The sequence below is a fragment of the Panthera tigris genome, chromosome A3 (assembly GCF_018350195.1).
Source record: "Panthera tigris isolate Pti1 chromosome A3, P.tigris_Pti1_mat1.1, whole genome shotgun sequence".
Lineage (NCBI taxonomy): Eukaryota > Metazoa > Chordata > Mammalia > Carnivora > Felidae > Panthera > Panthera tigris.
Genome location: NC_056662.1, coordinates 98,281,682 through 98,828,155, shown reverse-complemented (window position 1 = coordinate 98,828,155; position 546,474 = coordinate 98,281,682). Strand labels below are relative to the sequence as shown.

Genomic DNA, 546,474 nt, shown 5'->3' with positions numbered 1-546,474 from the left:
TTTATAAAATTTAAAGTGTCTTCAATGTCTATCTTGTGAACAATATAAAGAATCTGTATATTGCTTCATATGTGTTATCTACGTATGTACAGGTATAAGAATAATATGAGCTATTTACTAATTGTGAAATATTTCTCAGCTGCCATACAATGCACTTGTTGGGAACACTGTGCTAATTTGTGAGTAATTCCTGTAGCTACCAGAATTTCGGCGCTAGCTTTTGGAGCCACAGACTGGAACAGGAAAAGGAGTGAGAAGATGGGCGCTTGGTACTCCTGGAAATCCTGGTTTTATAAGAATCTGTGAGAGAAAAGGTTTGAGTGACAGAAGCGCTGAGGTAAGTGCTTCTGTCTCCCCAGTCATCCCTAAACTCAGAAGCATCTCATCGTTGGTGCTGGCAGCAACACAGCCTAGAAACCTCTCTGGCGTTGAGGTATAGTCACCCTTTGCCTCCAGAATACAGAGGAAGCCCGTGCCCAGGTCTGCATGGTGTTCGTGTGTGCAGGGGGGGTCGTCTAGAGTGCCAGCCCCTCTTGCCTGGGTGTATGGAAGGGACACCTGTAAGCAATGCTGCCAATGAATTCAAACAAAATCTGTGCAAGTGTCTGTGTGGGATAAATTCTGACTGTTTCTTTGTCGTTTTTGACCAATTTTCATTCATTTCTGACTTCTTTTTAGTTTGCATAATTTCCAGAAAACTGGCCCCTTCTTGCATACTACATTTTTTATCTTCCTCCTTCAAGAATATGCAAAATTGCCATTTCCTTTCTGGTTAATTTGCTCATTTCAGAATTCATATTCTTTTTCTGTCTCCTTTATGCCATGTGTTGCTCTTTGGCTTGGAGCCAGATTACTAAGCTTCCCCCAATCAAGCCTTATAAAGAGACAATTACAAGCTCACTGGGGAAGGAGCAATAATTTATAACCGGCAAGTGGAAAGAAAGGTTTAACTTACTATCACTGCACCTCTGGAAAGGATGGTGGTGGATGTGTGCTTTCATGCAAACCCCCTCTTCTCTAATGAAAGTGAAGACATTTTTCTGAAGCACCTCACATGGCACATAGGGTCAGGAGACCTGGATCCAAGCACTGGCACAATTCCCTACCAGCCCTGGGCCTTTGGACAGTCACATGGCTTCTCTGAACTTCAATTTCCTCATCTAAGAAATGGAGATAGTAATTGAGCTGTCACGAGGATCTGTGAGATCAAGTAGCTGAAAGCATTTTGTAGGTGAGATGTATTGTGTGAAGGGGAGTGGTTCAACTACTTTGGTTTCTTTTTATAATTTCCCTGCACCATGCTAATTACCTCTCTGTAGTATTTTCTGAGCTGGTTCTATTGTTATCATGCCATGCTCCCCAATAAATGCTCCTGAGCTGAATATTAATGCTTCAAAAAGGGTTTCTGGAAATGTTGAAGGACAGGGTCATCTTGAAGGGACGGTGATAACGGATGGAGGAAAATGCCAGTTCTGAAATTAAGATCAGATGATGTCTGGAACTGATTGGAAAATGTTTGCCAGGAAGTTAGGGGAGGTTCCCACAGATGAAAGTCGGGACTGGGACTTCCCCACTCTATTGGCTGCCATAACAAAATGCCGCATACCACAGACTGGGTGGCTTAAACAACAGAAATTTATTTTCTCGCAGTTCCAGACCTGGGCAAATTCAAGACATGGGCAGGTTTGCTTTCTTCTCTCTCCTTGGCTTGCAGATGGCTGCCTTCTCGCTGTCTCCTTACATGGTGCATGCACATCCTGTCTCTCGGTGTGGTCATATTTCCTCTTCTTAAAGGGACACCAGTCAGACTGGAATAGGGCTCCACCCTAAGAGCCTGATTTTAGTGTAATCATCTCTTTAAAGGCCGTTTCTCCAAATACAACTATATTCTGAGGTATGGGGGTTGGTGACACATGACACTTGAGGAGACACAATTCAGCCCATAACACTCATCAACATTTAACTCACACGTCAGTACAGGTGCTGAGTTTAGCCCATTGCGTTCTTATCCCCAAAGCATGTACCAATACTTTTGACCAGTCGAGTGAACCAGGGAGCTTTCAGCTGGGAGTCCGAGTTGCACTTGACATGGCTCGTTCATTCATGTGCTCATGTGTTTATTCAACAAGCATCTCCTGGGTGCCTGTCAGGTGCTGAGTGCCAGGCCAGGTGCCAGGGATTCCAGGGCATCCTGACACCTGACCGTGAGCTGTTCATGGTCTGTAAGGGGAAATAGACACATGAATAAATAGATGTGATGCTGTATGATGGGTATAACAGGACAAGTTGACACCACATTCAGTGGTGGGATAGGGTGATCCACATGGCTGTGGACATTTGAGCTGAGTGTGTAATGCCATGAAGAATAATAGCTGACATTCATGGGATCTTTATCTTGACTGTGTGGTGGGCTAGGTGCTATATGCTTTACTTGGGCTATCTCAACAATAGTAATTTCAACCACAACTACAACCGGGTTGTTGAGCCATTATAACCCTGGGAGCAAGTATTATTGCCTTCATTTTACTGACGAGGAAATGAAGGCCTGGGGACCTTGTTATGGACTGAATGTTTGTGTCCCTGAAAAATACATATATGAGAGCCCTAACTCCCAGTGTGATGGTATTAGGAGGTGGGGCCTTTAGGAGGTAATTAGGTTTAGATGATGTCATGGGGGGGGGGAGACTGTCATGATGGGATTAGCGCTCTTATAAAATGGGGAAGAGAGAGGAGGGCTGTCTCACTTCCTCTCCACATATGCCATGAGGAAAGGCCATTTGAGTGTACAGTGAGAAGGTGCTCCAAGCCTGGTCTACAAACCAGGAAGAGGGCCCTCACCAAAAGCTGAAACTGCTGGCACCTTGATCTCGGATTTTCCAGCCTCTAGGATTGTGAGAAATAAATGTCTGTGGTTTAAACCACCTAGTCAGTGGTGCTTTATTGTAGCCGCCCAAGCTGATGAAGACAGAACTAAAGGAACTTGCTCAAGGTCTTATGGTCCTAAGTGGCAGAGACGGGGTTAGAGGCTACGTTGGTGTAAATCTCAGCAGAAGCAAGGCAGGGAGGAACAAGGAAGAAGCAAAGAGGGACAATAGGGGGTGTCCTGCCTTAGCCCCTCTGTGCCTCTGCATCCTCATCTGTAAAATGGGACGACAACAATAGTACACACGTCTTAGGAATGCAAAGTGTTTAGAACAGCACCCGGCACGTAGGGAAGGCCAGGCATGTGTTTGCTCTTATCACATTGTTGATGGATTTCACAGATGCAGGGAGGTTAGTTAGGAGATTGTTACTATGATCCAGGTAAGAGATAATGAGGGTCGGAGTCAGAGTGGCAGTGGGGAGAAGAAGCTGAAAAATTTGAGAGTTAATCACCATAGACAATAAGCAGTTGGTGGATATGATGATATGATGTAGTGGGTGACAGAGACAGGTCTCCAGCTGGCTTGGGTGACATTGTGACATTGGCAGAAATAACTAACACTATGTGCTAGGCTCTGTGCTAAATGTTCCTCCCTATGTATCCAGAACCTCACCCAGCTTGATTATTTTTTCATAACATTTATCAAACCACCGGGCATATGTGTGTGTATATATATATATAGCATAGTTTACAGTATGTACTATATATTTATGTAGTATAATAAATAGCTGGGCACTGTAGCCTAGCCAAGATGACACATCAAAAAAGTCATCACAGAGACCTACCAGCTTGGCTTTAGAGAGCACACAGTCCTTAAGACTTGCTCACAGAGTTTAAGGCGTCCAGGAATCTCCCTTGAATCCCAGGACAAATATAGAAGTTTTCTGAGAGGTTGGCTGATAAGTTTGCAGGGGTGAGGGTGTCACCACAGTACGGGTGAACTGGCCCTATGAAGAGGATCCCAGGGAAGGCTGCCCAACCCAGAGATGTAAGGAAAGTGGAAGTCAGATCTTAGTTAATCTGCAAAGTCAGGAAGATCAGCCAAAAAACAGACCCTGAGTTACACCAGCAGCCGGTGCTTCATGGGCAGGGCCAGGTTAGCTTCTGGGTCTGGGATCTCCTTGGGAGAGAAGGAAAGAGAACAAACCCCCAAAGACTAAGTGTTTCTCCCAGAGGGGTTGCATGGACGTTGAGCAGGAAGAGACCGAGTTCCCTTTAATGTGCTGGAGTGGGATCCCAAGTACTCCCAGAGAAATAGAGAAGGCTGTACCCCTGCCCCCACGGGCATATTCCCTGGACACATACAATGGAGAAGTCTGTCCCATTTTTTTGTCTTTCTTCTGTCCCAATGTCAGTACATTTTTTGTGAATGGGCCATGGTAACCATCACAGCCTCAATATGGTGACCCTTGGGTGATGGTGTTAACTGTGCTCTTTAGATTGCACGTCACTGGGACTTCCTTAAACGAAGGGGGGTGTTTTGGGTTGCATTTCCAGGGAAGCAGACTCTGAGCTGATTTCACGTGCAGGATATTTATTAAGGAATGCCCTAGGATGAACTCCTATGGAGGGGGGAGGAAGAAAGTGAGATGGGCAGAGCGAGAAGTCAAGCTTGGACAGCCTCAGTAACCCCAACACCCTAGGGGACCTCTGGAACTAGAGTTGTCCCAAGATGGACTGAGATGGCCTTCAGAAGGGCGAGGTGGCTCTCTGAGCCTGAGACAATACTGAAGGCCTGGCACCTGTCTGTCGACAGTGCCCTAGCCAGCTGGGGCAGTAAGGAGGATGTGGGCAGTGCCTCTCAGTGTCCATCACAGGGGATTTAGAGTAAGAATACCTTCGGGCTGGAAGTCGACTACTGCCAGCAGCCCTCAGGAAGTCTGAGTTTCTGCTCCACTCCCCACACCCCCCACCCCTGACTTTTATGACACACATGCTTCCCTCTTATCTACTGTCTGCTTCCTCTGTGGGTCTGGCCTGCTCTCTCCTGGGCACCACCTGTACCGGCCTTAGCATGTTCTGATGAAGTTCTGGAAGAGTTACTCACGTTGACCTAGGACTGTAATTCCCAAACTCTTCCCTGGAACGCTGGTTATGGAAATGTTAATGTGTCTTCAAAAGCTGGGTGATACCTATATGCAGGTTCATTGTCCTCCCTTCTTTTGTGTATGTTAAAAAGAAAAAGAAACCTCCTTAATAGAAAATGTAAACGAGCCTATCTCCTTAAAGAAAATGTTAGCTGGTAATGAGAGGAGGAGGTATAAGGAAGTGGGTGAAAGTCTGGATTCTGAAGTTAGAATGTGTGAGTTTGAATCCAGCCCCTAGTGCACGTATGACCCCAGCAAGTGACTTAGCCTCCCTGGGCTGAGCTCTGATTTCCCAGCAAGTGCCGTGAGCAGGCTGGCCCCTGATAGTTGGGGGCGTTGAGTGTCTGGCATATCCATGGCAGTTATTTTACGGGAAAATATCAAGTATGAAGCCCAACATGTATTTTTCTTTTTTAAGAAAAGCTTTTATTTAAATTCCAGTGAGTTAACATACAGTGTAATATTAGTTTTGGGTGTACAGCATAGCGATTCGACGCTTCCGCACATCTCACGGTGCTCATCACAAGTGAGCTCCTTAATTCCCATCACTCATTTCTCCCACCCCCAGCCCCTTTTGGTAACCATCCGTTTGTTCTTGAAGTCTGCTTCTTGATTTCCTCTCTCTCTTTTTTCCCTTTGCTCATTTGTTTTGTTTCTTAAACTCCACATATGAGTGAAATCATATGGTATTTGTCTTTTTCTGACTGATTTTGCGTAGCATTATACTCTCTAGCTCCATCCACATCATTGCAAATGGCAAGATTTTGTTCCTTTATACGGCCGAGTAATATTCCTTATTGTATATATATGGCAAATATTCTTTATCCACTCATCCGTTGATGGACACTTGGGTTGTTTCCATCATTTGGCTATTGCAGAGAATGCTGCTATAAACATCGGGGTGTGTGTATCCCTTTGAATCAGTGGTTTTTAAAAAACGTTCATTTATTTTTGAAAGAGAGTGAGTGGAGAGGGGCAGAGAGAGAGGGAGACAGAGAATCCCAAGCAGACTCTGCACTGACAGCCCCTATGTGGGGCTTGACCTCATGAACTATGAGATCATGACCTGAGCCCAAATCAGGAGTCAGATGCTGAACAGATTAACACCCCCACGTGCCCCTGAATTGGTGTTTTTTTTTTTTTTTTTTGTATTCTTTGGGTAAATACCTAGCAGTGTAATTGCTAGATCGTAGGGTAGTTTTATTTTTAACTTTTTGAGGAACCTCCATACTGTTTTCCCCAGTGGCTGCACCAATTTGCATTCCCATCAACAGTGTAAGAGGGTTCCCCTTTCTCCACATCCTTGACAACACCTGTTGTTTTGTGTTGTTGATTTTAGCCAAAATGTATTTTTAAAAAGTTGCGCATGTATGTATACAAGGACCAACTGGAAAAAATAATTTTAGTGATGCCTCATTTCTGGGAGAGTATAAAATACATTTTTCTCTGTAGGCCTAGATCTTCTTGGAGTAAGTGTGTGCATGCACACTTGGTGAAAAGCTGCTCTTGGGCTAGAATTTCTAGGCCCACAAGGAGGTGCCACAGGGACCTCAGGAAGAAAGAAAGAAGATCTCTGACCCTCTGGCCAGGATGGCTTATGGCTTGCTGGTGGGAGGGGATCTGGGCCGAGATTCTCCCTTACTGAGGCTACTGACGTTAGTCTGTGAGGCCAGGCCCCATATGAATTGCCATTCATGTGGCAAAAAGAACTTACTATCCCAAAAAACAACAGCTCTCTGGCAAGGAATGAAAGAAGCAGAAACGGAGATGCCTCCCCACTCGGTCATAAAAGTATCAGTTGCCAGATGCCAGGGCGGCATTCCAAAGGCCGGTGGGGTTTCAGGGGCCAGATGGGGGTCACAGCAGACAGTCAGCGGAGAGATGGTGGCTGGGGCTGCTGGCTGCGCATTGCATCTCTCAGAGACCGGCCAGGCCAGCAGCACTCCAGGCCACTGCTCCTAACAAACAGATTGGAAGAACAAGAATGATAATCCCGATGGTTTCGTCAGCACTGATTTTCTTCACTGCATTATTCTCTGAATGTTCATAAAAAATGGCATTTGGGGGGCACCTGCGTGACTCAGTCGGCTAAGCGTCTGACTCTTGATTTCGGCTCAGGTCATGGTCTCACGGTTCATGAGATCAAGCCCTGCATGGGGCTCTGCACTAACAGCATGGAGCCTGCTTGGGATTCTCGCTCTCCCCCTCTCTCTGCCCCTCCCTCTCTCTCTTTCTCAAAATAAGTAAATAAACATTTTTTAAAAAATGGCATTTGGCCATGCTGTGAAGAGCTGGGTAGCTGGTAGGAAGAAGGAATAGATTGTTGGGTTTGGAGTGCAAGGCACACTCTCAACTGGGCTAGTCAGAGAATACGTTCTCAGGAGGCATTCAGTTAAAAAAAAAAATCATGACATTAAAGACATTATAGAAGTTGTGATTTTTGTTAAAAAAAATTAGCAATAGGAGGTGCTTGGGTGGCTCAGTTGGTTAAGCATCGGACTTCAGCTCAGGTCATGATCTCACTGCTCTTGAGTTTAAGCCCCGCAGGGCTCCTTCTTGGGATCCCCTGCCCCCCTTTCTCCCTGCACCTCCCTGGCGTGCGTGCTCCCTCTCTCTCTCTCTCAAAAATAAATAAACATTAAAAACATCAGCAACACAGAAGCATAATGAGTAAAAACAAAAGACCCTCTTTCCTTCCCTCCCCCACCCACACCAATCCCACTCTCTCCCTAGAGAAGTTGTCAGTTTGGTGTGTGTTCTTCCATTCCAGAACATAAAAATGTGCCTTATTCCTTCAACTGGGCATGTATCTTTTCATTACAAGGATTGTTTGATATTTTTCACTGTGATAATGCTTCAGTGAACCTAGCTTGGTGATTCCCAAACTGTGGTGTGTGTGTGTGTGTGTGTGTGTGTGTATGTGTGTGTGTGTGTGTGTGTTTTCACATATGTGTCAATATTTCCTTGGGACAGATCCCTACAGTGGAATTTCTAGGTCAAAGGGCATGCACATTTTAAATGTTGCCAAACTGTGTTACAAAAAGGTTTTATTTCCATTCCTACTGGATATTGCCATGCTTTTATTGTTGTCAGTTTGAGAGGTAAAAATTGCACCTAGTTGTTTTAGTTTCCTTTATTAAAAGGATATTTATTCTATTTTTTAAATTGTGGTGAAATATACCTAACATTTACCCTTTTAATCATTTTAAGTGTACACTTTGGTGGCATTAAGTATATTCACACTGTTGTGCAACCAACATCAGCATCCTTCTCCAGAATTAATTTGCTTTTATTGGATTAGCTAGTGAGGATCTTTTTGTTTATGGACTAGTATATTGTTCCTTCTCTTTCCTTGTCCTGTTTTCTCCTTCCCTCCTTCCCTTTGTTTCTTTTGCCTTTTTATGATCTTTGCAGATTTTCTAACTAGGTTGATGTCCTTTTCTTTCTTTTTAAAACTTAAGAGCTTTCCTGTATTATGAGTATTATCTATCTTCAGCTTTATATTTCTGGCTTGGCTCCTCATATGTTATATTGGTTTTAATTTTTACGACATCTCTGCAAGATAAGTATTATTATTCCCATTTTGCAGATGAAGAAGCTGAAGTTTAGAGAGGTCATGTGACTTGCCTAAGGTGACATGACTAATAAGTGGCAGGAATGAGATGAGCTGGCTCTGTCTTGCTTTTCCACAGTCTCAGGCCAAAGGGAAACTACCTGAGGCATTAAGACTCTGATGGTGTCTGGGAAGGCTGGGGAATCTCAGGAGACTTCAGGGGGAGGCTGGGAGGATCTAGAAGCTGGCGTTGCTGAGCATGGAGGAAACCAGAGAGAGGATCCTCTCTTCCCCTGTTGTTCTTGCTGCATGAAGGGCCATCAGAACACTTCTGGCGTTTGGGTCCGTGGGTGTTCAGTCCCCCCTTATTACTGTGGCTACAGAGCAGAGGCCAGAGGGTGTGGTCTGGTCTTTTCTGGGCACTAATTCCCCACAGTTTCTTGTTCCTCCTCTCTCCCACATCCAATCAACCACCGAACTGGGTGGGTTTCACTTCCTCAGTGTCACTTCTCTTCTCTTTGTCCCCTGCCAGAACCAAGCCCAGGTCCCATCGTGTCTCCGAACGGGTCTTACCATTCGTACCCTGGCTCCCTCCGGCTCTCCTCCGTGCTGAAACGTACATTTGATTGTGTAACTCCTCTGCTTAACATGCTTGCACGGCTCACTGCTGACAGTGTGGAGTCTGCTTGGGATTCTCTCTCTCTCTCTCTCTCTCTCTCTCTCTCTCTCTCTCTCTCAAAATAAACTTTAAAACGCTTGGATGGCTCTGTAGTGCCTCTCAGTCAGGCACCGAACTCCTCAGCCCAGCTCACAAATTCTTCACCTTCTGGTCCCTGCTCATCTCTCCCTTTCCCACCCTTTTCTGCTTGGGTCTCTGTGTCAATCAGACTAAATTCTGTGAACTTAGCTAACTCTCTCTTGTGCCTCAGGGACTTTGCCTATACTGTTCCCTCTTCTGAACTGTGGAATTCTGTTCCCTAACTCAAGCTCAAATTTTATGTCTCTGTTTAGACAACAGTCCACTGGGAAACCCTCCCTGGAATGATGGGCTCGGTTATGGGCTGTGTTGTTGTACACATCTTACCACCTCGTGATTTTCTTTTTGTCAGTCGTCTGTTAATTCTGACTGCATACAAGAATTACCAGAGCTGGGGCGCCTGGGTGGCTCAGTCGGTTAAGCGTCCGACTTCAACTCAGGTCACGATCTCGCGGTCCGTGAGTTCGAGCCCCGCGTCGGGCTCTGGGCTGACAGCTCAGAGCCTGGAACCTGCTTCCGATTCTGTGTCTCCCTCTCTCTCAGCCCCTCCCCCGTTCATGCTCTGCCTCTCTCTGCCTCTCTCTGTCTCAAAAATAAATAAACGTTAAAAAAAAAAAAAAAAAAAAAAAAAAAAGAATTACCAGAGCTGCTTTTAAAATGCTGGTGCTGGGCCACATGCCCCTGAGATTCCAAGTTAACTAACCACCAATGGGGCCTGGGCTTCGGTTGTTTTAAAAGTTCCCCAGGTGATTCTAGTGTGCAACCAGGGGTAAGAACAGGGCCGCCTAGGAAGCTCCACAGGCCCAGGTGTCCTCTCTGTTGTAGTCATCATTTTAAACTCCTCACTGGGCCCTGGGTGGCTCAGGTACTTAGTAAGTGTGTTGAATAAATGAATGTAGCAGTATCTCTAGAAGGGATGCAGGAATCAGTAAGGACAAAAAATGACACATACCAAACGCCTATTGGATAGCAAGTTACTGCTTTTTAGTGTTTCCAGAGAACAATCAGCAAACTGTCCTAGAAAAACTCCTCAGTTGGGGCACCGAGGTATCTCAGTTGGTTGAGCCTCTGACTCTTGGTTTTGGCTCGGGTTGTGATCTTGTGGTTGGTGGGATCGAGGCCCAAGTCGGGCTCTAAGCTGACAGAATGGAGCCTGCTTGGGATTCTCTTTCTCCTTCTCTCTCTGCCCCTCCCCACCCCCCAAAAGTAAATAAACAAACCTTAAAAAAATAAAAATAAATAAAAACTCCCTGATCATTCAGGTCATTTTTAAAAACGTGCACACTTTTGTCTACTTTAGAATCATAGTAAAAATTACACATTTAGTCACATGTGTGATGGTTCCCCTTTGGAAGTCTCTCTTCCCCAGGCCTCCTTGAAGCCAAATGCTACACTATCAGAGGCCCCAAAACCCACCTCTGAAAGATTGATGTGTAATTTTAATTTCATGAAAAATTTCTTGAAATTTTCATTACTTATGAATAGTAAAATACAATAAAAATTCCCCAGTCAACATCTCTGCTGTGTTTCTCTTTTCTCTGCCCGGGAGTCTTCTGCAGTTTCCTTGTCTCCAGTTTCTTCTTCTTTCTTCCTTCTCTAAAAAAAACCAAATTCTCATGGACATCCAACAATTCAGCTTTTTCTCTCTGCTTGCATGATCTGGGTCAGGAGGAAGCCAGAAGCCAGCTGAACAGTGACCAGAGGCTAGCTCCATCACTCTCCTCAGTTCATCCTGACATGCTGTTACGTGCTTTCTGTCAGGAATCATTCACACAGACAGCGGTTTTGCACCAGGCTCCCAGGAGCAAGGTACCGTTCACCTCAGCGCAGCCTTACCCATGTGGCATGTGGGGAGGGGGGTGGGCAGGAGAGCAGGCACAGGGGAAGAGAGTAAAAACGTGTCAACATAAGGAGAACTTCTCTCCACGCAAGGTCTGATGTAAGACCATTGGAAGCACAAGGGATGGCTTAGGGGCTGGCCAAAGTCGCCCCAAGTAGACAGACAGGTATCAGTGCCAAAAGCCAAAGGCCACCAGGGACACACCTGAAGGTGAATTAGATGGACTTACTGCTCTTTGCAGAGAGGAAGAGCTCATACCTTGGGACATCTCAGTGAGAAGGTACTGGGAGGGCTTGTTTTACAGTTTGACTCGTTTCCTTAGGTGATTTGGGGGAAGGTTCAAGGAAGCAGGGCTTAGCTCTGGGTTGGGTGTTCTGAGGAATTGGGTCTCATTCCGATTGGGCATCTCTATTAACTTGCTCGGGTTACCATAACAAAATACCACAGACTCGGTGGCTTAGACAACAGAAATTTATTTTCTCTCAGGTCTGGAGGCCTGGAGGTTCAAATCAAGGTGTCAATGAATGTGTTTTCTCTTGAGCCTCTTTCCTTGGTTGGCAGAGGGCTGCCTTCTTGCTGTGTCCTCACATGTTTGTCCCTCCATGCCTCAGTGCTCTTGGTGTCCCTGTTGTGTGTCTAAATTTCCTCCTTTTACAGAGACAGCAGTCAGATCAGAGTTGGGCCTATAGTAATAGCCCCATTTTAACTTAATCACTTCTTTAAAGACCCTATCTCCACATACAGTCACATTATGGGACGCCTGGGTGGTTCAGATGGTTAAGCCTGTCATGATCTCATGGTGTGCGGGTTTGAGCCCCGCGTCGGGCTCCGTGCTGACAGCTCAGAACCTGGAGCCTGCTTCACATTCCGTGTCTCCCTCTCTCTCTGCCCCTCCCCTGCTCATGCTCTATCTCTGTTTCTCAAAAGTGAATAAACCTTAAGAAAAAAACAACAACAAACAGTCACATTCTGAGGTACCAGGGTATGGGCTTCAACATCTGATTTTTTTGGAGAGCCACAATTCAGCCTGTAACGATACATTCAAATATCTTCAAATATCTTGTCTATATGGTAGGGGAAATAATAAAGGCTAAAGTAGGGATTTGTGAAGAAGGAGCAGTCACTCATTAGCCAGGATATGAGGATGTCTGGTCCCTTTTGTGGTTTGGACCAGGTTCATGTTTTGTCTGTGTTGAGACATGATTATGGAGTCATCTGGATTTTGTCTTCATTACAGTCATAGAGTGGCCTTGTCCAATGTTGATCTACTACAAAATTGTTTACGTTCAATGGGGGAACACCACGGCCTGGCTGTGGATAGTGTCAGCTTGTAACAACACCAAGGCGACACCCATCGAGCTAGACCACTCCCTGCTGTCAGGGGAGGTTTCTTCTTGCCCGTTATCTAGGTACACACAGTGTACTTGCTAAACAAAGGCAGCTGTGGGGTAATTGCTACCCTTTCCCGCCAGAAATTCTGGTGCCAATACTGGGTGACCAAGAGAGAGTGGCAAAACTCTGGTCCCCTTTTGGGCAGGCATGGGGCCCGAAGATGTGGAAGTGCGGGAAGTAGGTCTGTTGCTCACTTTGAGCACACCCTCTGATGGTGTAGACTCTGTTGGAATACCTGGGTATTCCTTGGTGCTCTATTTCACTTGGTGTGTTATTTTTCTTTTCTTTTCTTTTCTCTTTTCTTTTATTTCCTTTTCCTTTCCTTTCCTTTCCTTTCCTTTCCTTTTTCTTTTCTTTTCTTACTTTCTTTTTTAATTTTTTGTTTATTTTTGAGAGAGCTCCAGCCAGGAGGGGGAGGGGGACAGAGGATCTGAAGCTGGCTCCACGCTGACAGCAGCAAGCCCAATGCAGGGCTCCAACTCACGAACTGTGAGATCATGCCCTGAGCCGAAGTTGGAAGCTCAACCGACTGAGCCACCCAGGCGCCCCTGGTGTGTTAGTGTTCTGTTGGCTGTGTGACAAATCACTAACTCAGTGGGTTAGAATAGCACATATTTATGATCTCACATTTTCTCTGGGTCAGGAGTTCAGGCTTAACTGGGTCCTTTGCTTAGGGTAACCCCAGACTGCAGTCAAAGTGCTGCCCAGGACTGGGCTCCCATCGGAGGTTCTGCTGTGGAAGGATCTACTTCTGAGGTCACTCAGGTGCTTGGCAGAATTCATTTCCTCCTGGCCGTAGGACTCGTGGCAGCTCATTTAGTCAGAGATGGCAAGATAGAGACTCTAGCGAGATTGGCAGCACACTCTTGTGTAATCGTGTACAACCCATCATCTTTGTCACCTTCCATTGGTTAGAAGCAAGTCACAGGTCCTGCTCGCACTTGGGGAGGGAATTAAACAAAAATGTGAATACCAGGAGGCAGGATCAAGGGATCTACCCTCCACCCCGGGGCTGCCCTGATCATTTTGGGAAATCTTCAGTGTGTTACGTGATTCAGGATTTAGATGGCTGCAGGTCAGTCAGGCCGGCCAGCCAGGCAAGGCAGGTGCGGTGGAAGCCACAGCAAATCCTCTGGGCATCCTGAAAACTTTGTTTTTGAGGGAAGATCTGATTTGGGGGAAAGGACAAAGAGGACTCCAGGGTATGATTTCCTCGGGTGACTGCTATGAAGGGGACAGGCTTCACAGATTTGTGTACATTCAGGAATCCATTGTAGGGGCACAAAAGGAAGAACTAAGAATAGGTGGATGTAGGAAGGTTGCCAGGGTATCAACTGTACATGAAAGAGAAACAGAAAGAAGCAGGGAAAGGTTTAGGGACATCCAGGTCTCTGGCAATGGGCTAAAAGAACAATACCCAAGTGAGGGAGTTGAACTGGATATTGAAACTGTGAGATACCGAACTAGATACCGAAAGGCAGAGAGGAGGCTAGGGGAACATTTAGCATCTCCTTCTTTTTACCTTTTTTTTTTTTTAATGTTTATTTATTTTAAAACTTTTCAATGTTTATTTTTGAGAGAGGGGGGGCACAGGAGGGGCAGAGAGAGGGAGACACAGAATCCAAAACAGGCTCCAGGCTCTGAGCTCTGAGCTGTCAGCACAGAGCCTGAGGAGGGACTTGAACTCAGGAACCGTGAGATCATGACCCGAGCCAAAGTTGGCCGTGAGCCACCTAGGCACTCCAGCATCTCTTTCTTAACCACAAAGTGGAAGCCAGGAAAGCCATCAGCCTAGAAGATAGGTAAGGACCAGGGCATGCTGGCCTGCCTGTCACCAGGGGTAGCACTGTGAAGTGATAGGGGCCTCAAGAATGTCTGTACAATGTATATAGAGTAGATGTGATTTTATTGAATGTTTGGACATTGGGTGTCTTACAGAATAAATTCTACTTAATGATGGGTCTAAGGCAGGCAGCTCCACCTAAAAAAATATTAGAGCTGAAGAAAATTGTTCATGCACTAGACATTTCAAGTCCAGTGTATGGCCATATCCTGGACCGTGAAACAAGTCCCAATTAATGTAAAATTATTGTGCAGTCATACAGACTATGTTCTCTGATTGCAGTGGAGCTAGATCAGAAATCAGTAACAAGATGTCTAGGAAAAATCCGTAATTTGCAAATGAAGCAATATATTTCTAAACTATCCATGGTCAAAGAAAAAAACAAAACCACCAGAGAAATCAGAAAGTATTCCAAACTGAATGACAATGAAAATACAGCTTTTCAAAAATCTGGGCAATGCAGCTAAAGCAATGCTTAGAGGAAAATTTATAGCTTTAACATGCTTATATTAGAAAAGAAAGGCTTAAAGTCAATGACCTAGTGTCTCACCTTAAGAAGCCAGAAAAAGAAGAGCAAAATAAATCCAAAGTACGTAGAAGGAAATAATACAGGTTAGAGCAAGCATCAATGGAATAGGAAAGAGAAACGATGAAAGAAAACAAACTCAGTCTCGTTTTATTTTTTTTTTTAATTAAAAAATGTTTATTTTTGAGAGAGAGAGGCAGAGCACGAGCAGGGACGGGCAGAGAGAGAGGGAGACACAGAATTCAAAGCAGGCTCCCGGCTCCCAGCTGTCAGCACAGAGCCCCACGTGGGCTTTTGAACTCCCCAACAGTGAGATCATGACCTGAGCTGAAGTCAGATGCTTAACCGACTGAACCACCTAGGCACCCTTCAGTCTGGTTTTATGACACATTTTCCCTCCCCTCTTCCTCTGGCCCCAGCTGACTGATTGAGACTCCATTTGGAGTGGGGAAAGAGTACAAAGTAGTAATAAGTTAATTACTTCCTTTAGAGTTCCGGGTGCTTTCATCTCACACCTGGAAAGAGCATTTTTGCCAGTAGGCGGCAGCATTGGCAACCTGAAAACCCGGACAGGTTGCGCTGCGGGTCGGCTTGTGGTCCAAGGCTCGCTGACAAGCTGAACGGGTGTCGTTTGGAGACAGGAGAACCAACTCCGGAAAGCAACCCCCCACTGAAACTTAGAACAGGAAAAATCTAGCGATGTCACAAAAACACCTGAAGCCTAAACGTCTGTGAAATCAAAGCTGGAAAAACGTGGCTTCTAAAATACTCTTTACTGGAGTATTGCAAATGGGCGTCTGAGGCTCAGAAAACTCCCCCCATTGCGTGTAAATCTGGGCCTCTGCGTCTCCTCATTACCTTATGGCTCACAGTTTCCATCCGAGTCTCAAAATGGACAGGGACTTAACAATTAAGAACCCCTGCTACACCACTCAGTGATCACTCTGCTGATTTACGTTCAGTCTGGGCTGAACGTAAAGGTTGGTAAAGTGCACTCAGGGCTTGGGTAGGAGGTGGCAGAGGCTGGGCACAGCTAGTGGCTTTGATAATTTTTTCTTCCTGAAGGCTCAATGCTGTGAATAAGGCTTTAGGGGCAGAAAGGGAGCAAGTCCATTTTGCAGGCCTCCCATGTGTACCAAACAAGATGCTTTCCATAAGCATCCTTTCCATAAGCATGTCCTCACTTAACCTTTGAAGGAGTCCTTCGAGTTTGGTGTTCACATCCTTAATATTATTCCCCAACCCCCTTAAGACGACACCTAATGGAGTACTGGCTTTTGTGGTCCCGGATTTTAAGTGTATGCACACACAGACTATTCCCCTCTTTTAACAGACAAAACTTGTAGGCGATTTCCTTTGTTTAAATGAGCTTTCCTTTGAAAAATAGCCTGTCATTTGTTTCTTTGGTCTGCCTCTTGCAATCAAGAGCCACTCTCAGAACTGGCAGCATAAATACAGAGGTAAGGGTAGGAGCCAATGGGATTTGGCGGGGAGGTTGGAAGATAGTGCTGGGACTTCACTTTACCGTTCTGGTCGGCTCACGAGGTAGCCTGCGGCCCCGCCAGGATTTGGGCGGGAGAAGCCTGGCCCCGGCTCCCGAGGCTGTCTCCGCGCGGGGCGGAGGGGCGGCGGGGTGGGGGGTGGGAGGTCAGGGCCCGGCCCCACGTGGCCGCCGCCGCCGCCCGCTCCCCGAGCCCCGCCCGGAGGCGGCGGAGCGAACTGCAGACGGAGCAGACGAGAGGCGCGGGGCTGCCGGCGAGCGCCCCGGTCCCCCGAGCCCCGAGCGCCATGGTGGGCGCGCGGCTAGTCCGCAGCTCCGCGGCCGCCGGCTAACGGGCGGGGCGGCTACCGCTGCCTCACTCTGTCCCTCCGCGTGCGGGGCCTCCGAGCCGCCGTGGGGAGGATGAGTCCCTGGGGCTGGTTCCTGCTGCAGACCCTCTGCCTCCTGCCCACCGGCGCAGCCCCGCGGCGTGGCGCGCCTGCCTCAGCCAACTGCGAGCTCAAGCCCCAGGTAGGGCGCGCGTCGGGTGCGGGCGAGGCGGCTTCCCCGCACCTCCCCTGGGTGGTTACCTTCCCAAGCCTGCGAAGCACCGAGCCCTCGGATCCCGAGCCACCTCCCCCGGCCGCGTCTTTTTGCTGGCGCGTCCCGCCGCACCCCGGGGTCCCCTTTCTGGAGGGAGCGCAGTCCCTCGGCCGCGTGAGACCCTGTCCCCAGCTCTCGCCATTGGTCAGTGCAGCCGAAGGGAGTCCCGGCGGGGTGTCCCGGGTCTCTCCAGCCTGCTTCGCGGGCATTCGGGGACCTTGGGTGGATGAGCTAAGACCGAGCGGTGCAGGAGGGACTTTGGCACATTTACTTTGCAAGTTTGTTCTGCCTTCTCATCCTTAGCGTTTAATTTCTCCTGCTCTTACCGAAATGGTAAGAGCGCCCTGCAGCTGCTTGCTTTAACCTTCGTAGAGTCAGTGCCTGAGTTAGAAGGGATTGCGGGGAGCTGAAGCCATCCCCCTTGTTTTACCGATCTGGGAAATTGAGGCTCAGAGAGGGACATTTGTGCCCCTGGTCACAGAGCGCATTCGCGAAGTAGCCACATCTGACAACCTCGCGTTCACGCACCGGCGCTTCCTTAGACATTCTCAGGGGGCGTTTTGCAAGTGAGCGGAACCCAGCCGAGGGAGTCCCAGTGACCTGCCCCGGTCCACCTCACCCTATGGGAGCAGAAGCCGAGCAGAAATCGGACAGGTCTAGCCTGGCTCTCTTTCGAGACCAAGGTTTTCTTCTCCTGATCAGTTTTCTTATGCTCGAAATTTTCTGTCGTTCTGAAGTTCTTTTTCTGAGCTCCGTGGCGGTTGAATTTTGTGTTTGTATTGGTGGGTCTGATTGCTGGGTCCCCGGAGCCGGGGAGGTGATCCTAGGCCCGTCCTTCGGGTGGTCTGTGCGCCCTCGGACACCAGGGTCGCCCCACCTTCGGTGACACCTGCGCAGCATCCGGGACTGTGTCACCTCTGGCTAGTGGTAATTTTATTCATCGTCCTAACCACAGGAAAGGAGAGGGTGACCTAATTGAGGCTTCCTGGTGCAGGGGGCTAACTGGGGAGCCACACTGATTTCCTTAAGGCATCCATCCTTCCCAGCTTTCCCTCCGGCAAGCAGGAGGCGTGGTGGCTGGAGAGGGACGTCGACACCAGGGAGAGTTTCGAACTCTTGCGTTGTGGCAGCGGCGCTCGTGTTATACAAAGCAGAAAGCCATCCTTTCCTATGAAAGCAAACGTTTTTCACTTTTGCAAAATCCACTCCAAATTGTAGTGTGACGAGTGAGTCGTGATAAAGTCTGTTTCTCTTGACTCTTGAACTTGTCCTCATGGCCTTTTTATTCTCTCAGTCCTCAAACTTTTTGGTCTCAGCACCCCTCCACGTTTTAAAAAAGTACTAAGGACTCCAAAGAGCCCTTTATGTATGTGGGTTGACGGACACATTAGTAAGACACAGGAATACATAAGCACACGTGCCATTAACAGTCACAGCAGTGACATTGGACACACCTGTAGCCTCTAGAAAGTTCTACGTGCACACCTGTGAGAGAATGACAGCGAGAGAGGAAAATACCTTATTATTATTATTTAAAAAGTTCTGACTCTACAGACTGCTTTGAAGGGCTTTGCGGACACCTACAGGTCCCGGGACCATATTTTGAAAATCTCTGAACTACTCTGGGAGCAAACGGTGTTATCCGGTGCCAAGGTCAGGTCAGTCAGTGGCAGGGCTGTATGCTTGACCTGCGCTCTGGAGAGGGCACTGTGGGTGGGTGCTCCAGGAGGTTGTGGTCTTGAGATTGTAGAGTAAAGCTCTGGAATCCAGCCTCTAACCCACTATGTAGCATTTTGTGTCCTGAGAGCTGGTTTCAACTTTCGTTAATCATTATAGAGAGAGATCTTCCACACTGGCCTGTAACATGCTTCTTCCCATACTTCCACCTGATCTTTGCTCAAATTCTTTCACAGAGACCCTTCCTGATTATCTATGAATGATTATGTCAAACCCCTGACCCACCTGCCCTCTTACCTGCCTTTCCTGCTTCATTTCTCATTGTAGCACTTAACTGATAAAAATGTGTTTGCTGCGGCTCCCCTAGCCCCTGTAATCTTCATTGGGGTTGGAATTTTTGTCTGTTTGTTTTGCTGCTGCATCCCCAGTGCTTAGAAGAGTGCCTGGCCACCGTAGATGCTCGATAAATATTTCTGGGATGAAAAGTGTCACCTGGAGCCCACTGACTCACTTTGGTATCCATTCCAGCTGGTCTGCTGAACTGTACTTTAGGAAAAGTGCCATTACCACAGGTCGCGGGAGGCTGGGACGGGAGGAGCTAGCTGAGGGGTGCGGCCCTAAGGGACTTAGCCCACGTGACATAAGTTGTCACTGTGCTCCTTTGTTTCACTGCATGGATTACAGACGTGTGTGTTAAAATCTCCAGTGATTCAACGGACAGAACTCGTAGCTTCTTGTGTCTGTCATCCATGGCCACCCATGCCTTTTTCTTTTAGGTTTAGAAGGGACATGTTGATAGTGTTTTTATTCTATTGAATCATAGTGTTAAATCACATGGCTTCATCCGTCTGGTAGCACGTGGTGGCCACAATTATGTTGAAATGAGGTAGTAGAACAATTTTGTTCTTTTTCTGTTGTGGAGACAAGACAGCCCTACCCCTGAGGGTGTCAGTATAAGGGGGACCGGGGCAGTGGCACCCATATGACCGGTGCAGCGGCCCGGGGGCTGGTGGGCAAAGGCAACGTGAGAGCTCCTTGGCCGTAAGCCCTGAAGACTTTTCTTTGAGCTTGTGCTCTACCCAAGGCCTGCCTGGTAGGGCACTGTCAGTGGTCGTCGGGGATGGTTGCTGGTGCAGAATGGGAGAGACAGTGCCTACTTGGTCAGAACAGAACTCTATTTGTTGAAGGAGCTCTACAAGACGAGGAGCATTTCCTTCAGAACACTTTAAAACCCCTGGCTTGAAAAAGCGGAAAAGCACCCCCCCCTCCCCCCCACCGCCCATGTTGTGTTACTTTGAAAAGACAGGATGGGGAAAGGTGGCAGTCTGAGGATTTAAAAATGTTGGTGTGGATCTATTTGGGCAGGTCCTGGGGCTAGGGAAGGGGAGCTGGACAGAGCCTCTGTAGATTCCGAGTCAGGGAGCACTCCTGTGCAGCTGTGCACCCATTAGGGTATTCATGGAGAAAGAAACTAGGAGACCAAGTAAAGTGTATTGCATGTTAAGGTCACATAATGTGATGTTTCAGACCCAGGGCTCAGGACCCAGTCTGCCTGGCTTCAAATCCACTTAGCCACTGCGGGACCTTGGGTATCATCATAAACCTCTCAAGGGCTCAGTTTCTGCACGTGGCAACGGCTAGCATCTTAATTAGTCGAGTATCTTCTTAGTGCCTTTCTTCCCATTTGCTCCTGAATGGGCAGGCTTTCGTCCCCACCGTGCCACTAAATTGTTCTTGCTTCGGCCCCAGTGTCTTCAGTGTTGTTCCATCCAGAGACCAGTTCTCAAAGCCTTGACTCATTTGGCTCATCAGCCACACTGAACCCCTTGCTTACATTGTCCTCCTTGAAGCACTGTCTTTGGTTGGCTTCCTACTCTTGATTTGCCAGCGACCTCGATGACCACATCTCTCATTCTCTTTTGCTGGCTGCTCTTCTTTCCCTTGACTTCGCAAGGTTAGATTATTTCTAGACCTTTTCCCTCCTAAATTACACTGGGCTCCTTGGAGATCTCATTCAGTCCCATGGCTTTAAATAACACATCTAAATGGTGACAGTACCTTGTTTTTAACCTCTGGCGCAGGCCTCTCCCAAAGTCCAGATTCATGCATCCGTCTACCAGCTCGACCTCCCCACTTGGTTGTCTGCTTCACATCTCGACTCAGCAGAGCCCAAGCCAGACTTCCAACCTTCCCCTCTGATCCCGTTTCATCTGCTCTCTCCTCTATCTTGGTTGATGGCAACTTTGTCCTTTGAATTAACCAACTCATCAGCAAGTCCCATTAGCTCTAGCTTCCAGACTATATCCAGAACATGATCACATTTCAGTTCTGTCACAACCACTGTGTTCTCATGCTTGGATTGTTTTGGTAACTTCCTGACTGACTTTCTTTCATTTGCCCTCATCCCTCTCTAGTCTGTTCGTCACGGTCGCCAGGGTGACCCTGTTCAGGATCAGCTCACACTGCCCCTCTCACAAACAGCTCTGGTGTGGCCTGGCCTTACTCACCACTCTGACTTCTCCTCCTGCTTTCCTTTTCCTTCATCCTGCTGCAGTTCTGCTGATGTCCTCGCTAACACCTTTCTGCTTCAGGGCCTTTGCACTGCTGTTCCCTCCTCTTGAAGGGAAGGCTCTTCTCTCAGATAGATATCCCCCTGATTTGCACTCTTACCTCTTTCACAGCAAGATAAATCTCCTACCAGATGTTCAGTGATTTTGTTTATTTATTGAGAGAGAAAGAGACAGAGAGAGAGAGAGAGAGAGAGAGAGAGAGAGAGAGAAAGTGTGCACATGACGAGAGAGGGGCAGAGAAAGAGGGAGAGAGAGAATCCCAAGCAGGCTCCATGCTGTTAGCACAGAGCCCGATGTGGGGCTCGAACTCACGAAACCATGAGACCATGACCTGAGCTGAAAGCAAGCATTGGAGGCGTAACTGACTGAGCCACTCAGGTGCCCCCATTCAGTGATTTTCTGATCACCGTATTTAAGACTGAGTATCTCCTCCGCCAGTACTCCCTGCTCATGTTCTCCACAACAGATATCATGGACATACCCGAGGCGGATACCTGTTTTTCACTCACCGTTGTATTTCTAGTGCCCTAGAATGCCCCAGTGCCTCATGCCTACAACAGTGGCTGGCATGTATAAGCACAGCCTAAAGAATTGTGGAACGTGTGCACGTTGAACGCATGTTGTAGGAGCATTCATATGCAATGCTTAGATCGTCTCTGGCGCACAGTGAATATGTGATAACAGCCGCTGTTCTTAGTGTCCTTACTGTTATTACATGGCTGGATGCCAGCACCTGAGTCTTGTTTGTTTGCTTTTAATTTTTTTAATGTTTATTTATTTATTAAAAAAATTTTTTTTGACATTTATTTATTATTGAGAGACAGAAAGAGACAGAGCATGAGCATGGGAGGGGCAGAGAGAGAGGGAAGCACAGAATCGAAAGCAGGCTCCAGGCTCTGAGCTGTTAGCACAGAGCCTGACGCGGGGCTCGAACTCACGGACCGCGAGATCATGACCTGAGCCGAAGTCGGCTGCTTAACCGACTGAGCCACCCAGACACCCCTGTTTGTTTTTTAAATATGAGCTGTTTTCGGCAAAAAGATCATACAGCAACTCTATTTCTAGACTAATACTAATCGAAAAGGCAGCAATAAATAAATAAATAAAAATGGATACATATAGTTGAATAGATTTTGTTTAAAGAGAAGTGTAGATATTTTGAGGTAGGATGAGACTTTAGGGAGACTAAAGGCAGTGGGTAAAACAAAGCAAAACCAAACCAAAATGAAATCACGCCTTCCACTCTGCCTACCCCCCAATCTCAGCCGTGATCTTGCAGTATGGACTGGATTTTCCTGGGAATATATGTATTTAATATCAAAAGCTCCTAGCAGATGAAAATGAGTTAGGTGTCCATGGTTTTAATAATAACATTTTAGCTCTTGACTGTGTCTCCTGGTTGGAAAGTGGGTATACGTCCTTTGGGAGGCGCTGTAACTTGTGTGAGCAGATCCATTGTATAGGTTTGTGGTGCCCAGACATATCACCATTTAGGGCCCTTCAGTTATCGTTTCTTCCCAATAAAGTGAACAAATAAACCAAACTCCAAACTAAACCTCTACCTGGAAGGCTGCCTCTACCAAACCAGTTACATTTACAGGTAATTATTTTGTTATCAATTTTTTTTTGTTTGAGAGAGAGAGAGAGAGAGAGAGAGAGAGAGCACAAGCCAGGGAGAGGGGCAGAGGGAGAGAGAGAGGGAGAAGCAGGTTTCACGTTCAGCTCATAGCCCAATGTGGGGCTCAATACAGGGCTCGACTTGGGGCTTGATCCTACAACCCTGGGATCGTGACCTGAGCTGAAATCAAGAGTTGGATGTTCAGCCAACTGAGCCACCCTGGTGCCCTTTGTTACCCGTTTTAAATGAACCAAAGCCATAACTGTCAGTCTCGGCTTTTGATTAGCATCTAGTTAACCAGTGTTTTTCTACTGGCTTGATGTAATTCTAACAGTGAGACACTGGACTGCTTAATTAGTTTTGGCAGCCATTGTTTTAGATGTAGAGTTTCCATTTGGCTTTTTGATATGCTTAAATAATTCTGGGACATTCGTTACTCCATAAGCAGATGCCTGAGGGTTGGCTGGAGACCCTGGACGCGATTCCTCTCCTAATATTAATTCAATCATTAATAGGTATTAGAAATACATTCTTTCTCTCATTTCTTCATTCACTTAACAATTACCTGCCTAGTTTGTTTATTCCCATAACCTATGACAAGTTCTGTTATCTAACTCCTAAAGATGAAGAAATTGAGGTACAGAGAAATGAAGTGGCTTTTAAAAATCTCGGTGGGGTAGCTGAAATAGAAGCAGAATTTAGGCTTCTTTCACCCATTTGTGTGTTTTTAAAAAGGTGGGTGTGGGAGTAGAACTGTAACTTAAATACTTAAAAAATTCTTTTTAATGTTTATTTATTTTTGAGAGATAGAGAGAGAGAGAGAGAGAGAGAGAGAGAGAGAGAGCGAGCACAGCAGGGGAGGGGCAGAGAGAGGAAGACAGAGGATCCAAAGTGGGCCCCTCACTGACAGCAGAGAGCTCAATGGGGGGCCTGAACTCACGAACCATGAGATCGTGACTAGAGCCAAAGTTGGATGCCTAACCGACTGAGCCACCCAGGCACCCCGCAATTTAAATACTTAACGAAAAACAAGGTCACAGGCTGGGGACTAGTGAGATATGTTCTGTTTGGGTTGCATGGTGTATAAGAAAATGGAGGTTCCATTTTCCAATTGGAATATTTTATTTAAACTCAGGATTTCTAGTTGCTTTTGAAAAGCCCATTCTGGAGCACCGGGCCTATTCCCATGTGGCTCAGGCTGCTTATAGCCAATCGCCTTTATCCAGAGCTGTGAGCTCATTTGCTACTGATCTTCCCTGCCCCCCGCCCATTATCTCACCCCCAGGCCTTGTGTTTACCTGTCCACCTCTGCCTTCTGGGTGGTCAGAAGGTGGCAGGGGAATGGGAGGAGAAGAGGTTGAAGACTGTGAGAATGGGGAATGGGGCCCCTGTATCAACCAGCTCTCATCTGTCTTAGATTTTGAGATTCTGTGTAACATATCATTTGAAGACAAGTTGCTGTAGCTTCAACAATGAACATACAAATGCAAACACACCTGATCCTCATTGTTTGCAGATTTCACATTTGTGAATTAGGCTACTTTCTAAAATTGATCAATAACCCCAGTGCCTGTGGCACTTTCATGGGCAGACATGTGCCTGATGCACACACTGCCAGCTGAGGTGGAATAAATTGATACAGTGCTCTGTTTCAGCTCTCAGACAAGTTAACGAGTGAGTAAGTGTCCTTTTGGTGATCTACTTTATGCTACATTTTTTTTTTTTTTGCATTTTTGTGGCGATCTCTCTGTTTAAAATAACCAGGCATAGATAGTATTGAGTGTTCCTAAGCACAAGGAGGCTGTGACGTGCCTCAGGGAGAAAATGTATGTGTTAGATGAGCTTCGTTCAGGCATGAGTTGTCATGCTGTTGGCTGTGAGTTCAATGTCAGTGAATCAGCAACACGTATTAAATAAGGTGTTTTTCAACAGAGCACATATAAAACAAGGTTATGCATTTATCTGTTGATGAACATTTTGTGACCAGAGGCTTGTAGGAACCTAACCCTTGGATTTCTCCTAGGAGCAGTGCTTCATTGTTTGGTACTTCAGTGTTTGTGATGACTTTGTAGAACATAACGGTGACAATAACGAAAACTGATTGTGAGCTGAAACTCCACAGTACAGGAGAACATCACACTTAAAAGACTGCTGAAATTAAAGCCTTTTGTAAAGGGAATGTATTCCATTTCTTTTCTGTAAACCCGGATTTTCACATTTCTGGGTTGCTTGGTTCATGGTTCACTTCATATCTGATTTTACGACTTGAAGTCCTCGAGGGCTACCCTGTGCCCTTCTTTGTCCAGGGTCTGTTACTAAACAGACACTTCGTAAATGCCTGCTGTTGAAACTGAGCTACTCAGGGGCAAAGGGCACGATGGCTTGGCCTCGGGTGGATGTGTACCACTGCTCAGCCTGGAAAACCACTGGGAGAGAATGGGCAGCCGTGGAGAGCCACTGCTTTTGGGAATGTTGGATTTGAGATCTGAAGAAGCAGACACAATAGGTCTGCCTGCCCGGGAGGCAACAGTGTCTCCTCAGGTGTCCCCTCATCGGTACCAGCTGTGTCCTCAGAATCCCTTGAGAGTCCCCGCCTTATCTCCTGCCCCGTTCATTGCTAGGGCAAAAGTAAAGACTGCTATCGCTTTTTCGACTTTAATCAACACTTTGGGGGGACAAAGGAAAAGGCTGCATGGAGGACTCCTGCTGCTGGCAGGTGAATCTACCTGGACTCCAAAGTCTAAATCATACTTTGATCATTTTCCTCTCGCAGTGTGACTCGTCTCTCCCGTTCGTTTTCTCCTCCCAGCTTTCTGACTCTACATATCATGGCTTAATGGCCTTTCTTTTCCCTTCAGCAGAGTGAATTGAATTCCTTCTTGTGGACCATAAAGCGAGATCCGCCATCTTACTTCTTTGGCACGATCCACGTTCCATACACCCGGGTTTGGGACTTTATCCCGGACAACTCCAAGGAGGCTTTTCAGCAGAGCAGCATTGTGTACTTTGAGCTGGACCTCACGGACCCCTACACTATCTCGGCCCTCACCAGCTGTCAGATGCTGCCGCAGGGCGAGAACCTCCAGGACGTGCTCCCCAGGGACATCTACTGCCGCCTCAAGCGCCACCTAGAGTACGTCAAGCTCATGATGCCCTCGTGGATGACCCCAGACCAGCGTGGCAAGGGGCTCTATGCGGACTACCTATTCAACGCCATCGCGGGGAACTGGGAGCGGAAGAGGCCCGTCTGGGTGATGCTCATGGTCAACTCCCTGACCGAAGTGGACATTAAGTCCCGGGGGGTGCCTGTCTTAGACCTGTACCTTGCCCAGGAGGCTGAGCGGCTGAGGAAACAGACTGGGGCCGTGGAAAAGGTGGAAGAGCAGTGCCATCCACTGAATGGGCTGAACTTTTCACAGGTAAGACTCTCTTTGCAAGAAGGACTTGGCATTTGATTGTGTGTGAGTTCACTGACTTATAATATAGGAGATGGTTCAGAAGGACAGTTGATCTGAAACTTGTCTTTGCTCAAGAATGTTATTCAGAGGATTAAAAAATAAGCCATAGAGCCAGTTATATCGTTTGTGTGTGTGTTACTGAGAGAGAAGAGGGTTTTTTTTTTTCTTGTCATCCCAAAAAGTATTGACATACCTTTGTCACTTGTTTTAATTCGGGTCATTCATTAAGAAACTGCTTTGATGGGCATTGAGGAGGGCACTTGTTGGGATGAGCCCTGGGTGTTGTATGTAAGCGACGAATCATGGGAATCTACGCCCAAAACCAAGAGCACACCGTATACACTGTATGCTAGCCAATTTGACAATAAATTATTAAAAAGAAAAAAGAAGCTGCTTTGAGGGACACCTGGGTGGCTCAGTCAGGTAAGCACCCGACTCTTAATTTCAGCTCAGGCCATGATCTTGTGATTTGTGAGTTCGAGTCCTGTATGGGGCTCTGCACTGACACTGTGGAGCCTACTTGGGATTGTCTCTCTCTGCCCCTCCCCCCTCTCAAAATAAATAAACTTAAAAAAAATCTATTTTTTTAAAGTTTATTTTTAGTGTGTGTGTGTGTGTGTGTGTGTGTGTGAGAGAGAGAGAGAGAGAGAGAGAGAGAGAATCCCAAGCAGGCTCTGTACTGTCAGTGCAGAGTCTGATGCAGGGCTCGAGCCACCCAGGTGCCCCTAAAATATCCATCCTTATTTATTTATTTTTTAAAAAGAAGCCGCATTGAGAGTATGTGGACAATGTGAATGTCAGACTGACTATCACAGGGTATGGCCTGGTTTGAAAATAATACTGGGCATGGCTGTTTTAGGTCACATTGGTCCCTTTGAGATCATTGCTGTCCCTGTTCAGGACCCTCCCCCCAGGGTATTCCTTTTGTAAGGCAGAGTTATATTCCTGTTTTCTGTCGTTTATAGCCCCTCCCTCAGGACATTGGAATTTAGGTTCATATTCAAGAAGTTCTTCATTTCTCATAAGACAAGTAGCACTTTATTAAAGTGCCATTGTTTAATCGTTTTGGTGAAATTTGTTGTTGATGTTTTATAGCAGATTAGATACTTCTGGGGACAAATGAGAATTTTGCAATATGAAATAAGTATTTTTTACTTTAAAAAAATTTTTAATTGAAGTATAGTTGACATATAGTATTACATTAGTTTCAGGTATACAACATAGTGATTCGACAATTATATATATTACTAAATGTTCACCCCAATAAGTATGGTTACCATGTGACCATACAAAGTTGTTACAATATTATTGACCATATTGAAATAAGTATTCTTGTTTTGCAGATATTCTCAGTGGTTGGCCTTGGGATGTTGGTCCTCAGAATAAAAGGACTTAGCATATCTAGGTCTTAGCAGATCTTGAAATGCTGAACTTGGGTTGTTACTTAAAGAACTTAAGGACATTCAACAGCCTAAAAATAGTGTTCCTGAATTGATAATAAAATTTGTAGGGAATTTAACTTACCTTGCTAAGAGTATATATTAAAAAATACTCAGGTACTAAAATATAGTATTTGTTTGGCACACTGAGATTTATAGACAAGATAAGGGACCAGTAATTCTCTGTATCTATCTCCTGGGGGAGTTTTCTCACATTATTTTGGAAACCTAAGAAGCTGATATTCTAACTTTTTCAATGTTTGCATTTATTATTATTTTAAAAGTTTATTTATTTATTTTGGGGGTGCCTGGGTGGCTCCGTTGGTTAAGCATCAGAATTCAGCTCAGGTCATGGTCTCCTGGTTGGTGAGTTCGAGCCCCACATTGGGCTCCATGCTGACAGTGTGAAGCCTGCTTGGGATTCTCACTGTCTCCTCTCTCTCTGCCACTCCCCTTCTCATGCTTTCTCTCCCCTCAAAATAAATAAATAAACAACTTTTAAAAAGTTCATTTATTTTAATTTTATTTTACATTTATTTATTTTTGATAGAGAGAGACAGAGCACAAGTGGGGAAGAGGCAGAGAGAGGAGACACAGAATCCAAAGCAGGCTCCAGGCTCCGAGCTGTCAGCACAGAGCCCGATGTGGGGCTGGAACTCCCAAACCGCGAGATCATGACCAGAGCCGAAGTCAGATGCTTAACTGACTGAGCCACCCAGGAGCCCTATTATTCATTTTGAGAGAGGGAGAGTGTGAGCAGAGGAGGGGCAAAGAACTGCGAGGGAGAGAGAGAGAGACAGAGAGAGAAAGAAAGAGAGAGAGAATCCCAAGCAGGTTTCATGATGTCAGTGGAGAGCCAGACAAGGGGTCAACCTCACCAACCGTGAGATCATGACCTGAGCTGATATCAAAAGTCGGATGCTTAACCAACCAAGCCATCCAGGCGCCCAATGTCTGAACTTAATACAATGTTTTGTAAAAGGATAGTGCTTTGATCTAAAGTCTTATTGATTTTGACCATACAAGTTTGGAATCTATGACCATTTTTGCTTGGGCTTAAGCCCTCTTTCAAACTTCAAACTGGGAGGGGAAAAGGCTTGGTGGTAAATATATATCTGCTTGGCAGATAATATATCTCAAGATACCCTCAAAGGTATCTTTGAGGGAAGGTGTGTAGCACCATCTCTTAAGATAATACATTTAAGAGATATTTTAGGGCATGTAGTTATATACTAGAGTCATTTTGATTTCATAACACCTTCTTAACGTTCAGGTAGGTATTTAGTATTTATAAACTATTTTTTTTATAAGAACTTAAGGTTAAACTAGTGAGGTTAAAGTTGTTTAAATTTAGGAGGAAAAATTATGACATTCCTAAAACTTTTTTTTTTGGTTGGGGGTGTGTAACTTCCTGTGTTTCATTTATAAACAGTAAAATACAACCTTAGTGAACAGATCAATGACACTTGACATATACCTATATCCACTACTCAGATCAATTTATTGAACATTTCCATCACCCCAGAAAGTTAGTATCAAGTTTTTCCTGCAGCATAACTATACAGAAAAGTGCACCTGCTGAATTTTCACAAACACAGTCATGTGCCCAGCACTCAGGGCCAGGGCGGGAAACAGCAGCACTGGCTCCCCCGAAGCCCCTTGACCCCGATGTCTACTCCTCCCCCACACACCCCCAACCAGTCCCAGAGCCATTGTTCTGAAAGTCCTTGAGCATAAATTAGTTTGACTGTTTCAGAATTTCACATAAATGGAATTACGCAGTATGCTTCCTTTAGAGGTCTTGGCTTCTTTCGCTTAGCAATACCCTTGTGATTCACCATGTTGGTTGCTGTGTGTAGTTAGTTGTCCATTGTTCATTCTCGCTTCTGTGAGGAATTGAAGAATTCCAGCAGAGGCTTTGGGGTGGAGCCTGCTGGAGTCTCCCTTCTCAGTAAGTCCAGAGAACAGTAAGATCATCTGCATTCAATTTGATAGAAGACGAGCCTAACTCATTCCTTTGTTCCATTTCTTCTGCTCCATTTGAGGAGTGGTTGGTTCCTTCCTCCTTGTTCTCTGTAGCTCTGAAGAAAGACGTTGGTGCCTGATTGCAAGGTGAGAGGGGGAGATGGCCAGGCCCACAGGCTCCTGAGCTACCTCTCCAACCAGCTGCCAGGAAGATGCAGAGGAGAGCGGGTCTTCCTTGAGGCCTGGGAGGAGCCCTGTGGACCTCAGCTTCAGAGCTCCCACCCTCCTCTTGGATTGTAGGTTAGAGGCAGCTGGAGACTGAGGCATGGCTGAGGCTGGAGCGCTGTTCTGTGGGAGAAGCAGTGAACCCAGAGCCAGATGTGCTGGGGTGAGAATTCCTGCACCATCACCAGCATGAGACTTTATGCTGTCCCCTTAACTTCTCTGAACTTTGTTTTCTCATCTTTAAATGGGGAAAATAATATTTGCCCTCCCATCCTGTTGTCAGAAGCAAATAAAACAGTAAATTGGAAAATCATAAATACTATACAGATACAGAGGGAAAGAACCAACATGCAATGCCTTCTGTGAGCCAGGCCTCATTGGTAATATTGCATTTAATCTTCAGAACTTTACAGGATGGGTAGTGTCATCCTTGTTTTATAGATGAGAAAACTGAAGCTTAGTGGGATTAAGAGACTTGCCCATGATTACATAGCTAACAGATGGAGGAATTTGTGTTTGATTCCAGAAATGTGGAAGGTCATGGTGACTTTGAGTCTCCAACAGGTGTGGTGGTCAGTGTGAGACTCTGGGGTTTGGAGTCGCAGTGGAGGATTCTGGACTTCCATTGTCTAACTCATTAACAACTGGCCACATGAGGCTCACTTTTGAGCACTTGAAATATGGCTGTGACTGAGGAAGTGAATTAAAGTTTAAAAACTGATAATTGATTCAATTATTATTCTAATAATTCTAATAATTGTGTTTGGAACAACTTGGGCATGTGGATCTCCTTTCTCGACTATAAATTTTATGAAAATGAACTACAGATCAAGTGTTTTTGATGAAAATTTAGTGTCCAAATTGAGATGTCAATTGAGTGGAAGATATGTAACAGATTCTGAAGACTAAGTATGGCTAAAGAATGAATAACTTTTTCTATTGATTACAGGCTGAGATGATACTACTTTGGATGTAAAGTATTTCTTTTTTAATGCGGCTGCTGGAAAATTTAAAATCAGATGTGTGGTTCACACTATCTTTCTGTTGGACAGTGTTGATCCAGACTGATTCTGGATGAGTGTGTCTGAGGCTGATCCACTTGGAGGCCATGCTGCCTATGATGGGTCCCATGGCTGTTCCTTTGCCTGCGTACCTAGTCAGGGCTCGACACTGGGGAGCTTCTAAATGCCTATGGCTGCCCCTTCTAGTGTAACTGGCCTGGGGTCAGCTTTTTTCTATTGACTTGTGATGCTCTGTGTTTTTAGCGTATCAGTGCAGACACATATGTACACACGGACCCACGCCCGTATGCACGTACCTTCTGTTTCTGCACTTTCTATTTTGTTCCATGGATCTGTTTGCTTGTTTCTGTATCAATATCACATTCTTAGTGACTGGATTTAAATCTTTGATAATGATGTCACTTTCTTTAATGATTTTTAAAATCATTTTGATTATGATTTTTTAACTTCCAGATCAATATGGGAAGAACTGACATTTTTCCTCATGTTAAGTCAACTAATCCGTGGACATGCTAGCCTTTCCATTTATCTGATTATATTTTAATCTTTTCTTATTTTGTAGAATTCTTGATTTAGATTTTGCTCAAGTCATAAGTTTATGCATTGTGTTTAATAAGAATTTTGCTGGTGTAAAGACTCTCTTTGCAATATATTTTCTATCTGGTTACTAAGTTTTATACCAGTTTAACTACTGAGTTGAAATCGTGTATTCTAACAATGGTAGTTGATCCTCTTGCTTTCGTAGTGACCAGAAATAGAACTGATAAATAATTATTTTGTCTCCACCTTTCTGCAGTTGGTCTCGTTTCTTTTTCTTGCCTTGATGTGTTGGTTAGGATACCTAGGACAGCATTAGGTAGTAGTAATAAAAAAGGACATTCTTTCTTTCTCTAACTTGAAGGAGAATGGCTTTACTATTTCACCATTAAATATGATGCTGGTAGTTGATTAGTCTTTCTGATATGAATGAAATGTCCTTGGATTTCTGTTTTACTAGAATTTTATCAGAAGCACTTGTTATTAGTGGAAGCAGTTTTTGAGTTTTATTAAGATCTTTTTTTGTCTGATTTTTTTAAAAAATTGAGATGTAATTGACATGTAACATTAGTTTCAGATGTATGACATAATGATTCAATGTTTGTAAGCACTGTGCAACGATCACAATAAGTCTAATTAACATCTGTCATCGTACATAGTTACAAACCTTTTTTTCTTGTGATAAGGACTTTTAAGATCTGTTCTCTTAGCAACCTTCAGTGATGTCTTGATCTTATGGCTTTCTTTGTTCCTCTATCTATAGACTTATCCCTGCCCAGCTGGCCCTAAACTTCAAACACCAGGGTGTGAGTTTACTAGGAGTTATTCTCTTAAGCCACCCGTTCCTATATTCATTTAGTCAACACATCTATTGATTTCCTGCTGAGCATGGTGCCATGTAAAAAGAGTTAGATGTAATCTGGTTGTTGCTTCCCAGAACTTGAGGTCTTTATGATAACAGGCGATCAGCTTCTCGAGGCAGGATTCATCACTGTTTTCCTAGGACTTAGCACCATAGCCTGCCCTTAGTAGATGCTTAGTGAGCTTCTGTGTGGAAAATGACCGAAGTCCTCTCTCTGTTCTAGATCCTTTGACTTTTCCTACTTCTCCCCCTTCACCTCTCCCTTACTACCTGAGAGCTAATTGTTCCCTTCAGCGATCTGGATTTGGCATAAGGGAAAGGATGCTTCCTTCCTGTCCGTGGATTTGCTTTTGCCATCTCAGGGCAGATGCCTGCTTCCCGTTTCAGTATGGAGTCAGGTTACGATGCCTGTTCTCGTTCACCCAGAGTTTGTGTCTGCTTGGTGTTAGCAGCTGCACTGCCATTCCTTATGTGCAGAAAGCAATTGAACTTGCAGCCGGAGGCTTAGTGATGCAGGGCTCACCTGTGAGTCCCCTCCCTTCCTTCCCAGCTGCAGAGGTGGGTTCACATTAGAGACTTAAAGAATTCCCTAGAGAAATGATCTTTCTAAATCCTATTTCCACAGCCACACACCACCAGGCATCTGTGCACAAGCTGTAGGCATAGGGTGCCGTCTGTCTGCTTCCTTTGAGGGATTGACCAGAACAAATCTGTCTGACCACAGGATTCTTCTGCCAACTTCCCAGTGATGGACTGGATGTCACTGTGGACTGGGGTGGGAATTCGGGACAGCCCCAGTCTTCTCAGCATTAGAGTCTGTCCCTTGGGACCTGGCCACATCTGTGTTTGGGGTCTGAGTCACAGAATCCAAGAGTTAATATGAGCCAAGCCCGTAGGTCCGGGTTTGCCCTCTGCTTCCACATGTAAAGCCTGCATCTTTGAGCTTTTCGTATCCCGACCTACTGAAGTCAGTTGGATGTAAAAGTCTGTTGTAAACCCCAGAGTGCTCTTCAGATGATGCATAAGCATGCTAATGATCTGAATTGCTGTTGTACAGAATCATTTCTGTTACTGTTTACTCTTGCCAATAGATGGCACTAACATATTTCATATTTGCCTTTTCACCTGTCACTTCCGCTGTCCCTTTCAGTAGTACGTGTCACTGCTGGTTTTTGCCCTGTACCCCTAGGACCCTAACAACTCGCTTTGCTAAAAAGCCTTTCTTCCCCCCCCTGCCCCCCCCCCCCAAAAAAAAAGTGAAACCTTAAACAATGGTTTGGGCCCAGTGGTTTTTCGAGTGTTATGAAAAAGTGCATTTCTTGAGTCACAGTTTTGGGGTGTTGGGAAGATGGGGATTTTTCTTCTTTGGAGCAAGTTCTCTTTAGGTGGATCAGTTACAGGGTGCCTGGATGGCTCAGTTGGTTAATCATCTGACTCTTGATTTCAGCCCAGGTCATGATCTCACAATTGTAAGATCGAGCCCCCAATTGGGCTCTGTGCTGGGTGTAGAGCCTGCTTAAGATTCTCTCTCTCTCTCTCTCTCTCTCTCTCTCTCTCTCTCTCTCTCTCTCCCTCTCTCTCTCTCAAAAAAAAAAAAAATAGATGGATCAGTTATCTAATAGAAGAAACCATGGCTCTAGGATGGGGCTCTGTCCCAGGCAGGGCAGAGTGATGGAGGCAGCCCCTGGCAGGGCAGATTTCTAGAAAGATGCCATCCATGTGTCTCCATCTCAGGCTATTAAGGGCCAGGTGGATGTAGGAGAGGTATGAGCTGGGGAGGCACTTGCTGGTCTGAGAAAGCCTCCTGAGGATGTAGGGTCAACATTCCTTAGGAGGGTGTGGACCTGCCAGGGCTAGGATAGCCCAATCCTAGGAAAGCCTGGGGATACCTTGTTTTGTACTTTGTAGGCCTCTCCACAGGTCCCTGTGCCCAGAGGCCACGGCAAGAGTGCCATGGTGCATCAGCAAGCAGAGGCCCCGCTGGGGTCACTTTCCTGTTGGAATAAACCTGGTGTAGGGCCAGGGGTCTTGTAGAGACTAGGCAGGGCTGGCCTGGGCTCCCCAGTTTCCTGTTTTCTCCCCCTAAGTACTAACCAAGCCCAACCCCGCTTAGCTTCTGAGATCAGATGAGATTGGGCGTCTTCAGGGTGGTATGGCTGTAGACTCTGGTTTTCTAACCCAGTTCCGCTGAGTGCTAACACCTGCCAGATTCACAGGTCTGATTTGCTGAGGGAGTTCCTGCTCCCTAGTCATGAACCGCAGTAAAAGCAGATGGTTTCATCTTTGAAACTGATCATGATAATGATGGGTGACTTTCCTGCATTTTCCATAATCGAAATGGAATGTGTTTGGACTGGCATGTTGGAGGGGCTCATGAGTGGTTATAGGATAATAGGTGGGCTACTGCTGAACATGTCAGTGAGGCCAATGCGAGACAGTGAACTTGCAGGTACCGTGGCCAAAATGGGATACAACATGAGTGTATGCTAATTACTTTAAAAATTAAATACAGCCTTTCTGTGTCAAGACCAGCATGTTAAATTCACATTATGTCCAGTCTTTTGTGCTTGTGAGATAAATCAGTCTTTTGCTTTTTTACATTCTTTTCCCAATTCTGTTCTGTAATATTTTCATGTTCTTATGCATAGCTGGGCGAAGTGCTGTAGTTGCTGTAAATGCCCTAGGAGCCTGTGACATCTAGTCCCTGAGTCACCCTTGTGCCTGCTTGCACACAGGGCATCAGCATAGCTATTGTGATGGGCATGGTCTTCAAACATTTGAAGTCCAGGCTGGGCCATTAGCTCTCCCGGGCGGGGATCTTCCATGGCATTTCTTCACCTTGGCCATTTACTGGCCATTTAGTAAAGTCTCCCTTTACTTCCTTATTTCTGGACCAGGAATAGGAAATTGAATCAACTGTGTACCTTATGGCTGGCTGTGATTTTCACGAACTTCTAGACGCAGTTTCCACCTGGGAGCAGGCCTGCTCAGGATTTGAGTCTTTTTTTTGTTTTTTTTTTATGGCTAGTCTTTATTTGGGACACATTTCTTTCAGCACTCAGCATACTCAGTGTGGGTTGGGCACTCTGTTTCTTATTTTAGGGACCCAGAGATAAAGCTGGTGGTGATCCTGCCATCCCCTGGCTCTGGGCTGCTTCTCTAAAGTCCAAAGTGAACTTTAGAAAAATTAGGTATTTTTGTACACCTGCATGGATACCGCATGTGCTCCTGGGGTTCTGGCTTCAGCCGGCTCTGACCCTGCTCTGCTGCCTTTGGAGTCCTAAGAGAAGCACTTCAAGGGATGCTGCAGCCTTATTTTGGCCCCATGTCCCTGCCTCCTGCCTGGGAGCAGGGAACCCCTTTGACACCCAAGAAGCAAGTTCTTCCGTGGTGGATCAGCTCCAGGACACCCCTAGACTCTAGGAATGATTCCCAGCATGCCACTCAGAGAGTGTGAGCCCTGTCCCTCCTCCAGAGTCCACCTCCCAACACGGCTGGGTCAGGCAGTCTACCCTGCTTGGAGAAGATGGGGGAAGGAGGGGGGAAGGAGCTGGGTGGAACTGGACGAACTCTTCCCCGGGACGATCCAAGGAGCCAGTCGAAGTCTCAGTATGATGAGGTACTCTGTGGCCCAGCGATGAAGCGAGGCTGCCCTGGACTCTGGAGGTGGATGTTGGTGGCATCGTGTAATGCCACACCTTGGACACTATGGCACTTCTCTGCTTTTCCTATATCCCTCCTGCCACGTTTTGTGCTGTCCTTCCTCCCCACACTCTTCCATGAGGCCCTTCCTTTCTATTCATGGTCAGTCAGGCCTTGAAAGGGACCGAGTGGGGCTTTGGTGGCAGCCTCAGCAAAGGCTGTGGAATCATAAAACGTGGATGACCACACGAGAGAGCTGAGGGGTCTCATTACCCCATCCCTGCGTCCTCTGCATGTACCCTGGTATGTTGGGGGCCCCACTGAAGTCCCAGACAGCACAGAGTGTCCCCGGAGCTGTCCCTTCCCTGAGAAGTCAGTCAGCAGCACCCCACGAGGGTATTCTCTTCAGTGATAAGCAACCTTGCCCACCCAACATACCTGCCAAGAGCAGAGGCTTACCTGGAAGGGAGTAGGGAGGCAGGGGCATGGGGCAGAAACGAGTCTGCAGTATCCCTTGAAGTATTAGAGTATCATTGACTATAGTCCTTATGCTGTGCCCTTCATCCCCAATGACTTATTCATTCCATAATCGGAAGCCTGTATCTCCCATTCCCCTTCACCCATTTTGTACCTCTTCCCCTCACACCTTTCCTCTGGCAACCATCAGTTTGTTTTCTGTTAGATGTCCTGGCTCTTGGTAGGTAACCACCTAAAAAATGAACACACTGTGTCGTACAAATAGGACTTAGCTGTGAGGCAGGCAGGTCACCAGGGCTACCTGTTCCTACTACTCATGTAGCATGTTCAGGCCAAACTAGTGGCTCTCAGAGTGGGGCCCTGGGCCAGTAGCATCGGCATCATTAGGAACTTGTCGGTAATGCAACATTTCGGGCCCCATCCCAGATTCCTGAACTGGAAACTCTGGGGCTGAGGCTCAGCAATCTGTGGTCTAACCAGCCCTTCAGGCGATTCCGATCCACACTCAAGTTTGAGAACCTCCGTTTCTGTTCTTGGTCACCATTCTGGTCCGTATTCTTGAATCACCTCTGGAAGTTACCTCAGGTTGCAGAAGCTCCTTTTCTCCTGAGGTAACTGGGCAATTGCTCATTTGCTACCTTGTGGCAGCTGTTGAATGATCAGATTTATGCTGATTTAATTTTTACAGTGGTATTTAGCTTTCCATGTGTTTATCTCATGTCCTGAACTCGCACAGAAACTCCTAGAGAGCAAGGATCTTGATTTACCTTTTTAAAAATATATATTAATTTATTGATTTGAGAGAGCACAAGTTGGGGAGGGGCAGAGAGAGGGAGAGAGAGAGAATCCCAAGGAGGCTCTGCACTGTTGGCATAGAACCCGGCGCGGGGCTTGATCTCACGAACCATGAGATCATGACTCGAACTGAAACCAAGAGTTGGACACTTAACTGGCTGAGCCACCCAGGTGCCCATGGTTTACCTTTTTTAAATGAGTCTAGCTCAGCGTCTTCCAGTGACAGTTGCTAATCACTGGCTGCTACTTGAAGGCTGCTGTTTTCTCATCACTCCAGCAGGCCAGACTGCCTGAAGCAAGTGAGCCTTGGCATTAACTCGGCTGCTTGTTTCCATCTTTACCCTGACTTTACCCACTTTGTTCATCCTCCCAGAGTAACTTCCTTCCTGCCACCTGGGCAGGGATGCGGGTCACATAGTAATGGCAGTGTGCCTCTCCCAGATCCCCCGTGAGTGAGTGAGAAGTGCAGGTTAAATACACCTCATGAGGGCCGCGTGGGCGTGTGTTTCTAGGCTGTGGGGTGTCCTAGAGGGCCTCCCCTTCCTTTCAAGAGGGGTTTCCAATTCTGTGGTGAGGTTTTATAGCTTCTCTCCAGACCAGTCTTGAACTTTAGGGAGAACCGTAGAGATTGAAGAGCTTAAAAATGAAGGTGCCCTCCCGGCCCTCAGTTGCTGGCCGCAGAAGTGGGCCCACTGCAGGTGGCGTGGTTTCTGGACGTGGCCTTGGCTAGAGGAGACTGGCCTTTCTCCTCCCCTCTCTGGGGCCATTGTGGTGAAATGGTCACCAAGGAATGTGATTGATGTGACTGATTATTTGCTAAATGTTATCCGGGCGACTTTGATATTGAGCTGGATTTTTCAAGGGGAGGCAAGGATTCAGACAGGCAGCGGAAAAAGGGAGATGTTTCTTTTTTTTTTTTTTAAGTTTATTTATTTTTGACAGAGAGAGAGGCAGAGAATGAACAAGGGAGAGGCAGAGAGAGATGGAGACACAGACTCGGAAGCAGGCTCCAGGCTCTGAGTTGTCAGCACAGAGCCTGACGCGGGGCTCGAACTCACAAACTGCGAGATCATGACCTGAGCTGAAGTCAGATGCTCAACCAACTGAGCCACCCAGGCACCCCAAAAGGGAGATGGTTCAAATGGGCCAAAGGTGCAGGCAAACCTGGGGAAAAGCAGGCTGTGTTGGCCCGGTGGTGGCAGGGTGGGCGGGCTCCGTGCGCATTTGTGTAGGGGTGGGACGGAAGGCGAGGCCGCAGAGGGTTTGCGTGTGAGGCTGGGAAACCTCCATGTACACTGAGGGGTTGTCAGGAGGAGGTGGGAGCACCAAGAGGAGTGTCACAGGTCAGCGCATCTGGCAGCTGAGTGTGGGCTGGAGAGGGCTGCGACCCCCCCGTCGCTACTGCGGGGTGTTAGAGTTAGCCTCTTGGCTCAGAGCTTCAGCCGTGTTGGTCCGGGGCCCTGGGCCATCAAGAGGAAGACACTGTGAGGCTGGGAACTGTGGTCTCTATGGACTAGAGTTTACTCTACAAGGGAAAACTGACATGGAGCTGGTAACGGATATTGGAAAAAATACAAAATAAGAGAACGTCCAGGAGCAGGCCAGACTCTAGAAATAATACGGCCTGTAGCCATTTAGATGAAGTGCTTACCACTTATGCCTAATTAGCCTCAGTAACAGTTCTGAGTGTGGTTAAGTGGGTGCAGTTAGCTTTATTATGCTTTTAGCTGGGTTCTTCATCTGATTCTTCTTGAAGCTTGTTTGTTTTGTCAGAACTTAAAAAAAAATTTTTAATGTTTATTCATTTTGGAGGGACAGAGCACCAGTAGTGGAGGGGCAGAAGAGAGGGAGACACAGAATCCGAAGCAGGCTCCAGGCTCTGAGCTGTCAGCACAGTCTGATGTGTGGCTCAAACTCTGACCGGCAAGATCATGACCTGAGCGGAAGTCGGATGCTTAACCGACTGAGCCATCCAGGTGCCCCTGTTTTGTCTGAACTTTAAAACACATAAAGGAAAATTAACTTCCAGGGCAATAGAAGTAAAAAAATGGAGATTTCTAGGGCGGGGCTGAGATAGTCTGGAAGTGCTTAGCAGAGGTGGTAACTTTCATTAGGCCTTGGAGACCAGAGGTTGGTATTTGTTCTTATTGTGACCTCAGCATCGTGTGGGATTTGGGGGAAGGAGGTATAGGAATTGGCTTGGGCTGCCATCCCAGAATACCGCACACAGGGAAATTTAAACAGAAGAAATTTATTTTCTCGCAGTTCTGGAGGGCCAACGTACCAAATCAAGGTGCCGCCCAGCTGGTTTCCGGTGAAGCCCCTGTCAGCTTGCAGATGGTCTCCTTCTTGCTGTGTTCTCACATGGCCTTTTCTGTGTGTGGGGAGGTGGGTGTGTGGGGTGTGGTTGGGGAATTGCTCTGGTGTCTCTTCCTGTTCTTATAAGGACTCCAGCCCTATCAGATCAGGGTCCTATCCTGATGGCCTCACTGAACCCTAATTACCTCCTTAGAGGCCCTGTCTCCAAATACAGGCACATTGGGGGTCAGGGCTTCATCATGTGAATTCGGGGGTTGGTGGGTGGGTCACACAGTTCAGTTGTAACAGGAGGCCCGTGTTGCTTAGCCATCTATCTGGCATCAGGGCAGGATGTGGACTGGGTGGAAAGGAGAGAGCGGTCAGGAGACCTGACCAAGGATAGGAGGAGAGGAGAGGCGTGGAGGACGTTGAGAGGGTGGCCGCCAGAGAAGAGAGGGAGGGCCTGGTCGGCCTGGTGCATTCTTTCAGGTCTCTCCATGTTCTCTCCTGGTATTCAGGAGCCAGCATCATTTACAAAAGGATGCTTCTTCAGGCTGGAGTGTCACTGAAGTTCAGTTTCTTTTGTCCTCATGCTTGAGTCCTTTTGCTGCAAAGAGCTCACATCCAAGTTCTTAGAATCACTTCCCCCCCCCCCCCCCCCCGGAAAGCAGACTTCAATGTTCAAAGAAGTGTGTGGAGGCTTTACCTCCTACGTCAGGCAGCATCTATTAACATTGACAGGAAAAGGAGCAGGATTTCTCACCATCTTCCTTTGAGGGACCAGTCTAGACTATTCCATGGGAATAGTCCCCTTTCAGGTAAAGAAGGAGGAGTTTTACGGAGTGGCTGGGAAGGGAGAAAATAAATGAGCTTGAGGAGGGCGTCCCCACTGCCTCCATACCCAGGTGAGGTGAGAGAGGCAAGGACCAGAAATCCTCAAGGGGGCTCGAAACAATATCGGGGCGGAATGTTCTGAGGACAAGGAAGACCTTCCCCTACTGCTCTCCAACTATACTTCAAGGAGCTGAATGGCTCTCAAAAGTGAGCTAAGAGAAAAGACACAACAACCCACCGCCCCAGAAGGTGAGGCCTGGGCCTGAACAGATGCGAGCCCCTTTGTTCGCAGAGCTGGGAGGCTGGTGGGGTGGTGCGGGGCTAATGTGAGCCGCATAATGGGCGGTGCCTTTCATATGCAGAGCAGCCCTTTGATCTGAGGGGGATGAAAGTGCTGAAAAGTGGAGAGGCTCGATGGGGGACCTTTGTCTTTGACAATAAAGGCATCTGCCGGACTCGAACCCCCTCGCTCGCTCCTTCAGCCCATGGGCTCCCGCAACAATGCCTCAACTGGGACCTGGGTCTCCTCACAGCTGAAGAAGTCTCAGGAAAGAGAAAGAAGCATGCTGCAAATGTTGGACAGGGAGCTTAATCGATTCTTTCCACAGCCCAGAAAGAAAGGAGAGAGAAGAACTGTAAGGACGCAAGGGGAGAGTGGAAGGGGAGACGTGGGGGTGGGGGGGGTAGATCTGGGGGGAAGAGGGGGCGGGTGGGAAGGAAGGGTGGTATTTGAACACTGGAGCAAACTCTCTGGTAATAAGCTTGTTACTTTTCCGAAGACAGTGCAGATGGGGTGAGTATGTGTCACTGGAGGGTTGGAGAGGAGTATTCAGCTAATAAGACATGTTTTGGGGGTCAACTGACACTTTAAAAAAAAAAGACAGTATAAGGCAAGCCCTAATATGAAAGCAGACATCCATTCAGATGTTTCCAGAGGGGAAAAGAAAGTCCTTTTAAGTCTGTACACTGTCAGAAACTATGTTAATTGGAGTTTTACTAGAATTGTAATAATTTCCAATAGTTCTTTCTTTCTTGCTGTCTCTTACTCTTCTTGAAATCTTAACCAAGACTCAAAACAAAGCACTTGGCATTTGGCCTAGAGACGTTCTGCTTGTGGATGGTTTTTGAGTCTATTCTGTGGGTAGATGTACTCCTTGGAAGTAAGCCTGATGGTTCAGCCAGTGCTATATCATGGAGTTGCATGTTCATCCAGGCGTCATGGGAATGGCTTGGGAGGGAGTGGATAGGCATGTCCTGTATAGGGCTGTCCCTTCACGGGCTGTGGCTTTCGGTAGGGGTTTGGGAGAGGAGGGAGCATGGTGGTTTTGGCATCTCTCGTATGCCTAGCTCTCTGCTATTTCAGAAGAGTCTGAAGGGTCTGAAATAGGAGTATGGTTTTGTGGATGTTTTCCTCCAGAGGTGGAAATTGACCCGATATAGTGATCTCTGAGTGAAGGGTATTGATTAACAGACACAGAGGGTGACTTTGAGGCTGTCTCTGAATCTTTTTACCTGAGTGGCACTGTTATAACCAGGATAGGGCATCCAGGAGAAGTGGGTACTTAGAGGAGGGTACTGTCCTTTCTTAGAGGTGCATGGGTCCTAATCAACTGGGACTTGCTTTGGAAGAAGTAGGCTTTAGACACCTTGGAGAGGTCAAGGCTGGTCTTGCTGCCCATCCTGCTGTTCTATCCAGCTTCTTACTGGAAAGAGCATGAACTTTGGAGGCTGTGAATCTGGGTTTGAATCCTGGCTCCCTCATTTCTTCTCTTTTTCATGTGGGGCAAGATACTGAACCTTTCTGAATCCATTTCCTCCTCTGTAAAGAACCTTTGTAAAGGACCCAGTGCATAATAGACATTTGATGGAAGCTGGTGGTGACCTTTGCTCATGCCACTCTAAGTGGTTGGGCTTATCACTACCTACTCAATATGCCCTAATGCCCCATCCCTGTTGACACATCTTTACACCCTCGGTTCCTCTTGCCTTGCTCCATTTCTTCATTCCTAGGCATTCTTTTCAAACTAGCAGGAAAAACCAGGACAACCTTGGGGTTGAATTTTATTTCTTTTTTTTTTCTTTTTTTTTTTAAAAATGTTTATTTATTTTTGAGACAGAGAGAGACAGAGCATGAACAGCGGAGGGGCAGAGAGAGAGGAAGACATAGAATCTGAAACAGGCTCCAGGCTCTGAGCTGTCAGCACAGAGCCCGATGCAGGACTCGAAATCATGGACCGTGAGATCATGACCTGAACCGAAGTCGGACGCTTAACCGACCAAGCCACCCAGGCGCCCCTGAATTTTATTTCTGAATCCAGTAGTTTGCCACCTTACTTGCCTTTACTCCAAGTGTCCATCTTGGAGTGATTGGTTCAGGAGGCAGTCTTGTCAGTGATTGTCTCAGGATCTGGTTTTAAGCCAGTCAGCATGCAGAATTCCTCTGGCTATTCTCATTGGTGTAGGTGTGAGCATGTGTCCTAAGTTGGTGCAAATCAATGGAAGAGACAGAGAGAGAGGTTAGAACAGAGGTTTTCATTTACCCTGGGTAGGTTTGAGTTTTCTAGTTATAAGGGTGTCCAAAAATAAAGCAGTTACATAGATCAGGAGAGCCCTGAACTTCCCATGCTCCTCTGCTTTGGCCTTTCTGCTGTGTGAGAGTCTGTTTCCCTTTGGTTTAAACTAACTTAGGCTCTGTTCATCCTGACTCCCACTGTCCCTGTGACTGCTCCATATAAACCCATTCCTTATCTGAAGTCACCATCTTTCTTTATCAAATATGTATTCTAGACAATGTAGTATTTTGTCTTGCTTTCGAATTATTCTATAATGAAACTGGATTATGTACATTCTTCTGTGTCTTGCTGGTTAAGCAAAATTGTGTGATATTCACTCACACTAATGTGTATGGCCGCGATTCATTTTCGTGGTTGTGTGGCATCTACCACAATTTTTCGGTTCTCTTCTTGATGGACATTTGGGCTGTTTCCAGGGTTTTGCTGTTTCAAATTATTTTGCTATAAACATCATCATAGTAGTCTCCTAGAACACATATGTGAGAGCTTCCTTCCCATATGCTATGGTTTTCCTCTTTATTTAATTGAACTGTAGTCAGGAACACTGGGATGACTCTCTAGGGACACTTTTCTGAGCCTCGGTCTTCCTGCTTTGACTCCTCTTTAACCCACTTCAAAGGCTACTGTCTCCTTGGTCTCAGGAATTAGGTACCTGTGATCTCCAGCCACTTTCCACCTTCTGCTGCCTCCACAATGATCCCCTCACTGCTCCCTAGCACGGTCTTAGACATGCTATTCCCTTCTACCAAGAGAGGAGACCACCATTTTTGGTAGTAGGACAGGCTTCTTCAAATTCTTTGAGAGCCAACCCAGCTGTGTCTCTCATGTGGAGAACCTGAACTAGCCATGGATTGGCTCCTCCTGTTTGTAAGATGCCCTAGATCCTTCCTAGTGGGGCTGTGGTGAGGGCAGGAGCTGGGGCTGTCGCCCTCTACTGGTTTGTAGGGCTACCCTAACAAAGTACCACATACTGGTGGCTTAAACCAACAGAAATGTATTCTTCAATAGTTATGGAGACTAGAGGCCTTAAGTCAAGGTGTCAGCAGGGCCGTGCTCCCTCTGAAAGGCCTGGAGGAGATCCTTCCTTGCCTCATCCAGGTTCTAGTAGTTACTGGCAATTTTGGCATTTCTTGGCTTATGGATGCATCACTCCAATCTCTGCCTGTGTCAGTCATCACATGGCTGTTTTCTCACTGTGTGCCTCCACGGTATCTTCTCTCTGTGCATGTTTTGTCAGTGTCCAGATTTCCCCTTTGTGTAAGGATACCATTCAGATTAGGGCCCACCCTAAAAACCTCATCTTAGCTTGATTACATCTGCAAAGACCCTATTTCCAAATCAGGTGAATCACATTCACAGGTAACAGGGATTAGGATGAGCTTGTCTTTTTGGGGGAACAAAATTCAACCCACAACATCCTCTTTTTACCTTTTCTGCTGCATCTATAGCTGGCTAAGGAGGTGACTTTTGGATTGACTTTTCTTGCCTGACCTGTGGGGACTTTCGCTTATCGTGTGGTGATGGGAACTCCTTCTGCCAGGAGCTCTATCCTCTGTTTTCCTTCTTTCTTTCTGCGCTTCAGCATGAACCTGGGAAACTCTGGCTTCCATCCCAGTCACTCATGGAGTCTTCACTGTGACCAAATGAGATGATCACTGGACATTAGCTGTTTGTACATTGGGCTTACTGGTTGTCTTTGCAGTGGCCACATTCCTGCTGCCCTCTGGGGAGAGACTGGCTTCTGGTGACATGCTGGAAGCACCCTCCTGGGACAAGGTTGCAGTACTCTCCTCCTCCATCTTGTTCATACTCCCTGAGGACATGTTGTGTCCCACAACCCCCTGGTCATGCCAGCTGTGCCTCTTCCTGGACCCTTGCTGGCTGTTCCTGTCATGCTCCATCTGTCTGTCCTGGGCTTATAGACTTGGTTGCTGCCACACTCACAGCTCTTGCCGCAATCCTGTGGCTGCCCAGGCTGCTGCCACTCCTGTCGTTGCCCCTTTGTCAGGTCCTGGAGGCTCCATTACTATAGGAGAGTATGTGCTTGGGATAGATACACCGGCCCTTCCGTGAACAGAGGTCTCTTGGAGGTACATTGGATTCCCTCACCCCAGCATAACCAGAAGAGGTGGCTCAGACACCACAGGGACCATATGGAGGCTTCTGATGAACACCTGACCTGATTCCCTTCTCCATGGAGCCCCATGGCCTGTACCAAGGGGAGGAGAAACAATTGAGGGAGAGAAGACCCGAATGTGAGACCAGAAGGGTCTGTTCCCCTTCTTTTCTGAAATGGAGAAAATCAAATGCTTCCAAGTGGAAGAACAGTATGTGCAATCTCCCATTTGATGCAGGAATGCCCTCCTATGGACATTCCAATTTTGCTTGAACAGTCCCAGTGCCAGGGAGAGCAATATTACAGTCTCCAAGCCACATCCTTGTACACTTACATATTACACACTCGTGCTAGTGTTTCTGTAGGAGAGATCTCTAGGAGTAGGACACACACATTTTCCATTTTGATGGCTGCTAACAAATTGTGTGTGTATGGAAACACACATTGTATTGATGTATACAAAAATGAGTACATGGCAATTATGGAGAGACATGGAACTCCAAAAGAAGGAAGGACTTTCTAATAGTTAAAAATGTTGCACAGCAGAGCACCTGACTTGAGATAGAAAGCATTCAAAAAGAAGAGCTTGGTACACTGAGAACCTCTCCAAGGTGGTAAATCCCTTTGCCAAAAAACCACTGGTGGTTTATTTGGCCCTGAGTCCTTCCAAATGTAACACATCTTCCAGGTGAGTCTCCAGGAACAGCAAACGTTTTGCAGGACGTGTCTCAAAGCACTCTGAGCCCGTCTCTTTGTGTGTTTGCACACTGGGGGTGCCACTGGGCTCTGCTTGTCCTCTGTCATAGACACGGGCAGGTCCTTTGTATCCCCAGCAGGGTTGGCCTGAGTTCTGCCAGGACCCTCCACTGATGGCTTCAAGAGATATACGAGTTTTTTCCCAACAGGAGAGAAGTCTTCCTATGGATCTAAAGGGACACCCTGAAGGTAGCAGGAATGGCCAGTTGCAAGCTTCAAGTGTAGCTGCTGTTTCACGTGGTCAAAGACAAAAATCTTTACAGGTTTCAAGGGAAGTAACCTGGTTGGCTCTGAGGTCTTGGGGGGCCTTTGGTTCCTTCCTCTGGTGGCCTCCGGTGACATGTGTGGCATGCTTTTCATAACGTGTGGCTCGTCAGGCCAGCAGCACGGCGTTGGGGTGTGGAGGATGGGCTGATGAGTGCCATGCCCGTGGTCCCCATTGTGATGTGTTGTGCACATCAATCACTTCTCTTTTGCTGATCAGGATGATGTTGCTCTAAACAACCTTATGCCCTTGAGTACATACTCTCCTTGTATTCTTGTTGCTGCAGGCCTCCCGGGAGGTGCTGAGCTTGCCCACTGTGTGGCTGCTGTGGGCCAGGTAATGCTATCGCCCAGGTTTGCTGCTCCTGGCACTGCTTTCAATGGCAGGGAAAACTGGAGCTCAGGGGCAAGGTAGTGCCTGTGATGGCCCATCCCTTTCTGGAGCTTCTGCTTCCACCTAAACTCCCATGGGGTGTTTGTTTCTACCGGACTGCCCTCTGTGACCTGTTGCCATCAAACACCCTTTTGTTCTGTCCCACTCCCAACAGCCACCCCCTTAGGACAGGGATAGAATCTTTTCCCCCAAATGCAGCTCCACCTCCCAGAGGGCAGCCTGACTCAGTGGAGTGGGGAGGGGAGGGGCTCCTGTTATTATTACAATTATAATGCAAATACATCATGCTAATGACTTTGCTGACCCCCTCCGGGTGCTCAGAGTTCTAATATTCTACCATCCCCACCTTTTGTCCTCTTTCCCCTAATGTGTCTTGCTTTGCCCTCAGGTGAAAAGAGTGACGGTGAGTGACAGGGATCTATGTAAGGCATCTGCCACTCAGGAATTTTCTAAGAGACTTGGTTGCCCTACATCAGCACAAGTAGCTTGGCAAGATAGTAACCATACAGGAGGCATAATCCGTGGAACTTTCCCGTGCATTTCCAAAAGCTAGACTTGAGAATGTAGTATGTGGACTTCTTCTGAAATGATGTTTTGGGTGGTGGTTTCTAGGTTCGGCCACACATAGTTTTGTCTGCATGGAGGAACTGTAGAAGCAATTTTGTTTCAGAAGCATGCTGGTCCCAGAGCCCACATCCTTCCTGGTGAGGATATGAGTCAGACTTCAAAAACTATGGTGTAGAGAGACGTCATTCATCCGGGGTCAGAGAACCGAGCCAGGGATTGACTGCAGGGCAGCGCATACCAGCAGCTCTGTCTCTGGAGACAGTTCATATTTGAAAGAGTTGGCTGTGTTAGCTCTTCATTTCTTCAGGTTCTTGAAGCTCTAACCCTGACTTAATTCCCTCGGTGACTCCCAGCCCCGCATTTGGCGTCACCTGTGGGTGAATGTGGGGCGGTTCATGTATTTATGGGAGGTGCCCATAAGGGGGCTGCGGCACAGGCTCGGCATGGTTTACGTGCGGCTGTTACAAAGCACGGAGCAGCTCTGGCTGCAGTGTGGACTGATACCCAAGATTAAAGGAAATAAGCAAGCTACAGAGCAGTGGGTAGACCATGCTGAGATTTATGTCAGCCGTGAATTGGTGGATACTGGGCTGCAATCCGTGGTTTGGAAGACACTGGCTTAGCAGGTTCGTGGGAAAACCAAGCCATTTGGGTGTCTGGTAGGAGAAGGCTTATCTGAGATCTTGGAGAAATGAACCTGAGTCTTTGTAGGATTGTCTGAAATCATCTGTAGAATTCTGCCTGGATTTCTCCTTGGGGCCTGCCTGAGTCAGCCTGAGCCCAGAGCAGAGGTCCTGGTGACGAGGGATAGAAGCAGAAAAACGTTCACCTGTAGCCCAGAAGGTTGACCTATGCCTGCATAGTTTCGTAAGGATCAGCTATGTGCCGGTTGCTACATTCATAAAGGGTCTCATGACTGCCGTAAATCTCACCGATAGTTAATATCAAACTGAATGACAAACATTTTAGAAACCTGTGCAAGTAGTTTTATGAGTAGAATTCGAAGAAGACATTTATGACTTAAAACTCCCTGCACGTCCCCTTCCCCCTTGAGCACTAAGCATATAACCACCAGCTTCATACAGCGAAAATGCAGCTCTCTGTGCCCACAGGGTCCTGTCCCGTGCAAGCTAACTACTCTAAGTTGTACTGTACAACGTCTCAAGGATTCTTTCTTGGCCATTGTGCTCAAGGATCTCGCAACACTAGTGATGTGGGGGGAAAAAGCAGAAGAAAAAAGATTCAATTTCCTTACAACTTACAGCCTATTGACAAGTCCCTGAGACAGGCAGAGTGACTGACATTCCTCTGGGAGCTCAGCTGTCTCGGTGATGACACTTTGCTAAGGGCAAAAAGCAGTCTTAGCTTAACATTATCCCAACCTTTAGGATCCTGTAAGTCTACTTTAACATATAAAAATTCCTTTGAAAACTTCCCTTATCTTCCCCCACCCCCCACCCCAGGATATAGGTTGGCAAACATATTCCAAGCTTATGGTCCACTCATGTACATCTGAAGGGTCTCATGACTGAGGTTTTATTAGACAGTAAATGACCTTTTCCTAAAAGTAGCTAGCCCCCTCAGGATCCTGGAAACCTTGTTTCCAAAATACCTTAGAGACTTACACTATCCCTGACCCCCTGCAACCTGAAGGTATATAATCAGTCACCTGTCACAACCCCAGTGCAGCTCTTTCTGCCCATGGGTCCTGTCTCCCTGCTTTGATAAAACCACCGTTTTGCACCAAAGACGTCTCAAGAATTCTTTCTTGGCCATTGAATCTGAACCCCAATGCTTCAGACCACATCACTAGGACAGCTTTGGATTGGGGGTGGTGGGGACACCTCTGGGGTGCCTCTGGGCTCCTGCATCCAGCTTGCTTTCTCACTGGCAAGGCTGTAGGAAACCTTCATTTGTCCCTTCTTGTAGTCACAAATTTCCCTTTTTCTTTTCTATGACTTGCTGTAGTCATTAATGTTATCTTATGGATAAGGAGGAGGATTCAGGCTGCCTGTGCTTCAAAAACAGTGTTTGCCAAACCCTGGCTTTTAATTCCACAATCCTCTTGTCTTACGGTATAATGTATAACTTTAGTATTAATTCATGGAAAGGCATTTATTTGAATCCTTAAGGGTCAAAAGAACACAAAGAAAAAAGCGGAGGAGATATCTCTACATCTGTCTATCGTGTCGTCTGTCAGCTTTTACACACAGAGACTGTCCATGGACGGATACATAAGTCACTGGAAGTGATTGTTTTTAGGGAGGATGATTCAGGTACAGGAACAGGAAGGAGTTCTTTTTCTTAGTACTGCTTGGAATTTTTACCATATTCATATGAACTATTAAAAAAAGGGTAAGCTGAGCCTGACACGTTTTAACTTGTGTCTCCAAACGCTTCCCTTAAAGTCCTAACCCTCAGGACCTGAGAATGTGATCTTATTTGGAAATGGGGTCTTTGCAGATGATTTAGGATGAGGTCATTGGGGTGGGCACTAATCCAATATGACTGTGACTGTGTCCTTATACAAAGGGAAAATTTGGGCATACCTGTTCAGTTGGTGGAGCATTGGACTCTTGATTTGGGCTCGGGTCATGATCTCACGGTCATGAGATCAAGCCCCGCATCAGGCTCTATGTTGGGTGTGGAGCCTGCTTAAGATTCTCCGTATCCCTCTCTCTCTGGCCCTCCCCTGCTTCTGCATGCACTCTCTCTCTCTCAAAATAAATAAATACCACTACTGCTACTCTTTAAAAAGTAAAAAATAACAAATAATGAAAACAAAAAATAGAAAGGGGAAATTTGGGCACAGATATACGTGGGGAGTAAGCCATATGGAAACTGGAGTTATGTGGCCACCAGCTAAGGAATGATCAGAAGCTAGGAGAGAGATCTGGAACAGATACTTCCCTAATTCCTTCAGAGGGAACATGGCCTTGCCAGCACCTTGATTTTGGACTTCTGGCTTCCGGAACTGTGAGACAATACTTTCTGTGGTTTAAGCCGCCCAGGTTGTGGTACTTTGTTATGGTGGCCCAAGGAATCTAATACAACTCGTGACTAAATGTTAGCAGAGGCTCCAAAGAAAGGGATTGGATGGAGAGGAGAAGGCGGTGGGTGGCACAGAGTTGGTTAGGGAGGAGGTGAGGGGGGCCGCGTGCATAGCCTGGGCCACTCAGCCAGACCCCTGTGCTTTCTCCTTTGCCTTGCCTTCCCTTCCTGGTTGTCTGCCTCGGCTCTCGTCGGGGCAGGCTGCCCGCTGTACCTGGGCTTGTTGGCTGTCCAGGAACAGTGCCAGGTGTGATTCCATAACCCTAGGAGGCTAGGTCAGTGACAACGCCCCATCAGGATAAACCTCTTGGAAGGTGTCTCTGTGGTCACTGTAACCAAATACAGTTATTTCTGAGGAATTTACTAATCTGTGAGTCACATCCTGAAACTCCAAATTTGTCAGACTGACTCAGGCTTTGCCAAGCACAGCAAGGAGAGTAAATTGCATAAGAATGACCGACAATCATTAATCTTGTCAGACTGTGGGGCTTCTGAGATGCCAGAGTAGGTCTCTAAGGAAGCTGAGTCTGGACCACCATGGTTTTAGTTGGGTGAGTTTGGGGCTTTGTATTGTTTTTGTGGAGCCCTCATGTGTTCCCTGACTCCTGCTCTGGGGCCCTCGAGACTTCCTGCAGAGCACCGGGGGGTGGTTGCCTCCTCCAGCTGCCAAGGCAGACACAGAGGGCCACCCCTGGTTTGCCCCAAAGAAGGCACCTCCAGCAGTGCCTCTATGGCCCTGCCCCTGGTTGGATGGAGCTTGATCATCAAAAGTAAATATAAGAAGCAAAGACAAACATCCTAGCAAGGCTTTGGAAGCCTGTCATGAACAGATGAAATGTCTTCAGGATAAATGACATTTGACTACACTGAGAAGGGACTGGATAAGGCCCACTATGTGGGCCACACGGTCTTCTCCACTTTGCAGACCCACCTGTCCATTAGAATGCGTGGCTTGATCTTCTCCAAATACCAAGAACACCTTAAAAAAAGCATTTTGAAACTAATGGAAACTCTTGGAGGAAGGTCTGCTAGTTACAGATTCCTGGGCTTGTCCTGGATGCCCTTAGGGGAAGGGCAAAATCCATCAGCATGTATTTGTTGAGAACTTGGTGTCGATTGAGACAGAAAGTGTGAGACCTTGGCCTGGAGCCTGGCATACTGCCCCTCCCCCTCCTCTCCAAAGATCTGTTCCTCCAGCTAATCTGAAGTCATTTAGCAATTCCCAGTGGCGGTGGACAGGTCTTAATTGTGTGGCTTTAGAATCCAGGGGCTTATCCCCATGGAAGACTGAATTTCCTCATTTAGACCATAATTTATGGACATACACCTGGGTGTATCTGCCTCTTGGTCAGCTCATGTCACCAGTAGAGGGCTGGAGACAGGGCATGGTCCAGAAGGTCCAGGCCCAACAGACAGGAGGGGGATGTTTTGAGAGAAGAGGGGAGGAGGGGACTTTTCAAAGAGGGGCAGGGCCTCAGGACAGGTACAGCCAATACTGGAGTAACCAAGGGAGACAGGGCCATGGGAGGAGGGCATACAGCAGGCTTGCGCCGCAGTGGCCTGTGGGAAGCAACTCAACAAGAGCCTCTGCCACTCAGAATGAGGAGAACGTGTGACGGGAGAAAGGAAGGGGTCGTTTGCTGACTTGAGACATGTAATAGGTTGTCTCCGGAGAATCAAAAAGTTCTGGCTGAAGACCTCACGGAGTGCTCAGGCAGACCCTGTCTGTCTGCCTTCCAGCAAACGGCGAGGGAATTTGCTGCTGCCTTCCAGCAGACGGCAAGGCAGTATCTGTATACGGATTCCTGGGGTAGCACGTGGAAGGGCAGCCGTGGAAGGTGATGATATGTCTGCATCCATACCTGGAGAGAACGTGAGAGAAAATGCCACAGCATCTTCAGTGTTGTCAGGAGCCTTGTGCAGGATGGCCAGCTCCAGTCCCACCCGGTGCCAGAGTCCCACCTTCCCCTCTGACCCAGTTCTCTGGGCCCACGGAGAATCTACTGTTTTGTAAAATTCCTTGAGTCTGGATTTTCCCAAAGGGTGTTCTAGTGAAGCCTTCTCTTGTGGTGCGTGCCTCAGATAAATTTGGGAAGCCTGGCACACTCTCCCTTCAGGAAGAACCACAGCACACATTAGCGTGTCAGAGACTCTGAGAAACTTGCACAGACCAACTGGCTGATTTTGTCTAGCCCTCGTTTCTCCCCTTTTTCCACCATAACTTTATTAACACCCTGCCGACCCAGTGAATCCACTAGTCAGCAGACGCCACACTGATGGTTAGAAGATGTCGTGCGTATATTCCTGTCCAGTCCTTCATGTGAGTGAAGCCTTCGGTAAGTGTCTGTCTGTGTGTCTCTGGCTGCTTCCCGACCTTCCTCCCCAGCTTCTTCACACCTTCATCTGCAGCCATTCTCTGGTCTCTTTACCTCTTGGTGACTCTCATGGGATAGCTCCAGGTTGTCTGTGTCCCTCTTAAGGTACTTCCTCCCAGTGTGACCCACAGGGGACCAACTTGGGCAGGACTGTCCTCCTTTTCTTTGGACACCATCTGGGGATTTGTGTTTCCTTTTTTAGCGGCAGCGTCCATGTCCTTATGCGACAAACCCAGAGGTGAGGTCATTATCAACCACGGACAAAAGATATAAGATGGAGGCTAACGATTGCTGTGTCAGTGAACTTAAAAGGGCCTTGTGTTTTCTCCTCTTAGGTCATCTTTGCTTTGAACCAGACCCTCCTGCAGCAGGAGAGCCTTCGAGCAGGCAGCCTTCAGATCCCCTACACGACAGAGGATCTCATCAAACACTATAACTGTGGGGACCTCAGCTCCGTCATCTTCAGCCATGACAGCTCCCAGGTGAGGGCCCTTGTCCTCTGCCCAGCTCAGTGTGGATTTAAACATGAGAACAAAGGCATTACCTGCTGACACCTGAATCTTCCGTGAACAAAGGATTGAGGTCATAAAGGGCTCTAAAAATAAAATTGGGCAGGTTTAGATGTGGAATGAAATGCTGCAGCTAACAGAGCCATTCTTTATGATACGTGAGAACGGAGGGGGTGTTGATGAGAGTTAATTCCAGGATCCCAGGCAAAGGATGGAGCTAGGGATCCAGGGGCAGACCTCACGGCCTGGGCAACAGGCAGCACAAAGCCGCCTCCCGAGCAGGGAAGGGATCTGAGTCTGAAAGCCCCTGACTGACTTAGGAAGCACTTCTGGGAAATGGTGGGACAGAACTCCGGCTGCAGCTTGCAGTGGCTTCTGGGACCACGGGAGCATGATGGGTTTGGATGTGTTCATGGCCGCACTGGTGCAGCGAGTGACACACGGGACAGGTTTTACCTGTGGGCCATCAAGGGGAAGGAAGCTCAGAGGAATGCAGCCTCCCTATGGCAGGGATATTGGTTATGCTTTTATCAATGAGAGTCCCAGAGGACAAGCCATGACTTCCTCCCCTCCCCTCACCGAGACCACATGGCAGCGGCAATGCCAGCTGAGCTTCTGAGATGGGGCATGTGTTGTCTCCTCCACCAGGACCACTGTCCTCATGCGGTAGGGGGCTGTGAGTGATGCTGGGGTTGGGGGGGGAGTCTGTTAGATCTGGGGACCCTAAGGAACCGTGAGTGAATGGGAGAGGTGAAAAAGGAATGGCAGCCTGGGGAGAGGAACAATAGGGATCCAGCGTCAGCCCCACAAGTGTCAGAAGATACAAGGAGCTTTCCAGAGAGTCTGGAGCTGGAGGAAGTTAAACGAAGGCAAAGCAAGCAAGAGGAAGGGAAAACAAGAAATACCCAAAGAAAAGCAGTACAGTTGATGGTGATGACAATTCTTGGTGGGTGTGGGGGAAGTGGGGAGATAAGTCAAGATAGATGGGGAAATTAAAATTTGAAATGGCAGAAAAAAGCTAATATGGGTGGGAGGATTTGGGAGTTTTATGGGAAAATGGGAAGGCTGGTAGCAGTCAGGGACAGATGTCTTATGTAACCCTTTCCTGTGGCCCCTTCATACCTGTTCTGCTCACAGGGCCCGCCCATGGTGTGGGGTATTGGGAATGTGCCTGTCATGGTGCCAGGAAGGCCAGGCTGGTCAGACCCAGGGGTGCGGGTTGTAGGTCATGTTTGGCATTTAGCTGTGGGAGGTCACCCTGCACGGGCTGCCTGCCCGTGGGGAGGGGCTGGTACAAAGGAAGCACTCTGCTGAAGAGAAGGGACTTGAGGAAACGGATAGAAGGATCTCACATAAAGGACATGATTTTTAAAAAGATGACAAAGGAGGGGCGCCTGGGTGGCTCAGTCGGTTAAACGTCCGACTTCGGCTCAGGTCATGATCTCGCGGTCCGTGAGTTCGAGCCCCGCGTTGGGCTCTGTGCTGACAGCTCAGAGCCTGGAGCCTGTTTCGGATTCTGTGTCTCCCTCTCTCTCTGACCCTCCCCCATTCATGCTCTGTCTCTCTTGGTCTCAAAAATAAATAAACGTTAAAAAAAAAAAAGATGACAAAGGAGAAGATGAGGGCTTTGGATTTGAAAATGAAAAAAGTATCATTTTGAGGAAATGGCTAAAGGGGATCTGTTGTCCTTAAAGTGGCAATTGATGGCTCCGTTACAGGGTAAGGACTTCTGGAAGGTCTTTGAGAGGCTACTGCACGTGGGAGAAGCAGCCAGGGTAGATATTCTGTCTTATATTTGAGTGAAGTAATGGTTAACCTCGTTAAATCCCTAGGTAGAGGAGAGAGCACGCGCCCAGGAGGAGGGAATCCAGAGGGGTGGGGAGGGAACTCGGTGTATCACCTCACCGACAGCCCCTGTTCTTAGCCAAAATACTGAATTTGGCTCACGTGTGCACCAGAACCAGGTGAAATATTTGCCAGGAGGGCAAAGAACATTGGAGAAAGCAAGAGGGAGACTTGGGAAGTGGAGAAATAATTACAATTAAAATTGTATGGCATTTAAAAGACAGGTGAATGGTTATAGACATGCCATGTATTCAGCAGTAGAGTCATCATTATTGATTCTAAAATATGTAATTATGTAAAATTATTTTTGTAGAGAAGGCATGTGTGAATCAGACAAGTGAAAACGATGGACGTGTTAGGCAAAGACACGGTCTCCGTATATAAACACGTGGCAACAGCACTCTCGTTTGAATAGAACAGAAGTCCTGTTTAAAATAGCCCAAGAGTTCTTCCAGTCCACTTCATCGACTATGTTTTCACTTGGGTTACAGAGAATGATAGCACAGCTTGAAAAAGTAGTAGGTGGGAGACCCCAAGCGTGGTGGTGCGTGCTCTTTCCCTGACAGCTTGACCCTCTTGGCTGGGTGATTTGGGGCTCAAATGAAGCAACTTGGTCAGTGACACCGTTGCCCCTGATTTGCTTTTTTCTTTTTCTTTTGGCGGAGGTTCCCAATTTTATTAACGCCACGCTGCCACCGCAGGAGCGCGTCACCGCCCAGGAGATCGACAGCTACTTCCGCCAGGAGCTCATCTACAAGCGGAATGAGAGAATGGGGAAGCGGGTGAAGGCCCTTTTGGAAGAGTTCCCGGACAAAGGCTTTTTCTTTGCCTTTGGAGCTGGTGAGACATAGGTTATCTCTGCTGGGAGGCTGGGCTCCGTTGCTCCTCCCACGAAGGGACCCCCGGAGGTGGGCTGCTGGTAGGAGGTGAGATGAGTGGCACCTTCTTTGACTTATTTCACTTGCAAAGTGGCTCCAGCTGATGCCTGAGTATCCAGCACTGTTGAACCTTTGCTGGGCGGGCTAGTACCTGTGACATCACCATAGCTCTCTCTCCACCTGGTGTTCAAAACACACTCCCCTGGAAGCTGGGAAGGCCTTTCTCTCTCTTCCCAATTTGGCACTTAATCCCAATGGCTTTCTGGTACCCTTCACTTTTTTAACTTCCCCTAAAATTTGTCTTGTCTTCTCTCTCCTCTCTGACCATGAGCCTCCCAGGCATAAGACTTGGTGCTGATATGTCAGCCATTACCAACTGTTAACAGTGTACATGGAAACAGACTGGGAAAATTATTTCCTTTTGTGGACTTTTTGAAATAAATTATCTCCTCTTCTTGAGTCATTCTAGCACAGCTTTGCACACTCCAGAATTAAAGACAGAAATGACAACAGGCTTGGGGCACCTGGGTGGTTCAGTGGGTTAAGCATCTGACTCTGAGTTTTGGCTCAGGTCATGACCTCACATTCATGAGATGGAGACCCTTGTCGGGCTCTGTGCTAACAGCACAGAGCCTGCTTGGGATTCTCTCTCTCTGCCCCCTGCAACTTGTGTGCATGTGCGCTCTCTCTCTCCCAATAAATAAACATTAAAAAGAAGAGAAAAGGAAAGAAACGAAAAGGAAAGGAAAGGAAAGGAAAGAAAAGAAAAGAAAAGAAAAGAAAAGAAAAGAAAAGAAAAGAAAAGAAAAGAAAAATGCCAGAGACTGAGTAGTGTGCAGAAGGAGCATTTGCTGCCCTTGGCTTTTCCTTTCAATTCTCCATTAGCTTCATAAGTGTGGACAAGTTCCCTCAGTTTTTTTACTGGTAAAATGGGGGGGTGGGGGTTGGAGAAGAGCACTTGCAGAGTGGCAGAGTGAGAGGTCAAGTAGAATCACCCGATCTCAAGATCCTTAGCTTAATTACATCTGCAAAATCTTTTGTTTTCTTTTTATCCCCAGATAACATTCACAGGTTTCAGGGATTAGGATGCAGATGTATTTGGGGGACCATTACCACAACATCTGAAAATCAATTAATATAATCCCCCATATTAGTAGAACTCAAGGACAAGCACCACACGATGCTCTCAACAGACATAGAAAAAGCAAACAATAAAGTGCAACATTCTTTCATGGTGAACATACTCATCAAACGAAGGCTACAAGGGAACTTACTTCATCAGCCTGTTGAAGGGTCACTTTAACATATTAAATGACAAAAGATGAAATGCTTTCCCCCTAAGATGAGGAACAGGACAAAGATGGCTGCTCTCACCACTTCTCTTCAACAGTGTGTGAAGGTTCTAGCCAGGAAAGTTAGGAAAAGGAATAAAAGACATTCATATTGGAAAGGAGGAAGTAAAACTATCTCTTTTCTCAGATGACATGGTCTTGTGCATAGAAAATCCTAGGTAACCGACCAAAAAACTCTTAGAACTAAAAACCCAGGGTACAAGGAGGCAAGATAGAAGATCAGTACACAAAAGTCCGTTGTGTTTCCATACTCTAGCAATGAATAATTTGAAAATGAAACTAAGAAACTAGTTCTGTTTAAAAGCGTAAAAAAAATACTTAGTACGAGATGTATCAAAACGTACAACGGAAAACCGAAATCATCAGAGGGAATTAAGACCTAAGTAAATGGAAAGACATATGGTCATGAATTGGAAGGCTTGAACAGTGTTAAAATGACAATATTCTCCCCTGTTGATCTAGACATTCAATGTAACCGTCATCAAAATCTCAGCTGATGAAAATGCTTTAAAATTAGATAGCGGTGATGGTGGCACAACTTTGGGAATATTCCCCAAATCACTGAATTGTGCACTTGAAAAGGATGAATTTTAGGGGTGCCTGGCTGGCTCAGTCTGCAGAACATGTGACTCTTGATCTCAGGGTTGTGAGTTTGAGCCCCATGTTGGGTGGAGAGATCATTAAAAAAAATCATAAGCTTTAAAAAAAGGATATTTTTATGTTGTGGAAAAAATGAGAGGTTGGGCTCCTACATCTTGTTCACAAATGAACAGTTTCTGCCTTTGGTGCTCGGTCCTCTGTGAGTTGTGTGAGTGGTTTTCCTCTTCTCCAAGTCTCACATTCCATATTTGGGTTGTGCACAGTGCTGTGTGGCCCAGTGCCCATGTCTGGCCTGTCTCAGCAAAGCTGTTAGCTCTGGTTCTGCAGCACCCCGAAAGGGGTTAGGTACCAGAAGCCCCCCGTGGCACCTGGTAGGGGTGACGGTGGCCCTCTGTTAGAACACAGAGCTGGTGCTCGCTTCGGCAGCATATATACTAAAATAAGACACTGAGCTGGTGGCTCGGTCCCGGCGGCTGTGTCGGGTCCTCCAGGATGGAAGGTACCAGCCCCTGAGCGTGGGCTTTTGCCTTCCACTCCTGCGAGACTCAGCTGATCTCTCAAAAGCTTCCCTGACGTCCGGTGGCGGGATGGCGGGGCACTGGGTGCAGGGGAAGGGTGGGCGCTTTGAGATGACAGTGGCCTACTGTGTGGCGCGAGGCTGGGCAGCGGGTTGGCTGGCGGCCAGATGGCAGGTTGATCTGAGCAGCTGGGAGGGCAGGCCCTCCAGATGGCGACTGCTGGACCGATGGCCCAGGTGAGATGTAGCACCTGGGCTCGCCTGATTCTCCAGGCACAGCTCATCATATTGCCGCAGCGCTGGGCAGAGGCCTCACAGCTGGGTGCTTTGGGGGCCAGGGGTGCCCTGGACAGTCGCCAGTGCCAAGTTCTCTTCCTGGCGCTGCTTTCTCCACCGCAGGAATCCGTTTCTTTCTGAAGGCTGTGTTGACCAGAGGGAACCACAGAAATTGCTCCCGACACTTAGCCTTACCGGTTAAAAAATTTTTAAGTCTGTGGTTAGCAAACTTTTAATTGCAAAGCGAAGGTAACCAAAAACTAAAAGCTGCAGAGTTTCTTTAAAATTTTTTTTTAACGTTTATTTATCTTTGAGACAGAGAGAGACAGAGCATGAACGGGGAGGGGCAGAGAGAGAGAGGGAGACACAGAATCCAAAGCAGGCTCCGGGCTCTGAGCCGTCAGCCCAGAGCCCAACGTGGGGCTCGAACTCACGCACCGTGAGATCGTGACCTGAGTTAAAGTCGGACGCTTAACCGACTGAGCCACCCAGGCGCCCCAAAGCTGCAGACTTTCAAATCAAACAACAAGTTTCATTGTGGGGGTCTGGAGAGAAAATTTAGAGATGAGAAATGGAGCTCGCCTTTGTGGCAGGAAAAGTCAGTCAAACAGAATAGCTTGGTTCCGTGCTGAGAAAGCACTGGTAATAGGGGCAGTTTGTTCACTTGACAGATACGGTTTTTATTCTGAATTGCTTGAGAGGGTGGACCCTGGAGCCAGACCACTTGGGTTTGAGATGCAATCTGCTTCATCTCTCTGTGCCTCTTGCTCACCTGTAAAATGGAGACAATAATACGCCCACCTTATAGGGCTGTTGGCAGGGGCGGGGGCTGTCAAATGATGTGTAAAGCATTGTGCCTGGTAATGCTCAATGACTGTTGGCTACTTTATTTTTGTGATCACGCCCTGCTGTGTGGGCTTGGTAATGGCTGGGGGAGTGAGGGTTGCTGCAGCACTCTGTAGGCTCAGTAGCGCCCCCCCGCCGCCCTCACCCCCAGTCCAGGCAACATCTGTGCATGAGTTAATTGCACTTGTGCACCAGGGCTAATCTGGGCCTTGCCAACGTCCCTTTCATCTGAGCCAGTTGCCCCTCAGCAATCTTGGGGTCACAGACTCTACAGTTGAACCCAAGAATGTGGTAGAGCCCGGTACCTTCCGCCAGTCACCGCCCTCGGGCTCCCCAGGCTCTCAGAGGCTGACCCAGGTTCACCCTGCTTTCTAGAGCTGTGGGAACAGGACACGAGGGAGACCCACAGACTGCCCGTTGCCTGGCCAGCAGCTTGGATGTACCTTAATTTGCTGTCCCGGTCTCTGGTTATTGACTATTGACGTGTCAAGATTGTACAGACCCTGGAGCCAAATGGCCTGGCTTTTAGATTCTGCTATGTGGCTGCTTAGCGTGTGAAGCCCTGGACCTATTTTACCTCCGTTTTCCAATTTAAAGTGCAGGTAAGAACGATACCTCTAAGGTTCTGCTCAAAACACAGGATGGAGTGCTGCAATTGAATCGTCCATTTAGGACATTAAAGTGCCATATACTGTCACAGAGAGGGACGTTGTGAGCCTGGATGATCATGTCAGTTCTGAGCATCAAAACCTGAACGGAAAGGAGGTTGATCCCAGGATCTGCTCTTGGCCTCGAACATGTCTAGGATGTCATTGTAAGCTTACCTGGCTGATCTTTGTTGATCCCAGGATCTGCTCTTGGCCTCGAACATGTCTAGGATGTCATTGTAAGCTTACCTGGCTGATCTTTGTTTTTCATGAAAAGGGAGGAAGTGAAATAACATTCAGATTGAGGTTTCCAGCTATGGTGGCTTCTGCTAGATGCAGGCAGGTGTTTCACTGTGCATGTATAATTATGTGTGGGACAGAAGGGGGCTCGGGTCTCAGAGGTGGTTGGATTGTGTAAATGATGAGAATGGTCGGGACTGTTGACACTGCATTGAGACCTGGAAGGTTGGGATTTGGTGTCTAGGCTCTCCCTTCGCTGTGCGACTCTGGGCAGCTCACCCCACCCTTCTGATCCTCTGTGTCCTCATCTCTGAAACACTGCTTGTCCCTCCCTGCCTGCCTGGAGGGCAGTTGGGAGACCTGACTACAGAAGCTCTTAGGAACTCTACTGGGCTGGACAGAAAGGGATGGAGGGCTGGCAGGGTTATTTCTTTGTTCTGGGCTGTGTGTCTGGGGGTGTGTTTAGTGGTCACGGGAGCTGCCGTATTTCTGATCATTTTTCTTACTGCAGGTCATTTCATGGGCAACAATACAGTGCTTGATGTCTTGCGGCGCGAAGGCTATGAGGTAGAACACGCCCCCGCTGGACGACCCATCAACAAGTAACCTTCCTGTGCTTCTATCCTGGTTGGGGAGCAGCTAGCAGAGCCGAGACCCCCACGGGGCTGCCCCGGCACCAGGGCGGGCTCTACCCTGAGGGGCTCCAGAGGCCCCCAGCACGGCTATTACCACCTTCCCTGCCTGGCCGCTAAATGGACACTTGGCACCCGGCTCCGCTGGCATCCTGTTGTGGCTGGGGCTGTGTCAGACGGGGGTTGGCTGGCCGGGCACTTCGGGCAACAGAGGCCATTCTGGCTTTTTTCCTCAGTGGCCTTGGGGCAGAGAAGGAGAAGGGAAGATTACCCCATGGTCCCAGGGGCCCCAGGAGAGGTCATTGGGCTTGATGCTTAGTGCCTTTCCAGTGGGCATTTGGGAAGTTTCAGGGAGGCAGGTGGTGGAATCAGTCATAACACAGGGTCAGAGGGGCTAGAAGCGCAGGGCGTGGCTGTGAGACCCTTCTGGGGACAGGAGCAAAGCCCTTTCTCTTTCCCTGGGCTGTTCCTCCCCCCAGGTCTGTTTCTCATTTTGATGGCTCTGTGGACCCCTCCCTCCCCTCCAAACTAGTCAGCTTGGGCCACCGTAACAAAATGCCACAGACTGGGCACTCGAACAGCAGAAATTTATTTTCTTACAGTTCCGGAGGCCAGAAGTCCAAAATCAAGGTGTTGGTAGGTTTGATTTCCCCCTGAGGTCTCCCTTCGGCTTGCACGTAGTCTCCCTCTCCCTGTCCCCACATGGCCTTCCTCTGTGCGCACACAATCCTAGTGTCTCTGTGTGTTTAAATTTCCTCTCATAAGGATACTAGTCAGATTGGACCAGGGCCCACCCTAACGACCTCATTTTATCTTAATAACCTCTTTAAAGGCGCTGCCTATGAATGCAGTCACATTCTGAGGAACTGGCTATGGAGGCTCCAACATAGGAATTCAGCCCCTAACACACGCCTTTCCTCCCCCACTCCCTCCCGACCGCGCTCACCAGCGCCCCCTCCTGGCAGGGATCCCAGCGGTAGTGAGGAGAAGGCCCATCCCTTCTACAGAGGGGTAGAGAGGGGGGTCAGCTGTGGTGTCAGCTTGATGGCTGCCCTTCCCCAGGTGCCCTCTTTCTCGTCAGAAGGCCCACCTTCAGCTCGTGTTGTTTCAAGCTAGGGCCTCTCCCCAGCCCCTCACCCCAGAGGGTTCTCCCTAGCGGTCCAGTTTCCACCCGGGAGCCAGGATTCTCCCAGTCTGCCTCCTAGCGGACAATCGTGGGTACGTCCTGGGCTGTCTTACCCCCACCTCTCACGCCCTACATCCAGCGCGTCAATGATAATGGTTCTTCAAATAGCACTTCTACTCTCTAAAAGCCCTTACCTGAGACTTCTCATTTCTCACCTCCATCACACCTCTAGCTTCCTCTCCTCTTGGGTTTGCTCCTCTCCTTTTTCATGGCTCTCATCCTCTGGTCCATTCTTCGCTCTCTGTGGGACTAAATCTTGCGAGTGCCCCTTCCTCAGAAACCTTCGGTGCTTTCTGACTCTTCTCTTCCAAAGTCCAGTTTCTTCCTGCTGGTGTCTTGGCGGCCAGACCCCAGCACAGGTGTGCTTCCTGCATCAGAAAACCTTCTGTCTGGGTCGCTGCCGTCCATCTTCCCCCGACAGCAAAAATCCTGCCCCTCCTTCAGCTCTGCTCACTGCCCAGGTCTTGATCCTTCTCTCTCTCCTGTTCTCCTTCAGCCCTGGAGGGAGAATCCAGCCCTTAGTGGTTCTCTGCCTGTTTCGGGGGGACCGTGTTCTTCTGGAAAGCGGGTGCTTTGTCCCTTCTCAGCTCCCGCCTCAGGCTGACTGGGCTGGTATTTGGCACACAGTCCTTGCGGGTGCTGGAGAGGACCCTTCCTGGAGTGTGCGTGTGCATGCGTGTACGCGTGTGGATGCGCATGTATGTGCACAGGCATGTATATGTGTGTACACGCACGCACGCATGTGTGCACATACATGCATGTGTGCGTGCACGTGTGTTGATGGTTATGCTCAGGCTTCCTACTTCTGTCTCTAACCCTAATACCTGCCTGTGGGAGGAAGTGAGGTCAGGAATCAGTATTTTAAAAATCTCTCTGTGATTCTGGTGCACGGTGAGGGCTGAGAACCAGTGCTGACATTCAGCTGGGCTGCTCACATTCCCAGGGGAGGAAAGAACATTTATTGACCGACTGTCAGGTGGCAGCCAGGTTCACACGGACTGTCAGTTAATCCTCAAAGCCAGCCTGTGGGGTGGGTGTCTCTTCTCCTTTACTGATGGAGAAACTGAAAGATCACACAGCTAATCAGAGCCAGGGTACAGTTCAGGCTCCTCCGCCCACACATGCCTTCTCTTTCTGCCCTTTCTTCTTCCACGTTTTACTTCCTGGATCCTTTGTCTTTGTTCGTGCAGCTTCCTCGGCCAGACATTCATCCCCCATCCCCGCCCCTAATTCTATCAGAATCTGTGAGATCCAGCACAAACGCCCCATGTTCTTCTCTGCTCCGGCCCGGGGCCACCCCCTTGCATGATCCCCAGATATTTGGTGTGTGCTCTGCAGTAGCTATCCTGGCGTCTGGCACACAGTATGTGCTCCATTAGGATAGTGTCTATGAGTTTTTAGCGGCGAGCCGTGCTCCAGGGGAGGCCACGAGGGAGCATGAAGTCTGGAATGGAGCTCCAGTTAGGGAGAAGAAGGGGTGAGGGGATAAGGGCCCAGAGTGGGGGAAACGACCGCACTGAAGGTGTTAGCAAGGGCCAGTGCAGTGGCTGTGGAGACACCTGCTTCCTTCTTCCCCTCCTTGGCAGCTGTGTGATAATCCCTGAGGGATGATACTGGGACTTGGATCTTGGGCGGGCTGTGTGGGTGGGGGCAGGAGGCCTTCTAAGTGGTGACCTAGCTCACTCTAGGCCTGCCAGCCCCTCGGGTCTTGGGGTGGCCCAGTTAGGTGGACAGTGAGGGGAGGGCTACCGGCAGCTACCGGCAGCCACTACCCTCCCGTATTCAACAGGCTGGAATACACAGGCAAGGCCCTGGCTGTGAAACTGCGCTTCCCTGGGCAGCGAAGAGGAAGGGACAGGGGTCCTGCTGGGCTGATCCCAAGTGCGTTTACCCAGTTCCCCAATCCCACACCTCTTCCCAGGATAACCGATGCTGTATTAGGGTTTTGTGGATTTTTTTTTTTTTTCCTGCCACAACAAATTATAAACTCTGCCCTCAAGCACTTATTTTACGGTTCTGTAGATCAGAAGTCTGACACAGGTCTCAATGGGCTGAAATCAAGGTGTTAATGGGGCCACATTCTCCTCTAGGGCTTCTAGGGGAGAACCTGTTTACTTGCCTTTTCCAGATTACAGAGGTTGCTCACCTTTCTTGGTTTGTGACCCCTCCTTCCATCTTCCAAGTGACTGCATTTCCCCGAAGTTCTTCTGTAGTCACATCTCCCACTGGCCACAGAAAGTTTTCGGGCTTTAAGCACCCATGTGATTAGATTGGGTCCACCCAGGTAGCCTGGGGTAATCTCCCATCTCAAGGTCCTATATCACACCCACAAAATCCCTTTTATCAGGAAAGGTAACAAACAATAGTATTCACAGGTTCCAGGGATTAGGACATTGACATTTCTGAGGGTCAGTATTCTGCCCACCACAGCAGAATAATACCAATGAGGATCTGGTGAATGTCCATTTGGCTTCACAGTGGGGTGCTCCAGGTTCCCCGTCAGCCTTGCTGGGCTACATACACTGTCACTCATCCCCAGACAGTGGGACTGGAAGAGAGGGGCATCCACATGGAATGCATCCTGGGTGCTCAGCCCTGTGTGAAGTATGGTGCACGGGTAGTTTTAATCCTCGCAGCAACCAGGTGAGACAGATCAACTTTATAGAAGCAGAAGAGGCTCAGAAAGTATAATTATCTTGTTCTAGTTTCCAGTCCTGGGCTCCTTCCTGGATACCACATGTCCTCCTGTGGGTGTGTGCCCAGGAGACAGGCCATGTCAACCAGGGTGTTTCTTTCTCGCAGACTTCCACGAAGTGAGTAGATTGTGTGAAATGCTGGCAGGGGACTAGCAATCTCTCAGGCACAACAAGAGCCCCATATTGTGGCCAAAATGACCATGGACTTAGGTTTCATAAGTAACTAGAGGTTTCACTAAACTTTGGGAATTCAGATGGACCGAAACAGGACAACCTAGAACCTCAACCTGGGATGGGATGCTTAGGCTAGCCCAGAAGCTCTGGGGTGAATTAGGCTGTGTTCAACAGCTGGGATTTTCTGTTCCTGGCAGAGAAGCAGCCACCTCTACTGCCCTAGGTCCCTTAAGCCCATGAGCATTTGTCTGTAGGATCTTTCCCTGGAGGTAATAGTGACACTACTCTATATTCTCCATATTTCCTATGGTGAAAATAAGTTAGCTTTATAAACTGAAAAAAAAAATCTTGGTGTATATTATTTGAAAATGGCACTGAATCCTTGTTGGGACCTAGGGCAAGGAAATTTATTTCCCTGGTCCTCAGTTTCCTTAATTATAAAGTGGGTGTTATGAATCTACAGGACATCTCAGCTGTGAAATATGAGAAAGATAAAAATCAGGAGAGGTAAAATTAATTTCTTCTGGATTAATGACCCCCCCCCCAAGAGTAATTAACTAATTAACTTAGTTCTCAAGCTCTGGCCTCGCCCACCTGCAGTAACTGAGCTGAGATCTTGTGTCTCTTGTGAGTTGAACAGAACCAAAGCTGTGATTTGCCCCCACTGTAAGGATCCACTGCTTGAAGCCATAAGAGCTGAGCCCTAGTGAATTTGAGTCCATGCTCTTTGCAGCAGACTTTTTTGAATGCCTACGGTGTACCAGGGCCTGTTGGGTTATATGGAGGTCAAAGATGACATAGATATAATCTCTGCTGGGGCAGAGGGCCTGGGCATGGGGGCTGCCTGACCATCTGATCCTGAATCCTCTAGGAGGCCACTGGAATCTTAGCCTTAGGTGGAGCACTTTCCCCTCTCTAGGCTCCAGTTTCTTTGCTGGTATAATAAAGAGATTCATCTAAGTGGTGTCACACTTGTGTGTCAGGCATCGTGCTGGTCTCTGGACACAGTGATGAATATGGCAGGTCCTGTCCTCCAGGGGTCTTTTCACTGTGACTGTATGTTGCAGAGGTTCCCAGCCTCAGGTTCAGAACAGGGGCCTTTCTTTGCCACTTGAGGAATTCCCTTCTTTTACCTTTTTTGCCCAACCTGAGTCTTTCCCATGTTCATGTTCTATCTCTTATACCTCCCGCCTTCCTCACACAGGGCCATGAATATTAATTGACATCTCAGGTTGTGTCACATTGTGGGTCAGAATTGAGCCCTGCTTCTGACAGGTGGGCTGTTCATTAAGGCTGAATCAGGGCAGAACGACGGAGTTCTTATATATGCTGGTCTGCTGTGCCCACATGTCAAAGATGCACATAACACAGGCACTGCTTCCTTCCCTCAGGTGGATGGGAGCCTCAGGGCCCTGCCTGCCTAAGTCAGGAAACAATAGGATTAACCTCTAGTGGCAGGATTCTTCTCTTACTGCCCCCTCCTCAACCCCAACTAAACTCTTGACAAAAGTCTTGTTGTAGCAAGAAACTGGGTCCTTCTCATGGCTTATTTCCTCACTGGAAGATATTTTTGGGGAGCAGGGTGGAGGGGCGGGAGAAGGGGGAAGGCTAGAGTCACCTTTAGTGGAAAACTAGAAGCAAGTTTCAGTTTCTCATCAGTTGTGAAAAACATGTTGCCTTTGGGAAAGATGGTTTATGGTAGGACCTGGGTTAAGGTGGTTAGAAGCCAGCCCTGTGAACACTAGCAGTCATTCATGTGGGGGGTTGGGGCTGCCACAGCCTTTTTCTGAGAAGAACCCTTACCAGGGTAAAGGAGGGGTTAACATGGTTAAGGGTTACTTCAATTGTTCTAAGTAAATGGCATTTAAACTTTTTTTTTTTTTTTTAATGTCACTTTCAATGCTGTAATCTTCAGTGACTTTCTACATAGCTGTGACCCCTTGTTAGGGAAGGGCAGTAATTATATGCAATTAAAAAGAAATCTTCTATTTCCTCCCCAGGGCTGGGGGATTTGGAATGACTACTGCAACAGTATGTGAGGGAAAAATTAAGGCATCAAAGTGATCAATTCTGGAGGTGGCTTGGAGGACGCTCCCTAGCCAGCTTGAACTTTCACATTATCCCCCCCCACCCCCACCCCGTTCTACGTCCCTGAGCCCTGAGAGCTGTGTGACTGTCCTTCAAATCCATCTTCCCTCCACCCCTGTTCACAGGGAGACGAGAAGTCCCTTGTCGGGGCCCGCCTCCTCTGCCATCTTTGTTCCGGAAGTGCCTGCCTCAGAAGCGCGGGTACCGGAAGCTGGGTCTGCGGTGCGCTCGCTGTGGCCTCCCCACGTGTCCCTGCCTGGAAGTGCCCACCTGGGAGGCGGAGCGGAGCGGAAGTTTCGGAAGAAACGGAGGCGGCAGCGGCCACAGCGAAAGCAGCGGCTTCGGCAGTTCAGCGATCTGTGGGTCCGACTGGAGGAGAGGTGAGGCGGTGATTTGGGCCGGGTCGGCCGGCCAGGAGCCCACCCCCGGCATCCATCCGCCCCACCCGGAGTTCCGGTGGGGAGCAGCCCAGGAATATTCCTCACCCTGCTTGAGAGGGGGAGGTTCAGGGCCCTGGTGGGGATGAGCAACCCCCTTGTGGACCAGCCTTTCCTGTTGCTTAGAGCCTTGGGCACTGAGATGAACCCAGTAATTAAAGGCAGTTGCTTCAAGCCAGAGTAAGGGCTTTGTTATCTTTGTTTATCTTTGTTAAAGGAGGAATGGGGGTGGTGGTGGTGGGCATGCATGGGTGTGCGTTGATTTGCCAGCCCTTTCTCCACTGCAGCTTCGGGAAGATTTCATAGTTCTGCAGAGCTGGAAGCAACAGGGAACAGGCCTGTTCAGCCCCCACATTTTACAGAGAGCGTGGTGACCACAGAATGCACTCCCGGAAGATGCTTAGGAGGTGGATCAGAGGTGGATGGAGGAGTCAAAGGTGGTGACTCAGCCTGGTCTGCAGGGCATAAGGCTTCTGGAAGAACTACACCAGAGAGGCCTGGGATCCAGGATCCAGTTCAGTTCAGCCCAAATGTATTGAGTTCCTCCTGGGTGCCTGCTGTTGTGTCGGGTGCTGTGGCTTTGAAGTACACCAGACGGGCATTAGCTCTCTGCCTTCATCGAGTTTGCATTCTAGGGAGGAAGCCCAATTTTGATATCTGCAAAGGGTGCTGTGGGAATGTGCTTGTGTATGTGTTGGAAGTTACTATTTAGGGTTGGGGGAGTAGTCAGGAAAGGCCTCCCTGAGTGAAGGTACCTTTTGGCTGATGCTGAGTAGAAGGCTGACAAAGTGAAGCCCAATGACCAGAACTTTTGAGTCTGGATCAGGAGATTCAGGGATCCAGTACCTGCATAGGTGCTTGATAATAAATGTTGAATGGATAAATAGCTGAGCAAGGAGGGGAAGGAATTCCAAGCAAAGGGAACAGTTTGAAGGCCTGGAGAGAGTGAGCATGTTGAAGAAACCAAGATGAAATAATTATGGTTGGAGCTGGGTGGGGGGAGGGGGGAAGGGGAGGAAGAGTCAAGTGGGGTGGTGTGGGTCCAGACAGGAAATGGAGTGGAGTGACAGAGAGTCTCATGCCTGTGGAAGTGAGGAGCCACTGAAAGGTTCGAAGCAGGCGTCCGGTGTGCTCTGGGATTGGCATTTTTTAACAGATGGAAGCTAGCAGCCAAATGGGACCCGGAGAACAGGGATCCTGTTGGTGTCCATGTTCCACATGACCAAGGGTAGCTCTCCAACCATCCTTCATTGGTGGAGGAATAAACTGACCGGTTCAGTACTTTTTCAGTTTGGGCCATTTCCTTTTAAGGTGGCCTGGAGTTGGCCACTTTACACCAGAGCTGAGCTGAAAGGTCCGGGTGAGCCTGAGATCTTGGGCCCCTCAGCTCATACTGTCTTGACCTGGGATGTCTGCATGGTGTTCACACCGGATGTGAGCTGGGGTAGGGGAGAGAGCCAGAGACCCAGGGAGGACACCTCATGGCCTGGATGTGCCTCTATGTGTGGTCAGTGAGGAGGGGCCCTGCCTGAGATTGCCCAAAGGCCAATGATAAGCAAATCTGAGTTGGGCCTTCTTACACCTAGAGTTTTAATAATCTTTGAACCAAGAACCATGTAGCCAAGGGAGAGTTGTCTGTTATGCTGGTCTTAGCACCTGTATTACTTGGTTTTGTTGTAGTGGTAGTATCGAGGGACAGAGACACAGGAAGCCTATTAACATACTAAGATCCATTCTCGTCTTTAAAGAAGGGAGATGAAAAGAAGCTGTGTGGGCGTTTGGGGGCCCTGGAGTATCCAGTGGCTCCTGCTGTGCTCTGAGCTTCTGTTTTTTTCTTTCCCTCCTAGTGCTGAGGTCCCACAGCTCCAGGTCCCTGTTCTGGATAGGCACATCTCTGCCGAGCTGCAGCTCCCTCGCCATGGGCATTCCCGCCACAGCCAGATGGTAGCCAGCAGTGCCTGTCTGTCTCTCTGGACTCCTGTGTTCTGGGTGCTGGTGCTGGCTTTCTAAACAGAGACACCCCTCCTGCAATGACGGGAGGAGCCAGGCCAGGCCCCTGACCCCTTGGACTTGAAGGATGGCCATTCCTGTACTCCACACCCTGTTCTGGCCTTGATAGGCCCAACCCAGGAAAAGAGAGAATAAAAGTTGATTCTTCTCTTTCCAAGGAATGACTCTGGGTTATCCAGCAGTGCTGGGGGTAGGTGTACAGTTTTGTAACATAATGACTGGTATGAAAATAATTGTAAATGAATTACACGGAAATAATTAAATGTCTTTTCTTTGTAGATTTTTCCCCACAATGTGTATACGTTATGCAAACAACTCTTGCTCACACCCTCTGAATATTGTCACTGCTTTACCCCTGGGCCCTACTCATACTGGTCCTACCTGCCACTTTGGATCCTGACCCTTTTCTCCTTCCTGCTGCTCCTCTTCCTACTCCTGGTTATGGATTCGGGGGAGAGTAGGCCATAGGAGCTTTGTTCTGTTTCCTGCGCTCTGACAAGTGCTTTAATTATGTATGTGAGTGTCTCACCAACATGCTGAAGACTGGATGAATGGTAGGCTTTGTCAGAGGTGCTGTGTAAGAAAGTGGGTTTCAAACGCTCCCCCTTCCTGTCTTGTTATTTATTTATATGCTGATGCCTTTTATAAATAAAATCTTATGAGGGAGTCTATAAAATGAGTAAGAGTAGAATTGTCTCAGTTGAGTCTCAAATGGGAACTTTTGGCCCTACCTCCCACCCCACCTCCTGTTCGGTCACCACACCCACCCCGTGACAAGGTTTCCTTATGGGCCTTCGAGCAGCTCACAGAAACCCAGAGGGTCTGCCCAGGACTTGGAAGTAGATGTGTTTGTTTCTAATCTGGTTTATGGTAAGCTTGACTGCCTGGGCTTGCAGTTCTGTGGTCTTCCCTTCCTAGACTTTCTTGGGGGTGCATTCTCAGTCCAGGGCCCAGAAGGTCTTCCGGGTCTACTTAAAGAGTGGTGCGATGGTACTCAGGATGCATGTCCTCCACCTTTGCTCCATTCTGTACTCTCTGTATTGCAGGGGGAGAAGGGCTAAACTCTCCCAGATTCCCTTGCTGCTATGACTGAGATTCTCCTAATGGCATAGACTTATGCGAGACTTGGAGGGTTCAAGGGGAACAGAAGACCTTTTTCTTCAGTAGTGGTGGCAGTTTACGGGTAGGCTCCAGCAGACAGAAGTTTGTGCAGTGGCCAGGCCGTGCGTTTCCCTGTCCAGTCACCTGCTTCACGAGCGTGTTACAGTTGTGAGGTTGGCTCAGTTTCCTACAGCTTTCTGACCTGGAATTACAGCTGCTGTGGTGCCGGATGTCAGCCTCTGACTTCTGCGGCTGCAGCCATTCCCGTGGCTTAGTAAGCACCTGTTCCTGCTTGGAACGCCAAGAGTCGTCTCGGTTCCTGCTCTGAGCTCTAAGTAAAAGAATTGTTCGCTGCTACTCTGCGACTTGAGTCTGTTCTTAACTTTGATAGCTATGGGGATGAAGGCAGAGGTAAAAGGGGAAGGTGGGATTGCTGGGCCTGATTCAGTTCTTCCAAATTTCTGGAAGGGGGTGGTGTGTCTTTATCCAGAGGACCACATGCTAGCTGGGTGGTTCCCGGTTTTGTGACTCATATTATGGCTGAGGACATAAACAGACCCTTGTTGGCACGGCTGACACAAGGTGGTTTGCCACAGGTGACTGCTCCATCTCGGTACTGGCCCAACCACCTCTGCTTTTGAGGTGGCAGGGGCTCTGGTGCGCCTGGGTGGGACTTGGATGCTTTCTACAGGTTCATCCTAAAGTGGAAGTGGAAATTCTGTCCTTGGGCAGGGCCAATCTCCACTTCTGTGAAGCACAGCAAGCTCTTCTAAGGATGGTGGGATAGGCCCGTAGAGTGGGGGAGCTGGCACCATGGGGTCATGAGCTTGTTGTCCAGCTCACTTGCTCATCTGCCTCCCATATGTTGGGATCTGAGCCTTAATCTCGTCTAGAAATGGAAGCACCTGGGGCCGTGTGACTGAAATGTACACTGGGCCTTTTATGTCAGCGTGAAGAGGAAGGAAGCCCATCTGGGTAAGGAATTGGTGAATTCTGACTCTGCCCAGGCACCCCCTCCCTCCCCCCAAGTTACTGATGGGAAGCTGCCTGACTCTCGTATGGAGGAGGGGGAGCAGGTTTAAGAGGTGAGTGCTGAACCCACTGCTTTCGCATCAGAGCTTGAATTACCAACTGAATGAAGCACTCAGACACTTTATTTTAGGTTAGAAGAGAAAAGCCACACTAACCATCCTTAAGTCAGACCAGAAGTATAGCTGTTTTGCTTGCATATGTTACACGGACCTTTGTCCCCATCAGGAAAGACTTTTGGCCTGGTTCTTTTTTAGCAGGAGGTGGCAACTTCTCACTCATTTAGTTGGCAGAGCAAAGCTGACCCCTTGGCAATCCAGTAATCTTTGGACCGCTTGGAGGGTAAGAGCACAGTTACCACAAAGTTGGTGGAATGACCTAGTAAAGGATACAAGGACAAAGGCTTGTTACTTAAAGAATAACCCCTTGATGCAAAGAGCAGTGTACTGAGAGTCAAGACACCTGGGTTTCAGACCTGACTCAGCCTCTGTAGATAACGGGTAAATAGTCCTCTACGTATTTCAGTTTTACGCTCTATAGAATGAAGATGTTAGAACAAATGATCCTTTAGGACCTAACTTTGACTTTGTATAACCTTGTAAAGTATGTTTCAAATTCTCCGCAGTCTGACTGATGGAACATTGGAATAGATTCAGCCCTGAGCTTTTAGTGGGACTCAGGATGCAGTTGGTAGGTTGGGCATCCATTCATTTGTCCATCTGTCTGTCCATCCGTCCATCCGTCCATCCATCCATCCATCCATCCATCCTCTGTTCTACCCTGCAGTTAGGCACCAGTGCTCCTGAAATGACCGAGTGCAATAGCAGATATTTTGTCCTCAGCTCTGGGACATCTGAAATAAGAGGTCACTTTTGCACTTTTTTTTACTGTGGGCCTGTATGAGGGGCCAGGATGAGTGTGAGAAGAAGAGGGTTCTGCCCTCAAGATGACACTGCATTCACAGCAAACCCAGTCTGTGTAGAAGTTGGGGAAAGGTGGTGGTGTCCCCAGCAGAGAAAGCCTATATCTCCCCTTTCCTTACCTTTGTATGCCATGCCCTGCCACAGTGCCTTGGCAGGGACTTGAGTGACATTTTCTAGTATAAATGGTATATAAATGGTATACACACACACACACACACACACACACACACAGAGTGTGTATACACACACACACACACACACACACACACACACACTGTATGTGTATTGCATTAGTTTGATTCAGGATTCAAGTAAGATCCGTGCCTTGCAATAGTGATGTGTCTCTTAAATCTCCTTCAGTTGGTAGGTTACCCCTCTGTTCCTTTTGCCACCCCCTTGTAATTGTTGAAATAACAAGACTGTTTGTCCTATAAAGTTTCCCAGAGTCTGGACTTTGCTGACAGCATCCCTGTGGTGATTTTAAATATGTTTCTCTGGGGCGCCTGGGTGGCTCAGTCGGTTAAGCGTCCGACTTCAGCTCAGGTCATGATCTCGCATTCCGTGAGTTGGAGCCCCGCGTCAGGCTCTGGGGTGATGGCTCAGAGCCTGGAGCCTGCTTCCGATTCTATGTCTCCCTCTCTCTCTGCTCTTCCCCCGTTCATGCTCTGTCTCTCTCTGTCTCAAAAATAAAATAAACGTTAACAAAAATATTTAAAAAATAAATATGTTCCTCTATTCATGTAAAGGGGGTGGTTAGATCTAGAGACATGATCATATTCAGGTTTGAGTTTTTTGGGCAAGAATACTTGAAGAGGTGGTGTGTACTTACATCAGGAAGTACCTTATGTCTGATTGTCTTTCTTGGCATGTTAGCAGATGTTGATAATTATTACGTAGAGCTATTATTTCATTAGGGTTAGTAATAATTTTAAAGTTTGGTGATGACGGGTGCCTGGGTGGCTTAGTTGGTCGAACATCTGACTGTTGGTTTCAGCTCAGGTCATGATCCCAGTGTTGTGGGATTGAGTCCCATGTTGGGCTCTGTGCTGAGCATGGAGCCTGCTTAAGATTCTCTTTCTCCCCCTCTGTCCCCGTGCCCCTCTCCCCAAGTCTCGTATGTGCACATGTTCTCTGTCTCTCTCAAATATAAAGGAAGAAAGAAAAAGAAAAAAGAAAAAGAAAGTTTAGTGATGATTAAGTGTAAAGAATCCACCTGTGATTTACTTTTCTCTGTAGTATGAGATAGGGTCTAAGTTTGGTTGTCAGCACCATTTGTGGAATAATTTGTCTCTTTCTCACCAATTTTAAATGATGCTGCTACTCTCAACAATAGATAAATTATGGAAAGAGCCTAAATGTCCATCACCTGATGAATGGATAAAGAAATTGTGGTTTATATACACAATGGAGTACTACGTGGCAATGAGAAAGAATGAAATATGGCCTTTTGTAGCAACGTGGATAGAACTGGAGAGTGTGAGGCTAAGTGAAATAAGTCATACAGAGAAAGACAGATACCATATGTTTTCACTCTTATGTGGATCCTGAGAAACTTACCAGAAGACCATGGGGGAGGGGAAGGAAAAAAAAAAAAAGAGGTTAGAGAGGGAGGGAGCCAAAACATAAGAGACTCCTAAAAACTGAGAACAAACTGAGGGTTTATGGAGGGTGGGAGGGTGGGTGGGTGGGTGATGGGTATTGAGGAGGGCACCTTTTGGGATGAGCACTGGGTGTTGTATGGAAACCAATTTGACAATAAATTTCATAATAAAAAAAATGATGCTGCTATTATATGCTGAGTTCCCACATATACACAGTGTGTTTCTGGGCTCTCTCTCCAGTGCATTTGATCTATCTGTTGAGTCTTGTGTCAGTACAACATCATTTTAATTACTACCTTTTCTTGGTTCCTCTTGCCAAAAGGATAATTTCTGTTGGAATTTTAGCTAGCAATAAGACAAATGACTTTTAAAAAATGGGAAAAAGACTTGAACAGACAGTTCATCAAAGAAGATATAAATAAGTACCAGAAAAGATGGCTAATGTCATTAGTCATTAGAGAACTGCAAAGTAAAAACACAAGAAGATACCACATATTCTATCATCTAGATAGCTAGCCGGCTGTCATCTAAAATCAAAAAGGACTGATCATCCTAAGTGGTAGGAAGTGGAGGAACTGGAGCCCTTATGCACTGCAGGTAGGAATGTTAAATGGTATGGCCTCTTTTAAAGCAGTTTGGCTGTTTCTTAAAAAGTTAAACATGTACATACCACATGTTTAGTCTTTCCACTCCTAGGTATTTATCCGAGATAAATAAAAACTTATGTCCACATAAAAACTTGTTCATGCCATTAATTTTAAAAATACCTTCTAAAATGTTTTTAGATTTGTCATGGGAGTGGGAGATCGAGACATGATAAGTGTCTATTGTAGTTCCATTCTGTATGTTACTCTTTGAGAATATACTTTAATTGAAGATTTTATTAGAAAAATATTTATCAGTATCTGTATTCTCCATTCAAATGAGAAAGTTTAATTCTTTCTACCCTGTTCCCTCTCCTATATTTCTCTCATCTGGAAATTTAGTTTCAAGTTATTATTGAAATCATTTTTATGGTCAAAGTATTACAGATTTAAGTGTGTGTGTGTGTGTGTGTGTGTGTGTGTGTGTGTGTGTTTTAGAGGGCCAGTGGTGATTAATTTAGAGCCATTGTATGTCCAAAGAGATCTTTATTACACCTTTCCTTTTAATAATTTGATTGCTTTTGCAGTTCTGGTGCAAAGTTATTTTCCCACAGCCTTTGCAGGTGTTTGTCTATTATCTTTTTATGTGCACTGTGTAGATAAAGAGAGAGATGTCTGATGTCAATCTGAGTCTCATTCTTGGGAATTTTAGTCCCAGTGTATTAATATATTTTAAATCTTTACTTTGAGGATTTTATCACTGATAGTGTTAAGAATCACTTTGATATATCTTTTCAAATTTAATTATTTGTTGTATGCTTTAAAAAAAATCATACCTGCCACTTTGTGAGACCTTATGATCTGAGGACTTAAGTGTTTGTTCAGTTCTGGGAAATTATCAGCCATTATTTTTTCAAATATTATCCCTCTTCCATTCTCTTTCTCCTTCCAGATTGCCTACTAGATAAATATTGGAAAATTTGGCTCCTTTCACAATGTCACTTTATTTTTTTATTTTTTATTTTTAATTTTTTTCACAATGTCACTTTTTTAAAAAACTGACTCCTCAGCTCATTCTCTGCTCACTCTTCAGCTGTGTGCATTCAGCTTACCTGTTGATATGGCTTTCTTTCTACCTGGTTCCTTTTGTCAGGGCTGCATCTTAGTTTCAGACCCACTCAGATTTCCCTTTTTGCAACACGGCATTCTGTTTTGGGTTTATTTTTATTTCATGCTATTTTATTTAATGCCATTTTAAAAAATGTTTATTTATTTTTGAGAGAGAGAGAGAAAGAGAGAGAGAATGAGTGGGGAAGGGGCAGAGAGAGAGGGAGACAGAATCCTAAGCAGGCCCCAGGCTCTGAGCTGTCAGCATAGAGCCTAATGTAGGACTTGGACTCATGAACTACGAGATCATGACCTGAGCCAGAGTCGGATGTTTAACCAGGCACCCTGGGTTTATTTTTAAATCTGTTTTCTATGATGAGTCTCAGTGACTTTGGTGAGAGACTCCTGTCTACTTAGTCCATCATTTTGAAATTAGAAGTCACTGTTCAATAAGCTCTATTTTCTACTTATTAGGTTAATAGAAAGAAAGCATTTGTTTTATAATGTCAGCCCATACTTAGTGGTAAAAGAAGGAAAACATAAAATCTATAAATTAGTATATTATAAGTGGCCTCATTTTAAGTCTTGCTAATTGGCTTAAGATCTCCCCTCGCACATTATGGCTTTGTGTTTGGACTTGGTAAGTTTGCATTTTGTCATCACTTTTTTTTTTTTTTTTTTTACCAATCTTAGCACATCCTTACCTGTGGTTGAGAGTGTTCCTGCCCGGGCCCCTGTTTTATAAAGTGGGGAATGGTAAAGTGTTGGGCTTGGCACGTAATTTTGTTGAGGTTCAAAATGCACCACAGGCAGCATTGGATTCATCTGTCCTGGCAGTGCATCTTCTATCACCATCTCTGTATTGTCCCATCGAGAAGCATCCATAAACATTCCATGAACAAGAACACCATCTTCAGGAGAGGGCAACTGGAAGATAACCAGAAGTTTAAAGGTGAGAAGAGGAGAAGGGGATTAGCTGTTGTGGGCCATTTCCCGAGTCCCACATCCTCACCAGTTAATGCTAAGAACCACTCTAGAGATTGCTGTTATTACATTTTATTTTTATTTTTTATTTAAAAAAATTTCTGTAATGTTTGTTCATTTTTGAGAGACAGAGCATGAGTGGGGGAGGGGCAGAGAGAGAGGGAGACAAGGAACCCGAAGCAGGCTCCAGGCTCCGAGCTGTCAGCATAGAGCCCAACGTCGGGCGCGAACTCACGAACCATGAGATCATGACCTGAGCTGAAGTCGGATGCTTAACCAACTGAGCCATCCAGGTGCCCTGCTGTTATTACATTTTAGAGAGGAGAAAACCAAGACTCAGAAAGGTAAAATAACTTGCTTCTGTTTGACACCAAATCTCAAACTTTCCACACTCTACCAGGATCTTTAATAGGGGATACCATTTATGGGCTTCAGACTGTCTGATACGGTGTTATGACTTGCTCCTTTGCATGGGAAGCAGATAGGATAGGAGGGCTGTGATTATCATGTTCTTTTTAGCAAGGTCTTTCAAGGACCTGGGTGCCTCCTAAAGATAGATTGTATATCTGTCTTGATACCTGCAGAGTATGGACTGTTGCAGACTATGGAAAGTTCCCTTTTTGTTTTTAGAAATTATGCTAGATTCTTGTTTCTATTAAAGGGGGAGAGAGAGAGACAGAGAAAAACCTTGCCCTTGGTGTCCTGTGATTGGAGGCCACCACTGGTATACAAGTTCTGCCAATTGTGGGCTTCTGTGTCGTCCTTCCTCAAACAGTGAATTTGGCCACTTGTGGAGCTGATTATCTTTTGGAGAATTGGAGCCGCTCACCTGCAGGCAGATGGCCAAGCGGTATGGACACAGGCAGTATATTTTTATAGTGAATAAAAGGACAGTAAGCTCTTTTTGGCTGCTCTTTACTTTCTGGTGTCCTGAACTTTGTCTCTCGGCTACGAAGGGTGGGGCAGGCCTTCCTGTTTTGGGGGCTGCTATGCACACTTGTGCAGGTCTGCCTTAGTGGAGGCTGGAAACGATCCTGCTACCCCCTTGCCAAGCCATGTGTGGGAGCCATCTGGGCATCTACCCAGAGGGAGTGTCTTTTCCTAAGCTGTGCAAAGGTGGCAAATGGGCTAACAGTGGCCCTGCTTGTGTGTAAAGTTATGTTTCTAAGGTGTGGACGGGTGCTGTGAGGCAGGGCTGCACTCCCCCATTGCATCTCAGCACATCGGAGTTGGGTGGCTCGGATGGGCGGCAGGGGTTCTCATCTCTGGTGGTGCACTGGAGTCACCCGGGGGAGCTTTGGAAAATAATGATGCCTAATGATATTGGGGTGATTCTGATGTAAGTGGGATGTAGTCTGGGCATTGGGATTTTTTTTTTTTAATTTTATTTTAGAGAGGAGGGGGGAGGGAGAGAGGGAGAGAGAGTGAGAGTATCCCAAGCAGTCTCCATGCCCAGCTTGGGAACTCAGTGCGGAGCTCAATGCAGAGCTCAATTCCATGACCCTGGGATCATGATCTGAGCCCAAATCAAGAGTCAGATGCTCAACTGACTGAGCCACCCAGGCGCCCCATTGGGTATTGGGATTTTTAAAAAGCTCCACAGGTGATTCTAACCTGCAGTTAAAGTTGAGAATCACTGATATTCTAGAGCAGTGGTTCTCAAAATTTAGTGAGCTAACAGCCCCATGTAGGACTTGTTACAGTACAGATTTCTGGGTCTCAGCCCAGAGTTTCTGATTCAGTAGATCTGGAATGGGTCCTTGGAATTTGCATTTCTAGTAAGTTCCCAGGTGATGCCAATGCTCCTGGTATTGGAACCACATTTTGAGAACTTCTGCTCTAGAAGGAGGAAACTATGTAAGGAAAGAGTTTAAACTGCTTCCTTAGTGCATTCCTATTAGTTATGCCATGTATTTATGGTTATATAATGTATGAAGTTAGTATATCAATTCCACTAGGAGGCAATTGAGTGAACAGCAAATACATTCAGCCTATAATAATAGTTATTTATTGTGGGAGCACTATGTGCTAGTTCATTTACACTGCATTACAGCTCTGAGGTTGGTGGCATTGGCCACATTTTACAGATGAGAACACTGAGGTGCAGACATGTTAGTCACCATTCTAGCACACACAGCTGCAAAGGGGAAAGTCAGAATTTAAACTCAGCCCTGCCTGATTCTGAAACCTTGTTTTTAACATCTTGCTAAAGCCCTTATTTAACATCATTCTCCATAAGAAAGAGAGAGTTGCTGTAGGTATCTAAAGAAATAAACAGTGTTGCTTTAAAAAATATCTCTACAAATTGGACTAATTTAGGCACTTCCTATCGAGTCACTGCAGACCTGGGGAGCTTGTCTGAGGGGTATGAGTCTCGTCCTGCCTCTCATGCTGCTGCATGTGGGAGGCAGTAGGGGAGTGGGGCAGGGGAGGTTGGCTGAGATATCAAATGTGAGTGGGACAGAGCTGCTCTGCTGTAACTAGTCAGGGAACGGTACCTCCAAGTCCATGGGCAGTTCTTGTCCAAACTGCACTGTCTTGGCAGCTTCTATAACTGCCGCTTGATCCCGATAGATAGGAATCATGTTGTACTTGAAGCTCAGCTCGTCTATAGGCAAATTGTGTTTCCGAGCATGATTTTGAAGAGTTCCTATAAAAATGAAAACCAGAAAGCTGGGTCCTCCAAACGACATTGCCGCTTCTCAAACATGGCCTCAACCAGGCTGCTCTAGCATTTGAGAGCTTCCTCCCCCTCGAGAAGTCCCAACCATTAACACCTTATTCTGAATTAGCTCATTAGACAGGAAGCCTGTGGTGATGCTGGGAGGGGTGGAGCCATGGCACAGCTGGGAAGAGAGGGAAGAAGGTCATGGCTCTAGTGCACTGCTCTGCCAGTGAGTGAGAGACAAGCCAGTGCCGGAGATTTGAGGGATTCAGAAGGCAGATTAGGCCTGGGTCCTCTAGCTGGAGTCGAGGGCCGATGGAAGGTTGACAGGAATGTTCTTTTTTTTTTTTTAATATGAAATTTATTGTCAAATTGGTTTCCATACAACACCCAGTGCTCATCCCAACAGGTGACCTCCTCAATGCCCATCACCCACCCCTCATCAACCCTCAGTTTATTCTCAGTTTTTAAGAGTCTCTTATGGTTTGGCTCCCTCCCTCTCTTTTTTTTTTCCTTCCCCTCCCCGATGGTCTTCTGTTAAGTTTCTCAGGATCCACATATGAGTGAAGGAATGTTCTTTAGAAAGAAGGAAGCTGCTCTGAGGTGGGGCTGGGGCAGGTGGAGAGCAGCATGGAGACCCGTCCAGCATGGGTCACGTGGGGAACTGGGGCGTGCCGTGGGCATTCATGTCGTATCGAGTGCTCGAACTTGCACAGCCCAAGAGGGGCAGGGGTTAGGCTGTTGGGGAGCATCTGCTATTCCTGCCATCCTTTTCCCCAGCAAGTGCGAAGGAGCAGGGCCTTATTGAACTGCCCTATAATCAGTAATCCATAGTTAGGTCATTAGCAGCCCTGCCTTTCCCCCAGTTCCTAGAAACCCAGCATGATCTTTCGTGGGATTTTTCTTGGGAAAGCACTGGTTGTTACCTGTTAGAAATCCTTGAGGAAAGAAGAAACCGGAGATCCAGAAGGACTTAGGCTGCCCTCTTTTGAGCCACAACTAAAGGAGAAACATTACACCATTATGTATTGTTTTTCTGAAGTGGAGCTTGTCATTTAAGTCAAAATCATATTTTGGAGGGCCTCTCAGGAGACAGAATCTTAACCAGCCTGAGTTAGTCACCAGTCCCATTCTCCCTACCTGTCTGTCTCCCTCCTCACCCAATAGCCTGACCGTAAATCCAGAACCTGGTTATTATAGGGGGTGTGGAAGAGAGGAGACTGCAGCAAGGTCACACCTAGAAGTTTGGACCCATGTCAGATTGGTTCTGTGCCTCACAGTGGGATCCCATGAATGAGATCTGAAACTCCAAGGTTGGCCTGGAATTAAAGTGGGATACAGGGATAAAGGCCAAGGGCAAAGTACCTTATAATGAACATGACTTTCAAATTGATGCCATTCTGGAAGTTTCTATTTCTTTGGGCTCAGATGATCCCTCAACAGTTGTTAATATTTCAGTTAGCTAGGGCTTCCTAAGGACCTTAAGGCCTACTGTGTTCATCAAACCCAAAGAAGTGAATATTCTTACATCCACAAATGCAGTCCTCAGGATCAGGTCTTTGACCCACGATCCTAGTGGCTTCAGGGATGGGTAGGCTGTGGTGGACCACAGAGAGGGAACTTGGTTGTTGAGGAAACTGTTGTACACCTTCTCCATTTCCTCAGACATCACCACAAGGCCAGCAATAGCTTTGTTGAGTGTCTCCAGAGAAGTCTGAAAGAACAAGAATGAGTAGGTGCCTTTCACAGATGTAATTATCAAGTGAGAGTGCCACTCATTTGTGTCAGCAGTACTGCCTTGGGCCGAAGGGCCCCCTTGCTCCATCCTCTCTGCACACTGTCTGTTGGGCCAGACTCTTCAATCTTTCGCCCATTTTTACAACACGTGACCATAGGGGTGTAAGGCCTGGGGGTGGGGGATGGTTCAGACTGTTAATGGCAGAATCCAATGAAGTAGAAAGAGGGAAGGAAGAGAAATATCCCTTGAAGCCTAGAGAAGTGGCTTCAAGAAATACCAACGAGCAGCTCTCCTCCAGGCTGAAGGAAAAATGGGCCTGATAGTTATTTGGGAACCATGGGGTTGGTAGTGGGAACTGCTTCTTACCACTGGTGATTTCTGCCCAGGGGCTTCCCATGGCCTCTGAAGTTACAGCAGAGAGGGGAGATTCTTAGGGGAGACCAATCTTTCAGCTGGTACCAGAGTCCCCTTGTTCTAGAAACACTTCCTTAAGACATGACCCTTGCCCTCCCCTCCCCACAACAAAAGACAGAGGCAGGCAGTAGTCCCGGGAGATGCTGGGCTGGCAGCAGCCCTGGGAAGTACAGGGTAATATTTGTTACTTGGCTAAAGATGAAGGTGGGGCATATAGATTGGTATGGTCTGCACGGTTCTGGTTTTGTGTAAACCACTGCAGTATACTGGGAAAATACTATAGAAGGATGTTAGAGGCCAAATTTATGTTGATTCAAAACCAAAATAAGGTCCAGGACCATATGCACATAGTTCTAGAGATAGGCGGTATGTGGATAAACAAGGTTAGTCAGCCTTCCATTCCTTCCATTCCCGTCTCTGTTCATGAGAGGCAATGAGTGGTAGGAAGAGTTGTTATTCAATCGCCCTTAGTTAGGGTCTGAGGAACCATTTGCAGCCTTGTAGAGCAAGGAGACCCTCAGCCAGGGCGGAAATAGCACTCCACCTTAGAAACCGAAAATGGAAAACGGTGGCAGAAGACTCACAGAGAAGACTTACAGAAGGTTCCAGAGAGGGAGGGATTAGGCTGCTAGGGTCTTCTAGGACTGGGCAGAGGTCAGGATTGGGGGGGGGGGGGCAGGCCACCATCCCTCCCTCAGATAGAAGTGCTCGGCTGGGATTCCTGATTGCTTTGCAGGCTGCTTCTTCCAGGATTCCTCCTTTTTCTCCTTCCTGTAGGTGGATTCCTTCATTATTGGTACACAGTAATGTTTGACCAGAAGTCATGACCACAAGGAGACCTCAGAGCCACACTCTTTCACTCGCACATTCAAAGATTCATGAAGATTTAGTATGTGTCAGGGACTAGGGGATCAAAGATGACTAATTTAACTAGTTTTCTTCTCTTTAAGAAGTTCATTGTCCTACGGGGGAGCCATCCCCATGGAGGGGTAATTACAAGGTAATTTGGTGAGGACAGCGATAGACACAGACATCCGAAATGATGGAGCCCTGAGGAGGGTTCCTTAAGTTATCTGATGGGGGAGGGACGGGCTGGTGTGTCAGGAAGACTTTTTGGAGGAAGTGACAAGAGGATTTGTCTGTCTTCAAGTGGGTGCAAAGTCATGACGTGGAAGAGGCAAGACATGAGCAAGGTTCGTGTCTGTCGTCTGAACAGTACTTCTTTAGTTTTAGCTGGGCACATAAGGGATTTAGCAATTTCATATAGAGACTGTATTTCCCAGCCACCCTTGCACCTGGGGTATGGCCATGTGACCACATTTTGGCTAAAGGGGTGCAAGAAAAAATGATGTCACAGTTCTGGGTCACAGTTTTATGAGGAACCTGCTTTCTGTCAGCCCTCTCTTTCTCCTGTCCCCTGTCCCACTGGCTGGAAAAAGGGGACAATAGGAGCAGCCACCTTGGGCCCAGAGGTACAAGCTCCCTGTCGAGGCTGAAAGAGCCAGCCCTCCAGCTGGGATCCCTGGATGAGCTCACAAAGCAAGATTAAATATCTGCCCCATAGGGCTTCTTCAGGGCTGTTAGCAGAGAGGGAAGTGAATTTTTATCTTGTTTTGGCCATTGCATTTGGATGTCTTCATCCTAGCAGCTTCATCTCTGTCCTGGCTCATTCTGTATAGGAGGTGCTGACCCCTTACCTGGCTACCTGGCCTGCTGACACTGGTATAGAGCGGACTAGATAGCATAGTCCCCAGGTGGGGACTCTGCATATTCAGCTGACCCTGTGCCCCCTAGCCCACAACCTAACTATTGCTAGCCAATGAGCAACACTGGGAGACTGCTTTTCTAATAAGGAGACAGTCTTTGGCTTTAATAAAAGATTTGCCCCAGTTGTCCTCCCCAATCTTCTCACTGAGCCTTGACTTTGTGCTAGGTATTTGGTCCTTGCTTGGCAGCAAAACTTTTCTGGTTAATGCTCAATATTTGGTCTCTAATGGGTTGTGTGTTTTCCATATCAAAGTAATGCACAGCGAAACCAGGGAGGCCTTCAGCTGGCATTATAAAGGCAAGGTTATCCAGAGTATTCCTGAGCAGAAGGCAAAGGCCCAAATAGTTGTTCTCAAATTTTAGTTGCAGTGAGTCATCTGGGGGAGTTTACTTAAAATTCATAACCCCAGGAACTTCTCAAGGAATTCAAACTCAGGAGGTCTGGAGTGGGATTGGGGGATCTACATTTTGAACATGCAGCACAGCCGATTCTATCTCAGGCATTTTGTGGCCCACACTTGCAGAAACTCTGTTTTCAGTGTCTTCATAAAGACTGTTACTACCTGCAAACTAGACATTAGGAACAAGCACTGAATCTCTCTGAGATCCAGTGAGATCTCTTCAGAGATCCAGAGAGATTCAGTGCTTAGGTCCTTGATCAAAGGTCTAGAGTCAGTGCTAATCCTAAGGGCATGAGTTAGGATCATGAGACTGGGGATCTATAGTGTCACATACCGATGAAGGCATTATTAGAGAAAGGGAACAGACTCGTTAGAGGAGGGTACGTACGTTCAATTTTAGACAAGTTGCGTTTGAAAACTTATTAGCATATTCAAACAGAAATGTTGAACAGGAATGGAAAACTCTTATTATGATAATTTCTCTACAAAGCTTTGGTACCCAACAGCAATGCTGGCAGGAGCACTCATACATGTATTAACTTCAATAGCTGGTTAAAGCGGTCCACTTCTTGTCCGAGAACGGTAGTCAAAGAGTTAAGGCGTCCTTGGGAATCCTTGGTGAAAAGGCTCTCAGATGCACTCTCCATTTCTAGTGTTTCTGAAACACACACATGCTGATTCCTCAGATCCATTATCATTGATTTCTGTCCTCGTAACATTGCTATTGTAACACACTTATCTTAACTTTTAAAAAGCCAACTTCTGGGGTGCCTGGGTGGACAAGCGGCTGCCTGGTGGGCGAGGGCCATCTCTGAGACCAGAGGTGCAGGGACCCTGAGTTTTCTTTGCCATGCAGGTATGTAAGCCCCCCTCTTCTCTGCACACCGCATTGCATCTCAGAGAGACGGGGGTTGGAGGGGGAGAACGAAGGATGAGGCAGACTAGCATTTATCTTGTTACTGAGCATTACTCAAAGGGACTGACTCAGTTATTAGGCCCATGGTTCAAGCTGGATTAAAAATTTTGCTCTTCCTTTTCCCTATAATCTAGCAAATGGAGGCTCATATAAGCTATAAAAAATGAAGGACCAGCATTTCCCCTGCATATCTGAGTAGTGTTAGTGAGTGGCTCTGAAGTATATGTACCAAATTCCTTCTGAATTTGCACTTCCACTGCTATAGAAAAATCACACAGCACTGTGGGTTGGTCCAGTCTGGGGTCATCCATGTCCCAGTCTCCTATTCCAAACCCTCAGTTCTCTTATTGAACCAGTCATATCCCTGTCCTCTCAGCCTCAGCAGATGCATTGCTTATTTCAGTGAAAGTGTAAGTTTTATTAATCTTGGAGAGAAAAATTTCCTAGGTGTCAGTGGCACTCTATGAACCAAGTACACCGTCTTCCAGCCATCCGTCTCTGCATCCGTTTTCCAGCCAGTTCTCTATCTTACATTTGTTAAAAATTGCTTCCTAAAATAACTGACTCAGTTTTCCTCAACATTAACAGAACTCTCTACTCAGGAGGTATTCTTTTGAGGGCCTGTTTTGGGAGGAGATAACTGGTTTCTGAGGTTGCACCGGCTTTTTTCTTCTGGCGGGGGGGAGGTCTTCAGAGAATTTGCAAGAATCAGTCTCTGGAACTGTGATGTTATAAAAATATATATTTTTGTCTTTGCCCCAGGTTCTTCCTGGCTGGAGTCTCCAAACCCTTGTAATTTCCTAAGTAATAAGAGTAATAGGAACATCATTTTTTATAATATTTATTTGGCCTTGACCCCAGCTCCTGGAAGAGCTCCTGAGTGTTAAGAATGAAAGGAGCATCTTTCATTATTCATAACATAAACCTGACTCTATGTTAATGAGGTGACTTTGGAAAGCCCTGAAGGGTGGGGGGCTCCTTGTCAGGGGAACCAACCATGTGATTAGAAGGTTGGAACTTTCAGCTTTTCCCTCTGACTTCTTGGGAGGGGAGAGGGGCTGGAGGTTGAGTTCATCACTAACAGCTAATGATGTAATCAATCATGCCTAGTAATGAAGCCTCCATAAAAACCCTAACTGAAGGGGTTTAGAGAGCTTTTATGTGCCAGGAGGGTGGCATACCCTGAATCCATGGGGACAGAAGCTCCTGCACTTGGGACTCTTCTAGACCTAGCCCTAATGTACCTCTTCATGTGGTTGTTTATCTGTACCCTTTATTATATCCTTTATAACAAGCTGGTAAATGTGTTTCCCTGAGCCTTTCTAGCAAATTATACACCTAAGAAGGGGTTTGTGTGAACACCTGATTTACAGTCAGTTGATCAGAAGTATAGGTCACAACTTGGGACTTGAGATTGGCATCTGAAGTGGAGGGTGGTCTTGTGGGATTGAGCCCTTAACCTGTGGGGTCTGTGCTAACTCTGGTTAGTTAGTGTCATAACTGGATTGTCAGATACCCTGTTGGTGTCCAGAGAGTTGGAGTGTTGCTTATGTAAGGGAAGAGCCCACATACTTGGTGTCAAAAGTGTTGTGAGTAGGAAGAAACACAGTTTACTTTTATAGTAGACTTAAGAAGTGTAAATCTACCGTCACTGTAAGAAAAGTGTGAGAGCACATCTTTGTGATCTTTCGGGAAGATAACTTTACTCACCAGAAAACAAGATGATATTAATTTAGCCATTTCTCTTGAATGGAGAAAAAAATGAGAGATTCTAGAGCAAGGCTGTCGAATGGAACATTTTACAATTTGGAAATATTTTTTATCTGCGTTGTCCAATATAGTAGCACTCAAAATGTGGCTAGTGCAACAGAGGAAATTAATTTTAAATTTTACTTATTTAAGTAGCCACACGTGGCTAGTGGCTACTGTCTTGGGAAGCACAGGTCTAGAGACATGAGGAAGTTCAGGAAGGAGTCTAGGTAAAGTTACATGGGGCTAGAAACCAACTTGCTCCTCATGCTTCTGGAAGTTGGGTTGTTGAGGTGCTCAAAGTTTCCACTCTATAAATGGAGAGCTCCATGTCAGAAGCGCTCTCTACGTAAAGAAAAGTCTATGTAATAAAGCAGATTTGGACACCTGCTCATCACTCAGCTTTCTGAGTTTATTCCTAAAAGTCCTATGATATACAGAAGCCAGGGAGTATTTGTTACCTGGAACTCTGGTCTGGACTGAAGCAACAAGTTCTTGGACAATTTCATCATTGCTTTTTCCCTCTCCACCAGAAGATGACCTTGGCTGAACCTCAAGTATGGTGTTGATTAAAGTGTTGGTCTCTTTGTACTGTAATGGTGGAAAGAGACAGAGCAGTGAAGACTGGAATTCTCAAAAAATAATGTGCAGCACAGTTTACTTAACATAAATATAATGGCAACTGTCAAAAAAAGGAAAATTTTCTGTTGAAGATAGAATTGGTAAAATGTACTCATTCGAAATGCATAGTACAAATGACCCTTGAACGATGTGCAGGTCAGGGGCATTGCCCCTCCTGGCCACTTAGTTGAAAATCCACATATAACTTGATTCTTCAAAAACATAACTAATAATAGCCTACTGATGACTGGAAGCCTTACCAATAACATAAACAGTTAACATATTTTGTATATTATATGTATTATGTACTGTATTCTTAAAGTAAACTAAAGAGAGGAAAATGTTATTAAGAAAATCACAAGAGAAAATGTTTATAGTACTGTAGTGTATTGAAAAAAATCTGTGTATAAATGGACCATGCAGTTTATGTTTAAGGGTCAATTGTACATGGTGGTCAGTGTGCATTTAAACATTTTTGGTTGAAAAAGAATCTGAATGTTTTTCATGCCACCTACCTGTATACTTAAAATGGTTAAAATGGTGAATTTTATGTTATATACATTTAACTCCAATAAAAAATGAATAAAATTTTTTAGCTAAAAATGAAGAAGAAATAATGAGGATGCGGTTTTGGAACATACTTTTATTTAAATAACATTTTTTTCAATTAGGAAAAGTATGGGGTGCCTGGGTGATCAGTCAAGTGACCTACTCCTGATTTCAGCTCAGGTCATGATCTCATGGTTCGTGAGATGGGGCCCTGTGTTAGGCTCTGCACTCTTTCTCCTCTCTCTCTGCCCCTCACCCCACATGTGCGCTCTCTCCTCTCAAAATAAATAAACATTAAAAAAGGTATTATGGTTTATTACTGAAGATTTAGAAAATACAGGAAAGTATAAAGAAAAAATATTCATGATCCTGCTTTCCGGAGATATTTATAATTTTAGTTTCCCCCACTTGGATATTTTCTCTGTATATGTGCTTGTAGTTTAAAAAATTGAGCCCATACATGGATATTACTAGAGTGTATTATGCTAAGCAAAATAAGTCAGTCAGAGAAAGAGAAATATCATATGATTTCACTCATATGTGAAACTTAAGATACAAACAGATGAACATAGGGGAAGGGAAGGAAAAATAAGATAAAAACAGAGAGGGAAATAAACCATGGGAGACTCTTAAATACAGCGAATAAACTGAAGGTTGCTGGAGGGTATTGGGTGGGGAGATGGGCTAATGGATGATTGGTGGGGGCGTGCCTGGGTGGCTCAGTAGGTTGAGTGTCCAACTTCGGCTCAGGTCATGGCTCAGGTCATGATCTCCCAGCCCCCTGCGTCGGGCTCTGTGCTGACAGCTCAGAGCCTGAAGCCTGTTTGGGATTCTCCCTCTCTCTGTGACCCTCCCCCACTTGCACTCTGTTTCTTCTTATCTGTCAAAATGAATAAACATTAAAAAAAAATTTTAAAAAAGGAGGACACTTGTTTGGATGAGCACTGGGTGTTAAATTTATTTAAGTGATGAATCACTAAATTCTACTCCTGAAACCAATACTACACTATGTGTTAACTAACTTGAATCTAAATAAAAAAAGAAGAAAAAAATTGAGCCCATACAATTTATGTAGATTCATTCTTTTTCAATTTCATGAACATTATATCACTGAAAAATCTTCATGAATCATGCTTTAAGTGACTGTGTGACTGGTATGAAATGTGCCATAATAATTAATATAGTTGTTTATCTACTTTTTTTGGACATTTCTAGTTTTTAGATTTTATAAAACGCTGAGTAGAATATCTGTATACGAATTTCACCCACTATATTTGAAATTCTTTTTTTTTTTAAATTTTTTTTTTAACATTTTATTTATTTTTGAGACAGGGAGAGACAGAGCATGAACAGGGGAGGGGCAGAGAGAGAGGAGACACAGAATCTGAAACAGGCTCCAGGCTCTGAGCTGTCAGCACAGAGCCCGACTCGGGGCTCGAACTCATGGACCGCGAGATCATGACCTGAGCTGAAGTCGGCCGCTTAACCGACTGAGCCACCCAAGCACCCTGAAATTCTTTAAATGATATATTTCCAAAAGAATATATTTTTAAAAATTATTTATTTATTTTTGAGAGAGAGAGAGAGAGAGAGGCAGAGAGAGAATCGCAAGCAGGCTCCACACTGCCAGAGTGGAGCCCAATGCAGGGCTTGAACTCAAGAACCGGGAGATCATGACCTGAGCTAAAACCAAGAGTTGGAGGCTTAACCAACTGAGCCATCCAGGTGCTCCTTCCAAAAGCATATTTTTAAACTGAGTATTACTACATTGATTTCTAAACATTGTACCAATTTATACTGCCAACAATAGTGTATCAGAGGACCTATCTATCTTTGCAAGAACTAATATTGTTGCTTAAAAAGTCTTCAAATTTAATAGGCAAAAAGTTTCTCATTGTTTTGCTCTTCTTGGAGGGTTATCAGAGTTGAGCATTTTAAAAATATATTCATTGGTCATCTGTATTACATCTTTATAAATTATTTTTGCATTTTGCACACTTTTGATTTTTAGTGTTTTTATGACTGATTTATCAGATGTAATTCTATGATAAGATTAATATTTCCCCCCAATTCCTTTGTGTTAAAATACAGGTAATATAAAAATATCATCTTAGCTATCTTTAAGTATACAGTTCAGTGGTAAATACATTAATAATGTTGTGCAACCATCACTACCATACATCTACATAATTCTTTTCATCTTATAAAATTGAAACCCCTTATCCATTAGACAATAACTCCTCATTCCTCCCTTTCCCTAGCCCCTGGCAACCACCTTTCTACTTTCTGTCTCTGTGATTTTGACTATTCTAAATACTTCGCATAAATAGAATTATACAGTATTTATATATCACTGGCTTATTTCACTTAGTATCATGTCCTCAAAGTCTATCCATGTTGTGGCATACTGCAGAGTCTCCTTCCTTTTTAAGGCTAAATAATGCTCCATTGTATGTATATACCATTTTTTGCGTATCATCTGTCGATGGATACTTGGGCTGCATCCAAGTTTTAGCTACTGTGAATAATGCTTCTACAAACATGATGTACAAATATTCAGTCCTTTTGGGTATATACCTAGAAGTGGAATTGCTGGATCATATATTAATTCTATTTTTAATTTTTTGAGGAATCACTACACTACTGTTTTCCACAATGGCTCTACCATTTTACATTCCCACCAACAGTACACAAGGGTCTCAATTTTTCCACATCGTTTCCAATACTTGTTTTCTGTTATTTTGATGGCAGCCATACTAATGGGTATGATGTTTTATTTCATTGTAGTTTTGATTCGTGTTTAACTATGATTGGTGATCTCGAGCATCTTTTCATGCGCTTATTGGCTATTTGTGTATCTTCTTTGGAGAAATGTCTACTAAGTTCTTTGCCTATTTTTGAATCAGGTTGTTTGTTTTTTGTTGTTGCTGTTGAGTTTTAAGGAATTCTTTAAATATTCTAGATATTAACCCCTTATCAGGTATATGATTTGCAAATATTTTCTCCTATTCTGTGGGTTGCCTTTTTGCTTTTTTTTTTTTTTTTGTGATAGTGTCTTTTGACTCATAAAATTTTAAATTTTCATGAAATCCAATTTGTCTGTTCTTTCTTTTGTTACTTGTGCCTTTGGTGTCATATTTAAGACATCATTGCCAAATTCAAGGTCTTGAAGCTTCTGTCCTTTGTTTTCTTCTAAAGTTTTATTGTTTTAGGTCTTACACTTAGGTCTTTTATCCCTTGAGTTAATTTTTATATATGGTATTAGATAAGGGTTCAACTTCATTCTTTTGCATGTGGATATCCTATTTCCCCAGCACCATTTGTTGAAAAGACTGTGCTTTCCCCATTGAATAGTCTTGGCACCCTTGTCAAAAATTATTTGATCACAAATGTGAAGGTTTATTTCTGGACTCTTTATTCTATTCTATTGGTCTCTATGTCTGTCTTTATGCCAGTACTACACTGTTTTGGTTGCTAGAAGTTATACTGACTTCTGCCTTTATCCCATTGTGGTTGGAGAACACACTTTGTATGATATATAAGATTAATATTTCCCCCCAATTCTAAAACCTGTTGATACTCACCTTGTGTTCTAACATATGGTCTTTCCGTGTGGACAGTTAACTTTTCAGGTTTCTTTTTTGTTGTTTTAAAAATGCTTGCTTTGTCATTACTCTTAATTTTCTTATATTTTTGAGATAGTCATATCTATTGGCTTTTTCTAATGTTTGTTTGTAATGTTGCTATGCTTTTTAGTGTATAGAAATTCCTATTCCAAGGTTAGTTAAATATACAATTTTCCTAGATTTTTCTTCTATTCAGAAACATGGTATCTTTCTCATGTATATTTGTTGGAACCTTTCTATGGCTCTCACACAGGTCTTGTGAGGGCAGTTCTTTTAGTTCTTCATGTTTAGATGCCTGTGTACAAGCACATATCCAGAATGTATGGAGGGGTGTTCCATGGGATTGCCTAAAGTCTTCCCAATCTATCCCTCCCCAATCTCTAGTCCTTGGCTTTGAAACCTCCGTCATAACACTCATCATCCACTTACCTGAAAGAGGGGCCTCAGGACCTGGGATTTTAGATCATGAGTGTTAAAATTATATGCTGCATGATAGACATTCTTTCAAATATGACTTTTGACATAGACATATTCATTAGGTCCTAAGCACATATGAAGTTATTTACTTAATGCTATAGTTAAATAGTTTGGTTTCCTTGCTCAGTGCTAATAATTAATATGGCTTTTCTATTTTATTTCTTGACTTCTTGGTTGGCTAGAAGAGTCCTTAAGTATTTAGTATAGCCAGTCTGGCATCCTTCATATATACATGTTGGCCTGTTCTTGGATTCTGGCTTTTTCTTTCATACAGCTTAGGTCTTCTACCATATCTCAGATGCCAAAACACATTGTTTATTTACATACTTTTTTGTTTTTACAGCAGATGATTTGCAGAGGGCAAGTCTGTATCTTTTGGATGGTGTTTTCTATCCTCTATCCTTCAGTATGTTTTCTTCCTCCACATATTTACTCAACCTTTGTTGGTTTTTAACGTTCATTTGTTTTTGAGAGACAGAGAGAGACAGAGTGAGAGAGAGAGAAGCAGAGAGAGGGAGACACAGAATCTGAAGCAGGCTTCAGGCTCTGAGCTGTTAGTACAGAACCCGACGCGGGGTCCAACCCACGAACCATGAGATCATGACCTGAGCTGAAGTCGGAAGCTCAACCCACTGAGCCACCCAGGTGGCTCTGTCCCTCTGTTGGTTTTTCCTTTCCATTTATTCAGCTTCTAATGAGAAGAGAGATAACAGAGATATGTTTGTGCCTAGACAGAGACAGTCTATACAGATGGCGCCTGACTTATGCTTATTATTTTCTTGGGAGGCACTTTCTGCCTTGTATCTCCAATTGATATGCACAGGCCAAGGTCCAATTTTCTTTACTAGTTTCTAATAAGCATCTATGTAAGTATAGTTTGCTGGACTGAGGAAGGAATCATTTCTGTCTTTTGTGTAAAGACTCTGTTGATGACAGGCAGAATTATCTAGCCTAAATCAGCTAATCAAAGAAAAGAAATCTGTGGGCTCATACACTGGGAAGGGAACACAAGTCACATGGGCCTCAGGCATGAATGGACCTAATGTTTTCTCTCTTATACATGCTTTGTAGTTTCTCTCATTCTTTCTTATGGCACATGAGTTGCTTCCATGTGGTAGGGGGAATGGGTTGGGTGTCAACGGTAAGGCCACAGACAGCTACACATATATAGTATTCTAGCCAGTGATTCCAAAGGAAAGAGAAAGCCTTCCCCCATCCTAGCATCTATACATACTATGTCTTAGGGAAGAACTCCCTCTCACCCAACATTGTCCATGTACCTGCTCCATGGACCAATTTGAGTGACGAGGTGATGGAGTGCTGCCTTTGGCCAGACCTGAGTCACGTGTCCACTTCTGAAGGTAAGGGGTCTTACCAGAATTTCATGGAATGAGGAAGGGGCTGTTGTCCCAAAGTAAAGAGATGGGAATAAGGCACATAATATCAGAAAAATGGGGAAAGGGAGGCTAGACAGAAAAGCATACCACGGTGTTCACTACCTGCTTGCTGTCTCATTCTCAGTCATTCTGAACCAATGGAAAACACAAAACTATACTCCTAGGTGCGCATTGCCAAGAGTGTTACCTCTACCAACAGTGTTATATTTTTCACAGGATGCCGCAAGTCTTACTATATCCACACTCCCCTTTCCCTTCTTTCACCCCTTGCCCCAGGCCCAACCCACTCCAGAGCAAACAGTCAGATATAAGTAAATATTAACACTTGGTTTGGTCACTTCTTTTTCTTCTTGAAAGTATACTAATGAAAAACAAGACATTATTGTAACTCTTTGCTGAGTAGCAAAGCAATTTTAATGGTAGAAAATCATGACATAAGGTGTCAGAGCATTGACCTCCTGGAGTTTTTTTCTGAAGTTTCATTGTTGTTTTGTGTGGATTCATTGATATCCAGGTAGATCTCGCCCTCTAACACTTGTATGGGCAAAATTTAAGTTGAAAAGGAAGATGATTCCCTTTAGCCTTGTGAGCCAAACCTAGTCCCCTACCTATATAGTATTCCAGAGCTGTACGGGACATACCTTAGTTCATGGCTTTGGTTCATCCACAGATGCCTGACCATGGAAGGTGAATAAACTGGAAAGGTATGTAGTACATAGGTCATGGGGAAGCCTTGAGTGCCATGCTGAGGAACTTGGACTACCCCTGGGGTAATGGTGGGGCATCATAAGGTCTTAGAGAAATTATCCAGTTTGCTCTTTGGGCCTACTGTTGGGATCTGGTACTGTGACCTTGATGAACCACACTTTTAAACAACACTGTTTTATTGGCTTTTGATGTTTGTTACTATACTTTTGTAACTTAATCATCTGTGGATCCATAAACTTTTGTGTAATATCATCCAGATTTGTTCAGCATGGGGGGAGAAGGACGAAAGAGAAAGGACTGTCTGGATCATTACCCAAAGTCCCATGTTAAAGTGGACTAGCAGGTAGATATGGAGTAGGCAGAAGGCCAGGAAATGAGGGAGGCGGCCAGTAACAGGGAAGAAAAGATGATGATCTTAGGATTTTGTGAAGGATCCAGAGGGAACAGGCTAAATTGGAATCGAATGCTGAAATTGAGGTGAAACATTTACTTTGTTTATTTAAGGATATTATCATTTACAGAACTAGTGAGGTGATTATTGATGTTTCAAGTTTATATACACAATATTGAAACGTATTTTAAGTTAAAAGCCACATACCTGGAAAACTAGGTTGGCATTTTCATGCATTCCAAATATTTCTGGATCATCTATTAAAGGCAGATTTTCAATGTAGTCTTTAAACTCTTGTAGGGTATCAGCCAATGGTGCAAAATAGATGCCTGTTTATTGAAAACACAGAAGGCAAATCTATTTCAAATAGACAAGCTTTGTACCACCAAGTTTGGTCCTTTTCTGCCTGTTCAGATGGTGGCTATAATCAACTTCCTTCCACAGAAAAGGGGATTGTTTTTCCCACCCTCCTTCCTTTCATTACTGTGCCTGGTCCTCTCCCTTTTCTTGGGGCCTTGAGCATGTGATTAGCGTCCTAACATTTCTGGGTGACCTCCAGAACCTTTCAAGAATCTGGGAATCCAGGGGTGTGCTGCTGAAAGCCATGCCTTATGAAGGGCTCCAAATTTATATAACTTTGAAAATACGTTTAGACCAAATACAACCCACTTTAGAACAAACAATTCAAAGTGACATTTTTGTGCTTTCACTGCCAAACCAGTTTTGGAGGTGGTCAAGCAGGGGGATGGGGTGGGTGGGCGTGAGGACTGGGTTGTGCTGACTGGACACCGAGAGCTCCTAGATGGAAAACTGAAAGATGCTGTTGATGACTTCTTAGAAATGTCCTTTCCATAATATTGAAAAGCCATTCACCTGATTCAGAATATTTATAATCCTCTTCTAATGTTTCAGGAGAAAAAAACCTTTTTAAGACAGTCCGAAGGCATCTTTGATCCCAGGTGTCTGTAACTCTACCACCATATGTAATTTCACCTGAAAAGGAGGTTGCATTTTAAAACATATTATTTTTGATTGATATGCATATACCCAAATTCTAACAGGTGTGTGTGTGTGTGTGTATATATATATATATATATATATATATATATATTTGGAACCGAAAGTGAAAAAAGCATGTCAGAGTTTCCTTCCACTACTCCCCCAAAAGAGCATAAAATTCGATTTTTAAAAAGCAGAAAAAAACCTAGTATATGTACCCTAGCTTAATTATTTTGCTTTCCCTAAATAACCAAAACCAAAGTCACTGAGCTTTATTTACATATTTCTTCCTTCTTCCTTTTTTTTCCCCCTAAAATACTGATTTTGGGTCTTACCCAATCATGGATCATAGTATTCTAAAACATGTACACTTTCCATGAAATAGTGCTTCTTTTCAAGGCCAGTCAATAAATGGAACCAAAACATTTACAACAAGGCATTCAAACTGTATACATACTTTATCAGCTAGGAAGGAAAGATAGATCCAAGGTGAAAGGACAGTGTGCCTCACAGAAATGATGTTATGGGGAATTAAAACTTATTGGTATACCATCTTTCTTTTCACAGAGAAGCTACTTTCAGCATGCTCCACTGTCATCCCAAAATTATAAGTAGGAATGCATCGGAATGATATCTGTTGCTGATATAATTCCTTCGAAAAATTCCAGATCCACTGCTGCATTATTCACTGTGGTGTGTGGTGTTCCTGGAAGGAGTTTGCTGACTTTGTCAGCTTCTGAATCCTCTAAGTGTTCATCTCTTCTCATCTCCATATCTTCCATTATGTCAGGAAGAAATCTTTTTCATTATCTTTCAAGCTGAGATGGTTGGTTGAAAGGAAGTTATTTCAGTCTTTGGAATCTCAATGATTTATTTCTTCTAAGACAGCAATGTCTTATAGGGGCACTTATCTTCCCTCTCCCATTGAAGCAACTTCGGTCTGTCTTGGTGGATCAGCCACTCAGGGAGAGGGGGGAGGAAGTAGGTATTACAGCTGATGGTCAAGTAGCTAAATCTCTGTATTAGCAATTCTAAGAGGGAGGAAAGTGATGCTGCTGTATTGTCCTGGGTATATTCTTCAGTCACTTTCTAGGAAATCTTGGGACACGAAGTTTGGTTACATCTTTGTAGTGTGTCTGTCCAGGCTTGGCCTAAGTTGAAGCTCCTCTTGGACCCTTGGGGCTAGATGGGAATGTAAGCTCAAGTTTCTCCAATTGCATGGTGGGGTCTGGAAAAGGAGGATGGCCAGGAAAACTAAGACTTCTATAGTAGTGGTGAGAGGAAAGAGTTCCCCTAAAGTATTTTTTTTTAAGTCACAAACTACAAATCTGCATCTTGAGAAGCAGCACAGAAATATTTTCCATACATACCATGAGACTTTGTGCTTCTCCATCCAGATTGAGTTTTATCCTTTTCTTGGATCAAACTGTGTAAAAAAAAAGGAGCTCCACTATTTTGATTCACAGTAGATGACCCACTTTTTAGGCTCACTTTTAGGGAGGAGTCTTCTGGGTTTGGTCTTCCCAGAAAAGGGACCTGGGGGAATGTGTCCACCATAGATGCCTACTACCTGTCCTGGCCCTGACATCACAGTTCCCGAGGGTCTCATTGCAGATCCCAGTGTGGGATCTTTTCTTCCTCTCCTATCCCCATGGGCTGGCTGGGGGATGGCCTGATACAAACTGGATAGGCCTTAGGTTTGGCTTTACCCTTGCCCATTGTGAGCTCAGATCTGTCTCTTGGACTTAGACATTGCTATACCTTATACTCTAAAATTTTAAGTCCTCTCCATACATCCAAATACCTTCTCATATTTAAAGTGTCCTCAGCATTTCTGTTTATTCTCTCCTGTTTTAGTCTCCGCACTGGTGTTGCTGTATCTTCTTGTTCAGTCCTTCATTTTACTTTTATTATAGCTGTATAAATTATTGCGTCCCTTTACAGCCAAAGGGCTAAGATTGACCACCATTGATTACAAAGTAGAACCAAAGCTTATTAATGACACACATAGGCCTTTTGGGATGTGCCCCCACCTTATGTTCTGTAGCTTTGTTGAGGATAGAGCGGGTCCCCTCCATGCACATCCCCTCTTCATACTATGCACCAGCCCAACTGAATTGCTCACAGTTTCTATAGTCAGGCCACACCTCAACTTGTTGGGCTTTTATGTCACTTTCCTCTTGCCCAGTGTCAGTTTAACTGTTAAGCACTTATCTCAACCATCGCCCCCTGGTGGAACTTTTCCAGATTCCCCCAGGTAGTACTTAACTAGTTGCTCCTTCTGAGTTCCCACAGCACTACACATACATTCTGCTGATTTCGTAGTTATCCTAACATATGGTTTATCGTTATTTCCACCCTCCACGCCATGAGTTAGATTTTTGACAGGCAGGGTCTATGTCATCTTTGTATTTTTAGCATCTATTCATAGTCATACTAGGTAGCATTTCCTGGATGAATGCATAAATGACTGCCTAAAATACCAGCCTATGAATAAAGCATTGCCTTTTTGCCTCTGTTTTTTTTAAAAAAAAAAACAGCTATAATTAATAAAGAGCTATAATTTAAAAATCATAAAATCCACATAAAAATTTACATGTATAATTCAGCAATTTTTAGTAAACCTGCAATGTTGTGTGCAACTGTCACCTCAATCTAATTTTGGAACATCTGTTTCATCCCCGAAAAGAAATCTTGTGCCTCTTTTCAGTCACTCCCCACTTTTACCCCTGTTCTATGCAACTACTTTCTGTCTGTATAGATTTGTTTTTTCTGGAAATTTCGTGTAAATGGAATCATACAATGCAGTATTTTTGTGTCTGACCTCTTTTACTTATCAGAGTGTCTGAGGGTTATCTGTGTTGCAGTATGTATCAGTACTTTATTCCTTTTTATGGCTGGTTGTTACATTGTATGGACATGCCACATTGTTTATCCATTCACCAGTTGACAGACATTCAAGTTGTTTCCACTTTTTGGCTATTATGAAACAATACTGCTATAAACATTTGTGTACAAGTTTTTGTGTGGGCCATTTTTCATTCATATACCTAGGAGTAGAATTTCTGGGTCATATGGTAATTCTATTTAAAAAATTTTCCAAAGCAGGGGCACCATTTTACATTGCCACCAGCAACATATGAGGGTTCCAATTTCTCCACATCGTCACCAATGCTTGTTAGTTTTGTTTGTTTCATTTTTAAATTATAGCCATCCTAGTAGGTGTTAAGTGGTATCTCGTTATGGCTTTAATTTTCTTTTCCTTAATGTCTGTCATTTCACATGCTTATTGGGCATTTGGAAATCTTCTTTGGTGAAATGTGTATTCAAGTCTTTTTCCCATTTTTATATTGGATGATTTTTCTTTTCACTGTTGAGTTGTAAGTGTTCTTTTATATACTTTGTATACAAGTGCCTTAACAGACATGATTTGCAAATAGTTTCCCTCAGTATGTGACTTGCCTTTTCATTTTTTTTAAACTTTGTTTTTAACGTCTCTTCATTTTTGAGAGAGAGAGAGAGAGAGAGAGACAGACAGACAGAGAGAGAGAGAATGTGAAGCAGGCTCTAGGCTCTGAGCTGTCAGCACAGAGCCCAACACAGGGCTTGAACTCACGAGCCATGAGATCATGACCTGAGCTGAAGTTGAATGCTTAACTGACTGAGCCACCCAGATGCCCCTTGCCTTTTCACTTTCTTGACGGTGTTTGTTGAAAGTGTAAAGGTATTAAATATTGATGAAGAGGATTTTTTTAAATTCTTATTATTTTCTTTATTGCTTGTATTTTTTTGTGTCATATCTAATAAGTAATTGCCTAACCTAAAGTCACAAAGATTTGCTTTGCTCTTTGGTTTCAGCTCTTACGTCAATCATTTTGAGTTAATTATTGTGTATCATATGAGATAAGGATCCAAATTCATCCTTTTGCAGATGGATACCTAACAGTCCCAGCATCATTTATTGAACAAATTATCTTTCCTGCATTGAGCTGCCCCAATGCCTTTGTTGAAAGTAAGCTGGCCATCAACAAAAGGTCAACTAACCAGCACCATTTTGTAAGCAGTGTTGGCCCCACTGGAGTGCTGGCATGCTGCAGGCAGGAGTATACAGTAGCCTCCTAATTCCAAGACCACTCCTTTGGGTCCACTCTGAGGATGGGTCCGCATTCATTTTCACTATTGTTTCACTGCCCTCTATTTCCAAGGTTTATTTGCCTTTCCCAGCTCTAGATCACCTGATACCTCTCTGTCCTTCCCCATTTCCCTTACTCACCAGTGAAGACCACCCATTCCCATTTTGCCCCTTTTCAGAGTACTCTTCTTCCCCCACTCCCCAGGGCAAATCATTTCTTCATTGCTCAGGCTTGGCACTAAGGTTCCATGTGGCCACAATTAATATCTGCTAAAAATTGTAATTCCTGAAATATATTTTCCTTTTTCACAAGTGTACCTGAATCAACAGGTCAAGCAGTATTCAGATTTTTTTGAAATTAAGAGCACAGACCCTGGAGGCTAGACTGCCTGGATTTCAATCTTGGCTCCACCATTTATAAACTGTGTGCCTCAATTTCCTCATGTATAAAATAGGGATATAACAGTCCTCACCTCATAGGGTTGTTGTGAGGATTAAATCTACTAATTCTTGGGAAGTGCTTAACACAGTACTTGGCATGCATCAAGAGAGTATGTTTTTGCTATTATTATTTGGGAAAACATCTGCCCATTTTTCATGTGTAAATATCTTCCTGATATTCTTTTCATGGTCTTATCTTCACAAAGGGACTATCACAAGTCATCATTACCACCATCGACTCCCACTGGGGAAGGACACCATCTTCATATGGGCCCTGCCCTGCCCATGTGGGCATACTGACCAGTAATGTAAATCAATGCATCCCAGGGAATATTTCCTTCTTGACAATAAAGGTTGAGGTTCAGCAAAGCACATTCCCTGTCACTGTCATTAAATTCATAGCAGATATTCCAACCAAGAGGGCCAAACTTTTTTCTCTCCTAGAACGGAAGATGAAAATGGTCTTACCTAAAATTCAATAAAGTTAATTTTGTGTAAAATATTGAGAAATAAAAGGTTTCTATTGCAGTCGGGCATTTTCATTCTGTAAAAATAGTTAAGATCATGCAGTTCAACTTCATCTAGGCTTTCAGTTTGGCTTTCACCAAACATGGAGGGCATCTATCCCTCTAGTCCTGGCTCCTCTCCAAAATTTCCAAAAGAAAATTTGACATCACTGGAAATGTAATACACCTGTCAAAAGGACATTTGTCCTTCATGGTAAAATAAAATGTTTCCCCATCAAAATAGGGGAAAAAAAAACACACTAATCATCCATCAGGTAGACAGAGTGACTCCCTGATGTTTTAAGGAATCTCTCACCTAGGCTTTTAGTCATGTCACGATGTGCTGATTACATACTGACTTCTCTGCAGGGACATCTTTTTTTTTTTTTTTTAACCGGTATACAGAATCATAATCCTTGTTTCATGATTTCACATGGTCGTTATCTCCCTATCCCACCTTAGTTTCCTAACTCTGCTGATTATACCAGAGGTCTCATATTTCCTCCTCTTGACCTCAAAATTTCCCTAAGTCTTAAGCTACCTCTCCATCTCAGCTGTCTTTGTTTGTACAACAAGGACCTCACACCTGGAGCCCCTAGTCCCAGCCTCTCGGATCTCCTCTAGGACCTTGTTTACTTATTTATCTCATACCTTGCATCTTTAATCTTTGTTTTTTCTTTACAGAATCTTTCTCTGTAGACCATACACAGTTGAAACGCAGGCAGCCAATCTAACCAAGACACCATTTAGAGATATGTAGTTGAAAAGTCAGAATTTAAGTGCAGGGTCATGGGATGGACACCAGACCACAGCAGTGAAGTAGGAGCAGACGGAAGCAGAAAGCAGTACTGAGTTAAAGGTCATCTTTCAGGGGACTTGGGGCTCTGATCACAGGGAAGATGTAAGGGTGGTCAGCCCACTCAAACAGGAATAGGTGAGAGTGAAACCACTGTAAGAAAAACAATGACTGACATGATATGTGTGTGCAGAGAAGGAATAATAAAAATCCTGAAGTTTTGATTGTAGGCGACTGAGAGATGGGACCACTGATTTCAGGAGGAGAGTGTGGAGGGGAAGCAGATTTGGGAGTGAGACATAGCTAAGGAGATCAATTTTGTGCTTTTGGGTTTGACCTTGTGCATCTACTCAGGTGATGGCATCCCTTAGATCAGAGTAGAGCTGGGAGGTGCAGCTGTGAGAGGCTGAGGGGAGGGGAGCACAGAGATCCGCCACTGAGTGAAAACAACTTGGGTTCAGACACGGAACGGGGCCTCAGCACTTCATAATGTCACCTGTTAGCTTTCATGTAATTCCTACTTTTTACTTATTTATTTATTAACATAATGCACTTTCTTGTTTCTATTGAAAAGCAAAATTGAGTGTACCTGAATAATTGCATGGAAGAAACAAATGCCAAATATTATTTGTCTCCATTTTCTTCCGAGTATATTTTCTTCAAAAAACGAAGGTGTCATTTCAGTAAATGCTCGTCTGATATTTGCACGTAAACCTTTTGGAGGCTCATTGGTTACCTGAATTTGGACACATATGTGGCACAGAGGGTGATTTTATAGATTAATACTTATAGACTGAAGCCATGGAAGGTTGGAGATAACTGATGCCCAAGGCGCATTCCTGGCATTCCTGCTCTGTGTCTTGCTCAGCCTCAGTCTCTGGAAAGTAGGGCCTGGTGGGGTCTTCAGACCTACAGTGGGTAAATCATCTCCACCAGAACCTCATACTATTTTCATTTGGAGTCCATTTTTCTAAATATGGGCCAGAAAGTATGCTCAGGCCTTCTGCATTGGATTTTCCACTCATCTCAACATACTGCAGTCCTTGATGACATGGGACAGGGAAGGAAGAGGCATCTCTTGTTCCTGAGCGATCATTCATATGCAGAGGCTTCCCATATGTTGGAAACTTCCAGCACTGAAATCCAGCAGCCATACTACCCATAGGCCTTCCTTCTCTCAAATGCTGAAACATTCTCTTAACTCTGGGAGGGGACCCATTCTCACCATTCTGAATCTTTGACATTTTCTTATAGAGCTGAATGGTCAACAGACTAGGGCACACAAGGGTGGCAGTGTCTTGGGAAATCGTTTCCCTGCATGCTATCAGGTACAGCGATACTGACTTGCTCCTCCCCACCTTGGCCACATGGACTGTGACGTGGTCCTACACATGGGGACTGGGTTCCCTGGACGCACTTGGGAACACTCTGAGGCCATTTTGTGCCGTTCCAACCATGTGCATACATTACCTTGACAGAATTTTGAAGAACTGTAACAGGAAATGTACTACTAGGCATGGAACTTAAAAAAAGTCGAAAAGTGTCCTTGATGATAATGTCTGTTTAAAACAAAGATAAAACAACAAAAAAGGAAAATGCTTAAATTATAATAATACTTTTATATAACTTTTATATAACTTATCATGGCAAAAAGACTAGTTTAAGTATTTTATGTTGTAAAATGTTCTAAAATGTAGGTGGGAGGAATCTTTATAGAACCCTTTATAAAAAAATTATTTATTATTATTTTTTAAAATTTACATTCAAGTTAGTTAGCATATAGTGCAACAGTGATTTCAGGAGTAGATTCCTTAATGCCCCTGACCCGTTTAGCCCATCCCCCCCGCCCCCCCCCCACAACTCCTCCAGCAACCCTGTTTGTTCTCTATATTTAAGAGTCTCTTCTGGTTTGTCCCCCTCCCTGTTTTTATATTATTTTTGCTTCCCTTCCCTTATGTTCACCTGTTTTGTATCTTAAAGTCCTCATATGAGTGAAGTCATACATTTGTCCTTCTCTGACTAATTTCACTTAGCATGATACCCTCTTGTTCCATCCATGTAGTTGCAAATGGCAAGATTTCATTCTTCTTGATGGTCGAGTAATACTCCATTGTATATATATACCACATTTTCTTTATCCATTCATCCATTGATGGACATTTGGGCTCTTTCCATACTTTGACTATTGTTGCTATTGCTGCTATAAACATTGGGGTACATGTGCCCCTTCGAAACAGCACACCTGTATCCCTTGGATAAATACCTAGTAGTGCAATTGCTGGGTCGTAGGGTAGTTCTATTTTTAATTTTTGGGGGAACCTCCATACTGTTTTCCAGAGTAGCTGCACCAGTTTGCATTCCTACCAGCAATGCAAAGGAGATCCTCTTTCTCCGCAACCTCGCCAACATCTGTTGTTTCCTGAATTGTTAATGTTAGCCATTCTGACAGGTGTGAGGTGGTATCTCATTGCGGTTTTGATTGGTATTTCCCTGATGATGAGTGATGTTGAGCATTTTTTCATGTGTCGGTTGGCCATCTGGATGTCTTCTCTGGAGAAGTGTCTATTCATGTCTTTTGCCCATTTCTTCACTGGATTATTTGTTTTTTGGGTGTTGAGTTTGACAAGTTCTTTATAGATTTTGGATACTAACCCTTTATCTGATATGTCATTTGCAAATATCTTCTCCCATTCCGTTGGTTGCCTTTTAGTTTTGCTGATTGTTTCCTTCACTGCGCACAAGCTTTTTATTTTGATGAGGTCCCAATAGTTCATTTTTGCTTTTGTTTCTCTTGCCTCCAGAGATGTGTTGAGTAAGAAGTTGCTGTGGCCAAGGTCAAAGAGGCTTTTGCCTGCTTTCTCCTTGAGGATTTTGATGGCTTCCTGTCTTATGTTTAAGTCTTTCACTCTTTTTGAGTTTATTTTTGATGATAGTGTAAGAAAGTGGTCCAGGTTCATTTTTGCTTTTAATTTCCTTGCCTTTGGAGATGTGTTGAGCAAGAAATTGCTGCAGCTGAGGTCAAAGAGGTTGTTGCCTGCTTTCTCCTCGAGAATTTTGATGGCTTCTTGTCTTATATTTAGGTCTTTGATCCATTTTGAGTTTATTTTTGTGTGTGGTGTAAGAAAATGGTCCAGGTTCATTTTTATGTATGTCGCTGTCCAGTTTTCTCAGCACCACTTGCCGAAGAGACTGTCTTTATTCCATTGGATATTCTTTCCTGCTTTGTCAAAGATTATTTGGCCATACATTTGTGGGTCCGTTTCTGGGTTCTCTATTCTGTTCCATTGACTTGAGTGTCTGTTTTTGTGCCATATAGAAAGCTCTTAATACATAAGAGTTTGGCAATCTAGACATGGGCACATTTGAGTAAAGAAATTAAGGATACATTAATTTTCAATACTTGTTGGAGATTTTAAGGGCTTTCCCTCTGAAATGCAGAAAATTTTCTTTTTTTTATAATTATAATTTTATTTAATGTCTCCAACATTCAATTTGAATTTCTTTTTTTAAAATTTTTTTAAAATTTGCATCCAAATTAGTTAGCATATAGTGCAACAATGATTTCAGAAATAGATTCCTTAGTACCTATTACCCATTTAGCCCACGTCCCCTCCCACAACCCCTCCAGTAACCCTCAGTTTGCTCTCCATATTTATGAGTCTCTTCTGTTTTGTCTCCCTCCCTGTTTTTATATGATTTTTGTTTCCCTTCCCTTATTTCATCTGTTTTTTTCTCTTAAAGTCCTCATATGAGTGAAGTCATATGATTTTTGCTTTTCTCTGACTAATTTCACTTAGCATAATACCCTCCAGTTCCATCCACATAGTTGCAAATGGCAAGATTTCATTCTTTTTGATTGCCAAGTAATATTCCATTGTGTATATATACCACATCTTTATCCATTCATCCATCTATGGACATTTGGGCTCTTTTCATACTTTGACTATTGTTGCTATTGCTGTTATAAACATGGGGGTGCATGTGTCCCTTCGAAACAGCATACCTGAATCCCTTGGATAAATGCCTAGCAGTGCAATTGCTGGGTCATAGGGTAGTTCTATTTTTAGTTTTTTGAGGAACCTCCACACCGTTTTCCAGAGTGGCTGCCCCAGCTTGCATTCCCATCAACAACCTAGCATTTTCTTCTTAATTATAATCCTAATCACCAGCAACCCCTGAACAGTGGTGAATTCCTTCTGGTCATTTTTCTTTAATTACTTAAATGGAAATTACTTAAGTGGAAAGACCACTTTTATTTGTATTGCAAAAAGGTGAAAAGAGTGAATATTCTGGGTGGTGGATGTGAAGGATTGTATATCCTTGCTGGAGGCAGGCTACAGAGGTAAGGAGCAGGAACTGGAAGTGAGGGGTCCTTAGGGGAAGGCTGCTAATGCTAAGTCTTGGCTTTGTGGTAGTATCCTGTGTAGGCTGGCCACTCTGTAAAGGAAGAGCTTTTCACCTTAATAGGCAGCAGTAAGTAAAGTCACTCATAAGACTGGCCGTATAGCTCTCACCTTCCCAGACAGCTTCCCAGAAAGCTTCTGTGGTTGGGCACAAAGGAAGACCAGAGAGAAAGTGCTCTGGATATCCTAGGTTGATAGGGTGGCCTCCTGACAGAGTGGTAAAGTAGGGCTCATCCTGCTTATTACCAATCATACAGTTCCTGAGGTTTCAGTTATTTTTATTATTTTTTAAAAAGTGTATTTATTTATTTTGAGAGAGATGGATAGAGACAGAGAAACCCAAGCAGGCTCTGCACTGTCAGCATGGAGCCCGACCTAGGGCTCGATCCCGTGACTGTGAGATCATGACCTGAACAATAAAGTTCCTCTTTATCCCAAACTCTATCTTCTGCGTTATATTTTGGCTCCAAAAGTGGAGTTTGGTTTTTGACAACATGGCTAGGAGGCACACATGAAAGTTAGTAGGCATAGGAGTTACAGAGAATAATAAGTGGTAAAACACGACTCTAAGTGGGTTGTGGCAATTTGAATCTGTTCCTTAACTTCTCTCATTCTTTAGTGAAAGATTTAATTTACTTTCTTTGTCCTAAGTCCATTTTTCTATTTCTTTTATCATGCCTCTGTGTAATCTATTCTGAACTCAAACGGCCTCCATAGAAGGTAACATGAAACAGAAGTGGTCCAGTGGATCATGCCCCCAACTTGGAGTCTGAAGATCTTTTTTCAAATCTGGACTGTGTAATTTAAGTAACCTCTCTAGATTTCAAATTTATCCTCTTTAATATGGGGAAACACAATGCCTACAATAAAAAAATTCTTGTAAGATTGGATTCAACAAAGATGACTACATAAAAACAGTATTATTATGCAAATGATATGTGTTCGACATACTTGGATCTGTGAAGGTTTTAATTAGTTCTTCCATTGCCAACATCCAAGAAACAGCAAGATGGCAGTTCTGCAAAAACACCCAGTTTCCTGATTTCATTGCATCTTTGATCATTCTTTCAGCAATGGGTCCTTGTCCTTGCCCCAGTGAAATTGCTTGCACCCTGAATTCAACAACAAAAAATGCTGTTTTATGTTATTTTTAGGTAATGAGATTATGAAGAAATGTAAATTTAGTAGATTCTTGCCTAAAATATGCATACATTTCAAATCCTCATTCTAGTAGATGTGCAAATATTTTTCTATTATTTTCTTGTTTTTAAAAACTTTTCTACTGTAACACATATGGAAAAGTCCAAAAAACAATAAATAGCTCTATGAATGATCACAGATGAACACCTGTGGTTGAGAACACAAGTTTGCCAACATCCCAGGGACATCTGTCTCATGCCCCTTTCCATTCCAATCATTTTCCCTTCCTCCTTCCCAAAGGTACATGTTATCCTGATTTCCAACACTATAGATCAGTTTTTTAAATTAAAAAAAATTTTTTTTTTTAATTTGAAGTCTCACATCCATACAGAAAAAGAACGTAATCATTAGTGTATGGCCTAATGAATTCTCCCAAAGTGAATGTACAGTTGTACCACCACCAGGACAAAAAAAAAGAGCATTACCACCACCCTCCTAATCAATATCCTTCCTCATTCTCAAAGGTGAAAACTACTTTGAATTCTAACACCATAGAGTAATTTTACATAAATGGAATCATATAGTATATATATAGTTTTTATTTGGTCTGTTTCAATTAACATTATTTTTTAGATTAATTCATATTATTGTGTGTCATTATAGTTCATTCATTTTCACTGCTATATAATATTCTATGGTGTGATTATACCAGAATTTATCCATCCATTCTGCTCCTGATGGATGTTTGGGTTATTTCTGGTTCTTGGCTATTACATACAATGTTGCAATAAACATTCTTGTGCGTGTCTTTTGGTATACTTACACACCCTATTTTGTTATGTATATTCCTAGGAATAGAACTGCTGTTTGACACAGTATGTGTATGTTAACTTTATTATAATTTCAAACTGTTTTCCAAAGTGATGCCACCATTCCACTCTTCTACCAGGAGTATTTATTTTTCCATGTACATGCTAACAACTGGTGGATATATATATATAGTGGTGTCTCACTGAGTTTTAAATTGTTTCTCCTTTTCATAGGTTTATTTACTGACCCTCTGGCTGTTCCCATTTTCCGATTTATATCTCCTCTCTCCCCTCCCACCCTTCCCCCACCCCACCCCCCATGGATTACCTACCTTTTATTGATTTCTAAGAGTTCTTTATATTGGATGTAAACCCTTTGTTAAATTTTTACTGTCTCCATAGTTTTGCCTTTTCCAGAATGACATATAGTTGGAATTATAGATTCCAGATTGGCTTCTTTCACTTAATAGTGTGCATTTAAGGTTCCTCCATTGTCTTTTCATGGCTTGACAGCTCATTTCTTTTTAATGCTGAATAACATTCCATTTTATGGATGTACCACCGTATATTTACCCATTCACATATTGAAAGATATCTTGGTTGCTTCCAAGTTTGGGAATTATGAATAAAGCTGCTATAAATATCTGTGGGTAGATTTTTGTGTGGACATGACAAAGTTTTCAACTCCTTTGACTAAATACCACGGAGTTGATTCCTAGATTTGTATGGTAAGAGTATGTTAATTTTGTAAGAAAACACCAAGTTGTCTTCCAAAGCACCTGTACCATTTGCATTCCCACCAGCAATAAATGAGAGTGCCTGTTCTTAGTATACATTAATACAATCTGTTTTTCATATAGAGTAAACTTTTACAGATACATTAAAATAATGTCTTAAATAACAAATACGTTTTAATCACTATTCCACTAGATTATTATACATTTTGGACAATCTTCCATTCATTCAAATGAAGTTTACATCTGCTTTTATTATTTTTGACCCCATTTTAACAACATACGTAGCTAAATATTAATGTATCTTATTATTTAGTAAGGGATACCTAAGTGTAGGAATTCACACTCCACAGAGGAAAGAAAAAGGGGCAAATTTTAACAAGGAGATGTTCACATGAATTATAAAAACGACACAACGTGGACCTTACCGTTCTGAATACCCGCTGTCCCGGGCAAACCTCTGGAATGCCCCCATAGGATCCGAGCCTGTGCTTAAGATGAATACCAGGGGAGTGTTATACGACATGTCTTGATACAGAGTGGGCAGGTCCACAGGGGGTGTCTCTATAAAGCGTTTTCCAAGACTTTCTATTACAAAGTCTGTAAGAGCAAAAACTATCTGAAAGTTGAAAAGAAAAATATTAAAAAAAATAATATGTTGAAGATCCTTCATAATTCCATCCCGTTTCTCCCCTTCAACTTCTCAGAGGGTGGTGCCCTGTTCTACACTCATTCTCTCTTGATTAGGTATATTTCTTCCTACTGGGTTTGTGCACAACGGGTTTCTGCACCACGTAACTGCCAACAGCCATGGTTCTCATGACTTCCCTGAGTAAGATGACTACCGGATGAGAGGAAAAGTCCCTTGTCATTCCCTCCATCTATAAGCCTGCTCCCCCATCCTTGCCTCTTTCTGTCCCATCCTTGTGCATTCCTTCCACATTCTCATGGACTTTACTTTTAGTCTATCCACCATTTTTTTTTAAATTTCTTAATGTTTATTTTTGAAAGAGAGAGAGAGGCAGATAAAGAGGGAGACACAGAATCCAAAGCTCCAGGCTCTGACAGCACAGAGCCCTACGTGGGGCTTGAACCACAGACTGCGAGATAGTGACCTGAGCTGAAGTCGACGCTTAACCCACTGAGCCACCCAGGCACCCCTGTCCTTCCACTGTTTCTTTCTGCACTATTGATCTCTCCTCTCTCCTAGATTTTATTATTGCACAGTTAGGATCTACTGTGCACAGTTCTTAAAACCAAAAGTTTTCCCTTGATTGCTGCCCCTTCCTAGCTATTTTTTAAAGTTTATTTATTTATTTTGAGACAGAGGGAGGCAGAGAGAGAATCCCAAGTAGACTCCGCACTCTCAGTGCGGAGCCTGATGTGGGGCTCGAACTCTTGACCTATGAGATCATGACCTGAGCAGAAGTCAGATGCTTGACTGACTGGGCCACCCAGGCACCACATCCCTCTCAGTGATTTCATCTCTTTGATTCCCTTCATAAGCCAGCTTCTCAGAATTGACTGCATATCTTGTCTCCCCATCTTCCGTTCTCATTTTAGTCTTCAGCCTCTTCTGACCTTTCTTGGGAATTAGCCTCAGCTTGGATGATCATATCCTTGCCCCACCACTTCCTACACCAATGTGTTGCCTTCACTGATCCTATCCTAGCCTGCTTACCCTACTCCTGCTCTTGCAGACCTTCTCCGTCTCTAGCCTGTATGGAGCCTGTGTGTGAGATCCTAAGGTATTTGTGCCAGAAGGCTGTCATGATAAATATACAAACCTAACCTATAATATCTACAAGGCAAATGGCTCCCTTAAGGCTTATGCAGTGCGCATCTGGCACAACTATAAGCAGCAGCCCTTCTTTAAAATTAACCCTCCATTAGGTATTCACATCACCCTGTCCAAACAATCCTTGCATGTTTTTTTGTTATTGTTATCAGGAGAGGGGATATCTCAGTCTGGGTCAGGGCCATGACCCTGATTGTACCCTTCTGTGGCCAATCTGGGAAAAGATGTTTACATGCTTGCCCACTTACATGAGGCTATATTGGGGCATTTCTTATCAGTTCCTCAGCTCCAGCTTCAGAGCCCTCTGTATCTATAATATCCTTACTTTCAGAGTCCTTATCATCCAAGAAAGTCTTTTCATGGTCTTAACTCTGGGTATTTGGGGGTCTTTCTCTATGTACTTCCTGCACCATCCTCCAGTAGGTTCTGAGATGATAGGACCCACTGACCTGCTTGCTCCTCAGGTTCCTTCCATAACACAGGCTGGAATGCATCTACTTCTGTGACCCTTCTGGACTTATGCTGTTTTATTCTCATCAAGATCTTTATGGCAATCCTGGTAAGAATTTGATGTGAAAATGCTTCAGATTTCTCATACCTATGATCTAGAGAGTTAGGCATTTCTTAAAGACCATCCTCTGAAAATCCCATGTTTGGTTGCAGGATCAGTCTCTTCCCTCTTTATCACCAAGTTCTTTTCTAGGAGCTCCTCTCACTTGCTTTTTAAGTTGAGTTTCCCAATTCTGACATATGTGACTCCATTATGTCTTGCTTAGAACTGTTTTCCTGGCCTGTGGCTTTATAGTCTCTGGCTGAGACCTTCTGTGTATTTTTAAGTTCATCTTGTCTATCAGAATCCACAGAGAATTGCTGAATTTAGATGAATAGTGCACAAATTCATTCTTGAGAGACTCTGTGTTTGAGAATTCCCTGCCCATTGCTTTCACTGTGATGAGAAAGGAAGCTTAAACATTTGGGGATCATGACCCCTGTTCATCCCTCTTGAGTGACCAAACTTAATTTCAGCTGTAGTATATTAGATGAAGGATAAAGATCCTGGGTGGCTGTCAAACTGGGCATTATATTAGAACAGAAGTACTCACACTTTTCTCCAACATGCTGAAGTTCTTCTTTTAAAAAGTTGTGGTAAAATGCATATAACATAAAATTTACCATCTTAACCATTTAAAGTATGTAGTTAAGTGGTAAAATTGCATTCATATAACTGGTGTTTCTCAAATTGGAAGAGCTGTGCAATTGTTGCTCTAAGATTTCATCCTGGGTGACTTTGTCTACAGTATGGCTTTTTTTTTTTAATGTTTATTTATTTTTGAGACAGAGAGAGACAGAGCATGAATGGGGGAGGGTCAGAGAGAGAGGGAGACACAGAGTCCGAAACAGGCTCCAGGCTCCGAGCGGTCAGCACAGAGCCTGACGCGGGGCTCAAACCCACAGACCGCAAGACCATGACCTGAGCCGAAGTCAGACGCCCAACCGACTGAGCCACCCAGGCGCCCCAACAGTGTGGCTTTCAATAGAGAGAAAGCCTGGCTCTCAAAGAGCCTGCCACCTTCCTGAGGTAGAGGAAGGATGGATTGAAATACCAGGACTGTCAAAGTTGGGGTTCTCAGTAGATTTAGCCTTGGAAATTAACAATGCTGCATGTCACGACATATGTCTTGATGTCCTCATTCGTCTGCTTTGAGAATAATGGTTTCTTCTTATATATGTTTAATCATATTAAATCAGGGGTTCACAAAGTATGGCTTCAGGATCAGCATCAGCATCATCTGAGAAGTTGGTAGAAATGCAGAGTTTTAGCCCGTTGGTCAGACATGCTGAATCAGAAACTCTGGGAAGTACCCTCAGGTCTCTGTGCTTTCCCAAACTCTCCAGATGATTCTTTTTTTCTTCAGATGATTCTGATACATGCCAAAATTTGAGAACACTGGTATACAGGACTTTTCTTAGCTTGGTGTGGTCACAAATTATTCTCTGTCTGGCAGTCTTTATTCCTCTCTGATAATTTCTTTTTACTCTTTCTAGTTCAAATTGCTAACAACCTTGTCCTGAGAACTATTGATAATATTGATGACAGAGAAAGAATTGTTGGAACGATAGGCATTCTACTTCCTGTTGCAGTTCTAATGACTCAATCACCTGGTTTACTTAGAGTTTTTTGAAATGAAGTTCCATCTAGGTCCAAATATGCTATTTCTGAAGGACGCTGAATTTTGTGCAAGATTGTAGTACCTCACACAAGCCACTGTATTGGAACATCCTCTTTCTCCCAAAGGAGCAATTGACTCTACCATGTAGAAACACTGGACACCCAATGGGCTCTGCCTGTGAACAGACCTGGGAATAGCAGTCTCTCATTGTACAAATCTGGTCTCTGGTCTTGTCCCTGTTATAAGGCTTCCTCAGATTGTCTTTTTCTCTGGCAAGGTAATCCAGATCTTTGGAACATGAATTCTTTACTCTGGAACCCAAATTTCCTTAGTAAGTCATTCTCTGGAATCAGTACCAGAGTAAAGGTTGCTCCCAAATGCCTTGGTCACTATATCTGATTGAGAGGAGGTGTAGCTGGTATAATATTGCCATACTTGGATATTCTCTTCAGGGTAATTTTGTTGGTGGTCTTGACTGATTCAGGTCCCTGTCCTCTCTGGAGTGCATATCTAGCTCTTCATTTCTGAAACCTAATCCAAATTCCAGACTCCTCTGTGTTGATTTGTAAAGCAAGTTTTATTTGATGGTATGACATAAGGAAGGTCTTTGGTTCAATGTATTAATAAGAATTTTCAATTGATCCTCTGTGAATTTGGTATGGCTGTTACCATTTGTGGCTTTGATCACATTTGGAGAACTTTTCTGGGACATGTTGCAAGAGTCCTGGAACTGTCTGCGATGCTTCATTTATTCTATTGATAACTTTTGCTGTATTGAAACTCTATACATCCTTAATTTCCATGTCACTTTTTTCTCCTGGTGTTCTTCTTGCCCCTATGACTATTCCTTCTCATCCTTTCTTTCTTCCCTTTAAAGTTGGTGCCCCTCAGGGTTTCATCCTTTGCCCACCTGCCCTTTTATTGTATTATGCATTATTCCTATCTGATTCCAACAACTCCCATTTGATATACTTCCCAGCTTGATGCTGATAATATGCAACTCTCTATTTCTAGCCTATGCTTCTCTCTATAGAGTTTCCTACCTACATATTAATTGGTCTCCAGGCTGCTACGTACTCTGATAGCTGGCAGATACTGCAGACTCAGTGACAGCTTTCTGTGACATACTTCTCCTTTCACATTTGCTCAGTTGTTGTTACATTATCCCCTCTGGCACCCAAGCAGAAACTGGAAGCCATACCAGTTGCCTCATCTCTACATCCCCCTCTATCTCTTCCATCTCCCACCTCTATCCTTTTTTAAAAAAACTTTATTTATTTATTTTGAGAGAGTGCATGTTTGCGAGAGCAAGGGGAGGGGGAGGACCAGAGAGAGAGGGAGAGAGGGAATCCCAAGCAGGCTCCACACTGTAAGTGCAGAGCCAAACATAGGGCTCAAACTCATGAACCGTGAGATCATGCCCTGAGCCAAAATCAAGAGTCAGACGCTTAACTGATTGAGCCACCCAGGCACTGCATCTACAATCTCTATCCAATTCTGGCTGCTACAGCTTCTTACAGAGACCAGTCCAACAATCTTCAAACTGGTCTTGGTGACTGTGGTTTTGTTCTCTTCAAAAGACTTCTTCCCATTGTCGCCAAGATCTGAAAGGTCTATCAATTCTCCACTACTGCCCTGTGGTGACCGCTGTCCTCTCTGGAGAGCACAAGTCCCTAATGGTGCATGCTAGGAAAGGATGACTAGGTTCCTGGATGGCTCTCTAGCCTTTTCTTTCATTTTCTGCATAAAACATTATGGTCTATTAATGACACAAAGTCTCTATTTCTTGCAGTCTCCTCCCAAACTTGGCCATTGTTAATCTCTAAATAAATAAATCTAGTCAGTTATGAATCATAACTGGCCGATGAGCATTAGTAGAAATAACTGTAACACAGACCTCTAATTAAAAAAAAAAAGCAACACCCTACCTTCTCTTCTTTGCAACATTTAATGAGAAGTAGCTTTTGGAAAGAACTCAATACTGGATGCCAGGAATTATGGTTTTTGGTCTCTTTTTCTTCTGTCATGAATTCTTCCTCCTTACTTTTAGAATAGCCTTCCCATTCATATGGATTGATATAAGTCTCAAACGATCCTAGAAACACAATTTAAAAAGATGCTTTAATTAGAGTTGGTTTGACTTTGAAATTAAATAAATGTATTTGGTAACTTAAAAATGTCTACATTTACTATCAGTTTTTACAACAAATGAAAATATATTAATCTCCCCTTACCCAACCAACCTAATTAAAAATAATTTAAAATTGGATCAGAAAACAAATCCAATAGCAAATCACTTACAAAAAGCAAAGCTAAAACAAAATAAACAAAGGGTTAAAAATAAAAGGATGCGTAGAGAAACATTAATCAAATGTGAGCAAAAAAGAAAATTGAAGTGATAAGAGTAACATTGAATAAATTAGAATTCAAGGCAAATATAATTAAATGGAACAAATAGGTCAAGTTATATTAATTAAAATATATAATAAAAACAATAAAATGAACCTATGTGTCAGATAATAGTGAAAGAGTACATCAAGTAATCACTGCTGGAGGTAAAGGAAAAAGCAGAAAAAAGATAATTGTGGTAGGAAATAACACATAATTATCAAGTCTGTGATAGATGAAGCAGACTGGAAGTTCTGACATATATAATTTGAACAATCTAAATAACATATGGATAAATTGACATATATAGAACTTTATGCCCTAATAAACAGAATATATTGCTCCCCTTTCCCCATGGAATATTTATAGGAAATGGGCTTGCATGTCACATGAGGGTTAGGATCCTGATTAGCCGTTACAATTGTTTTAAATATTTAGTGTTTATTTTTGAGAGAGAGAGAGAGTGTGTGTGTGTGTGTGTGTGAGAGCAGGGGAGGGGCAGAGAGAGAGGGGAACGACAGAGGATCCAAAGCAGGCTCCACACTGACAGCAGTGAGCCTGATGTGGAGCTTGATGTGGAGCTCAAATTCAAGAACCATGAGATCAAGACCTGAACCGAAGTCAGACGCTCAACTGACTGAGCCACCCAGACACCCCACCCTTTATAATGGTTTTAACATGTGGCAAGAGTTAGCACTGAAATTCCTGTAGGCAGGGTATACAGTGCGCTGTAAGCCTCTCAGCAAGCCAACACAGCCAGTTTGTCCTCTAGTAATGAAACAGGTTCCTTTGGTTGGACCTTGGGCAAAATCGTTGGCTTGAATGTCAGGCTAGACAACCTCTTTCTCCAGCTGGTCTGCTGGGGCTCTGTTCTGAGGGTCTAATAATAGCAAAAATGTGGTGACAGCAATTCAGTGACACTTGAGACTATTCTGGAGGAGTGTGCACCTCTGCAAGACTTCTAATTTCTAGATGGCATAAAGACAATGACATGGTATGAGACCACAGGGCACAGCACACAACTTTGGTTGAAGGTGGTTGTGTTACTCTGTGGACCAGATAGTAGAACCATTTATTCCAAAAGGACTTCCTTTTTCTCGAGGTTCTCATTACTTATTGTATATTCACTAGGATTCTGGCTAACGAGAGAGGATAAGAGCATATTTTAAATAACTCTCAATTATTAGGACATGAAGCACTTAGAAACTATCAAAGACAAAAGATTAAGCAATTAGGAAGCTTTAGAAGGTAAGAATGCCATTGGAATTGATTATTAAACTTCACCTGCAAAGATCTAAATTTCACATTTAGAACATAAGCCCTCCTATCACACATGTACAAACCTTCACAATTGTATAGGATTTCCAGAATAAACCTGAAATTTAACAAATGAAAGCAGGAAAGTAGTTTTAAATAGCTGAAATTTTAGTCCCAATCAACAGGGATAACACATGGTGCTTTTTGTCCAAACATGATGAGTTGTTTCCAGAATTACTTTGCCTTCTAGCCTCTACTCCTTCCCTCTTTCTTTGCCTGTGTGTTTATTAGGCTCCATCTAGTTCTTTCTGCTTTGGGTCTGTCCCTAACTGGCCATCTCTAGCCTTCCCCTATGAGTGTTTTCCTTTTTGTGTTCTACTTCTATCTCTAGGTGTCTTGTTTAACTGGTCCTCAATATAGAAACATAATTTCTATTTGATGCATTTATTGAAGAGCATTTCATTTTTTTCTAGTCTTTATTTAGAAATCAAACAAGTACATTAGGATTCCAGAAGTTCTGGTCCATGTACATTTTAAATCATTACACTTACTGGTTAAATAAATATTCATATTACAAGTAGAAGAGTGATTATCAAAGGGTAGAAATAGAACACAGAACTTCAAATAAGTATGGGGTAAATAAAAGAATGGATAAGCCACCTGAAGGCAAGAAAGAAGAAAACAAATGAAACAAAGAAAAAGGCTGCCAAGAAAAAAAAAATCCCCACAAAATAAGGTGATAGAGGGGCGCCTGGGTGGCTCAGTCAGTTGAGCGTCCAACTTCGGCTCAGGTCACGATCTCATGGGTCCCGTGAGTTCGAGCCCCGCGTGGGGCTCTGGGCTGATGGCTCAGAGCCTGGAGCCTGCTTCCGATTCTGTGTCTCCCTCTCTCTCTCTGCCCCTCCCCCGTTCATGCTCTGTCTCTCTCTGTCCCAAAAATAAATAAATGTTAAAAAAAAAAAAATTAAAAAAAAAATAAGGTGATAGAAGTAAGTCTGAACAGATCAGGATTTCTCAGTCTCACCACTATGGACATTTTGGGGCAAGTGGTTACTTCTTCTGGAGGATTGTTCTGAGCATTGCAGAATGTTTAGCCACATTCTTGGTTTCTACCTACTAGATGCCAGTAGCACCATACAAGTTGTGACAACCAAAATGCCTCCAGACACTGACAAATGTCCTCTGGGAGACAAAATATTCCCCAGTTGAGAGCCCTTGAAATGGAGCAATTATTGTAATAAATATCATTGAATTAAAACTTTCCTGTTAAAAAAGAGAGACTCTCATACTGCTCAAAACAACAAAATTCCACTTAAGATACACCAAAAACATGATGATGACACAAAAGAGTTAAAATTAAGAGTATAGAAATATATAGAGGCAGAGCCCTAACCAAGATAATTGCACTTTAATTACATTAACATTAGAAAATATATTTTAAGGCAAAAAAGAACTATTTAGAGTAAAGGGCATATTATTCAAAAAAGGAATAATTTACTAGGAAGATAATAATCCTAAGCCTAGTCATAATGAACAGCATAGTTTCACAAGATATGATGGGAAAAATTCTGGAATTTCAAAGAGAAACTGGGAATCATAGTGAAATCAAGAGTCAGATAGATGCTCAAATGACTGAGCCACCCAGACGCCCCAATTTCTATAACATAATTATGTTATAAACAATACAAAGATAGCTCCTCCAGATCCTAAATGCTTTCAAACTAAAAAAAATGTACTTTTCTTTTTTTCAGGGCTTTTCTAATCATCCTTTTTATTTATTCTTTTTTTTATTATTTAAATTTTAGTTAACATAAAATGTGTACTTTTAAAATTGAAAGGGCTGCATATTAAAACTTGTGAGAAAAACTAACATAGAATATTATAATTCAGAGCAAGCATTACTTCTGGGGAAGAGGGAAAGGATCCTGTGAGGGAGTATGAAAGGATAATGGGAGTCTGGTATTATTTTAGTTCTTGATTTGGGCTCATAAGTACAGTTAATTTTTGATAATATCTAGTTGTACAATTTTGATTTGTACAAAAAAAAAAACCCTATGGGGTGCAGCTAAGGCAATTCTTAGAGGTAAGTATATCCCTTTTAAATGGGTATAATAGTAAATATAAAATATTGAAAATTCATGCGCCAAGCATTGAACTCAAACATTCAACTGGGAGAGCAAATACTTCACAATTTCTTAATAATGAAGAAATTTCCTAGTGAAAAATATTGATATAGCAGAAGAGATTAAAGGAAACATCAAAGTTAAGATTCACGAGCCTAGGGTGCCTGGGTGGCTCAGCAGCTTAAGTGTCGCACTCTTGGTTTCCACTCAGGTCGTGATCTCACAGTTCGTGGGTTCCAGCTCGCACTGGGCTCTGGGCTGACAGCATGTCTTCTGCTTGGGATTCACTCCCTCTGCCCATCCCCTGTGCGCGCAGGCTCTCTCACACTCTCTCAAAATAAATAAATAAATAAATAAATAAATAAATAAATAAATAAATAGATAGATAGATAGATAAATAAATAAATAAAATAAAAGAATGCCTCAAAAAAAAAAAAAGATTCACAAGCTTGTTTACAATCCCTTTATAGCAGATCCTTTTTGACATATTACCTATTCGTATGGAAATAGGATGTAACAGTATGTATTGTGTAAGTCCTTTAAAAACTGGAAATGATTCTTCTAAGTCACAGCATGCGAACCACATGGCATTATGCAGCCAGGGAACTTCAGGCTTAGGTGGGCGTTCCTATTAGAAGACAGAATGAAAATGAGCAATAAGTCACAAAGACAACCACAAAATATACTTTCACCTTGTCCAAGTGAAAAAGCAAGCTTCAGTTGCATGTTAAAAATAACCATTTGCTGAGGCCAAGTAGTAATAGGTGCTGAATCAATTCTACCTGTACACCTTTGCCCAGAAGTGCAGCTGGGGAAAGCTTTCCAGGTTGACATTTACAAGAAGCAGTTGATCTGGTGAAGGGTTAAAATTAAATCTGTGAAGTCGACTTCTAGCCTGTTCCCCAACATGTTGCACCAGTCTCTCCCCACTCCCCAAATATTATGATTTTATTCCCCTCAAGACTAGTTTTCAGATCTGATTCCCAGATGTTCTCACCTCTAGGAGACGGGGAAAGCTGAGTAGTATAGCAATATCAGTAGCAAGACAGGTGATGATCTCATTTCAGCAGGGCTGAGTGTATGTTATGTCCAATTATTATTTCCTATATCCCTAGAAACTTCTGGGAAAGGTATTATGCCATCTGGAAGTATTCCCTGAAGGTGGGTAAGCAGTTTTATTTTATTTTATTTTATTTTATTTTATTTTATTTTATTTTATTTTATTTTGTTTTGTTTTGTTTTATTTTATTTCACTTTGTTTTATTTTACTTTACTTTACTTTACTTTAATTTAATTTTATCCTGAAGGTGGGTAAGCAGTTTTAAAAGAGAGAAACAGCTGTGATTATAGACTGAAACTAATTCTTTGAAAATTCATGAACATTCGCCTGAGGTTCTATACTACATTTTAAAATAAGTTTATTTATTTATTTTTGAGAGAGAGAGCGAGAGAGCAGGGGAGGGGCAGAGAGAGAGAGGGAGAGAGAGAGAATCCCAAGCAGGCTCTGCACTGTCAGTGCAGAGCCCAATATGGGGCTTGAACTCATGAACCGTGAGATCATGACCTGAGACGAAATCAACAGTTGGGACGTTTAACCAACTAAGCCACCCAGGTGCCCCTATACTACATTTTTAAGTAGCTTTATTGAGATACAATTCACTCATTTAGAGCATACAATCCCATGTATTTTAGTAAATTCACAGGTTGGTGCAACCATCACCACAGTGAATTTTACAACATTTCATCTCTTCAAAAAAACCCCCAGGTATTCTTTAGCTATTACCCTTCTATCTGCCCCTGGCCCCAGCCTAAACAACCACTAAACTGCTTTCTGTCTCCATAGATTTGCCTGTTCTGGACACTTCATATAAATCAAATTTTATAACATGTGGTATTTTGTGACTGACTTCTTTTGCTTATTAGTTTAGTGTCTTGAAGATTTTACTCATGTCATGGTTTGTGTCAGTACTTCATTCCTCTTTATGACCAAGTAATATTCTGTTGTTATGAATAGACCACATTTTGTTTATTCACTCACCAGGTGATGGACATTTGGGTTATTTCCACCTTCTTGGCTACTATGAATAATGCTGCTATGAATATTCACGTCTAAGTTTTTTGTGTGGACATGTTTTCATTTCTCATACATACCCAGGAGTTGAACTGCTGGATTATACACTAATTCTATGTTTTGTCTGAGGAGCTCCCAGACTGTTTTCCAAAGCAGCTGCACCAGTTTTGACTCCAGGCAGCAGTGTATGAGGGTTTTTCCACATCCTCACCGACACTTGCTATTATCTGTCTTTTTGATTCCAGCCATTCTAGTGTGGATGAATGGTATGTCCTTAAGGTTTTGATTTGCATTTCCCTGATGAATAATGATGTTGAACATCTTTTCACATGCTTATGTATATCTTCCTTGGAGAAATATTTATTCAGGTCCTTTGCCTATTTTTAAATTGGGTCATTTGTCTTTTTATTGTGGAGATGTAAGAGTTCTTTATGTATTCTAGATACAAATCCTTTATCGGCTATGATTTGCAAGTATTTTCTCCCACTCTGTGGGGTTGTCTTTTCATTTTTTTTTTCATTTTTTTAATGTTTATTTATTTTTGAGAGAAAGGCAGAGCATAAGTGGGGGAGGGGCAGAGAGAGAGGGAGACAGAATCTGAAGCAGGCTCCAGACTCTGAGCTGTCAGCGCAGAGCCCGATGCGGGGCTCGAACTCACGGACCGCGAGATCATGACTTGAGCTGAAGTCTGGCACTTAACCAACTAAGCCACCCAGGTGCCCCAGTGTTTTCATTTTTCTAATAGTGTCCTTTGAAACAAAAGCATGTTTATTTTTGATAAAGTCCAATTTACCTATTTTTTTCTTTTTGTGCTCATGTTTTTGATATCAGATCTAAGGATCCATTGTGAAATATGCAGTTATGAAAATTTACTCCTACGTCCTCTTACAAGAGTTTTGGTTATTACATTTAGGGTTTTGGTATGTTTCAAGTTATATATGGTGTGATTTAAGGGTCCAGTTTCACTATTTTGCATGTGGCTGTCCAGTTGGCCCACACCATTTGTTGAAAAGACTTCTTTTCCCAATGAATTGGCTTGGCACCCTTGCCAAAAATCAGCGACTACAGACACATGGTTTTATTTCTGGACTCTCAAATTTGATTTCATTTATCCATTTGTCCATCTTTGTGCTGGTGTCATACAGTCTTGGTTATTGCCGCTTTGCAGTAAGCTTTGGGATCTGGATTCTTTGTAATTCCATATGAGCTTTACAATAAGCTTGTCAATTTTTGCACAGAAGTCAGTTGGGATTCTGATGCGGATTGCACTGCATCTGTAGATCATTTTGGGGAATGTTGCCATCCTAACCGTATTATGTCTCCAATCCACGAATGTAGGAATTTTCCCACTTATTTAGGTCCTCTAAGGTCTTTCAACATGTTTTGTAGTTCAGAGCATAAGTTTGAACTTCTTTTGTTAAATTTATTTCTAAGTATTTTATTCTTTCGGTTGCTATTATAAATTGACTTTTTTCCTAATTTCATTTTTCATATTGTTCATTGCAAGCATATACAAGAAATACAAATTTATTTTGTATGTTGATCTTGTATCCTGCAACCTTCCTGAACTCATTTATTAATTCTAATACTTAAGTCTTTTTTTAAGCAGGTTCCTTAGTATTTTCTATATACAAAATCATGTCATCTGTAAATAGATATATTTTTACCTCTTCCTTTCTAATCTGGATGCCTTTTATTTCATTTACTCGCCTAATTGGCAAGAATCACCAGTACAATGTTGAGAAGAAGTGGTTAGAGCAGATATCCTTGTGTTGTTTCTGATCCTAGGGAGAATGCATCCAGGCTTCCACCATTAAGTATGTTGTTAGTGTTGGTTTTGGTCCATGCCCTTTACCTAGTTGAGGGAGTTCTCTTCCATTAATAGTTTGTTGAGTGTTTTTATGATAAAAAGATATTGGGTTTTGTCAAATGCTTTATTCTGTGTCTACTAAGATGATCATGTAGTTTGCTTTTGTATTCTATTGATTTTATTGATATATAGCATTTATGATAAAAATGGGAAATACTAGTATTAAAATATGAGTAACTAAATAAAGTGACTAGATAAAAGATGTCCTCCAAACACATTTCTAAAAAAAAATCAGTCAAGAATCATTCTAATTTCCTCGTGGTAGAGGAAAAGAAAGTTTAATAAAAAACTTTTGAGAAGTTTCTTAAGATGATTTCTAATTTTAAGTTTTGTGTTTTTGTCTTTCTTTTACTTTAGAGAGAGAGAGCATGAGTGGGGGAGAGGGGCAGAGGGAGAGGGAGAGAGAGAGAGAGAGAGAGAGAGAGAGAGAGAGAGAGAGAGAATCTTTTTTTAAGATTTTTATTTATTTAATTTGAGAGAGAGAGTGCATAAGCAAAGGAGGGGCAGAGAGAGAGGGAGAGAGAATCCCAGGCAGGCCCTGCACTGAGCCTGGGGCTTGAACCTATGAACCATGAGATCATGACCTGAGCTGAAACTGAGAGTCGGACGCTCAACTGACTGAGCCACCCAGGCACCCCGAGAGAGAGAGAATCTTAAGCAGGCTCCATGCTGAGCATGGAGCCTGATGTGGGGCTTGATCCCATGATCCTGGGATCATGACCTGAGCCAAAATCAAGAGTCAGATGCTCAACTGACTGAGCCATCCAGGCACCCCCAATTGTAAGTTTTGTGTTTGATGCTATTTAAACATATTTTATATTTCTTTTCAAAATATGTTGTTCATGAGAAGTAGCAGGTGGTACTGGAATGGATATGGGCTTTAGAAACTTAGACATAGGTTTGAATGAGACTCTGTCATGCATTAGTTATCTGATTCTGGAAAGTTCTTTAACTTTTTCAAGCCTCTGCTAGAGAAAACTGTAAACAAGGCTGTTAACAGAGTGCCATGAGGAAAGAAAGACAATAATGCACTGGGAAGGCCTGGCTGAGTGACTAATAGTCAGCAGTAGAGTGAAGTGGGCAAGAGTGCAAGCTCTACAGACTGACTGTGAGAGTTCCAGTGCTGGTTCCAAATCCTATTAAGTATGTGAACATGACAAATTAATCTCTCTGTGCTTAATTGTCTATCTGAAGGCTGGAGACAAAATTAGGAACTCACATTAAGAGGAATACTAAGAGGAATAAATTAGCTGATATACATAAAACACAAAGCAAGCCCTCTGTGTGTATTAACAGTGATTATGAAGTTAAGATAGCATTAAGAAAGCATTAATAGAATATGAATGCATGCAAGATGGGTGGGGAGTGGGGAGGAAGGACCTCTGGTGGAGAGGTCTTGTCTGGGTTTGTCCTGGGAGCGTAGGGCACTGAAAGTCAAATAAAAAAAGCATGAAGTTCAACCTCCCATCAATACACTGAGGCTCAAACACTGGCAAACAGGTGCAGATGTCATGTCTGCAGGGACCAAGGGTGGGGCTCAAGATTGGGAGGATAGAGCTAAGAATTTAAAGTGGGGTTAAGATGGAACTTCAGTCAAGAGTTGTGGGGGCATGGCTCACTTCTGTGGCTGACCAGGTGTGTAGTATGGAGGTGACATAGTCCAGCTGAAGGGGCTGGAGAAAGTTCCATAGAAAGATGAATGCAAAGAAGGCAAGTGCAGCAGAACTCGTATTACGGTATTGCAGGTGACAGTCCAGTTATATTACGTCCTGTGCTTTATAATGAAAGCTGTGTCCAGGGAAGAGAGAGTCATGATTGCCCAAACAGTATTTCCAAATCTATGAGTTACAACATTATTGAATTTTAACTCTTCATATTTGTAAGATGGTCAACTTTTCAAAACATGATCACATCTACTAGTTCATTGGTTACTCCCCGCATCCCAGGACACCGCTGCATAGAAATTGCATAGACATTGCTGAGTGACAGCCTGGCCCATTAGACCCTCAGTGCCCACATCGCTGGGCCACACAACCAAATGTATAACCTTCAGCCACTACAGAGCATTGGTAGGTGCTTGTGGGCTCCAGTTAGAATAACATTTACAACCCAAACGTGAAACACATACCTTTTCTAATCCTGCAGAACCTCGGAGAAAGAAATTCCACTCGGCATCAGTTAGGCTTTCTTGCTGACGCATGATCTCTACACACAGCATAAAGCTGTAGATGAGTTTATGTTGCTCAAAGAGTCCTCTGGAAACATTGACGTAAGCGGTTAGAAGTGTTTGTTCCAGGAGTATTTCCATGCGCTGCTCTAGATCGTCTGACTTTACAGATGTTTCAATTGTTGTATTGAACAACTGTGTGAAAGAGAGCTCTATCAATGTCTTGGATTTAATTCAATTCCTGTAAAGAAAAAAAAAATCCCTGCTCCTCACTCCCGCCCTTCTTGGCCCTGTATTTTGTGAGTCAGTAGCAGCACAGGAGACGAATAATGTACTATGAAAAAGCCAGAATTCATCCCAAATTGATAAGTGATATTTATTTTCTGCATTCTCCTTTGTTCCCCCCACCCCATCTTTCAGCAATGAACCACTGCCAAACACCTAACAATATTCAAAAAGGCATCATCTTGATGTGGGGCAGAAAACTGGAAAATGGAGGTGAGCTGGCAGAACCAGTTTTTTCATGTCCTTAACTCAAATTTGATAATCATTTTGGGGTGAGAGATGTAAGGGCAAGGGAAGGTCATGTGCACTTCTTGGCACTTCTCCAACATAATTGTTAGGATGTGGGAAGAATGTGCTAGAATCTTCTCTGAAATTTAAGGGAAAGCCCTTGTTAACTCTCCCCAAAGTTTGGTCGACAAAGGGGAATGGAGTTGTTACTGTAAAACACTTAGAAGAAAAGAGGATGGAGCTTTCTTTAACAACCTAATGAGAAACAGAGAAGTTAAAATCCAGTGGAGATGTGATGTTTAGTGCCAAAATAAAACACAGTGAATCTTGATACACCCTAAATAATTTCAACGTGACATGCAGTTATGAATGGCTTTGGGAGATGATGCCCAGGCCAGTTTGGTCACGTACAAATATGTTTAGGGTCTCTAGTTTCCCTTCTAAACAGAAAAACCCCAGTGCATTGATGATTCATCCCATAGCCCTTTTTCTGTCAGCCTGAGATATTCTCAGAGCATCTTCATTTTTATTTCCTGAAGGAGATTTTAAAACCTTGAAAAGCATGAATTCCAAAACCTCCAAAACCATTATGAAAGTCATTTAGGTGGAATTCAAGGATTTTCTCATCCTGTGACCTTGCTTAGTTTAATACCTGCCAACGAAAGGAAGGAAGCAGAGACATGAGAACAGCAAAGCCCTGTCTTTAGAAGCTGAGATCTGACCCCAGAACAAATGGTTTTTAAGGCTGCTAAAGCAAATGCACATCTTGTGGGAAGAGAGCCCAGGCACGTCTAAACAACATGCCTCTCATTTCTTCCAATTATTCATTTCCATTCTCTCCTGCAGCTCCTCTTGCTGCTGGACCCTTAACTATAACCTGAATTAGACACTTAGAGGCAAAACCAAGTTCGGTCTAATGTCATAAAAATTCAACTGCTCTTTTGTGGAGGGATGGAAACAGACTCTTTATTCATGAAACACTAATTACGTAGCAGCACGGTGGGGAGGCAGGGATGGCTGAGGCTTCATTTCTGCCTTCTGGGAGGTCAGAGACCAGTAGGTTAGAGAAACCCACCACCCAAGGCAATGTGGAGGAACTGCCAAATAAGACATAGCGAATGTTTTCGGTAAAAGACTGGTGCAAATTTTTTGCTACCCTTCCCACTGACAAGCAGAGTCTAAATGGGTTAGTCGAGGAGGTCAAGAGTAAATCTTTCCTTTCTTCCTCTACAGTTTTCTGTGCATGCTGAGCACTTGAGTGTTGAGAAGACATGGCAGGTGGGTTGCTCTTGAACCAAAAGACTGAACCCAAACTCCTAGAGGGTTTTACCTGATAAATAGACTCATGATTTGTCTGAGTCAAAAACGTAACTCAATGGGGTTTAAAGGGAAACCAAAGACATAGATTTCACAGACAAAACAATGTACTTACCTGTTTAAAATATTTTAATGAATACTGATACATAGGATCTATTTCTGAGAGGCTTGCAATAACAAAGTACATAACAGAGCCTTGAGTGGCTACTGGACGATACTTCTCACGAGCAACATTTATCATCAGTTCAGTGGACTCAGCTTCCTTTAGCCTGATTTTAATGGCACCTGAAGTGATCTGAATAAAGATACAAAAACAAGTTCTTAGGTTCCATTTTTTAAAAAAATGGTGGGATTTTTGGCATATACCCAATTAGGTCTAGGACAGAAATAAGGATATGGTGACTTAGTGATTACAATAATAGAATAACTGAATCTCAGGACCAAGCTAACCACTGTCCTTCCAGAGAGGGGGGTAGGCAAATGGGAACAGCTGACAAAACCAGAGCAGCACTTCTCTGAGATTCAAATCTGACGTGTTTCTGAAAGGGACACCTGACAGAGTACTCCCAGATGCTTCTTGATTTCCCCCTGAGCAGTCCTGAAATGATGCAGGGTTCACATAACAGAAGAAGGTATGAGGGGAGAAGGGGCATCCATGAAACTGCCCCAAAGAGGGGGGTGGAGAGAGGCTGGAAGGAAGTGGTGTCATATCCCATTCTGGAATAACAAGGAAGACTAGCATTCTTTCTTTCCCTAGCGTTCATAGGTGTGAGGAACATAAGGAAACCTGGGGATAGTAGCTGTTGTTTGGGAAGGATTATAACCTAAGTAAGTTGGAGATATTTTCAAGGTCTTTGCTGTTCTTTGCTGTTCTGTTTCAGGTTAGTGGTTCTGGAGAGCCTTTTGGCCAATGGGTTTTCTAAGATTCCCTTCTCTGTCTCCCTCAGTCTCTCTATATTGCTATCTGTCTTTGTCGTCTTCTCTCAACCCCCATTTTTTTCAGCTGTGGATATCCCTGGGTTGGGAGGTTTGTGTCTAGAAAGTCAAAGAGTCTAGGGCAGGGACTAGAAAAATCACTATGTGAACTGCTGTTTAGTATTTGCTCTATTGACAGGAGAGCTAAAAGGGGGTCTAACAGGCTTTCTGTCTAGACCCCACTGCCCAACGGAAACCTAATGTGAGCCACATATATAATTCTGTCTTTTCTCAGTTTATTAAAAGTAAAAATAAACAAGTGAAATGTATTTTAACAATAATTTTATTTAGCCCAATATAACCCAAAGTATGTTGATTATAGCAGCATAAAATCCATGTAAAATTACCGAGATATTTTTACTTTTTTTTTTTTTTTTTAGATTAAGTCTTCGAAATCTGGTATGTAACAACACATCTTAATTCAGGTTAGCAACATTTCAGGGGCTCAATATCCACATGTGGCTAGTGGTTAAATTAATTCTAGACTGTCCACCCCTGTCCTCCAGGAAAGGGAAGGGAGGGACTCAGCTTTTTCCAGAAACCAAAGGCTCAAACTCTCTCTCTGTGTTGACCCCTTAGGAACCTGAGCGGACAAGAAAGAGCAGGGCTGCATGGGAAGCCTCAAGCTCAGTACTGGATTCAACTAGAACATTTACATATGAGTAGAAAGAAGGAAGTTGATATGGAAGCAGTTGGATCAAGGAGACCTACCTGCAAACAATTCTTTATTTTTGGGGGAGCTCGAGGCCCTGATAATGAAGACTCCACCAGGGCTAAAGAGAAAACAAAGTGGACTATTTTCTTCTTTTTGCCAGAGAGTATTAGAATTGTTTGTATATATTTCAGTTGAGTTTAGTAACTACCTATAGGTATTATGCCCAAGAGACTTGAGGTCTCAGCAGTAATCAGGGAATATGATACATATTTTAAAATGAAGGGTCTGGGAGGTGCCTGGCTGGCTCAGTTGGGGGAGCATGTGACTTTTGATCTTGGCTTCATGGGTTTGAGCCCCATGTTGGGTGTAGAGATTACTAAAAATACACGAATAATAAACAAACTTTAAAAAATGAAATAAATTGAGGGCTTTGGGAGGTTAGGGGAGTATAAAGTACAGGCAAGAAATGGCAGGAAACGTGGCCCAGGAATAATCGGTCCTACCTCTGCCCTGTAGAAAGGATATCTGTAAGGCAACTCCCTGCAGACACAGAAAGAAACCAGCTTACAGAGAAAGAAGGCAGTCAGAACACATGTATCTACCTTACTCCCTATTGAAACCACAACAAAATTATAGTAAAGGGATTTTTAAAAACAGTGCAAACTCACAAAGATAGGAAGAATGGAAGAGGAAATGTCAATACAATTTGAGAACCAGAAAGCAGAGAGTAGAATGGTAAATGACTTAGCAGACCCAGGAAAACAGTTTCCTAGGCTGCAAAGGGGAAAGCCAAGAAGTCACTCAATTTGTAAAATACAAATCCCCTTCAAAGGCTTAAGAGGCGTCCAAACACTGGAAGGGGGAAGGGCCTAAAATAAGCATTGGTTGATAGACTCCCAAGTCATCTCCCCACCACCAGTCAGGGGATTGCCCTTAACCCCACTCTGACTGGAAAATAGAGGTTTCATCCCTGGGGAAATTAAAAGAGAGGCTTAACAAAATTTTTTTTTGATGTTTATTTATTTTGGGGGGGGGGGCAGAGAGAGAGAGAGAGAGACACAGAATCCGAAGCAGACTGTCTGTGCTGACAGCTCAAAGTCCGACATGGGGCTTGAACTCATAGAGGGTGAGGTCATGACTTGAGCTGAAGTCGGACACTTAACTGACTGAGCCACCCAGGCACCCCTAAAAGAGAGGATTTTTTGATGGAAGGAAGCCAGGCACAATTGAGGCCCTGGTTCCGCAATGAAAACAGAGATTTGGTAAGTGTATACATGCTGAAGGGTGACGCCCTAGCCCTTCTCTCCTTAGCCCCTGCAATACTCGCAGCCAGAACTTCGTATTTCTAGGCAATGTAAACATTGGATGTTTAACTATAATCAGGATAGAACTACGGTGGGAGGCTGGGGGATGGGAGGAAAGGGTTGTGGGGGGGTATGGGTGTGGTAGAGGTATAGACAACCGTGAATGTATAAAAGAAAAACTCAAGAAGTAGCAATATGAGTCTATTATTTGAGGAAAAGATGTAAAACTCCAAATAACCAAAACAAAAAAGAGATGAATGTAGCTGTCTTTATGGAGGAAGTCGTGGGGGGGGGGTGGGGGTGGGGGTGGGGCACACCAAGAAGGCAGGGAATCCTATCACAAACCTTGTACAAATAGCACATTCTTTAAGCAATTTGTGTGTAAAGTTTTGATGGCAAAAAATAAATGGGTTAACCACCAACTTCCAGAAGCTAAAAACCCGAGGAAGAATGAACGGCAAGAGGATAAAGAGACTGACAAAGAGAGGAAAGAAATGGGAGTGCCAGAATTACTTGTTTGTTGTTTGAATACGGAGATCGTAAAGAGACTGTAGGATGTAAAGCAGTAAACCATTTCTGATGTCAGTGAAAGACAAAGAACGTACCTTCTGTACTCCCTGTCAAAGGGTTTTTAAAGTAAATTATTTTCTGTTTCTCACGAATGGATGAAAATCATTTTACAGGCTATATTCTCAGTATACTTTTAAAATTGTGGTTTGAATCTGCCAAACAATTCAGTGCAAGATTATGCGTTTAATGTAGAACTTCATCTTACTAGCAAGACATTTTTACTGAACACCAGTTATACGCGAAGCACCATGGTGAGCCCTTGGAGAAGGAGTATCAAGCTGAACTATTTGCCGATTCGACACCAAATTGAACAGCCTAACACGAGAGATGAGACATGTAATTAGATCATGGTGACATAAGGTAAACAGTGTCAAGTGCTATAAAAGAGAGTCGGATGAGTCGCTACTGGTGTTCTAAGGAGGAAGAGATTAATTCCAGTTGGGGATACCAGGGAGGCTTCCTGAAGGGGTGACATTAATGTGAATATAATTGTTTTTCCTTTCAATTTACACCTTGTCCCGGTTCTTTACATGCTTTGTTTTAAAAATGCAGACAAGATGAGAGAAGCTATTGTGTACAGTTTCCCTCCTCTTCCACTGGGGGGTGAGGGACCCTGCCAGTGGGACACACTCTGGTGCTACCCCAGCAGCCCAGGTGCGGCTGCCATTCTTGCTGAAAAGACTTTGCAGAATCCTCAAAAGCTGCAGGTGTAACTTTTGCAGCAACACATTTTTTTAAATGTTTTTATTTATTTTTGAGAGACAGAGAGAGACAGAGTGTGAGCCGGGGAGGAGCAGAGGGAGAGGGAGACAGAATCCAAAGCAGCTGTGCTGACAGCTCAGAGCCCGACGCAGGGCTCCAACTCGTGGACCGCGAGATCATGACCTGAGCTGAAGTCGGATGCTTAACCGACAGAGCCATCCAGGCACCCAAAAAACCAAGACACTTTCTATAAATACTCAAAATATTTTACTTGCCTTTGAATCCTGGAGTGTGTCAATAAGTTCTTCATTGTCCAGAATATTTCCTTCAGATGTAAAGAGCATTTTCAGGATTTTCTCTTCGATAGTTTTCAGCTGGTTTTTATCAGTGTTTATTCTCACAATGAGCTTGATTCTTTGTTCTTCCAACTCGGGTTTCTCAAGTCGTACCACATCACTGGAACCAAGGTTTGAATGCTTAAGTTATGACTTTATTATTGCCCTAAAGTTGCTTCTCTTTTTCTTTGCTACTTAGCTGAGTACTAATGCTACTAGCCATGTCCTAATGCACAAGGCCCCTCTTTTGCTGGGTTTATACAGTGGCTATTCACTGAATAACATGTTAGTTGTGATTCTTTAGCTTGTATTTCAAAACTGACACCCTACCACAGTCCCCATGGCTTCTGCTCATCTTCTCTCACCTGCTCAGTGCATGATCTTTCTAATCATTCAATTTCTGTTTCTAATGCTTGCTTGTACCAGGCTGAATATGGTGCCTGGAATATTCTTTTTATGGGAGATGCTGAAATTTCACCACCTCCATGAAACGAGTCTTAATGGTGTCTAATAAAGGGGCCTTACCTCCAGCTCTGCCCCTGCCCAGACATGGGAACTTATGTCTCCCTTTATTTGTCCATGCATAATTTGCTCCCAGCCCCCTGTTTGTAGGAGCTCATCTTCATTAAGCATCACTATGTGCCAGGCCCCCTGCTCAGAGTTTTATGTGGATTCTCTCTTTTAATCTTTCGAATGCTCCTTTGAGGTAGGCACTGTGGTTACCACCCCAGCTTGCAGATGAGGGAACAGACCCTAGTGGGTCACTTTCTGAGGTCATGTGAGTATGAGAGGCAGGGCTGGGCTTGTAGCTGGCTTCGCTGACTCCAGGGCACATGCTATCACCCACTAGGATGAACTGCCTCATAGAATAACCCACTGTTCATTTGATACGTACATACTGAATTCAGAAACTTTAAAAATTACAATATGGACACCATAAGAAATAATCATCTCAAATTCATTTGTTCAAATAACTTTTTCAGAAGAGAGGGGTATACAATATAACCTGGAGATTTTGTACTCCATGACCAAGTCTCAACATTTTCCCTTCTCTGAGCACTTCGCTTGTCTCAGACAGAGTAATGTGTTGACAGCTGGTCACGCAACTAAGCTTAACTTTTCACGGGAATACACTGGTATGAGAGTGTTCAGCCATGTCCTTATAACATGTCCTTAAAATATGGTGAAATGCCCTTTGTCTGCCTAGCAGAAGTTAAGCAAGTTAGCAGTTGGCAGGATAAATTCTTAAAATAAACAAGGAAAACAACACTTAAACTCAGTGATAATAGTAATCAATCAGGATGATCTTGACTCCGTTTTTTAAAAAAATTTTTTTAATGTATGTTTATTTTTGAGAGAGAGAGAGAGATAGACAGACAGAGTGCAAGCAGGGGAGGAGCAGACAGAGAAGGAGACACAGAATCTGAAGCAGGCTCCAGGCTCTGAGCTCTGAGCTGTCAGCACAGAGCTTGATGTGGGGCTTGAACCCACAAATCTTGAGATCATGACCTGAGCTAAAGTCGGATGCTTAACCGACTGAGCCAGCCAGCTTGACTCCATTTTGACTTGACTTGATGAATTTGACTTGATTTTTTTTTGAACATGGGTCAAATTATATTTTCCTGTAATGTATGTACACACACACACACACACACACACACACACACACACTCACATACATATATACACATATATCCTCATATACACATATAAAATTCATTGTTAAGTAATATCAATATTATTATTTCAATAAATATTAAATGTTTTTTGTCTCCTAAGCCTCTTGGCTAATTCTGACAATTAATCAATAATTCATAATCTCATTTTTGGGAAATGGAGACGAATTACAGAGTATACACTGAAGGAGGGTATTTCATTTTTTTGAGGTGGACAAATGCAGGTAAAACTGTACAGTAAGAAAACACCTAGAGACAAGTAAAAATAGGAAAGATCTATTTGGGAGTAGCGTTCTTCCCCACAGGTGCGGAGCAATGCATCTCTAGGAGCCACAGGACGACTGACTTCATTCACTTGTCCAGGACTGGAAAGCCCAGCAGAGGAGAAGAGGCCGGGCTGGGCTGCAGGCCTGGCCCAAACTGTGGCTGAGAATTAGGGGCACTTTCCTGACCTCCTTGAGAAGACTGTGGACAAGCGTGGCAGCTGCAAAAGTGACAGGAGATACAGAACCTGGCCATTTCCTACCCTCTTTATGACTGAGGACTCATGACTGCTGCTTCCACACATTAAAATGTTTTCTTTGTCAAAATTTCTACAAAATATTAGCAAACCTTTGCTCCCCCCACCCCCGCTTTTTTCTTTACCTTAACAGCTGATCCTCCAGACCTGATTTGGTTACAGTGAAATTGATGATGGTGACTTTAATGCATACCTGGAAGAGAAGTATAGGTTTACATAAAAATGCTTAAATTCATACAAATAAAATAAGAAGTGCTTTCTTTAGTGGAAATGGCCCATTTTTACCCAACTGGATGTATCTCAGGTCTAACTGTGAACATACCCACCCACCCACAAACCCACCAAGCATATCGTGTCTTACAAAAATCCTAATACGGTTTTCCCTGCAGTGTAAGTGACAGTCTTGTTCGTTACAGGCCACAGATCTTAGAATCCTACATGGTGCTTTAAGGAAAGGTGAGCCAGCAAAGGGTTAGAAAGGTTGGGTTCTGATTCTGGGTGCCGCTTTCGTGTGTGTTGGGCAAGCCGCTCATCCATGCTGAGCTTCGGTTCCTAATACTTAAAAAGTGGGATGCTAATAGTTACAAGTCATAGGGTAACTGCGAAGACCAAATGAGATAATAAAATCACTTAGGCGTAGTGACTTGTGCATAGTTTGTGCTTGTTAAAACGAAGCTATTATTGATATTAAATAGAGCTTTACACATTATATGTCATCATAACATTTCAATAAAAAATTATTGCTATAATATTACTTGAGTAAGTTAACAGCTAAAGAAAAAAAGTGTTTGAATGTCCTGTATGTTACATGCTATCCTTATCTAATCTAAGCAAATCCTGAAGTAAGCTTTCTCTCCACTTGGGGCTCCAGAACACGGGATCACTGGCCCACAGCCGCAGAGCTAGTGTTGGGTAAGGTGTGCGATGCTCCCTCCCAAAAGTTAAATGCGTGCGGAGGCTGTATGTTGGCACAGTGGTCGCTTCTCTGCACTTTACAGTGGCACTTGGGACACGGGCTCTGGCAGCGGCTGTGTGAATGAAACCCCTCAAGGCTGACAAGGAAAGGCCTACCTGGGCTTTTGGCGGCATTTCCCTCCTCTTACTCAACAAGTGTGCCAGTTTCATGTCACCTGAGTGTGTTCAGTAACAGGCCGCTGTGACAAATTCAGTAACTGAGGTGAACATGGCACTGTCTGGAGGGTTTATGCAAGGATTTTATTGTTAGGGGACCGGGGTGAAGGAGTAAGTTCCCATTTGTGAAGCTGCTTCCCTAACTGCTCTGTCGGAGAAGGGGAGAGGCACCAGGCTGGGGGGGACCCTGCAGCGTGTGTGGCTGTGCCTGGAGCTGTGGCAGTGTGGAGGGATGGCAGGGGTGGAGCGAGCCCTTGGAGCCCTTTGTGGGAAGGGAGAGGAGGCCCAGCTGTCTTCATTTCTGCTGCAGCTGCCTTGGGCTCTGCAGCACCAGAGTAAGGGTACTTCTGGATCCTGTCGTGGCTCAGGGACGTTTGTATGGAAGTGAAGTGCACACAGACCCCCTCAAGGTCTAAGGGCATGAGGGAGGACAACATGCTCCCCGCTCCAGAACTCTAAGTACAGACACCCTGGATGTTTGAGTCCTGACTCTCCAAAGTGCCAGTCACCAGATGTTTCCAGCAGGCAACTTCTTTATTTGGGGCTGTATGCCAAGGGTATTTGCACATGTAAACACAGGCATGTCCCCCCTCCCCACAGACTCTCAGTGAAGCCCTGGTTCATTTATGAGCCACCACAAGAGGGGCACAAATGGCCTTGAGCTGAAGGAGGGAGAAGAATGGTTAGAAGGCAATGCTTCCCTGTGTTGTGCAAGCAGCTGTGGGCAGGGAGGGAGAAGGTGACAGTGCTGCAGAGGTGCAGAGGGCAGCACACCGGGCAGTGGGCAGGGTGGCAGACAGGGGAGCAGCGCCTAGGGACCAGGTGGGGAGAGCTTGAGTCCAGCTGAATGGCGAGCAGAAGGGCAACGGGAATCAGAATCAGGACTCAGAAGGGAAGCAAGAGTGGAGGACAGTGGAAGGAAGGGGAGTGGCAGAGCAGAGGGGGAGGACAGAGCTGGGAGGACCCAGCAAATGTCAGACACCCTCACACATAATAGTCCGCTCAGGCTGGGAATTCCAGACCTGCAGCTCATACCTCGGGCAGGTAGTGGGGATTTGGCAGTTTGGTTGTCATGTAGAACCTGAAGTTTTTGTCGTAGTCAATGTCTGAGTCTCCGAGGCGAATGAGCAGCCGCCCACCGCTCATGAAAGTCTGCTTCAAAAGAATGGGTTCTAGAGCTGGATCCAAGGTTTCTCTAAGCTTAAAAGTTAAAACACGAAAAACAAGCCATTAAAATGGATGGCATCAACCTTTCCAAGTTCCTTAGGCCTCAAAATCTACTTTGAATGAGTCACTTTTCAGGGGCCGGATAGATATTTCTTACTGTATGCTCGCCTAAGAAAGTAAGAGCATGTGAAGGCAATACAGCTGTTTAGACTAACTGTGCCATTCATCCCCATAAGGAAGAATCCAAGAAAGGAGGGTCTCTGCAGGTGGTCTTCCACGGGACCCAGACAAATGATGTGTTCACTTTTGTGGCTGTTCTAAGGCAAGAGATAGCAGTCTACCACCCGCAGGCCAAATCTCACCCTCTGTGGCTTGTTTTTCTTTTTTTTTTTTTTGTTTTTGTTTTGTTTTTTTTTAATGGCGCTTAAGCTAAAAATTTTCACCCTGTTAGAGGGTTATAAAAACAAAACTCTAAAACCAAACCAAAATGAAGAAGACTATTTGAATGATGTTTGCAGAGACTGTATGTGGCCATCTCCCCAAAACTAAAATGTCTGGCTCTGTACAGAAAAAGTTTGTGGACCTCTATTCTGTATGATAGTTACTTTCTTTCCCTCAAAGCAGATTTGATGGTTGGTAAGAACCTGGGCATGCAGACACTGCTCTCGGACCCCACGACAAACATCTTTACGTCAGGATGTATGTGGTAGGGGCCCATGGCCTAGGAGCTGTCAAAATTTGATTGTAATCCACAGTTAACAAATCCATTTCATACTGTGACATGATGCCCAAGGATGTACGTTTTCTTAAAACAAAAGTTTATGAGATAAAATTTCCCTTACTACCCATGATACAATTTTGTGCTCTTAAAAATCTATCCTATTTCATTAAAAAATGCTGGTTGAGATCGGCTAACCTGATTGCACACCCACGGAGGGGTGAAGACAAAGTTGGAATATTCCACCTTACAAATGTAGAAAGCAGCTAGGTGCATAAGGCTAATGATTCCAAGTCACAGAAAGCAGGAAGGGCCTGGTCAGAGTATCCTGTTCTAGCTGGCGTGCTGACCAAGGGACCACCCCCTGCTCCCCAAAGCACTCAGCTACAGTTACAAGGCTCTGCTGTTCAGTGGCAGAACATTATTGAAAGTCTTTTGTCCCTTGCCATGAGAGAAGAAATTCCCCAAGGGCTTCCTGTGTTACCAGGTAAACTGGGGTTTAAGAATCCAGTTTGGGGCTAACATAACTGCATCAACGATTTTGGGAGACTTTGCCCTCCCCTGTAACTTCAGGGTTTGAGTGAGGGCCTAGGACCCATTACAGAACCCTCCTGTGTTGGCCAAGGCCAGAAGGGTAGAAAATGATATTTACACCCATTGGAGTGTTTTGTTGGCTTCACATCTTCAGCGTGTGTGGGTGGACAGTCCCTGATGGCCTGATGGCATTACTGTGTTGCACTTCCATGGCAGTCAACCATCAAGGGCTGCAGTGAGGTTTAAGAATCAGCAGTGTCAGAAAACAGAGCCCATCCCACTTAACACCAAAACATTGTCTGGAATCAGAAAAATCATTCAGTCAACAGATTGCTCCCCATGTGATAGTATATGGTTTCGTAGGCAAAGCAATTGGTTTGACCAATTTGCCAATGGAACTGACTGGCATTTCCAGGGCAATGCAAGTGTGACCTGTGTAGGATTTCAGATATGGTCTATAAGTTGGGGACTAACCCAAGAAAAGTGAAAAGCAAACCTCTTCCAGTAAGACAGGTAAACCAAGTCGGATTGAATTTTCAAGGGTACGCAAGAAATTAGTATCCGTAAGCTTAATGATCTTTAAACCACTTTTGCTTTCCTTGTTCCTTATCCAACGGTTTGCCTGTATGAGAAAGCACAGAGCAGGATATTTGACTTAGAGTTTTATAAATGACTAGAAAGCGGAAGTTTTTAGACTAAAGTTTAGAAATTTTGCTCAACCTGGAAACAGGTTTGAAAGATAAAAAAAAGAAAAGAAAAGAAAAGAAAAATACTATCCTGCCCCCTACAAATAAAAATGCCCTTTAAACTGCAGTGTTTTGGACTCTTCCTTTCATTCAAATTTGGAACAAATGAAGAACAGACACATCTAGGGGAAAAGTCCATCCCTGAGGTATTCAAGCTTGTCTTCCTTGTTCTGACAACAGTTCCCTTTCCTAAACTCCACTTAGAACAGTATGATCCATGGACTTAGGAGTCAGATAATGGGATTCTGTAAATTCCAGGCAGGCTTGCAGTAAAATCTATCCTACCCTGCCTTCATCCTGATTCTTCAGACCTCTTAGGAACAAGGACTCTATAGGAATGAATTTCTGCTCCCATAGAAACCAGAAAACGAATGGTCAACCCCCTAAACAAAGCCAATCAAAATCAAGTATGTAGAGCAGCTGGACTCTTCCCCTTCCCCTTCTGCCAACCCAAGATGAGGAACTTGGACTTGAAGTCTTCCAAATTCCCTTCTAGATCTAAACCCCCAAAATCTTGCAAGAGTGTTCAAGTCCACTTTTAGAATTTGGAACAGACAGCACAACATTAAGCGGAGGTGGGAGGCTGCTCTTCATCTGAAGCATTTGTTACACACCTGATCCTGGGGGTCAATCATCAAAGGCCATCGTCTCCCTTCAGTAACCAAAATGCCATTTTCTGTTGATATCATGTCACGGGGCAGCCCATCAGTGTTCCACTGCCGTATTTTGTAGGGATCACCAAGAATGTTAATGAGACTGAAGGAAGGATTGATTGGGATCTCCAGAGACAGACAGTCCTGGATCCAGTATTCTATAAGCTGTGGGAGGAAGAAAGGTTACTTGTACAGAGTCAGGAACACTCAGTAAATGAGGATACACACAACATGTCACGGTTAAAAGTAAGTTCTACCGGTTTCCACATGCATCCTGGCATCAAAGCACAGGACACAAGAAGAAGACCGACAATCAGGAGACCTGGGGCCTAGAACTATACCATAAACTAGCTGTGGCTTTGAGCACGTCACTCCCCTTGTCTGAACCTCAGTTTTCTCAGGTATAAACGACAAATGTTGTCACAGTAGTCTTCAACCAGGGGTGTACTGTCCCCTTGGGAGAGTCTGAAAGCATGTGAAAAAGTTGGAGTTATCACAATGGCTAGTATCATAATGCTACTAGCAATTAGAAGATGGGGCAGAGGGTTGTTAGCATGCTACCTCCTTCCATGAGTGGGACAGTCGAAAAGCATCATTGGCACCACCCACATGGTACCAGATGACCCCTGAGCTCCTGTGGAATCTACGGTCCTACACTGATTAGGTTTTAGAACCCACGGACAAGGGTGAAACCTTTATAGGAAGGCATTTCATAAACATGGCCTGAAAATCTCTCCAAATAATTTAGTTTCCTGCTCCTTCCCATTGCCTAGCCCATTGTAGCAGTCGTGCCTGTTCAGAATACTTCATCCTGGCTGACTTTCCATGCTGCTTCTGACCATGAAGGGAGGTATCTCCCTGCCCCTCTCTTTTCCCCCCAGGTTCTTGAGCTATTAAGGAAGTGATGACTAACTTTCTAAGGAGAAAAGGAAAGGAAGGAATGTGTTCAGGAAATCCTAGGGGTAAACCATTGCTGGCTGACGGGGGAGGTGGAGGGCTGTGGAGTGTGTAAGTTTCCAACATGGAGAACCTTCACAGTGGAGGGCCCCCTATAAAATCAGAAAAATGATCCCCCCAACTCTGCCTCTGCCAGTTTCAGCTGCTTCTCACCTCCCAGAAAGGGAGTTTACTCACCGATTGCCTATACTGGGCTGTGAAGGCCCCATAATAGGCTACACAAGCTGCTGCTATAAACACATTCCCAATGATATTTGATATCTCCTCATTGAATTTCTGGATGCTTTCTTCCCATCGAACTTGCTCATCTTCTAGCGCAGCCGTCAGCTTTCCTGCACGTATCAGACGTGCTTTTGTCAGGGCCATAGTTTTTGCTAGAAAATTTTAAGAAAATCAACTTATGTTATTCAGTATTTTCCTAAAATATAAGATGTTTATTCACCTGCTTTTGTTTATAGTGGCATTGTCAATACATGTCTATGAAACCTCACACCAATTCAGCATTATTTTCCATTTCAGGGCCAAGTCCAAGTTTGCCTCTTCTAAGCAAAGAGATCCTTTTCATTACTCCATTACTCTGGCTGAAGATGGCTCTCTCTGTGTCAGCGTAGTATTTCTCTTCAGGATCAAATTCATATGTTGCTTGTGTTATAATGTAACATGTCCCAACAAGCCTTCCATACAGGAGCTGAACGGATACAATATATGCAGTTCTTCTAATTTTGCACTAGAAGGGCCAGTGCAGTACATCGAGGGCAAATACGTCCTCTATGTTGGGTGGAAGCTGAGATCTAACTACCCAAAAACTCCTTCTATTTTTAAAAATCAGGCATTTCCTGGGACGCCTGGGTGGCTCAGTCAGTTAAGTGTCTTGACTTCGGCTCAGGTCGTGATCTCGCGGCTCATGGGTTTGAGCCCTGCGTCAGGCTCTGTGCTGACAGCTCAGAGCCTGGAGCCCGCTTTGGATTCTGTGTCTTTGTCTCTCTCTGCCTCTCCCCCGCTTGCCCTCTGTCTCTCTCAAAAATATATAAACATTAAAAAAGATTCTTTAAAAAATAAAAAAAGCAGGCATCTCCTGACGAACATAAATTTTATGTTACTTACCCAGACTTTCTTTCTCGTTCACCCCTTTGTCATATTTGTCTTGTAAGGCCTGTATTTGATCTTCCACTTTTTTTAGCAAGGCTTGCTTTTCTCTCAGAGTAGCCATTGTGATATCAAGTTCAGCCTAATAAAATTAAGTAAATATTTAAAATGAAAATCCAAGGTCTCCAAAGAAGGTAAAATTTGTCCATTTATAATAGATTCTTAAAAAAATAGGATTTGTGTTCTCTTTTTTGTGTCTCAAAAGATTTGATATGTATACAAAGTTAAAACAAATATAAAACGAAATATATGAGTGGAAGTAAACAGAACCAAACCAAAACCCAATAAAATAAATCATCGAAGGAATAGAGAAACAGATGAACTGCTGTACTTTAACCTCCAAGCATTTGAGATTAACTAGTTAATACAATGGATTAACTTTAAATGATGAAATGAATGAAATATTCACACAACAGGGAAAACTAATCTTTCCTGAATAGTTCTCTAGAGCTGGGTCTGCAAACCAGATTCAGCCTGCTGCCCGTTTTTATACAGTTAGCAAGCTCAGATTGGTTTTACATTTTTAAATGGTTGGGGGAAAATTAAAAGAAGAACATTTCATGACAGATGATAACTGTATAAACTCAATTCCTGGGTGTATAAATAAAGCGACATAGGAACACAGCCATGCTTACTCATGTATGTGTTATTGATGGCTGTTTCTGTGCTGCAACTGCAGAGTTCAGTAATTGCAACAGAGACCACATAGCAGCAAAACTTACAACATCTCCTATCTGTATCTTCATAGAAAAATTGGCTGCCCCAGCTCTGTAGCCATGGTCCTTTCAGTAACCTGCTCCATCAATGAGCATTCTTCGTTCTGCTTGGGACCTCACATCCAACTGTAGCTTAAGCAGGTTTTAGAACCTCAGATGACACCATAGAGTTGGGGGGGGGGTAGTATTAGCAAATGCAACACAAAGCATCAGATGCTAGAGCTGAATGGCACCTCAAAAATACCATCAGACTGATGATATGAATATACTAAGGACTCATTTTTCTTCTATGCTGCGGAAGGGCTGATTTTAGAGGTCATTCCTGAAAAAATAATCTTCACCAGCTATTTTTTACAACAAAAACTAATTTTCAAGAGCACTGTTGTCTATATTGTGTAAAGTCACAGGAGCTAGAATGATTAATGATTATGGCCTTTAATTCTATTAAATATTACAACACAAATAATATACCTGTGCAGCACGGAGTTTTTGTCTCTTTGGTTCGACTTCTTTGACTACCCTAGAGTATAGATCCATCGCTCTTACCCACATGCACATGGATTTACATGCTTTGGACACTTTCTCTACTTTTTCAGGCACAAAATCAGGATTGTTAATATACTTCTGAAGTTTTGCCAATATCTGAGGCTTTATATTTTCCTTATCATATTCTAGAAGTCTTCTTAGAAAGTTAGAGTCACCAAGAAGTTGCTTTGCTGTTGGCCAATCAGGTCTGAAAGACAGACATGATGTTAATAGCACTGTAATAAAGTGATTTAAGAACAAAAGAAATGTGTTCTTCTGAGAACACTAAGATATTATCCTAATTAGTGGGTAGTTTTAATCTCCATACTCTAATTCCAGTAATTGGTAGTTAAGTATACCACAATTCCTGGTGAGACAGTAATTGGTTGACTCATGTTTCAAACAACCCAGTTTTCGTAGAGAAAAGAATGATCAAATCATAGTTTTAGAAATGTAAGACATTATGGAAATAATAGTTTTATTCTTACAATGCCCTGGCACTCACATTCTTTTTACCTCATTTGCCTTAGTTTAGACCCTTAAAATCTCTTGCCAGGACACTACAATCACCTTCTAAATGGTTTTATGTCTCTCAGCCAAACTTGCCCCTTGTGAGCTTTTGCCAAGTTGGTCTTTCTCACAAGAAAATCCAATCATGTCGAAAATATTCAATGGTTCTCAGTCCCCTCTGGTTGGAGCTGTTCATCCATGCTTTGAAGAACTCCCAGGCCCTACTGAGGTGCTGGCCAGAGAGTGAGCAGGGAAGCTGGGCGGGGGTCCTCTGGGTCCTCTACCCTTGCTTGGTCGGTTTTACATAGAAATATTTCTTACAATTTTTATTGGAAAAAATGTGTATTAGTAAAGAAGGTTTGAAAACTACCTATCTTCAGGTTGAAATACAAGACCTTGCATGATGCAATCACTGTCTCAGTCCATTCCATGAGCATCAAATGTCCCTGAGCTCTCTCCATGGTCTCACTCTCCTCCTGAGCATCTTCTCCCAAAAACCTGCTCACACCTCTCCATGAGCACTCTTTTTTTTTTGAACTCCTACTACTATGCAAATCTCACATGTCTTGAAATTATTATTTTTCATGTTTGTCTCCCCACTATACTATATGTGCCTCAGAGAGAAGAGCTTCAGATCTTCCATCATCTAGCACAAAACAGATGTTCCAAAAAATGCTTGTTGAATCCATTTGTTGAATGACTGACCACATCCATGAGAAGGTGGAAAAGAGAATGAGAACATATTAATGACAATGTAGAAAAACACCAAGGAAATTCCACCATACATTCTGGGAACATGTGACTCTGAATTACTCACTTGGCATTCAAGAGAATAGAAATTGCTTCCATAACAGTCATGACCATATCTGGGGGCTTTGTAAAAACTCTGATCTCAGATATATCTGCTTTATCTAAGGAATCCAGTGCTTTATTAGCAGCATCAAGTGCAGGTAGAGCTTCTTCAAGGTCTCTTTGAGCATCATCAGCTATTGCTTGGGTCTCTTCAGCTTTCACTTTTGCCGTCGCTTCATCTTCTTGCACAATGCTACGGACCTAGCCATTGAAACACATCTACTTAGGTGGGTTCAATATTTGTTTTTTTCTTAATTTTTAAAAAAATGTTATTATTTATTCTTGAGAGAGAGAGAGAGAGAGAGAGAGAGAGAGAGAGAGAGAGAGAGGCAGAGAGAAAGGGAGACACAGAATCCGAAGCAGGCTCCAGGCTCTGAGCTGTCAGCACAGAGCCCAACGCGGGCTCAAACTCACAAACTGCAAGATCATTCCTTGAGCTGAAGTTGGATGCCTAACTGACTGAGCCACCCAGGCATCCTTCAATATTTGAATTTCAACGTTTAAAAACAAAGCCAATGATAATGAGTCATATTTGCCCCTTTGGATTATACCAATAATGAAAGAGAATTTGCTATGTTGCATTTTATGCCCTCCTTTGTCCATCTTATACGTTGATAGGATAACTGAGCTGAAATTATTGGAACAAACAGTTCCTTCTTTGGAGATGAGTCTGTTCCTTTTTATTTGTGGGGGGTACTTTTCTCACCATCCTCTGTCCACTCATTGGGTTCTCTCATTCTCAGGGAGAATGTATTTATGGAGGGTAGATTTTTTACAACTTAAAAGCATTGCTAGATCTATCACTTAATTATTTTCATTACATATAAAATTAAAAAAATCCAATCTCATGCATGATATATAAGTGATAAGTTGGTGGTCAAAGCCTTCTCGCCCACAATGTTGGTTAACGTAGCATACCTGATCGGCATTTTCTTGATCCACTGCCAATTTTTCCATCAGGGCTTCAACATCTTGTGATTTTTGAAAAAGGATAGGCTCTAAAGCTGAAAGCTCTAATTTCATTTTATCTACTAGTACATTGGTTTCTAATAGCTTCGTGAGACCATTCTTCACCCGGTCACGTGCCTAGATGACAATAAAAATATCTGTTATTAACTATAACTACAAACTGTAAGTTTCCTGGCATCCCTTACTCATGTACTAGAATTTTACATCTACAGAATTGGTAAATCAGTTTGTAATGCTTAAAACTGTGAACATACAGAAATCTTCAGGTAACAGAACTCTAGGAAATGAGCGTGACATTCCCCATGGTGAGTCTGGACCCACGCCCCCTAGTCACAGCAGTTGGCATGTCACTGGACTGTGGGCTGGCTGAGGGCCCCTACTGTATTATTTTTATCCCCTCAGCTGGGCAGCTTGGCAGCATGCTGAATGAACGAGGGACAAATTCAGACAGGAATTCCTGGAGGCCACATATCTAGGAACCTGTTTCCTCAAGATGGGTGGACAGAGCTGAGAACTTGTCAGTGTTCTAGGAGACAGTGTTCTGGGGACTTAGCTCTGGTTGCTGGATCTGAACCCTACTTCCCAGTGGTAAGGAAATTTTGACTAGGATCAATGGGTGGTACCTGGTAGAGGAAACACTGGGAATAACTAGTTTTTGAAGGTGAGTCAGAAAGTCTGGTTCAAACTGACAGGTTTCAAAGTATTTATCAAGTTGTTATACAAAGCATGCATTTATTTACCAGGTAAAAACCCTCTGAAAAATATTAAAAATATCTTAATGGTATATACTTCTATTTTTATTTTGTTTGAAGTGTTGAAAATTTCAGGTTAATAGCCTGAAAGTGGTGATGATGATGGCAGCCACTATTTCCTGAGCACCTCATGTGTGTCAGATCATATTCCAAGTACTTAGCAAACAGTATTTTATTTAAATTCCACAACAATCCAAGGGGTGGATATAGATATTTCTTATTTTATTTTATTTTATTTTATTTTACTTCATTTAAATCCAAGTTAGTTAACATATAGTGTAATAATGACTTCAGGAGTAAAATTTAGTGATTCATCACTTACATATGACACCGAGTGCTCATCTCAACAATTGCCCTCCTTAATGCCCATCACCCATTTAGCTCCTCTCCCCACCCAACACCCCTCTAGCAACCCTCAGTTTGTTCTCTGTATTTAAGAGTCTCTTATGGTTTGCTTCCCTCTCTGTTTTTATCTTATTTCCTTCCCTTCCCCTATGTTCATCTGTTTTCTTTCTTAAATTCCACATATGAGTGAAATGAGATGATATTTATCTTTCTCTGACTGACTTATTTCGCTTAGCATAATACACTCTAGTTCCATCCATGTTGTTGCAAATGGCAAGATTTCATTCTTCTTGATCACCGAGTAATATTCCATTGTATACATATACCACATCTTTATCTATTCGTCAGTTGATGGATATTTGGGCTCTTTCCATACTTTGGCTATTGCTGATAGTGCTGCTATAAACATTGGGTTGCATGTGCCCCTTTACATCAGCATTTTTGTATCCTTTGGGTAAATCTAGTAGTATAATTGCTGGGTCATAGGGTAGTTCTACCCTTATTTTCTTTTTTTCTTTTTTTAAATGTTTTTTAATGTTTATTTATTCTTGAGAGAGAGAGAGAGAGAGAGAGAGAGAGAGAGAGAGAGAGCGCATGAACAAGGGCGGGGCAGAGAGAGAGAGGGAGACACAGAATCCGAAGCAGGCTCCAGGCTCTGAGCTGTCAGCATAGAGTCCAATGTGGGGCTTGAACTCATGAACTGTGAGATCATGACCTGAGCCAAAGTTGGATGCTCAACTGACTGAGCCACTCAGGCGCCCCTCTATCCTTATTTTCTACTAAGACCTAGTGAAGTTACTAGGTCAATGTGCTCAAGGTTGTGTAGCAAGAAAGAGGCAGAACATAAGTTGTATATAGCCTGGCTGACACTGAAGTCCTTACTCTTTAAAAAAAAAAAATAGATATCTATCTATATCTATCTATCTATCTATCTATCTATCTATCTATCTATCTATCTATCTATCTAGAGAAGACAGCAAGCATGACCAGGGGAGGGGCAGAGAGAGAGGGAGAGAGAAATAATCCCAAGCAGGCTCCACACTGTCAGCATGGAACCTGATGTGGGGCTTGAACCCATGAACCGTGAGATCATGACTTGAACTGAAACCAAGAGTCAGTTACTTAACTGACTGAGCCACCCAGGTGCCCCTGAAGTCCTTGCTCTTAATGGGAAATACTGACACACGATAGATCAGCAAACTCCATCTCTACTGCTTAACAAAAGGTTCTTATTAAATACTACAGAGATGTCTAATTCACTGCTTACCTTTGATGCTCACTACTACTGAGGCACACTCATGTAAATGACAGTACAAAAAATATAAATATCAAGGAAGGGGAAGGTCTTTGGGCTGACAGCATGAGACACTTTTTTTGTCTGCTGTGGGTTGGTAAGGGCACATGTCAGGATAGAGAAGGCTCCAGCGGGTAAGATGGTATGTAGATCTTCCACTCATTCTGGCAAGTTTTGACTTCAAGCAAAAAAAAAAAATTTTTTTTTGATAATATTAAACTTACTGAAACCAACTGCTTCTTTTTTTCACTCAGCATAGTCAGGAAAAGATTGATGAGTTCCAGGTAGGAGGTGGGCGTTGTGTAGTACCGTCTCCGGAGCTCCATGTAGTAGCGTTCTGCCATATTGGAGACGCTCAAGTGAATGTTCACACACATGAGGGAAAGCTTTTCTTTCATTTCTTCTTTTCCAGCATCAACGCTGGAGAAAAATGTCTTTGATACAGAAAGAAGTGCTTCTCTAGGCCACTGTAAATAAAGATATAATTTGGAAAATCGGTTGCTCATTTCTACAGTGTACATTTTAACAAGTAAGAAAATGTATTTCTTTGGAACTCTTCCTTGCTTTGTCCCCCATTTTACCTAACTAACTCCTCCTCATGTCTATAATATTTAATGAACTGAATGGCTGGGTTCACTAGAGGGGGGTCTGGGTCTGCATTTTCTATCTGCACACTGCCTGGCACTTGAAAGTTGTTCAACCAGTATTTGTTAATTGAATGAATATATGATTGGGTGTATTCGTAATAATTCCATGAATACAATCACATACAATACGAGGACCTCATGTCCTTACTCTGTTTATTACGCAGGTCCATTACATCATGCAGGACTTCGGGTCCATCATTATAATCACCCTCCTCTTCGCCTCAACTTCTTTGCTTCTTTCTTGTTTCTTTGTGCTCACCTGAAACTTGGTCAAATACAACTCTCTGTTACCCCATGTCTGTGACTGTGTAGTGGAGCATGGCTAGAGAGAAACACACAACCATGCCGATTGGCCTCACTTTAAATTTGTGACAGCTGGCTTGAGTGGGTTCTTGGTGCAGCCCATAAGTGCTTCTACAGACTGCTAACACTTCCTCTTTCCACTTCATTCCCAGCTGATGACCTTGCTTCCCACATCACCAAAGGAAACAGAAGCAAAGAAAACAGAACTTAAGCATGCTCTCACCCCCACATCTATCCATCTCCCTCTCTCTGTGCTCATATACTCTGCCCTCCTTCCTGTTTCTCTGGGCTACACTGTGCATGCTCCCTGCGGAGACCAGCCCCTGCACTGATGACTCAATCCCATCTCTTCTTGCCTACGCATTGGCATTGGCTCCATCAACAGATTTCTTTTCTGGATCGTTTCTAGCAGCACACATATGTGTTATTTGTGTTTCCCACTTAAAAACACTTTTCACTTCATGTACCCCTGTAGCTACTAGCCATCTCTTGGTGTTCTTTCGGGGAAAAACTCCTTGAAAGAGTTGCCTACGTTCACTGCCTGATTCCTCTCCTCTCTTCTCTCTTGAACCTTCTCCTCATCACTCCACTGAAACCGCTCTTGTCAAGATGACCAATAATTTCTACATTGCTAAATTCAATAGTCTCCTCTTCCTTTAGAAATTCTGTTTCGCCTTTGTTCAATGACTATCATAGTTATCCCTTGTATATGAGTAAATTCCTAGTGGGCTTTAAAGCCAATGCAGGTACACCTGAGTTATTCTTGGACAATGTGTTACCCCTTTAAAACCAAGTGAATCCATCTTCCCAAAGAGGTATCCTGGGATGTCACCAACCTGGACAAACCAATCAATAGTGCAGCAGTTCACAAGGGATGGGAACATTCGGCACCGGGACCGGAAGGCCTCCCCCACAGGGCTCATACAGAGAACGATGTGCAGCTTCTGACGGACTCTGCTGATAAAGTGCTGAAACACCTAACAAAAGATATTTTTCAATTTAAAATAAGGGTGAAGTAACAATGACAACAAGTGTTAGCTACTGCCTCTGGGTCTACCAATATCAGATAAAACTGGCGTTAGTGTAGTAGATATGTGAACTGTTTTTTTCAATGTCCGTTCCGACCCCTCTGGAAAGATTAAAAATGACATTTTGCGGACTCCATTGCAACTAGGGTTCTGGATGTGATGTAGGTCCTTCTCATCAGTGTATTTAAGGAGGCTCCTAGAATAAAGTGGAGAGAGGTATTCATACAGGTTTTTGCTTTGGGGTAGAAGGCACGGGAAGAAAGAGAGACGGGGCAAGGTAGCCACTATGTGTGCAGGTGCAGAGTCTAGCAGAAGGGGCGTGGACCCGGAAAACTATCTCTGATGTGGCTCCTTATTTCCACTGCTTTCTGACCTGGCTGGGGTCACGTGGCTTTGGAGCTGGCAGCTGAAGCAGCAACATGCTGATCGGTTCAGTGGCTTCCTGCTTCAGCAGCTTCCCTGACCGCTGACATCTACCAATTGCATCTCATGTTCGTTCTGAGGAATTTAGCCTAGAGTCCCTCTCTTGGGCTCTCAGTGATTCTGTGTTCCTCAGATAAAGCCCTTTCTGCTTACGTCAGCTGAAGTAGACCCTGCTGTCTGTACTTAGAAGCCCTGACCTAGCAGAAGAGATCTCACGAAAGGATACAGAAGAAAACACATAAGAATGGTCAAAAAAATTAAAGGTGTAGAAGCAAGGGGAAACACTAGGGTAGACCGATGGCAGTGCACAGAATCTAGCACCGTGGTGGAGAAACGGGAGAGGACAGGAGCTGGGTTGTTTCTGAGATGGGGCTGGCTGGGGAGAGGTGGGGGAATCCATTTCTGTTTTAGGTGCTATAACCTTGCGAATAGGCAAGGGGATCCAAAATACTGGATTCCTCAGGCAGGGCACTGAGGACGTGTGAAATACATCTGTGTTTAAAGAAGGATAAGGCAAACTGTCCTGTTTGGACAAGGCTCTGACATCCATGGGGCAGTAGGGATTCTATTTTCTGCTTCTCACTGATCTCTCTGGAAGTCTGGTGTAGCAATGCTTCGAATGTAGGAAGTAAAATACATAGAATTACAAAGGAAGACAATTATATTCGGGGCAAAAATCCATCCATGGACTCCTCAAAGGGAGATGTAGATCATTAAAAGAAAAAGAAAAAAAGGCTAACACAACTTTGTGTTTTAGTAAAGCCTATCACCATTGTGTCCTACCTCATCTCTATTCCCCTCGGAAATTCCTACTTCTTTCGCTCGTGGTCTGGTGGCTGCTAAAACCTGTTCCAGCTCATCCTTTTCAAATAAATTGGGCACTTCACCGGAGTTCAGGATGTTATTTATATCTTCTAGGAATTCTTCTACTACAATCTGTGGAAGAAAGCAGAGTGATCGTTGTAATTCACTCAACCAGTTTAGATTTTTTATTTATTACTTGTAAATTGTAAAGCAAATATTCAATCAAAATCCACATTGAGTTAATTTTATCTTTAAGAGAAAATAATATTAAAAATTAGAATCTTAATATTTTAATATAGAAGTAATTGATTTTTCCTTTTTCCTTTCTGTTTTGTTTCTTAAAAGGCATTGGTCTTTTACATGGTTCAAGTAATACGTGTAAACATTTTATATTCTGCCCTCTTTCAGCTAACTTTTCTCATAAATATGTATCCATGGCTCTGTACAGTACTTATCGTATAGCATAACATACTATAGAGCTGATGTGCCACATTTTCCCATAGACTTAAATGGTCCACAGTTTTGTTTACATTTAAGAACATATGTAGGACTATAATTTTCCCCAGTTGTGTTATTTCCTGGGGATAAACTCCCAGGAGGGAGACTAGCCATTAAAATGCATGAATAGTTTCTGGATTTTGAAAGATTTTAAATTTCTCATTCAACTCAAATGATTCATGATTCATGAACCTTTAACATTTATTTTTACAAGGTTAGGGAGTATAAATGTTTGCTTTGGGAGAATTTAATTTCCATTTCTTTGATTATTAGCAAGGGCAAATGTGATTCCACATTTACCATTTTCCATTAAAATATATGTTCAGGGGTGTCTGGGTGGCTCAGTTGGTTGTGTCTGGCTCTTAGTTTTGGCTCAGGTCATAATCTCACAATTTGTGAGATCAAGCCCCATGTTGGGCTCTGTACTGACAGCTCACAGTCTCGCTCATAAAATAGATAAATAAACTTTACAAGATCGGTTCAAACTGTAATCATTTATATATTGGAGTTTACTTTTAAATTTGAATGAGTAATTTTCATATTACAAAATAAACCTTTGCCTCTAATAATTGATGCAAATATTAAAAATCTATCATTTATCCTTTTGTTTTAGTTAACTTTTTAGTTTTAAAAAAGTTTGGGTCCTATTATTTAACTATGACAAAGTATCTGTTACTTTATTTTCTTCATTTGTAACTTTTTGTTTTTTTCTTAAAGTTGGAATAATTGTGTCTTGTTAATTTTCCCCAAGAGCAAACACTAGTTCTTTGTCATAATTTACTTATTTCTACCTTTATCTTATTATTTGCTTTTTTTATTTTTGCTCTTCCTTGTGACCTTTATTTTCCTAAAATTTTAAGTCAACTAATTTAAGTAGCTTCTTTTTCTATTTAATGTTTATTAATTTATTTTGAGAGAGAGAGAGAGAAAGAGTGCATATGCACATGAGCCACACGAGTGGGGGAAGGGTAGAAAGAGAGGGAGAGAGAGAGAATCCCAAGCAGGCCCCATGCTGCAGGACAGAGCCTGGACATGGGGAGGGCTCAATCTCATGAACTGTGAGATCATGACCTGAGCCGAAATCAAGAGTCAGAAGCTTAACTGACTGAGCCGCCCGGGTGCCCCTAATTTATGTAGTTTCTAATTTTTTATTCAATTCTATAAATTTAATCCTAAGAACTGTTTGGTTGCATCACACAGATTTCTATGTATATTAAGTTCATTTCCTTGTTCTCTAAAATAGAGATTTAAATTCTGATGTTCTTGACTCAGGAATTCTTTATATAAATGTTTTAAAGTGCTGAGCCACATCATTAATTTCCCTTTGATTAGAGCATGGACAAAGGATGTTATCAGCACAGTTTATGCTTTTTTGAATTTATTGAAAATCTGTTTAAACCTAACATATGGCCAATTTTTGTAAACCTTCAGTAGTACTAGAAAATATTTACTTTCTTTGTAAAATATAATTATAGTATATAGCCATCAATTCCAGCTTAGAAATTATATTCTTCATATTATTTAAACATACTTATTTCTACTTTGTATTTGCTAGAAATAGCAAATTAAACTCTATTTTTAACATCTTGCTTGTCTCAACTTCTCATATTTATAATAGTTATATATATATATATATATATATATATATATATACATGCATATATACACACATTAATTTTAGTTATTATGGTTATGTTTACTCTCCATTAGCATAGAACATTTGAGATTGATTGGGGCTTTTAACAGAGTGTAATAGCCTTTTGTTTGCTTAAAGTGGAGCAAGACAGTCTGATCTTATTTTTGGAGTTTTAAAAGCAACATTAAGCTTATATAAAAATATTTTAATATCAGAGTAATAAGAAACTACTGATGAGCACAACTAAGAAAATAAAAAACAATAACTCACAATCCCATGACCCAGACAGTTTCAAATTGTATATATGGCATATTTGTTTAGATATATATTAAAACAAAGAACCTATATGGTAGATGATTTGTATATGTGTTATGATGTAACAACACATCATAAACGTTTTTCACATTAATTAATGTGTATATTTCTATAAAGTAATTTTAATTTTTTTTACAGTGTCCTATTGTATAATTATACCACAAATAACTTGTGAATAATAAGGCTATTTCAGATTAACTGTTATTTTATTTTATTTTAATTTTTAAAGTTTATTTATTTTGAGAGAGAGAGAAAGCATGCACGCACACATGTACAAGCAGGGGAGGAACAGAGAGAGAGGGAGAGAAAACCTTAAGTTGGCTCCATGCTGTCAGTGTGGAGTCCAATGACTCACTCAGTTTCGCCTATCATGAGATCATGTCCTGAGCAGAAATCAAGAGTTGGATGCTTAAAGACCAACTAGGCCACCCAGATACCCCATTATTTTAAAATACTGCAATAGATATTCTTGCACATACAACTTTGTATGCAGCTGTAATTATAAGTAAGAGTAATTTAAGGAATTTATCTACATATTGCTACTACCTTCTAGAAGATTTTGCTAATTCACTGGTGAGTTCTATGCAAGGCCTGTTTTCCGACATCTTTGTCAACAATGAATATTATGATTTTTAACCTTTGTCAATGTGCAAGGCCAACCCCTGGCATTTATCTTTACTTAAATTTCTTTGGTTACTGGGAAGGCTGAACATTTTTCAGGTCTTTAAAGCCCTTGAATTCTTTTTTTAAAGGAACTTTCTATTTGCATTTTATTACATTTTTATATTTCTTCTATTGATGGGCTTGTCTTTTCCTTTTCATTTGAAAAAGACTGTATTTGTATTTATTTTCCAGCTTTATCGAGATTTAATGGACATATAACATAGTATAAACTTAAGGCATACAATGTATTGATTTGTTATATTTACATATTGCAACATGATTACCACTATAGAAGCGTTAGTTAACATTTCCATCACATCATATAATTACCATTTCTTTGTTTTGTGGTGCAAACATTTAAGATTTACTCTCTTAGCAACATTAAAGTACATAATACATTATTTTTTTAAATTTTTTATTTTATTTATTTTTTTTCAATATATGAAGTTTATTGTCAAATTGGTTTCCATACGACACCCAGTGCTCATCCCATATAATACATTATTGTTAACTATAGTCACCATGCTGTACATTAGATCCTTAGAACTTAATGCATCTTATAACTGGAAGTTTGTACCCTTTGACCAACCTCTCACCATTTTCTGCATCCCCCAGCCCCTGGTAACCACTATGCTTTCTGTTTCCATGAGTTTGGCTTTTTTTACATCCTCATGTAAGTGATATCATAGAGTATTTGTCTTTCTCTGTCCACTATTTCATTTAGCATAATGCCCTCAAGGTTTATCCATGTTGTTGTAAGCAGCAGGATTTCCTTCTGTCTCATGACTAATACTCCATTATGTGTATGTGTATGTATATGCCATATCTTCTTTATCCATTCATCTATTGATGGACACTTAAGTTGTTTCCATATCTTGACTATTGTGAATAATGTTGCAATAAACATAGGAGTTCAGATATCTCTATGAGATCCTGTTTTCATTTCCTTTGTATATATACCCAGGAGTGGGATGGCTGGATGATATGGTAGTTCTGGAACCTCCATATTTTAAGTGTTTGAGGAACCTCCATATTATTTTCCATAGTGACTGCACCAATTTACATTCCCACCAATAGTGCATAGGGTTCCCGTTTCTCCACATCCTTGCCAATGCTTGTTCTCTCTTGTCTTTTTGATGATAGCCATGGTAGCTATCTTTGTATGTTTCTAGGATTTTATCCATTTCTTCGGGGTTATCTAATTTATTGGCATAAATTGTGTGAGGTGACATCTCATTGTGGTTTTGATTTACATTTCCCTGATGATTACTGATGTGGAGTATCTCTACTTTTCTTTTAATTTTTAAAAATGTTTATTCATTTTTTGAGACACAGAGAGATAGAACACAAGCAGGGGAGGGGCAGAGAGAGAGGGAGACACAGAATCCATAGCAGGCTCCAGGCTCTGAGCTGCCAGCACAGAGCCTGATGCGGGGCTTGAACCCACAAACTGTGAGATCATGACCTGAGCTGAAATTGATGCTTAACCGACTGAGCCACCCAGGCACCCTGGAGCATCTTTTCATGTACCTGTTGGCCATGTGTATGTCTTCTTTGGAAAAATGTCTATTCAGATCCTCTGCCCATTTTCTTAAATTGAATTTTTTTTGCTATTGATTTGTATGAGTTCTTTATATATATTTACTTATAATGGGTCTCAGAGTGGCCCTGTTTGGCTTTAACCTATTGAATCTGGATGTCCATTTCTCTCCCCAGGTTTGGAAAGTTTTCAGCCATTATTGCTGTAAATATACTTTCTGTTCCTTTTTCTTTCTTTTCTTCTGGAATTCCCATGATTGGGAAATTATTTCTTTTCATTATGTCCTAAAGGTCTTGTAAACTTTTTCATTCTTTTTTCTTTTTGCCTCTCTGACTGGATAATTTCAAACATCCTGTCTTTTAAGTGATTGATTCTTCTGCATGATCAAATCTGCTTCTGAAGCTCTCCATTAAATTTTTTTGCTCAGGATTTGTTTGGGTTTTTTGATGGTTTCTTTTTCTTTGTTCACCTCCTTGTTCTGTTCATGCATTGCTTTTCCCATTTTTGTTTAGTCATCTGTGTGTTCTTATAGTTCACTAAATTTCTTTAAGAGGATTATTCTGAATTCTTTGTTTGACAGTTCATAGATCTCCATTTATTTAGTATTTAGAGTCAGTTAGTGGGGCTCTATTCATTTTCTTTGGTGTCATGATCCTTGATTCCTTACTTTGGTATCTGCACATTTGAGTAAGTGGTCTCCTCTTCGAGACTTTATAGGTTTGCTGTGACAGAGGCAGTTCTTCACCACTCTGCTTAGTTTGGGTTTCTGGACATGTCAGCTAGTAATCCTTGAGCAGGTGGGACTTGCTGTCAGGGTCTACTTGGGGGCAAGGCCACTGCCCAAGCTCTGAGGTTGGGGGTGGGGTGTTGCTGGGTGAGAATAGTTGGATAGGACGCTGACTTGGTTCTCTGCCCAAGCAAGGCTGTAGGATGGGCTGTGTGTTTGCCTAGATTCTGTGGTCTGGCTTCCTAGATGGTTGGGACTGTATACTATACTCAGCAGCAGGTAAGGCTATGAATTAGCTTCCTCTCCTGGTAGGGCCGCAGAGTGGGTCCCAAGGCTTGCATGGCTCATTGTTTGGGAACCTAACTCAAGCAAGGCTGTGTACTGACCAGATGAAACCACTGGTTTTGCTTTGTAGACAGGGAGCAGGGCTGTTGGATGGGCCAGGCAGGTTCCCTGGTCAGGTGGGCTAAAAGCTGTGTTCAGCAATGGGTGGAGGCACAAATCAGTTTCTCCACCAGGGTGGAGCAAGAGAACTGGCTCCAGTGCCAGAAAGGCACTTTCTTTGTGGTCTTGACTCAGGCCAACCTGTGCCCCCAAGTCCCCTTTCTGTATGGGGCCACTGGCTTTGCTCTGCGGATGATCAGCTCTGCTTGCTCTACTTTTCACTTGATCGTTGCTGGTCTATACAACTTCCCAGGCATTCAGGCCAAGCTTTCCAGTTGGGCAGGGGTGGGAGTTACACCCCAGTGGTGTGTAGGGCTATGACTCAGCTCCTCTGCCTGGGTGCGGTGGGGGAGCTCCAGGGCCAGCAAGGCTCTTTGTTTGAGGACCTTGAATCAGGAAGCCCTGGATTCTGCTGAGTTCCCTGGTCATACTGCACAAAACTGCTGGCTGGGACTACTGTTTGGGCATTGCAGGTAGGAACTCAGACTGCCAAGAGCCAGGTGTTGGGGGTTGCAAGCCCACGCTGCCTTCTCCACCACAATCTGATTTTCTGCGGTCAAGTCCTTCAGGTTTCCCTGAGATCCCTGTGATGTGAGACTGGAGTGGAATACACAAGAAGTGACCCACAATGCAAGGGGAGCTGGATGTTCCCCCCAGACTCTCTCTTTCCACTGGAGGAACTGTAGGCTCAGGGGAGACCTCTTGGGGTGGTGGTGTGCTGGCTTGGGGGAGGGGAATGTGATCAGTCTGTGGCTGCTCCACTTACCCTTCTAATGTGGTCTGTCTTGGTCCCTGTGGTGCAGGGAGTGGTTCAGCCTCTGCCCTGTGTCCTAGGGTTCCCTCAGTGGTGTCTTGTCCATGAATAACTATTGTAGGTTGTTCATGTGAGGGAGAGTGATGTCAGGAATGACCTATATTGTGATCTTGGTGATGTCATTCTCCATCATTTTGTTCATGTATTATTTTCCTGCTATAGTTAAATTGTTTACATGTGTTCTCTTGTAGCTCTCTGAACATCTTTAGAGTAATTGTTTAGAGTTCTTTGTGCGACAATGCCTGGGTCTCCATATCTTTGGGGCCGGTTACTGGAGGCTTACAGTATTTCTTTGGTGGGGTCGTGTTTCCTTGGTTCTTCATGATATCTGTAGCCTTATGTAGGTGTATGCATGTTTGAGGGAGTTCCCTCTTCCAGACTTTATGGACTGAATTCAGTAAGGGCAGACTTTCACGTGTAGGTGGGGGCACAATGGAGCATGCTGTAGCCCCAGGTCTAGAGGAGCAGGGCACCAAGTGTGGGGATGGGTAGTGGTGCTGGGCCTACGAGTGTGTTATGTTTCTTCGGCTGAGGCGGCTGCTGGGATCCACAGTATGTGTGCCTTGGTGAGCGCTGCAGGGGGGGTCACAGTGGCTGCAAGGGCTATTGGCGTCCCCAGCGGTGCCTCCAGGTTGAGCAGCTAGGGACCAGGGCAGGCACTGCTGGTGGCCAAAGCTGGTGGAGTATATACATTTGACTCTGGGTCCTTTCTCATTTGTAAAAAATGTTAACATATTCAGGTATAAATTCACTGCATGTCACTGATGTTAAAAATACTTTCCCATTTTATGATTGTACTTAATTTAAAATAATTTAAAATATTTACGCATCAGATCCATTACTTTTTTATTGCTTGGCTGATTTCTATAGAGGTTTATTTTCCCTCATGTTAAAATGCCTAAGTGTAGTCAATGTAGAAAATTTTCTTTAGAACAAATTCAAGAACAGTTACATTTGTTCTTATAGACATAGATAAAATCCCATTTTAATTTTAAAGTTAATTTAACACTAAAACAGCCATCGTTATTGTTATTTTCCTTTTCTTGGGTAAAGCATATTTCCCTAATTGATTTCAGTTAGGGTATAATTTCCTTATACTTATTGCTATAGAAACAATTTATTACTTTTTGTTATCTATGTCCTTCTCAAAGAAAAGTTCAAACTTCTCTTACCCCCTTAAACTTTGCTCATATTTACTTAGAATTTAAAGGGTGACACAACAGTTGGTAAAATAAATGAAAATGTATTATAAAAGTCTTTTACAAGGTCCAAGACATCTGTTATCTGAGGGAGCAATTCCTTGCACTGTATCATACAAACTATTCAAAGCACACTTGTGATCATAACACTTGTACTTTAGCTATTTAAACATGTACCTGGGTGTCGGTGAAGAGGAAGACCATATTCTTGTTATCCACACCAGCCAGTTTGTACAACTTCCTCAGGTCTTCATGAAAGCTGTCATAATTATATCCTCGGCTCAGTTCAATTTGCAAACATCTGTAACCACATATGTGAGCTGCAAGTCTTGTAAGAGACTGTTTTCCAGTGCCTCCTACTCCAACGAGCAGCGCATTGCCTCTTTCCTGACGAATCATGCGGGCAATCCTGCAGGTAACAAAGCAGAGAAAGACGTATTTCAAGTGTACAGATGTGGATCAGAGGGCCTGACCCAGTATGGACCGCTAGTGGCCAGTGGGGAATACTCCCTGAACAAAAGGACATCGGAAAGAGCAGGTGTGGCTAAAGTTCATGTCTGGGGGTGGGGGTGGGGGGGCACCTGGGTGGCTCAGTCAGTTAAGTGTCCGACTTCGGCTCAGGTCATGATCTCACAGTCCGTGAGTTCGAGCCCCGTGTCGGGCTCTGTGCTGACAGCTCAGAGTCTGGAGCCTGCTTCGGATTCTATGTCTCCCTCTCTCTCTGCCCCTACCCTGCTCACACTCTGTCTCTCTCTCAAAAATAAATAAACATCAAAATAAATAAATAAATAAATAAATAAATAAATAAATAAATAAAGTTCATGGCTGGGAGGAAAGACCTGCTGAGCTTTCATTGTGTCCATCTCTCCCATTTCCCACAGGCTGCTGGCCTTGGTCATGCAAATGTAGAGTAAAAGAAAATCTCTTCTCCTTTCTCTAAAGTGTGAAGGATTTTGTCAGAACCTTGGCTGATCTAAGCCACTGCTTATATTATAACCATTGTATTAACAAGCCCAGGGCTTCATTTATAAGGAGGAGCAAGCAGAAATACAGAAATACTGCTGGGTCTAGGAAAAGACAGTGCGGTTCAGAAGGGGAGCTCAGTGGGAATGCCCTGAAATGAATTTAATCTAAGATATCGACAACATTTTAGAAAATTTCTGATTCACGTTGACAACAAGAATATGAAAAGCACTGCTATGGTGATACTAGAGTGAACACTCGGGGGAAAAGCTGAGTTTAGCAAAAATTGGAGATGGAAAATCTGATGAACAAATTGAAAACCTCAGTGGAGGGGCACCTGGGTGGCTCAGTCAGTTAAGCGTCTGACTTTGGCTCAGGTCATGATCTCGAGATTCCTGAGTTTGAGCCCTGTGTCGGGCTCTCAGCTGTCAGTGTGGAGCCTGTTTCGGATTCTCTGTCTCCCTCTCTCTCTGCCCCTCCCCTGCTCACATGCTCTCTCTCTCTCAAAAATAAATAAATATTAAAACAAATAAACAACAAAAAACCTCAGCGGAACACGGGCCTTGCAAATAGGAAAATGGGAATTTGAAATAGGTGGAAAATTCAATAGGTGAAGTAGAAGACAAACTCAAGGAGTTTATCCAGAATGCAGAGAAGAAAGATAATGACATTACAATGACAAGAGAATAGAGATAAGGAGGACAAATGTAGGAGAAACAAGTGCGATCCCAGAGGCCACACAAATGGAAGTGCAGAAGGAGAGACAGGAGGGGACAGAACTGATGTGACAGCTGATGAAACAGTAGGAAGAAACCCCTGAGCGGAACCCATAGATTTGAAGTCCCTGAGGGTCAGGAAAGAAAACCAGAGAGGAGAGGCAAAACATTAAAGATTTTCTAGGAGATACATAAATATAAAATAAAATACGGGTGCATGCATACATATAAAATAGAAATATAGAAATCTATATTTTAGACATAATTGAAGAGACTGTGAGCATCTAAAAGGCAGACAAATTACTCCCAAAGGGACAAATAATTTCAGGCTGGCCTTAGGTGACTATTTTATAAGATGACATTCCATAAGACAATGGTTAGAGGGAAAGCTGTCATGTTATTGCTCAGAGCATAAGCCATCTAAACCTTCCTAAAAGATTTCTTGAAGATATATAAAGAAGTATAACTAAAGAAAAAATTGTTTAATGTTCATTTATTTTTGAGAGAGAGGGAGAGAACATGAACAGGGGAGGGGCAGACAGCAAGGGAGACACAGAATCCGAAGCAGGCTCCAGGCTCTGAGCTGTCAAGGACAGAGCCTGATGCGGGACTCAAACCCATGAATGGTGAGATTGTGACCTGAGCCAAAGTTAGACGCTTAACCAACTGAATCACTGAGGTGCCCCAAGAAGTATAGATAAAACTAAAAAAACCCAAGAAAGGGAGAGAGATGTCAGTATAAAGTGAGAAGTGTGTATGAGTCGAGTCCACATACTATTGTTAAGATGATAAAAAAGATGATAGTATCGATAAATTCCTCTTAAAAAGAAGATACAAACTGTAAAAATAATTTTTTTTTAATTACATCACGATTTATCTAAAATTTCAGACTGGGTTATCAGAAACTAGGAAAGCATGGGAGAATTATAACGGTAGATTTAATTTCTCTCTCCCTTTTAACAGGAAGTTTGCCTGTGTGTCTGAGTATCTATCTTAATTTTATTCAAAATTCTAATAATTAGAAAAGACTAGGTTCAAATATTTGAAAGTGATAATGGCCTTATTATTTTTTAAATTATGAAAGTAAAACACAGTCATTGTAACTGAGGGGAGAAAACAAGTGCTAAGCCTTCCCCATTTGTAAGCTCTATCACAAGGGCCTGGGTGTTCTTTAAAAAAAATTTTTTTTTAATGTTTATTTATTTTGGACAGAGAGAGAGACAGAGCATGAGCGGGGGAGGGGCAGAGAGAGTGGGAGACACAGAATCCGAAGCAGGCTCTAGGCTCTGAGCTGTCAGCACAGAGCCCGACGTGGGGCTCGAACTCACAGACCATGAGATCATGACCTGAGCCGAAGTCGGATGCTCAACCGACTGAGCCACCCAGGTGCCCCAAGGGCCTGGGTGTTCTGATCTCTGAGAACGGTGCCTAGCATAGTAGGGGCTTCATCAGCATTTGTTCAGTGAATTTATGTATGTTGACTTGTATGTGTGTATTACAAAAATGGGATTAAACTCTAATTACATTTTGTTTTATGATTGTTTTGCTAGATAATGTATTATGGACATTTTCATGCTAGTAAATACAGCAACAAATATACCATACTTATTTAGCCAGTTCCCTAGTGATGGATATTTAGTTCTTTCATGTTTTTCCTATCATACTAACAATATTAGAAAACAAAACTTAAAGCTAGCTGCAAATAGAATCCTTTCAGATCGTTAGAGTGAGAGAGAGGGAGACCATGAAACAGAAAGAAGTTGCATTAAAAAGGAACAGAAAATACGTTAGGATGTCATAAATGTGGCCATTAAAGCCATGTTTTAAAATAGTATTTAATTATATAGGATTTTGGAGGCAAATGTAATATAAGTGTTAAAGGCATGATGTTCAATAATATGTGCCATAATACAACTTTGTAAAAATCTCTATATACTTCCAAATATATTTGAAAGAAGCATACAATTTTAATAGTGGTTGTCGCTGGGTGAGGAGGTGAAATTATGAATGTTTTTCTAAATTCTATAATGAGTATGTTTACCATATGATCAGAAAAATAATCACAAAGTACAGTAGTTTCCCCCCTCAGTGATGGGGGATACATTCTAAGATCCCAGTGGATGCCTGAAACTATGGGTAGGATCAAACCTTAGTTTTCCTATACATACATACTTGATAAATTTTAATTTATAATTTAGTCACAGTAAGAGATTAACAACAATAATAATAACAGAACAATTATAACAATATGCTATAATAAAAGTTATGTGAATGTGGTCTCTCTCAAAGTATCTCATTGTACTGTACTTCCTGTAATGATTTGAGATAAGATGCCTATGTGATGAGATGAAGCGAGGTGAATGAGGTAGGCATTGTGACTTGGACTTAGGCTACTACTGACCTTCTGACGAATCATCAGAAGGAGGGTCGTCTGCTTCCTCACTGAGGTTGACTGTGGGTAAGTAAAACTGCAGAAAGTGAAACTGTGGATAAGGGGAGGACAACTGTAGATGTAGTTCTGCCTCGTAGGAAATACAAAGATGCCTTTTTTTCTGCAATAGTTCTATCCTCAAAAAGATCTTGGTGATATGAATTTTTATAAATAAAATTACACTTCTAAGAAAAAGGGAGACAAATGTCATTTCTTAATCTCCCTCTGAAATTCAGTACACTTTTACCAAATCATCTATATTGAAGTAACCAACTTCTACTTCCAGATCTTAAACACTATGACTTAGAAAACATTGATCAAACAGCTCCTATGCACCATTATCTTTGGTGGCAGGGGATAGGAGCTATGTAGCATGAGCATAGAACAGGAAGTCTACATTGAAAAGTGCTCCTCCAGGGTGAAGTAGACTTCTAAGTCATTATTTGGGATCTTCTAAAATAAGAATTAAACCTTCAAATTTGTCTCTTTCAGTTTCATACCTTCTTCTGTCCCTCAGGCCAGTCTGCTCTTTCCCTGCCCTGACTGCCTCGATAACACAGCTTTTTCCAGGACAGGGGTCAGCAAATAATGGTGTGTGGGCCAAATCCTGCCCCTTCACTGTGTTTTTAAAGTTTATTTATTTATTTGGGGAGAAGGAGAGGGAGAGGGAGAGGGAGAGGGAGAGGGAGAGGGAGAGGGAGAGGGAGAGGGAGAGAGAGGGAGAGAGAGAGAGAGAGAGAGAGAGAGAGAGAGAGAGAGAGAGAGAGAGAAAGAAAGAGAGCACACATGCACAGGGAAGGGGCAGAGAGGGAGAGAGAGAATCCCAAGCAGGCTCTGCACTGTCAGTGTGGAGCCTGAGGCGGGGCTCAAACTCACAAACTGTGAGATCGTGACCTGAGCCGAAATCAAGAGTCCCATGTTTAACAGACTAAGCCACCAAGGAGCCCCTTAAAATTTTTTTTATGGCCTATTAGCTAAGAATGTTTTTGTAGTTTTTAAGTGGCTAACAAAAACATCAAAAGAAGAGTAATATTTTCATATGTGAAAATCATATGATATTCTAATATTAGTGTCCATAAATAAAGTTTTATTGGAATGCAGCCATGCTCACTCATTCATTTACTGAAGGTGGCTGCTTTTGTGTTTCAGTGGTAGAAATGAGTCGTTGTGACAAGGTCCATATGACCCACAGAGTCCAAAATATTTCCTATTGGCCCTTCTCTAGGATCCTTTGCCAACTCCTCCCCTTGAGTAAGCAAATAGATGATGTAGGCACTATTTCCATGGTTGTCTCTGTCACAGTGCACACTAAACAGAAGACACATCACATCATCTGTTTATTTCTCTTCAGTCACCTAGGTTGGTATAATATTGAGAGGTAAAGGGATATGTAACAATGTTTTGCTGTTTTTTTCCATAATGTGCATGTGTTCCACAGTGGATGAAATATTGACTGTTAAAAAATCTTGCACTTTATATGTTACTCTTTCCTTGTTTCAGGTACAGTACAGTATTTTGATTATTTTCATCTGATATTATTGGAAACAAAAAATCTTACAGCACTTAATAACAAAAAGCTTATAACTTAATAACACTGCTTCCCAGTGTTATTTTTTCTGCCAACCTACATATCAATAGATAGAAAAGTCCCTCCACTAGGAATCCCCCAGCATTCCATTTTCTCTACTGCAGTAGGCAAGAGATGGCTGTCCTAATTAGTAGCTTACATTTTCATTGAGATCTGTTTTACCATCTTTGTACTGTGGTGACAACTCTGGGCATATGTAATGGGTGGAAATACCCAGGTGCAAATTGCCCTTTGAAAACACAGGCTCTAAAGAAAAAAAAATGTTTGTGGTTTGGGAAGGCTTTTATCTACTTATCCTATGCAAAAAATTAAAAAATAAAAAAATAAATGTAAAATGTCACCAACAAATGGAAATGTAGTATCTGCTAAATTACTGAATTCTCCCATAACTCATGTTCATAATGAAGCCCTTTCTGTTGCTCTTCAGCAGTAGGTATTTGAGAGCTCTTACAAGTAGAAATTTGTTTACTCTAATTCCTACCTTCTGATCCTCCCTAGAAAAAGAAGACGTCTATGCTGTAATTCACATGGCAGCCCTTTGTGTATCTGAACACCAAGTCTCCTCCATTCTACAAATGGCTTTTCATTTCCTCCTGTAATATTTTAAGCAATCCTTGAGTGGCCTGCTGATTCTCTTTCATAAAAATAACAAAGATTATAAATGCAATTAAGCAGACTTTGCCTATAGTCTGGTCTCTTCTCCAGGAAGTTTCTCAGACCAGAGTATTATTAGACCATTATTTTTTTTTTCCAGGCTTAGGGCCAGTGTGAGCTATAGGATAAAAGTTGTTAGGAGCTAGCATGCGGGTATGTAGGCAGGGGGAAGGATAAGAAGCAAGTGGTATCTCAACAACCCAGTGACAAACTATTGTTATAACACTGGAGTTGTGACAAAAAATAGATTCTCAAATTAGAGTTGATTAAACAGCAGAAGTATAGGAAAGGTAAAACAATTGATTGCTTATGGTTTATAGAAAAAAAATCCTGAGGATTTAACTGTCCAACTTAACACGATCCAACACTAAAATGTAGTTGACGAGGGAAAAAAAAACAAAGCCGTGAAAATCTTGCTATGGTAGCAGACTGCAGGAAATCCTGTCCTCACACACACTTTACACTGCGGATTGCACAGAATACTATATCAAATCTGGGCATCACGTTTTAAGTGGAACATGGAGAAATTATCAAGTGCTCAGTATGTGGAGGCTGAAAATAATCTCTAACAGGCAACAGTGGAGGATCTGGGTTATATCTGCTCAGAGAACGGAAAGCTAAGTGGAGCCTAGTCACAATTTTCAAATATTTGAGGGCTATAATGAAAAAAGTGGATCCATTTTGGGTGGAGGCACCCGCAGCACAGTTAGAGCCAAAGGACTGGATGCGATTCTCAGTCTGTGACTCACCAGCTAGGGGACTTGGGACAATCCACCTAATCTTTCTGTGGTACACGGGACTGTCCAAAAATGGCTGCAGTAACGTTTCTGGCCCTACTTGCTCTTTGATCCTGTTAAGGGACAGAGTCTCTGACCCTTTGTTGTCAACTGGGTAGGCCTGTGCGACTCCTTTGACTAACAGTATGGTATAAGTGATGTTATGTGACTTCCGAGGCTGTTGTGAGAGGGCATTTGGCTTCTGTTGTCACTCTCAGGGCACCGGACTTCGGAGCCCTGAGCCATGGGAGAAGCCCAGACACTCTGATGCTGCTGTGCTAGAGAGACACAATCCGTGCACACACAGGCAGAGGTGCGCCATGTGCTCCAGATGCTGTGTGACTTTGACTGCATTGAGACACCCAAGACAGAACCCCTGGGAACCTGAGATCAGGAAATAATGAAGCTACCAAGGGTCACGGTGGCTTATCATACAGCAACAGACCACCGGAACATTCTCGGAGCCTTATCTGTAGAGAGAGTATGATACTGGGCCGCAGAGAGCTGTTATCACGGTGAAACGCAATACTCCATATCATTGTTTCATACTCACACCGAGCGCCATTATTATTACTGCTCCACAGGATGGAACTGACAGCAGATGTCACAGGCAGCAAATTGTGTATCATCCTTCAAGTGTCATTTTAATACTTAGAATTGTCAACAGTATACAAAAACACCTAAAAAAGTGGTGTATCATAGGATTTCCCTCATATGTGGAATTTAAGAAACAAAACAAATGAACAAAGAAAAACAAGAGACAAACCAAAAAACAGACTCTTAAATATAGAGGACAAACTGATGGTTAGCAGAGGGGGGTCCAGGGAGTGGGAGAAATAGGTGAAGGGGATTAAGAGTACACTTAACGTGATAAGCACTAAGTAATGCACAGAATTGTTGAGTCACTATATTGTACACCTGAAACTAATACAACACTGTATGTTAATTATACTGGAATTAAAATTTTAAAAAGGGGGTGTATTCCCCAAGGACTGTAGATATTCAGGCTGGATACCTATTTGTCATGGGCATCCCTTAAAGGATACTTGCAATGGGTAAAAGTCAGGCTTATAAGCAGATGGAGTCTACAATACTTGGATTCCACTCATTTTATTATAATCTTGAACCCCTTATTTCTTTAGGCATACACATAATCAGCCTTTTTATACTGTACATGTATCTCTGTAAACTACCTTACATCCTTTTTTTTTTTTTCTTATAATGAGACAGGGCATTTAAAACAAATAAAAACAATCTATTAATATTTAATCAAAATAATCCCTGGGTTCCAATTCATGCAGTTTATATTTAAAATATATAAAAAATAACTTTTACATTATAGCAAGATTTTCCAATAGGCCTTTGTCCATCTGAAAATCTATTTAAAGTCTTTTGTAAAACTTAATTCTTACCTTTCAAAAAAAATTTTTTTTTAACATTTATTCATTTTTGAGAGACAGAGACAGAACGTTAGCGGGGGAGAGGCAGAGGGAGACACAGAATCCAAAGTAGGCTCCAGGCTCCAAGCTGTCAGCACAGAGCCCGACACAGGGTTTGAACTCATGAACCCTGAGATCATGACCTGAACTGAAGTTGTACACCCAACCGATTGAGCCACCCAGGCACCCCATTTCTTAACTTTTTCTTAAAGATTTTTTAAAGTTTATTTATTTTGAGAGAGAGAGAGAGAGAGGGAGAGTGCACATGCACAAGTGGGGGAGGGGCAGAGAGAGAAAGGGAGAGAGAGAATCCCCAGCAGGCTCCACACTGTCTGTGTAGAGCCCCATGTGGGGTTTGAACTCATGAACTGGGAGATCATGACCTGAGCTGAAATCAAGAGTTGGACATTCAACCCACTGAGCCACCAAGACACCCTAATTCTTACCTTTTAATACAATGTATTATTGGACACCCTATAGTACTATACCTTGAAACATGTTCTATAGCATCCTGGAAGAAAACCAACTTTACTTCTTTGGGATTTATAAGGTTATAATCGTCAAGATAGTCCTGTAGAACATTTGCGATTTTCTCCATATCAGGCATGTCATTGTAAATCCGATCAGTCTTATCTGCTCCAAACTATAAGATGATTTATGGGAGAGGGACAAAGTTAGATCAATTATGATACAGAAATACACACATTCATAATCTTAGGAGGTAATATTCTTTCACCCATGTTGCTATTTAATCATCTGCATGCATATATATGAATATGTGTTATATATTGTATTATATAATGTACATATTAGCAAGGCTTCAAAACCAAGGAAATGGGACTAAGAAACTCAGATTTTCATGGATAACTGAAAATCCATTTCATTTGACTTCAAATGGCACATTGGAATTTCAGCAATCTTTGCTATAAAATCCACACAGGAGCTCAGAAATAGGTTTTCATACTTTCTCACTGTATCTTATTGTGGTTTCATATTTTTGCTCTCAGCCTGTTGATATAAGAAAAGCTAAATGGGCTGAAAATTATGCATGCCAGACTGTTAGGGTTATAAAAAATCATGCCAGAACTACATGTAGTTTTTACCAGTGGTCATCTCATTAATTAAACCATTGGGAATGAAATTTGGTGTAAACTATAAGGAATTGAGTTCCTGTGTGAGGTCCTGTTTGGACCTGTTGATGACGTCTTTTCTTTGCTGTAGCAACTGCCCTGGGGGCATTTTTATTTGGAGCCATTGATTAAAATACTCATAGGTAATGCAAGAAGGGTCCAACTGCTCTTTTCCTATTGCTTTACTCCCCTATTTGATAATTAGATCAGTAGGAACACATAGGAAATATAATCACCACCTGGAAACAAACTTTGGACTTTGTTTTTAAATACATTTAAATAGATCTGTTTCACACAAATTATCTTTTTTATTTCCAGGGGTTACAGGGTGATGAGGTAATTGCATACTTGTAATAGAAAGACAAGTTGTTCATTTGTTTGAAAGCCTGCTGTATACCTAGCTCTATGCAGGAAGCTAGAGATTTAGAGTGAACAAAACAGACATGGCCCCTGCCCTCTTGAAGACACTAGGAATGTTGCACCCAACAAGAGTCAACTTGGAAAAACAAGATGGTTATCAATGAACACAGGTAGGATGGTTAGATGGAAGGCTTATTGGAGGTGGTTCTAGAGGGTTGGTGTGTACATGTTATTGGGGGTACAAACTGAGGAGGAAGAAAAATTTTGCAATTAATGAGAGTTACCCTGAAATGAAGAGGGCAGCACTGGTAACCTAATTAGCTTCCACTGCTGGAAGCATTTAGACACAGGCTGAACAGCTACACAGAATACAGTAAGGGGGATTCCAGTCCTGAGTTAAGAAACTAATTCTCTCTTCTTCCTTCCAAATCGAAAACCTGATGGGGCTCTGATTCAAACTATTGCCAAAACGAATGTGACTAGATCAGGAGTCAACAATCTGTTTCTCTAAAGGGCCAGATAATAAATATTTTAGGTTTTGAAGGTCATTATAGCCTTTGTTGCTACTACTGCACTCTGTCTTGTGATGCAAAAGCCACCACATAAAAATACAGTGCACAAATGGACGTGGCTATGTTCCTACAGAATTTTATTTACAAAAATGGGCAGTGGGATACAGATTTGACCTATGGGCCATAGTTTGCTGACCCTTGGTCCTGATCTTTAATCTTCACAGATGTAGCAAAGTTCTTGCTGAATATGAAACTGGACTGTAAAATAGTAAATACTTTATAATCTTCAAATGTAGTCAACATACTTGCCTTAATAAAGTCTCCAAAGATGATGGGTTTTGTCAAAAAATATTCCAGGCCAATTGCAATTCCAAAATGTTTGTCTATTCAAAAAACAAATCAATTTTTAATATATGATAAGCTTGAATGCAATACTTCAATAAGATATACAGAATAATATCAGCTGTTACTTTACGTAGAAGGCTTAACTAGTATGAATGAAACTGAGAGAAAGCCATGTTAACACCATAACATTTTAGTTTGGTTGATAATCTCCTGAATTTAAGATTAAGAATATTTAATGTTAATAGACATTTTATTAAATAATAGATATTAAATATGTATTTAATAGGGCGCCTTGGTGACTCAGTCAGTTAAGCGTCCAACTTCAGCTCAGGTAATGATCTCACGGTCTGTGAGTTCGAGCCCTGCGTTGGGCTCTGTGCTGTCAGTTCAGAGCCTGGAGCCTTCTTCGGATTCTGTCTCCCTCTCTCTCTCTGTCCCTCCCCCACTCACACTCTGTATCTCAAAATATGAATAAACATTAAAAATTTTTTTAAATATGTATTTAATAAATAAGAGGTACTTTAGAAATATCCTAGCTTCTTACCAGACAAAATGCTGGTTCTCCTAACTTTCCCTTTTCTACTTAGAATTCCCTTTCTGAATTTAAAATATTAACTTTTCCTGAGTTTCAACAAAAGGATTTTTATAATATTTCATATACTTCTACATATTTGAATCATTGAAGAGAAAAACGTTTTTACACATGAATGACTGAAACCCATTTTGCTTTACCTTATCTAAGCTCATTTTAATTTTTCTTTATGGAAATCAAATGGCTTTTCCAGCCCCCCACCCCACCCCACCAAAAGAAAGAAAAAGAACAGCTACATAACGAGTGATATTTACTGGCCATTTCTGTCAAAATAGCATGGAAATAGTGCTTATCTTCATTATTAATCAAACGGTCATGGAAGACTCTTTGGCATTCATGGCAAAAGAGTCTAAATATCTGTATTTCTTCTCTTACTGTTCCTGGATCACATTGGAGGATACCTGTTTGTTTAAGAGAAGGGAAAAGGGAAAATTCTACATTTGTGGAATATCTAGTAACAGGTTAATTAACTAGAAAAATCCTTAAGTCCAACTTTATCCCCACACCACCAGAAATGGGTGCTTCCCCAATGGGTATACACACATAGAGTAATGGTGATTTCACTTTTTGAAAGCAAAATTGGACACATTATCTGGCAAACCCCTTTTTCTTGTTTTGTGATGTTTCTTTAACTGAACACATGAAGTGGTCAGACTTCACAGTATAGGCAACGTTCATCTCATTATTACGTTGGGTTGCAACATGTTAAGTGAGAACTGTCACAGCTCTTTAATATACATATATATTCATCCAGGCCGCCCCTGCCCCGCTGCCCTGACCCCTGACCTTTACACTGTTTTTCAGAACACCAATTCCCTCTCTCATTCTCTCCCAATGTTCAGTCCTCACCAAATGCCCTTGGTCCTTCTGGCTTCTACTCAAATTACTCTGAGTACTCCGAGTATTAATATAAATTGTAATTGTAAACATAGTTGTAATAATACCAAGTTACAACAAAAGCAGTGATGTATAGCAATCCTCCAAGTGTTCACTCTATGGGGGACCCTTCACTTCCCACAACACAGTGCCGAGAGGGTCAGGGAGCACATTTACTACACGCACAGGTGTAGAGAGCAGACAGGATGAGTCATACAACAAAAGAACAGAATCCCTGAGTAGGCTGGAGAGGATGGGATCCAGTGTCAGAGAGAGTACTGGCACGTGGTCCGAGTAGGGACACGTCAGCCATTGCAGTAGGAGGGAAGGCAGATGCAGGTTGTCTAGGAGAGTTGGAAGATGGGGCAGTCTGGTTTGATTTCTTCTATTGTTTTCAGTGAAATAAGAAGACAGGTCATCAGCTGGGAGCAAGAAATGGAAAGGGATGCTGGTGGCCTGAGGGAAGCCATGAAGTAGTCAGTCTGGGGTGGGGTTTGGTGGGGACCTGAATAGGGAACATGTAATGAGATTTCTGGGTGTGGCACAGACACTCATGTACATACAATTCTACTGAGAGACTGGGGTGAATGGAAATGAAGGGAGGGTGCAGGTCAGAGAATGAGGGTTCCATACATTACCTTGTACACATTTGGATAAATCCCTCAAGTTAAAGATGTAATGGGACTTGGCTGGTGTTGGCAGAAGATCAACACTCATTCTGTTATAAATCTCAACTGCAGCCTCTACAATGTTTGATGCGGTTTGCTTTACAGCTGGTGGGAAGTCACTGAGGAAGCCATTTAAGATGGCCTAGAACAAGAAACATAATGTGAGAGGGTTAGAATTTTTTTTTTATGATGATGCTTTTCCTAATAATAACTAGAAAGTTGGATTCCAATGCAAGGACATATGGGTGATAAAACTTTTCCATTCACTTCAGAGTATGTCCCCTAGAGTGGGCGCACTCCTGTCTTCTGAGATTGGTGATCCCTGAGCCACATTTGTATCTGACCAGAGAACGGACCAAACTTACTCTCCATGTAATTTAGACTTCTGCTTACTGTGTGTCCAGAGGGTCATTGTGGAATGCCCAAACTCATCTGGAAAAAGTCCTCTCTCTGATTTTTATGGGTGAATTACTAAGAGTTCCATAGACTTCGTCCTCATGTATGTTTAAAGTACAACTTACTCATAACAGCACCTCTTCCCCCCTTTAGCGTCCCCAGCATATGGCCCCACCCTGTGATTAAGATCAGGAACACAGAAGTCTCCTTTGACACTTCCCATTCTCTGTCCTCCCCCAGTCAAGCTTGAATACATTTCTTGAATGTCTGCTTCCCTGACATGAGCTCATTCCAGCCCTGACTCTTTCATGGGGGCTTCTTTCACCCTTTTCTTCTCTCACTGGCCTCTCCATTTCCGCTCCTGTCTCCCTTCAGGCACTGCCTCCCCTGTCAGTCCAGGCTTACTGTACCCTCTTCCCCATTGCTCAGCGTGACCCAGCCACATTGGCCTAACCACCCAGGCTCTCTTCTCTCTCAGGGTCTCCACGCATCTGTCCCCCTTCCACCATCTGCTGCCTCATGGCTCTCTGCTGGCAGGGACTTTTTGATTCTTGTGTTTTCGGTTACTTGTCATCTCTTTAGAGAGGCCTTCCCTGACTCCTCCTGTCAGTGTCTCTTATGGCTCTCTGATCTTCTCATATGTTGCCACAATCTCAAAGTTCTTATTTACTAGCTAGCCTGCTGCCCCCAGGTGCTTGGGACAATCATAGATTTTTAAATAGATAAGTTCCCATCACTATTAACCTTGGAGTTACTCATGGGAGAAGCCACCAGAATACACACCAATGCTTGTAAGTCAGTCCTTGTGACTTTAGACTTTTGGCTCATATAAGACATATTTTAAAATAAACCCAAGTATTTGTTTCAATGAGCTTCCTTGTTAAACATTAGTTTTAGCAGCTTATGAGGGCTATCTTTTGAGGTACCATCCTTCTGGGACCCCAACATGAGTTTAACATGCTCCATATGGCCCACATTTTGAGTAGGACCATCCCAACATATATAAAATAAAAATTTTACTATACATATTGTATATAAATTATATATTAAAAAATTAAAATTGTAGTCTGTTTATTCTCCATCACACAAATTATATAGTTATAGATAGTATTACTATAATATATATTAGTTCATTCGTCTGTTTATTATCTGGCTCCATCGTGGAAGCTCCGTGAGCACAAGGATGGCATCTGATTTGTTTAAAATGTAACACCAACGTCTGGCACATGGGAGCTGCTCAACAAATATTTGTTCAATGAATGAAATTAAGAACTACTAAACTGATATTCATAAATTACAATTAGCACGTCGTTATAGAGTTTACTGAGGACCAGGGCGTGGTATTCTATTTAATGGTCTGCCTTACATGGCATGTCTAGCAACTTTGAAAAGCTTCTACTAAGAATACGCACACAAGACTGAGCCAGAATTCCCACAGTTTGGGGGAAGGACGTTTTGGCCTGAGGACATTGTTAGTACTTCACGGAGTTGATCTTTTTCTCTTTAAGTTTATTTATTTATTTTGAGAGAGGGAGAGAGAGCGAGCATGAGCATGAGTGGGGGAGGGGAGAGAAAGGGAGGGAGAGAGAATGCCAAGCAGGCCCCACACTCAGTATGGAGCCCAGCCCATGCAGGGCTCTATCTCACCACAGTGAGATCACAACCTGAGATGAAATCAAGAGTCGAATGCTCAACTGACTGAGCCACTTAGGCACCCCGTTCATCATTTTTGATTACTGCTGTTACATCTTTCTAATTAGAAATGACATCTACATCATCAATCTAATTTGTTGTGTGCTGTTTAGTTGACCTTTAGGATATATAGTGATGCACATTTTTTGTGTATAAATTTCCAGTAAGTAAACATGAAGATGTGTATGAATGTGGCTCAAGGATGAGTCAGTCACTCGTAAACACACATAATCCAAATCACAGCAAAGCCATCCTTAGTGGTTTGCTCCCTGCATATGTGTGCTGTTTGGCTAACTTGCAACAGACTATCCAAGAAAGTACAGCGAAACTACTAATTGTTTTCCAAATAATAGATGGTTGAAAACATTATGTGCATCCTATAAATATACTATACATGTACTATGTAGACTCATCAGCTTCTTTCATACAGTGGAAATAAATCAGTTATTCATGTTGCTAACGACAGATTTACTTTAATTTATTGATTTGCTTTTCTTCAGTTCTTGGTGGTCCCTCAAGTTCTTTTTCCTCGTACAGTGACCAAGGACAGGGAAAGTGGGGTATGAGGTCTTGGGCACTGCTTAGATGGGTTGTGATGAACGTAGAGCTTGGGATCCATGGATCTAGAACAAATTCTTTTCTTCTACAGGTAAAACATCCTGTCTATTCTGACAGTGAGGAGTATAGGCTTCCCCACCTGAATCTAGTCCAACCCAGCAGCCCTGGGATCTCTCAGGGCTGGAGAAAGAGGGCTGGAAATTTCATTTCCATTTTCGCCCCCAGTTAGTGCAAGTTTTAAATATTCGCCTGTACGTTACAATGAAAGGAAACAGTTCCTGCCTGTTTTCAGCTGGGATGTACTTGCCAGATGATGTCCCTGTGAGTGACACATTTCCCATGGACGTGACAATCCTACAGGGAGAGGGAGGAGGCTGAGGGTTGGGAATCGTTTCATTTCCAGGAGGCCAGATTCCACATTTTCCTTCCCATCCAAGAAAACATTGTAGGATAATTAAGAATGACATTTTTTGTTGGGATAGCCTTGAATTTGCTCTCATTTATTGAAATATGAAAGAATTAGCAAATTCAGTACTTTATCATCAGGCATAGGCTACCTGGGACATACTTCTCTGCTAATCATATCACAAAGTGTGTCAGGATAGTATGTTTGGGAGTCACTCATTTCAAACTTCAAAATATATACACAGGGTTTCAACAAAAGAGGGGGGGATTCAAAAAATTCTTCTAATGCCTGTGTTGGTCCCTGTTACCCACTTCATGTTTTGTTCTACACTTTGTCATAGGAGATAAGCTCCAGCCTTTCATATTTGAAAGTATTCTACCAAACAAAAGTTTAAAAAAACAAAGTTTTTTGAAATGTGGGGGTTCTTATGTGTCATTTTGGCATTAGCTCCTAAACAACTTACTGAAACTACCTCAAATTTTTTAAAAACAATTTCCCATGGATGTAAGCTGTTTCAATATGAAAACCACTTTCCATCTACTAATCATTGTGTACATGTTGGCTCTGTCCTTTTTCTCCTCGAAGAGGGTCCCATGGGAAGGAGAGGCCAATGCTGGAGAATGCAGTGGCTCACTTACAGCCAGTGTCACTGCCCCTCTTTGGCTTCCAGGTGATTTACCACCAAAGTCAGCTTCTCCAAACCAGTCACCAGTCTTATCCCACCTGTATGCCCACATTACCATTTCTTGCCCCTGTGACTGCATTTACCCGTGAGCCTTCTGTTCCCAAGATCTGTTCCTCCCTGTCAATTCTGGTCCCCCAAGACTCAGCTCACCATCTTCTCTATGAGCTTTTGCTGGTTGGTGATGGCATGCTGTCTCATGTTCTCTCATCATCCTACTCAAAATAATGTTACTGAGCACTTACAGGGCAGGCACGGTTCTATTCCCCCATTTAAAGGATGAGGAGTGGCCCCATGGGAAGTTTGTACAGGTGGAAGAAATATGGGTGGTTGTTTTTGTTGGAGGTGGTCGTGGCAGTGAGGTGATGAATTCTAGATTAGGTGTGTTATGCTTGAGGTCCTTGGGGTATCAGGGACTCTGATGGGCAAGTGGGCACAGGGACCTGGTGGCCAGCTATGAGAGGAGCACAGAGGCGGGGGGTGGGTGGGTAGTGGGCAAGATCTGGTGACTGCTGGGAGGCAAGGGCCAAAGATACAGCCTTCCTTAAAGGAAGGAGCTGTGCTTTGACAATCTTTCTGCATTCCTAAAACTGTCTCTGAGATCACAGACACAGAAGGCAGTGATGCAAATGCCTGCCAGCTACTGCCCAGTTGCCTCTGGGTTTACCTGGTTTCTGCTCAGGAAAAGGGACCGGTGGGCTCCCCAGAAACACAACAGCCTATTTTGACTGTGGGAGTTTTAGAACAAATATATTTTCTTTTTCTCTCTTGCCTAGGTTTAAATTCATATTTACCTGAAAAATCTGTTTCAGACTGTGCTCTGAGGGCGTCGGAAGGCACAGCATGCTGAAGTGTCGGATAAAACGGGGAGTCACAGGGTTGCGGCCACCACCTGGAGGTGCACATGCTGAGACGATCGTTACATCCTGTGTGGGAAGAAATCCACGTGGGTCACCCAGCAAAGAAAGAGATGAGAGCTGCCCATGCCAATGGGAGGCCTCAGAACCAACACTTTTTTGAGGACCTACCATATGATAGGATTACGTTATGTTTCCCCACACATCATCTGGCTTCATCCTCACAACAACCTCGGGAGATCACTACTGTCACCCTAATTTTGCAGATGAGAAAGATCAAGACCCTGGGTGGTTAAGTTGTTCAAGGTCACTCAGCTATCACATCTATCTGTATAAACACACCTATGTAAAAATTTAATCTTAAAAAATTGTTAACGAATTGTATCTTGGGTTAAAATATATTCACTTGACAAATATTAAGTATAGTTTATTCTTATTATTTGTGGTAGCTTTGTTTGATAAAATCAGTGGAACACTGAATTAAGATACTGATCCATGGCTCCTTTGGGAAAAACAGGGTTATGAGCCTTTGGTCATAACATTTTCAATGGGCCAATACATGATATCGTAATTGCCTCTGGTCTTGACCCCTTAGACCACCCCTCCTCTGCAGCCAAGGAAATCTTTCCATAATATTTCCTCTAGAGACAGAGCACCTCTTAGAGGATAAATCCACATTCCTTGTCATGGCAGCATGGCCCCCTGGGCTGATCTCTGCATCTCCTGCCACTTTGGTGCCCACATTCCACACCACCATGGTATTCTACACTCCCTGCTTTGAGATGCAAAATGCTCCCTTTCCTTGCTTTGTCACGCACGGACTGCAAAACCCTTTTCCAACATCACCTCTTCTGGGAAGGCTTCTCTCATCCTCAGCCCAGTGCCCAGCCCTGCCTACCTCCAGTCTCTCTCCACTCATCATCCTGCATTATAAATACAAGTCCAACTACCCCCTGAAGCTGAGCCCTCGGGGAGGTGGGCCTATCTCACTTGTCCATGAATCTCCTGAATAAAGGGGCAAGAATATAATATAGATTAAATAACTTGAGTCACATATTAAAAACACCAAGTCTATATGTTAGAGGCTGAATTGTGTCCTCCTATTCCCCCTGGCCAATCATATGTTGAAGGCCTAGCCTCTGGTATCTCAGAATGTGACTATATTTGGAGATAGGGTCTTTAACGAGGTAATTAAGTTAAAATGAGGTCATTAGGGTGGGCTCTACTCCAGTAGGACTGGTGTCTTTATAAGAAGAGGACATTTGGACACAGACCGACACAGAGGGAAGATCATGAGAAGACACAGGAGAAGATAGCCATCTGCAAGCCAAGGGGAGAAGCCTCAGAAGAAACCAACCCTGTCGACATCTTGGTCTCAGACTTCTGGCCTTTAGAACTGTGAGAAAATAAATTTCTGTTGTTTGAGTCACCCAGTCTGCGGTATTTTGTATGGCAGCCCTGGCAAACAAGTTTTAAACACAGAAAGTAATTTAAAACCTAAAGCAACCTGTATGTCTTTCCAAAAGAGTTTGTTTCTGTCATAAAATCCACCAAAATCTTGATACTGCCGAAGTAATTCAATTGGAGGCTGAGAGCCATAGCGGTCCAGTCTGGGCATGTTTAAATCATCAACAAAAATCACAACTTGTTTGTTTCCTGGTGCTCCTGCGGAATAAAATGAATTTAATTTAAGAATTAAGATTTGCCATTGGAAAATGTAAGACAAAGCTTAGGTAAGGCTTTGGACTCAATGAACACCCTGTAGGTCATAATGAGCTCAGTTTGTCTACGTGAGGAGCGCCCCAGCAGGGAGAGGTGGACAGGGCCGGGACACCCACACTGTCAGGTGGGTCCTTGCCCTCACTCCCAGAGGTGCAGGATGATGTCAGCTTTCCAGTCAGGACTGGATCTTTCTCAATACAAGGCACTGCCACTTCCCTCACCAACTGTGTGGCCAGGCATGGGGTGAGGAGGGTCATTTTCTTTTCAGGGCAGGAGACAGAAGCGCTCCAAAGTTCCCTTACCTAATTGCACCACCCTCTACAGGGAAAACGGGGCTGGAAAGCATCATGGTCTCACCAAAGGGAAATCCAGTACAGTGGAGTTTCAGAATGCCATATTTAACTTAAAGAAAATCGATATACATACCGGTAGGAAAAAAAAAAAAAGGAGTAATGACTGAGAAAAGAGAACAACTTAAGCAGAGGAGGTGACTCCACCCACTCTGGCATCCAGCACTTGCCAATAATGAAGGAGTCGTGGCAAACTCAGTGCCCCACTCCATCCTCCAGATCCCTGAAGCCAAGAAGCAGGACAGGAGTGGGAAGGGGCTCCAAGAGAATCATTCACAAAAATATGGTCTCCCACTACAGAGATTAGTATTCGTTGCCCTGTGCCTACCAGAGTACGAAAAAGGAAATAGAGAGGGGGCAGTAAAGCAGCTGGTATCCCCACAGCTTGGCACAGCAGGGCCCATTAGATAACAGACAACGTGGAAGGCAGCTGGGGTTGGCTAGTACTCCACCCAGGAGGGCTGTGGGCCAGCCAAGTGGACCCAGTACCAAGGACTGCAGATATACGGCTGGAGGGTGGGACTGAGTGGGGGCTAAGACCTTGATTGCCAACATCAGGGGACTTTCCAATTGGGAGGCCAATCCCTGACCTATACACATCTTGTTGGGGAGTCCCTCGCAGAGCCTGCTCCTAGAAGCCTGCCACACAGACAGCTTTGACAGTCATTCAGCACCAGCAAGAGAGGTAGGGACGATCCACACAGAGGCTCATCTAAATGCCAGTTAGGGAGAACACTTGTCCTTTCCTCTCCTCCTCCCATCCCAACACACCAGAGCCTCTTACAGAGAGGGCCAGAAAGGGCAAAAGGGCATCCCATGCCCCTCTCTACCTCCAGCACCATGAGCCACAAACCAGGTCTACAACAGAGGAGAGGAACAGCTTAAAATTAGGTTTGGGATCAGAGCTTTACATGAGACCTGATTCAAAATAGCTGCAACTGACCAGAGAGGTATACTATTTATCTAAGCAGTTAATATGGGATCGTGAGGGAGATCCCACAAAGCCTGGCTGAAAGCACTGGCTAAAGAAGAAACGTAGACAGTTTCATGCCAATTCCTTGCTCAGTTCAGGTAACTCAATGCACCAGATACAAAGTAGTTGTTTGCTGGTTTGTTTTAAATAAAGGGAAATCCATGCAGGTTTGACAGTAGAGCATGCATGGAGAGGGAGAGCCACAGACTAAAGGTGTTCTGAGTTGAAGGTGATGATAGAAATAAACTCCTTACTCACTAAACAGTAAGATACATGGATATATGGCACAGGAAAGAATGTCGTTAATAGAATCACCTTTATAAATACATTAAACAAAGAAAATATGCATTTGTAATTTTATTACCCATTTTGTTTTTGTGATTAGTTTAATAAATAATTTGTGTAAGACAAATAAAACTGGCTAACACTTACCTAGTATGTTTTTTCTTTTCCTTTCCAGTTTTGACTCAATGATCTCTTGTGTTCTTGCAGATGAAGTTTGAGCAGAAAAGTTTAGATAAACAGGAACATAGGCAGCTGATTCTTGAATTCGATTCAACAATCCTTTTGCAATGACAGACTTTAAATTTAAAAATACGTTAACTGATTTAACATTCAATATACCTTTCAATTGTCTACATCAGTAACAATCCAGTACAATGAGTAAGAAACAGGATAAAAGGAGATAGGTCAAAGCCAGATCAAAATGTCTGCTTTCTTCTTCTTGGAGATTCCATTTAATTATATTTATCAGAGCCAAAGAAATATTTTAATCAGCAATCTTAGCAAAAGTTTTAATTTTAGTTTTATACCAGAATCCACCTTGGCTCCTATCCAAGTCTCAATTTGATAGCACAAGTCACAGAAGAACCCAAATTTCTTCTAGAAATAATTTAGAAGGTCGCCAGTGAATTTCTGTTTATGTGGACCCACCCCTGAAACCCAAAAGACCAAACCATCAACATTTCCCACTAGAGTCCACTTTTTCCAAATCCAAGGGATACAACATAGAATCCCCCAAACCCACAATATTGGTCCTTAGGGTCTTCTGGTTTATGTGTTATCTACACCAAGGATTTATTCAGAAACTGGCAGACCTTGGAGTAATTCCCAATATAGATACAGATTCAGCATAGTTACATTCTTCCTGAAAAATGATCAAAATTCAAAAGAATTTCCTCTGAAAAATAATATGTTATTTCTGGGGCTTACAATTCTAAGTCCACCACACCCTCATTTTTGGACAGACCTTGTTTCAGGTAGGTTTCCTACCTTGCCAACTCCAGTTATTCCAGTAAACAGCACTGAATGCCTGACTGCCAGTAGTTTTTCCATTAGATATCCAAAGCGCACCGTGTCAGTTGTGGGGACTAGCATTTCAAAAAAAGGAACATCTCGGCTGTACTTAAAGGTGGGTATGATTCGTTCCCAGGGATCCAGTCGTTTGGTGTCGAAGTCCATATGAATGCTCCACAGATCACCAGAACTGGGAAGCTAGAGCATAAAATTAAGTACCACTTTCAATAGGATTGATACACAGCAATAGAAAAATTCACACATAAACAAAGGCAGTCATGGAATATGAATCTATTTGTTTTTTTTTTTCCCCCTTTGTAGAGAAGTAGTTGTTTAGGTATCAGAGTCCAATACTTTAAACACAACCATGCGACACAATGCATAAAAAAAATCTGATAGATTGATTATACTAAAACCTTAGATTAGAATTGTATGGAACTAGAGAGTGTTATGCTAAGTGAAATAAGTCATACAGAGAAGGATAGACACCATATATTTTCACTCTTATGTGGATCCTGAGAAACTTAACAGAAGACCATGGGGGAGGGGAAGGAAAAAAAAAGTTAGAGAGGGAAGGAGCCAAACCATAAAAGACTCTTAAAAACTGAGAACAAACTGAGGGTTGATGGGGGGTGGGAGGGAGAGGGGGGTGGGTGATGGGTATTGAGGAGGGCACCTGTTGGGATGAGCACTGGGTGTTGTATGGAAACCAATTTGACAATAAATTTCATATTTAAATAAATATATAAATAAATAGAATTGTAAAGCATTTTCAATTCAAGTCAACATTCAGGGGCTTACTCCTTGCTGACTAATGTGCTTGGGGAGATGGAGGCGAGTGCTGAATGAGAGCCTCTGCCCTCAATGACCTTGAAATTCACATGGGGGACAAAAGCATATCAGTTAATATCACAGAGAAGTGGGGTTCTAATGGAGTTAGTACACTTACAAAGGCAGGACAACTCATGTCTACTTGCAGGGAGTTATGGTGGTGGCTAGAGATTCAGGAAAGCTTCCAAGCGGTGGTGATGTTATAGTTCAGACTTGAAGGAAAAGCAGGAGCCCACAGGCAAGGAAGGAATGAGATGGGGAAGGGGGGTGAAGACAAGGCTAAAGGCATGGAAAGTGCCATGCATGCTGGGAAATACAAGAGCAGTATGTACAGTGAGAGATGAATGTGAAAACACAGGCAGGGGCCAGGTTATGAAAAGCCTCGCTTTTCAAAGCAAAGTGCATGGAGCAAGAATTTAGGCAAGGATTCTAAGCAGGTGGGTGACATGATTAGATTGCATTTCAGAACGCTCATTCTGGCAGCTGTACAAAGAAGCTGTGTTTCAAGCTCATTTGACAGCAACTCTTAATAAGAAATCCATTTTACATGGTGACCTAGTACATTCATAAATATGTGTCTACAAATATGTATAAATTTTACCCCTACTATCTGCAATTCACTTTGGGGACAGCATGTGTGTGCATGTGAGCAGGGGACGGGTGGAGAGAGAGAGAGAGAAAGAGAGAGAGAGAGAGAGAGGACATTCCAAGCAGGCTCCACACTGTCAGTGAGGAGCTGGCTGTGGTGCTCAAACTCAGCAACCTCGAGATCATGACCTGAGCTGAAACCAGGAGCTGGATGCTTAACTGACTGAGCCATCCAGGCACCCCTACTCTATTTTCTATTTTATTCTATTTTTAAAAAACATTTAAGGTGTATTATTTTGTCTGATTTTACAAGGCCAGTTTAAGGTGTTCTTGATATGTAAATATCAATGTAACTACCCTTGAATCATGATGTAGAACATATCCAGAAAATATCAGAAAGCTTCTTTCTTCCCCTTCCCCATCAATACCAGCCACACCTCCATCCTCCTCTGAGATAAGTCACTGGTTCATCCTCCTCTGAGATAAGTCACTGGTCTACCTGTCTGGTGTTATTTGTCTACCCTTGTGCTAAAACCATAGTCTCTTTGATCACTTGTGTTAGCCCCAGAAACAGAATGGGGCCTACCATGTAACAGATTTTCAATAAACATTTGTTGAAATGAGTACTGAATGCTTGTTTTGCACCTTCTCCTACTGCCCTCCGATGATCCCAGATCATTTCCCTTGACCCGGAGGGGTCTGTCTGTACCAAATTCCCAGCTGTCCTTAATAATCTTATCCAATTATGATACAATAATCTTGAGGATCCAGGAGGGTTTCATATCTACTAAAAGGTCCTAATCCATAGGGCTCATATTCTTATGGATTTTTTTCTTTTGATAACTTTTAACTTTTATATAATTTAAAACTTACAGAATAGTTAAAAGAATAGTGCAAAGGACTCCATATATTCTTTATCTATATTAATTGTTTACATTTAGCCTCATTTGCTTTATTATTGTATTTTTCTACTCTTTGAGAGTTAATTGTATACACTATTCCACCTTATCCTAAATAACTGAGTGTGTATTTCCTAAAGAACAAGAATATTGTCTTATATAATCACAGTAAAATGATCGAAATCAGGAAATTGAATAGCGATATGTTATTATCCAATTTACATTCCATACTCAAATATTGCCAGTGTTTTTTTTTTTTTTTTTTTTTTTTTTAGAGAGAGAGAGAGCATGCCAACGGAGAGAGGGGTAGAAGAAAACAGAGAGAATCCTAAGCAGGTTCCATGCTCGGTGCAGACCCCAATGCAGGGCTTGATCCCATGACTCTGGGATGATGACCTAAGCCAAAATCAAGAATTGGACACTCAACCTACTGAGCCACCCAGGTGCCCCTGCCAGTGTTTTTAATAATGTCACTTGCAGCTAGATTTTCCCCAGTCTAGGATCCAATACAGGATAATGCATTGTATTTAGTTATATCTCTTTAGTCTCTTCATCTGGAAAATTTCCTCAGCTTTCTTTGTCTCCCATGATGGACATTTTTGGAGAATATAGGCCAGTTTATTTTACAGAATGGTCCTCCATTTAGGCATTCCAGATGTATTCCCATCATTACATTTAGGTCATGCATGTTTGAAAGGAATACTTCAGAACTGAGGTTGTGTCCTTCTCAGTGCACTATGCCAGAAGGCACAGTTTTGTCCTTACTGATGTTAAATTGATTTCTTAGTTAAGGTCATGTTTGCAATAATTTGAAACTATGTAAGTATTGTTTCTCATCAAACCGTCACCCACTAGTTTTGGCATCCATTGATGATTCCTGCCTAAATCAATTATTACTATGACAGTTGCAAAGTTATGATGTTCTAACTCCATCACTTCTCCTATGCAGATTACTTGGTATTCTTTTGTGAGATGGAGCTCTTCCTTCTCCCCCCTTATTTATTTATTCATGTATATTTTTGAGTATGGACTCACAGGTTTTTATTTCGTGCAAAGACTTGTAATCCCATACCATTATTTATTTTGATGCTCAAATCTGCCCAGATTTGGCCAGTGGTAGCCCTTCATGAACTGGCTCCTGCGTTGACATCATTCTCTGAGAACTTCTTTCCTATCTGACATAAGAAGATGTTCTAGGCTCATTCTGTACATCCTTTGTCTCAGTGGCTGGAATCAGCTATTTCATTAAGGAGCCTTGGTTTCCTTTCATGGAGAGCAGTATTTAGAAATTAACATACCTATGCTAATTGCTCTTGAGGTGTCCTTGCTTCTAGTTCCTCTTAGCACACAGGACTAGGCAATTTATGTATGTATGAATATATGTATTAATTTTCATATATATATATATATAAAATCCATGAAAACCATTACTTCCAATTACAGTTGGAATTCTTGGAATTGCAAGAACACAGGTGCCTTCTAATCTTTCCCCTTCCATATTTGTAAATCCCTTTTCTAACAGTGAGAAACCTGGTTGGCATTATCCTCAATATATTTATTTGCTCAATCTTAGAATGTACAGAAAGCAATTTCTGAATTGTCAAACCATAACACTGTGAAGAATAAGTGTACTAACTAGAATTCAATATATTGTTTATAGTAGGGAGTTTTTATATAATTTTTTTGAGAGAGAGAGAGAGAGCACAAGTGGGAGAGGGGCAGAGAGAGAGGGAGAGAGAGAATCCCAAGCAGGTTCTGTCACACAGAACCTGATGCAGGGCTCAAATCCATGAACTGTGAGATCATGACCTGAGCTGACACCAAGAGTCAGGTGCTTAAACAACTGAGCCACCCAGGTGCCCCTACTTTTATACCTTACTTTCTTCATATGGGAGAGAATTATTAAAAGTTTTAATACAATAAATGCTATCTATGGTTTTAAAAAGGTAATAATTTTAGGGGCGCCTGGGTGGCGCAGTCGGTTAAGTGTCCGACTTCAGCCAGGTCACGATCTCACAGTCCGTGAGTTCAAGCCCCGCGTCGGGCTCTGGGCTGATGGCTCGGAGCCTGGAGCCTGTTTCCAATTCTGTGTCTCCCTCTCTCTCTGCCCCTCCCCCGTTCATGCTCTGTCTCTCTCTGTCCCAAAAATAAATAAAAAACGTTGAAAAAAAAATTAAAAAAAAAATAAAAAGGTAATAATTTTAGAAACCCTTATAGTGAAGGATTTTTATATTTGCAGTAGAACTAAGTCTTTTAAAATTCTAGTCTTGAAATTTAATTGTAATGGTTCAGTTATTATTTTAAAATTAAATGCATTTAGCTCTTACCCTGGCATCGGGATTATCATCAAATTGTGTTCTAATAAATGTATCAAAGGAATCCCAGTAGTTTTCAGTTAGATTTCCACCCAAAGACCATAAATAACAGAATATAAAAGTCTGACATAGTACTGTATTCAGTTTTATTTGTTCCTGAAAGAATAAAGAGAAAGAATTTTAGTATTTTACTTGTTCACATAAAAAGGATTCCTTAAATTGCAAAGTCTAAAGATTGTTTTCTTTTGGTTAGACTCATGCATTTAAAAAAAGGGCATAGTATATGTTTCTTATAGTTGACTCAACAGTTCAAAGAGCAACGCTTTATAGTAGTGCATATTTAAATACTCTGATGAAAACACAAATGACAAGGAATATGTAGAAAAAAGCTCAAATATGTCTTTCAACTGACTATTATAACTTTGTTTATACCTGCATGAAGGTATTTAAACAGCTGCTAGACAGACACATATACCAGGAATGCATTGTAGGTATGTTGTAGACTGTAAGGAATTTAAACATTGAGTAGAAGAATAAACTATAGGTTTTTTGATATTCCTTGCAACTTAGAGATTCTATGAATCTATTCACAATCATTACTTGCCTGGAAAATTAACTTGAAAATCAAATGATCATTTTATAGAAAATTTAGTGTTGTTTATTTGCAAAGCATCTATATAACAATTTCATTTTTATAGCTATATAGCATTGAGGAAAACTTTCGTACCATTGTCAAAGTAACTCCATCTTTCCCAAATATCAAAGACTCCAATAAGCAACAGAGTGTAGTAACTTTGCTGATGTCCACTTGTGGGATTGCTTGGCTGCATTTTTTATTGACAAAATATAAACCATCATCAACATAACGTTGGAAAAGGTTCAATATGTATTCTTGGGTTTCCTCATTTAGCTGAAAATCATAAAAACAAATGTTTCAGTAAGACTAGATGAAATATATAATTAAGTTTAGAAATGGGTTAGTTTAAATCTGTGTATTGTAATATATTCTGTGTCTTTTAATATTTATTATTTATTTATTTTTAAAAGTTTATTTGTTTTGAGAGAGAGAGAGAGCATGAGCCTGTGATTGAGTGTGTGAGTGGGGGAGGGGCAGAGATAGAGGGAGAGAGAGAATCCTAAGCAGGCTCGATGCTGTCACTGGGTAGCCTGACTTGGGGCTTGATGCAGGGCTCAGTCTCACAAACCAGGAGATCATGATGAGAGCCATCTGAAATCAAGATTCGGACACTTAACTGACTGAGCTACCCAGGCACCCCTATTCTGTGACTTTAGGTTAAAGGGTATAAACATAACAAGATATGAAACAAATTGAAATTTTAAGAAAACCTTCTATAATTTGGAAGAGACATGGGGGAGATTCTGGGTAGCGGACAATATCCTACATCTTGATCTGGTAATGAGTACACAGGTGTTTATTTTATAGTCATTTGTTAATTGTCAACATAGATTTCAAGCAGCCTTATAATTGGGAACAATAAAAAACAAGAAGCAAAAAACAGCAATTTAAATATCTACGAAAAGAGAGGGAATAATTCCCAAAGATTTGAAAAGAATGCAATCCCTCTCACCATTCCTATTCAACATTGTACTATAAGTCTTAGCTAATGCAGGAGGACAATACAAAGAATAAAGAGTACACAGATTGAGAAGGAAGAAAAAAAAGTCTTTGTTCACAGATGACTGGTCTATGTAGACAATACCAAAGAATTGACAAAAAACTCCTGGAACTAACAAGCTGTTATAGCAAGGTTGCAGGATACAGGGTTAATATACGAAAGTCAATTGCTTTCCTATATACCAGCAATAAATGAGTAGAATTTGAAATAGAAAATATAACACCATTTATATTAGCACAAAAAATGAAATACTCAGGTATAATTCTAACAAACTATGAACAAGAGCTAAATAAGGAAAACTACAAGACTCTGATGAAAGAAACCAAAGATGATCTAAGTAAATGGAAAGATATTCAATGTGTATGGATAGGAAGATCCAGTATTATTTAGATGTCAGCACTCCCTAACTTGATCTATAGGTTCAATGTAGTTTGAATCAAAATACCAGCAAGTTAATTTGTGTATATGCACAAATTGATTATAAAGTTTATATGGAGAGGCAAAATACCCAAAATAGCACAATGTTAAAGAATAAAGTTGGAAGAATGACACTATCTAACTTCAAGACTTACTATAAAGCTACAGTAATTAAGACAGCATGGTATTGGCAGAAGTATAGACACATAGATCAATGAAACGAACAGAGAATCTAGAGATAGACCCATACAAATACAGTCAACTGATCTATGACAAAGAAACAAAGGCAATCCATTGGAGAAGGTGCACCTCTGTTTCATTTTCATTCATTTTTAACAAATGGTACTGGAAAAACTGGACATCCATATGCAAAAAAAAAAAAAAAAGATGAACGTAGACACTGATATTATACCTTTCACAAAAATTAACTCAGAATGGATCACAGACCTAAATGTAAAAAGCAAAACTAAAAAAACTTCTGGAAGATAACAGATGAGAAAATCTAGGTGACCTTAGGTTTGGAAATGGTTTTCAGATTCAATGCCAAAAGCACAATCAATGAAAGAAAATTTGCTAAGTTAATTTTAAAATTAAAAACTTGTGTTCTGTGAAAGGTTATTAAGAGAATGAAAAGACAAGCCAAGCTGGGAGACAATTTTTACAAAACACATAACTGACAAAGAACTTGTATCCAAAATATTACAAAGAACTCGTGACACTCAAAAATAGGAAACAACCCAATAAAAAATGAGCAGGATTTGAACAGGCACCTTACCAAAGCAGATATACAGATGGCAAATAAGCATATGAAAAGGCATTCATGATCGCATGAAATGCACATTAATGCATGTTAAAACGAGGAGACATACTTATTAGAATAGCAAAAATCGAAAACATCAATAACACTAACTGCTGGTGAGGATGTGCAGCAAGAATTCTCATTCATCGCTGGTGGGGATGCAAAATGGTACAGCAATTTGGAAGACAAACTGGCAGTTTCTTACAAAGCTAAATAAAATTTTACCATATGATCCAGCAATCACACTCCTAGGTATTTTACCCAAATGAGTTGAAAACTTAAGTCTATATAAAAACTTGCACATGGGTGTGTCCAGGAGCTTTCTTCATAATTGCCAAAACCTGGAAGCAATCAAAATGTCTTCAGTAGTTGAATGGATAAACTTGGTAAATCCACATAATGGAAAATATTCCATTCAGAACCATTCCATTCAGAGCCAAAAAGAAATGAGCTATCAAGTCACGGAAAGACATGGAAAAAACTTAAATGCAAATTATTAAGTGAAAGAAGCCAATTTGAAAAAACCACATACTGTATGATCCCAATGACATCACATTGGAAAAGGCAAAATATGGAGCAGTAGGGAGGGGGTATGGATGGATAAATATGTGGAGCACAGGTTTTAAGTCAGTGGAACTATTATGTATAATACTATAAGGGTGGATACATGACATTACGCATTCATCAAAACCCACACAATTGTACAACACATTTGTAGAACACATTCATACATGAATCCTAATGTGAACTATGCACTTTAGTTAATAATAATGTATCAATATTGTTTCATCAGTTTTGACAAATCACTTTCAACAAATGTACCACACAAATGCAAGATGTTAACAGGAAAAACTATGTTTGGAGGAGAGGGAATATATCAGGACTCTCTGTACTTTCTGTTAAACTTTTATATAAACCTAAAAGTACCCTAAATAATACATTCTATTAATTTAAAAAGAAAAGTAAATTTGGGAAGTTTTAAAATCTTACAGTAGTACATGATACATTCTCAATTCTGAAAATTATTTTCTTTAATAATGTACTCTGAAACTAGAACACATCATTGTTAAAATGTTGATGCCTAAGAATGAAAAAACCAATATTTTTTTAATTCATCTTTGGAGGGGAGAAGCAGAAAGAAGATGGCTTTCTTGGCGGGGGGCGTGGGATGGGGCACAACACTGCAAAAGACCCCTTGTTAAGCTGAGGCAAAGAAAACTCCTATTTTAGAAGGGCGAAGGTGCAGAAGATGATATAGAACTGAATTGTTCCATATAATAACGTAAAAGCTTTCCCTCACTTTGGGTGGAACGTTTCCTCTGAGGTTAAAACACATCTTGGGTCACAGACCTAAGACTGGGTGGGAGGTAAACTGGTTTTCTTTTCTCTCAGCGGTGTTAGGGTCTTCTACAATCTAAATACAATGACAGAGCCTGGACCGAAATGTTCTTTTTCTTCATTGTGATTCCCTCTCACTATCCCCAGCCTTCTGCAAAATCTTTTTTAATGCGGCAGCCTGTTCTGTGTTTGGGGGACTCAGGGAAGCAGTTTGTGCTTGTACTGGAGAGGAACCAACCTGGGGAGGATCCAGGCAGAGTGGGCAGGAATCGGAGCGGCTAGGTAGCCTGGTGGGCTGAGCTTACAAATAATGGGGACAGATTTGGGGAGGATATAAACATTTCTGGAAGATCCCAAGAATTCTTAGGGAGAGGCACTAGGTACAATGCTGGAATTCTCTCCACAAAGTACATGAGGTCTTTGTTAACTTACTGAAATTTGGGCAAGCAAGAGCCTCCATCCATCCTGACAGATGGATGTGTTGTGGAGTATCTGGTTGCACTTACTTTTTTAGAAATATTCTTCATCCATGTTTTAACATAAGGCATCCATTTCAGTTCTTCAGGATCCACAAACACCATTCCACATCGACTGACTGTTGCAGGAGAGGCAACTCTTAGGTCTTGCACCTAAAATTGAAGGGAATTGAACAAAAAAATAGCTAACATAATACTTCCTTATTTTTCCATTTTCAGTGTTAATGAGTCACATGTTTAAAGTTAACACTGAAAGGCTTTATATAGAAGAGAGTGTAATCAGAAACGGAGAAGGTAAGTTAAGTGAGGCATTAGGTGAAAAAAAAAAACCCACACAAAAATAAGAGGATAATGTCAAATCCTTATGGGAAGGTATAGGTATTTCTTTTTCCTCCTTTGCTTTCCTCTTTTCTCCATTTTCATTCTTGTATCTCACACCTAGCTGAACATAGGACATAGTAGGCATTCAACCCATGTTTGATGAATGAATACAGCAGGAGTGGTATTTTCAGAATATTTTATAGCCATACTTGGTCCACATTCCTTTTCCAATCCCTTCACTAAACATTCACACTGCAGAGGGGTAATTTTTCATAGTAAATGTAACTTTTTTTTTTTTGCTTAACTTAGAAAGCATTTCAAATCATGTAATGTCATCAATATATACGTTAACTACCACCAAAGGAAAGGAAACAAGTGCTGAGGAAGATAGAATTTATTGCATTTCCATTTATAGACAAACAGGAATATTTGAGAGCCTTTGGTTCTCGGGATGCACACTCTACTATAAAAGGACAATTTGATAAGTATGTAAGCAATTTAGTATGTGAACAAAACACCATGGGACGCCTTATAGATAGTAAATGCGATATGGGCAAGAAAAAAATTGATGATGGCATACCAGTCTAATGAATGCTTTTGCACCACACTAAGGCATATATATTTACCTCAAAAAGCATGTGGATTTGAGGTGTGAGTTTGATCCTCTCACTGTTAGCCAGGCAAAGCATCTTGTTATCATCCAGCACTGTATTCATATTTTCAATCCAAAGAGCATCCACGGGCCCATCACTGATGATCCATTTATGGTCTTCTGAAGTGTCATTCACAGCTGCTCGGACACTTAGTGCCATCAAACCATCTTTCCACTCCAAGGTTATGTTATTAACTTCACCATATAATTCACCCATTGTAATTGATTTAGGATTAAGAACGTATGTTTTAACTGGTTGGTAAAAGGGGTTGTCTAAACCAAGTTTTTGCAAATTCCCTAAAGTTTCTGCTAGTATTTGGTAAACTGTGGTCTTGCCACCTCCTGTCGGCCCGACTAACATAACACCGTGTCTTACCAGCATAGTTTCATAGAACTGTATCACTTTTTTAACCATACATGTCTCAGGCTGAAGATTTTTTTTATTCATGACATCTATAATTGTTGACTGCAATATACCATAATCATGTTCTGGAATTTGGACTCCAGGAAAAAGGTCAGATATAATTCCACTGAAAAAACAAAAATAAAATCATTGGTAATTGATATTTCCCAATATTTATTACAATAACTTATTATAATCATTGATTACAATGAGTCTTATTTTTCTCCTTGATCTTTTCTTCTGAACATGCATAGTACTAGTTTGTCCTATATGTTATAACAGAATCTAACATTTCCCTGATACTGTGTATGCTTTTTTTTCTTGTACCGTAGATCAATGTTCTTAAGTATATTGGGAGCCTTTTGAGGTAAGGAATATCTCTTATGTGTTTGTATTGTTCGTAGTACATTGCATAATACCAAACATATACAAAGTGATTGATTTTTCAGTTTATTCAAAAAAATATATTTAGGGGTGCCTGGGTGGCTTAGTTGGTTAAGCGTCTTACTTCGGTTCAGGTCATGATCTCACGGTTCATAGGTTCGAGCCCCGTGTCTGGCTCTGTGCTGACAGCTGGGAGCCTGGAGTCTGCTTCGGATTCTGTGTCTCCCTCTCTCTCTGCCCCTACCCCCACTCATGCTCTGTCTCTTTCTCAAGAATAAATAAACATTTAAAAAATTAAAAATTATATTAATATCTCAACTTTTTCCAAAAGCATTTATGCATGCTTATAACTATATGGATATTCAGAAAAATAAGATAGAAATAGAAACTAATAGTAGGTAAAAAAAAAAAGGGGGGGGTGGGGAGTAAAGGAAAAATTAACTGTTTCTGTGGGAAGTACTTAATATGGGATATTTCTATGGGTAAAAAAGAAGCTAAATCCCTACCTCATACTATATACACAAATACATTTGTGACACAGTAAAGACTTTAATATAAAATGACAACAAAAATACTAGATGAAAATACAACAGATATGTTTTGTAATACTGTGGTTAAGAAGGTCTTTCTAAGGAAGACAAGAAATCTACAACTATTATTTTAAAGGTAAGGTGAAAAAATAAAAATAAACAAGCAAAAACCCACAAACTTGTGTGAGATAAAAGGCTTTATATATATAAACTTAAAGAATGATAGACTTAGTGCTGCCTGGGTGGCTCAGTCAGTTAAGTGTCCAACTCTTGATTTTGGCTCAGGCCATGATCTCATGGTTGTGGGATCGAGCCCCAAGTTGGGCTCTGTGCTGGCATGAAGCCTGCTTAGGATTGTCTTGCTCTTTCCCTCACTCTCTGCCTTTCTCTCTCTCTCTCTCAAAAAAAATGAATGATAGACAAGTATTTCCAACTTTTATACCAGATAAAGTTTGTGATTTCCTACAAATCAATAAGAAAAAGGACACAACAGAAATATGCTCTAAAAATAATAAATATAAATGATTAATGAACACAAGAAATAATGCTCAATGGCACTAATAATTAAAGAAATGCATATTAAAGAGGATATAACTTTTGGTCTCTCTCTAAAACATTTAAGAGGCAAAAGGTATAGTAATAAAATCATTTATATAAAGGGGCGTCTGGGTGACTCAGTCAGTTGTGTCCAACTATTATTTATTTCAGCTCAGGTCATGATCTCATGGTTTGTGAGTTCAAGCCCCACATCAGGCTCTGCGCTGACAGCATGAAGACTGCTTGGGATTCTCTCTCTTTCTCTTTCTGACGCTCTCTCGCTTGTGCTCGCCCTCAAAACAAATAAATAAAACTTAAAAAAATAAAAGAGAAATCTTTAAAAAATAAAATCATTTATATAAATATAAATGTCTTTGGACATCTTAATAGAATCTATCTAAATTAAAAATGCCCATGCTCTATAAAACCTAGGAAACTTACTAAAACTCATTTATAGAAGTATCACATGTGTGCAAAGATAAATGCATAGGAATTTTCATCACTGTGTTCTGTCAAAAGGGAGTAGACATGTGTTCTGGAAATCAGAAGATCTGACAGAGGACAAAAGCCAAGGGAACTCCAGCATAGTCATAAATGGACATCCCAGGATGACCAGTGCTCACCAGGGCAATGGGCAGGTAGTCCAGATTAGAGCAGGAGGACAGGGGCTCCAAGGAGACACATTTGATAGAATGTTTTATATAATTGAAGAGGTTTTTTTTTTTAAATTTTTTTGTTAAAAATTTTTTTAATGTTTATTTTTGAGAGGGGGGGCACATGGGGGAAGGCGCAGAGAGAGAGGAAGACACAGAATCTGTAGCAGGATCCTGGCTCTGAGCTGTCAGCACAGAGCCCGATGCAGGGTTCAAACCCATGAACCGTGAGATCATGACCTGAGCTGATGTCGGATGCTTAACCGACTGAGCCACGCAGGAGCCACAGAAGAGTTTTTGTTTTGTTTTGTTTTGTTTTTAAGGAGATTTACACATACCCTGGGAGAATTTGAAAATAAATTATTGATAGATTTATACAAAAGCAGGTAAAAGATTAAAAAAATAAAAACTAAGGCAATTAACAAATGCAGGGATAAGAAAAAAAAAAACAAGAGAAACATAGCTCAGCTGTGGATACTATTTATATAGCTATAATAAATTATCGAAACCCTGAGGGCGGCTGGGTGGCTCAGTCGGTTGAGTGTCTGATTCCTGTTTTTGGCTCAGGTCATGATCCCAGGGTCATGGATCAAGCCCTGTGTTGGGCTCCACGCTGAGCAGGGAGCCTGCGTAACATTCTCTCTCTCTCCCTCTGCCCCTCTCCAACTTCTATTTTCTGTCTAAAAAAATTTTTTTTAATTATGGTAACCCTGGACATTTAGCTCAAGTTAGACTGCAATATAACTATGGATAGGATGGGTAGAGGGAAAGAGGTGTATGCGCATATCCTCATCTCCCATTTACCAACTTTACAGATCATACCTAAAACTGAAAAACCAAGAAATAGCATAAACACGGTACTAAAAAATATGGGGAAATAACATAACAAGCAAACAAACAAAATAATTGAAAAATGATTGCCTTTGGGAAGTGGGAGTTGGTGAAGGGCACAGAACTATTGTTTCTCATGAGACTAATTTATGATGCTTAAAAATTTTTTTATGTTTATTTTTTTGAGAGAGGACAGAGGAGAGAGAGAGAGAGAGAGCACAAGCAGGGGAGGGGCAGAGAGGAGAGACAGAATCCCAAGCAGGGTTCACACCATCAGAGCAGAGCCCGATGTGGGGCTCAAACCCACAAACCATGGATCATGACCTGAGCTGAGATCAAGAATCAGGTGCTCAACTGACTGCACCCCCCAGGCACCGCTGTGATGCTTTTTAAAACTACATACACATATGGCTTGGATAAACATAAAATTTAATAGTAAAAGTAGAAATAGATAAAAGTTCAATCACATTTTATGTTAAGCCCCGAGTCTTATGTTTTGGGTTCAAGAGTTTTTCTTAGGTCAGGAATTTGTAACCGAATGCTAATTTGTATAACATATAGCCTAGTGACCAGTATTTTGAAAAATAAAAATAAAAAAGATTGGATTGATGCTTAAACTTTACTATCTTTATTTTAAATTAGTGTTTTTTAAACTGCAATAAGTATCTCTAGAAAAGATGAGAAAGTTATTACCTTGTTAGAGACAGACATAACTGAAGAGAAGACTATCCTTTATCTCTACACAGCAGCTATGTTTTATCCTGTAACATCTAGAAACTTACCTGAACAGAATAGCATCATCTGTTAGGAATTTTGGCAAGTTGGAGTCTCGTAAAGCTCTTATCAATACCACATCTTCACTTAAGTGTGGATTCTCCCTTTTTAAGGACCTAAATTAAAGGAATAATTCAGATGATGTTTGTGGGAACCTGATACTGAGCATGATTTTCCAAACCTGTGGGTCAGGGATTTCCCTTGCAAAAAGCTGTGGAGGGCACCCCCCTGTGGATTCCTGCTGGAAAGAGAGGATCATTTTTCCTTGCATGGCCAGCATCCACATCCACCAGAGAGCAAGGACAGGTCAGGAACTGGCTACACAGCCTGGAGAATGAGAAGGTATTTTTTCAACTTCCCCCCATCAATCCAGACTTTATCCAACCTGAATTTATAGTTCCCTGAATGCATCATAATGATTCACAGCCCTATGACTTTCTTTTTTCTCAGCCCAGAAGGTTCTTCTTTGCTCTTTTGACACCCCTTATTTCTCCTTCAAACTCCAGCCCAGTTACTCTCATCCTCCAGATACTTCCTCCATGACCCTCCACAGTGAACCTCGGGCATGGCCCTATGGTTGCCCCATTCATGTATCCTAGATGACTGCTCCTGTGTCTGTCTCACCCACTGGTCTGTAGTTGTATTCTTGGGAGTGCACGAGTATCTGAACTCCTTAGTGTCCTTGGTCTTTACATGGCACTCCTGTAAAGGGGAGAAATACTGTATCTGGGAGGTTGAAAGAAAGAACAGAGAAGGGCAAGGAGACGTGGGTAGAGCCCAGGGATACAGGGGCTAGGCAGAAAAGGCCCTGGATGTGTGGAGCCTGAGCCAGTGAGTCTAAAAAGAAGAGACAGATTCCCTCAGAGACTCTGGATAAAGTAGGGGTTTCAGAGGTAGGAGCCTCAAGAAGTTACAAAGGGAGAAGCCGGGGCCTGAAAAGAAGAAACCAGAAAGTTGCTTTACTAGAAACTACAAAGAAGCTCAGTCATGGACCATGCTGTAAAAGCAGAGGCAGAGGCTAAGATATAAGCCTCGAACAAGGGCAGAAAAATGAAACCAAACTTCCTCTCAGAGCTTTGGGCTTTGTCAGGTGACACATATAACTTAAATTACTGTATATGCATAACAAATGGTACCTTTTAAGTCTAGTCATCCTACCTCATAGTGGTAAAGGCTTCTGTACTCTAAACACAAATGTATGTGATGAGTTCAGGGGAAATGAAAGCTAGTGGAAGCCTCATTGAGACTCAGGTTCAGTGTGGGGCCAACCAGAACTGTCAGGAGATGAGGAGATGCCTCCTTTGACTGTGGCATGGGAGTCAAGGTAAAATGATGACAGCGGCTGCTAACATTTACCACTCTCTACGTTGCTTTAAGAGCCGTCTGTGAATTAGTCATTTAATGCTTTGATTACATGGTTTGGAATTTCACTCTTGACCACTTTGGTTTCTTACCCAGCCATGACCAGTACAGACTTCACAGCTCTCATGCCAAAGTCATAGTGATCCTGCTGAGAGAGCTGTTCACTGCAAAGCTTATACATCTGAGTCATTTTTCTGGCTAATATTTTACTGGATTCAAATCCTTCAGAATATAGAATTACCTAGAATAGAAAAGAACAATGCAATACTTCTTATATTGTATGGAGAGCAATAGATTAGCATAATACCAATGTGTTCAAAATCTACTTTAGGCATTATACCTCTCCAAGTTGTTATATCGTTTAACAAAGAAATGTGACGATTGAAGGGAAATGGGTTTTCTGTGTTACAGGAAGGCAAAAGGTGGGATATCCTACAGGGATGTCGGGGCACTGATTTTGCTTTCCTTCTATGGATGAAGATGTGGTTGGTGACATTTGGTTCAAGAGGCAGCAGAACCCACTGCTTGAAAATGCTCACATCATGGAGGTTGGATGGTGTTGTAAGGTCTGAGTACAAAGGCAAGACTTGAGTTTCTCTGGTCTGACAGGAACTCCACCCTGTAGACAGAATCAGTGATAGCTGTGTTCTCCCTTTAGACTCCCTGAATATCAAGGGAAGCTATGCAGATTTGCAGCCTCTCCTCTGCGATAGGAGGCTACCCTGCTTCTGACAAGTTTCTGCATTCTTGGTTAAAGAAATTGGATGACGACAGTCTAGGGGAGTGTGGACACTTTCTTCAATCCATAACCTACTCAAATCACTGTGGTTGGCTTCAGAATCAGGATTTGAAAAGATGTAGACATTTCTTTCTTTATTTTTTAATTTTTTTTAACATTTATTTATTTTTGAGAGAAAGAGAGAGACAGCATATGAGCAGGGGAGGGGCAGAGAGAGAGGAAGACACAGAATCCAAAACAGGCTCCAGGCTCTGAGCTGACAGCAGAGCCCGACGCGAGGCTGGGACTCATGAACTATGAGATCATGACCCGAGCTGAAGTCGGACGCTTAACCGACTGAGCCACCCAGGCGCCCCATGAAATGATGTAGACATTTCTTACTGGTGTCGGTTTTGCTTATTGCTCTATCACTGTAAATGAGCATAGTACTCTGCACATTGCAGGTAATTAAAAATATTAAAAATATTTATTGTGGACATACCCTGATTCATTAAAATCTGTAGCAACAGGAGTAATAGCACTCAGAAGACTGGATTTTTAAATTTCTCCAGTTGATTATTGAGTAATAGAACAACAGGACAAAGAATGAGATGTGAACAAAATTTTGGACTGAGTTCTAAACCTGGTTTTCTTCCTGCCAGCTCTGGACAATGAACAAGTCATTTATTGTCCCTGTCTATACATGGTCTAAAGGGAAGACAGCACCTGCATTAACTACCCACCACCCCACCATACCCACAGGGGGTGCTGGAAAACCCATGAGATTCTGTAAGCATTATACTGGGAAAAGTTATAGGATCTGGTATGCTCTATTCTATTCTTAGGTAGTTACTTTTACTTCATATAGAAGAATACTTTAAACTAGCTGTTAGTAAAGGAATTTATTAGCCACACGAGTAATCTGTGCTTTGTGAGAAATTCCATTCTTTTTTTTTTTAATTAAAAAAATTTTTAATGTTTATTTATTTTTGAGGGAGAGAGACAGAGTGCGAGCAAGGGAGGGTCAGAGAGAAAGGGAGACACAGAATCCAAAGCAGGCTCCAGCCTCTGAGCTGTCAGCACAGAGCCTGATGCAAGGCCTGAACTCACAAACTGTGAGATTATGACCTGAGCTGAAGTGGGATGCTTAACAGACTGAGCCACCCAGGCACCCCAAGAAATTCCATTCTAAAGCCAGAGACTGCATCAGATTCCACAGGTTAAGGGCTCAGTCCTACAAGAATGCCTCCCATCCTCCACTTCAGATGCTAGTCTCAAGTCCAAGGTGTTATCTGTACTTCTGACTGACTGTTTACAGTTTGGAGGTTCCAACGACCTCCTGCTTAGGTACTTTTAATTTGCTAGAGCAGCTCACAGAGCTCAGGAAAACATTTACTAGTTTATTCAAGATAAAGGACATGAATCAATAGACAGATGGGAGAGATGCATAGGGTAGGGTATGGAGTCAGGGCTCAGAGCTTCCATGCCCTGTCCAGGTGCACCCCTCTTCCCAATCTCCACGTGTTCACCAACCCACAAGCTCTGTGAACCCAGTCCTTTTGGGTCTTTATAGAGGCTTCATTACATAGTTATGATTGACTTAAGTCAATGGCCTTTGGCTGATCCAACCTCCAGCTCCTCTCCCCTCCCCAGAGGGCAGGGCATGGGACCTGAAGTTCCAACCCTGTAATCATAGGGTTGGTTGCCTGGTAACCAGCCCCCCATCCTTAGGTTGCCTAATGGCTTTCAAAAGTCACTTCATTAACATAAAAAAATATACTCGAAAACCCCTTATCACAGGAAATTCCAAGGCTTATAGGAGCTGTGGATGAAGCCAGGAGCTGGTAGGAGCCAGAAAACATGGATATTAGCCATTTGAATGACTAAAGATACATTTCTTATAAATCACAATATCACAATAGTATTTTTAGAATGAATCCAGACATTTTAGTTCTTAGACATTAACTGATAAGCTCCAATGAACTGGTTAATTAAATTCATTGATTCATTCCAGTTTTAGGGGTCTACTGTATTCCAGATACCATTGTGGAATATAGCAGTTACACACACACACACACACACACACACACACACACACACTAGGTGATAACAATCATACCTACATTTCAGAGCAAACAATAATGTGTAACTTTTGCCAGGGTGCAACCATAAAGGAAACTTTCTACCTCAATAGAATCAAAGGGCAAATAAAACATGATTGATTTTTTTCTGCTTTATAATGTGAAGCTCACCTCTGCAATCAAAGCATAATTTGGAACCATCATTGCAAAGGGTCTAAACAGGGCCTTCAAATTATCTGGCAATTCAGTTCTGCCTGCGTATCCAGGATTCATTGTGATAAAAGCTGCACAAGTCATAACCAACTTTATTTCCCGGCCCTCAAACATGAATCTAGATAGCTTTTAAAGAGAAGAGAAAATATAAGTGAATATTGCTCCAGACATTTGGAAATTCTTTCACATACCACTTGAGTACAAAACTTGTGTATGGGACATTCAAGCAAAGACAACTAGCCCAGGGAATCCTGCTGTTGGACAAGAGGGAATGTTTCTCTCCTGATCCTATCCTACCCCCTCCCAATTTCTTTTGGGCTCGGTATTTCCTGCTTTCTGCCTCCCTGTCCTTGCTTTGCCCAAATGGTCTCTTCCTTTCTGGCCCAGTCCTGCAATATTTGAGGCCTCAACCTCTTTTGCTGAGACTTCCCAATTCAGGTTAGATTTCATGGCTCTTAAACCTTCTCCACCCCTACTGTCTGGTATTCCCCCAGAAACTCTAATGGGATCTTAGTCCTTGGGTGTTTGAGGCCCCACTGATACTACTGGCACCACCCCTTCACATTTACTCAAGGCCAAACACCTGTTGAGCATCTGCTGCAGGTGAGGCGAGGGGTTAGGTATGGAGGTGGCGAGCCGAAGACTCACTCCTGAGCCCTAGAGAAGCTCCCAGGCCTGTGGTGTGGAGTCAGATGTGGAAACTGTGACCATGCAGTGTTACAGATGCTACGCTGGAGGTGTGTGTAAAGTCAACAGGAGAAGCAGGGTAGCCTGCTTGGGACATGAAGGAGGGCATTTCATGTGCACAAGCAGGGGCAGCCATCTGGTCAAAGGAAGCAGAAACAAGAAGCAGCATAGTGTGTTCAGGAGAGGACCAGTGATTCACTTTGGTAAAGGGTAAAGTTCCACGAGGAAAGCATAGCTAGACTGAGGCCTGAGAATCAAGAGTGTTATATGCCAAAGGCAAGAACAAGAAATGGGAAGGGGAAAAGAGGAGGTGGAAGGGACAGGGTGTGGGTGCACGCTTGCCTCTGTGTGTGTGTGTGTGTGTGTGTGTGTGTGTGTGTGTGGTGGGTGGGAAGAACAGAGCTCTTCAAGGGTAGGGACTGAGTCTCAACATGTCTGTATCTGTAGGTCCCCACATAGTGTCTGACATACTGTGTTTCCTGGATGAAGAATTAATTCACTCAAACTAAGTCTTATTGCCTTTGGACTCACCAGTTACACTGGAAACATGGGTAGACATGTTAAATCAGCACTGTCCTTACTAAAATGCAACATGCTGTCAGTTAGTTACAGACTTAAGAAATGCTACCTCCATGGACAATTGCCCCAGGGCTTACCTTTGCAGCTTTGGCATTCCTAATAGTAATGAGCTGCTGTGCGATGACCGACAAAACTTCTATGTCGATTCGATTAAATTCATCAAAGCAGCACCAGGCCCCTGATTGGGCCAGACCGCTGAAGAAGCGCCCCATCATCTGAAATGAAGATAATGCCATTCAACTTTGTGTTGCACAGCTGAACACCTTCAAAAGTTAAATTCTGAGCAGAATATTAACATGAGGTGGTATCTGCAAATAAACAATATTTTTATATGAATCCTGGGCTATGTTAGAAGTTAGTGCCTTTACGTAAGAGGTCCAGAGTTTCTGAGTCAGCTGGTCTGCTTGTAGGGCATTTCTAACAAGTTGCCAGGTGATGATAATGCTGGTGGTCCAGAGTTAACACTTTGAGAACCACTGCTCTAGAACTTGGCTTCTCAAAGTGAACCGGTATCAGTTGACATCACCTGGGAAGATTTTAGAAATGCAAAAATCTCAGGCCTTCCCCTTGATCTCCAGAGTCAGAATATGCACTGTAATGAGATCTTCAGGTGATTCACCAGCACATTAAAGCTGTTCTAGAAAAACAGTGAAAAACACAGTTCTAGAAGAAAGTTGAAAAGGAACTGAAAAACAACCCATTAATCCTGATGCTTGGAATGTGTTCCTTTGTCTTTTTTTTTTTTTTTTTTTTTTTAGTTTTTATTTAAATTCCAGTTAGTTGACATACAGTGTAAGAATATTTTTGGGTGTACAATATAGTGATTCAACACATACAACACCAGTGCTCATCACAATGCGCACACTCCTTAATCCCCATCACATGTTCCACCCATTTCCACCCACCCCCCACATCCCCTCTGGTGACACATGAGTTTGTTCTCTACAGTTAAGAGTCCGTTTCTTGGTTTGCCTCGCTCTCTCTCTTTTTTTCCCTGTTGCTTATTTATTTTGTTTCTTAAATCGCACATATGAGTGAAATCATATGGTATTTGTCTTGGAATGTGTTCCATTGAATGGCAAAGGCTTCATGACCCATGTATTGATCCTTCTCTATGAGCCTGATTATGCCATTAAATTCCATTATGGAAAAAAATTAGAAAAAAATAAATTCCATTATGAATCATCCTTGATACTGTAAGTGGTATATAATGGGTTTATGTTTTTATATTCACCACCCCCCCCCCCGCCGCCGACAAAGCAAAGAAGGCATAATTGTAGGTATAGAATAGCACAACTTCATAAACCTTGACATGGTAAGACAAAATTATACAAACCAATGAAAATCAGAAAGTGAAGTTGGAACAGAAAGTTGGAAGGTCATATCTAATAAACTCTTGACTTCATAAGTTGGCAGATAATGTCCAAAGTTGATATATACAAATATAGTAATAAACACATGTTCTTACAGATAATAGCAATCACCAGAAGTAAAAACAAATACAATCAGAAAACTGGTCTCTGGAGGGTGGAAGTGGGTGATGTGACTAGGGACAAAATCTGTTATTTTTAACTTTGGATCCTTCTGTTCAGTTTCAATTTTTCCACATGTAGATATTTAATTTTAAAAAGTTAGTTTAATAAATCCTTATGGAACAAGGTGGAGTATAAAAAAGAATAAATAAATACTTAAGGGGCGCCTGGCAGGCTCAGTCAGAGGAGCATGTGATTCTTGATCTTGGGGTCATGAGTTCAAGCCCCACGTGGGGTATAGAGATTACTTAATCAATAAAACTTAAAAAAAAAAAAAGAATAAATACTTAAACTTTTTATCATTGGATGTAATTGGTACTTCAGGGATCATCAAACTACGGACCACAGCCGTATCTAGCCCGACACCTGGTTTGTGAATGGAGTTTTACAGGAACACAGCCACATTCATTCATGATATATTATATTTGCATTTGGTCTGTGGCTGCTTTCATGCCACAACGGCAGAAAAAACGACGAGTTGCAAGTCCATAGTATTTACCACTTGGTCTTTTCCAGAAAGTTTGCTGACTCCTGCTCTAGGGTCTAAGATAAATGAATCATGTATTTATATCCTGTGGCTTTAAGTGTCTCATAGCACACACTCATGCCTTTGGGAGTGCACATCTCCCAGGAATGACTGAGCCTAACTGATGACTGAAAAATCACTGAAAAATGGATTTGGATGTATAAATCCAAATTTTGAATTGAGAAGATCTAAAACAATCAGAATTATTATGTCCCAAATTAAAAAAAAATCATCACTATCATAAAATCTGATGCATCTCTGCTGAGATAATGAGGTCACTTAACATAGTGGGAACAGATCCCCATAACTTGGAGATGTTGGGGAGCATAAATTCTTCCACAGATTACTGATGGCAGTTTCCCATATTCTTTCCTGGTGTACCCAGAGGCCCCCTCTGTCATCCTGCTCTGAAGGTAGAGGGGTCACCTTTCCTGATTACCTCTCCCAAGGTTTAGTCCCTTGTTGCTCTCTTGTTCTGCTACTGTGAAACAACTTTCTGCCTGTATTGGACTTCCATTGTTTTTTGTTGTTGTTGTTGTTGTTGTTTATTAATAAAAAGACATTTCCAGCAACATCTTTTTTCTCCTAAATTTTAAAAAAGGAGCAGGGTTTTTAAAGAACATATCCTATGAAACACTATTTTCTGAAGATGCTTCTGAAAAATAAGTATGATTTACTCTGTAAAAATGAATGAATTATGGGGCACCTGGGTGGCTCAGTCATTTGAGCATCCGACTTCACCTCAGGTCATGATCTTGTGGTTTGTGAGTTCAAACCCCATGTTGGGCTGTGCACTGACAGGTCAGAGCCTGGAGCCTGCTTCAGATTCTGTGTCTCCCTCTCTCTGCCCCTCCCCGACTCACACTCTGTTTCTCTCTCTCTGAAAAAAAAAAATTAAATAAATAAATAAATAAATAAATAAATAAATAAAGTAAACATTAAAAAATTTTTTTAAATTTTTTTTTAACATTTATTTATTTTTGAAACAGAGCATGAACGGGGGAGGGTCAGAGAGAGAGGGAGACACAGAATCTGAAACAGGCTCCAGGCTCTGAGCAGTCAGCCCAGAGCCCGACACGGGGCTCGAACTCACAGACCGCGAGATCGTGACCTGAGCCGAAGTAGGACGCTTAACCACTGAGCCACCCAGGCGCCCCTAAAAATTTTTTTTTAAATGAATGAATTACAATTTATTTGGACAATTCAAATGATTATATTCTAAATTTGGACAACATACAGGTATTTGTGTAACTTTCAGAAAAAGGAAACTAATAGCTCTGTGTATTAGTGACTAAAAGGCACTTTGGTCAAATATATTTAGGATTTGCTGAATTAAATAAAGCTAAACAGATTTCCTGACTGTGGGACTTCATAAAGTGTTAAAATACTACTTTGTGTTGTGAAAACCTGGAAGGAGAATAAGGCATAGGGGTCCTGTGACCCAAAACTTTGAGAAATACTATACTGAAAAATCTTACCATGAATTTTCACCTCCTACATATTTCATTTTTAGGACTTATTTTGTGTATTAGAGTAGGTTCTATGCCCGACGTGGGGCTTGAACTCGGGGCCAGGAGATCCAGAGTCACATGCTTTACCGACTGAGCCATTCAGGTGCTCCCACATATTTTATTTTTAGTACATAACTCTCTGCATTGCTCTTCTCTTCCTGTAAGCATATTCCTTGTTCCTAGATTTCCCTGCTATTGTATCTTATACCTCATCTCTCTTCTTTCCACTTAGTAACATGACAGATTTTTTTTAAAGTTTATTTTGTTATTTATTTTGAGAGAGAGGGAAAGCACGACTCGGGGAGAGGTAGAGACAGAGAGAATCCCAAGCAGGCCCTGTACTGTCAGCATAGAGCCTGATGCAGGACTTGAACTCACGGACCATGAGATCATGACCTGAGCTGAAGTCGATGCTTAAACAACTGAGTCACCCAGATGCCCCCATAAGCAGATTTTTTATTTTACCACCATTTGATAGATCCTCTTGTGGCCTTGGTTCCTACCTGGACCACTCAGCCCACCTTGTGTTGACTCTTCTCCTTTGCTCTATTTATCCCACTTTGACCATCCTTTGCCCTATCAGCTTCCCCTTGCTTGCCATCACCCCCCTTCTCCTTTTTTTGTCATGCCATGTTGCAAGTGAGAAAACCCATAAAGCACTTAATGTCAGTGTTAAGGTGCTGGGACTGTACCTTGTAGTCCAAACCATCGGAGCAGTTGAAGACCACACACTGGATGGCAAGAGCTTTAGCTAGGTCTTTGGTTGTCTCTGTTTTCCCAGTGCCAGCAGGACCAGCTGGTGCACCTCCCAGGTCAAGCTGCAAAGCCCCCATGAGGCAAAGGTAACAGCGATCCTGAAGAAATGCATACATTGTCATTATTGAAGGGAACTGACTCAAGCCACACATTTATAAGCCCCTTCCCTTCTACAGGAGGAGGGTCATTATTTTCCATGAAAGGTTTTACAGCAATTGAGATATACTCAAAGATCCAGGTACATGATTAATGATGCAGATCTCTGCTTCACAGAGATGTATTCACGGCAAATCCTTTCAAGAGTTAAGGTTGGATGAAACTTTTCAAGACTATTTTAAGAAAGCATTTGTGTCATGGTTAACCTAAGTCATCAGTAACTTACTGTGAGAGGAGTAATGACTAGTCTTGGGCATGCACCCAAATACTCGTAGCCATAGGTGTACTGAGAGAGCGCCATCCGAGCCACGCAATTATCCTGATCTATGTCCCAGTAGTAGCGCAGTTGTCTCTGCCAGTCAAAGGAATCCACTTCCTCTACCTACGTAAGTGGTAACAATGATACATATATTAGATGCACTAATTTCAGGAAGAAATATATGCTGTCACTTAAATAAAAGTTACCTTGGCTTGAACAAGTTCGGTGACTATGTCTCTTGCATGTACATCAATAGTAATTAAGGCAGTTATGATATTTCTGTGTAATTTTGGAAGACTGCCTCGAACTGTTGCTGCCAGGGCATTTAATCTCTACAAATCAAAAGAAAAATGGTCATAATGGATTTTCAAAAATCAGCTTACATATCTATTTTTTTAAACTATTTTTCTATCTTTTTACTATTGAATTTGGAGTAGACATTTGCCAAAACTAATTTTAAGAATCTATAATTCCATGACCAAACAGGACAACAGTTTAACTTGCTTAATTCCTAGATTCCTAGATGACTTCTATGAAGTACATACTATCTTTACCCTCATTTTATATTAGAGGAAACTAAGTGTCAAAGAGGGTAAGTAACTTGATGGCAGCCACACAGTTATGAGGTGGCAAAAATGAGACTTGAGTAGACATCTGCCTCGCAGAAAGCCTATGCTCTTAACCACCATGTGATAATGTCTCTAGAGAAGACTGTTTTCCCTAAAAATTAAACATGATTAAGGCAGTACTCCTCATTTTCAGGGGTAATTTTTCCTTTGTAAGCAGAAAACCTGAGCATTTAAAATGTTTTTTACTGTTTATTTATTTTTGAGAGAGAAAAAGAGAGAGAGTGTGAGCCAGGGAAGGGCAGAACAAGAGGAAGACACAGAATTGGAAGCAGGCTCTAGGCTCTGAGGTGTCAGCACAGAGCCCGTTGCAGGGCTCAAACTCACAAACCATGAGATCATGACCTGAGCCAAAGTTGGACGCTTAACCAACTGAGCCACACAGGTGCCCCAAGAAAATCTGAGTATTTTAAATAAGCCAATGATTGATTAAATGAGAGCATCTTTGTACAGACTGTGCTCCTAATTCTCACATAAATGGTTCAATCTTTTCTAAGGAGAGTAGTGCCTCTGAAGGCCTTGTACTGCTCTGATGAATTTTCTCACATGCTGACCTTGATCAGGGACCATCTCTACACAGAGGTCAAGGGAACTTTCCATACAGAGTCTTTTCTCTTCTCTGGGGCTGTGTGGCATGACATTCTATGAGGTCCTCAAGAGATAGTGTTCTCTCATCTCAAGAAAGTTGTTTCTTCCCTTTTCTGTTTCAAAGGTAATTAAAAAAAAAGCCACCTTGTTTGGAAGTAGAACTAAATTTGGAATTAAAGATTAGGCATAGCTGTAAAATGGCATTTCCAAACTATAGCTTAAAAATTCTTGTAGAATGGTATTTGGATTCAGTTATTTATTGTTTTATTGATGGCTGCCTAAGGATTCTCTAGAATAGTAGAAAAGCACATCTTGAGCCTAAGAATAGAAATATCACAAATCCTGGAGTTTTCCTGGATTGAATAAAAGCTTCTGTGAGAGTTATCCAAGGCCTAGTAAACACAAAGTCTCCTTAAATCTTGCAAACCATCATAATTCTGAGATTTTCCTCTTAAATTCTTTCATCCAATTTTATAAGTATTCGTATAAATACTACACAAATATTAAGATAGTATCCTTAAGAAAACCTGAACATAAATGGTTTTAGTAAGAACCCCCAAAGCTCTGTAAGTCATGTCAGAGCATTAAAATTTCTGAAATATGTGAATTTGCAGTAACCATGTAAAAACAAAAAAACAAAAACAAAACGACTGAGACCATCCTGCACAGCAATATGTTCAATGTCACCCTGTTAAAAAAATCCTACCTCAAAGTTTACTTCTTCAAAAGCTTCCAGGGCCTCTATATGATTACCACCTTCTCTTTCCAAGCACTCAGTCAAATCACGGCACCACATGATTTGAGAAATGGTCAGAATCACCTACATGGAAACATCTTTCTTAAATGTGTGTTGCATGTCATCAAAAATGGATTCAGAGATGGAAAATTTAAGGGGTGTAAGTTACTTGAGAAGGGTGGCCAGCAATCACCCAGTCTGTCCTTGGTTTCCCCTGGTAGTCAGCGATGGCGGCTTTGCAAAGGCGACGCAGAGATGTGAACATGGCTTCTTCCACTTTACCAAGCCAATCCTCCACGTTGCCTCGGGCTTTGAGGCCTTTTCCCAAGCTAACCTAGAAGACAATCAGAGCAATGATAACATGTTCAGTATGGGACTTGTCAGCTATACAGCCTCTGTACTTCTATATCAGACCCCAGAAACACCGAAGCCTGACTGCAAATACTAGAACCTTATATTGATATCCCACTCTACATCTCTCTTTACCCACCTCCTTTTTTTTTTTTTTTTTTTACCTGCTTCCCTTTGGAACCAAATCCTTGGGAAAAAGGAGTATACGTGACTATATGGATTCCTCCACTTTCTTTTCCTACTTACTGCCATTTGATTTTTGGCCCCAACTATTCCTCTAAACCTGTTAAGGTGATTAAAGTTACAAATGTTCTTTCAACTTTCAAGTCCAATTGATACTTTTCAGTCCTTCTCATATTTATTTCTTGGACTTCCAACGACCTGATTGCCCTGCTTATCTGGGTCTCTTGGTTCTTCTTCTACCTTCCCTTTAAATTTCATGTTTTCCCTAGATCTTAGCCTTGGTCCTCCCCTTTCTCCTCTTCTGCACTAGTGATGAGCAAATTCTGTTGTAAGAGGGTCAAATCAGGACAAGTAAAATGTTTATAGGCTCTTGCCACTCCCACAGATACATCTCTTGCTCTAACTGGACTGATAACCTTGGCATTTCACTGCACATTTCCCCTGTACAGAATGCCCTCCCTCCCATGTCTCCTCTCCATCTTCCTTGGCTGCCTCTGTGTGTGTGTGTGTGTGTGTGTGTGTGTGTGTGTCAGAGAGAGAGAGAGAGAGAGAGAGAGAGAGAGAGAGAGAGAAAGAGAGAGGGAAGGAAGGAGAGGGAGAGGTAGAGAGGGAGAGAAAGAGATTTATTCTTCTCTGTGAAGTCATGTGTTTCTCCACAGTTTGTTAATGCATTCACTTGCTCAGTGTTTACTGTATGCCAGGCACTGTGTGGTGTCCTAGAGAAATGACAACTAACACTTTCATAGCACCCACTGGGTACAGTTCTAAGTAATTTACATATAATACTACTAAAAATCCTCAGCATCTCATTAATCAGGCACTATTGCTATTCCTCGGTTTATAGGTGAGGTTAAAGCATAGGACTTGAGTCCAGGTGGCCTGGCAGTAGAACAGGTACTCTTAACCAGTACACTCTCCTGCCTCTTCTGGAGAGGTGAGTAAGACAGGGCTCCAGTCATCTCCACTCTGTTCCCAAAAACAAAGCACATGCCTCTGTTACTGCACTTACTGTGGTGCTTTTCAATCATTTGTTTGACGCTGTCTCCGCTAGAGCTCTTTGCGGGCAAGAATTTCATGTTGGTTATCTTTGAAACTGCTAAGCCTGCACAGTACAAGTACACAGTGGCACTTGATGAATGCTTAGAGGGACTGAAGAGTAAACTTTTACCCCCAATCCCAGAAGGGTAACAAAGTTTCCCTATAAAGAATTATAAACAAAAGCACCTCACCCGTTCTCCTTCTGGTGATAGCATTGCTAAAATATCATTAGTGTAAATCTTTTCTGGCTCTCCTTCCATACCAGGAATTTTTCCTTCAGTAGGAGGCATGAGAGCAAATTCGAGCTTTGAAATGGCGTCAAAGCATTTCCTTAAGTGTGGCTGCACAGCTTGGGGATTTCGTGTCTGGGCCAGAATCTCCAGAAGTTCATCGTTCGACAAGAAGTAAAATCTGGATTAAAGAAAATACTTAAAATATAACTTGGAAGTCAAAGGAAAGCCTTACATACACATGAAAGATAAATCCCCTAGCCATATCTCTTCTCCAGTTACTGATTTCCTGAACCTCAAACCTACTGGTCCTGGGTTTCTGGGAGACCACATGTCTCTAAATACAATTGTTATGAAGACTAGTGTGGATGCATCTCAGACATCTAGAATCAGTGCCTGATACATACAAGATAGATATTTTTCATGAAATTGTAAAAAAATGTTAGTTCTTGCTATGACACTGATTTGTTCTACAGTGAAAATATATTATTCATTTTCCCTAGAATATAGCCTAGTGCCTTACACCTACCTGCTTTCAATACCTAATGTGTTGGATGAATGGATGGATGGATGGATGGATGGATGGATGGGCAAATGGATGTGTGGTTATAGAAGTTTTATTTAGTTCTGTGAACATCCACATGTGGGCCATGCCAGTGTGATTCTGCATGAGATTTTCTTAAATCTTGCCCACCAGGACCATTTAGAGGCACGAATAGACTGTAGGAGGAGAAGGGGCATACTTGGACACCCAGGGATGAGGGAGAGGAATGAGGGCCTGGCCAGAGAAGACATTTTACTTCTGGAGTGGAGGAGGCTGCCTATAAGAGATCCCTTGGGATTGGAGGGAATGGAAAAGAGCCCATGGAAGGCCCCATGTGGGAAAGAGGGGACCAGATATTCACCAGCCCACTCAGAATTCTCTGCTGCTTTGACTCTCTTCTCCTCTGTGTCCCAAACCTGGAGACTTCAGAAATCTAAGAGGGAGTGGGAGGGTTGATCACCACATATTCTCACCATCACTAAAGCCTTCAGAACTGCCACAGTTTTGGGTAGGGAATGGGGAAGCTTTCACTTTAAAAGAAGTACAGTTTTATTATTAAAGATCATTTATTTGTAACAAGAGGTTTTGTTTGCTTGGTTGCATTATTATCTGAGAATGACTAGAAAATTCATGAGGTCTGCTTAAGACTTTGTCCAGGGGCAGGAAGAAACTAGCCACCAGCAGGGAATGCAAAGGCAGTTATTAGTTTGAAATAAAGATGCTTTTGATTGGGCTTTTATCAGTTCTCCTTCTTTACCATATAGTAATAATTAATTTGTGCCCATGCCTTTTTTTTCAACTAATGATAACTATAAACATTGGGCCATGAGCCATGTGAGATCAGGAACAGTATTGTATTCATCTTGTGTCCCTAGGACCTAACTTAGGATGCAGCTCATAGTAAGTCTTTATTAAGGCCCACAGGGTAAAATCAACACCACATAGAGCCTTCTGACATAATATACATGTTGCAGACCTAGTTCATGCAGTTCTAAGCAAAAGAACAAATAAAACCTGATGCTTTTTGGTGTTCAATATTATCACAGGTAAATTTGTTTCTGTGGTTTTTGTTTGTTTTTTTTAGATATCAAATGTAGTGTATGGACTTCCTCTGGCTTTGGGAGATTCAAGTTGGGAACCACTGATCTTCTGGATCTTGGATTTCTCACATACACACATACTCTGTCCTGGTACCCAACAACAAACCCTCTCAACCAAGTAACCCAGAGAAGCACCTAGCCTTGGCTGCCATAGTACTTGTCCTAGGACAGACCTTAAATGGCCATTTCCTTAACAACTAACAGGAAAATATCATGAAAGATAAACCATTTTGTCAATGTCCTCTGTGTTACAGTACAGTGTGCCCTAATAACTGAAGTTGGCTACCATCAAGTAGTTTATTCTGGTGTTATATAGGTATATTATAATAGTTTATTTATATGACTATTCACCTGTTGACCATGAGCCCCATTGGGGCAGGGATCCAGCATTTTCTTCTTTGTATCTTTAGCACTTTAACATTTGGTATGCTTTTGTAATAAAGAGATGAGTAAACAATTTAATTTGGAGTTTGTGAAATGACCTCTTGGAAAGCTTTTCCACTGACACTCTTAGGGCACTGATTAATCCAAAGAAACCTGCTCAGGCAACACAGGGTTCTCTGACTTTTTGCGTGCACATCTGTGGACATGCACACACAGGCAGGCACATACATGCACACCCAACAATGGAACAATGCTGAGACCAAGAATCCCTCCAGCACCTTTACCTCCTTTACCAAAAACTGTATCCTCAAGATTTATGCTCCCCAATCAACATGCCAGCTGGATCACCATTATCACACATCTTTCTTGTTTCTTGCTCTGGTTCTCTGATGTTATGGGAACATCACCTGGTTTTGATGTTATGATTTGTTTTTAAGTATGTCCTTTTAAATTTATGAATAGTCTTCACTACTAAAACTATCATAAGTTGCTTTATAAACTTACCTTGGAAAGATAACTCTTTTTGATTCTAAATATGCCTCTAGACACTTTTGAATTTGGTCAAGTAATGCATTATTATTTTGAAAAGTCTCCAGAAGTCCTGTTTATTAGGGGGAGAGGGGAAGGAAAAAGGTACTGGTAAAACTGTGTTAAAAAAATAGAAAATATAGTTTTAATTGGAAGTAAAATATGATATTAACATTCTTTAAAGCTTTGGTTTTATTTGATAAAAATGGTAAAAAAAATTAAATTTGGGGGGTTGGCTAAGAATGTTAACTATTACTTTTAATAACATTATTTCATACTAGTCTTAATATTTACCACAGACGAACAAGTATTCAACCTGAAACATTCTTTTAGCTGGCGCACCCCCCCCACTTGGGGGTGGGGCTAGGAGTGCACGAACCATTGTGCCTGCTGAGTGCGTGCTCACCTTAGGGACTTGGCCTTTGTTCTTCTCTCTGCCTTTAATAACTCTCCCGTAGTCACAAAGGTGTCTCATTCCCTCATGCCTCCTGCTTTCTGCCTAAAAGCCACTTTATCAAAAAAAGTCTTCCATGTCTCTCTCTCTCTCTCTCTCTCACACACACACACACACACACACACACACACACACACACACACACGGCAGCCCCCAGCTATTCTCTAGCCCCCCTCTTTATGCTGCTGAATTTTTCTTCACAGCTTTATCATAATGTGAAATGACAAATATAGGTCCACACTTTTTCATCTGAAATCCCTAGGACCAGAGGTATTTTGGAATCATGTATTTTTTCAATTTAATTTAAAAATTTTTTTTAATTTAAAAATTTTTAAATTTAATTTTAATTTTTAATTTTTTTAATTTAATTTTTTTGATTTTAATTTAACTTGTTATAGAACAAGTCCAGTAGAGACTGGGGCAACACTCTATTTTCAAACACTTGACTATTTTGCAGCAAAAGGTTTGAATATGCATGTGGTAGGAAGAATAAAGTTACGGCCATGTCCTAATCCCCACAACCTGAGAATACATTAGTCCATATGGAAAAAGGAAGTTGGTAGATGTGAGCAGTGATCACGGGAAGGGAGATTATCTTGGATCATCTAGTGGGCCCAATGTAATGACAGGGGTCCTTATAGGAGGGAGGCAGAAGGGTCAGAGACAGAGGAGAGGTGAAGACAGAAGCAGAGGTTGGAGAGAGTTGCTGACTAGAAGGTGACTAAAAGCCAAGGAGTGTGGGTGATCTTTAGAGACCCAAAGTTTAAAAGTTTTCAATTCTATCACACCATATAGTTTTTCCTTTCTGTTTCTGTTTTATGTAAGAGTCTTTGGGCAAAGAGCATAGCCCAGCAGACTGCCTCTGCTTGACAGGGAAGCTGTCTGGAGGTATTCACCAGGAAAGGTCATATGCTGCCATTTGCAGAACAACAAGCAAGCTTGCTGAAGCTTTGATAAAGTTCAATAACCATGTGTGTGCACGTACTAATGCTTTGATTCCATATCCCTAAAAATAGACCTTATTAAATAACATTTCAATCTTGAGATTTAGAATTATAATTCATGGTAATATTTTTAAATATATATTTTTAAATACTTTAGAGGCAGAGAGCACAAGTGGGGCAGAGGGGAGAGGAAGAGAGGGAATCTGAAGCAGACTCCATTCTCAGCATGGAGCCTGATGCGGACTTGGTCCCACGACCCTGGGATCAGAAATGAGCCGAAATCAAGAGCTGGACACTCAACTGACTGAGCTATCCAGGTGCCCCAATTTTTAAATATTTTAATGAATTAATGAAAAATAAGATGTGGAAAGTTTTCCAGTCATACGTCTATGAGAGCTTTAGCAGAATGGGTCAACGGAATGTGAATATATGTCTTGTAGTCAAATTGTGACATGTAAGCATCATTGATACTCTGTGGCAGCATCCCCAAATTATAAAAGCAGCAAAAAAAAAAATCAGATTCTTGGGTGCCAAAACTATGAACTAAGCTGAGAGGTAATAATAACAATGATAACAACGACAACAAAAACAACAACAGTGTTCAATTCACATCGTTCAATAAGAGTATCAAATATTCCTGGTCACTAATACTGACAAGAATCAAGGATTGAGTGTACCACATATTGTTAGAACGTTATAGGCGTTAAACAGTTTAGATGCCTGTAAAGTCTTTTTGTGTGTTTTTGAAATTGTGTTTTATACCTGGTTGAGTAGCGGCTCGAAGAGCATTAGGCAACCGGTTCACCTTCCTCATGATTTCCTTCCATGACTTATCCACTTGAAGGAACATCTTAGCCTCGGCAGGCAATTGCCTCTGAATATCTGGAGCATTAAAAATACTTTCTAGGTAGAGCCAGTTTCGCTGACAGTTCAGCCACTCTTCCTAGGAGAAAAATATGAGCATTATCAATTTTTAATCCTGAATTAAAAACACAGTTACGTTAAAAATAATTACATGGGGACTCACTATATCTTTCACTGGGGGAGCTTCACACAGTTTCTTTGAGATGGAACCTCCTTAAAAGGTCCAAGACTCACTGCAGCCTAATTTCTACCCCTCTTCTACTGAGTAGAGTTATAAGGAATCTACTGTACGGTAATCAGAAGGGACCCAGAGAAAGAGGATTAAAATGCTCAGAGCAGACAGTCTCAGGGGAAGCAAGATGCTAAAAGAAATATGAAGGGTTGGGAAGTGTTATTAAGTGACTATTTCCAAATATAGACAAGGCTCTCCAAAAAAAGGTGTTTTTTATTTTTGCCTCAATTTTCTCTATATTCTTCCCTCTCTTCCTTTTTAAAAAAGAAACAGGATTTATTTTCTTCAATCACAAGAGTAAAATCTGCTTGTGACAGAGCATGTGGCAAACCCAGAGGACTGGAGGAAGAAGAAAATCACCCATTGCTTCTCCCCTTGGAGAAGCATGGTTAATAAAAGAAACCAGAACTGCAGTGTTGGGGCTGTAGATCTCATGGTCTCCTATGCCTCCTGCCATTGCATGCATAGGCTCAACATCTGTGAAAGAGTTTCTCACTTCTCACTGCAGATTTGGGGGTTATGCCTAAAGCCTAGTGTCACAACCACTCCCTGATTTATCGCAGGTCTCATACTTTCTACACAGTTAATTCTGGCTTGGCTCAGCCATCAGTAGAGGCCAAACAGGGGTCAGATTGTAAAGTGTTCATCCAAGAGGGTGGATTCCTGAAAAAGATCTCTATGAATCAAAATTGGAACAAATTATCGTTTCCTACTTAGTGTATTATTTCACAGATAACTTTTCATATTAGAATATATAGAAGCTTAAATATAATTAAATCAAGCTAAAAATCTTTAGTCTAAGAGAGAGATTGGATGGGAACAAAGATCAGTATAAGTGGGTTCTTTGTTTCACTGTGGGATAATCTGAAGTAGAATCAAATAAAAGGGAAGGGTGTACCACAAGGAAGGGTACCAAGGAGACTTCAAGCAACAGTGCATGTTTTTCCAGTAAATGTGAAGTTGCTGCAGCACTGTGAGAAGCTGTTTAAAAGCTGTGAATGCCTGCAGCTTATAAACCAAGGTGCTCCCTGCCTGAGCTTAATTCTGCTGCCAGAAAAGGTCTAAGCCAGTAAATAAGTGACCAAAGCCCCCTGCCATTTTGGGATGGAAACTGGTTGAGGAGGGAAAAATCTTTTATTGGAGTATATGCATAGGCAGATTGCTCTGTCTTAGAGGTACGAAGTCTTCAAATTGACACGAAGACCCTTTCTTTCCAATCATTTAGGTTATAAGTATCAGCTTGTCCATCCAAGCCACTAGCTGAAGTACTTAGGGAGGGGAAGAGGGTGGTACATGGGGAATGACAGTAGGGAAACACAAGGGCTCATGTTCTTAGAGTGAACAACTCCTGGAGCCTCTCTGTTTTTTTGAACTTTGAATTCTGAAACCATTGGTGGCAGGATTCAGTCATGCTGTGTTCTCACATGTGACAACACATGCTTATTGAGTCATTTTAAGAGCTGAATGATTTCAAAAGCCCGGGTCTTTTGACTGGGGCAGTGGTCACTTTAAAACACACACACACACCCACACGCACATACACACACAATTTTTTTAATCTTAAGATTTAACTAATACCCAAAATGCTATCTTGAATCATGATACCCATCAGTACTTGACCCCATCTAGACCGGCATCTAGAACTCCATTGTAAGGTCTTTTCAGGCATGTGGTAGGTTGCTGTGAAAACTTTAAATGTAAACTTCACACCACACTGTCAGTTTTTGTTTCACTGAAACTATAGACTTACAAATAAACAAAAAACGTGGGGAACATGTAGGAGCTCAGGATGAATCCAGCTAACAGCCAGCAAGAAACTGAAGCCCTTAGTCCCAGAGTTGCAAAGAAATGATTTCTGCTAACAACCTGAGTGAGCTTGGAAGGGAACCCTCCCTGAGCTGAACTTCTGATGTGAATTGAGTCCTGGCCCACATCTTGATTGAACCTTTGAGACCCTAAGTAGGAGACCCGGTTTAAGCCACATCTGAACTCCTGACCCACAGAAACTGTGGGCTAATAAATGTACACTGTTTCATACCATCAAGTTTGTGGTATTCTGTTTCATGGCAAAAATAACTAATACAAGGAGATGGCATAATCATCTAAAGAAGAGCTTAATATATTGGCATTTTCCTTACATTCTGAACATAAAAAATATTGACAATTAAATCTTGTATCTAAACTACATAATATTTAAATGATTGAAATGACTTCTAAGGTTCTGTGGCTCTCCAATTTTCTGAGTGCATGAATTGAAATTGTCCTCACTTACCAGTGTTTGATTAAATAAAGCAAGTTGTTTCTGCCAGTCATCCACTCGAGTTTTCAGTGGACCAACGTAACGTGATGAGGCAATGGTTGCGATGTTGATGGTGCTGTCATCAAGAAGGACCTTTAAAGAAAGACGAAAACATGCAACATCATGTGTTTGTGCTCTCAATGATAATACAGATATTTAATCCCAAGAGTCTACTTAGAAGCTTTTTGAATAAATAGCTTAGTACCACCTACTGTTTCCTACCCATCCACTTCCCTTCCTTATCCACTTTACCATGATATTCTCTCAAAAGTCACCGAGAAGAAAACTTTTGATTGCCAAATCTTAGCCGTTTCTGTAATTATTAATGGCACATGTTTCTGTTTGGCTCAATACTCTTTTCCTCACTTCCCCTACTTTTAGGTATCTGGTATCTTCTTTATACCATTTGGTCATGCAGGCTTTTATTTCTCAAAGTACTCAAAACTTGCAAAATAAGCTGTCTCCTCTACCAATGAAACATCACTTTCTCTCAATTATCTTGAGGAAGAGGGAAACTAGCTCAGAATGACTACGAACAGTGTTCCCTCTACCTTCTTCCCCTACTTCCCCCACCTTACACTACAGCAACCCTCACAAGACATGTGCATTCAAAAAATGTGTCTGTGAATCTAAAGGCTTTTAATTGCTCTATTTAAGTTGTGAATTTCTTGAGAACAGAAGTGCCACCACCTAGCACCACTTGGCCTCATCCTGCCTGATTTTCATCTTGGGTCTGCTCTGCCATCCACTGCCCAGAGTGACATCTGGCCTTACTCTTCCAACCTACACCCAGCAAAGCCATTGCATCCCTAGTTCTGACCTGGGTACACCCTAATGGGCCAGGGCTTTGCTTTCTATATTTAGGCCATAAGACACAGATCCTTTGGTTAAACAAAGGTGCCCTTGGATTTTAAGTCATTAAGAATATTCCAAAAACATGGATTAGATTTATTTTCTTTTGGTATTCATAGAGTATGGTCATCTATTTCCCATCTCAAAAAAATTCAAGTGAACCTAGTTTCCTAGTGTGCTATGAATTTGAAATGCTTGTTCATGTTTTGTTTTGTTTTGTTTTGTTCTGTTTTTTTTTTTTTTTTTTTTGCCTCATTTAAATGGTTTGAAATGCCCTTCATTCTCATCTATGTCTGTCAAATCCCATTTACTCTTTCAAGTCCAGCATGTCTTGGCTGGTCTAGGAAGGGTTGTCTGATCACTTCAGCCATAAATTATCTCTGGCTTTTCTAAATTCCTCAACAGTTAAATGCAGGATCATAATTCACACACACACACACACACACACACACACACACACACACATGATATATATATATATGCCATATTTATTGCTTTGCTAGATACTTCATGTACAAGCATTCATGTCATTTATTCATATTCATATTTTGCCTTTCCAAATAGATTTTTTCTTATTTAGTAACTCTCATATTTCATTTCTCCATCATAACCTCCTACAGAAGATTCAGGGGTAGGTCTGACTTAAAAAATCTTTACCACAGGTTTTCAATAACTCAGTTACCCACCTGTATGTCATCTGTGCCACCCAGGATAAACACATCTTTGGAGTCACGGTGAGGGAGAACGACAAATTCAGTTGTTTTCCAAGAATCTTCCACCTTAGAAATAATTCAAATCTTAGAATACCTAAATTCATTTGTGTTTAAGCGCTCAATAAATGTATGTAGAATGAAATAAATGAAGATGGGCATTGAGGAGGGCACCTGTTGGGATGAGCACTGGGTGTTGTATGGAAACCAATATAACAATAAATTATATTTAATAAAAAAAATAAATAAGTGAAAAATCCATAATTATCCCATTCTCCTCCTGACTGCCTTTAAAACTCAATATTTTCTTCTTGGTTAAAGCATACTGATAAGCTAAATTTTATTGACAAACATTAATACCTAAGAATAACTTGTGATACCTTAATGTGTATCCTTACCACTTTATGCTTTAATATAAGGGAAATATCAAAAAACTATAAGGAAAATATTTTTTTACACAGGTGATTTGTAGGTATGTGTGTATTTTTAGGATAAGGAGGTAAGTAGCCTAAGTAGGGAAGTTTCTTCAATGTCTTTTGTAGCATTTCACAGTTTTGGTTTTTTTTTTTTTTTTTAGTAGTTTGAAAGATAATGTATTTTGCTATAAAAGATCTTCCTTGGTATGTGGTTTTTTAAATAAGCATGCCAATTTCAAACTTCGTTGTTAACAAGTTCCTATTGGGCTTGAAGCTAAGTAGAAAGAGGATATTGATAAAAGTGCTGATGATAATGATAATGATAATAAATGTAGGGAAAGAACAGAAAGATGGCTGATAATGAGAGGGTGAAAGCTGCAGAGTTGAAAAATCCATCTAGATGAATCAAAAGTTGGTGATCTTCATGCTAAATATGAAAACCTTTATATTCCCTGATCTTGAGAATATATATTTTTCAGGTTTACCTTTTTAAGAATTATTTCTAAGGCAGCTTCTCCAGAAGCCTGTCCAGAAATGTCCTGGATTTCTTGGCCAAAATCGAAAACATGCAACTCAGAGAGCTTCTCCAAGGTTAATGGAATGTCAAGGTCCACTAGGGTGGCGTCAACTGTTTGTTCAATAGCTGCCCAATGTCTTGGCTTCAAAGTTGGATTCCTCAAGTCAATGATAACTGGAAGCTGGAAAGCAAACACTCTCAAAGGCACCTTGCTTTTTATCTTAAAAACATAGCTCAAGGCTTCTGGTTTTAATTCAGGAATGTAGAGAATTGGAATGAACACTACTTACACTCTTACAAAAAGAAATATCTGGACAAATGAAAAATTAATGACTTCTATCGAGCCCACCAAAAAATTAAGGTTGCAGGGCAACCAACAAACTCAAAATTTGGGGAGAGACTGGTTTCTCTACAGCAAAAAAACAGGACCTGAGAATTTGCTTACCAAAGACAGATGCCTTGGGTTGTCATTTAAGCTAGTAAGAAGATTCAGCTAAATTTTACAAATAAATTGCTAAAGAGTGAGAGTAGGGTAGCATGAGAGTGTGAAGTCCCTGGGGGCTACAAATATAGAGGTGTTCACAGGGAAGAGTGGGGAGAATCCTAAGAATGCCTACCTGATGGTACTGGCTGGGGAAGGAAAATAACAGCTACTATTATAACTCTAACCAACCCATTTCTCCTAGTTTCTTTATGGAACAAAAGACTTAATGTCAGGGAAGTGAGCAACAAACACTGTCATTTTAAACACTGGTAATAACCCATTGTAGATTTCTGTATATAACTGGAGAACCAGAACTGGAAAAATAAAAGCTCTACTCATGGGGAATAGAAAGAAATACATTCTAGGCTCATTACTACAGCTAGAGGAGGGGCAGAAACACCTGTGAAGGTCAGAAGTCTAAGCACAAGGGACTTAGTGCCTTGCTAAGATAGAGGCTTAATCAGCACATGAGGGAATGCCCCTCCTCATCTCTCCCATCAGGCTAACAAATATTGAATAAAAATAACAGTACAATACAGACTGGTTAGCTGTAAAATACAGATTTTCTGTGGGGACAATAAAAAGGGAGGACCCAAGGTCACAGAGAAACAAAAGTTGAAAAAATAATCTTTGGCAAACCATAAACACAAGTTATCAAAAGAATAATTTGAAGGCTGTAATAGACTAAGGGTAACCATAGCAACATCAAACCTCAAATCCAGCCCAACTCCTTACTATATTTAAGATAGCATGCCATACAAAAAAGCCAAGTAGAAGGAAAGACATAAAAATTATTTACTCTAGTATCTACTGTACCATATAAGATGTTTGCCTTTCAGTAAAAAATGTAAGAACTGTATAAAAAGTGAAGATAAACATACATTTAAGAGACAAAGGAAATAGAAAGATAGAATACACACAATGTTGAAATTAATAGAGAATTCAAAATAACTGTAATTAATATGTTAATGGCTCTAATGGAAAAAGTAGGCAACATACAAGATCAGATGGGAAATGTCAATAGGAAGGGTGAAGCTATAATTACAAATTAAATAAATGTTAGAATTGAAAAAGGCAGCAAGAGAGACAAAGAATGCCTTTGTTGAGCTTGACACAGCCAAGGAATCAGTGAACTGGAAGATAAGTGAGTAGAAATTCCCCAAACTGGCACATGAGAAAAAATAGTGAAAACAAAAGAAACCCAAGCAACCAAAAACAAAAACAAAAACCACAGAACAGAACAGAACATCCAAGAGCTATAGGACAGCAATCAAGTGGTCTAAAATATGCAATAGAAATCCCAAAGAAAAAATAATGGCCGCATTTTTTTTTTTCCAAAATTAAAGACAGACACCAAACCACAGATCCAAGAAACTCAGAGAATGCTAAGCAGGATAAATGCAAACGGTAAACAACGACAACAACACATACCTGGGCATATCACATTATACACTGACAAAAACTAAGAAAACGAGATCATCTTGAAGGCAGTCCAACCAAAAAATACATATTATCTACAGAAGAACGGGAACAAGAACTAGAGCAGATTTCTTGTCAGAAACCATGCAAGCAAGAAAGCAATGAAAGGATACTTTTAAATTGCTGAAAGAAAAAACAAAACCTGTTGACTTAGAATTATATATCCAGTTAAATTATCATTCAAAATAAAGGATAAAGACTTTTTCAAAATGGAAATTTAGGGAATTCATTGTTAGCATACCTACTCAATAAGAAATATTAAAGGAAGTTCTTCAGGCAGAATGAATATGCTATGAATCAGAATCTTAGATCCATACAAAGAAATGAAGAACACTGGAAATGGAATAGAGGCAAAATAAATTTCATTTTGTTTCCTATTTTTATTGTCCTGAAAGATGATGATATAAAATAAATTAGCAGCAATATATCATGCTTACAGTACATGTAAAGGTAAAAGTACAAAAAAAAATGAAAATGATGGGGTACATCAAAGGGACACAGAAGTCAACTGAGAGAATCTTGATGGCCAAAGTGGTAATGATTTAAGCAAACAATAAAAATGTAGTATTGCATTATATATTTATTATATTATTATATTTATTATAATCTAATAAAATATATATCCACAAGTTCATATTGACACAAATAAACAACTGAATGAATGGACGGATTAGTTGGCAGACAGATAGATAAGCAGACAGAGAACAGACAAATCTATATAGAAGATACAAATGACCAACATCAACAATGAAAAAGACATCACTTCTGATCCCACATACTTTTAAAGGATAATAAAGAAATACCATGATCAACTCTATGTCTATATATACAAAAATACACTATAAAACCCCTCAAGAAAAAAAAGATAACCCAAATAATTCAATATGTATCAAGGAATTCAATTTCTAGTTCAAATCCTCCCAATAAAGAATATTTAATGCTGCAATGGCTTCCCTGGTGAATTGTGCTAAAAATTTAAAGAAGAAATAATGTTAATTCTACACCATCTCCTCCAGAACACAGAAGAGGAAGACACACTTCCCAATTCATTTTAATGTACAAAAATCTCCTAAAATTAAAAAGTGAATTTAGTAAGTTCACAGGATATAAGATCAGTATACAAAGGTCAATAGTATTCCTATATAGCAGCAATGAACAACTGAAATTTGAAATTAAAAACAATATTATTCAGGATAACATTAATACTTAGTTATAAATCTAATAAAATACATGCAGAATCTATGTATTGAAACTACAAAACTTCAATGAAAAAAATAAAAGAAGACAACTAAATGAAGAGATATGCTGGTAATAGATTGGAAAATTCACTCTGGTTAAGAAGTCAGTTCTCTTCAAATTGATCTATAGATTCAACACAATCCTTCAAAACTTGCCAACAATTTTTTATACATATCAACAACCTAATTCTAAGATTTATATGGAAAGGTAAAGGAATTAGAATAGACAAAACAGTTACGAAAAAAAGAACAAATTTGGAGGACTTATGCCTACCTGATTTCAAGACTTACTAAGTATAGTCATCAAGACAGTGTAGTACCAGAGAAAGAATAGACTCAGAACAACAAAACAGAATGGAACCCAGAAACAGACTAAAAAATATTGCCAGCTGACTTTTCGCAAAGGTGCAAGGATGGTTCAATGGAAAAGGATGGTCTTTTCAAATAATGGTCCTGGATCAAATGGATATCGATATATAAAGAATGTAAACCTTGACATGTATGTCATATTTTATGCAATATAACTCAAAATAAATCATAAACATTAATGTAAAAAAAAGTGTAAAACTACAAAACTTCTAGAGGAAAATACAGGAGAAAATCTGTGTGACCCTTAAGTTTGGCAAAACATTTTTAGGTACTGTACTAAAAAGATAATCCGTAAAAGCAAAACATATAAATTGAATTTTATTCGGGTTAACACAGTCTGTGCTCTGAAAGTCACTGGCATCACTTCTTGGCCTTTTGGCTAAGATCAAGTGAAAGTCACTGGCAAGGGACTAAAGAGACAAGCTGCTGAGTGGGAAAAAATATTTTCAAGTTACATATTTGAAGAAGGACTTTGATCCAGATTAGGTAAAGAGCTCTTAAAACACAGTAATAACAAAACAAGCAACTAAATTAAAAATTGGGCAAAGAGCCAAACACATATTTCAGCAAGGAAGATAAAAGGATAGAGGAGAAGCATTAAAAAAAAGATGCTCCACATCATTAGTCACTAGCAAAATGCAGGGTGACCACTGTGAGCTATTCTATACATTTACCGGAGTGACTAAAATGAAAACCAAGCCACACCACACAAAGCCCTCCCCAATGAGAACAAGTGCTGGGAGGCTGAGGAACAGCTAGAATTCTCACACGCTGCTTGTGGGAAGGCAAATCGTTACCTTTGAAATACAACTGGGGGAATTTCTTATAAACATATACATACACATACTTACCATGCCACCTAGTAATCTCACTCCTAGTTATCTACCCCACTGAAGCAAAACCTCATGTCCACTCAAAAAGCTATACATCACTGTGTATAGTAGCTTATTAATAATCGCTTTAAAACTGGTCATAACCCACATGTCTTTCAATGGGTGAATAGATAAACCGATGGCAATAATACTACCCAGCAATAAAAATAAACTGTTGATTCACGTAACAACATGAAAGAATCCTTTTTTTAGATATTCTAATTCACAGAGATTGTACAGCTATCACCACTATCTAATTTTAGAACTACCACTATTAACTACCTATCACTATCTTATCACCCCAAAAGGAAACCCCATACCCATTAACTCTCACCACCCACTTCTGCTTCTCCACAGTGCCCGGTAACCACGAATCTACTTTCTCTTATCTATGGATTTCTCTATTCTGAACATTTCCTATCTATGACACCACATGTTATGTAGTCTTTTTGTGACTGGCTTTTTTCACTTAGTATAATGTTTTCAGGGTCATCTATACTGTAGCAGGTATCAGTACTTCATTCCTTTTTATTACTGAATAACATTCTATTGTATGGATATATTACATTTTGTTGATTGAGTCATTAGTTGAAGACATTTGCGTTATTCTCACTTTTAGCTATGATGAATAATGCCTCTAAGAACATTCATGTGCACATGTTTGTGTAAATATATGTTTTCAATTCTCTTAGATACATGCTTAGAAATGGAATTACTTTTGAGAAACTGCCAAACTGTTTTCCAAAGAAGCAGTACCAGTTTCTAATTCCACCAGCAACATGTAAGGGTTCGAATTGCTCCAGATCCTCACCAACACTTATTATATAATCTATCCTTTCGATGATAGCTATTCTAGTGGGTATGGACTGGTATCTCATTGTACCTTTGGTTTGCATTTCCCTGATGGCTAATGATATTCAGCATCTTTTCATATATCTTCTTCAGGGACCCGTCTATTCAAATCCTTTGCCCATTTTAAAGGGTTATTTCTCCTTTTATTTTTGAATTATAAGAGTGTGTTATATATTCTGAAGATAAGTACCTAGATGCATTTTAAATGCATTTTTCTAAGTGAACACTGACAGACCCAAAAGGCTGTATATTGTATTATTCCTTTTAAAATTCCATTTATAAAATGAAGAACTTTAGGGACAGAAAACAGGTCAGTGGTTGCCTAAGACTGGGATGGATGGAGGGGCTGATGACAAAGAACATCAGATGGGAAATTGGGGGGTAATGGAATGATTCTGTAGAGTCCTGTTGTGTTGGATACATGATTTTACCCACTTGTAAAAACCCACAGAACTATATACCACAAAAAGTGACTTTTATTATATACAAGTTAAAAAAAATCCACTAGACCTTTGAAGGAATGCAAAATGGAACAAAGACTGTGACAAATAGATTTGTTTACAATTGTACGATATAACCACACTAAGGGCAATGGAGAACAAAGAGGCTGACGTAAGTAACTTTGGAAAAGCGTTTTTACTACATACTGTAAAGTGAAAGAGGGAAAAACTGCAAAAACGCTCTTCTTGGGGAAAAACTGCTTCTTGTTGTGCCTGAAGTTTTGCTTACTTTTCCTACCCATGTCTTCTTTCAGCCCTTTCTCTCATCTTTTTTAAAAAAATCTAAAACTGCTTAAAAGGATAAAATCATACTCCCGTTCTTTCCCATTTCAAGTACTCGTTTAGCAGCATTAGGTTTCAAAGAGCCAGCTTCACAAACCCACTGCTGGGCTTCTCAACCCTCACATCGTGGCATGTCTAGAAAATGGCATGTGTGTTTGGCGCGGTGGTACAAATGGACAAGACTGCACTAGCTTCATCTGGCTGTCTAAGGGCTGAGTGGGTCAGCATCTTGCCATCCCCTCCAGCCGATTCCTGCACTAAGATCCCTAACACAGGGGATGGGGGGGGGAGGCGGGGGCGGGGGAAGCTCTTACTCTGAATGCCCCTGAACCAAGGTATTCAATTCATGATTTGGCCAATTGAAGATAAGGATGCGGTCTGTCTCTGAAAAGATTGAATTGGTCTGTTCTTTCTTTTCTCTCTGCTAAGCTAATTTAAACAGGGGAGAATTCCGGACTTTGGTCTCATTAGCATCAGGTAGTAATGGATGGACTGACCTGGAGTTTTTGAAATAATTTCTACCAAACTTACCTTTTCTTTCATTTTTTCCACCTTACATTTTAGCTGAGGAACTACACTGTTGGGTGGCAAGCCTTTTTCCAATTGAGTCACAAATTTGGCATATTTAGAAACTTGACTATTTAGGACTTCTGGATCCAGGCCATCAAATTTGGACTATAAAAAGTAGAAGAAAAAAAAAAGTTAAGACATATGATAAGGGCAACCTTGAAACAGTAAAATTTTTTACTTTACTCAGATTTTCCAGTAGGTAAATTGTTAATCCAAGTTAACTCTATACTTTTGGAAATGGTTTTACTTATTAAGATTGCCAATAGTGTATCAGGCCTCGCTTATTTATTCCTTTCATGTTCTTGTCTCCCACATCATCAAATGCAGTATTACAATCCCTGTAATTTATTCCCGAGAGCTAACTCTTGTAAAAAGACAACTAGCTACTAACTAGAAATTTCTCACCCAGTAGTCTTCTATTATTTGATTATGTACACTTTTAATATATATGATTTAAAGATGTACCCCAATATATACACGTATCTATAAATATATTTCTCAGTTATATAAACAGAGAGACAAATACTGTATGATCTAACATACATGTGCAATCTAAAACAAAACAAAATGAAATGAAAAGAAACATATATAGAGAACAGATTGGTGGTTGCCAGAGGTAGAGGTGGGTGTAGGTGAAATGGGTGAAGGAGTAAGAAGATATAAACTTCTAGTTGTAAAATAGATAAGTCATGGAGATTTAATGTGCAGCATGGTGACTATAGTTAACAATACTATATTACATATTTGAAAGTTGCTAAGAGATCTTAAAAGTTCTCATCATATGGAAAAAATTGCCAAAATTATATATGGCAATAGATGGTAACTACACTTACTGTAGTGATCATTTCACAATATACACCGATTATACATTTGAAATTAGTATGTTATATGTATTTATAAACCTTCCTTTTCTTTTTTTCTTTCTAGGTTCAATATTTCCTTTCTGTCCCCTAATGGGTTTTTTTTGTGTGTTTCCTCTGATGAAATCATCCCATTTTTGAAGTTTCTGTTCCAAAGTATGGTGGTAATGAGAAAACTCTCAAGCTTTTTCTTTACTCCTCAGGAACATTTTCTACCTCTGAGATAAGTGATAAAGGAGTTATACAGGAGCACTTAAAATCTTTGATATTGTAGCATATATCTGTTTGTTTTCTGTTTTCCTCACCAAAAGATAAGTTCTGTGAAGGTTTGGACTCTGTCCTTTTTATTCTCTACTGGTATACCCAGCACTTAGAACACTGTCTGGCAAACATTTTCTGTGTCACTGGTGTTTAACCCAGACATGTGACTTCTAATTATAGGTATTAGCACAAGTAGGCTGAATGAGCAAGTGTAAAAACAATATTTGTAAAGTTGATGGTATTTCTAACATGTCTATATCACATGTAAAAGAATAGATGGTCATCTATTCTCCCTTCTAGAGGGCTGACCCTTATCAAGATTTGAATTTTTGGTAGACCCTAGAAACCAAATTCTATGGTGGCTGTTGGTCCTTGGCCCCCTAATTAATTTACTGTTGAGCTCGGAACTCATTACTCTGATTCTATTCCATCACAGTGAACAAAATGGTTTCCTTTGTTGTCAAAAGAAGAACAGAAACCTAAACTAACAGAAATCTAAAGTGTGTAGATCACAAATAAAATTCTACAATCCTCAAGAACACTTTGGTGGAGTGTATCATGACAACACTGTATTCAGAAGCCACAAAGCAGTTAAGCTTCATGCAGTGAGGTCTTTTGATGCTTCCTTCATTTAGCCTTCTTAAATGGAGGACTCAGGAAGCCTACCTTACAAGAATGCATTCTGCTCTGTGGTATACAGTGACAGAAAGACCTTTGCACATTTCACTGGAAAGCTGATAATGATTCTCATAAAATTATAACATTGCATATTTTACTTAATTAAGACTACTCTGGATTGTTAAAAATCATAATTCATATTATTAGGATTTTAAATTTAATTAATAAAAAATGATTTCAGGATTGAGAGGGTTTTTTTGGTGTGTGTGTGTGTGTGTGTGTGTGTGTGTAGTGTGTGTGTGTGTTTTACCTTTAACCATTCTTGTTGGAGTTGATCCCATTCAGATAAAGAATCCCAGAGCAATTGTTTGAGCTTCAACTCAGCACTAACTTCTTCCAAAGCTTCAAACTTGGATACTTCTATCTTTAAAAATATAATAAGCAAAATGCACTATTTAGTTTTCAGATATAAAGATCTTATGTTACCCTCCTATTAGTAATTCTTGATATAGTGACACTTAGCAGAATGTGGGTGGGTCCTAAATGGGGAAAGAAAAAGAGAGATAGAAACAAATGAAAAAAAAAACAAAACAAATCACACACCCCATGTATGTTCAAATTTCCAGTTGAGTGACAAAATATAATGCTTTATATTTCCTTAAAACTTAAATATTCTGCAAAAACATAAATATTATGAGTACCATGGGCATTCTTTTTCAAGTTGGATCATATATGCCTGGCCTTTTTAGGAAAACAAATGAGTCTTCAGAGGTACTGATTTTCTTTGGGGCATGTATACCTAGATGACAGAAGACAGAGATATCTGTGAAGTAGCTGGTGGAGGGGCTGGGGAGCTTTAAGATGGAAAGAACAGCCTAGTTTCTTACTTCCTTCTGACCCTGTGGGCTGTATATGAACCCCATAAAGAGAAAGACTGCAAGAAAATCTGAAGAAGCTGTTTTCATGAGAAGTGTATTAAAACTGACTTGGCTTAGAAGTGGGCAAACCCCCAGGGGGGTTGTTTGCACAGAAACTGAGCCTTGTGATAAGCTAAGGCTTTGAATATTCCATCCAACAGCAACAGAATACACATTCTTTTCAAGTGTACATGGAACATTCCCCAGGACAGAGCATATGATAGGCCACAAAACAAGTCTTAGCAAATTTAAGATTAGAATCATACCAAGTATCTTTCTCAAACACAATAGTTTGAAACTAGAAATCAACAAGAGGAACGCTGGCAAATTTACAAGCATTTGGAAAATAAACAACATACTCCTGACCAACCAGTAGGTCAAAGGGGAAATCAAAGAGAAATTAAAAAAAAAATCTTGAAACAAATGAAAATGGAAACACAGGATGTCTAAACCTCTGGGATACTGGAAAAGCAGTTTTGAGAGGTAAGTTTATAGTGATACATGTATATATTTAAAAAAATGGAAAGATCTTAAACAACTCTACACAACAAGGAACTTGAAAAAGAAGAACAAACTAAGCCCAAAATTAGTAGAAGGAAGGAAATAAAGATCAGAGTAGAAATAAATGAAATAGAGACTAGAAAAATAGAAAAGATCAAAGAAATTAAGAATTGGTTTTTCAAAAAAGATAAACAAAATTGACAAGCATCCAACTAAACTAAGAAAAAAAGAGATTATACTCAAATAAAATCATAAGAAATACCATACCTGATACCATAGAAATACAAAGGATGATAAGAGACTACTATGAACAATTTTATGGCAGCAAACTAATTCAGTTAAAAGAAATGGACAAATTCCTAGAAACATATAATCTACCAAGACTGAATCAGAAAAAAATAGAAAATCTAAATAGACCAAAAACAAATAAGGAGATTGAACCAATAATCAAACACCTCCCAACACAGAAAAGTCCAAAAGCAGATGGCTCCAGGAGCAGATGGCTTTACTGGTGAATCCTACCAAACATTTAAAGAATTAATGCCAGTCTTTCTCAGACTTTTCTTTTTTATTTTTCAATATATGAAATTTATTGTCAAATTGGTTTCCATCCAACACCCAGTGCTCATCCCAAAAGGTGCCCTCCTCAATACCCATCACCCACCCACCTCTCCCTCCCACCCCCCATCAACCCTCAGTCTGTTCTCAGTTTTTAAGAGTCTCTTATGCTTTGGCTCTCTCCCACTCTAACCTCTTTTTTTTTTTTTCCTTCTCCTCCCCCATGGGTTTCTGTTAAGTTTCTCAGGATCCACATAAGAGTGAAAACATATGGTATCTGTCTTTCTCTGTATGGCTTATTTCACTTAGCATCACACTCTCCAGTTCCATCCACGTTGCTACAAAGGGCCAAATTTCATTCTTTCTCATTGCCACATAGTACTCCGTTGTGTATATAAACCACAATTTCTTTATCCATTCATCAGTTGATGGACATTTAGGCTCTTTCCATAATTTGGCTATTGTTGAGAGTGCTGCTATAAACATTAGGGTACAAGTGCCCCTATGCATCAGTACTCCTGTATCCCTTGGGTAAATTCCTAGCAGTGCTACTGCTGGGTCATAGGGTAGGTCTATTTTTAATTTTTTGAGGAACCTCCACACTGTTTTCCAGAGTGGCTGCACCAATTTGCATTCCCACCAACAGTGCAAGAGGGTTCCCATTTCTCCACATCCTCTCCAGCATCTATAGTCTCCTGATTTCTTCATTTTGGCCACTCTGACTGGCGTGAGGTGATATCTGAGTGTGGTTTTAATTTGTATTTCCCTGATGAGGAGCGACGTTGAGCATCTTTTCATGTGCCTGTTGGCCATCTGGATGTCTACTTTAGTTTCTCAGACTTTTCGAAGAAAACTGAAGAGGTGGGAATACTTCCAAACTCATTTTATGGATCCAACATCACCCTGACATTAGGGATCTAGCCTTGTCTTAAATAAGAATTAGAAATAATTTCTTAGGCCAGTTAGGTCTTCACTCCTATCTCCCAAATGATTGAGAGCTGCAGAAAGAAGGTGAGACCTGAATTGATCATGAAAGAAGAATTAATCAAGTATAGATACAGAGTGTAGAAAGTGGGGGACACACTTTTATTTCAGGCTCTGTCTCAAGCAATGCTATCCCTTCTGAGCCAAGAAGTGCCCACCTGTTAGTTATAACTTTTTATCAAGCAGTGTTTCCTTGGTACCTCAGTTCCTACTGTATACTATCCTATCTTGTAGATTAGTTAACTTAACCTGGGAACAATTTTGAATCCTAGTTTTCCAATGTACAAATCTCAAGTACTGCACCAGTCACATTGTCTAGTGCCACAGTCATTATTCTGCAGATTGCCTCCACCAAGCCCTGGGCTCTGGAGTGGAGAGCTCCTCAGAAACTTGCTGGCCATCAATTTGGGGCTCTGGAAAATAGGTACATTCCCATGTGAGGTCCAGTCATTCCTCCAAGACTATTGGGGAGACTAACAACACCTCTCTCACTGCTGGTGGTTCCCTGGTTTTGACCCTAGGAATCTTTTCTTTTCCATTCCCTTCTTTTTGGTCTCTTTGGCACTTATAGCTTTTAGTCATTTCTCTTCATTTTTTGAGGCATATCATTTAGCCTTTGAAACCTACCCTTTTTTTTAGGATCCTATCCCCTGGCTTAGCCAAAGTCTCTTGTTTCACTAAACTGGCACATCAAACCAGGGCAATTCAGGCAATATTCATGGAATCCACACCCAGGAATGTAAAAGAAGCTCGATTATTACTTAAGAAAGACTAGAAGGGTTTTAACTGACCACAATTAAAAATCTACATACATATATTTAAAAAAAATTTTGTTTAACGTTTATTCATGTTTTGATAGAGACAGAGCGTGAGTGGGGGAGAGGCAGAGAGAGAGGGACACACAGAATCCAAAGCAAGCTCCAGCTCTGAACTGTCTGACAGCACAGAGCCCAACATGGGGCTCTAACTCACAGACCGTGAGATCATGACCTGAGCCGAAGTCAGATGCTCAACTGACTGAGCTACCCAGGTGCCCCTACATATATTATTTTTTTATTGTTATTTTAAAAAAAATTTTTAATGTTTATTTATCTTGAGAGATAGAGACAGAACATGAACAGGGGAGGGGCAGAGAGAGACACACACACACACACACACACACACACACACACACAGAATCCGAAGCAGGCTCCAGGCTCTGAGCTGTCAGCACAGAGCCTGATGTGGGGCTCGAACCCATGAACCATGTGATCATGACCTGAGCTGAATTCTGATACCTAACTGACTGAGCCACCTGGCGCCCAGAACATACATATTTTAACCTAGAAACTGTAGTCCCTGGTCTGAGAGTTTATCTATAATTCATCATTATTTTATATTAAGAAAGATATTTTATCTCTCATGTGTACTAATCTTTAAACACTTCAAATTCAGAGAACACTTCATATTTGCACTTCAGACCATTCCAGCACAGTGCCTAGCACATAGGCATCCCAACATTGAATGTTTAGAACTACATTGCTGAGGGTGTTTGTGCATGAATGCCATTTCTATGCATATGTTTTAAAAACAGATGTGTAGAGCTGTTCTTACCTTAAAATTCTTCTGATAGGATTTATATTGAAATGCACGTTTTTGAAGATCATCTAGAACCAACTGCAGATCGTGCAACATGAGCTTTATTTTGTCTTGGTCAGCAGTAACATCTAAGATCTGTGGATCCTGTAAAATTAAGATAATTTTTGATTAGTCATTCCTACTTTTTCATATGGACCATTAAGTGAATTCATAAACACTTCCAAAAATATTTTTTCTAATTCTTTTCACTCTGATTTTTAGAAAATGTTAAAGTGGCTGTTTTTCTTGCATTTAAAAACAATATATGTACATCGTGAAAAGTATAAAAATGTATAAAGAAGTGTTATGGGGACACCATTGGTTTTCAATAGGACCTAATATATTTTCCCTCTTCTACTTCATTTCCTACACTTCAACAAGACTTCAGGTAAGGAGAGATGCACGCAATAGGGGAAAGAAGGAAGAGGACATTATCTAAGGGAAATTTTCTTTTTACAATAACAGAAATAGAAAGCCCTTTGATTTCTGAGAGGTAGGAAGAGAGAAGATAAAGAATAAGTGGTCAGACGTAAGTTTTCTGCCTGACCTGTTGGGGTTGAAAGTCTGTCCAGTGAATGGGAATGAAAAGGTTCAGATGCAAAGAAGAAGCACCTAACTAGGTTTGGGAGAATCTGAGAAATTGGAAGAATCAGAACCATTATAGCCACAGCTTGGGAGGCTAATTTCTGATTCAGTATGATACTGCACTCAAAAGGGCAACATGTTCTAGAAACAGCTAAGGGAAGTGTCTAGGCAGACGGGCCTTGTGTTGACACTCTGGTGCCTCCTAGCTTGGTATGGCACGTAGTGGATCATGAAGTTCTCAAGTGCTTGAATCTAGTGATGGGAACTGCTACAAGGACTGGTGGACCAGAAGCAGTCTGAGGTCAGGATAAGAAGGTGATAGATCACTTGAGACTGTAGACTATGGTAGAAATGATGGACTACAGCAGCAGTGGTCAACATGGTACCTAAAGAACCAAGAAAGAGCCTCAGCTAACAGCTGCCTGGGACAACCAGGCCCAGCCCAGCCAAACTGCACTGGAAGTCCTGTGGTCCAAAAGGCAGCAAGAGGACTGGATGCCCCTTCCCTCCATCCACCAGGAGGAAATTCAGACTCCCACTTCTGGAGCAAGAGGTGGGAGACGCTGAGAGCAGGGGTGAAGAAATGTCTGAGAGGCATTGTGAATTGAATTAAAATCTATCAAAAAGAGACCAAGCTAGAATGAAATGGACATTTCAAACTGAAATAAACTGAGTTATCATCAACTGTCACACTTAGGTTTTTTTCTCCAACTCCCTCCATCAGCAGGAGTAGAGGTCTTGACAGCAAGATGGTGTCATTCATGAAAATACTAAAGTTGTAGTTCTTTGCTCAAGAGTGATAATGAATTCATTCCAAACCCTCTATGAAAGAAGCACTTGCTGAGAGAACCTCTGCTGTCACTTGTGTGTGTGTGCATCATGCATGATCACACAGGAAGCACTTGCTGGCACTTGCTCTCTCTAGCAATCCACATGCATTTATATAGTTAACAGCAGACTATCAACCATTGGAAGTAGAATGTCTAAGCTTGAATCCTGGTTCCTCCCTCTGTTATTTGTGTGACCCTGGGTAAGTTACTTAACCTGTCCCTGTTTTCTTCTCTATAAAAGGTAAATGATAAAACCTTATAAGTGCTCTGAGCATTAAATGAGTAAAACATGGAAACATATATAAGAGTGTTCCAAGAGGCATTATTCATTATTGTCAAAAACTGTGAACAACCCCAATTTCCATCAACCATGGAATAATTGAATTGTGGCATAGAACGAAATACTATTTATTTTTTTTTAATTTTTTTAATGTTTATTTATTTTTGAGAGAGACACAGAGCATGAGTGGGGGAGGAGCAGAGAGAGAGGGAGACACAGAATCTGAAGCAGGCTCCGGAGCCTGACGCAGGGCTTGAACCCACAAACCGTGAGATCATGACCTGAGCCGAAGTTGGATGCTTAACCAACTGAGCCACCCAGGCGCCCCTAAAATACTATTTAGCAACAAAGGTAGATAAACTACATCCAGTCACAGCATCACAGATGAATCTTAGGACTGTAACAAAATCAAATAAAGGGCATACTGTATGATTCTATTTAATTGAAGTTCATAAACAGGCAAACTTGATTTATAGCATTAGAGTTGAGGGTAGTGGCTGCCTTTGGAAAGAAAGAAAGGGCTAGTGGTTAGAGGGCATCCTAAAGGTAGCAGTAACATTATGGTTCTTGACATGAGTAATGGATACTTGGGTGTGTTCCATTTTCTGATAATTCATGAAGTTGTAAAGTCATTACAGTTTTTTTTTTCTGGTGAAAAATACAAGACTGTTTCCATATAAAAATAAAAATTATAGCAAGTCCTTAGAATAATACCTGACACATAGTAAGCGCACAATAAATGTTAGCTACTTTTATGTTTCCATGTCAATATGTATAAGTGTATATCGTAATCTTTAATGTCTGCATTGTATTTCTTTGAGCAAATGTACCCTAACACATTTTCTTCCTCCTCTGTTGATGGACATTGAGATTTTCCCAGTTTTTCTTATTTGATTATAACTTTATATGGTTTATACTTCTGTGATAAGATTTAGTCAATGTTAATAAGCAAAATAGTAGATCGTTACAAAATTATATTTTCATGCGTGCTTCTGGTAAGAATCACCCAGAAATCTCTTAAAAATTCCCCTTGTATCTTTTGGGTAGTAAAATTGTTGCAAGTTAACCAAATATTCTTCATTATGCTTCTTCCTAAATGGGAATTTTCTAATATGTAGCAAAGCAAACTTTAAAATTGCGACAATAGCTACAAAATATGTTAAAAAGTTATAAAAGCACTCATTTCAAAATAATGAATACAAGTCAGGAAAAAGAAAATATATACACTTTACTTGCAATGTTCTGGAGTTAATTCAGTACTTAGAGGTTCAGAAACACATTCAATTTTAAATAGCTCAAAGACATTGTTACTTGGTTAGAATGAAACCACAAAAAAATAAAAGTTAAATTGGATTAAAATGAAATATAATCCTTAAATAGTTTAATTAAAATATAATAGTCAAATTTTACACAGATTATTTTTTTATTTTTACTTATTTAAAAAAAAATTTAATGCTTATTTATTTTTTGAGAGAAAGATAGTGTATGTGAGTGGAGTAAGGACAGAGAGGAAGACAGAATCCGAAGCAGGCTCCAGGTTCTGAGCTGTCAGCACAGAGCCCGATGTGGGGCTCAAATTCACGGACTGCAAGATCATGACCTGAGCTGAAGTCAGACGCTTAACCGACTGAGCCACCCAGGCACCTCTCACAGATTTTTTTTTTTTTTTAATCCTGCTTTAGTTTACCTGTGCGTGTAGCTTTACTTCATTCACTTCATTGGTTAGGTCTTCAAGATCTCTGCCCAAATGCAGAGAAAACTGCTTAATGCTTGTTTCTCTGTCACCCACAGATTTATCAATGGCATTCCGAACTGCAACAATGGATGGCTTCATAGTAGCGAAAACAGCAAAGTCTTCAGGAGGTGTGGGAACCTGATACTGTTCAATGAGCTTGTACATTTGAATCACTACATTCCCTTCATCTTCAAGGCTTTCGATCTAAATAAACAGAAACACTAGTTGCTTATTAAATATATCAGAGTCCTATATTCCCTTTCAGCTTTATCTAATAGGAGATAGCCACTGTGCACTATGAACATCACACATTCATAGCCAGCACCTGAGGCATATGCTTAACATTACGATCAAACTGGCTGAACCCTGCTGAGTGATAAATACAGTGATTGCTACAATACAAGTAATCAGGCCCAGGAGGTAGGTTGTTCAGAGCTGACCACAGTTAGTATTACTCTTATAATACTTAGTATTACTGTTTATTTTCTCTCTCTCTCTCTCTCTCTCTCTCTCTCTCTCTCTCTCTCTTTTCTTGCCAAGCATTAAACAGTAAAAAGTGCCAATATTTAGTTTTCAGAGACAGCATGTACCATCAGGGTGCTTAGTTGTAACATTTGAGCTTCCAGACATGTGTGCTGAGCAGGGATTGTCCAGAGCAGCTCCTGAGGCGTGCACAGGTCATGGTTCTGACTGCGTGTTCCCCACTATCCTTTTAATAAATACTTCAAATACCTTCAACTGACTATTAAACATCTTCGCTTTGATGTCCCACCTTCAGTGGACAGTGCCTTTCCTAATTTTGTGGGAAGGGACTCTCCGGTTTTGGGGGAAGCCTTCTCTTTTCCACTCCGCCACATGGTTATATGGGGAGCAGCCATGTTTGGACAACTTGACCCAACCTCCTGGCCACAAGCTGAACCAAGCAGCACGAAACTGGGACTTCATGAACTGGGCTGAGTCTGCCCTCTCTCTGAACATGGGAAGAATTAGACAGTAGGTGTTGGCAGAGGCCATTTGTTTCCATGTAGAAACAAAGCATGTCGTTGACATGAGAAGAGAACTGCAGAGAGGCTTTTAGAGAAATGGTTCCCAACCGTTAGCTTGAGATTCACAATCACCTTGCTCAACAGATTGTTGACCCCTTCCCCTGAGCTTCTGATTCAGAAGATCTAGGGTGGAGCCTGAGAATATACATTTCTGAGTTTCCTGCTGATACTAATGCTGCTGATCTGGGCCCACCCCTCCAGAACCAGCATTCTAGAGAGGAGCAGAGATGAGAGATGGAAAGAGAAAGGCCTTTCTGGTGTATTTATGCTTCTCTAGTTCTAAGTTCCTATCCTCTTTTAAGGCTAGGCTCTATGCATGCCTTTGGATTCCAGAAGATAACCCTGCAAACGTAGAATAAATGTTCTCATCTTTCCAAGCTAACTATGTGAGTTTTTGTTACTTACAACCCAAAGTTGAACATCTTAATAACATCTTAAACAAGTAATAAATAGAACTAGGTTTCTGTACACCAAGATCTGTTCATCTCCCTATGTTTCCTATACTTGGCATAAACATATGTCCATGTTTCTCTGAGAGCGTCTTGGTTTACACTTAATATCCTGGCAGAATGATTAATAGTGCCTCATTCACTCTCAAAATTGGCCTGGTCAGACAGTGATTATGTGGCCTACACTACTCATACTGGTTAGTGATACCTGTTCCCTGCAGAAAGATATCCAAGAGTAGTCATAGACTTCTCTTGCTGTCCCCACGTTCAGTTGCCCACTTAGTCCTTTCAATTCTACTAAGTAAATTTACTAGAATCCATTCCTTCTCTCCTATCCTTGAAAAATATAGCTTTAGCTACAATTTATCTGCTTTCTCTACCAAGCACCCTTTCTCCATCGTGTACCAATTGCCACATCCTGCTCTTGTCATGCTGCCTCAGGTCTTTGCACACAATTTCCCTTTCCTTGGAATCCTACCTGAGTAGATGTATTCTAGGACATAGCTTGAATATCCCATCTTCCACAAAGCCTTCTGTGATTCATAGCCAAGAATGACCACAACTCCTCCCAGTCCTACAACAGTATCCTGTACCTATACATATTATATAATAATTATCTGCTTTCATTATAGACTCTGAGCTCCTTGAAGGCAGGTTTACTCATTGTTGTAACCCCTGTCCTCTGTAAGTGGGTGTTCACTACACTTTCTGAGTTCCAAAAAAAACTGTTCATGTATGGAGAACGTCTCCCTAAGGGAAACTGCCTCCCCAACACAACACCCAGAAATGCACACACAACTTGGTGGGGATGGACACAGTCTGGGTTTTCTGCATGGCGCATCAAGTCTCCTGTTCAGGAACAACAGAGTGAGAGCAATTTACCCTCTGCAATGTGATCCTAACTTCCTGTCATAGTTTATATAACAGGATGGAGGTGGGAAGCTGAATGCATTTAATAGACATTGAAAATTAATATTGGGGGGGAGAGAGAGAGAGAGATTCTCTCTCTCTCTTGGTGGCTGGCTAGACTTGCAGTATGTAACTTGGGAGCTGCTGTCAGCCATGTTTGCTGCTGTGGGATGAAGAAGCAGAAGCAGCAAGTCTGTAGAGAAAGAGAAGCAGATCAGATCTGTAGAGAGATGCAGAAAGAAAGGCTGGAGAGAAAGAACTACCTGGATTTCCTACAGTCTTCTCATTACTGGTTCTGGTAAATTCCTAAGCCTACTTACCTTTTTGATGAAGGGGTAGGGTTCCATACTACTGAATCCTTAAATAGGGCCCCCTTGGCCTAAGCTAGCTCATTGAGGTTTAGTTATTTGTCCAAAGCACCTTAATGACTACAAATTGACTACAAATTGGCATCTCTAGACTCCTGAGATAATATATATGTACATCTGAGGGAAAGCCACAATACCTGCCCTTTTGTGAAGATGAGCTTCTTTAAATGAGAAACAAAATTGTTACATTTAAATTAGTGAATCACTGGGTTATACACCTGAAACTAATATAACGTTGTGCGTCAACTATACTTCAATATAAAAATAAATTCGAAAATGTCAAAAATGGTTACTTTTATGGGACCATGAAACAGCCTTTGCTGTTAAAAATATGTAACAGACTATCTAGTGGTTAATGACTTATCTTACTCAGTGCACATTTTTTATTTGTAACATATCTTCAATTTCCAGATATTTAAGAAAATAATTTACCTCTATTTCAAATGTCAATTGATATGAATGAAAGCTTATGAAAAATGACAACTGAAATTAAATGCTAGGTTGCCTGTCACAGGGAAGATCCTGTGAGGAGGAAACCAAATTTCTAGAGAGAAAGAAATAAGGGAGACAAAGGTCTAAGTGTGTGTGTGAGAGAAAGAGAGAGAAAGAGCCAGTGGGCTGATCAACAAAAGAGTAAGTGTGTGTGTGTGTGTGTGTGTGTGTGTGTGTGTGTGTGTGTGAGAGAGAGAGAGAGAGAGAGAGAGAGAGAGAGAGAGAGAGGGAGGGAGGGAGGGAGGGAGAGAGAGAGAGAGAGAGAGAGAGAGAGATGACCCTACCACCGGCACCACTTAAGTCCCATATCTACTCTTCTCTCCCAACCTCCACCTCAAATTCAAACTATGTAAGCTAGTTTGAATTGGGTTTTATTCCTAATGGTGAGGTTCTTGACTATCATGCAGATATGGGTTAAGGGTCAAGACTTCCATTATGACCAATGTATAGATTACAATTCCATGATCATTGATCACAAAGAAGAATTGCAATAAACCATGATTGAGAGCACTGACTTTGCAGTCAGAGACCCAGAGCTGGGTAGACCCAGCTCTACCATGTAACAAGCTTTGCGATCTTGGACAATATAACCATTTTTAGTGTCTGTTTCCTCATCTATGGAATGAGAATAAAAATTATCTACACTTCTTAAGTTTTTGTGAGGATTAAAAATGTAATATATATTTAAAAAATTAGTGCAATTCTTGACTAGTGGTGAGAGTTTGATCAGTGTTAGCTGCCATTATTGCTGTGATGTAGGGTATTCAATTATATTGTCTGAAAGTGTTCTAATATTTTGATAGCTGTTGTTGACCTTCAGTCCCTCAATTTTTATTTGTTTTCCTTACCTACCACAAGGTCTGGAATGTTGAGTCATATAAAAATCAACCTACCCTTTCCTGAATTTCATCAAGAAATACTAAGCTGTTAACATATTCTATGGTGGTAGTTGGAACAAATTCAAGTTTATACTCTGCATCTTGTGCCTCAGAGATAATGGCATCCACTTTTTTCTTGCTTTGACGAGGAAGCATATAATTTAGCACCTAGGAAAGAAAAAGGAAATGTAAATCATAACTATTTAAATATTGCCACTTTAATAAATATTTTAAATAAATCCTAATTAAATTAGCAGATATTGGCTCTGTCTTCTGTCATTTACACTAGGGGTCAGCAGAGGCTTTCTGTAAGGATCAGATAGTAAATATTTTAGATTTGTAGGACATACCATCTCTGTTACAATTACTCAACTCTGCCCTTGTAGTGAGAAAGCAACCATAGGTAATACAAAAGCAAACTGTCATGGTTGTATGTACAAAACAGATGGTGGACTGGATTTACCCTGTGGGGTATAGTTTGCCAATCCCTGTTCTATACCATTGTCTCACTGGAGGTATTTGAGAATATTATAGGCATACCCTGGCTCCAAAGGAAGACATCAAAATTATTTCAGGATCAGTACAAATTTCCTCACCTCTACAAGTCACCAAAATATAATCAGATCTTTAGGGACAGTTTCAGAGCAGGAAATGATGTCCTAAACTTGACCTCAACCAGCATTCCCATGGGGACACTGAGCTGTTATAGTAATATCTCTTCTGCAGGAAGTGTTGAAATGCTCCAACAAAGAAAAACAGAATGGGGAATAAGAGGCTACTCTGAGGCCTGTAAGTGCCCTTCCTTCCCTCATTTGAAAGCCTACTATGCTTGGGACAGAGAGAATATGAGACCTTTCCTAGATATTAAGGATGCTCAGTAGGTTATGTTAATTTTAAACATTTGCAATACTACAAAATAAAGATAGGCTATTTGTGGTGGAAAAATTATAAAATAATTATACAGACTACAATTAAAATGTTTCCTAGTTCATAATTACCTCCAAGCATCGCAAAGGTGATGGAATTAGTTTTTCTTTTAGCAGCTTTGTATCAATGAGCAGCAATCCTACATTTCTGGTGGGTCTTAGAGCTATTGCGTCCTTGTGCTGTCTGTGGTATTTTTCCAGTTGTTCTCCAAAAAACTTAACATCTACATGAAATTATAATATAAGGCATAAAATATATCATATCAAATTTTAAAGGGTTATTATGAATATGGTAAAAATCATTGCATTAATAAATTTACATACATATTTATAATGCTATTTTCCTAATGCAGAATTCCACGTATAACTTCAAAATGTTAATTCATAATGCTTTATATCTTATCTTATACTAAAAAACTAATAGTCAATAATGTAAATATGTTTTATGGCTCCTATTAAGAGATGGAAGATAAAAATAATTTGTAACTGCATTAGAGGGTCTAGTCTGGAATGGACTGGATTTTTGAGTCAGGTTGGTTTGAAGTTGGGCTTACTGGAAGGGTTCTTCCACATGGCACCTCCATGTAAACCATTTTGAGGACATTTACAACAAAAGTTTAAAATACAAGAGATTGAGCATAGCTGAAGTTATCTCCATTCCTCTTCCCAACACTTGTCTGCCAACCCTGTTCGTACATCATGGTTGAGGCGTTTGTTGATGTGAATCTGCCATACGCCACAGCTGCAGTTTGATAATCTTCCCATTTTCATTTTCTCCCTTCTCCAATCTATCTAGAACCACTGGAGGACTGATTACCTTTGAATACAATTGTATCATACTGTTGGTCAAAAACAGCTCCTTCTAATACATATGCAATACTAAACTACTTTGCTTGTCTTTAAAAATCCTGTATGCTCTGAGCCTGTAAAAAGTTAGCTAACTTTATATCCAAGTGCTTCTTCCACCTGAGTCAGAATGATTTCCTTACTATTCCCTGTTCTCTCTATATAACCCTTTTCCAAAAAGAAAAGGGTGTTGATTCTTGTCTTTATTCATGTCAATTACTCTCCTCAATATAAGGGGAAGTTTGACATAGCATAAAGAACATGTAGTATTAGAAAACCTAAACTCAAGTCTTTAACCCATATTTGGCTTTGTGTAAGTCACTTAATCTTTCTGAGCTTTAGCTTCCTTATAACACAAAAAGGGTCAACAATTATCTATCCTACTCATTTCAGAAGGTTTAGATGTGTGTATTTTTGAGAACTGACAAAATGAGATATCAAGTAATCTGAGAAGTCCTCTGGTAAGGAAACCTGTATGATGTTGCTTGGTCTAGTATTTTCCAAACTTATTTGAACACAGAGTCTTTTTTCATGGTATCATGTAATTATCGTTCAGAATAGTGATCCAAGCATTAGAAACAGAGTAGACTAGAACTGATTCAGGTGGAAAAGGAGAGATAACTCCTAAAATCCTAAGACGTTTAAAAAATGAAGAAACCCTATGAGTATTGTTAGACTCTATTTGGAGAGTCAACAACAGAATAATGGGTACACCAGAAGAAAAGAGGAGGTAGAGAGGTTATTTAAAGAAATAATGGCTGTGAACTTCCCAAACCTGGAGTAAGAACTAGACATACAAATCCATGAAGCTAATAGATCACCTTACTATCTCAATACAAAAAGACCATCTCCAAGACATATTATTACAAAACTTTCAAAAGTCAACGATAAAGAATCTTAAAGGCAGCCAGGCAAAAAAAGAAAGTAACCTACAAAGGAACTACTAGATTCATTAGACTATGAGCAGATTTCTCAGCAGAAACTCTACAGGCTGGGAGAGAATAGAATTATGTATTCAAGTATTTGAGAGACAAAAATTGCCAGCCAAGAATACTCTATCTAGCAAAGTTACCCTTCAGATATAAAGAAGAAATAAAGATCTAAGACAAATAAAAGTGAATGGAATTCATCACTACCAGACCTCCCTTACAAGAAATGTTGAAAGGAGCTTTTGTCTACCTGAAATGAAAAAATACACGAAACTTTGAGTAAGGTGATAAATAGAATCAGAAAACTGTAACTCTATTTTAGAATAGGGTGTTAAACAATTATAGTATAAAGGTTAGAGGAAAAAAGCATTAAAAATAACTATAGCTACTATAATTTGGCAACAAACTCACAGAACATGAAGAGATAATTGTTGCAACATAAATATAGAAGGGGAGGAGGAAAATAAAAGAACCTGTATAGGCAAATGAAGATAAATTACTACTAACAGAAAAAGGACTATTTTATCTATGAGACATTTTATACAATACCTCACAGTAGCCACAAAACAAAAATTTAAAGCAAAGACAGACACACACACACACACACACACACACACACACACACACACATGGGAGAAACAGGCCAATTCATCATGAAAACCACCAAACAAAAAAGGTAAACAGAAAATACAAAGAAAAAAAGAGAGAGAAAGAGATACAAAACAACGAAAAAACAAAAATAAAATGGCAGTAGTAAGTCCTCATATATCAATGATCACCTTAAATGTAAATGGATTGAACTCACCAATAAAAAGGCACAGAGTGGGTGGCTGGATTGAAAAATAAGACCCTACTATATGCTGCTTTCAGAAGACTCATCTCAGCTGCGAAAAACATAGACTCAAAGTGAAGAGGTGGAAGATAATACTCTAAGCAAGCAGTAACCAAAAGAAAGTGGATGTAGCCATACTGATATCAGACAAAATAGACTTGAAGCCAAAAATCGTAAGAGACAAAGACCATTATGTAACGATAAAGGGGCCAATAGATCAAGAAGATATAACAATCATAAACATATATGCTCCCAACATCCAAGCACTGAAATGTATTAAGCAAACACTATCAGCTCTTAAGAGAGAAATCAACAAGAATACAATAATAGTAGAGGACTTTAATACCCTACTATCATCAATGAATACGTCATGCAGACAGAAAACCAACAAAGAAATGGAATTGAATCACATTTTAGAACAAATGGACTTAACGGACATACATAGAACATTCCATCCAACAGCAGAATATACATTCTTCTCAAGTGCACATGCCACATTCTCCAGGATAAATTAAATCTATCTTAGTAAATTTAAGATAATCTTAGTAAATTTATCAAATCATACCAACTATGAGGATGTGGTAAAAAGTAATTCTACAGAAAATAAGCCAGAAATGAATAAACTTGTCTTTTATCAGGCCAACTTTTTTTGGTCATCATTTCTGTCTCTATACACCAATAAACAGAAACTAGACTACTATAAACCTCGATATCCCTCTCAAAAATAATTAGTAAGGACAAATGGAAAACTTACCAGGTTCTTGAAGTTTAAGAGCTTGTAAATCAAGACTTTCATTTTCCTTGAAGAATATATGGAACTTTTCAAACGTAGATGCATATAATCGGGCAGATTCAAATGCTGCTTGTATGGTTTCCTAAATGTTATAAATAAACAGACAAATAAAATTATTTTTTTTCCTGAGCAGAATTCAACTCAATGTAACTAAAATAAACACAAATGCCTTCTCTGTGTCCAACAATATGCTTTGACCTAGGGATACATAAGTGAGGTAAGATACCATCCTTGATGTCAAAGAGCAGTTAATGGATTCTCTTATGAAGTAAAAGAAAAAACACATCTTAAAATCTGACTTCTGAAAACTGTTCTTTATGATTAAAATGAAGCATACTTATAATTTTTTAAATCTGAAACAACTCCTCAACCCTTGTCTTTTTTTTAAATTTTTTTTAACGTTTATTTATTTTTGAGACAGAGAGAGACAGAGCATGAACGGGGGAGGGTCAGAGAGAGGGAGACACAGAATCCGAAACAGGCTCCAGGTTCTGAGCTGTCAGCACAGAGCCTGACGCGGGGCTTGAACTCACGGACCGTGAGATCATGACCTGAGCCGAAGTCGGCTGCTTAACCGACTGAGCCACCCAGGCGCCCCAATGTTTATTTATTTTTGAGAGAGCATGAGCGAGGGAGGGGCAGAGAGAGGGAGACACAGAATCCGAAACAGGCTCCAGGCTCTGAGCTGTCAGCACAGAGCCCAACGTGGGGCTTGAACTCATGGACCGCGAGATCATGACCTGAGCCGACGTCGGCCAATTAACTGACTGAGCCACCCAGGCACCCCTCAACCCTTGTCTTTTAAGGGTTTTACATTTTATAAATGACCTTTACATTTTGAAGAGTATCTCGTGTGTGTGTGTGTGTGTGTGTGTGTGTGTGTGTGTGTGTGTGTTATATCTTATAATGCATAATTTCAGTTATACATTCTTGGTAATAATACCACAGAAATGATATATGTTCTCAGTGCATCACAGAAGAAGGCACCTAACATCAATTTGTCCCCGAGATGTTAACATGTTAGTTAAGGTAGCGTCTGTCAGGCTTCATCACTGCAAACTTACTATTTTCTCCCTGAAATCAATAAATACCTTATATACAGACAAAACACTGTTTTGAGACAAAATACTGTTTCTCACTGAACTTTTACATACTCATTTTAGTATGAATTGGAGATTCCTTACTGTTTCTATGATAGCCATCATGATTTTTCTTTATGTTTTCTTTCTACATTTATTAGTTGACATTCTGCTCTAAGGAAAAGCTTTCCCCTCTCATTCAATTCATTTCTTCATTCACAATATGGACTAATGTGTTTCCATTTTATTCAAGGATTTATGATACTTTTATTTTTTTAAAAGTATACTTATTTATTTTGGGAGAGAGAGAGAGCAAAGACAGAGGGAGAGAGAATCCATAGCAAGCTCTGCACTGTCTGCGCAGATCCCAACACAGGGCTCAGACCTACGAACTGTGGGATCATGACCTGAGCCAAAATTGTGAGTCAGACACTTAACTTACTGAGACACCCAGGTGCCCCAGAAGGGTTTATGATACTTTTGTAATCAGTATTTATTTTAATGGCCAAATTGTCCCAGGGAGACCCTTCTATGGCCTTGATACTTGAAAAACTATCTTGAATAGATAAAAATTATTGATTCACACTTTCTTCCCTTGAGTTTCATTAAGAAATGCTGTTTTATTATTGTCTTGCTTTATACACTGTTTCTGAGAAGTCTGATGCTGGTCTAATTCTCTTACTTTGTAAGTTCTTTGACCTTTGTGTGTTGAGCTTTAAAAGCTAATAGTTTTAAGAGGAAATATCACAGAACTGATTGTTCTGGGTCAATTTTCCAAGGTACTCTACAGGCCCTCTCAGTACAGATTCAGGTTTTCTTTTCTTGGACTACAGTTATAAATGTTTGCTCTACCCTATGTTTTCTTGTCCTCTTTGGAGACTCCAATTAAATGTATATTATTTCTTCTTTGCCTGTTCTATTCCAATTATTTTCTCTCTGACCCTTTTACTATCTCTAGCTTATTTTCATTCCCTTGTTTTTCTGTCTTTCCTCCATTCTCATTTTTCTTATCATTCTTCTAATTATTAAATTTTCATTTGAGTTTATCCTCCCTTGGTAACCACATAATTTAGGCTTCATTTCTGAGATGATTTTGTCTTTTTATTTCCCATTTCTGATTTTGAATTTTTTATTCAATGTGATTGTACACATAATTCAAATGCTTGTTTGAGGATATCTACTTTAGTTGGTAGCATAGCTTTTGTTTCATGTTTTTTTCGGAAGGAAAGGAAGGAGCATTCATGAGATCTTTTAATCTTCTCTTTCTGTTTTCTTCCTGTAGTAGTTTTACATGAATTTAATATATCTTCATTTCTTCAGGTTGTGGATCTGAAGTGATTTATAGGATTTATAAGTCAAGGGTATTCTATTCTGTCAGTGTAGCAATGTACAGATTTTTAAATTTTTTGGTGGTGGGGAAAAATTGGGTATACTTTGATTTTTTTGGTTCTCTTTTGTCTTGTAGGACCTTAAATTTTCACCAGTTGCTTCATTTCCCCTATGCCACCCAATGTTTAAATAACGCCTCTTCTTCCTTCTTAACCTTATTTTCTCCCCTGGGAGTGAAGCCACCTCAGATAATTTGTACTTCTAAATCCTTTCCTATAGTCAGTGCTCTGATATACCAGGGCTTTAAAAAGAAATACTTTACTATGTAGAAATTAAGTAGCATTCAGTTTAAAGATAAGAAAGGAACTATATTACTCAATTCCTTAAAAATTGAGACTATAATAAATTAGTTTCAGTAAAAGTAAATGTACCTTTATTTGAAGGATAATTGTATGAAAATTCTTATCATCATCAAATACTGCTGATAGGCTTGGACCAAATCCACAAGTTTTTTCTTCAAGTTTGTTGTTAATGTAAGGTCTGGTAAAAGCGTCAAAATATGTATCAGGTACAAGATTAGGAACTGATAGCACAGTGTTTTGAAATTGATTAATTGCATCTGAAATACCATCCTGTTAGACAGAAAAACATAAACATAAATGTAAGCATATATGGTTATATTTATGAATAATTTTGAATTTTCTGAAATGCTAAAATAAATAACTCATTCAACCATGCCAAATACTGTGTTGATTCTGAGTACATACAAATCATGTGAAGGACATGAGTCTTCTGGCCAAGAAGGGACCTAAGAACCCAGTGTCTCCACAGGAGCTTCTGAGTGAGGTCACAGCCATAGGGACCTCAGCAGTCTGCTTGTCCATGTAAATATCCTAAAATAACCTATCTGATAAATCACAGAATCATGGACTGCTGGAATTGGAAGCAACCTTAAAACTCATCTGCCTTCTCATCTTACAGATACATAAAATGAACCCTAGAGAGTTAAGTGGATTCCCTAAGGTCAAATAGCCATTAACTGTTAAGTCAAGACTGGAATCTAGAGATCCTGGTTACTAGTGCCATTGTGGTACAGTATACCAGGAAACATAGGTCCTGATAGGTCTACTAATCTATACGTATAGACAAATGTGGAAGGCAGAATTCCGTGATGGCACCCAAGATTCCCTCCCTCTGGTGCACATGCACTGCATGATCCCTTCCTCTTGAGTATGGAGGGATGGAGGGCCTGTGGATACAATGGGATGCCACTCTCCACAACTGGGCTACATTATATAGACACTTAAAGGAAGAGCACCTGGGTGGCTCAGTCAGTTAAGTGTCAAACTTCAGCTCAGGTCACGATCTCAGGGTTAATGGGTTCAGGCCCCACATTGAGGTCTGTGCTGGTGGTGTGGAGCCTGCTTGGGATTCTCTCTCTCTCCTCCCCCCCCCTCCCCCCACTCTGCCCCTTCCCTGCACATGCTTGCTTGCTTTCTCTCTCAAAATAAATAAATACACTTAAAAAAGAGAAAGTTAAAAGAATTTTGCAGATATAATTAAGGTCCCAAATCCATTGACTCTGAGTCAATCGAAAAGGTATATCCTGGGTATACCTGACTGAACCAGGTGAAAATCCTTAAAAGAGGGATTGGGCCCTTCCCAAAGGAGATTTTCCAACTGGTGTTGAAGAAGCAAACATCCATATTGTAAACTGCTTATAGAGTTGGCCACATGGTAAGGAATTGCAGGTGATTTCTAGGATCTAAGAGTAGTCCCCTGCTGACATCCCTCAAGAACACAGGAACTTCAGTCCTCTACCTGCATAGAGGTGAGCTGTTCCAACAACTTGAGGGAATTTAGAAGTAGATCCTTTTCTAGCCAAGCCTCTAAGAAGACCTCATCATAGCCAATACCTGCGTGGCAGCCTGGAGAGACTTTGAAGCAGAGGATGAGCCCAGACTTCTGACCCATAGAAAGTTGAGAAAACACAAGGCTGTTGTTTTAAGCTGCCATGTTTGTGGTAATTTGTTAAACAGCAATAGATAACTAAAATAAACTTCACAGATGTGGCACACCTAAAAATATTTCAAAAGTTGTCCTTACCATAGTCAATGCTAAATTTTGTATAGAATATGTTCTTTTGATGGTACACCCTACCAAGCCCCCAATCTGTCTCAACTTAAAGAAAACATGCTAAACTTTTAGATCTTTTTTATGTAGATGTAATGCTGTGCATAGAACAATACTTTCTCATTTTCTTCTAATCACTTTGGAAAAGTGACAACAGCAATCCTGCCAATCATTTGACAGTGAAACAGTTGCTTCATTTTCCAAAAAGTTATGTATGCATGGATGCTATCTGAAGAAACACACACCAGGAAGTCTTCCAAAGAAGGCTCGAAGAGTAATGATTGGACTGTCAAAATCAGTTCTGTGAGAAACATAGGGATGAGAGACTCATCTTCTTCCTGCTTTTCCACCACAGAGGCCCCCTGAAATGAGCACATTTGCAGTGTTAAAAAGATGTAAGAACCAAGGTGGAAGATTAAAACAAAAACAAAAACAAAAACAAAAACAAAAACCTCTGTATTACAAGAGGCATGTAAACTGAAGCTTATACAATTAATTGATTTCATAATGTTGGCATGTCTTTCAGTGAATATTACCATAGAAATTAAAAAATTAAGGAAAACATTGAAAGACGATTCAACAGTGTAAAACTCTCCTTATAAAAACATTATCAACAAAATGGAAAGACAAACAACAAGCTGGAAAAATATGTCAGTAGTGAACACAGAATATAGAAAGTTGATAATATTTAAATAGAAATATACTTGATATACTCAATAGAAATGTATACTAACAATATAACCATTGATACATAAATATATATTAAAATAGAAATGTACTTAGAAAAATGGGCAAAGGGCATGATCTGACATTTTTTAAAAGGAATATACAAGTGATCAATCACTCTCCTCCTTGTTCTCGTACTCCTGATAGTTAACTCAGTAACAATATTTATTGAGCATTCACTGTGTGCCAGACAGTGCTAAGTATTCATGTACCCACACCAACCATATGAAGCAGATATCATTATTACCCCCATGAGAAAAATAGGATCTGAAGAAGGTAAGACATTTCATCCAGGACATACTGGTTATTAAGTGCCAGACCTATGCTCTTATCCCTGCACTGGGGTAACAATTAAAGAAATATAACAATTAAAAGCAGTGATATACTACTTTACATCCATCATATTGGCCAAAATGAAAATGAATGATAATATCTAGTGTGCCTGTGGCTCATTGTCAAACATTGCTGGGAAGGTTATAAATTAACACAAAACCTTCTGGCAAGTTAATCCATCAGTATCAAAAGCCTTAACAAGTAAGCATATTTGTGACCCAACAATTCCACATCTAGGAGTTTCTTCTAAGGGGAAAAATCAGATGTGTGAAAAATGTATGGACAAGGATGTTCTTTGCAGTATTATTTGGAATAATGAGAAAGTGATCAACAATAGAAAATTATTTAGAAGATGTACAGTAGGTACATTTTTGTGTGAGAATATTATATGGAAAAGTACATATTGACTCAGGAGATTTTTCACAATATATTGCTAGGTAGAAAAAGCATGTGATAAGGCAGGAAGTAAAGTATGATACCCTTCTTCCCACTGGAAATAGGTATCTTTGGAAAGCAGAGGATGCTTTCCTTTGTATATTTCTGTGTTCTTCCCATTTTTTTCACTTAGCATATATTACTTTTATAATTAGAAAAATAAATGTTACTTTCAAAATATAAAGATATTTAGAAAAAGGAGGAATTGAGATTAGGGGAGGAGAGAAAGTAATAAAAAAAGAATATGCTACTAAAATTCAATGTTTGGAGAAAAGGGAAACTATGGCAAAGAACATCCAGCCTTGAAATTTCATAACTGGGCTTCCTGGGGGGGGGGGGGTTGGGGGGAGTTGACAAGTGCAGGTAGGAAGACTGATGAAACTAGGTACGCATGTTTTGTTATGTTTTAGATATCTAGCATGGAGCTACTATCTGGGATGGACCTGGGGGAAAGCTTATTGAGAAACGTGGATATTAGATGATATGATTTCTCTCTCAGCCACCAGAAAAGTTGTAGCACTTCATCTCAAACATCTCAAATTAATCTGTGTCTCTAAGATCAACATCCTCCCAAGAGGCTATCTACTCAAAGCGCAAAGACTTGCTTCCATGATTTGCTTCTTCTCACCTCTAAACCATTGCTTACCTCTTTCATTTATACCACCTTCCCTGCTTCTGTCTGCCAGCTCATGCCCACAATGACCCCCAACCTGTAAGCTTTATTAAAGGGGGCAAGCATCCTCTCTCTGATTTTCATCACTATATACCCAACACCCAGCACAGGGATTAGTACGTAGTAGGTACTTAAGAAATATTTGTCCAATGTACACCTGAATAGCCTATAGCAAATTTCTATGAGACAGACATCTGGCACAATGGATGCTTTCTCTTACTTGTTCATACGGTGATTTTCATTTTGCCATTTCAAGTGCATATGGTAAGCTCTTATTATCCTGTGAAATCTCCTAAGCATTCCTGCTACTTCCAGTACACAGAAAATAGCATAATATGCATAGTAAGCACTCCTCAATAAATGCTGACCTGTGAATTTTCTTAATTTTGTCTAAATATACCTTTTTATCAGTGACGTCAGGCTTCTCTTCAGTAATCCATTTCTGAATGACATCTGCTGAAGGTGTTCGTTTTAGCTTGTCAGTGAGATAATTCAAAAGAGAGTTAACAGAATTTACTGTTAGGATGTGCATTGTGTTCTCAATTAGATAGTCATTTAGATGGATAAAGCTTGAAAAGAAAAAAAATACAGCTTCAGTTTTCTATATTCACTACTATTTTTGAAAGTGACAGTAAACCAAATATTCACACTTAAAAAATCATAATTTCTTTTTGAATTTCCATTTATGTTATAATAACAGAGACTTATTGTCCAGAAGAGTTCTTCTTGGACATTCTTCATTTTAAAACACAAATATATTCAAATATATAGCATTAATTTAGCTGAGTGTTCTAACTATTCAAAAGGATATTTAATGAGCAATACAGTTGGTATGGAAAACACACCTACCTCAGCTAGCCAAAAGGGCCATAAGATTTTTGAAAGATGCTTTAAACAAGAAATCAGAAAATATACAACATCTGTGACATTCTAATGGTAAAATTGTGAAACTTTTGCTATTGAATAAATGTTGTTTGACAGCAACTGCTAACCCAGAGATGCAGATTTTTATTTTCTTACTTAGGCATTTAAAATAAATGTTCATTCTACTGAAGTGAAGCCCCAAGTGGCCTCTGTTACCTGTATTATGATGGTGGCCTCAGGGACTGCTTCATTTACTTCTGTTGTGACACAGACAGTGCTATCATGTTATTTCATATATAAACTAGTACACAGTTAAGGTTTATTAAACAGACAGCTGTCAAACTTGGACTAAGTTAGTGGGCACTGAATAACAATAACTGTTTTATAATGCCACACAAAATTTTTCAGATAATGTTTGGGGATTTTGTTTGCAAGTTATTTGTAAATGTTTTTAAATTTTTATTTATTTATTTTTGAGAAAGAGAGAGAGAGAGAGAGAGAGAGAGAGAGAGAGAGAGAGAGAGAGAGTGTGTGAGCCTAAGCAGGGGAGGGGCAGAGAGAGGGAGACACAGAATGTGAAGTAGGTTCCAGGCTCTGGGCTGTAAGCACAGAGCTCGACACGGGACTCAAACTCACAGACAGTGAGATCATGACCTGAGCCAAAGTCGGACATTTAACTGACTGAGCCACTTGCCTTGTTTGCAAGTTATTTGTAATGATGAGGTTTTAGAATGATGTGAAATCCAAACTCTGGAACAATGTCATGATCTGGCCGAGGCCCTAGAAGGAAGACTTTCCACCCTGGTCTCCCAGATGCAAAACCTACCACAGGGAGAGGGTGGAATTTTGTGTGGCAATGCAAAGAACTCCCTGTAGTCTCTAGTGACCAAACAGATGTAGTGGGCTCTCCGGGTCCCCTGGAGGACGCCCACAAATCTCTATGTACCTGACTTCTCCTTACCACAGCCTACTTCATGCTCCGAGCTGGGCTTGAAGGAAACAAAGCTTTAGAGATCAAAGAGAAGCACTTGGCCTTGGGCATGTCTTCCACCCTCCACCAGCTTGCCATTCCTGTGGTTGCTTTGCTGAGTGAAAGTCAGATGGGTGAGCTTCTGGGCATGCATTCAGGTTATCATATCCCCCTAATCCCTCATCACTATTAGTGAATCCTGTGATGAAGGGTTTAATTTTTAATGAAATTTGAGAAGGGTGGATGCTCTAATATTTCTTGAAAGAAAAAAAAGAATAATAATTTACCATGTTAGCCTCATGCAGTGATGCCTTTTGCTGGCCTGCTCTGTGTATGTCATTTTCTCAGAGTCTGAATAAGCAGGCAACTCAGTGAGACCTCCACCATCTGGCATTTTACAATAATCTAAGAACAACAGAAGACACAACAACAGGAATTCTTGTGTAAAAATTCCATTTCTTTCAATATGGATTAAAAAATAAGTAAAATTTTTTATATAGCTGAATAACATTCCATTGTGTGTGTGTGTATATATATATATATCAAAAGTACATACATACATACGTATATACACACCACATCTTCATTATCCATTCATCTATCGACGGACACTTGGGCTGCTTTCATAATTTGGCTATTATAAATAATGTGGCAATAAACATAGGGGTGCATATATTCATTTGAATTAGTGTTTTCACATTCTTTGGGTAAATACCCAGTAGTGCAATTACTGGATTGTAGGGTAATTCTATTTTAATTTTTTGAGGAAACTCCATACTGTTTGCCACTGTGGCAAAATGCATCAATTTGCATTCCCACCAAACAGTGCACAAGGGTTCCTCTTTCTCCACATCTTCACCAATACTTCTTGTTTCTTGAGTTTTTGATTTCAGCCATTCTGACAGGTGTGAGGTGATAATCTCATTTTGTTTTTGATCTGCATTTCCCTGATGATGATGCTGAGTGAAATAAATCAGTCAGAGAAAGACAAATATGAAATGATTTCACTCATTTGTAGAATTTAAGAAATAAAACAAATGAAAGGGAAAAAAAGAGACCAAAAAACAGATTCTTAAATATAGAGAACAGGTGGTTACCAGAAGGGGTTGAATGGAGGGATGGGGGAAATAGGTGAAGGAGATTAAGAGTACATTTATCATGATGAACACTGAGTAATGTACAGAATCGCTGAATCACTATATTGTACACCTGAAACTGATATACCACTGTATGTTAACTATATTGGAATTAAAATTTTTAAGAAGATAGGTAAAATTCAAAAATAACAAAATGCTTGGTTAATGAGATGTTTCAAACTCTAGAAAATAGCCCAGTTATCCAAAAGAATTCCACATCAAAGGATTTTGACTCAGTGAAAGACTGCAGACAGTTCATTAACATTCCCCTAATAGGGTTTGATCTGTGTACCATGCTACCTCTTTCCCAGGAACAGCTTTATCCTCCTTTTCCATCTGAATTTTAGTTATCCTTTACTGTTCATGTCAACTGGAGCCAACCTGAGATCCATCCAGTTGCTTAATTTTGACAAACTTACTGTCTGTTCTGGTAGACTTGACATAACTTTAAGCAAAGAGTCCCTGATTCCACCATAAAGTGCTTATGAAATAAAGGTTCTATGACTAGTATCCTGACGAATAGGATCATTATTTGAACTTAAGAAAAGTAGAATAAAAAAGAGTTAATTTTTTAGAAAGCCATGACTTCTGATCTATCAAAGTTTTTTTTCCCCTTCATACCCTCAACAGGTTTATGTTGACAGTCATCAGGAATAAATCCTGCGGCATGCAGAGCAATTCGACAAGCCTTCCTGACCACGACTTTTGCCTCATTTCGAAATTCTTCTAGGCGCATTGTCACCTAGACATTGATGAATATGTATAATTAGCAATAGCAAAGTAGCAACAATAGAAAAAAAAATCTCAAAACCATAGACAAAAATTCCTTACCTCTTCTAACCATATGATTTGTGTGGCCTTAAATTCTTGCAGGGTATAAGTATGACATTTTTCAATATAACAAAGTCTGATAAAACTCAAGTTATAGCATAATTCATTTATTTTAAGAAGAGCCGGTCGCAAATGCTGAATGAAAATAAAAATTATCATTGTTTAGTTAAAAAAAAAACCCTGTCTTTTAAAAGAATAAAAATATTTGGAAAGCAAGAATTGTTATTAAGGAAAATAATAGGTCTATATGTTAACTCTAGCTACAACTCCAAAGTGCATACATTAAACAGGAACACATCTGAAATTTTTTCTAAAAGCATTCTTTGAATTATCAGACTTAATTTGTTTGAATGTCTATCTTTTTATCTTGAATATGTGTCTTTTAGCTAAGAAATTGAGGGTAAGTAATAGAGGACTGGGAAATATCTTAAATTTCACTATGTATGATGAATGGCTACTAAAAGATTCATTGTGTTATCTTAAGGACTTTACAATGCCCAGTCACCATGGTAATGGAGAGGCCCATTTGCTGATCTAAGAGGCTTTGACATAAAATCCCAAGACAACTTTGAATTAAAAATTTTTTTAAGTTAAAATTTTTAACTTTAAATTTAACAAGTTGCTGAAAAAGAAAACTCAGTCACTATTAAGAACCTATTTATTTGTGGACTGGAACAATGAATGGAAGTAGATGGATGGATAAATAAAAAATATATATCCATACAACAGTGTATTATTTGCCAATAAAAAGAAATGCTATGCTATAACATAGATGAATGCTGGAAACATTAAGCTAAGTGAAAAAAGCCAGCCATAAGGAACCACATATTACATGGTTCCATTTACATGAAATGTACAGAATAGGCAATCCAACAGAGACAAAAAGTGGTTTAGTGGTTGCCTAGAGCCGGGGAGGGTGTTGGGGGGAGATGGGGAGAAATATAGAATGACCACTAATGGGTAATAGGGTTTTTAAAAAAAAATTTATTCATTTATTTTGAGAGAGTGAGAGAGAGAGAGACAGCAGACAAGGGGCAGAGAGAGAGGGAAAGAGAGAGACAGAGAGAGAGAGAGGGAATCCCAAGCAGGCTCTGCACCATCGGTGTGGAGCCTGATGCAGGGCTTGAACTCACAAACTGTGAGATCGTGACCTGAGCTGAAACCAAGAGCTGGATGCTTAACCGACTGAGACACCCAGGTACCCAAACAAGGTTTCTTTTTGGAGTGATGAAAATGTTCTAAAATTGACTGTGGTGATGGTTAATCAATTCTGTGAATGTAATAAAACCACCAAATGGTATACCTTAAATGGGTGAATTGTACACTACGTTAATTATATTTCAATAAAGTTGTTAAGAGGAAACGTAGGCACAGGTGCCAATAAGGTTTGTTACTAAAAAATATCATGAAAAGAAATATTTCAGATATTTTCAATATATTCTCCACATTGATCCTTTCAACCTAGTCTAGGCAAATCAGTCCTCCTAATTAACTAATTGTAAATGTAAGAGTAGTGATAAGCATTGCATAATTATAGTATGTAATAGACATTTAAACCAACACAATGGGTCTGTTATTTAGGTCAATCTAAGCTTAAATGGATGAGAACTTTCTAGTCTGCCAGGGCTACATTTAAGAGAAGATATTATCAAGGTCAAAGCACTATTGGTATGAATGGTAGGCAGATAGGACAACTGTCAGCACATAAGAGAACAAGCCTTAAGGATCAATCGAGGTGATCTTAGAGACGAATACAGGAAGAACTATTTTATATACTTAGTAACAAACTTATGAAATGTATAGTGCCCAGGACATGGCAAAAGATAAAAGGTGGTAAAAAGATAATAAAATAGGTTCAAACGATTGATGGATCCTTAATGAAATTAGAGGTCTAGGAGTTGAGCTTACTATCAAGAAGGACTAGAATATTTTCTACAACCCAGAATGCTTGATGAGATGGATGACCTGAAATAACACATTTCATACATGTGTTTTGCACTAATACCTATGTTAGCCCTAGTCTTTTAATGTTCCTTTGTGTAACTGACATCTTGATAATGATCTTTCAGATCAACATATGAAAGTGAAGGAAATGAGCAGTAAAAAAGCAAACTTGAGGCTTCTGATTTGAGAGGATGATGACTCAGTGTCATAGAAATAGACAGCTGAGGACCCTGACAGTAACAGTGATTCCAGTTTATTCCCAAGGGCCAAATAGAAAACTTTTTTAATTTTTTTAATGTTATTTATTTTTGAGAGAGAGACAGAGACAGAGCGTGAGTGGGGGACGGGCAGAGAGGGAGACAGAGGACAGGCTACGCACTGTCAGCATAGAGCCTGACACGGGGTTCAAATCCACGAACTCTGCGATCATGACCTGGACGGGCACTCCACAAGTAGAAAACTTCTAATGCAAGTTGAAATTCAGTGAATGGGTAGAGATTTTAAATATGGCCACATACTCTTTAACAGTTCTTTTCCCATGATTACCCCATTCTGCAAAGTAAAGATTAAAAATTTCCCTAGGGTCTGAATCCATGGTGGAGGAAAGTATATGTATGATACCTTGGGAAGCACTGGCCCATGAAAACAGGTCCCCCAATTATTTTGGACCATAAAGTCCAGAGTGACTCAAAGATAAGAGGAGGTAATAAGGGTTGCCAGCCCACTGTGCTCAAGAGGATATACCATTTTCCTGATCAGCAACAAAGGGGGCCATGAATCCAAACCTCTGAGGCTGCTTCTAACTGAAGGGGACCTGTGCAACTCTTTTCTTATACTTTTGCATTCTGCAACCCCAGTTAAAATGTAAAAACACTGCTAGACTGCCAGACTCTTAAATGACAAGACAGTATGAAAATTCTCTTAAAAAGATGAAATATTCTATTTCAAGGACAGTCTATACCAATACCTGTAATAGATTCACATTTTGTTTTTCTGTAATTCTTTTAAAATATAATTAAAAATACGTACAGGATTAACAATGAACAAATTTTTTTGTAGAGATTGTCGACAACCACTGATTTTCTTGGAACGGACATTCTTCTTCCACACATTAAAAGCCTTCCATTTCCGGAAAAGTGCAAATATGGGAATCTTAGTGAGTTCTCTGTGATATAGATACTCCTGTTCCCATCGATCAATTTCGATATACTCAATGTCCTCATTATAAATGTGTGTTACGGCTTTTTTGCTAATAGTATAGTAGTCATTTTTATTGATGTTCTCATAACTTACAACTCTATGAACAAATAAAATTGAGGCAAGTAAATAAAGTATTCAATACAAAGTCAAGCAATTGCATTGATTTTTTTTCTAAAGAGATAAAACATTTCTGAAAAAACATATTATTTAAAATTGTTAAAAATTCTAACAAACTATTTTTAGATTGAATAAATTACTTAAGAAAAGAAAGAGGAGCTCCTGTTTAAAAAATAGTTGTACTTATTTTAGGTCTTAAAGATTTCACAACCTTGGTAATATGCTTGATAATTTCAGTTACATGATCTTTACAAAAACAACTCAATAACAGATATTTAAAACATAATAGCTCTGTATGAAAGTTACCTGAAAATAAGTTTTTATTATTAGCTGTTTAGAAACTATTCAATAATAATGTAAGAGTTTTACACTACTCAGTATTGAAAGAATTGTGAGAAAGATCAAAGAAAAGATGAATTAAATAAGATTCAAATCAAGACCCAGATTAAGCTGAAAAAAATATGCCCAGTTCATCACAGAACAAAATAGTTATTACTGAGAACCTATTTATTTCAAGATATTCCCCTTTCAACTGTCATCAAGGGCATTCTTCACCCTTATGCTTAACAGGAAACAGATCAAATAAGGAAGAAAAGCAAGTGAGATAAAGACAGGAGTAAGGACAGAAGGAAGCAAAGTAATGAGAATAGAAAAGGCTGATTCTCTAAAGTTTCTTAAAACAAGAACTTGCCTGTAGGCACAAAGTTTTTTGTTTTTGTTTTTTTGTTTTTTTGATAATTTTAGCCATAATATTGAAATACTGGATGCAACTTAAATATCCAGTAATACAACAATTGTGAAACATATTGCGATATAGCAAGTTATTAGAATATGTTTTAAAATTTAGGAAGATAAAATTTATAAATATTCTACAGTACTCTAGAATATTAAGATAAGGAATAGCTGCAAAATAAAACTGCAAATTTTTTTTGTGTTAAAACTATGCAAAAATTATATGTACTGACAAAGACTAGATAGGAACACTCCAGTGAAAATCAACTGTTTCTCTTGTCTACGTTCTCCCCTGATCCTTAGCTCTGCATTCTGAACCTGGAGTTCATGGGTCTTTAGCATAGCCTTCAGTTCGTCTGTGAAATCCCTGAAATTGTTGTCTGTATACAAATTGATGTACATATTTATAACTCCTAAAGAAATTGGAATAAAATTCTCTTATGTTGTGGGTCTGTTAATCAAAAAACTAAAAGCCATTGGAATAATTTCTATTTATGTTTAATTAAACTGAGCTAGAAAAATCTTTTTAAAATTAGGGCATACAGGACCAGAATGGGGGAAAAAACAAACAAAAAACAAAACCACCAAAACCCCAAGCCAAGACCTGATCACGGGAGCACACAAGGGAGGTCTGGGAGCTGATGGTGAGGAGCTGATGGAGAGGAGTCTGAAGGTCACTCTCCTACTTCAGTGCCACAACAGAAAATGTCAACCTGTTCAGCTTTTACCTAATTCCACTATCTGTTTGCCTGTGTTCTAATTAAAACTTCACACCAGAACTGTCTGGGAAAATGCCAGGTATTACATGTTGCTATTGAGGTGTATGAAAAACATATTTTTTTCCCTTTTTTATTTGTCGAAAGCTGAAGATATAATTAGGACATTCTTGGGGTTATTCTCTCCAAAATGTGAAATTTTAACTTGTCTCGGAAACTGTAATTAACTTCAGATGTTTCAATAATATCAGCCATCAAACCAACCTAAAGACAAGATCAAGCAGCTCACTATGGCCTTTGTGTATGTCTGGAAAACTTGCTCTCATTGGTCTGTTTCTAAAGACCCTTCTAGAAGGTGGCAGGTGTGGTCCATGATGTTGAATTCTAACTTATTGGTGCTCGGTGCCACTTAGAAATCTTTTTTATTTGCAGTTTACTATTTAAGATCTTCATTCTCAATCCCCTAAACCTTTTCATCCTCTACACATTTCTACTCTGCATAGAACAAATGAACACACTAGTCTTTTTCAAAGACTGGATCACCAGCATCAAAATCATCTGGGCTGCTTATTAAGGATCCACATTTCTGAGTCCAACACAAAATCAGAATCCTTATGTATGAGACTCAAGATTCTAGTTTACCAAGCTCCCTGGATGATTCTGATACACAGTAATGTTTGTGAACCACTGAACTTTATTTGAAAGCAACCAACAAAAATGAGGTGGTCATAAAGTGAGCACTGTCTCACACCTTCACTTGAAAATCATCATACCTGTGTGCCTACGCTCCAGCTCCTGAGTGGATCTCAAATTTTCCTCCAGAGATGAAGAGGTTTCACCTCACTTTTTTCTAACCCTCCTGGCTTTTAGCGACTTTTCCTCTGCATCTAAAAACGTGCAAAACTTCTCTTTAACTTGCAGATAGTTTCCCTTTAGCTTGTAGAAAGCTTTTTCTCCACCTGCTGCCCATTTAACTTGAAATCCCGCATTGCCTTCTTTCTCTCAAACTTCCTTTATAATGGTGTGTATTGGTGGGCCATATCTCTCCCATCCATTCCTTTTGAAAGTTTCCAAAACCCGGTCTTGTTTCTCATAACTTTAACAAAATTATTCAATTAAAGATGAGCAGGGACTTCCTTCAAGCCCAATTCTCTTGGTAGATGGATGGGGCAGCAAGGTCAAGGAAAGCTCTGCAAAACTAAGAGGGACTATCCACCGTTCTCTGTAATCCTATTCTCCGTAGACTTTCCAGTTCATAACTTGGTGTTACCTGTATGTGAAAACACACGGGTATCAGATGAAGGCAGGTGGAATTAGGCTCTTGTGGTATGATGGCCTGTTGTCTTTTTAATGAATATGTGTAAGCCAATATACAATTTCTCTTATTACAATTAGATTTCTTGGAGCTGTTCATGTTATTATGGAGAAGGAAAATACATTGGCCTATTTTTGATTTTTCTCTTAAAGCAGAAAGGCTTTTTTTGTTCGTTTGGTTTAGTTGTAAAGAAGAGGGAATTTATGATAAATTGGTTTGATTTCTCTTGTACACTGCTTCGGAACATCTCATTGTTTTAGTTGTCTAAGTAAAATGCCTCTGAACAAACAAAAAGACTTTCCAGCTCATTACTGAGGGGGGGTACCACCCAAATCTACTCCTTGAGCCTTTGTACTTCACTCCACACACTCTGCCTCAGACCACTCATCTATCTCAGGAGCTGACCCACCACACAACACCTATGCTCATAATTGCCTACTCAGCCTTTCTTGGCATCCAGGATTCACCCTTAACTTCCGCTGCCTCTTGGATAGTTGCTTTGGATATTTCTTTCATCAAAGAAATTTCCTTTCGTTGAGGAAATAATACAAAAATTTACTTCAGGGTTTAAAACGAGAACTTCATTTGTTCAAGTGCTGTGCTATAAAATTCCTACGTTGCTGATAAACAAAACGGCTTTATGATTCAATCAACTAAACAGGTGCTTGGATAGTTAACTAATTAGGATGAGATGAATACCTTGCGTAAAATTACATTTTACTCTGTTTTAATGGGGAAAAAATATCTGGAGTGTTTTCTTGCTGTTCAATGTAGAATCAGGGAGTCCTCTGTCAAACTATTTTACTGTAGAACCTATATCTATCCATCTGAAATTAAACTTAGGCTCCAAGGCTTCTATTAACTCCAAAAGGTTATGTCGTATTTGAGAGAATCATATGGCATATGAGAATTACACAGCCCTGTGGTAGGTCATAAATTGTCTTATTATTGTTTATTTAAGTTATAACTCATATTGTGCCTACTGGGGTTCTAAAAATGTTAATTTCTTTTCCTAGAATTCCTTGATTTTCCAAAACAATGATATCTCAGTGTGATTTGTTATTTAAAACAGCAGCTCTATCTGTTGTTACACAGATTGAAAATGCTTCTGATCATCTTGAAACCAGTCTAGTAAGACTAATAGTGCAGAAACGTGGTTTGTCTCCTGCTCAAGAACTTTAAATAGTCTCCTACTGTTTATATCATCAAATCCAAATTACTTTGCCAGGTGTTTGGCACTCTCCTCTTGTTTCATGTTAGTTCCTACTCTGTCCCACAAATTGCCCTTTTTAGTCAGGCTGACTTATCATATCTACCTTAGGCCATGTTTGAATGCATACAAATGTCTTTGTTCACCCTGTTCTCTCTTCCTATCTCCTTCAAGTTTCTGATTTCAACAAGCAAACAAGTAATTACCTGCTTTAAGGTAGTGGAGTATATTAGATAAGCTCATATGGCCCTATGCAAATCTAAGTTCTCTTATTATTTTCATAATTATACAGTTTTAATTGTTATAATCTGAGCATATTAATTGGGTGAAGGTAAGTAAGCAACTGCCTGGAAAGAAATTAGCTACTTCCTGTGTTCTGTAATTATAAACCTCAATTTGTTTGATGATGGTCAAGATCATGAATCTGTATGGGTTTAGACCTAACCTAAAGAGAAGAGAAATGACTTACTTTGCTTCTGGTTTGACTAAACAGAAAGGGTATAATATCTGATAAGGAACTCTTTTTCACCTAGAAAATTAAACAAAAGCATAACTAAGAAGAAACATCCAAATTTCTGTAATAAGAGAGTATTCTGGGGCCAGTAGTTCTCAGAGCAAGGTCCCTGGAACAGCAGCAACAAGCATCCCATGGGAATTGTAATTTCCCAGGCTACGTTCCCAACCCACTGAATCAGAAACTCCAGAGGTTTAAGCATCTGTTTTAACAAGTCCTCTAGGGCTTGCTTGAGAACCGCTGCTCAAAGTCCATGGGAGTGCAGCATTGAGTTAAATACTGGAATGATCTGGTGAGTTTTAAAGAAATACTATTGTTCAGGCTCACCACAAATCAATTAAATAATGTCTTGGAGTAGGGCCTGGGTGATTCTCATTAGTAGCCAAGTCTGAGAACCACTCTTCTAGGTTCTTCAAAAAAATTTTAATGTTTATTTATTTTTGAGAGAGAGAGAGCACAAGCAGGGGAGGGGCAGAGAGAGAGGGTGACAGAGGATCAAAGCAGGCTACGCACTGACAGCAGATTAGCCTGATGCAGGTTTTGAACTATGAACCACAAGATCATGACCTGAGTCGAAGTCAGACGCTTAACCAATTGAGCCACCCAGGCACCCCTAGTTTCCTCAAATTTTTGTGTGAAATAAAATCATCACCTATTAAATTGTCACAGCCCCAGAATACTACCAGGGCATGTTTGTGCGTGTGTGTGTGTGTGTGTGTGTGTGTGTGTGTGTGTGTGTTTGAAGAGAGGGTAGGGAGAAAATATGAAGCTGAGCATTTTTTATTATTCCAAGTGCAAATATGAGGTGCCTTTAATGTTTCCATGTGCTGGCTGAAATTTGACTCATCAGATTTAAATTTCTTTATGGACTAGCCCAAGAAAATGGTCATTGTGTTAGGCAACTTGGCAAGGTTTCTGATAATGTGGCTTCAAAATGATCTGTTATTACAGAGGACATATAACCTCACTATAAAGTTTTTTGTAATTATGACTTCACACAGAAACCACAATGCTGAAATTTGAGAAAGTATCAAACATCTATCTGTGTTTTCTGTTCTAGGTCACTAAACAGGTAATCTCACTAAAAGGACAGAATAGCTTTAGTTTGAAATTTAAAAAGCTTCCTTTAAAAATACTTTTAACAGGGCACTTGGGTGGCTCAGGGGGTTAAGTCTCCAACTCTTGATTTTGGCTCAAGTCACAATCTCAGGGATCCTGAGATTGAGCCCCATGTTGGGTTTTTGCTGACAGCGGGGAGCCTGCTTGGTATCTCTCTCCCCTTTCCCTGCCCCTCCCCTGTTTGGGTGCACACACTTGCTCTCTCTCTCAAAATAAATAAACAAACTTAAAAAATACTTTTAAAAAATGTTTATTTTTGAGAGAGCGCAAACAGGACAGAGGATCCAAAGCAGGCTCTGCACTGAAAGCAGCAAGCCTGATGTGGGGATTGAACTCATGAACCATGAGATCACGACCTGAGCCAAAGTCAGATGCCCAACTGACTGAGACACCCAGGTGCCCCTAAAAAAATACTTTTAACATAATAGGCTTAGGAACCATCTGAGAACTGGATCATTGGGAAAGTAATATGGCCTGAGCCTGGTGTAGATGATTATATGGTCCTAACAGCCCAAGCCACATAACTCTGTTTCACAGAGTCCCAATCCCAGCATGTGTCCCTCAAGAAAGAGTTGATTGGCCGTACAGGACAGAAATGTGTAATTAGCATCACTTAACCTGAGGTTTCTCAATCTAAGCACTACTGACATGTTGGGCCAGGTAACTCTCTGTTGTGTGAGCCTGTCCTGTGCACTGCCAGCTGTTTAGCAGCTACCCTTACTCTTCCCACTTGACACCAGCAGCACCATCCTCTCTAGTTATGGCAACCAAAGATTCCTGCAGACATCCCCCAATATCTCCTGGGGGGCAAAATCTCCCAGGTTGAGAATCAGTGATTTAATTTAATGTATCTTAATTGCATATGATCACAGAATAATTGTTTTTTACCATCTACCTATTAATACCACTTATATATAATGGTCCTAGAAATACACATTAGGCAACATTTAGGTAGAAGAAATTTTGTGTCTTCTTTCTTGGCTTTATAGACCCTAAAAATGCTTGGTATTTGGGAAGGGCTCTGCCATACATTCTGATTTATCCACTCACTAAATTTATCCACTCACTAAATGGTTTGAAAATCGACATTGCACAGACGATGAAATCATAGAATTGAAAGATGGGAACATCAGATATAATTCTGAATTTCTACTTGCAAATCACGAAACAATATCAAATAGCAAAGTCCTTCATATATCTGTGCCTCAATTTCCTCACCTTTCAACTATAGAGAATGCCCTTCTAAGGAGGTTCTTTTGAGGACAAAATAATATTAATGTACAGAAAGCACACAGTTCAGCCTAGCACAGCATGTGTGACGCAAGTGACAGGAAAAGCTGTCATTATTAGAATGAGTTTATTAGGCACAGTGTATGAGAGGCTGGGTGCTAAAGCCCAACTACTTGGGTTTGAATTCCAGCCCCACAGTTCACTACACTAGCTGGTCAAACTTGGCCAACTCTGCCTCAGTTTCATCATTTGTAAAATGAATCTATTCATACTGGCTACCTTACAGAGTTGCTATGAAGATTAAATTAATTAATACATATGAAGAACTTGGAACAGTGTTTGGCACATGCTAAGAGTTGGTGTTTGTAGTATTGTGTAACAGTATTCACCTTTGTAAAAGTCTGGTTACCGCTATGAGTTTATAGAAGTATCCTTATCAATGTGATCAAGTGTATATATGTTTCAATGACCAAAACAAAAAAAAAGCAAAATATGGACACATAGAAGTGGGATGAGAGGTTCTATAGAAATGGGAGAAAAGTCCACATTTGTCAAACACCAACAATGGCTCCTTATATTTAAGCATGAAAAAGAAAGACTTACATATTGCTCCACCAGGCAATCTTCTAAGCTTCAACTAAATGTTCAGGTTAATAAAACTTTCATAAACTATATTTGGAACCCTTCTACTTAGGAAGAGCATAGGGCAGGAACTACTTCTCGCCATCAGGGCAGCATCAGACTTCACTCTTCCATGGGACTGCTTGTAGGAATCTATCAGCCACCCAGGAGCTACCCTCTCCCTAGATGACAACTCAGAGGCAAGGAGATGAGATCCACACTGGGTGGGTATGGAAACCACCCTGGCTTAAAAGCCTTATTACCACATGAGCCAGTTTGTCTTGCAATAACTCTGTAAGCATAGATTTCAGGCTTCCTGATAGAGGCATGCCCAGAAAAAGAGTTGCTGCACCATGGTAAGTCCAAAGCTATGGCTCCCCATCAGTTATTTAGAATTCATTTTCAGTCTCCCCCAGTGCAGATATCATTCACAAATCAGGGGTCATTTTTATCATAAGCAATGTTGCCTAAAAGTAACTGACTTCTACTCTTATCAGGATACAGGGAAACAGAGTTTCAGAGTTAACCAAGCAAGATCAGATTCTCATGCAGAGAAAATTGTCCTACAGTCCTCTAGAACAATGCTTCCTAAACTTCCGTGTTCTAACAAATCCACACAATGGTGACATTTTGAAAGGCACCCTGGTGAAGGCATTAATTCTGATTTCTTTCTATTGTAACAAGAAAAACAACACACAAGGTATCCAGGGAAATATTCAGTACTGAATTTGATAAAACTTCCAAATAAAGCCTAGCTCATAAGCCACAGCAGTGACCATAACTGTTTGGAAGTAGCCACCTGCATTTCTAATCAAGACATGATGAATGGTCTGTTCAAATTCTTGACAACCACCACTACCGAGAAACTTTGTTTATAGAAATAGTAGACAACAAATAGCAGATGATTTATTGCTTTGTCTCTTATGGATGGAAACTCCCTTTTCCATTAACCAGAATTTGGATAATTTGTTCTCTTGAAATTGTGAACCAAAGGTACCACCATTCTTCACTTTTAATAGTTTTCCCTTTTTCCCCTTTGATAAATGCAGTGTTGAAATTTCTTGTGAAATGCAAACTGATTTAAAATCCAAACATTTCAAGTATTTCAGAAACAATGGTAAGCTTTCTCTGAAACACAGACAGATGTTACTCTGGCTGAATTTTTCTTTAGGTTTAAATCCATTACAATCACTAAAAATCACTAGAGACCCATTTCCAATATCATTTTCCCAAAGCTGAATTCAAAGAGTGGTATTCTAAACTGAGAGATTTCCCCCTAAGATCAGGAACACAACAGGGATGTCCACTCTCGCCACTGTTATTCAACATAGTATTGGAAGTCTTAGCCTCAGCAATCAGACAACACAAAGGAATGAAAGGCATCCAAATTGGCCAGGAGGAAGTCAAACTTTCACTCTTCACAGATGATATGATACTGTATATGGAAAACCCAAAAGATTCCACCAAAAAACTGCTAGAACTGATCCATGAATTCAGCAAAGTTGCAGGATACAAAATCAATGCACAGAAATCAATTGCATTCCTATACACCAATAATGAAGCAACAGAAAGAAAAATCAAAGATTGATCCCATTTACAGTTGCACCAAAAATCATAAAATACCTAGGAATAAACCTAATCAAAGAGGTGAAAAATCTATACACTGAAACTATAGAAAGCTTATGAAAGAAATTGAAGAAGACACAAAAAAGTGGAAAAACATTCCATGATCCTGGATTAGAACAAACATCGTTAAAATGTTGATACAACCCAAAGCAATCTATATATTCAATGCAATCCCTATCAAAATAACACCACATTCTTCACAGAGCTAGAACAAACAATCCTAACATTTGTATGGGACCAGAAAAGACCCTGAATGGACAAAGGAATCTTGAAAAAGAAAACCAAAGCTGGAGGCATCACAATCCCAGACTTCAAGACATATTACAAAGCTGTTATCCAGACAGTATGGTACTGGCACAAAAACAGACACTCAGATCAATGGAACAGAATAGAGAACCCAGAAATGGACCCACAAACATATGGCCAGCTAATCTTTGACAAAGCAGGAAAGAATATCTTCAAGTGGTGCTGGGGAAACTGGACTGCAACATGCGGAAAAATGAACCTGGAACACTTTCTTACATCATACACACACAAAAAAAAAAAACCTCAAAAAGAGTGAAAGACTTAAACAAGACAGGAAGCCATCAAAATCCTCAAGGAGAAAGGAGGCAAAACCTCTCTGACCTCAGCCACAGCAACTTCTTAGTCAACACGTCTCTGGAGGCAAGGGAAACAAAAGCAAAAATGAACTACTGGGACCTCAACAAAATACAAATCTTCTGCAAAGCAAAGGAAACAATTAGCAAAACTAAAAGGCAAGCAACAGAATGGGAGAAGATATTTGCAAATAACCTATAAGATAAAGGGTTAGTATCCAAAATCTATAAAGAACTTATCAAACTGAACACCCAAAAAACAAATAATCCAGTGAAGAAATGAGCAAAAGACGAATAGATGTTTCTCCAAAGAAGACATCCAGATGGCCACCGACACATGAAAAAATGCTCAGCTTCACTCATCATCAGGGAAAGACAAATCAAAACTGCTATGAGATACCACCTCACACTTATCATAATGGCTAATATTAACAACTCAGGCAACAACAAGTGTTGGCAAGGATGCGGAGAAAGACGATCTCTTTTGCACTGCTGGTAGGAATGCAAAACTAGTACAGCCACTCCGGAAAACAGTATGGAGCTTCCTCAAAAAATTAAAAATAGAACTACCCTACGACCCAGCAATTGCACTACTAGGTATTTATCCAAGGGATATAGGTATGCTATTTTGAAGGAGCACATGTACCCCAATGTTTATAGCAGTACTATCAACAGTAGCCAAAGTATGGAAGGAGCCCAAATGTCCATCGATGGATGAATGGATAAAGAAGATGTGGTATATATATACAATGGAGTATCACTCAGCAATCAAAAAGAATGAAATCTTGCTTTTGCAACTACGTGGATGGAACTAGAGGGTATCATGCTAAGTGAAATTAGTCAGAGAAAGACAAATATCATATGACTTCACTCCTATGAGGACTTTAAGACACAGAACAGATGAACACAAGGGAAGGGAAGCAAAACAATATAAAAACAGGGAGGGGGAAAAACATAAGAGACTCTTAAATATAGAGAACAAACAGAACAAACAGTAACCACTGGAGGGGTTGTGTGTGTGGGGGGGATGGGCTAATGGGTAAGGGGCATTAAGGAATCTACTCCTGAAATCATTGTTGCACTATATGATAACTAACTTGGATATCAATTTAAAAAAAAGGACACTTCTCCAAAGAAGACATCCAGATAGCTAACAGACACATGAAAAAATGCTCAACTCACTCATCATCAGGGAAATACAAATCAAAACCACAATGAGATACCACCTCACACCTGTCAATGTAGAATGGCTAACATTAACAACTCAGGCAACAACAGATGTTGGCGAGTATGTGGAGAAAGAGGATCCCTTTTGCACTGCTGGGGGAAATGCAAGCTGGTGCAGCCACTCTGGAAAACAGTATAAAGGTTCCCCCCAAAATTAAAAATAGAACTACCCTACGACCCAGCAATTGCACTACTAGGTATTTATCCAAGGGATACAGGTATGCTGTTTTGAAGGGGCACATGTACCCCAATGTTTATAGCAGCACTATCAACAGTAGCCAAAGTATGGAAAGAGCCCAAATGTCCATCGATGGATGAATGGGTAAAGAAGATGTGGTATATACATACAACGGAGTATTACTCAGCAATCAAAAAGAATGAAATCTTGCCATTTGCAACTACGTAGATGGAACTAGAGGGTATTATGCTAAGCAAAATTAGAGAAGGACGAATATATGACTTTACTCATATGAGGACTTTAAGATACAAAAGAGGTGAACATAAGGGAAGGGAAGCAAAAATAATATAAAAACAAGGAGGTGGAGAAAACATAAGAGACTCTTGAAAATGGAGAACAAACAGGGTTGCTGGAGGGGTTGTGGGAGGGGGGATGGGCTAAATGGGTAAGGAGCATTAAGGAATCTATTCCTGAAATCATTGCTGCACTATATCCTAACTAGCTTGGATATAAATTTAAAAATAAGTTAATTAATTTTTTTAATGTTTATTTTTGAGAGAGAGACAGACTGCAAGTGGGGGAGGGGCAGAGAGAGAGAGGGGGGAGACACAGAATCTGAAGCAGGCTGCGGACTCTGAGCTGTTAATACAGAGCCTGACACGGGGCTCAAACCCACAAACCATGAGATCGTGACCTGAGCTGAGGTCCGGTGCTTAACTGACTGAGCCACCCAGGTACCCCAATAAATTAATTTTTTAAAAAGCAAAGAGTGGTATTCTGCTCACATATTTTTTGTTATGTCTTGGACTTTATTATAGTCACAGTTTTGATAATATTTGGTTTGGAATTCATAACAGCAGGGAAACATTTACATATGGGAGTTCCTTTGCAAATAAAACAATGTATTACTTGAATGCAGGATTCTCAGAATAAGCTCTAAATATGTTTTTAAGAAGTATTTCCATAATGTTTTATTTGCCTTAAATATTTCATCGCCAGTAGGATTCCACCCCCCCATGACAAAGTTCTTCCAATATTTCACTTCAGTGATTCTAAATAGTGCATTATTATCTAGAAGTTACTAATATCTATAGATGCATCAATATTCAATAAAACTCCTTTTCTGCAATAAAATTTTAATCATGTCCTGGAGTGTGTTAATCTCTCTTATCTAATCTGTTGATCTACTAGTGGCATTATTGATAGATTTCCTTTGCTTTTCTGGTAACAAATAGAATGAAAAAATTTCTACACAGGTTGGTAAAATTGCAATTCTGCCACAGTGAGTTATTCTGACATTAGATATTGTGTGTTCTTGCATGCCTAGCTTCTTAAGCTTATTGATGAGATATTAATCTAAAAACAGAATTTGGTTTCATATTTTGTACTTCAATATGCCTTAAAAAGTTCAAATCCTTTTCTGGGTATGGTGGACATCTTTTGGTAAGGTGTTGATATAGCTTGCTTGTAACTACTGATTCATTTGATAACATTTCCATACAAATGAGATATTTAGGCAAAGGACTGGAACGTTACTGTGATTCACAAATCCAAGTGTGAGATGTTTTTAATTATGTTGCCTAATTTCTAATCTTTTTCCTTGTTTTAAATTTAAATTTGTTTTAAATTCAAGTTAGTTAATATACAGTGTAGTCTAATCTTTTTCCTTTTGACCACTGTGTTTATCTTATAGCTCTAGTAAAATTCTAGTTTTAAGAATACGCTATCAAAGAGGACACAAATAAATAGAAAGAGGGTCCATGCTCATAGATTGGGAAATTTAATATTATTAAAATGTCCACACCACTCAAATATTGTACAGATTCAGTACAATCCCTATTAAAATTCCAAATGCATTTTTCACAGAAATAGGACAAACCTCAAGAGAACCCAAATAGTCCAAGCACTCTGAGACAGAACAAAGCTGGAGACATCATGTTCCCTGATTTCAAACAATATTAGGAAGCTAAACTAATCAAACCAATATGGTATTGGCATAAAAACACACATATATATTAATGGAACAGAATAAGAAACCTAGAGATAAAAGCCTGAATATATGGTCAATTATTTTATGACAGAAGAGCCAAGAATATACAATGGGGAAAGGACAGCATGTTCAGTAAATGGTGCTGGGAAGACTGGACAGCCACATTCAAAAGAATGAAATTGGACTGCCATCTAACGTCATACACAAAAGCTAAATCAAAATAGATTAAAGACTTGAACATGAGACCTGAAACCACAAAACTCCTAGAAGAAAACATTGGTGGTAAACTCCTTGAGATTGGTCTTGGTGATGATTTTTTTGGATTTGACACCAAAAGCACAGGAAACAAAAGCTAAAATAAACAAGTGGGACTACATCAAATTAAAAAGCTTCAATACAGTGAAGGAAATCTTCAAAATAAAAAGGGAACCTACTGAATAGGAGACCATATTTGCACATCATGTATCTGGTAAGAGATTAATATTCAAAAAATATAAGGAATTCATACAACTCAATAATAAAAAACCCAAACAATCCAAATAAAAAATGGGCAGAGAATCTGCATAGATATTTTTCCAAAGAAGACATACAGATGGACAACAGGTACATAAAAATATACCCAACATCACTAATCATCAGGGGAATGCAAACCAAACCACAATGAGGTATCAATCACCTTACATCTGTCAGAATCATTATTATCAAAAAGACAAGAAATAACAAATGTCGGTGAGGATGTGGAGAAAAGGGAATCCTTGTAGACCGTTGATGGGGATGTAAATTGGTACAACGACCATGGAAAACAATATGGAGTTTCCTCAAAAAATTAAAAATAGATTTTACCATATGATCCAGCAATTCCACTACTTGGTATCTATACAAAGAAAACAAAAACACTAGTTCAAAAAGATGTATGTGTCCCTATGTTCACTGCAGCATTATTTGTAATAGCCAAGATATGAAACCAACCTCAAGTGTCCATTAAATATAAAGAAGACGGTGTGTGTGTGCATGTGTGTGTGTATACCCAGCAAATGTGTACACACACACACACACACACACACACACACACACGGTAGAATACTACTCAGACATAAAAAAGAACAAAATCCTGCCATTTGCAACAACATGGATGGACCATGAGAGTATTATGCTATCTTACTGTAAGACCTAGGGCAGTTAACCATTTTGTGACTCATTGTAAAATAGAGATAATAATTGTATCTATTGTATAGTATTTTGTGAGGATTAAATGATACGACATACAAAAATAATTTGCCTAGAACAAAGTAAACACTAATGATCTTTTATGACATAAAATGTGATGATTCACTTTCATGTGCTCTCACACAAAGTGGATATATATTCCAACTCTCTAGCCAACAATCCTCCCCCATATCTCATAGCTACCCTTCAGTTACAATCATTCTTGTTCAAGGTCTTCAGTCCCAACAAAACAGGATTATTTTGTCTTGATCAGTTCTATTCTCTGTTCTCTATGCTCTTCATGATCTCCCTATTTCCTGATTCTTTACCTAGTTTCCTCTTTACTTGCCCCAAAGCTGACCAGAGTCACTACTATGCCCCCTTGCTGGGCAAAATAATCTGCAGCATATAGTTGTGTACTTATTCAGATTGATATTCCAACATATTTAGACATCTCCTTGAAGCTTATTCCTGACAAAATCATTATACCTAACATATAGCACTAAGTTGATATTTTAGAATAAACTTGATAAACAGAACTATTTTCTCACCAAGAGGGATCATGGTAGAGAGATAATCATTGTAGAACTTCACATCTGACGTATTTTACGACACTTGAAAACTATGCAAAGACATATTTTATCACATTACTATTAAAAGGAGTTTAGTATATAACATGTCCTCATGTCACTGACCCAGTATTTATAACTAGTTTTAACTTTCAATTTAGCTGCTACCAAGTTTGTGCTACCCAAATGACTATCTTTTCATTAGGTTTATAATATCTGGAGTTCAGACTAGGGAGGAAAAATTAATATCAACCCCAAAATGTAATAAAATAAACCAGGATTCCAACTCTATCTTCTTCTTTTTTTTAAATGCTTATTTATTTTTTGAGAGAGAGAGGGAGACAGAGGATGAGCAGGGGAGGGGCAGAGAGAGAGGGAGACGCAGGATCTGAAGCAGGCTCCAGACTGAGCTCTCAGCACAGAGCCCCACATGGGCCTCGGACCCACAAACCATGAGATCATGACCTGAGCCAAAGTTGGACACTTAACCAACTGAGCCTCCCAGGCACTACCGCCCCCCCAAACTCTATCTTCTTAAATGAGCACTTGCATATTATCATCAAGCATCACTACTATCAGTTCAAAAAAGTATAAAATATCAACTCAATTCCCCAAGTAGAAGTGCTCCTTAGTCTAGATATACAATTTATCTCCTGATTTGGACAAAAGCAGTTTCCATATTCATCTTTAATAGAAAATCATTTTACATTTGGCAAACTTTGACTCTTCTCATAGTGGGGAATGAATATCACAAATGGCACTTCTTGATATCTGGGTAATTACATGATTTTTTTAAAAAAAATTTATTTGTTCATTCTGAGAGAGAGTGAGCATGAGTGGGGGAGGGGCAAAGAGAGAGGAAGACAGAAAATCCCAAGCAGGCTCTGCACAGGGCTCGAAGTCACCAACTGTGAGATCATGACCTGAGCTGAAATCAAGATTTGGAGGCGTGGGGCGCCTGGGTGGCTCAGTCAGTTAAGTGTCCAACTTTGGCTCAGGTCATGATCTCACAGTTCGTGGGTTCGAGGCCCGCGTTGGCTCTGTGCTGAGAGCTCAGAGCCTGGAGCCTGCTTCAGATTCTGTGTCTCCCTCTCTTTCTGTCCCTCTGCCACTTGTGCTCTGTCTCTCGTTTTCAAAAATAAATACACATTTAAAAAAAATTTTAAAAAGTAGTAAGGCAGTGGTGGGAATGACAATACTATTAAAGGGATTATTTTCTTTTACATCAAAGGTCTTTAAATTCTATTCTATATTAATTCTCCCATCTTAAAAAAGAAAAAAAAAACCTCACTAGACCCCAATTCTCCTTTCATCTATCACCTCACTTCTTTCATATCTTTGGCATCCCCAAATTAGTAGGTCCAAACCCAAACTCTTTTTTTTTTTCTCCAATAAATCTGTTCCATTCAGTTTTCTGTGTCTCAGATACAAGGAACTCTAATCTTCCTCTTGAGCCCAGTCAACTGGATCATTAAAGTCATCCAGGACTCCTCTCTGGTTTTCCACCTTGCATACAGTCCATAAAAACATCCTGTTGGCTTGACCTTCAACTTATTTCCAGAATTCGACCCACTTCTCATCACCTCCCCCTGGTTCATCTCTTACCTGAATTATTACAGCCTTCTAATTGGTCTTCCTTTTCAACTCTTGCTTTTGAGAAGCAAGAAGAAGTATTCTCTACACAGCAACCAGAGCCGTCCCTTTCAAAATGTAACTCAGATCATGACACTTCTCTGCTTGAAGTCTATCCATGGGTCTCCACTTTTCTCAAAGTAAAACTTAATGTTCATAGGATGACTGTCAAGGCCCTTCATGGTCTGTTTTCTAGCTCTCATTCACTCTCCTACAGTCTTTGCTTCTTGAACATGCCAGGTATGCTCCTGCCTTGGGGCATTTGTATTCACTTTTCTGCAGTCTGGAATGCTTCTTTCTTCTCTCTGTCAGTACATCATTGACTCCTTCTCCTTCCAGTCCTTATTCAAATAGCCGCTTGTCAATGAGGCCTACCCTGACCATCCCAGCTAATTCACAACTTCTTCCCCAGAACTCCTAATCTCCTTCGCTCTGCTCTAGTTTTTTTGTAAAACTTATCACCGTCCAGCATTCTCTGTAATTTACTCAGATGTTGTGTTTGTTACTGTCTCCCTCTACTAAGATGCAAGCTCCACGAGGACAGCAATTTTGATCTGGGTGGCTCACTAACATCTCTCTAGCACCTAGAACAGTTCATGCTATAGAGTTGGGTGCTCAATACATTTTGTTGAATGATTGGATTTTTATAGGCATATTTGTTCTTTCTATAAATTATATCTCATTCTAATTAAGCTCTTTCAGGATTTATAATAAATCTATCATTTAAAAATGTTATTCTTCTCTCCCTCTCAATCCTAGAAGGAGTGCTGTCTTCAGTGTTACCCGACTCAGTCAAAACTACAGGGCTGAGTAAGGGAGAAGAAGATAATTCCTAGGAGTTCCTTTTATCTTCCTACACAGCAGAGAATGGGAAGGTAGCTCCAAGAACTTGGTGGTAAAGCTAAACTACTATCAGCTACCAGGAAAGACCGTCTCAACAACAATTGTCAACTCAACCAAACAACAATGGAGGAAAGCCAGTATCAACTTTAAGTTCTGCTACCTGTTGTGCTGAACTTTAAAGCAATTCACAGACCCGCATTTGTACAACTCGTCTAATTATTTTAACAACAAATGTGTGCTTAGAAATAATAGACAGTCTATGTGAATGTATTTGTTATTAATCTATATAAATACCTTAAGTTATCAAGCTCCTTTTATTTAAAAAAAAAATCCTTATTCCCACTCTACTAAGGAAAGTTGAAAGAACATGTAACACAAATCATGCACCTACTTTTTACGCATTGCCTTCTTTTCTCAGCAATCACAAGATATCAAAATTATCTTTGTAATACTGATTAAAAATATATGGCATTACATAATACACACATAGAAGAGGCACAAAAGTGTTCTACTCTATAAAATGTTGTCTATTAGTAAAAGAAAGCTAAAGGGAAATAATAAAATTATTGTGATTACGATTCATTTGTCATTGGATGATAACCAAAATTATATTTTATACTTACCATTTATACCCAATCAATTATGGATAACATTTGCGATCTTATTTGAAGCTTTTACTGTTTAATACATTGCTTCATAAAAGAGAACTCACTTGAGATTATATGTATCATATTCAGTGGAAGACCTTGGCACTGCAGGGATCATATAAAGAAATCCGAGGTGTTCATTTTCACGTATTATTTTAATGATTTGCAAAGGATTACGAACGTTGGCTTTAACGACTTCTTCCCGATCATGGAAAAAGTACTTAGGGTACGCTGAGGAACTGGTCCCATAGAGACCTCTTCTTCCAATACTGGTACGTGACAGTTTAGGAGGAGAGGGAGAGAACATCTCAGCTGAGGGCTGCTGGATCAAAACAAAGCCAATTTTTAAAATGATGAGTTTTTGCAAAACAAAACCAAAAGACATGACTAAAAAAACATGATAAAATATTAACCTCAAGCACTAATTACTGAAGTTCCTGAGATGTCTAGTGCTCAAAGGCAAGTATTAAAAAAAATTTTTTTTTTTTAACTTGAGAGACAGAACATGCACTTAGGGGAGGGACAGAGGGAGGGAGGAAGAGAGAGAGAGAATCCTAGGCAGGCTTCATGTTCAGCTTTCAGCCTATGTGGCACTCCGGCTAAGCCACCCACGCGCCCCAATCATTTTTGAACTGAAAAACTTCAAACTATTGTAAGGAGTGACATATTCCTTCCAAGTACTCCTTATCCAGGTGTCCATCCCCTTTCCCAAACCCCCAACATCAGCTCTCACTGATGCCTTCTTTCCTTTAAGTCAAGTGTTTATTACATCAAAATGCCACTACTTCTCTGGTGTTCTTGGGAGTCCACTTTTCCTGCTCATTTGTTTAGTGTCTATCTTGACCGTGGCCTCTCCCCTTAACCTCCTCACCTAGTTCTGACAACCTTAATGCTTTTCAGTGTGTGAATTCTTAGACAGCTGTCATCATAGCTCATAATAAAATACTTTTGAGTAAATGTAAGGGGTGGTTACACTGAGCATTGGGGGATCACTATGTAATAATACCCTTGGAGACGTATACATGTTACAAATTCATAATTGCCAGTTCTGTAGACCAGTGTTTCTCACATTTAAATGTGAGTGTGAATTATCTAGGTGTCCTGTTAAAGTGCAGCTTCTGTCAAGTCTGGGGTGGAGCCTGTGATCCTGCATTTCTAACCTGTGGATACTGCAGACCACCACTGGAGCATCAAGGCTAAGTCCCCACCATGTTCACACACTTGAGCTTTGTTCTAACCCCCCAGCTCCCCTGTCTGTACTCTCAGTGCCGCTCACACTCCTTTGTTCCTCCACAACAAACCTTGGGGCAGCATCACACACACCCTCTCCTCCTGTGGGGGAGGGTGGTAACTGTCATCACCTTGTCTCTCTGACAGTGGAGGGGCAACTGGCACTAAGACACAAGAATCCCCATCGCAGACCTGCTTTGTTGAATAGCCGATGCAAATATATAAATGATATCTTTATTGCCTGTTAGCATAACTAACAGAGGCTGCCATTTCTCCGAGAGATTGATTACCACAAGCTCTACGGAACAACGTCTTCAGAACGTTTGCATTCACAGATGTCATCATTTTCCATCTCTTGATTAAATATACCCTGTTGAATAGGAGTTTGAGATGAAAATCCTGGAAAGTTTAGAGCTGAAGGAAATACATCTTTGAATTCAAAAGATAAAATGTGCTTCTTTCACTTATTGGCCAGAGACAGCAGCAACCACACTGTTTTCTTATGTAAAAGAATAGGCCAGGGGCACCTGCCTGGCTCAGTCCTTGAGCTTTAACCCTTGATTTCAGCTCTGGTCATGATCCCAGGGTTGAGGGATTGAGCCCCATGGTGGGCTCTGCTCTGAGCATCAGCCTGGGATTCTCTCTCCCTCTCGCTCTCTCCCTCCCACATGCATGTGCTCTCTCACTCTCACTCTCTCTAACAACAACAACAAAAGGCCCAAGGAGAAAATACACATTGCCTTGTCCCAATGTTTCAACAAGGGCTATAGTCAACTTTAATATTTTTATGAGAGTGGAGTATCAATATTTTACAGAAAATGCATGTATTTTCTTTATTATATCCTTCAAGAAGTTTTACTGCCTTCTAAGTACAAGATTTCTTCAACAATAGGCCTATATGTTTTCAGCTGCATACTTATTTCCAATTATGTAGCTCAATGTGAAAATGTGATTCAATTTAAGTAGCCACATAAGTTCAGATTTTGTGGGGGAAAGGGAACAAAAGAAGCATTTATTCATAAAGTGTAGAACACTTGTAGTGCTCTCCATGATGGATGTTTAGTCCAATTTGATAAGGCAATCTTCCTTAATTACTAGAAGCAACGCCTCCAACTGCCTTCTTTTATCTCTCAGGGAATCCTCACTGGTGCATTTCCATTCTAAGCTCCTTCTGAGAAATCAATACCCATCCCCCCCTCCCACCACCAAAATGACCCTCTTATCAGAATAATACCTTCTCATTTTATATGGAATATTTCCTTTCTTCCATATTTTCCCTTCAACCCCTGGCTCTTATTTGAATTCTTCACTTAGTTACAGCTACAACCACGCATAACACACAATTTAACATCCCCTTTCATCCTCCTCCCTTCATCCTAGATGTGCACAATTTCATTCTTCTTCTTTAAATTCAAGGTCATGATGCCCACTTTATACCAAATAAACTAACTTATGGGCAATCAGTTCTTTCTTGGCTCTACTTAAGATAGCCTGTTCTCCTTTCCTACTTCACAGAAACCAAATTAGTTGAGGGTTTATAATTTTATATAACTAATCATGTGATGTTCTTTCAGGGTGATCTCACCGACACCCACAGTGAGCCTCTTCCAGCCGGCTTCTCAAGCCCACCACTCTCCCACCTCCTCTGCCTTACTAACTTTCCATTCACTCTTCCAAGCTTATTAGTGCCATTCCCTATGGTAGCTTTTCCTCCACTGACCATCCCTCTCACCACCAGGTGCAAGCTTTCCCTCCTGTTCAGTTCTCCAGGATTTTGTAGCTTAAATGACCAACCAGAGTTTTTATCACAACCCCCTGAGCTGGAGCATTCACTTGTCCACATACCCACCCAAAGATTCTGAAATCCTTGAGGATGAAGGCTGTCTTCATCTCTTCCTTTCTACCACTCTAGCCCAAAGCCTGAAACATAACTGACACTGAAATGTTCAACAAGTCTAGAAGGATCCTCTCAATAAAAAGCTCAGAGAATTCTCGGGTCTGTTGGCATTTTTACTGTGAGTGTGTCCACATTTTTTCCCACTTCTATTCCTTTGTTTAATTATCTGCAGGTATTTATAGAAAGCCATGCTCTGTTGGTTTCTCCCAGAGCTACTATTCAAGGACTCCTTGCAAGGTACCTTCCTACTCTACAACTCACCAGTTACAAAAATTGTCTTTCTAGCTGGTTCAGTTTCTGTTTTATTGCCTTTCACCAAGGTATTCAAAAGATTGTCATTTTGGGTAATAATGATGAAAATTTCATAAAAGGTAAAATAAAATTCAAAACACTATTATGTCTTCTTTTAATATGTAAGACAAGATTAGGGAACACCATATAGATGCTGGAAGTTTTCCTTTATGATTTTCCTCTACTGTCCAAATTTTCCTTGAGTAAGAACTGAGAAGTACTGTATTTCCCAAATCCATTGTGCAACCTGATAGAGAAAAATTTTGCAACTGTTCTTATGAGTTAAAAGCATGTTAGCAATGTTATAGGAAACTAAAACTAAATTGAAAGGATTAATTACTTTAATAGCATACCTGTTTTTTCTTCCTCACAGTATACTGAGGCTCAAGAAACTGAACAGATAATTTGGTAGAACTTCTTTCTTCAGTGCTTCCTGGAGGTTTTATGATTCCAGAAGAGATTAACTGAAATCGGTTCTGTTCATATATGTATTCTGGCCTCTTATGATCTTGGTAGACTTTCAGCACTGGCTTTGGGGAATAAAGAGACATGTTAATTTTTTCAGTGTTAACGAGAACTTGTCTTATTCTTACAACATGAACTTTGGACTCTACTCCTGTTGGAAATTGATCTTCCTGGAGTAACTTTCTAACCAAGTCACAATCATTGTGGTGGCTTTCACCATGGTCTGACCATGGTCTATTACAAGACTAAGACTTTTCTATTTGGTTTCTATTAATTCTGTCCTTTAATTACCAATGAATACTTTTATGGGTAAGGTTGTGACAGAAAGGCTCAGAGGCATGAGATCGCATACTCAGTAATTGTGCATTACAAATCCCACCATCCACTAAAACAGTCATTGTGGGAAGGACTGTACAATTCTCGCACTGTACCCCAAAGTCATTAATCAATTCCCATAGCCATAATTGGTTGGAGATCTAAAAGAAATTGTGGCAAAAAATAAAAGAAATTGTGGCATTATATTAGGCTAATCTAATTTCAGATTAAGGCAATAAAATCTAGCATTCAACATAATACACTAAAGCAAGGAATTCACCACAATGGCTTTAGGCTTCTAAGCATTATTTATTTATTTATTTATTTATTTTTAAAGTTTATTTATTTATTATGAGAGAGAGAGTGTGAGCGGGGGATAGGCAGAAAGAGAGAGAGGAAGAAAGAGAATACCCCAATCAGGCTCCTTGCTGCCAGCACAGAACTGATATGGGGCTCGAGCCCACAAAACTGTGAGATTATGGCCTGAGCTGAAACCAAGAGTTGGATGCGCAACCCACTGAGCAACCCAGGTGCCGCTCTAAGCAAAATGACTTTAGCATGATAGCTAATCTCTTACAACTGGAGCGAGAAAGAAAAGCTTGAGAGTAAGCATAGGAAACAGCTGTTAAATTTTCAGGTATGTGTAAATAACATTTGGTTTTGGTTAAAAATCCCTCTTGAGCCACTCACTGTAGAAAGGAAAAGACTATAGAGATGGGGGCAGGAGGATCTCTTCTATATCAATGTGGAAAATCAACACAGACCAGAATCACAAGGTAAGAAGGGGAGAAAAGCTTCTGCACAGCAAATGAAACCATAAACAAAATGAAAAGGCAATCTACCAAGTGGGAGAAAATATGTGCAAATTATACGGTGATAGGGGGTTAAGTACCAAAATCTATAAAGAACTCATACCACTCAATAGCAAAATCAAAACAATCCAATTAAAAGGTGGAAAGAGGATCTGTATAGACATTTTTTCCCCAAAGACATGGAGATGGCCAGAAAGTTTATGAAAAGATGCTCAACATCACTAATCATTAGAGAAGTGCAAATCAAAACCACAATGAAATATCACCTCACACTTGTCAGAATGGCTATGATCAAAAAGATAATAAACAAATGTTGGCGAGAATGTGGAGAAAAGGGAACCCCCATCAACATTTAATATCACAGTTTGTATCTTTTTATCTTGTGCATTCATAACAAAGTATTGCAGTTATAGTAATTTTTACTACTCTTGTCTTTTAGCCTTCAACTAGCTTTATAAATAAGAGATTAATCCACCACCTTTACATTAGATTATTCTGAATTTTACTATGTATTCACCTTTACCAGTGAGTTTTATACTGTCATATTTTCCTGTTACTAACTAGTACCCTTTGATTTCAGCTTAAAGAAGTCCCTTACAATTTACTTTTAAATAACAAAGTAACAAGCATACACAGAGAGAAAGAAAGCAAATATGGCAAAACACTAATAACTTTGAATCTAGGTGGATGGTGTATAAATATTCGTTTTACCATTCTTTCAACTTTTCTGTGCATTTGGAACTTTTTATAGTAAAATGTTGGGAGAAATTGATTTTTTCAAATAAAGTGGCAAAAATACAAAAAGTTAGATAGATTCACACAAACCCTAATAGTGATAATCTATTACTATAAAAGAGGCATTGAAAGAGTGAAGAGGGCATTGAGACTAAAATGGGATACAAAAGGTATTTGAAATGTATTTATAACATTCCTTTAAAAATAGATATTGAATCAGGGCCACCTAGGTGGCTCAATCAAGCCAACTCTTGGTTTCAGCTCAGGTCTTGATGTCACAGTTTCACTGGTACTGTGAAACCTGTTGGGATTCTCTCTCTCTCTCTCTCTCTGCCCCTCTCCCACTTGCTCTATCTCTGTCTCTCTCAAAATAAATAAATAAAGGAAAAGACAAAATAAAGAAAAATATTGAATCAAACTAAGCAAACAACATTATTAATTTGGGATACACACACTTGTTTATTATATCCCTCTTTGTGGCATTTTATATATTTGAAATTTTCATAATAATAAAATAGAAACAGAGGAAAACTTAACTATTTAGCAAAATCAGAAGCAAACCTCAATCATACATAATAATGAAATAACTGTAAAGCTAGTAGGGACAAAGTTGGATCCTCTCATTAATTACACTGGGAAAAACTGTGAATAGATCAAAGATTTAAATGTAAAATAAAATAATCTTAAAGTAATTTTTAAAGAGAAGTATCTAAGACATCACTAAATAATTTTATTTTTACAATCTTGCTAAGTGTAGGGCCTAAGTATCACATAAAACTCAGAAGACAGAAACTCAATTACATAACAATTAGGAATTAAAACAAAACTTGAAAATTTTTATAATGCTTATCACAGATAAGGGGCTTATTTCCTAATATAAGAAGAACTCAGGCAAATCAATGAGAAAAACACCAACTGCCCAATTAGAAAATAAGACATGAAGATCCATATATTCACAGAGAGAAAAATAATTCCTAAACATATGAAAAGACATTCAACCTTTTTCAAGAAGAAACTTAAATTAAAGCTACTCTGAGACAGCATTTTTCTTGTATTACTGAAGCAACATTTACTAACCAAAATTACAAACGTACATATGTTTTGAGTTGGCGACTCCATTTCTAGGACATCTGCCTACAGATGGAATCTCAAGTGTAGGAGATGGCATATGCACAAGATTATTCACTGTAACACTGTTGTCATAAAAATACTATTTTAAAAACCTAATCTATAAATTTGGGGCTTACTAAATACACTATGGTACATTCATATGGTACATTATGAGCTATAAAGCAAATTGATATAAAAGAACTTTGGGACAGATATGAAATGATCTCCAAGTTATGTATTAAATGAAGCAAGTAAGGGGCAGCAAAGTTTGTTTATTATGCTAGCTTTAGGCTTAGACAGCATAACACATCTCTGAAAGCATACACAACACACTCTTACCATTGATTGCCTCTAGAGTAGGAAGCTGAATGGATGAGGGACAGTGGTAGAAAACAGACTTTAACTGTGTAACTTCTGTACACTTTTTAAAAAAATTTTTTAAATGTTTTTATTTTTGAGACAGAGAGAGACAGAGCATGAGCAGGGGAGGGGCAGAGAGAGAGGGAGACAAAGAAACCAAAGCAGGCTCCAGGCACTGAGCTGTCAGCAGAAAGCTTGAGGCGGGGCTCGAACCCACGGACCTTGAGATCTAACCTGAGCTGAAGTCGGAAGCCTAACCGACTGAGCCACCCAGGCACCCCACTTCTGTACACTTTTAAATGAATTACTTATCTAAGAAGGATGAATTTTAAAGTTTATATGGAAGGATAACCATAGAAAACAGAGAATATATAAAAAATAAGAATGGCGAGGAACCAGTTGCCTTCCACTTACCAAAACATGCTCATTGTAATCAAAACAATGTGGTTAGATCAGTAGAGAAAAGAATCAAGATCTGTAAACAGATCTCGCTATTTTATACGTGATATAGTGAGAAGTTTATACACTATAAAGGTGGTGTTTTAATTTGGTGGGAAAAACGTGGTGCTAGCAAAACGTTTCGAAGAAAATGTTAGTCCCTTTCCTCACACCAGATTTATTTATTTATTTTTTAATGTTTACTTATTTTTGAGACAGAGAGAGACAGAGCATGAACGGGGGAGGGTCAGAGAGAGGGAAACACAGAATCCGAAACAGGCTCCAGGCTCTGAGCTGTTAGCAGAAAGCTTGAGGTGGGGCTCAAACCCATGGACTGTGAGATCATGACCCAAGCTGAAGTCAGAGGGTTAACCGACTGAGCCACCCAGGTGCCCCTCCTTACACCAGATTTAAAAGTTTATGTGAGGGGCGCCTGGGTGGCTCAGTCGGTTAAGCGTCCGACTTCAGCCCAGGTCACGATCTCAGGGTCCGTGAGTTCGAGCCCCGCGTCGGGCTTTGGGCTGATGGCTCAGAGCCTGGAGCCTGCTTCCGATTCTGTGTCTCCCTCTCTCTCTGCCCCTCCCCTGTTCATGCTCTGTCTCTCTCTGTCTCAAAAATAAATAAACGTTAAAAAAAAATTTAAAAATAAATAAATAAAAGTTTATGTGAATGAAAGTTTTAAATGTGAAATTACAAAAATAAAGAAGAAAATGTGGGGAAATGCTGCCTGTCAACATATGAGTATAAAGTAGTGGTCAGTGGAGAGAAAATGAAGTCCAATACAAAGTGAATGCTGCAATTCAGATAAGAAGAACAGGACCCTCAACACTAATCCCACAGAGAGGATTAGCAGCAGCCGGTGTGAGGGTGCAGCTTCAGCCACCCCATTCAGACAGCAAAAGGCTGGAAGATATTACAGGAAAACCTCGGAAAGGTGAAAGTGAAATTTAATTTAGGCAGCACATGAGTGCTGGTTTGAGAAACTGGACCTCAAGTAAAATGTGTGTGAATCAAAAGTATGTACATTTTTTCCATTCAACCCAACAGTACTAATCATGGAGCTTTATTCCACAAGAATATAGGCACCGGTACAGATGGATAATAAAATGATTTTGCTGTACCAGTATAAATATTTGTAAAATAAATTTCCCAAAGAGGATGATTTAATCAATTATGGAATATTCATGCAATTGGACACTTTAATAGGATAGGCAACCATTAAAAAGAATGTGTTCTAGAAATATCATCTGACTTGGAGGAAGTCCTACAATGTCTATTTAGGTACAAAAAGCAACATGTAGCAACATTTATGTTTATGTTGTAAAACAAATATCCAAAAGCCTAAATATGTATTTTGTGTGTGTTCATCCATTTGTATAAAACTGAGCATGGAGAAAGGCAAGAGGGATACACACTAGACTGTTGAAAACCTTAGATATAGACAAGGGGGTTGGAGACTGGAGAATTACAAGTAAGGAAAAGATATGAAAGAAGACTAAAACAGGGAAGGGTGGGCAGGAGAGAGGAAGGCAGAGAGAGGAAGAAGGGGGCGAGGGGGAGAGGGAGGAGAAGAGGAAAACAAGGGGGAAGGGAGAAAGGCAGGGGAGGAAAGGGGGGGAGGAGAGAAGGGGTAGCAATCATAAAGAGAACACACCATAGTATGAACTCTATATAAACAAACTAAACTACAGATACCCATACACATGAAATCAGTCACTTGAAGGCAAATCTACTTTCTCTCTGCTTGATGGAAATTCAGGTATTTTTCACATTATTCCTTATTACTTTTAGTACTGTATGAATTACCATATTCATGTATTAGTTATATTGTTCTAGTCATCTGTTAGTACATTACAAACAGCTTCAAACTTAGTGACTTAAGAAACACCTCCATTTATTTTGCTCAAAAATCTACAATTTAGGCAGAACTCGCTGGAGACAGCTTGCCTTTGCTCCATCAGACCATCAGCTGAGGCAGCTCAAAGGCTGGGGACTGGAGTCATCTAATGGCTTGTTCATTCACATGTCTGGTAGGTGATCCAGGCTATAGACTTGTTCAGATGACATCTCCTTAAGGAGACCTTTGTAGTCACACAATCTAAAGTAGCCTGCCCTTTGTTTCCACCTGTATTATTTTCCTCATAACAGCTATCATTACATGAAACTGCTCGTCTATTTATTGAAGGTTACTAGAATGTCAACAGGCATCTTATCTGCTTTGTTCATTGCTATATTCCCAGCGTATAGCCCAATGCCTGGTGCATAGTAGGTACATAATAAACATTTAATGTACAAGAATTAATTGCCCTGAAGACAAATAGAATAACTTTAATCACCAAGGGTTAATGATACACTTTTGCCAAGTGAAAGTAAATATATTATAGAGAAATAAAGGTAAAAAGTTTCATACTAAATCCACCAGTTACTGAATACTATATTATGGCACATCTGTGCAACAAAATACAGTGCTGCTTTTAGAAAAGATAACTCATTATGCATGGAATAGAAAATTTTCCGTATGTTTAAGTGAAATAAGCACTCTGAAGATCAGTATGTATGGTATAATCTTATATTAAAGATATATGTTTATACACACACAAACACACACATTTAAATAAACATATAAACAGCCTGAAGGGCAGCCATTAACAACAGTAAGTAGTTAATGTCAGAGGGTGGGAGTGATAACTTTCACTTTTTATTCTGTGTACTTTCATTGCTCCTTTACATGGATTTAGAATTATTCAAGGGCATAAATGGATTCTTAAAATTAAGTATTTTCAGACATGCACAAAAATTTTCAGGATACGAGGCATTTATTTTACAAGTAATAAAATGATATATGTATATAACTATGTATATTACTCTTCCTGAAGGTACCAGTATTAAATGGTACCCTAATGTCTAACAGAGCCTTGCAACTTATGTAGTTAAGTATCTGTATTGCACATTATCCTAGAGAGGATTTATCTGCTACAAAACTTTGTTCACCACTGTATCCCCTCACCTTGAACAGTTACCTGGAACTTAATTTTTTTTTAATAGATGTTTACAGGGTTTACGACTTCATAAACAAGTCTTAACTTTTAGGCTTTAATTCCTTTCTTGTTAATTAAGAGTCTAGAAATGACTTCCATCCCCCCCATAGCAATTTTGCAACTTCCTCTGGAGCCAAAGTGGCTAAAATGCTGGTTTTCGAACTTACCAGAGGCTCTAGTTTTATGGGCTGCTGTCGTTTTCTTGTTCTCTCTTGAGCTTTTGTACTGTGCCTAAACGTCAGGAATTGTGTGTCAGATTCATTTTCTGTGGGTACTATAAAACTCAGTCTTCCCTTTTTTTGTATATTGTTCAGTCTTTCAAGGGTAGGGTTTTCCACCTGCTTTTCAGTATTTTTCAGTTTGGCATCTTTCGCTGAGGTGTGGAATGCCATCCTCACTCCTGGAAAGAGTAGGGTCAGGAAAAGAAAAATGAAAAGTAGAGCAAAATAACTGGGGAAGTGGGTCCAGTAGAAGTGACTTAAGAACCAGGGGGAGCGATTTGCTCACTCCCCAAAGAAAACCCACAAAGTTACCCATTCCTCCCAACTGAGGACTTGAATCAGAGAAATGAAAACGCCTGGCCTTCGAGAAGCCCTGTAGCTGGGGTGGGATCCAGGAATTTGCATTTCTAACAAGTTCCTGGGCGATGCTGCTGCTGCAGATGTCTCTGATTTGGGGACTGTACTGGTCTAGATTTTGAAGGATGAAAAGAAATGCAATTAGTACGGAGATCGATGTTTTTCATGCTTGAATATGCAAAATATCTCCTGGGGAGCTTGTTCAAAATGCAGGTAGCTCTAATCCAGGCAATCCGAGAAATAGAGCCTAGGTACTCAAAAAGCAAAATAAAAAAAACCAAAGGCGGGGGGTGGGGGGGAGGGGGTGGGGTGGGGTGGGGGTGGGGGGAAGAGCTGTGGACTAAATCCTAAAACAGTGCTCCTGGGGCTTTTATATGCATGAGAATCTCCTGAGGAAATGGTTAAACTGCACATTCTGATCCATACACTTTGAGTAGCAAGGTCCTAGAACACTAGAACTAGGAGCCCTTGGTAATGGTCTTGCATCCTCACAACCACTCATGGCCACCCCACCAGATGGGTGCAGATACTTTCCTTCAAAATAATACCATAGTGATGAGGGAGCATAAGACAAGCTGAGAGCAAAGTACACGCTAACAGCACCCTGCTCCCCCAGGTGGGATACATGTGATTCCCTGGACACTCCTCGATGCCTGAGAACAAAGGGAAGGAAAGAAAACAAATGGTTGACTGATAGAGATCACAGTCATGCAGGACGTGAGTCTCCTTCAGTTTACAGATAACTTAGTAAACTGCAAGAAAAAGGCAATCTTATCCATAGCCCCGTCTCCAGAAACCTTAGTTAGATTCCATTTCCTGGAGCCCTAATATCACCTCCATCAAGATGTAAGGGGGTTTAAGTGCTTGCCACGGTGATGTGGGAAACTAAGGCAAATGATAAATTAAATTCCCTTACTGCCCATTGACGAGTCCTTAAAACAGGCAGAGTGACCTTTCTCTAGGAGCTCAGCTGCCTCAAAGATGACACTTTGGTAGGGGCAAAAGGGAATCTTGGCTTAACATTATCCTGACCCACTAGGAACCTGTGAATTTCCTTAAACACATAAAAATTCCTTTGCAAACCTCCTTTATCTTTAACCCCCAAGTATATGTTGGCGATTATACTCCAAGCATATGGCCCCTGATATAAATCTGAAGGGTCTCATGACTGAGGTTTTATTAAACAGTAATAAATGACTTTTTCCTAACAACAGCTAGCCCCTCAAGGTCCTGGAAACCTTGCTTCCAAAATTCCTTAGAGACTTACACTGTCCCTAACCCCCTTTCAGCCTGAAGATATACAATCAGTCACTCTTCACAACCCCAGTGCAGCTCCTTTTGCCCATGGGTCCTGTCCCCATGCTTTAATAAAATCACCTTTTTGGACCAGAGACATCTTCAAGAATTCTTTCTTGGCCATCGGCTCCATACCCCACCATCACCCCCCAAACACCATCAATAGTATATAAGGTCTTGAAACAGGTGTCAGCAGGTTTATGTTTCAATCTAGATCTGTGCTGGCCAATCAAATCCTCCTACACAATTTAAAATTTTCAAGTAGCCATATTAAAAAAAAAAAACTACCCAAAAAAGGAATGAGTGAAATTAATTTTAATAATGTGCTTTATTTAACATATCCAAAATATTCTCATTTCAACATGTAATCGATATAAAACTTATCAATGTCTTATTTCATCGATTGTTACCACGTCTTCGAAATCCAGTGTGTACTTCACATTTAGAGCAGACCTCAGCTCCGACTCGCCACATGTGGCTAGTGGCTACCACATTGAGTAGCGCAGGTTTGGATTTGACCACTCCGTGTGAGATCTCGGACAAGTCTCCTGATATCTCTATTCCTCACGTTCTACTCCTCTAAAATGATAGGTAGGTAGCAAATGACCACTAAATGCCTTTCCACGGACTTTCTCTGCCTCTCTCAGCCTTTCCTTGTGTGCTCAGAAAGCCAAGCTGTCTCTGGCTTAGAAGTCGGAGCCCAGCCCCACAGCGGGATTCCTCTGGACTCACCAAGTCAGTCTAGAGCAGCCACAGCCGCCGCCGCCGAGGGTCTCCAGAGACAGCAAATCCAGGTCTGGTAGCAGAAAGTTGACAGTACCCCGGAATGTTTGCTGTTGCTTAGCAGCCATACCGGTGTGCAATGCGCCTGTGCGCGACTGTCGCCACGGCAACGCCTCAGCCAACTGCAGCTCTAAGTCCCTGAGCGCGCCAAGCAGTTGAGCCAATCAATGTCTTCGGAACATTTCTACGCCGCTGATTGGTGGAGAGTGCGCACACGACGGTGGAGAGAGCGCCGTCCCGCCTCCGCACCCGGAACTGACCGCTGTCTAGGCGGGTAGGCAGGGCAGCCAAAGCAGGTGGTTAGCTGTGTTTGCTCCCTCCCTCTTGCCGGAATCTCTTGTCTGTTTCCCTTCGTGAGGCACTCGAGACTGACTTGACGGTCCTTTAATCTAATTTTCTCTAGTTAAAAGAATCAAGAATCTCCAAAGAGGGAGGTGTGTTGTATAGAGAGTTCAAGTCCCGCTCTCAAAGGGAGATTGGTAGCGACCATCCAGCACCTCTGTCCGACCCACCAACCTCCTCCCAGGAGTGTTCTAAGAGGCAAGGAATGTGAGCACTTCTTTCCCTCAAACTCCACGATCTCAACTGTTCTTTTCCACCTGGAACGTAACCTAGTGTCAGGCCTAGCACGAGTCCGTATTACTTGGTCCGGTGCTCTATCTACCAAAGCAGACTCTGGATCTTGTTCTGGCATTTGGACCCAACCTAATTAAGTCCCCAAACGATTGCTGCTAATGCTTTGTGGAGGCGACCCCACCGAAACCCAATCCAGGTTGCTTACCGAAGATGCCTTATCCCAGTTAGTGATCAGGAGAAGCAGCCCTTTCATCTGCCTTGAGCAAATGTTAATCCAGTTGGCAGAGTCCTGCTTTTCAACCTCCCCTCCAAAATGACGTAATCGCTGCTGGAATCTGTTGTCTTTTTTGTGCTTTTTGGTCCCTCTTTTTTAACTTGATATTTGTTTCTTGCCTTGAATACCAAGCCTATATATGAAGTGCTTGACATATCGTGCGACCTGCATTTTCTCAATCTTAACATATTCAGGTAGGTATTTTAAGTAGGACATCACCTACAAGACAGAGAATCACATATCCATAGAGCTGGAATGGAGATTACAGATCACTTAATCCAGCTCCCCCATTGATTAATAAGAGAACTGAGACCCAGAGAGAGAGCAAGTGATTTACTCCAAGTTAGGCAGCTAGTCATGGCAGAGACAAAACTAGAATATCGGTCTCCTAATCCCTAATTAGGTGCTGGAAACAACAAGGGAGTAACTTCAGTTTAGAAACAATTCAAAAAAACCTCAAATGTGGACATAAATACGAATTTCCCCAGAGATAAAAGATACACACAAAGCTAATCAGAGCCAATAAAATATAATAACTTATATAAATTAGTAATAAAAGAAATTTAAAGCCAACCCTAAACATTGAAACAAAATTAGAATAATATCCAGTGTTAGACACATCTATAAATTTCACCTCAGATGTGCAGTGAATATTTTAATCTGTTCCTTTCAAAATTTACATAGCGGGGATAAAGGCCATTGCTTTCAGTCCCAGAATGGTTTTTGTTGTTGTTGTTGTTGTTTTTTTTTAAGCAGATGAAGGTGATTGTATTCTAATGTTGCCTTATGCAACTGAGCATTCCAAGAGCCAAGGGGAGTGAGGGGTAGAAGGCATTGACAGAGTTTAATAAAGGTATTGCTATATTAGAAGCTACTTATCAAATCTCTCCAAGCTTTTTTTTTTTTTTTTTTTTAATTTTTTTTTTCAACGTTTTTTATTTATTTTTGGGACAGAGAGAGACAGAGCATGAACGGGGGAGGGGCAGAGAGAGAGGGAGACACAGAATCGGAAACAGGCTCCAGGCTCCAAGCCATCAGCCCAGAGCCTGACGCGGGGCTCGAACTCACGGACCGCGAGATCGTGACCTGGCTGAAGTCGGACGCTTAACCGACTGCGCCACCCAGGCGCCCCATCCAAGCTTATTTTTTAATGTGGTAAGATATCATCTTCATTATCAACTAAATATTTACTAAAGTAGTGCAGACAAGAGTGTTATGTTTATCCCGTTGATTTTTTCATAGTTACTATAAATAATAATAATTGTTACTCTTTTTTGGGTGCTCTCTATGTGCCAGGTACTATATTGGGTGCTTTGCATTCGTTCTCTCAAATAATTCCAACAAACGTGAAATTTTCATTTCATAGCTAAAGAACTAGGCTATGAAAGGTTTACGACCTAGGATACAAAAGGTCACATCTTTAACAGTAAAAATAAAAATGCTTAAAATTTATTGAACATTCAGTTAAGATTTATGTGCTGGGCCCTTTGTGAAGTACTTATCACCATTACACTAATCATTGGAATAGCTTTATATTATTTTAAAGGTATTATTGTACCTACTCCACCAAGAGGGAAATTGAGGTTTAAAAAGATTACATGTTTTACCCAAATCACTCTAGAGGTAATAATTGGCAGAGCTGAGAGACAAATCCAGATTTATCAACCCAAATAGTTAAATTTCTTTAAGATTCTAGAGCAAGAATGTTGAATCAGGGAATTCTGCTGCTGGATGTGCACGGAGGACTACATTCTGAAAAATTCCCGAAACACCTATGTATTTGGATAAAACTCCAAGGCACATTATTTTAACTGCACGGCTGAGATTACAGAAATGAGGGAACCCTCCAGTGTTGAAACAACGATGAGATGAAACCAGAAGTAGAAGGCAATCTGCATCACTGAGGACCGTGGTAATTTAAAGAAATAAAAGTAGAACACGGGTAGCAGGCAGGTGCTGAGATGGGTCCCTGGATCTGGACAGAGTGCTCTTGATCTCCCCTGCTTTCGAACCGCTGCTCACCAAGTCTACGAAGGAACAAGATGCCTTTGGCCTTAAAGTCAGGATGTTTTCCACAACCTCATAAAATCTCCCAGTATAAAACTAATTTCTCTATAGATTTGAACTCGAAACAGACTTCTTATATAAACCAAACAATCTATCTTTTAGATTTAGAATTTTTAGGTCAAACACATGTAAAAAAATTCAGACAAATGGTGGTGCTTTATACACAGTAACAAGTCTGTTTTGAAGATTTTCCAAATAAGCAGTAAGTTAGGGGCCAGGTAGCTCTGAAAGGTCCAGGCTGAAAGTCTAAAGACCAGATGACAACAAGTGATGGTACCAAAGAAGCAAGGAGAGTCCTGTTAGTGAGCTGGGCATGAGACTGGTTGGTAAGTCAGCCTAGAGATTCAAGAGAGATAGGAATATATCCCAGATATAGTATCTGGTTTCTGAGAGACCTTTGGGGAGTGCGGAACGCAGCATAGAGGTTCTGGATAAAGGGGTGCCTGGGTGGCTCAGTAGGTTGGGCATCCGACTTCAGCTCAGGTCGTGATCTTGCGGTCCTTGAGTTCAGGCCCACACCGGGCTCTGTGCCGACAGCTTGGAGCCTGGAGCCTGCTTCGGATTCTGTGTCTCCTTCTCTCTGCTCCTCCCCTGCTTGTGCTCTGTCTCTCTCTCTCTCTCTCTCTCTCTCTCTCTCTCTCTCTGTCTCTCTGTCTCTCTCTCTCAAAAATAAATATTTAAAAAAATTAAAAAAAAAAAAAAAAGAAGTTCTGGATAAGTTGTTTTATTCACTTGAAGACCTGGTTGGTGGTCCTGTGCAAGTTTAGACACAAACATGTCTGTATGGAAGAACATTGCTGTACACAGCAAACACAGCCTTGAGTTCACAGTGAGAAACTGCTGGTGTGGAAAGAGACAGGCCTTCTTATGAGGTGGACAGCATGACAAGGGGTGGGGAGAGTTTGAGAGCCAGAGGCCATGTGTCTTTCCAAGGATCATCATTGGGTCTGTGGTCACAATTCTAATTTCACATTCAGCTAGTTTGCTCATGTTATCATCTTTAACATGTCCCTCCCTGCTTAGTTTTATCCTAATATCAAACCTCTAGCTATTCAGTAATGCTTTTGCTGCTAAACTACAGTTATGTCTACTCATAAAAACATATTATCATCCTAATTTTCTGAGCTTATAAAAAGCCAGCTTGCCAACTTGTTTTTATTGTTCCAAATATTCCCTAATAGCCTATAGTAGAGAATCCTGGGCTTAAAATTCTGGGTTGATAATCCCATTTTACAACTAAGGTTCAGAGAAATAAAGTTGCTCTCCCAAGGGCATACAGCCAGTACATTGCCAAGTAACCGGGAATACAGTCACCACATGCCCCGGGCATTCAATTCCTAGGTACTTACCAAAAGAAATGAAAGGCTTATACATGAGCGTTCCTAGCAGCTTTATTTATAACAGCCAAAGCCTGGAAAAAACAACTCAAATGTCCACCAACAGCTGAGTAGATAGGCAAATTTTGGCACATCCATACTTTGGAGTACCACTCACCAATAGAAAGGAACAAACTGTTGGTGCACACAACACCGGTTGAATCTGGAAAACATATGGAGCAAAATAAGCCAGACACAAAAGAACACCTATCGTCTAATTATAATCACATTAAATCTCTAGGAAAGACAAATCTAATCAATAGTGACAGGAAGTAGACCCATTGTTGCTTGGAGCTAGGACTGGGGTCTGGAAGATTGGTAAGGGGAACAAGGAAAATTTTTGGTGTGATGGAAATGTTTTATATCTTGGTTATTTTGGTGGTTGCAGAGGTGTATAAGCTTGTCAAAACTCATTGAACTGTAAATCTTAGAATGTGTGCATTTTATTGTATGTAAATTATAACTCAATAAAATTGAATTAAAAATTATATTCCTAGTGTTACACTTCAAAAGCATAAGCAAGGCTTTCTAAATATACAGATTTAAAGGCTTCACACCAGGCCTGGTAAATAAGAATCTTTGTAATTGGCATCCAAATATATGCTTAAAGCTCTTTCAACAATAGTCAAATTATGGAAAGAACCTAAATGTCCATCAACAGATGAATGGATAAAGAAGATGTGGTTTATATATATAATGGAATACTACTTGGCAATGAGAAAGAATGAAATCATGCCATTTGCAGCAACGTGGATGGAACTGGAAGGTATTATGCTGAGTGAAATAAGTCAGACAGAGAAGGACAGATATCATATGTTTTCACTCATATGTGGATCTTGAGAAACTTAACAGAAGACCATAGGGAAAGGGAAGGGGAAAAAAATAGTTACAAACAGAGAGGGAGGGAGGCAAACCACAAGGGACTCTTAAATACAGAGAATAAACTGAGGCAGGGGGAGAGGGGAAAATGGGTGATGGGCATTAAGGAGGGCACTTGTTGGGATCAGCATTGGGTGTTGTATGAAAACCAGTTTGACAATAAATTATATTTAAAAAAATAATAAAAATATAAAGAGACATTTGTTAAGTGATCAAAAAAACCCCACACAAACATATGCTTAAAAATTCCTACAGATGAATCAAATTAGCATGTTTGGTTAAGAACTATATCTGCCAGTGAAAATGTATGAAGATGGAAAGATGTTAAATTACATTAAATAGTCAGCTCATAAAACAGTTTGTATAACATGATCACATTTTTATAAGCACAGGATGTATAAAAACTCAGCAACTATATGGAGTAAAAACATACAGGTTTATGAGATTTATGGGTATTTTCTGTTATGCCCTGTGCTTTTCTGTATATTTAAAAATAAAAAACTACATACTGCTTTTGTATTGAGAAACAGGAGTTATTTTTGAATTAGCACAAGAAAATATGAGCATAGGGTGAAGGATCCATGAACATGGCAGAGGCCAGGGCGAGGAATCCTCGTGGGGGATTTAGCCTTTGGTAAAAAGAAAAGGCATCCCATTCCAAGCAGACGGAAGGAAAGTGGGAATGGGTTCGGTGAATTGATGGATTTGGGTCTGATTTCTTCTATTTTCTCTCTGAAGCAGGAAGTCAGTTGCTGACATGGATGGAGGTGGGAGTGGTAGAAACTCCATGTAAATTTATTCAGAGAGGTGAAGTGAAGCAGAGGGGAGGGGTGAGGTGTAACTCATCTTTAACCTCAGCTGAAGTTTAATTTCAGGGTCTGTGAACTGCTTAAAACTGTATTCATTCATGTCTGTGGGTGAACATTTGTCGATAGCTGTTCGATTCTCAAAGGAGTCTGTGACCTAAGGCCCCTCAGAGTTGGAAACGGCATGCTGGCAAGCATAGGCCACAGTCAGCCCAGCTTTCTGAGAGGTTGGTTATGATATATTTTGTTACTTTATCACCACCTTGTGGCCAAATGAATGTACTGCCACAGGAGGTTTTGAATCACAGAGTTTGAATCTGGGCAATAGTTTCTTACCTTAGATTCAGAAGGGACTTGAGGCATTCTGTGGTCTAATGTCCCACAAGTTATTGGAAATTAATAATTACTACACAGTTTTCCTCCCAAATGTTGATCCTGGGTTAACTACGCATGAGTGACCCCAGATAATTTCAATTAAAGATCTTTGCAGAAGTAATCTCTGAGCCAGTGTTGAGTGATTTTGAAAGGCCAAGAGCAGTGGTCCTTAAACTTAGCTGTGTATCAAGACCATTTGGTGAGCTTTGAAAAATTCTGATGTCCAGGCCACATTCCATGCTAATTAAACTCTCTGAGCGAGAGACTCCGGCATCACTACTCTTTTTCCAGGTGCCCCTTCCCCAGGTGGTTCCAATGTACAGCTAAGTCTGAGAGCCTCCAACAAGGCCTTGCAATTCAAGGTGTGATCCACAGACCAGCAGCATCAGCATTGCTGCATTGGAGCTGGTTAGATATGCAGAATCTCAGGTCCTTCCCCAGACCTCCTGAGTCAGTCTGCAGTTTAATAATTCCCAGGTGGTTCATTGCATATTAAACCTGAGCAGTGCTATTATAGAGAACAGAATGGGTATCCAATAGATGCACTGGATACTCAAGGCAGGAATGGTGTCCAAAAAGTAGGGTTCTCATTTTTCATAAGTTCCATGGACGGGAAATGTATGACTTCTATGCCACGGTAGGAAAGCTCTAATTGTCAGAAAATTCGTTTTTAGTAGATGACAAAATCTACTTTCTTGATGGTTTTGCAAACTGCCCCCATAATCTCTTAAACATTTGATCTCTTAAAATGTTTGAGAAAAGTTCTCCCTTTAATCTTCCTTCTTTGAATCCCTCCCTCCCAACCTTCTAGTTCCCTTAATCTATATGTGATATTTTTGCAGAACTCCTAGTAATTCTACACTAAAAATGGCTCTCAGAACTGTCAGTGAGATCCTAGATGTGGCAGCACATAATGAACATAGAAGGAAAATGACCTTCCTTTACCTAGAAATTCTATTCATGACTCTCTTTTCTTCCTGAAAATCAGGTTATTAATCAGGATCTTTGTTAAATGGTGAATAATAGAGACTCTGTATCCAGCAGACAAATCAATGCTGATGGTCCCAGGGCCTCAGGTCATTCACATGTGACCACTGATGATGTCCTGAGCTCAGAGACCATCATGGGAGTCCTAGGCTGAGGGGGTTGGGGCCTGTGCTTTCACTGGAGTCAGATTCCTGCCCCTCTCACCCCCTTCCCCTAGACCACATCATTTATCAAGCCAATCAGGAACGGACAACGCAGCACCTAGAGTTGTCCAGCCAATGAGGGCAGAACCTGAGAAGGAACAAGGGGGAACGGAAGGGGGCGCCAACCAGAACCTTATAAAACAAGGACCCTTGCCTACAGTCTGTGGGCATTCACTTCCAAATGCCCTCTCTCTCTAAAGAGAGCTTCCATACTGTTCTTACTTTCTAATCTTATACTCTGAAAAACTGTTGCCTGCTGTTCATTTTATTTTGTGTCCACCTCTTCATTCTTCAGAGTGGGGAGACAACAAGCTCTGGGTATTAAGGTAAAAAATCCCACACCACCAGGGAACCCACCAAACCTTTCCTGCTGCCTCTGATCTCAGCCTGTTCACTGTCCTCCTGACTTTGTCTCCAAGCTCAGCTTAATGACACCCATTCCCTGTCCTTCTCAGTGTGGCCTTAGTTCCCCATGCCTAACCTCAGGACAGATGCCCATATGCCCTGGCAGGGAGTGCTTGACTATTGTCCTTAAAATAAAAAAAAACCCGAATAAGCAGCCAGTCCTGGCTCAGTCCCAAATCAGTTCTCCTTTGAATATTTATTCATTTACTTATCTATTTATTTATTTCTGAATATTTAATCTTGGCATCTCACCCCTGTTATAGACTGAATGTTTGTGTCCCCATAAAATTCATATGTTGAAGCTCTAACCCCCAATGTGATGGTATTTGGAAGTGGGGCCTTCAGGAGGTGGTTAGGTTAAGATGAGATCATAAAAGTGTGGTTTTCAGGAATCACCAGAGAGCTTGGTTTCTCTCTCTCTCTCTCCATCTCCCCCCATGCCCCACCCCCACCCCCCCAAACCCCACTATAAAGACAGAATGTTGACCTCTGCAAGGCAGAAAGTGAGTTCTCACTAGAAACACAATGGGCCAGCACTTTGATCTTGGACTTTCCTGCCCCCCCAGAACTATGAAAAATAACTGTCTATTGTTTAAGACTAAGTTGTTTTGCTACAGCAGCCTGAGCTGACTAAGCTACCCCTTTATCTATCTTCAGGCCTGAAGCCGTTGTGTCTACCAAAGCCATCCATCCCAGCTTCCTCTTAGGCCATTTGTCTCACTTGCATAGTAATTGGATATTCTGGCATCTATAAGGATAACCCTTTAACCTTTTTTTTTTTTTTTTTTTTTTTTTTTTAAGATTTTAAGTAATCTCTATACCCAACGTGGGGCTTGAATCACAACCCAAAAATCAAGAGTCCCACTCTCCACCAACTGAGCCAGCCAGGCGCCTCACTCTTTAACTCTGTAACTCTTAACTCCAGGAATTTAAATTACCCAGGCCTGGCCAAGATTCTTGACCAAGGAGTTCAAATTGGCACAACGTTTTGGAGAAAAATTTACAGAAGTTGTTGATTTAAAAAAAAATTTTTTTTCAATGTTTATTTTTGAGACAGAGAGAGACAGAGCATGAATGGGGGAGTGTCAGAGAGAGAAGGAGACACAGAATCTGAAACAGGTTCCAGGCTCTGAGCTGTCAGCACAGAGCCTGACATGGGGCTCGAACTCATGGGCCGCGAGATCACGACCTGAGCCGAAGTCAGATGCTTAACCGACTGAGCCACCCAGGTGTCCCTAGAAGTTGTTGACTTTTTAAAGTCATACATACCCTTTGGGGACAATTTCCCTTTTAGAAATCTACTATAAAAAATATTTGATCAAGGGCACACAGATTTTTATAAAAGCTACATTTAAATAAAATATAATATCCAAACTACAGTATACGTTTAATCGGTATAATCAACTGAAGCAATAAAGGAGAGCTGTAAGTATTGACATGACATGGGCAAATGTACTCAATACTTAAGTAAAAATGTTTCAGAATATAATGCACAGTGTTATCCAATTTTGCTAAAAATTACATATGGTGTGTAGTCCATATGGATAGTTTCAATCTGTGTACATATATTGTCTCTATACAGTTGTGATATTATGATTTATAATCAGAAATAATATAGTTGGTCTTCATCCACTGTTTCTGGAACAGAGCTCCTAAAACCTTTAGAACTTCCTAAGTGATAAGGGCCATAAAGGTTTCCTTTGCTAGGTTAATGAGGTGACATTTCAAACTTTTAAAAAATGTTTATTTATTTTGAGAGAAAGAGAGCAAGCAGGGGAGGTACACAGAGGGAGAGAGAATCCCAAGCTGACTTCACACTGTCAGTGCAGAGCCCAATGCAGGGCTCAAACTCACAAACCATGAGATCATGACCTGAGCTGAAATCAGAAGGCAGATGCTTAACTGACTGAGCCACCCAGGCCCCCCCTCCCATCATGTTTTTAGACCCTTCCTTTCAAAAATAAGGGCTCAGGATTGCTAGACAATTCATGGAAGATCTCTCACACAAAAGACAGAAACCAAAACATTCAAATAGGAAAAACAAATTGAAGGTAAGCATATGAGTTGAGATGATCAGAGTCTTTCTCTTGGATTTCAAAGAGTGGACCTGAGTGAGAGAATCTTCTCTTCTTCTCTAGCCGTGGTGCTATTAGAATATGAGCCTGGAGTTCCTGGAGGCCATATTCCCCTCTGGAAAGGGAAGGCCACAGTTGGCCACATAGAAATGGAAAACAGACTCCAAGTCTAGAGACCCAGTGACTTTTCATGCCAAGATCCATTATTTCTAAGGCTATTTTTGCTTTTCCAAACTTTGGTTGTATGAATCAATAAAAAGTCCGACACCACTTTTAAAAAGCCTAAGTTTGAATAGATTTTCTGTCACTTGCAACCAACTTGTCCTGGTGGGCCTCGTGAGTGGCACTGCCTTTTTTCACATCTCTGTTTTTTTAATCCATACTTTACATACAGAAAGTTTCCAAGTCATCTTGGTTTCCCTGTTTAAAATAAGGATCACAGGGGCACCTGGGTGGCTCAGTTGGTTAAGCGTCCAACTTTGGCTCAGGTCAGATCTTGTGGTTCATGAGTTCGAGCCCTGCATCGGGCTCTGTGCTGACAGCCTGGAGCTTGCTTAGGATTCTATGTCTCCCTCTCTCTCTGGCCCTTCCCCTCTCGACCTCTGTCTCTGTCTCTGTCTCTGTCTCTCTCTCAAAAATAAGTAAACATTAAAAAAATAATAAAATAAAATAAGGATTGCACAACTCATGAAGGTAGATACATGAAATTTCATTGAACATGGGATGGTTTTGGCAGACCCAGAATACACTAAACTTTTCATTATCTCTCACAATGGGGTCCTCCCTTTCCAAATTGGAGATTTGGTCCTCCCCAAAATAAATTCTAAAGGAATATATCTGAAAGACAAATATTGGGCCACAAAACAAAGATGAAGGGAAAGAAAGGAAAATTCTGTGTATTAACTAACAGCATTTGTCTTCCACACATTAGTGAGAAGCGGCTGTATCAGTTAGGGTTGTGTTTAATAGCAGGTAAAAGAACACCACCTCAAGAGTTGCTTAATTAAACAGGATCATTGGGGGTCACTGATATTGTGTGTTTCTATGATTCTCTTGGCCTTTTCATTATGATGGCAATAGAGTTACAGTCTCAGCCATCATGTTCACATTCAAGACAGAAATAAGGAAGTAATAAGAGTCAAGGGACAGATTTGTCTCCTTATAGTAGAAAAGCAAAAGCTCTCCCAGAAGGTTCTGTGTTAGATAAAATCTTTAAGTCTCATTGGCCAGAACAGGGTCCAGAGGTTACATATAGCTGAAAGAGAGGCTGAGAAGGTAGGGAAAGGATTGTCATAAATGGCTTGGAACTATCATAATCCGTTACCTAAAGCTAGACATATTGTCCACCCTCCCCCCCCCCCCCAAATTAGAGTTCTACTGTCAGGGAAGAAATGGCCAAACCACGCCATGTGGGAAAGTATGCCCACCACAGGAAGCAATGGAGCAGAGTATGATGCTGAAAACATGGCTGGAACTACAACTCTCACACCTTGCTGGTGGGAAACCCAAAAGGCACAGTCACTTTGAAAAACAGTTTGGTGGTTCATGATATGCCTAAATGTGCTTTGCAGATGTGATTAAGGATCTTGAGATGGGGGAACGTATCCTAGATCACCCCCAATGTAATCACAGGGGTCCTTACAAGAGGGAGGCAGGAGAGTCAGAGTTAGAGAGAGAAGTGCTAAGGAAGTAAGGAAACAGAGGTGGGTGTGGTACACTTTGAAGATGAGAGAAACGGTCATGAGCCAAGGAATGGGGGTGGCCTGGGGATGCTAGAAAATTAAAGGGTCCTCTCTCCCAGCCTCCACGAGGGACGCAGCACTGCCAACACCTTGATTTCAGACTGCTGACCTCCAGAACAGTAAGAGAATAAATCTGGGTTGTTTTTAAGCCACTAAGTTTGTGGTCATTTGTTACTGCCTAGTATTCCTCTCTTTGGGCATCCAGACCAGTTCTTATTTTTCTGTGCACATCTTTGTATGTCTGCACTGTCTTCTTTTAAAGTAACATCTTTATTGACCCGTCATTCATATACAATCAATTTAAAGTGTACAATTCAGTGGTTTTTAGTATAGTTACAGGATTGTGCAACAATCACTGGTGAATTCTAGAATACTTTCTTTTTCTAAATGTTTATTTACTTATTTTTGAGAGAGAGAGAGAGAGAGAGTGAGAGAGAGAGAGAGAAAGGAAGAGCATGGGCAGGAGAGGGCAGAGAGAGAGGGAGACGGAGAATCCCAAGCAGGCTCCGTGCTGTCAGCACAGAGCCTGATATAGGGCTCAAACTCACAAACCTTGAGCTCATGACCTGAGTCGCAATCAAGAATCAGATGCTTAACTGACTGAACCCCGATTCTAGAACATTTTCAAACACCTCAAAAAAGAAACCCTATGCCCTTTAGCTGTCATCTTCTATTCTTCCCATTCCCTCCAGCCCTAGGTAACTACCAATCTAGTTCCATCTCTGTAGATAGGCATATTCTGGACATCTCATATAAAAGGGATCATACAACATAGGGTCTTTAGTGACTGGTTTATTTCCCTTTGCACAATGTTTTCAAGACTCATTCATGATGTAGCATGTATCAGTACTTCATTTGTTTTTATTGCTGAATAATATTCCACTGTATAGATTTATGCCACATTTTATTTATCTATTCATCAGTTGATGGGCATTTGAGTTGTCTCCACTTCTTGGCTATTATAAATAATGTTGCTTATAAACATTCAAGTTTTTGTCTGGAAGAATAGCACATTCAGTTAGTTATTAACAAGCATTTATTAACTGCCTATTATGTACACAACACAGGGGTAGGAATGGGGGTTCTGGGGGGGGGGAGATGTAGGAGGGCAGATACCCAAAAGAACTATAAAATGTAGCTCCTGTCCTCTGACTAGTTGGGGAACGCAGACAGGGTTTCAAGAAATATTTAAATAACGAATGATAGTCATGTGAATTATTTTCTTGGGATAATTTTCTTTTCATGTCTAAGAACAAAATACCCAATTTATATTCCCCAACTGAGTATAAAAGTGGGCTGGAGTCTTTAGAGTGTAACAGTTAACAAAGAAGACAAGAGACAGGACCGCTTTAAAAAAGACAGCTTTGACGCGTATACATATCACACAGGGTCATGATGTCCTAGAGTAGGGTGTTTGTCCCCAGAGATGTTTTCCTCTAGTTTTCGTCATAGACAGGGACTTGGTACCAGGTCTAAAGACCTCAGTGTCAGGCTGTCAGGGCTGACCTCAGTTCTCCTTGCTGACCTGGGAAAGGGGGCCGTCCTTGCTCTCTGGCTGCTTCTTTCAATGGACCTAAATTGCATTTGTGAAAGTCTAGCAGGATTTCATCAAGGGCAGGCTTCAGGCCCCTAATTCATAGGCAGCATCATTAGCATCATTTGCTGAGCGTCTGCTAATGCCTGAGATTTAGCAACAAATCTTTCCTGTGTTGTCTATGGCTTTAATGCAGGAAATAAATTTGAGTTCTGTCTGCATCATCCAAGGATCAGAGGCAATGGCTCATTGACTCTGCAAGAATTGCTTTTTGTCATCCAGGGATACAATACAAACCAGACTCCATGTGGCTGTGAGGCATGAATAACACTGCAGTTTCTCAAGCTGGCAGGGATAAGTTGGGTTTTGTCGTTCATTCATTATATAGCTGAGGCAGTGCCACTTATAACTGGTGTGCCTGAATTTGAGGTGTTTAGATAATGTGATAATATCCATTTATTCAGCATCTTCTTTTTTAAAAAAATAAACATATACTTATTATTTTTTATTTTTTGAGAGAGAGTGTGTGTATGTGTGCAAGTGGGGGAGGGGGAGAAGGAGGGAGGGAGGGAGGGAGGGGGAGAGAGAGAGAGAGAGAGAGAGAGAGAAAGAGAGAGAGAGAGAATCTTAAGCAAGCTCCACACCCAGCTCAGAGACTCATGTGGGCTCTATCTTACCACTGTGAGATCATGACCTGAGCTGAAATCAAGAATTGGATGCTTAACTGACTGAACCACCCAGGTACCCCAACACCTTCTACTATGGTCCACATTTGATCCTCATAATAGTGCTGAACAGTATAGGAGGGGCAGAAATGCATGTTACCATTTGCCAGATGGTGAGACTTAATGCATAAAGAAAATTCTGGGGCACCTGGGTGGCTCAGTCAGTTAAGTATCCAACTTGAGCTCAGGTCCTGATCTCCTGGTTAGTGAGTTCAATCCCTGAGTCCGGCTCTGTGCTGACAGCTGAGAGCCTGGAGTCTGCTTCATATTCTGTGTCTGTCTCTCTCTCTGCCCCTCCCCTCTTGCACTGTCTCTCTCTGAAAAATAAACATTAAAAAAATTTCTTTAAAGAAAATTGTACCGTTAAGAGTCTTAATCAGTACCAGGACCAAAATCTCAGGTCTCCTGAGCCCCAGACCCTATCTGCCACTTCTGTCCATGGTGAATAAAGAGAAATAAATACCTGTCTGAAGCTAAGGAAAATGTCCAACCTGAGCCTGGCTGTTATTGGCTCCTTTGGCACCTCCAGCTGGAGTCTACACCTTTCCAGGTTTCAGAAAGCCTCCTTGCTCACCATTGAACTCACTGCTGAGCATCGGTCCAGACACATAGGTGATCCTGAATAAATATTTGTTGAATGAATGAGTGATCGATTGGTTCTAATCATTAAATTCCTTCTCGACCACTGAGTCCAGATAGTTTTGTAGAACCGGTTTCCTTTGGCATCTTTGTTCTTTGCTCAATGTTTTGTTCTTAAATTGCATTTGCCGTGAAAGAAAACTCCTTTCTTGCATGGGAAAGGCAAACAGCCATGCAAACCTGGAAGATAGCCAAGTCTGCATGGGCAATAAAGGAGGCAAGCCAGTTAGCTATTAACCAGCAGACAAGATAATTTAGCTACTTTTCAAGCTCTAGGTACCTCTCTTTGGAAGCCCTTTCCATACTTTTTCCAGCTCAGAGTAGTAAGGCAGATTAAGGCCTTGGGCAATCACAGTGTGCACTTCCCCTCCCTCCTCTCCCCCAACTGTACCTAGGTGACAGCAGATTAAACAGCAGGAAGCTTGAGGTGTAGTAAGTAACAGACAGGCAGTCTGCAGGCTGAGGGGTAAGTATAGCTGGAAAAGGGCAGCCTCAGGAATCGAAGTTCCTGGGGTCCCGGGGCGGGGGGGGGGGGGGGGGGGGAGACTTCAATGGCTTCTTACATTTTCCTTAAATTTCAAATTTACCTTGGTTCCATTTAAGGCTTATTTCCCACTGATGACCTCTCAAGGCATTGGGCTACAATTCACAGAATTGTGAAAATATTAGGAAATGTTTGAGAGGTGCAGTAGTGTAAAGATGTGTGTAGGATAAGCTAATGTCTGTAAAGGGAAATGAGGCAGAAAAGCGAGTTTGGGGGTGAAGTCAGAGACCTCAGGGATAAGTGCTAGCAGTTAAGATAAAATATTTTCTACTTTATCTCACCAAGTTGATACTGTGCAAAATCAGTGTTCACTTCTTTTTTTTTTTTAGCACATAGTATCTCACAAACATTTATCCTATGGTGATTGAAGATTTTTGAACATAGGGACAGATCTGTCTATGACCAGGAAGTAAGCCCTCATCAGACAGTGAATCTGCCCACCCCTTGATCTTGGACTTCCCAGCCTCCAGAACTGTGAGAAATAAATTTCTCTTGTTTATAAGCTACCCAGTCTATGGTATACTTCTATAGTATTCTGAACAGATGAAGACAGCACTCTACCCTAGCCAAACACCATGGAAAAAAACATGGCCCATCCCCACCCGTCAACGAAGGCCAAGTGGGTGACCTAAACTTCCATACTATCTCAAGGTGCACCCCCCCCTTCCCCTGCAAGAAGATCTGGTGGAGGGCTGGTACTTTCATCCCGACTCAGTAATAATAAAGCTCCTCCTCCCCCAAAAGGGTATCAGTGAAAGCCATGTGGGATGCTAGACTTCCGTCCCCACCCAGCAGTAATGAGGCACCCCTTCCCCCTCTTTTCCTGGATGGGGTCAGAATTGGCTAAGTGGGAAGCCGGAACTTTCACCACCATTCAGTGGTAGCAATGTATCCTCCACCTCCTGAACTATCATTGCATTTCCTGTAAACCTATAATTCTTTCAAAATAAAAGTTAAAAAAAAAAGACTAAAAAATTTGCTGTCCTCCTTGTCATTCTCTTGTGATCATGCTAGATGACTGTATATGGTTGGGGGGAGGGACAGCGGGGGCAGGGGCATAGGCAGCAAAGAGAGAGAGATTGACCAACCCAACATGACTGAGCCAATTTCTAATTGTTTCCCAATTGGTAAATACTTTGAAACACAGTCTCTCTTTGCAACATTCTGTTGTCCTCAGCACCTGCTGGCACTGTTGACTTGTAGTATGCAACAGGCATAGGAGTGTAATCAAGGCTTCAGGTACGGACTCCTAAGCACTACTGGTAGAAAGCAGAGAGTTGCCAAATGCCAGGGACTACATGAGGATCATCGGGGGAGGTCTTTAAAAATACAAATTCCTGAGATGCCTCATTTAGGAGATTCTGATAGCTTAGATCCTGAAGAAGCATCCCTGGGCGAATGCCCCAGTGGTTCCTATTGGCTCCAGCTTTGCTTTGACTCGGCGAGGGTGGAGTCAAGGTTAAGAGATGCGTGTGCTGATCCTTGATCACTAAATATATGACGCAGGGCACGTCCTTTCTCTTTACTCTTGTTCCTATATTGCTTTTGTGACAGAGAGGTTTTGTTTCCCCAGGTCTAACTTTCAGAATAAAATGGAATTAAATAAAACCTGTTGACCTCACTGCTTTGTTCGCCACCTCCCCCTTGTCTGACACCCGCGTTTTTAACCGCTTCCTCCTGGGGACCTGAGTCCCGTTTGCAGGGATAGTTAGAAAGGGAGGCATGGAAGGTCTCCCAAGCCCTACACCGAAGCCACACTCTTGGAACACTGGGATCCCCTCCGACAACGAGAACAAACTGACTGCAGAGCTTAGAGTGCCATTCAGAGCCACATCTGCTAGACCCTGATGAGAGACATTCAAGTCTGCCCCAAGGGGCTGCCTCAAGACAGTCGTTGTTGGAAAAAAACAGAGTTGTGAATCTGGGGTTGCTGCCCATCATGAGTGAGGACAACTGAGCTGGGCAAATCCCCCAGGTGGATTTAAGGCTTTAGGAAGACAACCTGCTTTCAGCTTCCTCGGGGGCAACAGATTGTACTCTCTCTTTTTATTATTTTTTAAAGATTTTATTTTTAAGTAATCTCTACAACCAACATGGGGCTTGAACTCACAACCCTGAAATCAACAGTCACATGCTCCGTCGACTGAGCCAGCCGGTGCCCCTCTTTGTCTATCTTTTTTTAAAAATGAGTTCATTGTATTCAATAGCTTGATACATTAAGTGCCTGCCTATCTGGTTTCATTTCACTTTCAGGAAGATCCAAAACTTTGGTCATCTATTTCACTCAGAGGTATTACTTACATGTCAGCTTTTTCTTTTTGTTTTTGTTTGTTTGTTTGTTTGTTTTGGCTGTCAATACACCATAAAGGTAACTAATTGGATCAGAGGGAAGGTGAACTAACACTCACCAAGGAGCTTTTATGTGTCAGGAAGTGTGCAATGTACTTTTGGTATGTATTGTTTCTTCTATTCTTTATAATAACCCTGGGAAGTAGGTGTTATGATCTGTATTTTATATATAAATATAAAAAAATGTATGGTTTGTGGAAGCCATACAAGAGGGATACTCTCCAGAAATTAAATTTGTGAATGTATATGTGGGTGTACGTTGTGTGTGTGTGGGGGGGGGGGTTCTCCTCTTCTTTAGCAAGAGAAATTGCCATCCGTGTCACGGCAGAGGCAGGAAATCACCTGGGAACCTTTGAAAACAGCTTCCCTTAGATGGGTAGGGTGGACCAACCTGGGATCACAGGATGTGACCACTTTTACAGGCAGGTGTAAAGGAGGGACAATTGTTTGGGAAGTGTGGGTCACCAGAAACAGAGGATGATGGATCTGCAAGGTGGTAGATACATGGACTAGTATTGAACCAGTACTCCAGGGTCACTGTGGCACTGCTCAGTAGGAGAGGGGGGCTTAGCAATCAGTGCTGCCTGAGAACATGGACTTCCACAGCCTGGACTGCTGTCACCTATTTCTGTCAGAGTAACAGAGCCATCTGGATCATTCTGTGCTCCCTTAAGACTGTCATAAACATTCAGAGGAGGGGTGCCTGGGTAACTCAGTTAGCTAACTGTCTGACTTCAGCTGGGGTCATGATCTCACAGTTTGTGGGTTCGAGCCCTGCATCAGGCTCTGTGCTGACAGCTCAGAGCCTGGAGCCTGCTTCAGATTCTGTGTCTCCCTCTCTCTCTCTGCCCCTTCCCCACTCACACTTTGTCTCTCCATCTCTTAGAAAATAAACATCAAAAAAAAAAAAAAAAAACATTCAGAGGAACAGAATGAGAGGTAGACCTGAATGTCTGATCTTGCTGTTTCCTGCATATGGGGAAGAAAGCAGAGCATATGAGTTGCTCCTTGAGCTTCATGACATATAAATGAGGAATCGGTGATACTGCTGTGGGTGCCAGGGCAGAGATTTGGGCTCTGGACTGTCTGATGGTGAAGCCCATGTATATTGTGTTCTATATGTTTGTGAGCTGGGTCCCCTTCACCAGAACTGGGTGAACATGTAGAGGGTATTTTCACTTGTTTTCATTTTAAATCTTGTTTCCTTCCTATTTACCATTTCATCTTGCCTGTCTTTGGACTAAGTTCATAGAGAATCTTTTTTTTTTTTTTTTTTAACGTTTATTTATTATTGAGAGAGACAGAGACAGAGCATGAGCAGAGGAGGGGAAGAGAGAGGCAGAGACACAGAATCCGAAGCAGGCTCCAGGCTCCGAGCTGTCAGCAGAGAGCCTGACTCAGGACTTGAACTCACAAACTGCAAGATCATGACCTGAGCTGAAGTTGGTTGCTCAACCAACGGAGCCACCCAGATGTCCCCCTTTAAAAAAAAAAAATTTAATGCATAGAGAATCATTTTTAAGGAAAGATACCATGTTAACTGCTATTAAGCACTTGACAGTCTTAGCCTAAAATCATGAAGTAGAAGGGCGCCTGGGTGGCTCAGTCCGTTGGGCGTCCAACTTTGGCTCAGGTCCTGATCTCACGGTCTGTGAGTTTGAGCCCTACATCAGGCTCTGTGCTGACAGCTCAGAGCCTAGACCCTGCTTTGGATTCTGTGTCTCCCTCTCTCTCTGCCCCTCCCCTGCTCGCACTTTCTTTCTTTCTCAAAAATAAACAAATGTTAAAAAAAAATGATGAAATAGAAATAAGCAGGGCTACTGGGGCTGTGTAGGATTTTAGGGTCTTAATCCATGATAGCAGGACCCAGATTCCAGGGAATGGAGTCTCTTGTGTCTTTGCCTCTGCCTGGAGCACCTGCTGCCTGCTGCTGCCCGCCCCACTGGCACCTGCATTGACAAGTGTACACGAGTCTTTCCAAACAGTCAGTCCCAATGTTCTTGGTAGAGGAGCCAAGACAGAAGCATTCTCTTAGTGAAGGATTTGGGTGGAGTTGTGAGGATGCAAGATCTCGTGACTTACTTGAGCCATACCTGAAGGATATGCCCTAGATTTTTCAGTTAAATGAGTCTGTAATAATAACAGGCAGCACTTATTGTTTACTATTATAGACTCTTCTCCAAGTGTTTTATATGGAGTGTCTCATTTAATGCACACAACAAACCTATGAGATAAGTACTATTATCCCTACCTACAAGGGAGAAATGTGAGGCACAGAGATTTCCAAGAGACATATAGAACTGGGAAATATCCAACGGGGCAATGATACCATACAGTTTAGGGTTGAGTTTTCTGCTGAATAGAAACTATTTACATCTCTACCAGACAAAAGTCTGTAAGTTAAGAGTCTGGGTCCTAATCACATCATTTCATTCATAAAAAACCCAAAACTGCTAATTATTTCTTTTTCTGGTTATAAAAATAATGTGTTAACCTTGGAGAACTTGGATGATATCAAAAAGAATCGATCACAAAGTAGAAATTATCTGCAAAATTTATAATAAATAAGTATACTATTTTTGTATTAACTGTGAAAGAAAGTTAAATAAAGGTTCATCTTTCTAGAGAATGAAATAACAGTTTGGAAGGCATGTTAGACAATGGATTGAAAGGTGTGCATCCTTTTGAGTCCATGCAGATCTTTTCAAATTCTGTCAGGTCATATTGGACTTCAAAGCCCAACACTAGCCACTTACTCCACAAATAGGTGAAACCCCAATGAAAAAGGGGCTTTCATAGCTCCAGGCAATGAAAATGCTGAACACAGATGAGTGATGGGAGCCTGAGTTAGAGATGCCATCACTTGGTAGCTGTTGGAGTTGTTTTTTGTGGAGTGCTTTGTCTTCTAGGAACATGGGTCCCTCTCTTCCACCTTGGAGTCCTTTCTCAGGCCACAACCAGCATCCTAAGATCCCTCTCCTTTCTTTTCCAGGGGCCCCAGGGCTTTTTTCTCTTTTTAGTACTAATTCCTGGGACTCTTCTTTGCCCCTCTACTAGACCGTAGGGTGGGAAACAATGTCACAATGTTTTCAGCTACATTCCAGAATCTCATGGAATCTGGTTCTGTCCTGGTATCCTGGATTTTCATCTGCTACAAAAAATTAAAAAGTACACACACACACACACACACACACACACAGAACTAGAAGATGTATTTGATGAAGAAGGAAAGTTATCTGAGAAGGAGCAGAGGTGGGTGGAAAAACAGCTTTCCTGACTATAATTCCAGAAATTCTCCACATGAATCACTAATTTGTGTGAAGATATAGGTGATCTCTGTTAAAATGCACAAGAAACCTGTAATTTGAGAGACAGAAGCAAAGTCCTAGTGTATTTAATCCCTGAGAAACAGGACAATGTCTGCAGAAATTCTTAGAGGTGGTGAGAAAATGGCGGGATCCAGCACAGGGCAGCATGAAAGCACTGGCTTTCTAGGGAAAAGGAAAGGAGTCAGTCTTCACAAGAAGGGGAATCTTAAGAGGGACACTCAAACCAAGCTGTCTTCTTTATGGTTTTGCTGAGGACTGACTCTTGCTTTCTTATCAGACTTTCTCCCAGAAAGGGGCATCCGGTGGGTATTGTGATGCACTACCCAGATGCAGGACGTGTCTCCTTCAATGAAGGACATGTCGCCCTCCTACCTGGGAGTGCTATTGGTTGAGAGTCTTCTTCAGCTGTCTCTCAGCTCTCCCAACCCTTTCAGGAATTTTCTGAATGCAAACAGCTGCCTCAGCCACGATCCTACTCACACCTTGGTGACAATCCATGTGGGGTTATAGAAGCCTGACCATCTTGCCCGATTCAGGGCGATTCTGAAGGGCATTGGCCAAGACTCTGTTATTGGACCCGCACCACAGCTGGATCTCTCCTTCATTCCAACTTTGCTCTCTTCCCTTCCCTTCTGTAGGAGGTGGTCCCCAGCATACTCTTGCACAGGGTTTTCAGGGCACCAAATCTGCAACAGGGATCAAGTATGGGGAAAAGAAATTAGGTTTGGAAACCACTTCCTCTAAAGGAGAGATCGAAGCTCTTGACATTCTTGTGAGGATCTAACACAGATGAGACCTCCCCTTTGCAGGTGCTGAGTGGATAGATCATTCAAAGAACTGTAATAAGCTTTCAGGAGGACCCTGCAAGTGCATTTCAGAAAGTTCTTTGTCCTCAAGACAGCTAAGCTGGCTCTCCCCTATAAGGGGAGAGGGAAAGAGTCTGCCTCCGCTCAAATCGGCCAGTGGTGTTAGTTGGCTCTTAGAATTGTGCTGTGTGATTCTGCCTCTCTTTGAAGCTGCACTTGAGATGAAAATAATCCCCAGTCTTTGTGACTCATGTCTTGTAGTTTTTCAAAAGCTGGAGCTGTGTCTGAGGTCAAGTGTTTCTGATTTGTGTTGTGCCATCTTCCATAAAGTAGGGCGAAGGATGCAAGCTCCTATACTCTACATTTGTTTTATGAAGGAATTAGTCACACCTATAGTGGAGCCTGAGGGATTAGGCTGGCTCATCAGCCCCAGAGGCCCCAGCCTTTCTTGGCTCCAATATGTTTCTCTTCGAGTGTGCTTGTGCCAGTGAAGATGAAGAAGATTTTCTCCCTTTGGAAGGCTGGCAGTTTTGTTTTGTTTTGTGCCCATAAAGAAGTTGGCAGAACTAGTCCAAGATGCAATGGACTGAATGTTTGTGCTCCCCCCCCCACCCCCATTTCTATGTTGAGAGCTACTTCCCAATGTGATGGTATGAGGGGGTGGGGCCTTTGGGAGATGATCGGGTCATGAGGGTGGAACTCCATGAATGGGATCAGTGTGCTTATAAAAGGGAACTCAGAGCACTGTCTTGTCCTCTTTCTGCCATGTGAGGCTACAGAAGGGCCAGCCCAGAAGAGGACCCTCACCAGAACCTGACCATGCTGGCACGCTGATCTTGGATGTCCAGCCTCCAGGGCTGCGAGAAATCAATTTCTGTTGTTTATAAGCTACCCTGTCTGTGGTACTTTGTTACAGCACCTTGAGCTAAGGCACTAGACAAGGTTCTTTTTGTTCCATTTCCACATGGCAGTCAGACTGCCTAGGTGAATACACACAAAGCTTTGGGGCACCCAGATTGCAGCAGGGAGGTAATCTGTAACATTAACTGATGCTTTTCCTTCCAGTAGCTCCTTCTTTGACCCTCTTCTAAATATTTCTACTCCTTCCCCTTACCAATTTATTTCTGGCACTCTCAATTGCCCCCAGGAAAGGAATGTGTATCTCAAAGTCCCTGAGAATGGCAGAAACAACTTAGATTTGGACCAAAAATGTGAGTTAATGTTTCCAAGACCAGAAAAGGATCCCAGGCTAGGAAATGAGCAGGGAGCCAGGAGAGCTTAGGCATTGATCCCGCCCCCCCAAGTCCCCCTACTTGAAGGTGGAGGGAGGTGAGTAGTCAAAAGAATCACCAAAATGAGTTAAGGGATACACGAAGCAGGGTGTATTTGTGTGTTCAGGTTGCCATAAAGAAATACTACAGACTGGGTGGCTTAAACAACAGAAATTTCTCACAGTTCTGGGGACTGAAAGTCCAAAATCAAGGCATTGGCCAATTTGGTTCCTGGTGAAAGTTCTCTTGCTACTTTGCCGATGGCTGCCTTCTGGCTGTGTCCTCACATGGTGGAAAGAGGGAGCTCTCTTGTATTTCTTTTTTTTTTTTTTTTTAATTATTTTTTAAAAATGTTTATTTATTTTTGAGAGGCAGATAGAGCATTAGTGGGACAAGAGCAGAGAAAGGGAAACACCGAAGCAGGCTCCAGGCTCTGAGCTGTCAGCACAGAGCCTGATGTGAGACTCGAACCCATGAACTGTGAGATCATAACCTGAGCCAAAGCTGGACGCTCAATTGACTGAGCCACCCAGGCACCCTTCTTGTATTTTTTTTATAAGAACACTAATAATATTGGTGTTTAACCCTAATTTACCTAATTTAACCCTAATTACTTCTTTACTCCAAATATAGCCATCAGGGGGGCTAGGACTTCGACATATGAATTTGGAGGGTGGGGAGACAATTTGGCCCATAGCCCAGGAACTTGTTGCTCTCAAGAAAGAGACACAGAAACAGAGAGAGACAGAGACAGATGAGAGAGAAAGCAAGCAGAATGGTTACAAGATTCTGTTAAACGGTGCATCTAGGCAAGCAGGGATGTTAGCTATGGTCCAGCACAGCACCAGAGGGGTTGAATGGTTCTCACGCACCTAAGAAGAGCCCAGAAATAGCTGGTAGAGCCAGACCAAGAGGAGCATTGCAAATAGGAGGAAGGGATGATACAGCACTAGCTGAGAATGAGATGGAAGGATGCACATGAGGGGACTGCCTGTACGGACAAAGGACCAAATGCTTCTTCTGCCTCATCCAACTCACCCCAACATTCCACCAGAAATTTAGACAAAACTCTGGTGAAAGAAGATGGATTTGAAATCCTGGAAGAATTGGGGCTCATATTAAAATCAAGGTAAAATACAGAACGAGAACTCCTCTTCTATATATTAAAAAAAACAAACAAATCCGTATTTCCTTTATCAGTTAAAGAATCCACCAGAGTCTTGGTCAGATTCTCTTTTCTGGTCTGATTGGGGTATACAGATCAGTGACAACAGCTGATTTATTTCCTTAAAAATAATGCAAAGGAGAGACTTTGTTCCAATAGTTTGAACCTCATTACTTAGCTCAGACCTGTCAAGATTCTTGGTTGCAAGATTCTTGGTTCTTCAGAATAAATTAAGCAGAAAAAGACACGGCCGTGGGACTGCCAGCATGGATAGTAGTCACCTTGACTGCTGGTCTCCTGACTCCCCCACCAGTCCTGTTTTGGCCCTTTTTATTCCCACATTAGTGGCAACACAGAAGGGTGATGTGGTGGGTAGGAGAATGGATACATATGTATGCTTGTATGTGTGCAAAGTAGATCTGGAAGTCTACACAAGAAATTGGATAATATTGATTTAACCTGGGAGAACTGGGTAGTGGGGAAACAGAAGAAAGATTTCTCACTATATAATTTTTTTTGTAACTTTTGGATTTTTATTCGTGGGGAAAATAGCCTTAATTAAAAAAATTAATAATTCTAAGTCCCATTAAATCCAATTCAAAAATGTAAATCTTATACCTAATTCAAAGCTCCTTACCCCCTCCAATGTCTGGTGCGATCTATGGCTCCACAAACTGCAGCTGGGAAGGAGTCAAGGTCTGTTTACTCCTCCTTCTTTTACTCCTTCTCCTCTTCCCTTGCTTTTGGCTCCTGCAGGGGTGGGGTGAGGTTTGGATAAAATCTCTTAAATGGGGTGATCTGAGGTTCTCTCTGGTCTTTATGCTCTGGAATGCTGTGGGTTTCTCAGTAGCTCCTCTCCTCCCACCCTGCCTAGGGAACCCCATCTGCACAGTATCTTGATGAGTTATATGCTCTTTGGCTGACCTCCTGGAAACCTCTCCCCTACACTGTCCCCCTCCTGCCCCTGGAGAGGGGGGAATCTTCCATGGTGTTTTATGCTATGGTTCCTTGTCCCAGCAGGAGATCCTTAAGGGGAAGCTCAGCTTTCTTTCCTGGCATCAATTTCACCCATGGGATTATTACACATTTTGCCATACCAAACAATGCCCTGCCTCCAAGTGAGGGTTGTTCTAGACAGCCTCCTGCCTGGAGTTCTCCAGACAGGAAGCAGATATTAGGCTTTATGTTTAGGTCTGATATCCAAACTCAAGTTTTCCTGAATGTTCTTTGACTAGATCTACTTTAGGACACTGGGGTAGGTTCATGAACTTCTGCAGTTCTGCAAGGATTTAGCCTTGATTTAATGCCAGTCCTTTTAGTAAGGAGCCCTTTGCCACGAACTTGTCTGGTGGGGTGAGAGGAAAGGGGAACCTCAGGGGACAACTCATGACTCAGAATTCTCTCATTCAATGAATTCCAGTCTTTTGCTTATTTGAGTTGCTAGGGTGTGAGTGGGAGAATCCGAAAACAATTCTGTCCTACTCTTATTACAATCTTGAGGGAGGTATCTCCTAGGCTTCCCTCCTTAGAATGTGGAGTTACTTATGGCCTTTTGCCCTCATCTTTGGGGCTTTAGCCAAAGTTTGGACACACATGCAAATGTCCTATTCCACATCTGGTGGAACTTCAAGACATCATCCTGCCATGTGAAGATGAAAGTTCTTATCTTTAATGATAATAACTACCATTTACTGAATGTTTATAAGGTACAAAGAGCATTAACTGCTCACAACACTATTATGAGACAGGGATTTTCATACCCATCTCAGTGAGAAAAACCAGAGGTCACACAGCCCACAACAGTATGGGAATTTGAATCCAGATCTGTCTGACTCCAAAACCAATCTGCATATAAAAATAGGTAGTATAGTTAGTGTCACTGCAACTGTCTCCTATCAATGAGCTATAGAATTGGGGCAGAGGTGTAGTTATTCTGAATGATTGAAACACCATCAAACTTTGTGTGTGGATTCAATAAATAAATGTATATGCTATTTCTTATCTGTCAATTCAAGAAATAATGCTCAACAAATAATGAGTTCTCTTTTTGTGCCAGCCATTGTTCTAGATGCTGAGGATACATCAGTGTACAAAACAAGCTAAAATCCGTGTCTTGTGGGAATAAAAATTCATTACAATCATACCAGAATTCTATTTTTTGTCATCACGCATTTTACCAATTAAAGAAAACTAAAAACATAACTATCATCATGTAAATGTTTAGGAAGAACTTTGCTCTTGAAAATGAGTCTTCATACTAGACCTATTTGGAAACCACTGTTTATTTTATTTCATTTGATGGGCAGGTGGATAGGGGTAGAGGGAGGGAAAGAATCTTAAGCAGACTCCATGCTCAGTGCCGAGCCAGAGTGGGGCTTGACCTCATGATCCTGGGATCATGACCTAAGTCAAAATCAAGAGTCCTTGGATCAATCTGGGTGGGGTGAGCCATCCAGGCACCCCACCACTGATACTATTTAAATACATGATCGCAAGAACATAACACATTAGATAAGGGAGGGATTTGTGAGTAGACAAGTCCAACCCAGGACTGACAATATCTGGATCCTAGAAGAAATATTGGGAAATCTCTGTTGGGTAATCCTACTCATACATCGCATAGCTCAGTATAAATTGTAATTACTACGTCAGTAAATTATCATAATTCTATTGATGAGAATGACAAGGAACCTCAGAACATGTTTGGAAGCAGGGAGAGAGATTACTTTATCTGTTTACTCTTTGACTCTTGGACTCTGAGTTTCCTTCTAAACCACTTACAGGAATGACCGGTTTGTTTAAAAAGGAGCAGTCACATTTGATCTATAACTTCAATGTTCCAGGATCCCCAGGGAAGAGTCACTCATTCACTTAGTGCTAGTCAAAGGCTGTATGATAGCTTGTTTGACCAAAAGATCCATATTCCAAGAAATTAAGTGTCAGTAAGGTAGTTTTTGGTCTTTCTCGTCATTTCCTTACCTTCACTGGACAATAGCATGAACTCACATTGTTACCATCGGTAATTCTTCCAGGTCCTCACAAGGGTATGTGGTGAGGAATAATATTGGCCTCTCCGTATGCCAGCCGAGATAAATGAAGGTCCAGATTGGTTTAAGGATACGGAAAGTTCTGCACTGCTCTTCGCACTTCATTCCTCTTGCCACCCCATCTCCTGGGTCTGAGTATCCCCTTTCCCGCTCGCTTCCCCTCCCGCACTCCTCCACCTAAACCACAAACAAGTCGAGGCCACCAAACTACATTTCCCACAATGCTACGCGCCGACCGGCCTCGCGTGAGGTTTTTCCTAAGCTGCCGTTGTAATTAATGTTGAATTAAAGCCACATTTCCGGGGAGCAGCCGAGTTAATGTCCTCTTCTCCGTTAAGAGACCTCTTTTCCCCTCTACCTACTGTGTCCAATGTTTGGCGAAGTCTCTGCGGCGGAATATTCATTTAGGCGACTGCCATGGCCACCCATTTCCTCTTCGAGCCTCGGCCCCTAGCAGGTCCCCGGGGGCCTGGGAGTGTCATTGGTGGATGACCGCAGCTCTTGCCGCTGCCGCTGTCACTGCGACCATGGCCTCTGGCAGCAGCTGCCTGGCAGCCGCCCGCCTCCTGTCGCGCTCCTTCCTCCGTGAGTCCAGCCGAGACTCTCTCCTCCAGGTCTCCGAGAGTTCCTGGCCTCGCCGGGCCCAACGTCCCGGCCCAGGCCGTGGCTGGGCCCTCCGGGGCCGGACCTCAGCGGGGGCCTGGGAGCCGCGAGAGTGCGGCCCCACGTCGGGGACCTCCTGGGGCGGAAGGAGCTTTGCTGGAGCTTTGTGGGGTGGGGGGCGTGACTTGGGCTGCTGGCCTAAGTAGGGTGGCCGAGCCAAGATTCGGGTCTGGGAGCCCTGCAGACCTGGGGGCATGCTCTAGCGCCCGCGATGATGAATGGCCGGATGGGGGCGGCATCTAGACTGCCCCTATTTGGGAGTGAGAGGTGAGGTGGTCCAGGATGAACTCAGCTGGGAGAGTTGAGCGTCTAGATTGAGAGATGGGGGAAGAATGTCTCAGCAAATTGGGGAGAGGGAGTAAGGCTGCCGCTTGTTTTTGGTTTTGTTTTTGTTTTTTCCCTGTAGATTGTAGACTTAGCAGAAAGCTGGGTTCTGCACCCCAGAGTCAGCATAGCCCAGAAGACTCCTAGAAGTTTAGGTTTGGCTGGTACCTTAACCAACTATTTGCAGTATCTCCACCAGGCGGTGTGGACTCCTCGGTTCCTGAAAATTTAATACCCAAGGTTGCTAGTCTTTGAGTAATGCTGACTATTGAAAATTCTTGCCGTGTTCAAAGTCTCTGTGTTAGGTTGACTGTATAGGAAGAGACTTTGAAATTAACCATATCACATTTGAAGTCTGGTTAGTCCCTTACAGTCTGTGTAGTAACCCTAGGCACTTTTCTGAATCTGCTTCTCAATTTCTGTTTCCAATCCCATGAAAATAATATTTTAATGAATGTGAGACATCATCACTTGTATGGGGCACCATTATTTTGTCTACTACTAACAGTAGAAAATGATTGCTAATTAAAATTGTGCCATGCCATTATGAGTTGTCAGATGCATCCAGATTTAGAACATCTTGAAAAGTGAAAAAATGTGCATCCTGGAAATGATGAAGTACAGGATAATCTGGGCTCACTGTGCAGAATTATTGAAACAATTTATATAAGGTACCCGGGATGTAATACACACTCAGCGATAGTTTTATTCTTCCTTTCTTACACTTCACTCCTAATTCGGTTTGTACTGAGTATTGGACAAGACTTAATTCATTTCTTGAGAAGATTACATTCCAAAAGTGTGGGAGGATGAGTATGCACTTAATAGCTACACTTCCTTAACCAGACCACATCTGGTAGGACAAACATCTGGCTAGATAACTTTGGCAAGTAGGAAAAAGTTGGGTTTATTTGGGAAAGTTTTCTGGAGATTCTTGTGTATAATTTAAAGGACAGTTGAATGTATTGTAAGCAGAAGAGAAAAAGGGATTAATTATAGCCATGTCATTCTCACCTGGGGTCCTGCTCCTCTGAGTTTCTGAAAAATCCTAGCCTCAGGTAGGTCTGCTGTCTTAGTAGGAGGAGAGTCTTAAGAGAAGTGTCTAAAGAATCAGGATCTTTAATCCACGCTTACCAATATTTAGTAACCCTTTGCCCACAGAACTGGGAGCTCTTTTTTCCTACACAGGGCCTTAAAAAACCATCAGGTGTAGTTTTCTGTTGCTCAAATGGTCTTCATTTATCCTAGTCATGTGATCAATCTGTTATTAAGAATCTGAGAGTCTGAGATCTAAACTAATTTATCTCCTATATTAGAGGGGTTACAGACTATAGTGTTTAGTGCAGATAATCCCTCTAAATCCTCCAAATCTACTCAGGCCACATTTTTAAACCCATTTCCACTTTCACTAGTAAAACAGCAGCCACAACAGTTCCACCTAGCAAACTTTTTTTTTTAGCGTGGTCAGAACTTATTTATGCTCTGAGGTTAGTAATAGAACTAGAGATGCTAGAGAATTTTGTTTCCTCTGTCCTCTTAAGTTTCAGTAGCAACTGAAGGGTACATTTGTGCTGAAGGTCGCAAGTGTTGCAATATTGATTTGCTTTAGGAAAAAAACAAAACAAAAAAAACCAACTCAAACACTTTGTAGGTGTCTTCCAGAGCCCTGTTGGAATGTTTAGAAATTTTTGAGCCCAAACAACCCAAAGAACAAAGCAAGAATAAACCAGTTTTATAGTTTATGAAAAAAGGGAAAGAATCCAGTTGAAGTGAGGAAAGAAAATAAAATGAAAAATAAGGAAGGTTTCTTCCATGAGCCAGTTTAACGATTTTATAAGCACATTTGAAGTTGAGTTAGTAAAGTGTTTCAAGAAACACAAAGCTATGCAAGGTCATTTTATTTTTATTTTTATTTTTATTAATGTTTATTTATTTTTGAGACAGAGAGAGACAGAGCATAAATGGGGGAGGGTCAGAGAGAGAGGGAGATACAGAATCCAAAACAGGCTCCAGGCTCTGAGCGGTCAGCACAGAGCCCGACACGGGGCTCAAACTCACGGACCGCGAGATAATGACCCGAGCCGAGGTCGGACGCTTAACCAACTGAGCCACCCAGGGGCTCCTACAAGGTCATTTTAAACACAAGCCAGGGATTCCTGTAGGTTGGGTCTTGTAGAATAAATAGGGAACAGGAGGCAGTATTTTTAGTCCCTGAATTATGGTATTTTAATGCCAGAAAGTGAACTTTACAATCCAACTGGTGTCATGTCTTTATTTGGCAAATGAGGAAATAAACTCAGAAAGTTTCCTGCCCAATATCAGAATGGATATTAGAACTCAGGTTTTCTGACTCTGTAGTATTCTTTTTACTAGTACATGCTTTGTGACACTATAGTTCCCTTCTGAAGCTGTGGTCTGTGGTGTTCTTTTTTTCTTTTCTTCTTTTCTTTCTTTCTTTCCTTCCTTCCTTCCTTCCTTCCTTCCTTCCTTCCTTCCTTCCTTCCTTCCTTTCTTTCTTTCGAGAGAGCCCAAGCCGGGGAGAGGGGCAGAGAGAAAGAATCTTAAGCAGTCTCCATGCCCAATGCCAGTGCCTGATGCAGGGCTCGATCCCATAACCCTGGGATCATGACCTGAGCTGAAACCACGAGTCGGATGTTCAACCAACTGAGCCACTCAGGCGCCCCTCTTTTTCTTTTTAATTTTCATTCTTTTTTCATTTTTGGCAGCCTTGTTGTTTTGTTGAGGTGACTACCCTGCTCAAAGATGCCACCTGCCTTTTTCATGTGTTTGCCAAGTTGTGTAAGCTGATTTTGGAATCAGGCAAATATTCGGAAGTGTAGTTGGGGAAAGGGGACCCTCAGCAGTGATGTTTCTGATATTAGTATCTGTTGCCATTGCATCTGAGAAGCAAATCTCTATTTGAGAAATATGAAATGGTCTTCATCTAAGTGTACCAGCGTAGCCATGAGGAAGTAATGTGATTTTCTGACCTCAAATTCATTTTTCCACAGAAGCATAATTGGGAATGTTCAAAATAATTTCCGTAAGTGTAGGAAAACAGTCTCGTTTTACCAAAGGACAGGAGTGTTGTTGCTATAGCCCCCCCTTTTATTACATTATAATATTTCTAAAATTGAGATGTGTCTTATAATTGAGCATATCTACAATAAATTGGCAGCATTTTTTCTCTCTTATTAGTTCTTAATAGTACTTCAGTAGTATTTTAGATTTGATGAAATATGGCACTTTTGGCCAGCTAAGCTTCATTTGTAAGTAAATATTAAATGAATATGTAATTTCACATTTGAGTAGTGGATTGTTTGGGGTTTGGGAGTTAGCAGCTGCCGAGTTACTCTGCTATAAAGTTCTATAGGCAGGGACCACGATAGTGTATATATTTTGTACATATATATAATATGCCATTGGTAAATATCCATTTATTAAATTCATAAGTGCATGCATGAATAAATGAGTAACAAGGAACCCAGTTTGTGAGGTAATTTGGAAGAGGAGTATTTTAATGAACAGAGTCTCTGATTATTGGTTGGGAGCATGGGAGTGGTCAAAAAGGCTATGGTTTGAGTCCCATCTGGACAGGCACTCTCTGGCCATAGGTTCATCATGCATCCCACAGCCATTTCATAAGTGATGTGGTTGCTCTCTTTGGGGAAGAGGACTCAGCATGTAGCTAACTGGATGATACAAATTTATCACCCTTGTTGAAGGCACATCCCTCTCATTACTCAACCCCTTTCCTCCATAGCCTTTGTTACAGTGCAACTCATGTAGTTTTGTGTTTCTTTGTTTAATGTTTAGCTGTCTTACAGGGTAGGACTCTTCTTGTGGGTAGGACCCGAGCCCATCTTGTTGGCTTCTGAATCCCTAGTACCTGGCAGATAGCTTGGCACAAAGAACACCTCAGAGCAGTGTGGTCTTCTCATTCTGCATTGATAATCATAATGATATAGATAGCGAAGAGTGAAATAACACTTGCTATACCGTAGGCATCATTCTACGTGCTCTTTATATTATGAACTCATTTAATTCTCATATTGCCTATGAGGCACATAATATTACTATCCCCATTTTTCTCACAGTGAGGCTGCACCTTTAAAAATGTTTCATAGGGTAAAAAGTTACAAGTATATGTGTATATACTACATAATATTTGTAGACATGGATTAGTATATTTACAGATAAACATATATAGGATATGCATGAGGACATATATGAAACATTTCTCATTGGACTTATCTTAAAATATGAATTATATGACTTACCTTTGTGTTCATGTAGGATGTTAACCCAGTTTGGGGAGCATACCGGCCACTTTGCTACCCATTTTACAAGCATCATCTCATAACAACATCACAGAATCCTTGTGGGCAGCTGTTATTCCATTTACAGTTGGGAAGACTGAGGTTAAGGGAGATCAAAAGATCTGTCCCAGGTCGATGGCTGGTGATCAGCAGAGCATGAACTCAAGCCTAGGCCTTTCTGTTTCCTTAGAGCCCTTTTCAGACACTCCTGGGATGCAGTCCCAAGGTTAGGCCGCCCGATTTCTAAGGACCTGGAGAGAAGGCATCACCACCACGTTCCCTGGAGATGGCCCAAGGTGTGGCAGCTGCAGCCTTCACCATTGGGAAATTCTTCCTGGTGGTGAACCTCAGGCCTTCCTGCTGCCCTAATATGTAATTTAAATCACTCATTTATTTTCTTTCTTTCTTTCTTTCTTTCTTTCTTTCTTTCTTTCTTTCTTTCTTTCTTTCTTTCTTTCATGTTTATTTATTTATTTTGAGAGAGAGAGACTGAGAGAGAGACTGTGTGTAGGTGTGCACATGTAAGCATGGGAGGGACAGAGGGAATCCCAAGAAGACTCTGTGGTGTCAGTGCAGAGCCCGGCCTGGGGCTTGATCTCATGAACCGTGAGATCATGACCTGAGCTGAAATCAAGATCCAGACCCTCAACTGACTGAGCAACCCAGGTGCCCCTAAAATGCTCATTTTCTTAACATTAGTTAAGTTAGGTAGCTCATCATCTGTTGATATACCATTTGTCTGTCTTTAGTTGTGTTTCTTGTTCATGGCCATTATCCATTTTTCTGTTAGGCTTTGGTCTCTACCTTGTTGGTGCTTCATGTTGCTGAAGTTAATTCCTTGTCTGTTAATGTGTTATGAAAACACTCCTGGTCTGTCACTGCCTTATCTCTACTTATGGTATGTTTTGCTTTAAGCTCTTTCTTTTTTCCTGTTGTGAAATAGTCTATTTACATCACATTACTGCATCTGGATTCTATTTGCTTTAATAAAAAAAAAAAAGGTTAGTATGGAATTTGTACTAGATTAAGATAAAAGCTTTGAGGACTGCTAGCAGCATTTAGGGCTGGACTTCTGTGCAATATTTAGAAGAATTTTAGGGAAACCTGTGATCTTTGCATGTACAAAAATGGATGTAGGTTTTTCTCCCCTTCTTTCCTGTTAAGTAGGAAAAATGAGATGGAACTTGTGACATTTAGCTCGATAGAGGTGTGTTTTTTATAGACCCTGTCTCTTGTCCTGAAATTCAGTGAACATATGTTGTACCGCGACTCTGTAAGGTACTTTACCATATGGGAGACACTATGGTATACAAGACACGGGCCTTATAGTCATGGCATTTACAGTTAGAAGTTCTAAAGTATTTAGATGGTGCTTGAAATAATCTTGAACTAAATTTAACCTTAAATAATTTTTCTGAGAAATAAGGAAGTAAACAAAGTAGCAGATTGTGTGCACCCATCCGTACATAGTGTGTGGCATAAGTATTGTATACCACATGAAAGTGTTTGCAGGTTTCATTCTTCTTAATCTCAGATCCCCTAAACACACCCCATTATATTCACAAGTCATGAATGTCATGTGAAGACTTAAGGATTCCTCACTGTCCAATGTTTTATTTAAATGTGAACTTACATGAATTAATGCAAGTGAAATTCTCAGGGAGTTGAGTACCATTGCCTCTCTTAATTGAAAGGTGAGGGGCGCCTGGGTGGCGCAGTCGGTTAAGCGTCCGACTTCAGCCAGGTCACGATCTCGCGGTCCGTGAGTTCGAGCCCCGCGTCAGGCTCTGGGCTGATGGCTCGGAGCCTGGAGCCTGTTTCCGATTCTGTGTCTCCCTCTCTCTCTGCCCCTCCCCTGTTCATGCTCTGTCTCTCTCTGTCCCAAAAATAAATAAAAAACGTTGAAAAAAAAAAAAATTTAAAAAAGAAAGGTGAAAGGTATTTGCAAGATGGTGGGACCACTCGTGTATGCCTTGTGTTCTTGATTTAACCTTACGAAATCGCTTTCTCTAGTTATTCGGTAGTTTTATAGAGGTCAGGTTCGCATTTAAAACCAAAATGTGACTGAGCACCTTTTAGTGGTGGACGGACAATTGAAGATCTGTGCTGTAAACCACTTTGCTTTCTTCAGCAGAAGTAGAATAGACTATTTTTCATTACTTTGGGCGTTTGATTGATGGTTTGAGTGGAGAGGTAATCAAGTAGGGAAAGAACATGCATAGAGCTGGTCTGACAGATTTAATGTTTACAGCAGCTAGTCGCTTGCTCTCTGCCAGGCCAAATGAAAGAGATCGGTGGGATTGTGGGAAGGAAGGGAAAGAGGTTCAGGAGTGGGGATGAGGAGAGGCTGCTTTCTTAGGGAGCCTCCAGCCTGCGATTCTGGGCCATGATATTATAAAGTAGGAAAGGATGAGGAAAAGAATGATAGAAGTAAGACTTCGGTGAGTTTTGCTTGGAATATAAGCATATTTGGCATTATTTCCATCCTGAAGCTGTAGAGGAGGCACAGATGAAGGTGAGGAGAACTATGAAGTACAGTCAGCCTCTGTACTTAGGTCCTCCTCACAGCCATGGTATCTGGGAGAATGTGCTTGGTGTAAAAGGCCAGAGATAGGGCAGGCTCCTCTGGGGTGGGGTGAGTTTCTGGGATTAAAAGAGCATTTTTGGTGATTATGGAGTACCACTATCATGGCTTGCTGGGGCGCCTCAGGTTTTCCTTTGAGTTTCAGAGACTGTTTGATTGCTAGCATTTCTCATTCAGTTGACCTACATGTCCTGGAGCAGTATTTTGGAAAAAGAGGCATATAGTAGTCAGTGGTTCCTTATCTGGGATCTCCTGTGACATGTTGATCTTGACTATGCAGGTGCACGTGTCTGGTTAGATGATCTGAGGCCAAGGGGTTGCATGGGCTAGAATTAGGGCAGATGTGAAGAGAGTTTTTAGTTGCGGAGAGATTACAGCCATTGCCGGGAACCATACAACCCTCTACTTCTTTAGGAGGTTGGAAGTCAATAAAGTAGCAGAGATTTTAGGTGTGAACTGCTGGTAGTCTGGGGCTCATTTTGGAGGTAGCCCCAGTGAGGAATCCATCCCTTAACCCTATCCTCTCTGACCTCCCAGCCCCAAACCCTCCCCTGCCCCCCAATATACACAGACTGAGTTGGGACAGGAGAGTTTATCTACCCCAGATGTCCAAGGCCTGTTCCTACCACAGTACTTTTCAGCTGTACTTCTGGCCCGCTTTATGTCAGTTCAGGTGAATTGTGGGTCTCTTGAGGGCTGAGACTCTTATTCAACACTTTATCCTTGATACTTGGCATTGTGGCTTGGCATAGGTGATCCACAGTGTTGACTGAATAAATGAATGATGACAACTCCAGGAACTAGGGTATGTGCTTGATTATTCTAGCATCCTCATTTCAGTACCGGTGACACCTTGTCTGGCATCATGTAGGTTTCTTGTTAGGGCAAAATATCGGGAATTTCTTGTGTTCAAACATATATTTTAGATTTGGCTCAAAGGTCATGATAGTCTATGATAGCTTAGCTGCAGTTACATCTATATGAGCGTGGGCTCATACAGTAGATGAGAGATCCCATGCACACGTGCACACACATGCCCACACATATGCATGGCAGATCTCCCAAGATCGACTTCACCAGAGGTTTAGAATGTCAAGGTCAACTGCACAGGCTGAGCAATACCAAAGGGCTAGGAAACTGTAAGGTCAGCTGCTCTTCATCACACTTTCTGATGCAGTTTTTGTGGGCACCAGAGATCTTGGGTTGTGAAGTCTTAAGCTCCATAGATCTAGGAGGTCTGGAGTAGAAGAAGAAGAAGAAGATAGTGATCTTAGTTGTTCTGCTGTTGAGCCCATGCTTTATGGATGTAGGCAGACCTGTCTTTTCTCGGGGTGATAGGGCCACTCCTGCTCCTGTGGATGGAGAGGTGAACTGTCTGATTTCTCCTTTCTTGAGTATAAGAATTCTTGTGAAGGGCCAGCTTTACCTTCAAAAAGCAAGTATTGCCTTTTAGCAAGTATGCACTCCAGATACCCTGATCTTATAATTTGATCTTGTAATCGAATCTGTTATCCTGTCTGAAAATTCCTGATGGTGGACCATGTATTGAAGATTCCAGGAATAGAAAGGACTGGTGAAGCAGATTCTGTCAGGAATAGCAGTGGGAATACTTCCGCAAGTATAGTGGTTGTGGGTCTCCAGTTGTGAGAATGGAGCCATTGGCAAGAATGGGTCTTAAGTGACAGCACTGGCTAGGGTGAGCCCTGAGGCTGCAAATTCCCTTTGTAGGGTCTGCTGTCCTAGGTTCAGGTGCTTGGCTGTGCCCACTGTGGCAGGACTTGACCCTCAGTGCCCCCTAATGGTCCCTCGTTCAGCATACTCCAGTTCAAAAATGCAGCTCTCTGTTACCCAGCAGATCTGTGTGCACATAGAACACTCCTCTCCCAGTTGAGAAGGGTGAATCTTGGCCTGTCTCTTCCCTAGAGGTACAAGGGATTCCAAAATTCAAAGATTTTAGAAACTGAGGTATGCACAGGAGTTGAAGACTGCTCAAGAGATACCCAAAGGGCCAGATACAGATCAGTTATGGAACCTAAGGTCTGAGGATTTAGGAGGGCAAGAGGCAGCGATTCAAAACAGAAAGCATGGAGTAGACTCTGGACAAATATGTCATAAGATGTTCTTTTCTAGAGTTAGCTTCTATGGGTTAATTCAATGGTAAGAGGATGGCCTGACACTTCAGAAGGGCCAGGGATGGGCCACAGAGACAGCAAGTTGGGGCTATAATGAAGGTTTTAAAGTAGTCAGAGAGTAGCCCACACTTTTATTTCATCAGTGCTTTACTTTCTACTGACTTGTGAAATACGGGAGCTGGTATTAGTAAGTAAAGAGATTTATCAGTTTTCATTGAGGTAGTTTGCTGAAAATAACTTAGATATTTTTTACATGTTCTTCTCTCATCTGCTTATTTATTTCATTTTCTCTGTTTCTTCTATATGTAAGGTCTGGTGTCTTACATCAGAAGATACCAAATTGAGTAACCTTTGGTTGTGTATTAGACAAGTTTTATCTCTGACTTAAGATTGAATGTTAACATTTAATGTTAATATTTAATGTTATTTTGGGGAATGACTTGCAGAGTAGTTCTTACAAGCTCTCCTAACAAAGTGTGCCTCTTCACTCACCTGTTATTTATAGATGTTGGGCTTTAACAGATTGGGTAAGGAAGGGGCGTCTGCCTGGCTTAGTCGGAAGAGCATGTGACTCTTGATCTCGGGGTTGTGAGTTCGAGCCTCACACTGGGTGTAGAGATTACTAAAAAAATAAGGAAACTTAAAAAAAAAAAAGGTTGAGTAAAATGGGCAAAGCATGTGGCTGTTTAGCAAACATTATTAGTACAAATGATACCTGGTCCCTGGATTTAATTTGAGCCATTTGTCTTTGGGGAATGAAAATTCTAAACTTAAGCTTTTCTTTATACATTTAGAAAAGGATACAAGATTGTGGTTCTTGGTAGAGGGGATACTGGAGAAGAGAACAGTGTCCTTTTTTGTTTGTTTCTCTGTTTCTGTTGTCTTTGTGTGTCACTTAAAGTTTCCATGATCACAAGATAGCTCCTGTATTAGAGGGTTTGGGGTGGTTGTGTTTTTTTGTTTGTTTTTGTGTGTGTGTGTGTCACTAAGTTCAATTCATGGTCCAATAGTTTGGAGAAATTATAATGTGTCATATTTTCTTTACTTTTCAGGGCAACAGAATGGAATTCGGCATTGTTCCTATATAGCTTCCCGGAAACATCTCTACGTTGATAAAAATACGAAGGTTATTTGCCAGGGTTTCACCGGTAAGCAGGTACGTGTCAAGATGTTTTATAAAGATGCATACTACATATACAAAAACATTTTAAACTCTCTTCTATGTTTTAATATCACAAAAGTTATAATATATGATTGTTGCAGAAAAGCATACAGTACAGCGATGGAATTATATCTTGGTGTTGGTGGTGGGGGGCGGTGGGGCTGGGTACTATAGTCAGCCTATAAGATGAAAACTCTGTTTAAACTTACCTTGACAGTCCCTCCCCAGGAGCACATGATGTTAGAAACCCGCATACTCTCTTTCAGCCAGTTTAACACCACTGGTTTTCCCCCAGCACTGGAATAGATTACTGTTTCTTTAATTGACTACTAGGTAAAGTAGATGGCGTGTGTTTAGGCCTTTTGCAAAAAACATGCACAGTTAAACACAGATCAGTGTGGGGAAATGCTTATGCCCAGAGAGGCTCCTGGGAACTGAGATACGCGGAAGAATCAGCACACCTACTTTTCTCATTTTGGACTCTCTCTGGGCAAATGGTCTTCAAGGGAGCTAGCAGGCAAAATTGCCTGAAGTGTTTTAATTTATTCTCATTCACTTATTCATTGTCTCTCCCTACCCCTGCTTACATCCTAGAATTTGCAAAAGTTTTAAACATATGTGCAATGTGATTCCACAATAAGATGCAACATAAGAATCTCCTTTCCTGCCTTCCTATCATTCTACGCTGTAATGCATATTCTACATTTATATGTCTATAAAGTAGATTCATAAAAGAAAAATTGAGTGTTAAGATTCTGTGTATTTAAAATTTTAATAGCTATTGATAAATTACCCTTTAAAACATTTATACAAATTTATAGTTCCATCATAATAGATGCAGATGTTTTTAAAATAAAGGAATACTACCAAATCAATTAGAAGATAGCCATGAGTCTTAACCCATAGTATCCCTTTCATTCTTAAAAGAAGATATGGCAAGATAAAAGCAGTTAATGACTTTTTGTGTGTGATTTAAAAGTTAATGATTTTTCTGTAATTAAAAGAATTGTCATGTCTATTCTGTGGCATTTTGGTAATCTAGGGTAGGAGTTGTCAAGTTTATTCTGGAAAGGACCAGATTATAAACATTAGACTTAGTGGGCCACACAGTCTCTCTCACAACTACTCAATGACATTGTAATAACAGCAAAAGCAGCTATAGATAATATGTCAATGAATGGGCATGGTTGTATACCAGTAAAACAGTTTTAAAACTAGTGGCAGACCATACCTTCAAGCCATAGTGTTCCAACCCTTGATCTATAGGATTATACCTAAATATTCAAATACACACTGAAAACTATAGAAAGCTTATGAAAGAAATTGAAGTAGACACAAAAAAATGGAAAAAGATTCCATGCTCCTGGATAGGAAGAACAAATATTGTTAAAATGTCAACACTATCCAAAGCAATCTACATATTCAATGCAATCCCTAACAAAATAACACCAGCATTCTTCACAGAGCTAGAACAAACAATCCTAAAATTCGCATGGAACCAGAAAAGACCCCAAATAGCCAAAGCAATCATGAAAAAGAAAACCAAAGCAGGAGGCATCACAATCCCAGACTTCAAGCTATACTACAGAGCTGTAATCATCAAGACAGTATGGTATTAGCACAAGAACAGACACTCAGATCAATGGAACAGAATAGAGAACCCAGAAATGGACCCACAAACGTATGGCCAACTAATCTTTAACAAAGCAGGGAAGAATATCCAGCAGAATAAAGACAGTCTCTTCAGTAAAAGGTGCTGGGACAACTGGACAGCGACATGCGGAAAAATGAACCTGGACCACTTTCTTACACCGTACACAAAAATACTCAAAAAGAGTGAAAGACCTAAACGTAAGACAGGAAGCCATCAAAATCTTCAAGGAGAAAACAGGTAAAAACCTCTTTGACCTCAGCTGTAGCAACTTATTACTCAACACAGTTCTGGAGGCAAGGGAAACAAAAGCAAAAATGAACTATTGGGACCTAATCAAAATAAAAAGCTTCTGCAGAGCGAAGGAAACAATTAGCAAAACTAAAAGGAATGGGAAAAGATACTGGCAAATGACATATCAGATAAAGGGTTAGTATCCAAAATCTATAAAGAATTTACCAAACTCAACACCCAAAAAACAAATAATCCAGTGAAGAAATGGGCAAAAGACTTGAATAGACACTTCTCCAAAGAAGACATCCAAATGGCCAACCAACACATGAAAAAATGCTCATCATCAGGGAAATACAAATCAAAACCACAATGAGATACCACCTCACACCTGTCAGAATGGCTAACATAACAACTCAGGCAACAACAGATGTTGGCAAGGATGTGGAGAAAGAGGATCTCTTTTGCACTGGTGGTGGGGATGTGAACTGGTGCAGCCACTCTGGAAAACAGTATGGAGGTTCCTCAAAAAATTAAAAATAGAACTACCCTATGACCCAGCAATTGCACTAGTAGGTATTTACCCAAGGGATACAGGTGTGCTGTTTCAGAAGGGCACGTGCACCCCAAAGTTTATAGGTATTGACAATAGCCAAAGTATGGAAAGAGCCCAAATGTCCATCGATGGATGAATGGATAAAGAAGATGTGGTATATATATACAATGGAATATTACTTGGCATCAAAAAGAATGAAATCTTGCCATTTGCAACTTCGTGGATGGAACTAGAGGGTATCATGCTAAGTGAAATTAGTCAGTCAGAGAAAGACAAATATATGACTTCACCCATTTAAAGAATTAAGGATACAAAACAGGGAACATAAGGGAAGGGAAGCAAAAATAATACAAAAACAGGGAGGGGGACAAAATATAAGAGACCCTTAAATATAGAGAACAAACAGAGGGTTGTTGGAGGGATTGTGGGAGGGGGGATGGGCTAAATGGGTAAGGGGTATTAAGGAATCTACTCCTGAAATCGTTGCACTGTATGCTGACAAACTTGGATGTAAATTTAAAAAATAAACAAATTATAAAAAAAATAAAAGTAAATAAAGTACTTACAAATTGCTTTAAAATTCCATAGGTTTGGGTTTTTTTAAAAAATGAACTTGGTTAGAAGGTTTTTGATACAAAATGTCCTTTTGCTTTTTTACTTTTTTTCTGAAGTTATTGGCACAAAAATGAGTTATTTTCTTGAAATAACTGGACCTTTCTTCTATTCCTCTACTATCTTAAAAAAAAAAAATCCACATCAAAAAAAAAAAAAAAGGAACACCCGAAACCTTTAAATTTTGTTCCTAGGTAAAATTGATTTATTTATTCTGATAACCATAAATTTTATGAGTATTAACTTCCATGTATATGTATTCTAAAGAAAGCTCATGCTCGGGGCGCCTGGGTGGCTCAGTTGGTTAAGCGTCCAGCTTCGGATCAGGTCATGATCTCGCGGTTCGTGAGTTCGAGCCCCGCGTCGGGCTCTGTGCTGGCAGCTCAGAGCCTGGAGCCTGCTTCAGCTTCTGTGTCTCCCCTTCTCTCTGCCCCTCCCCTCCTCATGCTCTGTCTCTCTGTCTAAAAAATAAATAAAAACATTAAAAAAAAAGAAAGCTGATGCTCACCTAAGATTTGAAGTACACTTTATCACTCCTCAGCCAATTAAAATCATTTTCAGTCCTCTTTTGGGTATATATTAATTGTGTTAGCATATAATCAAATGTTTGATTAATCCAAATTCTCTGCATTAGTTTATTATATATGATGTTTTTGTTTACTAAACTCTTTATGATCCTATGACATCTTATCCTATGACCTTTTTTTAAAAGAACAGTTGTCCATGGTATAAGCAATATTTGAAACTATCTGTGCTTCCTGAATTAAGTGATGGTTTGACTAAATATTGAAAGCCAAGGTGGTTTCATTGTCTTTCAGTTACTTGCAATTGCATTGTTTCTCATTTACTTTTTTTTTTTTTAAGTAATTGGGAACCTTACTTGTCTCATATTAGTTAAGATTCTGTTATTATAGAGATAACAATGAAGTCTGAAATTTTGAGTTTATCTTCATAGGAAATCTATGTTTTGTCTCGTTAGTTCTTTTTTTGGCGTATACATTGTTCCACATATGAATGAGGAATATTTATATTTCAGAGTGGATTTCAACAATGCACATTTCCAGTAGGTGGAATTTCTGGTACTGGATTTGAACTCCTAAAACTATTTCTATTCTTACGTGGATGGTGATAATGGGGAAACTAAGGAAAATAAGCTTATTAACAGCTTTTAGCCCTACTTAGGACTAAAAAATAAGTCCATTTGAATTTGTTTAACAGAGTAGTAATCTAGGGCAGTGCTTCTTAAGCGGTCTAGAGTGAAAGACCAATTTGGGTGTTTGTTTGCTTTTAGTTTTCAATCTAATGCAGACCAATATTTTTAGCAAAAGAAAAGTTGCAACAGTATCATATTGCTATAAAAGTTGGCAAACACTGTCATTTTTATTTTTGTTTTTTAACTTATTTTTTTCTTCTTGTTTTTTCATTTTTCTTTGTTTCCAGTTTCCTTTGTTTTTTGTAATTTTTTTTTGTAATTTCATTTGTTTCAGTTTCCTTTGTTTTTTGTAATTTTTTTATTCTTTTTCTTTTTGTGTTTATCTCACTGAAGACCAGCTAGAGTCTACAAACTACACTTTGAATAGCACTGCTTAAAGAGAGAGCATTGGCTTGTGGTTCTTTTCAAAACTCCATCATTGACTTTAGACAAGTTAGTTAACATGCTTGGGTCTAAGTTATCTATTTTGAAAAGTGAAGAAGTTGAATCAGGAAATTTCTGAAGTCCCTTGTGAAGTCCCAATTATTATGCCTGTAATAGAATTTGAGTAGTTGGGTCAGCATTTTTAGGTCTCTATGGAATGACCATATAGATCCATTCAATTTCAGCAATTGCTTATTGAGTGCTTACTGTATGTCTTGTGTTGGTTTAGGTGCCATTTCTCAGTGAACAAAGTAGTAAGAAATCACTGCCTTCTTAGATTTATATTTAGTGGTGGGAGGGAGAAAAACATGGCAACAAAACCAATGAGTAAATTATGTGGTTCGTTAGAGAGTATAAATGCTTTCTGGAAAAAATAAGCCAGAGGTAGAAGTGTGTGTATGTGTGTGGGGTTGTGGTGGTGTTCAGGTTGGGGAAGGGGGGATTTTACGTCAGGTGGTCAGGGGAAGCCTGACCTGAGTCAAGATCTAAGGGAGATGTGAGAGCAAAGCAAGTGGATGGGGATCAAGGGAAGTGCATTCAAGGCAAAGGGGACAGCAAGGCCGTGAGGCAGGAGTGTACCTGTTGTGTGTGGTAGCCACAAGACCAAAGTGACTGGAGTGAAATGAGCAGTGGGAGAATAGTAAATGAGGCCAGGCAGTGAAGGAGTTCCGATGTGAGGATGCAGGTCGAGTATTGACTTACGGGCCCGTATAAGGAGTTTGGTTTTGACTGTGAATGAAGTGGAAAACCACCGGAGAGTTTTGATCAGAGGAGTGTTAGGATCTTGCTTATGTTTTAACAGGATTATTCTGGCTGCCGTGTTGACCACAGATGAAAGGGAGCCAAGAGCAATATTCTTTCAAGAGTTGATGGTGACTTAGACCATGGTGGTAGCAGTAGAAGGGATGAGACACTGTCAGGTATATTTTGAAGTTAGGGCAATAATGTGTCTGATGTGAGATAGAAGAAGAAGAGAATCAAGGATGACTTCAGTACTTTTGATCTGGCATCTGTTAGGAGTGGAATTGTCATTCACCCAGATGGGGGGGAGTGGGAGGGGAGTGTGGGGGGTGGGCAGGAATTTGGTTTTGAGCACATTCAGATGCCTGCCAGTTAGTTCTCCAAGTGGAAATGTCAGGTGGGCAGTTGACAGTGAGTTTGGAGCTCAAAGAAAAGGTTTGGGTTGGGTATGGAGGTGTGTGTGTGTGTGTGTGTGTGTGTGTGTGTGTGTGTGTGTGTATGGGAGGAGTCGCCAAATGGATTATTGCCATTATAAGGGATGAGATCCTCAGGGGCCAAATTTAGATGCAAAAGAGAGGTCTAAGGAGAGAGAGAAAGAAGAGGACAACCAGGGGAGGTAGAGCCCTAGAAGCCTTGTGAAAAATAGTCTTTCAATTTATGGAGACATTTTTGGTTGTCACAACAGCTGAGTGGGGTGGAGAGGAGGGTGTGGTACTGGAATCTACTGAGTAGAGGCCAGGGATGCTGCCAAACATTGTGCAAAGCACAGAGCAACTTTCCATAACAATGAATCCACGGGACCCAAATGTCTGTAGTGCTGAGGTTGAAGAGGGAGAGTGAATGGATAGGGAACTACGGGATGTTGGCTGGGCAGCATTAAAAGCTTGCCTTAAGGTTAGTGATCAGTATTTTGAAGTGAGATCAGTTAGCATGGTTCTGTTTTTTTCTCCAGCTACTGGTTGACTGCACATGTATGATTTTAGAGTAGGTAGGGAACTGGATTTAACCAAGATTGTGATTTTGTTAGATGTGTAAGTTGAAGTGAGAGAGAGCCAAGGTTGTTGTGTGTTTATAATGATTGACCATGGATTTTAAACTGCATAAATGAGGGATCTGAGGACGTCAGGAGCTGGGGAACAGTGAAAAAGTGGTGTTAGTTTAAGTAAACACACAGGTGTTTCTGACCATCAGCCGAATTTGAAAATTGAATAAAGGGAGATCCCCTTTAAAAAAAAAACAACGGGCACCTGGGTGGCTCAATCAGTTAAGCTCACGTTATGATCTCACAGTTTGTGAGTTCGAGCCCCACATCGGGCTCTGTGCTGACAGGTCAGAGCCTGGAGCCTGCTTCGGATTCTGTGTCTCCCTCTTTCTGCTCCACCCCCACTTGCGCTCTGTCTCTCAAAAATGCATAAACATTAAAAAAAAATTTTTTTTAAAGACTCCAAACAACACCTATTTTAGGCTTTGCAGAGGCCTGGATTGTTTCAGGGTTCAGAGCTGGGTTTAGCAAGTTGTTGAGAATGCTGGATATATGTTACTATCACATTCTGGGAAATAGTTAACCTATTTGTTTTTCTTTTTCAAGTTGCTGAAGATTGCCTTTAGGCTTCCCAGCCTGTCTTTTCTCATGAGTCTTGTGCTTTTTTTCCCCTCAGGGCACCTTTCATAGCCAGCAGGCACTGGAATATGGCACCCAACTAGTTGGAGGAACCACGCCAGGGAAAGGAGGCAAGACACATCTGGGCTTACCAGTCTTTAATACTGTGAAGGAGGTAATTAATGGTACTGAGTTTGCTAATAAAGAAAAGCAGGAGAAGAGCAAGCACACTTTGGATAGAGATCTTAATTGTGTCCCTTTCAGGAGAGTCACTTGCTATTTTAAAATCCAGTAACGTAGAAACCAGTAGGTTCGATTTAGTCACCCAGACTCAGGATGTCTTCCCCACAGCCAGTGTCATTTTCTTTATAGGCATTCATATGAGCTGGTAAGGGGAGGAGTGCTGAGGTTGGCTTCTGTTTGGCTTATAATCCTTTCCTTACTCTTCCTCCAGGATGTCAGCTTCCACCCCCTAACACTTACCGAGAAAGGGCTCTTTGCCAGGCACCGTGCTACGTGCTTTATATACATTGCTTCATTCAGGCCTCGCCACCACCGGTGAGGTGCAGGTGCTGTCACCATCCCCATTCTGAAGACAAGGATACATGCAGAGAGGTTAAGGGTCCTGCCCATAGTTCGTGGCTGAGAAGTGGTAGACTTAGCATGGCTCAGGGTGAGCAGTTTGCTGTGCCTGTGAACAAACTGAGCTTTAAAGTCAGACTGACAAATCACAGAGCCCTAGTCTGTTCCCCAAATTGCTGCTTTCTTAGTCATTTTTAAAGTATGTTGAACTAAACTTTAATTCCGTGTTACAAAATTAATATTTGTTTATTGTAAAACTTCAGATGATATAAAAGCATGTAAAGTTAAATTTTATAGTGTTTTCCACATCCCAGATTTTACCTTTTTCGAGAGCTCATTTCAGGTCAGTGTGTATTCTTTCATTTTCTTTCTGCACTTGCATGAATATATAGGAAAGTAATAGTATTCTAAAAGAAACGATGGTATAAATTCTCACCTATTTAATAAAAAAATCTAGGAAATAAACTTAGTACTTGGGACCAATGTACTGGTGATAAAAGATGCATCCCTCCCCATATTCTTAAAAGAGTTTTAAGACATGTTTTCAAGTATCACATTTTTTAAAAGTACAGATTTATACTTAATCTCTTTTTAGAATACCAACTTCGAATTGAAGTGAATTTATATTCTTAATCCTAAAATGTAGGAAAAAAACATAATTCAAATTCAGAATTTTCGTTTTACTTTAAACTTGAAAATAGGTTGTACTATATGTGTATATGTATGTTTTAAGTGTGTTGTACTTTAAAGAGTAAAAAAAAAATAGTTAAAATCATATGTTCTATAGAAGAATTTTAAAGTCTTTTTGCTTTAAATTCTCTTATGGCTGACTTCACGACCTCAAAATAGAGAGAAGAACTGTTTTCATAATTCCTGTAGGTAGATTTGACTTTTTCATGGGCCTTTTTTTGCTTTCTTTTAAAGGAAGTTTTTGTTGCTAAGCAACCCATTTATTATTCATTGTGATACAAATAGATATGACATTTGTAACATTTTGTAAGTTCTTTGACAGATACTGTATTTCTTACCTGTTTGGCACTGAGAAAAAGCTTTCTGAATGAACAGGATGGATACCTTTCATCCAGTATCGCTTGTTAGCACAGACCCTGTTGTCACAGTCCAGCTTCTGATGGTATTTGTGGCCTTTAAGAGGTAGAAAACTGCAGGGTATATTTTCCAAAAAATACGTACATCCCTATGATCTGACTTCCTTTTGTTCCAACCTAGTTTTTTGTTTTGTTTTGTTTTGTTTTTTGTACCGCCTTCTCTGATCACCTTGAACCGAGTTTTAAAAAAAAAAAAAATTATTTTTAACCCCTGGCATCATTTGTTGATCATCTGTCAGCATCCTTTGACTTTGTTCTTCTGTCATTGTCAAGATACTTTTTATTAGGGATGCCATAGAGAAAGCTCCTCAGTGTCTGGGGATATAGGGAATCCTTCAGGGATGATTCTGAAAGATACTGTCTTTTACTTCTGCCCCTTCTAAGAGCTATACCTGTGTGTTCTATAGCCTAGTATTCTTCTCCATTTGTAAAATCCCATGACACAGGCTTCCCAAAGGTTTTGCTTTATATCTTGATTAAGTTATATTTTAACATTTCTAGGAAGGCAGCCTGCTATAACTGAAAAGAACAGACACTTTGGAATCAGAGATACTTAGATCTGAATCTTGGCTCTGCCACTCACTTCCTAGTTATGCCACCTTGTTGTGTAAGTTATTTACTGTCTCTTTGCCACAACATCTTAATTTGTAGATGGAAATACTAAGCATACAGGCTTGTGGTGAGGCCTTAACAAGACCTGTCTTGAGCCCTCTTGCAGGGCTTCTCACAGAACAGGTTCTCTTGGAGAATCAGAGATCACCAACAATCTCTGTCTTCAAGGAGCTTCCATTACAGTGGAAGAGATGTGGCCACACCTAGAGTTGGGTAGAAGGAGACATCTGTATTCGTATATGTGAAGACTACAGAGAGAACCATGGTCAAACTGATGGTCTTTAAGTGCTCTGCATTGTGAGGGGTGATGTAGAATAGACCCTAATGCTTATTTGACCCACATTCTCATTCTATGGCCATTTATGCATTTGTATTTTAGTTTATTTTAATTAATGTGCATTTAAAGTAAAAATTGTGAGTGTAGAAAAACACATCATTTTCAACGTCTTTTGATAACATTTATCAAGTATGATATGTTTTGAACAGGCATTTGAGATGTGAGTTCTGAGTCTCAGCGGCTTACTAGTTCTTTTGCTCCTGGGGAGGTATAGGGTGTTTGGTACTGAGTAGGTGATACGGTGTCTTGTAGAGCAACAAAAGTAAACATGGCCACAGGAATGAGGGTACACAAACGCAAGTCAGGCATACCTTCCAGTTTACTGACATGCCGTCACCTGAGAGAATGGGTCATCCCAGAACCTTCCAATTCAGAGCAGCATTCTAATGGGGCAGAGGGGAGGCCCTGCTTGGTTCTGCTCTTTTCTGACAGCATAGTGATCTTGTTAGTGGGAAGAATGAAGACATCCAGTGTCGCCTGGTGGTGTCTTTTCCTGATCCCAAGACATTATTAAAATCATGGTATTGAATTCATTTTACAGTGTTTACAATTTTCCCCATAATAAAGTGCTTCGTGGTTAATGTTTCAGGCCAAAGAACAGACAGGAGCGACAGCTTCTGTCATTTATGTTCCTCCTCCTTTTGCTGCTGCTGCCATCAATGAAGCTGTTGAGGCGGAAATGCCCTTGGTTGTGTGCATTACTGAAGGTATCCCACAGCAGGACATGGTGCGGGTCAAGCACAAACTGCTGCGTCAGGGAAAGACCAGGCTGATCGGGCCTAACTGCCCTGGAGTCATCAATGTAAGTGTAAAAACAAAAATAAGCCTGGATTTAGGCTTTCACAAGACTAACTAGCTTTGAGTCAGTCTAAGTGTGTTTGTGTGTATGACTTATTAGTTACAGGTTGTTGTTTTCACTTTTCTGAAACTGTGATTTCCTTTCCTTCAGCCTGGAGAATGCAAAATTGGCATCATGCCTGGCCATATTCACAAGAAAGGAAGAGTTGGTGAGTATGTTTCTTACAGATTAAAGAAAAAAAAGTTCTTTGCGCTAAGCTCAGAATTCACAAAGAGAATTTGTGCCTGGGCAAATCAAATTAATTTTAATTAATTTAACTGTCGTGGAATTTACCAGGGATTTTGTAGTGAATCAGTTCTCTATCCTGAGTTGAATGAGTTTAAGAGTCAATAATAATTCTGTAGAATCAGTGAAGATATTTTTTGGAGTTTTTAGAGATTCTTTTCTTGGGCAGCATGCTATGGATTCTTTCATGTGCTTGTATGTATCACGACTTCATTTCATTTTACTACTAAGTGGTAGTCTATTGTGTGATTACACTACAGTTTGTAAATTGTCCTGTTGGTGCACATTTGGGCTGTTTCTAGGTCGAATCATGATGACTAAGGATAAAGTGATATTTGTGTGAATGTCAGTGAAGTAGTTTATAGGACTGGGTTAAAGGTCATGATTTTTCTTTGTTACTAAAATCCCTTAGACCTATCAGCCCTTCTGCCAGTAGGGTACTTAACCAAATGCTTGTATTAAGGAGGTTCTAGGGAGTTCCATAGTCTATCTGAGGTTTAGTGGGGACCTGATTCATGTCATCACTGGTACTCTTGTAAATAGGTGAGCACTCTGTATACTCTTAAAGCTACTGCTAGAGACTGAAGTGAGCACGTAAGGAGTGTCCTGTGCCAAATTGCCTTTTTCATCACTATCCTGCTTTCTAAGGTGCCTGCCTGTAAACCTAAAAACAGCCGCATGTGACATACTTTACCCCTCCATCCTTTAAAAATTTTTATTTTATTTTATTATTTCTTTTAATGTTTATGTATTTTTGAGACAGAAAGAGAGCACGAGTGGGGCAGGGGCAGAGAAAGAGGGACACACAGAATCTGAAGCAGGCTTCAGGCTCTGAGCTGTCAGCACAGAGCCCAACGTGGGCTCAAACTCTAAAACCATGAGATCACAACCCAAGCTGAAGTTAGATGCCCAACTGACTGAGCCATCCTGGTGCCCCCTAAAATTTTTATTTTAATTAAACTTTATATACTTATGTAATTGTAGATTCATTTTTTGGCCTTATTTTTAATTATTTGTTATTTTTAAAAATAAAATTTACTGTCAAATTGGCTAACATACAGTGTGTAAAGTGTGCTTTTGGTTTTTGGGGTAGATTCCCGTGGATCATCGCTAACATACAACACCCAGTGCTCATCCCAACAAGTGCCTTCCTCAGTGCCCATCATCCATTTTCCCTTCTCCCCCACTCCCCCATTAACCCTCAGTTTGTTCTCTGTATTTAAGAGTCTCTTATGGTCTGCCTCCCTCCCTCTCTGTTTGTAACTTTTTTTCCCCCTTGCCTTCCCCCATGGTCTTCTGTTAAGTTCCTCAAGATCCACTTATGAGTAAAACATATGATATCTGTCTTTCTCTGACTGACTTATTTCACTCACCATAAAACCTTCCAGTTCCATCCATGTTGCTGCAAATGGCATGATTTCATTCTTTCTCATTGCCAAGTAGTATTCCATTTTATATATAAACTACATCTTCTTTATCCATTCATCAATTGATGGACATTTAGGCTCTTTCCATAATTTGACTATTGTTGAAAGTGCTGCTATAAACATTGGGGTACATGTGCCCCTGTGATTCAGCGCTCCTGTATCTTTTGGATAAATTCCTAGTAGTGCTGTTGCTGGGCCGTAGGGTAGTTGTATTTTTAATTTTTTTGAGGAGCCTCCACACTGTTTTCCAGAGCAGCTGCACCAGTTTGCATTCCTACCAACAGTGCAAGAGGGTTCCTGTTTCTCCACATCCTTGCCAGCATCTATAGTCTCCTGATTTGTTCATTTTAACCACTGACTGGCCTGAGGTGGTATCTCAGTGTGGTTTTGATTTGTATTTCCCTGATGATGAGTGATGTTGAGCATCTTTTCATGTGTTGGTTGGCTATCTGGATGTCTTCTTTGGAGAAGTGTCTATTCATGTCTTCTGCCCATTCTTCACTGGATTATTTGGTTTTCAGGTGTTGAGTTTGGTAAATTCTTTATAGATGTTGGATACTAACCCTTTATCTGATATGTCACTTGCAAATATCTTTTCCCATTCCATCAGTTGCCTTTTAGTTTTGTGGATTGTTTCCTTTGCAGTGCAGAAGCTTTTTATCTTGATGAGGTCCCAGTAGTTCATTTTTGCTTTTAATTCCCTTGCCTTTGGAGACGTGTTGAGCAAGAAATTGCTGCGGCTGAGGTCAAACAGGTTGTTGCCTGCTTTCTCCTCTAGAGTTTTGATGGTTTCCTGACTCACATTTAGGTCTTTCATCCATTTTGAGTTTATTTTTGTGTATGGTGTAAGAAAGTGGTCTAGTTTCATTCTTCTGCATATTGCTGTCCAGTTCTCCCAGCACCATTTGCTAATGAGACTCTCTTTTTTCCATTGGATACTTTTCCCTGCTTTGTGAAAGATTAGTTGGCCATACATTTGTGGATCCAATTCTGGGTTTTCTATTCTATCCCATTGGTCTATGTGTCTGTTTTTGTGCCAGTACCATACTGTCTTGATGATTACAGCTTTGTAGTAGAGGCTAAAATCTGGGATTGTGATGCCTCCTGCTTTGGTTTTCTTTTTCAAGATTTCTTTGGCTATTTGGGGTCTTTTGTAGTTCCATACAATTTTAGGATTGTTTGTTCTAGCTTTGAGGAGAATGCCGGTGCAATTTTGATTGGGATTGCACTGAATGTGTAGATTGCTTTGGGTAGTATTGACATTTTAACAGCATTTATTCTTCCAATCCATGAGCACGGAATGTTTTTCTATTTCTTTATATCTTCTTCAATTTCCTTCCTAAGCTTTCTATAGTTTTCAGCATACAGATCTTTTACATCTTTGGTTAGGTTTATTCTTAGGTATTTTATGGTTCTTGGTGCAATTGTAAATGGGATCAATTTCTTGATTTCTCTTTCTGTTGCTTCATTATTGGTGTATAGAAATGCAACCGATTTCTGTACATTGATTTTGTACCCTGCGACTTTGCTGAATTCATGTATCAGTTCTAGCTGCCTTTTGGTGGAGTCTTTTGGGTTTTCCATGTAGAGTATCATGTCGTCTGCAAAAAGTGAAAGTTTGACTTCTTCTTTGCCAATTTTGATGCCTTTTATTTATCATTTTGTTGTCTGATTGCTGATGCTAGAACTTCCAACACTATGTTAAAACAACAATTGTGAGAGTGGACATCCCTGTTGTGTTCCTGATCTCAGCAGGAAAGCTCTCAGTTTTTCCCCATTGAGGATGATACTAGCTGTGGGCTTTTCATATATGGCTTTTATGATGTTTAGGTATGTTCCTTCTATCCTGACTTTCTTGAGGGTTTTTATTAAGAAAGGATGCTGTATTTTGTCAAATGCTTTTCTGCATCTATTGACAAGATCATATGGTTCTTATCCCTTCTTTTACTAATGTGATGTATCACATTGATGGATTTGCAAATATTGAACCAGCCCTGCAACCCAGGAATGAATCCCACTTGATCATGGTGAATAATTCTTTTTATATGCTGTTGAATTTGATTTGCTGGTACCTTGTTGAGAATTTTTGCATCCATGTTCATCAGGGATATTGGTCTGTAATTTTCCTTTTTTTGTGGGGTCTCTGGTTTGGGAATCAAGGTAATAATGCTGGCTTCATAGAATGAGTCCAGAAGTTTTCCTTTCGTTTCTATTTTTTGGAACAGCTTGAGAAGCATAGGTATTAACTCTGCTTTAAATGTCTGGTAGAATTGGGGTGCCTGGGTGGCTCAGTCGGTTGAGCATCCAACTTCGGCTTGGGTCATGATCTCACGGTTTGTGGTTCGAGCCCCATGGTTTGTGTTTCGAGCCCCACAGCTCAGAGCCTGGAGCCTGCTTTAGATTCTGTGTCTTCCTGTCTCTCTCTCTTTCGCTCTCTGCCCCACCCTCGCTTATGCTCTGCCCCTCAAGAATGAATAAATGTTAAAAAAAAAGAAAAAAATTTAAATGTCTGGTGGAATTCCCCTGGGAAGCCATCTGGCCCAGGACTCTTATTTGTTGGGAGATTTTTGATAACTGATTCAATTTCTTCACTAGTTATGGGTCTGTTCAAATTTTCTATTTCTTCCCCTTTGAGTTTTGGTAGTGTGTGGGTGTCCAGGAATTTGTCCATTTCTTCCAGGTTGTCCAGTTTGTTGGCATATAATTTTTCATAGTATTCTCTGATAATTGCTTGAATTATTTTTATTTTTATTTTTTTAATGTTTATTTTTGAGAGAGAGAGAGAGAGAGAGAGAGAGACAGAGCATGAGCAGGGGAGGGGCAGAGAGAGAGGAAGACACAAACTCTGAAGTAGGCTCCAGGCTCTGGACTGTCAGCACAGAGCTTGATGCATGGCTTGAACTCACAAACTGCAAGATCATGACCTGAGCTGAAGTCAGACACTTAACCAACTGTACCACCCAGGGGCCCCTGATAATTGCTTGTATTTCTGAGGGATTGTTTGTGATAAATCCATTTTCATTGGTGATTTTATCATTTGGGTCCTCTCTCTTTTCAAGAAGTCTGGCTAGGGGTTTATCAATTTTATTTTTTCAGAAAATCAGTTATTAGTTTCATTGGTCTGTTCTACTGAGTTTTTTTGGATTCTAATTGTTTATTTCTGCTCTAATCTTTGTTATTTCTCTTCTTCTGCTGGCCTTGGGGTTTCTTTGTTGTTCTGCTTCTAGTTCCTTTAGGTGTACTGTTAGATTTTATATTTGGGTTTTTTCTTGTTTCTTGAGATAGGCCTGGATTCCAATGTATTTTCCTTAGGACTGTCTTTGCTGCATCCCAAAGGGTTTGAACTTTTGTGTTTTCATTTTCATTTGTTTCCATGTATTTTTTAATTTATTGTTTAATTGCCTGGTTGACCCATTTATTCTTTAGTAGGATGTTCTTTAACCTGCATGCATTTGGAGGTTTTCCAAACTTTTTCCAGTGGTTGATTTCAAGTTTCATAGCATTGTGATCTGAAAATGTACATGGTATGATCTCAATTCTTTTATATTTATCGAGGGCTGTTTTGTAACCCAGTATGTGATCTATCTTGGAGAATGTTCCATGTGCACTCGAGAAGAATGCGTATTCTACTGCTTTAGGATGAAAAGTTCTGAATATATCTGTCAAGTCCATCTGGTCCAGTGTATCATTCAGGGCCATTGTTTCTTTATTGACCCTCTGTCTAGATGATCTGTCCATTGTTGTAAGTGGAATATTAAAGTGCCCTGCATTTACCACATTCTTACCAATAAGATTGCTTACGTTTGTGATTGTTTTATATGTTTGGGTGCTGTCAAACTGGGGGCATAAACATTTATAATTGTTAGCTCTTCTTGATGTTTAGACCCTGCAATTATGATATAATGGCCTTCTTCATCTCTTGTTACAGTCTTTCACTTAAAATCTAGTTTGTCTGATATAAGTTAGCTACTCCAGCTTTCTTTTGACTTCCAGTAGCATGATAGATGGTCCTCTATCCCCTCACTTTCAATCTGAAGGTGTCCTCAGGTCTAAAATGGGTCTTTTGTAGACAGCAAGTAGGTGAGTCTTGTTTTTTTATCCATTCTGATACCCCCATGGCTTTTGATTCGAGCATTTAGTCCGTTTACATTCAGTGTTATTATTGAAAGATACGGGTTTTGAGTCATTGTGTTATCTGTAGGTCTCATGCTTGTAGAGATATCTCTGGTCCTTTGTAGTCTTTGCAACATTCCACTCACAGAGTCCCCCTTAGGATCTCTTGTAGGGCTGGTTTAGTGGTGATGAATTCCTTCAGCTTTTGTTTGTCTGGAAAACCTTTATCTCTCCTTCTATTCTGAATGACAGGCTTGCTGGATAATGGATTCTTGGCTGCATATTTTTCCTATTCAACACATTGAAAATTTCCTGCCACTCCTTTCTGCCCTGCCAAGTTTCAGTAGATAGGTCTGCTACTACCCCTATGTGTCTACCCTTGTAGGTTAAGGCCTGTTTGTCCCTAGCTGCTTTCAGAATTCTCTCTTTGTCTTTGTATTTTGCCAGTTTCACTATGATATGTCATGCAGAAGATCAATTCAAGTTATGTCTGAAGAGAGTGCTCTGTGCCTCCTGGATTTCAGTGTCTGTTTCCTTTCCCAGATTGGGGAAGGTCTCAGCTATGATTTGTTCAAGTACACCTTCTGCCCATTTCTCTCTGTCTTCTTCTTCTGGAACTCCTAGGATACGGATATTATTACGTTTCATTGAATCACTTAGTTCTCTAATTCTCCCCTCGTGGTCCAGACTTTTTTTATCTTTCTTTTTCTCAGCTTTCTTTTTCCATAATTTTATCTTCTGTTTCACCTATTCTCCCCTCTGCCTCTTCAGTCCTCGCTGTCACTGCCTCTACTTTATTTTGCACCTCATTTACAGCATTTTTTAATTCATCATGACTGTTTTTTAGTTCCTTGATCTCTGCAGTGATAGATTCTCTGCTATCTTCTATACTTTTTTCAAGCCTAGCGATTAATCTTATGACTATTATTCTAAATTCTTGTTCAGTTTTATTGTTTATATCTGTTTTGATCAGTTCTTTAGCTGTCATTTCTTCCTGGAATTTCTTCTGAGGAGAATTCTTCTATTTCATCATTTTGACTAGTTTTCTGTCTCCTGTGTGTTTTAAAAGCTTGTTATGTGTCCTGCACCTGCGAGCACCACTATATTAAAGAGGTGTCGTAAGCTATCCAGGGCCTGGCCCTTGAGGAGGTGTTTTTTGGAGTGTGTTACTTGCTCTCTGTTGTTGTGACTCTGGTTGTTTTATCTCCCTACCTGTAGTGATGTTTTGAACCCTCCACCAAGTGTGCTTTGATTTGTTTGTTGAAGTAGCCCTTTAACAGTATCCTGGGGTAACACAAGCCCACGAAGATGAGTGCATTCAGTGCACTACATTCAGTGCAAAAAACCAAAACCCGCAGAGCTGTTCTGGCTCCGAATGTGTGGCGTTCTGCTGTGAGGCAATGTGCTGCGATGCATGCGGTCATTGTTTCTCTGTAGGCTATGGAGGCGTCATAGTAGGGGGACTGAGGGGTGCAAGGGATCACTCCCTCCCACTTCACCTCCCAGAAACACGGGGACTCCAGAAACTTTTTGCACCAAAGACGTCTTCGCCCCACCATCACTCTGAAACACCGTCACCTAATAGTCGCATTTCTTCCATTGGCTATTATTTATCCTGTTTTGCTCCCCTTATCCCTCATGGGGCAGGTGCTCTCTGGGAGCAGTTACTGAGGTCCTTTATAACTCCCTGCCTGGTCTAAAGGGCTGCCTTCCTTCAGCGTTTGGGGTAAGGGGCCTATAATTGTAAATTCACATGTAGTACCATAGGTCCCTGAGGATCTGTCTGCTTTTTTTCCCTGGTCTATTTTCGCTCTATCATTCAAATTGGGTAATTTCCATTTCATGGATTCTTTCCTCTCTCCCCTCCTTTATGCCATTGAACTCATCCACTGAGCTTTTAGCTTTGGTTGTTTTATTTTTCGCTTCTGAAATTTACATTTGGGTTCTCTTTATATCTTCTATTTTTTTGCTGAGACTTCAAATTTTTTTTTTTTTTTGATAAGGGCTTTCTGTTTTCTCATTTGGTTTCAAGGATGTTCATAATTGTTTGTTTAAAGCATTTTTAGCATGCCTTCTTTAAATCCTTGTTAGATAATTCTTCATCTTGGTGTTAGCATCTGTTGATTCTCTTTTCATTCAGTTTGAGATCTCCCTAGTTCTTAATATTCTGAATGATTTTTGATTGAACCGTGGATAATTTGTGTATTATGTTATGAGACTCTGGGTCTTCTTTGAACCTCGTATTGACACTGCTTCAGCAGAGATTGTTGGGGGAGGCGTCTCATTACTACCAGGTAGATGTAGAAGTCCAAGTTCCCTACTTGCTTCCATTGATACTGGAGTGGGTGGGCTCTTCCTTATTGGGGATGACGGTTCTGCTCCCCTACTTGGTCCCTACTGACATTCACTGGGGATGGCCTTGTTATTGTTGGGTGATGGTGAAAGCCCTGACTCTCCACAGTGCCTTCTCTGAGACCAGAGAAGAGCCTCAGTACTGCTGGATGAAGATAGACATGCAGGCTCCCCACATGGTTTCCACCCACATGGTGGGGGTGGGGCTCATTATCAGCTGGCACACATGAATGTTCTGACTGCCTACTTGGCTTTCTCTTTCACCAACCTGGAAGGTATGTTGGGGTGCCTCATTGCAGCCTCCTAAATGTGGAAGTCTAGGATTCCCTTTTAGCCCTTTGCTCATATGTGTGAGGGTGGAGGCACAGTTTTTTCCTGCAGTGTTTGGTTGGTATGGTATAGTTATTGCCTCAGAGTTTTCTGTTTTCTTAGGCTGTCCTTGACTGTTTTGCTAGAGAGAACAAGCTTTGGGGGAAGATGCTTTTTTCTATAGCCTTATGTGTTTCTGGAATATTGTCTGCTTTAGCTCCATATCTAGGATGCATGAGGCAAAAGAAAACCCAGGGAGCTCACCGGTGTATCATTTCTTGAGTCTCAAAGTCCCTAGTCACCTTGCCTTTTTCGTCTCTTAGAGATTTCTTGTATTTGTTTTCTATATAATGCCCAGGGATTTTACTTAACAGGAAGAACAGAGGAAAGTACTTCTACTCAGAAGCAGAAGTATCCTTGTGATAGGTATTTTTAAGTGATAGCCTCTTTTTCTATATATACTGTAAGGATCATAGGAGTAATCTACCCTAAAAACATGACTTTTGTTACCATCTGTGTATGCATTTTGCATTTATGTAATTTACATATCATTTCTATAATCAGTTGAAAGCCCCTTAGAAAAATGATAACATCCTGGTGTTACTATGAGTATATAGCGATGATAACACAGAACTTTGCTTAAGAATGTAAATATGCTGTACTAAAGTTGAAGTAGCTTGTGGTTATGGTTTTTGTCTCAGTCTGACAAGAATTCTACTTGCCCTGATAGGGGGATCATATTGTTAGAAGAGTCTCTCAGTTCTTAAGAAGTGCTCCAAGGCAGAAGTTTAAGGAAAGCAAATCATGGACATGCTGGAAGTATTCACCACCCTGTAATCCATCCTCTGTTTTTAGCCCATACAAAGTTTTGTGTTTTATTTAAAAAAATTTTATATAATATATTCTGACAACTGAAGTTACTCAGTTATTCTCAACCTGTTATATATAGGGATTCACCTATTATGTACAGATTGTGGCATGAAAGAAATTATCTTCCCTGTAGCTCAGCCATGCATGGTGAACTACGGTAGAGAGGACATCTAGGTACCCCCACCCTCGTCCCCACATGTACGCACCTTGTCCACATGAGAACTTAGGCACTTTCTCATGGGCCCATGGTATGAAGGGAATTAGGTAAGATAGACTTGAACTCAGAGGGATCTTGGCCTTATTCCCTAGTTATATCGATTTGAGGGGCACCTGGGTGGCTCAGTCAGTTAAGCGTCCGACTTTGGCTTGGGTCATGATCTCATGGTTTGTGAGTTCAAACCCCACATCAGGCTCTGTGCTGACAGCTTGGAGCCTGGAGCCTGCTTTGGATTCTGTGTCTCCCTCTCTCTGCCCCTCCCCTGCCCACGCTGTCTGTCTGTCTGTCTCTCTCTCTCTCTCTCTCTCTCTCACTCTCTCAATAAATAAACATTAAAAAGTTTTCTATATTGATTTTTTAAAGTCTATATATTATTTGAAAATTAGTAGAAAAATAATTGTGGGAAGATATATAGCATTCCTAAATGTGACTAATGCTTGTTTGCAGGCTGAATGTTTTAGTGGCTTAATAGTTTGGGTATGTATAAATCTAACCGGTTATTTTCTGCCACTCTAAGCAGGATTGTACTTAGCAAGTATTGATACTACCCCTTTCATACAGATTCTTAGAGCAGGTAATGCAGTCTTTCCTACACTGCTTTGTTGATGTGAAATAATCCTAACTAATGGTGTAGTCTCCCCATGGTCTAACTTTTAAAACTTCCCTGCTTTAATTTAAACCTTTTCTTATTTCATCATTTGAAGGTATTGTTGATTTGGATGGCAAATTGTGGAATCGGTTTTTTTATATACTTGTATTTGTAATATGATAGTCTGTCATATGAACATAACCTAATGTTTTTAAATTCTCTTCCTTTAAGGTATTGTATCCAGATCTGGGACCCTGACTTATGAAGCGGTTCACCAAACAACACAAGTTGGACTGGGGCAGTCTTTGTGCGTTGGTGAGAGATTTTTCATAAAATCATTTTACTGTAACACAGTGTCTTCACTGAAAGAGTAGAGTACTAATTATTATTTTGATTTTTTTGTAAGAAGTTTTGATAACCATTTCATTAAAAAGATGGTGTGATCTTAAATTTAATTTGCCGAAGTGTGAAGCACCACCATATATTTTCAAGATTCATGGTCCAAGGTTTGACTTTCATGTTGAGGAACAAGCATCGTGGGACATTTAGCTCTGGAAGAGGCTTGGTGCCTGAAAACACCACTTACTTGACTTGCTGTGAAGAAATGGTTCTTCATTAGGACTTTTGTTACCATAATTATAAATTTGTTGCCATTGTAAACTGTTATTTATGCTTCACAGTTAGGGAATTCTTTGCTGTTTGTTGTCTTATTCTTTTTTTTTTTTTTTTTTTTAATTTTTTTAACGTTTATTTATTTTTGAGACAGAGAGAGAGAGCATGAACAGGGGAGGGGCAGAGAGAGAGGGAGACACAGAATCTGAAACAGGCTCCAGGCTCTGAGCTGTCAGCACAGAGCCTGACGCGGGGCTCGAACCCACAGACTGTGAGATCATGACCTGAGCCGAAGTCGGACGCTCAACCGACTGAGCCACCCAGGCTTCCCTGTTGTCTTATTCTTAAGGCAACCTTCTGAGGCACCTCTGAGCTGAAAAGTTGTACTGTTGTAGCTTTATTGGTGAGAAAATCTATGTTGAGGATGATTGAGCTCCCAGAACCTCTTTTTTATCTCATTATACTGCCTACCTCTTTTAAAAGTAACAAGGTTTTACATTTTAAAATAATTTTAGTATTTGTTGACAAAGCCAGGCAGTTTTCTCATTTTTATAAATATTTCTTCAAATTTTTAGAATAACTTTTAAATGCCTTTCAAGGGGCGTCTGGGTGGCTCAGTCAGCTAAGCGTCTGACTCTTGATTTCAACTCAGGTTGTGATCTCATGATTCATGAGATCAAGCCCCACATAGGGCCCTGTGCTGACAGCGCAGGAGCCTGCTTGGGATTGTCTCCCTCTCTCTCTGCCTCTCTCTCTGTCAAAATAAATAAAATTAAAAAAATAAAAGCCTTTCAAAAATAGCTTTTTATAATAAATTATACAATATAGCCCTGGAGCATTATTAGGATTGAGAGCCATAAAATCACTATTGGAAACCTTAATTGAGCTTCTCTGTGTACAAAGCACAATCTTAGCCACAAAGTGATGGAGAATAAGAACAGGTTTGAAACAGAGTTGCCAAAGTCATGTTCTCCAATGTCTGTTTTTAATTTGTAAAATGCTAATAATAATAATGCCCATTTCACAGAGAGGTTAGAAGAATTAGGAAATGGCAGGTCTAACGTGTGCTGAGGCACAGTCCTTGACACACATTTGGCACTCAAATGCAACTTCTCTTCAGAGGTGCATTGAAAAGTAGGAAATCAATCCTGCTTTCAGTAAGTTTACAATGTAAAAAATTTTTAAAGTGTCAGCCAATCTGTTGGGAACATTTACTTTAATCCTATCCAAGTAGTTATCTTTAAATGCTTGTGCTGTAGTCATTACCCTGGATCTAAGGGAAGAGGGGTCAGTGCACCCCCAACTCTATCCCTCACTGGGACTTGTGTCTTGAAACTTGTATGCAGTTTCTCTGCAGTGTGCCTCATCTAATAGTTACTTTGTGCAAAGAAATTTGTAAAAGGTTTAATCAGAGAAGAGACATTCTTTTGTCTTCTGTAGCTTGCAGCACAAACACACATTTTCTTAAAATGCTTGAAAGAGTTATTTGGGAAAAATTTTGTGGGAGGGAAGAAGCTTGATAAAGGAGCTAAAACAAAAAGAAGGTAGTCTTTGTGAGTATCAAAAGGCAACCACCATTTAGCATTCATGTAATATTAGAAACAAATAAATGTAGCACTTTGTGATTGTTTTTAATGTCCAATGCAAGAGTGATGATACATTTTAAAACAGTGGTGAGAGGGGTAAGCAAAATAAGAAATGAGTTGAAACAACATTTCTAAGCCTAATTTTTGTGGTTCGTCCTTAAATTTTCTGCTGGTGTTGATATTCTTCAACTTTTTCAGGCATTGGAGGTGATCCTTTTAATGGCACAGATTTTATTGACTGCCTTGAAATCTTTCTGAATGATCCAGCCACAGAAGGCATCATATTGATTGGTGAAATTGGCGGTAACGCAGAAGAAAATGCTGCAGAATTTTTGAAACAACATAATTCAGTAAGCTTGGGTTTGGGTTTGGAAAAATATAGCTCCCTGCACATAGTAGACACTTCCTGAGCTAGTCGCTGCTGCACTGCTGTTGAATCTTACTTTCCCAACTTTGCTTTTGCAGAGGTTGCTAACGGCCTCCATTCATCCTCCGTCTCTATCCTCTTGGTTTTTCTCCTGGTTCTTCTCGTCTTAATTTTCCCCTGGATTTACTTTCTGTGCCTGTTCCTTAAGTGCGAATGACTAGTGTGTATAAACATCATACTTCATGCAGTTTCCAAGGCAGAAGCCTCAAAAGCATCTTTTACTTCCCTCTCATCACCTGTTTCCACTCAGTTATTACCAAGATCTGGCCTCAGTAATACGCTGAGATTCAGAGCATCGTCTGTTACTGCTCCCTTTGCTCTGGTTTCAGCTGACATCTTACCTCATTTGTACCGTGTCTGTAGTTTCTTCCTGATAATCTCTACTTCTGTTCCTCAGCCAGCACTCCCTCCCCTTCTCTCCTGGGCCATCCTGCTCATGGCCACCCAATTATCTGCCCTTCAGAAACGCAGACACCGGAGCCTCATGCCCCTGGTTTTAATGAACCATTACAGTTTCCCATTCCATATCGGATGAAGTGTGGACTTAGCATATTATTCCAGTCCCTACACACCTCCCTAACCCTCTTCTCCAGCTCCGTGTCCCATCTGACATGCCAGTTGTTTTCATTCCCGCTTGCCTTCACCTGTTCCCTCTGCAAGGCATGCTTAATATCCGATTCTCACTCTGGTCTATGTCAGGGACAACAGGGAGCGGCATATTGGTGCCCAGCCCAGTCCCCTCGCCCATGAGGCACCAGTAAGTGGTGGATAAGGAGAGAATAAATAGATTGTTAGGAGTTTGGGGTAAAATGTTACTAGAGTGTCTCGAATTCAGATAAGTTGTAAAGTTTCAAATTTAAGGAAAAACTGACTTCTCTTTAGGAAAGAGGTTAATGTGACATTATTACCATGTTCAAGTGAATTTTGGAATGTATTTAGACCCAGCTCTGAATCTCTTGAATAGCTTAGAATTTAGTGTGAAAAGCTAAACATATACATTTTACTTCATTTCGTGTATGTTTTCTTATTCCTGGCTAGTCCTTATGGGGCTAATTTTTATTAAGGACCTACTGTGTTCAGGACTCTAGGTTGAACAGGTGACATAAAACACTTAGCACAGTACCTGGCACAGAGTGAACCATGTTATCTGCTGCCACCATTACTGTTTTTAGTATTATCATCATCATTACAATGATAGTAGTTATTGGTAAAAGTGGTGTTGTTTAATCTTGACCCTCTGAGTAAGATGTTTTTGTCCTTTTATGAGTAAGGAACCTGACACAGGAAGGTTAATAACTTGCCAGTGGTAGGTGTACAACAAATGAGCTAAGGGTGGGATTCACCCCCCAGGTCTGCCTGACGTGTCCATGATCCCATGGAGGGATCAGGAATTGGATTGCAGGGATTAAGGGCAAGGGTCAGCAGCCCCGGGCCTCTGATCAGACTACACTGACCTCATCCTGACTGGTCTTTCTGTTTTGGGGCTTTCACATTTCTCATTATTTCTGTATCCTATTTGCAGACTATACTTCCTCATAGTCTTTTTAATTGTATTTTTCTCTTCTTAAAACATTTTAAGTGACTCTTCTTTGTTTATAGGGTAGACTATAAACTTGTCTGACATTCTAGGTTCATCAAAATCTTGTTTCTTTCTAGTGCAGTATTCTCACTCTGTGAGTATGGGGACAGAGGGATCAAGTAGAAATTAGTGCCACTCAGCGGTGCCTCGGTGATTCAGTCACTTAAGCGTCCGACTTCAGCTCGGGTCATGATCTCATGGTTCGTGAGTTCGAGCCCCACGTCGGGCTCTGTGCTGACAGCTCGGAGCCTGGAGCCTGCTTCAGATTCTGTGTCTCCCTCTCTCTCTGCCCCTCCCCTGCTGCTGACGCTGTCTCTCTTTGTCTTTGAAAAATGAGTAAACCTTAAAAAAAAATTTAAAAAGAAATCAGTGCCACTCAAATATGAGATGCTCATATAACTGCAGAGCCCACATGTGAATGAATAATTGACCTGTAGACTCTTTTCTTTTTAATTCTGTACTATAGTAGATGCTGGCCATACAGAGCTAAGTGAGAACATAGTTCCTGCATTCAGGGAATATATAGTTTGGGAAGGGAACACATGGGAAGTCAGTCACAGCCACTGTACTTAGTGTAACAGTGGAGACTTGTTAAGGGCACAGCAGGGTCCCTGAATGGAAGATGATCAACCATGAGGGCATTTGTGGAGACTGTGGGAGGAATAGTCGGAAAGGCTCATGGGAGAAGAGAAGACTTGAGCCAGGTCTCAGAAGTTAAGTAGAAGTTTGCCAGGTGTCCAAGGAGCGGGGAGAGCATTCTCGGCAGCGGAACAGAGGCCGAGCAGCCCGGAATTGCTGCACGGTGAAGAGCAGGAGGAGCGGTGGGAGACGAGGCCGGAGTAAGCAGGGTCAGACCACACAGGCACTGGCGTGCTGGCACCTTAGCACAAGAAGCAACCTTTCTAGTAATCGTTCACTGCCTCGTACTCACAGTTAAAAAACAAAACACAACTGACTTCATTTAAGAATGTCCTTGATGAAGCAGTGGAGATTATTAATTTTGTTAAATCCTGACCCATAAGGCAGTATTTTGTGATGAAGTGGGAGGTAAAGCAGCTTTCCAGTTGAGTTGTGAGCTGAACTAGCTGCTTTTTTCATGGAACACCAGTTTTACGCTCCAGAACGCCTGGCAGACACGCAGGTATGTGGACTGGGGTGTTTGGCAGAACTTTTCTCAAAAATGAACAAAGTGAACCTGCCATGTCAAGGAAAACAATTTGTAGTATTTGTTGACAGTGATAAAATTTGAGCTTTCAAGTGAATATTCATAGTTTGGAAAAGTCACTTCTGCCACCGTGAACTGGATGACTTCCTCCTACTAAAGACTTTTCTAATGAGATTGATAATGATGAATATGGTTTGTTGATACTGAATGATGAAATAGATCAGCATCCGGTAAATGTACATAACTCAGTGAGCCTATGCTTTTCATCTGACCAGTGAATCTTACAAAGTCATTATAGGTAAAAGATCCATTCAAAGTGTAAGACAGATCAATGGATTTTAAAGTAACAAAGGACAGAAAGTTCATTGCTATGGTTTCGGATTCCAGCATTGCAACCTTTAAGAAATTACCACTTGAAGAGGTTTGTGTAATATCAAAGAAGAATATCCACAATTATCTGACAGGCTATTAAAATTCTTCCCCTTTTCCAACCATGTATGTATGTGAGCTCAGATTTTCTTTTACTTCAGCCAAAATAACATATTATGATAAATTGAATGTGAAAGCAGATATCAGAATCCATTTGCCTTTTATTAAATTTGACATTCAGGAATTGCAAAAATGTAAAATAATGCCACACTTCTGAGGAGAATGTTTTTTAAGATTGTTTTCAAGTTTTTATTTTTATTTTTATTATTTTATTTTATTTTATTTTATTTTATTTCATTTCATTTCATTTTATTTCATTTTATTTCATTTTATTTTATTTTGTTAATTTACATCCAGTTAGTTAGCATATAGTGCAACAGTGATTTCAGGAGTAGATTCCTTAATGCCCCTTACCCGTTTAGCCCATCCCCCCTCCCACAACCCTTCCAGGAACCCTCTGTTCTCCATATTTAAGAGTTTCTTATGTTTGTCCACCTCCCTGTTTTTGTATTATTTTTGCTTCCCTTCCCTTCCCTTGTGTTCATCTGATCTGTGTCTTAAAGTACTCTTTTGAGTGAAGTCATATGATATTTGTCTTTCTCTGACTAATTTCACTTAGCATAATACCCTCTAGTTTCATCCACATACTTGCAAATGGCAAGATTTCATTCTGTTGATTGCCAAGTAATATTCCATTGTATGTAAATATACCACATCTTCTTTGTCCATTCATCCATCAATGGACATTTGGGCTCTTTCCATATTTTGGCTATTGTTGATAGTGCTGCTATAAACATCGGGTGCAGGTGCCCCTTCAAAACAGCATACTTGTATCCCTTGGATAAATACCTAGTAGTACAATTCCTGGGTCATAGGGTAGTTCTATTTTTAATTTTTGGGGGAACCTTTATACTGTTTTCCAGAGTGGCTGCACCAGCTTGCATTCCCCCAGCAGTGCAAAAGGGATCCTCTTTCTCCACATACTCGCCAACATCTGTTGTTGCTTGAGTTGTTAATGTTAGCCATTCTACATTGACAGGTGTGAGGTGGTATCTCATTGTGGTTTTGATTTGTATTTCCCTGATGATGAGTGATGTTGAGCATTTTTTCATGTGTCGGTTGGCCACCTGGATGTCTTCTCTGGAGAAGTGTCTATTCATGTCTTTTGCCCATTTCTTCACTGGATTATTTGATTTTTGGGTGTTGAGTTTGATAAGTTCTTTATAGATTTTGGATACTAACACTTTATCTGATATGTCGTTTGCAAATATCTTCTCCCATTCCATTGGTTGCCTTTTGGTTTTGCTGATTGTTTCCTTCGCTGTGCAGAAGCTTTTTATTTTGATGAGGTCCCAATAGTTCATTTTTGCTTTTGTTTCCCTTGCCTCTGGAGACGTGTTGAGTAAGAAGTTGCTGCGGCCAAGATCAAAGAGGTTGTTGCCTGCTTTCTCCTCAAGGATTTTGATGGCTTCCTGTCTTACATTGAGGTCTTTCATCCATTTTGAGTTTATTTTTGTGTATGGTGTAAGAAAGTGTTCCAGGTTCATTTTTCTGCATGTCGCTGTCCAGTTTTCCCTGCATCATTTGCTGAAGAGGCTGTCTTTATTCCATTGGATATTCTTTCCTGCTTTGTCAAAGATCAGTTGGCCATATGTTTGTGGGTTCATTTCTGGGTTCTCTATTCTGTTCCATTGATCTGAGTGTCTGTTTTTGTGCCAGTACCATACTGTTTTGACGATTACAGCTTTGTAATACAGCTTGAAGTCTGTAAGTTTTTATTTTTAAATGATATTTATGTTATTTCTTAGTTTTAATTTGAAATACAGGAAATATCAGATATAATTTACATAAACAAAAGTTTTTTGGGATTGTCAATTTTTGTGAGTGTAAGTGGTTCTAAGACCAAATGATTTGCGAACTCCTGGCCTGGGGGAAGGTGATCGTGCCTGAAGGAAGGCACTCAGATTCCACTGAGTTCAGGTTCAGCCTTTTACAGGCCTGTCTGGCTACCTTATTGCATCTGGACTCCTATTATGAACAGGATATTTTCATTCACTGTGAAATTTTACCATATATTAAAAAAATTTTTTTTGGTATCTCTTAATTGATTGATAATATTTTATGTTATTTCTTTAACTGTATTATAAGTCAAGAGAATTCCTGTGTAGATTTTTATTTTTAACCTCAGAATCTAGTATGGTGTTCTTTATGTATCTAGAGGTTGCATAGTAGAATGAATTTTTATTAAATAAAACTAGTCCTGATCTTCCTTAGACTTCGTAGAACTGCAGAGGACAAAGGGCCCTTGGCCGGCATTCTCGTTTAGCTGTTTCATTTCATAGATGAGGAATCAGAGGTTTACAGAGCTGATGTGTCTTGTCCACAGTCAACCAGCTTTAGTCAATAGGAAATTGAGTCTGGTGACTTCTCGTCCTGCATCTTTTCCAATCTACCTTCCACTTCATCTTTTTTTTTTTTTTCTAGCAAACTTATTATGGGTAAACTAATAATGAATTAAGGTACAAAATCAGGTTGAAATAAAACAACCTGATCTAGTGTCTTAATTCATTATCACAAATTGCATAACTTCTATTTTTTTTTTAGTGTACTTTTATTTTTCAAATGAAAGAATCTTATATGTATTTGTAAAATAGCTTGTGGACAGCCAAGTTGAAGTTTAATACCTAAACAGACAAAACATTTACTCAGGATTCTCTTCCTGAGATTGTGTGAAAAGTCATGCCATCTCAGAGGAGAGTGCAGGGGCTGCAATTACAGCTTAATGTTTGTGCTGCTTCTCTTAGTGAGGATGGCTGGGCCCTGCCCAAGCCATTTGCCATTTACTTTCAGACTCAGGAATTTGAAGTCCAGTTTTGGTCAACTTCTTCATTACAGTGTTTAAAATATCACTTTCCAGGGTCCCAAGGCCAAGCCTGTGGTGTCCTTCATTGCTGGTTTAACTGCTCCTCCTGGCAGGAGAATGGGTCATGCAGGGGCGATTATTGCTGGAGGAAAAGGTGGAGCCAAAGAGAAGATCTCTGCCCTTCAGAGTGCGGGAGTTGTGGTCAGCATGTCTCCTGCGCAGCTAGGAACCACCATCTACAAGGTGAGCCATGACAGTGACCTGAGGTCTCTGAAGTTACAGGCCTTCTAGCACGCGGCCACACTCACTGGGTGCCCAGAAACTGTGGCCCTTTCCCCTGGGTCTTATCTGTTGCTTTCTTTCTGGTGTACAACTCAACAGGCACTAACGGCTCTGTTAAGGCCCCAGTGTCCTAATTAGGCATGACCGGGAAAGACATTCTGATTTTAAAACATTTAACTTCTTTAAACATTGCAATTTGTTCTTTTGTGAGGGGCAAACTATGATATACAAGAAAGTATTTCAGATTCCATAAGTGCCATGAATTCCATTTGGGGGTAGTACAGGGCATTGCCTTGCATTTCTTTTTTTTCATTGAGGGCCTTTGGGATGTGGCTACCTTGATCTCATAGGTTTCTGTTTCTAGGGAGAGGGGTTGAAGGCTTAGTGACAAGATACGAAAACTGGATGAAGAGGGAGTTGATGGGGAGCAGGGAAGGAAGATCAAAAGACGAGGTGGGGGTTTCCAGATCTTGAGCATCTGGCTCTGGCTGTGTTGGGATGCCATTGTTTGCAGGTTGGAGGAGTACCTCTTAACCATATGCTTTGCTTTATCGTTTTAAATAGCATCTTGATTTCAGATGTTCTAAATGATTTGTTATCTTCCATAATCTCTTTGCAATGAGTTTTAGCCTCTTTAAGTGATCATTTAAGGCTCTCTTTCTCTTTATTTTTATGATGGTTATAGCCTGGACAAAAAAGCAAAGCAAAAACCAAACATTTTAAACATGTTGAGAACAGGCAGCAATTGTATTCCCAGGAGGGAACCATGTTTTGTCTCAGTGTTTTCTGCCCTTGTCTTAGGGGTAATTAAATGGACTCCTTGTTTTGTTGAATCTTTGTGTTATCCTGTCTTTTGAAATAAGACACTGTGTGCTACAGTTCTGGGTGGTTAGTGAGTGTGTGAAGATGAAGTTTATTTAAAAGGGGGAAAAGCAAATGCTTACATTCACTTTTGAGACTTGCATTACCATTTTTCTCCAGTAGGTGGCAGCAGGCAACCACACATTGGTTTTATTCTAATTATTACAGTCTAGAGGAATGTGATTTTCTGTATTGTTTCCTTTTCAGATATTTCTGAGGTGCACTTGACATTCTGTTCAAACCTTAACTGAATCTGCATTTAGTCTCTTTCTCAGAGAAACGAAGCAAACCTGTTTCCATTGCCTTATTAAAAAGGCCAGTGTGGTTCCTGTATGGCATTAAAGGTTTGCATAAGTAGTTGAGTTTGTCAACTCTTAATAATAATACTGCAGTAGAAAAATAAGTACAGTTCAAAGCTGCTCAGCCTCTGTGTTTGGGAGACATAAAGTTGAGCGTCTGCATCTAGTTTAGTGAAATTCAAGCTGACACAGCCTAATTTGAAAGCTGTTACATTGTGTTCAAGCACCTTCATCCTGCTACATTTCACTTCTGTAATTTTTGGTTGTTCAAAGGATTCTAAAGATAAGAGGTTTCAGAATCACTTTGACCATGAATGTGATTTGAATCTTAAATCTTTTTATCCCTTCTCTCTTCTGTGTCTCTCTGTTTCTGAAGGAGTTTGAAAAGAGGAAGATGCTATGAAAGGAGAACCAAGAAGTTGCCTAAACCTATGGAATGAATCATTATGGAAATATGAACCCGTGGCTGTTTGCGTCTGTTGTCCCGATGTCAACCTGTGCGCCTATCGCTGGTCTGGCTGTACAGCAGAAAGCCAGAGCAAGGTTCAGAACGTCCTAGATTGAGAGGTTTCCATCGCATCGTATAGCAGACAGCCAATAAAGCTACCATTTGATTTGAATATGGTTTTGAAGCTTTTTATTGTTCCGATGAGGTGGGTGGGGAGGGTGAGAGAAGGGGAGGTGTGTGTGTTGGGGGGGGATATTGTGTGTTAACAGACTCTGTGGAGAACACTGTAACCAACTTTTGAGAGAATGAGGCTGTAAAAATTTCAGTACGGCATTTGTCTAATTATCTTAGACCCAGAGTAACTTTAGTTCTCTTTTGAATCCTAGTTTTCTCATGTATATATATAGTACTACTATCTTTCAGGATAGTTTTGAGAACTAGAGCATATAAAAAGGCAACTTGTTGTCAGTGCCATTATCATCATCATCATCATCATCATCATCAGGATTACAGGCAGAAGCCCATCTTTGTTTCGCTTGAGAGGTGGAAGGTCTTCAATAATGCTGTGTTTGCCTGTGGTTCTGCAGAGGGCTCTCCCCTTCCCCATCCAGAGCCTACTTCCCTTTGCTTGCGAATTAAGACATCTGCTGCAAGGAACCAGGACAGTGGGTAGCCATCCTATACTTTTGTTTAAAGGGGAGCTTGTTAACAAGGAGCAATTCCAGTGGATATTCTCAAATTGTGTAACTGCCCTGAAGGAAAACAAGAGCTGCAAAAATAATATTAGGGAGGAGCCCCTGAAGAAAGACTGTGGGGAGGCCTTCCTGCGGAGGGGCTAAGAGTTGGGACCTGGAGGCTGAGAAGGTACCAGCCACGCAACAGGCCTAGCGCCCGGGAGAGGGGAAGAGCTCACCTTGAGGAGGCGAAGGGACACTGGTCTTTGGGGGCAGTGAGCCCTGGGAGGAGCTGGAGAAGATTTTGGGGGTGCTGGGGAGACAGAGGTGCTTCTGGCACTCCCATGACTGTGCCCAGGCTGCTGAGGGCACAAAGAGCAGGATTTTTTTTTTAAATCTCAATACCCAGGGTTCATTGTCTTGCCACTTCGAAGAATGAAGAGGTGGACACAAAATGAACAGCGGGCAAAGGTTTTCAGAGTATAAGATTAGAAAGTAAGAACAGTATGGAAGCTCTCTTTAGAGAGAGAGGGCATTCGAAAGTGAATCCCCGCAGACTGTAGGCAAGGGTCCTTGTTTTATAAGGTTCTGGTTGGCACCCCCTCCCCTTCTCCCTTGTTCCTTCTCAGGTTCTGCCCTCATTGGCTGGACAACTCTAGGTGCTGGGTTGTCTATTCCTGATTGACTCGATTCCATCGTGTGAGGAGTCAGAATATGGTCATACTCATACCGTCCCTCATATAACATAAGTTTCGTGGTTTGCTTTTTTTAGTTAGGTATCTTGATTGTCAAATTCCTGAGGGGAACCTGAGGGGGAGTAGGTGGTATCTGTTAACGTTCTTAAGAGGAAACTTACACCTGAGGGGGTTTGCTGTGGTCAAATGCTCCCAGCATTGTTCCAAAATATGTGTTTTCCCCCCTGCCAGGGACCTCAAGTCCTAATCTTTCCCCCTATTTTATCCTATTTTTCCCTGTCATAGATGCAGGAGAGCAGTCAGCAGTTTATTGCATTAATGCCGCTGAGGGATGATGGTTTCTTGGACCAGAATGGTGGCAGGAGAGGGAGAGGAGGGTGGCTGTTCAGGTTGGAGAGATCTGTCAGGAATGAACTGGACTGTACCCGGTAAGTCATCGGACTTAGGGGGTAAGGATGAGAGGTGAGACAGCGCGTCAGTTTCCAGCTTGAGCAGCGAGACAGCTTGGGCCCTGGATTGATAGAAAAGGAGGAAACTCAAGATGGAGTGTTGAACTTGAGCTTTCCTCCCTGTGACAATGCCAAGGAAGCCACGGCAAATGGAAGTCTGGGCACCCTGGTTTGTCTCTGTGCACAAGTCACAGAAGCCACAGGCATGATTAGAGCATCTAGGGAGAGGGAAGAAAAGGCCTGGGCCGTCCAATCTCTGAGCATTGCTATGCCATCTGGAGGTCAGACACCGAGACGGAGCTCGAACCTACCAGCTACGCCAAGAACGGTGCAGCCTACCTTCTAGAGGGCATGGCTATGAACTGGAGGTCTTTTTGATGCTGAATCCTCCTATTCAGAGTTCAGAGTAGCATCTCTATGATCATCCCATGAAACAGTCCTTCATTTCACACATCTTTGTGAGAATTTGGTGCCAGATTTCCTTTGGAAACTGTGGAGAGCAAATGCCAACTATGACATAGAAGGGGACACCAAGGAGGGCTTTATGATCCCAAACTGTACTTTTGAGAGGAACAGAAACATTTTCTGTGGAGTATGAGGATTTACCAGGCTTTGCCTCTTTTTTCAAAGTGGCATTCATCTTAAATGTTATATATTTGAATTGCAAGGCCTAGGCTGGAAGTAGGGAGGTGAGGGAGCAAGGCCTTGTGGGGAATTTGGAAAATAGTGGAAATCAGTACTGATATAACAGAAAGCAGATGGGACTACTTTTTTTTTGTTTTTTTTCCAAGAGAAAGCTGAGAGGTAAATGGATGATAAAGTTAACTGGAAATGATGACCGTTTATGACCCCGGATTCCTCGTTGAATCCAATGAATGCTATGGAGTCTGCCCGGAAATATATATCCCGCATCCCCTGGGTGCCATGTTAGAGCCCTAAACTTAAATTCTTCCCTGAGGCATTTGTATTTTAATGTTAAGCTCTTGGAAAGGGAACTTTACGTGGAAATTACAGAGTTCATTGCGCCCTTCCTCCTTGAAGTCATTCTATCCTATTCGAGCAGCTCATACCTGCTGGCTACAAAGATGAGCATTGGGAAGCCCCATGGAAGCCCTTTTGCTTGTTTCTGACCTGGCTGGTTCATTTGGTCTTGTCTTCTCTGGGTTGTGACCTTCTGGCCCTTCATTTCCTACCTTGGTTCCTGGGTTTGTTCCTGGACTGGGCATTAGAACCTGTTCTCTCATGTATTTGAACTTTGGTTCCCCTCAGTGGATTTTGGCTTTGATATCTCTTTGGCTTTTAGCACTCCACACCCTGGGTTGTCCCTGGTAGGCGACTGGCAGATGGCACACTCTAAAGTGAAGCACCCGGGATCCGGAAGAGTGAGAAGCCATTACCACCTTTATGCCTGAACAAGCAAGGAGAGGAAGCTGTTTTCCCAAGGTGAGACCAGGAGCTGTGTGAGAGGGTCCTGGCAGGTGCTGTGGCCCTGAGGAGAGGATCCCAACCACTGCCCGAGTCAAGATCTGACATGGTAGAGGTGAGGGGAATGGATGCCTTGATCTCACACCCCTCCTGTCCTCTGATCCCCTGCCAGTGCAAGGACTGGCTGGACCCACCTGGAAGGCAGAGGTGGGCAAGTCCAGGTGATGCCATGCATAGTACAGCCTCCGGGGCGGGGCGGGGCGGGGGTGCGGTGCACACAGCAGGGCTTGACAGGGCAGAGAAGGGCGGAGAAAGGATCCTGAAGGGCACATGGAAAAATCACAATTTTACCCACCCTGACTTCACACTTGGACAATACCCTTGCCAGGGCAGCAGCAAGTCCCTTTGGGGAAGAAACTGGGGTGGGACTAGATACCAGGTACTGTGGCAGACCAGCATGGGCACATTTGGGGCAACACCTGATGTCCCCAGGGAAATCTTTAGTGGAGTTTTGCATTTTACTCTATACTAAATAGTATTCCCCAGGGGAAATAAATAGTTAATTGCGTGCTCTCTGAGCTGTTGAAAGATAAAAGGACCTCAGGTTTTGTGAGTGTCCCATGAGACAAGTGAGGCTGGCTTTAGGATGTTCTAAGAAGTGAGGTTGCTGCAGAAGGGCATCTTGGGGCCCAGGAGGTGAAGGGCCTGAAACCCAGGAGGGGAGAGGTCAGGAAGCTGGGTCAATGCAATGTTTTCAGAGAGTCCAGGACTCATGCTCTGTAGTCTCCCAGAATCTGGAGCAACTGTGCAGTTGTGAATTCCTTGGTCCCGGGCTGTTCTCTGGAAGACACCTGGCATGGGGCATTTGGCCCAGAGAACAGCAGGCAGGCCAGGACTTGTACCTGAGGCTCATAGGCAAGTGGCACTGGCCAGGGAAGAATTCTCTTTACATGAGTTGCAGACAGTTTGTCATTGTCCCTTGACACCTGGATGACACAGAGTCGCCATAACAGAAAAGATCTGACAAATATTGACCTAGCCTCATTTTGCAGGTGGGAGAGCTGATTCGGAGGTTAGGCCTAACATCGCGACCAAGTTGGTGGCAAGACTGACATTTGAAATTTGAAACTGGTGCCCCTCCTGACCCCTGGCCTGTGTCTCACTAGAAGGGCATGAGGAGGGCACCAGAGCCGGCCATCACAAAACAGTTAGGGGAGAACAGGAGGTGCTTAGAATAGGCAGCATGTTCAGGGAATTAGAACATATTTAAGTAGTATGAATATGACTGTGGCCCACCTTCCTTGAGTTTTATATATTCTTTTTTTTTTCCTTTTTTCCCCAAAGTTCATTTTTATTTATTCTTAGAGAGATAGAGAGCAAGCACGGGAGGGGCAGAGAGAGGGAGACAGAATCCCAAGCAGGCCCTGCACACTGTCAGTGCAGAGCCTGCTGTGGGGCTCGAACTCACGAACTGAGAGATCGTGACCTAAGCAGAAGTCAAGAGTCGGATGCTTAACCAACTGAGCCACCCAGGTGCCCCTTAAGTTTTATATATTGCAGAAGTGGGTTAGGCTCACCATGGCAGGGGGTAGGGCTGGACAGTGCTCCGTGGCCATCAGATGGAGTAAAGCTGGAGAACCGAGCAGGAGTGAGAACCTGGTTTTTGGTTCCAGGGTCACAGAGCTAGACTCTTCTTGCTAATGAGCCAACCACTGACAATTGGGGTGGATGATTCAAGGTGGACTGGGTAGCTTTAGGATAAGCCGCTGGAAAAGGAACAGCAATTCCTTATCAATTTCACTTTATCAAGAATTCCATCGAAGTTCTGTGGGACTGGGTGTCCGGTGTCAGCCCTGTCAGATCTGGAATCAAGATTCGAAATAGCTCAAGATCAAAAGCTGGGTAAGATATGCTGTGATCCAAGGGAAAGTTGAGCTGACGAAGTGAAGGTCAGCGCTGATGGCTTTTATTCAAATAAAGTTCTATCTTTTAAAATCTTTTTTGCTCATTAGTATTCTGATATGGGAAGGAAAGCATTTTCAGGGGCTGAATTAATGACGTCTCGATATGCAAGAACTTTAATTTTGACACTGCAGGTACGGAGGCCTCTACAATGTGATCTGGTTGGTCTTTGGTGATCCCTAACAGCCGGAGAAGGAATAAGCAGTGATCCAGAGAACAGTGTGAGAGATGCAGGTGACAGGTTTCTAGGGATGGGGTGGGAATGAGGAGATAATGAACCCAAGGAAGAACCACGGGGGGAGAAAGAGTCATCTACAAACACCATCCAAGACTAAACAGGGCAGAGCCAGTTAATGATAGTGTTGGTCAGCACAGAACTTTCCTGCTGTCCTACTCTGAGCCCAGAAGGGTGAGAAATAGCAGCTGGCAAGGGTGGAGAAGGGTGAGGGGGAGGAAAGAAACCATAGTGCCCTGTCCCTAGTGCCTGACTTCCTGCCCACTGGGCAGAGGTGGGGAGTGGGGGTGGGGATGGTGACCGGGAAAATGGTGAGAAGCCTGACTGCTGGGTGGATATTATTGGTCATTACTTGGAATTGGAAATCTGGAATTCTGAAGCAATTTGTGATTTAAATTAGTATTAAGATTTAGAATTTTTTAAGTGGGAACAAAACAGTCATCAGAGATGGGGCACCTGGGTGGCTCAGTCAAGTGACCAACTTCGGCTCAGATCATAAACTCACGGTTCATGAGTTTGACTCCCTCATCAGGTTCTTTGCTGTCAGCTCAGAGCCTGCTTCGGATCCTCTGTTTCCCTTCCCCCTCTCTGCATCTCCCTGGCTCATGCTCTCTCTCTGTCAACAATAAAAAATAAACATTAAAAAAAAAAAAGTCATCAGGAGTAAGAAAAATAAATAGCCCTCTGCTAGTTCCTAGGACTGCCACAACAAATTACCATCAACTGGGTGATTAAACAAGAGGAATCTATTCTCTCATGGTTCTGGGTCCCGGAGTCCAAAATCAAGATGTCAACAGGTCTGTACTCCCTCTAGAGGCTCTGGGGGACAATCAGCAGTGTCTGGCAGCTGTTGGTATTCTTTGGGTTTCCTTGGCTTGTAGCTATCTCACTCCAGTCTCTGCCTCCATTTCTATGTTACCTTCTCCTCTTCTCTTGCATCTCCCCATGTCTCTCCTATAAAGACACTTCTCACTGGATTTAGGGCTCCCCTGGTAATCCAGGATAATCTCTTCATCTCAAAAGCCTTCATTAATTACATAAAGCAAAGACCTTTTTTTCTGGAATTAGGATACAGATATCTTTTGGGGGCAGTGGGACAGCATGCAATCCCTGAGACCTCCCAAAGCTGTTTGCCTGGTCATTCAGGCCTCCTGCTCCTTCCAGGGGCGGGACTTGGGAATACACAGAGAATGCTAAAGTCTGAATTTGCATTTTATTCTGAAAGCTCCAGGGAGGCCCTCCAGGGACGGGATCAGGCATATTTTTTTCCATGTAGCTGGAGGGAGACAAAATTCAGGGTTTATTGGGTGCCTAGTGGGAGGACACCAGAGTTGGTTTGTTTCTTCTTCTTTTTAGAAAACTCTCAATGTGGGGCACCTGGGTGGCTCAGTTGGTTAAGTGTCCGACTTTGGCTCAGGTCATGATCTCACGGTTCATGAGTTCGGGCCCTGTGTACAGCTCTGTGCTGACAGCTCAGAGCCTGGAGCCTGCTTCAGATTCTGTGTCTCCCTCTCTCTCTGCCACTCCCCTGTTCTCTCTTTCCCTCTCTCTCTCTCTCTCTCTCTCAAGAATAAATAACATTAAAGAAAGAAAGAAAGGAAGGAAGGAAGGAAGAAGGAAGGAAGAGAGAAAGAAAGAAAGAAAAAGAAAGGAAGGAAGAAAGAATAAACATTAAAAAAAGTTAAAAACAAATACCTCTTAATGGAATATAGACAAGATCATCAGCTGAAAGTGAAAGGGTGGAGGAGATTCGTTGGAGCCTTGAAGAACAAGAAGAGCATGTGAACTGTCCTCAGGAGAATAGTAAAGGCAACCAGTCAAGTCTTGATCACATCACACTTCAACTAAGTGCTCATAATTGTTCCCTGACTCAAATCTCTCTTCTGTCTTTATCTTCACACCTGCTTCTCTGTTCTTGCTTAACAACCTTCAACGAATCCTTATTGTTAAGACAGTGGAGTTGGAAGTCCATAGCCTAGTAAGACTCACCATGACCTGTGTCCCAGTGGTCCCCCTGTGCCTGGATCTGTTCAAGTGATTTCTCCTCAGATAAGCCAGGGGGAGGCAATGTTTTTCTATAATGAACCACACAGTAAATATTCTAGGCTTTGCCAACAACAGTTTCTGTCGTGACTCCCCAACTCTGCTGTTGCAGTTGAGAAAGTCAGAGATGATACTGCATGAAGGAGCACCAACCACCTTATTTGTTGACTCTGAAATTTGAACTTCATAGAAATTTCATGTGTCACAAAATATATCTTTGTTTTTCCACCATCAAAAAACATATAGCCCTTTCTAAGCTTGCATGCCTTACGAAAAAATGGCAGTCCAAATTTAGCCTGTGAGTCAGTGTTCGCAGAGCACTGACAAAAAACATGTATGTTCTTCCTTTCACTCTGACCACCCTACCTGCTCCAAATTCATCTTCTTATAAGTCCTTTACTTTAATCTAAATGCTTTCCCCTCTTTTTCCTTCAATGTTCTTCAATCTCCCATTTGCTCCAAAGGTCTTAGGGACTATGCATGGTATTTGACTTTCTGTAGCCCAAACTGTGCTCCTCACGATGTTCAGCTGGGTCTGTTATTTGTCTTTTCTCTATCTATCTTATGCCTCCCAAGCAGACTGTATATTTCTGGAGGGAGGGCAGAGCTTGCATTTTATGTCTCCATGTGTCTCATAGAGTCATGCCCTACACCTGCTTGGTGTTCAATAAATATTCAAGAAAAAAATGGTACTTCTTAGACCCTACTCCAAAGGGCTCAAAGGGATTGTTTTATGCACAAAGTTCAGAAATAAAAATCCAAACCCCAGCAAAATTGCTTCCTTTTGCATTCTTCATTTTGATGATGTCTCTAAGGTGTGGTTTCCTAGATTCTTTATGCCCCTAATATACTCCAAATTACCTTATATTTCTGTTGTATCTAATAGATAGGAGGTGACACATAAGGGTACGGGGCCCCCGGTCACCAAGGGTCATATACCAAAACCTGTCAGAGTAATCTCAAAAACAGACCACACTAGACATTTTATTAAAGGCTTTTCCCTTATACCAGGTAATTGTGCACCATAAAATAAATTCACACTGGAAAGAAGCAACAGGAATTTGGGGTGTGTTGAATGTTGTTAGGACAATTAGGACAATGATTAGGAATACTCTGCCTGAAACTTCGGTGTATTATTCGGACACAAGCACTATTTGGAGGTCATTGACCAGATATTATTTGAGATGCTGCTATACTCTGGGAAGAGAGGATGGGGGAAAACAGCGGATTCTGAAGATTCCAAATTCTGTGCCTCAGGTATAAACTTTGCCCCACCTCCACTGCAGGGACATTCAAAGTCAATCTGTTGAAACTTCAACCTGAACTCAGAATAGCCTCCACGCTATTTTTGCAAAGTAGACAATAATAGTTGCTGGGGAGGTGTCTCCCTCTAAAAGCATTTTTTTTTTTTTAATTAAACAAGGGCTGACCTAACATTTCCTCCCTTCCCTTGAAGTTCTTCATTCCCTCAGTTACTTCAGGGCAGCCCATGGGAATCCAGCCTTCGCCACCATAGCCAAATCTTGCTCTCAGACTTCTCTGGTGGAAAAGACAGCTACCACACTCCTGAAACTCATGTGTAGACATTCTGCCCCTTCTTCCCTCACCAGGCTTTATCTCTACCTACAAAATCAAGCTAATGAGTTTCTAAGTACACCTACGATGCCTTCCACAGAGGGGCAGTTCTGTGTGGAACCTGCAAAGATGCATCAGCAGCAGAATGCTGGCGATCACTCCCACCCACTGCTCTCATGAGGCAGTCTCTCTAGAAGACTCTTGGAGATTGTCCGTTTTGTAAAAGACTTTATACTTTCTGGGAGGTCATTAACTGTGACCAGATCACTAGCTGAGACTTACAAAGGAGACCGAAAACCTTCTCTTACTTGAAAATTGCTAAGGTGAATGCAAGATGGCAATCCATAAGGCCAGGCGTATCTATCTAATTCACAGCTGTATCCCTGGAGTCTGCTATAGTACTTGGTACAAAACGGATGTGAAATACATATGTCTCTTCGGGTCATGCTCATAGTCTATTAAGTACTTGATAGTTTTCAACAAAAAGTGATACACTTTGGATGCAACCTAACAAATACATAAATATCTGTTAGATGACTGAAAGAATCCTGATTGCCCACATTACTGCTTTCTTTGACATGCTGGCCTGAATGGGAATGAGTGTGTTTAGAAGGGGGTGTAAGTTTTAATGAGGCACCTCCAGGAGAGGCTCCCCAACTCCAGGCAGTGGGAGGTATAGGGTTGGAATGGAGATTGTGGGCAGACTTCCCATGGAGCCAACCAAACTTAAGCCTCAAGCCTCTTTCCCCTGCCCTTCCAAGGTTCTGCAAGGGGCCCTGGGCAACTTTGTATTCCCCATCTCGTATTCTTTTCCTTTATAGCTTCATAAGCTTCAGGCCTCCCAAAACTCAGACCTGTCCTGGGAATTTCTCCTTAGAGTCCCTCTTTGATTTCCATAAGACCTGTTTTGGTCAACATGTATTTCAAGCCTCAGTTTAAAAGACCTCACTGGTGAGAGTATTTCCCAGACTGTTCTAGCTTCCACTCTCTCATCCCCACCCCTACCTCACTCCCAGCTGCCACACTCACCTTCCTTTGGTTTTTGTAAGTCACCAACCTCTTTCCCACCTGTAGGACACATGACATCTTATTCTCTTTGTGCCCCCTGCACCTCCCCACAATTAGCGTGACAAGGTCCTTCCCAGCCATTCTGCAGCTCTGTCTTCTCAGACCCTACATTTTAACCCCCCCATGCCCTTGTTCATTCTCTTTCAGAGTAGCACCTGCTGGTTTCCACCCTTGAAATCATCACACATGCTCAGCTCACAGTTACTTGTCTGCCTCTCTGCTTTATACCTATCTCCCTGCAGACTCTAAGGCTGAAAGTAGAGATGACTCATTCTGTTCACCCACATTTATCATCTCAGACTCTGCCTGGCATATAGTGAGTGCACAGTGAATATTTAAATTTTTTTAACGTTTATTCATTTTTTGAGAGACAGAGCATGAGTGGGGGAGGAGCAGAGAGAGAAGGGAGACACAGAATCCGAAGTAGGCTCCAGGTTCTGAACTGAGAGCACAGAGCCCGACGCGGGCCTCGAACTCACAAACCATGAGATCATGACCTGAGCTGAAGTAGAGTATTCAACCGACTGAGCCGCCCAGGCGCCCCAGTGCACAGTGAATATTTAATGAATAAATGAACAGATGCTTCCACATTGCCGAGTGAAGATCGCATTGCTTTATGGCTTAGTTTGTATTTGTTTATTTCCTTTGTCTTTATTATTATTATTTCTTTCACTGCACATTCCTGTTCTTAGACGACCATGCGTTTTTATTCTTTGTGTCAGGCACATAGATAAGTGCTTCGAAGCATAATAACAATTAGGAAAAAAAACCCTCTTATGTTCTCCCTGGTGCTAGTGAAGAATACATACAGTGAGCTATCCTGCTGACTCTTGGCTCTGAGGCACCTAAAGCCTACATTGCTCTGATTGGTTTGTTTTCTGCTGGAGTAGCTGAACTGGGGAGAGAATCTCTGAGCCCATGCTGCGCCTGCTTTCTGCTTGCCCGTCCTTCTTGGTGACAGGCTTTAGAAGTAGGAGGCGAGAAATCACATTCCTTCTGTCGGCAGGTCTAAAGAGCATCTGAAACACTGGATTGGTGATCCTCAACTTGCTGGGGAGGATTTGAAAGAGCACCAATGCCTGGGCCCCACACCAGAACAGTTACGGCGGGGTCTTTGCGGTGGGTCCAACATGGAGATGTTTTAAAAGCTTCCAGGTGAGAGAGAAAGACAAATACTGCTTGGCACCTCTTAGTTGTGGAAGCTAAGAACAAAGTCGTCCTCACAGAAACAGAGTAGAATGGTGGTAGCCAATGCTGGGAGGTGGGGGAGAGGCAGAGATATTGGTCACAGGGAACTTATAACTTTCAGTTATAAGTTAAGTGAGTTCTGGGGATCTAATGTGCAGCATGGTGACTACGGTTAATAATACTGTATTGTATGCTACAAATTTGCTAGAAGAGTGGATCTCAAGCACAGAGGTAACTATGTGAGGTGATGGATGTATGAATTAACTTGATTGTAGTAATTATTCCAGAATGTATACATGTATGAAGCCATTACATTATATGCTTTACATATATCCAATTTTGCTTGTCAATTTAACCTCCATAAAGTTTGGGGAGAAAGAAAGCCTCCAAATGATTCTTTTGTGCAGCCAGGGCTGCAAACCACTGGCCTGGAGGAGTAAACATGGCTGTGGCATTTGCTGAAGAGAGTTTCATACAGTCTTGACTGTAGCAATGCCATGCACTTGGAACCAGTCTAAGTTTTTTTGTGACAAACAAGCAGAGAAGCTTTGCTCCAAGGCTATAATCCACTTCTTCTCTCACAGATGTATGGAAGAAATAACCCCAAAGAGTCCGTGTGGCCTGGAAAACTTCAGAAGAGAACAGGACATTGGGACCTGGAGATTCTCATTTGATTCCCTATACTTTTTCTGTTGTCAGTGGGGCAGGCAGGATTTATGATGTCTGCAGTAGGGCTAAGAGGATTTGAAACCTGATTATTTGAGGTATCAGGGTATTCAAGAGAGAAATCTCAAGTTCCCAGATTCAGATGTTCTTGGTATGGGAATCACATTTGGAGAACCGTTGGTTTATTATCCTAAGATCATTCTGTATTAGGTTTCCTAATGACAGATCACTTTGAGGCAACTGAGGCATCACTGAAATGTATTTCTCAGATGAGAGGGGAGATAAACAGCAATCCACTCTGCTCACTCGGCCTTTCTTCATCCTCTCCATCAACTTAAGAGTTGCTTCCTGGAACCAGGCTAGGAGCAAGTACTAGGGCTTGATGTATACTTTGGCCCATCATTTTATTTCAGTAGATTTACAAAGTATTTCCCATCCGATATCTCATATAGTTCTCTAGAAAACAAGATGCTCCATTCTCCTGCTTCTTCTGTTTACTCATGCCATTTACTCATGGCATTTCTTCTGCCATAGAACTTCAACTCCTATCTATCTATCATCTATCTATCTATCTATCTATCATCTATTTATTTGTTTGCTCTGGTGCTGAGCCTGGTCTTCACTCAACATTTACTCTTTAATTCAAGAACTTATCACTATTTGACTAGAGTCTGTGATGCTGAGTTCCAATTCTCAAGAGAGGGAGTATTTGATTGGCTACCTACACCTGTGGGTGAGATACTCCTGGGTCAGCTTCCATCTCACCCCTACCTCATACCATCAAATGGGAAACTGAGGTGGGGTATGCATGGGTGGAGGCCCATTCAATAGGGTCACTGCACAAGAACAGGGGTCAATAAAGTTTTCTTAAAAGGGCCAGATAGTAAACAGTGTAGGCTTTATAGGTTCTATAGTCTGTGTTGCAACTACTCACTTTTGCTATTAGAGCACCCAGGTAGCCATAGACAGCGTATAAGTAAATGGGTGTGGCTATGTTCCGATACAACTATATTTACATAAATAAAATTGGACTGTATTTGACCCCTGGACCATAGTTTTCTGACCCCCGTGTCTGAGCATCCTAAATGCTTTTGACTACTTAACAAGTAACTTAATCATAATTTTTCTCTCTGTTAATTGTGTCACTGGCAAAGGCTTACAGAGCTCTCAAGGCAGAGATGCCATTGTCTATTTTGTATTCCTCATAGCACTAACATGGCAAGTGAGGCACATTGTGTCCCAGCAATTGTTTTGTAATGGGTGTAAAGACTGTGTGGATGAGCCATTTGGACTTCCTAGAGATTGGCATAATGTAAATCCAACCAGTCTGTTTCATAAAATTAGCCAAATCTTCTAATCAGAACACCTGCCTTAATGCCTTAATTTTCCTTATAGAAGCCAAATGTGATGCATGTTGGATATTATTCACTAAAAAAAAATTCTCCTGATTGTTTTGATCCCACAGATGTTAGGATTCTTTGTGAAGACTTCATTCATTCTTGAGTCCCTGGCCAAGAATGGGGCAGAGTAGGGATCTGCTGAGGCAAGTGTTCTTACTCCAGCTGAACATTTAAACATTAATTTAATTAATCGAATAATTTAATTTTAATTATCACTTGACCAGCTTTTATTTTATTTTAAAAAATTAAAAACAATTTTTTTAATGCTTATTTATTTTTGAGAGAGAGAGGGCATGATTGTGGGGGCGGGGTGGGGGGTAAGAGAGAGGGAGACACAGAATCCATAGCAGACTCCAGGCTCCCAGCTGTCAGCACAGGGCCCCATGTGGCACTCAAACTCATGAACCATGAGATCATGACCTGATCCAAAGTCGGATGCTTAACTGACTGAGCCACCCAGGTGCCCTTCACCTGACCAACTTTTAAAAATGCCAGCTATGGGGCACAGTTGGTTAATTGTCTGACTTTGGCTGAGGTCATGATCTCACAGTTTGTGAGTTCCAGCCCTGCAACAGGCTCTGTGCTGTCTGCGAGGAGCCTGCTTCAGATCCTCTGTCCCCCTCTCTCTCTGCCCCTTCCTTGCTCACACACACACACTCTCTCTGTCTCTCTTTTTCTCTCTGTCTCTCTCTAAAAATAAATAAACATTAAAAAAAAAAAAGCCAATTGCCAGGCTGAAGGTTTTTTGAGGATGGCACCCAGGGATCATGTCTTACTGCACGATAGGGGTTGGAAAGCTAAATACTGTATTTACTACAGTTCCTTCCATTTGGGTTCTACAATTGACCCAGTCATAGTAGAATGACTATGTCCAAGCAGACATAGCCTTGAAAGATTTGAAGGAAAAAGCAACCATCATGAGGCAAATATAGTTGCGGAGGTCTTTAGCATTTTTCTGCAGCAGCTGTAGCAGAGCCCCTACTGTCTGGTTTCAGCTTTGTGGGAATTGAGAAGCATGGTATTACATTTGCGAGGGAGGTGTAGCGGTTGTCATGCCAGTAGGTGGCTTCCTGATCGAGGTAGAAGCAGCAGTTCCCTGGTGAGCAAGTTCTGCTTTGTTCTGAGGGTCATCATCCCTGGAAGCTCAGCTCAATTGTGCCAGGGTTTCTTTGTAAAAACTAGTGAAGAATAGGGCAGAAACTAGTGAGTTGCTTCCGCCCTAAAAGAATCTCCTATCTCTTACTTTTGTGCAGTTGATACAATCAAAGTCAGCTACTGAATCTGGTGGTTGGGCACGGGAGTGCTTAATTACAACGCGGGTTGAGCTCTTAGCCTCATCAGATTGCATGTGAACGTTGGAACAACTGTGGGAAGAAGTAGGAACTTAAAATTGGAAATGGCCACCTTTGGGAGGATTTGGATGAGTCAGAGAACCCAGAGCCCCCAAATCCTACTGAGTTTCCTCTGTTCCCAAAGCCTCTATTTCCAGACTTCCTTATATCTTGGGCTCTGCAAATGTCCTAGCTTCTGCCTAGCAGACATAGATAGCCCCATGAGACTGGGCAGGCAGTCTCCATTCTGGAAGGCAGATGTCTCCATTCTGGTAGTGCTAATCATGGCAGAGGCAGTGTGATCCTGGAGGCAGCAGATACGGTGGCAGCTTTCTGATTCCTCAGCTTTCTTTCTAAAATGGTAGAGGCGGGGCGCCTGGGTGGCGCAGTCGGTTGAGCGTCCGACTTCAGCCAGGTCACGATCTCGCGGTCCGTGAGTTCGAGCCCCGCGTCAGGCTCTGGGCTGATGGCTCGGAGCCTGGAGCCTGTTTCCGATTCTGTGTCTCCCTCTCTCTCTGCCCCTCCCCCGTTCATGCTCTGTCTCTCTCTCTGTCCCAAAAATAAATAAAAAACGTTGAAAAAAAAATTAAAAAAAAAAATAAAATGGTAGAGGCTCCCACAGGAGGTGAGTTCCACTGTATGGTTCTGAAAGTTGCTCCTAAAATCTCAGCCACAAGTCTGCTCTCCAGGTATTTCTGCCAGCCACTTAATAACAGATAATAAATTCCTTTCTGCTTAAAGTAGCCAGAGTGAATTCTGTCCTCTGTAACGGAACCCTGATACAGAGGGGTAATAAATCAATTCATCATCAGTTTTTCTAGCCACTGTGGAAATGGCCCATAACAACCATAGGAAAAAGGCATATAGGCTCTGCCTGAATGCCTCCAGGGACAAGTTTCTTAGGCAACTCATTCCATTTTGAACAAACTCCAATTATCAAAAATATTTTTTATAGTTGTCTGGAATCTGTCTATTTGTAACTTGATCCCATTGATTTAGTTTCTTGTTAGCACATTGGTTGGGTTTGCTGTTAGTCACTTGGACAAGAAAAGCCTTGTCCAAGCTAAAAACTCAAATTCCTCTACCTGTTTTCTCTATAATATGGTTCCCAGATTCCTCCACACTGCCTACAACTAGTTGAGGAGGAGAGGAGAGGAAAGGAGAGGAGAGGAGGGGAAGGAAGGGGGGCGGGGAGGGGAGAAGGGAGGGAAGAGGAGGAGGGTTAGTGAGCCTTGATGGGGACCATTAACACTGTCTGAGTGTGGTGAAATATGCTGAGACAAATCTTTATGTAGAAAAGAAAAAGCAAAAAGGGGTGGAGGAAGCATCTGTGATTAAAACCTTCTTATACAATAAGAGTGCCAGGACCAGCTCATGGTTATTTGTCAGCCTCACTGGAACATTTCATTTTCACAGTAATTTATGTTTCATCTATTAGTTCATCTTTCTGTTGGTAAATTAACGTCCTTCAGTTCATCCACTTGATAGCATGAATTTTGTTATTTTACCCAAGGGGGAGATATCCATATTGAAAAAGAAAGGTGAAAGGGGAATAGAAATTAAAAACAAATCTAAAGTAATGGGGGATTAAATAACATCCCCCTGTTAGTTTTACTTCTCAAACTAGTTACCACTGTCAAAGAATAGTTATTCATATGCTTATTGTCTGTGGTCCTTTGCTAGAATGTACACTTTAAGAAGGTGAAGAATTTGTTTTGATCCTTGTTGTATCCTAGGAGTCTGGCCCAGAACCTTAAACAGAGTAGATTCCTTTTCTCTCTCTCTCCGTCACTTTTCCTCTCTCTCCCTTTCTCTCTTTATATGTATATATAAAGTGTGAATGAATGTTTGCAGACACAATGATAGGAAGAAAAGGGGGAGGCAGAAGAGCAGAAGGGAGTCTGTGTTGGTATAACAAGTTATCACAAACTTAGTCACTTAGAACAACACATTTATTATCTCATAGTTCACATGGGTCAGGAATCTGCGAGGCACTGCTTGACTGAGTCCTCTGCTCAGGGTCTCACTAGACTGCAGTCAAAATGTTGATTGGGCTCCATTCTTATCTGGAGGCTCATCTGAGAAAAGATGTCCTTCTGAGCTTACCAGATTGTTGGTTGAATTCATTTCTTTGCAGTATAACTGTGGACACCAGTTTCTTTCTGGTTATTAGCTGGAGGCTGCTCTCTGTTTTTAGAGGTAGCCCAGCAATCCTCTGCCACATGGTTCTCCCATGGGCAATTCACAGCATGGCTGTTTGTTTCCTCAAGGCCAACAGAGAAAATCTCTCTTCACTCTGCCAGGAGCCTTATATAATATAATACCATCATGGGATTGACATCACCTTTGTCATATTCTATTGGCTAGAAGCAAATCACAGGCCCTGCCCACACTCAAGAGGAGGGATTTATACAAAGGTCACTCCTCTGGGATCACCCTAGGGTGTGCTAACCACAGCAGCACAGGGAATATTAGAAATGGTCAAGGACAGAGAGATTTGGCTTTTGTTTCTCAAACATTTCTTTTTATGAGATTCACCCTCCATTTTACAATCAAAATATCATGAAGCTCAGAGATTCAGTTTAGAAAGTCCCTGATCTTACACATTTTAGCAACTTCCAGGGTCTGAAATTTTTGGTTTGGTCAGTGATTCACACTATGTGAGTTCCTCCAGATTTTAATTTCTCTCTGATGAAGAAGAAATTGCAGGGTAGATGTAGACTGGATTTGGCTCCTTGGATTCCAAGCTGAGAAATTAGAGCACCCAATAGGGACAGAAGGCTACCAGTGATTTCCAAAGAGGTGTATGGTTGTGGGACTTTTCTCACAGAGTGGCTTCATTTAGTAACCAATGGGTCTGGACGGGTCAGACAAGTTGCTTAACGCAGCTCTGCAAAAAGACATCCCTAAATCCTGTGAAATATCTCCTTGCCACTTGTCTCTCTTCTACAGTGGTTAAGTAACCAAAATGTTAGTCCTTGCCCTGGTCAAATGGGAGAAGGGCTTGCCTACAAAGCCTGTGGGTATATAGCTGAAGATGGAGCATATATATTTGAAAATCACAAGAAAAAAGAATGGATTGACTCTCCATTTGAGAGCTTTTGAGGAGGCTGCTGAAGACCTAACATATTTAATTGAAGCAAAGATGCCGTCAATTTTAAGGCACGATATTACTTTATATGCCTCTAAGGAAGAAAGCAAAGCCCTGGCAATTAAACAGTAAGCCACTGATGGTAAGACACATCACTATTTCAGAGGTATTAATGTGTGCAAAAAAGGCATGTCTTAGAATGGAGGAATATTCTGAAGAGCAGACTTATATTGTATTGCCTTCAGAAGCCCTGATTCTCAGCAGAACTGGGGTCTAGAAGACCCAGGAATGTGACACTGACTAGTCTGCTGTCACTAGGAAAAGAAAACATTAAAGTTTGAAATGTCCTTAGAAGTCATGGAACCCAGCCTCCCTTCTAGGGCAGGAGAAGCTGTGCCTCTGTTTCTAACAGATGGCTTTCCAGTCTCTGTGGAAATATTTTGAGCACTGTAGAACTCACTACAGTTGTAGTAGTGTACAATCTGGTCGTATTGTGGGGTATAATTTATCAGGTAACAGGGTCCCACTTTAAACCTAACTATGCTTACCTTCATTCAGCTATGTGGGAGAATGTCTGGATAATTTCAGGGTGAGCATCACCTGTGAAGTGAAAAAATGGAGATCTTGTAGGGGAAGCTCATGCTGAGGGAAGAGGGAGTTGGGCTGAGAAGGTACACCATGACAGTGCCTCAGTTTATTTATTCCTTCTTTCCTTTAGTGAGAGTACCTACCATGTGCCAAGGTCTAAATCAATGACAGACAGACATAAGTTCCTGGTTTCCACTCCTCTCAGCTTGTAGCTCTTCTAACTCTAGTATGAACAATACAGAAGAACTCTGATCAGACATGTTTGTCTTGAATACCTGCATGTGGTCCAATTGACCACTGCCCAGTGCTGCTGTGATGTAGCAGAGAGGTCACTGGCCTTTCCCTTTTATAGGGACCTTGACACAGCAGATGGTTTGGGTGCCACTGGGTGGGTGTCACCTGGAGAGGAGGATGTACCACGGCACATTGCTTTGCTTAGACCTCAAAGAACCAGACTGAGGGAGTGCCTGAAATAGTAGGGCATTATTGTAGTGGAACGGGACCTTGAGATTTCTGTCATAGAAAACTGAGGGACAGAGCCAGTTACACACTACCAGCCAGTACTGAGTAGCCCTGCTTTGACCATGAGCAAAGAAATCTGTAGAGAAACATGGATTATATGTTTACCAGTTGTACTCATAATAACTTACACCAGTATAGTGAATCTGAATTGTCATTAATAAAATATTAACATGTTACTAAAACTTTGATAACAATAAAGTACTAATGCATTTTATTTACTTATATTTGATAGTTCATAACCTCACTTTTCTCTGCTATAATTAATGAGTCCACTGTTCAAACTCTTTAGAGAACTGTTCATGGATGCCTGTGTCTAAATTCCATTTTAAGAAATATAACTAGACTCTCAAAAGTCTGTGCCAATGACTTGCTGATGGTTATGGAAAAAGCTAAATGCAAAGAAAATTATTTTCTTTTGAATATAAAAGGCACATTTGATTTTTTATCCTGGGTGAAGTCAGAGATGTGAATAGGATGAGAACAATATCCAAGTTGATTGCAGCACTCAGTGTTGTGACAGTTTTTCTGAGTTAGGCTCTTGCAGGTTGATTTATACATATTGATTATTGGCATCCCAGAATTTTAGCCATCTTAAAACATTTGACTCTTCTCATTTCCAATTGTTTTTCTCTTCCTTCATCATTCTCTGTCTTGGTAACATAAAATTTCATTTTGGAGGAGTCTTCTATTTTACTTTTTGTGCATTGTTATATTAGTATTTCTTCTCTGGGTTCTTAGAGTTCTCCTCCACAGTTAGCCCCTTTTAAAAATTCCTTAAAAATGTGTATCTTTTCTTAAGTGAAAGAAAGTTCAAAAAGGCATAGATAACTTTGTACAAGAGAATGAAAACATAGTCATAATTCTTATAAATAGTTTTAATTTTGGCTTTAATTTATGATAAGTATTTCAGACATTCAAAAGATGTACATGGCAATATACTGAATACCAAGATACTTGATTCCCAGATTAGGAAGTATAACATGAATGGGGTGCCTGGGTGGCTCAGTCAATTAAGTGGCCAACTTGGGCTCAGGTCATGAACTCAGAGTTTGTGAGTTTGAGCCCCCTGTCAAGCTCTGTGTTGTGTTCAGAGCCTGGAGCCTGCTTCAGATTCTGTATCTCCCTCTCTCTCTGCCCCTCCCCCACTTGTGCTCTGTCTCTCTGTCTCTCAAAAAAGGAATAAATGTTAAAAAAAATTAAAAAAAAGAATTATAATCAACATAATTGAAACCCTTGTGTACTTTTCTCAAATGCATTCTTCATGCCCCTCCCCCCACAGAAGCATCATCCTGAATTTATTATTCCCATGCATCTCTTTTACATATTTACATATAATTACATATTTAACTTGCCTTGAATAATATATATTGTTCTGCATATTCAACAATTTTACATAGATGGTACTTTTGCATGAGTTATTTTTTGCAACTTGCTTTTTCCATTCAAAAATACGTATTTATGATTTTTATCCATGTTGATATATGTAACTATAGTTCATTTTAAAAGGAGTATGTTATTCCCAAATCCCTCAATTTATTATCATTCCCCCAATGATGGGCATTCAGTTTATTTCTGATATTTTTGTCTTTTTATATGTTATTACAACAAATGCAATAAAGTTGCTTACGCATGTTTCTTTGTGCTCATGAGAGGGGGTCTCTCTAAGGAAACTGGACTGGATTGTGCCTGCCCAAGTTCATGTGTTGAAGTCCTGACACCCAGTATCTCAAAGTGTGACTGCAATTAGAGACAGCGTCTTCAAAGAAAAGATTAAGTTAAAAGGAGGCTGTTAGGGTGGAAAGTAATCCAATTTGACTGGTGCCCTTATAAGAAGAGGGGCTTAGGACCCACAGAGAACACTGGGGATGGGTGTACTGATAAGTCCACAAGAGGGCGGCTATCTGTAAGCCAGGATATTGTTCTCATCCTACTCGGATCTCTGACTTCACCCAGGATAAAAATCAAATGTGCCTATTATGTTCAAAAGAAAATAATTTTTCTTTTCTTTCCGTTGTTGACACCACCCAATCTGTGGTATTTGTTATGGCAGCTGGAGCAGACTAATACACTCTCTTAGCATGAAACTGCTAGATGAAGGGATGTTTGTGGGTTCAGCTTCTTGAGCTGATGCCACACCACTCTCCAAAATAATTGATGCAAATTAAACTCCCACCATTGGACCTCTTCTGGCAGCACAGACTCACCAACATCAGAAATAGTGTTGACAGGTATCTTATAATTTTAATTGCACTTGACTTTTAGTGAGGTTGAACATTTTTTTTTAGGTTTATTAGCCATTTATGCTTTCTATCTCTCTGTAAATGGCCTGTCTATATATTTTTGCTTATTTTTTTATTGGATTGACTTTTTTAAAAAAACAATTGATGGGTACACTCTTTTACTAATACTGTTAGTTTTGATCTTAATAATTTTGCTGATTGTTTTGTTTGCTTTATGTTTCACTTACTAAAAGTGTTTTTAGCTACTTCAATAGTGGATTTGTTGGGTTTTCCTTGTATTTAAATTTTGCTGTACAAATTCTGAGGCTCTTGTCAAGGATACACGAATTTAGAATGGTTGTATCTTTCCAATGAGTTAAATCTTTAATGACCTTTTTTTTTTTAATCTCTCACAATGCTATTTGTCCTAATGTTTGTTTTGTCGGATATTAATATTGCTATATTCACTTTCTTTGGTTTTGATTTCCCTACTACAATTTTCTATTTCTGTGTTTTCCATTTTTCTGAGCACTGGTGCTTTTAAGCATTTCTTTGTAAATAACATTTAGGTGGATTTTTTTATCCCTTCTGAAAATTTTTGTTTTAACTTCAGAATTTAATCCAGTTATATTTATCATAATTATTGGTATATTTGGACTCATTTTGTGAATCTTAATTTTTGCTTTTTATTTGTTACATTCTACCCCCCTCTGTTTTCTTTTGAATTAAGTGTTTTCCTTATTTTTTCCTTTACTTGTATCAGAGTTTTATCCCCCTTCCATGTTTTTATCCTGCATTTCTCCATCTCTTTCATGAGGTATGTTTAAAGATGCCTCAAGTGCCCCGTCTGTATTCTTAATTAACTCTAAAATTTGCCTCCTGCCCCCTTCCCTCTCCTTCTCATCATCTTATGGGTCAATTATTGCAACATTCTTTCCTTTTCAGCCCCATGCTCTACTCCCTCCTAGAGTACTCTCTGCAATACGACATCTGCTTATAACTCTCCAATGGCTTCCATTTTGTTTTGGATCAAAGTCTAATTTCCTTCCCATGGCAGGCGAGGGCTATCATGCTCACCAGTAACTGCTTCTCCTGCAACTCCCTCGAATGGGCCACCTGCTCTGGCTGCATGGCTTGGAATCCAGCCTCCTCATGAGGACTCCATGCCTCTGCACATGCCACTCCTCAGTGGGATGCTGTGTCCTCTCTAGCGACAAACTTGTGTGCTTACCTTTCATGCCTCAGTTCAGGATCACCTTCTCTGTGAAGCTTTTAAGGACTTTTGAGTCCAGGAAGATTAGTTGCGTCTTCTCTGTTTTAACAGCACCCAGTGCATGTCTCTGTCACTAGTTATGGTTCTGATCACATCTGTTTGGTAAATGCTTGTTTAAATGTCTTGTCTTTTCTAGACTGTGAACTCTTAATGGCAAGAAGCATGTCTTTGTTTCTATTTCCAGGGTCCAGCACAGTACTGGCCTGATTTGTATTTGTTGAATAAATAAATACAATAAATAATGTTACTATAAAGAAAAAGAATGTGCTTTATAAATTGTAAATCATGTCACCATCACTTCTGATGTTTGCATGCTTTTTTTTCTGTTTCAGTGAGAATGACTTGCCTTCCCAGCCACATTGTGACTTTATATGGACAGAGGCTGTGTTTTATAGATGGTTGGTGATATTTCAGTATCACCACCGCACATTGTTGAGTATATAACAAAACCCCAGAAAATATTGTTTGATTGGTGAGAGACTAAGTGTACCATACCTTCTGATCATTTATATTTTACTTTTTATTTAAACCTTTTTATTAAAATAAAGGTATGACAATTAGTACTAATAACATACTAGTTACTTGAATAAGGTGACATATGGGGACATGTGGAAAAAGGTTTAAATGCCAAGGGACAGGTCCACCCCCTTTCATTGGAGCCAATGGTACATGGCTGCCAGGTGCCATAGTCAGTCTCTGCCTATCTCCAGTAACCCAGGCTCCTGGAGAGATTTTGACATCTTGGGGGGATCTTGAAACTTCCTCTGGTTTACTCACTAATTTTAATCTTTTTTTTTTCCTTCTCAGAAACAGAAAAGCTAAGAAAACCACATATATTCACTCTTAATCTGTACATACTCTTCTGAGTACACTTTGGTTTTCCTTTTACTTTTCAGGAGAGATTGCCTATCTTGTTAATGATATAAAAATGACTTAGGATGAAGTCCTTTAATAGCCAAAAGTTGATTAGGCTATTGTCTCTCAGCAGTTAAAAATAGTGCTTTAGAGGGGCGCCTGGGTGTTTCAGTTGGTTGAGTGTCCAACTTCGGCTCAGGTCATCATCTTAGGGTTCAGGAGTTCGAGCCCCACCTCTGGCTTTCTGCTGACAGTTCAGAGCCTGGAGCCTGCTTTGGATTCTGTGTCTCCCTCTTTCTCTGCCCCTCTCCTCCTTGTGCTCTCTCTCTCTCAAAAATTAATTTTAAAAAGTAGTGCTTTAGACTGCTGGTTGTCAAAGTGTGGTCCCCAGAGCATCAGTATCAGCATCATCCAGAAACTTGTTAGAGATAGACATTCTTGGCCCCCACTCAGACCGGCTGACTTAGAAGCTCTAGGGGTGCAACACTCTGTGTTTTAACAAGCTCTCCAGGGGATTCTGTCTGATACATGCCAAAGTTTGAGAACCACTGCTTTAAACCTTCAGCTAAGGGTCTAAAAGGAATAAATACCTCCCTCCCCCATTTTTTCCCCTCATGATTATTTTAAAGACTTACAAGACTTTAAAAACAGCACATACCTGTTTTTAAGCCGTCATACAACAGTATTAGAGCAAGACATGATTAGGTCACTTAGTAGCCAGAAAGGCAGAGTACAACAGGTATTAGACCTGACCAGACTGGAAGTTGGCTTTGTGTTCACATCCTGCCTCCACCATTTACTCCTTGTGTGACCTGGAGCACTCAGCCTCTCAGTGGTTCTGATCTCTCCTCTGTAACACTGAGATCATGGCAGTACCTATCTTACGGGAAGGGTTGTTGCTAGAAATGAAGGGCTCATTTTGAGAAGTGCTTGGCATAGTGTCTGGCACACGATGAGTGCTCTGTAAATGATTGTTAAATATAAAAAATGAACTTGGAGCCAAAGATTTCATAATCTGGGATAGTCCCCTATGAGAGGGACACAGAACAGGTGGGTGAAACAAGTCACACCCCCTCCGGAGTGGCCTTTGCCACTGCCTGTTGATGGCCACTGTCTGTGCATCTATCAGGCCATTGCTGTTCTCCCAGATGCTGAGAGAGAAAACTGGGCCACCAATGACTGCAGAGGACAGGAAATCTGTATATATTTAAGCAGCATTAACACTTGTGCTGCTCTGAATCCTGGAGAGGGAGGCAATAAGAAATGCACTTAGCCTTCATCGGGATGTGGGCGGTGTCTGATATCCCGGGCCATAATATGGCCAAACCTTAGATGTCAGAACTTTCACATGTACTTCTCTCAAAAAAAATCCATTCAACATGAACTAGGCACCAACATCCATTTCTGTTGGTTGTTAGTATATACTCGATCACTTGGCAGTTTTGATGTATTTTAACCCAGCTTTCAGCTTTCTGTAATCTCGCTTCATCAATCCTTCTCTGCTCAGGCATGTCTGCCTTCATTTGGCAGACATGGCAGGTTTTTCATTTCCCCCATGTAAATGACTTGTTTATTACAGTAGGGGTCCCTGGTCTTTGGAAACAGCTTTCAGATATCCTCACATAGAGCTCAGAAAGGGCTTCATGAATAATAATGCCCAAGTAAACCTGAGATGAGCTTGGACGTTGCCTCTTTGAAATTCATACATCATCCTAAGTGCCATCATTTAAATAGAAAATGTAGAAGGTTTCCTGGGAAGGCTGAGTCTGAAATATGCTTTCTTTACGAAACTTATCATTTCAGCACAAAACAAACAAACAGCGGAAAGCAAAGGTGGGAGTATGTGATTCCTGGTATGTGTTTTACTTGAGCATAAAATTTGTTTTCCTGATTGTACTGGGACTTTTCACAGCCCCTGGTTTTAACTTTTTAATTTGCATTTCTCTTTCTACTAAACGTTTCTCAGCTTCCTTTGAATTTATGGTAAAAGCCACAAAACCAGAGATGAGAAGACAGCCATCCAAGGTAAGTTAACTCTCAATTCCATTTGTCTTGCGAGACAAAAGAGAATGGTTGATTCTTTTGTAGCATGGGCTTCAGTTTCTGTCTAGACCATAGGTCCTCAAACTTGGCTGTACACTGGAGTCACCTGGAGTCTGTTATAAATACCGATGCCCAGGATCCATCCAAGCTGTTCTGGTCTGGGAGTGTCCTGGACACTGATTTTTTGAAGATGCCCAGGTGATTCTAACATGCAGGAAAGTTTGAGAACCACAGAGTGACTACATGGATTTGGAGGTGGCCAGCCATTCATGGAGAAAATCCTATGACCCAACCAAAGTGTATTTAAAGGTGGACTGAGTGGCCTCTGAGGAGAAAACCCATCCGGAGGGAGGAAGGAGCCAGTCTTACGCAGGTTCGATTCTGCTTCAGGGTATATTCACTTCACTCTGTCCCCTGCCTCCTGTGTTGGTTGCAAAATCTCAGATCTCCTCGAGGCTGGAGGTCAGTGGCGTAAGGGGCCTGGTGAGTCAGAGTGGCCTTCTGCAGAGCCCTGTGTCATTTGCAATGGGCAGTGTGGTGTCAGGAGAGGTCTGCACCGTGGGGTCTGTGGAGCAGATGCTGCATCTGGCAGAAATCCTGGGAGAATGGCAGATTTGTCAGAGCGCCGAGGTCCCGTACATTGGCAGGTAACAAGGTAAACTTTGCTTGAGCTCCAGGTGTGTATCCACCAGCAGGTGAGGCCTGGGGACTCAGTATAGTTTATCTGTGTAAGTAAGGATGCAGATATAACTATACTGTTCTATACAGAAAATCAGAATGCTACCTTCCTGACCAGATGGGCTTAGCTCCCCTGAGGAATGGTTAGATTTTAATAGTATGCCCTTTGTCTGAATTGAGGAAATAGCCACATAAGAAGGTTTGGGCCATTGTTATGGAATTGCTGTTAAAGAGATAGCTCATTAAATCCTTCAATGGTCCTCATAAGGCCCCAGGTGATAAATTCCTTTCGGAATTCAAGAATGAATTTATTTTGAGTACTGGTATGCCTCCATTCCTGAGATAATAAGAACTTTGCAAACCATTACGATTCTTGCCCTCCTCTCCTCCTCAGCCTTCAAGAATCTCAAAACCGAATACAATCCTTACTTGCAATAAGTATAACCTCTGGTGATAACAACTTTGAGTCCTTCTCATTACAGCTTTGCTGTGGTTTAATAAATTTTTCTATGTGAGTCTTTGGTTTTAAACCACACTAAAATATTTTTGTTTTTATTGTTTTAATGTTTATTTTATTTATTTTGAGAGAGAGGGAGCATGAGTGAGGGAGGAGCAGAGACAGGGAGAGAGAATCCCAAGCAGGCTCCATGCTGTCTATGTGGGCCTGGGGTGGGGGTGGAAGGGGTAGGGGGGTGAGGTGGGGCAGGGCTCAAACTCTCAAACCTTGAGATCATGACTTAAGCCAAATTCAAGAGTTGGAGGCTTAAACGAATGAGCCACCCAGGCTCCCCCACATTAAAATATTTTTAAAAGAAGAAAAGGGAAAATATAAATATCTTGATTAAATAGTATCTGATTTTTTAGTTTTTTTTTTAACAGCTTTATTGTGGCATTATATACATAATAAACTGCACATATTTAAAATGCAATATTTGGTAAGTTTTGACATAACATATATTCCTGAAACCATTACCACGATTGAGATAATGAAAATATTCATTACCCAGCCCCTCCCCAAGTCTCTTCCTGTTCCTTTGTAATCTCTCCCCCATCTCTCCCTGTCCCTAGGCGGCTTCTGATCTGCTTTCTGTTACTATAGATTGGTTTGCTTTTTCTAGAGTCTCACACAAGTTGATTCAAACATTATGTTCCTTTTCTTGTCTGAATTCTTTCACTCAGCGTAATTATTTTGAGATTCATTAATCTTTTTTTTTTTTTTGAGATTCATTAATCTTATTGCACACATTAATAATTCATTTTTATTGCTAAGTAGTATTCCATTGAATAGATACATAGCTAATTGTCTCTACTCAGCTGCTGATAAACATTTGGGTTACTTCCAGGTTTTAGCTACCATACATACAGCTGCAATGAACGTTCATGAACAAGTCTTTGTGTGGACATATGCTTTCATTCATCTGGAGTAAATACCTAGGAGTGGAATGGCCAGAATGTTTGGTACGTGCACATGTAACTATTTTATTATTATTATTCTTATTATTATTATTTGATGTTTATTTATTTTTGAGAGAGAAAGTGTGACTGTGTGCAAGCCAGAGAGGGGCAGAGAGAGGGGGGACAGATGATCTGAAGCAGGCTCTGTGCTGACAGCAGAGAGCCCGATGTGGGACTCGAATTCACAAACTGTGAGATCATGACCTGAGTCAAAGTTGGATGCTTAACTGACTGTGCCACCCAGGGGCCCCACATGTACCTATTTTAGAAACTGCCAAAATGTTTTGTGAAGTGGTTGTACCATTTTACATTCCCGTCAGTGGTGTATGAAAGTTATCATTGCTCCACATTCTCCCTAAAATTGGTATGATCAGTCTTTTAAATTTTAGCCATCGTGATAGGTAAGTAGTCCTATCTTATTTTGGTTTTAACTTGCATTTCCTAATGACTAATGATGCCAAATATCTGTTCCTGTGTTTATTTGCAATTCATATATCTTTGGTGAGATGGCTATTCAAATCTTTTGCCGGTCTTAAAAAACTGAGCTCTTTGTTTTCTTATTATTGTGTTTTGAGGGTTCTTTATATGTTCTTGGATATAAGTCCTTTATTAGTTATGTGATTTGAAAATATTTTCTCATAGACCGTGGCTTGTTATTTCATAGAATCTGATTCTTTGTTTCTTTTTTAAGTTTATTTTATTTTTGAGAGAGTGTGAGAGGGGGAGGGGAAAGGGTGGAGAAGAGGGAGAATCCTAAGCAGGCTCTGCACTGTCAGCACGGGGCCTAATGCAGGGTTTGATCCCATGAACTGTGAGATCATGACCTGAGCCGAGATCAAGAGCTGGACACTCAACTGACTGAGCCACTCAGGCGCCCCTAGAAGCTGACTGTTAAGTTTACCACTTAAGTCACTACAGCACAGTCCAGGCATGTGAGACTAAGACAGTGGTGTTCAAAATTACGACCCTGAGACAGACATCATCTTGCCCTACGGTTGTCTTTACTCAATGGCTTGGGTTAGTGTTACTGGCCCTAAGCTGTGTCATCTTATAAGCCTCACTTTGCCTCTGTCTCCTCCAGCCTCTGCCTGCCTCTCAGCCATTATCAACATATTGATACCTGCTCACTGAACGGCCCCTTGTTTGCTAAAATAGCACCTATTAATCTTTGATCCGCATGACATACAAGAGATGGGAAGAACCTCATCTTTTTCTCAAGAGACTAAAATCTGGCTCTGCTGGGCTCGCGGAGAGGGAGAACTCAACAGTCTACCTCTTGTATTTAGGTTGAATCAAATGAAATTCCTGCCTTTTTTGGTTGGTCAAAATGTCTCAACTATAGGTGTATTTGTTTGGGGTTGCTGTCTCAAAGTACTGCAAATTTGAGTGGCTTAATAGAAAGCTATTGTTTCACAGTTCTGGAGGCTAGAAGTCTAAGATCAAGGTGTCAGCAGGGCTGTTTGAGGGCCTTGAGGGACAATCTGTGCAGGTCTCTCCCCCAGCTTCCAGCAGTTTGTGGGTGATTGTTGGCCTTCCTTGGCTTTTAGCTGCACCACCCCAAACTCTGCTTTATCTTCATATGGTGTTCTCCTGAATCTGTGTCTCTGTGTCTGAATTTCCCCTTTTTATAAGGACACCAATCATACTGGATTAAGACTCTCCCTAATGACCTCATTTTAATTAATTATACCTGCAGTAAGCCTATTACCAAATAAGGTCACATCCTGACATACTTGGGTTAGGGCTTCAACATACAGATTTTCTGGGAATGTAGTTCAACCCATAGCAATAGGCAGTTGCATATGGTTCAGTCTAACAAAAACTTTCAATCTACTTGTTTTTAGCTCCTGACTTCATTATGCCTTCTGGATTGGTTCCTCTAATTCCTAAACTTCTCCAGGGCACCTTGGAGCCAAATTGGCTGTGTCTCATTAGTTTCCTCATCCCTCCACCCTATAGGAACTTAGTGTTGACTTTCCTTCTCTAGGTCTGTTATGCCATTTGACATTCATCCAATGTCAAATTTATTGAAGCTGAGTTGTTGTTTTAAAATCTTTGGTCTTAGCTTAGTCAAAATTTGGGGGCAGTGTAAGGATCTGTTCAGAAGTTCTCCTGTGTTTAGAATGGGAGTTTAGTGTCAAGACAATGGAGTTTGGATTCAGAACACTTAGGTTTGGGCCATGACTCTACTATTTACTAGTCCTATGGAACTGGACAAATTGACAGCTCATGTTCCTCATCTGCACAATATGAAAACGGTGTTGCTTGGTGTCTACATGAATTGTGGAGAAAAACGGGGGGGGGGGTGGATAATTTTCATTAGCATAATTTGTGTATGGTAAGGCTTCATCTAACTATTAATTGTTAGGACAGAAAGAATTATTTTGCAGTTGTGGAAAACTACAAAACTGGGTAATAAATATGTACTGAGAGGTTACTTTGCACAGTTACAGTTCTTAGCCTCTTTACACATTGACTCCTTTAATCATCACAACTACTGTATGAAGTAGTTACCATGTAGGTTCCATGAGAGAGAGGGGGAAACTGAGGCACAGGTGGGCGACATTAATATTCTTTAGAAATCCCCTGCTCTGCACAAGACCCTCCACAGAACACTCTGTCCAACTCTCTTTTTTCACACTTCCTTTGATGTCAGGGAAAGTAATTTCTCTCTTCTTCATTTATAGTTTCTTTTCACCAGGGCTCTGAATCCCTTCCCTCTGTATCTCAGGAAAACTCCCAGTGTCCCGAATTCCCTCTCACTCCATATCATGCCAGTTTCCTGTGTTTATAGGTTTAGCTTTTTACCCATCCATAAATGTACAGGAGTCTTTTAAAAACAGGAACTTTTGTCTCTTTTATCTATCTCCATGGCCAATATTTTTATAAGAGTCAGGGACCAGTGGGACAGAATGAAAAATAAGTCAGTTGTTTCTGTGTTTATATCTAGAAATGGATTATTGCTTTGATAAATCTTTTGGCCTTTGAAGAGCCACTTGAAGGCTTCTTTGCATGTTCTTCCTGGTACTGCTAGTATCTCTGGGGGTGACAGGACCAACACAGAGAGTGTGGGAGGGGAAATAGAAAAACAAGGTGGGAATTAATCAAGGCGCCAACGGTGATGTCTTCTTTCTTACAGACATGGAGTCAAGCCAAAGCTGGTGGAGGAATAAGTTTCAAATTGGTTGAGATGTTGAATCTTAGATATCAGCGTAGACTGGAGTCAAGAGGCTGTGCCATAGGGCAGTTGAGTGATGGCAGGCGAGAAATGAGAGAAGCCTAGACTAGTTAGAGAAGAAAAAGGAAATGGTTGATTCTGGATCTACTTAGAGGGCAGAACACATGGGATTTGTGGTTAGGTTAGGTGTGGGGTTAAGGGAAAGAGAGGAGTCAAGGATTACCCTTAGTTTGGGAGCCTGAGCAACTTGGCAATGTTGGTGTCATTTACTAACAGGGCAGGAGCAGATTTGGGGGTAAATCCTGTAGTGTGATTTTAGATGTGATGTTTGAAATAGATGCGATATTTTGCATAGGCTATGGGATATAGAAGCAACTATCTTTTTTTTGGCTGGAAGGTTTCCCTCTTTGTCTAGATTTAAAAGCTTTCTCTTGGTGTGAATTTTCTGATGTATAAAAAGCTGTGTAAACCAGGTGAAATGAGTGGTGGCATGGGTTGGTTGGCAACTCTTCCCACATCCATCACACACAGGATTTTTCTTGTACTAATTTCCTAATCAAAGATGGCAAATTATTTCATGCTGCCTGCCAAAATGAAAAAATAGTCCTCATTAACAATTTCATGTGCCATGCGTGGAATACTAATAAATCAATATGATTTACTAGAAGATATTTAATAGAAGTGCATTTTCATCACTAATTCTAATAAAAAATAATACAAAGATTTGATCAATATTGATGATATGATTTTTAATTTGTTTTACTATATAAAGCTGTTCTTTTCTTTTGGGAACAAAGCAAAGTTATTTTTGACTGGATATAATTTGTAGTAGAGCGAAGACGTCAAGAAAGATTAGTATTTGAAAGAATGGTCAAATAAAAATTTTATTCCTTAAAAGTTATAAAAAGTATTAGGTTATGCTTTTGGACACTACAACCTCGATTTGTAGATAATACAGCAAAAGCCTTGATGTCACTGCAGTTAATAGGTAACATCTCAGGTTAATTCAAAATTTGGTCTTTATTTGCATTTCAACTCAGCTCAAAATTAAATACATATAAAAGCCATTTTTGTCTTTATTTTTCAAAGCTTAAACTTACTTATGGCTTTCTAATAAATCCATCATTCAAAAATGGTTAATCCATAAAGTTGACAGACAATTATTAAACACATACTGTGTTTCAGACTCTGGGTTAAACACTGAATACACACGAGTGATAGGAATAAATAGACAAGACTTCATGGAGATTACATGATTGTTTTGGTTTCAGACATAAAGATATGAAGCAGATCTCTATTATATAATTTGAAATGCTTACAAAGTTTAATAATTTGATATATTTTAAATATTGGGATATTATTTCTTATGTTTACTTATATTTTTCTGGCCAATTGACCTATGATTTAAAATGTCTTTTTGAAGAAAATAACATACAATGAATTGATTTAAAGCACATAACACGTGAGGATTTATCTCTGTTTTACAAAATTCTACTTAGCAATTCACAATTATTTCAATCATGTATGTCTTCCCTCTTCTTTTTTGTAACTACTAAATTTGAAAATTCACCTGGACAGTGTAATTTAAAAAAATCAAAGTTCCTGTTAGTTTCTTTTAACAGAATTGTAAGATGCCAATAAAATCATTCAAGAAGCCAATATTAAAATATTCACAATTCTCAAGCTCAAAATCAAATTATGACACTCAAACCAAATGGAAAGCCTTTGAGTTGGGTTTTAAAAGTCATTTGTAATAAAACAATAGAACAGCACACTTGATGGAATAGAAAACTACACAGACTAAGATTTCCAAACAACATGAACATTCAGCTTTGTATCGAATCATTAGGATTATGCTTAGGCGAGGCATATAGCGTGCACTGTTGTGTGGCACAACATCAGTGTTGTCAGATGTCATTATAGTCATAGACTTATGGTCGTCTGATTCATTATTCCATTTTGTAGACTCCACAGAAAAACTAAGACAGCTCCAAGTTCATTCTAATAAAACCCAAGTGAAAATTCAGATTAATAAAAACTCCAACATTTAAAAATTCATTTTTTAAAAAATTTAATTGAATGCCAGATGACTTCATTAAAGTAAAACATTAATTTAAAAATCTCTCCTGTGATAACATTACCAAATGAACCTTCACGTGTATTTGTATCTACAGATATAGATGTAGACACACACACACTTACAATTCCTACTTGAATGTATATCAAGATAGATGTGCTTCCATATTCTTTTTTTTTTTTAAATCCAAGTTAGTTAACATATAGTGTACTAATAATTTCAGGAATAGAATTTAGTGATTCATCACTTACATATAACACTCCATGCTCATCCCAACAAGTGACCTCCTTAATGCCCATCACCCATTTAGTCCATCCCCCTACCCAACACCCCACCAGCAACCCTCAGTTTGTTCTCTATATTTAAGAGTCTGTTATGGTTTGTCTCCCTCTCTGTTTTTATCTTAGTTTTGCTTCTCTTCCCCTACGTTCATCTTTTTTGTTTCTTAAATTCCACATATGAGACTTCCACATTCTTTATGTCCATGTGTTTTCCCCCTCTCAGGATGAATTTCTGATGATGAATAAAGAATTTATTCTGGGGGAATTTTCTAATAAGCTAGAATAAACTATTTGTATGGCCTTCAAGTTGCCATAATCTGGGCTATCTTGCTTGGTTAGAGTGTACAATCAGTTCTTTAGAACTCAGAGAGTCAATCGCTGATTCTTGTCTGAGGGTGAAGGCCTGACACTTCTGTAGCTGGAGTGAAATCATGTCTCAGGAATAAGAATATCACACTTGGAGTCAGGAGCCCTCCCTTGGAGTTCTAATTCTGCTACCACCTCAATATACGAAACCAAAGCTTCCTCAGACGTTACTAACTTTTGAGTATATAATTAAATTATATTAATGGCCCAATTTCACTTTCTTCTCACTTGAATTATAAAAGACCTCATAATCCTAAACTAAATCCCTCCCTCGAGGGTATCTCATGCATTTAGTGACTATCAACTGGAGCTCTTCTTCCAGAAAGCCCCTCCAGATTGATCCACATTTGCATTTGGACTCCTCAAATGTATTGGAATGGAATTTTCTGCCTTTGTTATCTGTACTCTATAGCCACAATGCTTTGTGTGTTATGTGGTATTCTCTGAGTCAAATGGGGTTTTCATATCAGCAGGAATCTCTCACTGCAGATGCTTACACGTAACACTATACCCTCTCTCTGGCAAAACAAAATCAAATGCAATGCCAAGCTCCATTTTCTTTTGTAGTTGTGGTTGCGACCTGTATGGCTGCACCATCCAGGAGCAGAAAGACAGATCATTCATCATTAAATGGCCTCAGATAACAAAGTAAGAGACATTCTGAAGTTTCTACTGAGGTTTCGATGAGAAGCTTCCTATGTCTGTCTAATTTTTGTCTGTGATCCCACTTTGCAACAACCTGTGGCCAGATTCTTTGTGTTAGAAGAATCATACTTCAGGTAAGAGTACCTAAACACAGTATCAGTATATTAAGGTGATCCAATGGTACGCACTTCTAGTTATTATCATCTGCTTTTAGCACTAGCTTTCCTTCACCCCCACCCTCCTCCCCTACCCAGCAAAAGATGTCTTAATTTCTCCCTTTTTTGGACCAGACAGCCACTCCTTCAAAAGTTCCATGTCTCCAACAGCACCTACAACTTAGGCCAAATTCTTTCCCTCCACTTCGGATAGATTGACTTCTTTAAGAGACATTACTCCTATCTAGTCACAACAAGATCTGTGCAGAACTCCTGGACCCCAGGAGATTTACTCAGAAATTTGGTATTCATCCACATCCAGAAAGAAACTCAGAAATTTCGAGAATAATTAGTCTTTTCTTAAAGTTTATTTATTTATTTTGAAAGAGAGAGAAAGTGTGAGTGGGGGAAAGGCAGAGAGAGAGGGAGAGAGAGTGAATCCCAAGCAGGCTATGTACTGTCAGCGGAGAGCCTGATGAGGGGCTTGAACTCACAAGTGATGAGATCATGACCTGAGCCAAAGTCAGTTGCTTAACCGACTGAGCTACCCAGGTGCCCCAAGAATAATTAGTATCTTAAACATGCTCTGATACTATCAACTTTTGTGTGTAATGCTGCATCAGAAATTATTGAGCCTTATGAAGGCTGATTGGATCACCCAGGATTTTGTCCTGCCCCACTTTCTGACAAAACTTACCACCCACCATGAGCAAGTGAAGGTAGATAACGGCTGACTATGAAACATGGATCAGCTCTTTGATAGACTTTCATGCTGTTCCAGTACTGCTCCCACAGCTACCTCTGTAACTAGCTTAGCTCACAAGGTCCAAGAACAGCATAAATTCATCTGTGTCCATTGACAATCAAAAATCAGTAAATGAACTTGCTCCATAGTTGAGTATAAGTTGGCTTGCCGAATTATAAAAACAGAAATCCCCCTTGTTAAATGGATGCTGTTACCAATCAAAAGCTTTAAAGCCCCCTAGTAAAGGGGTAGGAAAACTTTAGAGGAAGGATAAAAATGGCAATGGAGTAGTGGCAAAGAGGCCTCAGATAATATCTGGCAAATGGGAAAAATTAATTGAAAAAAAAAAACCCAGCAGTTAATTAGAGTCATCTGCCTATACTGATTTTTGTCCCCAAAACTTTCACTCATTTCCTTTTTTCTTTCACAATAGACCAGCCCAGGAAATAGTAACATCATCTCTGTTTCTCTTCCCCCAATGACATTGAATTTAAGTGCCTTATTGACTTAGGGACCAGACTTAGGTATCCTTCAATTTAAGGGCTCAAGATTTCTCCCATATTCTGTGAACTTCTGATGTATGTAATAATGCAGTGGAAATTTCCCATCATATCATCCCATTCTGAAAACACCTCTCTGACCAAAATATTTTCCTTTTAAGCTTGTTTTCTCCCACCAGTCTTTTAGATCTTCTGCAAAGTGAGATACCCGTCATATCTGAGCAGGAATTCTTTGTATGAGCTTACTTAAGCTCTGAGCACCTCTGCTCATCAAGGAATATTTGTATCTACATCTTCCCACACATTTTTTTTTTTTTTTGCCTCAAAGCATAAATGATGTCAGATTCACTCATTCTGCCTTCTAGTGAAAATCAGTGGAAGTCTTATCAATCCCCTCCCAAATGATCTGAAACTGCTTGAAGCTGGAGTCAGTATTTTTCTTAGCCTATTCTGCCAGTTAAAAACCCAAAGTCTTGGGTCACCTGGGTGGCTAATTAAGCATCTGACTCTTCATCTCAGCTCAGGTCTTGATCTCAGGGTTGTGAGTTCAAGCCCCATGTTGGGCTCCATCATGGGCATGGAACCTACTTAAAAAAAACAAAACACAACCATAATATGTCAAAGACACACTTTCCTATAGGATCTTCAAATAGTAGGTACTCAGGCTTGCCTGTGCTATGTATTCTGTCATAATACAACCCACAACTCAAATATTTTTGTGATGCATTTTGTTACAAATTTCTTTTTTATAATAATGGATCTCAACAGGTAATTTCTGTTGACTTTCTTCCTATTAAGGTTTCCATTTCACCTAGACCAGAATTTCCCAAGACTAAAATCCAAAATCTTAAAAGTGATTTAGATTGCATTAGGTTTCCTGGAAACCCTGTTCTCGTTCAACACATTAGTGACCTAGTGTTAGCCTTTCTCTGCCTAGAAGCCTGCAAATAAGATGCTTTCATCTTGCTTCTCTAGCACACAGGGTGGCAAAACCCTCTGATGACTAATTATAGTAAAGCCAAGCCTGCCCTGAGCTGTCTATGATTTTAGGAAATGACATCTATCTCAGCAGGGTAGAAATGACTTCTATCTCAGCAGAATAGAAACACTTTTTCTCCTGATTGGAGACTATCCTTAGGACCCACGAGCCCTGCAGCCTCATGATGCACACCTTTGCTTTATGTGGCCAGGTATGGCAGGGAGTGGAGACAATAATGTGTTTCAGTGACAAAGGTTCTTTCACATTTAACTGAAACTGACAATCCAGAACAAACAGTAGCATCATCTTTCTCTTTGACCAAAACACAATCCATTTTAAATTGTGGGGTTTTTTTTCTCTTGGTCATAGTACTGTCACTCATCCAGTACTAACTCCGGCCTCTTTGTTTTTGATAAAAGACCCAGAATCTCATGATTATCTTCAGGTTAACCACCCATGTGATTAAATCTCATGAGGTTCTCCAAGTCACCCCACTTGAAAATTATGATCTCGTCTCTTATTAGATGGGTCTGGTTCAAGACTCTCAGAGACATCTGAGATGAGGTTGTAGCATTTCCCTTTGTCTTCTTATATTTTGCTCAAGGGACCAAACTGTCCCCCTATTGCCCAACCTAGGGAGGTACCTCTTCTTTCCATAAATCTTTTAGCATTGTTGATTATGCACAACTGCAGAATCAGTATGGATTTTCACTTCTGCAATAAGCACAATCTTTTATATAATTCTACTGAAACTGCTATTAAAGTCTGCTGTGCAGTGGAAGCCTTTGATGAGGTTCTACATAATCTCTGGACATGCCCTTGTTTCCATCCCCACTTCTCTAATAATTTTCCCTGATACTTTCTGCTTTCATATAATAATAATGTCACTTCTAGTGCTGCCATGAGGGGCCAAGTTCTTCATATTGGATCCATAATCTCTCAGCAAGATGCTGCTGCTCCAGGGAAATAATATAGACTCATTGTCAGATAGTGTTGGCACCTCCCTGTCCAGGAGGCATGACCTACCCTAATGGCCACTGTTGAAGTCACTGGAGCATGCCAGTCAGCAATTACCCTGGTGGTTGTTAGTTTCTGCATCATTTTCTTGCTTGGTCTATTAACAAAGTGAAGGAGATTTGAAAAAAAAAAATAGCTGTAACAGAGTGAAGAGGGTTTGATTCTCCAAATAGGTAAAGTATTTAGGTATTGGGTCTATGTTAGTTTGCTTGGGCTGCTCTAACAACCACAATCTGGGTGGCTTACAAAACAAATTTATTTTCATGCAGTTCTAGAGGTTACAAGTCTGGAAATCTATATGTTGGCAGAGTTGGTTCCCTCTGAGGGCTGTGAGGGATGATTCTGCTCTGGCCTCTCTCCTTGGCTTGCAGATGGCTGTCTTCTCTCTGTGTCTCTTCACACTCTCTTCCCTCTGTGTGTGTCTGTGTCCAAATTTCCCTTTTCATAAGGATAGCAGTCATATTTTGGGGGGGGGTTCTTTCTTTTTTTCTTTTTTAAATATAATTTATTGACAAATTGGTTTCCATATAACACCCAGTGCTCCTCCCAACAAGTGCCCTCTTCAATTCCCATCACCCACTTTCCCCTTTCTCTCACCCCCAATCAACCCTCAGTTTGTTCTCAGTATCTAAGAGTCTCTTATGGTTTGCCTCCCTCCGTCTCTGTAACTTTTTCCCCCCCATTCCTCTATCCTATGGTCTTCTGTTAAGTTTCTCAAGATCCACATATGAGTAAAAATATATGATATCTGTCTCTCTCTGACTTATTTTGCTTAGCATAATACCTTCTAGTTCCATCCACGTTGCTGTAAATGGCCAGATTTGATTCTTTCTCATTGCCAAGTAGTATTCCATTGTATGTATAAACCACATCTTCTTTCACATTTAACTGAAACTGACACATTATTGTCTCCACTCCCCCATTTGTCAGTTGATGAACATTTAGGCTCTTTCCATAATTTGGCTATTGTTGAAAGTACTGCTATAAACATTGGGATACATGAGCCCCTATGCATCAGCACTCCTGTATCAATTACTCCTGTAATTGGGTAAATTTTTAGAAGTGCTATTGCTGGGTCATAGAGTAGTTCTGTTTTTATTTTTATTTTTTTGAGGAAGCTCTTTGTTTGAGGAAACTTTTGAGGAAGCCACTCTGTTTTCCAGAGTGGCCACACCAGTTTGCATTCCCACCAATAGTACAAGAGGGTTCCCATTTCTCCACATCCTCACCAGCGTCTATAGTCTCCTGATTTGTTCATTTTAGCCACTCTGACCAGCGTGAGGTGGTGACAGCAGTCATACTGAGTTAGGGCCCATCCTAATGACCTAACTTTAACTTGATTATCTCTGTAATTTACAAATAAAGTTCTGGGGTTTAGAACTTCAACATGTAAGTTTTTTGTGGGGAGGGATACAGTTCAACCCACAATGGGCTCTGTCTCCAAGTGCCACACAGTTCACACTATAGACAATCATAAATATATGTACACCTTTGAACCCTAATCATGGACAGGAATAAAGTGTTTTTCCCCCCATGGGAGTTTTATTAACACTTAAAAAATTTAGTAAATATAACTTATATGGCCTGGCTTGACCCTCCCACAATGAAGCCCATGCATTGGACATATCCAAGTATTACTTCCAGTTACTAGAAAAAGATGAATAACACACTCTGTAACCTTGAGAATTTACAGAAACGACAAAGACGGTCATGACTAAGTGTCAGTACAAGTAGCATAGCTACTAAAGGAGATAGCCTCTCAGGAAAGGATAAATATGCATTTGGAAAAACATGTTGAAAGAGGTGTGTTTGAGCTTTGGAAGACAGATTAAGATGTAAACAGTTGTGGAAGGAGTTGATGGTAGAGAGAATTTCAGACAAAAAACTTATTTACACACTCTCTTAAGAGTTTCTGGGGACTAGATCATAAGGAGACATGTGGATACAGTAAGCTTTTCCTTTAGTGTTTGGGAGGAGTGTGGTATGTGGGATGGGATGGGATTGTGAAGGCTCCACTATTTATCCTAGAGATTACTGAACACAACTGAATGTTTTTGAGGAAAGGATGACTGAATGGAGTGGAGGGTACACAGTGAGGGGAGGTAGAGATGGCCCCAGGGTGTGTGTGTGTGTGTGTGGGTCAATGTAAAGAGGAGGGAGGCAGACTAATTTCATCTGAGCCTATAACGATCAAGTATGTTTGCAAAGTTATAATGATGTCAACACAGAATGTTGATAGAATGAAAACTATGAAGATCTCTAGTGGGCAGGTGGGGAAGTATGTGTGTGTGTGTATGTGTGTGTGTGTGTGTGTGTGTGTGTGTGTAGATAGAGAGGCAATGGTGTGAAAGAGAGCCAATATAGGAAATCAATGGATAGTGATGAGAAGGAAGCCTCCAAAATTCCTAATGTGATTATATTACTTAGTAAAATGGAGGAAAATAATCAAAATATTCAATGGAGTATTTTGCCCTGAAAGTTATTGCCTATAAGGAGCAGGAAATGGTGGGGGTGGGGTGGGGGTTGGGGGGGAGAGGTCAGTCAAGGGGCTCTTTTTGTAAAAATGAAACAAATTCACAGAACTACTTGACTCTCTAAACTGTTTCCATAAGGAACTTTGATAAAATTAAAGATTAAATTCATAAAAGAGTGGTAATAAAAATAGTGAGTTGTTTTCATCTATCAGATTGGAAAAGTTTTAAAATATTGACAGTTTTTCTAAAGGGCTGTTTGATAATGCATATTAAAAATGTAAGTTATATAATTTTATTTTTTTGCTCTGAACCCCCCGGTTCTGGACATTGACCCTAAAGAGTAAAGTATAACTATGTTTAAAGGCATGATCAATACCTTTCTACAATAAGCATGCATGCCGGCTGCCATTTATGATGAGCCTTTTCATATGCTTGGCACTAATGGACAGCATCTGATTGAATTCCGATGGCAGCACAATTGCCTAGATATTGTAGATTCCTGTTTGTATACCAGGAAATAGGTCTCTTGTTTTTTCTCTCCTTCTTCTCTACTATTTCTCCTCTTTTCCTTCTTCCCTGCTCACTTACTCTTCTCTCCCCTCTTCCACCACTTTCTTTTCCTATATGCTAGGAGCACCAGAAGAGGACCTCCCATCTAGCATGGAGTCTCACATTTACTTAACATATGTGATTAGATTCAATTCAAGGAATGGAAGAGGAGAGGAAAGCTCCCTTTTGCCCATAGAATATGTTCTATAATATAGCTTTTTTTAAAAAAAAAAAAAGTAAATACTGTATTTTGTCCCTGTTTTTCTCAATTGATGAGAATTTGAGTAGAGGATAGTGGATGATCAGCCAGACCCAAACCTCCAAACATCCATATTGGAAAAAGTCTTAGTAATTAATAAGACTATGAACTAAAAGAAAGTTGGATACAGTAAGAAAACATGCCAGATTTGGAAAGATCGATGTGAACCCATAACTTTATAAGGAAATAGATATTCTAGCTAAAAAAGTAGCCCATGGCAATAATAACTTCAACAGTAGCCATTTTGCTATTGCTACTCTCATGTGTCTAGGGTCAGATTTTCATCTGTTTTGTTTTTATCCACTAAAAGAACTACATTTTCTTTTTTTTAATGTTTTTATTTATTTTTGAGAGAGAGAGAGAGAGAGAGAGAACAAGTGGGAGAGGGGCAGAGAGAGAGAGGGAGACAGAGGATACGAAGCAGGTTTCAGGCTCTGAGCTGACTCTGAAATGTCAGCACAGAGCCCGATGAAGGGCTTGAACTCAGGGCCTGCAAGATCATGGCCTGAGCCAAAGTCAGATGCTCAACCAACTGAGCCACCCAGGTTCCCCTAGATTTTCTTTAAAAGTAGATGATTTCCATGTCTTCGCAGGAAAATTCAGATAGGTCTAGAACATCTTGTTGTTGCTAGAAAGTAAGGATGCTTATAAGGTGTCAACCCACTAGTCAAAGCATATCAGGAACATATTTAAACTTATTTAGCTTGCTAAGCAAGGAAGAACACACTCCAGGGGAACCATTTGTGTCTGGGTAGAAGGGATTTGGGAAACGTTTATTATAAGATTTGTGCTTATGCTGAATGATTTTTATGAGAGATTGGGGAAGCAGGGACCATCTCTAGATTGGATGGTGTCAAGAATCTAGGAGCAGTTCTCAGTAATCTTTGTTTAGAAGGTAGGAGGAATGAAGCCATGTTGGTGATCTCATTGGTAAGGAAGCAAAAATTACTCAGAGATCTTTTCCTTCCAACCACATTATGGCTTTAATTATGTCAGAAATTGTTTATCATAGCTTATGGTCAACAGGGATGATTTTCACTTTCTTAAAAATATTCAAGGCAGTGCTAAAAGAATAAAGGAACCAACTTAAAGGGTTTCCTATTGGCCAAGTTGAGACAATATGAGCATCAGATAGAGAATGATAATTACAATCATTAAGGCTATGAGGTCATTAAGATACTCAAAATTACAGGTTAATAAAATTATATAAAACATAGCTATGATGAAAAAGGTAAATACAATAGAATATATTTAATTTTTATTGATTACATGTTTCCAATTAATACCCACAGACAGAAGTTTAGTACCTAAATGTTAAGAAATGTCATCCATCTAAACATTAAATAACACATCATTTCTGGGAAAGCAATACATTTCAAAAGTTTGAAACCTATATGAAAGGCAGACACTTAAAAATCTCATGATGTATCAAGTAAACCTTTATTATAAAAAGGGACTCTGCCTAATACCCTAAGGCTTGAGTTGAAATGACAGCAGTCCACACGGTCGGGACCCTTAGCCAACCAAGATCAGTGGCAAAATTCCAGAACCTGCCATTTTAGCTGATCTGAGATGGGATTCTTTTTCTTCTGTGACTGGTAAAATTACTTTGGCTCTGAGAAACTTTGACAAAACATAAAAACAAAAATCTGAGGGAGGAAGCAGCATAAGACTATATGATGAAATTAAAATTCATCATGATTTGAGCACATTTGTTATGGTTTAAAGTAAAAGCATAATAAAAGTTATTTAAAGCATTACTTTATTTTTTGTAATTTAATTTTTCAGAAAAATATGAAATATTATAATCATAATTTAAACTAAACTATTTAGAATATTTTATTAAATAAGTTCGTAACCAATTAATAAGTTTGGGGACATTTAATGTGTTAGATTCCAAATCCAGACATTAGTTATAAAGATACCATGTGAAAACTTAGAATAGTGGCTGCTTACTCCTTAAAAAGAATGTTAACTTTAGGGCGCCTGGGTGGCTGAGTCAGTTAAGTGTCTGACTTGGTTTCAGCTCCAGTCATGGTCTCACAGTTTATGAGTTTGAGCCCCCCATTAGGCTTTGTGCTGACAGCCTGGAGCCTGCTTGGGATTCTCTGTCTCCCTCTCTAGGCCCTTTCCCCACTTGCTCTCTATCTCTCTGTCTCTCAAAATAAATAAATACGATTTAAAAAGAAGAATATTACCTTTTTTTTACTGAAGTATAATTGACACATAATGTTACACTCATTTCAAGTGTGCAACATAGTGATTCCACAAGTCTATATGTTATGCTATGCTTACCACAAGTGCAGCTACCACCTGTAGAACAATAAGCCTTTAATGAAATAATACAATTAACAAATTAGGCATTATGAAATAGTAATGAATATTCTTCTTTATGTACAGAATTTTTTCAGACATCAGAGAATCTACCAACAGAGCAGGGGTTAGGATATAATAGAACTGAAAAGCAAGGTGTTGAAGAACCATTCATTCATTATCTTTTAAGATGTTTCCAGAATGAAGGTTCTTCTTTGAGAGCAGTGTTTCATCTACATCCCCTGTAGATGAATCCCCTTGTGATTCCATGGTCTTGGCCATAAATAATTAGGTTAGAGGAGATAATGTTTGTTTTTCTTGGCCTTTTCCTACTGGTCACAAAATGGTCGCCTCCGGATCAGGCAAGTGACCAGGAAGATTGTGCTCAGAGCTGTCCATAGAAGGGTGCAAGTTTAGGTTAACTCAGTCAGTCAGGATTACCCCCTGATATGGCTATCTTTATATGGAAATCATACCTTTCAATGCCTGGAAGTTGCCAATCCCAACATCAGTTCCCAGGGGACATCCCATTTGCCAACTAATGAATAAATCTACTGCCACTGACGTCTCTTTGGCTAGGAATATAAAGGAGGTTGGGAAAGCAAGAACTTATGTGTGTTATTGTCTCTTGGAAAAAACTTGGACCATTTAATAAGGAAGACAAAAATGGATATTGGGTGACCAGTAGCTGTGTCTGGAGAGACACAATTGTACAAATAAGGTATAATCTTCCAATTGGGAAAAAGAAAAGAAAACTGGTGCACAGAGGGAAAAATCCCTGGAGATACTTACTCTGCTGTGCACCAAGCAAATAGAGCATTTGGACACAGAAAGATGCAATGTTTTGTGATCTTGGGTTGGCCTGTGGCAGATATAGTTATCAATTGTGCACCCTCAGAGCCCTTGACTTTATCTGCCTCTGCAAGTTCCCTCCCTTTTGTCTCTCACACTTCGTCTGTCTCAGAGGAAGCAAAGACCTGGTGTCTATTGAAGCATCCCTGCGCCTGCCCTGTGGACCACATCCATTTCGTCTCTACTGAATCCTTGTCTTTCCGTGTGCCTCCAACTCTGATTCTCCATCTTTCCTATCCTCCTTCACTCAGACATTTGTACACTCCCCTTTGTAAAATATGAGACCTCAGTCCTGACATTAATCCACCCATATATTTTCCCCCATTATACCATACTAAAGATTTCAATTTTGTGGTTCACATATACAGTTTTCTTTTCCTTTCCTGCCCTTGATATTTGGAGTTTGCCATTTTGCTACTTTATTAAATCTACTCCTTAGAGGACACCCTAGATTTCTTCCCATCCAAATATAAACGGATCAAAAAAACTTTTTTTTTTAATATCAACAACCAACTTCCTTTTGTAACAGTCTTGACCTTGTGTTCTTCCTGAAGGCCTTTCCTTTTGGGTTTTCCTTTTTCTTTCATAATTGCTTTCTTAGTAGCTTTTCTCTCTTCTGCAACCTGCAAATATTCTGAGGACTGTTTTTTTTTTCTTTCCACTCTTCCTTCTGCCTTGAGAGAAAAAGCACAGTATTTCCCTGGGTCTTTATTCTTTGTGTTAAGTTACTGATCCTCATGCATGTCCAGCTCTCTGGTCTCTCCTCTGTTCTAGTTCCACATTCTGAGTTGCTGTGGGAGTTTTCTACTTCAAAGCCCACCACCACTTAAAGCTGACTTCATCTTCTGCAAAACCACTTCCCCTTCCCATTGCCTCCATCTCCAACAGGGTGCACAATGTTTTCCAGCAAGAACTTTGGAATCAGACAAATGGGAATCCAGTTCTGATATTGACCTGTTGAGGGACTTTAGGCATATTATGTAAGCTCTGTATGTCTCTTTTCTTTCTTTTTTTTAAAGGATACTTTTCTTTTTTCTTTTTATTTAATTTATTTTTTAAATTTACATCCAAGTTAGTTAGTATATAGTGCAACAATGATTTCAGGAGTAGATTCCTTAATGCCCCTTACCCATTTAGACCACCCCCTCCCACAATTCCTCCAGTAACCCTCTGTTTGTTCTCCATACTTATGAGTCTCTTCTGTTTTGTCCCCCTCCGTTTTTATATTATTTTTGCTTCCCTTCCCTTATGTTTATCTGTTTTGTGTCTTAAATTCCTCACATGAGTGAAGTCATGTATTTGTCTTTCTCTGACTAATTTTGCTTAGCATAATACCCTCTAGTTCCATCCACGTAGTTGCAAATGGCAAGATTTCATTCTTTTTGATTGCCAAGTAATACTCCATTGTGTGTGTGTGTGTGTGTGTGTGTGTGTGTGTGTGTATATATATATATATATATATACCACATCTTTTTTATCCATTCATCCATCAATGTGTATGTCTTTTTTCTTATCTGTAAAATGACACCACCTACCTTGGAGGACCTCCTGTGTAGTTGTTACCTGCTTTACAAATATTTAGTTCTCTCCTCCCAGGTAAATGGGAGGACTGTACTACCCTGCCCACTAAACTCAGGTTGGCCGTATGACTTGCTGTGGCCCAAAATGGGAGTAGAAGTGACAACTGTCAATGCTCATAGAACCTTCAAAAGCCATGATCCCTTTCCCTCTACTACAACAACCGGCAATGTTCCCATGGTAACTTCTCTGTCATTCTGGTGTCAGACATGGGGCAGGGCTCCAGCAATCTTTGATAGATGTGTAATGTTAGTGAGAGATAAGACTTTGTTGTTTAAAGCCATTGAAATTTAGGGTTGTTTTGGTACTGTAGCATAACAGAGCTTATACTGACTGTTACATCCTTGCACTAAGAACAAGGCAGCTGCAGCTTATAGCTGAGTGGAGAAGATAAACGTTGGAAAGTAATTATATAAGGCTTTTCTGACTGTAATAGCTCTTGCTTTGTGTTTTCCTCACAATTCAGCTTTTTTTTTTTAATTTTTTTTTAACGTTTTATTTATTTTTGAGACAGAGAGAGACAGAGCATGAACGGGGGAGGGAGAGAGAGGGAGACACAGAATTGGAAGCAGGCTTCAGGCTCTGAGCCATCAGCCCAGAGCCCGATGCAGGGCTCGAACTCACGGACCGTGAGATGGTGACCTGAGCTGAAGTCAGACGCTCAACCGACTGAGCCACCCAGGCGCCCCACAATTCAGCTTTTAATACTGTCAAATTGCTATTAGTTCTCTGGCATAAAGCTTCCCTTTGCCTAACATAAGTCTTCTTAGTTGCCATGAAAAATCTTTGTTTTACTTAAGAGGCTGTCAAATGTAAGCATGCATCAAAATCACCTAGAGGACTTGTTAAACCACAAACTGCTGGGTTCCATAACTAGAGATTCTGATTCAGTAGGTCTTGGGTGCGGCCAAGAATTTTCTTTTTCAACAAGCTCCTAGATGAAGCTCAGGCTACTGTTCCAGGGACCACACTTTGAAAACCACTATTTACTGGTTATTGAGGAAGTGGAGCAGTCTCATCTTTTTCAGTCTTAATATACTCACTAGTTAATGTTAGGTCTGACTCTAGTCTTCATGGGAAGTGTTTATGTAATACCAGGAAGGGATAGATTGTTGGGGGCCACTTGGGAAGAAAAAGCACAGAGTCAGGAGTGGTGACATTTAGATACCCTGGGGGCTTTGTGATGACAGCAGGGAAAGGCAAGCAAAGCCCCCAAGGTGGACTCTTGAGTCCAGGGAGCCGTTCAATACTGATTTTATTGATTAGTGAGGGGACCACATTGACCCTAAGAGCTGATCTCAGCAGAAAAAAATGGGACTCAATCCTTCCCAGAGCATCAACCTCCTACAGCTAGTTGAGTCATGTTGGTTTCTTTTCTCTTCTCTTCTCTTCTTTTCTTTCTTTCTTTTTTTTTTTCTGGATCATGTTGACTTAGCCATAAGATACAGGTCTGTTGATTTTCTTATGACAAAACAGCAGATATTGGGATGATTTTCATTTAAAGCACAGACAAAAATCAACTATATCTTATATGTCCAAGTGTTTCCTTGCCATTCCTGTAGGAACACTAAACACTGATGCTCTTTAACTAACAGCTTATTTTCCTTCTAAAGTTTGTGGCCCTTTGAGCAATAAAGACAACTAGCTTTTGCTACATCCCAGATACCAGTTAAACCTTTTTATTACTCATGGGATGCCTGGGTGTCTCAGTCAGTGTCTGACTCTTGGTTTAGTCTCAGGTCATGATCTCATGGTTTCGTGAGTTCGAGCCCCTCATAGAGCTCTGTGCAGAGCCTGCTTGGGATCTTCTCTCTTCTCCCTCTTTCTCTGCCCGTCTCCTGCTCATGCTATCTGTGTCTCTCTCTAAATAAATAAATAAACCTAAAAGGAATTTTAAAAACTTTTTATTACTCACTATCTTATTAAATCCTAACTTCAACACTTTGATGTAAGTATTATTATTCTCATTTTTTTTTTAATAGTCAAGGAAATCCTCGGAGGTTCTTAGCACATGGCCGCTCTGAGGCTCAAGCTCTGGCTGTCTGATTCCAGGCTGTTAATCACGTGAATAACAGGCAACAAACCCAGGTCAGGCTTACAATTAAACTTTAAATCTTCTCCTTCCTTCTAGGCATTTTCAAATACCCCCTTTTGTGTTAAAAGCCCCAGAACAGGGCCATTAGATGACAGAATGAGCTGCAGCAGGGGGCACTATAAGAATAACCCTAGGTAGATTTGTCTCTAAAATTAACTTGTTTTTGACTCTAAAACAAAATGGGGAAATTTCATCTTTTGGGCGACATTCCCAGGCTCATGCTCTTACTTTAACTCTTTTCTGATGTTTTTAATTAAGGCCAGAACCCTCCCATATTTGCTCAATTACTCAGTAAGATATTTTAGCCAAATTATTAGGCCAATACCCTCAGTCTGCGATGGTGTAAGATGATGATTTAGGGAACATTTCCACCCCTCCTCAATGAGGATACCCTTCTTCAAACAATATCTTGTTTGGTACCCAGTAGATGGAAGGCATAATAGTGGAGCTACTGAAACTGGGCCCCTCCTTCGCTAACCCTTCCCTCCACTAGGTTGCTCTGAGGACACGGGAACCCACCTTATCCCGATAGCTAGCACTCTCAGAGTGCCGACCTCCAGCCCCCCTTACACTGGAGCCACTGACTACACATTAACTGAACATTCAACCAGGCTTCCTGCTCTCAGCACCACCTTTACCTCCTCTTTCACATCCACTGGGTGCTACCAGGTCCTGAGCGTTTTGGAGTCCTGTATAAATGAATTTGCTTCTTACTTTCCCTTGGTTTTAGCATTTTGGCCTGCTAAGTTAGTTACACATGCTGCTCTGCTTCTCAGCTTTTATGTGTATGTATGTACGAATGTATGTATTCTTTCTATTTGGTTGCTCTTCCCATTATTTTGGGGAGTTAAGCCTTTAAAAACCCATCTCTGGTCATATCAGGAGAGTTTTAAAGGGGCAGAGGGGTCTCTTCAAGTGGAAGCCATCATTAACTCTAAAAAATCTTTCTTCCCACCCTGCTCTTCCCTGTTCCTGGGACACTTTTTGGGAATGTGTTGGTGGTTCATAGTCTATTCTATGGATATCAACTTTCAATTCACATTTTAAACATCTATTTTATGCACCAGTGTGTTCTCAATCAGTTTCTTAATATTTGCTTCTCATTCACTGAATTATTCTTTCCTATTGAGATTATTTTACTTTTGTGATTAGAGTTTAATTTTCAGTATTTTGAATACAATTTTTAAAAAATCTTCATCTGTTCTTGATTCATAATTGCCTGTTTTTGCTGCATAATTTTTTGGGGGGTATATTGATACTAGCCATTACTATATCTCATTGAGAATTTAGACCATACTATTTTTTTTATTATTATTTAAAAACATTTTAATTTCAGTATACTTTACCTACAGTGTTATATTAATTTCAAGTATATGATATAGTGATTTAACAATTCCGCACATTACTCAGTGCTCAACATGGTAAGTGAACTTTTTGATCTCTTTTATCCATTTCACCCATCCCCACCTACTTCCCTCCCTTATAACCATCAGTTTGCTCTCTATTATTAAGAGTCTGTTTTTTTTGTCTCTCTCTCTCCTTTTAAAATTTATTTTGTTTCTTAAATTCCACATATGAGTGAAATCATACAGTATTTGTTTTTCTCTGACTTATTTTACTTAGCATTATACCCTCTAGCTCCATCCATGTTGTTGCAAATGGCAAGATTTCATTCTTTTTTATGGCTGAGGAATATTCCATTGTGTGTATGTTTGTATATCTCACATCTTCTTTATCCATTCATCCATTGCTGGATACTTGGTCTGCTTCCATAATTTGACTACTGTAAATTATGTCTCAATAAGCATAGGAGTGTATGTGTTTTTTGAATTAGTGTTTTCTTTGGGTAAATACCCAGCAGTGGAGTTACTAGATCATATGGTGATTCTATTTTTAACTTTTGAGGAACCACCATACTGTTTTCCACAGTGGCTGCACCTGTTTGCATTCCCACCAATAGTGCACAAGCATTCCTTTTTTACCACATCCTCATCAAAACTTGTTTCTTGTGTTGTTGATTTTAGCCATTCTCATAGGTGTGACATGATATTTAATTGTGGTTTTGATTTGCATTTCCTTGATGATGAGTGATGTTGAGCATTTTTTCATTTGTCAGTTGGCCATTTGTATGTCTTCTTTGGAGAAATGTCTGTTCATGCCTTCTTCCCATTTTTCAATTGGATTATTTGTTTTTTTGATTTTGAGTTTTATAAGTTCTTTATATATTTTGGGTACTAACTCTTTATCACATATGTCATTTGCAAATATCTTCTCCCATTCAGTAGGTTGTATTTAAGTTTTGTTGATTGTTTCCTTTGCTGTACAGAAGCTTTTTATTTTGATGTAGTCCCAATAATTTATTTTTGCTTTTGTTTCCCTTGCTGCAGGAGACATATCTAGAAAAATGTTGCTATGGCCTATGTCAGAGATTACTGCCTATGCTCTCTTCTAGGATTTTTATGGTTTCAGGTCTGACATGTAGGTCCTTAATCCATTTTGAGTTTATTTTTGTGTATGTGGAAGAAAGTGGTCCAGTTTCCTTCTTTTACATGTAGCTATCCAGTCTTTCCAGCACCATTTGTTGTAGAGACTTTTTCTCACTGCATATTCTTGTCTCCTTTGTCAAAGATTAATTGACCATATCATCATAAATTTGTTTCTGGGCTCTCTATTCTGTTCTGTTGAACAATGTGTCTGTTTTTATGCCAGTACCATACTGTTTTGATGACTACAACTTTTTAATATATCTTGAAATCTTGGATTATAATATCTCTAGTTTTGTTCCTTTTAATATTTCTTTGGTTATTCAGGTTTGTGTGTGTGTGTGTGCGTGTGTGTGTGTGTGTGTGTGTGTGTGGTTCCATACAAATTTTAGGCTTATTTGTTCCAATTCTGTGAAAAATGTTGTTTGTATTTTGATAGAATTGCATTAAATCTGTGGATTGCTTTGGGTAATATGGACATCTTAACAATTTTGTTTTTCTAATCCATGAGCTAGACCATACTATTTTAAAGTAATTTTTTTAAATTTTTTTTATTTTTTACAGAGGATTGGATTATTATTTAGAATCCTGTAAAAGGGAAAAGCACCTGGGTGGCTCAGTTGGTAAGGTGTCCAACTCTTGATTTTGGTTCAGGCCTTGATTTCACCTTTTGTGAGTTTGAGCCCCACATATTTGGGCTCTATGCTGACAGTGCAGAGCCTGCTTGGGATTCTCTCTCTCCCTCTCTCTCTTTGCCCCTCCCCCACTCATGTTCTCTCTCACTCTCTCTCTCTCTCTCTCAACATAAATAAATAAAAGTAAAAATAATCCTGTAAAATGGAAATCTCTCATTTGTTCAATTTGTTGGCTTCCCCCCACCCCCCCAGTTTTATAGAGATATACCTTGACATATAACACTATGTATTATGGTGTACAACATGTTGATTCGATACACTTACATACTGCAAAATGATTACAACCATAGCATTAGCTAATACCTCCATCACATCATATAATTACCTTTTTTTGTGTGGTGAGAGCATTTAAGATCTACTTTCATAGCAACTTTCAAATACATAATACAGTATTATTAACTATAATCATCATGAGGTATATTAGATCCCCAGAACTTCTTCATCTTAAAACTGAGAATACCCTTTGATTTACCTTTCCCCTTTTCCCCCACCCCCTAGGCCCTGGTACTAATCACTCTACTGTCCGTTTCTATGAGTTTGGCTTTTTTATTCTACATATAAGTGAATATAGTATTTGTCTTTCTCTGTCTGATTTATTTCACCTAGCATGATGCCCTCAATGTCCATCTGTGTTGTCTTAAGTGGCAGGATTTCATTCTTTCTCATGGACAAATAATATTCTATTAAATATATATTCTATTATATATATATATATATATATATATATGTAACATTTTTATCCATTTATCCATTGATGGACATTTAGGTTGTTTTCATATCTTGGCTATTGTGAATAATGCTGCAATGAGTGCAGATATCTCTTCAAGATCCTATTTTTACTGCCTTTGAATATATATTTAGAAATGGAACAGCTGGATCATGTGGTAGTTTTATTTTTAATTTTTTGAGGAACCTCCATACTGTTTTCCACAGTGGCTGCACCAGTTTGCATTCTCACCCACAGTGCACAAGTGTTCCCTTTTCTCCACATCCTCACCAACATCTGTTATGTCCTGTCTTTTTGATGTGGCTATCTTTTCTGACATTAGTTTTACTGACTTGTTTTGGAATTTTAGTATCTGTGAGCTGAGGATGGGGGGCAGTGTTTATGTGTCTCATCTTATTCTCATTGTGCTTGTACGTACACTTTCCTTTACTCCCCTCAGAGGACCCACAGGTCAGAACCAGAGTTATACTGATGACTTAGAGCTCTCCTTCTCCAGAGGTGTTGTAGGTTGGATTCCTAAGATCACAGGCAGCTTCCTATGCTTCCTCTTGCCTTCCTTCTAGGTGACGGGGCAGATGTCAACCCCAGTGCCTGTTTTACTGAAGGAGCATGGCTTTAGTCTCCCAGCATCCTCAGGGACCGTTATCTTGCCCAAGCTCAATAGACCTAGAGCAGCAGCTGTTTTTGTATTGGGTTGTAAGGTTTCTGTGTGTTTTAATCTCACCTTCTCAGTAGTGTAAGCCTTGTTCTATTTATATTTTTTGAGTGAGGTTAAGACTTGACCATTGTTTTGGGGGTAGATGAAGGTTCTGTGTGATTTGTAGTACCACCTTGCCCCCAAATCACGTCCTTTGATTCTGTGGTATAACAATGTACAAGGCACACCTCCTTTTTGCTAGTATCTACATCTTTTAAAGCATAACTTTCACAAATTACTGAATTATTAGGCTAACAGAGCTCAGGTGTCTATACCATAGATCCCTTCTCAAAGCTTTCTGCAATAAAGTTTCAAGTAGATAGGGAGTTAAGGGGATAATGAAACTGTTCTTCCACAAACTAAGTGTTTTTCAGGTCAGCACAATTAGTTAACATTGATTTTATTTCTGAACTTATGCAACTTGAAACCTTTAAAGGTCTTGGACTTTAGCTGTTGTCTTGAAGGCTTAGCTCCAGACTTTTGCCTCCTTCGTGATGCCTTTTCTCACTTCTTGGACCCATCTCCTCCTATGTTTTCCCCTACTGCTGCATACAGATGCAATCAGAGTTTGTACCATATAGTGTCTCACTTAATTATGCACATTTGGGGGGTTGAGCTGTAATTGTTCTATGTGTATTTCAGTCTTACCTCTTCAATAGTGTAAGTCCTGCAAGGGCAGACTGTGTCTTGTTACTTTCATGAACACATTGTGATGGTTTATGTAACAATAAGTGGGTATTGAGCAAGGACTTATTTTCTTGGAAATGAATGGAATGGCTTCAGCCAGGAATGCTACCCTGGATGTGCTGATTTGGATACGTGTCTCAAGAAATACCTCTAGGACCAGAATGCATCTCATAGTGTGATCTATTTCATGTATCCAGTGCCATGTGGTGTTATTTTATCAGAGAATCATAGGATTGGAAGGGACATTCAATCCAGTGGTTCTCAAATGTTTTTTTAGTCAGGGAGCACTGCCTTAAAAACCCTACTATAAAATGGAAAAAAGAGGTGGTGGTAAAGCTGTTCTTTTTACATGGGATCCTGGGGAAAGATATAGACACATTTTGCCTCCAGGCCCTTACCACCTCTCCACCTCTTGGGATGTGACCCAATGTGTACCTGGAGAACCCAGAATCCGCAAAGCATATTTAAAAACCTTGATCTACTCCATATCCCTTATTTGTACAAACAGACCTATGGAGGGAAAATTTCTTGTTTAGTCTCATGGCTGGTAGCTGAGTCAGATATAGGACTGGCTCTTCATCTGATTTCCTTCTTACTGCCCTTTCCACTCAACCAGAGTCTCCTAACAGAGGTAGAAAAAAACAAAAATTTAAGTTGAACTGTTAGTCAAAATTTTACGGAGTAATCTCTTCTTTTTATGCCATACCTCCATATACCTCCTCCTCTGGTGAATCCTAGTAGCAAAGCCTGCTCAAGCCACTGTTAAACCCAGTAGCTTAGTCCTTAGGGACAGACGACCTCCTGTAGACACCTGCTTTATTCAGGCTTCCAGAAATTGTGTCACTGAATGCCTATCAAAGCTTAATGATTTAACTTAGCCCAGTTCTTCCTTCCAGTCTCTGACTTACCCACAACATCCCAGTCCAGGAAGTTTTTGCTAAGAGTATAACTGAGCAGGGGATGGTGGGCATTGGTGGGGCGGGGCGGGGAGTGGGGGGAAGTGGTGTCTGAGGGTCTCAGGTATGGGTGAGAAGGTTTAGAAACATGTTAGGTTTTATGGTTTCCTAGGTTAAAAAAAAAGATTCTATGAACTTCTCTACCAAATTTTTGAAGTTGAATATACAAATAGTTCATCCAAAAATCAGACCAAGATTCTAGGCAGATTCATGATTTAAAAAAAATATATTCATAGAAAAGTCAATAATTAGATTTCTTAAAAGAAGTTAACAATCTTCAGTATATGGAAGAAAACTATGGTAGACAATAGCTATTAAGCTTTCAGATATCTTCAGCTAAATTAATGAGCATATTTAGACAGCATTACAATCTGAAAGGCACAGTTAAGGATGTCATCTCATTGAACCTTTGTACCACCACCAAGAAGAAGGTCTTCAGAGAACTATTTTATAGATGAGTAAATTGAGATAAATAATAGCTTGCCCAAAGTCACATAATTCAGAGTGGTGAAAATAGGCCCCTCATCCAGATGCTTCTATCTCTGGATTTCATATTCTTTTGTGCCCTTTAAAAGGCAGACTGCTGGACAGGACAGACCATTGATCTGAGCCAGTTCGGTAGTTTTTATGTACAGTGATGCCTCATTAATCTCATATTACTGGGGAATGAGCTGTTCTACATAAGTGAATATTTCATGTAATTGAAGCATTAAGCACTAAAGTTTAACATAAAACTTAGCCATTTTGAAGGGAATCTTTCTGGTTTGTATTAGATATTTTTGTTCTGTAGGTCATTTCCTGTGCCAGCCCCATCTTCTCTGTCCCCGGTGTTGTTTGTCTTTTGCAGAGCCAACCCTGCCCAGGCCTGGGGCCAATGAAACCATGCGCCCGGGTGTGCATGGATAGTCCCTACCTCTGTGGAAATGGGAACCTGAATTTGGGCTTCCATTTGCTTATTGAAATGTGGACAGATTTAAGCCTGAGGGCCTTCATGATCACTGAGCTGTCACTACACAGTCTCACACCATCATGTGCCTGGACAGCAGATGTTATTGAGGGTTTTTTGTAGGCATCTGCTGCTCAGTTATCTATTTGAGACTATGGAGACTGAAGTACAGGCTGATTATTGTGTAGCAGAACTGGAGGCCCAACCCATACTCTCCACTGCCATTTTACCCAAGATAGAGCCATGCTTCAATATTCTTGATAGTTTTGAGTCTCTTAATTAAAGACTTGTGCCTCCACCTTATGTCAAGAAGCACACACCCCAGAGTATCTTCACTGTGTCTCACCTTGCCCTATTGGACATGACCCCTTGGACTTTGGTGGTGGCTCAGGTCATCTTGGGTTTGTAGGTCTGGTCAGTTGTCCATCCTCACACTATGGTCATTCTACTCTTTAGGTGAAAACTTCAAGCAAAACCACTGGCTTGGATCAGGCTATTTATGACAATCTGATTTTATTCTTAAAGTCACTTAAAATTTTTACCAAGATAATTTTTTTTTCTTTTTTACCAAAATCACACAGAGTTAGAAGGTTTTTAAAGGAAAACCAACAGGGGCACCTAGGTGGCTCAGTTGATTAAGCGTCCGACTCTTGTTTTCAGGTCAGGTCATGATCTCACGGTTTGTGGGTTCAAGCCCTGCAGAGCCTGCTTGGAATTCTCTCTCTCTGCCCCTCCCAGCTCACTCACTCTCTCTCAAAAACAAACAAACAAACAAACAAAAAAGGAAAAGCAGCAAACCAACCAACCCAGAAATCCCCTGCTCTACTCCTCCCTAAACTCATGCTAGTCCCTGACTTATCAAATTTTATCATTTTACACTTTTTACTGGTTTTTTATTATGAAGATGAGGGCTTTGCATCCTTATATAATCCAACATCCTTGCTTTCCCTCATATTTTAAAAATAATTTGATAATTATATCAAAGTTTTAGTTAAAGCAATGTTCAATGTTTGCCTGATTTTCTGTCTAGTGTTTTGTGATTACATTTCCTTTCTTGTTCAAAATGTTTTGCTTCCTAGAATTAATAATTATTTTCTCCACCTACTTATTTGTCTATGTTCTTATCACCATTTATTTTCAGACTTTCCAGCTCCAATGACTATCATTTCCTGTCCAGCCCAAAGCATCAGGTTTTCTTTGTTCTTGGAGATGTTCCTCTGGGAGTCCTCTGTCCTCCTGCTCCTGTCTGACCAAGCTGTGCTCCACACACGCCGTACAGATGTGCTCCCGGCCCTTCTAGTTGCTTCTCTCCTGAGATGTGTTTCTTGTCTCCCAAATCCCACCTCTTTCTCATGCTTGGTATACGCCCTAATTTCAATAGAGCACATCCTTCAGTCATTTCTTGAGAAAGCACACATGAGACACATCTTCTGAGACCCTGAAAGTGTTTTTATGTATTATTATCTCTTCACACTTAATTGGTGGTTTACTGGATGTAGAATTCTGGGATGCGAATATTTATTCCGAATTGATGCTGTTGTTCCATTGACGTTTCACTTTGTGTTGTTAAGTCAGATGACATATTTACAGTCGTTTATGTGAACTACTTATTTATGAAGATTTTAGTATCTTCTCTTTATCCTCAGTGGTCTGAAATTTTACATCAGTGCAACTTGACATGGTGGTTTCTTTATGCATTGTGCTATACATTCCATAGGCTCTTCTAGTCTGAATATTTATTTCTCCCAGTTATGAGAATATTTTGTGCATCCGCATTTTGATAATTTCTTTTTATTTCACTATGTTTTATTTTTCTGGAACTCTATTACACAGTGGTTAGACTTCCTGGGCTGACTGATACTCAAATTTCTCTCTATTATCCTATTATTTATCGGTCTTTTGGTTCAGCTTTCTGAGAAAGTCTCTTGACTTTACATCCCAAAATTTTATTGAACTTTTTCTGTTGAATCTTTTATTTCAGCTATCATCTTGTCAAATTTTAATGCTTCTAATTTGTTTTCTATTTCTTAAAACATACAGCATTCTGTTCTTTTTGCCATGAAGAATATTTCCTCCTATCTCTCTAAGGATATCGGTTACATATGTTCAAAGTTTTCTTCTCCCTTCACTGTCTTGATTTCCTCTGAGTTCCTTTTGTTAGTTTCTTTTGGCTTTTCTTTTTCTTTTTTAATGTTTGTTTTTGAGAGAGGGCACGTGGGGGAGGGGCAGAAAGAGAGGAGCAGAGGATCCAAAGGGGGCTGTGCACTGACAGCAGCAAGCCCAATGTGGGGTTTGAACTCATGAACCACGAGATCATGACCTGAGCTGAAGTCAGACGCTCAATTGACCAAGCCACCCAGGCACCCCTGGTCTCGGTTTTCCTTATTGGAGGCTTCCAATAATACTTCCAATATATTTGGTCTGTTTTTATTGGAGCAGATGAGTCACTTTTGTGGGGGAGAAGCAAGGCTTGTCAACTATGATGTGGCTGGATGGGGATCCAGTTGCTCCTAGGAAAACCCTACATGAGAGTGTAGCATCTGTAAATACTGAGCGTCAGTATTTAGAGATTTTTTCTCTGGGTACATTCTGTTTCTCCACATAAGAATCCTCCAGTTTCCTGCCTTGTCCCAGTGCCTCTGATTTGAGTCTTTTCAGGGATCTGAGGCCTGACCTGGCTGACTTCTCACTAGCTTCCTTCTGTGGTCCCTTGCTGTTCTGCTTTATCAGCTCTAATCATTTCATTTGATAGTTTCTGGCCTAGAATTGTTGGCTGACATCTCTTGTCCACTGTGGATCTTTTCCTTTCTCTTTTTCCTTGTGGAAATCACATACACAGATATCACTTCACTGTCATTTTAAGTAGGGTATTGGGAGGGAAGCAGAGATAACACCTGTGTTCAGTCTCCCATGTTGAACCAGATGTAATCATTTGCTATCTCAATGAGAGCTTACTGAGCTTAGTTTAAATTTCCTTTGCTGTCTTGGCCACCCACATGGATATTAACTGCAGTGTGTACAAGTCTTTGAGAGGCTCTTTAGGTGTGTTTGGTCATTTGAACCTGTACTAAGTGTTCCCTGACCACTGTACTTAACTGTATCTGCTTTTTGTAGGTAGTACTTTCATTCATTCAATCATTCATTCATCCATCCAAATATTCATTCATTTACTATTCATTGTGCATATACTATGTACTGGACACTGGGTATACAGCAATGAAACAGATAAAGTCCTGACTTCTTGAAGTTTTCTGTTCTGCCCTTTGGGCTTTCACTTCTTATCATTGTCAGCGTTCTTTCCTGTTTCATCTAATTTTCCCCTTCTAATGTGTTGTGAGCCCAGCAAATAGAGCAATCAAGTTACTAGGCTGGTGTAGGAAGGAAGAATAAATTGATTGTGAGCATGGGCCTACCAGGTTCTGGGAGGCATAAAGTGTATGGACTTTGTAACATCGACTTATGCTTTTTATGGGTTCTTTCTTTCTTTCTGCCCCACTTTTGATTCATGGTTGTATTTTTGATAGTTAAAATAGTCAGATAAGGGGCTTCTGAGTATAGAAATTGTTTAGGATCATGGAATTTTAGAGCTGGGGGATATCTTAAGGGCACACAATAAAATCTTTTTATTTTATAGTAGCTCATGCCTAGAGAGGTAAAAAGAATTGCTCAAGGTCACATGGTTAGTGATTGACTGATCCAAGGCTGGAACTGAGATCCTTGGGGGCTTTGCATGAAGAAATGCTCAGATTTATAACCTTAAGAAGCATGCATGGAAAATTAGCTGCGAGTTCAGATAGTGGGGAATCACGCCAGCGATGGGGCTCTCTCTTCTGAAGGAGGAACGTGGATCTCATTAAAATACCAGGGTATCTTCAGCTTGAGCCAACCCAAGGCTGGGACAGGAGGAGGTTTAATATCCACACCCCTCTTATGTGTAATGTAATTACATTTTCACTTCAGCGTAACTGGAAAAAGAGCTTGAATTTACACTGCACACGATTTTTACATGTTTTCTGCTGATCACTGCTTAACAAGGTATTTCACAGGAGAGGTTTGTTAGCTTTAATAGCCCTTAAATTACTTATGGCAATTACCTGCCTCACTTTCAACTCCATGGAGGTTATTAAAATGCTCTCATGGCAACTGTAAAGAAATATAAAAATAGGTAAAGATGAAATTATACTCTTTCCCTGAAGGCATTTTCTCGGAATGTATTTGCATTGCTTTTATACAAGGGGATGCATTTAGTTCGAGATAAATACTCTAACCACTGAGGCTTAATCAACCTAAAAGCAGACGTATCTCATTTAAGAAAATTTTTTGTCATCCCACCAGGTTTATTCCAGTGCTATCTTTGCAGAGGTAACTGAGAAATATTTTGGTTGAGACCTAATAAGCATTTGTTGAGCCTCTAGCATTAGTCAGGAACTCTACCAGATAATGTCACATATGTTATTTCATTTGAATTTGGAGAACCCCTGTGAGTAATGTGATATTATACCTATTTTACAGATAAGGAACCTTAGGCTCATAGAAGTGAAGTGAAAATCATAAGATCACATAGCTAGTAAGTATAATGGATGGGGTTCCAATTCAACCTTGATTCCAGCATGATTTGTACAGTATCACAACTACCACCTACTAATTCGATGGCCTTACCTATAAACAGAGCTACTTCCGGGGTATTGTTTACAGGTTTCTGGGGAGGTGTTTTCTTCCAGCCGATCCCTCACATTCTATCACTTCTTGTACTCCTGTAGGCTAAGTGTTTTCTTTCTGGGATTCTCTTGTGGAAATCAAAATGTAAGTTACGAGTCTCTAACTCCTAATGCCTTGCTACTCAAAGTGTGATCTGTGGGACAGTAGCATTAGCATCACTGGGATCATGTTAGAAAAGTATAATCTCAAGCCCCACCCCAGACCTACTCAGAATCCACATTTTAACAAGATCCCCAGGTGATGTACATGCACATTCAAGTTCTAGTATGAGGGAGTTTGCCAGAGACTTCTGTTTGAGGGCATTGATCATTTGGAGGAGTGTGGAGGGAGAGAGAGAGAGAGAGAGAGAGAGAGAGAAAACTCAGCAGAGGGGAGAGGTCTACTTCATGGAAGAACTTTGCATATTATTCCTATCCACATCACTATGATGTCTGGGACCTGCTCTAAGTAACTAATATAAGAGGGAAGTAGTCAGTGCATATGCATGCTGCAATTATTTCCTTATAATGCCTGTTGTGATTTTTCCTTAGAAACGGCCTGCAGCATTTTCATGTGAAATGGGTAGAAGACCTCTCCAAACTATGCCTGCCTCACATTTACTTTTCATCCTGTCTTCTTCCTGAGCTCCAATCTCTCTGTGACTTATTTCTGAGCATCATAACCCAACAGTCTCATAGAAGCTTGTAACTCAAAATACCTAACTCCAACCATATCACCTTTCCTCCTCTCCTTCTACATGTGTATTTTTGCTAGTGGCCAACAGTGACATTTATTTATTAATCCAGTCATTCTGCAAGGAGTTATTATGCAGGTGCTATGAATTGGTCACTGTTGACAATCCTGTTTTTAAAGACTGACACCCTACCAGGGCAGATGAACACAAACACACAATTACACTGCAATGTGCTAAGAGTTAGGGTTAGGCTACACTGTTCAGTTCAGCATCAATTAGCCACATGTGGCCACTGAGCACTTGAGATGTGGCTGGTGTGAATTAAGATTCCACTATTCCAAAGAGCTAGAATGAAAAAAAGAATGTAAAATATCTCAGTATTTTAGAAATATTGACAATATGTTGAATTGATACTCTTTTGGATATATTGGGTTAAATAAAATGTATTATTGTAATTAGGTTCACCTGACTCTTTTTTTTAAATCCAGCATCTAGACAATTTAAAATGACCCCTTGGCTGGCATTTATACTTTTATTGGCCAGTGCTCCATATGGGTTCTGGAGTGTAGTAGAACCACAGAGTGAGGGAAGATTTTGAAAGGGTGAAGGGGCAATAGGAGTTCTCCAGGTAAAGGAGGGAATTCCCTATGGCTTTAGTGACCAGGAAAGCAGTTGAGTTGAAAGGGAATTATCAGAACTATTGCTTTTCCATTACCAGCAACCACATAGCAATGGAGGATGATGGGAAGCTTCATGATGTGTCCTGCCAAAGAAGCAGCATTAGCTCTTCTGCCAATTCCAGTATTGAATTGAGCCCTGCCCCTGCCTGGTTGTCCCACTGCAGGGCTTTCTGAAGAATCACCCTCACTTTCCTGCACTCTCCTTAAAGTGGAGACCTTGTTTCCAGCTTTAGGCTGCAGTGTGAGAGAATGAAATAAAATTCATTTCCAGCTGCAGATTAAGGGCTAAGGATAGTTCAAGGTTTGTGTGTGTTGTTCCACTGTGTCTGCTAAGTGGTGACTTAAAATCAATTATAATCAAATGGAAAGAGGCAGAAGTTGCTGATTCCTGTGACTTTAGGGCAGGACAGGGGAGGCCAGGATTTCTCTCTCTCTCTCATTTTTTCCCCTTAGGTAAAACCTGACACTTGAGATCCCAGGTTTCCCAGGTAGATGAGACTTCTGAGGTGTGGCACAGTTACAGTACATGGGGAACGTCTACCCCAAATCTGTAACAGGACTGTGGACTCGCACGTGGGAGGGAAGGCCCATCTCTCGGTAGAGCATCGTCTGCCCTCATTGTTGCCTGTGGGTCTATTCATCTCTTTTCTGTTTTGGGAAAACACGGGGTCCCCTGGGAGGTTCCAGGACGACAAAAGGCAAAAGGATGAGACGGGCGCCAGAGACCTACTTAGCCTTCCAACCGGTGTACTCTAGATTCGTCTTTCAGCTTGAGAGAAAGACCTTGTAGGGGAGAATAACTTGAGATTTTACCTGTAGACTGTGAGCTGGTTCTAGGCAAAATGTGAAGTTTATTCAGTAAACAGGTATCAAATCATTTCCCCATGCCAGGCACTGCTTGGGGGTGGAAGAAAAGGAAGAAGGAAAACACCATAATTCTGTGAGATAGGTATTTTTGTCCCTATTTGATAGATGAGAAAACTCAGGTTAAATTCTTTGCTCCAGATGTTCTTAAACTCCAGGTCACCAACCAGGGCTTCATAGTCTTATCCTCTCCAAAGCCTCTCCCTAACACCTTCTGCTTAGTCTCTCCATTTCCCCTCTGTTGAAGTTCCCGGGTAGTTAACCTGACAGGGAGGGATTGAGAAAGGTGGAGAGGACAGGTTCTGAGCACCCCCTTCCTTCTCAGTGTGTATTTTGAGGGGTAAGGGATGGAGGTTAGGTCTTGAGCGAGCAAGTTTAGCGAATCCTGCCAAACGTCCTCCTCCAGACAGCTGTTTTTTTAGGTGAAGGGAGGAAAAACTGCTAACAGCACAACCCTCTTTATTTTTATTCTTTCTTCTCTGACTTTGCATCTCAGAGACTGACTACAAATATGTTTATGATATAAAGTAAAATTTCCTCTAGTTTATCATATAATACACCATAATCCCCATCCTCCAGGCCAACCAGAGCACCTGGAGAGCACACAGTTCTTCTGAACTCCGGCTGCCAGATGTCTGAATCCAGCCCTGAGAAGTCAGCTTTGAATTTCCCGGAACCAAACTGTGAAAATATCAGACATATAAGTAGAATAAGTTTATACCTTTTTGGCTGATAAATATTTATCAAGTGTGTGAGGTATTTTTGCTGAAACCATCTGGTAAATCTACCTCTCCTCTCTATTCCTTCAGACATGCCAAGGCTTAATGCCTGAAGACCTCTTCCAGACTGGATATTTATACCCACCCCCACCCCCAATTAATATGTTGAAGCCCTAATCCCTAATGTGATGGTATTAGCAGGTGGGGAGGGAATTAGGTTTAGATTAGGTCATTAAGGTACAGCACGTGATGAGATTAGGGTCCTTATAAGAAGGGGAGACACTGGAGCTCCCTTTTTCCTCCATGTGAGGACACAGCAAACAGGCAGTCATCTGCAAGCCTGGGAGAACCTGACCACACCAGCACCCTGATCTCAGATTTGCCAGCCTCCAGAACTGTGAGAAATAAATGTCTGTTGTTTAAGCCACCCACTCTCGGGATTTTGTTGTGATAGTCTGAGCTGATGAAGACAAGACCTAAATACCATGTTAAGGTGAGCATGAAGGAAAGGAAGGGTTCAACCATCAAAGACAAAAGGCAGCTAAGGAGGACTACAGAAATTGTCCATTCTGCCCATTTTTTGACATATGCGGAAACTGAGGCCAGAAGAGGGGAACTGGCAGAGTAACGTACCAGGTGGTAGGTGAGGCCAGGCTGAAAGTGGGATCTCTGAGGGCTGACCCAGCTCTGTCTCCGGGAGAGATGGAAGGGGGCTGCCTTCAGGGAGGTGCTTCAGGTAGAAAGCAGAGAACATAAAAATCTCATAGCCGCTTTCATCAAAGATCTCAGTCCTTGCTTTGAGCTAGGAATGCTGTGATGTGTGGAGGAGATCACACAGGTGTAGATGGAAATTTGGTATTCAGCTCCACACTCCACCACGGAAAGGTTTTGTTACCTCAGAGGAGGCTCTGAAATTTTCTGTACCTCCCTCTCCTTGTCAGTGAATGAGGGGCCTGTTGGACTTGCTGGATTAAATCAGGTAAGGTGTGGAGAGACAAGAGACCCTCTGGAGAATCCAAATCAATACCACACATGAAAACAAAGCAGGCTTTGAAACCTCTGAGTTCACAAAGGAAAGTTTCTTTGCTGCTAAGACAAGTTAGAACAACACAAAAATGGTTAAAACTAGTTCAGGAATTTTCCTTTTTCCCTTCAGATAGTTTTGGCATTGGGAAGGGATTTTCCCATAGTACCTCTGGGCATAACTGGATCATTATGAGGAGGAAAGAAACATGAAGGTAAACGGGTTTGCCTTCTGTTGGTTGATTGTTAATTTGGAAAGCTTCTTTTCACTTTCTATCCTGGCACTGAGGACTCATGCTCCTGACTGCTCATGGCTACCAAATTGAGTCCACTCTTCCTGAGACTGAGCTGTCATTCTGGAACCTTCCTCCTTCCACCCCAACTTATGTGTGCCTTGTCTACCAATCCTCACCCTCACCCCCATTCCTTCACAGCCTTAGACACAAGTGCTTGAAGCTGCTTAGCTAGCTAGATCCTGTTCTTTTGTTGTGTTGGATATCAATGATTTCCTCACAAGAGAGGCTAATGCTCTGTTGTCTGGGACAAGTAACTTACCACCTTGAAGCCTCCATACTTTAAAAAAATTTTTAATGTTTATTTATTTTTGAGAGACAGAGACAGACAGAGTATGAGCATGGGAGGGGCAGAGAGAGAGAGGGAGACACAGAATCCGAAGCAGTCTCCAGGCTCTGAGCTGTCAGCACAGAGCCTGACACGAGGCTCCAAGCCACGAGCTGTGAGATCATGACCAAAGCCGAAGTCAGACACTTAACTGACTGAGCCACCCAGGTGCCCCAGAAGCCTCCATTTTTTTTTAATCCATGAATAACTGGGCCTTACTCTACCAACCTAAAGATGGTTGCAAAATTCAAAACCCATGTGAAAGGGCCTTGTCAAACTGTAGCATGCCTTAGAAAATGTAAGATAGCGTTATTAAGTACTTTAAAGAAGTAATTCTCTGAGCTCATGTCATGTGAAGGGGAAGATACTTGTTGGTAGTCGCCCACCCTCATTCCACCAGTGCACCTCCTGACTTGCCCATGTAGGCCTTGCGTTTGTCTGCCTGTGCCTAAGTCTTGCCCTACTCCTTTGTTTACCTTGCCTTTGTCTTTCTTTCTCTAGGGATGGGATGGGAGGGGGTGCCCAATGTGATCTAACCCTTCATGCATACTGACAGAGAGATGAAGCAATGACAAGCCAAAGCAAGTCTTACATGAGCAGAACCGGGAGCAGAAACAGGAATTTGTCTGCTAGTCCTTCTAGGAGCCTGCGTGAACGATGGACTGGACTATCTTGGGAGCAGATGCTGAACAGGACTTTTCAATTGCCCAGAATTGGCACTAGGGGTCCAAAAATGAGGGTGAAGAGGCACCAAATAAGCCACATTCTTAAGAGAGAAGTTAAAAATGCACCCCCCTCTTGGCCCAGCCTTACTGAGAGGTGGCAGCTGTCATGGGCAATGTTGCCCGCTCCCGGCTGTTCAGGAGTTCATGGCTCTGAGAGGAGAGGACAACGGGGAGGGGAGAGAGTTATCAGTGTCCAGAGCCTCAGGTGCTTCCCTGCTCTCCCTGCTGGGGAGAAGAAGGAGTGTATTTTCCCCTCCCTCAGGCTGCAGGAAGACAGGGGAGGGCTCCAAGAGTATCATGTGCAAAGACTTTAGGTGCCTGCAGGAAGGGACAGATGATGTTTCACTTTCTAGAGGGATGTTCATTGCTGATCTGTTCCTGGCCATGTGTGCAGGGGACAAGAGTAAATGTCATGGAAAAGTCTGCATTTATGTTGTTTGGTGGGCAAAGACGTGAGGCTTTCGTCTGAGTAAAGGGAACTGAACAGAGGGTTCAGCAAACAGGGCTGCCAGAGGACCCTAGCAGAAGACACCGTTGGGTTCGTTCTGGTGGTGGTCTGCAGGGAGTGGATGATGGGGAGCTGGAGCTCCCTCTCCCACAGGGAACTGTGCTCAGGGAGTCTTTACAGCCTCCTCCAAGAAGGCCTTGTGTGGGGTCCCTATGGGAGAGCAAGCACTTGGTTTCCTGCCACATGGGGGCCAATCTCTGCCAGGAGTGCAGCTACAACCAACAGTGAGAGTGCTCTGTGAATCGCAGTTGAATAGAGAGACATTCGAACCTGACCTCACCGTCCTGCACCCTGAAGAATGAAGGGGAAGGAGGCACCCAGAGCTAGACCAGGCCCTCCTCTCCTCCTTTGCTCCAAGAGTCAGGGTCCCTGCTCAGTCCAGTACTTAGCTGAAAGATGGACTGTGAGAAAGGTTTAAAACTGGACCAAACAAGTTCCAATAACCAGAAGAGTCCCCAAAGTTGTAAGTGTTCAGCTGTCGTTAAGAGGTCTGCTTTCCAGTGGGAAGGGATAGAGTAGTTAAAAACGAAAACAATTTGCCGCTTGCACCTCCCGTTGAGCTGTGACACCTCAGGAAACCACCTGCACTGAGGAAACGGGCAGTGGGAGTGAGACAAAATGGCAACAGCATCTTGGGTAGGCATTTCATTGCCCACATGCCTCTGTGTCCTGTCTTTTTCCCCGCTAAAGCACTGAACTTGTCCCAAAGACCTAGTATAATGAGCAGTCCACCGGAAGTGGGTTGTAGCACATGGGACTATCAGCGTGACTTGCCCCTGACATGTCCTTGGCAGCAGCAGTAAAAGGAATAAGCCTTGAGGTCCCAGGAGTCCTCAGAAATGTCTATGAGTCGATGTCCTGAGGTCCTGCTCAGAAAGTCACTGTCCAGGCCAGATGTGAGGTCAGTGGAAGCCTCCAGACTTCTGCTCAGGAATCGGCTGTCAAATAGCCCTCCTGGTCTCTTGATCTTGATATAAGCACATGTGTAATTTTGCAGCCCTCAGAACTTCGCTTGTCCTTCAGAATGATCCGGCTGGGAACCCTTCCCATCGTCCCTTAACCAAGGAGCAGCCTTGAGCGGGCACCATTGTCTGGCTCTTTTCCTTATACTTCATTTTTGGTTGCAGCCCCAGGAGCGCCACCTTGACAGATTATCTTGAAAGGTGTTAGGGGACTGCAGGCCACAAGGTGGCAGCAGAGGACTAGCCTGGTCAGAGGCTACTGGCAGACCGAGCTGGGAGACCCCATGGGGGTAGGGAGATGGAGTTTCCTTATCACAAGGGCAGGTTGGAAAGGAAAGGGAGTGAGCCAGCATTTTAGGGGGCTGGGACATCAGTTCTAACAGGTGTCAAAAGATTTCAGGATGGTGTTGAGGTGAGACTTAAATAGAAAGTCTAATAATCATGTATTGAATGCTTACTATGAGCTCGGCTCACTTCTTAGAACATCCTTATAATTATCCCTATGCTACTGAAATAGAGGTTCAGTCAGATTAATTAAACTACTTGTCCAAGGTCACACAGCTATTAGGAGCCAGGAATAAAAGCAAGTCTGTCTAACTTTAAAGCCCGAGCTCTGAACCTGTGTTAAACAGTTCAAGTGTCAGGATAGACCAGTGGTTCTGAAAGTGTGGTCCTGGGACCCCCAGTATTGGCATTACCTGGTGACTTGTTGGAAATGCAAATTCTCAGGCCCCACCCCAGGTCTACTGAATTAGAAACTCTGAAATGGGGCTCAGCGTTCTGTGTTCTTAAAAGCTCTCTGAGGGATCCTGAAGCCAGTTCAAGTTTGGAAACCACTAATGACACTAGTCCAACCTGCTTCAATGTTGGGCTATGGCTTTCCTTTTGGGAGCACTTCTCACTGTGTAGTCACTGCTCTGACCTGAGCTGGAATAACCTCACTCCTGAGTTTAGGCCAGCTGGCCCCAAAAGATAGTTATTTTAGGGTTGTCCCAATTCTGCCCCTGACTTGCCAACATCTCTTTCTCTCCTTCAGCTGTGGGGGAAAAAAATCTTTGTGGAACTTGGAACTTTTCTCTTCATTAACATGACAAACAGGCTCCCTCTATCAAGGGCAGCCTGGTGAGACTAGCCTGGAATTTAGAATCTCCTTATAAATAAAGTCTTAGCTTTAAGCATTAATGAAAGACATGGGATCTTTATGGAGCCATTCATTTCTGATCTTGCCAATTCAGTAGCCAGAGAGTGTCTTCTGTCTTCGCCCCTGCCACTAATTATGGAACTCTGCCCTGATGTGCGGTAGTTCAGGTTCTTAGCAAAATCATTATTCATCTAAAAATATTATATAATATGTAAGACTGGAGGAAAAGACTCCACATTGTTAATACTTGTGTGGCTAGCTAGGAATTTCTAGGTGATTGTAACTTGTTTCTTTGTATCTTTATTTGTTTTTAACTTTGAAGTGTGTATAACTTTTTCAGGAAGAGAAGAAAATAATAAATGCTGGTTTGTAAATGAGTCTTTTAATCTGGAAGATAAACCTAGTGGAATGAAAGTTAGGAGCCTGAAATTCCTGATGGGGATGATTTGACTAGGGAAGAGCTGTTTGAAATTTTCATATGATGATTTATTTTATTTTATTGTATTTTAATTTTAATTTTTATTATTATTATTTTTTTAGAGAGAGAGAGAGATGGAGCATGAGCAGGGGAGGGGCAGAGAGAGAGAGAGAGAGAGAGACAGAGACAGAGACAGAATTGGAAGCAGGCTCCAGGCTCTGAGCTGTCAGCACAGAGCCCGACACAGGGCTCGAACTCACAGACTGTGAGATCATGACCTGAGCTGCAGTGAGATGCTTAACTGATGGAGCCACCCAGGTGCCTGTTTCATGTAATCATTTAAAGAAGATCTCATTAATTTTCACTTTCTTCATGAAACTTGTGATCACATCCATAGGAGATAGGAGCCCTTCTGTTGAGGCTACAAAAGGATATTACATTAAGGGAAATGTTTAGGAGAACAGAATGTTTACACGGAGTTTGAAATACCGTCGACATTCTCATTTACGTGCCAGCAGTTGATATGCTTATTTTACACTTTTCTTACATATTCATTAGATCATAGGTAGTAACTCTCTGCATTAGCTCTTATCTCTAGCCTTGGAATCAGATTGTAAGATATACCCGTCTATCAAGTACACCAGTATACCAAGTATATCAAGCTCTAAATATTTGCAAATGTTCATCCTGACAGATCCGCAAATCCTGTCTCCAGGCTGAATCCCACACATTCAATGGGCTGGATGTTTGGTGCTGCAGAAGAACCAGAGCAACAAGATCTACTGGAGTGACCACCGCTCAGAGAATGGGCTTCTGGACATTGCAAAACTTTTTGGAAGACGGGCAGCCCTGGGGAGGAGAGGATATCTTAAGGGCAGACTCGTTGTTCTCCAAGCACCCTTCCTCTGATGTCCAAAAACCACTGCCTGGCCCTCCTCAAAGGCAAGCTGGCTCCCAGACTCCCCTTGGACCTCAGGGAAGCCTTTGAGGACAGAGGGCCACAGCAATAGCAGTTCAGTACAGACCAGCTGACCCCCATGACCTATGCCACTGAGGAGCCCCATGTTCTTACCAGAAGGGAGAGTGGCTCCTCAGAATCTGGGGGGAATGAGCAGCAATACTGAGCCCTCCGCTAGAGGACTCTGGGCACCTAGAACCCAAGACTGAAAGATGTGTATGACTGAACAGCATCTCACATATACACTGGCCTCTTGGTTACCTCCCTCGTTAGAATATAAGCTTCCTGGAAGCCAGACCTTGTCTCTCAACTCCAAGGTGGTTTCCTCAGCATCTAGAACATAGTAGACAGTATTCAATAAATGTGCACCGAAGGACTGTGTGAAGGTTATCATAATCGCTATGTTTATGGCATGCATTGACACTTTCATTAAGTTACGGTACTTTTCTAAACATTCAAGCAAGTGTTTTCAGCAACAGCATGTAAGAACTCCAATAGCCAGTGTGCCAGTAGGGAACATCTACAATGATGCTGAGAAAAATTTTCCTTGGTACAAAAACCCCATGGACTCTTTACATCTAAGAACTTTAAAACAGTGGTTCCAACTTGTTTATTTGGTTAGCAGCGAGCTCTTTCTTCAGTGGAGATCTGAGGCAGAGACCCGGTATATAAACAAGATAAAAGTGGGGCTGCTCTGTTCAATCTGGAGTAAGCGGAGTAGGGGGGAGATAGGAGTCTGAGCCTGGCTGCCTTCTGTTGTTTCCTCCAAGGAATCCTAAAGCAGCTCCCCGCAATGCCCAGGACAGTGGCTCTCAGCCTTGGCTGCATATTAGAATCACCTGGGCAGCTTTAAAGCCCCAGACATCCAAATCACACCCCATGAGCTGCCGATGCCTGGAGGGGAAAAGGGCCCATTATGCTCTGGTTCCATTGGTTGTTTACTGCTCTTTTGAGAGCTCACACGTGATTTTGTTTGATTTTGCCTTTCTTTTAGAATAGTGTTGAGAGAGTGTAGAACTCAGAATCAGAAAGAGCAAGGATCAAATCCTAGGTCTACCACTTTCTAGTTTTCTGCATGTGGACTAATTACTTTATCTACAAAATCCATGAGAGGATAAAGTCTATCAGAGCAGTGGTAGCACCTGTCTTGTTTATCAGTATATCTAGTATTGGCACACAGGATAATCAATAAGCATTAGTTCAATTAATGACTAATTTATTAATTATTCATTGCCACAGAATGGATTCAATCTAGGTTTTAAAGATTCCCAACACTGTGCATGTAGTAGGTGATCAGAAAATGGTAAGCACTGTTATTACCTGGCCATCTCCTGCCAGATTCTCCTGCACAGAACCTAGGTCTACTCTGAATGCACCCTCTCCTTTCAGGGGGCAGTTCAAGGGCAAACTGGGCTCTAGACTCTTGATGCAGAGGCAGAGCAAAGAAGGAAGAGGGCATGGGATGTGGATGTGTTGTTCCAAGCCTGCTCAGGGGGAAGAACAGACCCAGGGAAGGAACCATCTCAACCACAGAAATGGGAGCCCATTCACTCATTTGTTCAATTCATTCTTAATTACCTTACTAGGTTTATCCTCACTCTGTAGCTTTTTCTGATTCCTCCTGGCAGAATAATTAGTCCCCTTACCTGCGTTTCATGTCATTCTATGCATATCTTTGCTGTAGCTCTTATCACATTATGTTGCTGATTCTCCTGCCTGTCCCCTATAATACTTTATGAGCTTGTTTGGAGAAGAGATTCTTAGTCACTTATCTTTGTATCTTCAGTCCCTAAAATAGTACCTAGTACCTAGCACCTAATAGGTCCTGAATTAGTTTTCTAAGTTAGATTAAATCATTGAATATGCTCTACAAGAATGCTTATTCTAGAGACTGGAGACACTACCACTTACCTACATTTAGACTTGGTCATTTCTTTCCCCATCTTCGACAATGTATGTTGGATTAATCTGTGTATGCTGAGTGTGATTACAAGAGTAAAAATCCTCTAGAAATTGCCATTTGTGTAGGGAATGCAGTGGTACTGCTCATAGTTGAAAATGAAGTGAACGAATATTGTGTACAGAAAAGACTTATTCTGTTTAAATGGAAAGGTGGTAGCTACACCCATCTCTCTTGCAGTGGATCTTAATGGGGAAATTTCTCCACACTGCTACTCTTTCTTCCTATTAAGAAAGCTTGACTGCTGTAAGTCTAGGTGTCTCTCCATTCCCATATTCACTTCAACCCTGAGCAGGTAGAGTGCTTTTTCATAAACCAGAGAAGAATAACTAGGCAGAAGTAGCTCAGCTCTTCCCATCCTTCTTGAATTTCCTGAGTGTAAAGAATGTTCTTCTCTGTTGTTGCTCCATTCTGCCAGTTTGGCAGGGACCTATCCTGTGCAGGGAGGCCTGCCGAGGCCTAGTGTCACCTGTGACAGCATGAGGAAGTCTGTCATCATCCCCTGGGGTGTAGTTAGAGGCCCTGTTGGCTCTCATATGAAGCTGTATCTCTCAACTTAGATTCTGTCAGTATTAGATTGATATTTTGGCCACCATTTTGTTTTGTATCTTATTTCTCAACTTGATCAAAACCCAGGTAGGGAAGATGAGTACTATTTTTTTTTTTTAATTTTTGTAATGTTTATTTATTTTTAAGAGGAACAGAGAGACAGAGAGCAAGTGGGGGAGGGGCAGAGAGAGAGGGAGACACAGAATCCTAAGCAGGCTCTAGGCTCTGAGCTGTCAGCAGAGCCCAATGCGGGGCTCCAACTCATGAACCATGAGGTCATGACCTGAGCCAAAGTCAGACGCTTAACTGACAGAGCCACCCAGGCACCCATGTGAGTACTATTTTTTGAAATTACCTGAGACTCCAACAGCAGACACTCCATGGCATTTGACTTCATTTTGTATATATTTCTATTATTTTTTAAAGTTTTTTAATGTTTATTTTTGAGAGAGAGACAGAGAGTGAGCAGGGGAGGGACAGAGAGAGAGAGAGAAGGGGACACAGAATCCGAAGCAGGCTCCAGACTCTGAGCTGTCAGCACAGAGCCCATTGCGGGGCTTGAACTCACAAACCGTGAGATCATGATCTGAGCTGAAGTTGGGACGCTTAACCAACTGAGCCACCCAGGTGCCCCAATATATTACCATTTAAAAATTTTTTTTAAGTTTATTTATTTATTTTGAGAGAGAGAGGGAGAGAAAAAATCCCAAGTAGATTCTGCACTGTCAGTGCAGAACCCGACATGGGGCTCAAACTCACGAACCATGAGATCGTGGCCTGAGCTGAAATCAAGAGTCAGACGCTTAACCAACTGAGCCACTCAGGTACCCATGTATGTACTTCTAAATAAGGATCTCACTTAGCTTCTATCAAGCAAAAATATGAAGCCTAGAACTTCAATACATGGAAGATTTAACAGCAGGCCCCATGTTGGCATCTTGAAGCACAAAGCACAGGGCAGGGATGGAGGAGTAATAAAGCTTTGTATTTCTGGAGCACTTGCTCAGTAACAACTCAGGCATAGTCCCTCAGCTGGTAAAGATCTGAACCATTCTGTGAAAATCTGTCTAGGCAGAGTGCCTGAGGCATGGTAGAGATTCAACAGATGGTTAGGTGCAAGAGAAAATGAGTGGATAAAGAAATTGGTGAATGAACAAGAGAAATCCAGGTAAGAGTGAGGGGAAAATGGGGGTAAGAACGAAAAGGGAGAAAGAAAAGGAAATGAAATGCAGACCCATTTGGAGGGCCATCATTATTGTTAGTTCTCATAGGAGGCTGTTCGAAGTACAAAAGACTTAATTCACCTTAAAACACTTTGTCTTTCAAGATTCTTAGGGCCAGTGAGTTTGCTCCTTAGCAAGCTAACCAATGCAAGATAGATTGAGAAATTGATACAAGTGGTTTCTGCTCAGTGAGAACAAGATGATACTTTAAAAAAAAGTCTCAGTAGTGTTATGAGAACGTCAGCACTGTCACAGATGCCTCTTCCAATTCACTCACCTGGGAAATAGTTTATAAGGTCTGTATATTGTGATTTTATTTTACTCTTTTTTTTTAAATTTTTAATGTTTATTTATCTTTGAGAGGGAGAGACAGACAGAGCACGAGTGGGGGAGGAGCAGAGAGAGAGGGAGACACAGAATATGAAGCAGGCTCCAGGCTCCAAACTGTCAGCACAGAGCCTGATGTGGGGCTCGAACCCCCAAACCATGAGATCATGACCTGAGCGGAAGTCGGATACTTAGCCGACTGAGCCACCCAGGCACCCCTTATTTTACTCTTTTAATAAACTTCTTGAGGTAGGCAGGATAGATATTGTTATCTCCATTTTATAAATTAGTAAATAGAGGCACATGAAAATCAAAACAATTATCCAAAGGTTCCATTGCTATTAAGGGGAGGTCACTGGAGAACAAATCTAAAACTTCTGATGTAATTTCTAGGATTCCATGCTAAAGCTTAAATATTAGAACAAGATTTATAAGGGGCATCTGGGTGGCTCAGTTGGTTAGGTGTCCCGACTTCTGCTTAGGTCATGATTTCACAGCCAGTCTGTGGGTTTGAGCCCCGTGTCAGGCTCTGTACTGACAGCTCAGAGCCTGGATCCTGCTTTGGATTCTGTGTCTCCCTCTCTCTGCCTCTCCCCTACTCATGCTCTGCCTCTCTCTCAGAAACAAATAAACATTGGGGCACCTGGGTGGCTCAGTCAGTTAAGTGTCCAACTTTGGCTCAGGTCATGATCTCGCGGTCCGTGAGTTTGAGCCCCGCGTCGGGCTCTGTGCTGACAGCTCGGAGCCTGGAGCCTGTTTTGGATTCTGTGTCTCCCTCTCTCTCTGACCCTCCCCCGTTCATGCTGTCTCTCTCTGTCTCAAAAATAAATAAACGTTAAAAAAAAACAAACATTAAGAAAAATTAAAAAAAGAACAAGATTTATAAATTCATCATCACTATTCTTTCATAGAGTTTGTGACTAGTAACAAGTTGGTCAGGTATCTAAAGTTCATGCATGGTCCCATAACATCTACCCTTGCTACCAGCTTCACCCTCATCTTTCATCAGGCTGGTCACATCTGGAAAGTGTTGAAGCAAGGGAAAGCATCTACAACTTCAGAAGTAGCATTAGCCAAGTGTAGGAAAGACCATTTCTTCAGATATGATTTGGAAAGTCTTACCCTATGATTGACATTGAAGAGTATACTTAGTAGTGTTGTCTGGGAATTACTGGTGGGCTGGAAGCTGATGACCCATGGTATAGCTTTGGGATATTAACTGATATGACCATTATTTTCATGGGAAGGTCTTGAGCTCTTATCTTTCTAGCTGCTAATGGAAGCTATTTTAAGGAAAATTAAAGGTTTTAATGGGGGGGGGTCACAGAGTTTTAAAAAATTAGATATTATGCACAAACCTCTTCATGGTAGAGTTCTTGGGGTGTGAGTATGTGTGTACTTCCCAGGTCATGTTCAAGGTTTGTCTCTGATGTTTGGGAAAATAAGTGAGGAGGGTGGGTCACCTCTTCAAACTTTGTCAAAAGAAGTACTACGCACAGAGGCACAATTGAATTAGCTATTTCATTTGATATTTAGGTTTGGAAAACAGTATCTGAACAAATTGGTTAAATTCTGTGTCACAGAGAGGAGAGTGCCATTGGGAAGGTGCTATAGTTGGGGCCACAGCATCTAGGCTGGGCTGAATTATGGCCCTGGCCACCTGCAGATTTTGTATTTATTGTCTAGACTTGCACTGCCCCAGAGAGGCACATGGGACTCCATGTCTGTTACCTGGATCTTAGAATGGCCCCGCAATGAAAATTGTTGATTTTTGGCTGCCTAGCTTCCATTCCTTCTCCTCCTAACAGCACCTTAGTTTCTTTCTGGGGGAAATGGCTGCTCTGTCGGTGGATCAGTAAGGGAAGGGACTGAATATCCCACCACAGACCCCTGTGAGTGATCCCTGGGGATTCTCTCTCAGCCCCTGACAGCCAGGGAGAAGCATATAACATAAGCTAGAGCTGTTGGATTTTCTCTGCCCAAACTCTGAACTTGAAGCCAAATGATAAAAATAGGAGGAATGGTGGGAATCTGTGCATCTGGCGATAGTGTCCAGTGGGGGGCAGAGAGTTGACTGGTGCTTGTCTTCATACATTCTAGAGCTGTCTTGTTTCTCAGGGCTACAAGCCTGGTTCTCCAGCTTTCTTAACCCTGTGAGCACCTCCATAGCCTTGGATAAATTCTTCTGTTTCAGTTGCTCAGAGTTGTATTCTATCATTCGTGATCACCAGACCTGAACTGCAAAAGCCCCTTCACCAGTCCCCTTTCCTCCAGAAATCCAGCACATTTTCCTAGACGGCAAGTATAACCATAACAAGCCCAAACCTGAACTTCTTTCAGTGTCTCTCTCTTGCCTCTCTCATGCTTCTTAGCATGGCAGAGAAATCTCCTTACCTTGCCAGGATGTGAATTCAGCAGCCTACTCAAGAGTCATGTCTCTCAAGCTACCTTCTTAAATCAGTTTACTTGGGAAGCACCTCATCTCTCTGAACTTTTTTCCCTTTATAAAATCTTTGACTTTTTTCCTCCTAGGCTTGACTACTATATATGCAATTCTATTCTGATCCACTTATTTGTATCTCTATGACCCTGGTAAATGGGATTTCCTTGAAGGTGGGCATTATATCATGTTCACCTTTGCATTCCTGGTATCTGGGTACAGGGTAGATATTCATTTTCTGTTTTAATTTTCATTTTGTATTTCCAGAATGGATGGATGGGTGAAGGAGTCTCACATTCCTTAGGGCACTCACACACAGACTCATGTCTGGCACCTGTTCTCCTAAATAGATGGCCTAGAGCATGCACCTGCTTTGTAATTGGGGAAATGGTCTTGATAGTCCATGGGGAGTGGAGAAGTCTGTTCGTAAAGGTGGCTGCAGTGATATTTCCCTTCCTGTGCACATATACCTTTGCACTTTGACACTGCTCTTCCCGTCAAGAAGTGGGTTTAATCCTCCTCCCATTGAATCACACTCTGTGACTTGCCTTGATCAAATGGCTGTGTTTGAATGGACATTGTGGGACTTCTGAACTAAACCTCAAAGAACCTTGCAGTTTCTGCTTTTGGCTTTTTCCCTTGTTGACCCAAGATCACCACGGAAAGCAGCTCTGTCCAACCTGCTGGAGCATGGGAACCCAGGCACTGCAGCCAACAGCTAGCAGCAATCGCCAGACATGTGATCAGGGCCATCTTTTAACAGCCTCCTGGTCAGGATGCTGAACAATTGCAGATAAGTGGGTGACCTTGGGAGAGACCGGCACAAGTACCTCCTAGATGATCTTGACCTGAGTTGCTGACCCACAGAGTTGTGAGCAAATGAGTGGTTGTTGTTTTAAGCTGCTAAGCTTTAGGTAGTTTGTTATGCAGTGGTAGAGAACTGACACAGAGATACTGGGAACTTCTTGGTAGATATAAAGAACAGGGGCGCATTATCCCTCAATATTTTCTATTCTTTAATAATTGTGACTCGTTGCCTCAGGTGTCCACTTATGGTGCTGACCAATGCTTCAACTGGTCACAATTGATCCCAGACTCTTTGCTGCCTGTATTAATCAGCTTGGGCTGCCAAAACAAAATGCCACTAAGTGGCTTAAACAATAGAAATTTATTTTCTCGTAGTTCTGGAGGCTGGAAGTCCCAGATTCAAGGTGTCAGTAGGGTTGCTTTCCTTTAAGGCCTCTCTCCTTGGCTGTGGACACCATCTTCTCTCTGTGTTGTTACCTGGTCTTCTCTGTGTGCGTCTGTGTCCTAATCTCCTCTGCTTATAAGGACAACTTTCCTATTGGACTAGGGCTTACTCATAAGACCTCATTGTCCCTTAATTACCTCTTTCAAGGATCATCTCCAAATACAGTTACCCTATGACATACTGGGGGTTAGAGTTTCAATAAATGAACCTTGGTGGGGGCCACCATTCAGTCTATAACGTTGCCTAAAGCCAAAGCCATAGCTGATTTTGCCATCCACTTCTTGTCTACTGGAAGTTGGAGAAGCAATTGTGCCATGCTTGGACTGACCCACCATTAAGTGGCCATTACCACTGTTAGCAATACCTTTCCAGGTGTGCAAAACCCATAAAACAATTCAGGGAGGACAGGTGCATATGTTACCACCCAAGTACTATGTCTTTGCTGGCTGCATTCTGGGGTTGCCTGAGTATCCTGTGGAGGCACACTGCAAGAGATAAGAAGGGGCAGGGTCTGTGGAGGACACTACAAGCTAGGGCCATCTCTGCTGATGCTACAATGTCCCTGCCATAGAAGATACCCTCTTGTGTAGGGGCAGGGTGGGAATGTAACTTTTGCCAAACTCTTAAGAAGAAAAGCAAACTCATGGTTTGGAAAGAAGGAATTTGCTCAAATTCTAAGAATGAGATCTGGTGCTTCTGCAGCCAGACCCAAATGGAGATTGCAAAGCTAGATAGTAGAGGTGGTGGCCGGATGGATGGTGCATGTGTGTGTCTATGAACGTTTACCTCAGTTGACAATACACATGGAGCCAATGAGGACTTTATAATAAAATTATCTAGATTTCTGAAGGGTGATCAGTTAGTATTTATTAAATGTTTGCTACCTGTGAAGCCCTATGTTATGGGTTGTGAAGAAAAGTTCCAATCTTAAGTCCTGCTGTTAAATAATTTCTGAAACGCCTGAGTCAATTTTTCTGCCTAATTGAGTCTAAGTTGGATCGTGAGACTGAATCTGATGACCTGGCTCTTCTACGCCTCAGGGCGCTAATTCTTACTTCTAGTGATCACTGGCACAAGGCTGGAGCTAGCCTGGAAACATGATCAAGTCACGTGTCAACAGATCCAGTTCATGCTTTCATCTGTTTACTCAGCAAGCATTTGTTGAAGATCTCATGATGGGTGCCAGACTTGTGCTATGAACCCTAAGATCCACAGACCACAAAGCCAGGGCTGCTATGCCAGAGAGCTTATAGCCCATGGGTTGTTTAAAGACTCAACCTAGAAGTGGCTCATTTGCATGAGTTCTTGAAAATAACAGCAGTGTCCCAGTTACTTGCATTCTTGACATTCTAAAAGTGGATTCAGTGAAAATATTCTAACTCGTTAATGCCAGTTAGGTTCTGTGAAATTTTCTTGTGTGTACACCTAAGTTGTATGCTTTTAATTGTGTGTGTCACACAAACACACACACAGCTGTATACAATAATCACACATTCTTATTAATGAAGTCATTACTGTTACACACCTGCCTTTGCTTCCATATGTAACTGCACACAAACATACACGCACTGACCTGTATCTTATCTGTGCAAAAGAAGGAGTTTTGAGAAGCTTCCTATGCTGCTAGTCCCAGAGGAGACACCACAGGGATGGCCATTATATATGTGAGGAGAGACTAAATCCAGTCTGAGCTTTGGTGGGTGGTCAAGTTTAGGCACTGACATTCACTAGAAGAGCAGTTTGTGATGATAAAAGTACAACCCAGGGGCTGGCTTGGGGATAACGGACCAGGGGTACAGAGGAGGTGACAGAATAACAAATAATATGGCTGAGACTGATTCTTCTTGGTAATTCTACTGGACAGTGCCTCTATGGGAGGTTACATGATATAAAGGGTTCTCACAGTGAAGCCAAGAAAACCTTGTTCTGAATCCCAGTGCTTCCAGCATTTCTACATATCAGTTACCTCCCTCTCACACTTTTGGGAAGATTAAATGAATAACATTTATAAAGCAGTTATTACTTTTTTTTTAATTTGAGAGAGAGAAAGCACAAGTGGGGGAGAGGGAGAGAGAGAACCCCAAACAGAGCTCAGTGTGGGGTTCAAACCCGTGAACCATGAGATCATGACCTGAGCTGAAATCAAGAGTTGGACGCTTAACTGAGTCACCCAGGCACCCCTAAAGCAGTTATTACTTTGAAGTCTTTCAACAAATGCTAGCTTCTTTCCGTCTCTGGCTTGAAGCCACTTTCTGTGTCTTGAAGGTGCCACCAGAGATAGGAAAAACAAACAGAATGATTACACAGAGTGTCCCAAACAATTCAAGTGTACATCCCAGAGTGATAAAAGTTGAGAAATCTTTCTCTTTCCTACCACTTTCAGAGCTATTTAACTTCTCGGGGAGTATGAGAAATGTCCAGGGAAAATTGAATTCCACTCTCTCTGATCTTAAAGTCTACGGAACTAGGCTGTCCTGTTGGTGGGGGGCAGAGGCACCTGCAGACGGCAAGTGAAACACATAAATATTGACACATGCAGAAGGATTGTGTAAGGAGTAAGAAGGAACTCTACAGGCAGAATATTTATCACAACAGCATGGAGCCTCACAGGGTTATTTCTTGGTTGTTGCTGGGGAGTGGCAAGGACTGATTATGGGGTCTGAGTGAGCTGGGGGAGGAACTTAAAGGGCAGAACAAAGATATAGCTACGTTCTATAAAGCATTTAGTGTGACAGGCTTTCTTTCCTCTGAGCACTTTTACATTTATCAACTCATTTAACCATCATAAAAACTCTGTAAGGTAGGTACTATTAACAGCTGGAGAAACAAAGACACAGAGAAGTTAAGCAACTTCCCAGAGTCACACAGCTAGTGAGTAACTGAGCCAAACACAGACACAAACAAAAGCAGCTGCCTCCCAGTCAGTGCTCAAAACCATGATGCTATGGCCCTCACTGTAATTGGACAAAGGAGTTGGAGATATTTTCAGATTTAATGTTGGAGGAGTGAAAGACCTAAAAATGAAAGGCAGAACTATAAATCTTATTGCAGTGAATACAGAACAGTATCTTTATATTCTTGGAGTAGGGAAGGATTTCTTAAATCAGACCCCCAAAGCACTAACTCTGAGGGAAAGATGGATAAATTCAACTATATATTAAAACTAAGAACTTCTGTTCAACAAAACACATCAAGAAAGTGAAAAGGCAAGCTTTGGGGTGGGTAAAATATTTCCAACAATTATTACAAAAGACTAGTGCCCAGAATACATAACTGACTCCTTCAAACTAATAAGAAAAAGACAAACAATTCAAAAGAAGAATCAGCAAAGGATTTCAACCCACTCTTCATAAAAAGGAAATATAAATGGCCAGTAAATATATGAGAATGTGCTTCACTTCATTAGTCATCCAGGAAATGCAAAATAAAACCACCAAGGAATATCATTAAAACTCACCAGAATAGCTAAAATTAAACACTCTGAAATACCAAGTGTTGATGAAATGTGGAGCAGAGGAAATTCTCACTCAGGCTGATGGGAATGGAAAATGGTGCAAACACCTTGGAAAACTACAATTGAAGATCTTCATTCCTTATGACCTGGGACATCATTTTCTGGGGATAAACCTCGAGAAATGGGTGTGTAAGTGCACCAGGAAACATACATGAATGATAAGCAATTTTATAACAGCTTTGTTCCTAATTGTCCCAAACTAGAAGCAACCGAAGTGTCTATTAAGAGAGGAATGCATAAATAAATTGTGGCATATGCATACAGTTGAATATTATCCAGCAGTGAAAGGAGCTACGCACAGCAGCTGCACACAACGGCATGCATGAATGTCACAAACATAAAGATGAGCAATGAACAAAAGAAAAGTGGCATCACTTCTAGGGACAGTGTCCACCTCTCACATTTTCCCTAATAAAACACACCTGCGTGATTTTACTTGGGGAATTCTGGCCGCACCATCACATTTCAGTAAAAGCTCTATTGTCACTTTGGTTTCCTTTTTCTGAGTTCCCGTCCATCTCTATACCTCTCCAGGAATACAGAAATTTCTATTCTCCTCTTACCCACAGCATGACCTCTGTGCCAGGTACTAGTCTTTGTTCTTTGCATATATTATCTTATTTAATCTCCATGGAACCCCATGAAAGATCCAGTTTCAATACCCTCATTTTGCAGATGAGAAAACTGAGGCACAGAACAGCTAGGCAACTAACTGGTCTAAGATTGCACAGTGGGATAGTGACAGAATTAGGATCCCAATGCAAGCAGGCAGATCCCAGAGCCCATGATCTTGTCCCTGACATTTTATTGTTTCCCAGTAAAGCATTTCTTCTAGACACATAAAAAACTCTCCAGAAAAGGGACTTTGGTGAGTGAAAACCTCTTCATTTCTTTCATTCTTGCATTGGATACAGTAGGAATACTCAAGACTGGAAATACTGTATTTTATTGACTCTAAGATACCACTGATGGAAAGATGCACCATTATTTTCTTCATCATTTAAACTATGACACAAGGTTTTCATGATAGTGTAGCATGACCCATGACTTGGTCACATTGCTTCACATTTTCTTTAACAAATTTCAAAGGTCTGGTCAATTTCTCCTGCCTTCAATCTCAGTAACAAAATGTACATGGCTTTATCCACTATGGATATCTTTCTTTCTTTCTTTCTTAGTCTTTGAAAGAGCTAGCTTGTTAGTTTACACACACACACACACACACACACACACACAGTAAAACCTTGGATTGTGAGTGACTCGTTCTGTGAGGGTTCCACAAGATGAACAAACATTTCTAATAAATTTTAACTTGATAAACGAGTGATGTTTTGCAATACATGTAGTACATGACACCGAATGTCACATGATCACAACTGAGCCAAAGGTTCTTGAAATTTGCTTTGATAAACAAGTGTTTTGGATTACAAGTGTGATTTTGGAATGAATTATGCTCACAAACCAAGGTTTTACTGTATATATATAAAACTGTGATTATTCCTTCAATGCCAAATACTTATTAATATCACATTGACACTGCGCTGCTCTGTTTTCTCCTTTTCTGAAAACACAATAAGCATTTTACTTCAGTGTTGAATTATTGTATATTTTGGAGGATTTTTTCCCTTTTGATTAAGGAAATGTTTAAACATATAAAACAGTCGAAAGAATAGAATAATGAAATCCCATGAATCTTTTATCTAACTGCAACAATTACCAACATTTTACTGTTCTGGTTTGAAGACATTTCAAATTGTTATTAAACTCAATACATGAACAAAAACAATGGAAGTAGCTCTGACCATGTTGGAGTGCGTGGGCAATAACCGTTCCACTGTAATTGACTCCTGGCTGGGGGAGATGGAACCCACCATCACCGCAAGGTACAACCCAATTTCAGAGATGTTAAAATGTGAAAAAACATGCACCTTACGTTGGTGACATGCGGCAGTAGGGAGGCCAGGACATTTTACTTATGGGTCAGTACCCAAGGGGTCAGGATTGTCTTTATTGAGTGCTTTTGAGTTTTTCTATATTTTTTGTTATTGTTTTTTTTTTCCCTTTCAGTTTCTCCCCATCACCAAAACACAAGCAGAAGAATCCTTGCATGTTTCCTTAAGAGTCTCCTTATCCTCCCCCAGTCTTCAGACTGGCAGGGCCAGGCAGGCCTTCAGCAACCCACTGATCACTTTTGTGGGGTAAGTTCGAGAGAGCCCAGGGCCTGTTTCTTTTCCTCCCAGGAGACTGGGTCACTCCCATGTGCCTAGGATGTGTTTACAGCTCATGTCTGGCCTGCTCTGGTCAGTTGAGTTCAGTCCAGAGATGTTGCTTTTGTGAAGCACAAGTGATGCTCATTGTTTGCAGATTTAGTACCGGAACTGGTGCTAAATCCCCTGTACCTTCTCTTGCCCTGATGGTCCTGACACACTCAAGAATCTGCTTTTCTTCTTACTTGACTTTTGTTCTGGTTACTATCTTCCCTTCTTCCAAAGTGTGTCCCTGGATTGATATCCTGGTAACAGATCCCTTGGGCCTGAACACAGGCCCCCAAATCTGTGAATTCTCCTGTCAGGTACTCTGTTCTGGGTTTGCAAGGCTGAGCATTTTGGGCTGGGTGTCAGAAGCCGTAAGAGGACAGTGTGGCCAAGAGATGCCTTCTCTAGGCTCTGACCCAGTGGTGCTGCTGTGTATGGGAAGAACAATCCTGGCAGGAAGCAGTCTGGGCAGAAGCCTCCCGAGGTCGGGATGTTCATCCATAATGTCAGAGGAGAGCATGACATAGTAGAGTGGGAGAGATCCTAGTAGCCTGTCAGGCAACCAGAGTTCTGGCCTTAGCTCTGTCAGTTACTAGCTGTCAATTACTGTGATGCTGCACACATATCCAGGGTGTCTTACCACTTCAGTGCACTCTGGCCAAGTTCCAAATGTCTGCCTCTGCTTTCATTTGTCTGCAGGTTTTCTCCAAATACCATGGAAGGCCACTTTGCTTATACACTGTACCAGCAGCCCTCAACCAATGACTCTGGGGAGTAGGCATGTAAACTAATCCAGATCCCTCACTGCATGGTGGGATAACTCTGAGGCCTGTGTTCTCTCCATTTCCAGAATTTCCTCAAGGAAATAATCTTCTGGTACCCACAGTGGTTATCTAGACTGCTAACACATCCTTTATTGGTTGTCTTCCCTTCCTTGGCTCACCTTCCCATGCCTCTGTTTTCTTGCATTTCTTAAACTACTTGCACATAAGCAGAAAACTTGAATTCAAACGCTTGTTTCAAGGTCTATTTCTTGGCAGAACCAAAACCAACAGAATAGGCAAGTGGGTCATTTAATTTCCTCAGGCCACAGATTTCTCACCAGTTAGGTGATAGCAAAGTTTCCAAGTATGTTGTGGTGTTAGAGTTCACCATGCACTTTTGCACACACTTCTTGTTTGCAGCTTAGTACAGACATGTGGGCAGAAAAGGTCTTGTTATCCCATTTTGCAGATGAGACATGAGAAACCCTGAGAGGTTCTGTGAGTTGTCCAAGGTCTCTCCACTGTGGGTGTAAGTGGTTGAGCTGAGACTGGAGAACAGGCCCTTGAACTCTGAGACCACTCAGTTTCCTTTCCAGTGTTTCCTGGTCTTCACTATTCCCTTACAAAAGTTGTCCTCATATTTATGAGCCCAAGAAAAAAACGGTCCACTGTTGGAGACAGATTCCATCATTTGGGCTTTGTCCTTTGGGACTGTGGTCAGCCCTGGTGAGAAGAGGTGCTCCCAGGGGTAAGTTTCTAATACCCTGGGTGGGCTCAGAGCCTCCTCCATAGGTCTCCTGAGGTTGCTGAACTCCCAGGGTCACTGAGCCTTAAGGAATACATTCACATCTCATGATCCCACCTTCTGGCAGTCCTCTCCAATTGGCTTTGGGCCATCAGCCTCAGTATCATGGTAGAACCCGGAAGCACAGTCAGGGTGGGTTATCTATACTGGTTCCACATCTCCACTATCTTCCTAGCAACATTGACTGGCTCTTGGTACTGATAATTAGCAAGGCCTTTGTCTTATGATGTCCTGGGAGGAAGGGAACTAAGTCCTGGAGGAAGGAGGGCAGGTTCCCAATGGACAGCACTTCCCCCAGTAAGACAATAGCCTTATTATTAGCCCATCCTAGGGAGGATGTCTTTGGACCCCAACCCTACACCTCTAACCTGACCCCACATCCCACCCAGTCTTCAGGCAGGAAAACAAGTATGGGTCTTTGACCTTAGTAACTCTCTTGGACTTGTTGACTTCTCTCCTTCATTTTTTCATGGAGCACTCCTACATTCCAGTGGCTTTCTCTGTTACCTCTGTTCCTTACTCTCCATTTAATGTTCTCCCTTATTTTTTGGAAGGTGACAAACTCTAACCAATCCTACTTTGATTTAACAATTCCTGAGGACAGACTTATAGTCACCCCCACCTCTACCTGTTTCTGGCTATTTCAGGTAACTGCTTCCCCAGAGCCAGCTCTAGCTACCAGAACCTGGTCAAGTGTTGATTTCTTGGCCAGCACCTGGCTGGGCCTGGTCATGATCACCCACAATGAGTATTTGAAAAGGTAATGTAGATCACTTAGGTGGACTTCATACCTCTGGACATAAGGAGCAAAGACTATGTTGATGAGCCTTTACAAACTCATGGTCAGGTGATGGATAGGCAGTGATGCTCTGATTGAGGGAGGCTGGAAATAGTCTCAGCCCCTACCCACTAATATCTATGCCAATTGGCCTGAAACTCTCACATAACTGTGTGGCTTGTGTTGAGTCAACAGAACCCTTGTCAATGTTGCAGTGCTATCAGGGAAGGGTAACACTGGAGTGACTTTCAGTTTTACCTACTTTAGCACACATGCACAGAATTATGACTCTCAGAGTGAAGGGTGCTTCCCAAGAGGTTTAATGATTAGAGTAGATAAGTCACTTAGAGAGAAGTGAGGGAGTAGATGGAGGTAAGGACAGGTAAGTTTTGAAGAGAGGGAAGGAGTCAGTGATCTCAGAGTGTAGGGTGCTGCTCATGTGGGCAACACAGAAGAGCTGCCTTGGCAGCAAAGAGGCAGAATGAGGGCCCTGGATATTGGAGGGTAGGAGACTAAGGGTCACCAAAGGTGATTCTTCACAGTTTTGGCTCATATCAGCCCTCACATCAATCTACTGCATCCAAGCTTTACAGCAGTCTCCCTACCCATTTACAAGCTGCACCATCTCATGTTTTTATCCTAGTCTTTTTCACAGCAGTGTGGAAAAAGCAAACATCAGAAACAAGCAGAAGTCAAAAGGCAACGCTTGACTCTCTTCTTTCTACTTTCTAGAATGGGGGAAATACAGAATTACTGGAAGGATCCAATAAAATCACATATCTACCATGTTTTGTAAACCATAAAATTCCTAGGCAAATGTCCAGTTGAATTTTTTGGGAGAACACTTCCATTTGTACTGTCAATCACTTTCACCTTTTGAAATGTAGCCAAAGATTTCATATCTTTTTAAGGTAACCAGAAACCTCTTTGGGTTTTGAAAAATCTGAGTGGGGAATTAGTCCACCAGGCCTGCAGGCAGCAGTTATTTTTCCACATGGACTCACCTGGAAGGAGCTGCCCAAGGTGCCATGTCTAGGGAGGTTCAGAGGAGAGGGTAATGTGCATGAGGAGGCAGATGGTGATGTGTCAACAACCCTTCATACATGAAAAGGCTGTGCTGCCTGAGACCTTTTGTTTGGTGCTTTCTCAGCTTGCAACAAAAAACCTTTCCCAATTTGTGGGGTGCACAATGGCAGGCATTGCTGCCTGCGAACTCTCTGCAAATGTCAAACCCATTATCAGGCTGAGGAAGGCAGGGTTTTAACTGAACTTTTCCTCCAACCTTCTGCCCTCCACAGCCATAACAAGACCACTTGTGCCATCACGGCCTTTTTGTAAGACCCAGATTGGAAAAAGCAAATGATCTCTAAAGAAATGTTTGGACAGGAATAAGTCTGAACTTGCAGTGTTTGTTTTTTATGTCCCTGTATCTTCTTGCTGCTAACATTTCTTGCTCACAGGATGAGGACATTATCCATCACAACAGGTCTTCAATGCAGGTAAAAAAGGTAACAAAGAAAAATGTAGGCAAGAAAGAATGGGGCTGACACTTTGAAGGGCATGTATCACTTTCCTGGTAATTCTATAAAGATGCTCCAACTCTCTTCCATCTCAAACACTGCCTCTCCCACCCTAGCCAGCCCTCTTTCAACCCTGAATTTCTTTCCCTCTCCCTTGGCCAAGCTTCTAAAAATGTAACTTATACTTGCTCTTATTTTTATATTCCAAAGCTTGCCCACCAACTCAGGCTGGTTCATTGACTTTACCCTTGTCATGTCACCAGTGGCCTCTCAATCATAATTCTTTTACCCCCTCTGGCCCCACTTCTACTTTATTTCAGGCTTCCATTAGTTCTTGGTTGGATTATTTCAGCAGCTTCCTAACTGGTCTTCACATTCTGTATCTTGCCCCTTTCTAACCCATCCTTTTCATTGTCTCCAAAGGGATCCTCAAAGGTACTTAAAGTTTGGCAGGATGTTCTAAATCCCCTTGCCTGGTTTACAGAGCCATTTGGATGCAGCCATTGTCTACCCTGCTGCCTTCTTGTCTGCCAGCTTCTTGTCACATGTGGCCCTCCGGCCATACTGATTTATTTGTAATTTCACTAACTTGCTCTGCTATTCCTTTCCCCAGGATCTTTGAATGGCTTCTTCCTCTATCAGAAATACTCTCCCACTTTGCTAGGCTGATCCTTACCTCTGCAGTGTCAGCATAGACTTCCTGGGCTCCTGGGAGCCTTCTCTGTCCTCATGAGTCTAGATCCTGCATCTCCCACATGGCCCTCTAGTGCTGTCTGTTTCCCCCACTCTTCCACACTGCATTTACTGTTCATCTGCTCCTCTCCTTTCTAGAGACAAAGCACCTCAAAGGCCTTAGCATCAGATTCTAACATTAGGATTTATGAGTAAGTGATATTCTAAAGGAAGTGCTCCCTAAGGATCCTGGCAGGGAATTGGGGAAGCAGGACAGTGAGGGGTATGGAACCAAGCAAAGGTCTGTCCTCAGGTAACATCCTTGAGAGTGACTCCAGCCTGGTTCTGCAGGGAGCTCTGAAGTATGGGTGATGCCCCAGCATTGCCCCATGGGAGGCCAGAGAGCTGGGCTGTGGCATCCCTGCACATATAGGCTGCCATGGATAAAGTACCCACCTGGGATTCCAGCTCTCCTGTGTGTGAGTGTGTGGACAAGCTATCAGTGGGGCTATCTCCCTGCTGAATATGAGAAGCAAAGGGTACTGAAGGGGAGTGGTAAGCAACAGTGGCAAAAAGTGATCCCATGGGGCCTGGGTAGAGCACTGACATTGCCACTAGAGTCATATTCTTTGTGTGGCATTGTTCAGTGAATGTCCCAATGCCCACAAGGCCTGGAACACAGAAGGTGTGCAGTGATTTCTTTTTTTTAATTGAATAGATGAGGATTTTTCAGTTTGTGACATTTTACACTATTCAAGTGTCCTTCCTTGAAAATATCTCTTCCACTGGCTTTTGAGATACCACTCTAACCACCACCTACTCTGTTCCATTCTGTTCAATCTCCCTTCTTGGCTTATCATCCTCTGCCTGTTTTGAGCACTGATGTTCCCACAAGTTATGTCCTCAGTCCTCTTCTTGGTTCACTTTCTGTGAGGACTCTTACCTATACTTTTGGTTTCATTATAACCTTTATCCTTTTTTAAATATAGTGATTCAACAATTCTAATGTTTATTTATTTTTTGAGAGAGAGCACAAGTAGGGGAGGGGCAGAGAGAGAGGGAGACACAGAATCTGAAGCAGGCTCCAGACTCCGAGCTGTCAGCACAGAGCCTGACATGGGGCTCAAACTCACGAACTGTGAGATCATGACCAGAGGCGAAGTCAGATGCTTAACTGACTGAGTCACCCAGGTGCCCCTATAATCTATACCTTAATGATGCCCCAATTCATATTTCTTTTATTCACTTATTTATTCATTTAACAAATATTTCTGAGAGTATATTGCTTACTATGTGCCAACCACTAGTCTAGGTTCTTAGACTACAACATTGACCAAAACATACCAAAATGTTTGTCTTTGGAGAGCTTGCATTCTGGTAGCAGGGTAGGAAGGGGGCAGACCATATGCAATAAACATAATTAAATAATAAAATTATGTAATATGCTAAAGGGGAAAAGGAAAAGCAAAGCAGGGTGAGCAGGATGGAAGTGCTGAAGTGCTGAGGACCCAGAGGATAGAGGGAGGTTATAGTTTCAGATATGATGATTCAAGGTAGTCCTCATTGAGAAGATGACATGTGAACAAAACTCTGAAGGAGCGGAGGGAGTCAGCTGTGGGAAGAGCATCCGGGCAGAGATAACTACAAGTACAGATGCCCTGAGGTACATTCTTGTCATGTTCAAGGAATGGGGAGGAGGCCTCTGTGGCTAGAGCAGCGTGATCCCAGGGAAGAGAAGTAGAAGATGAGATCAGATGGACATGGGAGTGGGTAGACCATGTAAGGGCTCAGAGAGCTATGGTAAGGGCTTTGGCTTTTGCTCTGAGTGAACAGGCAGCACTGCAGGGCTTTGAACAAAGGTGTGACATATCTGACTTATAGCCGAGATATCCATTTCCTGTCTCTAGACTGGTATGTTCAATTAATTTTTGGATGTCCCATGGTCACATCAAGTTGAATGTAGTTGGTCTTTATCATTTGCTGATTCCATTTCTGTGAAATGACTTCCTAGCTAAAATTTATTTGTAATCCCCAAATTAATACTTGGGATGTTTTTAGTTATCTGTGGACATGGGCAGAGCAGTGAAAAATTTTGATAGCTTGTTCCCAGCTAAAGTTGTACAAGATAACACTCTGCCTTCTTATTTCAGCTCTCATACTGTAAACAAGTGTCCTTTTCACTGTCTATTTAGTGCCACTTTTTTTTTTTTTGCATTTTTGTGCTTTTGCTTGGTGATTTCCCTGTTTAAAATGGTTCCCAACCTTAGTGCTGATATGCTGTCTACTGTTTCTGAGCACAAGGAGGCTGTGATGTGTTTTATGGATAAAATGCATGGGTTAGATATGCTTCATTCAGGTATGAGTTACAGTGCTGTTGGCTGTAAGTTCAATGTCAATGAATCAACAATATATATTAAACAAGGAGTCTTTAAACAGAAACGCACATTAAACAAGGTTATGTATTGATTAATTGATGAAAAGTTGTGGCCAGAGGCTTGCAGGAACTTAACCTTGCATTTCCCCTAGGAGCAATGGTTCAGTATTCATTAATTCAGTGTTTGTGGTGACTATAGGACATAACTACCATGAATAATGAGAATCGACTGAGTGTATGTAAAACACTAAACTTATTTTTAGTTTCATCGTTCAACAAAACACTCCAGCCAGATAGAATTCTCACTTCCTCATTCCTTACATCAAATCAATCTGAAGCTCGCCTCTCCTTAAACATCTTCTTCTTCCCATCTCCACTGTCACAGCCTTGGTTGATTTTCATTTTGCCTGGACTGGTACAGCAACCTGGTCTTCCTGCCTTTAATATGGCCCCTTTCAATTTTTCCTCCATGCACCTTCCAGAGAGGTCTTTCTTAAATGCAGCTCTGATCACATTATTTTTCTGCACACAACCTTCAGGGGCTCCTTTTTGTTCCATTAGCAGTGACTTGGAATTTACTGCTAAATACCTACTGACTAGCCACCTTCCAACTTTCTCAGGTGGCAATGTGTCCAGATCACCTCCTCAGATGACCTTGCAGCATGTGGCCCAATGCTGCTCAATGAGATGTATGCACAAGTCACTGGACAGAGCTGATGGGAAATCCTTTACAGGGGACACACTTGACTGGCATCATCATTTTGCCTTTTGATATGCCTTCCCTTGGACATGTTTTTGATGCAGCAGGCATCTTGCTAACCATGAAACAGAAATGAAACACAAAGTACTGTGTTTCAGGTGTCTACTTCTGTGTAACAAATCATCCAAAACATAGTGACTTAAAACAATGCCATTTATTTGCTCACAATTCTACTATCTGGAGGGCTAAGCTAGGTAGGTCTTCTGCAGGTCTTTCCCTGGGGTTGTGTATGTTAGGGAATTGGCTAAAGGTTGGTTGGTCCCGCATGGCTTCAATACCATGTCTGGAGCCTCGATGGAGACGTCTAGAAAGGCTGGGTTGGCTGGGCCTTTCTCCATCTGGCTTCATTCTCCATCCAGTCTCTTTCTTCATTTGGTCTCTTTCTCTATCTGATTTCCCATTCTCCAGGAGGCTAGGACATTCCTATATGATGCTTTTAGGGCAAGATGGTGAGAGCAGATGCTTCAAAGCTTCTTGAGGATAAGGCTAACAAGTCACACAGAGAACCTTCTGCTATATGCTATTGGCCAAAGCAAGTCACATGGTCAACTCAGATTAAAGAACATGTATCCAGTGATGGGAGTGATTGTTGTGGTTATCTTGGTAAGCAATCTGTCATAGATGGCAAAATCAGAGGAGGAGGAGTCTGGATCCCCATGGTTACTGTGAGTTCTGATGTCAGCACAGAATTGTCTATTTCTAGACTTAGAAATCTTATTTGTTTAACCCCTAGAGTGGTTGTTTTTATGACATGGGACTGAACATATTCTTAACTGGTTCAAGTTGTTCTTAACAATGTTTTTATTTTACCTTGGTGGCTCCAGTCAGTGGTTGAAATCTTGCAGGTAATTTATCACTAGTAACAAAGTGCCAATATTTTTGAATAATTCATAGAGCTTAAAAAATAATTAGAGTAGATTCAGGGTCCCACTTCTGAATTGCCCATCCCCTCTGTCATGGGGATAAAAGCCAGTGATACGCTGTCCTGTAAAAGCAGTCCATTTTCCTTTGCTTGTGGCTAGTGTTAATACCTGAAGACTATATCTTCAGGTCCCCTTTGGCTTTATTGTTCATCTCTAACTCCCACTCCCAAACCAGACTCTTTCTTATTTATTTCTGAGGGCCCCCAAGAGTGCTCCCATGTGTTTACAAAGTACTCCCAATGGTTATTTGTTACTGTGGCTTCCATAGCTCTGACAAACTCCATGAGACACTGCTCTGAGCTATGACTCTTTTCCCCTTGATGTTGCCTGGGGACCCTCAGACCTGGAGGGCCTCTGATGTTCTTCTGACCCTTCCCACTATCAGGCAGCCTTTATCACTCCTCCTCACAGCACAGGCCCCTGTTAATACCCCTTTCATCTTCCAAACAAGAAGGAAGATGCTCCTTTCTGGTTAGGTTTTATTTGAATCCCCCAGCAAGGTGGCCTGAATGCAAAAGTTTTGCAGTAGAAAACTTTTGTGCTCTCTGCTGGAACTAACTGTGGTGAGACTGCCCCCTTCCCCTTTGTTCTTGACACTATTATCGGCCGTGAAGCTGAAATATGTGCTCCACCACTGATGGGCTTTGACCCTACCCCACTGCCAGAGACCACTCAACACCCAAGAAGGCCCCTGTGCATCGAGAAGGATGTTCTCTCTTTGTTTTATTCAGAAGTTGTTCAGCGGTGCTGTTGCTTGGACTCCAGTTAGTGATACAAATTTTTCCTTTAAGAATATATATTTCTTAAAGTTTTTGAATAGCTACTTCATGTATGTGGTTAAAAGCAAAAAATCCAAGTAATACAAAAAGATACAACAATGGAAAGCAAATCTCTCTAATTCTGAAAAACACTTCCTTGGTCTCCTTCATTTGAACAAACTTCCGGAGTAGTTTATGCATCTTCATGAACACATGGTCCAGTCCTTTTAATTCATAAACGCAGCTTCAGCTGAACCAGAGGCCTAGCTTAGCAGAGGTTCTGGAATAGGCTACCATACCGCACCCAGACCCCCACTCCACTCTGATTCTCAGGCTTTGCTTTATTTGGCCAGCCTCTTCCTTTTCTCATGGAAACTTCCTTATTGGTCTCTTTAATCCATCTGTTGTCTTTTTTTTCTTTCTAGCCTTATTGAGATATAATTGACATACAGCTCTGTTGTACAAGTTCATGGTGTACCTCAGAATGCCTTTTGCAAATATCTTTTCCCATTCCGTTGGTTGCCTTTTAGTTTTGTTGGTTGTTTCCTTTGCTGTGCAGAAGCTTTTTATCTTCATAAAGTCCCAGTAATTCATTTTTGCTTTTAATTCCCTTGCCTTTGGGGATGTGTCGAGAAAAGATATTTGCAAATGACATATAGGACAAAGGGCTAGTATCCAAAATCTATAAAGAGCTCACCAAACTCCACACCCAAAAAACAAATAACCCAGTGAAGAAATGGGCAGAAAACATGAATAGACACTTCTCTAAAGAAGACATCCGGATGGCCAACAGGCACATGAAAAGATGCTCAACGTCGCTCCTTATCAGGGAAATACAAATCAAAACCACACTCAGATATCACCTCACGCCAGTCAGAGTGGCCAAAATGAAGAAATCAGGAGACTATAGATGCTGGAGAGGATGTGGAGAAACGGGAACATTCTTGCACTGTTGGTGGGAATGCAAACTGGTGCAGCCACTCTGGAAAACAGTGTGGAGGTTCCTCAGAAAATTAAAAATAGACCTACGCTATGATCCAGCAATAGCACTGCTAGGAATTTACCCAAGGGATACAGGAGTACTGATGCATAGGGGCACTTGTACCCCAATGTTTATAGCAGCACTCTCAACAATAGCACAATGGAGTACTACATGGCAATGAGAAAGAATGAAATATGGCCCTTTGTAGCAACGTGGATGGAACTGGAGAGTGTGATGCTAAGTGAAATAGGCCATACAGAGAAAGACAGATACCATATGTTTTCACTCTTATGTGGATCCCAAGAAACTTAACAGAAACCCATGGGGGAGGGGAAGGAAAAAAAAAAGAGGTTAGAGTGGGAGAGAGCCAAAGCATAAGAGACTCTTAAAAAGTGAGAACAAACTGAGGGTTGATGGGGGGGGGGGGTGGGGTGGGTGATGGATATTGAGGAGGGCACCTTTTGGGATGAGCACTGGGTGTTGTATGGAAACCAATTTGACAATAAATTTCATATATTGAAAAAAAAAGAATGCCTTGACATACATATTTGCAAAACGATTCTCAAAATAAATGTAATTAGCATCCATCTCCCCATATAGTTACAAAAACTTCTTTTTTTCCCCTTTGTGATAAGAACTTTTAAATTCTACTCTCAGCAGCTTTCACATACACCATACAGCCCATCTGCTGTCTTTTGGGGTCATCAGATATGTTTGCACATGTTCAAACCTCACTACTGGACAGGGTTCTATGATTTTTCCTAGGAGGTTTGTGGGCCCCTATGTGGGCATGAGAAGTTGCCTACTTCCAGCCTTCAGCTACGGCTCAGAACAAGCTCTAGCTGATCCAGCATGGCTCCTACATGTGTCCCAAGATCTCTCGTTGTATAACTCCTGGCTGCTTCACCAGCCTTATTCCCCATCCCACCCTCACGCCGTATTCCAGCTCTAACAATGCTCTGCAAGCCCTCCAGCATAGAGGTTTCACCCTCCTGGGCCTTTGCAAAGGCTTTCCTTCTTCCTGGACAATCCTTTTTCTTTTGTTCTGTTTGGAAATTCCTATTTTTCCATCAAGACTAAGCTTAACTGTTACTTTTTCTGAGAATGTCTTACACGATTTATTTTCCCTCCTAACCCCTGAGCTGAGCTGAGGTCATTACATCAACTTTGGTCACTGTTTTGTCTCTGGCACTTATTTTCAGTTATTCAAATGATCACCCTGTGCTACAACTTTATTTTTGCTTATATTTTTCTCTCCCATCAGTGTTATGAGCAACGTGAGAATAAGTACTTGGTGTTAAAATGTATGCATGTCACATAGGTGGCAGTCAAAAAGCTTTTCTTAAATAAGCTCTCACATATAATGTATAATTTTTGTACTTAGGCGGCTCTGGTGTTCACTTGAATTTGGAATTAAGCAGAAAAGGTTGGGAGCTGTTGTCCTACAGGCTACAGCTCCAAGTCCTTTACATGCAAGCTGGTATCTCCTGTATCAGGAGGCACAGCTTTAAATCCTCAACCATTTAGTACTTGCAACAGTGGCCAGTCACTTAATCTCACTAAGTTTTGGTTTTCTTGCTGGAAAAAAAGGATTTATATATCTTGCAGAGTTCTGGGAACTAATTGCAACTATGGGAAGCTGTCTAGAGGGGTGCTGGGCACCTACTGGGTGTTCAATACATGTTCATTTAGTGAATGAGTAAATGGGATGGGTATACTAATATTTCTCATGCTACAATAACCAACATCTAGACTCACAAAGCATCTAAAGGAGGAAAGTTTGTATCAATACCAACAGGAACAACATTTTAAATGTATTTTTGTGCTTCTATATTTTATTCTTGTTTACACACACACAGGGAGACTCTCTCTTCCTCTCTTGTACATACAATTCCATTTCCCGTTTTGTTTGTTAGTTACACAGCAAACCTCCAGGACAAGGTCTTGCAGGTGACAGAGGAGTTAAGGCAGCTTTAGCGGCAGTTTTGACGTTATGCTCCAGTGGTGTTTTATTTTCATATCTGTTTTTCTTGAGTCCAAGGCTGTTACACACCTTTCCTTTATGTGCACAGCTGGGGAGGGCGGCCTACTCCAGTTCCGTGAGCTGTTTTGATGGCCTGCTGTCCACATTGGTATTCTATGAGCCTAGGATTTCTAGTCTTCCTGGAAAGCCTCGATATCTTATCATGTGGATGCAGGAAGTTTTTTTCAATGCTTACTTTGCTTCCATTTTTCAGTGTGATTGAATTCTGCAAAAGCCTCTCTGTGAAAGAATGTTTTTTGATAAGTACTTGAAATCCTCCATTTGTCAGATTTGGCTTTTAGTTGGTGTTTGGCTACTTTCTACCACACAGGCGCCCCCAGGCTCTCAGTGTCTGTCTCTCACATGCACATATATATCCACATGTCCCTAACCACCTGATCTCCAGCCCACGTAACAGCAGACCCTACTTACCCTCAGTCCCTGCTCAATCTTTGAGTCTATTTAGGGAAAGTGGACTTCTCTCATGTCTGTTTCTGGACTGATCCACACATAGCCTGCTTCTCCACTGTCAGCCCCAGCTCCAACTTAGTTCTGAGGTCTTAGTCACTGACAATGTGGCCCTTGTGGGCTATAGTCCTCCCTTAGTAAGAAGCTTCTACCCCACAGTGTTCCCAGAGACAGAGTTTGGGGGTAACATGTGGGAAAGGTCATATCCCCACCCCATGCCTTGCACACTGCCCATCCTGTAATTCTCCTTAGTAGCCCCAGTGTGGGGCTAACAATCTCAGAATGAAATCTTGGGGCTACGAAAAGGGGTCATAGTACAGAACGGAAATATCTAGAAACATTTCCTCAAATTGTCTAGCCACCATTAAAGGGAATCTCTCCCTGATCATGTCTCCCTTGGGCTACCAGCCTGCTGCTGGGTTGAGTTGGAGTTTTCTTCTTAAAGACAGTTTCTCAAAACACCTTGCTCCTTACTGAGCTCAGAGTCTCCATTCTTACCTATCACGTTGTGTAACAAAAAGCTCAAATGTTACTCTTTTATTACTCTTTTACTTTTATTACTCTCAGACTAGCTGGCTTTCCCTGTGTCTCAACCATTCTCTCCGGCACAAACTTTGACCCTTACTTTCACCTCCAAAATGCCCACTGGGGTGTTTTAGCAAACAACAGAGCAGACTTCTCCCTCCCTCTCTCAAATTTTGCCACTCCCCTCAGAATATTAAACTGGTTACATTTAGTTTCTATGTATTTTTATTTTTTACATGTGTGTTTATTTTTGAGAGAGACAGAGTGTGAGCGGGGGAGGGGCAGAGAGAGAGGGAGACACAGAATCGGAAGCGGGCTCTGGGCTCTGAGGTGTCAGTACAGAGCCCAATGCAGGTCTCGAACCCACGAGCCATGAGATCATGACCTGAGCCAAAGTTGGACGCTTAACCGACTGAGCCACCCAGAAGCCCCTTGTTTCTACATTTAAAATTAGTTAACATTTTTTTCCCCTCATGGCACGCAGATCTTACCCCTTGCAAATAATCACTTTCAGTTTTATATTCCAAACAGGTTTTTCTTATTGGTCCATTAAAAAGTAGACACTTAAAGCTCACTAATCCATGGTCATTTCAGTTACAACTCATCGACTAATTCATACCTACTGTAAATATTATGATAATTATTAGGAAAAAGGAAAATATTAAATTATTAATTACTGGCGTGTAATATATCTGTTATAAATATTTGTGATAATTTGTAACTACGTACCCACCATTCAGTAAAAGAACCTTCTCTGTAGAGTCTCATACCCAAGATGTATTTAGCCAGTGTGGTGTACCAGAAAAGTACACCAGCCAGCACATATTGTACTGTCTACTGTGACTGTTCTTACTGATAGGAACCCTGCTAAATATTTCCAATACTACCTTTTTCTGTGCACATGTCTGGCATCAGATTCACAATTGAAAAGTCAATCAGTCAAGCTTCTACCTACTTGGAATATATAAGTCCAAGCATTAACTTATTTAAATGACTGAATTGGTTTAACTAGTCAGGTACTGGATACCAGAACAGACTTATTGAGTGTGTAGAACCCCATCCTAGAGGTCAGGTCCATGTTCAGGGAACTGAAACCCTAATTTGGTAGATAGGATCACCCCACATAATGGGTGCTTTATGCTTTTGTATATTGTGCTTGTTTTCTCAGACCTTTCTGACTCTTGAGATGTCTTTGGCTGTGGTTGCTGATGACAATGGTTTTTGACTCTGATAATCTGTACAACTTGTTTCTCAGGACTCTTTATGTCTTTCTTGGGTTTCTGGTGGCTCACTCACTCCTCAGTGGTGGATTACTTGGTGGCAGGTAGTTTTCCTGCCTCTGTTCCTCTTATCTTGTCTGAATGACCCTCCTGGGTTACCACGAGAACTGGGCCTCCAGCCCGAACTGGTGGTGGGGAAGAAGTGGGTGATAGCTCTGGGATGGAGAGCAAAGGGGCACTAAAGGCAACATCTCAGACACTGTGTGAAGTCCAGTGGAAAGTTTTATCAACTGGCTAGGAAGCAAAACCTAGAGCACACTAAGGAGGACAAGCAGGAAAAGAGCCACAAGAGATCTTGGAGGCAATGATCTATGGAAAGTGGGAGGCTTTCATAGGGGCTGGTGACTGTGTAAGAAGGAACCATGAAAGGCCAGTGATCTTTCCTACCATTGTGGGCATCTTCATTCAGCAGAAGACTGTTTATACCTCTAGCACCCCACTGCTCCTCAAGTTGGAAAGGATCCCCCAAAGGACTGCAAATTTTTGCCAAGATGGCGTGATCTGCTAAGTAATGATAGATCTCAAGTCTTGTAACTTTATTACCCTTTCTCTTATAAACCTCAAATAAGTTCTCAAGGAAGCTTGACAGCAGTGACAACACCCAGAACTACCTTCACACTAATAAGCTGTGTTGGGTCCTATATACTTCAGCTCTCTCCTATTTCCAGTGTTCTCTCTGTCTTTCTGGGGCATCCTCTTTAGTGGATTCTTCCTTGTGGGTTGGACAGCCATCATTTTCCTCTTTCTCCAAAAGTCATAATTCCTATTGTCCAAGGGCCAGATCTTTGGTCTCTGAGTCCCCATTGATCTGACAGCATTCTTATAAATAGTTTCCTAGTGTCCTTTCCTGGAAGTTCAGTGGAGGTACACCCCAAATCTTTGGAAATGCAGAGTGTAGTGACCACAGGTGTGAGACTTTGCTGTGGCTTTAATGTCAAGAAAATAGGAGACCCTTACTCCTGGGTTTGTTCTTCCTTCTTCTGCTTTAATGTAATGTCTGTCTGCTACCCCTGCCTCCCTCTCTCCTGTCCCAGTTCTGGCTTGTCAGTCTGATGAAGTGCCTTCAGCACTAATTGTGCCCCTCCCTTCTGTTTTTGAGTACCACTTCTACATGGTAATGCTTCTCTCCACAGGAGTAGGGTGAAGAGTTCTCAACACTTGGTCCTCATTGTGCACCTCTGGTGGTTGCAATGCCAGATATACTTGACAGGAGCTGGACAAAGGATCACTGCATGGTGTGCAAGCCTGTCAGTCGCTGTCAGTTCTGGGCAATGCACTTCAGTCTACGATGACGTTCCAGGAAGGAGGCCTGGAAATAGAATTTTTTCCTTCTATTTGAAAACCACAAGATCCACATTATCCTGGGTGGTGAAATTAACCCTGCTTTTCTGGTAGATGGTACACATTTCCACATTCTCTTTTGGGAGAGAAGACAAACCAGCTGAACACCTCCTTCAACCCCCATGAATGCTGATGACCTGGTTTGGAAGCCAGAAAACGTCTTGGCCTTAATTTTTTCCCCACTGTCTCCCAACCTCCAATGCACAAACCTACCAGTTTGTGAAAAATCCTAAATTGAGAATTCTATAGGAGGAGATCTCTGAGTTTAGCAGCAGTATGCAAAATAGACAGTTTTTACTTTTTTGGGTCATGGACTCCCTTACGCATCTGATGGAATACACACACACACACACACACACGCACAAGAATAGACACACACACAAAAACACACACACTTCCCACCCACAGACAAGCATATGTATACATTTTTTTGCATACCATATTCTAAAAGTTTATATACCCTTAAGCCCATCCATTAATCACATATCAAGAATCCCTGACTTAGGGGATTTAAATAACAGCACGGTATAGTCACTAAAAATCTCACAGGATTGTGGGTGAAATGAATAGAAGTAGAGTGTTTAGTGACTGTCCAGATCTAATCATTTTCACATCAACTGATGCTGGGAATTTGTGCTCTGTTTTCAAGTGAGTCTTTCAAAAGATGTGGACAAACCAGACACTTTCAGAGGGGAGTGGAATCTTGTTATGCCGAAAAGCTGAGGAGCCTCAGAAAGCTTGTCATGGAGAAGGAAGTAGAAAGGCATGGATGATGCTTATAGGGACGACCCTGAAGACTTAAGGGAGCCTCAAATATTAACAATAGATATTAGGATTCTGAACAACACCCAGTTAACCAGAAATTTGAGTTTACAAGGAGCTTTTATGTCCCTAGTGCTCCAGTTAGTTGAGGTTTTGTTGTACTGACCTGGATGCACAGATGAAAGAGTATGTCAGATGACAGCTATGATTCTGTGTGGTAAATCTAATGATCGAGGACAGCGGTGGAAGCTGGATAAACCAAGCATTCAGGGTCTGTAGGCTCACTAAATAAACTCTAAAGGACACCAAGAGGGTCCTTTACCTGAATACCTGTCCAGACTCTCCACCTATTCTCCATGCTTTGCCAGATGTCATAATGTCTAGATGGTTCTGGCCACAAGCTCAGATGTGTAGTATAAATGCAACATCCTTTATTTTTTAATATGGCAGCCTATCTTCTATCTCAAGCCCCCATTCTTCCTAAATAATCTAACTATTTTTAAGGCAAATTCGACCATTTCCAGTTTTCTAGGTCATTTTGGGTATAAACTCAATTCAGGATTTCCCTTCCCTCTTTCTCAAAATTCTGGATGCTGATGTGGATGGAAGAGAAGGGGGTTATGAGGTCTCCAGAGGTTGGAAAGGTCATCTTGGTCTTGGTTATAATGGACTCGGATGAGATATACATCATCTTTAATAGTTCTTGGTCACTGGTCTCTATTCCCACCAATATCCATGGAAATTGCTCACTCTGCCATCTGGCTGTAGTTACACACATTTACATTCTCTTTGTCTCTCGGGTTGATAGGTCTTGCAGCCTACTTCCAAGACTCTCTGAGGATCTGTTCATGTATTGGAGGTGTGAGGGGGGATCTGTCTTAAGTCCCATTACTGCCAAACACATCATACTCTAGGCTCTCCTCACTCGCTGTTCCACTGTGCTGGTGCAGGGAGCTGTTCTTCCCTGGGACACAAGGCACTGGGGTATTTTGTTCTTAAATTCCACAGTATGTCTGGTACTTCTGCCCCTCTCTCCCTTTGCCTCCCTTTCCCTATTTCAGCACAGGACTGAGAGATCCACAGGAAAGTTTGCTGGTCTTTTGTTTACTCTATGACTTTAACTCTTTCCCACCCAATCTAGTCTGATTGGCGGGGATCCTGGCACTTCAGATTTTCTTTTTTATTTGAAGAAGCTCACATTTCATGCTTTGTATTCTTTAGGGCTTAGGCTCCCAACCAAAAAACCCTGAAAGATTTGCAAATAAAAAGCCATGGCTTTTAATCTTTGCTATAATTCTTCAGAATTTATTTAGAATCTCAAAAGCATTACGAGCCTCTATTTCTTTGAATTCTGGGTAAGGCCTCCTAGGAGGTAACATTTGCCACTGACACAGGAGGTATAGATGAAAAATCTGATAAGAAAATGTAGAGGTGGGAGGTTGCAGGGACAGATGAAACAATCCCATAGTACAATGGGATATATATTATTTAATTTAAATCCATTTTCCTCTGCTGGACATAAATATCTCATGGCAGACACAAACGGAGTATTCATCATTGTTCACTATTAGTAAGTTAATGTGAATGAGTTTCTCATCTTTACACAAGCTGGGTTCTGAGAGCAGGCTTGGCAGGGGACAGTGGAGAGACAGGTGTAGGGTAAGCCAGCTGGACGGCCAGGTGTGGTGAGAAGGAGGGGCAGCCAGGTGCATTTTGTGGGTAGTAGAAGGCTAGGATGGAGAATTAGAGCATGGGGAGAGGCAAAGAGAGAGAGCCCCAGAGATGAGCTTCACACACTTCCCGGTGATGCCAGAGCTGGGGAGACATGGGGTCAGCACATTCAGGCAGAAGAAGAGAGAGGTCTGTGTTCAGACCCAGGTCAAGAATTGACTGAATGATTTGTAAAGGCATGTAGGACACACTTCTCAAATTTCCAAGTAACTCAAAGTGATGGAAGTAATCTCTAATAAGATAGAAGTTAAAGCAGCAAAAGAAAAATGAACATGAAGGGGATGCCCAAATCTGGTGGGAATACAGGAGGGAAGAAGGGCACCATTCTGGGGTGAACTCATTCTGGGCTGGATGATGGACAGCCTGGAGGATGGGCAGAGAGACAGCATCCTAACATTAGAGCTTTTACATCTGAAGTGAGACAAAACAGAATCATTCTTTTATTTCATGCGACAGAAAAATAGCTGGGTCCTGTCTTCATGTTCTGTTCAGTGTTCTGCATTCTCTCTCCTGTTCTGTTTCTGTGTGAAGAAACACAACCCTTCCCAAACTCTTGCTTTGATCACAAGCATCAGAAAGTGTGGCATTGCTTGGTAGGCAGGGAAAAGAAAGATTCAGCTTTTTTTTTTTTCCTTGAAAGCTCCTTGTGTTCTGAGTTTTTTACTCTCTTTTTAGGACATCTTCACTAAAAAACATTCTATCACACGATGGCAGTAGAGATATAATCTAAATTTATAAGCTATAATGCATGGATGCATCCCAATGGGGAGAAAAGTCTAATTTATGTTTGTCCATATATTTTTCTTTGGTTGGTGTTTGTGTTCTAAGTTTCTGGAGGCATCAAACATAGAAAGGCCCTGTAATTCCAGACGGGATTAATACAGACAATATTTCATTCAGGAGGTGGAGACCATAAATAAGAAGAGGTACTTTTAGATGGCCTCTAAATTTTTTGAGATACCACTCCAGTGCCTGTAAAAACCAAAATCAACCTTCCACTTGCATTCCTAATTTTCTCTGCACCTCATTTTTTTTTCCTGGATAGAGACAATTTTTCAGGCTGGACAGGAGATGAAGAACATCTATGAAAGACTCAGACTTCCTCCTTTTACATTATCTTTACCCTAACTCTGAATTACTTCCATTTCCTTCAAAGGAAATTTTTCTTTGGTCTTAAATGGTGATAAAGAAACAACAAGAAAAATTTGGAATCCATTAGAATGGGTCAAAAACCTTTGTTTAGGAAGATTGCATGTTTTGCCATTCTCTCTGGATATGCTTTTCTCAAGCCACAAAAGGGTTCTGTAGAATAACCAATGTCCTTTTCAATAATGCCAGATTTCCTTCTGAGAGAAAAAAAACAGTTGCATCTCAGGATTCATTTATACCACATACTAGTGGTAACCCTGATGCACCACACACTAGGGAAATAATACTAGTTATTTAAGTGACCACTATTAAATGACCAGTAATCACAAGCCACAGTGCTCCAAGTTCTTTACACATATTATCTCATTGGATCCTCACTGTCTTGCCATGAGGCAGTTGCCAGCAATATCCTCATTCATCACACAGATGAGGAAACCTCCCTGAGACACTGGGAGGTAAAGAAACAAGATCACATAGCTAGTCAGGGACTGACCATGATTAGCAACCAGGTGGTCTGGCTTCAAAGTCCATGCTATTACCCATGGAGGGGGTCTCTGCAGGAGACAAAGGTTCTTTCTGCAAGTAGTTTACAATCCAGTAAGACATGAAAGCTTACAATCTAGGGCAGATATGCTGAATCAAAATGAGATGACATTTTGCCAGCATATTGGATATGACACATGAGAAAATGATCGCCTAGAACATGGGTAAATCCATTAAAAGTTTATTGTTTATACAGGGAAAAATTAGTATATGTGCTGCTAAAGCAAGCACTATAAAGGGAAAAATTAAAACATAGGAAATTCTCCCATCTAGAGAGTGAGATGGACATTACATTTCCTTAACTCTTCATCCTAGACATTGCAAGGTTCAATAGAAGCATGAGGATATTTGGGCTGAGTTGTTTTTTTTTTTAATTTTTAATGTTAACTTATTTTTGAGGGCGGTGGGGGAGAGAGAGAGAAAGATGGAGAGTGCAAGCAGGGGAGAGGCAGAGAGGGAGGGAGACACAGAATGTGAAACAAGCTCCAGGCTCTGAGCTGTCAGCACAGAGCCCAACATGGGGCTCGAACTCATGAACTGTGAGATCATGACCTGAGCTGAACTCTGACGCTTAACCGACTGAGCCACCCAAGTGCCCCAGCCTCAGAGGTTTTGATTGGAGATTTGATCTGGGGGAGGAGGGCATTGGCTACTGTATTTTAGGAAATATTTTGGCTTGAGTGTTTTTGTGGAGTGGTCTCTTTTTCACTCACTATTTCTCCTCTTTAAATATCTTTTTCTTAGGAGTCCTCTTTGAATCTGGGAAGCTCAGAGAAAATAAGAAAGCAGTCTACACAGTTGTGGTGTTCAGTTCAGGGGTGAGATGGGACTCTTCAAATTTCCTTCTAGTTCGTCCATCTCAGCTCATCTGAGATGGGAAAGGAGGAAGCGACTCAGGGTAGAAGTACAGTCCAGGAATAGAGAGCATGCATTTATCTGAAACATCTCTTGTGCTATAATTCTTAGGAACCAGGGTGAGGCAGATGGAGTATATGAACCCAACACTAATCTCTTATGAAAACATATGAAAATTAATTCTCTGTCTGAATAGCAAAGGTGTCAGTAAATCATATTCTTGGTACATCCAAAATTCTGTTAACTTTATATTTTCCAATTAAATTTCATGTTAAGAATAACTTGGAGTTGTTTAGTTCTTCTTGTCCTAGAAAAAACTATTATTTTTGGATAATTTTAGTCCTCTCTGTTTTTGCTTTTCTGTATTTTGAAATTTGCATGGATGAGTTAGAAATTAGTTATCTAAAAACACCTGCTTTCTCTATACTTTTAGAAAGAAGAGACGATTAAGCTCTCTTCTAGTCTACTTTTAACCGTCTAAAGTTTGAGATAACCATCTTCAGAAGATAGATAATCAAATTGAGGCCATTCTTAGGGATCATGACACTAAATGGTGCTAAGGATGCTCAAAATGACAAAAATCCAAGGAATAAAAATAATGCCTGACTTTCATTTTAGTGTGGAACCATTTGAACTATTAAAAGTGAGAAAATTTATTGTAGTGCAACAGTTTATGCTTTCCCATTTCTAAAGAGATAAATAAATAGAGAAATGGGGCCATATTTCTCCAAAGATGAATGGCTTAAGACAACAGAGAGACTATTCACTAAAAGCCATAATGAGTAGGGGTAGAAATATAGCCACTTTATGATGTCTGCAGTGGCTCTTCAGCTATCTGCATTTTATAGGGTAGAAGAGAAAGTATCTTCACTGGCCTGACTTATACTCTATCCAATGCACTAATTCTATCTCTCAACACCATTTGCTGGTGCCCTAGGTATTTCCTTTTATTTTCACAATAACCAAAAAACAGGTTGGCTTAGAAGGCCAATCTGAATGTAAGGGTGAAGGAGAAGGCTGAACTGCTCTTGTAGTTTTGACGAAAATGGCTGTGTGAATCTAAAACCTCAGAAGTGAAACTTTTAGTCATTTGTCCTCACTTTTTAATCTCTATGTTGCCAAGCATCTTTATTAAGAATAAATAAGATAATATTATGAGGTAGGAGAAGGACTCTGTGTTGACTAGTAGGATTACTCTCAGGTTGTATTTAAGTAGTCCAAATTCTTTTCTGTGGAAGGTGGACCTGTATGTACTATAAAGAGGAAGCTGTCCATTTTTAGTCTACTCTTGCCCTGATTCGGAGACTCACATGGGGCCTGATGAGGCAAAATAAGATTATTAGGTGTGACATAAATTCAAATAATCATCCTCTGAAGAAGTAGGAAGTAATACACAGCCTCAATACTTCAGAAAGTAGAGGGCCTTCTAATCAGTTCACTGTTTTGTTTATCACACTCATCAAGATTCAGAGATAACCAGAATAAAATATTATCATCTTTCACTGTATAAATTCTTTTGATTGGCTTTATATGATTCTCTGTAAGGGGCAAAGTAACCTGGCCAGTTCTGAGCTGGTGTTCACCTCACAAAAGGGCTCTGGATTCTTACTGAAATGGGCCAGCTGAGTCCATGACCCAGTGACTCTTCCTATGTTCTGGAAACTATTTTCCTCTCCTCATCTACAGGAGGTGACCTCCTCATCCACGTTTGTTGTGCATGACTCTTCTCCCTTGGGAAGGACTCACTCTATCAGGAGTTGAAATCTATCTCAAAGTGGGAACATTTTCTTTTCCAGGATTTGGAAGAGAGAGATGGAGGACAGAGGGGGAGAGAGAGAGAGAGAGAGAGGGAATGGAGTGGACACATGCAATGTGAAGGGCTGCAGGGGAACCATACTCCCCTTCAATGAAAGGAGAAGGAGCTGGAAAGCTGATCTGCAGTAAAAGTGAGAAAAAGCAGTAGCAGCTCTCCTTTTTTTTTTTTTGCTCCTTGATTTTTGTGAAAATCCCCACATCCCTGTAATAAATTGCTCCAATTTATTTTTATCTAGATTGAATTGGTTTCTGTAACTTGCAATCAAAGGATCCTAACTAAAACACAGACTAAAGAAGACACTGATGATTTATTTGGCTTGTGGATTTATTTCTAATAATTTAAAATATAAATCTGAAAAATGGTATCTTGGCTTGTATCCAATTTGATATGACTTCTGAACAGGAGAGTCAAGTATGGACTAAATGTGGCATAAGAGTGTTCTCTGGAATTAATACAGAACAGGCCAGACTCTTGTTATCTTTAAGAAAGTAGGCATGTTATTTAATCTCTCTGAGCCTTAGTTTCCTTAACTTCAAAATGGAAATCATATGTATCTCATAGGACTGTTGTTAAATTTAGTGAGCTACAATATGTAAAGTAGCTAGCTAGCATAATAAAGGCATCTCATCCTAGTTATGGAAAGTGTCTGTTGGGGAAAAGCTATCAATTTGCCATTTTTGTTCCTTTTTGTTGTTGTTTTTGGTCCTGTTTAGTGTTGGTTCAGGAACCAGACAGAACTGAATCTAGGCATGGAGGAATTATAGTGTCTTCAAGTAGAGCTGGGAGGGGCAGGAGAGCAGATGACCTGAGGGTATCAGAAGGGATAAAGATAGAAAGAAGAGGTGGAGACACAAGCTGAGTTACCTGACAGTTTTGGGGACGGCCTGCCCCAACTGATAGATCCACAAGGGACTGCTGAGAAGCTGCAGTGACAATACGACAAGGGTCATTCCCCTTCTCACCAGACAGAGGTTCTGATGCATTTACATGTTCTGCATTTATATGCAGCACCCATGTTTCACCAAGCCTTTTAAATAGGGTTTCTCATTCTCAATACCTATTGCCATTTGGAGCCCACAGTTCTTCATTGTGAAGGCTTTTCTGTGCATTGCAGAGATGTTTATCAGCATTTCTGTCCTTTATCCACCAGCTGTGACAACCAAAAATGTCATAAATGTCTGATGACATTGCCAAGTAGCCTATGGGGTGGTTGTGGTGCAAAATTACCCCTGTTTGAGAACCACTGTTTTAAAATACATTTTTATAGGTTAGTAACTCTGTTTTGATCAAGGACTCTAATCACAGAGGCAACACTCAATAGAAATCAGACCCTGTACTTCCCTACTCCTCTCAGCCCTCATCCAACCCCCCCCCCCCCATCTCTTCTACATTTACAAACTTGGCCCTGGCTGCAGCGTGTGCAACTTGTGAGAAGGCTGGATTTGGAATGAGAAGACCCCAGGCAAGATCCTTTTGCTGCCTCCTACATGGTGAGGGATTGGGATGATATTTGAGTTAGGGGAGTCCAATTCCCAGCTCTCTGGATTTGATGGATAACATCGGGAAGATGGCTAGTCATAAGGTGATCAAGTCTAGAGTTAATATCCAAGCAGTTGCAAAATCACACCTAAATGCTGGTCATATGGATGGAGGAAAGTAGTTGAGACTGGAATTTACTCCCACTCCCAGTAATCCTTGGGACCCAGTGCTTGGAGAGATCTGCACAGGAGATTTGAGACATACTCCCCCAGCCAGCAGTGGGTACTTCTCATCTCTTCCCAAATCTTTTCAGAACACATAGAAAGCAGTGGGCCTTCCTCCCCGCCCCTTACATACATAGTTTGAACTCAGGACCAAGAATCCGCAGCCCGAGAACCAGTCATCCAGATCCATACTGCGCATGTGCAGAGGACCTCACCTTGGCCCTGCGCCCTAGAACTGTGGCTCAGTCAGGGACCACTCTTACTAATCAGATGAGTCCCACCTTTGGGAGGCAGGAGTGAGAGGCAGGGAATCTGGACTCACACGCTTCTTTCCAGTTATCTGGCTTTGAGGAGGAATACGGGAATAGAAAGGCAGGAGAGGGGATGAAGGCAAGTATCTTCCCTAAGAGACACATCATTTTTACTCTGTATATTCTGGGTGTGTGCGAGGAAAAAAAAAGAGAGACAATCTATGGGACTGATTATCAGTAGCTACTGGTATTTCAAAAAGGAGTTTTCGGGGAACCAAAGGCGGTGGGAGTCGGGGGGGTAGAGGAGGGAAGTGGAAGGAAGTGGGGGTGGGGTGGGGTGGGCGAAATTAGGGAAAGTGATTAAAAGGTACAATCTTCCAATTATCAAATCAGGGAGAAATGGGGATCCACTGAACAACATAGGAAATATAATTAATAATATGTACCAACTTTGTAAAGTGACAAATGGTAACTAGATTTAGCATGGTGATCACTTTGTAAGGTATATAATGTTGAATCACCATGGTGTCCATCTGAAACGAATATACTATTGCATGCCAACTCACTTCGATAAAAAATAAATAAAACGAATTTGATGGGTTGTCTAGCTAAAAGTCACCAGAGTTCAAATTTAAGAAGGTGCCTTCTGTGATTCACCATGTCCCACTCAAACCTTGGAGGGCAGCAGAGATTATGTTGATGTGGCATCCGAGGTCCAGTAGGACCAAACCAGGGGTTAAAATGATAAACGTCCAAGTCTCAGAGTGTGCTTGAATTGAGCATTATGAGGAACCAGGAGGTTATAAATTACACCCATTCCTTTAAAAAGCAGTATTAAAGAAATATATTTAAAAAGCTGGTGTAAATTCTTGTATGATCTTTAACAGAGGGCAGTGAACACTATATGTTTTGTACCATTTTGTTTTGGAAATGGTGTAGGAGAACTCCTGCTAATCCTTGATGCGTGCACAGCATGGTTTCCGTGGGCACAGACTATCTGCTCTGGGTTTCTTGTGCCTGCTTTTTTCATAGTTGCCTTTGTCCATCATTAGAGGCAGTAGCTCACTGTTGTCAGAATGTGTTCATCACAAGATCCTTCTAATTTCCTGTTGAAAATCAAGTATAGGCTAAGATGCCAAAAGGCTACGCTTATTAGAATAGTGTCAAAAATAGGAATAAATAGACTCTGTATGAGGGGCTCATATTTCTTTAAGTTGTGAGTATTATAAGTGAATGGACTTTATAATATCCATTTTGAAAATTTATGACCTCTGCTCTTCTCTCATTAAAAACAAACAATTATTTTGTTTTGAATAGCTGAGGGGTTTTTTTTATATTTATTTATTTTTTGGGAGAGCTCAAGCAGGGCAGGAGCAGAGAGAGGACGACAGAAGATCTGAAGCAGGCTCTACACTGACAGGCTAACAGCAGTGAGCCTGATAAGGGGCTTGAACTCATGAACTGCGAGATCATGACCTGAGCCCAAGTCCGACGTTCAACCAACTGAGCCATCCAGGTGCCCCTAGTTGAGGTTTTTAATAATTAACCTTTATTAAATTTACATGATAGAGGTGCCTGGGTGGCTCAGTTGGTTAAATGTCCGACTCTTGATTTCAACTCAGGTCATGATCTCACTGCTGGTGAGTTCGAGCCCCATGTCGACCTCAGACTGACAGTGAGGATTCTGCTTGGGATTCTCTCTCTTTCTCCATCTCTCTCCCTCTTTCTCTGCTCTTCCCCCATGCACTCTCTCTCTCTCTCAAAATAAATAAATAAACTTAAAAAATTTACATGATAGAATACATACTGATACCACCTAAGTTCAAACAATACTAGTTGGAAATGAAAATTTTTAGGAAGGGAAATGATTCTTACATGAGGTTTCTTTATCAGGAACCAAAGAACAACTCAGAAGTAAACAAAGAATTGAAGGAGAATACATTAATACTCTATTTTAGAAAACAATTGTTCAAAATCTGTGCATACATCTTTGTCAACTTAACTAAATAAATTGCTTAGCCCAAACAACTTAGCCTAGAAATCATGTACCCAAGATATGCTTCTATCAAATAGTGTTTTAAGATTAGCATTGCAAGGGCACTTTTTATACAATAAACTTTCTTTTGACTTAAGCTAAAGCTCATTGAAAATGCCTATCATTAAGGCCACCATGAATAATGCAGGCAACTTTAGCGTTTTGCTGGGAAGGGAGAGTTATATCTGGAAAATACTCTCAGAAATTCATCAGGATCAGATGTCTCCAAAGGCTAGTCCAGGGTCTGCGTCCTTTTTGTATAGGTTGTATTTCTTGCGTCCTGGTTACAGCGAGAACCTTTTCTGGAAGGCAGGAATCCTGGAGATTCATCTGGCCTATCTGGACAGCTTCTCCTTTCCATGGATTAGGAGTATTTTCCACCTGTAATTTGGGCTAGTCTGGGAAGGCATCTTCCAGTTTTGATGGATTAGGACAAAATAAGGCCAAACAGTTTAGTGTTTAGTGGGTCCAAATCCTGCTCAAACGTTTGTCAGCTGTGTGGAAAGTTCTAATGAGATAATATATTTAAAGTGCTAGCATAGTGCTTGATGCATAGTAAATACTCAAACTACTATCTAATGCTTTATAATCTTATGATCTTTGTAATCTTTTTATAATCTATAATTGAAACACTATTCTTGTTTGTTTGTGATTCATTGAAGCTATCTGGCAATTGAAAGCGTCTCTTCTCTGTTCAGTGCTATGGAATGTAAGGGTCAGATGATTTGGTGGGGGATGTTGTGGCCTTCTGAGGCCTCCCTTCGCCTGCCTCTGCACCAGATGGGTTCACCCAAATCAGATGAGATTGACCAAGTTGACCCAATGAGATGATGATGATGATGATGGTTTCATTTATACTTTTCTCAATATCCTCTGAGTCTCAGTTGACACCAAGATTGATATGAGTGGAACTGAAAATCCCCTTAGTCCCCAAACACCTCTTCACCACTTTGTATCCAGGTCTAAAATTCCCACCACAGGCCAATCCTGCCTAATGGAAAGGGAAGTTTTGCAGAAGCAAAGGCGAGTTTCACTAGTTCATTCTTCCCTTTTAGAGGTGAGAAAAACAGATGAGAGAGTCCTCCCATATCCCAGCTCTTGGTGCTGTCATCACAGACAGGTTTCTGGGTAAGAAGGGCTGTGGACAGCTTCTAAGGTGTTAAAGTTCTTCTATGTTTTCCATGGGTGATTTCTGCAGGAATAAATGCATAACATATGAGCAATTTCTCAATGCCTTGAATTGACATCCACGGACTTTCAGTGGGATCCTGGCCTCAGACTTTGGTGTCTCATATGTCATTCTCCACTTTAGCTGTAGAAGCAGCAGGTGGAGTGAAAAAAGCCTGTTTAGAGCAGCCAGATTTTGTTTTTCGTTGTCAGCTAAAACAGAAACCCCATCATTCTGGACTTGGCAGCTTGTTAGTAGAAAAGCCACCGGGAAGCTCTGAGTTGTAATTTGGAGCACAGACTTATTCCCCAATACAGCTGCAGAGAAGCAGGTGGCTGTGACTTAAGCAAACACCAGCTTTAAAAAAATGAAATATAAAAATGGAGAATTTTTTTGCACATATCAATATGGACAAGGATGTGAGAGTTCATATCTTGCTCCTTTGGATTCTCTTCTTATTAACTTGCTTAGATATATACAAGAGGGTATTTTCACTCAATTCAATTCAATTCAATTTAACAAGCATTTATTGAGCACCCACCATGTGACACGCATAGTGATGGGTTTTGGGAATCTTCATTCCCTGGTTTAGATTTTGGTGTGGAGACAGATATATATATATATATATATATATATATATATATATATATATACACACACACACACACACACACACACACACACACACATAATAAAGGAACAAAGATACTTCTTCAGAGCCTTTGACAAGGACTGATTCTGATCTTGAGATGGGAGAAATCTTCTAGGAGAAAGTGAGCAGAAGCTAAAGGAATAAGTTGAACATAAATGGATTGTAGGAAGAGGGTTGCAGGCAGAGGGAGTTTTCAGAGAAAAATCTGAAGAATATTAGAGTGATTGAGTGTAGGAGGAAATAAAATGGGGGTGCCACTCAATTCACATCATACTATTATGTCCAGATATGGCCCTAACTTTGCAAAAAGTTGACAGTTGTGTACATATTTACAAATTTTACAATGGAAGCACATAGATCTACTTCTTAATAGTGATTATTGACAGCTGTTAGGATTAGAGAATATTTTAATTTCATTTTTTGGATCTGCTACGAAGAATTTGAAATTGAAAAATAAAACATAAATACCCCATTTTCAACAGCCTAATCTCAGTGCCTGGCACAGAGCATTCTTTCAGAAGTAGTGACATTAAACCATTTAGCAACTAGAGTGGAAATAAGAATGTCAGTGGCAGTGGGGATGGTGTCAGCACTGGGGTGCCCTGGTTTCATGGCAAACTGGAAGACCCAGAGGCCCTATAGGACTGGGAGTGTGAACAATTTGTAAACAATTCAGAAATCATACCCTCCTCCTCCCTGTTCTCTGCTCTCCCTGTCCTGCTGTTCACACACCCAGAGTCAGAGGAAGGATTTGGGTTTTCTGGGAAGCTAAAGGGCTGGTAAAACAGTGTATGAGCTGAGCTCTGGGGCTATGGATTGATCCACATCAGTTCTCTGTGTGTGCTCCCCAGCTGTAGTGACCTCCAGAAGTATCTTTTATGTAAAATAGAAGAAAAATGCTTTCTTCTTTAAGTAGATGACAGAGTGGAGAATCAGAGAGAATGGCAGTTACAAGGACAGAGGGTCTCTTAACTCAGTAGGCTCGGAGAGCTTCATCAAACAGTATGATGAATGAGAATTCCTAATATCCCAAGTGACAGAGGCTGGCTACAAGTGGGTTAAAGCTGAGGAAAAGATCCAGATAGAACATGAGAGGACTAAAATTAACACTGAATTAGGGGTGGCCACATTCTGTTCACTCATTCTCACTCTCTCTCCTTCTCCATATTTATTAGGCACCTACTGAATACCACCATACTCTGGGAGCCCTGGTTCCAACCTTCAAATGGCTCAGAGGCTAATAAAGCTACCCTTCTGGGCCAGGTTGCATTTTAGGGACCCTGTAATTGGCTCATGTCCTTTTCCACAATTTCCTGGTATTTTGTTCTCCTCTCCTGAACCCCTCCACCTCCCTGCCATTCTTCCCCGAGGGATGTAGTGAGTGATAATCTGGACCCTCTCCTATGATATTAACTAGACAGTAGGATTTAATTCTTTTCTCTCTCGAAGGTGGCAAAGTCTAGGAAGACAGAAAAGGACAAGTTCCTAAGTCAATGGAGGAGAGCTAAGGGGTAGGAGTAAGGGAAGCTTCTTAAAATGCAGATTCTTGGGCTTATATCCAGATATTCTGAATAGGTCTAGGGTGGGGCCCAGACTGCCTTCCTAACAATTGCCCTGGTTGATTCTGAGGCAGATGGTCCTCTATACCTTGGGAAATGTTGCTCTATGCTTTGAGTTCTTGCCATCTTGAAAGACTCTGCTTCTCTCAGTTTCAGCTCTCACTGATGATGGATTCTGGCTATGGCCCTCAGAAGCTTCTGTGAACAACTCTTAGGTGTCCAATCAGGCAAGGTCAGTTCAGCCCCACTTCTTGACTTAACTTTTTCTGAGCCCCCTTCTCTTGAGTCCTCTCTCCCATTGTACAATCAGACCAAGAATCAGCAATTTTGAAGGGGCTTGTTCAACATTCTCTATATTTCAGGAAAAGTCCTACAGAGATTTGCTATTTTCTCCAAAGAATTTCACAGGGATCTCCTCTAGGTCAGGTATGAGTTCAGTGATGGCATGATAACCAGGCATATTTCCCAAGAGGGAAATTTAGGCCAATCAGTGCAGAATAACCCTCTGACACATGCCTTTCAGGTAGGTTGTGGCAACCTTTCCAAGCTACCAATTTTCATGCCCTACGAGGAGGGAGAGAGAGAGACAGCACTGAGGGATCTTCTTGATTTTACCTGTCTCTTACCCTGTTCCATTCACCCACCTTTCTGTTACCCTCCCATTTCAGTGTGACCTGTGGATTCTTATTCCGGCTGAGTCAGTTCATCTGTTTCTCAAATCTCAGCATTGGCTGAGTTCAGAATTTTGGTTCGTTACATCTTCAAACCTCACCTTAACCTTTTAACTCTGACCTTGGGTATTCTCTGACCCAATCTTTATTTCCTGGCCTTGGTGCCTGGCAAGATGACAGAGAATAATGATAAAACACGATACAGGGTGGCCCCATGTTCCTAAAGCAACAGCTTTAGAAACACGTGGTTAGTTGGTTAGTGTGCTCTGAGGAGTTTTGCCAGCCTGAGGATTGTGCCATGGTGAAAAGTCTCAGGCCTTGCCTCTGGATCTTTTACCAACAAATTACAATATGAGACCTTTTATTAAATTTCCACTTTTATGTGTTTTATTGAAGTAAAAAAAAAAAAAAACAGAAGGCATATGCTCTGCTGGGATTGGAGAAATCTGTTCTTACGCTGCATCTGAGAGTCAAAAATTATTTAACTAAGTCTGAGAAGCAGTGATAAAAAAAACATTTTATTTTGGTTCATGGTGAGGCTCAGGTAGTGTGACTGGGCAGGCAGCTAACCCCTGTGAAGGGTAAACAGACCAATGCTGCTTCTGTTCTTTGTAGCACGTGTAAAATCAGATAGGTCTGGTGGGGTGGGGGCGGGGACAATGGAAGGCCATATTTGCTTGTATTGGCAAGACCACCTTATCTCTTTCTTGATTTGGCCTACTGTTTATGCTAGTTCTTAGTCACTTCTGCAAAAAGTGTTTTTCTCTTTGGCAATTTTCCTACATCATTCCCCCATTTTTTCTCCCCTGATTTCTTTTTCCTCTGAACTCTTAGAACTTATTATCCACACTCTTCATTTTCCATTGACTATTTCTCATGCTTTTCTGTTCCTGACCTCTGCGATTTGATTTTGAGCACTTGAGAGCCTGTTCCACATTGCCCTTTCTTGTATTGTGGAGACAAGTTTTCCATTCCTTCTCCCCTACTTCTACTCCATCTGCACAGCTCTCTTCCCATTTCCTCTTCCCTGCATTCTGTTCTCAAGAGTGGTGGAGTGTTCACCACCATTCACTCTCTGAGTGTTCACCAGCTGGAGTCAACTGTTAGTGAGCATGGTCACTCTGTGCTCTGAAAGTCAGTACAGGCTGCAGCACTAGCTTTGGTACTTCTTGTTCTTCTACGAAAAATGCTTTACTTCATATGTTACTATTCTCTGGGCTTCTGTCTATCAAAGCCTGAGCATCTCCTGTTTGGTGCTGGAGCAGGGAGAGTTATTTATGTCAACTGAATTCTTTATGCTAATCCATGAATGCATGCATGTATGTGTGTGCGTATATGTGTGTACAAGGGTGGAGACAGCACTGAAGTCCAGTCTATGTCCTCTGAGTCAGCTGTTACCAGAGAGCCCTGCATTGGGTCTTTAGCTTATTCTATCTGATGCAGCCCAGACGCTATGAAGAAATCTTAACACAGTGCATTTTTCATAGTGCTTTCACATTGTGCAAAATTGAAGGTGGGAGCAAAAGAAGGAAGCAATGAAGAAGCAAAAGAAGAGATCTTTTGAGAGACATCTCAAAAAGTGATTTGGATGTTTGACAGTAATGGAAGAAGACACATTCCCCACATCTGGGAAGGGCTAGCCTGAGGCTAAGTTGTCATGTAGTTAGCCTGGTTGTCAGGGGCCTTCTTCCTGGCTCAGTCATCTGGTTTGCTAATCCTGTCTTTAGGCTGTTCAGATTCTTTGTGTTGTTTTTATTCTACTAGCTTTCAGTTCTGCATTTGTCCCCCAGACACATTCCTTGTTCACCATTAAGGTGAAATAAGTTCAATGTTTGAACACTAGTGTATTTGGAGGCAAGAACCTAATAAGATTAGGTCCCTCAGAAATGGTGTTCAGAGCATCGTGGGGAAGGGGAACAGGAATCCCTTTAGAATTGTTGGTCTGTGGGAAGTAGGGGAAGGAGGAAGGGAATGATTCTACAAGTTAGTTCCTTTCTGTTTATTGTAGATGAGAGGCTTCCAGGGTCTGAAATAGGGCCAAAAAAGTGGCTGTGTGCTTAACACGGAGGAAGGTTCATATGGAGGAGAATATTAGCCTTCTCTGTGAAGGGAAATTAGGTCACGAGTGTGGACACGAGGGCAGTTGCCGATGTGGTATGACCTAAATGGTAGGAAAGGTCTTATTGAAAAATCATTCCCTTGCTGACCTACTGTGCTGCTGGGAATGCTCACCCCTGTGGATTTAGGTATATTTTGCAAAGTTTATGTATATAAACTCATGAACACATAGGAAACACGGGCATGGGTTACTTGGTAGAACATGGTTACTTGTAGCTAAGCCTAGGGAATGGAACAGAGGTCTAGTCAATTTTGAGAGGCTAGTGTGTTGCCAGAGGGGGCACATGTGAATATTCTGGGGATGAAGAAGGGATGTGAGGGTTTTGGGTATTTTGAGAAGGAGGAGAGGGGAAAATCATAAAGGAAGAAATATATGAAATGAGGCACTGAAGATGATCTTTTCTAGCTTCACAATTTTCCCAACTTATTTTTTCTGTTGCTATTTTTTTTTTTTTTGCTTTTAAATATTTGGGGAGTGGATCACCCTCTCATCCTAAAGGCGAGACTTTAACTAACTGCATGTTAGAATGTATTAGATTGCATTCTATTACATGCATTATATCTCAGGATTATAAAATACATCCATTCACAGTAATGAATTCTGGGCTGATTGTTTATATTAACCAAATGAATGAGATAATTGATAGATATCCTTAAAATAACTTCATAATACCTAAGGCAAAAGAAAATGGCTCTTTATACTGTGGCCAAGGTTTTAGCCTGTCACATACTTTCTTGGCAAGAAGGAGGGGGTGATTTGTGTATCTTGTAAATTGCAGAATTAAGACGTTATCCATAGTCTCTTCTTAACATTTACTAGGATAAACAGGAATATCTCTGACCATCAGAGTGTTGAGTTAGAGAAATAAACATATTCCTTCTTTCTAATTAATCTGGCTAGTCCCTACAGCAACTTTAACAAGCCATGATATACAGAGAGATGAAACATTCCAATTATTTTTCTATAATGCTATAATCCTTTTACAAGTGCTTCCCTCTGATGTATAATCTCCTAAATCAGACACTAAAGAAGAAATAGCAGCTTTGATTTGACAAGGCTATCCTTCTCACTGAAGGGGGGTGAAAAACAACCCACCAAAACCTTGATTCTCTCAACAGTTGTTAAGTATTCCCTTCAGAGGGAAGTCTTTCTGCCGCTGAGTGCTGAGTACTCCTGCGCTTGATTTGTTTGCTGCAGGGGCCACCACTGATTATGGCATTTGATTCAGTGACTGTTTTCTTTCTGATGAGCGTGAACACAGCATGAAGTGAGTGGGAGTGGGCGTGGGAGGAGGAAGCAGCAATGGTGAGGAAGAAAAGGGCAAAGAGAGGAGCAGGAAAGAGAAAAGGGCACCGAAAAGAAGAAGATGCTTGGCAAGGGACCAAACTTGATCAGACCAGCTCACAAAAAGAGAATGAGACAGCCCAGGAGGGGAAATCAGCTGGAGATGGAAACAGAAATTCCAACTTTGAATTCTGTGGGATTTGGGAACTGGTTTTGAGCCTCGGTCTCCTCTTTTCTAGCTGTGTGATTTTAACTGCCGCAATTACTGTTGTAAGATGTAAAAAGAAGAAAAAAAGTGAAAGAACCATGTGGGATTGAAGGCACCATACAAATATGAGTCGTTCTTAGTTATTTTATGGAGATGCCATTAGATACGTATAGAGTTAGATTGAGAACAGGAGCGGTAAAGCTTACACTCATTTAGGAAAACTGCAGAGTATACATTATATGTGATGCATTTATCCAAGAGTCTCCACACACTGGGGGTATAAACAGGAAGTAGTTTTGTTTTACTAAACAAATGTTACCAGCTTGGCACTGTCCAACCTTTCTGCTTCGTAGCAAGATTCTTTATGGTCTCAGCCCGATTTCCTAATTTCTTAGACACTTTCTGTCAACAAAGCACTCTCAAGTAAATTGTGTGAGATCCTGTTTTGAGTTTTTTAAAACTTCATTCTCACGCATAAATCAAAGCCATCATCTTCCCTGATACTTGAAGTTGGATCAGGGGTATGAGGTCCCTACTTCCACAATGATGTGACTATCCCTTGTGTGTCCATCCTTACCATTCACCTAAGTGTTTGCCTGTGGGCTAGTGTGATTATTGGCAGTGAGAGGTGCACACCAAAATTATTCCTTGTGCCTAGGTGGTCCCTTCTGGCTGACCCTCATCTGGAGGCTTCCCAACAGAGTCTTGTGCTCAGAATGTTTGCTTTGTGGCTGAAATCAGCAAGCACTTTGAGGAAATTGCTGCCCCTGGAAGTGTATTTTCTGAACTCAGAAGTGGGAAATTTTTTTTTTTCTTGGCTGTATCAATTGTCAAAACTAGGAAAATTGAAGAGAAGAGAAATTAATTTCTCTGGAGTTTAATATGTATAGTGGTATGTAAGTGTGTGTGTGTATATATATATATATATATATGTATTAGTGTACATATTAAACTCTAGCATCTAGCATCTATTTATCATCTATGTATCTATCATCTATCATCATTTATCTATCATCTGTCTACAGTCTTCCATTTTTATATAAAGCCCAGCATAGAAAATCTTGAAACCCTTTCTTGAGTACAATTTTTTTTTCCAAACTTCTTTATTTTGAAAAGTGGTAAATGTTTCCTCTCATTTTACGGAAAAAAATCACTTTCATGATGCACAGCTTCTCTTGTAAATTAAAACGTTTTTCCCAGTATTACTGAGATATAATCAACATATAGCACTGTGTAATTTGAAAGTGGACAATGTAATAATTTGATACATATCATGAAATGGTTACCACAATAAGGTTAATTAACCCATCCGTCACCTTTGCAGTGGTGGTAAGTTTTCCAGGTATCTTGAACTTAAATGTTTTCTAAGACTTTCTAAGGACCAGCCAATGAATGGAATGATCTCTTTCTGTCTTTCGTGCTTTTAGAAGCTTTGAGCTGATGAAAGGGACCCCATGAAAGACTCATTTTTTCTGCTTCTTATCTTGATAGAACCTGCACCTCCACCCTACATGTGGCTATAGTATCAATAATGTATGTCCTCCTTATAAAGTCAAGGAATTAATGATTTCTTTGGAGCCTTGCAGGACAATAGATAACATCTGAGGAGTGAGCAGGCAAGGTTGTCATGTATGTTTTCCAAGACCACGGACTCCAGACACCTTGACGCCAAGAGCCCAGGGCATAAGGGACTTACAGAAGACTTACAGAGTACCTGAGCACACGTCCTTGTTGGACCACTTCCTGGGTGTCTGAGAAGACACGTTCACCAGACCATTGTCTTCCGTAAAAACCCCAGGCGCCAAGCAAAAGTGAGACTCTGTCTCCATTCCTTTCTGAGTCTTCCAGACATTGTCTGTACCTGCACTCTCTCTATACCTTCAATAAACTCTGCTCTCACTTCATCCTGGCTCCCGTTTGATTTCTATCCTGCGTGGAACCAAGGACCCCATTGGCTGGTCCTGTGGGACCCTTTCTGGGTCCTCGGGCCTCACCTTCCTGCATCAGCTTGGTCTTCCAAAATACAAGAACTGAAGCACTTTCTGTCCATAAAATTGTCTCCGATTTTAGGCTCAGCCAAGAGTTTAAAAAAAAATCTAGAAAAACTGCTTTGCTTTCTCAAGCCCTTATGAAGGCTCCCATTGTTGTGGACTCTCTCCTGCTGCCTCAGCAATGTCATCTTTTTTTCAGTTCAGAATGCCAGAGGCTCCCATTTAGGTGTGTGGCCAAATGTGCCCGACAGCTGCCTCCCCTAAATTGGGCTACAGCAGCTGAAAATCTGCCCAGAGAAGAACTGGGCAGATTTTTGGCTTTAGGGAAATCCTAGAGCAGTTCACAACTTTGCTTCCCCACATGTCTGCAACAGAAGGTGCATAGAATAATGATCAAGTGTTGCTTCCTAGGTGATTTTGCACCTTCTGGACCATGATCTGAGAGAAAGGCTTTTACAATGTTTCCAAAAACATACATTGTTCTTAGTTTCTTGTAATGAACATCTTTCTGAGGCAAAGGAATCTTTCCAGAGGATGAAGAACCATGGCCTCTGGGCTTGGTTCCAAATATAACTGCAGAGCCATAGAGCAGGTATAGTTTCCTCACCTTTGGAAGCTCTATATCTGGTCCAAGTAGGTAATCTCACCTTCTGACCCTAGGTCCAGGCCTCCACATTTATTTCTAAATTCCTCTGATGTTAATGATTTGCCACCACCCTTACAAACTTCTGGGGATAATGGAATGTTCCATCTCTCCCTGTCTAATAAGAAGGTAAAATGATGTTTTATTCTCTTATTAAAGAAGGTAGATCCAGAGTTCTGAAAATAGCACATTCCTGCTAAAGGCATCAAGATTGGTCTCTTTTCTTAAAATGTAATGATATTTTCTTAGGCAAGGATTCAGCATCAGGGATGGTTTTCAGCAACTGCTTCCCTTTGATCATTATAATTGAATAATTATTATATACATTCAAATGTTCTATTTATGCTAATGCATTGGTTATAGGGAATGACACAACTATTCAGATTTTGCTGGTTGCATTAAGAATGGAAAAAAGGCCACATTGTGGTAATTCCATTTCATTATTTTTGTAATTATTTCTTCCTCATTAATGCTCCCTGAAACTTCATATTCAAAGCTAGTGTTTATTGAACAAAATTGCTCTTACTAAGGCTACATCATTGTTCACAAAGCCCATAGACTGGGAAATGTTTGAGTATCAACCCACCCTATGTTTGTAAGTTAGGATTAATTTCAGCTCTTGGTAAAAGAGACCCTAGCTAAAAAAGTTAGAAGTTTATTTCTCTCTGATGTGAAAATGTGGAGGATGAGACAGTCTAAGGCTGGAATTGTGCTTCTGTTCTACCAATTGCGAGCAGTTCAGGCTCCTTCCAGCATGTTCATCCACTTTTTGTGCCTTATATTCCTCATGTCAATCAATGGCCCAAGATGGTTGCACTGGCTTCAGCCATCAGGTTTACATTGCAGTCTACAAAAAGGGGGAAGGGCTGGGGCACGGGTACATGTCAACTGGCCTTTAAGAAAGCTCCCTTGGAGGTGCAGCACATCATTTTTGTTTAGATCTCATCAGCTAGAACATAGGCATATGGCTCCATATAATGGCAAAGGAATCTGAGAATTAACCCCCTCCCCCCTTTTTTTTCCTGGAAAGCCATGGACTGAGATTAAAAAAAAAAACCAAAAAATGAAAACAAAACAAAAGAAAACTCACACAAAATCCAGGATTCTATTACAATGGAAGAGGGGAGAGTTTATTGGTAGTCAGCCAGCAGTCTCAGCCTCATTGTCCTCCAACCTTTGAATGAACCAGAGGGACATGGTTGGGGCTTCTTTGAAAAGTAATCTAAATGAGGCCAATGGAGGGTCATTCATTTTCTGCCCACATTGCTGTCCTGATGGGCAGTTCTTGGGTCTCTGGGGAAAGACATTTCTCCTTCTTAGCCTGAATTTATTATGGAACCCATTCATGCTCTTTAAGATGTTAAAGCTTTGGATAAAATGCAAATGCTCTCTGTGAATATTAATGGACTAACTGGCATGATGTAGTACAAAGAGCACAGATGTTAAAATCAGACAGAACCACATTTAATTCTGGGTCTGTCACTTAATAAATGAATGAATATGGGGGATAAATATGAATATCCTGGCCTCAGTTTTCTCATCTATAAAATAAGGGTAATAACATCTTACATGTTTTATGTATGTGTGGAGTAAATTATATCATGTTTGCAAAGTTCAAAGCTGGTGATTAAAAATGATTCCTCATTTGCCTTTTCCTATTAGCCAAGAACATAACAGCTCTAGTCAGATCCTTATATTACCATAGCACTAGGCTCCAAATGTAACTGATGATGGGTAAATTTTGATAGAGGATGGCCAGAATTATTCTGGGGATGAGGGGGAGCTTTCTGAAGCTTTCTCCATGAGTTGCTATGGTACGAGGTCCTGATCAACATTAGGCAGGATTAAAACTCACAACTGAATCCAAGAGTGTGTTTATTTTGACATCTTGCTGTGATAGTTTAATCCAGTCATTTCAGCATGGGAAAATTTTGATATAATCTGAAACATAAACCACTCAACTTTCACCTTTTAAAAATTGTCAGTCAGTAGCTGAAACTAGCATCTATCTGGAGTGAACCTCAGGACATGTTTGAACAATGGGGTGTGTGTCAGGGATGAAGGTGAGATTCAAGAGTGGAGTAATGGGCAGAGACAGCTCTTGCACACTTTTTTTTTTATAATAAAGAAAAATAGTGCCTTTATTTTTTATCTTGGCTACCGAAACACCAAAACCACCTCTTCAATGAGTCATGTCCAAAAGGTCCTGCTTCAAATGTAGTCTTAGTGCTGAATAAGCATAGTGTTATATCCTGCCTTGGAAAAAGACAGCATAGTCTTATAGAACTTCAGGAAATCATCAGGGAAATACAAGTACCTGAAGATCCTTCAGAGGAACTTAGAGCAATCAGCATGCTGCATGCCCACTGAGTTCACTGGTAGTGTTCCTGCGTTTTTGAACTTTGCATCAGCATGTGCTGTGATCTAGGGTGGAGTTGGCCATGGGTGGTTTTACCCCCAGGAAGGACTGTTGTGAAGAATCGCTCCCTTCTCCCTGGTTTACTGCTACCATCTCCATGCTGTATGTGAGTGCATTGAAGCAATAATGCACTAACAATGCCTTTCAGAGCTGTGTAAATCCTTTCCTTGATAAACTAGGAGCATGTGGACAAGATAAATGCCCTAGAAGGGGGAAGCTATCCAGGGTCCTGAAAAGAAAAGCCCGCTATAAGTCATAATAGGCACGTAGAGAAATTCTGCTTGGAAGAATATTTTTTTAGACTTCAGGATTTTGTGTCATATTATGTTTTGCTGTTTAAAAGCCTTCTGTCTGGCAATGCCTAAAAATTTAAGAGGAAAGAAAAAAAAGTCAGATAAATGTGGCTGTATATCCTATCTTTGTTATAATGCAGTGTTGGTTCTCTTTGTGTTGGCTTTGCTGTCCCTAAATAAGGATTTAAGGAGTAAAGTAAGGTAGCCATCACACAAAGAAATATGGCATATTTTTAAAATTACTGATACATGACACTACACTTATGGGGTTAGAACTGAGAAAGCAGTGAAGAGGTGATTTTGGGAAAGAAGTAAGTTAAACTGTCAGCTCTTACCTATGTGTGTTACAAATAGTTCTTAGATAAGATATATCACTTCCAGTGATGTGTATCCTAATTGTGAGGTGTAAATAAAACATCATGGTGGCAAAAAGTCATGTGTCTTTTATGTGGAGAAATAAAAATGACCTATTGTCTACTATAAATTGGGGTGTGGGCATCATATGAGGCAAATGTTAGGCCAAGAAATAAAATATGTGTAATATATGGCCATAATTTTCTAAGTTTTAAATCTCATATGGAAGTTGATCTTAAATGAAACTATAGATTGAATCTTGAACCCTTAAATTAACCATATGAATTTGTTGAATTTAAGAATGAATGCAACAGAAATAAAACCTGTTTTGTTTTTCTCTTTTTCATTCCTTTGTTTTGTTTTAACCAGGGAAGCAGTTTGAACTGGATGGAGACTTAAATATATTCAAAATCTAAAGACAAAGAATAAAAAATACCTCTTAAGAGGGTCAAACCATCAAAGTGTTCTTATGAACAGATATCATTATTGGACAGTAGGACAGGAAGAAGCAAATTTCCCCCTCCCTTCTCTTCTTTTAAACCTTTTAAAGTTATTTTAACTATTACAGGTGCCTATTCATTTGCCTCTGGTACACCTGTCAGCATTTAGATTTTCATTCAATTGTCACATGGCACATTTTGCATCGTAAATATTTGCTTAACATGTGACAGATTTCTCATTTCTCTAATATTTGATTTCATCTTGGCCTCCCTTGTTGGTTTTAATTGAAAGTTTCATCAAGTAAATATGTTGGACTCCCAAGTCTAGATTCATCAATTCCTGGAGGGCACAGCTTGCTTGTGCCCTGAGATGCTGTGCTTATTGATTGACAAGCTGAGGATTTAGACAGGTGTTCTTGCAGAGTGAGGGTGGAGAAAGATAGTTACAGGAAGAGAGAAATCTGGAAGTTGATGACGTGCCTCTCTTTATAAATGTTCGCATGTGTTGAAGAAATTGGCAATAGATTTGTTTTTTTGTTTGTTTGTTTTTTTTTTTTTTTTTTTTTTTAGCATGACTGATGTTCAGTTTGGCTTAGATAGAGGAGCCATATACTGTCTCTGATTAATCACCAAGGTGACTTGCCATGAAAAACAGTCAGTGGGAAGTTGCTGGGTCGGGAGAATGATAACAGGAGAGACCCTTGCATGTCTATGAAACCATTTTCCATGCGTTCAAACCTTGTCAGAGCCTGCCCTGTTTTTACACTGGGTGAACATTTCTTAGTATCTTCTCCCTCCCCAGGCTAACATTCCCACATTTATTTACAGGCTACTCAGTGCTTACTTACACTGGTGCGCCTCAGGGTTTGGTATTTGGTGCTACATTAGTTTTGTTTTATCTTCCCCTCAAATGCATTGAACTGAATCATAAAATACTGCTGTTAAGACATAGGCACACACAAAAGGAAGGAGCAGGCTTGGCACTGTGAAGCAGGAATGGGGTTTGCCCTGTGCTGGAGCTGGGTGTTCCCACACAGGCAAGCTTGGGCTTCCCCCCAGGGGAGTTGGAGGGAAACGAAGTACACCTGAAATAAAGACTAGAAACATTTTCTAAAACTCCTGGATGAAAGATGCCTAATCCATCTTCCAGCTTCATTTTGTTTCTGTTGGTTTCACTTTCATTTTGTTTTGTGTTTGGTGTGTATATCCCTAATGTGTGAGGCTATGATCAAGGACAAAGCAGTCCTTGCCCATCAGTGTTTTCCCCTGGTTATGCCCTGTGGAATCAGAATGCTGGGCTGATATGGCTACGGGCTTATCCTGGCAGGAAACTCTCCTGGTCTTTGTTAGAGAGAAATCTGTATTTTGTTATCCTCATGTTTCCATGGAAGGAGATGTCTACTTTCTCCCTGCAGAAAGGAGTTGTACTAGCATGACGGTTCTGCCTCTCCCTGGAGCCTCATTACTCAGGCCTCTGCCAAGGAAGAAGAAATACTTATTTTGCAGAGGAGATTGGTGAAAGGCTAACTTCTGTTGGACCTCATCACCTAGGCAACAAGGTGATGGGCTTTACCTGGCACTTTGGACTTTCATTTATGAGGTTGATGCTTTGATTCCCATCTTGTCATTAGTCTTTATATTTATGTCCTTACTCTAATATCTGGGAAAGGAGGGGAGTGATTGTTTTTTTCAGTGTGCCCACTGCCCAGGTGCTGGCCTGATGGCTGCCTAGGGCTGCCCACTATTGGTACTTTTCCAGGACTGACCTTCAGTGGCTCCCCAACCATGCTGATTATCAGAATCATCTGGGCTGCCTGTTAAGAACACATATTCCTTGTATCAACTCCAGAGCTAATGAATCAGACTCATGGAGTAAGGTATGAAATTCCCTATTTTGAACAAATCCTGTAGGTAACTATGGTGATCAGCCATGTTTGAGAAGCATCTCCTGAGACTGTTCCCAATATCCTCCTCTACAATTAAAACTTCACTTTACCTTGTCATATTCTTTCAGGTTGCTATTTAGGAACTGCTCAATGATTCATGTTTGTAGGGACAATTGGTCTAACATATGACTGTTCCAAAAAAGGGTTATCTGTCTGTGTCAACAAAAGACCTTCTGGAGACAATGCTAGAATTGAAAGAAGGATGCCATTCCAGCTCTGTGTCAGCCTGTGAGACAGGGTATGAGGGTAGCAGTGATAGGAGCCCAATGAGCAGTGTGCAGATCACACCTTACAGGTCACAGCCTCCTGCAGAATTCACACAGGCTCTCAGAGTGTATTTCAGGGTGACAGCCTTTTCTGCCCGTGCTGCTGGACTTGGAACCAGAGAGTAGATGAAATGCAAATTCAAGCACATTTGGGAATGAGCAGTTCGTTCTTTTGAATAGATTGGCATGGAGTAGAAGATGCAGGTGACAGGCCAGGAGCTGGTGACATTCATAAATTATCAGCTCCTAAAATTCACATTCTAACAGGATTATTTTAAAGAAGCTTAGCTCTCTTTGGGCGCATAATGTCTTATTCCTTCATCTTAAGCATTCATGTTTGATAAGAACGATCCCTCATGTAAATTCATTTATTGTAATTCAATCCTTCCTAAATTCCCTTGATATGGAGCTACAGAATGTTACTTTTCTTTTTCCTCTTGAGAAAGGTGCTAAAAATGCAATACTGCCTTATGGTATATGAATTCATCCAAAATTCTTGCAACAAATTCTCTTGCCTTTTAGAAACTCTGTCCCTCTCTAACTTTTTGTCTGCCAAACAAATTATTGTCCACTTTTGAGATTGTATATATATGTGTATATATATATATATATATATATATATATATATACACACACACACATATATATGTATATATATATATATACACATATACATAACACATGGATATATGTGAATATAATATTACATATATATGAATTGGATTCAACTAAAGTTCTCCAATTGATCAATTTACTGCCTTCTCCTTGCCTGAATCAACTGACCTTCATGAGTTTGATGCTTTTCAGCCATTTTGTTCCTGCCCACGGGAGGAATGCACCTTCAGAGTGACCATTCTAGTTGACCCCATCCCCCTGCAAATCCAGAATTATGGCACTGACAGGGCTGCCAAGAGATGACTGATGTGAGGATTGATCACTCAACTGCCTGATGCTGACCTTAAAGTTAGAGAAGTATATTGTTATCTTGCCCTGGCAATTACAAGCTACAATTAACGATGATATGCCAGTTAGTATATTCTCGTATTTAATTTATAGATTGAGAGTTAGGTAAATGTCTGCCAGGCATTTTGAGAGTCTAAGAGAGAGGAGTTCTGTGTGCTTTACCTTGCTGCAGATGAAGAAGCAGAGGGACTTAATCTGCATGCGAAGTAGTTCTTTCTGTTCTGTTGCACGATTGATGCAATTCAATGTTCTACTTTGTCGATGGTTTATGCCTGGCAAATGGAGCTGCTCAGCCTTGGGGCCAGCAATGCTGTATCTTACCAGTGACATGTCTGTAGGAGATAGACCTATTGAATTAGTAGTTGCTATGGGACAGGGAGTGAAGAATTCAGCTGCAAGAAGCAAGCCAAGCAGGAGGCCCTATGTTTGTTCTGACCTCTGCAATCTGATTTAGGACCAACAGAGAAATGCTTTGGTGTTCCAAATCCTAACCTTAGATATTCATTTCTTTGAGATAATATACTATGCTTCAAGGAATTCTGTGTTAACATGGAAAGTGTTTACTCTCTCTAGGGTGTCAAGTTACTGTTATTAACCCTCTCAAATGTATGCTGGTCCTTCACCAGGTGCTAACAGCATCCTGAGTACTGGGCCAAAGGATCAGTAAGTCTGAGAGTAAGTAAGAGTAGGACACCATCTCTCATTGTATCCTAGAAAAGGCCCCTTGGTGCTTTGGAATGGTGGGCAGTAAGTTGCAGTAGGTGATGAAAGTAGTTGGTATCCAATCTGATGAGCAGATACTTAAAATGGAGTCCTGAAAGGTCTAGGGTTTGTGCTGGACTATTGCTGTTTACAAGTCATTCTCTTGGTTCTTGAGAACCCTGAGCTTGCCTCTGATGCATCCTAGGAAGGGGGTCCTGTGGGAAGGACCTCCCATCCTTGCTCCTTGGATTCATGTTTCCTCTAAGGCAGCTTTACTCAGGGATTTTTCATATACCTTTGGATGTCACAGTAAATTGCCATCTGACCATCCTTACTTAGGAATATGAGTTAAAATTTAAAATATTTGTATCTACACTTTTTTTACATTGAATATAACTACCTTTGGTGCTGCTCCTTAAATAATCATCATTTAAAAATTTTTTTAAGTTTATGTATTTATTTTGAGAGAACTAAAGAGTGCATGCCTGTGAGCTGGGGAGAGGCAGAGACAGAATCCCAAGTAGGCTCCATACTGTCAGTGCAGAGCCCAACAGGGGGCTTGAACTCACATACTATGTATGACCTCAGCTGAGATCAAGAGTTGGGTGCTTAACTGACTGAGCCACCCAGGTGCCACTAAATCACACTCAGTTTTAAGTAAAGGGATAGATTAGCCAAAGAGATTGACTTCTAGGATTCACAGCTTACTGGTTTCTAAGGAAAAATTTACTTGTCCAACTACTTACACATATCCAGTTATTATTAAACAATTTTTTAATGTTTATTTATTTGTGAGAGAGAGAGAGACAGAGCACAAGCAGGGGAGGGGCAGAGAGAGAGAGAGGTAGACACATCTGAAGCAGGCTCCAGGCTCCAAGCTGTCAGCACAGAGCCTGATGCAGGGCTCCAACTCACAAACCGTGAGATCATGACCTGAGCCAAAGTCAGACACTCAACCGACTGAGCCACTCAGGTGCCCCACCAGGAGTTATTATTTTACTGACTAATAAACTCTTTTACTTTCTACTGTCTTGTTTGTGGAAGAAGATGCAAACCTTGCTCTTAGGCATGTAGGATAATCTATGGATGCATTGTCCACTCATGCTTAATCCCAGATCTTACATCCAAAATCTTTGGGTCAGTGTATACCTAGCCATTCTGCTTAATGTTTTGTAATTTCATCCTTATAATCTGTATGAAAGGCAATTAAGGGTTTTATATTTCTTTTTATAAGTCTCACGGTAAACAGCAACAATGGATCTTTTCCAGATCATTGATATAATGATATATACGTGTGTGTGTGTGTGTGTGTGTGCATGCATGTGTGTGTTCAATTCTATGCTATACTATAAAAAAGGTAAAAGAGATGGAGTGGAGCAACAAAGAGGCTACAAATAGACGAGACAGTTTTGCTATACACCTGAGAACGGCAAAGGCTCTAAGGACTGAAAATGTTTATATCCACAGTATAAGAAACTCATAAAGTGGCTTCTCCCCAGGAGAAGTCAATTTTACTGAAATTAAATTCTCTATAGTCTGCACTTTGAATTTTTAAAATACGGCCATGTAGGCCTTCACAAATAAAATCACAAGTTCTCCAAAGCAGAAATTAGAAGCTTAGAATGTTACACTGTATGTTAAGTAACTGGAACTTAAATAAAAACTAAAAAAAGAAAACATAAAATAAAATAAAATAAAATAAAATAAAATAAAATAAAATAAAATGCATTAATATTTGAAATAAGAGAGAACCTTTTAGATTCACCTAAAACAAAACAATACAAAAACAAAAGCTCATGAATATATGATTTAAAGGTAAATTAAGATGAGATGTAGCATACTACAAAAGGGGGATAAGAACCTTATGTATAAAAATTTATGGAATCAAGTCAAACTATTGTTCAAAGAAAAATTTATAGTTTTCCACTCATTTATTAGAAAACAAAAAAGATTGAAAACCGATGAGCTAAGATTTCAACTTAGGAAGCTAAAATAGGATAACAAAGTAAATCAAAAGAATGTGGAAGGAAAATATTGATGTAGAACTGTAAGTTCAAAGAAATCAGTATGGATGAATGTGTAGACAATACGAAAATAGAAAATAAAATGTAGGAGATGCTTAATCAGACTACACACTTTTCCTTAGAAATAATAAAATTGTCAAAACTTTGTCACCGTCATCAAACCAAAGAACAAATGGATGATAAAAAAGATTAAGTACAAAAAAAGAGGATTTATCTGGAGGTAAAGAAGATATTAAAAATATAGGAGAACAGGTTTTACTTTGGGTTGAGAGCATATGGAACTCTATAGTCACATCCCTCAGCAACATAAGGAAAGCCAGGGAAAACGATTAAAAAAAAGTTTTAATGTCTCTGTGAATAATCTTATAGGCACACAACAAATGAAGAAATAGTTTATTTGAGAAAATCCACTAATACTTTAAAACACTGTGAGAGTCTGTGGCATTTGAACCACGGCCTTCTCCCTCATCACCCCTACCCAAGCTCAGCTAGACAAAAGCTCTATCTGGCTGGGGATGGCCAAGAAGATGGGGCATGTCCTTCTCTCAGCTGTCAATAAAAGCTTACCTGTCTCACTGAAAAGGGCAAATAATTACTATACCTCATCCCCTCTAACTCCAGGCTGAAGAGTTCAAGTTCCTGGTGATTGTGACCTAGGGGTCAGGGGCTCCTATTTTCCATCTAGCCCCTAGTCACAGGATGGAGGCTCTAACTCAGGAGTAAAGAAATGACATCAGATGGTAACTCAAACCCACAGGAACAAACATGAATGAGAAAAGGTAAATAAAAAGGTAGATATAACAAACCCTGTAAATATATAATTATTCTCCTTTCTTTTCTCAATGTCTCAAGTAGGCATGAAATTATATAAAGTAAGAATTATAACCATATGTTGATGGGTTTGTAATGTATATAGATGTAGTATGTATAACAATAATAGCACAAAAAAGGATAAAAGGGAGTATGGCTATATAGGAGTAACATTTCTATATCTTACTGGAATTAAGTTAGTATAAATCTGAAGTAGATTTGGGAAGTTAAAATGTCTATCATAAGCCCTGGATCAACCACTAAGAAAATGACTTGAAAAAAATCATTCAAGGGACGGTGCCTGGGTAGCTCAGTTGGTTGAATGTCCGGCTCTTGATTTCAGCTCAGGTCATAGTCCCAGGGTTGTGGGATCAAGCCTCGCCTTTGGCTCTGTGCAGATCCTGGGGCTTGCTTAAGATTCTCTCTTTCCCTTCCTCTCTGCCCCTACCCCACTCAGAGCGCATGTGCATGTGCACTATCTCTTAAAATAAATAAGTAAACATAAAAAATTATTTATTAAAAAAATCATTTGAAGTGCTTGGGTGGTTCAATCAGTTAAGAGCGATTTCAGCTCAGGTCATGATCACGGTTTGTGAGATTAAGCCCCGTGTTGGGCTTTGCACTGACAGTGTGGAGCCTGCTTGGGATTCTTTTTCTCCCTCTTTCTGGCCCACCCCCGCTCATGCTTGCTCACTCTCTCTCTGAAAAATAAATAAATATTAAAAAAATTCACTCAAGGAATTAAAATATTCCACTAGAAAATATTCACTTGGGAAGGGACACAGTAAAGGAGAAACGGAGGAACAAAAAATGACCCAGGATACATAAAAAAACAAAAAGTAAAATGGCAGATATAAATCCAATTATAGCAGTAATAACAATAAATGTGAATGAATTAAACAATATGATTATAATGTAGAGATTGCCATCCTGGATAAATAAACATGATCCAACAATACATTATCTATAGCAGAAACACTTTAGATTCAAAGATATAAATAGATTTAAAGCAAAAGGATGGAAAAGGATGTATCATACAACCATCAACCATAAGTGAGCTAGAGTGCCTATACTAACATCAGACAAAATAGAGTTTAAAATAAAAAAGAATGGGGTGCCTGGGTGGTTCAGCTGGTTAAGTGTCTGACTCTTTATTTCAGCTCAGGTCATGATCTCAGGGTCATGAGATTGATCCCTGTGTCAGGCTCTGCGCGGGGCATGGAGGCTGCTTAAGATTCTCTTCCCCTCTGCCTCCACCCCACCCGTGTGACGCATGTGCTCTTTTTCTCTAAAGAAAGCAAAAGAATGTTACCAGAGATAAACAGGACCATTTTATAATGATAAAAGGCAATCTATCAGGAAGTTATAATGATCATAAATGTGTATGCAGCTAACCAAATATGTGAAGCAAAAGCTAATTGAATTGAGTAAATAAATTGAGAATTTAACAATAATTATCAGAAATTTCAAGAACTGACTTCAATCATGAAGAGAAAACTAAATAGAAGATCAACAGTGAAGTGGAAAGCCTGGCAACACCACACACAAAGTAGACCTAACAGACATCTCTAGAGCACTCACCACCCACCTTGGAGTACACGTGTATCTCAAACACACATGGAACATTCTCTAGGATGGACCAAATGCTACACCGTAAAACAAGTGTCAATGCATTTAAAAGGATTGCAATCACACAAAGTATATTCCCTGATCACAATGGATTGAATTTGAAAATCAATAACAGAAAAAAATCCTGGGAAATTCACAAATAGGTGGAAATGAACACACTACTAAATAACGAACGGGTCAGTGAAGAAATGTCAAGCTGAATTAGAAAACATATTGAGGGGGTGCCTGGGTGGCTCAGTCAGTTGAGCATCCGACTTCGGCTCAGGTCATGATCTCACAGTCCATGAGTTCGAGCCCCGCATCGGGCTCTGTGCTGACAGCTCGGAGCCTGGAGCCTGCTTCAGATTCTGTGTCTCCCTCTCTCTGACCCTCCCCCCATTCATGCTTTGTCTCTCTCTGTCTAAAAAATAAATAAACATTAAAAAAATTAAAAAAAAAAAAAGAAAACATATTGAGATGAATGAAAATGAAGACACAGCACACCAAAACTTATGGGCTATGGCTAACTAAAATAGTGCTTAGAGTGAAATTTATAGTGGCACATACCCATATATAAAAAGAAGAAAGGGGCACCTGGGTGGCTCAGTCAGTTAAGCATCTGACTTTGTTCAGTTCAGGTCATGATCTCGCAGTTGGTAAGTTCAAGCTCCGTGTCGGTCTCTGTGCTAACAGCTCAGAGTCTGGATTGGATTCTTGCTTTGAATTCTTTGTCTCCCTCTCTCTGCCCCTCCACTGCTCTCTCTCTGTCTCAAAAATAAATAAACATTTTTACAAAATTAAAAAAAGAAGACATATCTAAAATCAATAAACTAACCTTCCTTCTTAAGAAAGTAGACAAAGAAGAGGAAATAAAACATAAGTAAGCAGGAGAAAGAAAAATAGTGATTACAACAGAAATAAATGAAATAGGGAATAGAAAGACAATAGAGGACATTAACTAAACCAAAAGTTGGCTTTTCAAAAAGAACAATAAAAAACACAAATCTTTTTCTAGGCTGTCCTATAAAAAAGTGAGGATGATCAAATTACTAAAATAAAAAATGAAAGAGGAAACATTACTACCAAAATTACTCAAGTATAAAGAATGACAGTGTATGCCAACGATTAGGTAAGTCAGAGATAATGGACAAATTCCTAGAAAGAAAGACACTACCTAAACTGGCCAGTAAGAAATGGAGAGTTTGAATCTAGAAAGAGATTGCAGCAGTGATAAAACCTTTCCCACAAACAAAAAGCTGGAAGCAGATGACTTTACTACCACCAAACATTTAAAGAAGAATTAATACCAATTCTTCACAAACTCTACCAAAAAGAAGAGAAGGGAACAATTTGTAACTCATTCTATGAGGCTGCTATTACCCTGATATCAAAATCAGACAAAAACACAGAAAGAAAACTATAGACCAATATAACTTATGAATATAAACACAAAAATCTCAACAAAATACTAGCATCTGAGATTATGTGCCATGACCAAGTGGTCTAGAATATAGTCTATGCTGGAGAAACAGGACTGTCCACCCAGAGTCTTAGATCTAGCAAAACTATTGCTCACAAATGAACAAGAAATTGACATTTGATGTTAAAAAAACTTAGACAATTCATCAAGAGCAGGCCAGCCTTACCAAAAGTACTAAAGGAAATCCTTCAGGCTGAAATTAAAAAATACTAGGTGGTAACTTGAATCAACATGAAGAAATAAAAAGTACTTGGTGTCATTCACAGCTGGCTTCAGGTCCCAAGTCAGTCATTATTGACTATGCCAGCTGCATGGTGACTTACCCTCTCTCACCTCCTATCCCTTCATGGACAAAGAATAATCACACATGCAAATATGGAACATAACACATGTAAATCTGGAAAAATGCTTGGCACACAGTAGATGTCCAGTAACAAGTGTCAGTGTCTCATTTGTTTTTCTGCTTTTCATGGCGTTTGTGAGGGAGGGTATTTTTCTCCAAGTTCTTGCCTTTTCTCTCCTTCCTGAAGGGCAGGGAAGTTTTCCAGCCTTTGGGCATGTGATGTTTAATTTATTTCTGATGGAGCACAAGGAGATCCTCTGAGGACTGTTCTCTGGGCAGTGTCCACTGGAGACACTGCATGTCCTTTGCATGAGACAGGCACTCTCTGCAGCAGCCTCTTCCTCCCTCCACCTCCCAATGGTGTCACCCAGAAGCTGAGAAGCTGCAGCTGCTGTCCTTGGTCTCCCACTGCTCCCCACTCAATCACAGTGGCCTCAGGACCCAGGAGAGCATAGCTGGGCTGGCAGTTGTTAGTGCAATGGGGTCAGCTCCTTGTCTATTTCTCTACCTGTCCTTCAACCCTGCCTGCCCCAGGCGTGCCCTCCTGAACAGCCCCAGCTCCAGGTGGCAGCATTGGCCATCCCAAATCAGAAGACACATGTCCACAGTGTAGGCTTTTTGGGTCCCTGGAAATTTTGCCTCTGTGATTCTGAAGAAAGATGAGTCTAATTGCACATTGCTTTTTAAAACTCATCTCTTTTCTATCCATACCCTACTGCTTCTTTCATGGTAAAATTTTCATTAATATTTAATGTCTGAGGAGTTCACACATGGCTGTGAGTTATCCAATCTCATTCTGTCTGGAGCTGAGGTTACACAGGAATTCCAGGATGCTCTGGCCTCTCACTGACAAGAGAGTATGAGTTGGGCCAACAGAAAATGGAAGGGCTCCTGCTGATTAACCCTCAACTGTTCGGGCCCCGTTAGAAAACATGTCTGTATGTAGCATCTGTCTAGAGATAAAGAAACGGGTTTGGTGTTTCCTTTCTTGCCAACATCCTTCAAATTAACCTAAGCAAAGTAAGAGAATGGATCCCTCTGAAAAATTTTGTTATATAACACATTTCTTATTCCATTGTTTTCACGCTGTTTTTCTCCTAGTGGACTGTGAGCTATTCAAGGCCAGGAGCTTCCCTTCTTCTGTGCCTGCAGATGTGTCTTCAGATCTACCTAAAGCCAAAACCTCTCTTTTTTGCTGGACTGCTAGAAGGTTCTAATGAAAGCAGTGGTTTGCTTTGCTAAAAGCTAAGTTGAAAATCTTTTCTTTTTAGTGAAAATCTTTTCTTTTTGCTGCTTTATTGGATCTTTCCTAGAGAAACTGACAGTGAAAATTCTCAGAGCCATTATTCTGAAGCTCACTTCTCTACGTTCAGGCCCCAGGAGGGAGCTGGGGCAGGTGTAAGCAGGATGGCAGAGAGAAGGCTTGAGGAGCTACTTTGCCATCCAGTGCCCAAGGCAACCATCAATATTTTATCACTGAGCTCAGACATAGCCTTAGCCTTCTTCCTGAGGGGGTGCTCCAGGCAGGCACTACCTGCTGATGGGAAATGGCAGTTGAGATGAAGTCTGCTTGCCAGCTTAGGTGGACTGAGCTGTAGATGTCCTCTAAATCTCCCTTTTTAACTAACTTCAGACTATTCACTCACATTTCTGAGATTAACTCCTTTTGCCGAAATAAATGGGGACCTCTCCAAATCTGAGCATAGTTAGCAGATGCTTTTCTTTAACGTGCATTTACTTTAAAGTGTTACTATTGACTTAATTGAATAATTGTTCAATTGTTATGCTTTGCACTGGTTGAGTTTAATGATCCAGGTCTCAGGGTAGAGAGTTTATTTTCCTTGTTTCAGGAAGTACCTGCACTCAAAAAATCCCAGACTTGCCTATCTCTAGGAGATACTGCCTCTTTGCCTGCAAAACCCCTTCTTTCTCCCCAGCTATCTATACCCCACATATTCTACAAGATCTAGAAGTTTCAAGCCTCACCCTCCTTTCTTGATTTCTCTCACTACCCCAGCTCTCATATGGCTCTCAGTTCTTCCTCCAAAGGGAGCCTGGAGGACCATGCTTGGTTGACCTCTTTGGGGGGAAAAAAACTGTAGCTTTTAGTCATTGTATCTCCGGTAGTGCTGGGGATAGTATTTGGCATATAGTGGGCTTCGAATAAATGCCTGTGAAGTGATTGGGCAGGTATGTATAGAGATTTAGTTTGTCAAATGTTCTTTCACACACATTATTTTCCTATTAAATCCTCAAAATGTCTCTGTAAGGGAATTATTATTCCAGAAGAGAATTCTGACGCTCAAAGAGATTAGGTAACTGGTCTGAAGATGCACAGCCAAGTAAGAGGTAGAACTGGGACTCAAATCTTCTAACTCTAAACTATCATTCCTTCTCCTACCTCCCCAATGTCATAGGGCTTCTTAGTTATGAGCTATCAAGCTGTTATATGTCATTCACAGCTATATTCTAGGTTCACATTGTCTGTACATCTAGATTATAAACTCCTCAAGGGTAAAGGAAATATCTTACTTTTATTCTCTCTGCACCTCTTCTCTCATTACTGTAATAGGTTGGCAATTCTAACAGCATGCATTCTGTATTGTCTGATCACTGGATGTCACAAATCACTGTAAGATTAATTTTTTAGACTTGCTTTGCCAAAAAACTGATTTGTCTAATGAGGTCATTAAAAAAAAGCATGAAATATATTCAAAAGAGTATGGAATTTTATGCTGTGATGGCAGTATCTGAGCTGCCTGAGCACATATAAAAAACCATTAAAGGAGCTGGTGTGCTTATTAAATCTTACAAAAAAATTTCCTTTAGTCATTGTAATTGAAAAGACTTCAATATAACACTTGCCTGCCAAGAATCACAGATGATCTAGTGGGACAGAGTCTAATAATAAATTCTGGCACTTAGAGATAGGTCCTGATTCTGTAAAGGTCTCTTGCCCCCTTTTCTGAATAAAAAATTTCCCGGCAAAGGAATAATGGTCAAGTAAACCTAGTATGTCCCCTTGAACTCATCCCCATTATGCAAAGATATAAATATATATTCTAAAGTAAAGTTAGTGCTACTTTCTGGGTTACACAATAATTCCCATGATATCTAATGCTACTGGTTAGCTAACCTTTGGTGGTGATCTGGCCTAATTTTGTTATATATGATTTGAAATCATAATCCCATTCAGCAAGACCTGAGGGCAAACCACCCAATGGTTAGTTATTATAAAATCTTATATTTGGGAGGGGGACCAAGATGGCGGATCAGCATGGAATTTGTTTTGCATCTCTCATCTTGAAATGCAGCCAGATCAGCACTAAACCATCTTGCACACCTAGAAAACTGATTTGAGGATTAACACAACAATCTGCACAACCTGAACCACAGAACTTGTCAGGTATACAATGTGGAGAGGTGAACTGGGGGAGAGAGAAGCCATGGAGGGCAGGGAACTGTTTTTGCTTGCAGAGAGAGGATGGAGATGGGGGGAGAGTACGGGAAAAGCACTCTCCCCGCAAAAGCAGCTGGAGAGAAAGTGGAAAAGTGGAAACAGCTGCAGGGATTGAACAAAAAAGGGAGAAAGGAGAAAGGAGAGGGTTTAAATTGCACTAAGACTCTATAAACAGGAGGAGCACAGAGTCTGAAACTCTGCAGGTTAATACCTGGAGGTGCTCTGGTAGGAAGGGTGAATGCCCAGGAGCAGAGAGCAAGGTCTGAGGGCTCTGTGGGCCATACCAGGAGTTCCCCTGCTGGGAAGACATTTGGTAGAGACTGTGCAGCCACCTGACAGGCAAAAGGCCCAGTGGACCATGGAGAACAATCACATTCACTGGTGTTGGAATGTTAAGGATGTTAAGGGTGCCAGATGTGTGTTGTGATTTTCCATAATTCCTGATACGCTGCTGCTACAAGATGGCATGAACTTTTTCTGGGGGTGGGCTGGCACCCAGCTGCAGTCTCTGGGCATCAGCAGCAGCATGGTCCTGCAAACATTCCTCGGGGTGGTCTGGGACCAGGCCATTGCTCAGCCAGACCCTGCCCCAGAAGGTCTGAGTGGGTCAAAGCCACCATCCCTCAGAAATAAGGGGTTGGGAAACACGGCTCCATTTGAGATAAAACTCAGGAGGGAGGTGCCACCTGGCAATCTGATGGCTTGGTCATGGATAGCATAAAAGTGGGGCATGGACAGAAGCCAGAGACAAAGGAGGGGTGCTTGATTGATGGTCGGGGAGAGAACAGAGTTCCCATACTAGAGACTGGATAGCTGGATGATGCCATTTTCACCCCTCCCGTGCATGTGCATACACACCTAGACATGCCACAGCAATCCACCCCAGTAAGCTAAGCAGTGCCATCTAGTTGAGAATGGAGCCATTAAACTAAACTCTGCCCAACTGAGCCAACAGCACTCTTGACAAACACAAGTCCATCCACCTGCTTGATTTATGGACAATGAAGTGCTCATAGCTTGACTTTGGGAAACAAGATGTAATTTCGATCCTACTTCATTCTGTTTGCTGGTCCTTGTATTCAAATTTTTTTCATTTCTTTTCTTATTCTTGAATACAGAAAGAAAAAAAATTATTTTTATTTTCCATTTTTATTAAAAAGATTTCTCTTTAATTTTTCTACTATATTTTTATTTTTTTGTAAATTTTTAAAATTCTATTTTACTTTCATTTCATTTTATTCTATTTTACTATATTCATTTTTTTCAAATTTTCAAACGTTTTCGTTTTTCCCCCTTTCCTCCCCTTTTTTCTTTTGTCTTTTTTTCTTTTCTTATCTTTCCCTTTTTTCTCTAATCTATCAAGCTTCTTTCAACAACCAGACCAAAACACACCTAGGATCCAGCATCCTTTATTCAATTTCTTTGTGTTGTTTTTAATCTTTTAATTTTAAGTTTTTTTTTACTTTATTAATTCCTTTTCTTCCTTTAAAATGATGAAACGAAGGAATTCACCCCAAAAGAAAGAACAGAAAGAAATGACAGCCAGGGACTTAATCAACACAGATAAAAGCAAGATGTCTGAACCAGAATTTAGAATCACAATAATAAGAATACTAGTTGATGTTGAAAACAGATTAGAATCCCTTTCTGTGGAGATAAAAGAAGTAAAAGATAGTCAGGATGAAATAAAAAATGCTGTAACTGAGCTGCAATCTCAAATGGATGCCACGGCGGCAAGGATGGATGAGACAAAGCAGTGATTCAGTGATATAGAGGACAAACTTATGGAGAATAATGAAGCGGAAAAAAAGAGGGAGACTAAGGTAAAAGAGCATGATTTAAGAATTAGAGAAATCAGTGACTCATTAAAAAGGAAGAACATCAGAATCACAGGGGTCCCAGAAGATGAAGAGAGAGAAAAAGGGATAGAAGGATTATGTGAGCAAATCATAGCAGAAAACTTTCCTAACCTGGAGGAAGACACAGACATCAAAATCCAGGAAGGATGGAGGACTCCCATTAGATTCAACAAAAACTGACCATCAACAAGGTGTATCATAGTCAAATTCACAAAATACTCAGGCAAGAAGAGAATCATGAAAGCAGCAAGGGAAAAAAAAGTCTTTACCCTACAAGGGGAGACAGATCAGGTTTGCAGCAGACCTATCCACAGAAACTCGGCAGGCAAGAAAGGAGTGGCAGGATATATTCAATGTGCTGAATCGGAAAAATATGCAGCCCAAAATTCTTTATACAGCAAGGCTGTCATTCAAAATAGAAGAAGAGATTAAAAGTTTCCCAGACAAACAAAAATTGAAGTAGTTTGTGGCCACTAAACCAACCCTGCAAGAAATTTTAAGGGGGACTCTCTGAGGGGAGAAAAGATGAAAATAAAAAAACAAAAAAGACCCAAAGCAACAAAGACTAGAAAGGACCAGAGAACACTACCAGAAACTCCAACTCTACAAGGAACATAATGGCAATAAACTCGTATCTTTCAGTACTCACTCTAAATGTCAATGGACTAAATGCTCTAATCAAAAGACATAGGGTAACAGAATGAATAAGAAAACAAGATCCATCTATATGCTGTTTACAAGAGACCCACTTTAGACCTAAAGACACCTTTAGATTGAAAGGGGATGGAGAACCATCTATCATGCTAGTAGTCAACAAAAGAAAGCCATAGTAGCCATACTTATATCAGATAATCTAGATTTTGAAATAAAAACTGTAACAAGAGATGAAGAAGGGCATTATATCATAATTAAGGGGTCTATCCACCAAGAAGACCTAACAATTGTAAAAATTTATGGTCCAAACGTGGAACACTCAAATATATAAATCAATTAATCACAAACATAAAGAAACTAATTGATAATAATACCATAATAGTAGGGGACTTCAACACCCTTACAACAATGGACAGATAATCTAAACATAAATCAACAAGGAAACAATGGCTTTGAATGACACACTGGACTGGATGGACTTAACAGATATATTCGGAACATTTCATGCTAAAGCAGAATACACATTCTTCTTGAGTGCACATAGAACATTCTCCAGAATAGACCACATACCGGGACACAAATCAGCCCTCAACAAGTGAAAAGAATCAAGATCATACTATGCATATTTTCAGACAACAATGCTATGAAACTCGAAATCGAGCACAAGAAAAAATTTGGAAAGATAACAAATACTTGGTGACTAAAGACCATCCTACTAAAGAATGAATGGACTAATCAAGAAATTAAAGAGGAAATTAAAAAGTACATGGAAGCTAATGAAAATGATAACACCACAGCCCAAAACCTCTGGGACGCAGCAAAGGCAGTCATAAGAGAAAAGTATATAGCAATCCAGGTCTTCCTGAAGAAGGAAGAAAGGTCTCAGATACACAACCTAACCTTATGCCTTAAAGAGTTGGGAAAAAAAAACAGCAAATAAAACCCAAAACCAGCAGAAGACAAGAAAAAGTAAAGATTAGAGCAGAAAGACATATTACAAAGCTGTAATAATCAAGACAGGATGGTACTGGCACAAAAGCAGACACTCAGATCAATGTAACAGAATTGAGAACCCAGAAATGAACCCACAAACATATGGCCAACTAATTTTGACAGAGAAGGAAAGGATAGCCAATGGAATAAAGATAGTCCCTTCAGCAAATGGTGCTGGGAAAACTGGACAGCAACATGCAGAAAAATGAACCTAGACTACTCTCTAACACCATACATAAAAATAAACTCAAAATGGATGAAAGACCTAAATGTAAGACAGAAAGCCATCAAAATCCTAGAGGAGAAAGCAGGCAAAATCCTCTTTGACCTTGGCTGCATCATCTTCTTACTCAACACGTCTCCAGAGGGAAGGGACACAAAAGCAAAAATGAACTATTGGGACCTCATCAAAATAAAAAGCTTCTGCACAGCAAAGGAAACAATCAGCAAAACCAAAAGGCAACCGATGGAATGGGAGAAGATATTTGCAAATGACATATCAGATAAAGGGTCAGTATCCAAAATCTATAAAGAACTTGTCAAACTCAACACCCAAAAAGCAAATAATCCAGTGAAGAAATGGCAAAAGACATGAATAGACACTTATCCAAAGAAGACATCCAGATGGCTAACAGACACATGAAAAAATGCTCAACATCACTCATCATCAGGGAAAGACAAATCAAAACCACAATGAGATACCACCTCACACCTGTCAGAATGGCTAACATTAACAACTCAGGCAACAACAATTTTGGCAAGGAGGTGGAGAAAAAGGGTATCTTTTGCACTGCTGGTGGAAATGCAAACTGATGCAGCCATTCTGGAAGACAATACGGAGGTTCCTCAAAAAATTGAAGTAGAACTACCCTATGATCCAGCAATTGCACTACTAGGTATTTATCCAAGGGATATAGGTGTGCTGTTTCCAAGGGGCACATACACCCCAATGTTTATAGCAGAGCTATTGACAATAGCCAAAGTATGGAAACAGCCCAAATGTCCACGGATGGATGAATGGATAAAGAAGTGGTATATATATACAATGGGGTATTACTCGGCAATCAAAAAGAATGAAATCTTGCCGTTTGCAACTACGTGGATGAAACTAGAAGGTGTTATGCCCAGTGAAATGAATCAAAGACAAATATCATATGACTTCACTAATATGAGGAATTTAAGATACAAAGCAGATGAACATAAGAGAAGCAAGGCAAAAATAATATAAAAACAGGGAGGGGGACAAAACATAAAAGACTCTTAAATATAGAGAGCAAACAGAGGGTTCCTGGAGGGATTGTGGGAGGGGGGATGAACTAAATGGGTAAGGGGCATTAAGGAATCTACTCCTGAAATCATTGTTGCACCATATGCTAACTAACTTAGATGTATATTAAACAATAAATAAATTAAAAATAAATAAATAAAAAGAAAAGAAAAGAATAACATTAAAAAATCTTATATTCAACCAAAATATTGCTATTTGTAACTTTAAATGTTTTGATTATTTTTTTGTTGTTGTTGGAGAAACCTAAAGAAGCTCTTTTAAATCTATAATGAAACAATGAATCAATGAATATAAAATGCAGTTCAGGGGGGCTTTCATGGTTTCTTACGAGGTAGAGGCCATCAGGCTAGGGACACAGGTACAAGGGTGAGGGACACTCATTTCACCTTCAAGTAGCCTAGAATTGAGTATGGAGTTAAGACAAACATGTTTTAAAGATAAATTTTGCAAGAGATATTAAACTACAGGGCACTGTAAAGAGGGGAGAGAGATTACAGCCAGCTTAAACAATTAGGATAGACTTCATGAAGATAGAATTCAGACTGAGTCTTAAATGTGAAAGTGGATTTTAACGGCAAGAGAACACCATGAATGAAGCTATGACTTAGGGAGCAGTGAAAAATCCAGTTTACCCAGTCTCAGTATGTGCAGAGAAGTAGTGGTGAATAAGTGGAAATGTAGATGGGGTCATTGTGTGTGGCGATTCATGATCAACCAGGACTTCGAATCTTTTTGTGTAGACTATGGGATCTTCACTGGACGGTTTTAAACCAAGGTACTGAGAGGTGTTGGAAGTCTGGGTGTGATCATCAAAGGTGTTTAAAGAGGGACAATTAGAAGCTTATGGGTGAATAAATTTGGGATATGATTATATAAATTTCAAATATTGAAAGACAGCTTTCATGTCCGGTCAACAGTCAACTTTTGATCCTATGTGGATATTCTCTGTTGGTTCCTCAAATTTACCATTTACCCATTTTTTAATAAATTAAAAAAAATTAAGTTTGTTTATTCATTTTGGGAGAGACAGAGAGTGTGAGCAGGGGAGGGGCAGAGAGAGAGGGACAGAGAAAATCCCAAGCAGGCTCTGCACAGCGAGCGCAGAGCCTGACGCAGGCCTCGAAATCATGAAACGCAATATCATGACCTGAACCGAAGCCAAGAGTTGGACATTTGGTCAACTAAGCCACCTAGGTGCCCCTACCCTGTACCCTTCCCCACCTGCTTATCCCTCCAGAAACTCACATATATGGCCTGGTGTTAGTGGGTTTGCTTGCTCTTTCATTTCTGGAGTGACCAGTGGAAGGTGTTGGGTGGCGTTCTGGGGCGAGGAGCTAGTGGTCATTGCATTTATTCCCCCTGGTTCCCTCCGTGCCATGGCATGGCACAGGTTGGCAGTGGCCAGGTTCTTCCAGCTATAGGACTCATTGGGTTCTGGTAACTACCTCCCATCCCCCCTGCCCATCTTTCCCTTCAGTTCTAGCGTCACAGCATTGTGGGGATTTGCCTCCTTTGTCGGTTCCCTTACTTCTTTAGATCTTCCGTGGTCACCCATTCAGAGTGTGCCACGAGTTTCCCCTGAGACTACCTTTAACTTTTTGAGTGTATTTTGGTTTCAATAGTAACCAAGCTGGGGCAGTTTTCCAGCCTTCCTCAAAATGAGAATCCAAAATTTTACACAGGACCTCAGCAGTGATCTAACTGATGCAGCAGAGTGTGGGGCCTCACTCCCATTAGCCTTTAAGCCAGGTTTCTATTAATGCGCAATTAATTTTCCTTTGAGAGGAATTGTTTGCAGCTAAATTATCAAAGTTTTGTGTCTACACACTGACCTGTGAAAATAGCTTTGGCGGCAAAAATTTCCTTTGTAAAAAGTTTGTTATAATCAGTTTTCTCTGACTTACCACAAAGCCAAGTCTGTCCTAGAAAACTCAAGCTGGACTTGGAGATTGGTGACACATTAGTAATGCAAGGTCAGCTCCACTGGGAAACTCACCTCATCTGACAGGACAACTAGGGCCCCTCAGGATATGTTTGTGGGGATTTATAGAAGAGTTTGTCTTCATTGTTACCTCTGAATTTTCAAAAGTTTCAAAAGAAGCTTTTTTCTTTTCTTTTTTATTTAACTTACATCATATCTCTAGGCACAGTAGAATATTGCCACTTGAGGTATAAATTTTGCCTTTCCTGACCTCCTCTCCCCCTCGTTTTGTTCTTGATGCTCCAAACGAAAGCTCCTTTCCCATGGAGCTGAGATTTCACCACTTCTACAAAGTTTTCCTTCTGAGGAACATGTCTTACAGTCTTTTGATGTCCCCCATCCCTTGGAATGGAATAGGCCCTCAGTTATTACTTCTAGGCTGGTGGAAGGATATCAAAGCGGTTTGTTTCTTGGATGAAAGTAATCTGAAGATGGGAACTCACATATGACTTAATTGAAGAATTGCGGATAAAGTCTTTCAATTAAGAACAGGAAATATTTCTATTTATATTTCTGTGTGAAATTTCTTTTTTTAAAGTTTATTTATTTATTTTGAGAGAGAGAGAGAGAGAAAGAGAGATCGTGAGCAACTGAAAGGTCAGGAGAGAGGGGGAGAGAGAGAGAATCCCAAGCAGGCTCTGTGCTGTCAGTGTGTAGCCTGATGTGGAACTCAAACTCACGAACCATGAGATCATGACCTGAGCCGAAACCAAGAGCTGGATGCTTAACTGACTGAGCCACCTAGGCACCCCTCTGTGTGGCATTTCTTAGTTGACTCTTATTCAGAGCTTGTCTCCAGAGTATGCCTGGCCTTTGTGGATATCTTGTGTCCTCACCCCACGTGAGCCAGGATTGAATGTCATTCCTCAGCATATTTAGACCATTTTGGTCATAAGATCAAATGTGCTGGTCTTGAGTTGAGTGCTGAGTTGACCTCAATTAGCTCCTGTTTTTTTCCCCTTTAAATTATAAACATCTTGAGGGAATGTACCATCTCTTTTTAATCTTGTATACTTGATGCTAAACACAGAGCCTGGCACATGATAGGCATATAACAAGAGCTAATTGAAAGCAGGAATTATGGGCTCTCTAGGATCTGAGTTTCACTGTACACAAGAATAGCTGGGAAAGCTTGCAAAAACAAAACAAACAAACAAAAAATGGAAGAGCATACTCTTGTATCCTTCTGTGTCCCTTCTCCTCAGGAGATTTTGATTCATCAAGACTGAGGTAAAGCTCCAGAATGTAAATGTTTGAAAATACACACTAGTGGTTATGACAGAGGCAAAAGATAAGAATCATCGATCTGATTTCTCCTAGGAGAAGGAGGGATGCTGGCGAAGCTTGCCTCTGGAATCACGGAAAACTGCAGGAAGCTTCTAGCTTCAGAGGCTATTTTGTTATGAGTTGGTCTTTGGGAATCAAAAGAAAACTTAATTTTTCCCTTAATTTTTCCCAGTTTGAAATCAATCCTTTTGTGAGGACTTGATGAATTGGTCAGATGGCCTAGTGTTACAAACACATTGAAAGAAGAAACTATGATAAGAATTAAATAGTTTTTTGGTGAAAATTTAAAATTCTTAAGAGGAACCCAGGAACCTTAAAAGGTTCAGGTTAAGATTTTCCATTTCTCTGGGAAAAGTGAAAATTCCCCCCTTAACTGTTGCTTTTAGTGAATTCTTGCCTTCATGAAGAATTTGCTTGTTCAAGTACCTGCTCCCTTTACATTACTAATTTTCTCATTTTCTGATGGATCTTTTCCAACAACAAAGATGTTAAAATATCTTACATCTCTTTTTCAAAAGTTATAGTCTCCACTTTACCCTCAGTTAATATTCTATTTTTCTGCTTTCATTTATAGCCAAACTCTATGATAGAAATTTGAAGAACAGTATCTCTGGACTGAAGGGATTTAGCACTGGAGTCATAAGCAAAACAAGTGGGTTTTGGAAAGGGCTCAAAGAAGGGATATGAGTATTGTTTATGTAGGATAGAAGAGCAGCAGTCTAAAAATATTTATTGGACACACTCAGGGCCTATAAGTGAGACTGGCAGACAGATCTAGGCATCAGTTGAAGAGAAGAGAGTAAAGAGAGGCAAGGAAGAGAGACAGGATGTCTGTGCTTTTTTCTAACAGCTTGCTTGTGAAGAGAAGGGAAGATAAAGAGACATGCTCAGGGTAACCAGCAGATCAATTTGCAAATTAAAGGGCATTCTCTAACCTGGGTGAGGACTGGGCCATTGAACTATTTGGAACAAAATGATGTGGTTACTTAATTAAACTGGCTGCACTTGATTGTGTGAACTGCATTCCTATCTTAGTCTCATTGGTTGATTTTCCAATTTTTCTGTTTAGGAGTTGGAAGAGGGATCGTGTATATCCCAGAGAGATTCTTTTCTTATGTTAACAGAATAACATACAGCAACACTAAGCACCTGACATTGCCAAGTTCAAATGGGCCACCATGTGAGGTACTGAGTTGTCATTGTTGATTAAGGGACAGTGAACATTGGTAACCCCTGAGGTCAATTCTGTCAAGTGCATTCTCCTTCCAATGGGACTATAATACAAGAAATCCCACCATTTGAGCCAATTTGAAGAATGTGGCGTTAGCATATAGAATTGTATTAGCTTAGATTTGGAAGAGTTCCTTTAGTTAAGTTAAATCTGTGATCCAGTTTAGAAAACTATTTCACTATCACCACAAAGCGTTAGTTTGAACTTGCCTATGGGATGTCTACTGATTTTCAATCTATCTTTCTTCATGAGAAGAACCAATTGCCATCTGAGTTAACCGGAGGAGTTTGATGTCACTTAACAAAGGGGAGGGCCTCAGAAAATGGGGATCAGGCAGTAGGTATGGGAGCCTGGAAGGATTTCTAGAATGTTGTCCAGAGACAATCTACTTGAGTGAAGAATAAGAGTGAGGTGGGGGAGGGGACATTAGCTTTAGTGGTTGGAGAATCATTGAAAGAACACAAAACACACATGTATTTCTTTCATCACTTTGCCCACTTTTTGCTGTGAGTGACAGAGTGCCATGGCTGTGCATGGCGAAGTGCCTGGCACAAAGTAGATAATAAATATTTGATGATTAAGAAACATCTGTTCACAGCATGCCAGCTATTTAAGAATATGTTCCTTAGCATAAAAAAGTCCCAGATTCGATTGCTGGTTTCCTCTCAAGCTCGTTATTCCTGTTATCTCTCCAGCTCTCAGGTACTTTTCTGTGAAATGGATATACTGATCACACGTCATTGCGCATATGTAAATATATACACACCCACATACATACACTCACTGGTATCTCTTTCTCTGTCCACCTCCTTCTCTCTCTCTCTAATGAGTGATAAAATCATACTTGAGGTGTACTTCCATGAGACACTATTCTAAATATTTCCCATAAATTAACTTCTTTAATCTTCACAACAAGCTGTGTGTGAAGTAACTTCACATGTGAAGAAACAGCACAGAGAGGTTAAGTAACCTGCTCAGCTAGTAAGGAGAAAGCTGGGATTTGAAGTCAGGCAAAGTAACTCTTGAGTCTATACTCAACCACCCTTCCGCCTTTCTGAGTTAATGCATGTAAAATTGTGTAACATTGGGCCTGGCATTATTTCCCCTTTGCACTAATATTACTGTCATTTTAGTCTGAGGTTAAACTCTTATTAAGATCCCCGAAGCTGAGAGGCTGGGAGAGGATGATTCCCACCACCGAGGACACAGACAGCATGTTTTGGAAATAACCTCTGTCTGCTTCTCCAGCATTTGTTTGAGTTTTATTAAACATGTTTATATGACACTCCCCCTAGGGAGAAACTCATTTCCTGGGGTTCTCAGTACAGCATCTAGCATAGCACACGCACTTGACAGTTTACTTCAAAGTGATTATCACACTTGTGTTAATCTATCAGCCAGCAAATGACCCCCAAAGATTCACGGAGACTGAACAATGCAGTGTTAGATCAATATCATATTTCACTTTGTCGGCAATGGATGTCTGGGATAGCTGGGTAGGATGAGAGTTAAATGAGCTATCGGATTATTGAGCGGGTTCCCCCTGGAGTCATCCTGGGATTCATCAGATATTAACTAGAAGCCGAATTTTTGTTGACCATAGACCCAGAAGGAGATAAAAAGTCTTTTATTTGATAGCTGATAAAGTACAACTTAGGTGCATGTTGTAATTAATGAGAAGTCTTCCTGGTGATAAAAAAAAGAGTCCTTCTATATCATGGCAGTAATTGCTAATATGTTTATAACTCCCTCTAACTCTCTAAGCTTTTTGCATGCATTATAGTTCCATAAATCTTCCCTTCCACCTTGTATATTCACACTTGTTATTCTTCCCAGTATTTTTGGAGGAAAAATTAGTTTTCCTGGATAACTTCTCTCCCCTTCTTGCTTTTGGCATCAGATTAGGAAGGTCAGTTATTTAACAAATATTTACATATTCTTTTCTCTGGGTTCCACAGCAGATAGAGTCGAATGAGATACATTACCTATTATCACAGAGCTTGTAGTCAAACAGGGAGAGAGAAACACAAGGAAAGAAATAACTAAATATCTGGGAGCCAAATCTACTTTGTAAAATGACTGATGCTTCAAAAAGAGGAGAAGAGAATGTGAGGTGAAATGATTCACATTTAAATCATGAGGGGAATGTACAGAGGAGGCACTGGTTGGCAAAGAACCAGAGCATGTGTATGTGTATGCTATGTGTGTGTGTGTTGTGTGTGTGTGTGTGTGTGTGTGTGTGGATGGATCTTAGGGGTTCTATTCAATTAAAATGCCTAAGAACTGACTCATGGGCAGAGGGCTATTAGGATAGGATACACCTGCAGTGACAACTTCCAAAGCTTCATTTTTATTACACCAAGTGACTTTTCTTGCTCACACTATTTGTCCCCTCAGGTCTATTGTGGCTTCCACTGCAACATTTCCTTACTTTTGGACCCATATTTACAGAGTAGCCACCATCTTGAATGCTGTGAGTTGTTATATGAGAAGGAAAAGAGAGTGAGATCCTTGAACTGGACATTAGATGCTCAGTTGACCAGGAACAGTCATACTTCCCTGAAAAACCAGAAATTGGCTGGAAGTATAATATCACCATGTGCCCCTGAAGGTAGGGAGCCGGAAATATTTGGTTAACAGCGGAAGTAACAAACTCAAAACTACCACAGAACCTGGAACAGAAAAGTCAGCTGCTAGTGACAGACATTTCAGGCTCTTTTCCCAGCACCAGAAAACAGCAGTGAGAAGTAGTGAAACGGACAGAGGAATAAGAAGCAGGACAACTGGATTCTAACCCCAAACCAGCAGCCCGACCAAGGACATGTCTCTAGGTCAGTTGCCTTATCAAAACCAGTTTTATAGATTTATAGAATTACAGGATACTGATATTTTGTGGGTAATAAGGGTGAGGAAATGTGTGAGCAGACTTTAGGGTTTTCCTGTTTTCCTCTTCCCTGCTATCGTTGAGTGTCTCTTGCCCTACCCATTCAGTTGTGGGTTGTGTTTTCTCCACAGTAAATGAATGAAAAGAGCTTGAGTATTTGTCTCAGGAAGTGGGCAGGCTTGAGTCTTGAGAGACAAGAAAGTATGAGGCTGAGTGAGAGGCCAGTTGGCAGCGGCTTTCATCCCAGGTGCCTTCTCTCCCCTGCCAGATGTGTTTGAACACGTGAGTGGGACATTTCAGATGTTCACAGTGACCGGGTGCACTGGTGGCATCTGGCAAGTGTTTAGTGGGGATGCTAATTGTCCTGCAATGCCCAGGACAATCCTGAACAGTAATGGATGGTGCCATTCCAAATACCAATAGTTGAGAAACCCCAGTAGGAAAGAAGCAGCTGTCAGCACTGAGTACAGAAGTTCTCTGATTTGAGATAGCTGTCAGCTCCAGAGAGGCTTGCGGTCAGGTGGCCAGATTCTTGAGAACAGGTTTTAGACTTCTGTTTCTACTAGGTAGCGATGCACACAGTGATTGCTCAATTAAATATGTGGTGAGCAAATGCCCCAAATACTGCGTTCCTGGCTCTTGTCTAGCTTTTGCATGACAGTGTTCCTTAAGATAGCTAGAGACTTAAAAGGAAGGTTTAAGCAAATTCACAGATGGTATTCTAACACCTTAAAAAGGACAGATAGGGACAGCTGGGGCATGTCCCTAAACTTTTCAAGTCAGCTCAGGGCAGCTCATGATGCCTCTTGTTTGTGTGTTCCTTGATGCCTGACCCCTACCAGAGACAAGACTCTTCCAGAGGTACAGAGCCTGGTCCTAAGTTTGGGTTACTTTCTGGCTCATATTCTTTGGCTCTTTGCTTGTCTACTATTATCCATCTTCCCAAATCTACTCTTCTTCAATGTCAGGCTCAATTATATTTCAGCAGGGTAACATTGACAGGGCCCTAAATAAACCACAATCTCCTTTAAAATCCCACCTCATTTATCACTGGAAACATTTCTCTAGACTGCCTGTTTTCTTTCTTTTTTTTTTCCTGAAGAGATCCTAAACAAAAGATGAGATTTGTGTTTAGGATAATTTATTCTGCAAGTGGAACGGAAGGTGATGAGAGATAAAAACCTAAAAATGTTAGATACAGTCAGTTGTGCTATCACGCTTGCTTTGAAAACACAAATTTGCTCCAACACGCTTGAAGTATTAGAGTCTGGTTTGAGAACAGTGTAAACTTAGTGTTTGCTTATGCACAGTTCCGTCCACAGCAAACACTAGGTAAATACGGAAACTGCTGGTCTGAGCCCTGGAGGAGTACACAGGATAGACACAAGCACACCACCTGGCTCCTACGTTCGCTACCCGTGTTACAAACCACATCTGTCCACACCTGGCCTTTCAATGCTTGGTGTGATTTTTTTTCTTTTTTGAGAGATAGAGAAGGTGCAAGTGAGCCAGAGGCAGAGAGAGGGAGAGAGGGAGAGAGGGAGAGGGAGAGGGAGAGTGAGAGAGAGAGATTGAGAATCCAATGAAGGGCAGAGAGAGGGAGAGAGATAGAGAAGAGGGACTCACATGGGGGTCGTGTTTTACCCAAAGCAGGGCTTGAGCTCATGAACCATGAGATCATGACCTGAGCCAAAGTCAGATGCTTAACGACTGAGCCACCCAGGTGTCCTCAATTCTTTTTCTAATTTCTGATAGCCTCCTTCTACCACTGCATAAGGACTCACAGTTACAACCCTCCCAACACCCGCATACATAGGCAAACTTCAGGGCTTTCTTAACTATTTAAGATATGTACAACTGTGTTGCCATTTTTGTTTCCTAGCTTCTGTTTATGTGTCACTGACAATGTTTTGGATTGTGGTGCCTCCAACCCCAATTTCTCCACAAGCCCTACCATTTTTATTGCACAATATCGCATAGCATGGTGAATTTTAGGAATGCACATGTATATTACAGCAGAACTGACTGTACTTTTGCAATCTGAATTTTGGGATTCTTGGTCAAGGTTGCTTGCAAGGAGGAGAAGGTGGGGCACAACTTTTACTTGATTTGTCATTCCAGGAACCCACATGGCACAATAACAAATAAAGACTGTTATTAACAGAGAACAATAAAGGGAAGGTTTGAGGAAGAAAACCTATGCATCTGCACATGAAATAACCATGAAATTACTCTGTGTAACAGGTCCTCTCTTTATGGAACTTTTCCCTTCATTCCACTTGGTGGGGAAAAGAGAGATGACCTTTTTTCTACTTCTACAGGCCTTTCACAAATTTCTCCGTGGAACATTCCCATGGTGAGTTCTTGATTACTTGTTTTATTTGTCTTCAAGATATAATTGGAGTTATAGGAAACAACAGATGTTGGCAAGGATGTGGAGAAAGAGGAACCCTTTTGCACTGCTGGTGGGAATACAAACTGGTGCAGCCACTCTGGAGAACAGTAAGGAGGTTCCTCAAAAAATTAAAATAGAACTATCCTGCAACCCAGCAATTGCACTAGTAGGTATTTATCCAAGGGATACAGGAGTGCTGATTCTAAGGCGCACATGCACCCCAATGTTTATAGCAGCACTGTCAACGATAGCAAAGTATGGAAAGAACCCAAATGTCCATTGACTGATGAATGGGTAAAGAAGATGTATATACATACAATGGACTATTACTTGGTGATGAAAGAGAATGAAATCTTGCCATTTGCAACAAAGTGGATGGAACTAGAGGGTATTATGCTAAGCGAAATAAGTTAGTCAGAGAAAGAAAATATATTTTACTCATGTGGAATTTGAGAAACACAAAGATGAACATAGGGGAAAGAAGGAAAAATAAGATAAAAACAGATACGGAGGCAAACCATAAGAGAGTAAACTGAGGGTTGCTGTAGGGGAGGTGAGTGAGGGGATGAGTTAGATAGTGATGAGCATTAAGGAGGGCACTTTTTGGGATGAGCGCTGGGTGTTATATGTAAGTGATGAATCATTGGGTTCTACTTCTGAAGCTAAGACTACACTGTATATTAACTAGAATTTAAATTAAAAGAAAGATATAGTTGGAGTTGTTTCTTTACATATATTTCATATATAACAAAATTCTAGAATAATAAGTGATGTTACAAATCGACTTGAACAACATTAAGACAATAAATAATAAACAACCTTCTTAGTGTTGGAATAACACCCCAAACTCATATTTTCCTTAAATAATAAAAAAATGAAAGTTTTGGAATAAGCTTTGTTTTATAAATCAAATGAAATTGGGTCCCTTTAGAGAAAAATAGAAAAGTCTGAGAGCTAGAGGAGAGGACAGGGTTTATTTAGGGGTAAGGGATTCTTTCTTCCAGTTCTCTCTTTCTGCTACTCTTGGCTTCTCCTTCTTCCATCTTGAGGGCTATCATTTATTTGGGCAGGCTGGGCCTTGTCTTCACAGACTGATAAAAAACTCTGTGATTAAAACAGAAATGGCATCAATCTTCCTAGGGAATTTATAATTTATAGATGATATTTAAAAACTAAAGAGCCTTCAAAATTCGAAGGATTGAATTTCTAATGGTAGAATTCCAGACATTGTAACAGGTGTTTCTGAGTCTTGTCTAAGGGTTGAGGGTTTACTAAAATTATAGTTGTTATTAGAGAATGATTCATGTCTTTAAGAAATCTGAAACATGTACAAAACTGGTCAATGGTATTCACTAGGTTAAAGAGGGCAAGTGGGGGGTCGTCAAGTCCAAGCTTTTTGAACTCTGGGGATTTCCTTGGTGGGGTTGGATGTAGAGGAGTAGAAGGCAAATAACCAGGTTTCAACTTAGATTCGTGTGGATTTTATATAACATTTCTTTTGAGATAGTTAAGCTGCTTAAAAATATTTGCAAACCAGAGGCTTAGCCTCACTTTGGTTGGGCTCCTGGCTCAGTGCTTTCTCCATTAGTTGTCTTTTGGGCAATAAGTTCTTTTTAAATAAGAGGACTCAACTACTTAGCATCTAGGTGACTAAGAGAAAGGTTTAGTCTTCAAGAGAAGGAGAAGGAGCTAAGGAACTAATGTTTATTGATTTCTCAGGATAGGCAACTCACCAGGCTGGGAATACTTTCCATTTCATTGTTTCAGTAACATGAGAAAGCAGATGCTGTCGTCCCCATTTTGTAGTTGAGTTAAACTGAGGCTCAGAGGTGAAGTCCTATGCCCCAGGTCTCAGGATTTGGGTTTGGCAGTTACAAAGCTTTCCTGGAGTCCTGGCCTTTGGTCTGAAAACAACAACATTTCTTTTACCCCTCACACTACGTTGAGTTGGGAGAAGTTTAGTAGAAGAGAGACAAGGTGTTACTTTGCTGCAAGCTGGCATGAGGCAGAGGCTAAGGCCCAGTCAATATTCATGTTTATTCAGGGAGAGGGTCACTGTTTGAAAGTTCCCTTGGCTCTACCAGGCTCACGGGTGGTGTATCCCACTGCAGTATTACTGCCTCTGGTTTTCATCCCCATCTCTACATGCCATCAGTATTCACGCGGTCGGTTTTCTCCCTGTGCAGTACAGACTCACATCTTAACTGTGAGTCAGGCTTGGCTCACTCATTTCCCACCTGAGTGCTTGAGGCTTTCCTTGCTTCTCCATTCCTAGAGAACAAGTCCCAGCATGACAGAGGAAGCAGGTATCAAGCCTCAAGAAGAGGAACTGGCCCCCACCTCTTGGTCTTGGCAGTTATCACCATTTTGTTTCCCTTTCTCCAGTTTTCTCTATCTTTCCTGCTGCTCCTACAGCATCAGATTGAGTCTGTATCACTAAAGCTTCAACTTTAAGGACATAAACAAGATCCCTTTTCATCTACAGGTAGAAGAAAATGGATGCGTGGCTGAAATTTACAATGGCATGTTTGTGTAGAGATAGCTCATCTTAGAGAGTGGCTCTCCAAACCCACCCATGGAGGGAAGGTGGTGCTATCACATGAGTACTGCCCCCATTTCATTGTTCATCTTGGACTAGGAACACTCCTATGAGTTGTTTGTGGAAGCTTGGGGCTTCCAATGGGTTTTTTGGGGGGATGTGAGATGTTTGAAGTGGAGACAGATGAGGTTTGAAGTGAAGACAGAGTTAAAGAGGAAATTGCTAGGATCCACTACTAGGCTAGTAGGATTATTTTCCTATTCCCACCAAAGCACCAAGATTCCTTCTGTCACAGAGCCCTGCATCCTGGCCAGGGAGTGGAGAAAACCTTTTTGTACAAGATTTTTCATGGACTAGAATTTCTGGTAAGGAGGTTCATAAAAGCTGGGGACAGTCACTTCCCCTTTATCTTACCACATTTTACAGCTTCATTTGTGTTAGTTGTTTAGAGATGGTATCCTTCATTTCCCCCATTTGGTAAGGAAATTGTTTTCCTGTGGTTTATTTAAACTGGATGTGAAGCTACCAGGCTACAGAGAGTACATAGATAGATGTAAGTGATACACTAGATGTCAAGAAGTTGAGGGTGACAGAGTATGTCTAGGGACTTTAAACAGTGCTCTCTGGCAAGTGCTATTTATCGAAAACTGCTAAGAATCTATAAGATGCAAGTGGAGTCTCCCACAAAATAAACCTCAAAAGCTCCCTCCTTTTGCCTCTTTAAATTTTTCTAAAAATATTTATTTTTGAGAGAGAGAGACAGAGAGACAGAGAGACAGAGCACAAGTGGGCAAGGGGCACAGAGATAGAGATATAGAATCCAAAGCAGGCTCCAGGCTCTGAGCTGTCAGCACAGAGCCCGACACAGGGCTTGAACTCACGAGCTGTGAGATCATGACCTGAGCCAAGTGGGATGCTTAACTGACTGAGCCATCCAGGCACCCCTCCCCTTTTGCCCCTTTTGATAAAGGTGCTAACAGTTTCTTCTGGACCATGAGTTGTACTGTTTACAATAGATACTCCCTGAGCTTTTGTTTGCAAAGAGAGAGTGAAGACACGGCTGACCCTCAGCTTTTGCTGGTCCTTTTGGGTCTCTCTACCACCTTCTCCAAGAGAATAAATGGCTCTCCCCTTGTCGACTAGCCCAGCTTCCTGTCCTTGATCCTCTCTACCCACAACTTTATCCCTAAGCTCACTATTTGTCTGATATGTAGGGAGTAGCTTTGGGAATTTGGAAAACAATTTGCTCCCTTGACACAGCTAGGATTTTAAGATTATTGTTTTACCCTTGATTCAAAACACCCAATTTGAAACTCAGCACTGAGCAATGACCCCTTTATTTTAGGGTGAGTCCTCCCTCCACTGGTTTGGTGTGGTGAGGAATGCTGGGCGATGACATTCACAGGGAATGGAGGACATTTCAGTTTAATATCTCAGTACAGTATTACTGAAACAGACTTTATGAGATAACCACATGCTAATTGGTTACCTCTCAGCTTTCTGAGAGAATCTATAGGCTTCTCTGAATCCTGAGGCGTCTTACCCTCCAAAAAGGGCTGAATGCAGTGTTTCTGAAGCTGGAGTAATGTGTGACATGTTTCTGTTAGAGTGTTACTTAAACAGGTAAGGGCAAACTTCATGTGTTTATAGCTCTTGATACTAAAAGAACTAGGAAATGGAAAGAATGTATCAATTTCATACAAGTGATTCACTTGATATTCTAATAACATTCTAAAGAATACTACTAATTTAATATGGCTGATAATATTTTCCTGAAACTAATTCACTTATATGGTGAATATGGCACCGATGGCTATAGTTTGGGTTGTTTGATATTTTGCATTTGGGAAAACTTTTCTACTGTGAGATGTGAAGATTTAATTCTCCCATTTATCTGTGTTTGAGCTACCAGTTTATAGAATCCATTGGGCCTCCACTTGGCCCCAGTGCCTCCTTTTCACATCAAAACTGTTCTGTTCATTTTTTGTTAGCCTGAAACATCACAGGAACCTAAGTCACATTTGTCAAAAATAATAAATAATAATTAAAGGAGACACTAAAAACAAAATACTTTTAACAACATATTTGGTAAAGGATCTGAAAAGCTACATTAACAATTGTGTAAGAATAAACAGTATTTCCAAAAGCAAAATGCCAACTTAGACTAACATAGGGTAGAAATTGTGTGAGCTTTGTAAGGGAGGATTGGAAGTATCCAGATTTTAGGAGAAGAAGAATCTTAGCCTGGTAACTCTGTACCTTGGTTTGCCTGGTATATAGCAGTTATATACTTTGGTATATGACAGTTTAACTGAGATAATCACTTACAGTGTCCTCTTTCACTCTTAAAATGGCCTGGTTTCAGTGGTAAATTTTAATGTCTCTCCTCTTAGCAAATGTCTTAGAACTATCATGAAGCCTTTAGGGGACTAATTGCAAATGAGTATCAAAATCCTCACTCCCTAGAACAGCACTATTCAATACAAATACAAGTCATGTAAATAATTTTAAATTTTCTAGAAGTCTTATTAAGAAAAAGAAATAGATAATGTTAATTTAATTTAATTTTTTAATGTTTATTTATTTTTGAGAGAGAGAGAGACAGAGGGAGAGAGAGAGAGAGAGAGAGAGACAAAGGGTGAGCAGGAGAGGGGTGGAGAGAGAGGGAGACACAGAATCTGAAGCAGGCTCCAGGCTCAGAGCTGTGGGGTTCTAATGTGGGGTTCGAACTCATGAACTGTGAGTTCATTACCTGAGCAGAAGTTGGACGCTCAACTGACTGAACCACCCAGGTGTCCTGATGATGTTAACTTTAATAATACTATATTTAACACAAGATATCAAAAACATTATCTTTTCAACATGTAGTCAACATAAAACTATTGAGACATTTTACGTTCATTTTTTACACACTAAGATTTTGAAATTCAGTGTGCATTTTTACTTGCAGTGCATCTCAATTTACCAGGCATATTTTAAGTGCGCAGTGGGTGCATTTGGCTAATACTTACTGTGTTAGCATAGCTATGGAATCTACAGTTTGTTGAACATAATTGTATTAACTGCATAGTGAACTATCTGTAGCTTCTATTCTATAGTGTGGTTCAGTCATTCTTGAGTCATCTGTTTTTATTATAAAACCAGGTTAAAGAATCCCTCAGCATTAGGACTGTTTCTTCATCTTTGGCTCTGCTTTACTTTAATTTAACTTTCAATCAGGCTCTTCTTTCCTAAAGGCAATATGGCTACTAGGAGTTCTAGACTTATTCTCTAGCAGAGTGAGAGTGGTTTCCTCTTTCTCAATAGTTCCAGCAGGTTTCTAAGCACTGAGTCTGATTTGGCCAACCTGCATCACGTGCCCATCCCTGATACAGTCACTGGCCCAGAGGATGGAAAATTCTGACCGGTCACATACCTGCCCCTGGAGCTCTAGGGGAGGGGTTAAGTTCCATCCAAATTGATGACTTGTAAATAGGGAAAGCCCTTCCCAGTAGAACCCAGGTGCTATTACCAGAAAGGAAATGCATGCTGAGGTGGCAAAACATGGCTATTTTGAGACCTCAAAAGGAACAGGTATAGCCTAGATAATCCAGGGGCATAGCCAGCTTTGGGTAGTTTTATAAGAGCAATCCCCTTCCCTCAACCACAAGAAGTTTGTTAGAGGCCGCCAATGAAACCCCTTCTCTATATTTCTCTAGCAATGGACTTTGGTTACTCATATAGATCATGACATGTGACTAAAATATCCGATGTCAAGCTCCAGTGGGAAGATTGTGATGAATACATTGATTTTGCCACCAAACCAAGGATTCGGAATCTCTGAGGCTGGAAGGGAAAACATCCACTATATCCAGGTTTCTTTGGGATCTCTCTCATATTTAATATAAACACTAATGTTCTGGAAGGACCAGGACATGTGACTATGGATATTCAACAGTCCACACCTTAAGGAATGGAGACTAGAAGCATCCCTAGAGTCTAAAGGGCAATGGACCCGAGACCAGCCATAAGAATCTGATGGACTTTGGAGTGTGACATGTAGACTGTGACCACAGCTGGGGGTGCTGAAGGAGCTATCCAGAGGAGGTGGGGAATTCCCGAGCATCGTGTACTCCAGGGGTTGGTTAGAACCATAACAGGATAGGATGAGCCTAGGCTAAGAAAGGAGTCTTCAGAGGGTCCCTACATGCTCTAACAAAGCTCTGGGATCCCTATTGTTTTGGTGCTACTTGAGGCCTCAGAGAGGAAGCCCAGCTTTGTGAGTGGCAATCCTGAAGAGGTAGGTACCCACAGGCCAGCAGGAAATCATTATGTCATCTGTTGGGATCGAGGACTTGACAAAACTATACCATTCATGGAGGTCAGCAGAGTTCATTGCTTTGCATGCATCCTTCTAGAGAATGCCCCACTGATGATGAGAAGATAGTCACTGAAGAAGTTTTGTGCCATGTATACTCTTAATCATCACTGCCGTGCAAAACTCCCTCAATAGTGAGTATAGCAGAAAGAACATGGGGCTGAAAAGCAGAGAGCCTGGGAAGGAATCCTGGCCCTGCCTCCAATTAGCTGTGTGATTCTGAGCAGGCCCCTAAAATGTCCTGCATCTCAGTTGTCTCATCTGTGAAATGGACACAGTGATAATGCTGGTCTTACTTTACTATTCTTGTATCAGTTCATCTATTCATTCATACACTATTTATAGTATCTGCTATGTGTGTGGCACCGACTTAGGCACTGTGTATAAGACAAAAGCAGTTCCTGACCCAAGAGAGAGGATCAAATAAGATATTAGAGAACAACTATCCCATAAACTTTAAAATTTAATAAACATGTAAAGGGTAATCACGATGATCACATTATATTAATAATTCAGCTTCTTATCTTCTCAGATAGCTGTTTATCTCCCAACCTCTCCCCATAAGCATGTCGAATATCCAACATCAGCAGTTTTCCTCCTTTGTAGAAGAGATTTCATTTTCTCTGTCAGTCTAGGCAAGTGCTGCAGTGTTTGTATTTATAATTGCCCCCCTACAGGCTCCCAGGGCCCCGGGGGGCCAGGCTTGTCAAGGTCGTTAAGAAGCAGCCTCTTTGGCCCTTGTCACTGCACAATCATCAGCCCCCAGAGCCACACAGGCAAATGTGTCATTGATGTGTAATTAATGAAGAGGGAGTCCAGCCCTACATTAACACAAACAAATAAAGGCCTTGTCAGCCATGGGGGTGTCAATGAGACTTTTGTTCTTGTAGCAATATTTATTGTTACAAAATGCTGCACAGTCGAGCGGGAAGGGAGTGCTTTTGTGGCACTGGTGATGTGGCTATTTGCAGCGAGCCACAGGGACAGGCATCAGCTGGATCCTTTGATTAATTCAAAGTTCCATGGGCTGAAGTGGATGAGGGAGCTAGAGGGAACATTCTTCTATTTAAAATGTGTGTGCAGAGTTCCTGATTGTGAGTTGCCCTTGCTTTCTGGAAGCTTAGGGGCTTTAAAGCACTTTTGTTCATTCCAATGATAGGAATTTACTGAGCATTCCCTGTGTATAGGTGATAGAACAGGACGTGGACTGCAAGTTCAGGTACTTTACATGTAGTTGATGGGGATTGGAGTTCCCTGCGGCTCAGGCAATCAAAGATGGAAGGAATCCTAGAGCTCCTGTTGTCCAACACTCTGGGCAGGAATCCCTTCCATGTGATGACTTCTGAATGCTTACTCATATTTTTCCTGCCTATTGTTAGACCAACAGAGCAATGAGTCACAGCATCTAATCCAAATTCCTCATTTTTGGAAAGAAGATAGAGAGGGGAGGGCAAAGAAAAGTGAAAGTGGAAAACTGACATCCTTCCTCCTCTCTGAAGGCTCAAAGAGAGCTAAAAGCATGAACACAACTGGCAAATCCAAAGTAGTCTTATACTGTATCTATAAACCAAGATCAACTTTAATTCATGGTCATCAGATCACACAGGGTGCGTTGTTTAGTTCTGGGGCATCTTTAGCACTGATCCATATCAAAAATTTTATGCACAACTTAACCTGTCTCTGAACAAAAGTTCCTGTGTCTCCAGCCTTCCTTTCTGGAAGTCTCTGCTTCCTTTCTCTCATCACACATATTTTTCTACCTTACCTCTGTTCCCTCCTCCATCCCTCCAGTCATAGTTTTTCTGTCTTTCCTGGACTATGGTGTATTGCTTCAGTCACTGCCTTGCCATGAATGTGCCCAATTATCTCACTCCATGGGCCTTTTGCTGCAACTTCTCCATACATTTCCCACTTTTGATCAATTTGACCATCTGCTTCTCTGCTCCAGTTCTCAGATGGCTGGATGCTGTAGATAAGGGTACAGGTGTGGTTTTCAACTTTAGCTAGATTCTCAGTGCTGCTCTCTGATCTTCCTACAAGGTCCCAGTTGGTATCCTCATCTGTTCATCACAGCAGCTCTTATACAACTCCATTTACCCCTCAAATTTATTCTGTGAAAGTGGGCTTGCTTTCTCTTACCATGGAGGAAGTTAAGGCCATTAGGCATGAACTCTTCCATCCCCCTCCTCTTACTGTTACAGATTTATTCATCTGACTCATGTCACAAAGGTGTCTCTGGGTCCTCTCCAAATCAATGATTCTAGTGGGTGCAGTTTATTTGGGAGATGATCCCAGGAAACATCAGTAGGAGAGTGTGGAGTGGACAGAAAAGGAAGGCAACCAAAAAAAGTTGTGTTATCAAGCAAGTTTCCTCCGTAAGTTACTGAAGTTCAGTCCTCCTGGGAATTCTGGGAGTCAGAATAGAACATGTGCTTTGAGTTACCCCATTGAGGAATGAAGGATATTTACACAATCATGTCCCATCATTTTTGACAAAAGCCTGCTCCAGGGATCATTAATTTTTCAGAACTCCTAGTCTGATGCAATTACATTCTCTTGGAAGGGTAAGCCCTTGTACCAACTGGTAAAACTTTGGAAACTTTGGGTGATCTACTTAGCTCTTACATATTCTGTTTTCTCTTCTCAATGTATTATTTAACCAGAAATATTAGACCTTTTCCATGAAGTAATGGTTATTTAGTCCTTAAGAATTTTAGAATAATAAAAATGTCATCCTCAATCAAGCACCTGGCTCCTGCATTTGAAAGCACAGCTTTCGAGAGACTTGTGTGTGCGCGTGTGTGTATGTGTGTGCACACAAATTTGCACATGCTATACGTTTACAAAAGACTACCTATGGCTTGATCTTGTTATGTTATATCTTCTTTGAGGTAATTAGCCACATTCTTTTTTTATTTTTTAAAATATTTTCATTTATTTTTGAGACAGAGAGAGACAGAGCATAAGCAAGGAAGGGGCAGAGAGAGAGGGAGACACAGAATCCAAAGGAGGCTCCAGGCTAAGCTGTCAGCACAGAGCCCAATGCAGGGCTCAAACTCATGGAGTGTGAGATCATGACCTGAGCTGAAGTCGGACGCTCAACCGACTGAGCCATCCAGGCGCCCCAAACATTCTTTTGCTCTATATCTAATATTGGGGGGAGGCAAATTATGATGATGATAAAATATCCCTGAGAAATAAAAAATAAGTTGGAAATATTTAAAATATTATCTCCCCACATCTTATCTGTCAGTGTGCCCCCTAGTTGGCTGCCCATATTACAGACCATACTTCTGATGGCTAACGTCCACCAGCATCCCAACTGATGTTCAGAACTGAAGTCATTCATGTCTGGCTAAGTCCTTTCTGCTGAACCTGTTAACACTGAAGCCACTCCATTTCTGAGTTCTCCATATCTCTCAAGACTTTAGCATAACCACACTTTGCTTTTGTTTCTACCCTATATTTCCAGATTTTTGCCCTAAGAATTAGTCATGAACTCTTGTAGCTTACACTTACCCCTAAGCCTCTGGTTTCTTTAATGTCTCTAAAGTGTATCTTGTCATCCCCACATCCACTGGGGTAGAGTCCCATCATCTCCTGCCTGGCCCCAAACGGGGACATAAATAGTGAGGCTCATCATACAAAACACTTTGCACAGCCCTGGTGCACAGTATATGTTTACTGAGTGCTACCACTAAACTGAAGCTCATAATCAGTCTTCCATTCTCCACCCTGTTCTAAAGCCTGCTTGAGAATAATCTTTCCAGAGAATCAGGGGGGGTTCCGGAAGATGGCGGCGTAGGAGGACGCGGGGCTCACAGCGCGTCCGGCCGATCACTTAGATTCCACCTACACCTGCCTAAAGAACCCAGAAAACCGCCAGAGGATTAGCAGAAGGGAGTCTCAGGAGTCAAGCGCAGACTAGAGGCCCACGGAAGAGGGTAGGAAGGGCGGCGAGGCGGTGTGCGCTCCACGGACTGGCGGGAGGGAGCCGGGGCGGAGGGGCGGCTCGCCGGCCAAGCAGAGCCCCCGAGTCTGGCTGGCAAAAGCGGAGGGGCCGGACAGACTGTGTTCCGACAGCAAGCGCGACTTAGCGTCTGGGAGGTCATAAGTTAACAGCTCTGCTCGGAAAGCGGGAAGGCTGGAGGACAAAGGGAGGGAGAGCTGCTGAGCCCCCGGACGGCAGAGCTCAGCTTGGCGGGGAACAAAGGCGCCAGCGCCATCTCCCCCGCCCATCCCCCAGCCAAAATCCCAAAGGGAACCAGTTCCTGCCAGGGAACTTGCTCGCTCCGCGCAAACACCCAACTCTGTGCTTCTGCGGAGCCAAACCTCCGGCAGCGGATCTGACTCCCTCCCGCTGCCACAGGGCTCCTCCTGAAGTGGATCACCTAAGGAGAAGCGAGCTAAGCCTGCCCCTCCTGCCCCCGTGCACCTTGCCTACCCACCCCAGCTAATACGCCAGATCCCCAGCAACACAAGCCTGGCAGTGTGCAAGTAGCCCAGACGGGACACGCCACCCCACAGTGAATCCCGCCCCTAGGAGAGGGGAAGAGAAGGCACACACCAGTCTGACTGTGGCCCCAGCAGTGGGCTGGGGGCAGACATCGGGTGGGACTGCGACCCCACCCACTAACTCCAGTTATACACCACAGCACAGGGGAAGTGCACTGCAGGTCCTCACCACGCCAGGGACTCTCCAAAATGACCAAACGGAAGAATTCCCCTCAGAAGAATCTCCAGGAAATAACAACAGCTAATGAACTGATCAAAAAGGATTTAAATAATATAACAGAAAGTGAATTTAGAATAATAGTCATAAAATTAATCGCTGGGCTTGAAAACAGTATACAGGACAGCAGAGAATCTCTTGCCACAAAGATCGAGGGACTAAGGAACAGTCACGAGGAGTTGAAAAACGCTTTAAACGAAATGCAAAACAAAATGGAAACCACAATGGCTCGGCTTGAAGAGGCAGAGGAGAGAATAGGTGAACTAGAAGATAAAGTTATGGAGAAAGAGGAAGCTGAAAGAAAGAGAGATAAAAAAATCCAGGAGTATGAGGGGAAAATTAGAGAACTAAGTGATACACTAAAAAAAAATAATATACGCATAATTGGTATCCCAGAGGAGGAAGAGAGAGGGAAAGGTGCTGAAGGGGTACTTGAACAAATTATAGCTGAGAACTTCCCTGAACTGGGGAAGGAAAAAGGCATTGAAATCCAAGAGGCACAGAGAACTCCCTTCAGACGTAACTTGAATCGATCTTCTGCACGACATATCATAGTGAAACTGGCAAAATACAAGGATAAAGAGACAATTCTGAAAGCAGCAAGGGATAAACGTGCCCTCACATATAAAGGGAGACCTATAAGACTCGTGACTGATCTCTCCTTTGAAACTTGGCAGGCCAGAAAGGCTTGGCACGATATCTACAGTGTGCTAAACAGAAAAAATATGCAGCCGAGAATCCTTTATCCAGCAAGTCTGTCATTTAGAATAGAAGGAGAGATAAAGGTCTTCCCAAACAAACAAAAACTGAAGGAATTTGTCACCACGAAACCAGCCCTACAAGAGATCCTAAGGGGGATCCTGTGAGACAAAGTACCAGAGACATCACTACAAACATAAAACATACAGACATCACAATGACTCTAAACCCATATCTTTCTATAATAACACTGAATGTAAATGGATTAAATGCGCCAACTAAAAGACATAGGGTATCAGAATGGATAAAAAAACAAGACCCATCTATTTGCTGTCTACAAGAGACTCATTTTAGATCTGAGGACACCTTTAGATTGAGAGTGAGGGGATGGAGAACTATTTATCATGCTCCTGGAAGCCAAAAGAAAGCTGGAGTAGCCATACTTATATCAGACAAACTAGACTTTAAATTAAAGGCTGTAACAAGAGATGAAGAAGGGCATTATATAATAATCACAGGGTCTATCCACCAGGAAGAGCTAACTATTATAAATGTCTATGCGCCAAATACCCGAGCCCCCAGATATATAAAACAATTACTCATAAACATAAGCAACCTTATTGATAAGAATGTGGTCATTGCAGGGGACTTTAACACCCCACTTACAGAAATGGATAGATCATCTAGACACACAGTCAATAAAGAAACAAGGGCCCTGAATGATACATTGGATCAGATGGACTTGACAGATATATTTAGAACTCTGCATCCCAAAGCAACAGAATATACTTTCTTCTTGAGTGCACACGGAACATTCTCCAAGATAGATCATATACTGGGTCACAAAACAGCCCTTCATAAGTTTACAAGAATTGAAATTATACCATGCATACTTTCAGACCACAATGCTATGAAGCTTGAAATCAACCACAGGAAAAAGTCTGGAAAACCTCCAAAAGCATGGAGGTTAAAGAACACCCTACTAACGAATGAGTGGGTCAACCAGGCAATTAGAGAAGAAATTAAAACATATATGGAAACAAACGAAAATGAAAATACAACAATCCAAACGCTTTGGGATGCAGCGAAGGCAGTCCTGAGAGGAAAATACATTGCAATCCAGGCCTATCTCAAGAAACAAGAAAAATCCCAAATACAAAACCTAACAGCACACCTAAAGGAAATAGAAGCAGAACAGCAAAGGCAGCCTAAACCCAGCAGAAGAAGAGAAATAATAAAGATCAGAGCAGAAATAAACAATATAGAATCTAAAAAAACTGTAGAGCAGATCAACGAAACCAAGAGTTGGTTTTTTGAAAAAATAAACAAAATTGACAAACCTCTAGCCAGGCTTCTCAAAAAGAAAAGGGAGATGACCCAAATAGATAAAATTATGAATGAAAATGGAATGATTACAACCAATCCCTCAGAGATACAAACAATTATCAGGGAATACTATGAAAAATTATATGCCAGCAAATTGGACAACCTGGAAGAAATGGACAAATTTCTAAACACCCACACTCTTCCAAAACTCAATCAGGAGGAAATAGAAAGCTTGAGAATAATCTTTCCAAAAGGCTAAATAAATCACATAAAAATTTTCCATGCACCCCATTGCTTATATATAGTATAAAGGCCCAACTCCTAAGCACATGCCCGAGGCCTCCCATGAATTGGTTTTTGCCTTTGTCTCCAGCCTCATCTCCTGCAACCTCCTTTTTGCCTATTGTCTGAACACATGGACTCACTGAGGCATCTGAGCACACGCACGCTCTGTGACTTCACTGTACTCCCTTCCCTTTGCTCCTTCTGCTCTGTATGCTCTTTCCTCTGCTATATGCCCAGTGACTCCAAATTGCATTAGAAGCGGGGCTCAGTCACCTCTTCCCTGGAGCTCCTGTGCTCTTCCAGTAGAGGAGATCACTATGCCTTTTTCAGGCCCTCACATGTAAAAGGTGGATGAGGATAGTATCAACCACATAGGTGGCTGTAGGGGATTAATGATAGAAAGTGATATAAAACATGTAACTCTTCCTGATGCCTAATCAATACTTGATGCATGTTAACTTTTTAAATTAGTACTTTAGAAATCTCTACCATGAAGATCGTAGCCTTTGGTTGTCATGAATGTGCACAGTCCCAAGTGCCTACCGGATATGAACTGTGTTTTACTCATTTTTGTGTCTCCAGTACTTAGTATTATGTTAAATAAGCGAATGAAGGAAACCTATCACTGCTATAAGCTAACACTTACCTACAGATCTGTAGGTCAAAAAAAATACCCCTTAATTATTTCACTTAATCCTTAAATCCTTGAATTAGGGCAGTGAAACTATTCTGTATGATATTATAATGGGGGATACATGATATTAGACATTTGTCAAAACTCTGACTACAACAACACCAAAAGTGAACCCAAATTTAAACTATGGACATTAGTTAATAATAATGTGTCAATATTGATTCATTCAGTAACAAATGTACTACACGAATGCGAGATGTTATTCACAGGTGAAACAGAGGGTGGAGGAAGGCAGGGGTATTGGGAACTCTACTTGTGGTTCTGTTTTTCTCTAAACCAACATTGTTCTGAAAAATAAACTCAACTAATTAAAAAAAAATAGCTTCATGAAGCAGTGAGGTCTAGTGGATGGTATTACCCAAAGATCAGAGAAAGTGGTGCGAATGGCCCAAAGTCATGGAATGAAATCAGAGATGGGATCGAGGTTTTCTTATGCTGGTTTTCTTATGAGGTTTTCACCTTCCATAGTTAGTACAGGATGAATTTTAATCTCCATTCAACTTTGTGTGTGTGTGTGTGTGTGTGTGTGTGAGAGAGAGAGAGCGGGGGCGGGGGATCAAGCAACTTCACCATTGATATTCTCCTTTCGGCACTTTTAGAAAGTAAGTCTTAGGTGGAGTGGAGTTTATTAGGGACTGTATGAGAATACCCTTCACAAGACTAATTTAGAGTCTTTATGACTCAGTAGAGGCTGTCAATCCTAAGTTATTTGACGTTTAATTCCTGCTGATGTAAATTTTATATGACAAATAGTTTCATTTAATTGTGTCACCTCTGGCTTATATACACCATAAAAGGTTTCAGTTTTAACAGCCAGCAACAAAAGAGCCCTGGATGAGAGAAATAGTGTTGAGAAAACTTGCAAGGGCATGGCTGGCTGGAGAAGGCGGGTGGCTCTCTGGCTGGGGAGATCTCTGGAGGGAGGCTGGACTTACGGCAGAGGTATACCTGTACCTGTGTGTGTGCTGAGCACCCGGACTGGTAAGGGTGCTACTTCCTCTTGAGATTTTGACTGAATACACTTTTCTTCCAGCAGTTAGTCCACACACCTGTCCCTCCTCTGGCTCATCCTTTCCACTGATGGATTTTACACAAAGGGTATTTGCTTTGTAAAAACTATGGCGTGCATTAATAATAATTTTGTAATGATTTCATGAAAATTCCCTAACTTTGTATCTTTGTTTCTCTATATAAAATCACTGTACTTAGGGATGAAGGCATGACTGAATCCCATTAAATATTAAGAAGCGCTGGCTTGTATCTATGTATCAACAAACTACTTATTGAACTTCTACTGTATGCCAGGCTCGGTAGTAGATCCTGTGGAAAATGAGTGGTCTCTGTCCTGAAGGCATTTTCAGTTTATTGGGAAAATCTGATATACCTATATAATGAGATAATAGTAAAAAGCATATATGGGTGCAGGACTTTATGGTTTATTAAGGACTTTCATGTGTCCTTTGCAACAATACTCTCTAGGGGAGTAGAGAATATATCTTTCCCCTATTATTGGTGGTGACTGAGGCCCATGGTGTGACAGCTGGACTTTCATTTTCCAGAACTGGTGCTCTGTTCTCATCACACTTTGTGCACATGCTTCTATACGCACTCTACAGTCTCCCAATAAAATATGAGTTCTTCCAAGATGTTAATGACACAGAATATTACTCATACTCCTGTGTATGCCATTGTTGACAATGCCTTGGTCCTGATTTGTACAAATGGTGGGCATTTGTACATTTCTAATTATAAGGAAATCAAAGTAGAGACTGGCTAATATAGGTTCATTCTACACAATAAAATACTTGTTAACATCCCTCTAACCAGACATGTATTTTATTAAGGTACCCTATATGTTAGATGTTTCTCCTTTTGCATGTAATATTCCTTCACAGTACCAACTTTTGCTTATTTAAAAATTCTATCCTCTATGTGAAAGAGGTGATTCCTGGAAAATCTTTGAGAATGACTGTCACTACTTATGCCAGATACCTCCCATGTATTCCACCTCATCCATTCTTCACACTCCTCTGTACTTTTTTACTCTGCCCTCTGCCTGGAGAGGCTGACCTGCATGAACTCTATCATTGGACATTCAGTGCCCTCAGGAGGAAGTGTCCTGTTGGATTTGGCCAAGGGGGATCTGGGTGGGAAATCAATGGGAAGGAAGGGGGGTGGGGCACAGGTTCCAACTCTGTGAGATCATCTTGACCTGGCTCCACTGCTCCTCTGTAGGGTGGCCATCTCTCCTTCCTGAATTTTCTTATTCTCCTTGTCCCATTAAAACTAGGGGAAGAAACAACTATTTACACAGAAGACACTCCTATTGACAAAGGAAACACCTTATTTATAAACAGTCCTTTTACTCAACTCTTCTTAAATTATCCTAATCTAAGTGTGCCTTTTGTTTCCAATTGGGGCACTCTTTTCTATGGGGATCCTTAAAGAGTCTGAGCACCTTTAAAATTCTGTGCTCCATACACCTGCGTCTCTCTGGCTTATCCTTTCTAATAATAGATGTTTGGTAAAGTAAAACCAAGCACAATGAACTTAGAAAACCCAGGCCATATAGAAAAAGCGTATGTGACATGAATAATAGGGTGGGAGTGGAGGTGGGCAGAGCTGAAGATGAAAGAAAGGGCATCCTTCTCGTGAGAAGTCTCTGTTTCCTGTCTTTGAGTGACTTACAGTGTCCTTGTGGGTGTTTTGAGATACACAGAAAAAAAATTTTCCTTGTGAAGGTATATTGCTAAAATGCACGTTATATGTATATTGGGGAAATAGAATAGAGTATAGTGGGAAGAGACCAGGAATAAATTTGTGATTCACTACTTACTAGATTCAATATCCGTTAACTTCTCTGGAGTTTTGTAGACTTATATGTTCATGACAAACAGGCCTCTCACACTGCTGCGGCTTCAGACAAAGTATGGAATAATCTGGAACACAGCAGAAGCTATAACTCTGGGCTAAAACTTGTCAGGAAATGTTCACTTGTTTTCATCAGCCACACCAAGAAAAAAAAATGGTCACAGACTAAACAGACAAACAAGAATGATAAACTAAGGAACCAAAGGGTACTAAAAACAGAGGCTATTTTGGCAAAGCTCATAAACTCACCTTATGGAGCGAAGCCCATCAAAACAGATGACACCCATATAAACTCCCACATAAAAGAGCAGAAAACCAAGATTAAGCCAAGACTGTGATGGGCACTTAGGGACTCCTGGGTTTTGTGAAAGGCAGAAGTTAGGCTGTACCCCCAGCTGCCTACCAGAAAGAGTCATGTTTGGGCTGAGTTCAAAAAGTCAGTCTAGATTTTTCCCCTCCTCCCAGTGAGTGGGGAACTCTGCAGCAAATGTTAACTGCCCAGATCCCTGTTGTGCTTCCTTTCCAAGAATAACTTTGTATATAAAGGAATTCTGATGCCCAAAGATTTGGGAGATTTAGGAGGTGCATTCTTCCAGTAATCCCTGGGGCATTCTACAATTTTTTTTTTTTTTTTAAGGGATTAGAGACCAGTCCTATATATCCCTGGTGAAAACACCAGCCTTCAGCCTGCTCCTCAGCAACATCCCTCTCATCCTTATGTAACACATCACAACTGCCCTTCCCACCAACAACATATGATAATAGCAACCAGAAAAAAAGTACCACCTCCTGTCATGACCATACAACCTTGCCACCAACAACAGCGGCTAACACTTATGAGCACTTACTATGTTCCAGCCTCCATTCTGTTCCTGTTAAATGTAGCATCTCATTTAAACTCAGCAGCAGTCCTATTTTGCAGATTCAGTGCCTATTTTGAGGCAATCAAGGCAGAGAAAGGTGAAGTGCTTTGCCCAAAATCCAATGACTAATAAATGGAGACGTCAGCCCTACTTTTAGCCAATAAGCTTTACTGGCTTCTGATACCCTACACAAGCTGATCTCAGCACTAATCCCTCCTCGTAGCCTCTTTCTCTATCCCATATGTCCTCTCCCCATATTCCCCTTTCCTCCAATGTTTTCTTTTTCCCCCAATATTTTTCAGAGATAACACACTATGCTAATGCTGTTATGGTAAAATAGTACCTTCACATTTTACTCGTTTGGGTAACAAAAATATTGTACAATCTTCTGCCTGATGTATGTAAATCAAGTCCTAATAAAATTAAGACTATGCAAGTTTGTGTCTGTAAGTCAGTTCCTATTAAAATTCATACCACTTTACTTGGTGATTTGATTTTAATAAATCTATACTAAGCAAATAATTAGTCCCCTGAGTATTGTCCCCACCCCTCTAAATCTATTGAAATCTATACATTTATCAAGGCCCAGAACAGTTTCCTCCATTTTTATGAAACTTTTAAGGTCACAAAGAGCTGTCTATCCTTTGGATTTCCCTCTCATGACTGGCATTGCTAGTTAGCAACGTGTTCAAATTAAGTGAGCCTTTATGATATCCACAATGGACCTGGATCAATGTCAGCTGGGGAGACAAAGGCTAAGAAGACATGAACTATGATCTTGATATGTCACCTATTATCCTTTCTCCCTGACTGGCCTGAGGTCTCTTTGAATGCAGGGACCATTACCGATTTATTTATTTATTTACTTATTTATTTATATAATAATAATTACTATTATTTTTATTTTTATTTAAATTCAGGTTAGTTAACCTATAGTATAGTATTTGTTTCAGGAGTAGAATTCAGTGGTTCATCACTTATACATAATATATAGTTTTTTCTTCTTGGTGTGGCCTGATGAAAATATGTGAACGTTTCCTGACAAGTTTTAGCCCAGAGTTATAGCTTCTGCTATGTTTCAGATTATTCTATACTTTGTCTGAAGCTGCCTGTTTGTCATGATGATCTGGGCACTGGCCAAGAGGCTTCTACCCTTCGTGTGCCCAGAGACAGAAGTACCCAGAGAACCCATGTCTAGACTCAAGGTACACATGTCCATTGCAAAATGGGAAACGAGCTTCTCAACTTTGAGTTTTGGATAAAAGAGCCTTCATCCTTAGATGACATTAAGTTGTAGAATACATCAAACTATTATTTGGCTATCATCACCTCAGTCACAAGTTAGTTTATAACATTTACTCCCTTGTAGGTGTTTTAGCAAGACAGGCCACTTCTGACAAAGTGACAGGAGCCAGGAAAAGTCCTGGACCTGCCTACACGGGGAGAGTAAACTATACCACCACAGCTGGGGGCTCTGGAAAACTAAAGAAAGTACCTCAACACTCCCTGTTTGGTGGTTCTGTCTGTGGTGGTGGTGGTTGGAAAAAAGAAGCTTGTAAAGGGGAAAATCATTACAGATCTTTGTTGACAATCTTGATCTTACGGTGTTGGGTTATTTATCAATAACAGCAAATCAGTGCAAGAGACTATGGAAAGAAACCCAGTGTGGAAGGGGCAGAGCAGAGATTCCTCAAGAATATTCCTTTCATTACCAGACCATCTGAGGGAAGGGAGTTCAGTGCGCGTGCACACACACACACACACACACACACACACACACACACAAATAAGACATATTGGTTGATACCATGATTCTTCCTTTCACAGAACAAAAATGAGTCTCTCATATCTTTCCATTAGTTGGTGAGTTGCCTCAAGTGTTGGTTCACAATTGTTGTTTTGTGGTCTCAGAGGATCTAGGAGTAGGATAAAAATTTATCTTCAGGTGGTAGAGGTATAACCCCTTTGAATATCAACAGAAGAGAAAAAAAAGATTTATTTCCTTTTTAAATATCCATGCTAACTAGACTAACCCTCTCACAGGCTCGAGAGCACTCTTGAAACACCTCTGATTCCAAATTTCTTTTGCCAGTTTTCCTTTCCTGTCTAATCTCACAAACACAAACCCAGCTCAAATACTGCCTTCTCTATCTTTTCTTCTTCTAAGCATATAAATTGATGCTCCTTCAGCTCTATCTTTTTCTGAGTATGTTCCAGTTTGCTCATTTCCTTCTTGAAGTGTTGATGCTCAGACTTAACACAGTGCATCAGATGTGGTCAAATCAATGTTAGCTAATACTAAAACAATTATTTCCCAACTTTCAATAGCATGTTTCTGTTGATGCCATTGAAGATGGCAGCCAAAATCCACAATTGGTTCTTTATTCCCTAAAACTTCTGGGTCTTTCTTCTCTAGCTGCTGCTGGGCCATATTCTTACCCAGGTCTGTTTGCGCAGTAGACTATTTAGAGTCAACTCTAGCAATTTACATTTATCTTTGTAAAGGTGACATCTTGTAAGATGCAGCTCATCACCCTAGCCTGTTAAGAGACATTTGGAACTGGATTACAAGAAACTAATTTTCTTTTCATCCTAATGTCATTCATGTAGTTGAAGGGCATGGCTGGAAACTCATAAAAATGTTGAAAAAAACATAACTGAAAACACACTCAAGTGCAGGATGGCTGTGCTGATTAGCAAGAAGCTCCTGTCCCAGGCCTAATTCAGGCCCACAGGAATCCAAGCATCACTGGGCACAGGCCTGCTCCCAACATTAAGCTTCCAGCACCTCCTCTACTTGAGCCTCTACTACTGCTGTCCATCCCGACCCTCTTTTCTGTTCTTCTCTGACCCTTTGCTCCTGGAAAGGACTGGAATGTCCCCTTTCTAAGCTGTACTTTTCCTTATGGATGTCCACATGACTCAAGTCCCCATTAATGTCTCCTATTCCTGGACCACTCTTTGGCCCTGAATTTATATTTCTCATTACTAAAATAATTATTACACTAGTAATAGTTAACATTGCTTGAGCCTTTAATATATACCCTGTCCTATGCTGAGTGTATTATATACATTATTTAATTTATCTTCACAGTACCTCTGTGCACTGTTATTATTGCCCCATTTTATAAATGACAAATCTGAAGCTTAGAGAGTTTAAGTCACTTGTTCAAACTCACCTTGATGTGTTATGGCTTCAATATAGATCTCTCTCAGTCTTTTAAAAAAAATTTTTTTTAACATTTATTTATTTTTGAGACAGAAAGAGAGAGAGCATGAACAGGGGAGGGTCAGAGAAAGAGGGAGACACAGAATCTGAAACAGGCTCCAGGCTCTGAGCTGTCAGCACAGAGCCCGACGTGGGGCTCGAACCCACGGACCGCGAGATCATGACCTGAGCCGAAGTCGGACGCTTAACCGACTGAGCCACCCAGGCGCCCTTAGATCTCTCTGAGTCTTTACAGGTCTCCCCTTGTGGATTGTAAAGTCTTTGAGGGTGCAGAGTAGTTGTAAATTTCTCTATTTTCCTATCCAACAGAGATTCCTCACAGAGTACTGACAGTGAATATACACTGGGGCTTAATATGTATGTATTGAATTAAAGAGTAACTTAATGAATGAAACAGATGTTCTACAGTATTCTTTTTCTTCCTGGTAGTATGCAAACATCTGGAGACTGCTTTCAAGGTAAGAGAGATGACAATATATACTTGTCTCAAATACTGCCTGTATTAATTTGCTGGAGCTGCTGTAAAGTACCACAGACTTGGCGGCTTAAACAACAGAAGTTTATTTTCTCATGATTCTGGAGGCTAGAAGTCCAAGATCAAAGTGTCAGCAGGACTAGTTTCTTTTGAGGCCTCTTTTCTTGGCTTGTAGATGCCTGTCTTCTCCCTGTGTTTTCATATGGTCTTTCTTCTCTGTGTGTCTGTGTCCTAATGTCCTCTTCTTATAACGACTGGTTATAACTTGTCTTATAACTTGTCTTATAACTGGTCACGTTGGATGAGCACCCAACCAATGACCTCATTTAACCCTTATTACCCTTTAAAAACCCTATTTCCAAACATAGTGACATGATGAGGTTCTGGGGGTTAGAATTTCAACATATGAGTTTTGGGAGGACACAACTGAGCCCATAACAGTGGCAAACAGAATTCAGTGAACATCATGAAGGTTCCAGGATGTGTATTCTTCTTGGAATCCTTCACCAAGTTAGTGCTAATGGATTTGCTATAAGCTAGAGGAAAGATCAATCTTCCCTTTTGACATATTTTTCTCAGCACTTTGATCTTTTCTTTTTAATCAAGTCAAAAGTATTTTAGATATTTGGGGGTCTTTGTTCCTTTTCTAAAAGTAAAATCAATGAAGTTAATAGGGTGAAATAGGGTAAGTCTATTGAATGAGAAGAATCTAATTAAGAGGTGAATTTTTTCCTGCATATTGTCTCCTTAATTTGGCTCTCTTTGCATATTTTACTTAAAAGCATTTAAAGTTAACATTTGACAAAGTTGACATGTAAGATGTTGAAAAGTGATTTTGGGATAGGCATGCCTGGATTTTTATTGTTACTCTATTATCAGCTGCCAGGTTGAACCTTATTTCTTCTTAATCTGTCATTTGCCTATGCCAGTCACATATTCAGGACCTGTCAATGTTTCCTGATCTCAAGGGTGCCTAGGGAACAATGGCGGCTACCCTACTCTGAAACTCTAACCTGTTAGCTTAAGTTTCATTCCAGTTAAAGCACAAATTTCTGGGGAGGGTTATACTGAGTTATTTACATTGTAACCTGACTGAAATCTCTAATTAGGGGAAGGAAATAGAATAACATGAGAATCACCAAAAATAGGCATAGGGGGCCCAGAAGTGGGAAACATGGGGCACAAAAGACAAACTCAGCCACCTTACTATATTGACTAGGGTCAACTCTTCATTAGGTAAGGCCTGTAATATAAGAATTATCACACTCCTCTCTGATGGGGAACAGTAGCTCCTTGAATTAGTTTCCCATTGCTATGTAAGAAATTTACAAATTTAGGGGCTTAGAACAGCCACTTATTATTTCACAGCCTGTCGGTCAGAAATCCAGATTCTCTGCTTATGGTCTCATGAAGTACTAAAGTCATGAGTTGGCTGGGTTGGGTTCTTTCTAGGAGGCTCTGGGAAGAATCCACTTCCAAGTTCTGTCGAACGTCGTGACTGTCAGTCTGAAGTTCTTGTCTTCTTGCTGGGTGTCAGCTGGGTTTTGTCTTCAGTTGTTGGAGTTTGTTCACCTTATGTGGCTCCATCTTCAAATGAGTAATGGTGCACTGAGTCCTCATGTTTGGAATCTGATTTCCCTCTGTCTTCCTTTTCTCTTGGCAACTGGAGAAAGCTCTGTGCTTTTAAAGGCTTATATGATCAGATTGGCTTTATCCGGAAAATTTCTATATTTTGAGGTCAGCTAACTCGGGACTTTAATTACAACTGCAGAAGTTTTTCACAGCAGTGCCTAGACAAATGTTTGAATAATTTGGGGACAGACATTTTCTTGGGGGGGTGGGGTAGCCTGCCATACTCCTCTTAGTCACTCCTTGGCCTAGCAAATAGCATCCTAACCTCTACCTTATGCCTGCATTTACCAAGGAAAGAGAATTAATCTTAGGCTATTATTCATAGAGTTCTGCAATCTAGTCAGTTGTGCTTCTTGTGGTTTCTTCATGGCTAACATTGTGAACAGTTTGTAGTCACTTTATTTTCTCTTTGAAGACAACCACAGACTTAGGGTTTATCACAGCCTTTGATTTATCCTATGCCTTGGGACCATCCTGTTGACCAGGATGGGACCTGTGCATAGAAGGAGTTACTGTGTTTTGGAGGCTCCCCTGCATCTCTCCGATTTGTATCAGGCACTGCCCAACCCCTTCCCAGAGAAAATCTAAAAAATGGCAATCCAGACTCTTTTCCTGAGTTTCCAGCTTCCCACTACTCCATAAAGAAAGTCTTCCTACTTAGGTCAGATGCAGTCATTACAATATACTTAAATTGAGCCCAAAGATGTTTCCCGTTGGCCTCAGTTCTGGCACTATATAGAATAAACCATTCTAACAGCTTTTTTTTCTTATTCTATTTTCTGTTTTGCTGTTTTTCTTTGCTGGGAAGCAGCATATGTCTCAGTCAGCTGAGATTCAGACCATGACCTCCCTTACAAACAAAAATAAATACTGCCTTTCTTAAACTTTTTCCTCCTTCACATCTGCCCTTGACATTCTTTTAATGTATATTTCAGATGGAGGACTGCACAGCCTGTGTGTTTGAGAAAGTGGCAGCTGATGCAGATCACAGACACCTGGAAACCTGCTCAGTGCACCCGGGAGAGTATGTTCTGCTGAGCTCAATGGATTTTCTATTCACCTTTTGGAAACGGAGAATGCCATGGTTTGAGGGAGGCTATGAGGAATACCTGGTGATATGTTCGGGATAGGCCTTGTGATTATCCAATATCTGCCTATAAAAAGGCATTGTTAATGGCAGAAAACCAGAGATCTTCATCATGAAGAAGCACAAACTTCCATTTTTATGTAGAATGAGGTGAATGGGTTAACCGTGAACCAGAGGCAGAGGTGACCTGGGAAATTTCAGTGCTTACCTGCATCTCAAACAGGCCTTGGAAATCTATCTATCTATCTATCTATCTATCTATCTATCTATCTATCTATCATCTATTTATCTATCTCTATATTATCTATATCTACATCTATCTATATCTAATTACTTTAAACTTATTGTAGTTAGAGTAAATGGCATGCATTTCAGATATGTTCAGGCCTGCAGGGGAGGACAAAGATGTCATTCAAGAATATCCCATGGCAAGCAGTTGTCAGCTGATGCCACCCTGAGCTTTGAGATGTGAGTAAAACTAACATCCCATTGAACATCCTGTAGGAAATGCAGAGCCCTCCCCAAGATTTCTGACAATTCCTGGGAGCTCCCTTGTCATGGACACTCCTGAATCAGAGCCCCTGTCCCCCTGAGCCTCCACCTTCCTTTAGTCTCATTTATCTGCTCCATTCCTCCTGCTTTATGCTCATCCAGCTCTAGAGCTCAGCACTTTCCCCTTATTCCCCCCGCAAACCATCCACACAAAGCATTTAGAAATGTCACAGATTATGGAAGCACTGCAGAGCAGAGAAGATAAATCATAGTAATATTAATAAATTTAAGTGGGATATGAGATGTTCTTGTTGTTAAAGCTCCTCAGTTCCCCTGTCACTGAGAATTTCTGACTGGTCATTTCCCTGAGGAGTAAACCATCTGCCATATTTCTTTGTCTTTCTCTCTTCCTTTCTCATGTCCCCTCTCCTCCCCTCTACAAGTTCCCCTAATTCCTGTTCATTTCTCATATAAACCATCTAGCTATCATTTTGATCCACCATCATCTTCTAAACTATGGCCTCACCTACTATACCCAAAGGGGCTTTCCTACATAGTTCAGGCTGTCCATAGAATAAACCTAAACACAGGTAATTCCTTTATGGGAACTCTTTAAATCAAACTATCTTCATCCAGTAGACATTATTTATATCCTGAATGGTATTTATTGTAAAGTTGTGTGGCTTCTGGTGCTACAGTTATTGATATATTGGTCTCCCTCTAGACCAGGAGCTCTGTTAGGGTTGAGACCTACTGTGTCTTTGTGTGATTGTGCAGTCCCTCACGGGTCCCCAAGCAAAAGTGATGCTTCGGTACATTAAAACTGACTTGGGCATTATGGAATAGTTGAATCATTATATTGTACACCTGAAACTAATTTAATAATGTATATTAATTATACTTCAATTTAAAAAGAAAAAAATAATCCTGACTTGGTCAATGTTCTCTTTCTGGATCTGCATGGTGGTTATGCATGTGTGTTCACTTTGTAATAATTACTTGGACTGCACACTTACAAGTTGTTCATTCTTTTGTTTGTGTTACATTTCAATAAATATGCTTTTTAAGGAGAGGCTTGCACAAGATGACCCAGGTGTTAAGGGACAGGCTTGAGTCTGTGGACTCCCCAGGAATGACGTCCCCCTCAAACTGACTGGAGTGGGTTGGCTGCCTTCCCTAAGGAGGTGGGGCTCTTGGTGAAAGAAACAAAGTCTGTGTTGTCTCCCTAGATCTCTCCTCTATGTACACCCATGTGACCATGTGAACCTCCCCTTCTGAGCCCCAGAACCTGGCACATTCTTTACCAACAAGACTCTGTTCACATCCAATTCTCCTTCAGTGAGCAGCATTCATTTAATTTCTTTTCTCAAGAACATTTTTTTTTTTGGTAGGAGTTTACTCTGCCCCCAGAACTATGGCAAGATAGGTTTAGAGTCTCTGGTTAGAGGTGCCAAGTATTGTGGACAGAATGCCATTTCCAGGGGTTACTGTCTGTTCTTCCTCAAACGGGGCTTCTCAACCTTGGCTGCACTTAAATCATGCAGGAAGTTTTAGAAATTGCAGAGCTTTGAGCCTCCATTTCTCCATTCCCTGAGAGTTTCTATTGTAATTGTCTGGGCACACCAATTTAAAATCTCCCCAAGTTATTCTATGCATAGCCAATGATGGTCTCAGCTGGAAATGGGAACAAAGATGCTGAGAGGTAGGATCCAATTTGTAGCTCTACCTGGGACAAATCCTCCCACTGACAATCAGAGATTCCTGCTCTATCGTGTCATAAATTATTTTACACCTTCTGTTGAATCCCAATCCATGGTCCATATTAGGCTGCGTAGTTAAGAGCAGAGTAGGCTTCTTGAGATGTAAACACTGATCCTCTTTGTCTTTTGCTACTTTGGTTTAAGCAACTTCTAGTCAGATTTTGGTTACTCACAGGTGAGCTGGCCAGGAAACTTGTCCCCATTGGGCTGGGTGAGAAGGGAAGGGTGTGGGGGTGAATGACACAAGGATGCCAGAAGAAATCAACTGGGCTGCATAGGAAGGTCACAGTGATTCATCATGCCCTCTGGGGTCATTGCAGACTTGTCAGGAAAACATTGATGTATTTGTCTGAATTTTTCCAGTAGGTGCTTAGGCTTATCCACTGACCTGCCCCTTATAGCCTTCACTCAGCCATGTTAGCCCTCTCCCCCACTCCTGCAACTTGGCTTGTGGTAGTCTGTTGGACTTTCTCTTTTCTTTCCCTCACCCCACTCCCAAATCCTCATTCACACTCGGGAAGAACTATGCTTTTCCTCCTGAGACCAGCCTATAAATACTTCTTCCAAGAAGCCACTGCATATTCTCCTGGTGGCAATTGCCTTTCTCTCATACCCCTTCCCAGGGCAGACTGTTGGGTCTTCAGCATCCTACTTATTATAATCTGCTGGGAAGTCAGCAGTTAGTGGGCATTTAGGATATTACTCCCATAACTATTAGTACTACAATGTTACTAATGTTGGTTATACTGTGCTAAACTATTTACTGCCTATTTGTCTCATTTATTTCCCTCAAACATTCTATCAGGTGGGTACTGTTTTAAGTCTTATTTTACAGATGAATGAACCGAGTTTTAAAGATTAAGTGGGTGCAGATATGGGATATCAATCCAGACAGTCTTCACTTGTCTACCTCACTGGCCTGGGAGGTCATAGAGTATAGGAATGTTTTATGAGATTCATGGGTATCTTTTTGTACCCATCACAGTACCTCTTGCTGCCGTTTTTGCATGGCACTATGACCCTGCTTCAGAATATGCATGTTTATTGGATTGTTTCATTTGACTTATGTAAATGAAATATGCAGACTTAGGAAAATACAGCCATCAATACCTGCAGTGAAAATTTTTGCTTGTTTAAATGTAAAATGTACCGTTTTGATCATTGGAAGCAAGGCTGCCTCTAGAGTGTATGGAGCTGAGCAAATATTGTTTTATGGGGTTCCTGTCTAGATAAACACTTTGAGTTGCCCCAAGTTAGCTCCATTCTTGCAGGCCAGTCTTGTGCAATTCCATTAAAGGAAAACTACCTCAGAGAGCGGGAATACTCTGATCCAAAAGGGAACTGGAGTTCAGATGGGAGCCAGTTGGACTCTACCCCATCTAGCTGCCCTGATCTGGCCCTCACAGTCCCAGTCATCAGAAGGGGACTTAGAAAAGATAGAAGAAGAAGTTCCAAAGCAAGGGAATGCCCTGAGGGGGCAGGGCAGATCCTGCTGGTCTGGGTCAAAAGTGTGACACTGGCTGGAAATATACAATAGGCAAATAATGGTTAAGATAATTACAACAGAAGCCTTGATAGCCATATACCAAACTCTATACTTGGTAGGTACTTAATATATCTCAAGGTAACTTGGTATTATAACCGAATTTTATAGTCAATTTCTTGATTTCTTATAAACTCTGTGACTGGACAAGCAGCTAAGTTCTCCGAACCTGTTTCCTCATGAATGTAATGGACAGTGATGGCACCCTGCCAGGGTCATGTGCAGAAGCGCTATTATAACTGTAATAGCCTACATTTATTGAATCCTTATTGTGTGTCAGGTACTATCTTAGATGCATTGCATGGATTAGTTCATTTACACTTTACAACAACCCAGTGAGGTGTGTTCTTTTATTCTCTTTTTATAGACGAAAAAAATGAGTCAATGGAGAGGTACCCTATTTGGACCTGTGAGTCCAATGCCAGACCCTAAGCACATAACCATCACACCATATCACCTGGCTCAGCTCTTCTCAATGTATGATAGAATTGTTTGAGGAACCATGCCCAGGCACCTCCTTCCTAGCCCAAATTCCAATTTAATTGGCCCTAAGTGGGGCACAGGCACCAATTCTTTTTAAAGCTCCCCAGGCAATTCACATGGCAGCCAGTGCTGAGTACTCATAGAGAGCAGGTGTGCAGTGAACTTGTGTTGAGTCTCAGTCAGGGGGACTCAAACCTGACAGCACCGGATGAGTAAATGTGCCTGAGTACATTTTAAAACTAAGTACTCCACACATATACAAAATTAGATTTGGTACTTATTAAGCTAATACTTGCCCAGGGTTGTCTTTATTCATATTGCTGACTTGCTGACTAGAGAAACAAATATGTACAGAGCATCTTTTAAACAGCAGCAGGAGTGGGCAAGGTTGGTGGGGGGCAATGAGAAGGGGGGAGTGGTTTCTTCTTACCACCAACCACGTTAAGCACTGCGGGGGTGGTGGGCATAGTGAGAATAGAAAGCTGATTGACTTTTTTGTTGTTTTATTACTATTTAAGAATTTTCTCTTATCCTGCCCCATTCACATGTGACTTGGTATGTCACTGCTATTGCTTTTATGTATATCACCAAAATGATAAGCTAAGTATATAGAAAAATAAAATTATTTACTATTTGTATATATAATGTTTACTATATAATGTTAAGATTATGTTTCTAAGTAGATCATCCATATACTTATACTAAATAAATATATGAATAAAGTTATATAAATAAAAATATTTCTTGTAACAACCTTTTGAGAAAATGATTATAATCCCCATTATACAGATGAAGAACTTGAAACAGATTAAGTCACTTGCTAAATGCTAGGAAACTAGTAGTAAATAGAAGACATTAGCTGTACATTTACCGTGTGATTTACATATATTATTTCTTATAATTCTTTTAACAATCCTATGAAGAGGTACTATTAGTCGTTTTCCTTTTTTAATTTTATTTTTTTTAATGTTTATTTATTTTTGAGAAAGAGAGAGAGAGAGAGACAGCGTGAGCAGGGGAGGGGCAGAGACAGAGGGAGACACAGAATCCGAAGCAGGCTCCAGGGTCTGAGCTGTAAACACAGAGCTGTCACTACGGAGCCCGACAAGGGGCTTGAACTCATGAGCAGTGAGATCATGACCTGAGGTGAAGTTGGATGCTTAACCAACTGAGCCACTCAGGCACCCCCCTTTTATTTTTTAATAAAAGGTATAGGAGAAAGAAAAAAAATGAGTCCGAGGCACAGGATGTCAAAGTAATTTTTTTTAGCCTCTCCCAACTAGGAAGTGGCTGAGCAAAAACTTGGCCTCAGGCGGTCAAGCATCTGACACTCATTTCTAAGGCAAATGCCATACCACCTCTCATGAAAGGTAGTAGGAAGTGCAACTCAAGTATCTTTTCTCAGTATACTGCTTCCTCTTCTTTACCCTCTCTACTTTCCTCTTTGATTATTCCTGTCCCATCTTCAACTTCTAGATCTCTGTCAATTGAAGGGAACTAGAATATGCCACTCCAAAGTATGCCATTTTAGCATAAGGAATATGTTGATCTGAAGGCAGTTGAGAAGGAGAAGATTCCAGAAAAGCTCCCTGCCCTCCTTCTATTTGCCTAAAAACAGGACATGCATTTTCAAAGGTGTCCTTCCTCCCCTCTCCACCAGGAAGGACAAAAGTTAATTACCTGAGGGGATAACTTTAGACTCTTACCAGTCTGGAGATGGGCAGCAGAAGAATCTACATAATGCACTTTCCTAACTTGCCTTTATTTACCATCAATTTCCCATATATTTACCTCCCTACAGGTTGCCATCCTTGAAAGCCTAGAAACTCTTTCCTTTGTCTTGTCATTTCTCTACAAATTTATTATTTTTTGTTGAAGATGCTACATAAGCCTGAATTCTGAGCAGCCTCTTTGAGTTACTATTCTCTGAGTTTCTCCCAAGTATACATGAAATATACATGTTAATATACTTGTTGTTTTACTCTTGTTAATCTGTCTTTTATTACAGAGACCTAACCAAGAATCTATGGTGCATAGAGGAAAAATTTTTCCTCCCCTGTAGAAAATGATGCACACAGCTCATTGTGTTCCTCTTTGATTCTGTGACTTGAGCACTTTTTCCTGGTTCAACCATGGGTACCACACTCAACATATCTGAAAGTTGACTCCTGCACTTGCCCTGACATCTGCATTCTTCTTGTGTCAAGAGACTGGCTAATTACATTTGTATCCACCAGTCTGCCACACTAGACTCCCACTTCCCATCTGAGAATTGTTTTACCATCTCCTCAGGCAGGAACGTGGCTGCAGTGCACACATAGCTCGCATCCAAGCCCACCTCTCTCTATCTCCTGGGTGCTTCTTTGCTTCCACCACACTCCTGAATTCTTTCAAAAAAGACTGTCACATCGGAAAGAATTTGAAACTAAAGTTGGGGGCTGTGTGTCCTTGGAGAGGCTAGCAAATCTCCCTCTTAGATCCTTTCATCTGTAAATTGGGTGATGTTAAGATTCTGAAGGAGGACATGAGGCGGAAAAGTATCATAGGCAAGCAATAACCATGAAGAGTATACACTTCCTTGCAGGAGAGGACAGGTGTATTTATTCTGCTTGTCTTTCTTTCTAGATTCAGGGTGAACTGGAGGCCTGGAATTTGGAAATCTCTTTCATTTCATCTGTGTTTGGAATTAAAAAGTTAATAATGATAACTGAAATGGACTAAATTGTGTCCCCCTAAATTGTGTTTATATGCTGCTAACTCCCAATGTGACTGTATGTGGAAACGCCTTTTAAAGAGGTAGCTAAGGTTAAATAAGGTCAGAAAGGTGGGACTCTAATCCAATAAGACTGGTATCCTTATAAGAACATGAATAGACACTAAGAGTACATGTGCACCAAGAAAAGACCATGTGAGAACGCAGCCACAGGTAGCCATATGGCCTTTGGAGAGAAGGAGATTAGTTTCAGGAGGAAACCAAACCTATCGATGCCTTGGTTTTGAACTTCCAGCCCCCAGAACTGTGAAAACATAAATTTCTGTTGTTTGAGCTGCCTAATCTATGGTGTTTTGTTACAGCAGTCCTAGTAAACTAATACAATCACTTTTGCACTATAAAACTTATTTAAAAGTGAATGTTTCCTATGTGTTCATTTGATCAAGGCCTCACAGCAGCATGTGTATGAGGAACATTCAAGGCTGGGCTTGGCTATCTGCAAAGCATCTTTCATTATTTCATTATAAGAAAGAAATGATCACCTTAATTTGCATGCAAAGAATTTTATCACTAATGGCCCAAGCTGCATAAACAGCTTTCATCTTTCTGGAAAGAAAAAAATCAATTTTCTTTTTGTACAGCACTTATGGTCTTTTGTGTCTTCTAAGGGGCCTGACCCTTTAAAGAGACTTTGATGTTTGTCCCAATTTTATTTTTGTTATTAAACCTCTCTGCCTGGCAGGGATACTCAGTGGAGGTTTATGCCATACTCTCCCTCTTAATTGGACCTGGTATTGAGTGACACATCAAATGATCTTAAATTAATAACAATGACAAATTGCCCTCAAATGGCACTTGTACATAAAAGGAAACACTTCCATTAAACAAATGTTATGTCATCAAGAAACCCATTAATAGCTCTGCCAGTGATCAGAGCTGTGTAATTTTTCTCATCAGTGTTAATAACCAGCAAAGTTATAATTGCATATGGAGCTTAATTAAAATTTTGTATCCTATTAATGAGTGTCCATGCTTCAGATCTCTCATCAAATGGAGTGCAAAATTTAGGCCATATTTCTTGAGGTCCAGGTTCTTAGAAGACATGAACAGGTATGGACAGAAATGGATTTGGATTATAAAATCTCAATATGCTGCACTTACAAAGTACTGGATATTAGAGGTGGAATTGGTCTTAAACATTATTTAAGCTAACTTCGGTATTTTATGCTGGTTTTTGTTCACCATATTTGTATCTTTTACATACAACATAGTATAAATAATAAAGAAAAATTGTCTATCTTCTAAAATAAAACTTTTACTTAGCCAGTAAACCTACTCCCTAGTAAACGTACTCCTTCCATTTTTACTTCCTCTTACTATCCATTCATATATATATTGTGGCACAGACTGGCCACATGCTCAACTCATCTACCTTCTCTTCTTCCTGAGCACTCACCCGCATTACATCTTCCAGCCCCTTCATCTAGGTTTGGTCAGGGAACATGTAACTTGTTACTGCCAAAGTCCTTGAGCAGAAGCCATGTTTGTCATTCTTTTTTTAAATGTTTATTTAGAGAGAGAGAGAGAGAGAGTGTGTGTGAGTGGTGGAGGGGCAGAGAGAGAGGGAGACACAGAATCTGAAGCAGGCTCCAGGCTCTGAGCTGTCAGCACAGAGCCCCACACAGGGCTTGAACCCACAGACGGCGAGATAATGGCCTGAGCCAAAGTTGGACACTTAACGGACTGAGCCACCCAGGCACCTCCATGTTTGTCACTTTCAAGTGGAGACAGTTAAGGGAGAGTAAGCCTTCTCCATGTCTCATTCCCTCAATCTGCCTTTCACATAAGGATGAGGATTCAAAAAGTGATGGATGCGCTTGTTCTAAGTAACTGTGTGGAGTAGAGACCAGCCACCCACCACTGCCCACTGACTTAAATCAGACTGTGATGTTGGTGAGAAATTAAGCTTTATTAGTTTCAACTACTGAGATTTTGAGATTATTTTTTATAGCATGTAGCCTGCCCTAATACATATATTTTTCCTAATTTCAGAGGTAGTTATGATTTTCTTCCTACTTTAAACCATTTTGACTTTACTGGATATAGAGTTTTTTTTTTAATTAAAATTTATTTACTTTGAGAGAGAGACAGCGAGAGAGGGGCAGAGAGAAAGGGAGAGAGAGAATCCCAAGCAGGGTCTGCACTGACAGTGGCATAGGGCTTGATCTCAGAATGGTGAGATCATGACCTGAGCTAAAATCAAGAGTCTGGATACTTAACCTATTGAGCCACCCAGGTGCCCGTGGATATAGAGTTTATACATAGTATACAGTCTTCCATGTGATATAGAATTGTGATTTCAATTACTGAATAATATTACATGTTAAGTGATGTGCCAAATTAACAACACCAGTTTTTAAATATTGTGCGGATCATTTCTTGTGCTTTCCTCTTTAGGGAATATCCTCATACATATAACATATTTCCTTAGAATTATGTTGACAAATTAACTTTTTATAATCATGTATCAGTTTTCATTGCCCCTAGCCATTATAAGAGTATAAGTGTAATCAACCTTTCTAAAATTGAGAAAATTTGTCCTTTAAAAATTTACTTGAGGGGTGCCTGGGTGGCTCAGTCGGTTAAGCGTCCGACTTTGGCTCAGGTCATGATCTCAGAGTTCGTGGGTTTGAGCCCCGCGTTGGGCTCTGTGCTGACAGCTCGGAGCCTGGAGCCTGCTTCAGATTCTGTGTCTCCCTCTCTCTCTCTCTGCCCCTCCCCTGTTCACATTCTGTCTCCCTCTCTCTCAAGTATGGATAATAAAACCTTAAAAAAAAATAAAAAAAAAATTTACTTGACATTAAATAAGACTTTGTGTGTAAGTACATTGTATATAAAACATATAAACACATGACATTTAAAGTCTTCATATATAAAGTATATACATGTATATATATGTATATATATATATATAAAGTGTGTGTGTATACACACACTTTATATAGTCACTGTACATATATACTTATACACATGTTTTATAATTTCTGCTTCTTTAATAACTGGTTGAGTTTTATACTTTCCTTATATGTTTGCGTACACAAACATATTAGCACCTTTTGCATGGAGAATGTAATCCTGTCTACTGGGGAGCTTATAACCCTTCAACTTAGCAGATGACAGAACTGAGAATAGAGGGCATTATTGAAGAAAGGCAATGTTAAGATTATGACTGACTATCAGAATACAGATCTTATGATTTAAATACAGGGATTTTTCTATTACAGCAAAACCTCCAGGTTTATGAAATATGGTATGTCATTCTGGTCCTTATGACTGTCATCTTGGAAAGAATGATCATGATATAAATAAAACATGCATCTCACCCTGTATCTTTCCCTGTCACTTAATAGACAAGTTGAATTCAACAAAGGCCTCTAAGCACCCAGGGGTACTAGTCTTGGAAGCCAGAGATTATGGCTAAACCCACCCCCACCATCGACAGAACCAGGCCCAACAATGGATTTCACAATCTAACCTCCTAGGTTTTGTCCCTGTGACATTCATTCAAGGATGGATGAATTCTAGATGAGTGACTTAGTATTAGTGATTGAATGATTGAGTATTAGAAATGGCAGCAAGAGGGGCAGAGGCATATGATATTTGAGCAGTAGTAGGTCATCCTGAAGAGTTTACTTAGAAGAGAAGCAGAAAGATAATGCTGGAAAGACAAGTTAGAGCTGGTATAACTGAATTCAGTGAGCAAATATTGAGTTCTTACTATGTGCCGGGTTCTGCCATAGGTACTGGGTAGATGAAAGGTACATCTGCTAAAGGTCTTACTTGAAATACTAATAAGGGAGAGTACAGTTTAGTGAAGAAGTCAAGAGGTTTTGTAATTAGCCTGAAGTAGGAGACTTAACTCTACATTGTGTAAGTTTGGACAAGCTACTTCATTGTAACTTTGCCCATCAGTAAATTCAAGATAACTAGAATATATAGGTTTGTTGGGAAGCAAATGTGGGATAATATATGCAAAGATTTTGATGCACTAGTTAGTGGGCAAATTGTGCCCACTAAAATGCTAGTTATTATTTTAAAAGTTTCACTAGCTGGGAAGATCTACTGTCAAAGTAGTTATAATACATCATGACTAAATGCAACAGTAAAAACACATACAAAATACAAAGTCAGCCTAGAAGAGACCTGGGGATATTGTTAATATGAAAGTATATTGAGTTATTGATATGGATTCTCTACCTTTCTGTGACCATGGCCCTTGCCATGTAATTTATTCAGTTCCTGCCATAGTTAAATTAAAATAGTGTCTATTCCCCTGAAAGAAGAAAATCCATTATAGCAATAATTAAAATGAAAGATTTTTTGAAAGTGACAAAAAAATCACAAAATTAAACAGAGATAATTCTCATTAATTTTATGCCAAAATTATTTTTAAGCAGGTGAATGGTGGAATTTTGCTTTTACCTATAAATCTTTATTAACAACCCTTCCTCCCCTTTCCACTTTATTCTGTGTATAGTCAATGAGTTTCTCTCTTTCACTCTCTTAGGGCTCTTGAATAGACCTTCTTCCTTTTTAATTTAAATTATAGTGAAAAGATCATTGCACTAGGAATCAGAAATTCCTGGCTGTTGTCCTGCTCAACGAATGATTTCTTTTGAGTCCTTGGATAAGTTCTTTTATTGCTTTGGATAATCTTTAACATCCCATCCAGTATTGATATCCATGCATATATCCATCCAACAAATATTTCTTGAGTCTCAACTACATGCCTAAAAATGTCCTGGATCTTGATCTCCTTTTGCAGGGAAAATACAGTCAATAAACAAATAAATTGATAAGTGAGAACACTGTCTGATGCTGTAAGTATTGTGCAAAAAATTAAAATGACTGTGATATGGTTACTGTTTTACATTGAGGGGATGGTAAAATATGGTCTCCTCAAGGAGGTGACATTTCATTTGAGAAGAAAAAAATGAAAAAAAGTGGCCAGCCTTATCAGGATATTTATCAGTATATCAGATATCAGATATTTGTCAGTATATTTATCCTAAGGGACAACTTTCAGGAACTTCTGCTGTAAATATAGGGGATGGTGGGACCAGATGGTGGCGGTGTAAAGTCATCACTAAATTGTCAAATAGCTTCTATTACTGAAGTGACTGGTTAGTTCTAAGCTGACTGCTAAAAAGACCAAACAACTTGTACCCAGGCAGGAGGCATTGGGCACTGCAGACCAGCAGCACAGGAGGTCAGATTACAAAGTAGGGCTTGACACACAGAATGGAAGTGAGTATAAATTCTACCACTAGGGTGCAGCATAATCACTTTAAAATATAACAGGAAAAAAAAAAATAAAAAAATAAAAAAAATAAAATATAACAGGAGCATTAGAGAGTTTCTGGCCCAGCCTCTGTATTCTCAGATCAGGAAACTGAAGTTCAGAGAGATAGAGTGATTTGCCTAAAGTCACAAGGGTCTACTCTGCAAGTCATGTCCGGTTCTTAAGCATCACTAACTTAAGTAAATCATGAATCAAGTGTCCGATGGGACTTAGATTTGAGGTGGGGGAAGGAAAGGAGGCTCTAATATTGCAATAGCTGGCTGGAGAGTAAAGTTACCTGCTATTACTAAATTTCACTACTTTTCCATATTCAGGTTCCATTTGAATAGAGCAGAATTATTACAACATTGACACACCAATTGAGAGCCCTAAAACAAAACAAAACACAACAAAACAACAACAACAACAAAAGAGGTTGGGCTAATTAGTTACATGGTACAGCCTAATTCCCACTCGTTTATTCCAACAGATGTGAATCCTGGACCCGATGTGTGACTAACTAGGGGCCTCTTACGTACCAGCAGAAAAATGCCAAACTTCTGGAATCATGGTCAGAAGTCCTGCGTTCATTCCCTATGGTCAACTTCAAATCTTTTATTCCCTAGCTTAGAAAATGACAATGTCATTTGCCCTGCTTACCTCATGTGATTATCAAGAGTTAAGAGACCTGGGGGTGGTATATTGTGTATTAAACAATAAATGTAAAAGGTGACTGGATTATATACTAACTTAAATGATTTATTAGCTGGATTGCTTCACTTCTTTGGGCCGCAGTAGTCCAGTCTTTTAAAAAAGAGGGAATTAGATCAAATAAATGCTCATGCTCTTCCAGATCTAACAGCCTTTAATTTTTATGACAAAATAGTAGCCTTACATCCTCGAAAAAGCATCCTCCAGATCTTTCATCTTTACTATGGAGTTTGCCACTGGCAACCCAATGTATCCTGTGGCATCAGAGGGAGGATTTCATCACTGGAAAGTTGCCTTAGTTCATACATATACTATCATAAGGCATATTTGAATTGAAGCTAGAAAGGGTGTGAGACTTCATAGTATCCTTTTCTGGAGCTGACTGACATTTCTAAATTTCTAAATTTCTAAAGTTTGTGAGAAGTTGCCACAAGTTCACACACACAGCTAGTCAGATAATTCCATGATGCCTCTTGCAAGGTTTTAAAATGACCAGCTGATGAACCATAAATCGGACTGGATTTATACTGCAGGAGTAGAATCCTTTCTGAGTTCCTGGTCATAGATAACCTATTCTCATTTGGGTTCTCAGGGCAGGATTCTGTAAATCACTGAATAGAATAATTGCTCTGTGAATAGCAAACTCATTAGGAGCCCATGAGAAATTAAGTCATTCTGAAGGGGGAGATGAATTGGCCAATTTCTAGATATTTCCAAACATCATGGGCACCCTGTCAGCCAGCAGCTCTTAAACTTTTTGTCAGATGTTCACTTATAAGAAACAAAATACAATAAAGACCTTTTTTTTTCATTTTCTCCATTTCAAAAGAAGGAAAAAATCACCTATAAAGGACTGTTACCATGCAAGTAAAATTGGGGGGAAATTATGTATCTATCTCTTAGCAATGGGAGGAAAGGTGATGCATAATATTTTACTTGCAAAATAGGCAGTAGTCCCTTCTTATCTGTGGTTTCACTCTCCATGGTTTCAGTTACCCACTGTCAATCATGATCTGGAAACAGATGATCCTTTTTCTGACATATTATATTGTCAGAAGGTTAACAGTAGCCTAATGCTATGTCACAATGCCTACATCATTCATCTCACTTCATCTGATCACATGGCATTTTATCATCTCACGTCATCACAAGAAGGGTGAGTATAGTTCAGT

At 41.2% G+C, this 546,474-nt stretch overlaps 3 protein-coding genes across 11 annotated transcripts; 2 read left to right on the top strand and 1 right to left on the bottom strand.

Annotated features, from left to right (window-relative positions):
• Positions 1 to 16,641: 16,641 nt before the first annotated feature.
• On the top strand, positions 16,642 to 70,113 carry TRABD2A (TraB domain containing 2A). Of its 7 annotated transcripts, XR_006215841.1 has the most exons (9): positions 16,642 to 16,932; positions 25,728 to 26,288; positions 52,855 to 53,001; positions 55,539 to 55,713; positions 60,741 to 60,831; positions 61,464 to 61,497; positions 67,131 to 67,385; positions 67,730 to 67,879; positions 69,290 to 69,375. XR_006215841.1 is itself a non-coding variant. In XM_042981852.1 (8 exons), exons 1-8 carry the CDS (start codon positions 16,825 to 16,827, stop codon positions 69,293 to 69,295), a joined length of 1,377 nt encoding a protein of 458 aa, XP_042837786.1. In that variant the 5' UTR covers positions 16,642 to 16,824; the 3' UTR covers positions 69,296 to 69,382. The 7 variants fall into 7 exon arrangements, 4 of the variants coding, with proteins under 4 accessions (XP_042837786.1, XP_042837784.1, XP_042837785.1 ...); XR_006215842.1 differs by lacking the exon at positions 61,464 to 61,497 and having other exon boundaries at positions 60,741 to 60,796; XR_006215843.1 differs by lacking the exon at positions 61,464 to 61,497.
• A 1,576-nt stretch (positions 70,114 to 71,689) lies between these two features.
• DNAH6 (dynein axonemal heavy chain 6) lies at positions 71,690 to 314,353 on the bottom strand. Its single transcript, XM_042981846.1, has 77 exons — positions 314,030 to 314,353; positions 284,434 to 284,666; positions 277,347 to 277,523; positions 273,641 to 273,897; positions 255,314 to 255,581; positions 252,341 to 252,475; positions 252,131 to 252,251; positions 250,661 to 250,778; positions 248,940 to 249,108; positions 246,618 to 246,734; positions 244,671 to 244,871; positions 241,793 to 241,913; positions 238,504 to 238,655; positions 237,521 to 237,673; positions 233,316 to 233,567; positions 229,910 to 230,038; positions 225,667 to 225,780; positions 223,579 to 223,722; positions 216,940 to 217,152; positions 216,015 to 216,107; positions 214,450 to 214,569; positions 211,844 to 212,024; positions 209,660 to 209,756; positions 207,089 to 207,308; positions 205,495 to 205,659; positions 205,296 to 205,409; positions 203,582 to 203,707; positions 203,343 to 203,498; positions 202,897 to 203,058; positions 198,713 to 198,850; positions 197,328 to 197,495; positions 194,450 to 194,598; positions 193,004 to 193,111; positions 188,858 to 189,413; positions 187,941 to 188,063; positions 183,971 to 184,153; positions 183,256 to 183,399; positions 178,587 to 178,808; positions 177,747 to 177,894; positions 175,777 to 175,934; positions 174,207 to 174,338; positions 169,649 to 169,820; positions 168,389 to 168,535; positions 167,507 to 167,580; positions 165,684 to 165,838; positions 156,806 to 157,037; positions 148,772 to 148,924; positions 147,374 to 147,514; positions 145,812 to 146,054; positions 143,146 to 143,313; positions 142,193 to 142,428; positions 140,812 to 141,073; positions 139,583 to 139,706; positions 138,656 to 138,852; positions 137,483 to 137,686; positions 136,619 to 136,744; positions 134,739 to 134,903; positions 132,698 to 132,765; positions 130,317 to 130,497; positions 125,951 to 126,130; positions 123,967 to 124,200; positions 118,390 to 118,525; positions 114,058 to 114,224; positions 108,589 to 108,779; positions 106,429 to 106,589; positions 102,545 to 102,633; positions 101,664 to 101,810; positions 100,074 to 100,212; positions 95,074 to 95,193; positions 94,408 to 94,529; positions 86,893 to 87,022; positions 84,297 to 84,424; positions 80,975 to 81,160; positions 80,373 to 80,445; positions 79,280 to 79,431; positions 76,502 to 76,724; positions 71,690 to 71,960 (listed from the first exon to the last, which is right to left on the bottom strand). Exons 1-77 carry the CDS (start codon positions 314,046 to 314,048, stop codon positions 71,857 to 71,859), a joined length of 12,486 nt encoding a protein of 4,161 aa, XP_042837780.1. The 5' UTR covers positions 314,049 to 314,353; the 3' UTR covers positions 71,690 to 71,856.
• On the top strand, positions 307,666 to 356,629 carry SUCLG1 (succinate-CoA ligase GDP/ADP-forming subunit alpha). Of its 3 annotated transcripts, none has more exons than XM_042981848.1 (9): positions 307,666 to 307,731; positions 325,172 to 325,275; positions 332,367 to 332,483; positions 335,535 to 335,747; positions 335,895 to 335,952; positions 346,138 to 346,221; positions 348,303 to 348,454; positions 354,622 to 354,810; positions 356,386 to 356,629. In XM_042981848.1, exons 1-9 carry the CDS (start codon positions 307,689 to 307,691, stop codon positions 356,410 to 356,412), a joined length of 987 nt encoding a protein of 328 aa, XP_042837782.1. In that variant the 5' UTR covers positions 307,666 to 307,688; the 3' UTR covers positions 356,413 to 356,629. The 3 variants fall into 3 exon arrangements, with proteins under 3 accessions (XP_042837782.1, XP_042837781.1, XP_007083563.1); XM_042981847.1 differs by lacking the exon at positions 307,666 to 307,731 and adding an exon at positions 314,492 to 314,682; XM_007083501.3 differs by lacking the exon at positions 307,666 to 307,731 and adding an exon at positions 314,852 to 315,027.
• Positions 356,630 to 546,474: the final 189,845 nt, after the last annotated feature.

Bases quoted from the DNA above. Each gene is read 5' to 3' on its own strand.
- SUCLG1 (XM_042981847.1), top strand. From the start codon at position 314,586: ATGACCGCAGCTCTTGCCGCTGCCGCTGTCACTGCGACCATGGCCTCT. The intron at 325,276-332,366 runs GTACGTGTCAAG...TTTTCCCCTCAG, and splicing joins AGGGTTTCACCGGTAAGCAG to GGCACCTTTCATAGCCAGCA. The intron at 354,811-356,385 runs GTGAGCCATGAC...CTGTTTCTGAAG, and splicing joins TAGGAACCACCATCTACAAG to GAGTTTGAAAAGAGGAAGAT.
- DNAH6 (XM_042981846.1), bottom strand. The intron at 95,194-100,073 runs GTCAGTATGCCC...CCTCCTTTTCAG, and splicing joins TGCATTGATTTACATTACTG to GTGAAATTACATATGGTGGT. The intron at 71,961-76,501 runs GTAAGGATGTGC...ATCCTTTACTAG, and splicing joins AGGAACACTCTCAACCACAG to GTCATTCCACCAACTTTGTG.
- TRABD2A (XM_042981849.1), top strand. From the start codon at position 16,825: ATGAGTCCCTGGGGCTGGTTCCTGCTGCAGACCCTCTGCCTCCTGCCC. The intron at 26,289-52,854 runs GTAAGACTCTCT...TTCTCCTCTTAG, and splicing joins ATGGGCTGAACTTTTCACAG to GTCATCTTTGCTTTGAACCA. The intron at 67,386-69,289 runs GTGAGGCGGTGA...TTTCCCTCCTAG, and splicing joins TGGGTCCGACTGGAGGAGAG to TGCTGAGGTCCCACAGCTCC.